General features: G+C 50.8%; 3 protein-coding genes across 4 annotated transcripts; 1 reads left to right on the forward strand and 2 right to left on the reverse strand.

Moving 5' to 3' along the window:
* Window positions 1-59,091: 59,091 nt before the first annotated feature.
* AGAP1 (ArfGAP with GTPase domain, ankyrin repeat and PH domain 1) lies at window positions 59,092-354,312 on the forward strand (the record flags this gene model as incomplete). The annotated part of the gene is made up of 20 exons (XM_081096019.1): window positions 59,092-60,067; window positions 82,205-82,263; window positions 88,353-88,440; window positions 89,124-89,135; window positions 99,377-99,462; window positions 100,993-101,134; window positions 103,012-103,146; window positions 141,039-141,166; window positions 142,569-142,724; window positions 149,322-149,414; window positions 203,981-204,085; window positions 220,955-221,123; window positions 237,643-237,801; window positions 257,972-258,133; window positions 291,370-291,447; window positions 303,845-303,999; window positions 307,810-307,900; window positions 308,686-308,908; window positions 349,752-350,007; window positions 352,797-354,312. The coding sequence occupies 20 exons, from the start codon at window positions 59,092-59,094 to the stop codon at window positions 352,998-353,000; spliced, it is 3,477 nt and encodes a 1,158-aa protein (XP_080952145.1). The 3' UTR covers window positions 353,001-354,312.
* A 30,429-nt stretch (window positions 354,313-384,741) lies between these two features.
* GBX2 (gastrulation brain homeobox 2) lies at window positions 384,742-387,871 on the reverse strand (the record flags this gene model as incomplete). 2 transcript variants are annotated; one of them, XM_081095253.1, is made up of 2 exons in its annotated part: window positions 384,742-385,927; window positions 386,935-387,871. In XM_081095253.1, the coding sequence occupies 2 exons, from the start codon at window positions 387,455-387,457 to the stop codon at window positions 385,404-385,406; spliced, it is 1,047 nt and encodes a 348-aa protein (XP_080951379.1). The 2 variants fall into 2 exon arrangements, with proteins under 2 accessions (XP_080951379.1, XP_080951380.1); XM_081095254.1 differs by having other exon boundaries at window positions 385,819-385,973; window positions 386,935-387,457.
* A 15,896-nt stretch (window positions 387,872-403,767) lies between these two features.
* On the reverse strand, window positions 403,768-444,934 carry ASB18 (ankyrin repeat and SOCS box containing 18; the record flags this gene model as incomplete). The annotated part of the gene is made up of 5 exons (XM_081095255.1): window positions 403,768-405,068; window positions 405,442-405,555; window positions 416,234-416,738; window positions 430,350-430,617; window positions 444,730-444,934. The coding sequence occupies 5 exons, from the start codon at window positions 444,932-444,934 to the stop codon at window positions 404,883-404,885; spliced, it is 1,278 nt and encodes a 425-aa protein (XP_080951381.1). The 3' UTR covers window positions 403,768-404,882.
* Window positions 444,935-469,642: the final 24,708 nt, after the last annotated feature.

A 469,642-nucleotide genomic window follows, 5' to 3' on the forward strand; every position in this document is an offset into this window, starting at 1 on the left:
GGAAGTTGTGTTGTATAACTAACTCTGTAAATTACAACCCGTGGGGCTTGAGTTGTATAATCAAGTTATTCTGTTGGTGGGCTGATTTTTTTATTTCTGGGTAACTTCAAGGAATTTGCCATAGTCTCTCTCTTTATAAACATATTTTTATTGATTTCAGAGAGGAAGGGAAAAGGAGAGAGAGATAGAAACATCAGTGATGTGTTTTTTCAGCCCACACCACCTTTTCAGATCTACTGATGGTCATTCCTGGCCCATATCCATCACATCTGAAAGTGGTCCAGCTGCTGATGACTAAGATGTGACGTCACAAGATGCCTCTCTTGGACTGAGGACCTGGCTTTAAATAACAGCCTTGAGCCTTGCTTTTGAGCAGCCAGACCCCGGGGGTGAGGGGGGGAGGGGTGGTGGTGGTGCTGTTACCGGTACTAATTTGTGTCCCCCAGAAATCCATCTTGTCTGATATACAGTAGGCGGAGGAGACTGCCTCGTGCCTACATGGGCAAAGCATTTTAATCCCGTTGCTCAGGCCAAATAGCTGAGACCAGTGTCTGTCAGTTCTGCAGAAGTTGGGGGTGCTTTCAAGGGTGCCTGCGGATGCTGCTCCTAAACGTGGGGTTCTTGCATCATTCACCTAGTTAACACGTCCAGGGCCTGCCTGCTGCGAGGAGACCCAGGGCCAGGGGCCAACCTGGATCCTCTTCCCAGCGCCGGCCATCAGCCCCCTGCCTGGGAGCTGGGTGCCCCTTGCCAGCATTTTAAGCCGTGGGGAGGAGCCCCGCTTAGCTTTGCCGTGTCTGTTTTAAAGAATTAGGGCATGCTCGGGGAAGGTCCTCTCTTTAGCTCTTTCACGTTTCATGTGCACAGCTCATGCCTGCCCAGCACACCCGAGGGGCGACAAGTGGAAGGGACCCTTGGAAGGAACTAACCAGCATTCATGTTTTCAAATATCATCATGAAGCTACACTTTTCTTAGGTGTTTGTGGCAAACATGGTCGTAGTTAACAGGCCATTGGGAAGCGTAAATACGGAAGTTCCTCCAGTGACTGATACTTACAAACTTTCCAAGGTTGTGTTGCCCAGGGCTGTTTATTGTAACTTTTCATTATGAGAATTTTCAAACACAGAGGAAACTCAGAAGGACTTTACGATGAGTGCTCGTATACCACTACCTGAATTCTAGCATTAACTCCGCTCTGTCCCTTCTCTCCCCAGCCCTCGATTGTTTTAGTTGTTGATTCATTTCACAATCAGTCGCAGGTGTCAGGGCCTGTGCCTCTGTGTGCTGCCTCGCGCATGTCTGCTGTTACTCACTCGAGTTCAGTGTTGTTCCCAGTTGATTTTCCTCCTGAGATAAGCCTGGGTAAACAAGTGTGCCGTTCGGCGCCCTCTGACCACCTGCGGCATGAAGCAGCGAGGTTCTGAGCGTTGCAGGAGAGGACGTGCCATTGTCCAGTGGACCCAGCGGGCCTCGGGGAGAGTTGTGGGAGGAAGCTGTGGCTGGACACAAGTCCAGGCGGGAAGTGGGTCTGGTCAGCGCGAGTGGACTGGGAATTCCCTGCCCAAAGGGCCCTGTGTTCATTTCCTGTGGCTGCCATAACAACGTGCCGCAAACTGGTGGCTTCAAACAACAGAAACTTGTTCTCTCACAGTCCTAGGGCCAGAAATCTGAAATCCAGGTGTGTGCTCCCTCCGGAAGCTCCGGGAGGGTCCTTCCTGGCTCCCGGCGCCGGTGCGGCTGGCACTCCGTGGCGTGCCTGGCTGGCAGCTGCGCCTCTGCCGGCTCTGCCACCTGCCTTCTTCCCCATGGATCTCCCCGTGTGAGACAGAACAAAAGGCCTGTGATGAAAAGCAGGAGTTCCTGTCCTACCTCTTCCCTCCCCAGTTCTGCTCTCCTGGAGGAGCCTGGTGACGGGTCCTGCATTTTGCTCTTCTGGTGGGTGACCTCCAAGGATTAAATCAGTGGCCCTGATAGTTATCAATGGCTTATGGCATTAGTGGGGTATAAGAGAAGCAGATCTCCCCCTCTTTGTCCCCAGTTCCTGGCACAGAGCTCCTAAGACTCTTGGAATTTCCTGAGTGACAGGAATGACTTGTTATTCGTATTGAGCCCCTTTTGCTCACACAGGACTTTAAGCTGATAAGGTCACATAGAGGGGCCCCTAGATAGTCTCAGGACACGGCCTGTCACCAGAGTAATGAGAGAGTTGGACCGTTCATTCCCAGCCCTGACCTCCCAGTGCGGACGGCCCATCCTGCTGATAGCACCAGCGGCACACGCTCCAGGACCCCCCTGGGGCTGGTCCAGCTGCCATTGGGCCTCCCCTCCGTCCAGTCTGCCTCCTGCCCTCCTCCCACTGGTCCCCATGTCCCATTCAGGCCCAGAACACCAGGCTCCACCACTGTGTCTTCCCCAAGGAAGGAATTTGTATCTTCTTGAAATCTGGGACGTTCTTGAGGTCCCTTTAGTATCCCCGTCCAGTGGAAATGGAAGGCTTTAAAATTCCCTAGTAGCCACATAACAGTGAAACAAAGCAGGTGTCATTAGCTTCACTAATACATTCTGTTTAATCCAACATACCCAAAGTGTTAGCCTTTTGATCTGCCCCGACCTGGCATTCCTTACATAGGTGTGTCACCTTCCATCTTGGTGCTAGCTTTTGGGTTGTAGTGGTCAGGGCACATGCCTGGGTTGTGGCCTCGATCTGCAGCATGGGGCTTGCAGGAAGCAGCTGATCAGTGATTCTCTCTCATCACTGATGTTCCTCTCTCTCTCCTTCTCCCTTCCTCTCTAAAATAAATTGAAAAATCATATTAAAAAAAACAACCCAAAACTCAAAATTAAAAGCAACAGGTGCAATCAAATTGTATTTTATACAGCAGGCTTTCACCACTGGCTTCCACCCTCGTGTTAATTTCTGCTGTGGGGTCAGCTCATTGCTTTATACGCGCGTGCTCACATGCACACACATGCACACGTGCACCAGCTGGGGTGGGTGAGCCCTCAGGCCACCGGTAGGGGTGTATCATCAGGAAGAGAGCAGAGGAGCCTGCTGCTCTCACCACGGCCCTGCTCGGCCACCACGTTTGCTTTGCACACTCACGTGCAGAAGGGTGCGGCAGGCACCGAGGGGCTAGGCTGGGCGCATACGGATGGTCCAAATGTTGAGACTCCTGTGGGAGAGACGGTGGAGGGCAGGCTCTGTGTGCTGTCTGGGCTGCGCCCTGGACTCACAGGAGAACGGCTCCAGCAGTCACAGCCACCTGACTCGGGGATGGAGCCAGCTCTCCACATGTCCCCCCCAAGGGTGGGCCCCACGGGGTGCTGTACACAGGACGACAGGACCCACGCCCTTCCAGGCTGAGGTTTGTAGGTGATAGATAGCCTGTGCGCATCCCAGCCCTGGCCTCATAGCCCTTCTGGTTTCTGTTGTCACATGAGGCACACGTTCTCCAAATAGGTTTTATAGGTGAATGAAGCGAAAGCTGGTTCCCTCTGAGACAGTGTAGCTTGGGGGCAGGTGACGGCCTTCCCATCCCCATCAGGAAAGGAGGGGATGGTCGGCCAGGGAGGACACGCGGGCAGCAGCTTCTTGGGCACCTGTTTAGCTGAAGTATAATTTACACATAGCGCCCGGCTCCCCGGTGTGCAGCGTGAACAAGTCCCAAGAGGTGGCTCACATGTGTTCACTGGCAGCCGGATCAAGATGCAGAACGTTGCTGAGGAGCCCACCGCTCTCAACACGGCTGGCGCGGCTCAGTGGTTGAGCGCCGACCTATGAACCAGGAAGTCATGGTTTGATTCCTAGTCAGGGCACGTGCCCAGGTTGTGAGCTTAATCCCCAATGTGGGGGGTGTAGGAGGCAACCAATCAGTGATACTCTCTCATTGATGTTTCTGTCTCCTCCCTTCCTTTCTGAAATCAATAAAAATATATTTTTCAAAAAGACGCAGAACGTTAGCCGGGTGGGGGCTTTGGTCCTGGGAAAACAGACACAGCTACTCTGCCTCGCTTTCAGTAGCTCGTTCTTGTGCGGTTTAATGAGGAAATGCTCCCTAAATCCTCATTTGAATGGATGAGTGAAGTGCTTGAATGGAGTAATTTTTGAACCGTTCAAAGACCCAAGTATAAACGTGGTGGTAATACCAGAATCACTTTATTTCACGTGTTGACTGAGCAAACAGCTCTTATCTCCTCGTTGTGTGCAGAGCGTTCCACTGGGGACCACGTGGAGGGGGGGATGTAGGTGGGGGGAGAGGTAGGGAAGTTTCCAGTTGAAGGAGGACCGTGTCTTGTCTTTTCAGGTAGATGGAGCTACAGACAGCGGGAGAATGCGAGAAAATGAGAAACTCCTTAGCTAGTTTGGATTTCCTGCTGTTCTTCCTGCTTGGGCTTATGTGTTTGTTTCCATATGAAATACAGCTGTGTTTTCTTTCCCTGGAATATATCTGTCTTAGTCTGTTCAGGCTGCTGTAATGAAAATACCACAGACTGGGTGGCTTAAACTACAGGCATTTCTTTTTCATGGTTCTGGAGGCTTTGCTGGGGAGCCAAGGAGATGGGTCATCCCTGCTCAGACCCCTGGGAGTCGCATTTAATCCAACGCCACACTCTGGAAGGAGACCGATCACAGCTGTCAATGAGCAGGATGCCACAGGAAGAGCCAGGGCCTTCACTTTGGAGAAGACCCCGTGTTATGATGAGTTTGGAAGGCCGGCTCCAGCAGAGGCTGGCTGGAGGCTGATGGCTGGAAAGAGGACCAGGGTGTGTGTATGGCTCTGCCTGTGGCGCAGACTCCAGTGGGTTCTCCAGACGGAATCTGCCTGAGGGCCCTTCTCCATGCTGGGTGTGGCCAGGGCGTCCCAGCACCCTCACCAGACATGGGTGACATGCCTGGGTGGGGGTGCGGTGGGGGTTAAATTCTAGTAACCCCATCAGAGTTGCAGTGGGGGAGGCGAGAGCCTCGGCACAGGCGGGACAGGGAGCAGGTCTGGGTTGGGTGTTGATGGAGCAGCTTGGGTTTGGCTGAGGTGGTTCAGGGAGGTGATGGCCAGAAAGCTGCCCTCCCACTCGCAGGGTGAAGCTACTGGTGGGCCGGTTTCCTGGAGAAGGGAAGAGCAGGTGGGAAGTGGAGAGGGGGTGGGTGTAGCTTATGATGCATAGTCTCCAAGAGTCTTGGTGTCCCAGAGAGGCGTATTTTGTCCCAGAATAGGGAGGGACTGTCATCCCGACATTGTGGCAGGGAACTTCTGGAGGCCTCTGTGCTTCTAGGACAGGCCTTTGGTGACTCCATCTGCATAAGGCCCCTCTTCACCTGGGCAGGTGTGAGGTGGCTGGGAAACGATGGCCTACAGGTGCTGGGTCTGTGGCTCTGTGTATTGATGTCAGCTGCCCTCACCCGGCGGGTACATTGAAACTGCTGAGGCTCCCTCCAGCGGTCCAGGCTGCCTGCCCCCCAGGCTTTCCAGGGGCCCCTGTGCAGCCGATGGAAATCATTCGCTGGGCGCGCGTGGGCCCCCCTCGTACACTGATGTAGGCTCTCCCCCACTCGTTCTTCCAAACACCGAGGCCCCGACAGAAGACTGAACAGTGTCAAACAGCCTCATTGCAAAAGCAACCTTTTACAATTCATTTTTGAGTAAATGATAATGCAATTAATAAATATCCACTGGGCAGGTGGAGAATTCATTTGTAATTGCTTTATGTGACCTTTTTCTTGCTTGATTTACAGTCTAAATGTTTCTGATGAACTTTGAATTTTGAAGATTTTTTCCTATGTTTAAGCAAATGATGTCTGCTAACTAGATAATGACTGTTTTCCTGTGTATATAGCAATATACTTTATATATGTACACCATGGGCTTTGACTTTGAGATTTAAAAAAATGTATATTCAAATAATGTAAGACAGCACTGCAGCTAAGAAAAAAGATGAACCAATATCTAGGTTAATTTACAATACATCATAAATATATAAAATTATATTTAAGCTTTAATTGTAGACTCACATGCAATAAAGATATACATTTTAAAGCGATATAAAGGAGGTGCAGACTGAGATGCTTAAATGGAAACCTTGTATTTTTTAGGCTTTGAGCATTTGAGCTTCTTAATGGAGAGGCAGAATAACAAGTACTTACATAGGCTTTCAGATGCTGCCCCCTTCTGGTTAAATGATTAAAATGATCTAATACTGGGTGTTCTTAACAGCACATAGGCATGCATTCCGATTTCCCCCCTGGTTTAGATATTTTTATTATTCAACCTGGAAAAGCAAGGTGGCATCAGCCGTGGTCTCTCTCCTCCGCCCCTCTCCTCCTCCATGAGACGCAGGGGTCACTGTCTGGTCTCTCTGCTGTTCTGACTCTTGACATGCGAGTATTTCCTCTCCAGCGTATTTTCCTCTGTCCTGCCTTCACCCAGTACCTGCAGCGCCTCTGTGGGCTGGCATTGTCTGAGACTTGCTAGTAGCACTTGGGCTCTTTTAAAGAAAAATTGAGAATATGATGCGGAGTTTTCCAGATTACTATTTTTTTACGACATAAACACGATTATAAGAACATCAAAATAATTTTGAAAGAAATTTAGTCTCACCTGAATCCACAGGAGGTGGCTGGAGGCAGGGCCCCATGCTGACCATTGACGAGGAGGAAGAGGGACATCTGTGTGTCCGGGCTCCTGGGCACTGGGCGATGATGGCTCAGGTGAGACAGGTGTGGAACCTGGAGTAGCCTCTTTCAGGCCTGAGGACCTGGCTCAGATTTCCCCAGGAAGGGGCAGCCGTGAGTAAGTGAAAGGGACATGAAAGTGCCGCCCAGGTCCCTGGGGGAGTGGGGAGGAAGCCAGGCATTTTTGGGGGTCAACCAGCTTGGTTAGGACTCACAACCTCTTGTTGGGCTCTTCACTAATTCTTAGGGCTGACACTTCTTAGAAAATCCAGCTTCTCTGGGGGAGCTTGCCCTGGGGAGGGCAGAAAGGGTGACATTAACCCCAGCACCCCATGTCCAGTGTACACAGAAATACATCTCAGAACGGAAATGGTGCTGAAGTCTGCAAGTCAGCTTCGCCATTGCCTTCATTTGCCTGCCCAGATTGTGTCGATTTTGTTAAATACATAGAGCATTATTTATAACTAATGAGGCAATGCTATGTAGACTCGTCAGGACCTATTATTTTAAAACGGAAGCCTGGACTTTTTTTGGGACTTGTTTTCAGCAGCCACCGGTAGGTGGAGGGAGTGAGACGGGTAAGCAAAGGCCAGCTTGGTGCTGGTGTAAACCCATCGCTCACAGAGCTCACTAATAAATCCCTGCTGGTGCAGCTGAGATGTCTGTAGGCGGGGTGATTTATGTGACATTCACCTGCCTCAGCTCTGAATCATTGCGGACAGCTGGTAGAGGAAATGGCCCTGTGCTCCTCGTTTCACAGCTTCATGCTTACTTTGTGCGTACGCAAAAGTAGCTTTTACCGTCTTATATTCATCACTCTTTGCTTGTCTGGCGATAAACACAAAATTAGTAAGTTTAATGCAATGACATGAGTGTATGTTGTATGGTGTGTATGGTGTGTATGTTGACTTTACACATGGCAGGTGCATTTGCTGTCCCCGGTCGCCCCCTGGGTGTGACTCCTGCGGTGAACGGGTGGCCGGGCTCTGTGTGTTTGGTGTACCCCCTTCTCGGGCTGTGAGACAACTGAGTTGCTCAGCTGCCTCTGTTGGATTCATGGCAAAGTCTTTGGTTTTTAGGCAAAGTAATTTTTTTCTTAGATTTTAATCAAAATGAAAACACATGTATCCCCTGAGAGTTGCTGAGAACCAGTCCATTGGTGGCCTTTGGGAACCTGGTTGGGTGCTTCCTAGTGAGTATTGATCAGCCTTCACTTTTCATGCATTGCCCTTTAAGATCAAGACACCACATTTAAGAAGTAAAGTTACAGGGCTCGGCTGGTGTGGCTTACTGGTTGAGTGTTGACCTATGAATCACGAGGTCATGGTTCGATTCCCGATCAGGGCACATGCTTGGGTTGCAGGCTCGATCCCCAGTGTCGGTCGTGCAGGAGTAAGCCAATCAGTGATTCTCTCTCATCATTGATGTTTCTATCTCTCTCTCCCTCACCTTCCTCTCTGAAATCAATAAAAATATATTTTTTAAAAAAAGTAAAGTTATAGGAAACTTGGATTGTCAGAGACCTTGCATTTGAGCAGATAGAACCTTACACAAGCCCTTGACAAATGACGGCAGAGCTCTGGCAGGTCAGGGGGTGGGGAATTGGGAGGGTGTTGCCACTGCAGACAGGACATGGGGAGCCCTCTTCCTCATTCCTGGAGCAAGAGCCCAGGCAATTGTGTGATGCTTCAGGCAGGCGGCCTGGGGGCCCAGGAGGAGGGAGAGACTCACTGAGGACCATCCTTGTCCCTAGAGAGTTGCTCCCTCTTCGGGAGCCTCAGGTCCCCATGGAGGGAGGGAAGATTTGTTTTCTCATTTGTGGGCAGGGAGATGAACCATGGCCCCATCCCCCCCTCACTGCCTGTGTGCACCAGAGGGGTGTTTTTATTTTAGAAACACGTGAAAAATGAATTCTTCACTCACTGGTCTAAATATTTGGGGCTGTGGATGGGCTCAGTCGCTCTAAATATTTGGCCGGTGCAGTAAGCGGGAGCCTGTCTTCCTTTGTTGACCTCTCCCTGTGTGGTAGTTTACACAGATGAGCTCACTGTTTTCTTCCAGCAGGTAAAAATACACTCACTCAGATGTCTTTGGATGCCAGACCAAATCAGTTTGAAATGCTCTCTCTGTTTGCACTTGGGGATAACTTACTTAAAGCCAAAATGGAAACTTCTCACTGCTTCTGGAGGGCATTCCAGTTTATTGCAGCTGAGTCTTTCCTCATGTGCAGGTGTCTGTGCTCTGCAGGTGTCTATGTTGTGCAGGTGTCTGTCTTGTGCAGGTGTCTATGTTGTGCAGGTGTCTGTCTTGTGCAGGTGTCTATGTTGTGCAGGTGTCTGTGCTCTGCAGGTGTCTGTGCTGTGCAGGTGTCTGTGCTGTGCAGGTGTCTGTGCTGTGCAGGTGTCTGTGTTGTGCAGGTGTCTGTGTTGTGCAGGTGTCTGTGTTGTGCAGGTGTCTATGTTGTGCAGGTGTCTGTCTTGTGCAGGTGTCTATGTTGTGCAGGTGTCTGTGTTGTGCAGGTGTCTGTGTTGTGCAGGTGTCTGTGTTGTGCAGGTGTCTATGTTGTGCAGATATCTGTGCTGTGCAGGTGTCTATGCTGTGCAGATGTCTGCTGTGCAGGTGTCTGTGTTGTGCAGGTGTCTGTGCTGTGCAGGTGTCTGTGTTGTGCAGGTGTCTGTGCTGTGCAGGTGTCTGTGCTGTGCAGGTGTCTGTGCTGTGCAGGTGTCTGTGTTGTGCAGGTGTCTGTGTTGTGCAGGTGTCTGTGTTGTGCAGGTGTTGGTGCTCTGCAGGTGTCTATTTTTAGCTGCTGAAGGTGTGTGAACTGGAGGAAGTTACCCTGGGTGGCAGGTGTGTGTGTTCTCTTCCTGTCCCAATGTTGCCCAGGAGGAACTGGATGGCAGGGAAGTGGTCTCTGCTTTTTGCTGTACTGGGTAGAGTGGGTGGGGGTACCACTGAGTGAACTGTGTGCTTTAATTGGCCAGACAGATGACCACAAAGTCACATGAGGCTTTGCTCCATGGCTACAAAAAAAAATAAAAATAATAAAAATCCCCACCAACTCAGGATCTGTGCAAAGTGGTCCCTCAGCTTTGGGAAGCTACCATGACTTTGAGCCTCCTGCATGACTTGCGTGCCTCCAGAACCTTCTGGAAATTGGCTTCGAGAGCCTGTTCACCACCCCTAAGACAGAAACCTGCAAACAATCGATTAAAAAATGATCAAAGGGCTTGACTAAACATTTTCCCAAAGAAGACATACAAATAAATGGTTAATACGGACACGAAAAGGCGCTCATCAGGGAAATGCCAACCAAAACACTTTATTGGGTCACAGTCATGCCATTTGCTTACATCCTCTATGGCTGCTTTCAGCAGGTGACATTGGCAGAGTTGAGGAGTTGCAACAGAGACCTGCCTGATATGGTTGTGTCTCTTGGCCTGAAAAACCTAAACTGTTTGCTCTCTGTGCTTGACAGACGTTTGCCAACCCTGCTGCGCCCCCCTCTCACCTCCTTGCCTGCCAGCTGCCCCCCTCCCGCCACTCCAGCCACACTGACCTCTCCGCTCTCCCCACAGTGTGCCAGCCTCAGGGCTTTCCTCCAGCTCTGCCCTCTGCCAGGAGGGCCCTTCCTCTCCAGTTCTCACTTCCGTCAGGTCTTGGTCACATCTCAACCTCCCACTGGGCTGTGGCCAGTGCTGTGACGGGTCCTCCATCCTCCCCCAGACCCTCGCGTTCTCTGTTTTCCAGCGCAAACCGACGTGGAACAGGCTTCTTCCTACGCGTTGCCAGCCTGTCCACTGCTGCGGGCTTGTGAGCTCCCGGGGCCGGGGGCTCGGTCTCCATGGGCCCTGATGTGTACTGACAGGTTCGTCCTGCTCAACTCGTGTTTGTTGAATGACTTAATGTAGAATAGATATTATGCAATTTAAGTGCTTAGGGAGGCATAGGTCACAGGGTCAACTCCTAAAACCTGTCTCTGTGGTTAGTACATACCCCATAAGGCAGTTGTGATTACTGCCGACTCTTTTGTATATAAAAAAACATAGATTCTGCAAGTATGGAACGGGTCAGTGGTTTTTTTCCCCTTAAGGAAGTAAAAGAGTATCTTTTTGCTTGACAGTGAAAAAAGTGTATCTTCCTATTCATGTGCATGAAGTATTTTCTCAGATCTGCAAAGTCCTGCTTGTAAACGTTTTGGCCGTGAGATGTGAGCACTAGAATTCTTGCTACTTCATGAATCTGTTTAGTTTTATCCCACGTGTGAGAAGGAGGCGCGTTGAGTGGCTGCCCAGGTCCAGGTGGGGCCCGCTGCACGTGCCCCACACACGTTTCTGTGGCAACACCACGCGGCTCCCTCTGCCCTCCTGCTTTCACAGGACGGGGGCCGCATTCCATCCCTCGCTCCCCACGTCCCTGTTCCTGTTGTTTTTGGAAAGTTTACTATTAATAGATCCCTTATCTAAGAATCTGGATAAAAAATCTGCTTAGCAGTTGGATCTCGTTAAAAGCTCTCTAGCCATGCAGTTGGGTTGTTTGTTCATTTTTAACAATTTTTATTTTAAGATAAATAGAATCATTGCCCTCAGAACTGAGGTCATCTCCAGCTGCAGAACTTGGCATTAGGAACAGAACTAAAAACGTTGGGTTCAGATTTATCGTTCCTTCTGGAATTGGTATATACAAGGAGTAGTGCTCATCACTTCTCTTTATGCTCGTTTCTTTTGTTTTGGGGTCAGGTTGCACATTTCTATTTCTTCTGGCAAATATTATTAAATAATAATAAAAATGATCCGTGGGGCTGATGTGGCCTGAATGCTTTCCGCGTTTTGGGAGCCGTGGTGTGCATCTCCCGTTTATCGTCCTCATTAATGCCATTGTTGTCAGCCCCATTCTACAGATGAGGCAAGTCGAGCTCAGGGACTTTGTAACTGTCCCCAGGCTGCACAGTGCGCACGGGTAGAGGATAGAGCTGAATTTCGCGGCGTGCCTCTAATCCGAGAGCCTGTGCGGAACCTCTTTGTGCTCATCATTTCACACCATCTCATCTGTATCACTGCTCATTGTTTCCTTCGTGCAGTGTTGCCAACTGCAAATAGTCAAGACACCCCAAGGGAGAACATAAGGGAAGCAGCCTTTGAAAGATAGAAGCACATTTACGAAAAATTAAAAAATTTAGATTTATTCTGCATCAGTAATTGGGAGGCTGGGAAGATGTCGCTTTCTAAAAATTGCCAGCTCTGTGCAGTCAGCACATTCTTGTTGTGCAACAATTCTTCTCAACCAGCAATCAGTCCGTGACTCTAGGATTTCAGCCACAGATCTCCGGAGCTGAGGAAGCCGTGCACACCCTCCTGGTCCGGGTTACCATGGTAACACGCAGCAGCATCTTCCTCCCGCGGTGGTTCATGGCGCTCCAGTGGTTTAAACACTGCAGACACAGCGATGTGTTTGCCTGCTGGGATTCTGGGTTTTTTTTTTCTTGCTATTTTTAATTTTCTAGACTTTCTCTAATAAGCATGTGTTTTAGAATTAAAACAATAAAACAAGCAAGTATGTTTATGTGTCTGCAGAAAAGAATTCTTTGGACACTGGTAACTATTCCTTGTTTTCCCAAATTGGCCATTTTCCAAGCCTTTCGTAGGTGCAAAGTGAAGCTTCTGCTGTGGCCAGTTGCTCGCCTGCCGTCAGTCACACTTGGCACACTGTCCAGATGTGTTTGCAGCTGCTCAACCAACGCCCCTTTTTTAACCTCTTGGCGGATCTGGTGCAGGAGGCAGGAGGGGGGCTGGGGGCTCTCGGAGAGCTGATAACGTGTCAGTTTTCAGTGAAGGCAGAGCTGGTTTGTACAAGGTGGATGTAATTCACCCTTTAGCCCTCTCTCCTCTAATGGGTTTGGGGGTGGGGGACAGAGCAGTGTCACTGATGGGGACACAGTTACTGGTGCCATGCAGTTTTAAAGTAAGAAATAGTGCTTCTTTCAAATTATAGTTATTTACAAACCGGTGTCACATGCATTATCTCATTCGTCCAGTGAGGCTGGGAAGTCAGAAGAATGGTGTTAAATTCTTGTTTGCATCCTGTGGGTGACGCCACAGGGTCAGGTGGCTTTTCCCAGGTTCCTAAGTGCAGAGTTGGGACCAAAGTGAGTTCCCGTGTCTCTAAACACAGAGCCACCTCTCCCCGACCCTGGGCTGTCCCCAGCCATGCAGGGGAGGATCCCAGGTGAGAAATGGGAGATTTTATAGAGTAGAAGACCAAGGCATGATTTACCCAGTGATGGCGAACCTATGACACGCGTGTCAGAGGTGACACGCAAACTCATTTTTTTGGTTGATTTTTCTTTGTTAAATGGCATTTAAATATATAAAATAAATATCAAAAATATAAGTCTTTGTTTTACTATGGTTGCAGATATCAAAAAATTTCTATATGTGACACGGCACCAGAGTTAAGTTAGGGTTTTTCAAAATGCTGACACACCGAGCTCAAAAGGTTCACCATCACTGATTTAACCAATGGATACTTGGGTTCCAGGTATTCCACTGTATTCCTAAAACAGTGTGCTGGGATCAAGTTTATCTTCTTACTCATGGAGTCCAGCTTGTTCTGTGGAAATCTGGCTGCTGTTCTGTGGAATTGCATTTGTCTGTATTTAGTGCTCTCTGCAGGCAAAAGGGGACACACAGAATCCAGGGCAGGAGGAACCCATTCTAGGGGCCACAGGGGGACTCGCTGGGAACCTGCAGGCCTGGCTGTTGACTGACGGAGGCTTCACCTGTTACCTGGAGCGGCTGGTCTCCAAGTCTTGTGAGGACCCTTCAGCTGGCAGGCTGTGGGGGACAGATTTGAGTCTCCCCCAGAACTCTGTGTAGGTCCAGCTCCCGGGCGGTGTCCTGGAGGCTTGCTTGCCTCCCAGGCTCTAGGATGCGGTGGTGGGAACATTCTTTGAGGTTGTATTAGTACTTTAGAATTTTTAGAGAATAGATAATATCTAGATGTTGTGCTTCAGCAAAACAAATGTTGTTCTTTTGAAAATATGTTAGACAAGAAGTGCACCCAGACGTTCTCAGCGTTAGCGATGCCCTGAGTTGAAGGCCCCTGCGTCCCGGGCGCAGGGCGGCGGGTGCAGACCGGCCCTGCACTTGGTGGGCGCCCTGGTGTAGGGGTTGCGCAGCGGGTCAGGGCTTCGGACTGGGTCTCCTGCACACAGACGGCGGGGCTCTTAGTTTCACTCTTGTATTTTGGGCGTCATGGTGGACTTCTCTGGAGCATCCCTGTTTTGGCCTCAGGGTTATTGCTCTGCCTGGTGCACATCCAGGCCCCTTCTTACTCTCACTGCCCTGCCGGAGACCTTCGCAACCAGAGCTGGCTGGCTGTGTTCTGGAAAATTCCATGGGGTGTGTTTTTCCCTTGTAATCCGACTCTGGGAAGAGACCCACTGGTTGGAGTTTCCAGCTAAGAGGCTTGGCCGGGATTCGCTGGGCGTGACCCTCGGGAGGTGGCACTGTCCCAGGGCACTGGGATGCTCAGGAAGGGCACAGTCAGGCCGCCGCCTTGCCTGCCGCTCGCTGTGGGGCAGGTCTCATGTGCCCTCCCAGTGTGCCCGGCCCTCCATCTGGATGAGTTGGCGGGAGGGGTGGGGGGGGGCTTGGGGAGCCATGGTGCTCTGAGAGGTTACACGGTTAGGTGGCTCCACCAAGGCCACAGACCCAGAAACGATGGAGCCGGGACAGGAATGGGGGTCCCTGATTCCTGAGGCTCTGCTGCTTTGGCTGCCAAACAAAGACTTGTCCTCCTTTTACTTATTTATTTTTGTGGGGTAGAGGGGAGCGATTTTCTATGAGTTGTAACTGACCGGAGACCTTGAGGTCAGTGTGATGAAGGCCTGGGAGAAACGGGACAAAACCAAAGCCATGTTAGGGCGTCAGGGAAGGTACCCTTTCTCGTCACTCTCCAGGTAGCCCCCTGACTGGGCACATTGATAATAATCACAGGAATTGTAGTAAATGCCGTAAAGCAGTAATAATAATAATAACAACAACAATAGCCCTGCCGATGTGGCTCAGTAGTTGAGCATCGACCTATGAACCAGGAGGTCACATCTGATTCCCAGTCAGGGCGCATGCCCAGGTTCCCAGTGTGGGCATGCTGATCGATGATTCTCCCTCATTATTGATGTTTCTATCTCTCTCCCTTCCTCTCTGAAATCAATAAAAATATATCTAAAAAGTAATGACAATAATAATAAGAATAGAAATAGAAGAGCCACAGAGAAAGGAAGTGGTGGTTAAGTTCTGCTTAGAAGTGACTGTGCAGAGCTGTGTCATTCTGAAGCGTGCTTATTACAGAGCGCTTGGCGGTTTCTTTTCCTCCTTTCTTACTTCTGGTGGTTCTCTTTCTCGATGTGTGGGGAGATTTGTGGTCAGGTCCTAGTGCGGCAGCCATCTGAGCAGTTTTCCTTGATCCTGATTATAATCCTAAGCAGGCTATGGGAACATAGGAGAGGAAGAGAAAAGTCGGAGTGGAAGCGACTGGTGAGGAAGTTGTACACCTGGACCCTGAGCCTGCTCCTGTCCTGGCTCGGACCCTGGGCCGGCCCCGCACCTGGGCTCCGCCCCATCTCTGCAGCCGGAAGCAGACCCAGCAAGGCCCATGTTCTCTCCAGCTGTGGGCACCGTGGTTCCTGATGCCGCTTCTGTTTATCCTTCTGTTGCTAAGCCTTGGTTTCCTCTGTCTCAGCCAATGGCATCTGCTGCTTTTTATATGACGTAAAAAGCCAGTCTTTCCTGTTACAGAATACTATGTAATCAAAATTCAAACAGGCTTGTAAACATAGACACGCATCTCCATTTAGCCAGGGTGTGATCACTGTGCAGGCCCTTCCTGCATTCCGTCTGCTGGTGTTCACCAGAGCACCCGGCCCTGTTCAGGGCCGACACTGTGGAGCCCATGGCCAGAGACAGACAGGGCGCCCAGCTTGTCACCACCTTTGGCATCAGCTCCGGCCCAGCTTCCCCTCCTCACCTGTGTTGATGCCACTGGCTGATGAGCCACAGCCATGCTGTGCGCCCTGCCCGAGCTGACCCTGTTCCCCACTTCACTGAACATAGCCCAGGCTTCCGAGCAGGATCTTCCGTGCTCCGGCGCCCAAGCGTCTGAGTCCACCGTGTCTCAGCTCCGGCTGCAGTGAGAAAGTACCGCAGGTGGATGGAGGCTTAGCCAACAGACACTGGTCTCACAGTTTCGGAGGCTGGAGCCCAGGATCGGGGTGCCAGCGTGGTCAGGTGAGGCCTCTCATTCTGGCCTGCAGAGGGCGCCTTCTCACTGTGTCCTCCTAGTGTCTCACTTGGGAAGGGGACTGATCCCATCTTGTGGCCCCTCCCTCATGACCACACCTAACTCTCATCACCTGCCAAAAGCCCTTCTCCAAATACCATCACACTGCGGGGTTAGGGCTCCCACATATGGATTTAGGGGGACACTACTTCCTCTCACATTCTGTCTGCAATCTGACGTCCTCAGGTGCATGCTCTGCTCCTGGGGTTCCCTGCCCTGTTCCCCAGTTTCTTTCCTGCTGTCTCCTGCCTGGACTCCTCTCCCAGCATCTCAGAGGGCTGCTCAGGTGGAATGGTTCACTGACCCTAGTTGGGATTCTTCCCAAGAGCTGCCTTTTGGAACCTAAACCCAGCACCACCCTGTGCAGCCTGCAGGCCACTCCCTCCAGGCCCCCTGGCCACGCCAGCCCCCACGAGGCTATGCCCCTGCTGGGCTGGTGCGATGACCGTCTGCTGCTCGAGGGGAGGACTCTGCCCTTGCTTGGGCCTCTGCCCTCTTCCCACGGCCCAGCTTAGGGGCCACCCCTTCAAGCTGTTCCCAGAGCCCCTTCTTGGCAGCTGAAAGGTTTGGTGCCCTGGTGACCCATGTAGCACTTTGGGGTCAGAGTCTCCCTTTCCGATTGCAGCCTCTTTGAGAGCAGAAGCCTGCAACTGAATGAAGGACCAATCCTGGTCGTCTCCTGGTCCAGCCTCAGGGCTTCCATGATGTGTGAGTGTGTTTATGGAGCTGACCTTTGCAGGAGCAGTTTGCCCGGAGCTGTCTGCAGGGGTGAGAGCTCAGGGTGGGGGTGGGTGGGTCGAAGCCATGGTTTTCATGCTGTGTAGGCAACTGGGTGCTCAGGCCCCAAATACGGATTGAGACGTAGTCAGGGAACTCGTCTGCGAGTGTGTCTTGAGCAGGAGTCGAAGGCTGGCCCGGCTGCTCAGGGATGAGCAGGAGACTGGATCAGTCGTAAGGAACGGTGTTGTTACCCAACAGCTAGTGTCCAAAGTACAAAATTGAGTTTCTGTTCAAACCTAGAGTTGGTGGACATGTCTTCATTTCTTTAAAGAGCTTTCACTAGTCATAAAAATGATTTGAATTTCTACCTCTGTCGGCATTTTCACATAAGTATGTTTGCATGTTAGACAAAGAAACCGTCCCTCTTCTGTCCCAGCGTTAGAACACATGGTCACTGTTCTGTCACATGCTTGTGGGTCTGTCCTTCGGGGACCGAAACCACATCCCCGGCCCCTGGCCAGAACCCCGGGGAACAGCAGGCCTGCCCCTCAGACTTCATCGGTGTTGATGTTCATGGTAATAATTATGCAAAATTATTCTGGTCTGCGGCCTGCAGTCTCACTGGAGAACAGACACGCTTTATTTATTTTCTCATTGTCACCCTAATCCGAGCCCCATTTCAGGACTTTGCTTTCCAAATTGCTTGTTGTTTTATATTTTTCTCTGTGAGGCCTGTCGTCTGTTGCTGTGTTAGGGGGACTTTTGTGCTGGAGGGGAGGCTTGTACAGATGTGTCCTCCCATCTGGGTGGGACCTCAGGGTGCTGGCTAATTGATTGCACCTCTCACAGCCCCAAGCTGGTGCCTCAGGGTGGTGGCCTGTGTCAAGGGGGGCCCAGACGCCCTTTCTTACAATATGATGCCTGTGAATGCAGGAGCTGCAGTAAATAATTCATGTCGCTGGGGCTCCTGCCTCTGGTAATGAGATCTCAGGGGCCAGGCCTTGAGTGCTGACCCCCCAGACGATCTGTGAATTGGTCTTTGCCTTGGTGCTTATTCACACTGACAGATACACACTTCCTCGCTAATTGCGTTCAGGTGCTGAGGGAGCTGAGCTCCGCTTGGTGTGGGTTTCCCTTCCAGTCCCCAGAACCGACACTCCGGACATGAGTGTAAGAGGCCTCGTGGTCCAGGTGGGCAGAATTCGGGAATTCTCAGCCTCACATCCGGGGTCATTGGGGTGTGGTTGCCGTGCTGCATGGGGTGGACACACACAGAGCCAGGCTGATCTCTCCCCGGCACACGTGCCACGCCTGCTTCTGCCTGGGGCTCGCCCTGCCAGCCACTGGGCTCTGGGGGACGTACGAGCCCACATCTCTGATCCCAGCTTCTGCCTCCACCTGAGACTCTTGGCTCAGGTGGTTTTGGTGTCCTTTCATCTTATGAACATCCTGCGTTCTTGTTGGTGGGCAGGTAGGTGGCATTGACCCTGCTTCCCAAGGCGAGGTGAGCTAATGACTCTGAGTTGCATTTTGAAATAGTTTTACTTTTAATACTCTTCCTATGGGATTTTGAGGCCAACAGTTTAGCAATGTAAGGCCATTAATTGGAAAACTCATTTTACAAGAAAATGGGTTCTGCCTTGTAACCCAAACCTGTTCCCATTTAGTGTATGTTGCAATCCCTGCCCCCCCAGACCTTTCAGCTTCCTTTAGTGGGACATATTACGCCTGTTTTCATCGAAGCTGTGGGTCCAGAAGCCAACAGAACGCTGTTCTCCTGAAGGAGGTGAAGGCTGGCAAAAGAATTCCCAGCTAAGCAGGAAAGCATGCTTGCCCCTGGACGGTCCTTTCCTCCCGATTCTTCCGTAAAAACTACCAAAACTGTAAGGAAAGGAAAAAAGACTATATCACAGGTAAATAGAACCAGGTGATCGCATGATTAAAGAAGCATTTAAAATAAACTGGTAATTACTTTAAAATATTCCTTTGTGAATGTCCCTAATTGGTGCAGCCCTCCCCATAGGACCTCCAGTTCAAGGCATTGGTGAGTAGAGGCAGTAATTAACAGTGAATTAGCATATCACATCACTGTGTGTCCGCAGGAGTCCTTACCCATCTGCCGCAGGAAACTGGGGTGACACCTGGCCAGCAGCAAGAGTTCTTTGTCCTTTAGGAATGTTTGGATGAGTCAGAATCTTCCCTATGATTTTCTTTCAAATAAGTAAGTAAATAAATACAATATTATAATATATATAAAATATATATTCTGGTTAAATAATCACGAAAGCCCCTAAGTCCCATGCCTTGGTATCTGTTTATTCATCCATCAAATATTTATTGAACATCTGAGACTGCTGGTGAGCCAAAGCAAGCAAGGTCTTTGGCCTTGGGGCATTTGGAGTCTTGAGGGAGAGGTGACATTGGCCAGGGTCACCCCAGGAACGATAAGTTAGCAGTGTGATCAGTGCTGCTTAGCGGGCAGGAGGCTGGTGCTGGTGTAGGTGCCAGGAATGGGCTCAGGGAAGAGCTGAGCAGGTGGGAGCTAGCCCCAGGCCTGTCCTTCTTTAAGGTCTTAGTAGGGGTGGGAGTGCCTTCATCCCTGAGGGGAGCAGCTGAGCAAGGCCCCGTGTTGGGAGGGGTGCATTGAGGAAGTGGAGGAAGGCTGTTGCTCAGGGGGTAGAGAATGTGAGAAGCATGGGGCGGGTTGGGGCCTCTGCTCTCTATAAAGCCTGGGAGAATGGAGAACACTTTCACTTGTAGTGGGAGCATTGAAGGTTCCTACAGGAATGTGGGCCCCTGCCCCTGTCATGTGCATCCTGGCTTGGGATTTGGGATGTGCCAGGCATGAGGGCAGACACAGGTGTCCACAGGGTTGGGGAAGAGGCTAAATCAGCCACCGCAGTGTTCTCCATGATGGTTTTTTTTGTTTTTAATGTGAAATAGAACAAAACATTGGGTGCCATGAGGTGTTGTCTTTTTCCATTTTCTTGGCCGCCTAGGATTAAATCTGATTCTGAAGCTGTTAATTGTTTAGCTCAGATGTTTTCTCTACTAGCGCACATGCCCTATGTGATAGACTTATAACAGATTCAGTCCCCTGGGCCTCGGCAATCCTGGGGCCAGCTTCCCGACAGCCAAAGCCAAGTAAGGTCTGCCTGCGGGTGGCGTGCTCAGCACAGAGCTCCATGCGAGGTGAGTGGCTTAGAATTCTGTTGGATTATCACTCTGATCAAATGTAAATGGTAGCATCTTCCTGTGTGGAGAGGACCAGAAGGTGAGGCGTGGTCTCTGCTACTTCATTTGGTCACAGGCAGGTGTTGTCACTTCCACAGTCCAGCTGTGGGGAGCCCTGTCCAGGGGTCAGTTCAGTCGTCCAGGGTCACATGACTGAGTCAGTGAACTGACTTCACAGGGCGTCCTGACCACAACACCCATCCTCCTTCTGTTCTGCCTCAGACTGCCTTTTAACTCACCCTACTGAGGAGCTGGCCGGGAGCGTTAAAATGGGAAGGATCTCAAATGAACTAAAATTGGAAGGATCCCTTTTTTTACTCACAGCCTGAGCTGTGTTTTCAAAGCATTATCTCTCTAGTGGTTGTAGGCAAAGAGTTTATTACATTTTGCCTAAATTTATCCATGAATGTGACTAAAACCTGTGTCTGGCATTGCTCTCATCTCTGAGCCATTGTAACCTATTTTTTATGCCAAGAGAAAGTATTTTAAGGCAACGGGGTCAGCTGTCCTCTGGTCCCCTGACTTCACAGGATAGCTATGCATTCTGCCTCTCGGGAGCTGGCTTATTGTGAAATTAGGTCAAATTATTGTTTTTCTCTTTTTTGCCTATAGCCATTCCAAAGATAAACTCCTTTCCCCAAAAACAAATTTTGAAAGGCCTATAGTCTTGGGATGGCCATCAAAGGCAGAAAATGAAACAATGAGGTTTGCCTGACAACATCTTTTGAACATCACAAGCACTTTAAGTAAAACTAAAAGGCAGATAGATAAACTGGGGAAATATTTACAATATAGGACAAAGGATTGTCTTTTATATGTAAAGAGTTCTTGTAAAACAATAAGAACAAGAAATTCTCCAACCAAAGGAAAGACACAGATTCATAAAGTAAATAAAGGGACAACTAGAAGAACAAATAAAACAATGAGGTGACTTTAATTCTACAGACTGGGTGGCTTACAAGTAACAGAAATTTATAGCTCACATTTCTGGAGGCTGGAGATCTGAGATCAGGGTTCCAGCATGGTCCCGTGAGGGCTGTCTTCCAGGTGTCAGACATCTTGTATCCTCAGAGAGAGAGAGAGAGAGAGAGAGAGAGAGAGAGAGAGAAACAGAAACATCAGTTGGCTGCCTCCTGCATGCCCCCTACTGGGGATTGAGCCTGAAATCCAGGCATGTGCCCTGATGGGGAATCAAACCAGGAACCTCTTGGTATATGGAATGACCTTCAGCCAGCTGAGCCACACCAGCCAGGGCTTTTAGGTCCTGTTATAAGACCACTCATCCCACTCATGAGGGCTCTGCCCTCATGAACTAATCACCTTCAAAGGCCCCACCTCCTAATGCCACCCCTTGAGAGTTATATTTCAACCCAGGAGTTTTGGGGGGCACACAAATTGTTTCATTAGTGGGAAGAATAGAAATTGGAACAGCCCCTCTGGAAGAAAAGTTTGACAAAATGTAATAAAAGCCTTAAAAATGTACGTGGCCTTTGACCTAGCAGTTCCACTTCTGTATCAACCCTCACCCCTGGATTAATTCCACCCACTGACTGCAACACACCTGTGAGGCTGTAGAACCCTCAGAGGGTAATGGCTTCCACTGGGGGCTCTCCCTGCCCAGCTGTGATAAGCTTGAGTGGACCTTTAATAAACGCTTTTGCCCTGAACAGAATTTTAAAAATTAATAGTGAAAAGAAAAATTCTGAACATAAAACCTTAAAAAAAAAAGATGCCTTTGCCTCTTAACAAAAGCTGGAGAAAGGAGCCCTGGTGTTGCGTCATTGAAGCGAGGGGTGTATGTTGTGTGATTGGTAAATGCCATTATTAACTTCCCTAGAGATGCTTGTGAAGCGAACACATGTGAATCTTTGTGTATTACTATTTTTTTAAAACTTCGAATGAATTAAAAACTCGGAGTCACACCAGTTCTCCAGGGATTGGGCAGGGCTCCCGTTTACGAATTTGTAATAAAAAAGGGAAACATTTGCTCTCATTTTTGGCCTGCTGAAGTGGCCTGAGCAGGGGATTGCAGCTTTAATTTTTAAAGATTAATTGTAATAGAGGAAAAAACCATTCTTAAAACCCAGAACAAGTAAGTGTGAGTAGATGAGGAACAGCAGTCGAAAGAATATAATTTTTAAAAACTAGGTTAAAATGTCCAGAGAATTAAATTTGTTCTGTTCAAGGCACAGAGAGTTGCTCATTGTACAAACACGTTCGAAACGCTCCAGTGTGAGAGGCAAGGTAATGAGATTTAGTGGCTGAAACAATAAGGCCCCGGTCAACAGTGGGGTTGTTTGTAACATTGGCTTTTGAGTTACAATTTCTCATGGTGACCTGGCTGAAGGGTTTGGTAGAAACATAGTTTACCTTCAAGAGGGATTTCTTGTTTTATTCTCTGAAAGCAGACTTGTTTTAGTAAGTGAATACAATGGCGACCCACTTTTGAATTTAAATAGCAAAACAGTGGTTTGGGAATCTGGGTCTCCGAGGTGGTGGTGTGGAGGCTGGGGGCTGGGGAGGGAGCTCAGTTACCTGAGTTAAGGAACTGCCATTTCTTGGAGCATCAACCAAATGTATGCATTTGTCTAATTTGGAGAAAAGCAGCACTAGAAGGTTCAGGTCTTGATTTACTCACACATCCTCGGTTGCAGGGCTGCATGCATTGCCGTGTTGAGGCACACCTTTTGCTTGCTTGTTGCCCCTGTTGCCGTTGTGATACGGACCTGTCAGTAACCGTGTTCTTGTTGGGACCCAGAGCCTCAGGGACGGGGTGCTAGTCATGTCTGTCTGCTCAGGACTGAGCCACAGGGGCTGAAAAATTCCAGGCGGCTTTGGTGGGTGAGTTTCTGGAGCACATGGCTTTTGTGGGCTCCACACTTTCTCTGCCCAGTGAATACATTCTGTTATCAGGCACCTGGTCTGCTCTTGCCATGGAAGCCCCCATTTATCTGGTTTAATCGGCTCTTTCCTAACATTTACTTTCCTGTAGACACATTGTACACGGATGCAGAACTTTTCAGGCACCCATCAGGCAAAACAAACCAGCCTCAATTAAGGATTTATAGACTAAAAAGGCCTTAATTATCTTATCATTTCTTTTCATTAATAAGATTCATCATTAAGCTTATATTTAGATAATGTACCATGAAAGCTTGAAATTAGAAGACTTTGAAGAGTGGCAGTCACTACTGTTAATAAGCTCTTAATAGTAATGTTTACATGTTATCAAGCCCTGGGTGAGTGGCATGTGTAATCTTATTTAATCCTCATTAACAAAACCTGGGAGGTAAACATGACAGATGGTAAAGCAGTGGTTCTCAACCTTGACTGCACATTAGAATCACCTGGGAATCTTTTTAAAATCCTGATTTCTGGGCCTCATCCTCCGGAAATTCTGTTTCTTTGTTACTAATGTTGTGGCCCCACCCCATAACAAAGAAACAGAATTTCTGGAGGATGAGGCCTAGAAATCAGGATTTTAAAAAGATTCCCAGGTGATTCTAATGTGCAACCAAGGTTGAGAACCACTGCGGTAAAGGCTCCCAAAGATGCCTGAATCCTAATCCCTGAAACCTGCGAATAGCTGGCTTCCTGCAGTAAATGGGGCCGTGCAGGTGTGATCAAGTTAAGGCCTCACCAGGAGTTATTCTGGATGATCCAGGTGGGCCCAGTGTCATCACAAGGGCCTTTGCAAGAGGGAGGCAGGAAGGTCAGAGCCAAACAAGGAGACCTGAGTACAAAGCCAGAAGCTGGAGTGAAGGAATGCGGGTGGCCAGCTGGAAAGGGCCTGAGAAGGTTTGGACTCACTTCACAGAGGCAGGTGAGCGTGATCTGCAGCAGCTCCTGGACAGCATGGTGCTGGCCCTAAACTCCTGCGGCCCAGTGCTTCTGTTCATGGACAAACCAAAGTCAGCCTTGAACCTTTGAAAACCAGACCTGGAACACTGGGAGCCTTGGGCAGAATGGACTCAGTTCTGCTCACTCACATGTCTTATGGGTTGTTTGGATCATAATCCTAAATAATAAAAGCCTAATATGCTAAGGGTCCTACTGTTCGACTGTTTGACCAGTTGCTATGACATGCACTGACCACCAGGGAGCAGACACTCCGACTGGTAGGTTAGCTTGCTGCTGGGGTTCGGCTGATCGGGACTGGGCGAGACAGGCCGGACACGCCCTGGAGCCCTCCTGCGGTCCCTCCCTGGCTGGCCAACCTCCCACGTCCCTCCCCAGCCCCAATCGTGCACCGGTGGGGTCCCTCGGCCTGGCCTGCACCCTCTCACAATCCGGGACCCCTCGGGGGAGTCAGAAAGCTGGTTTCGGCCTGATTCCCGCAGGCCAGGCCGGGGGACCCCACCAGTGCATGAATCTGTGTACCGGGCCTCTAGTAGTTAATGTTTTGAGCACGCATGTATGTGGGCCAGGCTCTGTTCTTAGCACTAACTTATTTACCTCAAACCTGTTACAGGCGAGATTTGGGAATTGCACACCTGTTGCTTCCGGCACATATGCACTGGACGTCACTGTAAGAAGTAAATTGTGATGTTTCTGGTCTCTTCTGTCAGCCAGCATTGCTTTACGAAAGGGGCATAGGTCTGGGTGGGCTGGGACCCATGCTCTCGGCCCTTCCCACCTGCACCCTAGAGGGAGGGAGAGAGCAGGGAGTCAGCAGCAGTGCCCATCAGGTTGAGTTTGAGTTTGAGGACAGGCAAATTCACCGATAGTGTGGGCTTAGTGCCAGACCACCACCACCGCAATGAAGCAAATAATAGAGCAAGTCACACGAATGTTTTGGTTTCGCAGTGCATATAAAAGTTACATTAACACGATACTGTATTATATTAAGTGTGCAATAACATGCTTAACAAAGTACATACCTTAATTTAAAAATGCCTTGTTGCTAAAAAATACTATGAGCCTTCAGCGAGTCATGATCTTTTTACCTTCACTTTGTAAAAAAACAGTATCTGGGAAGCACAGCAGAACGCCTGCCTGTGTGTAGTAGGGTCGAGCTCATTTTCCTGTTGATCACCGGTGTTCTCCAGGCTGCCAGAGCTATGGTATTTTTACATCAATGGGCCTTTCCTTTGGAACTTCTGACGCAGCTGCAGAAGCCGGCATCTGCACGGGCGGAGCGCTTCGGGGACCCGTGCACGCTCTGCGGGCTGACCTCTGCCCGTCCATGTGCAGTGCTGCGCACAACAGAAATAAATCCACGGGCAGCAGCCGCAGAGCAAGCTCTGCTTCGCCTCGTGCCAACTCGTGTAAACATTAGCAAAACATATTTTGGGGATGGAAAATTAGTTAATTTGGAAATGACGGGTAATTAGACTGCACTTGCTCTGCACGTGTCGGCTTCCAGAGTTGCTGCTTGGAAGTTTCCAGGCGCTCTGAGCCGTCCTGGGCCAGGGCCTTGGTCTCAGCCCCTCGCTCGGGGCTGCTGGGCTGGCTCTGGTGCCTGGGCCTCCCCACAAGGCCAGGCGGGAATGGAAGGTTAGGATGCTGTGCTGTAGACCTGTGATGACACATCTGGGTGTATTTCTTGACTTGTGGCTCTTCGCCCCGCCCCTCACTTTAGATACTTTCTGTGAATGAATGACAGCGTCTGCTTTCAGCTGCTTCAGTCATTACCTTCTATGTCAATTTTTGTTAGTATGGTGGTGTTTTCCACTGTTTATGGAACCCTTGTAACATGACAAAAGGTCATATTTAATAAGGTATAGTCCCCAAGAGGAATATTTTGTTTCCGTTGGAAGGATGATTCCGGTGGGAGCTGCCTCATGGATAAGTTAGATCACACTGAGCGTGTCCGTGAGCGGGGCCTCCAGGGGGCTGTACCGCCACTAATTACTAACAGAAGAACTCAGAGAGGTGGCCAGTGCGCTCTGGAGCTCCTGGCCAGATCTCAGCTCTGCAGCCGCCACGCCCAGGGACCCGTTGCTGGAAGGCGACTTCTTAACTGTTGAGAGAACCTTATGTCTTCATGGTTAAAGTATTAAATGGTTCAAATCCTAAAATCCACAGAGAAGACCATGATTGGTGGTCATGCATCTCCCTGATTTAACATTTTACCTTATTTGCTTTTGCTTTTTCTGTGTGTGTGTGTGTGTGTGTGTGTGTGTGTGTGTGTGGTATTATTACCTGGCGGGAGAGGGGAATGGTGGGTCTGATTGTCCAAAAGAGAGAGAAAAGTTTGCTTTGACAGTGTGCTGTTATTCACCCAAACAGCTAGTTTTCCCATTACAAGTCACCAAATTTTCATTCTTTATAAACCTCCACTTGAAAGGGAATTAAAAGATAACATAAATACGGATGAGCGTGTTAAGGTTGTTGGCTGTGCTATGCTATGCTAGAGATAAAACCTGTAATCCAAAAGACAAAATGACCCGTGTTCAGGTTCAGTGGGGGCTTTTCATTGGAATCATGGTTTAAAGAGGTTTTTAAGAGAAGATTAAAGTACAGTGAGTTAGGACGTTGCCAGGCACTGGAGGTAGGAGTATGCATTTGCCAATCCTCCTGGAAGGCCAGGTGACACCATGTGACTGGAGCCTTAAAAATGTTCCATTTGATCTAGAAATTCTGCGTGGAGAAAGGCAGTAAAGGAGAATATTAGCAGAGATGTTCGTGAAAAGAATGCACAGGGGCTGTTTCTGTTTTATGAGCGTGAAAACTTGGGACAATGGAAATGTCCAGGTGTGTTTTATATTGTGGGCAGACGTGACTGAACAGAGCATGTGTGCTCTGCCTGGTAAGGTTTTTGATGGGTTGATGGGGAGACTCAGGGAAGGCCCATGGTGCAGGGCTTGGCGCATGGGGGGTGGGTGTCGTTGGTGGATGCCACCAGTTTTTAAAAGAACTACCTCTGTATAGGTCCTGGCTGGGTAGCTCAGTTAGTTAGAGAGTCATCCCAAGGTTGCAGGTTTGATCCTCGATCAGGGCACACACAAGAATCAACCGAGGAATGCATAAATAAGTGGAACAACAAGTTGATGTCTCTGTCTGTCTCTTCCTCCCTCCTCTCTCTCAAATCAATAAAATAAATATGTATGTGTATATAAATCTGGAAGGACACATACAAGAATGTTAGTGGTAGTGATGGTGAGGTTATTTTTTATTAAATAATTTATTAAATTTATTGGGGTGTCATTGGTTAACATGAACATACAGGTTTCAGGTGTGGGTTTCTAGGTTACAAGTTCTGTATATAGTACTGTGTGCCCCCCACACAAAGTCAGGTCTTCTATTGTCACCTGATGGTGAGTTTTATGGGTGTTTATTTCCCCTTTAATATTTTTCTTAAATATATATTCCTATTTTTCTCAATGAGCACATATTACTTACATAAACGAAGTTATTTAGAGAAGAGCAATTCGAATGATATTAAATTTTTTTTCTAAGGGGCAAAACAGAGTTGAAGTGAGAATTTCCAGTGTGGAAGCCACCAGACACTTTCCGGAAGGGGCCGGCTGGTGAATGTTTCAGGCTTCATGATTGGATGTCCTGTGGCAGCCCCTTAGCTGCTCCTGGACACTTCCAACAAGTGGGCGTGGCTGTGTTGCAGTAAAACTTCACTTACAGAAGCTGGAGTCAGGCTGGAGGTGGCCCACTGGCTGTAGTTTGTTAACCTGGGTTCTGATAGCTTCTAGCAGATGTAATATTTGAAATCCAGTCATATTGGGTAAAACCACCATGTAGGCATATTTGGTTTATTTTCATTGTTCTCATAAAGCAAAATCTCACACTAGTCTGTGTGAGGCTAAATGTCTGGTGGCTGGAAGGAGAAGGGAAGCTGGAGGTGGGTCGGGAGTGGAGGTGGGCGTGCCACGAGGGTGTCCTGAGTGAGGTGTGAGGTGTGATGAGCCCCGGGAGCTGGGAACCAGGAGGAGTGGGGCTGGTTAGGATGCTATGGTCGCAGCCAGGAGCTAAACCACACGAGGAGGACAGACAGACAAGCGGGAGGAGAGTCTCCAGGCTGGGGACCAAGTATCCAGCGTGGGGACCGTCATTGAGGAGCTGCCGTGAACAGACTTCATGGGCGGCAGGAGATGACCATTACTGGGGGATTATAATGACACAATAGTAATCAAAATCGCCTCCTAAGGAGATACATACCATTTCACTTTATGTGGACTATTTCATTGTATTTTTTCCATCAGAAAAGTAATTCATGAATAAGAAACTTGAAAGCAGGGAACTGTGGAGAGATTTTTGTGCCAAATGAAGCACACATATTGAAAGAAAAGTTACTTTTGGAAAACCCGGAGTCCTGTCACACATCCTTGTTACGATTTTGGTGGAATTTCTCCTAAACGTTTCTCGGTACGTTTCTTTGTTGAAGATGTGTGCCGTAGGGTTTTGTAGCCTATGGCGTGAGCGTTTTCCGCGAGCTGTGAAGATGCAGCACACCGTGTTAGGCAGACTCTAAATTTGATAAAGAATACGGGCAGGTTTGGGGGATTCGCTGGATGCATTGTGTCTCGGTGTTCACAGTGGGGCATTGTGCTCATCCCTGTGGCTGAGGCCCTTCGGCTTGCCACCGGCTCAGGTGGAGGCACATTTGTCCTTCATCCCAGTGCGACCACCTTCCCTTGCCGCCGCCATGGCAACGCTCAGCCCCACCGCCTCCGACCTGGGTCCTCCTCCTAATTACTGGAACCAGGCCTGTGCTGCGCACTGCTCGGTGCCGGGTCTGCATAATGCATGAACCCCAGTGACAGCGCGCACGCCGCCTGATCAAAGCAGAGAGCCGCCCCGGGAGACGGGCAGATTGTGGGGACATATTGTGAACACACGCTCTGCTCACCGAGAATCGTGCCCTGAAACGCGTCATGGCCTGTCAGAAAATATTGTGACAGGGCCTGCAGTCTAGCGCCCAAGCAGGCAAATGTGTCAGCAGTGCCTCGATACACCAGGGCCACACGCAAAGGAAAACCCACAGAAGGTTTTCTGACGACTGACATCGGCGTCAGGGTTCCACACGCCTGCAAACAAACACATCCTTCTGTGTATGTAGCCGGCGTGGTGATGGTAATGCAGTCAGAACCTGGCGGCAGTGCGAGGGGGTCCCCGAGATTGGAAAGGCTGCTTTACACTGAAGAGAACAACGGGGGGTGGGTGATGGATTGGCCAACCATGAATGGCCAGGCTGTGGAAATGGCCAAGCAGAGGCTGGGCGTAGGGGGTGCCGGGGAGGAAGGTCGAGCGGGTCCTGTGTCCAAGGGCCAAACCAATGTGGTCCCAGTTGTGCCTGTGACTGGGCTGTACACCGAAGGCTGGGGAGGGCAGGAAGCACCCTTCCTGGTGGCTGTGCCTCCTTCGGGAGGGGCTGAGACCCTAGGTTGGGCCCTCGGTAGCCAGCCTCCCTGGGCTGGGCTTTGGGAGTGTGGGCAGGTGACTTAACCCCTCGGTGGTATGGTATCCTCCGCTGGGGAAGGGGGTAGTAATACCTATGGAATGTGATTGTATGAAAAGTCAATGAGGGCTGCACGGAAAGTGCTTATTAGAAATGCTTGTGGCAGATGGAAAACGCTAATTAAGTTCCGGTGGGTGTAGTACCCCTCCTCGGTTGGGGTGCCCAGAATAAAGACCCCGCCTGTTAGGTGGCTGAGCCCTGAGATGCTCTGGGAGGTGCTGTGTGGTGGTTCTGGAAACCGCATCCCACGAGAGCAGGTGTATCCCTCTGCCTGTCCTCCCCCTTCCCCCCCCTCCCCCTCTTGAGCCTGCACACACTCATCTCGAGCCCCGATGGCTACAGCCACACAGGAACTGGAAGGGGCCCAGGTGGGTGGAGCCATCAGCCCCCTGGGACAGCCCTGCTGGAGATTTCATGCACATGCGAGAGAAGCACTTCCATCTTGTGAAAGCCGCTGGTATTTGAGGTTTTCAGTTACACGTGGCCAAGTGACCTGAATTAATACACAAGCTGAGAGTGTTGTCTGTAGTACCCCAGAGGTTAGCCGCCCGGCAGTTAAATGTCTTCAGGTGAATTCCCAGACTGGCTTCTGACTTCAGATCTCACCGCCTGAACATCCTTCCCAGGAGACGGCCCGGCTGCGAGGAGCCACCCACAGGCCCTGCTCTGGACATGGGGAGTTAGGGCACCCTGGGGAGTCCCGAGCCCCCAGGTTTGCCTCCACCTGGGCTCCCTGGTGGCGCACCAGGGACGGCTTAACCGTCTCCATGACAGTTGCAGCGGCTTGCACTTTGCTTACGTGACGGGCTTTGGTGAACTGGCAAATCCTACATATACCCAGGACTGTCCCGCGACCACCTGCCGATGGGCAGGCTTGTTTTCTGAGCTGGAATCACAGGGGCACGGACAGGTCGTGGCTGCAAACGACAGTCTTCAGAGGCTCTCGGCTTTTCTAGTTAGTTCCACCAGGCTTCTCTCTGGGGTCTGTTGTCTTTCCTGCCGTTCAGGTGGTGGTGTTTCTGATGCGAAACAGTGTCTGCCCATGTAATCCGGGGACGTGAAGGCCAGCCGTCACCTGCTCATCCACCGGTGTCCCTTTTGTGGCACGTGGTGGCGTGTTGGCGTCGGTTTGTGAGCCGTGCTCTGTTGCTTTGACTTTCCTGATTAGATGGACATACGTGTGTTAGGGGAAGTGCAGGAGCTTACCTGCTGGAGAACGGAGACGCTGCTTTGGAAGGCCTGGCTGGCCCTGACTGGGTAGGAGGGCGTCTGCTGCCTTAAAATCAGAAGCCTGCCCTGGGCGGTGTGGCTCGGTTGGTTGGGCATCGTCCCGTGCACCGAAAGAATCGTATCCTGGTTCGATTCCTAGTCAGGGCACAGGCCTAAGTCGCAGGCTTCATTCCCAGTAGGGGGCATACAGGAGGCAACCCATCAGTATTTTGCCTTCGAATTGATGTTTCTCACTCTCCCTTCCTCTCTCTCTAAACAGTCAAATAGTCAATTAAAAACATATATTTGAATCAGAAGCCCATCGTGCAGTCATAGTCCTTCACTGTGGGCTGCTTGGTGGGCTTTGAGCTGTGTTTGCTGGAGCCCCTCCCGGAAGGCCTGCCTTCTGATGTTCTCCTAGGCCATGGTCGGCAAACTGCGGCTCGTGAGCCACTTGTGGCTCTTCGGCCCCTTGAGTATGGCTCTTCCACAAAATACCACGTGCGGGCACGAGTACAGTGCGATTGAAACTTTGTGGCCCATGCGTAGAAGTCGGTTTTCGGCCTGGGCGAGTCTATTTTGAAGAAGTACTGTTGATATTTGGCTCTGTTGACTAATGAGTTTGCCGACCACTGTCCTAGTGGACCCCTGTGCATGGGCTGAGGCTGGGATTGAAAGAAGCAGTTGTGGCTTTAAGATGAATGGTGGGGGTTTTCACTTGATTTTTTCGCAGTTATGTCTCTCTTGAATTTCCTCTCTCAGTCCTGATAATAATGTATTGTGCATGTTCCAAAGTACACGTTTGAGTTTGCATTGGTGCGATGCTAGATGAAAGCTGGCCTTTGAGAGCTCTGGGTGTAAACAAGGTGACTGTGTTTGCATTTCATCTGCACGTCCTTAGGGGTCTTAGCCTCAAGCAGCAGCCACATCTTTGCAATAATTACACACCCAGTGTCAGCGCTGTTTAAAACAATAGGGAGACTTGACTTGGGAAGGTCCCTAGCTGTTTACAACTTCTCACGGGAACTGGAGCCCAGAAACTGCCCATCAGAAAGTTACGTCTTGCCCTAACTGGTTTGGCTCAGTGGATAGAGCGTTGGCCTGCGGACTCAAGGGTCCGAGGTTCAGTTCCGGTCAAGGGCATGTACCTGGGTTGTGGGCACATCCCCAGTAGGGAGTGTGCAGGAGGCAGCTGATCAATGTTTCTAACTCTCTATCCCTCTCCCTTCCTCTCTGTGAAAAATCAATAAAATATATTTTTAAAAAAAAAAGAAAGTTACGTCTTGTGTGGAAACCGATTCTGAGTCTCAGGCCGTGAACTAAATGCGTCTCTCATGGATCCCACCACCTTGACCCTGTGGTTGGTCAGAAAGGTGTCACCGTATGTGACAGCCAAAAATGTCCCAGACAGTTCAGATCAGATGTCCCCTGCGGGCGCAGTGGCTCCTTGAGCATCACCGGCCTGAGGTAACGGCGGTGGGGCGGTGGGGCGGTGGGGATGGAGCGAGGGGCCAGACTGCAGAGCTGTGAGAGGGAGCTCGGCTGCATTTGCTGGAGGCAGGACGGGGTGGGAGTGCAGCGTGAGGGACGGATGGACGGATGGGGAGGGATGGGGATGAGTTCCCCTTTGGCCGGGCCATGTTGAGGGTGACGTCGGGTGGGACCGTTGAGTGGGGGTGTTTGGAAGGCTGTTGGACCAGTGGCCATCGAGCTCCGATCTGAGCAGGCGCAGCTGCGTGATGGGCAGCAAGCCGTGGGGCGATGAGCACGTCAGGGTGATGGTGTGAGTGAGAGGTCGGCCTGGGACAGGGCTCCGGGGACTCCAGGGTTTCCAGCGTGGGCAGAGGCAGAGGAGGCTGCGAAGGGAATTTTCTTCTCCAGCCGGACCTGCTGCGTAGGGACTGCCAGGCGAGCGGATGAGGCTCCCAGGCAGATGTGGGAACATCCCGGATGATCTCATGCGGGAGAGACTTTCCCCGTCGCCCACGTGGTACCCCGCCTGACTGGCTGAGCTGTCTGCTGTGTTTCTGGCGGTGTCCGGGGGGGGGCCTTTCTGTTTGAGGAGGAACCGCAGGGCATCTCTGTCCCTCTTAGAAAGTGAGGAGCTCGGCTCCCTACGTCTGTCTGTGTGTCTTGTCCTGTGTTGCCCAGTCGCCGCTTCTGCTTCTCAGCTGTGGAAGCACTTCCAGGGCAGGTGAACTGTTCCGGACGTTGCTTTTGGACAATTGGTGTGGCCTTGAGGGATTGACTGTGTCCTTCCGGGAGACCAGCGTTGTCATAGCTGTGATGTGTCGATTACGGGGTTCGGAGACCCACAGTTGCTCAAGGCATTTCTAGTTTTCCTAGAGGATCTCCACTGGCTTGTGGTGGCCCTGCAGGAAGTGGTGGTCAACCAACTGGGCATCTACAGACGTGTCTCTGTTCATGGGCACTTAACCCCTTCTTCCCCATCACTCACCCCCCCCCCAGGTGGCCGGTGTGGAGAGCCGGACGGTCAGGAACTCCAGTGGACACGGTGGACATGGATATCGTCCTTTAACTCTTCCTGCCTCTGTGTGATTCACCCTGGCACATCTCCCGAGAGTCTGGCTGGTTTACTGGTGTAGTTTGAAAAGAGAAATGATTCCTAATGGCCATTGTGGCACCAGGCCAGGAGGGAAGGGTCAGGACAGGCCGGCCCTGTGCTGGGCAGAGGACTGACTGTCTTCCAGAAAAGGAGTGAACTGTGTGTTACCTCCCGAGTCCCCACCTCAGGACTCAGAAGCAAGGAACCCCTACAGCGGCACACACCATCTCCCCACTGGCGGGGACGGCTCGGCTTAATTAGAGAGCAGTGCGGAGTTTGTGTTTCCTGCTTGTTTGCTGGCTGTTCAGTCCGTGAGGAGCCAGGGTCTGTAATCAAGCCGCCTAATTGGGAATGGCTGCAGCGAGGGAGGGCGGGGAATGGGGCAGGCCGACATCTTTAACCCATTTGTCAGCCCCCTCCCACCTGCCACTGTTTGTATTCCCCTGGCATCTTTTGAGAGTGTCTGGGGGCAGATTCTGAGAGCAGTGGCAGGCGGACCCTTTGAACTCCAGGTTGGCGAGCCTGCTTGCGAGGGTGAGGCGAAGGCAGGTTCTCGCCCTCCCGCCTGAAGGAGAGCTGTCGGGAGTTTGGTGGAGCAGGGAGGTGGAGAGGAGCCCCCGTCTGTTTCAGGGAAGCAGGTCTCCAGCGAGGCCTTTCTGTAATGCCCGGCCTTCTGCGTTTATCTGCGTGTATTTTCTTGCCTAATCACAGGGTCTCCAGCTAGGCCTTCCTGACGCCTGTGCACAATGGCTCTTTTTTCCTCCAGGAGCTTAGTCCAGGCTGTGATTGGAGGGTATTTCCCATAGATCACCCAAACCACATGTTCTCCCCACCCACCAGTCACAGACACGAAGTCAGGCGGACCTGCACATCACCCGAAACAGTGTATCCTGGGAGCTTTTAATTTCAAAGAACAAAAACCCTCTCATCTTATAGTTCAGGCAAATGAAACTCTACAGAAGTATGTGCATGTCCTGGTTGTGTTTTAGGGAAACTTGTAATTAGAAAAGACGTCCTGTGCCCGTGTGTGTGCTCGCTCTCTGTGTGTGTGCATGTGTGTGTGTGTGTGCGCGTGTGTGTAAGTGTAACGCCTTCCTTCGCGTTCCAGGGCAGCAGTGGAAGCAGCTCTTTGGTAAATGTCAAGAAGTTGGAGCCGAGGAGGTGCTTGTGTCACTTTCCTGGGCGAGTCCTGGGGCTTCTTTCCTGCCCCCATGGCTGTGGGCTGGTCTTCCTCGCAAGCTTTCTGCTCTTTGTCCAAAGGCTTTGCTTTTCTCCCTCACCCTTTCAGCCACGTTGTCTTTAAAATTTAAAAATACACACTTATTTCATAAACAGTAGTATTGCCTAGGGAAACGATGCCACTACACTATAGGACAGTGATGGCGAACCTATGACACGCGTGTCAGAGGTGACACGCGAACTCATTTTTTTGGTTGATTTTTCTTTGTTAAATGGCATTTAAATATATAAAATAAATATCAAAAATATAAGTCTGTTTTACTATGGTTGCAAATATCAAAAACTTTCTATATGTGACACGGCACCAGAATTAAGTTAGGGTTTTTCAAAATTCTGACACGCTGAGCTCAAAAGGTTTGCCATCACTGCTATAGGAAATGATCATTGAGGGACAATTCTCCAAGTCTAATTCGACCAGCCTGACATCGTGCCTGAGTTCCTTTTCCCAGGTCCTCCTCCAGACTTGCTCTTCTGTGCAGAGATGACCATTATGAGGCTTCTTAGAAATTAGCGTTTTCTCCATTGCTGCTTGGCCTTCACAGTTGTCATCCTAACGGTGGCATGAGACCCTCTCAACCACTGTCTGTCTTTGCCCCCTTTTGTGAGCATTGAGATTGCTCATCAATGATTGGCCATTTTTTCAGTCTTCGTCCTGCACCTCGTGTTTTTACTCAGTGTGAAGCCCCATGTTCCTGTGTGTTCACATCCATTCCCAGAGGGTCGTCCCACATGTCCCAGCTGCTGGGTGCTCTCCCCTCCCAGCTCAGACTTCCTCACACAGGGAGCCATCTTTGCGGCTGGTGGCTCCGTGCATGTGAAATGGGATTTCCTTGCCAGTGTGCCTTTCTTTCATCCCTGAGGGTGGGGCATCGGTGGGAGGATTTACAAAGAAACCCCAGGCTGGGCCTCCGGGCCTTGGGGCAGTGGCCGCTCAAATGGACAAACCCAGGACTCGCAGCCTTCCAGCCCTTGAGGATCCTTCTGCATTTATCTGCAAAGACCGACCCCAGGAGGCCTTCCCGCAGCCAAGGCATCTGGACAGGGCTGCGGCCTGCTGTTGCCAAGACTGCAGTGGACAGGCCTGAACTTGTCCTTCTCACCCTCCATGTGTCCTCACAGCTGTCGGCAGAGGCGTCCACAGGGCCCAGCTGTCCAAAGACAGACCCGCCCTGGGAGGCGGGCGGGCCGGCCTCAGTGCTTCGGCAGCCAGGGCCCCGGCCGCGGGAAGTCACATGCGGTTGGCGGGGGGCTCTAGTCAGGAGGAGGCGCGGGCATCACGCTTGCTTTTAGGAGAAAAATGTGCTCTGAGGGTCAGTTTCAGCTTCCCAGCAGAGTCCCTCGGGAGGGCAGGAAAGAAGCAGAGTTGGACCAGACCGTGGCAGCCACCTTTCCCACCCGCTTCCTGCCGCAGAGGAGGAAGCCCAGGCCCAGGCAGGGTTGCCATGGCCACGTGGGTTCTTGGAACATTTAAAGGGCATTTAAAGATTTCCCACATGATCTTTTAATCGTGTTTGTCAAGGTGGAGTGGTCTTAGTGACACGAAGGAAAGGAAGGAACTGGAAAACCCTCTCGTCTACCCGTTCGGTGTTGCGGAGTGACATCCACGCATCTCCCCTGGGCACCAGCACCTGGTCCACCTGCAGGCCCGGAGGCCGGGTTCTCCCGCATGCGTATCTGAGCACAGTCCCGTGTCCTCTTCTTTGACCAGGAAGCCGGACGCTGAGATGGTGCCGTGTTGAAACATAGCTTAGAAAGAGATTTGTACAAATCTACTTATCTCTCCCGTGATGCTCTCTCTTAATAAGGCCCCCAGCATCTGAGTCAGCATGCAACCTCGGTTTTCCTGCGTCCTGAGATCTTCCTCGGAGAGAAAGCTGATTATCTAATCAAAAGCAGCAGCCGGCAGGGCCCATGCAGTCCAGCCCCCGCCCTGTGCCCGTGCAGCGGTGGAGATCTGGGGTGAGGAGGAAGATGGCACCCCAGCCACACACGGGGGTGGGGGGAGGGGGGGGCGGCGTACTGCAAAGCAGCCTCCAGGCTCTGCAAGTGGGGAGTGCCGTGAGCCTCGGAGGCCAGCCTCGCAGATGTCACAGTAGTAGTTGAGCGGTTTCCGCTGCAGGTGGGCGGGGAGTGCTGGACGGAGCCCTTGGAGGCCAGACGGGAGGATGGGAGAAGGAAGTCTGGAAGGGCAGTTAGATTTCTTCCCGATTAGATAATACCGAGGAGGAGCGGGCGGAGGGAACCGAGCCAGTTGCCAGTGGTTCTCGTTCCCATTTCATTGTCATGTGGCGTGCTCATAGCTCTGTGTGTCCCCGGGGGGACTTCTCGGAGAGTTCACTGTTGATGTTTATCTCTTGTCCATGCTGGTGCTTACATAGGCGTTTCCAAGGAGTCGACACCCGGAAACCACAGAGAGTAGCCTGTCATCCTTGTGCTCTGGGATAAACATCTGCCTGCGGAGCCCGAACCCCCAGCGGGTCAGTGAGTCCCCACGGGGCGGGGAGCGTGCAGACGGCCTGCGGATTAGCGTGAGGCAGACACGCAGACAGGAATGACCCGTGAGAAGAAGGTGGCGAGGGGGCCGGGGGTGGATTGTGGTGGCCTCACATTCCATGGCTCGCCGGGGTGTGTTGATTGAGAACCCCGGTTTTTGACGTGTATAGAAATATTTTTTATAGTGTTTCAGCTTTGCTAACTTTTAAGAACGACTTCTGTAAGGGTAATGGGGCAACTCTGCTCGAGGAGTAGGCTCCGAACCGTAGCCCCGTGCGCTGCCTCACGCCAGGCCAGGCAGAGTTAGAGCCGAGGCTCCCGGCGTTCCGGAGCTGCCCCCGAAGACAGATTTAGGGCAGGAGGTGAGGAGGGCCAGCTCTTTCTCCACCTGGCAGTCAGCTGGAGTTTGTGTCCGGACAGGGACTGTTGCCCTGTGACCCCAGGGGCAGGGCAGCCTTTTGTTTGCTTTTTCTTTAGCTTCTGGTGAAGTGTTTGGTCCCCACTGTGTGGAAGTGAGTTTTGTAATTGTCATCTTGACAATGGGTCACGGTCTACCGGCCATGAGAGTATGGGACGATGTGCTGAGCAGAGAGAAAATGTTTTCCCGAGGCCCCGAGTCCATGGATGTCGCGGCCACAGAGGCCTTGGACTTGCTCTGTGGTCATGTTCAGTCCAGGGATTGCATCTCGGAGCCCACCAAGGGAATCCTGACTTGAACATGCTGGCATTTTAGTCCTGGAATGAGCGTCCGTAGTGGTTTAGTCCGATCTCATCACTTTGTGTTGAGAGGGGCCCAGGTGGAGCCTGGAGGGTCCCCCTCCCAGTCCTCACCGTGGCCAGTGGGGCTACTTGCTTCCCGCATCAGTCTGGATTAGCATAATGGTTGCCATCTCAGAAAAATTTAATTTTCTAGTTAATGCACACTCCATCCTCCATACAAGAAGGGCAGGAGTCCTGGGGTGACTTGACATCACAGGTGATTTCTTTTTTAATTGATTTCAGAAAGGAAGGGAGAGAGAGAGAGAGAGAGAGAGAGAGAGAGAGGAAGAGAGAGAGAGCGATATTGAGAGAAATACCAATGATGAGAGAGACTGCTGTGGGCATGTCCCATGTCTGCACCATGCCACCTGCACCTTTTTCTTGTCTTCTAGCTACTTCAGGCCACTCCCAGCCCCTCTTCCCCACTCTCAGCCCCACTCCACCCCCGTCTCTTGGGCAGTGATCCCAGGTTTCTTTCCTTTCCTTTGCCCCCGCCCCCATGTTGATTAGGGAGGGTCCTGAGGCTGACAGTGCCCTGTCCCTGCATCTGGGCCAGCGAAGGGCCACCCACGGGCCACCTGGATCCCTCCGCACGCGGAGAGCTGCGTAATAAGGCCCCACGAAGAGTCTGTAGAGGGCACTTCCAAACTTGCGTCAATTAAAGAGCCTTCCTCAGAGGTTCCCAGGTCGGCGGTGAGGCCACTCGTCCTTCTGGATGGTTCTCCCCTGGAGAGAGGGTTCCATTCCTAGTGTGAGTTCAGCCCCAGCCTGGAAAGCGCCTCCTCTTCGGGATCACACCCTCCTCACCGTGATTGCCTTAGAGCTGCAGCCACACTCAGACAGGAGTGCGGGTGTTGGCTCTCTCTCGGGACTTGAGAGGAGGGCACCCCTCCCGTGCCAGTGCCAAAGCCAGGGAGCTGGAAGGCTGCCTTGGTCTGCGCCAGGCAGTGCTGTCCGGAACGTTCTCCCCTCCCACTGGCTCTCCATCTCCTGGGTCAGGAGCAGGGGAGCCAGTCTGACCTGGGTCCAGATTTCTGCCTCCCTCCACCACTGCTTTGTGGCCGAGTGAGCCTCTGGCCCTTTATTTAGAGCAGTGGTTCTCAACCTTCCTAATGCCGCGACCCTTTAATACAGTTCCTCATGTTGTGGTGACCCCAACCATAAAATTATTTTCGTTGCTACTTCGTAACTGTAATGCTGCTACTGTTATGAATAGTAATGTAAAGATCTGATATGCAGGATGTATTTAGGCGACCCCTGTGAAAGGGTCGTTTGACCCCCCAAAGGGGTCGCGACCCACAGGTTGAGAACCGCAGATTTAGAAAAAGGAGAGGAGACATGGTGCCCACCTGCGAAAGGTTGCTGGGGACTAACTGCAGGGGACTGCATCTAACAAGCACGCGCCCGGTGCCCGTGGTGTTCTGAGCACCACCAGCCTTACCTGGCTTTGGGATTATTTTTCATCCCATCTGTGGTCGTCTTGCCGACACGAAGCCCCTGCAGTGTCCCCTCTGATGGGATCATGGAGGACACAGGACAGTGTGACTTCTGTGGGGGCCCCAAAGGAGGCATAGACATTTCTAGAAGGCTTATTTAAGACCCTTAATTTGACATGCCTTGGAATTCAGTTGTGTTGCTGTTTAGGGATGGGTGGTGGAGGTGGGCTCCCCGCTAGAGGTGGGCTCCCTGGTGGAGGTGGGTGTGGTCCCCAGGCAGAGAGCCCTGCCTGAGGACTTGGCGGGGCAGAGGGAATGCTAATTTTCCCTAACCCAGGGGTGAGTCTGGAGGAGACGTTTATTTCTCTACTAGAGGCCCGGTGCACAAAATTCATGCACTGGGGGGGGGGGGCGTTGTCCCTCAGCCAGCCTGCACCCTTTCCAATCTGTGTCTCCTCGGGGGATGTCCGACTGCCGGTTTAGGCCCGATCCCACAGGGGCCTAAACCAGCAGTCAGACATCCCTCTCACAATCCGGTACTACTGGCTCCTAACCACTCGCCTGCCTGCCTGATCACCCCCTAACTGCTCCCCTGCTGGCCTGATTGACACCTAACAGCTCCCTTGCCGGCCCGATCGCCCCCAACTGCCCTCTCCTGCAGGCCTGGTCGCCCACAGCTGCCCTCCCCTGCCGACCATCTTGTGACAACGTGGGGGCGGCCATCTGTGATGATGAGGGGGTGGCCATCTTGTGATGCGAGGGCGTGAGGGTCAATTTGCATATTACCTCTTTATTACATAGGATTACAAAATAAGTCCTAGTGGCATTCTGGGTGCAGCTCTGCCTCTATTTCCAGAAGATTGTAATCTTTCCATTATTCCATCATTGACTTGGTCACACTTTAAAAGCCTCTCACCCTTGTATACATCTTTTTAAAATGTTATTTTGATGATTTAAAAAAAAATAGTGCACCATTCTTCCACAATTGGGCAGAAATATGAAGGGTGGAGAAAAAGAACATTTGGTTTTTTTACTGAATCAGTCATTTGAAGATATTTGAGAAAAGTGTAGCTGTTACATCTGAAATGTCAAAAATGATACGACACTCGGTGCCCCGGAGCAGAGCTCTGTGTGTCGTTGCAGAAATGCAGAGACACTTGGAAGCTTCAGGGGGTGGCCTCCGGGGGCCCAGGCCCAGAGATTCGGAGCCAGTGGGTCGGGTGGGCCGGGAGAGTCTGCATTTCTAACACCTGTGCCTCGTTCTGTGCTGATGCAGCTGGTCCTGGGACCAGGTGTGGAGGAGCTGCCCGGAGGCTGCATGAGGTGGAAGGGAGCTTGGGAGCAGACAGTGCACCAGGTGTCGCTCATCCAAGGACCTGGGATGAGCCTAGGCCAGGGGTGGGCAAACTTTTTGACTCGAGGGCCACAATGGGTTCTTAAACTGGACCGGAGGGCCGGAACAAAAGTGTGGATGGAGTGTTTGTGTGAACTAATATAAATTCAAAGTAAACATCATTACATAAAAGGGTAAGGTCTTTTTTTTTTTTTTTTTTTAGTTTTATTCATTTCAAACGGGCCAGATCCGGCCCGCGGGCCATAGTTTGCCCACGGCTGGCCTAGGCCCTAGGTGTTATGGGGGTGATGAAAATGAAATCGATTAGAAATACTTTGCTTCTTCCATTATGAGATCATGGCCTGGCTTCTCTTATTATTGACTCTGGAGAGCCTTTTACATCCAAGTAGTGGCTTTTTAGTTTCCAGCTCCCGTTAACTTAGGGAGTTTCCAAGGCAACAGATCTCAGTAAAGCAAACTGGGTGACCAAGCTGGGGGCCTGTCAGAAAAATGTCTTTTTGATTGGAAAGTGATCTTTGGATGGAAAAGACGAAAATAGGCATCACCAGGCCTACGGGGAGTGATGTGAGGGAGCCCTTTGCTGCTCTGGGTGCTGGGTGTGTTTGTGGGCTCATGCATTACTCACCTCCCTCCGGCATTCCCTTCCAGCCTCCCTGTCGCCCCATTCTGCCATCTCTCCATCCATCCATCCATCCATCCATCCATCCATCCATCCATCCCATGTTAGCTGTTCTCCATGGCAGCTCTAGGCCCTGAGGATACAGCAGAAAAGAACATAAGCGTCTGCAGGCTCATGCTGGGCCAGGCAGTGACCACTGCAGTCCTGGGGGTCCTTGCAAATGAGCTTGTCCCCCACCTTCATGCTCTGAAGAATGTCTGGTAAATAGGACATTGACAAACAACCTGAAAAAAGGTACTGACTTTCAGAATAGAAAAAGTGTAGTTTCTGCATATTAAAAAGCTGTGAGCATTGCTTCAATGCAGATAGAAGTCTAGGAAGACTCAGTGAAGGAATGTTTTGTGGAAAGAGCTGGCATGCGCCTCGGAAGAACTCCAGCCTCTGGGACTGTGGGCAGTGTGAAGAGCCGGCCACGACAGACACCTTTGTCTGTGGACAGGTGGGACCACTCGATGGGAAATGCCAACCAGCAGAGAGGCATGGTATCATTCGGAAAACTGTGCTCCGGAAAATCCACTTGTCTTAAAATTCTTTGTTTTTCATGTACTCTGATCCCCATTTGACAGATGAAAGGAAACCTCTGTGTAGAGAATGGTACACACAAATGGCTCTTCCTGATGCCTAAAAGCTCAGACAAACAGGTTACAAAAACATGAAGATTCCCAGAGGTAAAGGGAAAACTGCCAATTAGCCTGAGATGCCATTATTTGAACAAATAAGCAAAGGTTAAACCCACTGATGACAGGGACATGGAAATGTCCATCCCTATGACCAGTGTGTGTGTGTGTGTGTGTGTGTGTGTGTGTTAGGGGGCCTGTTACCAGAGGACGCTTGTGTGTCTGTGTGTAGGGAGGGGACGAGCAACACTTAAGTCTCCAAAATAATGATGGTGGGAGTCAGAATCATTCATTCTTTCTAGAAAGCAGTTTGAAAATGTGAACGGATAAAATATTGGTACACTTTGACCCACAGAGTATGCTTCTAGGAATCTAAGGTAAAGAAATGGCGATTTTCACCAGGATGGGTGGGTTGATTTATGTTCCCATCCTTCCTTGCTCCAGAGAGGAAGTAAAGCAGCCTGCAGACACAGGCAGGTGTTGAAAGGCAAGGGTCCCCCTAAGAGAAGGTCTCCTCTCCAGGAGGCCGCCTTACATGACGGCATCTTCTAGTATAAGACACTAAGGTTTGGGCACCTTGTTTTTGGAACTCAGTTTTGTAATGGTTGTTTAATTGGGAGAGAAATACAGAATGATGCTCCCTGCGGGTACTAAGGGGGTCCATTTACCTTCATTTTAAAACATACCTGGACTGGGCAGGAGACCATCTGACTGGCATCCCAGATGGCACGGGGAGGGGTCTGTGGTAAGCTCCCTGATTGACATGCATCAGCTTGTCCCTCTAGGAGCAGCCTATCCAACCTGTGGGGCATCATCACCCAGGCCATCTGGTCACCCTCCAGCCTCTGTCCATCACAGCCTAAGGCTCTGCCCTCCCAGCCAAGGCCTCTCCTGGGTTCCTGGGTCTCTGAGTCTCCTACACTCTCCTGGCTGGTTTACTCAACCCTGAAGAACCGCCCTAAGCAGGTTACCTGGTCACACATGTGTGGGGTGACAACATGGATTACACCTTCAGAGGACAGCCCTCTCCTGGAGGCTGGGGGAGCCGTGTGCATGTGAACGCGGCCCCACCCATCCCAAAGCCACAGGGAAGAGCGCTCAGCACTGGAGAGGAACTGAAGTGGGAAAGGTATCATATCCATTCTCTACTGACCAGGCACAGCCTGGCTTTGCAGGCAGCGGACCTGCCTCAAGACCCTCATCGCTCACTAGCTCGCCAGTCTTGGGCAAGTCACATGACCTCTCAAAGCCTGTTTTCTCCTCTGTGAAAAGGACATAAGACCCAGCTGTCATGTGTGTCACCCCTTGCTGCTACTTAAAGGAAAGGGGTGTAGATTCACTGGGCTCTTCTTCCTGATTGCCCCAACTTTGTTCACTCTTTGATGGATTAAATAGTAAAGGGGAAACTCTCCAAGAAGGATTTAAAGGCTTGAGCAGACCACGAGATAGATGTAAAGATAGATTTTAAGAATCATTTCTGATTTGCTCAGAGCGTAAACAAAGTTGTCGGAAAGCCAGCCTACACCCAAGTGTAGAAATCAAACATAGCCTTTCTCATGTAAAGCGACGCGCGTCCGTGTTAGAGAGTAAGATAAAGGAGCAGAGGAGAGCCTGACGGCTGCCCAGCGGAGGTGGTCATCAGTGTTCTTAGCTGCTTATTTCGGGCTGGAGTGTGATGAGTGACAAAAGGCAGTGGAGGGATTTTAATCATAACTGAATATTCAGTGTAATGCACACTCCCCTCCGTCTCTTTGCAACATGTGAAATGTGACAGGGACGTGAATTGCTTCTTCTCTGCCCAGTGATGTGTTCATTGCGGTGGTATTTCCTGGACAGCTGAGGTTGCTTAGCTGTGTAACTGCAATAGAGAGATGGAGGAAGCAGATTTTCCAGTTGAGTATTTTAACGCGTGATGGGTTGAAAAGGGGCATCAGAGTCTCCGTCACGTACAGAGTTGGCCGAATGATGACAAGAAGAGTTGTAATAGGCACACCACTGTCCCCACGCGGGACGGGCGTACAGAGTGGTTTGCCCACTTGAAGGTCATCCTCAAGGACCTTGTGTGGGTTTAGTGGAGATGAAGTGGTCTCAGGACAGTGACACATGGGAAGTGACATGGCCCCGATGCTGGTAGTCAGTCGACCCCCTGGCCAGTCCTAAAATTGGCACGCTGTCATCCTGACCCACGGGACTGTGTAAAGACCTTCTCTTCTGTCCCCACGTGGCAGTGCTTGATGATAATGCCATCTGAAAAGTGTCCCTTATAGTCTCAGCTTTATTTTCCTGGAGGCAGAGGGGCTCGAGAAGGTTAGAATGGGAATATCCAGCCTATTCTATCAGAATGTCTGAGTTGCCCTCCTGGATACCTTTGACCACAGCTAAACATTTATGAGGTGTAGGCGGTGCTTTTCAATGCCAGCGCGTGGTGTCTTTGCTACTGTGATTGCATTCATATGGGAAGCCCAGCACACTCAGAAGTAAAATGACTTTCAGATTGCATCGTATCATTTCAAACAAAGCTCTTTCATGAGTGAAGAGTGTTAATTTCTCTACCCTGAGCGTCCCCAGCTTCTCTCCTTTGCTTGAGGTGTGTGCTAACAGAAACACTTGTTGTTTCCTACAAGGTCAGGACCGATCTAAAAGTAGACGTGTGCTTTGGGAATGCATGCGTGCTGGTATTGAGAACGTGGCGTTGATTATGTGTACAGAAGCTGGAAGACAGGGTCACCGGCCTCACCTTTGTCCCTAAAGCCCTTCCTTCCATTTGGAGCTCATGCTTCGCTGTTGTGGCACATGCATTTTTCAGGTGTGTATTAATAAACCGAGTGGTGAGAACCACAGTGGGTGTCAAACTGGGAAGTGATGTCTTGAATTTGTTGCTAGGTGAGCTGAATGATAATGAGGCCCAGGGACCGGTTTCAGAGTCGCAGCATCACACCTGCGCAGCCTGGGCTCCCGCCCTTGGTCGCATCAGGGTCTCACTTCTCTGTTACTTTCCCTTTATGTCCCCAGGGTTGTACTCCCCTCCCCCAGTTTCCAAAGTGAAAGTGGTGGAGATAACACACCTGGGCTGAGAGCGTTTCTCTGATACCTGATGACAACTGCATTGTGTCTGAGGCTGGGCTGTGAGCGAGTCGGGTGGAAGCAGAGAGCAGGTGCAGTTGAAGGAGCAGGTGGCTCCTATGTTGCTTTTCGAGTCACCTTGGAGCTGGACGCCTTACTTTGTGGGGATGCCACCTACAGAACCATATACATAGAATATAACACATTTCAGAAGTACGATTTATTTGTGCTTAGTCTGCTCAGTGGAGATTTCAAAGGACCCCTCCCCACCCCACACACACACTCCCATCCCCCTATTGTGGCTCTGTTGGATGCTTGGGGCGGTGGGGGGGGGGGGGTGGGGGGGCGGTTCTGTTGGAATAAGATCCTGGGTTTACATCTGGAGATTTATGGAAGGGGGAGGGCGATAGAGAGTGAGGCCAGGCCTTTGCAACTTTGAGAATTCCAGTAAGTGATGAGAGAGCGAGCTGGAGGGATGAGTTTGCCCTAAGATTGTGGTCCATTCCCCCTGGCTTGGAGATGGGGGCGAGGGCACCCAGGGTATTACTGTCATTTATCTGGAAATGGACATTTGGGTTTGAAGAACCTCTTTTGCAGAGTGGTCATGATATATGTGTGTTATGGGTACGTTAAAGTAAAAGTGTAAGAAACAATAGAATCTTACACCGCAAGTCTTGACTTCTGTAAAGTTAGGGATATGGTCTTTACTGTAATAGCTCGCTGGAGAAGCAGCATTCACGCAGCTCGGAGCAGGGGGCCTTGGGTTGAGATTGCTGACCTCAATTCTGTGTTTGAACGAGAAATCCATCCCTCAACGTACTCCATGGGAAGGTAGGACAGAGTCCAGGGTGGATCCAGCCCACCGGGCCGTACTCTTCCCAGCTCCCCAGGCAGGATGGCCTTGAGACTGAGGTGGAGACTCTGCTTCCTCCTGTGGGAGCTCCTCTCTCAGGCCTTCCTTTGTCACCTGCTGGTAACTGTTACTCCATGAGGGGCGCCGCCGGGACGCCAGGAGCCCAGCTGTGCCTAGCAGGGTCTGGTCGATGTCCGGCTGCTTTGAGTTCTCACTGAGAACAATGCCTTTTGTAAATCCAGACGTGACTGTCACACATTGCACCACTCCCCTTACTTTAAGAATGGTGGTTATTATTTGCTAGTCACGATGGCATCTGTTGTGGCTGCATTGTATTCCCCCTGAACTCGTATGCGGGAGTCCTAGCCCCCGGGCCTCAGGATGGTACTGTTCTGGGAGACGGGGTCTTCACAGAGGTCACCGGGTTATATTGAGATCACTAGGAGGGACCCTGATCTGCGTGACTGGTGTCCCTGTAAGAAGAGGAGATTCGGACCCGGGCAGGCACGGAGGGAAGACCCTGTGAGGACACAGGGAGAAGAGGACATGTACACGCCACGGCGCGAGGCCTGCCCACACCGTGATCTCAGACTTCTCACCCCCAGAGCTGGGAGAAAATCAACTTCTGTTATCGAAACCCCTCGGTCTGAGGCATTGTCACAGCAGCCCCAGCTGGGCTTCAAACATCATTATGAACTTCAGCATGTTTGTCTGGCTAGTCCAGGTCGTCACAACCTCAGTGGCTGGTGCAATATTAATGGAAATTTTTCCTTTACTACACTTTCCTTTCCTACACCTCTTTTGCTTGTTCGTTAACACCTCCTTTTTCTTTTTTATAAATATATTTTTATTGATTTCAGAACAGAAGGGAGAGGGAGAGAGAGAAACATCAATGATTAGAGAAAATCATTGATTGTTTGCCTCCTGCATGCCCCTCACTGGGGATTGAGCCCCCAACCTGCCTGGAATCAAACCCAGGACCCTTCAGTCTGCAAGCTGACGTTCTATCCACTGAGCCAAACCAGCTGGGGCTGGACACCTCCTTTTTGTATTAGCAAAATGTCTTGTTGCTGGCAATGAGATTTTGCTTCAGAAATAACACTGCTAACATCCTGTGAGGGCCTGGGTAGCTGAACCCGTGGAGGTCTGGCTGTCTTCTCCGAAATGTGTGGTTTTCCTAATGCCCAGGCCCTGGTACTGATGGAATTGTATCTGGAATGTGTCTGAGGGTAAGAATGTATGGCTTTATAAGTGAGTATTTCCGTCTTAGGAAAGGAGGGTTACAATGGATTGTCTTTCCTGCTGCCTTTCAGGGTTAAGGTCAAGGTCTGGGTGGAGGAGGAGTGACAGGGCACTGGGGGCACCCTGGGTGGGGCAGGCAAAGGCAGGAGAGGGCGCCCAGGGGCTCAGGGCTCTCTGGAGGGGGCGGGTTACAGTTAGATTTGGCAGTGGGTGTGGCCATGTGGGGCCACTTGGCTTTCAGGGAGGAAGGCCCTGGAGTCTCAGGAGGAGACAGAAGCCAGCCTGAAGCCTGTGAAGTGGGTGGAGAGGCGAAAGCTCAGCGGGGAGGGGAGGGGAGGGGAGGGGAGGGGAGGGGGCTGAGGGTTTTGCTCAGCCTTTCCAGCAACTCTAGAAGGGAATGGAGTCTCAAGAGTGGGTTTGGCATTGTCCCTGGAGATTCAAATGAAATGGGAGCCTGTTTGACCCCAATGTGCCTTGAAATTTCAGCACCCCATTCCTGGGAATTTAGGTGAGGAGCACCTGTGTGTTGAACCACCATATCTGCCTCCCTGCTCCCCAAATGCTTACCACTTGGCTTCCATCTTTTCCTTCCTCTTTTCTCCCCACCGGGGTCAGAAGCTGAGTGGAGTGCAGAACTCTGGCTCTCTTTTGCAAAGCCGTTTCATTACCCCCCCCCCCCCCCCCCCCCGCTCCATCCCCAGGCCTGCCGCCCTTCGCTTACCCCTGCAGGGCTCCCTTTGGTCGGGTCCCAGCTTTCCTGAGAGTGGAGTAAGGTTGGGGAGGTTGACGGAGGCAGCGGCACAAACATTGCTGGACCCTTTACTGTGAGATTGGGCACCTTTTCAACTTCCCTGTGACTTGCTTTCCAGCATAAAATAGGGATTATGATAGTACCTGCCTCACCCTCACAGGCATTTGGGAAAGAAAAGGAAAGAACATCTGTGAAGTGCTCCAGCTGAGCCCGGCCTTCCCCAGTCACTGCGGAGGGAAGGGCATGCTTTCTCAGGGGTGGCCACCCAAGATCTGCTTTTTTTATTTTTTGTGGTCAGGGAAGAAATGAATCACCCTCTTTCCTGTCTTTCCCTAATCTTTGGAGCTTCTTAGATACACTTGAGGGGGAAGAAGTCGGGGGAGGGACGCTATGGTGTAGCCTTGTAAACAGGGTGTTAAAGGGGGCGGGTCAAGCAAGTCAGCAGACCTCTGCTGTTACTTGCAACTTGACCCAGGCACTACTGAGCCCTTTCAGAATTAATGTCGAATCTGCCCCCGGGATTGACAACGCTAACCATCAGGCAGTATTTATTAAGCAGTGCCCAGACAAGGGCCTGGGATTTAGAGATAAAGTTGGGTCCTGTGTCAAGCACCCTGGTCTTCTGGGGGGGGGGGGGTAGTGGCTATGTAAATTACAGGTGTCAGGTCAGTAAAAAAGGTGTGCACAGGTGTGTGGTGGGGGTGGGGCACTCCTGAGCCCAGGCTCCTGTGATGAGTAGATTAGCTGGTCCTGCAGTCAGTCGCCAGCAGGAGGCGGTGGTGAGGCTGGGTATGGTGAAGTCAGGACTAGAGAGCAGCCTGCTGCGATGGAGTGAAGAATCCAGGGACGCAGCAGAACGCACATGGGTTCTGAGCACCAGGGCAAATGCTCGTGTACATCATCGCGTTTCTTTCTGAACTTGCTGAGCTTTATTTAGATTGTAATGGTTACAGATTCCACATCTAACCCGGTGGCCTGCTCGCTACATCGACACATTTGCCTGTCACATTTTCCCTGTATTGTCATCACCGTGAGATGGGTCACTGACACTTGGGTCGTTTTCCCGGGGTCACACAGGGCTTGCATCACCCTGGCCCGCTGTGGAGCCCAGCCCCTTGGCCACTCCCTGCAGTGGGGGCAGGGGGGCTTGGGATGCCAGTGAAGGAGTGACAGGGAGTCTCATGGTCGGAGCAGAATTGTACCCTGTTTGCTCTGGGAACCCAGAGAAGGATGAGAGGGTGGGCGATGGAGGGAGGAGTTCGGGCTGTTGGGAGGTGACTGGTAGAGGCCGAAGGGCATGCAGATGGAGGAGAGGCTTCCGCTTCTGTTTGTTGTTGTTTGTAGTATTAAATGGAAGATAATTGAGTATTTTTCTGTGCCGGCCCAAGGAGAGACAATGGTGACTGATGATACCAGGTGTGTTTGCCAACTGTGAGCAGGAGAGACAGTGTGGTCGGAGGCCCCCGGGAAGCCGAGCTGAACGCATCTTTGCAGTGATGTTCTCAGGGAAGGCAGCAAGCCTAGATAGCTGGATAGGTCCGTGGGCACCAGGGCTGCAGTGGGCCTGCAGGGTGCCAGCGCCCAGCCCCTCAGGTAGGGCTCCTGAAGTAGACCAGGGGCCTCCCACCCTTTCCTGAAGGTGTGGAGGGGCGGTCGGGGGCAAGTGCCCAGCTGATGCTGCTGGCCATGGACACCTTCTGAGGAGCACCTGTCCATTGGTCTGGAGTTGTGGGGAAGCCCAGGTGGTCTTAGAGACAGCAGAGGCCTGCAGAGTAGTGGCTGGAGTAGACAGTGTCATGCCCCTTTGCTGGTTAGGGATGCACCCCAAGGTTTGGGAAGGAGGGGATGTGTTAAATGAGTCTCCTGACAGGTCTAGTGGAGTCTGGACAGAAAGGATGGCCAGCGTGGGAGGTTTCGGGCAGAGAAGGGGTGGTTGGAGCCCTAGATTGCAGAGTAGACAATCAAGGGCGTGGCCATGGGAGGAAGCCCTAGGTGCACAAGGAAGGGAAAGACCCCTGGAGCTGAGGAGGCAGGTGACCTGGGTCCCCATGGATGCTGAGCGCCCCTTTGGGTGGAGTGGCTGTGAGGGAGTGGCAGCAGGAAGCAGGGGGCCCAGGGGGTGGCCCGTGAATCCTGGCTCTGTATTCACTCACTGCCAAGCCAACTCGTAATGTCTCAGATGGTTATGGGACTGACTCACGGACGGTAGTTCCCAGAGCTGGAAGGATGAGGCTCATTAACCTCCTTTCCAGACCTGGGAAGGCTTGTTGGTTTGGCACCAGCCAGATCCCTCCCCGGGACAGAGATGGCATAGGAGGGGAGTAAAGACTGAGGTGGGGAAATTGTTTGGCCGTGGCAAGCGTATCTATCACCCCCACTTCCTCCATGGACGATTCTGATGTTGGTGGTGAGTTTTTTAAAGGAGGCAAGCAGAGCAGAACGTCATGACCAGATGAAGGAGCCCAGTAACCGCCCGGCCTCTGTGTGTGTGTGTGTCCACCCAGCGTCTTTCCCCTGCAGGAACGCCTCCGCTGCTCCTTGCGGGCTGGTCGCTGATAAGAAGACGCGGATGTTTTATTCCTCTTTATTGTGTCAGATCTGATCCCCGTGACCCACTTCCCCTGTCTCCCCAGATTCTAACGCAGATTGTAACTACCCAGTTACAAGCCTGCTGCCACCAGCCACCGGGCGGTTATCCTCAGAGCCTGGGACACTGAGCGGGTGACAGTGGCTCCTAAGAGCAGGAGGGGGTCACCTGTTTGGGGTGGGGGGAGCGGTGGTAGGGCTTGGTCTTTGAACAGGCATCTTAGTCATGCTGCTTTCGACATTTAGAGAAAAACCTATCAAACCTTCAAGTCCCCTGGGCACAGATAAATTCCCCGATATCTCTGCAGCCAGCGCCAAATGTGATGCAGAGGTGAGAACGGATACCATTGGCTTTTCTTGATGGTGACTTTGGTCACAGTACTGATCGAAATTCCCGGGGCATTCTTCGTGACCTCGATTTTTATTTTCATAAAAACCCAGGACCTGGCAAACCTTTGGGGTGAGTGACTCTGAAGACAAGCCTGGTAAACACCAGATGTCACACACATTTAATTGGCAGTGTCTGAAGTGGGGCTCCGGGCCTGCTTTGAGGGGCGGGCAGACTCGTCCCTGTGTTTTGATGTTTGAGTGTCTGGAAGACACTCCTGCAGATGTTGTTATTAGAGGCAGCGCTTCCAGTGGGTCTCGAAGAGGGAAATGTGACCAGGTCGGCCCTGCATGCCCTCGGAGACCGGGAAGCTTAGGCAATGGGTAGGAATTTCTTGGTTTTTCTCCACACAAATTCCAGAGCTTCCTTGCAGCTGTCCGAGGGACAGGTGCAAAGTGTGTGCTGCCCTAGATTAAATCCCTCTGACTCCTCAGCTGAATCTCTGCAGAGAGCTGGGGCGGATGGAAGAGGGGAGAGCACCACAGGCAGTTTGTGTTTGTTTCCATAATGTGACGGCTTATTTGGTTTTAATTTTATCTTCAGACACCTTTGCCTGACACTGAGGAAGAAAGGCCATCAAGAAACTGCTGACATTTTCCTTTGTTTGCGAGTGCGGATCTACTCATAACTGACACTTATCGGCACATCTTAAAAAAATTAAGACTGAGCCCAGCTGGTGTAGCTCAGTGGTTGAGCATCAACCTGTGAACCAGGAGGTCACAGTCACAATTTGATTCTCTGTCAGGGCACATGCCTTGTGGGCTCGATCCCCAGTTTGGGGCGTGCAGGAGGCAGTCAGTCAATGATTATCTTATATCATTGATGTTTCTATCTCTGTCTCCCTCTCCTTTCCTCTCTGAAATAAAACATATTTTTAAAAAATCAGGACTTCTCATTGGCATACTTAAGTGGATTATGAAGTCTCAGTATGGGTGTAGATGCTTCCTATTGGCTCACAGTACCAGGTGTGTGCAGGAAAGAACACGGGGCTGGAATTTCTCCAATCCCCACTGTGGCCTTGCCAGGTGGCTCCCACGCAGTCAGCTTCTTTATCTGAAAACTAGAGGCCTGGTGCACGAAATCTGTGCAGGCTAGGGTCTCTGGCCTCCCCGCCTCTCTGCCTTCTCCTTCCCTTGCTCCCTCAGCCCCCTGCCGCTGCCACTGGTTGCCCACCCCGCCCCCTGGTGGTCAGCGCATGTCATAGCAAACGATCAAACTCCTGCTCTCCTGGTCGAACTCCCGAGCAGACAATTAGTGTATTACGCTTTTATATATATAGGTGGGTTTTGTTAAACCCTAGCTTGCAGTAATTTACATGGCTGTTCACATTTGCAGAGGATGGAGTCATGCCCCTGACCTAGTGCAGGAGTGACATGGGAGGGGATGGTGTGATAGGCAGCTCCAGCCCTGGGCCCATTGGCCTGTCCATACCAGAGCCCAGGTCCCTGCCGGGGCTCCTGGAAGGTGACCCAGCGAGCTTAGCTGAGGTCACACGTGTTCTCGGTGCTTTGTCTCCTCCACAGGGGGCTCATGCTCAAAACCTTCATGCACCTTGCATAGGACATTTTCTAATTGAAGGTAACATGCTGCTTTAAAGATTTAATGGTGGCAAAATTTAATTTTTTTTCCTTCCAGCATTCACGCTCGTGAGACTCTTTTACACTAAATGTCATTGGTGATGTGTCTGTCATGGAGTGAGGACCCACAGCATTCTCATCTATCATGATAGCGGTTCTTCCTGTTTTGGGAGGGATTCCTGGAAATAATTGCTTCTCTTTTCACTGGGAGACCTTTGGGAACTTTTTATGAATATATTCAGAGTCAGGGATTCAAGGAATGTTTGCATTAAAAAAATGAAAAAGTGGGAAGTTAATGTAAGGACGGGGGAACCACACGCCCCTTCCCACGCGTGTCTTGCCTGTCCCTTTGAAGTAGTGCTTCTCTACTGGTGGCATTCCCTCCCCCTCCCCCCCGCCCGGCCCGGAGCTATTTGGCAATGACCACACATTTTTGGCACAGAACAGCCCCTGACAAGGAGTGATCCAGCTTAGCATGTCCACGGTGTGAGGTAGAGATGTCTTGCTCTGGATGAAGGCCAAATCCCACCTCCCTTTCTGAAGACATTTTTAAGTATTTTGGTGAGAAATAATAATTTTCTGTCTGCCTCTTACCTACCTCTTTTTTACATGACACTTTTTCCTAGATGTTGTTTGTGACACAGCCCCACTCCCACCCCCATCCCAGCACCCTGTCATTGTGCAGAGTGCTCTGGGCGGGGTCAGGGCAGTTCACACCACTGTCTACCTGCTGGACAATGGGAGACTGTCGAAGCAGGTGGGCCTCTTGCTGAAATATTGCCAGTCCACTGAGTGTTGGGGCAGCATTCCCCATCGGCCTGGCGGGGGAAGTGTGAGCACCACGCCGCTGCCCCACTCAGGGTGCACGACTGTCAGCACCTCGTAGGGCTGTCTGTCCTCTAGGAAGCCCTGGGAAGACAGCCCAGAGATGACCGTTGTGGGCGGGACACTGAGCTGGACGCCAGGTACGGCTGCGGGTGGATCTCTGATTCCTTCGCTGCCCACCTCACCCGCAGTCACCCAGCGGCCCTGGCCTCTCTACAACACTGCCTGATCCTCAGATCCAGGGATGCCTTTGGACAGGAAGTGGACCAACGAAACCTTTTCTTCTAATCTAGGTCAAACCAGATTGGGTTATGGCAAATAGTGCTGACCTGCTGTTAGTCTCATTGTGCCTAGAGCACACCGTGAATGGAAAAAGGTGTGGAGGGTGGGTGCTGCCTGTGATGCCTGTGTCTCTGTACATGACACGCAGCCCCGTGGCCGGTGGGTGGGGACTGCACTGCTGTCCTGGAGGAAAAGCAGGCGGGATGCGGGTGCTCAGAGGACCTCCCGGCGTTCCTTCCTGCTGGGTCAGCATGTCCTGGCCCCAGACCCACACTTGTCCTCCTGTGACTCAGAGACTAGGGTCAAGTCCTTTCCTCTTTTACTCTTCCACTTGTGGCTTCCAGTTTATGAAATGAGAAAATGGGCCTCCAGTGAGTTCAGCCCAGGCTGGGCGATTGCAGGAGGGTTGTTGGTCTGCAGAGCTGAGCTCAGAACACTTTCCTCCTGAAATGATCCCACTGAGTCTCATGCCAAGAGGTAACACATGAAACTGCTCGTGAAACATAAATATCTTTCTTTTTGCTTTTTTTTAAAAATCCTCTCCCGAGGATATTTTTCCATTAATTTTTAGATAGAATAGAAGGGAGGAAGGGAGGGGGAGAGAGAGAGAGAGAAAAACATCGATGTGAGAGAGACACGCTGATTGGTTGCCTCCTGCACACACCCTGGCCAAGGCCAGGGATCAGACCTGTGACCCTTGGGTGAACCGGCTGACGCTCTAACCCAGTGGTTCTCAACCTTCTGGTCCTTTAAATACAGTTCCTCATGTTGTGACCCAACCATAAAATTATTTTCGTTGCGACTTCATAACTGTAATGTTGCTACTGTTATGAATCATAATGTAAATATCTGATATGCAGGATGGTCTTAGGCGACCCCTGTGAAAGGGTCGTTCTACCGCCAAAGGGGTCGCGACCCACAGGTTGAGAACCGCTGCAGTCTAACCACTAAGAACACCGGCAAGGGCTCTCTTTGCTTCTTACAGTATCTGTCAGTCATCCGGATGCCTAACAATAACCTTTCGGCGGGGAGGAGGGGGGCTGACCTGGAGGAGGGGCTCTTTGCTGGTTCCTGGATGGACCTGCAGGGGCCAGGGAAAGCCACTGCTTGGCAGCTTCCTGTTGCCCACAGGCTGGGTTCTGCTGATACTGCAAGCATGATTAGTAACTGAGCTCTGTTATTGGAAGTCAGGTTGAGTTGCATTTGACTCTGCTGACTACCCGTGGTTTCCTTTAAATAAGGCTTATCAGCTGTAGTAACACTTGTGAAATAGCATTCTTGTGCAGGGTGTTGAATTTATAGGCAGTTAGAAATGGCACAGAACAGGGAAGTCATGGAAGGGTGGCCAAAGGATCTCATAAACTTGGAACTGGGAGAGCGAAGCCAGCTGCCAGGGTGGTGAACCGGAGGAGACAGGCTGATCCCTGTCCTGGACCCCTCTGCAGTCCTTCCCCCCCTCCACCATGGGGTCCCAGCAGCACTGAGGTCTGCCAGCCTGCTCTTTGGTGTGGATGAGGCAGGGAGACCAACTGCAGGCTTTTTTTTTTTTTTGCCAACATGGCGATACATTCCATCGCATGGAAAAATTAGATGGTCTCTAGACTCTAGAGCAGTGGTTCCCAACCTTCCTAATGCTGCGACCCTTTAATACAGTTCCTCATGTGGTGACCCCCAACCGTAAAATCATTTTCGTTGCTACTTCATAACTGTAATTTTGCTACTGTTATGAATCGTAATGTAAATATCTGATATGCAGGATGTATTTTCATTGTTACAGATTGAACATAATTAAAGCATAGAGATTAATCACAAAAACAATATGTAATTATATATGTGTTTTCCGATGGTCTTAGGCGACCCCTGTGAAAGGGTTGTTCCACCCCCCAAAGGGGTCGCGATCCACAGGTTGAGAACCGCTGGTCTAGAGGGTCCCATTTAAAAGGCAGCAGGGAAATAAAGCATAATGCCGTCTGAACATATATAGTGGGATTATTTTTATTTAAAGGCAGGTCTGGCTGTGTAAAGGGGATTTGGAGTGACAGGTTCTGTCTGAGCCTCTGTTTCTGTGCATCGGAAGAGCCCATGTATCCAGGGCAGTAGGGAGAGGCGGTTCTCCAGGATTTTCAGTCTAGAGTCTCTAGACACTGGGGTCTAATGTGGAATTATTACGCTTGGGGGAGAAAAATCAGTGCTTCTTTGCAAGGTGGGAGACACTACAAAATAGTGGCCAGACACACTGGGCTGTGGCTGGAAGAGGTTCCCTCCTTCAGTGTCTTCTAAGATTCAGTGTCATCTAAGGTGGATGGAATGGAATCTTCTACTCTGCAGGCTGCATCCTCCTACGGCTAAGTGCAAAACCTGGGCTGGAGTTTGGACAACCATGCACTAATTGGAAGACACTAGCAGCGGTTCATTATTTGGGCTCTGAAGGAATACTGTTTTATTTTTTTACCTTGGGCTCTGAATGCCTCAGATAACAATATACGTATTATATATCTTGCTATGGGCCAACTAATTTCATATTAAAATTATCTCAATAGTTGTTACTGTGGTCTCATAGTGGGAACGGGCCCCGGGGCATGTGGGAACTCTTCATTCTGGTCCCACCATTGCCCCTCACAGAGCTCCCCGCCTCTCGGCATTGCTGAGCACCAGTTTTTCTGCTTACAACCTGGGTTGGCCTTTAAGTCTCTACAGCTGCAGTTGTAACGTGGCTTTGGCCGATCTTAGTGGTGCTCTTCTGTTAGAAAGAGAGCCGGCTACTGTGCCCTCACCTAATCAGTGTCCTCCTCTCTGTTTTTTCATGTTAAATCACTTGGCCTTGAAAACTGCATCATCTTTCATGAGTTTGTGAATTCTTTAGGGACAAGAGGCCCCGCCTCTTACTGCTTAGCGTTGCAATAATGAATAAAGGAACAAACAGAAAAATGAGTAAATGAAAACTTACTGAGATGTTCAAATCTCATTAGTTCCATTAATGTCAAGTTCAATAATAGTCACACATTTGCTCCTCTCTTCATTGCCAAGAAAGCAGAATGCTGACACTTCCTGAGACAACGGAAATGACATTGTAGCATGGGAATGGGTAGAGGCAGTGTGATCCCTAGACCCTGGGTTCAGCTCTCAGCGAATAGCTGTGTAGCCTGCGGGAAAGGGCCCACCCTCTCTGAGCCTCCCCATCCCCCTAACTTGATGGGCTCTAGAAACCTCATCTGCCTGGCTCCTCCTAAAGTTGGTGGTTCTTGGGTCTAAACAATGAGGGCTTTTTATTGAAGGTTAAAAGGTAAGACCCATCTGTCCCGGCGTCCCCACTTTGCCTTGAGGACATGTTAGAGGCATTGCTCCTGAACCTTTGGGTGCCGGAGGCTGGTGGACAGAGCTTAAGACCCTGTGGGTAGGAATCATGTTGGTGAGGTACAGCCACTGAGAGTGGTCAGATGTGCTTTAGAGTGTTGGGGTGTGTGTGTGTTTTTTTTAACAGACTTTATTTTTAAGAGCATTTTTGGGTTTGCGGCAATACTGCCCCAAAGGCACACAGATTTCCCATGCACCCCGGGCCTCCACACATACACGGACTCCCCCATTATCAACATCCTCCTCCAGATGCTGCATTTGTTACAGTGGATGAGCCTACATGGACTCATCACAATCACCCAGAGCCCATAGGGTACATTAGGGTTCACTCTTTTTTTTTTTTTTAAATATATTTTTATTTCAGAGAGGAAGGTAGAGGGAAAGAGAGATAGAAACATCAATCATGAGAATCATTGATTGTCTGCCGCCTGCATGCCCCCTACTGGGGATTGAGCCTGCAACCCAGGCACGTGCCCCTGACCAGAATCGAACCCAGGACCCTTCAGTCCGCAGGCCGACACTCTATCTACCGAGCCACACCAGCCAGGGCTGGGGCTCACTCTTGGTGGTACACATTCTGTGGGTTTGGACAAATGCACAGTGGCACATACCCATCATTAAGGAGTCATACAGAGTATTCTCCCTGCCCTTTTAAGTAAATAAATGGAATCAACTAGCAGTCTTTGTGATTTAGCTCATTAAATCTGAATATTTCATTTCACTCTGAGGAGACTGAAATCCAGGTTTCCTAGGTCATACCCTCCTTCATAAGAGACCTCACGACTCATCTCTCTGTTCTTTCAGTGCCATGAGCATGACAGGTGCCCCATACTCACTGCCTGATGAGAGAAGGGGCAAGCAGCCCCTGCAGACGGTCCTGGAACCTGGAGGACCGCCTGGCCAGGAGCACTGTCCCTAGAAGCAGCCCCTGCACCACCTTTAGCATGTCTCGGCCCAGAGAAGGCTGTGGAGCCTCTGGTCTGATTGGTGGAAATTGTATTTATGACATTTTCCTTCTGAAACTTGAACAAGCAACCTGAAATCTCTCTGTTCAAGACATCGTGAAGAACCAAGACTCTGGTCAGCTATGTGTGAACCCCGTGCTGCGCTGCATCGGGTGGTGTCAGGAACCACGATTATAGAGCCAAGAGGTGGCGAGTGGGGTGTTTGATGGAAGAGAAACAAAGTGTTCATATTAATGGTAAATGGGTGCTTAATTTAATGGTAAACAGAGTGCCCAGCACACAGTTCCTTAGCGAAGTTAGTCCTCACAAGAGTGCTCACATTCAGGTACATTTCCTTCATTGCCATTTGACAGGTGTAAAAACGGAGGTGGCCAGGAAGTGGACAAGCCTGGCCAGGACAGGCAAGGCTTCTTCCTGCTCTTAACCACTGTCTTCTCCTGCCTGTGGTGCAGGCAGCAAGTGCCTGCCTGTCCAGAGCCTTTCCGCACACACTGGGAAGTACTAGGAGTGAAGCACAGCCATCTCAGAGCTGCCATCGTCACCCCTCTTTGTTCTCTCCTTCCTGGGAGTGCACGTGTTCCTGTGCAAAGTTAGAGGTACCTAAAATACCTTTTTTAACAAATGCCATCAACTAGCAGTCTTTCTGATTTGAGTCACGATCTTGTCAAACACCGTGGTTAGGGGAGATGCTTCATAAACCAGCAGCAGATGAGAGAGGATCCATTTTTGCAGCCAAGTTCAGAGTTTTGGTGTCAGGTTAATGTTCAGGCAGGGCATCAGGTGGACCCCCTGGAGGCTCCGGTCCGCGCGGCCGCGATCCATCCCGGTGCTTCGGCCTGCCCGCCGAGCCGCGCTCCCGCCGCCGCCGCCGCCGCGCTCCCGGGACCTGGCGGCCGGCTGAGCGCGCGGCCCACGGTCACTGCACGTCGGCGCCCGCCCGCCCGCCCCGCCCGGGAGCGCGTTTCCATTTTAAACCGCCGCCCTCCCGCCCCTAGGCCGCGGCGGCGCAGCTGCCTGCGCGTCTCGGGCCCTGGGAGCGGCGCAGGCTCCGGAGTCGCCGAACTGTGCAAAAAAGGCCCGAAGATGCGAGCCGGCCGCACGCCTTAGACAATGAAGCCGCGGGCGCCGCCGCCCGCCCCGGGCCCTGCGCGCCGCGGCCGCACCTGCCGGCCAGACCGTCCCGGCTTCTGACTGCCCGCCCTCCCGCCGCTCCGCCCACCCGCCCCGCGGGCCCATGGCTGGGCGCCTGGGACCCGGACCCCCGCACTCGTGCCGCGCGGCGCACGGGCCGGCGGGCGCCAGGGGCGCCATCCCTGCAGCTTAAGCGCGGCCCTCGCGGCGAGCAGGGGGCGTGGGCCCTCTCCCCGCGCGCCCGCTCGCTCCGCCTCGCCCGGCGACTGCCCGATCGCGCGTCCCGGCCCGCGGCGCTGGATGCAGAGGAGCCCCGGCGGGCGGCGCGGCGGCTGCGGCCCCGGGCGACATGTACCTGCTGGACGTCAGCGGCGAGCCCGCGTCTCCGCCCGCGGACGCGATGCCGCGCGGGACGCCCCCCAGGAAGACCGTTTACCGCATCTCCGTGACCATGGTCAGGAAGGAGCAGCTGGCCGCCCCGGGCCCGGGTGGTCCCGACCCGCGTCCCACTCGGAAGCTCCGGCCCGGGCGCTCCCCGGACGCGCCCGGGCGGCTGGTGGAGGAGGAGGAGGCAGAGGATGCTGCGGCGGCCACTGAGGACCCAGAGGGCTGCCGGCCGCGCGCCTGGGACGTCCGCACCTACCGCACCCGCAGCACCGGGCAGCTGGAGCTGGGGCGGCTTCGGCCGTGCACACGCGGCACGGAGCCCACGGACCTGGCCGGCAGTCCCCCGGCCGTGGAGCAGGAACCCAGGTCGCCTACGCCCGGCAGCCCCGACGTGGAGGGGGTCCGGGCCGCGCCCCTGCGGCGGAGCCTCAGCTTCAGGCACTGGAGCGGGCCCGAGGCCCCGCGGGAACGGGCCCCGGGCCGCGGGAGGCGCCACAGCAGCTCTGCGAGCCTGGCCTGGGCGCCGGGCGGCGAGACCGTGGCCGACCCCGGGGTCGTCCCCGAGCCCGCGGCCGCCGCGCAGCCCGCCTCGGAGAAACGCAACACTCTGGACGTGGGCGAGGTGCTCAGCAAAAACGATGCGCTCTCGGACTTGGAGCGCTGGGAGCGCAGCAAGAGCAAGAACCGCACGCTGGACAACAGCGACCTGCAGCGGCTGGAGCGCGCGCGGGCCGCGGCCGCCGGCCCCAGCGCGGTCTCGGAGCACAGGCTGCTGCGCTTCTTCAGCGGCATCTTCGCGCGCAGGGACGGCGCACCCAGCGGCGGGCCCTCCCCGCGGAGCGGCTCCTTGCGACCCCGTGGCTACTTCAGCCTGCGACGCGCCCCGGCCGATGCGCACTCATCCAGCGCCGAGAGCATCGAGGGGTCCCCGCGCAGAGGTGGGCAGTGCGGCCGGGGTGGGAGGGCAGTGGTGGGAACCTTCGGGCCCCGCGGCGGGCCTGCTCAGCAGAGTGCGCTGGGACTGGAGGGCAGCTAAGGGACCTGCCCTCCCAGGTCACCCGCCGCACGTGGTTGTTTAGGACGCGAACCCGGGTCCTGCAGTGTCCCCCACTAATAATTCTGCGGCGTCTGGACATTCTTGACTGGCCTTGCTTCCAGCTGCGTGTGGTGGCGCCGTTCAGGGCTTGTGATCTAAGCCCCCGCGAGCCTGTCTCAGGAGAAATCACCTTGCCAAGTGGCGCCTTTCTCCCGCGGTGCTGGCTCAGGCCTCTCCATCCGCAGGCCCAGGGAGCTGGCAGCTTGCTGCCACCTGGGATACCTGTGGGCTGCTCTAGGAGGCCAGGCCTTGGGCCGAGGCTGCCGCACAGGTGGCACGCCTGGCGGGGAGAAGCAGCTTTCCTCTGTTGACATCTTACTCCACCACCAAGCCTGGTGTCCTCGTCAGGGCTACCTGGAGGTGGTACTGTGGGTCCTGTGCTGTGGCCTCGGCTGTTGGCCGGCTCTCACCTGTTGTGCTTGGGCAGGGATGTAGGCCCCTCTCCCCGGCCTCCCCACCAGTAGGTGTGTTAGGAGGAAGAAAGCGCCTGTGCCACAGGATTCTTCTTCCTGGGCGTGCTCTCTGGTATGCAGGCAGGGAAATCACAGCCTGGAGCCTGTCCTCTGCTCTCTGAGGCCCTCTGACTAGGACCTGCAGGGAAGGCTCCCAGGAGGTGTGATAATATTCGGGTGCAAGAATCCGGTAGCCTCTGATAGTGTTGGGGAGTCAAAACCTTTCAGAACCTGCAAAACACGGACCCCTTCTCTCCACATGCCTGGGCATCACTCTGCAGAAGGAGGCGGGGTGGGCCAGGGAGCCTCTCCCAAGGGTTGGAGTGGGGGATGGTCGGGGTGGGGGGATGGTCGGGGTGGGGGATGGTCGGGGTGGGGGATGGTCGGGGTGGGGGAGGTCTCAAGATCCGGTCCCCATGCACTTCCCCACTGAAAGGTCAGTAGGCCATCAGTACAGCGCTGCTGCTGCTACAGGTAAGGCTGGTAAAACGCTGCAGTGTGGCAGCCTTTGGTTAGAGACTTTCCGCTGCCAACTCACCTTCCTCCTGTAGGTCACCAGTTACCTGAATGCCTGGGGGTGTAGTAAAACCAGACAATGCAAAGAAATTGCTGCTCTTGACATTAGTATTTTTTAAAAAAATATATTTTATTGATTTTTTTAACAGAGAGGAAGGGAGAGGGATAGAGTTAGAAACATCCATGAGGGAGAAACATCGATCAGCTGCCTCCTGCACACCTCCTACTGGGGATGTGCCCACAACCATGCCCTTGACAGGACTCGAACTGGGACCTTTCAGTCCGCAGGCCGACGCTCTATCCACTGAGCCAAACCAGTTGGGGCGACATTAGTATTTTTAAGTGAAGACAAATAATGTCACCTTCTGATATGCTTCCGATGATCCTCCAAATGTGAGAATATTTGAAACCAAGAAGTTGAATGTGCAATTGTGTTAAAATCTGATATTGTTCTTAGTGAGGATACAGTATAATGTACCTGTTGCCAGCCTGGCATTAGTTTAACTTGCTGGATTTTGTTTTTAAGCAGTATTACTTTATTATTTTCCCAACAATTTGAAGCATGGCGCATGAATCGTTTACCCATATGTGGTTGTGTAATCCACACCATCCATGTCCATATGTACCAGGAGTCTTGCCTTGAAGAGTTATTTGTCTGTAGGTGAAACTTGGTCAATGATGGCCTTAAATGATCAGGGTCAATGGTGTGGCCCGTACTTTTCACCCCAAAGTCTTTCTTCAATTACAATTGACATTCAGTATTATTTTATACTAGAGGTCTGATGCACTAAATTCCTGCAAGGGACTCGGCCCTTACAGCCCTGGCTGCCGCCACCCTCTGAGGGGCAATGGATCTCGAGCCACCTCCCCCACCCCCCCCCCCCCCCCACTGGTCCTTCCGCTGTCAGGTCTAATTAGCATATTAGCTCTTTATTATGTAGGAGGATTAGTTTCAGGTGTGCAACATAGTGGTCAGCCATCCATATAATTTACAAAGCGATCCCCTCAATATGTGCTGCACTTTATATCCCTGGAACTAATTTGCACGTCTTGTGTTTTAACCTGCCTTGGGAAACTTGTGTTAGGAGGCACCATATTGGACTCCCAACCATTATCCCATCCCTTCCCACATGCGCTGAAAATATTTAAAGATCCTATGAGTTACTTTGGTTTGTATAAAGTTGCTACTTCCCTTCACGTTCAGTGGAAGTTGAGGCACGCAGCCCAGTCCCCCCTCTAATGGTAGGCTTGCATCTTTGCTCTCATGGGCTTTGTAGAAAACAGTAATTACCACTTGGGTTCCAGACAAGTATGCATCATAGAGGGAGAGGGGAGGGAGAAGCACAAAGGATGTAGAATAAGGGTGGCCCTTGTGGTACCTATTGATCCCAGTAAAAGCACTGGCATTTGGTGTTCCCTTTGGTTCAAATGGGTAGATAGGTTTGAAATATAAAGGTGTGAAGTTTGTTGGAATTTTTCCCTCTAGGGCAGTAGAAGATAACAGTAGTAATAATTGGAAAGGTGCTTGGTTTGTTTGGCCCATCCTTCTCCAGGTGGAGTTACTTTGGTCTGAGGCTAGGGTTGTGGGTTGTGTAGAAAAACCGAATGTTAATGAACTAGGTCACAGCACACACAGTCAGAACTGCAGGACATTATTTTATTCTGAAGTTCTAGGCAATGACAGAAAGGCCACCTTTTTCACCTGCCTTTGGCTAATATGCCTGAAATGTCATGGTTCTTAAGATCTTTATAAGACCAGTGTCCTTACAAGTAAAAGGTACACCCCCCACAGCTGTTAGGTCTCATTTTAGTGTATACTTGCCCACATTTTATGTGTTGGCTTCCTATGACACAGTTTTTCATAATTTAGGTGCTAATTAAGTGAGGTTATGACTTCAGGGTAAAAATCTCTAAGGCGCCAGTCAGACACAGTGATACAGGCCCATTTCTCTGGGAATGTCAGGAGGCTGAAGGTGCCCAAGGCCTTGCCCGCAGCTGGGGCCAGGCGGGTTTGCAGGACTCGGAAGATGTGGATTTTAGCGAGGTACCGTGGTGCAGGCTCCAGAACTCGGCCCGTGTGGTCAGGCAGCACTCAGCGATCAGACACTGATGATTTGTAGCAAAGTCTGAGATACTCACATTCAGTACGATAAACGTTTTGCCACCAAGAGTCTGATAGACGGTTTTTTTGTTGTTTTTTTGGCCTTTTTGGATTTCAGAATAACAGATCAGCTATTGTGGACCCATGATGTGATATATACCGTGTTTCACTAGTTTTTTTAAATCTTGGCCACAGTATTAAAATTTGAAGTTTTTTCAAGTCTAAAGGAAATTAGAGAAGATTGTCATCAGGCAGGCGTTCCTTTTGTTAGACTCTTTCAGCTAGGGAAGCAAGATGGTTGGAGTCTAGTTTTAAGTCACACACAGGCTTCCACATCACATACCTGTGATTTTCCCATGTTCTTAACTGGGCATCGGGGTGGAAGGTTTGAAGCTCCTACCTTCTCAGAATGATTCTCTTGTCCTTTGTAATCCCTGTTGGTTCACGCCTGTTTAGGCTCTTTCTCTCCCTAACGCCCCCCCCCCCCACCCCCAACCCCACCCCCCCGCCCATGTATGACAGTCACTGCCCAGAGACCCAAGGCAGCTGGTTCTCTGAGGTTCATAACTGTTCCCGAGCAGGAGGTTTCAGAGAGCCCCTGTGTCAGATCAAGGGCAATTTCCTGTCACCTGATACACATGTATTAGGGCAGTCTGTTGACACAAGTATCATTTAATACAAAGAAGGATGGAATGATAAGTGATTAATTACATTGTAGGGTGTCCCTTTCTGTATCCCAGGCAGTCTGCTAACACTCTCGGAACCCGCCGAAGGCAATGCCAGTCCAGAGCTGCACGTGTGTTTAGGGTGTTCTATTGCTGTCTGGGAGGATTGATTACAGCAATAAAATGATTCGTTGATAGCCCTGACTGAGTTTATTAGCATTTTAGATTACTAATTTACAACTGATATTTGACAGCATATTTTTTATGAGAGGCTTTGTTCTTGAATTTCTGATTCCCTTGATTTGTATCCATTTCTGTAACATGATTGACTATTTTATATAGTTTAAAAGAATAAAAAACTTCAGTGGAGAAAGAGAGGAAGCAGCAATTAAATGAAACCAAATTACTAAAATAGCTGGATACACCTTAACTTTTAAACTTGACTTGTTATAGAAAAGGAGTTACAGGTTTTAAAGAATCAATGTAACTCAGCTTCTCATTTGAAACTTTTTGACTTAATTACATACTCAGTACTTAAGGATTTACTTGCTAGTTTAGGAATTCACTTGCTTTTTATAAATGACTATAGATAGCAGCTTAGGGCACCCAGTGTTGTTGTTGCTGTAAAGTTGAATTGCTCCCCTGGTGACAGAGAGCCTACTTGGGATGCAGGCAGAGCTGCTGAAGGTCAGCCACACCCTCTGAGCGGACACTGGAGGCTGGAGGCTGGGGCTGAGCCTTGCTGTGCTTATTTTCTCCAATCAGAGCCCGTGTTACCGCGTAGTCACCTGTTAGCATCTTTCTTCACGTCACCCTGGACTTAGCTTATCCTGCCACCAAAGGAATGCTCAAAATTCATCTGCTAGAGGGGTTCTCCAGGTTTAGCCTGGGCCCAGTGCAGTTGTCTGGCTAGCTATACAGTTAACAGATACCGTTTGTTTGGTAGTATATGACCCAACTATAAAGTACCAGCACTACTTTTATTTTTTTGTTTGTTTGTTTTTGAGTCGTCTTGTTTTTCTGTTGCAGGAACAAACACTGAGTTTCTGTGGTGTGTTCTGCAGCGGGAGCAGGGCCCAGATCCTGTCCCCAGTGGTCAGTAGCCTGTTGGGGGACATGAGGAAGTTCCAGTAAATCCCAGCTTCAGGGGACACTTAGGGAAGGATGACTGCACAGCATACCTCCATTGGTGCGCTAGTCCCGGTGTGTTCTTGTCTGCCAGTTCTAATAGCGAGTCCCTCTTGGGCATGAAGTCCCTCTTGTACTGTAGGGTTCAGAGCATTGTGGTTGGCATATAGATTTTTGATAAATGCTTGTGGGAGGAATCTATGAGAGGACTTGGGGAACACAAAACAAGGCAACAAATATCCATGAGCAGGAGAAGGAGTTAATGAAGACCTCACAGAGGGGTTAAATGATTTGGGTTTTGCAGGATCAGCAGGAGCTTAACAGCTGGAACAGAGAAGATTATGAGCAAGTTGGTTGGGATTTCTATAGTTAACTCCCGAGAAATCATTTCTATTGCCCAGGTCTATATGATTAATACCAACATCAAGCATTAAAAAGGATATTTTATGTTTTCCACAATGAGCTTTACAATTTTTTTTTTTTAAATTAGGTTTCTGTTTTCTATGGGAAATTCACTTTAGGTTTTTGGGCTTTTTTTCTGTAAAGATTTGAAATAATATCAATTTAAAATGATGTCACAATGAGTAAAATAATGGGCAAGTGAAGGTTCTGTTTATGAGGACAGGGTTGAGATGGGGCGTGTGCAGCTGCAGTTGCATCTCAGATGATGCTCAGAAGTGGTGTTAAGGTAGGCAAGTGAGCGAAAAGAAGGGAGATCTGTTGTCTTTGCATCACCTACAGAGAAGCACCATCTGCCCATCGCTGTTTTGGTCTAGGTTTGGTTCAGCCCAAATTGGAGTCCACCATGGTATTGATATAGGTGCCTGCCTTCGAAATTATGTCTCATCTATTGCAGTTGATGGAGGCATTCACATTTGCTCTCTTTTCTCCTGTTAATTTACTGAAGACATTCCTGTAGATGCTCGTATAATTTAAAGGATGTTAGTGCATGCCTCTTCATTTAGCTGGTCTAAATTCAAGGATAGGTCTTGGCCCCTTGCTTTCTATAATCTCCTGTTTTCATTTGTGTAGTTGGCTTTGGTATTTACATCACCAATGGATGTGGAGACTCAAAGCTTATTACAAATATGCCTCCTTCCCATATGTCAGAAGATGGGAAGGCTCTTCACTCGTTGGGCACCAGGGTGTACCAGCCAGAGGCCTGTGGAGGGTCACGTGGCTGTCCTTACCTAATGGGTGGAAGAGGCACGTTTCAGATGGCGGGAGCGAGAGGGAAGATGAGGGCTACCCTCGCACACTACCTGCTGTTGAGACAGTGCACCGCTTCCGATCTCTTTCTGCTGTGATCCCGAGGCCCCTCGGGTTTTGCATGACATAGTGAGTGACCTACACAGGAACGGAGGCTCCCTTTACTCAGAGGACCGTCGCTGCCGACCAGTGCATACACATTTCTTTGAGTGGATGGCCATTCGTTCGAGATGGTTCACAGGGCGTCTTGTGTTCCCTCGCCCTCTGTGCCTGTCATGGCAAGGACTCCTTTCAGCCTTCCCGCTGACTGTCAGACACTTGAGAATTGACTCTGAGAACAATGCCCCCAGCCCCTGCCTTCTCTGGACACTAGATCAGAATGACTCAGACAGGACTTCAGCTGAGGGGTGGGGGGGCGGCGGGTACTGATCCAGTTTGTACATTCCTGCGGCGACCAGCCAGGGCTCTAAAACAATAGAAATCCCAGGTGGACTTACAAAAAAATGCTCATTTGTAACTTGCTTTCCTGCAACTCCAATCCTGCTACCTGAGAACCTGGCTCGGTTCCATGGGTTGTGGCAGAACTGAGCAAGGCGGGGCCTCCCGTGCCACAGCTCATCATAGCTCCAGGATACTTGGATCTTAGCGCTCGGCTTCTTGTAGTTGCCAAACAAGAACCCCTAGCTTCTGAGAATCTGATTGCGCTTGCATTGAAGAGTAGATGCCTAATCTGCTTTCCTGATCTGGTTCGTGGAATGTTCTGGAAACCAACTTCCTTGAATTGAACCTGGGAGTATCCAGACTTGTCTCCCCGTATTTGAGAAGCAGATATAAGGAGGACCCAGGAGTTTCTCAGCACTGATTAGTGCAGTGTGTAGGGAGAGGGGTGTGTGGACGTCACCTCTCACCAGCAGAGCTGTCCCACCCTGCAGCACCTGCCCGCTCCCCGGGGAGTTCCCTGTCACTGGAGCTTTCAAACAAGGGCAGTCAGGGACTCTTGGAAGGGGGTCCATGTTGTTAGTCTGGAGGCTTAGAATTGATGGGTGGAAAGTCCACCCTAGTTTTAAACTCAGGAGTCTCGGTGCTTGATGCTTTTTATCCCTGTCTTCACCCCTGTAATGTCCCGACCTGGCCTGCGGCCCCCACCGTGGCTCCTGCTTTGCTCTGCAACATTGAGACCTCAGTTCTGTCTGCCAGCCAGAAGCCCGCTGCCCCACCTCCCCTCTGCCACCCGAGCTGCCCCCACGGCTGTCCGCCGCGATCCTCAGGGCACTGATGCCACTTTTCCTGTGGGCACCGAGGGTGATGTCTGAGTGCGACCTCAGTCTGGTTCTCTCACAGCCTCTGCCTCTTTCCTGCGTTCTCCCCGCGCCTTGACGCACAGCTGACTCCAGGTGCGTGCGCAATGCTTGGATGGTGGTGGGAGGAGAGAGCGCTCTGTTTGCGGGAGACCTCATTGCCACGCGGAGGAAGCAGGGTCTGAGCCAGTGGAGGAGGCTGAGTTTGGCTGCCACACTCAGTCTAGTGAGGCACTGGGCAAGTCACTCACCTCCCAGGCTCCTGCCGCCCTGGCTGGGCCTCGGGAAGGCGAGATGACCGTGGCGGCAGGTGCTGTGCTCTGCATCCTGGCAGTGTCTTTGCTTTTGAATGATGATGACCTGGGATGGTCTGCAAAGGACCGAAAGGTAGAAAATGTCAGCTCTGTGGACACGTTCGAAGCTACACCCGCTGAGAGCTGCACACCACACCACGCCTAAAGCTGCCACAGGTGTCGGCTAACCTGGCCCCCCCCCCCCCCACACCCGAGGATACTTTTCCATTGATTTTTAGAGAGAGGGGAAGAGAGAGAGAAAGACAGAAACATTGATATGAGAGAAACACAATGTTTGGTTGCCTCCTGCATGTGCCCCGACCTGGGCCCAGGCCGGGGAGGAGCCTGCAACCCAGGTGTGTGCCCTTGACCGGAATCGAACCCGGGACCCTTTGGTCCGCAGGCCGACGCTCTATCCACTGAGTAAGTCGGCCAGGTCTGACCTGGCTTTTTGTTTTTACTCCGTCTTCCTTTATTTTCCCATGATCTTCAGTTCTTTTTATGTTAAATTCTTTTTTATTTTCCAGTATCATATTAGCTTCAGGTGTTCAGCATAGGGGTTAGACATTTATGTAGTTTACGAAGGCATCCCTCTGGTAAGTCTAACACCGTGCGAGGTTACTGCGCTGTTACTGACTGTGTTCCCAGTGCGGTACCTCCCGTGACTGTTCTGTAACTGCCAAAGCTACAGTTCCTTTTAAGGTGTTCACCACTGTATCTTAAAATTGCACATGGAGAGAACAGATCACCTGTTTTCTTTGGTTTAACCACCCCCCCCCATTCATGTAACTAGAAGGGTGACTGACTTTGCGTATGGATTTATTTCTGTCCTGATGGAGCCAGATACGTGTCTATTTCCAACAGTTCTCTGAGCGCCTTGTGCAGCACCGCCGTCCATCGCGGCCTGTGCTGGCCTCTGGGAGGAGTCTGTCCCTGCAGAAGCCTTTGCCCGTGGGAGCAGTGACTGCTACTCACGCCCCCCGCCCCCCGGCGGCTTGCAGCCTTCGGAGCAGGGAGCATCCACACGCTATGTTTATCAAGTTTGTTCAGTGCAGTAGAGTGGAATAGAGGTTATTTGGAACTTTCCATGTTACCTTTAGGTACTGAGGTTTTCTAATGTATGTAATGATACAAATGGTGGCATTGGACCTGTGTTGGTCTCAGGCTGCCCTTTTGATCCTTCTGCATACGAAGTACAGTCTTCCCCTTTGATCCGCGGGGATACAACCCCCATGGATGCCTGGAACCTCGGAGATTACCGAACCCTGTGTGTACTGTTGTCCTAGGCATGCATACTTACGATAAAGTTTAATATGTAAACTAGTCACAGATTAACATGGACTAGTGATAAAATAGAACAGTTATAACACTATACTGTAATAAAGGTATGTGACTATGGCTTCCCTCCCTTCCTCCCTTTCCTGCCCGCCCTCCCTCCCCTTCTCTCTCCCCGTTCCCTGATCCGATGGATGGTAGCGTATACAGCATGGAGACGCTGGACAAAGGGATGACTCCTGAGCCCGAATGAGATTTTATCACGATACTCAGAACACCATGCAGTTTAAAACTTATGAATTATTAACTTCATAAATTTACTTAGGAATTTTTCCCCCAAACACATTCAGACCATGGCTGACCACTGGTAACTGAAACCAGGGAAAGGGAAACCTGGTTAAGTGGGGACGACTGTCCTGCCGTGCCAGGCACAAGCATTTGATCATTGAAGGCTCGTCCTAGAGCCACTGAAGGTTCATTGGTGCCAGGAAGTGACCCAGGAGAGCACCTTGTCCAGTGAAGGGTGAGCCCAGCCTCTAAAAGTGAACATTATTTTCAACACAGGAATCTGGGTATTCGCCGTCAAACAAGTTTGCACTCACAGGACAGAAACGTTCTCTGTAGGAGATTTTTGTGGCATTTTCCTTTTCTTTCAAGTCTTAAGATAGACACTGGTTCACACAGAAGGAGACTGAGTCTCAGGTTCCAAATAGGGGGGGGGGGGATCTGAGCACCAGCTTTCCTGGGTGGCACGCACTCACCAACCCTTCACCCCCAGGGAGTTCATCCTCAGGCCTGCCCAGGAAACGTGACTGATTTGTAGTAAATGTGATAATATGATGTGTGTGTCTAGTGCCGCGTGAATCCTAGAAAGGTCATTTAGATACCGGGTTAGAAAACCGTTGATGTAAGAAACGTCCGAACCTGTAGAGCGTCTTTATGAATTTACTGTTGACATTGCCAAGGAGCAAGATCCCCCTGCTCCCTAGAGGGCAGTTCCACACTTTCTTTTACACGTTCGGAATTAAGGGCGGAGCAAGGGAGATTACAGGAGGTGGGAGAAGGGAAGGCGGGGATTGCATTCCGTGATGTTAACAAGATGATCTGCTTTCTTGTGTGGGTACAGCTCATTTCAAAGCTGTGCTACCCAGATGCACAGAAACCCAGGCCAGGGCTTGCTTGAGGCAAAGATCAGCCTTTTTACTCAAGTTATGACCCTGGGATCTCCCACCGAGACCTGCCCACTTAGTCATTGATGATCAGATCACCCTGGGAGGGGACTTTCCACAGAACCCCTTTTCTCGTCCACAAAATCTATTCAGGGGTGAGGTTCTAAACTTGGGTGTATTTGATGCCTGTTAGTTATAATTTGAGAAAACATGCAGATAAAATTATGTTATACCTGGTGCCCAGTGCCTGGAACAGGTTGTTTATATGATCTGTCAGTGTTTCATGTTGTCACTCACAGGAAGAAGGGATTTTCTGTGGCATTTGCAGGCCGATATTTGCAGTGACTGGAATCACCGAGGGAAGTTCAAGCTCCAGGAAGGTCGCTGCCTGTGGCAGGAGGTGGGCCTCTGCTCAGCCCAGAGGCCTGATCGTCGGGGTCTGTAGCTGTCGGGGCGCCTGTGTTCTCCGTGTCGGAGTCCTGGGTGTGCCTGTTGGAGTTTTGGGCTCCTGGGCCGATATTGGAGAGCTCTTTCCTTCAGTCTCCAGTTCTTCCTGGAGTCCATGAGGGTCCCATCAGCTCAGTCAGCTTTCTCCTTGCCAGCCCTGTGCCTGGCACACACTCCTGGCCCGTCCGCCTCCCCGGGTCCCTGCAGGCCAGGCTGCTCTCAGAAAGGTCAGGTCCCACGAGCCAGGCTCTGCTCAGGCTGTCCTTGGAGCATGTCCGGTTTCTGGGAGGCGTGGAAGTGGGCACTGGAATTCTTAGCTTATGTTGAGGTTGTCGTTACGCAGGTGTGTATGATGGCTCGTACCCATTAGGGCCAACATGAGGGAACTTTGCTGCTGTTGAAATGAAATTCAGTCTGTATTTCTTTTTATTCTTTTTTTAAAAAAATATTTCTATTGATTGCAGAAAGGAAGGAAGAGGAGGAGATAGAAACATCAATGATGGGAATCATTGATCAGCTGCCTCCTGCACGCCCCCTACTGGGGATCGAGCTCACAACCGGGCATGTGCCCTGCCTAGGAATTAAACCATAACCTCCTGGGTCAAAGGTTGATGCTAACCTCTGAGCCATGCAGGTAACGTTCCTCCAGAGGGCCTGGCAGTGAGTCACAGCCTTTTTGGGGGGAGGGAATGAGTGCTGGTGACAGACTGCTGGGGGTGGGGGTGGGGCGGGGAGACAGAGGGCGTGCACAGCAGGGTGTGACCGAGGCCCTGCCACCAAACTGCTATTTGAGGCATAGACCATTGGTGCCTATTTTTAGGCTGGTTTTGTTGCTGTGTCACAATAAGGCAGGAACAGCCAGGGCAGCCACACCTACCTGAAGCCAGCAAGGCGGGGTGCCCGGAAGCGCTTTGCACGCGTCCATCCCTTGGTTCCAGCAGCAGCCGTGATGGATCGGCCCCTCTGGAGAGAGGCCTAATAGGGATGTACGGACAGGGGGAGTGGACGGAGAGCTCCAGCCCTAAGCCCCAGGCTGCCTCCTCGGTCACCAGCTCCTGCTGTCAGCTGGCAGGGTGCCGTCTCCCTCAACCTGTCATGAAGGATCCGTACCGTTTCCCAGAGGGCGGTTCCTGCGTTCAGAGCTGGGGTGTCGGTGGACTCTACTGCGTGCCTGTGCGTGTGCGGGCACCAGGTGTGCGTGGCTCGGATCTCGCCTGGGGAGACTTGGCCGGCAGGGCTGAGCTGGGCTCTCGGAGCAGGTGGGCCGTGAACTCAGTTCTGCACCCGTGCCCGGGAGGTGGAGGTCAGCTGTCGGCTGGATGCTTTGCTTTCTGGAGTGTACTGCACATTTAAGGACATTTAGTGGCATTGACACTGTTTATAAAAACTTTTCCTCTAATTTTCCTGGGCTAATTTTGTCTGGTGGTAAATTTATCTAATGGCTGTGTGTGTTTGATGAAAATAATACTATAGTAAATGCGCGGTTGGCTGTCGCTCCTCACTGGTGTGTGTGCGCTGTTGACACAAGTCCCTTCTCCCCAGTCACCCATGGGTCCAAAGGTGCTCCTCTTATCTCTTCCTTGGAGGTGAGGGCTCTTCCTGGCTCACACTTGGGGTCATGCAGTGGCCTCGCTTTACTGATGGGAGGACACATGTTTAAAACAAATGGCCCTGGGAAGCTAGACTAGAAGGGACTTTGGCCCCAACCCCCACCCCATCCCACCCCATCCTTTTGAAGGTGAAGGCAGCACCTGGCCTTTTAAGGGCATCCCAGACACCCTGCCTCCCTCCCTCCCCGTCAGCCAGCAGGCCTGGCTCTAAAGGTTACATCGAGTCACAGGCAAAGCCCAAATCGGAGCATTTGATATCACATATTTGAAACACTTTGGCACAGGTTTTAGTTTAAAATAAAAGTGCTAACCAAGAAGCAAAACGTGTTTTATTCTTAGCCCTAGACTAGGAGGGCGGGCGGCGCGTGCCTCTACCTTAGCGGGCAGATTCGGTTGTCACTCCTGTCGCCGGGAGCTGTGCTTGGCAGGCAGCCTTCCCCTCCGGGGAGACCCCAGTCGACTTGGGGTGGGTGCATTGGTTTTGGATTTTTGTTGCTCTTGCTGTATCTTTGGGTGAAGTGGTTGTGTTTTTCCTTTGCTCCTGATTTTTTCCCTTCAGTCCAGTCCAAATAAGTGGTTGTATTTTCAGAGTTCTAAATGCAGCCGTGCAAACACAGTGAGTCTGGGCCTGAGGGTTTGGCGTGGGTTCCGGCTGCTATTTACATGTGCCAGAGCCTTCTTGGAAGTCACTCCGGTTTCTTACTGCCCAGGCTGTGAGCCTGGGATCTCGGAGCACTGGGAGGGGCTGTGCACTAGGAAATTCTCCCTCCCTCCAGCCTCGTTCCTCAGGCCGGGCAGGGCCCAGGGGAGTCCCACTTCCAGAGGGCCCTGGCTCTGCCGTGCTGAGTGCTGGGACCTCCTGCCTCCCTGCAGAGTCTGCTCATCCAGGGAGGGAAAGGTGCGCCAGTGACGGGCTCTCAGGTGGGGATGGTCGCACATTTCCGCTGCGATAAGAAAAAGTAAATCCACTGCAGCCTCAAAGTCTGTTTGCGGCCTCGATGGAAAGATCATCCTCTGAGATGGAGCCCCCAGGAGGCTGTGACTGGCTTTGACCCACCTTTTCCTCCTCCCTCCCCTGACACACAGCCACCTGAGGTCATCAGAGAACCAGGGTCATTTGTGGATGTGACCACAGGAGGGTCCGTGTCGGCAAGGACTGCACAGTGGAGCCAGGGGCGGCTCAGTTTCCTGAGCGGGGACATCCTCAGAGGCCCTGAGGGGAGAGCCGGCCTCTTGCTCTGGGGACCTGACCTCCTGTGTGGCTCCATCCTGCTGCCCCTCCCCCATGCTGCCCAGCTCACCCACTGTGCTGGGCACTGACCGAGCTTGGGGACAGTGGCTGAGGAGATCCAGGAAACTCCAAGGGGAGGTGGAGATGCAAAATTTAATTTTCTAGAAACAGACGTGCCACATATCTGAAACTGTTCAAAGAAAGGAGCACCATCCTGATGAGTCCCCCAGTTGCAGGATAGATGGAGCGTCCGAAATCATACCGATTTCTCCAGAGGACATCAGGGACACATAATGAGTTTGATTTTGAATATCCACCCCAGGGCTTTTGTATTCAAAGCCAGAAAATGGGGGAACTTCCTGCAGATACCACATGGGGACTGGCCCCCATGTGCCCAGTGACCGTTAAAGGTAGGTGTAGACACGTCCATGGAGGTACACCACACCCCACATCCCACCCCTGAGAGATGGCCACCACTACCGGGTTAGTTGGGTATGAGTCCAGACAACCTTCACTGCAGTTGCTTGCATGCTGTCTAACTAGCTAGTTAATTGCCTGGTGAACAGCTGTGGGCTCTGGCGACTCGTGCCGGAACCAGCATTTGTGCTCAGTGTGTTGTCTGTCATCTGGTGTGGGGCTTTTCCACGCACGGCCAGATTTTGTGCAGGGTGTGTATTCTGGGGGGTGGGGTCTACACCTGCAGTAGTGTCCGTTCTGTGTCTGTCTGAGCTGCTCAGGGCACAGGGTTAGGTGTGTGAGGGCAGCTTGCAGGGGAAAGAGGAGAGGTTGTAGGAAGTGAAGCAGGCACAAGAGCGCACCTGTGTGCACAAGACGAGGGAGCATCTAGCCCAGGGGACAAAGGTGACTGACCTGCCCCAGGAGCTGTGTGAGCAGTGAGCCAGGGGCATTCTCAGACACCTGGTAGGTGCTGTGATGCCTGCACTACCCCACCCCTCTCGGTGGATGGCAGGCTTTCGTCCCTGTCTGTGCAGTTGCTGGGAATTCTTTTGAGACCAGAGGGCCATTGAGAGGTGCAGGTGTGGAGGGGGAGGGATGCCAGGACTGGCAGTGCGATGGTGGGCGCTGCCCTGACCAGTAGGGAGGGAGTTTGCATGTTTGTTTTGTTTTCCAACTTCTTTTTATATAAATACTAGAGGCCTGATGCATAAAATTCGTGCAAGGGGCTCAGCCCCACCACCATAGCTTCGTCCGGAAGGTCGTCTGGAAGGACGTCTGGTCTAATTAGCATATTACCCTTTTATTATTATAGATATTTTTATTGAGTTCAGAGAGGAAGGGGGAGAGAGATAGAAACATCAATGATGAGAGAGAATCATTGATCAACTGTCTCCTGCACGCCTCCATTGGGGATCAAGCCCACAACCCGGGCATGTGCCCTGGCCAGGAATTGAAGCATGACCTCCTGGGTCATAGGTTGACGCTCAGCCACTGAGCCACACCAGCTGGGATGTTTTCCAACCTCTAATCTATTGCTTGTAGCTCGTGCTATGGATGTCAGTGACAGAGGGAGCCCCCAAATCACAGGGGGTGTGGAGTGCACTGTGACCATGAGGCAGGCCCTCCGGCTTCTGCACTCTGCCGCCTGGGGAGGAGGGAGTGCTGGGTCCCTGTTTGTCGGTCGGCCCAGCAGACCCGCTGCTGGGACCGTGATTAGGTTTGTGGGCATTACAGCTAATGGGCAGTTTATTTTCATCCTGCAGCAGCCACAGAACAGCGAGTGGGATCGTGCCTGCTTCCTGGGCTTGCCCTCAGCCTTGTTTGTGGAGAAAGATTATTCCGCAGACTCTCAACCTGACCCTTCACTGTCCCGCCCTACAGAGAGAGAGAGCCCACCTTTTATTGTTCTTGTTCTTAATCCTCACCTGAGGACATTTTTCCATGGATTCTTTAGAGAAAGTGGAAGGGAGGACAGGAGACAGAGAGAGAGAAACATTGGTTGGTTGCCTCCCTATGAGGGCCGGGATCCAGCCTGCAACCGAGGTACCTGCCCTTGACCAGAATTGAATCCTGGTCCCCTCAGTCTGAGGTTTGACGCTCTGTCCACCAAGCCAAACGGCTAGGGCGCACCCTCTTTCCTTTTGATTGCTGTTGTCTAGTAGGTCAGGGCAGTTCAGTTGGGAGAAGCTGGAAGCGCCCAGGCACCAGCTGGCTGCAGGCCTGCAGGGAAGGGGGCTTCTGTAGCAGAGAAGATTCAGGGGCCTGAGAGCAGGGAGGGGCCAGGTTTTACAGATAAAGGATGGAGACAAGAAGAGCCTGGATTCTCACCAGGCAGCCCCACCTCCATTTGGGCAGTGGTTCTCAACCTTGGCTTCACATTAGAATCACCTGGGAATGTTTGTAAAATCCTGACTTCTGGGCCTTGTCCTCCGGAAATTCTGTTTCTTTGTTATGGGGTGAGGCCACAACATTAGTAACAAAGAAACAGAATTTCAGGAGGATGAGGCCCAGAAATTAGGATTTTAAAAACATTCCCAGGTGATTCTAATGTGCAGCCAAGGTTGAGAACCACTGATCTAGGGGGTGTAGGTTAGTAACAGTTGTGGATGAAAGGGGCCACCTGCTGACCTGACAAGCTCAGGGGAGGCCTGCATGGTGGGCTTGCAAACTCAGAGACGTAAAGGAACCACAAAGGATGGTCTGAAATTAAACTTTAACTAAAAGCAGTTATGGTGGGCAGTTACGTCCTAGGCCGGTATCTTCACTGACAAGGTCAGCCTTTACCGTAACTGAGCCTATCTGTCTTTTTGCATCTATGATAACACACCCTTGAAATGTCTGGGTAACTTGTAACTTCCCTTTTTCTGGACCCCTTGGGGCACAACCTAATGTGCTGGGCGCCAGGGCAGGTACCACAAATTCCTTCATTATTATCATGTTAATTGTTCCTGCACCCACCTAAGTATGTGTCTATCACTTTACTTTTTATCCAATCCCAGGGGTTTCCCTGCTTTGCTTTCTCCCGCCTCTCTAGTCTATCGCCAAAGGATTTCATGTAACCCACCTGTGGTCCCTTCCTTTAATTACAATGTATAAATACAGATGTAACCCGCCATTCTCCGGAGCATTATCTCAATTCGTTGAGATTCTGCTTCCTGGCGTATGTTGACAGTTTGGCTCAAATAAACTCACAAAAATTCTTTACAGGTTTCGATGGTTTTTATGTTAACACAGTGTTTCCTGTCATCATTCCTCATGAAGCACCTTCCGGAGAAGTTGACACATTGGCACCCACCCAGCCCCGTGACTCCCAGATGGAGTGATGGGCCAGTGATGGTGAGGATGCAGAGCCCCCTGGGCCTTCTGCCCCCGCTATGAGCAAGAGTGATCCCAGGCCCGAGGGCCACCCTGCCCCGCACCCCTGCCAACCTCTCCATCGGGGATGTGGCCGGCATTCAGGGCCGTGGGAAAGGGTTAATCCTGGTGGCTTGTTCTGCTGGATTCATTGTCCTCTCCTATCCTGCCATCTCATTATCAACAGCAATTGCACTGTGAATTAAAAACATTACTGACTGTTTGCAATCCTTATGGAGCTAATACTGTCTGTCGGGTGCAATTATATCCATCACAGGACTGACAGGAGGTCAGTGCATGACTGAAGAGCCAAGTTTCTCTCCTGTTTTCATCAGTGTTTATTGGAACCAGGAGAATTTTTCTTGCTTATTTCAGCTTTGGCTTAACTTTCACAAATAAGGTGGTTGCCTCCGCCAGCACCTAAGCTGCACTGTGGAGGTTATGTTTTACTGTTACGTTTTACGTTTTACTCAGCCCAGAAGGAAAAACAGCGTCCACTGTCCCATCTCACAGCGACGGCTTCGAATCTAACCTGGCGATTTGTTCTCTCTGGCAATTTTGGACTCGTACCTTTTCCTAAAATATCCTCACTTCAACATTTTTACTTTCAAAATCTTTGCACTTTCATTTCAGGTGTTACAGTGTTTTAAAGAACCCTTAAAGTCCTGGGCCGCGGGCTGTACGAGGCATCTCCTTATTTGAAGGAGGAAAGGAACGTTTTCTTCCTCTCCATGCTCATTCCCCAATCCTCTACCCTCTACTTACTTTCCTTATCCTCAGACACAAATCTTTTTTATTTTATTTTAAATTTACCTTTATTGTTGAAAGTATTACAGATATTTCCCTTTGTGGTCCACCACCCCCTGTCCCCCCCCCCCCCCCCATTGACTTCCTCCACCCCGCCCCCACCGTCCCAGGCCTTCACCACACTAGTGTCTGTGTCCCTGGGTTATGCCTGTAAGTTCCCTGGTTAATCTCTCCCCACCCCAGATAGGACTCTTTTAAGCCTTTACTTACACACCTGGCACCACAGTGGTCTCGGAGCGCTCTGGAAGCAGGCTTGTTATGAAGCGTTTAGCATTCAGGAACACTGGGAGGACAATGTAGGGTAAAGGGGGCACTGATTCTCTGAGAAGTTAAAAGCTTGCAGATGGATCCCCAGAGCGCCTCCTGGCTGGCGACATTTCCCTTGGGGGCTCCTCTGGAGACAAGAGAAAGGATCCGGGCAGACACTGGTCAGCAGGCAGACACTGGTCGGGTTGGGAAGGATTCTGAGCCGCATCAGGCCTCTGGAAATATGCTTGGGGCTCTCAGCCAGGGCATGGCTCGTCTGCGGCAGTGATTTGGGGGGGGTCTTGGTGGCCTGGTGCATGTCACCCTGTACTTGGGGGGCCTTATGAAATGGGGGGAGGGAGGTGGTTATCAGGGAATGTGGGGGTGGGAAACTGTCTTGTTTGTGGATCTTTGAGCCCACTGAACTTCTGGGGAAGCCTGAAACGAATCTGGTCTCCCAGGGTATGTGCATTATGTCCATTTTCAAGGATTTGAGGGTTTTCAAGTTAGAAATTAAATCATACCGTGGAAAACAGTGCAGCGGGCATGTGCTGAGCCCTGCGTTGGACAGTCACCGAGTGTCGTGCATGAACCAGTGTGCAGGGTGTCACCAGCTCTTTCCTGCTGCCTTCAAATGGACTTTATTTCATTACTGACCTGCCCTTCCTCCCTCCACACAGACACGCCCCGTGCTGTGGGAGGCACGGTCCCGTTTCCTGTGGACGGGCTTGGTTTTCCCATCATGGTTCTCATTTATATTTTGGGTTTACGAGTGCTTTAAACTAAAAATAAATGCTCCTTCACTTTTCTGTTGCTAAAAAGAATTTTTTAAAAATCCTTGTGAAATGTAGGGTTTCACATAAACGTCTCAGTCCCCGAGATAACATGTTTTTAAAATTTCACCTGCAATTTCAGGTTCTCTTTTTGACACTGGTGTGTAATTTCCTGGGGTTTGTCGAACCTGTATTTGTGGTCACTGGAGCCCAGTGGATGGAGTGGGAGGGGAGCCAGTGAAGTTGCTCCCGCTGTGGCCATACGCTCAGCTCTGGTTGGTAACTTGGAAGGAGAGATGAGAGTCCATAGCTCTGCTGGGAGGCGGGTTCATTCCGTCTACAGTGTGCTAGTGTCTAGGAACTAGGTGATTTAAAAAAATATATATTTTTATTGATTTCAAAGAGAGGGGGACAGAGAGATAGAAACATCAGTGATGAGAGAGGTTCACTTATCAGCTGCCTTCTGCACGCCCCACACTGGGGATCAAGCCTGCAACCCAGGCATGTGCCCTGACCAAGAATTGAACTGTGACCTGCTGGTTCATAGGTCGATGCTCAAAACACCGGGCGGAATTAGGTGATTAATCCGTGATCCCTGGTGGCAACGGGGAGCTAATTAAGCAGTTGGGGTTTGGGATGTGTCTACCCTCATCCCAGGCCACATTGTGCTTCTGTTCTTTGGCCCAAGGAGGTTTTACAAACAGAAACATTGCTGGCTTTCAAATCGGGGGGCATATTTTGTGTGCAGTTGAATGATGGCCTGACATTTCCTGGTTAAATTTGCGGTTCTGCATAACAAACATTTTGGAAAACAGACCTAGAGCTGAGCCCTCAGTTAGTGTTATTAGCAAGCAGAGGATGAGGGGACTCTGTAGTCTGGTTGGATTGTAGAAAAGATCTGGGATGGGAGATGCAACTTCTCCGGGGAGGTGATGTGAAAATAAACAAGGGCTGGCCTTGTTTTTGGTTGTCTTTCCCTCGCTTCGCCGGCAGCTCGCTGCCGCAGATGGGCAAGGTCTGTCCTCTCATCTGTCAGTGTCAGTGGGTAATTGCATTCCTTGGGGTCCAGAGTCTTGTCCTTGTCATCGGGAGGTGGCGGGGGCCGGGGGTCAGAGGTGGCCCTGGAAGGGGAGGCTGGGAAAAAGCAGCTGTGTGTTTAGAGATGAGCTTTTATCTGAAACCAGCCTTGAATCCTTTGTAGCTACATCTTTTGAAAAAATAGGGAGAGACTTGGGGATGTCTGCAGGCCAGCACCTAAGCCGCTTTCCTGAGACCCACCAAGGGTCCAGTCTGCATGTCCTCTAGGGACAGTCCCGTCTGTTCAGAGACCGACTGTGCTGTGATTCAGGGGTGCATCGAGGGACCCCCCTAGCCCGCCAGGGGTGGGGCCAGCAGGGCGGGGCAGCTTCAGAACCTGGCTCCTGTGTGGCTGACATGTGGACAGTGGCTCCCAGCCCCTCCCCCTGGAGGCTGCCTTGCCCATGCCCTGCCGTCCGCATACCCAGCATGGTGGCCGGCCCTGGTCCTAGGCAACCGGCAGCTGGTTGGCACAGGTGCAGGAATGTCTTGGCCTCCACACAGGTCTGAGGCTGTAAGCGAGGGGGACACAGACGGCAGCAAATGGGGAGGCGTGCTGGTTGTGGTAAACAATCTTTTGGTGGTGCATGTCGTGACGGAAAGTGTTTTTTTCAGTGTAATCAGTGATGTTCGCTAGTAAGGAGGATGTTGGTTACCATTTGCCAGGCACCGGCTGGTCTGGCCCCTGCTGGCACCATCCACGTTCATCCTCTTGCAGGTGATGTCTTATCGGTGGCACTTCAGGGTGGTGCTTGGAGGCCCAAAGAGCGGTGGCCAGGCGCACAGCTTCCCGTGCACCCGTGGGTCGCCCCAGCGTGTTCGCCTCATGGGGACAGGAGCGTACCTCATTTTCACTTTCACGAACATCTTGCCTTTGGAGCTGCAGGGGCACCTCTGCCCACCTGCTCTGCCAGCTGGCCTGCGTGCGGTTCCCGGAGAGCCCAGCACGTGAGACTGAGCGCTCATCTCCACTCCTTTCAGCCAGGATGGCAGGTTAATTGGGTGTCTTGCATCTTCTCCAGCTGCTTTGGCCTCCCGGCGCCTCCTGACCCACCGGCCATCCTCCCCTCCTTCCACCTGAGCGCCAGCCGCCCTCCCCTCCGCCTTTGCAGGGCCAGGTGTCGGCTCTGTGGCATGGCCACCACCCATTTCGTGTCCCCATGGATTGTGTTCGCCGTGCTCCCTCTGAGTGCGCTTCCTGTCCTTCCTCGCAGACCCCAGCGGGTCGCGCGACTCTGCCATTGGCCCCACGCCGCATCCCTTTCGTGGGAAGCTCACCCATCCCTCTGAAACTGGGACACGGGCATTTTGTGAGCCAGAGTGATGAGATTTCTGAATTTGTGGGAAATACGCAGAAAGCGAGTCCCCTTTGGAAGGAGAGGGCCAGGGCTGCGGCCGGCTCTGCTCCTCGCCCACAGAGTGTGGGGGTGCCATGGCTCTCACTGAGGAGAAGTGGCTCCTGTGGGCGTGGGGGATCAGGTCATAGGGGTCATCTGTGCTGCATGGGCCTCCCTGGACCTGTGCACGGGGGCGAGAGGCAGAGACGGCTGGCACGGGAGGCCCCCCGAGGGTGCTAAGGGTATGGCTGTGCTGAGGGCCCGGTGGCTGGGGACTCGTCTTTCTGACATCCTCAGGGGAATTCCTGAGAAACGGGACTTCAGCAGAGAGTCTTCTACACTGTGAAATGTTACATTGTTAACATCCAGTCATCATCCTCTGTGCAGTGGCTCTCAACCTTCTGGCCCTTTAAATACAGTTCCTCATGTTGTGACCCAACCATAAAATTATTTTCGTTGCTACTTCATAACTGTAATGTTGCTACTGTTATGAATCGTAATGTAAGAATCTGATATGCAGGATGGTCTTAGGCGACCGACCCCTGTGAAAGGGTCATTCGACCGCCTAAGGGGTCGCAACCCACAGGTTCAGAACCGCTGCTCTATAGCATGGTTTTTGGGATTTCAGACAAGGGGCTTTGAGTAAAAAACCAAAGGGCCCGAAAGTTGGCTGACTGGCTACAGGGTCCGTTCCGGGCAGCCAGGTGCCTCCTGCGTCTCCACCCCTGTGAATGCCCACAGCCAGGGCATCCTGGACGGGGCGGGGCCTGTGGGCTGGGCAGGAGCCTGTGAGGAGAGGGAAGTGGAAGCCATAGAGCCCTGGAGTCATGGGCAGAGTGGGTTTAGGGGGGCAGAGCGTAGACTTGGAATCGGAGCTGCCGTGTGGACTCGGCAGGTCACAGCCTCGGGTGGAGGTGCCATCAGGAGCTCTGTCTGCACTGGGCGTGTCCTGGTCTGAAACCTGGCGCATCAGGGTGTTCTGACCTTGCATTCAGTGTCCTGTGCCTCACTCTGTTACCCTCCTGTTTTGCAGATGCCTTTGTGAACAGCCAGGAATGGACGTTGAGTCGGTCTGTCCCGGAGCTCAAAGTGGTGAGTGCGTCCCGGGCCTTGGCAGTGGTCTGTGCTCACCTGCAGGAGGGGGCTCCACGCGGTGACCTGATCACACCCAGGCCTGCATCCCTGGGGCCTGCTTGTCCCTGGGGCCCAGAGTGGAGCTTGCCTCTGGGTGTGTCCCTAGAAGAGCCAGGTGTAGCTGGCAGTTTGGGGCTGGAGCCCTGAGTGCCTGTGAGGCCGAGATGAACAAACAGCCAGAGCAGCCTGTGTGCACAGGCCGGGTCCCTCCATCATCTGCTCGTTTGTGTGTTTATGTGTGTGTGTTTCTCTCTCTCTCTCTCTCATACACACACACACACACACACACACACACACACGGCTTTATTTATCCTTTGTTGGATGTCATGGGAAATTTCTAGAACGATTCATGAAGCTTTGGAATTCGTCATTTAAAAAATGTGGCTGTTACTACATTACAAAGTAGTGGCATAAAATTAAAAGAAGAATTTTGTTTTTAGTACAAACTCTGTTATTTCAGTGACATTAGTTAAAGCTTACAATTGGCTTATGAAACATGACCTGGGTCTCTTGCAGCCACACCTTTGAGCCAGAGCCACCTCCCCACTTCCATTTAGGGTGAAGGAAGGGACAGACTTCATCTTGAAGTGTGATGTTCTTTGTTATGAAATAACTGGCTTTGGGGGGATGTGCCTGTGTGTGTGTATAGTTATATGTATATATGTTTGTATATATGTGTGTATATGCATATATGCATATTTATGTGTGTATAAGTGTACCCACTTAGGTATGCATTTATATGTATGGTGTGTGTATATGTGTGCACATATGTTCCTATATTGCCCTGGTTGATGTGGCTCAGAGGTTAGAGCAGGGGTGGGCAAACTTTTTGACTCGAGGGCCACAATGGGTTCTTAAACTGGACCGGAGGGCCGGAACAAAAGCATGGATGGAGTGTTTGTGTGAACTAATATAAATTCAAAGTAAACATCATTACATAAAAGGGTACGGTCTTTTTTTTTTTTAGTTTTATTCATTTCAAACGGGCCGGATCCGGCCTGCGGGCCATCGTTTGCCCACAGCTGGGTTAGAGTGTCGGCCTGCTTGCCGGAGGGTCACAGGTTTGATTCCAGTCAAGGGCATATACCTGGGTTGCAGATTTGATCCCCAGCCCCAGTCAGGGCATGTGAGGGAGGCAGTCTATCTCTGTGTCTCTCTCATATCGATGTTTCTCTCTCTTCCTCCCTGCCACTCGCTCTAAAAATCAATGGGAAAAAAATATCCTCAGGTAATGATTAACAAAATATATGTGGGTGTATGTACGTGCATGTGCTTATGTGTGTATGCATATATATGTATGTATACAGGGTGTCCCAAAAATGTATGCACACTTCGAATAATTATAAAGGCAGTAGTTATTAAAATACATTTAATTTCAAAGTGTAATAGAAATCAGTTATTAAAGTGTGAATACATTTTTTGGGACACCCTGTATATGTGTATTTATGTGTGTGTTTATATGCATGGCATGTGTATGTATGTACATGTGTGTACGCATATGTCTGTGTATTCATGTACGTATATATGCATGTGTGTATGTGTATATGTATGTGTGTATGCATGTCCGTCTGTCCCTGTGTGTGTGTGTACACACATATATATATACCTCTGCAGTGATGGGCTCTGACTGTAATGTGGGAGCATGTAAGCTCTCCCACTCAGCACACGCTGATGAAGCCTGCCTCAGTTCTCCCAGGTCCCCATTTGTTAGTAGCTGCAGCTGTCTGCCCAGTGACCCCAACGCCCTTGGACACCTTCCACTGGTTGGACATTCAGAGGGGCAGGACCCTTGGGTTTCTCACTTCTGAGATGAGATTGTGCAACACGGGACACCCAGATTGTGAAGAGAGTGTACGTGACTTTGAGTATGACTTTCATCATCAGGACAAGCAAGGAGGACGTGTGGGAGGGCACCTGGAATGGAGGCAGGGTCACCGTGTCCCCCGTCCCCGCTGCCCTCGCTGTGTGTCAGCCCGGCCATCGCCTTGCCTCGCGCTCCCACCAGAGCTTGGCCTTCTCTGGGGCACCTGCCAGCGGGTTTCTTCCCTTGCGGGAGGCGAAGGGTCTGTGAGTCATGCCTGTTTTGGAAGCACGGGTTCCACAGGACTGACCTGGGAACAGGCACTCCTCCTGCCTCTGTTCTGAGACCCCCGGACCTGGCACGGCCAGGAAACACCTGTCAGTCGAAGGCCACAAAGTTGGCCTCATGGTCACAGGAGCTTTTCAGAAGGTTGGCCAGTTTCCCGTACACCCTCAGGAAACCACGTGCTGTGTGGGTCCTGCCATGGGAGTGAGACTCGGGGATGGGGTCTCCATGACAACCTGACTGCACTGTAAAACCCTTCCTCTGTGCAGGCCTTTGTGAGTGCTTCCTATACCGTCTCATTTAACCCTGACCACCCCCATCCCACAGGTGGGGAGACTGAGGCTCGAAGGAGCCAGTTAGTAAGGGCGGAGCTGGGGTGTGAGCCGGGGACACGTTCTGTCCTCACTTCCAGGGCGGCCGCGCCTGGCCCCTGGCCCCTGGCCCCTGGCCCCATGTGACTGTGGAGCACTTGAAGTGTGGCTCGTGCAGCTGAGGGGCTGAATTTGAAATTTTATTTGTCTAAATTGTGATAATTACAGACTGACTGTACTCGCCGAGTGTCAGACCCTCTGCCATAGTCCCGGTTTTGAGAGTTAAAGGTGTCAGGGTTCTGCCAGCCCATAGTAAGGCTGCTTATAGCACAGATGTGTTTTCTGCCAGTTGAACAGCACGCAAACATCTGCAATCAGTGGCCAGGGGTGCAGGAGGTGTGGCATCCAGGGGAGCATGGACTCCTGTTCTCCACAAGTAACTGCCTGAAGGTTTGTTTGAATTCTCCGAAGGCTTGACTCCATCCTGGATAAGGAATGTGAGTGGTTCTGCAGGTCCTTAGGGGAGGTTCTTTTCCTCCTGCCCCTGACCCCTGTGGAAGGCTGGCTCTGCTCGGGGCGGGCGCCCCCTGGTGGAGGCCGCAGGCAGTTCGTCCTCTTAGGCCTCCAGGGCAGATCCCTTCTGTGCTAAGGAGTTGCAGCATCTACAGCAAGTGCTCCATTGTTCGGAGGCAGCCTCTGTGTATCCACAGGCCTGCAATTGTCTCCTGCCTAGTCCAGCACCACAGGACAGGTGGCCCCTTAGGTCAGCGCCTTCGGGACCCCTGACTCTGTTTCACAAACAGAATTCAATGACATAATAGCCAGCCTCAGATGGACTCTTTATGTAACATTTTGCAATCAATCTTCTGGAATCTGTCAGAGAAAACAGCTCAGTGTTTGCTCTGTTTTCAAGAGTGGTAGTGCCATGCTGTGTCCTGAGGTTGTGTTAGGGTTAGATGATCAATGGCAGTTGCACCAGTGGGTCACTGCATGCCAGGCGCAGGCTTGGTGCTCTTGTCCGGGCAGAAAGAGTGAAGCCAGCGTAGCTGTCATGCCTGTAGAGGGGCATGTTCATCAGCCTCTGGTCACGTCTGATTTCTGTGTTTCCGTTGAATTCCCAACTGGGATTTTTACTAAGAGCCTAGATTTCCTTTTCAGCAAACCACATGGTTAGCAGGTGAGGGGTGGAGTTTGGGAGGCAGGGAGGTCAGTTGGGGGAGAGACGGCGCTCTCGTTCCCTCATGAACTGGCGATGTGGGGTGCGGCTCCCTGAGGGCTCGTGGCCCTGCCCCAGAAGGAAGGGCCCGGGGTGACCACCCCAGCCACCTCACGCCGGCAGGTCTGTCATTGCCAGGACACTGTCCCGTGCTGCCTTGTCCTCCCCCCCCCCCCCCCCCCCCACGGAGGCTGCAGGCCCAGGCTGGCTGCCTGTGTTCTCTCCTGTTGTACTTGTAGCGGCTCCCGGGCCCAGTGCAGCTCTGCAGCGGAATGAGCATTGTCCTTCGCTCTTCTTTTCCTCCCCACAGCCGGCTGCTGGTTTCTGCCAGTGTTTCAGGTTAGAATAATGCCCGGGATGGCGAATGTAGGTCTATGAGATGGCCGTTCACATCAGTAACACCTTCCCACGCCCCCCAGGACTGACTGGTTTGTTCCTCCTGATGGGTAACTCAGTTCTTGGCATGTTGTGGGCACGTAGGAAGGAAGGGCCGTTGCCACGCGCAGAAGGCACCGGGTTACACGGTGTTTGATTCTGAGCGTTTTCCTCCTCGGGAAAGAGGCACTCTAATCTTAATTAAAAATTTAATTCTGTGGCGCGCTGTTTTGGATTTTCTCAGCATGAAGCTGACAAACAGCAGGTGCCCTTGAGCAAAAGAATAATTAATAGGTAGAAATTCTCGGATGATAGAGGCCTCAGGTGAAAGGAAGACATCAGAAACCAGGAAGGAGACAGCTTTATTTAGGCTCTTCTGCGAAGTCTGGCTTTCAGCCGCAGCAAAAGAGCAGCTCCTGTGTACTCACTAGTGTTGGGTCACTCATTCACTCATTCATTCACTTATTCACTCATCCAACCAGTGTTGCTGGGAGGCAGAGAACCAGGACAAAGGAGACAGGGTCCTGCCCTTAGGGAGTTGTCAGCCCCGGGGAGTCAGACCTCATACTGATGCTGGGAAAATAAAGAGGGGGGTCCACAGAACATGTGAGGAGGCACCGGAGCGTGGAGGAGCCCTGCTCCCTGAGGCTGTGGCTCTAGGAAGGCTTTCCGGAGGAGGTGACATCGGAACTGCTTGCTGACCAGAGCAGCAGGAGTCTTTCGGGCATTGGTGGATGTGGGAGGGTCTAGGTGTCTGGGGGTGCAGTTTGGGAGCTGGGGAAGGTGAGAAACCAAAGGGCTGTACCGGGGAAGCGCAGGGTGGGTAATAGGATACAGAAAGGTCAGATTTTAACTTATTTTTCAGTTTCATGCCAAGTGTGTTTTCTCCTGTGTTTGTTCTTCTAGTTATTGGCTTCATCATCTGTTTATCCAACCAGCCATTCTCTTTTCCTTCCATCTGTCCTTCCTTCCACCCACCCATCCGTCCACCATCCAGCTGTCCTACGCTCCCTCCCTTGGCATGTCGTGTCCCTCCATCCGTCTCTTTATCCCTTTCTTCCTCCCTCCATCCCTCTCTTCATCCATCCTCCATCCATCCCATATTTACCAGGCACTTTGTTGGGGCCAGAAACTGGTAAGTGTTGGGATGTGGAGTTGGTGTCCTTGCCAGGACCCAGAGACATAGTTCTTGGTCTTCGGGGATCTCAGTGTAGGGGGGGCCTAGCCACGAACATCCCCAGCAGTCACAGTGTGCAGAGGAGGAGCAGGAAGACCATCCCAAACTGGTCCGGTGGAGAAGGGCGGGAGGGCCACAGACCTGCTGCTGGCCTGTGTGTCTGCAGACAGGGCGTGCAAGCTTTCAGAGGGAGACCGTGTGCTGCTGCTCCTGGAGCCTGGGCTCTGGCCTGCAGGCAGTGGGCAGGTGGGCCCCAGGCTTGTGAAATGAGTAACACCCGTGCTGCAGCCGCACCCGTGTTCCAGAGAAGCAGGCTTGCTCTTGTCTTCTGCCTGGGACCAGCCTCGTCCCTCCACCTCCCACCCCTGCCCCCACATTGTCATTAACTCATGTGGCTCATTTGGACCCAGCTCCAAACTCCTACCCCCAAACTGGGTGCAGGTATCCATGCACTTCCTTGGTGATGGAACGCACCAGAATGTCCGCCTTATCCCCGTATGCTCCGCACGCCACCATGGCCCACAGCGTTCCTCGCTCAGCGTTCCTGGCTCAGACTCGGAGGGTTCACAGTTCACGACGCCCTGACTCACACCCTTTCCTGGTGGACCCACCGCGCGTGGTGTTTAGGAGAGCGCCTCAGCCGCAGGTGTGGGGTGGTGTCCACGCTCTTAGGGCTGGCGAGGAGGTGAGAAGGGGGATGCTGACGAGGGAGCCCAGTCCCTCTCCTCCAGCAGGAAGGTCCCTGAGCCCATTTCTGCCCTTCCATCCAGTGCCCCGTGTGATCATGTGTAGACGCACTGCACGTTTTACCTCCCTCCGCTTGTAGATTGCCGAACTGACTGACGCCCTGGTCCTTAATGATCGTCCGTTGCTTTGTTTCAGGGAATCGTGGGCAATCTGGCCAGCGGCAAGTCGGCCCTGGTGCACCGCTACCTGACCGGCACCTACGTCCAGGAAGAGTCTCCTGAAGGTACGCGGCCTGGCAGGCAGGCTCACGCTTAGGAGAGCTTAGCTTTTACATTTCCTGTAGCATATCCTAAATCATTACTTCCATGTATCACATGCCAAGAAAGTAATAGCGCACCAAGCAGTAGAAATCCTTAGGTAGATTGTTTTTCTCCAGTATTGGTCGCTGACCGATCGTATTCTCTGTGGCATTCGGAGCAAGAGTAGAACCATGAAATACTCTTGAATTGATTTCTTCCCAATAGTCCTGACCTTTCTAAATGTCAGTCCAGTCTTACTCTCTTAAACATGCTTGGCCGTTTCTCCGGCCGGGATGTTGAGTTTATCCACACTGTGTACGTCCTGTGACGCAGTCGTAGATATGAGACGTTCAGATGCCTACCACCACCTGTTGGAATATGTTCCCCCTTTATAGTGTGTGATAAACATGTAATGGTCATTTTGCATGAGAATAAGATGTTTTATTCGCCATTAGGCCTTTACTTCTCCAGATAACATATCCGTATTTTCTGCTGTAAATAAAATGCCGATAGGAACCCAGCAGCCCCTGTGTCCCTAATCCAGGCCTAGTTCACAGGCAATTTTTCTAAATTATATTTTCTCTCCGTATAACCTTGTAAAATCCAACTCTGAGACACTGAATTTCTGGTTCCTTCTTTTTCTTACTGGCTGTTCCATTCTTTGCAGATATGGATGCAGGTAACTATGCCCTTTCTTCATGGTAGCGCTTGTCTTGTTTGGAGAGAGGAGAGGCGGCTGTGTCCTGTAGCGTTCCCTCCCCTCCTCGTCCTGTGCTCCATCCTGTTGCCTTTGATTTTGCCTTTTCTTTAAGTTGAACATTTCACCCTGTTGCGTCCCTTAGATGTGTTTTTAGCAGTAGTCTAGCTTCCTGTGTTTCCTGTAACACCTGTTCAGTGTCTAACTCCTGTCCTGGGGCCTGTGGAACCTTTGGATAGTGTGGAGGGATGGGTCCTGTGGCCATCTTTGCTTGGGGCTTGGCCATTAATTTGCGGAACTTTATAAACACATGAAAGCCTTGTGGTGGTCTCCATGGAGAGGCCGACTTTCTGCGTGACCCAGACCGAGAGGATGATTTAGAGAGACCAGAGGTGAACTCGAAGGCTTGAAGGTGGGAATCCCTGCGCAGACACACGGCCCCTGGTGGAAAGTGTGTGCAGATGCATGGTTTAGAGAGGCGAGGGAGGCGAGAGCTTAGGGAGGCTTTCTCACTCCTGGGGTCTGCACCTGGTCGGGCTGCTGTATTTGTTCCTTTGTGTCTGAGTGTGGCTTTGATTTTCCTAGACTGAGGTTTGCTGGTTCCTCAGGTGTAGCTACTGTATAGGTTGATGACCCCAGCCGCTCAGTGTCTGGGTTACCTGATAGCAGGTGTAATGATCACCTCTCCAGGTAAAGCTGCCTGCACCACCCACCACACCCCTCAGGCACTCCGATGCGAGCCCTGCCCCTGGGGATGCTCTGGCTGCTCTCATTAGGCTCGGTGTCTGTCTGCCTGGCTGGTGCCGTGGCTGGTACCGGAGTCTCCGGCCCTCTCACTCAGGGACGCCTCTCCCTCCCCCTGTGTTGTCTTTGCTGTGGCTGCGTTCTTGTCCCTTTGCACGGTCACAGTTTGTTTTGTCACATTGGGGCCTGACTGTGCTGTCTTTGCAACTGGCCTTGTATTTTTATTAGCATGAAGGCATTTCTCTTGAATGTTCATTCATTAAAAGTAAAAATCGTACCAAAATTACGACCCCTAATAGCCCAGATTCTTTGGTTTTTCAAGTAACACGTTTTACTCTACTGAATTTCCTGGTATCGCATACAGTTTCCTAAACACAGTTTTAAAGGGTAGAACTGCGTGCGTTTGTACACAAAAGGACGCTCTTTCCTCAGCTGCACAGTGGAAGCACCCCTCCCCTCAGGCCCGCGCCCGAGGCCCCTGCGTCAGGAGGAGGACAGTCCACCGTCTTCTCCCTGCACCTCAGGAGCTCACCCGGGCACCTCTCACTGATTGACCCCAGGAGCAGCACCCAGCCAGGTGCACCCAGTGGATGTGCATCAGGGCCTCTGGGTGCTGGTTTGCTGGAAGCCCCTTAGCCCCTGAACCCCTGTTTCTCAGAGCCTGGCCACCTGCGCCTGCCTGAACCAGGCAGGTGGCCGTGTCTACACAGACCAGGAAACTGACTCCCACATCCCGTCCATGTGCCCCCGGCGGGTCTCCACATGGCAGCAGGAAGGGACCATGGTTGTCTCAGAAAGAAAACGACAGAAAAGCCTTGATTCTCCCTGTCTTACCATGGAAGCTCTTCCTCACAGCCCGGGAGCCTGTGACTGCAAAGTGGTTGCCATTCTTGTTGAGGGCATTCCTGTCGCTCAGAGCCCGTGCGTGCTTTACTGGGAAGCTGCGTGCGGAATGTTCTGGAGTTGGAATGGACGTGTCTCTGCACAGGTTTATGGAGAGCATGGGAGCCGTGGCATCCCCTCCCGGGGGTGCAGGAGCTAGAAGCCGATTATGGCTCAGCCCCAGCTGTGAGTCGTGAGTCGTCAGCTCTGCCTATGGAGACCAAGGGTCAGGTTAGCCACAGCTGATGGTGGTGTTGCGGACACCAGGCCAAGGGGGTTGGACTTTGAGCTGGGAGACCTTTCCATTTCCTGGTGTTTTTACTACCTTCTAACGTATGCGCCTTCCTCTTACAACTGCCGGAGCAGTCCCCTGCCTCCAGCCACACATGGGCAGCGACTTTAGATGAAAAACACGTTGCTGGTGGTGGGGCTGGGTGACCCTCCCGTCCACATAGCTCCTCGGAGCTCCCTGCGGCTTCTCACGTCTGCACAGGGCTGTTCTTTTGATTTAATTAACGTGTAAATGCCCTCTAGTGTTCCTCTGACCGAACCAGGGCCCTTTAGATTGCTGGGAGGGGTGGTGAGGGCCTTCCTGCTTCAGGGTTCTCGCTCTCGGAACCCTCTCGTGTGACCTCCCGACCTTCGCCGGAGCACACTTTCATCAGGTCGAGTTTGGCGGGATCTCAGAGGGTAATATTTGCTGTATTTTAGTTGTGTGAGTTTGGTTGGTATTTTATTCCTGTGGCAAAGAGAGCTCATTCACACAATTTAGGTAATTTTAAAGACGCAATTTAAATGACAACAGATTTAAATGTTATGTGTGTTTTTTAACTAGTGAATTAACAAGGCAAAAGTAGGTAACTCAATAGGGAGCTTTTGATTCCTTGAATGTCATCCAGAGTAAAGTTTTTGTACAGGCAAGTATGTTTTTAATTGTGTGTGTGTGAGAGAGAGACATGTATGCGGGTGGAGTCCTGGAGCTGCCACAAGTGACCGCAAACTGGCAGCTTAAAACAACAGGCTGTGTTCCCTCCCAGCGCCGGGGCCAGGAGTCTCGCTGCAGGTGGACAGGTTGTTCCTCCCTGGCTCTGAGGGGGAATCTGCTCCCTGCCTCTCTCCCCGCTTCTGCGGGTGGCCAGCAGCTGTTGGTGTCCTTGGTCTGTACCCACATCACTCCAGTCTCTGCCTCAGTCGCCAGGTGGCCTTGTTTCTGGGCCAAATGTCCCTCTTCTCACCAGGACACCAGGACTGGAGGTAGGGCCACCCTCCGTTACTAGGACGTCATCTTAACTTGATCACCTCTGCAAAGACCCTGTTTCTAAATAAGGTCACATCAGGTGTTGGGGGTTTGGACTGGAACATAACTCTTTTGTGATAAAATTAAACCCACACCGTGTGTGTATCGTGCACATGCAGTGTTTCAACAAGCTGCTCTCACAGCTGCGAAGTTGCCCCGTTACCTCTCGGCGGCCAGGCCGTGCTGCGATCTCACTGCCGGTTTCTTGGAGGTCACACGCACTCCGTTCGTTTACGTGTGACCTTCACGCCTCTGATGGGATTTCACAGCTGCCACTCACTCCTCAGCCATCAGTGCCCTACTCATGGCTGCTAATTAGAATTGTGAGTGGCGTTTGGCGTGTAATCCGAGTTTCCGTCTCATGTGCTTAATATTCACCCTGTTACAGCGACCACCACTCGGCTTTTAACTCTCTCCCTTGAAGGAGGAGAGAAAGGCAGGCCGTTCAGTACTGTGGGAATTTGCACAAGGACCCGCCTGAGACACTTCCCCCGCCGGCCAGGAGGCTGAGTCCTGTCCCGGGGACATCGCTCTGTGATTCCTTTTCTCTCAGAGCGGCTGATGCGGCCCAGCTCAGGGTTGCAGAGCCGCTTGGGTGGAAGGACCTGGAGCCCAGGAGGTGGAGCCCCAGCCAGTGCCTCCCGGGTGGTGGGGAAGGGAGAGGCCCACTGGCTCCCTGGTGGTTGAGTGGGAGATTTGAAGGTTGGCAGTGACAAACTTAAGGATGTCCATAGAGCTTCCTTCCTGCGGCTCTGGAATTAACTGCTGGCAGCCACTTTTACAAGGAGCCTGAGCTATGAAATGGGTTGCAGCGCCAGGATGAAGTCAGGCTGGTTGAGAAACTTCTTCATCGGGTCTGGAGCAAACCCTCCTCCAGGTGTGGGCGTGGCGGGCGTGGTAGGGGCCTGCCTGCCACGGAGGCCCAGGAGCGAGGGTCAGTGGTCAGTGCGGCCACAGAAGGGCTTTGCTGAGGGGCTTTCGCCAGGTGTGACCGAGGAGCAGCTGTCCCTGACATTCCCAGGTCCTTGTGAGCTGAACCCAGCAGGATTCCTTCCTGCAGTGAGTGGATCTTCAGCTTCTCATAGGCTCTCAAGCAACTCACATTTGTGAACAAAAATCTCCCTCCCGGGCCCTGGCAGCCCCGAATCTGTCTAGGCCAGCGGCCAGCAGGTTCCTGGCTGAGAGCCTGGGGATGGGTGACATGCCAGCGTGAAGGCTGCGATGGCCCTCCTCTCACCTCCAGGAGGGTGGTCCTTCATCGCACGGTGACCTGTGAGCTGTCCCTTTCATTCCAGTTCTTTCCAGTAGTGAGCACACAGGTGAGGCAGCAACCTGGAGCTTCCTACCCCCACCCCGAACAGAAAACACTACCTTACAGCTGGGAATTTCAGCCCCGCACCACCCATACGACAAATATAACAGACTAAGAGTCCAAAGAGCGTAGGCAAAGAATGAAAGCTGGGTCTTTCACGCGGAGTGGAGTGGAGGGAGGAGAAGCCAGCCTCCTTCCCAGTTGGGAGACGCCTGGGAAGTTCTCCCTGCAGAATCATTGGAGACAGTTAGAGGGAAACCCGAATGTCTGCTATTTGGGAAAAGTTTTAGGGGGAAATGAAATGTTAGATACTAAGACGAATGATTACTGTCAGGTAAGGAAAATGGTTGAATCAATAACAGAACCCCTCTCGTTCTGTAAAGGTTTTCCGATAGGAGCCCCCCACGTCCTGGCGAGCAGTAACTGCATGGTGACATGTCCCCAGGGTCATTGCTGACCTGACATGCCACGTGCCAGTCGCTGTCATTACACAGGCGCCTGCTTGTCACTCACGAGAAGCTGGGCTGTGTCAGGGAGCTGGTCTGTGCCATGTTTGAGGTTTAAAAGGCCCGCGTGGAGCTGCCAGCCTCCCAGCTTCCAGGAGGTGGGTTCTGGTTTCCATAGCGTGTCCCTGACTCAGCCCATCCCACGTGCTCGTCTCTCAGTGAGTGTGTAACAGACTTGCCAGTGCACGCTGGACGTTACTGCAATGACAGGCTCAGAAACACTAGTGTATAGCTATTTTCAAAATCCCGAGTCCTCTGGGGACACGCCCCTCGGAGGCGGCAGGGTTGGATGGTGCAGTGTCTTCCTTTCGTTTTTTTCTTTTTCCCCATCTCCTTTCTTATTTTACTTAGATGTGGGTTAAATGAAGTCCCGGAGACCCTGGCCTGCTCAGGAAGTCACCACGTCACCACAGGCACAGCCCGAGTGGCACCACGGCAGCACATAGCAGTCACCACACATTAGGCCCTCCTGTTAATATAGATTATAGAGTCACTTAAAAAAAAATCAGTGTAAGTTAAAAAAAAAATTGGCAGAGGAAATGAAATCTGATCAGTTAAATTTTACAAACTAAAATGTTACCGATAAAATTTGTCCCCAGGGTGAAAATAACATGCGGTCCAACATTTCTTTTAAATGTCACCAGTCAAACTGTCTCCCAAATCTCAGTGTTAGTAAGTTACTGACTTGAGTATATTTGTCAAAGTAGAAAGAGTAAAATTCATTTAAAAAAATTTCTGGCACATTTGTAATTAAGATTTTTTATATTCTCTTAGGGAGAAATGAAAAAGGTTCTTGGTTCTTTTCAATGTAGCCCTCTCATTCCACTTGTCCTAAACCAGGGGTCCTCAAACTTTTTAAACAGGGGGCCAGTTCACTGTCCCTCAGACCGTTGGAGGGCCGGACTATAGTTTAAAAAAAAACTGAACAAATTCCTATGCACACTGCACATATCTTATTTTGAAGTAAAAAAACAAAACGGGAACAAATACAGTATTTGTATTTGCATGTGGCCTGCAGGCCGTAGTTTGAGGACCCCTGTCCTAAACAACTTAGGAAGCAATACATTTTGCAGGCATTCTTTCTATTTCATCATGGGCTGAGTCAGGAAGAAGAAAATTTTAGGCAAATGTTGAAAAGGTTTTCGTGGACGGGAATCTAACCTGTGAGGCAGGAGACCCAGTGCCAGAGCCGGGCGACCTGAGGCCTGTTTGCACCTGAGGGAAGGATCGCGGCTGGTTGACCACAACTGATCAGACGCTAGAAGAATGCTCCTCCCACTGTTTATGGAAAAGGGAAATAGTACTAGAGTTTGAAACGCAAGGCAAATTTTCGTTCTTTGTTTTTGCATGGAAAACTAAAGTTGAATGGTTAAAAAAAGTGAAATAAAGTGACAGGCGGGTGAATTTCTTTATACTTCCCTACGCACAGGGATGAGTTGGGAGCTGGAGACAGTCAGCCCCCTGCTGGTCTGTGAGTGGAGTAAGGACAAGACGGGCCTGTGTTCTCGATGTCCCCCTCTGGGCACTGGGCAGCCACACGCAGGCTGTGGGCTCCGTGGCACCGTGCTCTGCTGTGCAGAAACGCTCAGGAGAGAGGCGGGCAGGCGGCAGCACGGGTGGACCTGGGCCTTCCCTGCTGCGAGCTGGCCCGGGGTTTCGGCTGGTGTCCCACGGATCTTCGTGGTCTGCCCAGGCGATCTGGGTGGTGATGGTGGCCACGGCATCACCGGAGTGAGGAAGCGTGGAGGTGACGGGGAAGAAATGCAAACTAGTGAAGGCTCGCTGTTATCACATCCATCTCTGTTGCTTTCAGAATGTTAATGATACGTTAATAGCTTTCAGTCCAATTAGCCAAAATGATAGAAGCAGAAATGTCAAACATCTGTGGCAGTGTTTACTCTAAGCTTTTTTCCCCCCTCTTTGGAATAGGAAAATTCCGTCTGCTCCTTCCCCCCTTAAAGCAGAATGACAACACAGATGGGGCACCGATGCCTCTCTGTGCAGACGCCCTTGCATACAGGGCTCCGTGTAGCTCTGCCCGTCTACGCTGAGCTCCCGGGGGCTGGGAACCCAGCCGTTCCCTTAACTCCAGCCTCCCAAACCCCACGCTGGTTCCCAGGCCCAAGGCCAGGAATCGGAACAGTAACCTTGAAACTTTCAGGGTAATTGGTTACGGTAGATTAGAAGGGACACCCTTGATTTAAGTCTTTCTAAAAGATGTTTCTACCCTTCCTGTGTGCTGGTCACAACACACGTGTGTCCGCAGCCCCTTCTTGGGAGGTATGTCCAGTTTGACCTCTCACCCACGCGGGGAAGAAATGAAGACTGTGGCTCACGTCGAAGGCGAGCTCAGGGGCATCCACGGTGACCAGGGCAGTTGTCAGGGAACCCCAACGACCTGCCTTCGGGTGAAGCAGAAATGTGATGCGCTGAGCGTGAGGTGGAGTTCAGACCAGGCGCACTGAGGCGAGCGAGTCGCTTCCGCTGTCAGCGGGGCGGGGCGATCCAGCCCAGCGTCGCTCGGTTCTTCCAGCACTTTGCCTGCTTACCCCCGGTGACCTCACCACGCCTTTGGCAGGAACAGATCAAGTGAAAGGGGGCCTCCCTCGTCCCTCCTCATCGAGATGTCATCACCGGGACAGAGCCCTGCGCTTGCCCCTGCCTGCCTCGCCCCCTGTGCACCTGTATGCAGGTGTGTGAGCCAGACGTGTCGATGTCTTCTGGAGCAGAGGTTGGGGACACTTTCCAACATAAGATTATCCCTGAAGGCACTTAATGGTAATGGTATGTGGCCGTCAGAGCAGGCGGAACACCATTACGTAACACTTATAGCGTGGGCCCTGGGCCAGGCTGCACCTTATATGCTGGCAATAAGAAGTTGGGTGAAAGAGCCTGCAGGAAGGTAACGAATTTGGGTTATAAAACAGGCAGTTGTCAGATCTGCCTTAAAAATGAAACTGGGTGTCGAGTCGGGTGGTGCCCTCTAAGACGTTGGTAGAATGATTGGTTGGCTGGGGTGAGATGCAGGGCTTGCGTGGAGGACCAGCCTGGTGCCCGCCCCCTTTCCCCCGAGGCTTTCCCTCTGGTTCTGAGGTCGGCTGCAGAAAACGAATTTTAAATTCTTTCACTCACCGGTGAGACCATGTTTCTCCAGCGCCCAGCTGCCCCTGTTGGGTGAGCCCGCTGCAGTCTCACTTGACACGTTTATAACTTTTACTGGTCACATTCTCACTTCCTCACAACCTGGGTGCTGAAGCTCCTGGCTGACTTCTATCTAATTACTGAACTTTTGGGTTCATGGCAAATGGGTATGAGAATTTCATTTTGGTTTTGTTGATGCACATACTAGTATAGTACCTGAAAAAATTATACAAGCCAATTGCAAGTGGCTGATGCTTGCGAGTGTAAAATATTGAAAAGATACACTGTATCTTGGGGGGAGGGTGGTGAAGAGGTGATTTTAAAATTGGAAGGGGCCTTACAGATGTCAAAAAGAATGGCCTCTCCTTACAGAGGCAATGAAAATTAGGTCTGAAGTTCTTGGCTAAAGGTTGCAAAGCCAGAGACTATAGCAAGCACAAGGGGAGAGAAAGAGAGAGACAGGGAGAGGAGAAGAGCGAGAGCGAGAGCGAGAGCGAGAGAGAGAGAGAGAGAGAGAGAGAGAGAGAACGCACGCGAGCACACGCCCTGGGTGAATGCATAGAAAGAGCAGAAACTTGTAACCCATCGGAGGATGTATTAGTTTCCCGGGGCTGCTGGAAGGAGTACCACCCGCTGGGGGCGCTGAAACATAAGTGTATCCTCAGTTCTGGAGGCCAGAAGCCCAGGAGCTAGGAGTGGGCAGCACCAGGGTCCTTGTAGAGCTGGCCCCGCGTCAGTGTCCTGTGGCTGTGCCGCCGGGGTGTGGAGGAGGGGGTGTGGGGTGGGGGCTTCTGTCCTGTGCCAGCAGCCTCGCCAGGAGGGCGTGCTATCTCCTTCCCCCTCGAGGAGCCAGTGATTTGGGGGTGATTGGTCACTGCATACCCTCCTGCAGCGGGAAGTGCAGGTGCTGGTCTGCATCCAGGTGCGGACAGTCTGCTCCACCCCCTCAGACGTGCCTTATTCTGGCTCCTCTGGGCAGACTGCCCTTGTTCGGTGAGTGACGGAGAGCAATCTGAGATACTGTTTCCTCTGAATGTTGGAAAGTTGTCTTCGGTTTTTCTGATTGAGCAAACTGACCCCAGTAAAGCAAGTGTGTTTTCCCTGTCACGTTGCTGCCCCCGGAGGTGTGTGGGAGTGGGTGCGCGTGTGCTGGTGCAGAACGTCAGTTCCGCCGGCTTCCCGGGTGCTGGAGTGCCCCAGACCCCCACAGGCCCGGGCACTGGGGTGGGAGGACCCTCGTTGGGCCACTGGTGGAGCGAAATGTGGCTCGGGCGGCAGAGGACCCGGCGTGCAGGCTCTGGGTCGGTGGGAGGTCCTGCCAGCTGGCTCTCCAGCGTGGGGTCACCTGGGGTTTCGATGCAGTTTCTGGAAGGAGCTGCACGCGGAGCAGGACTGATGGGTTCCTCACTCAGAAACAGAATCCAGAACCCGGCGAGGGTCACCTGAACTTGGCTCAGTCTCAGAAGGCGGTTCGTCTTTGGAGGTGCAGAGGGGCCAGGGACCCAGAGTGGCGGTCTCTCCCGCTGTCCAGGGGGCGCCTGGCAGCCCAGTCGGGGGTGGTGCTGGGAGACGCTGGTGGCAGTGGCGTGCCCCCCACCTGGGCATTCAAGGGGCTCAGATGTCTAGGACAGCCCTTGCCACCTCTGTGTGCCCCCCTCCCCCCGTCCACAGGGGTTCCTGGTGGCTCTCACTAACCCCGCGTGTCCTAACCCTCTGTCGCCGCTGCTCTGCTGTCTGCTGTGCGGAGCTGCCATCAGTAGCTGCTGTCTAACCGTGTGTAGTAGTCGGCACCCCCACCGTGAACTGTGACTGCGGAAGCACCATCCCCATGATGTTCTGTGTTCCCACCAAGAACTGGGTTTCTCTTGAGGAGAATACAGGTTCTCAGCCCCCAAATTTGTCAGCATGTTGTACACGAGGCGCCCGGGGGGCCTCGCGGATTCGTTTGTTTGGCAGACTGAGCGAGAGAAGGACAGCTGTAGCGCTCTCTTCTGAACTCTGTGCCTCAGTGTCCCCAGCGAGCGGGCATCCCTGGACTTACGCACAAAGCCTGCACTTAAATTCCACCCTCCGCAGCCACGAGCCCTCCTGGCCTGGCACGAGGCTGTGCGTTCCGACAGACATGAACGCGGGTTCTTTAAGACAAACACTTAAATCTGAGCTCAGTTCGTTCAAAACCCAGTGGTTGCTGGAGGCAGATCCGAAACCCACTCCTAAAGGCTCAGAGTTGCCTCCGGGGCGGCAGCCTCGAGTGTATTTTTCCGCAAGCGAAGCCCACGTCTGTCTGCCCTCTGCACGCTCGCTCTTTCCTGCGTAACGAGGTTTTTTGTGTGTGTGGCAGGTGGCAGATTCAAGAAAGAGATTGTTGTTGACGGACAGAGCTATCTGCTGCTGATTAGAGATGAAGGGGGCCCCCCCGAGGCCCAGGTGAGTATCACATGCCAGGGGCTCACCGGCCCTTCAGTCACCTGTTTCTGGCTTCAGTTCTGATTCCTGGAGTCGGAACTGGACTGAGAAATCTGCCCAGCGAGCTCAGGAAAAGGGGAGAGGAGCCCATGAGAGTGTTTTCTGTGATGGCGGTTCTTCTCTTTCTAAGACACTAATTCTGTTCCTCCTTCAGATAAAATCCCAGAGGGGGGCCAGTCTGTGCAGCCAGTTGTCACTTTCCGAGTTGTTCAGGAAGGAAAAGCACGCTGTGCGCTGACCTGCCCGCGCCGTTGTTTGACCTCTGGGAACGCCTGTGTTCTCCCCCACCCTCCACCCCCACCCGAGCCAGCCCCCTGGCAACTGGGTGCAGGCGCAAAGTTCCTTCAGCGGTGGGCGTCATAGAAATAGGAAAGCCCGTGTGTGGAAAACCTTTCTTCCATGTACTTCATCTCCAGTTCAGCATTTTCCTTACATGAGCTGGGCACCTACTGTGAGCTGAACCTGGTAACTGGGGGAGTGCCCACCTGGGTCAGCTCTAGCTCTCCAGGTGCCCGGGGAGGCTGCCCAAGCATTCCCGTCCGATGCCCTGAGGTATCGCCGAGGCCGGACCTGGTGATAGGGCACAGCCCCAGTGGCCTGCCTGCCGATGGCGCCAGCACCGGGGTGGGGAGGACCAGGACCCCAGAGGTCTCCGTCGTCGCCTCTGGCCATGAGAATGTGTCCACTCGGTTTCCCCAGGGACCAGTCGTCAAATGAGGTCACACTGCCTTCAGAAACCTTAGCCTAGAACTGACCCTAAAGATTGCTACTTCGGGGGATATCACAGTGGACCCTTTCAAAGTTATGGCCAGAGTTTTGTACAAAATTAGGCAGAGTGTGCGTAAATATTCAAGGGAGAAAAGTATTCTCTGGCTCCCATTCCTGGGCACGTGTGAGCTGTGTGAGCACAGTTTCCTTTTCATGGTTTCACGGCGTTTACATTGTCTACCCGCTCACCACGGCATCGTGAATGGACTCCCGAGGCTGTGGCCACGAGGGCATCTGAGGGCGGTGCGGGAACCGCTCTCTTTTTGGTAGTTGGTAGTTGGTGGGGGAAGCTGCGGGGTGTCCTGGAACAGCGCCACTTGCTGGTGCTGGGCAGTCAGGACGCACCTGGAGAGAATGGGGCGTGATCTGCACTTCTCTGCAGGGAGGTCCAGACAGTGGCAGCTTAGGTCTTGGGGGTGAGGCTGGTCCCAGGGACTTGAGGCACTGAGGTGCTCCTGCCCTGCGGAAGCTGACGGCCCTACCCCCTTCCACACAGGGAGAAGGAAATGTTCTCAAGGTAGAGAAGGGAGGGGATGACTCTGTCCAGTCCTGGTGTCTCCTCAGGTCTGTCTCACAATTCTTTGTTCCTAAGGTCTTGTTCTCACTTAATTTTATATTTATTATTTGAAGATGACACGGTGCAGACGCAGCCCTTCCGCCACCCTCCCCCCACCCCACCTCCTCACTCAACTCCTCTGCCTCCTCCCCTTCTTCTCTCCCTAGTTTGCCATGTGGGTGGACGCTGTCATATTTGTCTTCAGCTTGGAGGATGAAATCAGCTTCCAGACGGTTTACCACTACTACAGTCGGATGGCCAGCTACCGGAGCACGAGCGAGATCCCGCTGGTGCTGGTGGGAACCCAGGGTGAGTGGCATTGGCGCATAGATCGTGGTTAAAGCATTGGGGCAGTGGCCCTGGCTGCTGTGGCTCAGTTGGTTGAGCATGGTCCCATGTACCAAAAGGTCACAGTTTCGGCTCCCAGTCAAGGCACATGCCTAGGTTGTGTGTTTGATCCCCAGTAGGGGCATGCAGGAGGCAGCTGATCGATGTTTCTCTCTCTCACGCGCCGTCTCTCTCTAAAATCATAAAAACATATTTTTAAAAAATAAGGATTTTAGCAGTGGAGCAGTGACTGTATTCATGGTCTGTGCGTTTGGTGTGGAGCAGCTTCAAAGCGGTTTAAAGAAGAAACAATTTCCTGCTGAAGGCTCACTTTTTACAGCTTCATGGAGAGCACATCCGACCCCTGCTCTTTTTAAGGCATATTTTTAAATGGCAAGTGGTCGAATAAACGAAATCTTCAGGGGGGGAAAATTCAACCTAAAACCCAATAGGAGAGAGGTTCTTTATGCGTAGAGCGCCCTCTAGTGGTCAACAGGAACCAGGGCATGCCGGTTAAAAGTCCTTGGGCTGTTACGTACAGAATTGGCATATTTGAGTTGATGGCTTGACAATTCTTAATGTTTTAGGGTGAGTAGCTCATCTAAAGCAGATCCTGCTTAAAGCTTCTTAAAGGTGAAGCGATTCATTTCCAATAAGCGCCCCTTCCTGCAGCCTGCCCAGGGTATTTCTGAGCAAAGTCAGGCTCTGTGGGCGTCTCCTCACCAGCTGCCCGAGTGCAGGGGGTCGCGTTGAGGACTGACGTGCCTTTTTGCTGGAGGCTCACTAGGACAGGGGGTGGGTGACTTTCAGTGGGGCCACAGGTTCTATCTGAGTGACGCGTTACCTTACGCGTCAGTGTTCACGGGGTCAGGAGCAGCGGGGAGAGTCAGCCCCAGCGTCTGGGCCCCTCAGGTCTGGAGGTGGGGGATGGGGACGATGAGTTAAGTTCCTTCCTTAACGGCTGCTGTGGGGCTCAGCCGGCGTGGGAGGAGGCTGGAGCATGGGTCCTCTCTCCGGGACAGTCGGGCATGTGGACCTCATTTCTGGATGAGGTGATCGTGACGTTTGCTAAGCAGGTCTTTTTTCAAGGCTTGCAGATTAAATTGGTCGGAGGGAGAAGCAGGAGGTATAGAAAGATGCAGTTACACATGAATGGAAACGGGAGAGCATCGTGCTGCAGCGTTGAGGCAGGGTGGCCAGGCCCCCTTCTGTTGGTGACAGCACATCTCGGAAGACGAGTGGGACAAAAAGGAGTTCCCTGACCTCCTCGCCCCACCCCGTCCCACTCAGCCCCCAGCAGCGCCCTGCATCTGTCTCATTCCTCATCTTTATTGTTTTCTCCTCCCTCCCCAGCCTACCTGGATACCCCTCTGGGAGTGTGGGGTTTTGCCTGCTGTGTAAACTGGGCCGTCTGTGCCTGGAACTGGATGAGACTCCCACGGAGGCTGCGAGCGTGGTGCTGGTGGGCACCGAGGGACCTGCTGGTGTGCAGGATGCTTTCAGCACGTGCTTTGTGCATCAGCAGGTCACGTGCAGACAGCAACCCTGGGGCTCTCCCTGTTTCAGATCTTTTCCTCTGGGGCCACATTTAACTCCCACTCCTTCTCCTGGTCTTTCTGGGCCGTCCTTTATTCCATTCAGAAGCAGGATCCCCGGAAACAGACTTCTGCTAGTGACGACTAGTCTAGCGTGTGAGATGATGATTGCGGGGATAGACTGCATTTTAAAAACTCCAGGTTCGGAAAAGGATCCTGTCCCTACAGGGACGGTGCGGGTTTTGGCTACTCTGTGATCTTAGGTTGTGGCAGGAATTGCAGCCGTGTGTGGTCACCGTGTCGCTATGCATTTGTCTGTTCCAGACGCCATCAGTTCCACCAACCCGCGGGTCATCGACGACTCCCGGGCGCGGAAGCTCTCCAGCGACCTGAAGCGGTGCACATACTACGAGACGTGTGCCACATACGGCCTGAACGTGGAGAGGGTCTTTCAGGACGGTGAGTGCCCGCCGTGCACACGGCGCCGCTCCCCACACAGCAGCCGTGTCCACGCGGGGCAGAGTCCTCTGACGTGTGGGCAGGGGGGCGAGTCTGAGCTCCGCCTTCCAGGGGCGATGCCGGTTCTGTGCCGCTCCAAGTGGCACCTTCGTGTGATGGGACAAAACCCCCGCTCTGACCTCTGAAGCAGCCCTGCCGCCGATTCTGTGTCACATCACGGGGCCGCGTGGTGCTCGGGATGAAACGCTTCTCGAACTGTTTGTGCACACGGTGGTCATGGTTACGCGTGGCGCCGTTTCTTCTGCACCGCGGTTCGCAGTCCCAGTTCACGCCCATCTCTCCAAAAGGCTTAGGTACTTCATGTTAGTCTTTGAGGAGAATAAGCTGAAAGAAATAAGAGCCCAGTTTGGGCAAAAAAACAAAAACAAAAACACACACTCAGACTCAGGGTGGGGCTGCATGAAGTTTAGGAATGGTCTCTGTGACTGGGTTCATTGTTGAACTCCTGCCTTCAGTGACGGCCACAGGCCAGAGAGGACGGTGTCCTGGGAGGGAGCGTGCCATACCCGAGGGGTGACTGCTCACGTAGATAATTGTAATGCCACTTGTGAGGTGGGAGAGGGGACTGATGGCAGGAGGGAAGGGTGGCCTATCGCCTGGAGGGTTCTAGAAGGTGGGGTAAGGTGACTGACTCATGGTTGAAGACCTGGGAGAAAGATGTTCCAATCATCTGTCCCATATCTTTCTGTCCCCCCCCATCCTTTTTTAATATTGATTTCAGAGAGAGGAAGGGAGAGGGATAGAAACATCAATAATGAGAGAGAATCATTGATCAGCTGCCTCCTGCACGCCCCCTACTGGAGGTGGAACCCACAACAGATGGGCATATGCTTTGACTGGGAATCAAACCGTGACCTCCTGGTTCATAGGCTACCTATGCTCAACCACTGAGCAACACTGGCCAGGCCATCTGTCCCGTTCCAGATGGGACTCCTAGGAAATAACCCCTGGGTCCCCTCCCTTCTGGTTTAAATCCTCGGTGGCAGCCCCACCTCCCTGTCCCGCAGCTGTGATGCCGTGGGGCTGGGGCAGAGCGGGCAGGCGGGCGTGGTGTCTTCAGAGGCTGCCCCAGCCGCCCAGAGGTCACAGAGGCTTTGTTCTGCACCAGCCCTGGCGGAGACCTGCTAATATTAGTAAAATTGGGGGTAACTTCCCCCAAACCGGGACTGTATGCTTTTCTTTCCAATGTCCAAATTAGTGTTCAGATGAAATTGAAGGAATACCACTCTGTAGTAGCATTTTATTAAATTTCAGAGATCGAGTCCCTCACATTTACATGGGCCTCCTCAGGCCATTCCCAGGGCCTCTGGGGGGGCAAACCCCCAGTTAAAACCTGTGGCCGCACGTGCAGGGCCGCGCTGCACTGGTGGCTCCGAGAGCGTCAGCCAGCTGGGCAGCACTGGACACGCTTCTTCAGGTCCCGACAGGCAGGGTCACCATTCACATCGCGGAGCCCAGACCCCCTGAACGTTCAGGTGAAATGTCGGTGAAGGGTCCCCACTAGGCCCAGGGCCAGGTCCAGCCAGCTGCCTGCTCCTGTCAACAGACTTCTCTCCGAATCATCGATCGGCTGCCTCCTGCACACCCCACTCTGGGGATCGAGCCCGCAACCCGGGCATGTGCCCTGACCAGGAATCGAGCCGTGACTTTCCGGTTCCTAGGTCAGTGCTCAACCACTGAGTCATACCGGCCAAGCAGTAAGTTTTAAAAATAAAATTGAGGTTACTTAGCACATTTCATATGGTAATTATATAGCATATGTGTGTGTATATATATTTTTAATTAAATCATGGACTCTGTAATTGTTAGTCGAAGTAGTTGCTAACTGAGTGGGGACCATCCTCAGCACTTCACATCATTAACAGGAACTGTCCATTTTCATTACAAGGAAAAAACTTGTCAAGTTTAGAGTTAGACATCGAGGCTCAGAAAAGTTACATTGCTTGACCAAAGGTGCTGCGCCTGGATTAGATCCCGTCTTGGGACCCTGAGCCTAGAGCCTTAACCGTGTAGTCATTAGTGGACGCAACCCCGGTCCTGCTGCCGGGGGGGAGGCCTGGGCAGGGGGTGGCCCCGGGCGCTGGCCCCGAGCGTTGGCCCACTGTCCACGCGCAGACTCAGTACGTGTCTCTCCTTGGACTTTCTGGCCTCCTGTATGCCCTGGCACTTTTATTTATTGACGTTTTATGTGTTTGCTTTTCAGAAAGAGAAGATACAGAAAAAATGTATTCCTATGTAACATTTAGCTTATCAATAGAAGAAGGAAACAGGCCTGGGGCGTTACATATTCAATCCCAGCCGCCCCACAGGCTGAGCGCCCAGTCGGCTGGCCACCTGGGTTTGTTTTTTAAGTGACCAGGGACTGGGTTCTTTACTTCTTTAACCTTTGACTTCCTGTGCCCTGAAACTGAAAGTAAATTGTGAAAATAATAGGAAAACAGAACATCTGTTTCCTTTGCTTCATTCGTGTGGTGGTCAAATGGCTATTGGGAGGTTCTCTGTTAGCAGTAAGCATGTCAGGAGGCAGGGAAGTAGGTTGGTTCATTTGTTCATTCATTCATTCATTCATTCCTTCATTCCCAATTTGAGCACCAGCCTTCCAGCTCTGGTTAGGGATGGGGATGCAATGGGAAGCCTTGGTGACATGGAAGCCCATAGGGGACAAACCTGGGACAGTCACCCAGAACTGTAGACTGCCCCCTGGCTGCGGAGGGGAGGGCTGGGCTGGGGCAGGTGGTACCCAGGTCCCTGGGAGCCTCACGTGCTCCGTCTGGAGGAGGATGGTGGACTCGCCGTGGTCTTCGTGAGGGAGCGTGCGGGATTTTCGTTCCTGCAGTTGGGTTTCGGAAATTGTGAATTTAAGTCTTTTCAAATGCTGTTACCTGCCAGTGCGTGTCTGCAGCCTGCTCTGCCGTGGGTGACAATGGCGCGCAGTGGGCTTTGGTGAGTGTGGCGACTGTCACGGAGTCCTCATCTCGTTCTCTAAGGACGAGGGAGAGTCCCTGTTTTTGTTTGTTTTGACATTTTATTGACGATATCCAGTGGACCACCTATGTTCTGGGGTATTTTTTAACAAATGTTTAACTATAGTATCTGCTTTTATGTGATAGTTTAGTAAAGATCCTGCATAAGGAACAGTGGTTTCCTCTCATACAGAATGAGCACAGCTAGGTGGTGCACAAACACTTGTGTTAAATTTCTGATCAAGGAAACTGTAAGCCCCACCCTTCTTCCTTCGTCCTTCCCCCCCTCCCTCCCTCTCCCAGAGGGAGCTAATACAGACTTATCTGAATTGCAAACAGTTTCATTTTATGTGTGGATTGTTCTATTATGCATCCCAATGTGAGTTGTTTTGTATGCAGAATTTAACACTCTTGTATATATATTTTAAAATTCTAGTCATTTGTTAAATATCAAGTCAAAGCATCCTGTTTAACGAAGGCAAACCCCCACTAAAGCTTTAATCAGTTACCTTCCCAGCTTGTATTCATTGTATTCATAGGATGATAAGAAAACTTACATCAACATTTTGCTCTGACAGTAATTGTGAGAACAAGTCAAGCCAGATCGTTGTAAGCCGCTCTGGCCTGGTGGCTTAGTTGGTTGGAGTGTCGTCCTGTATATGAAAGGGCTGTGGGCTCAATTCCCAGTCAGGACACATACCTGAGTTGAGGGTTCAACACCCATGGGGCTATGTACAGGAGGCAGCCGATTGATGTTTTTTCTCTCTCTCAAATCAATAAACATATCCCCAGGTAAGGATTAAAAAAAAAATCTGTATAAGCCAAAATCTACATAAATTACAAATTACTGTGTGTCCCCTTAATTCTCCCCAAAACTGTAGGTTTTAGTCACTTGTTTGTCAGGGATAAGTGGATAGACTGGCGATCTCATATGGGAGACCTTTCCGTCTTACGTACACATGGGTGGGAAGCTGGGCTGTGGCATTTAAAGGGCTGTGTCTGCCTATTGCTAATGCTGTGTGTGTGGTCCTGGTGAGTGGCGTCCCTGACAGTCCTCCCGCTCTAGGCCCTTCACCCTGCTCTTCACAGGTGCTGCAGTTAACATTCTGGAAAGCACTTTCTCTGGAAGCCATTCACTCCTGCCTGGGGACGGCTCACCTGGGCATGGACCACCCATGCTGGGGGTTGAGCCAGGAGGGGTCTCGTGACTTGCCCAAGGTCATGCAGTACTTGCCCAAGGTCACGCAGTACATCAGGAGCCTGAGTTAGCTTTCCATCCTCTGCTTCCGCAGATTGAAATCCTGATGTACAAAGAGTCTCATTTCACATACGACGTCTGCGGCTCTCGGTCCTAATTACAGAGTGTCCAGGACGAGGTGGCTGTGCTGATGAGCCTAGTTTGTGCAGCCTAATTGCGTGTGTTAGCGCATCATTAAGTGGAAGCGTCTCCTGGGATTGCTCCCTATGCCGTGCGCTCGCCTGCTGCTTGCTTGCTGACACCACAGCCTTTTGTCTGTGCTGGTCGGGGGTCTGTGGGTCGCCCCGTCCGTTCTCTCCTGGGTCCGGCTTCATTTTAAGTGTTGGGGGGGGGCCTGTTTCGTTATTTGCTTTTGTTGCTCTTGTGTTGTTGTTTTTCTCTTCATTGTGTTAGAGATTAGATTGGAGCCAATTTGTTTTTATATTTACATGTTTATTTTTTCCCAAAGGAGTGCTTCCAAAATCAGATTTTTCATGTTTAAAAGTGTGTACATTGGGCATTTAATATATGTTGAAAAGTGAGCCAGTGAGCCCAGTGTCTGTTATACATTTTTTTTTAATTTTTGCTGCAAAAGCTTTGTTTTTTCATTTGGTCCAATGCATGGGAGAGGGCTTCAGGGTGGTTAAAAGAATGGCTAGTAGTTTCAGGGAGAGGCTCAGGCAAAAGCCAGACTCAGGGGTCCATAGGGGCCCCTTAAGGCCTCTGGGCTCCAAAGGCTCCTGGTCCTGCTTGAGGGTGAGCCTTTTGAAGAGATACTCTCCCAGCCCAGCCTGGGGCCGCAGCCTGCGGAGGTGAGTCAGGTGTGGCCCATCTTCTTGATGAGTCTCACCTCCTCATCCAGGAAGTCAGAGATGAGGGTTTGCGTGGGTGGGAACCAGGGCAGGCAACTCCAAGAGGGCCTGGTTCAGGTTCCTCTCGAAGGCCAGGGCGGCCTCCATGGGCTCTGAGTTTTGCTCACTCACCTTGGGAGGCTCCAGCACATTCTGAAAGAGAATGGGGCCACTGCATTGGTTTTGCAACTTTAAGAGATGCTCAGCGCCCTTGCACTTCTCCACCAGCTCCCGGACGAAGTGGTCCACGCTCTCCAGAGCCGCATCCTCACGGGTTGAAACAGAAGCCCAGAGAGAGGTAGGTGCGGGAGGCCTGCAGATTCAGGGTGGCCAGGCAGGTGACCGCAGCCTCCACCTGGGTGGAATAATTCTGACGAATTTGGGAGCTCATGGTTGTGGGGCAATAAGGAGTTAAGGTAGGAACCACCCTGTGTGTGGGCTGGTCCCGGAGGTGGTTCTGCAGGTGGTGACTGGGTGAGACGCAGGAGAGTGGCGGAGGCTGGAAGAAGGGGCGTCCCTGGGTCTGTTCCGTCCAAACACTGTTGAAGCAAGAGACACATGCGGGACCGCCCAGCGCACTGCCTTACATACTGTTTTTATCATTTGTCATTATGACTAGTGTTTACATTGCCGTTTAAGGGCTTACGATGGCAGCGAGTCCGTCCTCGCGAGGCCCGATGTACAGCTGGGAGACATGTTCTTCCAGACGCTTGCTTCCTGACGTCACATCACACCGCTGGTGCCAGCCCAGCGTGTCCTTTTCCTACCACTGTCCGTCCGTCTGTGCCCTCGTGTCACCCTGTCCACCAGCTCCGCCGTCTTGTGTTGAAAAGTCACGCATGTAGGACCTCAGGGACAGACAGGCAGTTGGCATGACAGGGTAACAGGTTCAGCTGCTGAAATCACACTTCATTGAGGGGGTTAATGTGTCAGCGCTTTCTAAGAACGGTACTGACCCAAGGCTCGGGTAGCGCCTCGGTGGAGCGGCTAGCGGTGGTGGTGAAAGGAGACTCTCTCCTGTTCCCTGAAGTTCACTGGCTGAGTCCGTGAGGCGGCCGTGACCCCGGCTAGGTGGCGGCCCTGCTGTCGTCAGTAACCTCAGTGTCACTGGCCGTCGTCGCCTGGTGGCTTCTGACAGGGTCGAATCCCATGAAATGAGATCTGCAGGCTGCCGCCAGGAGCCCCGCTGGCCCGCGCTCAGCCTCCCTCAGTGGACTGCTGCCTGTCAGGTGCTCACAGGGGCAGACTCCCAGAGCGGCGGGCGGGCTTCCTGAGGAAGGATGCGTGGGCTCGGTGGGTCTTTCTGTCTGTGCTGGAGCCCTGGGTTATGTCTGGGTGGGAGAGAGCATGACTGGTTGATAGCGATTACTTTTATAAAACCGGATGTCCATGCCCCTGTTACGGTGCATTCGCAAATTCGCTTTATTTCTTACCCTGAGAAGCTTCACCTGTAATGGGGTTAAATCACAAATTAAAATAATGACTTAATACCAGAACTAAAATGCAAACTTTTGGTGTAGTAAGCCATATATTCAGGGTTTAAAAAGAAAGGGGGAGGGAGGGCCGGGGACAAAAACTACTGAGTTAATTTTTTTGTTTAATTAGTTTGAGTTCACCATCCGGGAGCTGCAAACACACGTGTACGGTGCTGAGCACGTGGCACATTCACCTGCACCCGGACTTTTCAGACACGCAGCACGTCGGGAACGGGAATGGGAATGGGGCTACCACAGCGGCGTTTCTGGACTGATTTTGGAATTGGTTTGTGGTAGGGATCCTGGGGATCCTGGTGGTTTCAATGTCATTGATTTGTCACAAGTAAGAAACCAGCCTGTTTATTCGTAGGAGGTCTTTGTCTGGAAGTTACCCCTTTAAGACTTTATTTCTTTTCCTTTGAACTGCTCGGTGGACCCAGAGGCTGGACTTGCAAAGACGAATTACCTCCTTAGAATACCAGTTGATTTGCTTAAAATGACTCATCGGTAAAGGGATTACCTGAGTGATCAGTGTGGTCTGCTCCGCGGCCTGCAGCTGCTGCCTTAGCAGTGAAAGTGGATCATCCCTCACTAGAGGGTGATCCTGTGGAAGGAACCATTGCAGGGGAAGGCCTTTTGGTTCGTTCAGAATTAACATAGGAAGAGGTCTTCTCACATCTAGATAAAGATTGATGTCATTACGGACGAGACAAGCAGTAGTGGCTTATTTCATAATGCGGAGGACGAGGGTGTTAATAGCAGCGTGGGTGCTTTCTGGCATTTCTTACCCGAGTCGGGTTTTTCATGCTGTGCTGCTGATGCTCCTGTTTTGGCTCAGAGGGCCTGCGTTAACTCTCACACTGCCGACGCCAGGTCATCAGGCACACTGTTTAGTAAGGGCCCTCGGTTTCGATTTGCATGTTGACTCCTATCTTTGGCTGAGAATTAATTTTATTGATGACATAGAAAATGGTTTTTTTAGCACTTTCCTGCGCGGCGGCCTCCTCGCCGAGTTTGGCCCCAGGACTCCTCCTAACGACGTTAGCCAGCTTGAATTAGCTCCACGTGTCATTAATGCATACAAATGGCTTTTATTTTTGTTCATAATCTGCTCATAATGCCACGGCATTGTGCTCTCACTAATGTTTTTAAAATGATGAAACGGCTGTGTACTCGCTGACCTGTTTAACCCTTCACAGAGTTCCCGACCAAAAGAATATGAAAATATGGCTTAACTAGGATAGAAGTAGTTGCCCTCTCTTGCTGTCAGTTTCAAAGTCTTCTCTTTATTTTATGACTTTTCCCCCTTATAGAATGTGGACATAGCCAGGCTGTGACCTGCACTCGCTGAGGAAGTTCCCCTACCTCCTGGGCCAGCACCAGGAGCTCCGTCGGTGGGAGGGCAGGACAGGAACCCTCCAGGAGGCTGGCTTTCGAGGAAGGAGCTTTACCTCAGGGACTCTGGCATATATGTATATATATATGACACTAACAATCTTATCGGCCCTGAATTAGGGGAAAGTAAACTGTGAAGAGTATATTGCAAACGTGTTTGTCTAAAAGAAAAATAGACTGTGAAAACTTTGATGAGTAAGTTGGATTTTGTGAGATTTGCCAAAGAAAAGAGTTAAAGGATATGAAATGTGGAAATAAAAACCGCCCAGCGGCTGTTACTGTTAAGGCCCAGCATGTGCGCGCGCCCATGTGCGGGCACTCATGTGTTTTAAGGAATGGATTGCTGGGCACTGGAATGGTTTACGTCCTGCTTTCCCAGATAGTGCTTCTACAGGACAGTAGCTTATCTTTGCATTGCATTCTGTTGAGTGAATATAACAATCTTTGGCCCAGTCTTCTAGACAGTGAATGTTTTCCCCTATTTATTTGTTTGTTTTAGGAAGAGTGCTTTAGTGGATGGCTCTACCTAAGGCTGGTCTTCAGGGTACACCTCTGGGGGCAGGGGGACCGCTGGCTGTGAGGGACACAGCCTCACAGCATTCGTCCTTGCCGAGTGCCTTCCGGGGGGCCTGGTTGCCTTCTATGCGCTGGCCACCCTGGGGGATTCACTTTGTATATCTAGGTGCTCCTGCATTGGGTGCATATATGTTTACCAGGGTTGTATCCTCTTGTTGGATCAATCCCGTTAGTATTATGTAGTGGCCTTTGTTGTCTCCTGTGATGGCCTTCATTTTAAGTCTATTTTGTCGGATGTGAGTATTGCTACTCCAGTTTTTTTTTCTTTTCCATTTGCATGGAAAAAGTTTTTTTCCATCCCTTCACTCTCTTCCTCTGTGTGTCTTTTGTTCTGAGGTGGGTCTCTTATAGACAGCATATAGTTGGGTCATGTTTTTGTATCCATTCAGCTACCCTATGCCTTTTGATTGGAGCATTTAATCCATTTACATTTAGGGTTATTATTGATAGGTACTTATTTATTGCCATTTTAATTCTGTATGCCTAGGTTTTTCTCTGTTTCTCATTACAGCAGTCCCTTTAGCATTTCTTGTAATGTTGACTTGATATCTTCATATTAAAAACTTTTCACTCGCACAGCCAGCATGGCTCAATGGCTCAGCATTGACTTATGAACCAGGAGGTCATGATTCGATTCCCGGTCAGGGCACATGCCCGGGTTCGATCCCCAGTGTGGGGCGTGCAGGAGGCAGCCAGTCAATGGTTCTCTCTCATCATTGATGTTTCTCTCTCCCTCTCCTTCCTCTCTGAAATCAATAAAAATATATTTAAAAAAATAAAACCCGATAGTGAACGAAAGTGCTCCTTTAAGTCACAGTTATTTTTAATAAAATATAAGGCACCTTAATACTTAGCGTTTGGGGGTGAAATGCAATCCTGTAATCAATGTAAAATTATTTCGAAAAGGCTGTTTGACAAAAATGCATCTCCCAGACTGTTCTCTTCATGTAACAGCCTGTGTGGAAAATAGATCTGAGATTCAGTTTGCTTTCAGGTACCCGAGTTTGTAAGTTAGTGAGCTGCCACTAGGGGGCACTGAAAGCGCGCATAAGGATGATTCTCACTGGCATATTTTTCCTTTTGCTGTCACTATGGGGAATACAGACATAATAAAACTCACTGGCTTAGGAGATCAGTTAGACCTGTGATAAGATGCGGCCCACAAAGCGTGTGAAGTTCCTGGATCAGCAGCACATGAATGCAGAGGTGAAGAAGGTTCTTTCTTTTTTAAAAAAAATGTATTTTATTGATTTTTTACAGAGAGGAAGGGAGAGGGATAGAGAGTTAGAAACATTGATCAGCTGCCTCCTGCACACCCCCTACTGGGGATGTGCCCACAACCAAGGTACATGCCCTTGACCGGAATCAAACCTGGGACCCTTCAGTTCACAGGCCGACGCTCTATCCACTGAGCCAAACCAGTTAGGACGAAGATTCATTGGAATGGGAAGAACACAATAAAAAGAGATGAAATGATATATTCTGTTTAACTACCAGTCCCTTCCTCCCAGTTGCTTTGCATGTAATGTTACAGAAGAATCACAGGAAATTTGGCAAAAGATACGCCTTTCGAAAACGGAGCATAGTAACCAGGTTCATTATGTAGCCTGTCCTCTTTTAAATGAACCCACTGAGAGTCCTGTCGGCCTGAGCAGCAGCCCAGGCCCCTCACTTCAGGGCCTGCATCTTTGCTCCGAAGGCAGGTGGTCGCAGGCCTCCCGCCGACACCTGGGCTGTGTGGGGTAGCTGGGTGGAGGCATTGCCACAGCCTCTCTGCCCAGCTGTACCCCTTCTTGTGTGGGGGCCCAGGTGCCTTCTGGTAGTTTAGAGACCAGGAGATGAATGCCGAATCACACTGTCCCGGGCAGAGGGAAGGGAGCTGATCAGGTTTACAATGGCCGGGAGGTGCCCAGGCCCTCCGGACAGTTAGCAGCTGCCCCTCCGTGAGCTCGGGACGGGTCGGGCCTGGTGCAGAGAGGAGCCTCCGATACACGTATATACATTAGCCGGGGTCTAGTCTCCTAGCTTCCCGAGGGGTTTTTCCTTCTGTTTCTTTTACCCCTAAGGTGGAGGGCGTCTCCCTGCTGCTGTTCATTTCTTTCTTGCTTTTTCCTTGAATTTTCTCCTACCAGATAGTTTCCCTTAGAAATTGTAGCATCTCAGACCAGAAAACCTTCTATTTCTTTTTTTGGAAAAGGGAGACTAATTGCATGTTTGTACCTCAAAGGAGAAACATCAAATCACAGACCATTCTATACAAATCGCTTCTTTTATCAGAGTCTGCAAATACAGTTTGGGGAGTTCTCCTGTTTTCAGTCCTCAGAATAGCAGAAAGGCGGCAGAGTGTTGCCAGCACGAAGGGGAGTCAGGTGCAAGTGGGACAATTTCATCAGAAAGGAAGTCCGTCCGCCTGGAGGGCAGCTTCCTCAGGCTGGTCTTCGAGTGCCAACCAGGTTCCCCAGCCCCTGAGAACGAGAACTTGGAGAGAGCCTGTGTGGGTAGAGCAGTGGCCCAAGTTCCAGATGTTTCTCTTGGATTCAGTAAACTTCACTGAATTAAGCCACCGGCAGGTGGGTCCGCAGCCCCTGCAGAGGGCGGGCGCGGGCCTGCGTGGGGTCGGGGACAGTGACTACAGCTGGATCTGTATTCATCGGAGTTTCACGATGAGTTTTTATGGAAGAAGAAGAGCCTGCTGCTGAAACACACGAGGCTGATTTTCACGGTGAGTGAAAATTCCTACAAAATCAGATTAGAAGCCTTAACATTGGACCTGTAATTTCTGGGTGTTTCACTCCTCTGGGCTCTTTGCACACGTCTTGCGTGGTTCCTGCCAGAGCAGTAGGTCAGTAGGTCATGTGAGGGTGACTGTGGGGAAGCCACCCCACCTTCCTCTCCCACCCTTTCTCCTTGGCAGGCTCTTCCCCAAGTGGTTGTTAAAGAAATGCCAACAGTTAGTGGTCCCAGTTCACACTGCTGTGTAGTAGGACAATTAGGAAGCCCTTGAAGAAATGTTTTACAAAGGAGATCTTTCAACATCCTATATCATAAAAGCCTAATATGCAAATTGTCCCCTCTACGGGAGTTCGACCAGGAGTTTGACCAGGGGGTGGGGCTGGCTGTCCAACCGCCTGCAGCCCCTCCCCCTGGCCAGCCCTGCCCCGGCCAGCAGGCAGTGGAGGTGGCAGGCTGCGGGGGGGGGGGGGGGGGGAGGGAGGCCCCCACCAACAGCTGGCAGCGCTAGGGACTCTCCCTGTGTACAAATTTCGTGCACTGGGCCTCTAGTAATATATAATAAACTTAATTGCTATAAATTGATGGCAAAAATAAGGGGAAAGAGTTGAACAAAACCAGTGCAATGGCTAAAGGACAGCTCCACGTGCCAGCGCTCACCTGGTCAGGCGGAGGATGGGGGTGTGAGCCGAGGCTCAGTGCCAGTGCTTTTTGTTCTGTGGCGTTGCTATTGGACCAGGGTGGACAAAGTGTCCACAAACTTGCACCTGAGTGAGTCCTGCCCTGGGAGGCGGAGGCTGTGCCCTCGCTGCCAGGCACTCCCACATTCTTTCCCTGGAGTTCCGCTCCTCACAGTTGCAGCTAACAGCCACTTCTGTTAAAATATGCATTCCTGTATATTGTATTATCTGTTTATGCATATAAACAAACATTTTTCCTAATTAAAATAACACCTGTTTGTAAAAATACAAAAAATGAGAAAGAAGCCAATTAAAATCAATGGTTCTTCCACCTTCTAGTGGTAAACACTTTACTGTATGCCCATCTTGTCAATTTCAGTGCTTTTCAAGCAAAACTGGGACTCTATTCCAGTGGTTGCCAACTGGTGGTCCGAGGACCTCTGGTGGTCCGTGAGGTCTGAGAAGTTGGCGACTGCTGCCCTATTCTATATCATTTTAATGATCCTCTTTTAAAAGGCCCGAGGATAGTGACTGATCTTTACGTTCCTCTAGGCCAGTGGTTCTCAACCTTCCTAATGCCACGACCCTTTAATACAGTTTCTCATGTTGTGGTGACCCCCAACCATAAAATTATTTTTGTTGCTACTTCATAATTGTAATTTTGCTACTGTTATGAATCGTAATGTAAATATCTGATATGCAGGATATATTTTCATTGCTACAAATTGAACATAAAGCATAGTGATTAATCACAAAAACAATATGTAATTATATATGTGTTTTCTGATGGTCTTAGGTGACCCCTGTGAAAGGGTCGTTCGACCCCCAAAGGGGTTGCGACCCACAGGTTGAGAACCGCTGCTCTAAGCTGTGTTTTTATGAGTCTTCTGAGCTGGCATTGGCCTGCCTGGACTTACCCACCCCGGAGACCCCCTGCCCTGGGTTCATCCTGCAGCCGTCTCCTGAGGGCCAACGGGAGGCACGCATGCTCACCTGCTCATGGCATCTTAGGCATCGGCACCCTCAGTTCTGCAGTTCCTGGGCCTGCCTGGAGCACCCAGTGCCCGGGAGAGGAGGTGACATGGGACGAGCTCCCGGGTGGGGTGGCTCGTCTCCCCGCTGTCTGTGCTCATGGGGACATTGACCTGCTGGGCTACCCCCCTGCATCCCTGATCAACAGTGAACTGTGCCCATAATGGGCTTCTGGGTAGACTCGGGCACAGGAACAGGTTTGGAGTCTGTCTCCTTGGTGCATAGATTCCTCGTGGGAAACCAAGGCATTGACATCATTAAGTACCTACATTGGAAAAACTTTACAAAGGACCAGATAGGCTTGTTTAGACCCCCGTTTTTGCTAGCAAATTACCAAAACTAAGCCAGCCCTTTATAAAGATTCACTTTCAAATCTCATGTTAATTTATCAAAATGTAAACTCTTCTAAGAGATTTAAATAGAAGCTTAAACTAAGGACAGGTTTTAGACACTCAATCTTCTCAGAATTTTATTCAAAGTACTTAGAGAAGCTGGTGGATGTGGGGGGAATGCCTTTGGCAGGATGCTACGGTCAGTGCTAGGAAGGTAGTCTGGAAGTCACAGACTGCAAAGCTTAGAGATAGCTGAGCCTTAGGGGCTCGGGGGGCTGAAAAGTGGTCCTCCAGACAAGCACGTCCTCATCCCAGAAACAAAACAGTACCTTTCCTGGGAAAAGAGGGTCTTTGCAGACGTGTTAAATTCAGGCTCTTCCGATGGGCCTGATGCAGCCACATAGATCCTTGTAAGAGGGGGCAGAGATTTGACCACACAGAGGAAAGAGCGATACAAGGGCAGAGAGATGGATGATTGGAGTGATGTGGCCACAAGCCAAGGAATGCCGGCTGCCACCAGGTGCTGGGCAAAGCAGGACCTGTACCTTCCCTCAAGCCTCTGGAGAGAGCACAGCCCTGTCCGCAGCTGGTGTCAGCCCCATGGTACAGATTGTGGACTTGTGCCCTGAAGGACTGAGAGAATAAGTTTCTGGTGTTTCAAGTCACCGAATTTGTGGGAACTTGTTGGAACAGCCCCAGGAAGCTCCTACTGATGGAAAGGGGCAAGGAAGACCCTGGGGAGAAACTCAGTCCCCGCCGCTGTGCCTGAGGTGGAGATGCAGGAGATGGGGCTCAAACTACTACTGCACATGGGCACGCCTGGATGGGCCATGCCACCAGGAGCACATGGACCTGCCGCAGAGCCCAGCAGGGTGACCTCCGGCTTGTGAGGGGTGTGCACAAGTCTGGCTGAGGGCAAGGAGGAAGCAGGCCCTGGGTCAGTGGACTGGGTGACCATGGGTTCCGTGGCGACCAGGGGCACGTGGAGAGCTGGGAGCTCTGTGTTGTGTTCCTGGAGGAATGACCCGGCCCGGAGGGGGCTCACGCCCGGCAAGTCAAGGCTGGTGGAGGGGGCGCAAGCTGCTGACGGTTAGCAGTTCCGGAATTCCGGTCCCGCATCTGGGTTACTTGCATCTGGTGCAACCTCGGAGGCTCCTGTATTCCTGCTTCCCATACACTCCTTCGCCCACTTGGTCCTTCCATCCCTCACCAGCCTCACCGGTGACCTGGTCTAAATCCAGCGGCCACATTTAGCCCTCGTCTTGCCCTCACCTTTCGACCTTGACACAGGCTCTTTCCTCCACTTGTCCTCCCTCGGCGGGCTCCTCAAACAGGACGAAGAGCCCTGTCATTGGCCCGACACGTGCTTTATGCTCAGCAGTAGGTGCTTCGCTGTGCAGCGGAGAGAATCAGGTGGTCAGGCCGGCGTTGGCCGTGTTGCCCTCAGCCAGTATTTATTGAGTGCCGTGTGTGCACAGCCTGCTTGCTCCGGGCTGGGTTCCTGTCTACAGCCCAGGAGTGCCCTTCGAGGTATTTACCCTCAGGGCCACGTGGCCTGACCAGCTGCAGTGGAAACTGGCCTTCATCCATGTCGACCTCACAGCTGGGTGTTTGCCCCAACTAGCCTCAGGTCAGGAAAAAAACATGGTGAAATCAGCGCAGCTGGTACGGGAAAGTTTGCAGCCGTTAGAAAAATATTTGCATGCCACTGGGGTCAGAACACTTTCTCACTTTAGCTCCCTTGTATTTTGGATTTTATTGTTCAGCCTTTCTACTGGTTTAAAAACAAGTGCAATGAAAGTAACGCAGAATCATCCAAGGTTTCCAAAACAAACCACAGAGCTCAGGTGGAATTATTTAGCGGTTCTGTTCAGAAGGTGGCTGAAGGAAACGAACCCCAAGGCCCAGGTGTTTCTTGGGAGCTTGCTAATGACCAGACACGCCGAGCCCCTGCCGTTTCTCCCGGCACACTTGGTGTTTGATTCCGCCAAGGCAGCTGTTACTGAGCTGCTACTCACCCATGGGCTCCTGAACCCGATAGATCCCGAATCATCACCTCGGATGTTGCCGAGTTAATTACCAGGACACCGTGGCTCCTGGGTGGCCCGTGGGTAACTCCAGGTCCGTGTAGCTTCTTATCACATACAACTCGGCATCGCACTTCCTCGGTTTGACCGGCTGTGGAATGGGGCACCTTCCCATCACCTCCTTCTAGGGCTGCTAGTGACGATGTATTTGTAGCTTGGAGGGTTTTAGAGTAAACACCTGTTATAAAGGTCATGGGAAGCCTCGGAGGTGGTGCTACCCACATAGGGCACAGCTGGAGGCAGCTCCGAGCGGGCAGGCAGGGGCCACCCTCAGGCCGCTGGCCTCCCAGGGCTGTGAGCTGGTCTGACTGCCCATAGGAAGGCCACACTGCCCTTCTGGGCCTCTCGCTCCTCCCCTGTGCAGTAAAGGTGCTGAAATGGCTCTATCCTGTCTGCTTTTATCTGATGTAGGAGAAATAGCACTAAGTCTGTTTTTTTCATCCTTACCCAAGGATATGTTTGATTTTAGAGTGAAGAAGGGAGAGAGAGAAATATCAGTGTGAGAAACACCGATCCGCTGCCTCCCACCGTGACCAGGGATCAAACCCGCAACCTTTTGGTGCTCCAACCAACCGAGCCACCCGGCCAGGGCAGCACAGTCTTTTGTAGCCCCCTTTCCCTCTTGTTCTGGAAGCACATCGACTCCCTGTCAGTTCGAACGCTTTTAAATAATAACACCGACTCGTTAGGCATGGCTCTCAGGCCAGGAAGTCAAGTGCACGGCTCCTCACGGGGCCCAGTTAGAATCCCCGAGGTGAGTGGTGGGTCTCTGGGTAGTTCCTTTACTAGTTAACTGAGCGCCTCTCTGTCCTCACACCTAAATACTAAATCCCTCTTTAAACATGGCCGCAGTTCACTGAAGCGGTTTTGTTTTTTTGTTTTGTTCTGTCTTGTTCTTCCTGTGTGAAGATGAGTATCTCTCCCCTCCTGGCCAGTTCAGTCCATCTTTTTCCCAGGCTCCTGGGCAGAAACAGGCGGCATCAGGAGGCAGTGGTTCCTGGGTGCTCCCCATGCCTCCGTCTTGTCACACCGACTCGCCGTCCTGCAGTGGAACAGCCGACTCAGGAGCTGCTGTGGATTGTCTTAAGAAGAAGCTTTAAATGACGGGCTGTGGGGAGCCGGCACGGCCATGGCATACTCAGCCCCAGGGCACCTTATGTGCCATGCCAGCTCAGCCTGGTTCAGTGACCCTGAGTGGGGAGGTGAAAGGATTGAGAAAAGACAGACAAGAGAATGAAAGCTGGGTCTCGGTGGGACACTGCTCCCTGATGAGGAGACGACAGCGCCCACAATCCGTGTCTTTATTTTATAGCAGATGCCACGAGGCAAAGTAGGGGCGTGATCACGTTGTTTACAGCATCCTCGTGAGTTTCAACCTCACTTAACTACATGCACCTAAACTCTATCACAAGGCACGTGGGGCTGCGTGTTCGGACCATAGGTTCAAGCTTACAACCACAGCCGTTGGCTATGATTGTGCTGGGAGGGCAGGGCCTTGCACGTGGCAATGAGAGGACCCTGTCCGTTCATTAGTCCGAGGCTTGAACCTGGCCAAAACACTGTACCCGCGCCCCACAATGGGCACCTTTTCTCTAGATCAGCCGTGGGCAAACTACAGCCCGCGGGCCGGATCCGGCCCGTTTGAAATGAATAAAACTAAAAAAAAAAAGACTGTACCCTTTTATGTAATGATGTTTACTTTGAATTTATATTAGTTCACACAAACACTCCATCCATGCTTTTGTTCCGGCCCTCCGTCCAGTTTAAGAACCCATTGTGGCCCTCGAGTCAAAAAGTTTGCCCACCCCTGCTCTAGATACTGCTTTTCCCCTCACTATATGGGGCAAGTCTAATGAAGAAACCACGTCCAGAAAATCGTAGAGCAGAAGCAGCAGCTGCCCCATCGCCCACCACCCTGCCCGAGGCCTGGGCTGCTCTCGGTCTGCAGATGAGAGCGTGTCCACCGAGGACAGCAAGGCCTGTCACAGTGGGAAGCCCGCCCAGACCTGAAGGCACTTCCTGTTTCTAGAAAGGACGGCGTCCGCAGGACCCAGTGCTTCCTCCCACCCTTCGGTCATTCTCCCCGAATCAGCATGGGTTTTTGGCACAAGCAGGCTAACGGGAACTTAGGACTCCAAAATCAAAACCTTCAAGAGCACAGCTTAAATGTTGCTGCTAGTAAAGCGATTGAGGTTTAAGGTGTAACATTTAAATGGAAATAACACAGATTTCATTCCCAGTCAAGGGCACATACCTGGTTGCAGGTTCGATTCCCGGTCACAGCCCAGGTGCATGCGCAAGGCAACCAACTGGTGTGTCTCTTTCCCATGGATGTTTCCCTCTCTTTTCCCTTCCCTCCCTCTCTTCCACTCTCTCTAGAAAATCAATGGGAATTAACCAGAAAAGAGTGGTGGGTGGGTTACAGTTCCCCACTGTTACACTTCACCACCTTTGGCCTCGTCCCAGAACCCACCATTGGCCGCGAAGGCCTCTCCCTGTCTCTGAGTGTGGGCCAGCCTCTCCTGCATCCGGGCGTGAACACGCAGGCCCGGAGTCTCGCCGTGGGCACAGTGACCGCGTCGGACGATGACAGAGGGCTGAAGTGAATGATGCCTGTGACTTGGCTCAGTTACCAACTACAGAAGTAAAACAAGTCTGGCAAAGTGTTTGCACTTGGACGTAGGTGGTGCAGTTTCAGGTGCTCGTTGATTTGTTACGTTTCTCTGTATGCTTGCCAATTCATGATGAAGTGGTTTGGGGGGGGGGGGGCGGTCCTCTCCTGGCTCTGCCCGGCTGCTTTCCTCCCCACCTGACCCCTCTGACCTGGACAGTGTCACCGCAGGTTTCACTGGGCCTTCGGACGGCTGCCTGAGGGGAGGTCTTCTCTGAGCCCCAGACGATCTATCGGCCATCTACTTGCTGTCTCCTCTCAGGCGTCCCAGAGAATCTCTCTGTTACTCGGGTCAGACAGCTGGGGCATGTGCTGACCTCACGCCTCCCGCCCGAGTCCCCTGTCACTAGGTTCTGTTGGTTCAACTACACGTCTCTGGTCACATGACCACCACCAGGGCTGTGGTCTGAGCCCCTCTCCTGCCCCTCCCACCAGGGCTCCCTTCTGCAGCTTCTCCTTCATAGGTGCCCCATCTCCTCCATTCCTTCCCCCATTGCAGCCAGATTCACGTCTGCACGTCCTGCTCTGAGGTGTCCGGGCTGCTGTGTGCCTGCCCCTGTCCCCACCCAGCCCCCCTCAGTTCCCAGCTGTCCTTCCTCCTGCCCCCTCTGTCCCCAACTCCTTACTCTTTTTAATCTCAAGACCCGCTCCAGTGGCACTTTCTCAGGAAATTGTTCTTCCCTCCTCCTCTCAAGTTCAGTTCTTAGATTGGGACCCTTCCGTCTGCAGCCGTGGTGCCTGGTCAGCTGCCCACCAACCGCTGTGCTGCCTCGCAACCTGGGGGAGGTGCCAGCCTCCTCAGCTGGGAAGCCGGTGACAGTAGAGCAGCCACAGTGACAAAAAGTGGGGTTCAGCAGCTTAGTGAGGATGACCTGTCTAATGGTCTGCCTCCTGCCTAGATTAGACCCTAGACCCCCCAAGATCAGGGACCATGTCTAGATTCAGATCAGTGTCCTGGCATCGTCATCTTCGCTGTCACTGGCACTATGGGCTCCTCCCAGTGAATGTCCCTGCATCCTCATCTTCGCCGTCACTGGCACTATGGGCTCCTCCCAGTGAATGTCCCGGCATCGTCATCTTCGCTGTGACCGGCACTATGGGCTCCTCCAAGTACTTCATGTCAATCAAATGACGGACAGGCAGACCTCACTTTATTGCATTTCACAGATTTTTTTTTTTTTTTTTACAAATTGAAGGCGAAACCCTCCACCAGCAAAAGGGTGACTTGCTTTATTGTGGTGGCCTGGAACCAAGCCTGCAGCATCTCGGAGGTATGCCTGCATTCCTCACACCCAGCTGATGCCCCACCTCCATGAGTCACATGCAGATAAGGAAACGGAGGCACAGAACAGCCAGGCCACTTGCCAACAATCTCACAGGCCATAAATGGCAGAGCTGAGATGGGAACCCCTGTTGTAGAGACCGCTTTTGTCGTGTGGCCAGTAATGAATGTGTCCCAGAAGTCTACACAGTGCCAGCAGCAAAAGGCTGCGGGAACGTGAGGTGTTAGCGCTGGAGGACGAGAGATCCTTACAGGAACACTGATGAGTCGAGTTGCTTGTTTTTAAATAAAAGCCTTCCTGGGATACAATTCACATACCATCAGGATTGCCTATTTTCGATTTCTAGGCTTGTTTTTGTCTTGGCTGTTTGCCTCACCTCTTGGGGGGTTTGTAATCTGAAAACAGTTTGTGATTAATATTGTCTGTATTAAGTAAACAGTTCTCCCCATGGCATATTCCCCTGAAACTCCTTACATAGCGCATCCGGCTGCCCTTAGAATGTGTCACATCCAGGCAGGCAGTTCTCAGAAACGTCAGGCAAGTCACAGTAGGGCCACTAGGTGGCAGTGTGGTCATGGCTGGAGACACCCTGCCCTGGCTTCCTTTGCAGACTGCAAGTGTATGTTAATGTGCTACATCCATTTTCATTTGAAAGATACAATTAATTAAATTAGGCATGCAGTGGATGTGGTGGGAAACGGGAAGCTCATGGCAGAAGCACGGTCAGCCATCGAAACAGCGCAGCCCAAGTGTCTGACCCCTTGAGCTGCTTTGTAAATTGGTACCTTATGGAAAACTACTCTATAACGGTGTTTCCTTAAAAGCTTGGACGGCACCATGTCATCAGAGAAAACACGGTAAAGCTGTTCACGTGAGGCTCAGAAAATTTTTGTCTTCACGTTAGCCTGACGAGGTTTCTGAGAAAGCAGCCAGCCGCCCCTGCCTACCCCCAGGTCTGCATGCAGTCGCTTGTACCTGATTTTATTTCAAGCTGATAGTTTTGTGGGGCTTTATTTTTTACAGCTTTAAAAAATAAGTTGAGAAATTTAGGTTTTCTAAAAAAAATGAATAGCTAAAGGTAACCGCAAAAGATATTATTGGCAGATGCAGCAAAAAACATATTTCCACAGAAAATTGGATTTTGCACATAAAACTTAGTAATACTAATAAAGATGTGTCATTACGGGTTTTAAGCCAAATAAGCAAACTCAAGGAGCTGTGCTGTCAGGGTGACTGGCGGTGGTGTTTATTTTTTTGAGACGTGTAAATCAGCTTTAGTTGGGCCATCGCAACTCAGATTTGCTCAAATTATTCTTGTGCCTCCTGATGGTGGGTAGAGCACTCGTGCCGCATAATTTACAGTCCTGTGCAAGGTGTGTTTATATTTAAGCTGTGCAGCGGTGTAGCTAATGAGAAAGATAAGAAATTTATAGTCCTCGGTGATTGATAGGATTACTGCCTCGGCATTAATTGAAATCCAAGGGATCACAGCTGTGCGGGCTTAAGTTGGGGGAAAATTACTTCAAGTGCCCTGAAAACTTTCAGATTCACTTCCGAGCATCTGAAAGATCATTTTCCTGCTGTCAGTCTGGCTGGTGGTAGAAACAGTTGCTGCTTGCCAGGGCGTAGGTAATTACACTGAGATAATTATGGCATTTGCTCTGTAACCTCCCTATAGTAGGTAGCTGTAAGTGTGGGGGGGAAATTAAATACTGTGGCGTTTTTTAAATGGCTTTAAAATTTTACATGTATAATAATAAAATTCTCCATGGCTACTCTGTTAAATATTCTCTGAACTATTTAAGACATTAGGGGGAAAATAATAATGGCCGAGGCAAGCCTGTGATATTTGTCATGTCTCACGATTTGCACTGGTTGTATTTAATCTGGGTGCCTCTAAAGTAATCTCGGAGACCTTTCCCTACCTGTCATTTTTTAATGTACCATTCTTGTTGAAGCTCAGTCTTGTGAAAACGTCTAAATTTCCCCATTAAGTGCTTAAAAAGTAATAAAACTAAAGTCATTAGACTTCACTCATCAGAACCGTATCAGGAGAAAAATTCTTAGGCGCCATAAATCTGACCACGGGTGCGACATTCATATCCCCGGATTCATTCCCTGGAAATGGACATTTGAAGGTAAATTGCTTAAGTAGGACCGTTTAAATTTTTAATACAATCTTATTGTAACTGTTGGCAAATGATTAAAGTGCAAAGGGGCCTCACGTGTTTTGTGAGATTTATAATAAATGCCCTGCGATGCCTTCCCTGCGTTGAATTACAGGTAAATGCTTCCAGAGGCCGGAGCGGCGCCGGCGGAGAGCTGAGCCTTCCACGGAGACTCAGTCATGCCTCCTGGACGCAGGCGTCTTTCCAGCGGATGCGGGTCATTCCCGCACCTGGGAGCTTCGGTGGCAGGGGGTGTCCAGCGCTCCCCTGAGCCACCATGTAGCCAACTGAAGCTGTTTTGAAAGCTACACAAATAAAGTTGACTGTTTCTGTCACCAGTTTGCTTTTGGGGGACGCATATCTTCTCACAGCTCTCTTTTTCCGCTGCTGGAGTGCCTCTGGCAGCCAGTGGCACAGTGTGGGCCCCTGGACCGCTGGTAGCTGCTGTTGACTGTGGATTGTCGTTCAGGCCTGTGGTTGGACAGAGCGACCAGCTCTTTGAGGGGCACAGGTGGAGTTGGCGGGCGCCCTCCGGGCAGGGGCTGCAGCTGAAGGTGCAGACCATGGACAGCGCCATCTTCCGCTGCCTCTGCACTGACTCAGAGTCCCTGTTGGATGGAGTTCAGCACATTTGAGGGATGGCTGTGGCTACCGTCCCGGCAGACCCCCGTCTCATTGCGCTTAGATTGCTTGCGCTTCGCAGGTGTGTTTTATTACAAATTGAAGATAAGACACCCGCCACCACCAACATATTATGACTCGCTTGATTTTGATACTCACTTTGTTGTGTGGGCTGGACCCCCAGCCCGCAGTGGCCCCTTGGCCTGCCTGCAGGCTGTCCTCTCTCTCGCTCTGCGTGTTCTGACCATCAGGAGCCTGTTATGAAGACAAAAGCAATACCTTTACCGTCTTTTCTCATTTCTATTATTATTATTATTATTGTTATTGTTATTATTTTGAGGAAGGAAACAAATACCCAGACTTTCTAAGCTGTCTTCAGCGTATTAAATTTCCTGGGCTGTAACTTGCCTTTTACTGAAGTGTCGCACCCACAGACATACTTCGAGGTTCTGCAGTGAAGAAAGAGAGTTCCTTTAAAATGCTTCCTCTGATTCTTGAGATAGATGCTAATGATTTGGATTATTAGCTAGCACAAACTGGAGTTCTTCCCATCTCTCCATGTTGGGGTTTTTCCCTCAAGCTGAATTTCAAAAGCTTGACTAGGAGAGTTTATATGTGGACAGATAATGCCATTAGTACCTAAAGCACAATGGTGGCAGTATCAGTGGGAGAATTACAGACACTCCCCAAGACATCTGCCTTGTTTGAATAACTTAACGAAACTCACAGTCGGGTCCTTCTTTCTCTTTAAATATCACCCTTGAGTGGCGTTGAAGTACAGTGTGTTGCGTGATTAATTGTCACAGTTTCGACACAGGTAAACCTGGCCAGGTGTTGGGGTGAGGTGCCTTTTGCTCATATGCATGGCGCGCTGTGCACCTGCAGGGATGGGACTGGCCTCCAGGGCGGCGCTGTCTGCTGCTGCGAAGTCCAATAAAGTGTGTGTGGTGTGTGTAACCTTTTAAATAGTTGGGACACACATAACTTTTGTGACCTGCTGGTGTGTATGTAGGTTGAGGAGTGAGAATCATCTCTGCTATTCTGTGACTTGTTTGTAAAGCGTCCATCAGGGTTGTTGTTTTTTAATGCCATTTAAAAATATATATGTTTTTATTGATTTTAGAGAGAGAAGAACAGAGAGAGAGAGCGAGAGAGAGAGAGAGAGAGATCAATCAGCTGCCTCCTGCCAGGTCTCCTACCAGGGATCGAGCCTGCAACCCGGGATGTGCCCTGACTGGGCATCCCCCTGGCGACCTTAATGTATGGAACGATGCTTAACCACCGCACAGGCCAGGGCTTAATGCTTTTTTTTTTTTTCTGGTGAGTTTGAGCCATGATGTCACCAAGGACAACATTCCTCGGTATTTTGTTCATGAAGGACATTGTCTTAGGGTGGATTAAAGTGAGACTTCTGGGTAAAGAGGAAAGGGTTTTGAACTTGTGGTCTAAAGAATCATTATAATCTTTCACCTACAGCTAACACATATGCTCCCAGTCAGATGCATTCAAAAATAGGCTTAATGTTCTACAACTCTGGGCCCTTTCTCACCCTTATGGGACCAGAGACGTTAGTGGTAATTAGGAAGGAGATCACGTCTTCCCCAGGGATCGGCGGGCAAGGCCGTGAAGGCCTGTTGTCTCCCTGGGAAGAGAAGGGTGCTGACTGTCCCTCTCGCCTGTGACTCTCCACTTTGCTGCTGTGGTGGAGGGCGTGTGAGAACGCCTTACTATGGGTGCACCTACAAAACGTGACCTGGGCCCGGCCAGAGGGGCCCGGCCAGAGGGGCTCGGGGTGGAGGTCGACCTATGAACCGGGAGGTCATGTTCGATCCCCAGTGTGGGGCGTGCAGGAGGCAGCCCATCAAGGATTCTCTCTAGTCATTGATGTTTCCCTCTCTCTCTCTCCCTCTCCCTTCCTCTCTGAAGTCAATAAGAATATATTTAAAAAAACAACAGCATGGTGCTGAGGGAAAGAGGCACACGTATAAGAGTACAAAATGAACGCTTCCGTCTGCCTGAAGTTCCACAGCAGGCGAAGCTAATCTTTGGCATTTAAAAAAACCTGTGGCTGTGAGGAAGGGAGGGGGAATGTTGGGGAGGGGCAAGAGGGACTCCCTGAGGGGGTGGACATATCCTGAATCTTCATGGGGACGCGAGTTAGGTGTCATTGGTCGAAACTCGTGGAAGGGTACAACTCAGATTTTTACATTTCATGATCTGGACATTTATTCTCAAAAAGGGAACCTTGAACAGTTAATGAATGAGAGTTACTTATGCCCAGGCTGAACTGTGTAGGGGGAAAGTGAACTGATGTCTGCAACATTTAAAATGCAACAGAAAATAGATGATGGGCAGATGGTTGTATATCTCTCACAGCAAGTTTAGCAACATGTGACAGCGATAAGGTCCAGGTGGTGTGGAAATGGCGTTCACTCAGATCCTCTCAACTTTTGTGCATGTTTAAAATTTACATGTTGCCCAAGCTGGATAGAGCGTCGACTTGCAGACCAAAGGGTCCCGGGTTCGATTCCAGGCAGGGGCAAGTACATTGGTTTCAGGCTCCTCCCCGACCTGGGTCCTGGTCAGGCTCATGCAGGAGGCAACCAATCGATGTGTTTCTCTGACATCGGTGTTTCTCTCTGTCCTTCCCTCTCCCACTCTTCCTAAAAATCAATGGAAAAATATCCTCAGGTGATATAATAACAAAATAAATAAAATTTTGCATGTTAATAATTTAGGGGAAATGAAAATAGTTGTTAATCCATTTAAAGTATTACTGTAGGTATTTTACATTAAGATGGGCTCATATAGCCCTGCTGGTTTGCTCAGTGGTTAGAGTGTCAGCCCACACACTGAAGGGTCACAGGTTTGATCCCCAGCCCCGGGACACATGCAGGGGGCAACCAGTTGATGCGTCTCTATTACATCAATGTATCTTCCCCCCACCCCCCAACACACACACTCTCTAAGAAATCGGTGGAAAAAATATCCTAGGGTGGGAATTATTTAAAAAAAAAAAAAAAGATTAGCTCATATAAACTGATTTCAGTGTGAAGAACTTTCTCACTGGGAGAGATGTGCGGTATTATTATGAGCTCTATGTTTTTTTAATGAGGCTTCCCAAAATTGAAATGCATCCTTGATTCTTTTAAGAATTTCAATAATTCATAGAAATTGGAGGTAACCGATAGGGATAGTATGACTTCGTCACTGTTACTAAATCACAGCAGATTACAAATTCAAAAATCAATCAGTATTCTCTGCTGAAGTCTAATTAACACTTAAACATTATTAGTCACAAATGTGAAATCTTGATCGGCAATGACCTCGGGTATTCTAAATGTAAATAAAGTTAGATTTAGATCCCTTTTAATTACCTGAGATACTGTGAGTAATTACCGTGGCGATTGATAAACTTAATTTCTTTTTAAAGGAAAAAAAAAACTTCCTGAAAGTTTCTCTGCGCTATATACTTAACTCTTCTGTAACCTTGATCCATGGGGGAAGAATGGTCTCAAGCCCTATATTAATTCTATAGAATGTGTGTCATTTCTTTACTGGGGCTCTCAAATTCATGTGACATAAATGCCTGCTATCGCTATAATATCACAAAAGGCGAAACTCACCCAAAGGAGTGTTATGTTTGGAAGGGTGGGTTTCTGGGGATGGTGCCGCTTAGATAGTAATTGAGGGTGTGGGGAGCGCGTTCCTGCGAGTCTGTGCACAAAGGCCGTGAAGAGCGGGTGGAAATCTGTTCTGTCATCTCATCCTTCTTCCTAATTGCATCACAATACATGGCCTAATCCAGCCTGTGTGTCACTGTCACCTCTCCGAGGCCTCCGTGCTGGGCCACCTGCGGCTCGTCGCTCAGGAGCCGGGAGGAGAGGGGTCCTTTTCCCAGGCTCCAACCAAGATGTCGTCTCCCCCACTTTAGGGAGAAAGTGTCTTTCTTGTGGAGATTGTAGTAAGGATAGCTATATTTGGAAATAGGAAAACAGCTTCAGTGGGAATGGGTATGTCCATTCTTCTTGCCAAGTACAAGGTATCTGAAGGAGACGTTCCTGTGACAAGTGCGGGGGGGAAGGGGGGGGGGTTTTGCACCATGTCTGAACGCCCTTCTCTGGGGAGCAGGTGTATCTTAAAACAGGAAGGAAATTAGACTGATAGATTTGGTTAAACAGGTATTAATCAAACTATGTCAATTTTTTAAAAAAGAAAACCAGTGATTATACTTGACTGTATTTGTCTCAGGGTTCCTGCTTTCAACATCCTTTTACAGCCTTGTTATGTCTGATGCAGTCTCTTATTTAGGACGCTTTCCCTCTCCCATTCTTATCGGCATCTCCTCATCTTTCTTTACATCCGCATGCCATTTCTTTCGCTTGGATAATTTCACACCATCAGTTTTGTGCGCTCCTCATTTTTTGTGGCATCTCTTTTTTTTTCACGATTTAAATCCCTTTCCGCAGCCCCTTCTCCTCCGTCAGCCCCGCCTGCGGCACCACAGGCATCTCTCCGTGGTCTCTCCTTCACGTCACTCATAAGCCCTGTGAGCATATCTTGTGACCCATCTTTGGCCCTTTCAAGACATCGTGGGTCTGAAAGGGGAGACCTAAGCCTCCCTGGTGCCGAAAGTCCAGGGGGCCCCGTGCGGCCTAAAGTGCTCCAGGGTGAGCCTTCGCCTTCGGGGTGTCAGGAACCTCCGCTCGGCAGCCATCAGCCCGCTCTGCGAGACAGCGAGACAGCTTGATGAGTCGAGGAGAAGTGACAGGTTCATTTTTCCCCTCTGTGTTTCAGCCATTTATCTTTCAGGTCCTCGCCTGCCATCTAATTGTATTGCCAATTTATTGGGGGCCGCGCCGCCTCGTCTGGAAAGTGCTGATTTGCATCCGACGTGAGAACGAGTGAGAGAGGAAGTTAATCCCCTCCGGGCCTGGGGGACAGGTCTGCGCTGGTCCCTGTCTCAGACCGATAGACGCTTTCTGATCGGTGTCTGTGTCTCCGTGTTGACCTGGGCCGTGGTGAGAACCTCATCTCACCCTCGTCCAGAAAACTCCGTTTTATGAAATATATTTTTATTGATTAGAGAGAGAGGAAGGGAGAGGGAGAGAGAGAGAAACATTGATTTGCTGCCTCATGCACTCCCCCTATTGGGGATTAAGCCCTCAACCCAGGCATGTGCCCTGAGGGGAATTGAACTGGTGACCTCCTGGTGCACAGGGGGCCATGCTCAACCACTGAGCCACACCGGCCGGCTGCTCCGCTCTTTGAAAGGTCTGTACTGTGCGCTTTTTGCACATCTTTCTACATTTCAGATCACCCTGAGCTGTTAGCTGCTTTCATCTCTGCTCACTGTGTTCAGGATCATTTATTCAGTGACGTGGAATAACAATGCTGAAGGTGAAGTGGGCTGGACGAGGTGGGGCTCAGCCCTGTGTCTCACCGCAGTGTGAAGAGAAGAGAAAAGCTGTCCTACCCTGAGCTGGTGGGGTCCTGAAGGAGAAGCCCTTGGTCCATGAGGTCCAGGGGACCAACTGGCAGAGCTGGGTGCCTCCTGAGGGTCACTGCTCAGGCGCCAAGCAGCACGAACTGGCACAAGGGTCCCCAGGCCAGGACTCGTCAGGAGCGCATACCCGTCCCAGTGTGGCGCCCTGCTTCTCTGGGCGATCGCCCAATCCATGGCTCTTATGCACAGTCCAGGCACAGTTGTATTCTTTCTAAACCTCTGGTCCAGCGTCCTGGACAAGGAGCCAGAGACACAGAGCAAGTCCCTCAGGCTGGGCTGGACCTGGGTGAAGAACCCCCGATCCCTGAGCATAGTGAGGGCCTGGGGGAGTGAAAGATGTTACATTTGGGCCGCAGGCAGAGAGGGAAACCCGCCAGGGCCCCCACTGGGAAGGAGGGTTGGTGTGGCAAGGTCTCGGACGAGGGTGCTGGACTCAGGCAGTGAGTGTGGTGCTGAGGAGGGCCAGACAGCATGTGTGAGCGGAGGGTCAGGCTTGGAGGGTCCCCGGAATGTCCGGGGCTGACCGTGCGCTGGGCGTGCTGTTGACGGGAGCTGTGGTGGAGTCCTGGGACCTCCGGGCCGTGCCCTGCACAGCACCTCCCTTTTCTCCGAGGGGAGAAATGCTGATTGAGGGTGGGGCCCAGCAGCCCGTGCCCAGACTGACGGAAGGGCGTTTGACAACATGGTCTTGGGATGAACTGAAACTTCATTTTCAGAGGAGTGGGTGTTTGCAGTCCTCTGGGTCTGGACAGGGTCCCTGTGCCCTTCAGAGGCCTGAGACCCCACAGGGTCAGCGTCTTGGTTCCCACTGCCCGTCAGCCCAGTGTGTGGCACTCGGGCACCCCAGGGCAGTTGCACTTTGGGACTCAATTTTAAAGGACATTTGTGCCGTGAAGAAGGGGACGTGCATCTCCTGGGAGATAATTTGATGTCCTTGTTGCCACAAATAATAACTTGTGGCAACAAGTTATGATCAGAATAATCATCCTTGAGTCCACATATAAATAAACGCCAGATTGCCCGGCCAGCGTAGCCCAGTGGTTCAGCATCGTCCCATGCACCAGGAGGTCACGGTTCATTTCCGGGTCAGGGCACATGCCCCGGTTCCAAGCTCGATCCCCAGTGGGGGCGTGCAGGAGGCAGCTGATCGATGCTTCTCTCTCATCATTGATGTTTCTATCTCTCCCTTCCTCTCTCTCTATAAAAAAATCAATAAAAACATTAAAAAAAAAAGCATCAGAAAGACCAGCTTTTTTCCCCCTTAGTTTTATGTTCTCTCACTTTCTCTGAAAGGAAGCGGGAACTGCAGCTGCCTGGAACTGTAGACGTTTCCCCTCTTTTCAAATTCTGGTATTCCTGTCGGCAGCCGTGACTTTGCCCATCCTGAAGGTAACTGTTTATTGCAGCCGGCGTTTCAGTCCCGGTTAATAGGAGCAATTAAACAATAGCTTCATTTCCAGCAAATTAACAACCGTAATAGGTAATTGTGACATAAATGAAGATAAATTTGTTTTAATACAAGAGATAAAAAGAATACAGACAAGAACTGAATCTCAGATTAAGAATTCAGACTCCATTGCTTTGTGGAAGTTGAACGCTTCGCTGGAAGAAATTAAAGGGAGCCTGGGTTTTTTGCCATGTCCCGCCTTGGGTCACAGGGCTTTTTCTTTTCAGTACCATAGCAGTGTTGTCCGAGTGTGTGTGCCGGTGCATAGGTGAGTCCTCCAGGATTTCCCCACCAAACCCTTTCTCCTAAAGACTTGCAGGGGGCCTCTCAGGTTCCCACTGACAAGGACCCAGAGATGCACAGAAGAGCCTTTCCAACGAACTTCGTGACCTGTTCAAGGTGTAGGACGCCTGTCCGTCCTGGTTAGTAGCAGCTATAATCAGGAACTGTTCTGGTGGCTGATGGTTTGTTTTGTGGAAACATGCACATGCTCAGGTCAGATCCGTTTGAGGACCATAGACATGGTGTCTGTGGGAAGCGGGGCTTTCGAGGGGCAAGTAGGCCGCGGGAGGGCGGCTGAGGATTTGGAGGGAGTGGCAGGAACACTGGCCGCCTTGCTGGACGAGGGTCTGAGTTTCTCCTGCTGAAGTGAAGGTCTAACTTTTGTTGAGGGACAGGGTCCGGGCACTTTCTCAATACGGTGAGTGTCCTTGGGTTTCAGGAACCGTAACTCCGTGTAGGTTACATGCCCAAATCGGCTTTGATGGATTGTAAACTGGGGTTCAGCCAAAACGACATCACTGAGTTTCTGTCACCTTAGAACTTCCTTTGGTTGCTTTGCATCATCGATAAAACAGGTGTACGGGTAGAGTCAGAGCAGTTTCAGGTATGAGAGTCTCAAAACAATATCACTGTGCCTCTGAGCCCGGGGAGCCAGGCTCCTGAGTCCAGACCCTGGGACGTCCATCACAGAGCACCCCCTACCCCAACACACACACACTCTCCTTCCTCCAGTGTCCAGATAGGGATGGCCTGCATCTTCCAAACCAACCACGTGTCCTCCCAAAGCGTCTTCTCACTTGTCCTGGAAGAGTTTTGATGGCCTCCTGGTGCCTTAAGGATCGAGTCCACACTTGTCACTTTTCTTTGCAAATGAGATTCTTAAAATGTATTCCCAGTTCCCCTGTGAATCTTCTCCCTCACCTTCTCATACGTTCTCGCCCATCCCCATTGGGGAGTCTGCGTTCCTTCCGTTATCCAGGTGGCCAGGGCTTGATGAGGGCCAGGTGCATGCTGGCCCTGGGAGTGCAGGGAAAGCATGGTGCCTGGCGTTGGCAGAAGAGTCGGCGGCCGGTCACATTGGCCCATTGCCTCGGCACGTGAACTGCCTATTCTCTGATGGGCAGCACCATCTGGCAGGATATACAGGTGTGTCGGTGCCAGGGTCCCCGAGTGTGGTCCCCATGGTTCACTAATTGTCATAAGGCATCAAACAACCCAAGAGACCTTCAAGCACACCGCCCCCCCCCCCGCACCCCGTTTTCATTTTGTTAGTGTTTGGGCACAGCCTCTGTACTTGAAACAGAGACAGTATGGAAATAAACCTAGGAGATGGGCACGGGGTTACCACCATACAGAACACACCCTTTATTTTAACATTCATTAACTTTGAGAAAAAATCCACTTCACATTTCTTTTCACTCCTAAGTCACAAAGTCAGAACTCATAATTTGGTAATTAATTTCTTCTTAATTAATAAGATAGTTTAATGATCACTCAACTGTAATTTAAAACTGAGTTGAGACGTTAGGGGATCTTTTATTTGTTGCTGGAAGATTTACAGTCCCTGGCGGTTTCATTATTTATGGGTGTTCGCCTCTCAGCCCTGCCCCCGCCCGGGCTCAGAGGGAGAGCCCGGTGGATGGTGCAGGACACGCTGCCTTTGGTGCTGGCACCAGCGGAGGTGGACCGGGCGCACCTGGTGTCCTAAAATGGAGTAAAGTTGGAGTCTCAAGCCAGTTGATTTTCACAAATGTGTCTGTTATGAAGATGACAAATATTGTTAGATTTATCACTCATACTGAAGTTCCTGTCTAACATTGCTTGCTCAAACTGTGGGTCTCCCACCCCCACCCGGACTGGCCTCCGGGGCTGCCTGCAGCTGTTCCAGTAGCTGAAGAACCATCCTCTCCCTCACATTTGGCTTCATTTACACCTGTCCACTTGGCATCTAACTGTGGCTCTTCAAGTCTGCATGCTTCTCCCCAGGGCCACCCTCAGCTAGCACCCCCCACCACCCCCACAAGGCATCTGCCTCCAGCACAGCCCGAGGCGTCCTTGGGACTCGCGGAGAGCCCTGTGCGGAGAGCCCTGTGCGGAGAGCCCTGTGCGGAGAGCCCTGCAGAGTCCGGAAGACGCTGCGAAGCTCATGGAGCAGAAGTTGATGTCGGAAAGGACAGAATCGTGCAGAACGTTTAGAAGCAGCTTATCACTTATATCTCCAGGCTCCAGTGGACTGGGGGTGGGGAAGGAGGGAGGACCGGCCATTTTGGGGCCCTGGGGACCTGCACAGGGAGAAGGTTGGGTGGTGGAGCTTAGTAAATGATGAGTGAAGAAAGGGGATGTGGGACAAGGGACCCCACCTCGGCCCATCTCTGGTGAAGGGGAGCTCCTTGGATGGAGGGTGAGGATTTTGCTCCTGGAGTGGAAGCTGCTGAAATTAGAGACCAGGTGGTGCCCCTCTTTTCCTGCCCTCCCCCCCCACACACACACACACACACGCCTTTCCCGGCTTGCAGGAGGCCCAGCGGAAGTCCTTATGAATTGATTAATTCGAGTCAGTCATTTAATCCACAGAGGATGTTTTGCTGATTAAATTCACTAACATTTATTGGACTATGCCAAAAATGTCATAATCATTAATGAAGTTAAAAAGCTTGATTTGTGCTTAATTTTGGATAGTGTGGGTGCCAGCTGGAGCCATGCAAAAGGAGTCTCAGAGGTGACCCTGCCCTGGTCCAGAGCAGGAGGCAGAGCCTCATGTGAGTGGTCACGGGCGAGTCGTTTACTGAGCAGTTTCTATACACCAGGCTCTAAGGATTCAGGGCGAGGACTAGAGCTGCATCCCTTCATCAACATACCCCTCTCCGTGTCTGTGACGTGTGTGCACACATATGTATACACACTGTGTACATGTGTGTATGTGTGTGTGCCTGTATACATGTCCATGCACACACAGCTGGGCCTAGTCCAGGTACTGGTGAGATGCGGAGCTGGCCACATTCGCACCTGTGTGTGTTCGGGGTTTGGGGTCCACGGAGCAGTCTGGATGGGTAGGACAGGAAGGCTCCCAGGGCGGCGGTGCTGAGGCTCTTCGAGGACTTGGCCATGGGGAGATGGAAGGCGTGTTCTGGGCGGGGCGGGGTGGGGGGCAGCTGGAGTTACAGGCGGGCCAGGGGCTGAGGCAGCTGTGGGACTTCTGTCTGGTTGTATGTAGGCTGTGGGGCTGGGAATGTGGGGACGTGGGGTTTCAAAGGCTTCCTTGGCCAGCGTGGGATTCTGAGCCAGTTGAGAAATGAGACCAGAGACTTGGGCCCCAGGACGATCCCATCATTACTAATGGATTGGTAAACAGCCCTGGAAGATGAAGGCTGCCTGGGCTTCCTGTGGAGCAGTGGTTCTCAGCCTTCTGGCCCTTTAAATACAGCTCCTCATGTTATGACCCAACCATAACATTATTTTCGTTGCTACTTCATAACTATAATGTTGCTACTGTTATGAATCGTAATGTAAGTATCTGATATGCAGGATGGTCTTAGGCGACCCCTGTGAAAGGGTCGTTCGACCACCAAAGGGGTCGCGACCCACAGGTTGAGAACCGCTGCTGTAGTGGAAACCAGGGTCCCCAGAGGTTCGCGGGCCTTGAGGAGCCCACGCTGTCCCCGGAGCTGCGGGCACTGGGAAGGGATAGGCCGCTCCTCCCACGCCCGCTGGGCGTGTCGCCCCTCCCGTGTGCAGGAGGACCTGTGATGGGCAGGAGTGTCAGGGTTGTGGGCATCCCACTGCGTGGAAGGCAAAGCACTCACCTCGCGACCAGGGGCGCCCCTTGTGTGAGGAGGTTCAGGGCGTCTGCAGGATGGGGGGCTGCTAGACTGTAAGCAGGACGATTGGCCGCATAGAAGGCCACCTGCAGCACTTTCCTTTGGGCGGCCGTGGAGGGGACTGGACTGCTTTTGGTAACCAGCATGGAAAGGTGAGGTCTTGGGTGGAGGCAGTGGCCGTGACGATGAACTTGAGAGAGATTCTGGTGGTAGACTCTACCATCCGTCATGTCTCCTACTGAGTGTGTGACGGGGGAGGCTAGTCAGTGGAGGGGGAATCTGGAGAAGCAGGTCTGGTGGCCAAGGGAGGCTCGGGCTGGGCCCTGTGGACGTTGAGAATCGTCTCCCTCCCTCTGCCCGGGAGCTGCGAGTGGTGCTCGGAGACGCAGTTCTAGAATGCAGGGAGCCCAGGCTGTTAGGTGGACGTGCAGCCTTGGACATTGAGGTGGAGAGGCTGCGGGGGAGGGCATGGAGATCAAACACGGTGAGAGAGGGAAGCCCAGAGTCCCCCACAGGGAAGAGCCAGGGAAGGAGGAGGAGGAGCTGTAGGTGGGGGAGGAAACAGGAATGTGGGGGCCGCGAAAGGAGGGAGGGAGGCAGGACAGCAGGGCACCTGCAGCGACGCCCACTGCTGCCCAGCGGTCAGGTAAGATGCCCCCTCCCAGCCATCACCAGTGACCTTGGTGATGCGGGCTGTGTCCAGGCTGAGGAGGTCAGGAGAGGGGGAGGGACATCGGGGACAGTCCAGCTGCTTCCGTGAAGGCAGATTGTGAAAATGGAGTTTAGCCGGCATTGGCTGAGCCCCTCCTGGGCCTCTTTTATCTGTTCCCCAAATAAACTTCAAGGATCATGGAGAGAGTGAGAGGTCAGAGAAAGGGACACATGGTCCCTGTCCTGGATGTGCTAGGATCTCGTGGGGATGCTGGCTGGGAGATAGGGTGTCTCCTGGCCCCGAGGCAGTGTCCCGGGGCCGGGGGGGGGGGGGGGGGGCATGCAGGCCGCCTGCTGTGGTCCCCTCTGCCTTGTTGTTTGCATCTGTGGCCTGGCTCAGGTCAGATGTGAAGGGGGGAAGAGGCCAGGGCACCGTGTGGGGCGGGCCTGCTTCCTGGTGTAGCCGGGCCTGTTCTTTCCCTCCGAGTGGGAGTGATGGGAAAGCAAAGCGAAGCAGGATGGGCACCACGCCAGGGTTTAATGAGGTCTGATTTGGGAGCTGAGTCTCAGATTTACCACTAATTAAAGGGTGCCATTTGTCATCTATCCAATGGAAACTTTAAAATTTGTGGAGATAGTAAATGTCTAACTCACTTTGCTTGTTGCTTACATTTAAATTGAAGGATGGAAATACATACATGAAAGTGTACCTAAGGGATTGGCTTTAAAAATGGTCTCAAATGCATGACCCAGGTCAAGCAGGGGCCCTTGCCAGCCCCCAGCGGCCCCTGCACTCTCCCCCGGGCACTGGCGAGCTTCATTTTGAAGCTTATACAGTGTATATAGATACGATTGAAGGGGTTAATTAAGGATATCTGTTATGGATTACCTAAATCAAATGCAAAATGGTGGGAGGAAGTGACCTGAGACAGCAGTGAGCATTAGTGTGGAAATGCCAGGGCGTTCGTGCAGTTGGCCGGCGTCAGCAAAACAGAGAACATTTGCAGTGGATGCTGCTGACATTGTGGCCACTTCGCTCCCCTGGCGACTGTGTAGGGACGCGGGTCACCAGAATCAGGGAAACATCACTTCTCAGTGGCAAGGGTTTCCTCTTCTTCTAAGTAACCTCACTGTTTGTGTTCTGTTTGAATCATTCATTCACACGTGTTTCTGTAAAATATGTAACATCCTCATTTGTTGAATGATCCAATGTAGACAAAACTCAGAGGTTATAAAAATGGCCCAGTCAGCATAATCTGGGGTAATATTATGTTTTAAGTCTATTAACGTTTAAATGTTCTGAATATGAGTAGTTAATGGTTCCAATTACAATAGAACAATGCCCCCACCCCACCCCTCACCCCAGGCAACAGGAGTTCCCTCTCCTTGGCTTCGGTTTTGGGGGAGGGGCTCACCTACTCACACAGTCCGTCTCATCTCTCATGTCTTGTGATTCACCCCGACTTTTGCAAGATCATTTGAGGGATGGGCCGGGGCACTGTCTTAGATGGCCGTGGTCTCTTCAGGTTGTAGAGCCGGCAGGCAGCTTGTGGGGATCCCAGAGATTTTCGTCCGCGCTGTGGAGAGGGTGCCAAACCTTACACAGCAGTTGCTTCATCCTCTCCTTTTCCTCTTACTAGTCCTCTTCTTTTCTTTTCTTTTTTTTTTAAAGTATTTTTTTAATTGATTTTTAGAGGAAGGGAGAGGGAGAGAAACATTGACATGTGAGAGACACATTTATTTGCTGCCTCCTGCATGGCCCCTACCGGCGTTGAGCCCACAGCCCAGGCACATGCCCTGACAGGGAATTGAACTGGCCACCTTCTGGTGCACAGGACGATGCCCACCCACCGAGCCACACGGGCCAGGGCCTTTTACTCGTCTCCTTCCTTCTTAAGTCAGATACTTGCATTGCCCTCCGTTGAGTTTTCCCTACTTTTGTGGGTTATCCTGTAGTTTTGAAAGAGTCTATTTTAGAACAACATACTTGTAAATAATTTCATTTCTTGCGTTGGGGTGTGGACATAACAATATGGGAAAATAGAACAAATGTGAGTTAAGTTAAAAAATGCCACAAGTTATGAGCGTGAATTTACCAAAAGTATTACCAAAAATGCTACCAGTGTTTTGTAATAAATGTGGTAGAACAATAATTAAATGAACAGGATTTTAACCCTTACCCTCTGGTACCACCCTGTCCGTGTTTGATGGGGTGGGAGGGAGACTCGCAGGTAAAAACGTTCTCGTGGCTGGTGAACTTGCTCTTGCGGGCCTCCACGGAGGAAGGATGGGACATTCATTTGACTTACCTTAGAAAGCTTCTCAGATCTCCCTGCAAAGAAAACATTTGCAGGAAATGTCTGCAGAGATCTCCAGATGCCCAGCCCTGTTAATTCTGACCTGTGTGCTTTTTAATGAGCTTTCAGATCAAAGTCACTCTGGCCTTCCAACTGCAGTAAAATAACATGCATTCGAGTTGATAATCAGAAACCCCCTTTTGCTCTCCTCCCTCCTCCAAAAAGAAGTAAATGGGCAATCCCCCAAACAGTCATGATTTTAACTTAATTTACTCCTGGTCTCTGGGATTTCAGCTCACTGGCACGACACATGTGTTGCAGCTGTTGGAATCTGATCTTAAATTTTATTTTTGAGTTCACATAATGATTTATAAAATCCTCTAATACACGTCTTCAAAGACCCCAGATCGATACGCCGATGGTTTTGAAATGACAGAGTGCCGCACTGTTCCTCTGTAATTTAAACATGATTAGCTGATGAAGGTTATGATCAATACACTACGGGAAGATAAATTAATTGATATCATCCTTTCAGGATGATGAGAGGCCTATTGGAGGTGGGCTGTACCTAATGAGGCTGGCTCTCATCTCTGGGAGCCATTTTTTACACACTGCGTTTTCACTTAATCATATTTATACTATCATTCATTTACATGGAGGCCATCAGCTCCGGACAGACTGGTTCCTTATTACAATTGTGTTCATTTGGAGGAGAAATGGCCTGCGGATGCCATGCGCTCCCTTCTGTGTTGTAACCTTTTGCTGGGGGCAGCGATGCGCTCCTGTGCATGGGTGTCCGCAAAAAAAGAGCAACTCTCTGGGCAAACACAAGGATTGAATATCATTGAACTTAATTACAGCTCGTCCCCAAAGACACACATCTATTCAAATAAAAGCTGCAGTTACTCTCCTGCAGTGACACCTATGGGTGTAGGAAGAGCTTTCTAATCGTTGACTTCCTTTCCAATTAAATCCAATATGCTTTATCAGCGAGCCTATTTGCTGGGACAAGTTATGGCTGGTTGAATTTAGATTCGTATTGATTAAGATTAACTTCCGATGTGTGTAGCAATATATTTAAATAAAAAAAGTCTTTGATATCATTACATGTCCTTGAATACAATTCTGTGAGACAGCTTGTAAAGTTGAGTGATTCTTTGGGCTATGCAAAAAAACAAACAGATTTTTTATTTTTCAAGATTTGGTTACATTAACCTGTCTTATTTAGGATTATTTTTGCCACAAGTAACTAAGGGTGGGGAGGAATCTAATTATTAGAATAACTTAAACAAGATAGGAGTGTGTTTTTCTGTTTTACACTCAGGTTTCTGAGGTGGTCTGTGAGGGCTCCTCCTGTCTCACACGCCACAGGTGTGGCTTTTGTCCCCAAGGGGGCCCCCAGGACCACAGCCAACATGTGCTTTTTAAGCAGCGGGAAGGAAAGACACAGGGAAGGCATGGACCAGGGGCAGCTCTCCCAAGAAAGATTCCTGGGCACAGCCACATGCCCCTTCTGTTGTCGGAACTTGTGTGCAGGACCACGTTCAGCTGGGGTGCAGGGGAAGGAGGAGGCTCCGGAAATGTCGCGTCCATGTCATGCACCTACTAACAATCAGGAATCCCATTGCTGCAGGGATAGTGGGTTACAGGGACGGGCTCCGGTCCCCATCACATTCTCTGCCTTTGGAAACCAGCCTCACGTGGACTTCTCTCGTCTCCCTGCCCACTAGTTGCCCAGAAGATTGTCGCCACAAGGAAGAAGCAGCAGCTGTCCATAGGGCCCTGCAAGTCGCTCCCCAACTCCCCGAGCCACTCCTCCGTCTGCTCCGCGCAGGTGTCCGCCGTGCACATCAGCCAGGTACGTGGGGCGCACGAGAGGTTGGGCCCAAAGGCACGCCTGAGCCCAGGAGACCGTGCCTGTCCACAGGGTCGTCCACCAGCCGTAGGTGGATTTTCTTTTTCTTTCCAACTTTCTGAATAACAGCAAGTTGGTAATTGGCTTAACACTTCCCTCGGAAACTGCTGGGGCCAAGTGGTTTTTATGGGACGTGTTCTTGAACATTTCCCGTCACAGCCAGTGTGCTGAGACGAGCTGGCCCAGAGAGAGAGGGGGCTGTGCTCGCTGTCTTTGCTGTTGATTTAAATTACCCTGTGTTGGCCCTGGTTGGGTAGCTTAGTTGGTTAGAGCATTGCCCCAGTACGCCAAGGTTGCAGGTTCAATTCCTGCTCAGGACACATACAAGAATTAACCAGTGAATAAATAAGTGGAATAATATCTCTCTCTCTCTCTCTCTCTCTCTCTCTCTCTCTCTCTCTCACTCTCTCCCTCTCTTTCTCTCCCCCACCCCCCCCCAAATCAATCCATTAAAACATTTTCTTAAGGACCCCGTGTTGGCCCTCCTTCCATCTGCCTGCAGGTGGGACAGTTGTGGATGGATGTCAGCAGCGCATCTCCCTGTGCGCCTAGGTTGGGTAGCAGCCCTCAGTTACAATTCCCATGTCCCTGAGGCCCTGTAGAAACGATCTTTCCATAGCAACATTTGCTCAATTATTTACTCAGAAGTAAATGAAATGATTGTCACTATGAAGAACCTAACCAAAACCCCTTAAGGGAACGTGGCTTGTTTTTCTTGCACTCGCGGTTTTGATTGACATTTCCTGGACAGGGGTTAGCCGCACGGGCACCTGGTAAAAGGAGGCAGCGCGAAGGCTGCCAGTTCCGTGGGGAGTCGGTCAGCGGCCGCATCTGCAGTCGAGGCCTGTGGAGGTTCTATCGCGAATGCTCACGCCTCCCTGTAGGCAGCTTTCGTTTTCTATGAATCTTGAAATACCTCCCTAAAGGTGTCACATTTTCCAGATGGCATTTTCAAACTGTGAGTGGTGGGCAAAACGGTGCTTCCTGCGTGGAGCCTAGAGCAGTGAAGTAACCACAGGCCCCACGGAGTCCAACCAGCGCCTGCCTTTTCAGCGGGAAGAGAAAGTGACTACATTTCACTTTCAAATTTTTAAAACTTAAGTGATAGAGGCTTGTTTTTCTGAAGTCACTTCTTAGACGAAGGACTCCGTGCAAGGGCGGGTGTGTCCGGAAGGAAACCGCGGCTGCCTGATGCCGACACCGGCTGCACAGCGAGGAGCTCCCAGGCTGGCGCGGGCGTCTCTCCGGGGGGACTCGCTGATTGTTCGTTATGACCCCACACGGGGGGTGGCATTCGGTTCCTGGAGTGTGTCCTTAACCAAACGTTGGTTTTGAATCATTGCAGACAAGTAACGGAGGCGGGAGTTTGAGCGACTATTCCTCCTCCGTCCCATCGACCCCCAGCACAAGCCAGAAGGAGCTGCGGATCGATGTCCCTCCCACTGCCAACACCCCGACGCCCGTCCGGAAGCAGTCCAAGCGCCGGTCCAACCTTTTCACCGTGAGTGTGATTTCAGAGATTTCCCACTAGGAGTCATCTGCCCACCAGATGGTTCAGTGATATTTGTGGAATCCAAACTAAAGTAATGAAACTAACATTGATTTCCATGGAAGTCTGAGAAAATTATGGGATGCAAAGATTTAGATAGTAAGCAAAATGGGAATTTCTTGGTGTGCAGGAAGTTCTGACCCATGTGTCAAAAATGAAGGGTGAGAACCCTGGCTGGTGTGGCTCAGTTGGTTGGAGCGTCATCCCAGACACGGTTACAGGTTCAATCCCCAGTCAGGGCATGAGGTCTGCCTCTCTCTCTCTCTCCCTCTCTCTCTCTCTCTCTCTCTCTCTCTCTCTCCCTCCCTCTCCCTCTCTTTCTCTTTCTCTTTCTCTTTCTCTTTCTGTCTTTTCTCTCCCTCCTTCCCATCCTTCCTCTCTCCCCTCCCTTTCCGTCTCTCTAAAATTAGTAAGAATATTTAAAAAAAGAGTGAGGGGTTTGTACAAAGATTATCTAGGATCCTGTGACTCTCTTGGTCTCTAGCTAGAGACTGGTCACATTGGGATTAGAGCGATGATAAAACTGCCCAAGTCCCCAGACGTGTGTGCCTGGCCTTTCCGGTGAGATAGAAAAGCCACACCAGCCCACCGACCCTCCTCGGCCTGGGGTGGCCGGGGACTCGCCTCTCCCGGGTCGGAGGCTGGTGGCCACGAGGCTGTCCGCCTGGGCCTTTCCTTAGGTCCTTGTGGAGCCTTTAAAAACGGTAGCTCAGCTCTGGCGCTGAGGCCTTGGAAGACGGACTCTGTGCTTGTGTAGCTTTCAGCAGCTCCCGGGTGGTTGGGGCGCAGAGAACCCCTCACTGCAGAAGTGCTGCCTGCCTGTCCCTCCACACGCCCAGCGACGGCACCCATCCGTCAGGGCTCCGAGGGACGGTCCCTCCGGGACTGGGTCCGTGCATGCGTTACATGTGCTTACCCACCATGCTTCCCAGCCGGTGGCTTTGCTCACGGGGACCTTTGGAAATTCCTGGGGAGATTTTGAGTTGTCACCACATGGGGGCTGGGACAGGGTTCCGCGCTGCAGGCAGCTGCTCATGGGCGTCGTGGCGACCAGGATGCGGCCGAACGCCCTCCGCTGCGCAGGCCCGCCCACAGCCAAGGGGCCGGCTCTGGTGCCCACGGTGCCCTGTTTAACAGTTGGACCTCCTTTGCTTGGTCACTGGTGATTGGATGCAGAGAAGCTCAATGTGCAGTCTTCCCGGTCTCGAAATCAAGGAGGACTCCCCTGGGGTGGCCAGGGGCCTGTTGTCGGACCTGCGGGCCTGTGTGGAGGGGCATTGATGTGTGCCCCCCCCCATGTGGGCAGTGCTTTTCCCACTGGACAGTGGTTACCGCCCTAGTCTGTTGCTGGCAGCTCACACCTTTTCATTCCTGTGCCCTGTGCCACGTGAGTTCTGACAGACGCTGCTGCGGGAGGGACAGAGCGGACCCGACAGAGCGGGCTCGGACGCCAGCCTCCACTGCCAGCAGCAGTTTGACCTTGGGCAGGTTACTTAACCTCTCTGAGCTGGAGACAGCAGCAGTTGTGTGTGGTGGGTCTGCTGGGAAGATGCAGTCTTTGGGCATTGTTTTCACTTTTTCCTCACGCCACTGACATCATGAAGTGACTTCTGAGAGTGGAAAGCAGAGGTGGTTGTGGGACAGGTGAGGAGAGGGGTGGCTAGGTGTCTGCGAAAAACAGGTGACTGACACGTGTCACTGTGAGTGCGTGAGGAAGCTGTTTCACCGTGAACCTCAGACACACCGCGCGTGACGGGCGGCGGGCCGCCCTCCCGGCTCTGTCCTGCACTCGCAGCACTTGCGGACACCAGGTCAGGGACTCGGGGCTGAGAAGGAGCCGCCTTACAGAACAGGCTGTGCCTCGCTCTTGGCTCGGTGGACTTGAGGCACCTCACCTGCTGAAGATGCGGAGAGGGTGGGCTTTGGGCGTGGACCAGAGCGCCTTCTGCACTTCTGCCCTCCTGTGAGGCAGGGCTGGAGGAGAGACCGTCCTCCCAGCTCAGGAGAGTGTCCAGGGACTGCGTTTACTGGCCGCTGGCTTTGGTTTCTGTTCTCAGAAAGATGAGGAGTTGGGCAGTATCTTTGAAAACCGGGCTGTGGAAGGAGCGCTCCAGCAGCCCCATCCCCACAGGTTAAGGGTGGCCCTGGAATGTCCCAAACGTAGTATCCGGACCCTGCCCACGGAGAAGGACCAAAGAGAAAACCTGGAGGCAGGAAGGTAATAGTAACTCAGTGAATGAAAAGTTAATAATAGTACCTCAGTGAATGAATGTTTCCTTTCCCTGCGCTGTCGGCAGAGCCTGCTGGAGCCTGGGGTCTGCAGAGTCTGCCCACATTCGAGAGAAAGTGGTTTAGAGAGAAGGCGGGGGAGGGGGCCTCGGGGAGAGTCCATGGACACACTGCACACGTGTGGGCCCTGCACACAGGCACCCTGGACGGGCCAGGTGCCCCAGGTGCCGGAGCCAATAAAAACTGCTTACCTTGCCTGGAAGTCTCCCTTCATTAGGTCCCAGGGAAAGTCTCATAATGCAAAGGTCTGGCCCTGGAGCTGTGCTTTGTCATCGCTCTTCTCTTCCTCGCTAAATGCTGGAAAGCACTTTGCTTGTGACCATCAGACAGAACCCAGCCGCACGGAGTGGTTCGCAGGCACAGGAGCTGAGGGGCAGAAAGGAGCTGCGATGGCTTTGCCTCGTGGCATTTAAGGAAACAGCTGGAATCCTGGGTTTGACGTTGGACAGAGCGATGGCGGTGGCGGTGATGGTGACAGCGATGTGTTCGTATTTTTAAGTTGAAGATCTTAGAAATATTAACTCCACTAGATGTCAGTGTCACCCAAGGAATGAAAAGGAGGCATAATATTTTGAAATTGCAGCAGTGAAGCAACTAAACTCATTGCTACCAGTGTACACCTGTTCATAAACATGTGGAATCTCAGAGACTCTTCTTCCCTGGTGATTGTTGGTAATTATTGGCCTCAATTGCCCCCCCCCACCAAAAAAACAGTGTGTATATGACAGTGTGTAGTAGAACGGAGGTGCCATATGCTGAACACTCTTAGCAAAAAACCGTGCAGGCTGGGATTGCCGTTCCCAGGCGAAGGGGCACTGTCCGCCTTTATTAGAGTGCTGGAAAGAGGCCGAGGGAATGAAGTGGTGCAAACATCATTCCACAGACACCGAGCTTATAAATTTGACAGCGTGGGCCTGTAATGCATCACGCTGGGCTAGGTGTTTCTGTTTGCGTATATGCACAATTTCACACAAAAATAAATCACATGCACTTTTTACAAAATAGCAGAAACTAAACTTCTCTGCTGTGGCAGGAGATTATGTGTTTTACTTGCGGTAGGAATTGTACTTTACTAATCAAAAGCTAAATTATATATTATTTTGCTTAACTTTTTTAAAAAATTATTGTTTGGGAAAAGAACGGTTAAAAGGCTATAGCGTTCAATTCCTGGTTCTGTGTTAGGGGTTCTTCGTACAGTTAGGGTAGCTTAGTAGCCCTGACTTGTGTGTGGGTGAGATGCTTTATTTGCAAGTATGTTCAGGCATATAGGAACGGAAAGCTCACAGACACACGCACCGTGCTGTGCGCTCCTCCAGTGCAAGCTGCTGCTGCGGGAAGTGAGCAAGTCGCTGGGGAAAGTCCCCCCCCACCCCCACCCCTGCCTCCCTGTCCGGGGAGCAGCCCGCCTGAACTGGGTGTTTACTGTCTGTGTGCATGCTTTCTTCTGACTTTACTGTGTCTGTAATTGTACATGGCATGCCTTTGCCTCTCTTCGAGCTTTGGAAAACGGTGTGACTTACATGGTATTTTTAAAAGCTTCCTGTATCATGCCAACACCGTTACACAGAGCCCCGCATGCCCCGTGACCAAAGATTGTGAGTACACGCTGCCCGGCTCATAGAAACTCACCGTAAAAATAAGGCACCAAAGCTGGTCGTGTAAGAAGGATGGTGTGGATGGCCACCGCAGAGTCCCACTCGTTGGGCTCGAGGGAGGAGGTTTCTGTTGGGCATGAGGGCTCTGCCGCGAAGCTCCTGTGGCAGGCGGTTGATGGGGTTTTCACGTCCTGGCTTCTTCCATCCCACGGGAGAAAGTTGATCATTTCTGTAGAGAGGGAGGTGATAACGAGCTCGTCACCACCTCTCTTCCCGCTGTGTTCGGTGTCTGCCCAGGCTAAGCAGTCACTCTGGGCGTGTTGCCGGCGTTCCGTGGTGGGTGCACAAACTCTTGTTAGGTTTCTAGCTGTGCGTGTCAAGCAGACGCACCGCAGTCACTCCCAGCACAGGCGGTGGGGACCAGCGCTGCCGCGTAGCTGACGATTTCACGGAGCCATTTCAGTGGGAACGCAGCTGTGCTCCTGGGGCTGTCGTCTCCGAGTTGGCGGCAAAGCTGGGGAGCGTCCTGGGGATGTGTGTGTGTGGCAGTGTTTCTGTCCAGCGGGTCTGTGTTAGTTTAGTGGTCGGACTGTGCTCAGCGTGCTGTAGCAAACGTAATCATGGGCTGAGATTCAGCAGACCCTCTGCCTGACCGCTAGCCACCGCTCTCTCCTGGAAATGTTAGTTTTAGGGCTCTCACCAAAATGTTCGCTGTTGGGGAATTTAATTTCCGCTTGTACGGGCTGTGCTTCACTCATGCATCCTGGAGAGTGTGATCAAACACGGACGGAGTTTATCTCCTCAGTCCCGCCTCCCCTGGAACCTGAGCGTCCTGCTCCCAGCGACTGGGGCAGATGTGCTGCCTCGAGGGAGACGTTAATGTTTTCATGTTTGTTTTGTTAATCATTCTGGTTAATAGTGAGTAATGAAGATGGATTTCCAAATTTATAAACTTCCAAAAGTACCTTTAATGATCTCTGTTGATTTCAATTTTTAAAAAATTAGCCCTGTGAGTATTGAGTCTTATTTTATAACAGGAAACCTCGAGTTCCAGCTTTCCCGTGAATTGAGATTTGGGAAGAAGAGAATTTAGGATTATTGCAAAGCTCTTACCACACATTATTAATTAGAGAAAAGTGAGTCCCTAACCCAGCCGTTTGGAATGAATAAAACTAAAAAAAAAAAGACCATACCCTTTTATGTAATGATGTTTACTTTGAATTTATATTAGTTCACACAAACACTCCATCCATGCTTTTGTTCCGGCCCTCCGGTCCAGAATTGATAAATGGCTCCGTTTCCCTTCTTGCCCACAGGGATAAGCCTTCAGTTTTAGGTCCTCCTGCAACTTTCTATGTGTTGCTTGTTTCATTTCCTCTTCTGTCATTCCGGGCTTTGACCGTCCCAGGTAAACCAGTGTGCAGCGCCTGGCACGTAGGTGTTGCCTGAGTGGTCGCCGGGAAGCACGCTTTCTCATGAGCACCTGTGCCCGTGGGAGCCCCACCTCTGAGCTTACATCAGGGAACCTTCTCCCTACATCCCATGGCGGCACCCCTAACGAAGAATCAGTGCCCACCCCACACCCCTTTGAAAGTGGGTGTCATTCCCTTGCCACGGCAGCACCGGTCACCACCGAGCCTGCTCATTTCATACATCATCTCAGATTTGAAAAGCACACGAAAATGTTTCTCCATTTTCAATATTGCGTGAGTAATGTTCCCATTGAAAAGTAATGGAGTGAAGTTGTCACTTGTCAGCACAGTTATTAAGGAGGACGAGTCTCAGATCTTTCTCTCATAATGAAATAAATCTGTCAGGAAGCCATTGCGCTCCGACTTCCCTGTGCGGCCGAGAGCTGGAGACGTAGCTGAGACGGTCCCCAACATCCCCAGGTCCCAGCCACTTCAGGTGTGGCTCCCGGATGGGGCACTGCCACCCTCCTGCTGGTCGCCAGCTCCCGGGCTGTTTACATAGCGTCAGCAACACGGCGGGGAAACTGTCCCAGGTGCTCAGCAAACCAAGCTGCTCATTTCCCCCCAAATACAGACGTCTTGTCAGAAAAGATATTTCAACTTTTTCTTCCCACTTGTTATATTTTTTTGAGGGGGGAGGGGAGTATACACGAGTTTGACTTTGAATTTGCTGTTTCCTCACCATGCGGAGGCAATAAAAGCATTAACGACACCTCGATACGAATCGAGCGTGTACCATCACATTGCACAGCTGAGCCGTTAATAGAATTTTTTTAATGCTTCCGACGTTAATTAAATGTGTGCGTTTATGTCGCAGGGTTCCCCAACAAGCAGCCAGGAGCCCTTGTCTCCCCGGCTGGATTAGCGGCAGCTTCGGAATGTGTTTTCCTGTTGGGCGTTACTTTTCTATATGGTCCATTGGTTTCTAGTAATTGAATTTTGAACTCTTTAAAAAAGAATTAAAAGATAATTTTGCAGGGGAAAAGTTTAGAAAATTCTCTGTGAGAGGACGCACCCGTGGAGACGAAAGAATCCACAGCCTGCTTCTGTGGTGCGCGTGCGGATGTCTGTACCCATACCCCCTCCCTGGCCTCCAAATACATGTTTGTAGAAAGTGCGCGAGTCTGGGCAGACCTGGCGCCATCTGTGAGCCGCAGCCCCGGCCAAATGCTAACTTTATTTTCGTTTTGCAGTCTCGGAAAGGGAGTGACCCGGACAAAGAGAAGAAAGGCCTGGAGAGTCGCGCGGACAGCATCGGGAGCGGCCGAGCCATCCCAATTAAACAGGTACGCCGCTGCCCTTCTTCCTTCCCTGCCGCTGAGACACACCACGTCTCTCCTGGCTGTGACGCTGGCGCGCGCGCCGAGGTTTGTTTGATGTGCTCTGTTGATGAATGTGGAAGTCACTCACTTGACATCAATTAGAAGAGGTTCCTGTGTGTATTAAAATGGGATCATTAGAATAAGAAGAGGGAAAATGTGACAACAGACCTAATGAAGTGCGGTCTGCCCGCCTGCATATGGAGCGCGTCCCGGGCTGAGCTGGCTTCAAAGGCCGCCTTTGTAGCTGGGCTTTGATTGGGCCGCCGGCCGCCGGCCGATGGGGGTAAATCAGATCTCCGCACAAGAGCCCCTTGTGAGCCCGGGAATAGCCCGGCGTGGCCCTCATTTGCTCTCGCAGACGGACATCTGAACACCGTTTCAGGCTAGTTTGTAACAACGAGGCAATTAGTTGCGATAATCATAGCCGGTGTGTCAGCTGTGCGCTCTTGTTTGTAATTTGCTAATGAAGGAATTGTAACTTTGATTAGGTTCGGTTTCATTTAGACCTTATTATATAAAGGAACATTTACAGCTGTAATGGGGGGCCTTAATTAAACTTCCTCATTACACAGGGGGACTGAATGCGAGCATTTGTTTTGGCCCAGGTTGCTAGCCTGGGTAGGTTTTCATTAGCCCAGAAACCAGACACCAAATTGCTTTATGTCGCAAGTACAACGGGCCTTCACATGACATCTTTTGCTGCTATATTTCCAAGGAAAATGAAGAGTTTAACTCGGCACTGTGGCATCTTTTAGTTGGTTAAAGAAGGCCAGTTGGTTTTTAGTGCATTCTGCCTGAACAAGGGAAAACCCGTGGGCAGGATGTCGGCTCTGCCTCTCATGGACTTTGCCATGACCGCGATGACCCTCTGGGCGGCCGTTCTCCGCCATCCCCTTCTGCCCGCACCTTGGCGGCTCTCCACAGCTATAGGAACCTGTGTTGGCACTGGCCACCCTTAAAGGGCCCGAGCCTTTCAGGAATGTAGCCGTAGCTGCTATGGGCGAGGAGCAGGTTAGGTGGGGGGAGGGGGTTTAGCACCGTGTTGTGGGGGGACCAGAGCAGGGAGGCTGCAGGGTTCCTCACAAGACACGTTCAGAGCCTGGGCGACAACGATGTGGACTGGCACGGGGCCCCATTGCTGGTGTGTGTGTTCCCTCTCGTGGTTCCCTCCCTGGGGAGGTCCACGCACACTCATTCTTTCTCTGTGTGCTCATTTATAAACCCAGCTCTCTGCATGACGTAATGGTAATGCGTGATTTTATGCTGTTGATACTGTTTTAACGAGAATTTTAAAAAGCTTTTGCTCTCTTACTCTCACTTAGTAATTGGTCTGGGGACATTAGAACTTAATACTAGACTGTTCCCTTCATTCACGTCTGCTGCCGACGAGGGCGGCTGCTCAGGCCAGCAGGTCCTGGGTCCCTGGGTCACTCAGCGGGGACCTGCTCCTCCTCAGAGGCTCGGTGTCCAGTCTGTGTGAGGAAGGACGTCGACCCGCAAGTGTAAACTGAGCCAGTTCTTGGAAGCCTTTTAATTGCGAATGTTCAAAACAACCTGGTGGACGTCTAACTCAGGGCTGCATTCCCGGCGAGTCGTGCACAGGGCTCCTTGTTCCTTGCACACCCCCGTTCCCCGCCCCCCAGTGCTGTGTCCACGGGCAAGCCCGTCCTGGAAACCCACACCTGGTAGGACGTCCAGCCGCAGGGGCTGCATCTGTGACATGGGGCGCTGGGCCAGATCCAAGGCCCTTGAAACACTGGCATGTGGAGATTGCAGAGAGAATGTTTGAATTCAGCAAGTCTGGATCTTCGCATCCTCATGCTCGACACCTGCCAGCGCCTCTCTGTGGGCCCCCCGGGTGGTGTGGGTGTGTGGACGGTTGTGTAGATTGATCTCACATGCTTGTGTGTCTGTGTTTATAGAGGCGCCGAGAACATTAGCGAAAGTCTGATTTCCTACTCACCCCCCCTCCCCCCACTGCCCCTCTCCCCCACCGAGGGATGACTTCAACTAGCGGAAAGGAAGGGAGAGGTGAGAGGAAGGAGCCAGAGGGGTGTTGCCGACACCAGCGTGTTCAGACACCTGACAGACCTGTTTGTTGAATAAAGGACAATTAAATTAGTGTTTGTTATTATCCTACTAGAGGCCCGGTGAACGAAATTCACTGGAAGGGGGGGCGTTCCTCAGCCCAGCCTGTGCCCTCTCTCAGTACAGAACCCCTTGGGGGATGTCCACCTGCCAGCTTAGGCCTGATCCCCCCCCTCACAGTCCTGGACCCCCTTGCTCCTTACCACCCGCCTGCAGCAGAGGCAGGAAAAGCTCCTGCCACTGCCGCTGCACTCTCCAGTCCTGAGCCCGCCTTCTGGCTGAGCGGCACTCCCCGTGTGGGAGCGCACTGACCACCAGGGGGCAGCTCCTGCATTGAGCATCTGCCCCCTGGTGTTCAATGCATGTCATAGTGACCGGTCGTTCTGCCTGTCCTTCCGCTGGTTGGTCGATTTGCATATTAGGGTGTTATTATATAGGATGAAGCACTTTGCATACAGCATCCAATTGAATTCCAAACATGGCCATGCTGGGTGGCTGTGTTTTCCTTATTTTACATTAAGCCCAGGGAGGGTAAGATGGGGCCAGGGTGGGGCCCGACTCTTCTACCCTCTCCACTGCCTCACAAGGAGCCCTCAGAAAGCAACCTCGTGTGTAGCGTGTGACCCTGACCTCGGACAGAATGCCTGTGCTTGTGTAGGAGAAACTTCTCAGACTGCGCCTGCAGGGCCGAGTTTCTCCAGGGACAGCGCAGGGGCGCTCGTGGCTCTTGGGGGAGGGGGAGGAAGCGGCCTTTCACCCATTGGGAAGCTGCTGCCACAGGCGTGCCCTGTCCTCCTCACCAGCAGCACGCGCTTTGTCTCCACACTCAGCCCTCGCTCCAGCCCTGCCGTGCGTGCTGCCTGCCCCCCCCTCCCGCCCGCCCCCCCCTCCCCCCCCCCCAGTTGGGAACCTCCGCGACCTTCATGGGGCTGGTCACGGTGCTGGCTGGGGCAGGCCAGTGTCTGTGATCATGGCCGTCTTTGTGCTCCTCCCCACGGGGGCCTTGTACCGATGGGTTGGGACACAGACGAGGCCGTCTTGAGCACGCTCCCACCTGCCTCATCCTACAGATGGTCTGTGTCCGGTGAATTACATCACGCCTCGCAGCCTGTTCACTGTGAGGACGGAGGCTCTCCCCAGGTGGGCGCCAGCAGGCCACGGCAGGCAGCGATCTCCTCTCTCCCTTGTTCCCGGGGAAGCTCTGCTCATCAAGAATATGACTTATTTTCTGCAAAATAACTTCATTTCCTGAGGACCTGGGCCCACCTCCCCCTTTTTTGTCCTTCCTGAGGCCTTAGAGGAGATTTGGTTCAGAGTGCCTTCTTTCTTTCCTAATAAGATAAGTCTACTGGAATAAAAATTAAAAAGCAAAGCAAGAAAAAGAGAAAGCCAGAGGCCCACTCGGCGGCGAGTGGCCTGTCACGTATGAATTTTTCATTGCTGTGGAGAGTTGTACATACATAATCACTTGATTGCAGTGGGAGTTGGGGAGCTCCTATGGTGTCATTTGCATAAATCTTGTTAAGTCAATGGCAGTTAATGAAGTACAAATGAGCCCGGAGAAGGTGACATGCAAATCATGGGTGGCAGATGGGAGGTCTGTTTGGGGGACGGCAGCTGTGTGCTCTCCTTTCTTCCCTTCCCTTTCGCGTTTTTTAATCTCTATATTACAGGACAGATCCACAGCCCGGGCCCTGGCCTCACCCCCTACCCCGCAGACTCCCGGCCAGAGCCAGGCCCCGTGACGCTCACTCCCTCCGAAAAACAGACCCAGCAGCCCTGCCTCCCCTCGCCCCACACTTACTAACATACGCTCCAGTATATTTGCATTTCTAAAATCTTGATCAGTGTGTCCTGTCATGCTTACACAATTGAAAAAATAATACATATTTCAGAGTTGGCGGGGACAAATAAAACACCACTGAATCTTTTGAGGGCAGGATGTTGTCTCATGAGATTTGAGTGAAAATGAGTAAAAAATGCTCTTTGTTTTTTTAAATATATTTTTATTGATTTCAGAGAGGAGGGCGAGGGAGAGAGAGTTAGAAATATCAATGATGAGAGGGAATCATTGGTCAGCTGCCTCCTGTATGTATGCCCACAACCCGGGCATGTGCCCTGACCTGGAATCAAACCATGACCTCCTGGCTCATAGGTCGACGCTCAGTCACTGAGCCACTGGCCGGGCTGTTTGCGTTATTTTATGTCTGTTATTTTGTTTCTGTTTGGGAGCCTGTTCTTCTTCCATAAGACAGGCCATGGTGGTGCTGCCCAGGGTGGGGGTGGAGCCGGGGCACAGGAAGGGGCTGGGGCCGCCCTGTGAAGGAGGCTGCAGCAAAGACCCTCCCAAGTGCGGCCCTCTCAGAAGCCCCGCAGGCCTGATCAGCTAGTGCGTCCCCTGCCCGGCAGTTTGTTCTTTAAAGACTTAAGTGCTAACGGGACTCACAGAGAACTTTTAGAGATTTATGGACAAAACACTATCAGCTTACTGCTTTTGGAAGTTTTCAAATTTATTTCATGCATTGGTTGATAATTCGAGAGAAGCGTGTCTGCCTTGCCATGGACAAAATTCAGGTAAAGAGGTGTATGTGGCGAGACTTGAGCTGTGATGTCAGCCGGGATGGTCATTTGGGTCACCCACTCTGTCGGTTCTGGCTTTGCCGAGTCAAGCCAGGGCGCACTTCCTGGGACCTTGGGCCTCGCGGCTCTGTGGGGCCCGGTGAGCTTCTCATTTTCACGATGCCCCATGATACAACACAGGCGCCCACTGGCTCCCCAGGGTTTGTCAGAGTCTTAATTTTGACCTTGAACGCGGATGTTGTGGCCACCTCCCGAGGACAGTCCATGAGAGCAAAGGTTTCTCACAGCTGCCTGCATCCCTGGGAAAGCCCTTCCCAGGCCGGGGAGGACGAGCAGCGGTGGGACTCCCCGAAGCACTCGGCCCCGTCCTGTGACCTGTTTTGTAGTTGTGCGCAGTTTTGATTCTCAGTTGAGCAGAAAGAAGCAATTGCCAGTTAAGTGAAAGGAACCTCTGGAGTTAATCCCCTCGGCCGGCCTGCCGCAGGCCGCTGACCTGCGCTGTCTGGAACCTGGGCTCAACGCGAGGGCTGGATTGTGTGGCGTCGGCAGAATAAAAGCCACCTAATGACACTCACTCGAACGTCTCCGGAAAGAGTGACGCTGCTCACAGCCGGTTGGTCGACTGCTCAGTGTCATGTGCTTTCATGGAGGAAACAAACTCGAATACCCAGCCGGAACTTGGAGAGAGATGGGGAGGAAAGACGGGGTGGCCGCACTCTTCGTCTGGGGGACACGGGAGAGTTAATACTGCAGGTGCCGTGCCTTCTGCTCCGCATCTGTGGCGGGACCGTGATGAGGGCTCCTGTGTGCTGAGCAGAAGGTGAGCAGAAGGCGCCCTGGGAATAGGCTGTCCACCCGTGTGGTAACCAGCTCTGCCCGGGCACCGGGGCCCGTTTAGAGCCCCAGCAGCAGGTGATTGACTGGCACGGCCCCTGGCGCCCTGAGAGCTCATTTACCTCACTTGGGTGAGCAACTCCCTGCGAGCATTGCGGCCAGCCTGGTGCAGGCAGACACTAAGCCAATTACGATTATTAACTTAATGGGTCAGGTGGGTGCCTCACATGCCCTTAATTCGATTCCTCAAACATCCTGTGGTTGGCAAAACAGTGGCGGCTATCCGGATGCTTCCATGGGGGTGTACAGTCGTCCGTCTGTGAAGGAGGAGGGCACAGCCTCCCATCCTCTGACGCACTTGGCAATGTCGGTGTATGGCCCTGTGGTCTCTACAAAACACAGACATGACATGAACCAACATACAGAATCCATCCTATAAATATAAACCTGAAAAATTATTTAAAATATTACCTCCCTTGGTCCCGAAGTCTGCCAGAGAGAGATACAAAGTAACATATGCTGAAGTGTTCGACACGATATAAACTGCCAGCAAACAGTGTTATTTCCAAGAGTGGACGTTCACTTCAAAATATAATGTGTCCTTTGTATCCATAATCCAGAAGCAGCAATATCTGACTAAGTGATGCATTTCAGCAAAATGTTTATTTTCTTTAAAAGTTCATACTCTGGTTTCTCTTCAGATCGCATAAATCTTTCGCCTTTTAAAAGTTCAATGATGATGATGATACCCAATTCCTTATGAGCTCAGAAATAATAAACTCACAAATAGAGGATCGTTTCTCAAAGCTAGCATTGGCATGTATCGCCAGAATTTATTTGTGTCTTGTGGAGTCAATAAGATGTTAGGTTTGGGTGTTATTTCCCATCAGACTCAGTCAGCTTGTAACAGCCATACCCCCACCTTGTGCAGACATGCCTGGTACTCTGCCAGGGCCTGGGGACAGAGAAGAGATGATGAGCAGTGAAGACCCCAACCCCCGGCCTCCAGTACTGGTGGGTAGGGTTGCATGGAGGTGTGTTGAAGAGCCCTAGGAGTCCCAGGAGCTCAGCAGTGGTGGGGTCTAAGCCAAGATCCGTGGCTGCCTGTTTGGAGAACTCCCTGGAGGGTGGTGATCTCCTCACATCAGCTGACGTGTTCCCACACAGCGGTGTGCGGATGGGAGACCCGGGGCAGCTCAGGGCTCTAGGCTCCCCAGGAGAGGATGCCTGCAGGCAGTGCCCTGAGGGCTGGCCAGAGTGGCCTGTGTTGTTCCTAAATCTGAGGATTTCTTCACTTATCTCTGTCCCTGCAGGGTTCATGATGAGTAGTTATAATCTGTCGTAGTGTTCGTGGTAAACCTATGTTTATGTAGAACTTAGAGTGCCAGAAACTGCCGGACTTCATGCTGTCATCCCCCTGAGCCAGGACATAGTAGGTACGATGGTCCCGTTTCACAGATGAGAAAAGTCAGGCTCAGGGAGACGATGTCAGGGGCCCAGAATCACAGTGTGTGGGTCTGCTAGGGCTGCCACCGCAAACACCACAGACTGGGCGGCGTGCACAGCCGAAGTGAACGTTTCCTGGTTCTGGAGGCTGGACGTCCAGGGTTGGTCCCGGTGGGACCCCTGTTCCCAGGTTGTAGACTGGGCCTTCTTCCTGCGTCCTCTGTGTGTGGACACTCCTGGCGTCTCTTCCTCTTCTTACAAGGCCACCAGTCACTGGATTAGGCTCCCGCCCAAATGACCTTATTTAACCTTGATCACCTCCAGGGTCCTCTCTCTAAATAAAGTCACACTGGGTTTAGGGCTTCAACATAGGGATTTGGCAGGGGGCACAAGTCAGCCTGTAACACAGCTGGCGACTAGTGAGCTAGGACAGGCACTCCGGTCTGTGACCCCGAGAGCGGTCTGTGCCTCTCTGAGCAGATGTTCTTCTGCCTGAGGCCTCCAGGTTGTGCAGGGTAAGGCCCTGGATTCCTGTCAGCGTGTTGGAGAATCAAAAGAACCTGCATCATGAGGTTGGTCTATTCAATAGGAAACACACAAGATTCAAAACGTTCTGATTTGAGGCTTTCAACTCAAATCCTTTTAAGTTGCACTGACCTGTTACTTGGAATTAGACTGTTGCTGGCACCCTTCCTGCTAGAACAGGGGTGGGGAACCTTTTCTCTGCCAAGGGCCATTTGGATATTTATATCATTCCAGGGCCATACAAAATTATCAACCCAAAAGCCACGTTGCTATGAATAAAGCTCCTTGGTTTATTGAATTTCAGGTCCCACCTTCAGTTTTCTTGGCAGGGCCAGACCAAATGATACAGCCAATGGGCCGGAAGTCGCCCCCACCACCACCACCCCCTGCATTAGAAGCATCTAACGCCCCCTTTTGCCATGCTGTGTAACTGTTAGGATACCTTACTCCCGGTCAGTGGAGACCCTTAAGATTGATTTTTAAAGGAAAAATGAAGCACCAATAATCAGCCAAAGTGACTTCACTGGATCTTCTCCATTGGGCAAATTATCTTCTAGCTTGTGTCACTGTAATCATATGACCTCACTTAATTCTCTGCCAGCCCCAGAGAGGTGTCCGAGGCTTGGGAGGTTAGTCACGTCGCCAGGGTTAGTGAGCTAATGAGGGTGTGGAGCTGGGATTCAACTCTAGGAGTTCTCTAGATTATGTTTCTAGACAGTCTTCGCTGTCCATTCATCCCTGATCTAATCTGTGCTTACAATGACCATCTTTTCTAAACCAGATCAGAAATCAAGTAGCTGGTCTACTCCTCATGGGGTCCCAGCCCGACACCGTGTCTTATGTGGGGGCCATCCTTGAAATCATGTGCTGTCTGGCCCCTGGACAGCGTGGCCCTCCCGCGATGGCCTGGCTCACGAGATTTCAGCCCCCGACTAGAAACAGAGTCACTTGGGGCCCTTTGCATACACATGGCTCCCCAGTTTTGGAGGGTACTGGTCCCTTTAATCTGGGCTTGTCACATCTGCCCATCTTCAGGGCCATGTCAATGGGCTCCTGTTTCAGGAAACTTACCTTGTCCCCGAGGCGACATGGTGTCTTCCTCTCCTCCCTGCCCTGACACCTGGGCTCTTGCTGCCACCTTCCCTGACGTGTGGATGTGTGGGTCCTCCCCACACCTCTGTGCCCACGTGCTTCCTGAGAAAGCATACTGGGGGGGGCGGGGGGAGGTTCCCTCTCCCCTGGTGTCTACAGGGCAGGGCAGGAAGGTGGGAAGTCGTGATGGCAATAGATTGGTTAGTGTGTAAAATATTTGTGTTGTTTTTTTCAAAACAAATTTTATGTTTGTTTAAAAAAATAAATGTAGCCCTGGCTGGGTAGTTCAGTTGGTTAGAGCATCATCCCTATTCAATGTTGTGTGTTCGATCTCTGCTCAGGGCACATACAAAGAATCAACCAATGAATATATAAGTGGAACAACAATTCAATTTTTCTCTCCCTTCCTCTCTAAAATCAATAAAAAATACATTATGTTTGTTTGAAATGTATATGTATATATGTATATATACACACATATATAAAGATATATTTGAAGAGACAATAATTTGTAGGTTTTAATAATTTTCTTTAAATTTACCTGTTTCATGTAATACATAGGAGACTATATTTTGGTGAAACACAAAAAGTACATCTTTTAATCTTCAAAGAATAAAACCTTTGTTAAGACCAAGAAAACTGGTTTCTTCTCAAACTTCTCTGCTGCTTTTCAGTGTTCATGCATATGAAATTTCATCTAAACAAATATTTTCATTATGTAATTTTGTTTGTAAGAATTGTTTATGTCAAACCCATAAAGTTTAGTAACTCTGGACTGTTTTTACAATAACCAAATTTTTACCCCATTCAGTCTACATCAACCACAGCCCTTCTTGATTCTAGTTAGTGCTAAAAACAAGAATATGATTATCGTCAAAAGTTCTTCTGTAGCCCTGGGCTAGTGTGGCTCAGTTGGTTGGAGTGTTATCCCATACAAGGTTGCAGGTTCGATTGCTGGCCAGGGCACATGCCCAGGTTGTGGATTCAATCTCTAGTTGGGGCATGTACGGTGGGGGGGGGGGGGGGGGCAGGCAACCACTTAATGTTTCTCACATCTGTGTTTCTCTCTTTCTCACCCCCTCCCTCCCTTCCTCTCTCTAAAATAAATTTTTTAAAAATTCTTCTATAGAAAAAAAACTTACATTGTTTTTAATATGCATAAAATTAATTTTGTAGAAAAGTATGAATATACCAGCTATGCAAACATATGAGTAACATAGAAGAGGTTGGAAATAACAAGAAGCAAATAGACATGGATGGATATTTGGCTTTTCTTTGCCCATACCTAAAGTACTAGAAATTTAAAACAATGAGAAATCATTTTATACTTAGTTTTGTAATTAACAACAGATGATAAAATCCTACTCTTGGCTGAAATTAGGAAAAAACAGCTTAGGAAACGCATTGCTCTGTTACTAGCAGTACACACAAGACATAAAACATTTTATTCACTTTGTCCCAATAATCTCTTTCCTAGAAATTTATCCCAAGGGAATAATTCTTCAAGAGAAAGGGGAAAAAACTTCAGTGTATGAAAACATTCCTAGCAGTTACTTATCATATTAAAACCTGGGAACTGCAAATGTCCAGCAAACAAGGAGTTAAGTTAGTGATTGTCAGCTACATATTCCTTGGTAGACAGCCACTGAAATGGTCCATTCTAAGACTTGTGGAGGTGCACACATGTTTATAAATAATAAGTGAAAGCATAAAATGGGATTTTATAATTAGAACATGAACATATTTTTGCATTTGGTTTAAAACGACGAATAGGAACACAAGTGAATGGGGGGAGGGATTATTGGAGAATTTAAAGAATCTAACATTTGTGATCTAAGTTTTAACTTGAAGAGAAGTTGTACAGATGGTACGGAGTTGCCATATGCCCTTCTCCTGGCTTTCCCTAGTGCTAACAGAGTTCCGTCACCGGGCAGTTTTGATCACCAGGCGATGGCAGAGGGGACAGCTGAGCTCACCTGCAGACCTTAGTCCACGCCCATCGGGATCCGGGCCAGGACGCTACTGGCATTGGGTGGTTTATCTGCTTGCTCAGCTCCACTCCGAGACAGCTCCTCAGCCTTCCTGCCTCATGACCTCAGCACTAATACGAGTCCTGACCAGTTACACTGGAGAGTGAATTTGCACTGCCCCATATTGTCTCTTGCATAGGGTTATGCATTTTTGGCAGGAACACTCCAAACTGTTACGTCGTCCTCAGTGCCCTCAGCACTGGTGGCATTCACCTGGTTGGTTGGTTGAGGGGCGTCTGCCGAGTTTCTCCATTGCACGTTATCATTTTTCCCTTTGAAGATACTGATGAGTATCTGAGGGGAGATACGTTGAGACTGTGCTGATATTTTCTAAAAACATTGTTAACAGTATAAATTGTATTCAATAATAAGTAGGTTTAGAAAATGAAAACAACTTTTTTTTTAAACAAATGTGCATAGTTTTAGAGTAAAGTGCCCGGGTACTGTGTGTGCGCGCGTGCATCGGTGTGCATGTGTGAGGGAAGAAAAGCCTGTTTTCCCCCTTGTACCACGTGAATTAGGAGTCTCAGTGCCACGAAATGCCTTGCCACGCAGAGAACTTGAAGGGCAGTTGTTCCATGTAAACCTGTACATTTAAGTACTTCTCGCCCTTTAACATAGTAGTATATGCAACTCAAATCCATTTCACAGCCTGAGAGAAAGGGCAGCTAAGATTGTTCCATGTGACTTGTTTTTTCAATGGTCATTGATTTATCATCTGAGAACAGGCAGGTAAAATGCTTGTTTAGCTTTCCTGTGTTGGAGGGAACGGACAAGTGGGGGCAATTTTGGAATTTACTGGGGAGGAGGAGCCCTGGGTGAGGAGGAAGAAGAGTTGGGGTGAGGAGGAGGAGGAGCCTGGTGAGTTGAGGTGAGGAGGGGGAGCCCTGGGTGAGGAGGAGGAGGGGAGTTGGTGAGGAGGAGCTGTTGGTAGTGAGTGGACCTGGTGAGCTAGATCCAGTGAGAATAGGTGGCAGTCCCCAAACTCAAGGGTGAGTGGAAACTCTGGGCCCTGGAGGGTGGACACATGGTCGGTTCTCAGTGAACCCCAGGGAATGAAAATAGCTGTCCGTTTTCCTTTAAAAGTGGGTCAGTTTGTTCATCAAACAGCACGAGTGGCTGGTGCTACTGGGCGGGGGCGGGGGGGGGGGGGCTCAGGATGCTGCTACCCTCCCATCTGCCAGGGTTTGGTCTCAGGTCAGTTTTTGCATGAAAATTGTAATTCTGCTCAGGAGTTTATATGATTTTCTTAAGTAATTCATCTCAGAATTAAGAACATATGTTTCTGCAATATATTGACATACAGTAATTCTTTATATTAACCATCTTTTCCCCTGTGATCTTCCCTTTTTTGCCCAAATGGCCAAATACTTTCCTCATGTTGGTTGTGGAATTACAGTGCCCTGGCACAAAACATGCTGTCTTTAACCCTCACTTTACGTAGAGGGAAACTGAGTCCCAGAAGGCTAACGACTGGCCTGGGGCCGCACATTATTGTGTGCCGGGTCCCGGACCCATCTTTTTTTACTCCAATGATCTTCCCACTATTAACGTCGACATTGTGGGCATTGTCTTCATCTTCCAGCTTTAATAAAAGTAGAAATAACGAGTAATGATATTTTGATTGCATTATAACCAGACATTTTTTTTCTAAGTTTTGTGCTGTTTGATCTGACTGCTTACAAATGAGGGAGAGCACAAATAAAGGTCATGACGTTTGAAAAGGTCTGGCTCCTCAGGGTGGGGAAGCGGCTTTGGCGCATCCTTTATCCAGCAGGCTCCGGTCCCCACCAGCCCTGCGAGGCTTTGGGCGGTAATCTTTCCGTTTCACAGATGAGAAAGCTGAGGCTCTGCTCACAAGCGTTCACAAGCCAGTGTAATGCAAAGACAAGATTCAAACACAGGTCTGCCTCTCTCCAAAACCCGTGGTCGTCTGGCCCACTGCTGGGCTTCCAGTGTGACTTCATCGGGTAGATTAGAGTCCCGGGCACAGGGCACACCCAGGGCCTGCTCAGAGTGGACGGGTGCCTACACCGCACCAGGGCTGAGGGGCCTTGGGTTGGTACTGTGTGTGTGCGTGCACATGTGTGTGAGTGTGCGCACGTGGATGTGTGCGTGTGTAAGGGCATCAGAGCTTGTTTTCCCCTCTTGCACGGGGTGAATGAGAAGGCCTGGCCCCACGGTGCAGCCAGGCCTTCCGGTCTCCTTCCCCGGATGCAGAAATCGCTAAGTGGATTCCACAGCAGTTGCTTGTAATTGGAGTATCTGGAATTCACTGTGGTTTTAATTAGTTGATTACTAGTTCTTTCAAATGTACTGTACTCACTGTGGGTCTTGCAAATTGGTAACTGGTAGCTACCGGTATAATTAAATATCGTGGAGCACTTGGCTGCGGCCGCACTGAACTGTGAAGAAATAATGCGTATAGCCAATCAAAAAGAGATCCTTGTAAACTCATTTGCAGCGGCAGCGCGTGTGAGGGCCATCACAGAGATGCTTATTGCAGGAGAAATTAAAGATACAATTCTGTGCGAAGAGGCAATATAGAAATTAGTTCCCGAATTACTCGTTAATTGATTTGGTAATTCCCTGGGGTCCGCATGCTCTTTTTCTCCTCCCTTTTTTGTTGTTGCATTCAGTTAACAGCGACTATTCCCAGAGCAATAAAAATGTTTTTCACACTTAAGATTAGATATGTGCTTACCTCGGACTGCCCACATTCATATTTGCAGAAGCAAATAAACATATATGCCTTAAACACAGCAGGCACACTGCGGTTTTATGCGCTCTCATCAAGGTAACCAGTGCGTTGGAGGGCCTGGGTAATTTCAGCAGAGGGGACGCATTTCTGCGGCTCCTGTTTGAGGGAGGTTCCCCTGATTTTTTCTCCTAATGTAAACCCTCCTTTTATTATCTACAGAGGAGGAGATGGTCGACTTGATTTATGAAAGTCTTTTCTCATTGTTTGCAATTCAGCAAGAATAACCATACAAAAGACCATTTGTAGAAACGTGCAAATTGCTCCTAGAAATGATACTGGGAGAAAATGAGGCCGGGTCCTCCGCGTTGAAATTGAGTGTGGATCCGAGGGGCACAGTGAACCGGGGCTGGGGGAAGCCTCTGGGGTCTGCTTCCCATCCCATCCCTTTCTGCTCTCCACAGCCTGGAAATGACATCGGAATTATGCACCTATTTGTGCTGGTTAGGGGAAGGGGCTGAAACTGCTATCCTTCTGGGTTTCTGAAAGGACGCTGGCGGCCTTTGGACAGCTGCAGGCACGGTGGCCTTGGCGTCGCTGCGGATGGCACATTTTTAATGTCTTGTTGACTGTGCTTATGGCCCAAAAAGCAACATAAAAGACATTTTGAAAAATATCATTACATTCCTTTCAGGCCGGTCTGTTATTGTTTCTGCTGCCCTCCCCCTCGGTCACCTACATGCATAACTGTCGTTATGCTTTTGCTACAGTCAGGGCAGTTGATGTTTATTTCAATGTCAGCTTTTAAAAATAGGTGGTAATGCTTTGCTTTTCGTCAGGAAAAGCAGAACACGTTTGCATTTAGCATTGACTCTGTTAAGAAGCATAAAGTTGTGGCGAGAACTCCTTCTTTATAGACTTGACACACTTATTCCCTGATCTTCCAAGTTCAGTCTGTTTGCGTGTTGGTCAGTGCACACGGGAAAGGTCACGTTTAAGGTAAACTGTGGACGCTGTGCAGTCACAGGTGCTCCAGGGACAGGAGAGGCAGGCGGAGGCATGAGCTGGGTGGCAAGGTGCTGGCTCCAGTAGACAGAACGGGAACCCTCGTGGGACCTGTACTCCAGGTGGCGCCCTCCCAGCTGCCCCGTGGCATTGCCGTCCTTCCTTATTGAGGGGGCTGGTCAGGGAACCGTAAGGCCCTCCTCTGCCTGCGGGGAGGTGCGCTCGGGCAGGTGGGGCATCTGACCAGGGTGAAAGAAGCCTCCTCACCATGCACTTCGGGTTTCTAATTGCGTTTTTGTGTGAAGTGGCTGCTTCATGTGGCTTGTTTTTCTATTGGTGTCTTCATCGCTGGCCTGCTAACCTCATTATTAAGCACGTTGGCATTTGCTTTGATGTGCGTTACACACTTTCCTCGGTTACCGTTGATTTCAGTGTGATTAGCAGTGATTTCTGGCTTTGAGAAGCTGCAAAACTTTTGGAGTTGAATCTTATTCCCCTTGTTTTCCTCCTTTGTTAATTATGCCTTAAAGGTCTCTCCTCCCAAGGCCTCCATAACTTCAGCCTTTAACTGAGCAGATAGCCAGCCTTTCATAGATAAGTTTATTCATCTCCTGCCACCGTTACCCAGTGTCTCGGGCCTGGCACTGCCCAGGACATACCCCCGAGTTAGTTCTGCTGGTTTGAACGAAGCTTTAGAACCTGCAGGAGACATCCCAGTGGGGGAAGGGGCTGTCCTTTGGGGGTGGGAGGACTGGTTTGCAGGTGACATTGGAGTGCAGCCTGTGCTGGTCCACCCCTTCCTACTGTCCCCAAGGAATGGGAGGCCGATAATCGGGGAAAGGTGTTGGTTTTCCATGGCGGCGAAATGAAGAGCATGTTCAGTGGAGAAGGTGAGACAGTGGAAGTAGCACTAACAGCCAGCGGTCATGGAGGACTGCTGGTGGGCCAGTGCTCTTGCCAGCGCACTTACATGCCCTGTGGCCTGTGGTGCGGAGGAACCCGGGCTGCCTGTTTGGAGGAGGTGTCACTTGCCCAAGGTCCCCCAGTTCATAAGTCCTGGGTCAGGGTGCCCAGGAGCCAGCACAGTGAGCACATGCTGGGCAGTGCCCAGAGGCAGGGATGTGTAAGCTGGGGGTTATCTGGCCACAGGGTCATCTGGGTCTCCGGCTCTACTGTCTCCAGAGCATGGCTGGAATGATCACGTTTAGGCAGAGGCCCTGAAACCCTGGGGTACAGGACTTGGTGGCTGAGCTCTGAGGGGCGACCAGGCAGAGGGGAGACTGGCCTTGCCCAGGGAGGAGCCGCCTGGGCCCCGAGGGTCCCCTGAAGGCCTCGGCGCAGGGGCCAGGGGCCAGGTCGCGTGCTGACGCGCTGAGAGCTGCCTGGGCAGGGCCGCTCCGTTGCTACCGCAGCAGCCTCAGCCAGGCCAGAGCATCTCCATGCACCTCGGGCAGTTCTGTGCGGAGCCTGATGGGCTGGTGGCCGTGCCCTGAGGTGGCAGAGGCTTCAGAAAGGCTGGCTTTTAAACACATGCCTTTGCTTTTCACATGAGCTCCCAGTTAGGGACACCAGTGTCATGATTGGAGCAAGTGTCCATCTGAGCTCACTTTGGCCATGTTTCTATGTTGTGATAGTTACAGAAGACCGCACAAACCTTTCACTGGCTATTTCAACATGTTTCAGACTTCATTAGCCACAACACATAGTTAAGAAATGCCTTATGTTGTGACGTAGTGTGTGTACATGTGTGTGCACATGTATGCACACATATGTGTAGTTAAAGTGAAAGTTCTGTGAAATAATACTTATTCGGTGCACCACACTCCAACCTATTCTCTTTTGTCCTGTTTTTCTAGAAAGTGCTCATTGCCACCCACCAAAGTGATTCAGGACCAGCTGCTTGGCGCAGCTCATCCTGTAAAACACCGTCCTAAGTAGCTTGACTGTTGGGCTGGCGTCCGCCTTAGCCCAGGCTGGCCCGCTCAGGTGACTGGCCGGCTCAGCCAGGTGAGCTGCTCTGTTGAGATTCACTCACAGGTTCAAAGGGCTGGAGGCGTCTGGGACGGAGCTGGTTAACCTTGCTGAGTGCCCCAAGGCCGTGAGCACCAGGAGGGTGGGCGGAGGTGCCCCATCTCTCCAGGCCAGACCCCTCGTTACAGCTTCTAATTCACATGTTCTATGCTGGCCTTGAGAAAACATTTTATCTGGAATGTCAGTTTTGGGGGGCACTGTCCCCTGGAGTGGGCATTCGTTTTGCCCATTAGTCATTTTGCAGACTGGCATGGAGGAGGTCCCCACGAGACATAGGAAAATGCCATTTAAATGAAAGGTCACCTCCGAATGGAAGGCGCTGAAATCAGGCAGGCAGCTGGCGAGAGGTGTGAAGGGTGGGGACTTGGGCAGAAGCTGAGGGTCGGCTACAGGGACAAGGGTGCGGCTTCTCCGACGTGGGGGAGCCCGTCCGGACCGCCAGAAGCAGGTGGTCAGACTCCTCGTCCCACCTTCTAATCATCTGCGTGGTCTCACCAGAGCGTGCGATTCATTAGCTGCAGTGAATGGTAATGACTTTCGGGAACCAGATCAGGAAGAGACTTGCTTAAACCTTGGTATCACCTTCCCTCCTCCTAGGCTTCAACCTTCGCTCCCCTCCCACCCCAGGTTCATCTCCGCCGTCTCACTCCCCTCCCCCTGGGTTGCAGGATAGCCTCCCTGGAGGGACAGCGCCCCCACCTGTGCTCCCCCTTCACCCATGTCCCACACCGAGGCCAGAGGCTGCTTTCAGAAAATGGCACTTCTATTCTGTCACCTTAGCGTAGCCCCCTCAGTGGCTCCCCACTGCCTGCACCAAGATGTCCAAAGCCCTTGGCAGTCCCAGAGCCGCCACCCGACCCCTGGTCTGGTTCCAGACAGCACCCCCTCGTGGCTCCCAGCCACCCCAGAAAGTTTCTCAGTTTCCAAGCACATTGTGCCTGGTGCCTGCCCACCTTCCACAGAGAGGTTCTTCGGCTCATACTGTGTTTCTCCACCTCCTGAACGTCCCAGCTTAAGATGCTGCTCAAAACCTGCCCTTACCTGAGGCAGGGCCCCTCCTCCCATGGCCCTCTGCCTGCTCCTTTATTCTGTTACCTGGCCTGTTACTCCCCTTTTTCTTGAGGGGAGGTGGGTGGTGCATGTCCGGCTGTCCTGGTGGACGGGAACTGCTGGAGGGCTCTGGGCCCTGGGCTCTGGCCCTGCCTGCATGGAAAGTTCCATCACCCAAACGTCCTCATCAGTATGAGTGGAAGGTGGAGGTAGGAAGGAATGACTAAGCCACCGGCCGCATCTCGGCAAGACAAAGGGGGTGGCTGAGAACTGCCAGCCCGCGGCTGCAGCGGCCCCGCTGTCGTGTGATTATGAACCCATTGTGAAGACATTTTGGGGATTCCACCATATTTTGTGTGGTTGCCAACAAAATGTTGACAGTTGTATTGTGGTTAATAAATTCATTTAGATTTATAAGCATTGTTTACAGAACCTGTTCGCCTGCTGAAACTCTAACAGCATCTGTTCCTTCTTACTAATTAACTGCTAATTACGAATGAGCTTTGTGTGTTTGTCAGTGTAACTGGCTCATGCATTTTGTAAGGAACATTAACAAATTGATTTACATAGCGGCAGAGCAATCGAAAGAGTAAACTGAACAGCAAGCCACGAAGCCCTTTAGCCGGTTCTGACGGAAGCAAACTCTGATGCTGTACACATCGTCGTCCGCTTCTGTTCCCTTCATTCTCTGTTAAAGGTGCCGTGATCAGGAGCAGGGGCGAGTGGTAGTTAGAGCGCTGCTGACGCGGCCCGAGGGACCCGCAGGGAGCGATGGAGAGACAAGCGAAAGGCGCGGTCCCTGGGAAACGCATCGGGCCTGTGTGGGAGTGTGGGATTGCGTCAGAACCCTGTCACACGCAGGGTGCGGCACGTCATCGTCACGTAGCAGAGGGACCGTCTCAGCCTGCAGGCAGCAGTGCGCTTGTGCAGGAATCTGGGCTCTTGTTCCATCACCATTTTTCTCCTCGGGTTCTCGGATTTCAAACAACATGGATGCGCATCACGTTTTAAGAGCAGGCATTTAAAATTAACCAGTTTCCACGGGCGCTTCCAGAAGTTCAGGGCTCATCGATTGTGCAGGGAGATGATGGAGGCAGCCAACCCCCTGCCTCGCAGAGGCGGCCTGTTTGCATCCTAACGGCTCCAGAGAATCGGGCCCCTGGGGTTTCCCCTGAAGCTGCCTCCTGGGTGGGGGCTGAGGGACCGAGAAAGGAACCCGGGCAGGAGAGATGCGAGCACAGAAAGGAGGGAAGCAATGCCGGCCTCGCGAACGCTCAGTTTTCGAGGTGACCTCTGCAAAAAGTTCAGAAGGCGTCCGTTCGACTGCAGGTCAGGAACTGGCAGGCGGATGGAGAGTGAGTTCCAGGGTTTTGAGAACAGGTTAAATGTGAAAACAGTGTTACATTAAAAAAAAAAAAAAAAAAAAAGCCCTGGCCGGTTTTTCTCCGTGGTTACAGTGTCTGCCATGGACTGAAGGGTTGTGGGTTTGATTCGGTTAAGGGCGCATACTCAGTTGAAGGCTCCATCCCCAGCCCTGGTCAGGGTGCTTGCGGGAGGCAACCAATTGATGTCTCTCTCACATCGATGTTTCTCTCTCTCTCTCTCCCCCTCCAACTCCCTCCCTCTCTCCCTTCCTTCTACTCTCTAAAAATCAATGGAAAAAATATCCTCGGGTGAGGATTAACAAAAAATATGTTTTAAAGTCCTAGTGTTTATTGAGCTGGAACGTTTAATATAAAGGATCACAATACAAACACCAGTGGTCGGAAGCAGGGCTACTTGGAAGATCCCCAGATCTGCGCTTTGTAGAACAAGACTCTGCTCACCGGCTGTGCACCTCAGGCACCCCCTCCTAACCTCAGCTCATCTGTAGGATAGGAAAGATCAGACAGCCCTTTCCCAACATCATAGATACCCTCTGTAAAGCAGGCGGCAGATAGCAGCAGCTCAGGAAGAGGCAGGTACCCCATCGTCAGTTCTGCACTCTATAAAGATAAACACATGTAAACACACATTCAGCATCATTACATCACAGTAACTACATACGGGAGAAGAGTCGTCTTTCTCATCAATAAGTTTATTGCACGTGAAAAGTTTCCGGGAGCATGAAAAGGTAGCTGGGGAGCACATGCAGGGATTGTTGGGACAGAGTGACAAAGTTGTTTTACAAAGTTGTACTGTTTGTGTGACATGTTCCACTGATGGCTGACACATCCGATGAGTGTCATGGAACGTCATTGATGAAGAACAGGTAGCCATTGATGACTATTACTAGAGGCCTGGTGTACGAAATTCGTGCACTTTGGGGGGCAGGGATGACCCTCAGCCCAGCCTGCACCCTCTCCAATCTGGGATCCCTCTCACAATCCGGGACTGCTGACTCCCAACCACTCGCCTGCCTGCCTGCCTGATTGCCCCTAACAGCTTCTGCCTGCCAGCCTGATCACCCCTTAACCACTCCCCTGCCATCCTGATCAATCCCCTGCTGCCCCAATTGCCCCCAACTGCCCTCTCCTGCTGGCCTGGTCGCCCACAACTTCCCTCCCCTGCCGGCCATTTTGTGACCACATGGGGGTAGCCATCTTGTGCGAGGGCATGGCGGTCAGTTTGCATATTACCTCTTTATTATATAGGGTTATTTTTAATATATTTTTATTGATTTCGGAGAGAAAGGGGGAAAGGGAGAGAGATAGAAACGATGATGAGAAAGAATCACTGATCGACTACCTCCTGCATGCCCCCTACTAGGGATCAACCCCTCAACCTGGGCATGTGCCCTTGACCAGAATCGAAACCAGGACCCTTCAGTCCACAGGCCGACACTCTATCCACTGAGCCCAACCAGCTAGGGCCAGTAAGGGACAGCACGGACAGTTTTGTGAAGTTGCTGTAAGTTTTATACAGTAGGAGGAAGAATAGGAGCCAGGCTTTCTGGTATATTCATCCTTCTGGCAGTTTTTCCTGTGCATGAGTGTTTAGAATACTTACTTCAAAATAGTTTGCTCCAAAATATTGAGAAATGATTTAATTAACTACAAATAAATTTCTGGCAGCATTTGCTGCCTGTGTATGTCTGTGTTAGACGCCATCACTCATCACAAAAAGAAGATGATTGGAAATAGATACAGTCTGTACTCCAGGAACGCGAAACCTAGCAAGAAAGCGTGTATCTCAGTAACTGTAGTGTGTACCTGGCTCTGCTAGTTGCTGAGACAGAGGGTTCCAGGGAAACCAGAGGGGACATGCACGCTGGCCCTGCGTTTTATACACTCCGTCCTCAGCTTTTCATCATTTGCCAGAGATGACCTTTCACGAACAGAAGGCCTTTGCTCTTGGAACTGAGCTGATTAAAGACTTAAAACAACAACACATAACTTAGTGAACATAGTGTTTTGGACATAGAGTGAAAATCCAGTTCCTTAGACTTTCTAGTAAAATGTGCTACTCAGGAATTCCAGTTGGAAATATAAAGCTACTCTTCAAGCTACTGCCAATGAGCTAAATTTCTTCCAAGAGACACATCGTTAATATTTCCGTATCTAGCAGATGAACCCTGTTGGATAATTAGTGTAACAGAGGTCTAGATGTCAAAAGACTCCCGCGTGGTCTTTCCCTCCCCAGGGACTTAGGTCTGCATTGAGAATGAAGCAGTCTTTGATGGGAAAAGCTTATACATGATAGGATGAGTTGGAAATAAAGTGTCCAAGAATACAAGGCAGTTCTTTTGCATTTAAATAACTAGAGGCCTCGTGCACAAAAATTGGTGCACTCGGGGCGGTCCCTCAGCCTGGCCTGTGCCCTCTCACAGTCCGGGACCCCTCGGGGGATGTTTACCTGCCAGCTTAGGCCCGCTCCCTGGCCTAAGCCGTCAGTTGGACATCCTTAGCGCTGCCGAGAAGGCGGGAGAGGCTCCCGTCACCGCCACTGCGCTCGCTGCCATCAGCCCAGCTTGTGGCTAAGCAGAGCCCACCCTGTGGGAGTGCACTGACCACCAGGGGGCAGCTCCTGCATTGAGTGTCTGCCCCTTGGTGGTCAGTGCGCATCACAGCAACTGGTCCTTCCTGGTCGTTCTGCTTTTAGGGTCAATTTGCATATTACCCTTTTATTATATAGGATTGCACAGTAACTTTCAATCTCAGAGGTATGTCTTTGGGTGTCTCCAGGCAATTCTCAGCCTAAGATTGTTCCCCAGAGTCCCCGGGAGTGTGACAGACCAGCAAAACCTAGTGTTGGAGGAGCCAGCCCCCACGCTCTGTGAATGGGGAGGATTCTTTGAAACGGTTTTCCAGCCAGTGCCCTCCCACCCTCTTGAGAACCAGCCCTTTAAAGGAACCTGAGGCAAAGATGGAGGAGGCTGCCGTGCTCCTGCCCGCCCGCGAGTCCCAGGAAGAGGTGTGTGTTCACACACGACATGCTTCCTTATTTGCAGATGATCATCATTTGAAAGACGTTTTTGTAGCTTGATTTCCACTCGGAAATAGATGTCACCAACGCAGGGTGAGAGAAACTTATAAAGAATTATGAACTTCTCTTTAAAATGAGAAAGTCAATGAAGGGAGGCAGCATAACCAGAAAAGGGGAAAATTAAAATCTGAAATAATTTATGAGCAAAATAATTTTCCAGCCAAGAGTATATTAGCTGTTTACTCAAAACATTGGAGAGGCACGTTTGTAATCAGATCCCGTTGTGATCTTCGGGGAACTCGCCGTCCCCCGCGGCCCCGGGTTTTCCATTTCCTCCTCTGAGACGCGGGTAGGCCAGCCGCGAGCACGCCCCACTGAGGCCGCACACCTGTTGGCACCAGCCTTTCCCAGCCGTGAGCCACTGTCCAGTGGCAGCAATTCCCACGGCTTCAGCTATTGTGACACCGTTTCAGCCTAAGAAATGGCTTAGGCGCGCAGCATGGTGTCGTGTACGTAGGGAGAGAGGAAACCCTGCCACATGTTGCCTTTGCGCAGAAGCAGTTGGAAACATCCCCTCTCTCTATAGCCTCTTTCTCAGCTCCTCCTCCACCTTGTTGGCCATGGGAGGGATCAAATCTCAACACGCATTGGCCCAGGTTCTACTAGCAATTGCCCAGCGTGCGGGGCATCAGCGCCGAATGGCGGCTGCTCCGGGGCCCGGTTAGGAAAACGTGGGCAGGACAGTGACCCAGGTGAGAGCCTGGTGGGCCCGGGACGGCTGTGGCTGCCAGCGTGGAGAGAAGACTGAATGGGAGTAAACGGACAGGACCGGTTGGCTGGATGTGGAGGGTGAGGGAGAAAGGAAGAAGGAATGACGCTGAGATTTCGAGCGTGGTCATGTTCACAGAAGTGGAACCTGTTGTGAGGTGAGAAACAGGACGGGAGGAATGGGACCACGGGAAAAGCAGTGAGTGCAGTTTTCCACGTCCTGAGTTTGAGGAGCCCCTGGAATAGCCACAGCAAGCCACCTGGTGCCTTTATGGATGAGGGACGTCTGGGCTGGAGTGATCATCGATACAGAGACAGCAGCCGAGGGCATGCGCATCTGTGACATCGAGGAGCTGCACGGAGCGGGGAGGATGTCGGGCACCCGAGGAACACCCGTGTCATAAGAAAGGGCCAGCGAAGACGACGAGCCCGTGGAGAAAACCAAGAGATAGGCCAGAGGAGCGAGAGAAACGCTGAGAGATGCCGTCTTAGGGAGAATAAAGCACTGCACCTTTTAAAGAGGGCGTAAAATGGGAAGGGGACTCGGCAGTATGCACAGGGTTAGGGGACAGTGAGGTCATGGATGAGAGTGGTGATGGAGGGAGCCAGGAACAGGCTGTCGAGCAAAGAGCAGGAGGGACGATGCCGGACGGTGAGTGTAGACACTTGTGGGGCCCTGACTCTGATGGAAAAGAGAGAAAAGGGTAGAAGTTGTTGATTCACGTGGAATGATAAACGCTGCAGGAACGAACTGTTGTGAGTTCCTGTTCAAAAAAAGAGTTACCGACAGTCTCACTCATTAGGAAAACCTGACCAGACATACATTTATTTTAAGAGTCCTTACCTGCTTGTCATCTGGCATGTTTCCGTCATCGCCCATGTGTATTAAGCCTGGGCATGCTGGGCACTGTGACTGGCTTTACGTTGAAGATACTGCCTTTCCACCAAGGGCGGATGGCTGCCAGGTGCCTCTGGATTTTTCTTCCTCCTGTTATTGTTAAAAGACTAAATTATTCAAGCATGCTTCCCTTCTCACAGACTCATCCCTATGTCACTTCCTCATGATTCCCCATTTCCTCACCCCTTCCTCCCTCAGAACCTCTGGTCCGCTTCCTTCCGTCACTGTTGGTGACATCGCCCTCCACGTTCATCGGTATGTTAAGGAGCATTGACCCTGAAGTGGGAAGCACCCCCACATTTAAGATAAACGTGTGGCCCCCACTCTGATGGTGATGACACCTGGTCTCTTCCACAAGCTGGAAGCTGGTGCTTGCTCCCCCACACCCCCCTGGGGTTGGGCTCTCCCCCGATTCTGTCTTTCTCCTGCGTGTTTTAGAGCAGGAAGTCCCACCCACTTGCTCGCAAGCGGCTGCAGCTGAAAATGCCCGGCCCAGAGCCATCTCCTCCGTCCAAGCACAGACCAGCCGCTCTGGGGCTCGCGGATAGATTCGGGATCCGAGAATGTGGATGGGGGAATCGTCTTATTTCTACCCACCTCCCTGAGAGTTCCCATTTCCTTCAAATCTGAATATAGGCAACGCCCCGGGGAGCAATAGCCGAGCTTGGGACCTTGTCGCCCACAGAGCTGGTGGCCACTCCCCTGCACGTGGCCGTTGTCACGGCATGGATGGGTGGCTCCCACACGCACGCTCGGTATCCAGGAGTTAGATCTTCCCTGAGAGGCGTGGTTACCACTGACATGCTTTTAAGATGTTTTGACTCCAGTGTTTGGCTCTTTGGTATTCCTGTGAATTTAAAGATGTTCTTCTTAGAAGGGACCCTTTGGGAAGCACCAGGAAAGACGCTCCCTGGCAAGCCTCCCCCTGGATTCGTGGTTTCCTGCCTATCAATTCTGTAAACTGACAGGGTTTCCCTCTCATGTGTAAGACTGCGTATAGATTGAGGCTACAGGTCTTCAAATTGGAATGAAATGCCTATTGTCCTGACTCTCGTTCTCAGTTTTCCTTATGGAGCCAGTCAAGGCCAAATGGATCTGAAGGTGCCTGTGGTGCCCCAGGCTCCCACCCCTGGGACCCAGCCCAGTAGCTCCCCTCCCAGTCCCTGCAGCTCCCTCCCTCTCACCCAGGCTGTCACCCTCCATGCCCTCCTCCCCCGCACCCTCCCCGCTCCCCTGGGCTCTCCCTTCCTCGCCACCAGGACATTGTAGAATTGCTCCTCCTGCCCTGCCTGCACCTCCATCCCCACTTCTCCACGCTGTACCTCTGGGCCCAGGGCATGGCGTTCCCACTTCCAGAGAAGCAGTGCCCTTCTCTCCCTTGTACAGCCTGATGCCTCTCCAGCTCCTTCCCTTTCTCTTCTCTTCTCTCTCTCTCTCTCTCTCTCTCTCTCTCTCTCTCTCTCCCCCCCCCTCCCCCCCTCTCCCTCTCTCCCTTTACCCCCTCCCTCCCTCCCTCCCTCCTCTCATAACCTCTGGGATCTCCTTCCCCTGCTCTCACCCACACTTCCCCAACTTTGGGCTTCCAGCTCTTGGCACCTCTCTTTCCTTGGCACCTCTCATTAAGGCGATGACTCTCCAAAAACCATAGCCTCTGGGATCTTTTTGTCTTGTAAGGACAGTCATCTCTGTGACCTTCCACCTGACCCCCAGTGGCAGCGGGCAGCCATGGACGGGGGCTGCCTGTGGCCAAATGAATAAAAATGTTTAATGCAAGTTGCAAATGTTTAATGCAAGTTACAGTGCATTCAAGGGGCCCAGCATTCACTTGAGTGCCATGGGGTGGGGCTGAGGGTTCAGTTCATGGGGGAGGCAGCCATCACTCACTTCCTCACCCCTCTTACCATCACTCACTTCCTCACCCCTCTTACTCTGGTGCGTGTTCCCAGATGGTTCTAGCTTTTAAAGGAAGGCAGGAATCTGGGTTTGCATGTCAAATCTTATCATTTTTAAATGGTGGCAACTGATTACAAAAAATGTGAAGCACCTGGCAGACCAATATAAACACGTCTGTAGGCTGGGCACTGGCCCCCAAGATCTCCGCCTGGGCCCTCGCCCCGCCTTCCCCAGGACTCCACGCATCTGAGTGCAGCATCCCAGGCGGGGCTGCCCCGGTTCCTGGTTCCTGCTCCTGCCTCTGCCCCAGCCTCTTGGTTCTAGAAATCTTTATTCCATCGCGTGCCCAAACCTACTTCCGTCTCACTTGCCCGGTGTGGTCGGGATTGTGTCTGCAGGTGTGTCTCTCTCCGGAAGCCCGTGAGTGTGAAAGCGGCATCTAAATGCACTTTCCTAGACAGTGGGCAGTTTGGGGCTCAGACTCAGGGGAGAAGGATTTGGAGAAAACCATGGTGGTTCTTACCCCGAAGTTTGCAGACCGTGTGAAACCGGATGGAATGTGAGAATCAGCGTGTCCCTCTTCTCAGAGGAGGCTCCACAGTTTCCCAAAGGGCATACCCCCTCCCCCGCCCCCCAGCCCACGAGGTAAAGGACCACAGACAGGTTGACATTTCCCAGGTGGAACATGTTGAGCAAAACGAGGAGGCAGAGGCCCCGGTGCAGTCACCGCAGACCAGAGTCCAGCTCAGGGGCACCTGAATCCAGAGGTTGGCAGCAGGATTGTCTCTGAGACTTCAGGTTTCAGGTGGGTACCCGTCAGAATGGGGGCTTTGTAATCGAGTCAGAAACTGGGGCAGAAAACTCAGTTTCGCTCAGAGGACATCATTGCTGAGAAAGGAGACTGGAACTGAGCGGCACTTGGTCTATCTCTGTCTCCCCCGGCCTTTGCCACTGGCCCCGTAGTCTCAGCCCCGTGTCTGTCCACGTGGCTCTTGCTTTCGATCTCTTCGGGAGAAAACTGAGTCCGGGTGGGAGCGATGTTTTGCGATAACGTGAACGTCCTCGTCAGTTATTTAACTTGAAGTCCATTCTGTGTAGAAAATGACATCTTTGAAAAGACATGACCGGGTTACAATGAATCATATTTATCGTAAAATTGCTCTAGACACAGTAATCTAAACTGTCATTTTATCAAACGCGAGAAATTTCCAATATTTTTGAATACTCGTGACGTAGGAAGTGCAACCCGCACTTCCAGAGAGATCCCTTCTGCCCTTCCTGTTACGGAGGGAGGGGGAGGGACCCTGTCGTCACCTCACCCTTCCCCAGCACGGCGGACGGAATCTGCACTTGGTCATGAGTGACGGCTAGAGTTACGCTCAGGCCTCCGACAGCGGGAGCGGTCACATTGCCGGGGCCATGTCAGATGTGGGGAGAAAAAGAGGAAAATCTCAGCAAAGACTTGGATTTTGCAAAAAGGGGGAGATAATTCACAGTGAAAGTAATCATCCCCTGATGGCGTGTCCCCTGATGATGACTGCTCCCGAGGATAGCGGTGCTGGGCGGCTCCCTCGTCGGGAGGCTCTGGGTGCTGACAGGTGCCCTCCCCTGGGCACGCAGGTAGTGTTCCTGGAGCTCCTCACAAGCAGAGGGGGTGAGGACCCCAGTCACACCTGCTGGAGAGTTCTGTCTCCCCCTCCCCCAACCCCCGTAAATGTTCCAAGGAGTATCTCTCCTTTGGGTCCCCACGCTTTTCCAGCGTTGGGGAGGGTTTTACGAGTGAGTCCGTGGCTGGCTCCCCCCATGTCTGGGGTCCTCCGTGGACAAGAGGTACCCTGGCCATGTTGCTCCTTGAAGCTCTGAGTGAAAATGACTTTGTTCCGTGGCGCTATGTTAAATTGGCTGGTTAATTCTGGTGTTATTTACCCTGTAATTCATTAGTTTCACCCCACCATTGGCAGCTGACAGGCTGTAATTTCACGCCTTGCAATAAAAGATGTCTCATAATCTGCTTCATTTAGCAGCAAGAGAATTTAATGAAATTAACTGCAGTCCTAATTATGCCAGTGAATACTAAAGACCGCCATCGCGCTTTCTCGAGAAAGGACGAGGTCCACCTCATGAAGGATTTAGCATATAATTTCCTGGGAAAAGTTGCAAATGTCTTCCTTCTCCAACAAGGGCCGATTATGACTACACATACAACTAGCGTTAACTGTTTTTCTGAACGTCTCCCCAGCCTTCGTTGTTTCCAAACACATTTGGGAGGGATTCCTCTCGGAGGGGTGTGGATGACGTGAACGGGCGAGCATCCAGGCCCCCGTCAGCGGCCCTCCCTCCTGTGGTGGCCCAGGTGAGGGCTGGGTAGCAGGTGGTCAGCGTGGCTCTAAGGGCTTCCACCCCAACACCCTCCTTCGCCCTGTCTGTCCAGGCTCAGCCTCTGGGCCTGTGACTGGCTCTGCTTGGAGGATGCCCACTGCCTGCTGCTACCTGTCGGGCTTGGGTTCCTCCTCACCTGCTCGCTCACTCTGCCCTGCTTCAGGCATAGGTCTCACCTGCTCCACGGTCCCCCTCCCTCTCTGCCCCCGGGTGTGGGGAACAAAGCGGGTTCTTGACACCCTAGTCCATGCGCCCTCCCTCCTTGAAATACTCCGCCTCTGAGCAGCCTTTGCTGCCCCCCGCCCCTTCACTTCACCTCAGTGTCCTTCCCTGGCTCTTCCTCGGGGACAGGACGAGGCAGGGAAAGGAAATGAGAGGGGCGAAGGCTCTGAGAAGGCCCGGGGTGGGCACACCCACCTGTGTCTGCTCCCGCACACCTGTCTCCCCTCCCGGCCACCCCGAGCGGTCAGCAGCGCCTCTTCTCGATGCAGAGGTGACCCAAGCAAGCACAGGCTCGCGCAACCGTGAAGAAAACACACGCTGCTGCACAGGAGCCAAAGGGGAGAGACTCAGGAAGGAGGGACCTCCTTCCGACCCACGCAGAGAGCAGGTCACACACCTCCGTGAGGCGTAACTCCTCTCTTCCCGGCCACACTTCACAAATGAGTGGCTTCGTCAGGTTCTGAAATCATCACCTGCCCCGGCCCGTCGCCTGGCTCCTTGGGCTCCCGCACCTGCGTGTTGTGGGCTCTGAGGGCTCCTCCTCGCACACGCACACGCACACGCACATGCACATGCCCATTGGCAGTGAAGTCGTTCTCGCCAGCCTCAGCTTCAGAGGCCGAGTTTGAAGCACGATGCTGGGACGTTTCTTCTTTAGTATTTGAGGCTGCTGGCGGGGAGGGCTTTGTGGCCGGTGTGGGCCAGGGTGACTGACCTGCCTGGGGTGATGGGCAGCTCTGTTTAGGATTGCTGGGCCCAGACCCAGGGTCTTCCAGCTCACACTGTGTGCCCCCGCTCCCCCGCCCCCGACACAGCGATGGAGGGGCTCCCGGGCAGTGTTGGCGTTCACAGGACTCTCCTGAGTCCAAGAGACCTGGTCTCTAGGCATCCTCCCCGGGCCGGCCCACCAGCCTCTCCAAGATCTCCGAGCTGCGGCCTGGCCTGTAGTCGGGGGTGCTCAGGAGCGCCCTGCAGACCCGCACTGCTGAGTGTCCACGTCGCACCCACTGGGTGTCCTGCCGCTCTTCACAGTGAGGGCGGGAGCGGGGGAGGCAAGGCTCGTGGGCACATGAGGTTTGCGCTTGGAGGACACGCAGAGGTGAACCCCAGGCAGGGCCAGCTCCAGGCCCCAGTTCCCCATCACTCACTTCCTATAAACTTCCCCCTTCCCCATGGGGGCACCATGCGGCTTTCAGAGATTTTTAAAAACATGTTTTTATTGATTTCAAAGAGGAACAGGGAGAGAGAGTGAGAGAGAAATCGATGAGAGAGAATCATTGATTGGCTGCCTCCTGCATGACCCCCACTGGGGATTGAGCCAGAAACGCCGGCATGTGCCCTGATGGGGATTCAAGCTGTGACCTCCTGGTTCCTGGGTCGACGCTCAACCACTGACCCACACTAGCCGAGCACTTTTCAGGATTTTTAAGGCAAGGTGTGCTGCCCGCTCTTGTCATTGCCTTGCCAGAGTATCCCTCAGTTTCCCCACCTGGGAGCATTTGCATCCGTGGCCAGGATGGCGGAGGGGGGCGGGGGTGGGCAGTGTGAGGGCAACAGAAGCAGAAGGGGCTGCAAACACTCCCGATCGCTCTCCCTGGAAGTAACGGCTGGATGGAAAGAAGGAGCTGGGTGTTTGGATGCACTGCCAGCGTCTCCTCGGCAGTAGCCGGGGGTGATCTTGGCCACGAGCAGGAAGGAAACCTGAAGTGTTTCTCTCCCAGACCCTCCCAGCTTATTAAAAGAACTTATAGACATGAAAATACATTAAAGTGGGCAAAGTGAGAGGGTGAGAGAGATTAACAACCTTCGCTGAATGGAGCCCATTGATGAGAGGGGCCTGTGAGCCGCCGCCGACGCGGAGACGGGTGTCGGAGCTGAAAGGGAAGGCCGGGCCTGTCCAGAGTTTCGGGGGGAAATGGAAATTGAGAGTTAAAAATCAGAAGCGCCTGCGTGTTCGTTTCCTCCTTTCTCCTGACTGGGGAGCCGGGCTCGGGAAGAAGAAAGACTGTTCCGCAGCCGCTACCCAATTCCAGCCCAAATTAAAAGATCCGCGTGGCAGGCAGCAGAGACGGGGTTGGGGAGGGGCACGCGGACACAGTGTTGATCGCCTGGCATCTGGGTGTCCCTTGTAACGCCAGGCCCAGCGTGCAGAGGGCCCGGGCTGTGGGGAGACGCCGCGGCCGGCTTGACAGGCCCCTGACAGGAGCCGGGCCTTTGGAGCCCCGGTGAGGAAACGGGTGTTAGCGCGTCTACAGGGCAGCCAGCGCGATGTCGTGCGTGTGCGCCCGGAAAGTTAGCCGTCAGTCAGGTTTTATCTCTTAATGAATAGAGACTGCTGAAGTAAGGGTTAGGTAATTGAGTTTATAATTAATTAGCCAGAACCCTCATCAGATAAAGCAGTGGTGAGGAATCTTTTTTTATGTCCTTTCTCTCCCCGGGGCCTGCCCTTCTTTGTCCTTGCCCTGACTGCCAGCACTTATCTCGGGCCTGGGGCCCGGCCGTCAGCCCTCCCCCTGCCGGCCAGCGCCGAGGGGTGGTCAGCCGTGCCCGCATTGTGCTGGGAGGCCCGCAATCAGCCCAGCTGTCCGGCCGTGATGAATTAGCGGTGGGAGTGAACACAGAGCTGGACTCCAGATCGGCCGATAGCGCGCAGGCCGCTGCTGTTTGTCCCCACTTCACTGCCGCTCTGATCTTTGACACCTACGAACAAAGAGATTTCAGAGGCAGAGAAGAAAACGGGGGGCTCCTCCAGAAAGTTGGGCAACTTACAAAAGAGCCCTCAATTTCTATAGCCCAGCAATCCACTCCACAAAGGGAGGAAATCAATGAGTTTCTAGTCTTTCTTTGAGGACCTTAAATAAATAAGTAAAAATCCCATGTTTCAGAGCTTTGCGTGTTTAGGGTACATGCCACGGTGAGAACCCAAGGCATCAAAATTAGCCATTGTGCAAAGGGACCCCTTCCCTGCGTCTCACAGACTGCATTGGGGGGACCTCCTCCTCCTCTGTTCAAAGACTGGAACTCTTACTATTTGTTCTTTATTCTGAATTAGAATATTTCTGGGCTTGTAATGCCAGCTTCCTTGTGATTTGGGTTGTTCCTCTAATTAGCCCCCAGGCAGGTACGGATAAATCTCTCAGTCCCGCAGGCGAGGGGATGGGGTCTCTCTTGGCATCTGCACTTTCTGCTTGTTGTCCACAGCCTGGGCAGTGGTTTTGTTGTTCTGTGTCCGCAACATCAGGTATCACTGGTCGAGACCCTTTGTAATGATGGGGACTCCCAAGCCAGAATGTTTTAACAGGCGATGCGACTGAGTGATGATTTTGAATGTTAATGAAAATTTAATCAGACCGAATATATTATTCAGCCTCATTTAGGGAGCAAAGCGTGCTAAGTGCCTTCACAAGTGCCGAAATTTATAGAACAAACCAGTTCAGTTTTGTCGGGGGTGAGATGAGAAACACAGGGACCGATGGATTGGGATGGGAGAAAGGATGGTTGTTAGTTCGGGGTTTGAGAAATAAGTGTAGACGGCTCTTGAAGTAACTTGGGACATAATGTTATGAAGCACAATCCCTACAAGTGCGCTATCTTCGTCGCTTCCACTGCAGAAGGCTGGCTGTGGTGTGAGCCATACCTAATGACTCCGATTTTTTAATGAAGCAAATATGGTCAATCGGCCAGTTGGGGGCTTTCTTTGGAGAAGGAAAAGGAATTAGATGGGTAGGCTCATAGAATGATTGAGACCACAGTGTGGAATTCCAATTACTCAGCGAGGGAACGTGGAACTGCCCTGTTGAGCAGACATCCACCCAGCCAGCCTCCCGGAATCTTCCAGAAGTCTTGAGGTCACCTCCAACAAACCCATGACAACGCCTTGTCAAGGCCCGAGACAGTACAGGCTGTCCCTTGTTCAAGGTCACAGACCAGGGACAATGCACAGAGCAGACCATGCTCCTCTCCACGTCCCGTAGAATCGTGCATCGTGGTCCCATCGGCAAACCCTCGGCACAAAGCAGAAAGGATGCATCCTACCCCCTCGCCCTGTAGGTGGCATGTGAGGTCCATTCTCTAGGTCAGTGATGGTTAACCTATGACACGCGTGTCAGAGGTGACATGCGAACTCATTTTTTTGGTTGATTTTTCTTTGTTAAATGGTATTTAAATATATAAAATAAACTAGAGGCCCGGTGCACAAAAATTTGTGCACTGGGGGGGAGGGGGGATCCCTCAGCCCGGCCTGTGCCCTCTCGCAGTCTGGGACCCTTCGGGAGATAATGACCTGCTGGCTTAGGCCTGCTCCTGGGTGGCAGAGGGCAGGCCCAATCCCTAGGTGCAGCCCCTGGTCAGGCTCAGAGCAGGGCCGATTGGGGAGTTGGGGCGCCACCCCCTGTCATGCACAGAGCAGGGCGATCGGGAGGTTGTGATGCCAACCTCAGTCACACACAAAGCAGGGCCAATCAGGGGGTTGGGGCACTGCCCCCTGTCACTCACAGAGCAGGGCCCATCAGGGGGGTTGGGGCTCTGTACCCTGTGACGCACAGAGCAGGGCCAATCAGGGGGTTGGGGCGCTGCCCCCTGTCATGCACAGAGCAGGGTCGATCAGGGGGTTGGTGCGCTGCCACTGTCACACTCAGAGCAGGGCCAATGCGGAGGTTATGGCTCTACCCCGTCACACAGAGCAGGGCCCGTGGGGGGGGGGGGGAGGGGGGTTGGGGCGCTGCACCCTGTCACACACAGAGCCGCAGGGTGATCAGGGGGTTGGGGAGCTCCCCCCTATCGGGCACAGAGCAGGGCTGATCAGGGGGTTGGGGTGCCTTCCCCTGTCACTAACAGAGCAGGGTGGATAGGGAGGTTGTGGCCCCGCCCCCTGTCACACACAGAGCTGTAGGGTGATCAGAAGGTTTGGGCGCTGCCCCCTGTCACGCTGATCCCAGTGCCGGGAGGCCTCGCGGCTCCGCTGATCTTGGTGCTGGGAGGCATATTACCCTTTTACTATATAGGGTAGAGGCCTGGTGCACGGGTGGGTGCCTGCTGGTTTGCCCTGAAGGGTGTCCTGGATCAGGGTGGGGGTCCCCACTGGGGTGCCTGGCCAGCCTGGGTGAGGGGATGATGGCTGTTTGCAGCTGGTCACACACCCTTCAGGGTGGGGGTCCCCACTGGGGTGCCTGGCCAGCCTGGGTGAGAGGATGATGGCTGTTTGCAGCTGGTCACACACCCTTCAGAGTGGGGGTCCCCACTGGGGTGCCTGGCCAGTCTGGGTGAGGGGCTGAGGGCTGTTTTCAGGCTGGGGGTGACTGAAGCTCCCAACTGCTCCTTTTTTTCTTTTTTTTCTTTTTTTATTCTGGGCCAGCTTTAGCTTTGAGGCTTGGCTGCAGCTCTTAGGCCTCCGCTGCTGAAAGTAGGTTTCTGGCCTTTGCTTACAATGTTGCGATCCTGCTGGCTGAAGCCTGGCAGACTAAAGCAGGTTTCTGGGGTTTTGTTTAGCTTCTATATTTGTTACAATGTTTCTTAAGCTGCAGGCTCAGAGGCCGGCAAGGCAGGCAGGGAACATTGGAGTCCTCCGTCACTGAAGCAAGCAAGCCTCATGTTAGTTTCAAGCTGCCTGGCTGCCGGCCGCCATCTTGGCTGGCAGTTAATTTGCATATTGTCCTGATTAGCCAATGGGAAGGGTAGCGGTCGTACACTAATTACCATGTTTCTCTTTTATTAGATAGGATATCAAAAATATACATCTTTGTTTTACTATGGTTGCAAATATCAAAAAATTTCTATATGTGACACGGCACCAGATTTAAGTTAGGGTTTTTCAAAATGCTGACACACTGAGCTCAAAAGGTTCGCCATCACTGCTCTGGGTGCTGTCAGACGGCCACTCCTGTCAAGTTCACCTCCCAGTTGGTTAGTCTGCCCTTCTTCTCAGAGGCAGGCCCAGCTAGCCTCTCGTCCGACCTTCATCTGCTGTTGGCACCACAGAGCAACCCCTGCTGCGCCACAGAGCAACCCCTGCTCCACCACAGCTGGTGTAGATGTGGGTGTGGCCACAGACGCCTCCATGGGAGTTAGCTTGGGGCCTGGACTCCTGGAGGGACCAGGGGCCTGGATCCCACCTGGTGCCTGGGCCTGCCACTGCCACTTCCTGGCCGTGGTGTGGAAGTGCCTTCACCTGGCCAGGTTTTACCTGTGTCACCTGTGAAGCTGAGGGAGCGCATGCCGAGCAGGTGGAATGAGTCTAATGGTCGGGTCTCAACAATGCCTGGTTTCCCCTCTGCTTTACTGTCTTACCATTATTTTTTACATCTGGATGTTCATGGAGCAAATGACAAGAAACAGTTCTCTCGTCGTCTTTCGTTTTGGAGCCAGTGTTCTGTAAAATACCCCTGGAAGTCAGGGCACGTCCTCGGCCGAGGCCTGGGACGTCAGGTCGGCCGAGCTTGGTGACACATCCACCTTCAGAGGAAGACCTTGCCGTGTTCCTTTCTGTGTTCGTTACTCCTGAAATCTCCACATCAGTTATTTTAAACTGGGATGACTCATGGATCCCTACCTGCATTCGTGAAGGGAAAGAAAAGCAGGGAATGTTTAAAGGAAGAAAAGATGAAGGTATTCCTGTGTGATATTCCGCAAACCATGTCTGGGGCCACCATGCACAACGTGATGCTGTTGCCTGGGTGCTGCTGTCCATGGGGAGGGGCGTGAGGAAATGGGTGAGGCGTGGTCAGCTCAGTGGTAGGTAGAAGTCCACCTGGAAAATGACCGCCTGTATATATCAGGGAGTCAGCAGTATGGCAGGCACTTCAATTATCCTAATGTGTAAAAACCCAGGGTCCGTAATGACCGGCCCAAGGCTCAACCCAACGGCAGTCCTGCAGTCAGTGCTGTGGTGCAGCGACCCAGCACTGACTGCCAAGGGTGCTGCGGATCAGGCCCAGAGAGAGGCCGGGAGAGAGAGGCAGGGTCTGATCTGCAGCCTCCATGGCAGCTGTTGATCAGCCATTGCCTCTCTCTTTCTCTCTGGGCTTTGCCAGCAGCTGCGCCTCTCTTTCTCTTTGGGCCTCCACTGGGACTGCTGACCAGGCCCGGAGATGCTGACTGGCATAGAAACTGACCAATCAGAACCAAATTGGCCGGCAGGGGAGGGCAGTTAGGGGCAATCATGCAGGCAGGCAGGCAGAGGCAGTTAGGAGCAATCAGGCAGGCAATCTGGTGAGCGGTTAGGAGCCAGCAGTCCCAGATTGCAAGAGTGATGTCCCCAATTGGAGAGAGTGCAGGCTGGGCTGAGAGAACCCCCCCTCTGTGCACGAATTTCGTGTACGACGCCACTAGTCTATATATATAAAAGCCTAAGTGACCAAACGACCGAACAACCTGTTGACTGGTTGCTATGATGCACACTGACCACCAGGGGGCAGACGCTCAACGCAGGAGCTGCCCCTGGTGGTCAGTGCACTGCCACAGTGGGAGCATCGCTCTGCTGACTGACGAGTGCCAGACGTAGGGCTCACAGCTGGCCGCCGCAGCCTGGAGACCACAGCGGAGTGACAGCAAGCCTACCCAAGTGGCGGCCGGCAGCTGGGATGAGCAGGAGCAGCAGGCAGCGTTGGATTGCCAGTTTCGCCCGATCCCCGCAGGCCATGCCAAGGGACCTCACCAGTGCATGGCCCCTAGTTCGTATATTATTTTAAGTAAATGTTTGCTGAAATTCTCAGTTCTCTTTGCTATCCTTTATTTACACATTACCACTATTTTCATTATGAAGTTAATCACAGATTTATTAGTTTGCAAAGTGAATGCTGAGCTTATTTTACCTTGGATATATTCTAAAGTTATAAAAGTTGAGCTTTACTAAATTAAAAACAGTGATTCTAGGCTTAGATATAAATAGAGTGTTAGTCTTCCTTCCCTTCAGCTTCATTGCCCTGAGCGTCTGGTTTTTATATTGCAAGTACACATCTGTTCAGACCTGCTCTCTTACAGCCATGATGATGGGCTCCTGGCAGGCTGCGTGTCTTCAACGCAGAGGCCATCCGGCTGAATTGGAGACGGGCTGCTGGTGAACGGGTAGCCAGGCATCTGGGCGGGGCAGGCACCCTCGCCCATGGTCCAGTGGAGACAAGGCTGTGTCTCTCGCTTTGGTGGTCGCTCGCTGCGTGGAGGCTGCTCTGCAGGGACCGGCCTTGTCTCAAGAACCGAGAACAGGCTCGATTTTCCTCTCAGTGTAGCATCACTAAGGCTGCAGCGCATTCCTTTACCCTCATTCCGATCCCTAGTGGCTCACAAGAATTACTTGGGTTGTGTCTGAGAAAATGCACCTCGCCTGGTGTCAGCAAAGAGATTTGGTCGGCGTCCGAAGCATGGCGCGACCCCAGGCACCTTCTGACTCGGATCTTTGGTTTGGGGCCATGGTTTGCCCTGTTCATTCTTGTGTTCTGTGGGCTGAGCCCGGGCACCGAGACTCCTGTCCTTTCCTCATCAAGGGCAGCAGGAGACCCGCTCACACAGAGGTCTGGAATGGCTCCTGTTAGTCATGAGCAGCCCCCTGGGGACCATCTGCCAGACCAACACTGTGCCAGTCCCTGTGCCTTGAGGCACAAAGTGTGCAAAGGCAGGGTGATGACCTTGACTTGGGCCAGGTGTTGACCCAGAGGACACAGGCCTAGGTGGGAAAGAGTGAACTTCCCATGCAAAGTCAGGAACCTGTGGCCGTGAGACTAGGGTTTGGATGTAGGACAGCCACCAGTGGATGTCCCCTGCCAGCGATACCGCGCTCCCTGCTCCAGGCTGTCCCCTGGAGACCTGCAGTGGGGGTCGGCTCATGCCGTGAGCTCTGTATCTGAGGAGCCACTTGGTTCCTCTCGTGTGGTCTGGTCGGGCATGGTCCGTGTGAGAGAAGAGCCCGAAAGGACATGGCTGTAGATGAGCAGGAGGACACACGTGCAGTCATACCCTATCTAACGGCGCAGGCATGTTTATGTGGGAGCCAGGCCTTCCGTGGGGAGCGTCCTCCTTGGAACCCAGATCCTGAGTCCCCAGTCAGTATCTGAGTTCATCGCAGTGAGAGGGTGTACCTTCCTGGGGTGCTGCTCTCAGGCCTTCCCTCAGCGCCTGCGAGGACACCCCAGTCATGGTTCCCAACCCTCTCTGTCCCGACCCTCCTGGGCTGCGCAGAGCATGTCCGTGGGGAGAGCATGTCGCCCTGTTGCAGCCTTTACTTTTAACACAGAAGCTAGAGTGGCTGCACGAAAAACACGACAATGTTGCGTATCACACACATGTCCGTCTGTTTCTCCAACCTGCACCATGCGTGAGTGACACAGAAGAGCGGCGCCTCAGTGCCCAACTAGCTTCGGACAGCAGCAAGTACAAGGTCAGTTTCTGATAAGAGAGACTAACAGGCAAGCATGTTCTGTGTATGCTTGTCACTGCTTTCCACCAGCTCAGCACAGAAGTCATCTGGGTGTCAACTGAACATAAAAAGTTTTCCAGCCCGACCGGCATGGCTCAGTGGTTGAGCATCTACCTATGAACCAGGCAGTCATGTTCAATTCCTAGTCAGGCACATTACCGGGTTTCGGGTTCAATCCCCACTGGGGGGCTTGCAAGAGGCAGCCAATTGGTGATTCTCTCTCTTCATTGATGTTTCTATCTCTCTCCCTCTCCCTTCCTCTCTGAAAACAATAAAAATATATTTTAAAATCAATAAATAAAATGTTATAAAAAAAGAAAGGTTTTGCAGTTAAAAGCAGTAAAGAACCAGAAGTCTGCTGAAGTTCTTCCTCAAATACGCCTTTTGATCTGCGCCATGTTTTCTGCTGTGTGAGTGGATCAGGTGAGCCGAGCTGTGATTGCGCTGCGGCCTGGGTGATTGGTGCTGCGGCCTGGACCATCTCGAGCATTCTCATTGTCAGGACTGCATAAGTGATGATTGTGCATCCTTTAATTTTAGTGCTGTCATTTTGGGGAAATGCTGATCTTAATTGTTAAAGCCTTTAACTTTCTGTAAGTTCAAATTGAATGTAATTCAGAGTGTGTAGCAATCTTCGTCAACACAGCCCATCGTCAACATTACTGCAGAGAGGAAACTTGAGCTGGGCAGATAAAATTGTAATCCATTTAATTTTCCTTCAGTTGCTTGGCAGATTACTATTCATTGCCCCAACACATTTTATCCAGGGTTTTGGTAGCATTAGTTAAAAAATGAAAAGCTAATGCTGTGGAACATGAACAGAACATCTTTAGAGAAATATATTCATCACATTTTCAGCAGCAGAGTTCTAGGATGCTTTCTACCAATTAAAAGCAGTTTTCCTTGTGAAAGATAAGGCTTCGTGTTGTTTTTTATAACGACATTGAGCCTTCCGGTTGGCAAATTGATAGGCAAAACGTATACATTTAGTTGAATTTGTTAAAAAATCTAGTCATTGAGGGGGAATTACTTTAAAACTGGTCAAAATTAAGAAAGCAGACCTTTATAAGTAGTTATTATGACTCTCACCCAGAGATGATAAAAAGCAATGAATAGGAATTACTCCGCAGTGAATTATATTTTGTGAGCACAATTATATGTGCTCGTGACTCAACGTGCACTGCCCCTTTGTCAGAAGTTATAACGTATCCATCTACCATGAAAGGCCCATGTAACCTGAAAGGTGGTGTCTCTTCATGCCGATGAAATTGATGAGCTGATGAGCTGGGAGAGACTTACTCATATTTTAATGCCAGCAGTAACAGTCCTCACACCCCAAGAACAGGGGCATCAAAGTTGGTGGTAGCAAGGAGTATTTGCCGCTGTAATTGACAAATAATACCCCTCATAAATACTGCCAGTCTTTTCAATTAGTTTTCATCTAAAATTCGGGCTACAAAATGATGGCCTGTCAACTGACAATGAATGGCAAAAATTAATAAATTGTCTTCTAAATAGAATGGACACTTAAGAAAAATTGGGCAGCCAATTTAGCACAGCATGAAGCGGGGGGAACCTTTTGTACTGATGCCCGGCTCTAATGTTGCCTCCGTCTTTATTAATGGTGCTCGGCGGCGGCTGACAGTTTTGTTGCTACTGGCAACTTTCTTCATTAAAATTAAAGCCAGCATCAAATTCCATTAGCCGTACTCTGGGCACCTTGCATTTTCTTATACATATTGTTTCTTTTATTAACTCCCTCTCCACCCACGAGAAGTTTTAAAAGAAGTTAAACGGGAGGGATTATTTGCCAAGGCCAGAGAATTATTCTCTGTTCTCAGGGAAGAATGGTTGGTTGTTACTTGCCCTGGTAGCACCTCATGCTAAAATCTGCCAGTTTCTTTTTTGTTCCTTTTCTTTTCAAAATGGGACCATATTCCCTCAATAAATACCTTCTAGTTTATTTTTTTCTGAGCAGTTTTTTGTTTGTTTGTTTGTTTTAATTCTGGCTTGCCCCTTATTTCCGACTGTACCTTAACACAATAGTAGCCTGAAGCTGGGTGAGACTTGGATTTGTCAGGATTGCCTTAGCATTATTTTACCCAAAGGCATTAGTTTTATCTGTAGAACAAATTTCAGCCTTTGAAGGAAAAAATATCTGAGCTTTGTGCTTAAGCAGCTCAAAGCCCGACATGCCTCAGCCCGGATTGCTGCCTCTTTGGGCAGCAAGAAGTAATAGGTCAGCCCTGGCTGGTAGCTCAGTGGGTTAAAGAGCTTCGTCCCAATACACCAAGGTTGCAGGTTCAGTCCCTGGTCAGGGCACATACAAGAACCAACCCGTGAATGCATGAAGGAATGAAACAACAAGTCGATGTGTCTCTCTCTGAAATCAATTTTTAAAAAAAATGTGTTAAGTAACAAAACAGTTCAGATTCCAGGACAGCTCAGGTCTGGCCTGTGCACGTCCACCAGTGAGCAGGGCTGTGTGGCTGCGTGGATGCCTCTGCAGAAAGAACTAGACTGGGATCACCAACCACATGGGGACTTTCCTCCCAAACCTGCCTCTTAACTGCTTGCTTATGCCTGAGTAAAGCTAAGTTTAATGGCTAACCTTTCTCTCAGTTGTTTTTCATCTTTCGGGTTATATCTCACACTGCAAGAGACCCAGATATTCATTAAAATAAGAAAAAGTTAGGTGCTATGCCACGAAGGGAAAGGCATTATACCAGAAAACCAACACGAAACTTGAGCACCCTGGCAGTCAGGGCAAAAAGGGAAATACAGTTTTGAGCTCTGCTGGAAGTTGTAATGGAAGTGTGCCTTCTGCATTTTTGTTATCCTGTTTTAACTGACTTGAAACCATGAATTTCAATGATCTTTTTGTTTCGTTTTTGCTTCCAGGAGATAACTACTGAAATCATTAAATAAGAGTTAGCTTTTTCTAATCATATAGGTTTTCATTCAGCACTGTTTCTCCATACCTTCTACCCTCACATCAGAGAGAAATATGAATAGTATCTAGGGTATTGTTAAGTAAAAGAGAACTCCACAAGTGAATATCCTTGTCTGTCTTATTCTTAATTTTGTATTTTTTAATGTAGAAAGTGACTGAATTTCCAAACGTCTCATAATGAACGATTGCGGCTCTCTGTTTGCAGAGAGGTGGTAGTACTAGTACTGTTTTTCTAAAAAACATTTCTGACATTTCAGTAGTGAATGAATCTATCGAATAATTGCAGGAAGCTCTGTTAGCCAGTCTTCGTGAGTAATCTTAAATAATTAAGTGAGGAACGACCTGTCAAATTGTCCTTCAGTTCATTGCATTGAAAAAGATAAGTATTCGCTAAGACTGTCTTCTTTCCCAAAATGTAGATATGCAACTCTTTTTTTTTATTAAATTTATTGGTGTGACATTGGTGAATAAAATTACGTTTAAAGTATACAGTTCTGTGATACATCATCTGTAGGTTGCGTGTGTGTGTTCGCCACCCAAAGCCGAGTCCCCTCCTTTAATATTGTTGGTGTGTTGATGGGTTCATGAAATGAACAGCACGGAACCTCTGCACATGCGTCCGGCCACTGAACCTCGGAGGGCTGCCCCCCCCCCCAATATCTGAGCCTGCAAAGAGACAATTGTTACTTGATGACTGAACCCACTAATATGTTACAGTAAATGGGGCATGAAATACAATACTTTATATATAGTATATACTAAGTGATTCTTATATTGAAACAACAAGGCCATTTTTAACTTGCTGACACAATATTTGCAGTGTTTCATCATTAAATTGTCCTGATTAACACTCAGCTTCTGGAGTGGGGCCTTTGGAGTCATTTTTTGAACGTGATGAATCAGAGGATTTTTTTGAACGCCACTCCATCCTCTTTTTTGTCTTAGATTTGGAAGACTTTGGAGTGAAATAAGGAATGGCCTGTTTTATGTGTTCATTTTCATAGTGTATTCTTTTACTGCTGCTAGAAATCTTATCCAGATTTTTTATATTAGTCGGTGTCATAGGCACCCATTAAGGAATGCGTTTTTTATTGATGGTGACAGCAGTCTGTCCCTGTCACAGCCTCTGAGGTGGAGTAGAGAAGACATTCATAGAGGATGTTTGGTAGAAAGGAAGCCCATGCAAGCCGTTCCACGTGCACCGTCACCTTCCCAGGCTCCCCTGCCTGTGAGTTGGGGATGTGCATGCCAACGGCTGCCTTCGCTTTCCTGGGTTTCAGATCTGTCCAGACAGATGAGCTGGCTGCGTCTGGAGAGACTGTCCAGTGGCCTGGTTCCTGCTCGCCAAGGGCATGATCCCGGGGATGACCCTGACCTTTTCATGCAGACCTGTACTGAGAAGCACACGTGCACTCATTCGATCCCAATTTCAGCCGCCTGCCATTTCCTGGGTGAAACTGATCCCCTTGGCCGTGGAGTGCAGGGTGGCTGCCTGTGCTGACAGTAGGATGGGAGCCCACGGACAGCGTGGACTCAAATTCGGGTCCTCCTTCTCCCTGCTCATATGACCTCGCACAAGTATTTAATCTCAGTGACACCCTGTATCATTCATGGCAATGGTTATAACCACTCCGTCATTTGTTCAGTCAGTAAGCCTTTTTTTCGCGTATTTGCCAGGTTACAGGAAACAAAAAATGGGCAAGAGGAGAGCAGTCCTGGCCCTTGTCAAGCTGGTGGCGCAGAGCTGCGGGGCCAGCCGGGAGGAGCTGCTGTGGTCTGGATGTCCGGGCAGCACCGTCACATAGAAGCAGAACGGAACCCTAGTTGTTGTTTTTTGTAGCCACATTACAAGGAGTAAAAACACACTCAAAAAAGCAAGTGAATTAATTTTAATAATAATATTTTATTTAACCAAGTATATCCACAATTTAATTATTTTAGCATGTAATCAGTGTAAAAAAAAATCATTATTTTTTCACTTAAACCTTCAAAACCTGGTGTGTAATTTACACTCACAGCAGGTCTCAGAACTGACCACACGTGAGCCTCGGTGGTCACACGGGCTCGTGGTGACGCATGCACAGAGCAGGTCCAGTGCAGGGGTCTGAGCTGACGAGGATACCCAGGGGGAGGAGGGGGAGGCCAGGAGGGTCTCCTGGGCCCGGGGAGCACTGAGGTATGGGGGAGTAGCTGCCCTTGTTCGGTCCACAGTGCCTGGGAACCCTGCAGGGGGCGTGACCGGAGGCTCCTGCTGGGCAGGTGGCGAGGGGCCACCTGTGGGGACCAGGTGGTGCTGTCCACCCTGTGGCTGAGGCCCTCGGGGGGGGGGGCTGCACCCTGAAACGCGCTCTGAGCAGTGGCAGTGTTCAGGAGTTGGTGGGTGAGCAGTGGGCAGGTGTATGGGAGAGACCAGAGGGGAGCAAGAACAGTGTGTTCCATGGAGAGCACATTAAAAAGTGTTGGTGAGGGCCCGGCTGGCGTGGCTCAGTAGTTGAGCGTCGACCTCTGAACCAGGAGGTTATGGAGGTCATGGTTCAATTCCCTGTCGGGGTACATGCCTGGGTTGCAGGCTCGATCCCCAGTGTGAGATGTGCAGGAGGCAGCTGATCAGTGATTCTCTCTCATCATCGATGTTTCTGTCTCTCCCTCTTCCTTCCTCTCTGAAATCAATAAAAAATATTTTTTTAAAGTGTTGGGGAGGGGACAGAAGGCCAGTGTCCTGTGCAGAAGACCTGTGGTGGTTTAGGTAGATATAAACGTCTCCGTAGCTCCATAGCACTAGCTCCGACACCCCACCCCCACCCCCGCGCAAGCGTGCCCACGCTCACACGCACTGTAATGCGCAGTGGTCATAGCACGTGTGGTCTCCAGGATGCTGGCTGGGCTTCGGGGTCACTTGCCTGAATAAGAAGCAGCTGCGGGATTTTTACTGTTGCTCATCCAGAAATTCCTCTCTCTCGCTGTGTCCTTGCACGGGGTGTTTGTATTTTGTGATGTGTCCGCCATCGCATGAAGGGGTTGGCTGTCCATCCCTGGCCTCACTCTGGGACCTGCCTGGGCTTCCTGGGCAGGTGATTGAATTCAGTCTAATTTTCTTTCACTACAGGAGAAATCTCACAGGCTCAGTTAAGTCCGTCTCCAGACCAGGGAGAGAGCCCCTTGGGGGTGTGTCTGTGGTTCTCACCTCCAGGGCAGGACTGGGTGGGAGGCCAGGCTGGGCGCCGGAGGTGACAGAGCGGCCCTGCTCTGCTGAGCAGCCCGAGTCCCCGAGGCAGTGAGTGTTGAGGGGCGGCCCGCGGAGGTGTCACCGCAGCCATTCAGTGCTGACACTGTCATCCCTGCCGCTGGAGCCTGTCACAGACAGAGGCAGGGTGAAAGGGAAGAAAAATGAGGCGATCAAGAGATGATATTAACTAGAAACGTTACGAGGGATCCCCAGCGCACTGGAAATTTGTTCTTAGTTTCCATTTTTTTCTTCTCTTTGGATGAGGGAGGTTTTTAAAAATTCATTGTTATTGTTTTAGCATCCCAATATATAGTCGTTTCATTGGTTTCTTCTGCCCACGTTTAGACTTCATTTGGTTCTGGTTGGGACTCAATTCCAGGCCGGCCTCCCGTGAAGTGTGGCTCCCAGCAGCCTTCCTCAGAGCCGCCGTGGTTTGTGAAGACGGGAGAAAAACCCAGCCAACTTCCCTCCCCACCACGATCCTCCAGCTTGTTATTCCGTTGACTCGGTATTAAATTGCATTCTGTGTCCATCATTATTAAAATGTGAAGTGTGTCGGTCACAAAGCATACATTTCGGGGCAGTTAGCTGAATAATTCTTTTCTTTATTATCCCAAATTACTGCTGCGCTCTGGAGAGGGGAAGAGTTTAGCCAATTATTGCCATTTGAGCTGGATTTGTGGGTGATTAGCTCCTGGTCGAATCCAGTCCGGGCCAGCGCTTTGAAGCCAGGGCCCTGTGATTTTCTCAGCGGTGAGGTAGGAAGAGACGCGGCTAATGACAGGAAGGTCGCGCGGGTCAGCTGACCTGTGTGTGGCGCAGGTTTGGGTTTCGCAAATAGGGCATCGACAATAACAAGTGTGTCCCTAACCCCGCCGTGCATAATCGCGGCTTTATAGGATTGCTGGAGATGCTGACAGCTCAATTAAAGTGTAACCCTTTGTACCCTACAACCTGGCAGAATGACAGAAATATCACTAACCAGAGAGGGGAGGGGTCGAGAGGGAGCTGGTTAAAGAGCCAGAATCATCTCCAAGTCCCCTTGCCCTCCCAGAGCAGAGCAGGCTGGAGAGAAGCCTTGTCTGTGGTATGATGGACCCTCTGGAGGAGGCCAGGGCGGAGGTAGCGCTGTTTTGTGTCTGTGTGTGTGTTTAAGAGTTCAGTTGGGGGGTGGGGGGGGCTCCCTGCTGTTGCTGTGGAAACGCTTTAAACCAGATAGAACATTAAAAATGCCGAAGTGGCAGAGCCCGCGTGTACTAGCCCATTGGTCCGTGACTTTTTTACCAAAGCTTACATCCAAGCATCATGTATGTGAATCTGCTAGGTTTCCATCTGGGGAGGATCTAGGGAGACAAGTTAATTGGGGTCATTTTCTTGCACACAGTGAATTGAAGGTCCTGGGGGTTGGGACCTCAATGTATGGATTTGGGAGGGGACACATTTCAACCCGTAATTCCTTCCCTGACTATCTGTTTTAAGTTTGCAACCCCACCCACTCCTTATCACCCTTCCAGTGGTGGGGATCATCGTCCAACACGCTGTAAGTATTGTGTTCTTCCCCCAGGAAGATAGCCCTACTCTGTCCCCAGCATAGAGAACAGTCTTGTGGCACATGGTAGGTGCTCAATAATTACCAATTGAATATATTTACTCATTCGAATTCATTGTGTCTTCTTTCTCCAGAAATGATTTCCTCCAGGATAGTAACTAAGTAGCAGTTCAGTTATGAGACCCAGAGGCCAACAGTGCCTCCCCTGCCGCCCAGCTCTTTGCTGGGGCTCTGCCAGCTCTGAAACCACACGGGGACACAGGGCTATGACCTCGTCCTGGGAGCATGATAAACAGAACACTGTCGTTGTAGCAACAATGGCCGGGATTCTGATCATTCATTTTTTTAATGCCTTGGAAGTACAAAAGTGACTGCATTAAAGTTAAGTTTTGTACTTTCAGTTTATGTTTATGATCCTTACAAGAAGATATCCTCTTTTCTCCATCCCTTTCTGTGCATGGCATAATTGCATTACACAGGGATTTTTTAATTGGTTACCAATAATAATAATAATTGGTTAATATTATTGGTTACCAATAATAATAATAATAGGACCAAGAGGACCAGTCAGAATGAACATTCCCGAGATGGAATCCTGGCCCAGCCGCACAGGCCCGGATGACTTTGCTGAACTTCTCTGTACTTGGTTGGATTACCTGTAAAATGATGGGGATCCCAAAGGGTCCGCTTCTCACTTGCATTTCTCTGTTGATGGGTATCAGGTCTCTTCTAGAATTACGTGGGTATCCTTGGTGCTAATTTACTGATTGTTCCTGACCGACTTCTTTCATGTAAGAGTATTTTCCACACCTTGAGCCGAGAGCTGCTGTGACCAGGGTGTTCCCGGGCCTGGCCATTCTTGTCACACTTGCTTCCTCTGTGCCCTTCTGCGCCCTGGACTGTCTGGGTCAGTTAGCCAGGCTTGGCTCGGTGGCCTGTTAATGGAGTGGCAGGATGTTACTCCTTCCCCCTTTTTATTTTATTTTTATTATTTTACTTTTTACTTTTAGGTTTTCAGTGGACTGCTTTGATATTTAGAGATGTGGGGACTTTTGGAGCCATTTTAGAACTAGAAATCTCTGTACATTGGGATAGTCATTTCGGGACTGACCCTGTGCCAGGGACTGGAGCCAGAGCCCACTCTGGCCCCCTGGCCCCCAGAACTCCCAGTCCGTGGAGGGAAGCCAGTTGTGCCTGCTTGGGGTGTGCTGGATTTGAGGTGCCAGTGAGTTACCCAGAGAGGGAATGAGAAGCGAGGACTTGAGAGAGTGGGGAAGTGACAGCTGAAGATAGGAGTGTGATTCAGGGGCCTGGAGGGCCTGTGTGGTGAGACCCAGGTCGCCCACCTACTGGGCTGGGGCCACAGGTGTGCTGAGGGAAGGGCCCTCTGAGCTATAGCAGTTACCACCTGTGCCAGCTCCTTCTGTTAGTCTGCTCCAGCTGCCATAGCAACCACCACGGCCTGGGGGCTTACACCACAGAAATGAATTGTCTCACAGTCTTGGAGGCCGGAAGTGCCAGTCCCGTCTTCTCCCTGTGTCTCTACATCGTCTTCCTTCTGTGTGTCTGTGCCCTAGTCTTTTCTTAAAGGGATACCAGTCACACTGGATTAGGGCCTCATGTAACCATAATGAGGTCTTTAAAGGCAGCATCTTCAAATACAGCCACATTCTGAAGTGCTGGGGGTTAGACTTCAACGTAGGATTCAGAGGATGTAATTCAGCCCCTAACAGCCGTTATCTAAGGGTCCGATGGTGCCTGCTCAGTAAAGGCAGGGGAAGCCCTGAGCCCATGACTGCAGCTCAGGATGGCGGGCATTAAGGATACAAGAAGGACATTTCAGGGAGAAAGAACAGAATTTGCCAATTTTAAATCAAGTGATGGCTGCTGGTTGCCTGTACATAGTTTCAGATCCTAGAGCTGGGCCCACAGTCTTCTGTAAAGGGCCAGATAGCAAGTATTTTAAGCTTTGCAAGTCACCTGGCCTTTCCTGTAACCACGGCCCCACCATGGACAGGGTGAATGCAGCCATAGGTACAATTGAATGTCGCAGTGTTTCGATTAAACTTTATTGACAAAAAGAGGCAGAAGGTGAGATTTGGCTCACAGGCCAGCCGGTGCAGGCTGTGGGATTCCCAGCTCTAGCGGTCGGTAGTGGAGGGGCGGGCGTGGAGAGCTGGTGAGAGGGAATGAGTGCAGCCCGGGACTAGGCATCTGACACTTCATGGGGCTTGCTGACGCCAGCACTTGTCCCCTGGCCCGCTGCGAGAGTGAGGGAGGGCTGCCAGGAGGCCTCTGTGCCGACTCTGCCCCCAGACAGTCACTTCAGTGGTGAATTTCCACTCCCTCGGGTCCAGGCATGTTCTTGAAAACGTGTATTTGTTAAGTGCAAGGCACTGCTTAGCGTAATGAGGGAGCAGGTATCGGCTGGTGCGTTTTCATTCTGCAGGAGCGGGAAGTAGGAGAGATGCCCAGATGGACCTTTTTCCACAGGGAGCCAGAGACGGGGAGGGGTTCCCTGCTCCTGAACCAACAGCCCCTCTGCTTCCCCAACTTTCCTCCACCTACCACCCTCCAAATACGCTTTTCTAGTTTGTTTGGATTTTTTTTAAGTCAGTTAATATCAGCAAACCACAAGTTAAACACATGATACGGGGGAAATCTTGATTAGAATAAAAGTAGTAAATGCAGCCCTAGCTGGTTTTGCTCAATGGATAGAGCATTGACCTGCAGACTGAAGGGTCCCAGGTTCAGCTCCCATCAAGGACATGTGTACCTCGGTTGCAGGCTCCATCCCTAGCTCTGGTCGGGATGTGGTGTGGGAGGCAACCAATCTATGTATCTCTCACATCGATGTTTCTTTCTGTGTATCTCTCCCCCTCTCTTCCACTCTCTCTAAAACTCGATGGAAAAATATCCTCGGGTGAGGATTAACAACAACAAAAGTATTAAATGCAAATGTGAAAATCAGGTGGTCGGTGTTCATACTCTGGATCTCAGGGAATGCTGCCGACATTTTAGAAATTCGCAGTCCCCTTTACCTGCTGTCATGAGAATCTGTTCGAGTGTCAACGCCAGGGGTCCTCAAACGACGGCCCGCGGGCCACATGCAAATACAAATATTGTATTTGTTCCCGTTTTGTTTTTTTACTTCAAAATAAGGTATGTGCAGTGTGCATAGGAATTTGTTCATAGTTTTTTTTTTAAACTATAGTCCGGCCCTCCAACGGTCTGAGGGACAGTGAACTGGCCCCCTGTTTAAAAAGTTTGAGGACCCCTGGTCAACGCGAATCCTACGGTGCTGAGGAACCACTAGCAGGTGTTCCTTACAGAACAAAGAAGGGCTCCAGCCTCAACCTCAGGTGTTGTTTCTTTAGAAGGAGAAGCATCCAACACTTCTGAACTCACGTGGATATTTTAGGCCATGAAAAAACCACTGTCTTTTTTTAAAATATATTTTGTATTGATTTCAGAGAGAAAGGGAGAGATAGAAACATCAGTGATGAGAGAAAATCATTGATCAGCTGCCTCCTGCACAACCCACACTGGGGATCGAGCCCGCAACCCAGGCATGTGCCCTGACCAGGAATCAAACCTGGGACCCTTCAGTCCACAGGCTGATGCTCAATCCACTGAGCCAAACAGGCCAGGGCAAAACCACTGTCTTTTGAGCTTGGTAATTAGACAGCTGTTGGCACCCCCAGCTTGGTGTCACTGCTCAGTCCCACCCACACTCCCCTCGGCTCCCGGTCAGCGCGTGCGTGGCCTCCAGCAGCTGTTGACCCAGAGCTCCGTGCTCCCTGGATGTGCCGTTCGTGATCCCATCTTTAGGGAGAGCAGTCCATGGCCATCGTGGCTCCCTTGCCAGGTGGGACCCTGGCCATTAAATGTCCCCTCCCTGTGTCATGATGACCTCCCAGCTAGCAGATGCCAACACCACCTGGTCCCTCAGACACATAACAGGCTGGTTCGCCTGGTAGAGACCCCGTCGCTGATGCAGTCAGTAAGTCTTTGTTGGTAAATAATTGCTATCGAGCAGAGTTTTAATATAAATTTATGAGTGGTGTTTTATCACACCTCGGGGCTGCAGCGAGCGCTGAGTGATGGATTTCAGATCGCACTTACATTCATTACATTAACTTTGTAAGTTATTTAAAGCTTGCACACTTAACATTGCTTTTGGCTTCCAGTGACCTCTTGGGACTAGGCAAGGAATACACATGACTAATAAGGAGATTGCAGCCAGAAGACAATTCTGCTCTTTGCTCTGCCGTAGAAAGGGTTCCTTGAGCAAAAAAAAAAAAAAAAATTAAAAGCCAGAAGTGCCTGCCTGGAATCTGGTGTTTTGGTTGTAGATCATTAAAGTTACAGACTTTCCAATGTGAGGGTAAATTAGGTGGTAGCAATTAGATCCGCATTTGCCATTTCCAAGTAAGATCAGAGGAATAGTTGAGATGTCACAAAGCCCTTAAATCTCTTACTGTGCAAACAAGTGAAAGATGCTAAACCTTGAAAGTTGGTCTGGAGGTGGAACCACCTCCTCTCCTGCCGCCATGTTTACTGTCGCTGGTAATAAGCCCGCAGGTGGTGGTTTACAACCATCGCCATCTCGTTATCTCTTAGGAGTCTGTGGGCCGGGAGTGTGGGCCAGCACATGTCTGCTTCCCAAGGTGCCTTCCAGGGCAGGGCGTCCAGGGTCACTTCCTCTCTCACGTGTTTGATGTCGGCCGGTCAGTGGCAGTTCTGTGCTCCTGACAGGAGAGCTCAGTGCCCCTCGGGTCTCTCTCTTGCCAGTCTCTGCAGCAGAACCCTCCTCTGATCTCTCACAGTCTGCTGGGCTCCCAACGCATGGAAACAGGAGCGGCCAGGCCTCTGAAGGCCTTGGCCGGAGTGGTCGCAGCGTAATTTCACCACATCCCATTGGTTAAATGGGCATAGGGCCCAGGACCACACCCAGGAGCTGGGCTTTTGAGGGTCATCTTTGGAGACTGGCTACTTCCGTCTGACCTCGCACATGCAGAATACCCTCCCCCCGTCTCCAGATTCACAGTCTCATCCCAGCATCCGGCTCAGACTGGAAGCTCAGGGTCACTGTCTGCATCAGATGCATGTGTGGATGAGGCTGCTCAGCTCTGATGCTTTCATCTGAAGACCAGGGAGCTTGAGAGCCGAGTTACCTTGCGCGCGCACACAGTGCCACAATGCCGACACAGACAGGTGACCTGTGGCCCACAGCACCTCTGAGCCCACCGGGCACATGTTCTACCCTACCCTGCTCTGGTCACAGGGAGTGTGTTTTGCTCGGGGCGGGGGCGGGGCATCCTTCCTCGCCCTGGGCTCTGCTGTCTGGGCCGGCCTTGCTTTTCCATAAGGTGTGGCCTGTTGTCACATCTGTGTGGCTTTCTCAGCCTGCTTCCTGCTCCAGGTAGGTCAAGTGCCTAAAGTGAAAAGATTCATTTTGAACGTTGTACCATTTAGTCATACGTGGCATATAATTCCTTTAAATATCTTGTGGGTGTCCTTTGTATCCAATGACCGTCCATTTCATTAGACAAGCCCATCCACAGCTCCTTATCTCTAATATACAAACTCTATTGGAAGGGTCCATGCGTTCCTGCCCTCAATCCTGCTGCGTTCTCATGGGGCGGCGTGTCCGGCTGCCAGACCTTTGGAGGGGTCTGTATTCTGACGTCACATCTACTGACACCCCCTGGATTTGATCTTCATCCTCAGGCCAGTTCTACTGGCAGGAGAAGCTGGGGGCCAGAGATGATTTTTCTCATGGTTCAGCCCAGCATGACTTTTAAATTGGAAACATTTTTTCTGGTCCTGCTTGGAAACTCTCCCCGGGGTTATTGGAGCCAGCAGCCAGGCTGCTGGGCATCCCCGCGGGCAGCAGGCCTGGGACCGTTCTGCTAGCCAGAGCACAACTCGACTCTGTCTCCGTCTCCAACCTTGGGTAGCACTTTTCTCACGCCCCTCCAGCCTCCACTGCAGCTACGTCCTCACCAGCCTCAGCCAGCGCTGGTGCCAAGCCTGTGGTTTTTATTTTTATTACAGCAATACAGGATGCTAGCTCTGTTTTTCTTATCTATTGTTGCCTAAGGATCTACCCCAAAACTTACTGATTTGAGAAAACTTATTATTTCTCTTAATTTGGTGGTTCAGGACTATGGACAGAGCACAGCAAGGCTTATCCAACAGAGCTCCCCAGAGGGGAGCTGCCAGGGTTTCTGTAGGTTCCAGCCCAGTGTAGGTAGCATCACTCCCTGTGGTTCTGTTGGTTAATGTGAGTCTGGGCATTTCCAAGTCAGGGTGGGATGATTTGCACAGGGCCACGAATACCACAACTCATGGTGCATTGGGAGCCATCTTGAGACCAGCTACCAGGCTGGCTGTGTGTGCTGGGGGTAGTTACATAAGCTGTCTGTGCCTCAGTGGCCTCATCCGTAAAATGGGGATAATCCTAGCCATGACCATCAGGTCCGCTATAAGCCTGCAGCAGGTTCATACTTTAAGGCTCTTAGAGCATCCCCTGGCTCGCAATGAACCCAGTATTGTTTTGAAATTTTAAAAGTTTACAAACAGATGTATAAGTCACATGAGAGTCAAATAAAGCATTAACTATAATTAATGTCTGCACTGTGATGGCGGGTCAGGGACAGTCTTAAGCAGGAGATCGGTTTTACATCTTCTGAAGTGGCATCTGAGGGATAGACTACGGATGCGTTGTGACATTCTGCCGTGCAGTTTTGCCCTCGGTCACACGAGATCAGAGAGACTTAGAATCATAAGGGCCATTTCCACAGGCCGAAGGGAACTGCCCGCAGTGTCTGCGGCAAAGAGCCTCCTGGCCTCTGTCAACTTCTGGCTGGTGGGATGGCAGCTTCACAGCCTTTCAGAGTTTAAAATGAGCTGTTTTAGGGTTTTCCATTTTCTTGGTACTTAAGAGAGAAACTGTGTAAGTCCAGGAGGACAGAAGCATGGGACCTCAGTCTGACGCAGCGAGGCCCTGTCCTGGTCGCATCGGTAAATGTTTGTCCCAGGGCAGGCCATGGTTCACTCTCTTCCCTGGGCACCTTGGGGGATGCTGTGTTCCGAGGAGAGTAGCACAGTGCAGTGGATGGAGAGGGCAGGATGGCTGGGCCTGGCGCTGCCCGTCAGCTAACAGTGACTTTACCTGTGTGGCTCAGTCTTGTCTGCACCGAGGAACCGCATAGCTCTGCTACCCTGACCTGCTGCATATGGGGAGCAAGTGATGTGTAGAAACACGTCAGCGGTGTTAGCGTTCAGGCATCTAAGGAAGCGTGCCTCTGACCTGGCCCAGCGGGCAGCTGGCACCTGAGCTCAGAGCAGCTGTGATGTTGGGGACAGGGCGGCCGAGCTCAGTTTCTACAGTCTTTTGGGGGTTCAGGGAAGAGGTTGGGTATAAACCGGCTTGGCCAAGGGTGGAGAGCGGAAATGCGGCTCCTGGGTGCCAGGCTGTCCTTCGGGCCCCGCTGACTTTCGCAGCGTTTGAATAGTACACGTAATCGAGGTGACCCTCTACCGGGAACCATAGAATTAAGATTGTCAAGATTTGGACTGCCTTTCACCAAGAGATTATGCTTTCCTGGCACCACAACAAGGCAGCCTGCTTTAGTTCCCCTCTGACGTCACCTGCTCACATCATCTCCCGGCTGGAATGTTCTCTTTATCCCTTAAGCAGTATGTCCTTCTAGCCCTCACTGGGGAGAGGCCTGTGGGTGTGGGGTTGGCTCCGGGCAGCGCCCACAGCGGGCCTCCACATGGGGCCCTGGGGTGAGGCCTGCGTTTCCTGGAGTGGGAGTGGCAGGGCTTTCTGAAGCCCCAGCAGCTCTCAGCCACCAGTGACACTGCAGCGACCCGGGCCCTGGTGGTGGTGGAATTCGCTCTGCACTGGGCCGGGAAGGATGGAGCCCACGGCAGAACTGGGGCAGACTTCGCGATGCTGAGTTTAGAGATCGTACGGTCCCCCTGGGAGGGCAGTGTAATGATTTGGAGCGACTGCATGTTTATTACCTCGTCCCTAGTGTGACTGCCCCGTCCCAGGGGCTCTTCCTGGTTCACGCAGTGCAGTTGCACCCCTTGGTTTGCAGCCGCGCTTCCTGGGGCCTGTCCGCTCGTTGGTCTCGGGGCCACGTGTTGTTTAGATTCTCAGAAATCAAGGGATGCCATGTTTTGCCACATGTTTGTTTTTTAAAAATAAGAGCTTGCAAAAAAGTCAAGAACCAAAGGTTCACTGTTAGTTGCTTCCAACTTTTTGATATTTCCCCCCAGAAACAATATTTAAATGGTGATCAGAGTCCCAAACCAGCTCACAATCCATTCATTCTATTTGTGACATTTGGCATAAAAAAAAAGTATTGTCACAGTGCTGGTAACTAATTGGACCTTGAACTTAATTATCACATAAAGATGCTTGCTTGATTTTTTCCCCCCCGTGTTGTGGTTCCTGGGGGAGTAGCAGGATTAGGAGGCAGTACAGCTCCCAAGGGCACTCAAGGGCACCTCTGCTTCTTCAGGGTGTCAAACCCTGTTTCTTAACCCACAGCGTCCCTTCAGCCTCCGTCCGGTGAGTTAACGAGCACCAGTGCTTTCTCAGTCAGAATTACGATCCTGTGAGTTCATACCTGGGCAGCGAGAGGAAGAGCGAGGGCGGGGGCCTTCTGTTCTCCTTGCTGTAAGTGGGCAGGAGGCAGGAGACCAGAGATGAGAGCTGAAGCTGACATTGCCTGAGCGAGGCAGGCGTGAAGCCCCGAAGGGAAGGAACGTGGGAAGTCAAGGTCGTGGGCCCGGCAGGGGTCGGTGCTGGCCATTGGGCTTCCTGACCCAGGGAAGGGCCCAGCTTTGCTGGGAATTGGCAGTTAAAACAAGAATCCATTCTCATCACCATCGAAGGAAAATTGGAGCTTCATTGTGAGAGTGTCCAAGTTTGAATGCTTTTCATGGGCCCCTAATATGATTTCATTAGAAATGGGTTCAAGTAAATTACACACGATTCATCTGTTAAATGCTGTCGCTGTGTTTGCAAATGGAATTTCATTTTTAATAAATTCAAAATACAATGTTCTCATTTGCCAAGATTGTAAGGTAAGAATACAGTGAATGTCTTATTTGTAGGTGTCCTTTTGTAAGCCATTCCTGTAGGTGTTCCTGGGGGCTTAGAATAAGAAAGGTACACTGTCTCACATCACGGCGGTTTGTTTTACATCTCTTAGCATCAGTATCACCATCTCAAGTTCAACAGGCACATCCACACCAAAGGAGTCTGGCCGAATATATACGTTGTATATAAAAGAGGAGAAAACCAAATCACTGAGCTAAAAATAAGTGTACTTTCCTTTTAAGATCGCAGTTAAAATGAAAGTGTAAAATTTTTTAGAGTCCGCACATGACCTTACTAATTTATCCTTGGCTCCCTGTTCCTCCCAGGGCATGTTGCTGAAGCGAAGCGGCAAATCGTTGAACAAAGAGTGGAAGAAGAAGTACGTCACCCTGTGCGACAACGGTGTGCTCACCTATCACCCCAGTCTGCACGTGAGTATCGCCCCTCAGCGCTGGCAGGCGCCGCCTCAGCATGGACACTGTGGGTGGGGGTGGGGGGTGCTCACGGCAGTCAAGCCCCCGTCTCTGAATTGAAGTCGGCTCTGGTCCTGCTCCACCATAAGATGAATAATGTCCCTCACGATGTCCGACCACGCGTCTCTGGCTTCCTCTCCCGAACGGTCCACCTGTGGCTCTCTAATTAATTCTACGGAGAATCTCAGTGGAAGGCACAGATGAGAGTACAAAGACAGGCGCAAGTAGTCAGAGAGGAAGGGGGAAGAGACTGTCTCTCTGAGAACCGAGAATAAGGGGCACACGTGCATGGGAGCCTAGGGTTCGCTCTGAGCAGCTGAGGTCAAAATAAGTTAAACGCAATCTGTGACTCGGTTTTTATTGTCAAATAAGAATACATGCCCTAGCCAGTTTGGCTCAGTGGTTGGAGCATCACCCTGTGGACCGAAGGGTCCCAGGTTCAATTCCGGTCAAGGGCATGTACCTCGGTTGCAGGATTGATCCACACACCCTTGGGGCGCATGCAGGAGACAACCAATCCATGTTTCTCTCTCATGTCGATGTCTGTCTCTCTCTCTCTCTCTCTCTCTCTCTCTCTCTCTCTCTCCCCCTCTGTCTCCCCCCCTCCCTTCTACTCTCTCTAAAAACTCAATGGAAAAATATCCTCGGGTGAGGATCAACCAAAAAATAAGAACACATCCCAGTTCCTAAGGCAAGAGAAGCTTTTCTGTCTGTGTTAATAAAATCTGTTATATTGGTGATTTATATGAGATGAAAACAGAAGTAATCTTATTATTGGGGTGAAATGCAGACATTCTACCCACAGTGAGTTTCTTTGGGGACCCTGATAAAGGCAGAAGATGGGGTGTTAGTTCCATAGCAGCACATTCCATGAACCTTGCATGTGCATCTGTCTTGATTGAGATAAATGTATAGATTCTAATATATAGTGTTAGCTGGTTAATTGATTGCATCACTGTGTTAAGCTTTTCATTTAAAAAGGTAAATACTTTTAAAATTGTGCAGTTATTGATAAGAAGTTGGAAATAAACAGATTGAAGTAAATGAAAATCACCCCAAAATACCACCTGGAGAACATGACCACTAGCATTTTGGGGGCGTGCTTCTCCCTCCACGAGCATGCGGGCACCTGTGTAAGCTGACTGGCCCCCACTCCTAGGCAATGATGAATCATACGTGCCTTCGCATGTCGGCAAGGAAATGGGCTGTGTGCCCCGATTCTTAGTGGTTATAGAATGTCCGTCGTGCAGGTACATCCTGGTTGGTTTAACACTATCTCCAAAAGGGCCATTTGGCAAATAAATGCACTTTGAGTTATCTTTACCAAGTAGCTAATCAGCGTCTTCTGTCCACCTCGGGGCCCGTGTCCATTTCCCTCTGACACGTCCCTAGCAGCTGGCCTCCTGAATTGCGTCTTGTGCTTTGGGTGTATGTTGCCAAATTCCTGGGAAGAATATTGGTTTTATCTCCTCTGGCGATATGTCAGAGGAGACTTTCCCACCGCACCCTCATGAGCATTTACCTTAAAAATAAATTGCATGTTTCCCAACATGACAGGTAGCAAGTGGCGTCCTTGCTTGGTGCACTGCCCCCTTGTCTTGCAGCAGTGGCTTCACCTTTCGGAGCCGCGCTGGAAGCCAGTGCCGTCAGCATCCCCGACGTGTTTCTGGTGGTGGCGGGAACCTCCCAGGTACACGTTCTCGAGGGGACCGAGGAAATTCCTGGTGCTTGGTTTATTTGGGGACGAGAGTCGGGTTGCTTCTCCAGGTGGCCTGCCTCAGACCGGTGCTGCCCGTCCAGGTCTCCAGCCCCTCTGCCCCAGCCCCTGCCCATCAGAACCCCACAGCAGCACAGTCTTCTCGGGGTTCTCTCCCCAGCGCTGCTGCACAGGCGGGGGCGAGGCGGGGGGGGGGGGCAGGGGGGGGGGCTGCCCTCTCCTGGCTGAGTTCTTCCCAAGACCCCGTGAGAGAGCAAAGGTCTAATTGTTGACCAGGTTGCTCTGTGCCACTTAGAGAGAGAAGTGCAAGCAAAACATTCTTCTTGCTGGACTCACTGGGCAGTAAAAGATGAGATCTGAGTGATGATGCATTTCAAGGCCCCTCACTGTCACCCGCTAAGCCCAGACGTGGCCACAGGGACCTTGGCCGCTTCCTGCCAAGGACAAAAGTGGCAACAGCTGTGTGTACAGAACATGCCTGTGGGAGGGCTAGGGCCTCCTTACTTTTCAGTCCAGCCTCTGGCTTATGTAATCACCATCAGTCCCTCAGAAGCCCTCCGCACAGGCTTTGTCTTGGATGCCCTGGCGTTTGCCAGGCCCATCCTTTCTGTACGTGCGCACGGATATTATTGGAATGTGGAAAAGGAGCACCGTGGGGCTTCGTTACATAATCACATGGCAAGCAGGAGCCCACGTCATTGCAAAGTGCAATCCAGTCAACGCCAGGGTCCTGGGGCTGAAGTTATGGACGCAGGTACAGAGCTGCCTAAGGAGCGGCTGAATCCACGAATGATCGGAATCACTCGGAGGTGGGGAGGTGGGGAGATGGTGTAACCTTCATCGTCAGCCTTCATCGATTCTGCTTTCACCTCCTGCATTGTGGGCAGAGAGGAGGAGACACGGCACAGGAGGCAGCTGTGCCGGTGGCTTTCAACCCCAGCTGTCTTAAAGATCAGTGGGTGCCCACGCTAGCCACAGGGCGCGGTGGGGCAGGGTCGCCGAGCATTTCAGCGGTGCTGAGTGGGGGATGCCCTCAGAGAGCCTACACGTCCGCAGTGTTGTGTCTCTCGCCGAATGTGTTCACCAGCTGTCTGGGGTGCACCTGGGCTGCCCCCTTGTCAGAAGCTGGAGCCCAGGAAGTTCAGGTCACATGTCCATCCCTCTGCACACGACAAGGCCCCTCCTTGGAGGTGGTGCCTGCCAGGGACATTGAGCACCGGCTGCACAGTGTCTGGAGATCTGGGCAAGGATCCTTTCCTGGGTGGGAAGTTGGACGGTGCTGTCTTATAAAAGGTCGCTTCATAGTCCTAAAGAGTAGGCGAGTCTGAAATTTTTACCCAAAACTCTTAGCAACGAAGCTAAAGGAGTCAGTTGGGCTTCTAAGGAAAAGCCTATTTCAAAGTTAGAGCTGTTGGGGGACGGCAGTCACATGGACAGACAAAAACTTACCAGAAGAACCCAGTTCACGAGGTTCGTCTTTCTCTCTCAAAATGCTGATGTGACGTGAAATAAAGCCTACCCCCAGTGAGATGGCAGGTGGAAAGCTCACCCAAAACAACGAAGTGCTCCCAGCAGGGTGCCCCTCGGCTGCCCAGGCCACAGGACTTCAGTGCTGAGTCCCGGGCACCCAGGGACAAAGTGGTCACCCTCCCATTAGCACCCACCAGCTCACCTGCTCCTTCAACTCCACCTGAGATTTTGCAAAGACAACCTGAAACGTTTAAATCAGACTAAAGTAGTGAAAAGCAAGACCTCCGAAGCGCCTCCGTGGTGTCTGTTTTTGTTTCTCTGGGAAGTTTGTCTACCGCAGACCTTGAAACAGCCCCGGGTGCCCGACTTCCCTGGGGGATACATACGACTGTCCCGTGGTTTTGTGACACTTAGCTGGCTCCCAGTCGGGCCGGCGAGGGGCAGCCTGTTCTGTGGACTTAAATGCGAGCCCCAGGGAGCACCTTGATAGAAAAGTGGAGGGATAATGAGAAAGAGCTCGGACCTCGGGGCTCCACAGCTCAGCATCGCCGCCCATTCATCTTGCTTGTCACGGGAGCAGCCGTGAGGGCACGGCTTGCATTCCTGCTGACAAAGGTGTGTGCGGGGGGATGCCTCAGTGCACCTGGAAGAATCAGGTCGTGGCCCCAATTGAGCCAACGTCTTTCCAGTGCCCTTGTCAGGAGAGCTCTCCTGCACTTCATGAGGAGGTGTGGCAGGTGGACAGTCCACCTCGCTGGCCCATCTGGCCTGGCACACCTGGGTGACGCACCTGGCTGGCGTGTTCTTTTCCACTTTGTGTTGCCTGAATTGGAAACAGCTGTGACCCTGTCATTTCTCCCTGACTTCCCTTCTTACAAGACCTTCATTTCCATTCCGGCCTTAGATTCTGCATGGTGTTGATGTCTGGGGTTTTTTCACATCAGTAGAGTCAAACTCGAGCTCTAAATTGTCATCAGAGTGCTGATTTCAGTAAGTTTCATATCAGACAGAAAATCTACTTCATTAGTGATGCAAACTCACGAAAACAATAATTTCCTAAGTCAGTGTTCTGAAAATAATTCAAGGAGAAAGGGAAGGGATACCTGTGTTGTGAGAACAACTCTTGTTTGTACCCACGCTGGTCATCGTCATTCAGAGTACACACTCCTCACGTAAAATAAGGACGTTTTACTCGGGGATCCAGGATTCACAAGAACCTGTGATGAGCACTCCGGCCAGCTTCACACACCTGCTCCGGTGAACCTTGAGGTTCTTGGGGTGGCAGGCATTGGGTTGTCCTCGAAAAAACCCTTTGCTGGGGTCCAACCCCAGCGGGTCCAGGGGTCCCCAAAGGTGTAGACGGAGTCGGTGAAGAAGGAATGACACGGAGACAGCGTTCAGTTGATCAGCAGCCTAGCCAGGATCTCTAGCCAAGTTCTGGTCAGGATCTCCAGTGAAGTTCTGGTTAGGATCTCCAGCCAGGTTCTGTGTCCATGTTGTCTTGCTAGGTTCTCCAGCCAGGTTCTGTGGCCATGTTCCCTCGCTAGGTTCTCCAGCCAGGTTCTGTCCAGGTTCTCCAGCCAGGTTCAGTCACCAGGTTCTAGTCAGGTTCTCTTGCCAATTTCTGTAGTCAGGTTCAGTCCAGGATCTTTTGCCATGTTCTCTCGCTAGGTTCTGTCTCTAGGTTCTGAGGCCAGTTTCTGTCCAGGATCTTTTGCCATGTTCTCTCCAGCGAAGTTCTTCTGTCTCTAGAGAACGTTCTGTGTAGGTTCTGTGCCTAGGTTCTGTCTCTCAAGTTCTGTCTTCTTACATCTGTATTTATACCAGTTGATTCCAATCCTATCAATCTCTATTACAAAGGTTAGAGCGTTTCTTATCTCCATTCCAGGGAGTAAAGATTATGTAGCTTAAGCATGATTGTTCATAGTTAAAGTGATTAATTACCCGCCTGGCACTTAGTTAAGAGGTTTTATTCCCTCCCTAACTTCAGGGGAAAATCCTTACCTGGGGAAACAACCTTTCTCAGGGACCTTGGTTAAAACACATAGTGCCAAGAAGGTGAGCAAACATATTAAGAACAGTATGCCATATATGCCAGGTCCCTTGAAACAGAAAGGATGGACCGGCTCCCGGCAACCCTTGGTTGTTTTCCCCAGAACTTTGCAGAAGTCAGACTAGCTTGAGCCTAGACCAGTGGCCGGCAAACTGCAGCTCCCGAGCCACATGCAGCTCTTTGGCCCCTTGAGTGTGGCTCTTTCACAAAATACTGACTTCTGCGCATGGGCCACGAAGTTTCAATCACATTGTACATGCGCACCCGCACGTGGTATTTTGTGGGAGGGCCACACTCAAGGGGCCAAAGAGCCACATGTGGCTCGCAAGCCGCAGTTTGCCAACCACTGGCCTAGACAATAAGATGGACAAGTTCACAGCGCCGATCTCCAGGCGAGGAGCCTTCTGAGTCATAGAATGACTGACGACCCTGAGAAGACAGGCCCCCCTTTCTTCCTGGGAATGATGTCACACGTGTCCTGTCTCTGCCACACGCCTGCAGTCCGCATTAGTCATTCTGTGATGAAGGATTATTTGATCTTGTTTCCCTTTATAAGCCACGGGGCTAGAAGCTGGGCTTGCTCTGTGTGTTCCTTTCCGGTCTGGCTTCTGGCCTTTGCAGCTGCTGTCCAGGTGGGCCTCACGCCCTTCCTCCGGGAGAGGGCCTGCCCACTCCCAGGCACCGTCCCTGTCCGTGCTGCCCTGGACAGCATAGCTAATGGGGGGCGAGGACTGGCCTGCTCCCCACTCTTTGCCCAGTGTGTGGTTGGTACACAGGTCAGGACTTGTGGGTCACGTGGGATCCAGTCATGTGGCTCCTGCAGCACCTTAGAACCTCACCGCAGATGGTCCAGACTCTTGTTTAAAAATTGCAGTAAGATAGGGACCGAGAAAACTAACCACCTCCCCAGCTAGACCTCCCTAAGGTAGGTTCGCTTCCATCGCCTGGGGAGAGCACACGTGGCCTCCAGAGCAGCATTCCCTCCTAATGCCTCCCTGCTGCCTCGATCCCCGGTGACTCCGGGTGACCAGGTGCAGGGGCCCTGGTCTGGGCACCTGCAGTTGTGGCTTCCGATCCCGGCGCTGCCCCCTCCCCCCCACCCTGCTGGCCTGGAGGTGGCTCTGAGCACTGCAGCTGCTGGGCTGGCTTCCCTTCTTCCACGGAAGTCCCCGTCCCCACCTTCCCTCCTCCCAGGGAGGCCTCTGAGGTCACCCTTACCAAGGTGGTTCCCCGAACCCTGCCTCTGAACTCACAGACTTGCCGTCTGTGTAATTCCGCCAGAGCGGTGCCCCGCCCATCACTGTTCCAAAGCCTGTTCACTACATTGGGCAGCGGTCCTTCCTCTGATGCTCCTACTCCACCGTGTCATTCTCATTATAGGGAGAGAAGGTCTCCAAGGGGAAAAGGAACTTAAGGTGGTTGTTGTGGGGTTTTTTTTGTGTGTGTGTTTTTAATTGTGGTAAAATACATATAGCATACAGTTTTGCAGTTGACCACCTAGACCATTTTTTAAATTGTTTTTAATTGTTTTTATTTTTTTAGAGAGAGAGTGGAAAAGACAGAGAGAGAGAAACATTGATGTGAGAGAGACACATAGATTGGTTGCCTCCTGCTCGGGATCAAGCCTGCGACTCCTGCAACCGAGGTATGTGCCCTTGACCAGAATGGAACCCAGGACCATTCAGTCCATGGGCCGATGCTCCATCCACTGAGCCAAACCAGCCAGGGCTGGGCCATTTTTAAGTGTATACTTCAGGAGTGTTAAGTATATTCCCACTATTGATCAGCCATTCTCCAGAACTTTTTTTTTTTAAATATATTTTTATTGGTTTCAGAGAGGAAGGGAGAGGGAGAGGGAGATAGAAACATCAGTGATGAGAATCATTGATTGCTGCCTCCTGCATGCCCCACCCTGGAGGATCAAGTCTGCAACCTGGGCACATGACCTCCTGGTTCATAGGCCGATGCTCAACCAGGGAGCCAACGGCTGGGTAGGATTTCCTTCCTTTCTGAGGCTGAAGGATATCCCATGGTATGGACAGACCACATTTTATTGAGCCCTTCATCTCTGGGTGCACAGGTGGCTGCCTCCTCCTCCGGGCTGTAGTGTATGCTGCTGCTGTGAGCGAGGGCGTGCAATATTTCCTTGGAGCTTGGGGTTTTTATGTGAAAACGAGGACACAGGAGAGCAGTCGAGGACGGCTGGAGCTCAAAGACATCCACCTTAGCAGGGCCCTGACCGAGCTGCTGGGAGATGTGCAGGGTCTGGTCATGAACATGCAGGATTATGGAGTTGAATCACCTGGATGGTGGTCCGGAGCCCATGGGAATGGAAACACCTTGCTCGCGTGGCCATTCCTGTTTGCCAAGTGCCGGGGTGGGGCAGCGCTGTCCATGCCTGAGCTTCGGGTGGCCAGGAAATCATTTTGGCGTTGATCCAACTAGGTACAAGAGTATGATAAGTTGCTTCTCCCAAATACCAGTGCCTTCAGTCCCGTGGAACCATACTGCCATGGTGGTGTAAATATTTTCAGGGACCATCTACAAGTTTTGTTAGGAAAGTTCCTACTGAAAGCTGATGTCTATTATTACACATACACCAAAAAGTCAGGTTCTCTATCAAAATCTTATTTCGGCCAAGGAATTCCTTCTTGACTTTATATAGCCCTCAGGGTTTGGGAAATATTTAGAATTTACAGATAAAAGGGCCAACATGCTTGTGCGTTGTCTTGATAACACAGTGAATAGAAGTAGGGTGAGACCAGACAAAATAAAGTCTTCACATCTCTATAAATTAACCGCATAGCTCAGATTTTACCTAACCCATTTTTACTGCATTGAAAAGTTCTCTCTTTTCACGTCTCTGGATTGAAAGAAAACGAAGTATCATGTATATGTATGTGTCTGTAAGTGCACAAAGTTAACCACGAAGCTTATGAATTTGAGTCTTGAGCATCTAGTAGAGCCGATGGGACGTTGCCTTAGCAACATGGCATTTCTTCCTTTGTGCCCAATCTGTGTCATTTTGTTTTCCAATTTTGGGGCCTTCTGAGTGTTACTAATTGTGACCGAAAATTCTTGCAAAAGGTAAATAAATCAAAACCATCCATTTTCCCCACTGACAGTGAGTCACTACCGAGAACTCAGTGGGAGAGACTGGACGTGGGGGGGGGGGGGGTCCTGAGGGAGTGTTCTTCCACTTCTGCTAGGAAATTGAATTCTCATAATTGTATTTTATAAATATTTTCCTCTCTGGCTCGTAACCTGATTGCCCGCTTGTTGCTAAGGCCTTGCAAGGAAGGGCGAGGTGGAGGTGGAGGGTCCCTCTTCTCAGGTGTGCCTGTGGCCCCGAATGGAAACCAATCAAGGTGCGATTTATGTTCATTAAGTGCTTGTCAAAACTGAAAAATTTTCTAATCAACAGCAATCTAGCCTCGGCCCCCTCGATGGCGGGGAGAGCCGCCTCCTCGAGCGGCTATTTGCCTGTTACAACTCTAGGCTAAAATCCGCTGATGATTACATTAGGCTAAGCTGCGAAGTAAATGAACCGTGTCTTATTTAGGTGCCGGGAGCTGCAGTGTAGTCCTGCCCCGCAGGGCTCTTGATAGCGCTTTATGGCTTTAAAATTAGTGCAGCTTCCCATTTGCTGCAGGGTGCTGCCTGTTATGCCTTTGAACTCAATAAGCAAAGGGAAGGCGCCTTTTGTTTTCCCCCTTCGTTTTCCTCCCTTGCATCTCAGCAATTTTGTTTTGCATCTTTTCCAGACGGCATTTTGCAATAAAAATGTCTGACTACCATATACATGCCTCCCCCACAAAAGGGCGGGAGGTGAGGGGAGAGGGGGAGAAAAAGTGGAAAATGTCACGTGTTTGCAGAAGACCATTTTTCCCCTATTCTACGAAGTGAAAAACAGCTTTGCAGGCCATCCCTGATGGCTCATCATGTCAGAATCTGTTCCCACAATGGGAACGGCACCTTCTGCTCAGGAAGTGCCCACGTAAGGTCCGAGGGCAGCGCTCCGGGATTCCCATCAGACAAGAGTAGTCAGAGCTAACGTTTGTAGAATGAACTCGGCCTTCTTCCAAGCACTCCCTCTATTATCTCAGTTAACCGTCACAGCAGCCCCACGAGCGTAGGTCTGTTATGAGCCCTTATTTTTAAAGATGTGGAAATGGGGACCGAGAGTGACTAAGTGATGTCCGTCGCCCGCAGGTGTGGCTCCGAAAGGCCTGGGCTTGGACCCCTGACGAGGTCACTCCGAAGCCCAGCTCCGGCCAGGAGGAAGCTGACTGTGTTTCTGTAGACTTGCTTAGTTTAGGAAACCAGAACATTCTGTTACCGAATGAATGGACTACTGTGCATCTGAAATGAACCTGATTGTATTATTGCAAACCTCCTTGGTGGGCAATAGTGTTAGGGAAACAGAATAACACCTGTAAAAGCAAAGCATGAGGGGAGGGGGGATAAACAGCAAGACTTCTCAACAGGCCGGTGAAGGTTTAAAGACTAGAAGAAGTATTTAAACGTTGTGATGGGCAAGAACTGAGGTGGGCGTTTTTCTGTCCTGCGTTGGGCCGCATGGCAGAAGAACAGGCCTCTAGTGATCATCAGTGCTCTGGAGGACAGATGTGTACGCAGATGTGTATTTCTTCTGTCTTAAAAATCTGTCTTTAAGTGTTGCATACTCCAGCAAATTCACCCAGAGGAATCTCAAGGGTTTTTTTGTTTTGTTTGTTTTTAAAATACTTCTTTAAATTATTATTTTAGAGAGGAAGGGAGATGGAGAGAGATGTAGAAACATCAATGATGAGAGAGAATCATTGATTGGCTGCCTCCTGCACGCCCCCTACTGGGAATCAAGCTGGGCATGTGCCCTGACCAGGAATCAACCATGACTTCGTGGTTCATAGGTCCATGCTCAACTACTGAGCCATGCTGGCCGGGCAGGAATCTCAGGTTTTAAAGAGCTTCAGACAGACCTAGTATCACTATGGTGACAATTCCTGTATAACTCAGAATTTCCAAGATCCGCCTGTTTCAAGCCATCTGTGATTATTAAAAGTCTCCTGGCCCAGGAGTGACACTGGCTCCTTGACATTCATTGAGGTGAAGTTCCACTCCCGCCTGCCTTTGGAAGAGGTGCCCGCGGCTGAGAAGACAGGAAGCCATGTTCGTACCCCACACATTCGTTTTGGGCAGCCTCAGTTCCAACACGCACGGGCCAGAACTGGTTATATTCACTTTAACCTACAGTGAGGACAATCTTTCTTGCTGGGGAAAGACAAGACACTAGGTCAATCCAGTCAAAAAGCAAAAGAGGCCCGGCCGACATGGCTCAGTGGTTGAGTATCAACCTATAAACCAGGAGGTCACTGGTTTGATTCCTGGTCAGGACACATGCCCAGGTTGCAGGCTTGATCTCCAGTGTGGGGTGTGCGGGAGGCAGCCAATCAATGATTCTCTCTCATCTTTGATGCTTCTGTCTCTCTACCTTCCTCCCTGAAATCAATAAAAAAATATTTTTTTAAAAAAGGAAGCAAAAGAGATTCACAATAGAGTGGGAATTGTCTGCTGTTTTGATTTACATGATAATAACCTCTCTCCCCCCAGCCCCCACCCTGGCTACTGTTGGACTTCAGCCCATGTTGTAAGAAGCCCACAGGCTGGAGGACTTGCCTTGGCTGTGGGTTCGGAGCTCTCGGTCGGTCGGTGAAGCCTGCCCACTGACCCTCACGAGGCTGAACCACAGCCATCTCTCACCACGTTGCTCACCAGGCCCAATAAAGCACTTGTTAAGTGAAGAATCAGATTTCGGCCACATGGGACATGGGTGTGCCAGGCACCTCCTTCCTGTGGTGGCCACACGTCATACTGACGTGTGTTTACATGCACTGTCTTTAGGGAGCCCCCTCCCAAAGTGAAGCCCTGGAATTCCATTGGCTGTCGTGGGAAACGCTGTGGTTTCTCCTCTAGAGGGCGCTTCACTCGGAGGCTGCCTCCTGCCGCACCACTGGAGAGCAGGAGAAACGGGCTCCTTCGAGATACCTGACCTGGAAGGACAAAGCAGGAGATCTGTCAGAGTTCTACAATATTTTCGTAGTGACTTTAGGGCATCACTTTCTTCTGTGCCGTGGCTATGGGCAAGGCCAGTGTTTGTTATTCACAAGTGCTGGGCTTGGGCGTTCGCTGGGTCTCTGTGGATGGATGGTACTCTGTCCATTTTTATAGATTAGTTTCCTTTGAAAACAGTATTAAATGGGGTTTGGGAATCGCAGTACATCTAACAATGGTGTCTCTTGCATACTTTTTTATTTTAATCCCAGAAGCAAGGGTTTTTAAAAATAGAACTTGTACAAACTACTGCTTCGTCTTTGAACGTGGGCGTTCATGAAGTACCAGTGAAAACGGGTGAGGAGTCACTCCTTCCCCCAGAAGACACAAGTGTGAAGACCACTCCTGATTTCTCCACAGAGGCCCAGGTCTGTGCCCCCCAGATCCGTGCACAGTCGCATGCTCAGAGCCCTGGCAGTTCCGACACTTGTAGTTCTCAAACCTGCGGCCTCAGGACCCCTTCACTGTCCTAAACACTGAAGCGCTTAAAAGAGCTTTTGTTTCTGTGCATTATACCTGTCAATATTTATCATGTTAATTAAAACAGAAAATTTTGAAACAGTTATATAATTTAAAATAGGAATAATAAACCATCAATTATGTAACATTATTCCATAAATAAGATGTTTTATGAATAATATACTTTCCAAAAGAAAATCGTGAGAAGTGTCATGTGCATTTTTTCGAAGCCCTTTGCTGTCCGGCTTAATAAAAGACAGCTAGTTGTCATGTCTGCTGGCGCTTCCTTTAATCTGTTGTGATATGTTGTTTTGGTGAAAGTGTCTGCTGATACAGTTATTTTGTTAGAAACGGGATGAGTTTTTGGCTAGCCGTTTCAGGCCACTGTGCATGTTCTTGGAGGCCGCTAAAGCTCAGAATGCAGTGCGCATCCGAAACCGTGTCACTAAATGTTCATTCTCTGCCGCATTGGAACCCCTAGAACTGCCTTGCACTGTGAATCCTCTTGCGCTCACACATCGGTCACCTCAGAGGTGTGTGTAACTGAGGTATGCGGAGTTCAAAGGGTGACACCCTCATTCCGTCGTGTCCAGAAATCACATTTGTAGCACCACCACCCTTGGCGTAACGTCTGTCTCATTTGGAAGGTGTCAAGCTCATGGTGAGACATACAGGTTTTGAAAATCCTCATTGTCATGGGAAAGCTCAAATTTTATCATTGGCCATAAATACTGTTCTCAAGAAAATGCCTGCCAAATACTCAACACTGAGTAATTGTAGTTAAAGTCTGACATGGTCGTTCTTTCAAGTAAAAAGGGGCTAGTTCAGCTCACAACTCACACAGCCGTGGAGATGCTTCTCTGCAAGGTAACCCTCAGCCTTCAGGATGCAGCCGGAACACTCTGGTGCTTTCCAGGTCCCCACCCAGGAAATTAAAAATTAAAAAGGCATGTACTCAAGGGTTGAAATTTTTTAAAAATCAACTTGGGGGGGTGCCTTTTTATAAATTGATTTTAGAGAGGGGGAGAGAGAGAGAGATTTGTAGTTCCACTTATTTATGCATTCATTGGTTGATCCTTGTATGTGCCCTGTCCAGGTATTGAACCCGCAAGCTTGGCATATTGGGATGATGCTCTAACCATCTGAGCTACCCTGCCAGGGCCCTGGGGGGTTCTTAACATTTTGAAGTGAGACTGTTCTTGTTTGTTTGTATTTAAAGAGGGTTGCCATGAATACAGAAATGAGTAAAGTAGCCCAGTTTGGTCCCACTCATGCTAAGGAGCCCGCAGGTTTAGCCACCATCACTTTTGCAAAGTCAAAGCAACTTTGAACACAGTAAATAAGGCAGATAGTGTCTTGGAATTGTTTTAAAAATAGTGTTTAACTTGTAGCTCCCCCTCCACCCCCATAGTATTTCCAGGACCACAATTTGAGCACTGCTAAGGTAGATAATGCAAAGAGGAAAAACCCAATTAGATTAACCATGGTAAAAAAAAAAAAAAAAAAAAAAAGCAAATGTCAGTATGTCCTAAGTTATCTAACTTAGACGAGATATTTATTATCGGGAAAACCTAATTGGAACTAAGATTCCATTATTTTTTCCACCATTTAATTGTGAAAATGAAGTATCTTCATACTTTTTAGAAGTGTGTGTAAAATGGCGTGTTGTTGATCGCACCACCTGTGCGTCAGAGAGTAGACCTTCGGTGCATGTCTGCCTTTGAGATGCCAGTCCAGCCGTCCGTGCAGTTCAGTTCAGCTTTAATTCCTTGTTAACTGCCTTCGGTGCCCCTGTGAACACATCGGGCAAACCATCTTTCACCAGACAGCCACCGGTAACGTCCGGACGGGAGGCAGTGCGAATCGATGGAGTAAGAGTATTTTTAGGGACTGTTGATGGATTGCTGTATTCTGCGCTTAACTTGAAGTGCCAGATGCCCCAGAGCTGACTAAGATGAACTCGCCATTTACTGAGCACTGTATAGACTGTGGAGACACACGCATCTCCCCTTGGTGGTTTTGGGGAGAATGCCTGCGTTTTTTTAAGCAGCCTCCTGCGGTACTTCCGTGTGGACTCTGGGCCATCTCCTTGCAGAGCACAGTGTTATACAATTGACAATCTCCCGGTCCTGGTGATGTGTAACTGTGAGGTTTTCGGACAGCCTTGGACAGCAGCCTGTCCATCAGTTCTCCGTGTGGGGGGACCTGGTACACCCAGGCACTGATGACTGACCCTCCTGGTGGCAGCCCCACGGAGGTGGCAGCAAGCTGGAAGCTATGGCTCTGGGCTCCTCTCACTTGCTAGCAGGTTTCTCTCACTGCAGCTCATTTGCATCTGGGACATCAATTAGCATGTTTGTTGAGGCTAATTGAATGAAACTCAATCATAGCTCTTAATTGCTTGACTATGTGAAAAGAAATCACATTAATGCAGCTAATTAAGTGTACGGCAATAGATGCAACATAATTAGGAGCGAAATGCAAAAAACAAGGGATGGCGAAGGTGCGGAGCCTGGGTGCGGGGGGACACAGGACGGTGGCGGAGCCATCCGCGCGTCTGGACGGGTCCCTCTGCTCCAGCGCCTGCTCGGAAAAAATAATCCACATGATGAGCATGGACAACTTGAGAAGAAAAATGCAAATAGGTTTGCAATTACTACTTTTTCAAGCTGTTGAGGGGCAGGAGATGGCACCTCTGGGGGGCCTGGCTCTTGAGTGGGCCCTGGGGACTTGTTAAGTGCTGTTTAAAAGTACTTGGCTTTGAATTACCCTCATGCCTTGTTAAAGGGTTTTTTCCCCTTTTATCTTCGATCAGCATTTTCTACAAGGAACATGGAGAAGGAACATGCATTTGCATATCAAAATCAAGCTTGCTGTCTTTACTTTACCCAGGGAGTCCCTGCCTCAGACCCATCCAGCTGCACAGCCCACTTCAGAGGATGGGGGACAGGGTTTCGTGGTTGTAGCTTTAATTCCTCTAGTACCAGGCCCAGGAGAAATGAAAAAGATGAGTGTATTCTTTCAGAAACAGGAAGCTCAGTGTCATTCCTCGTGGGAGAAGCTAGAAGCCATGTTCTCGCGGCTCCCTCCTGCCACCTGTTTCCGGAGCTCTGCCTGGAGGGGCCTTTATGGTGTAGGACATGCCTTTAGTACAGTTTTTAAAAACTGTGGTTACGTGAAATATAAAAATGGCCAAATTTATATTCCGATTTCCCCCCCAGCTCGTTCTTGTGAAGTTTCAACGCCTAAATAACTCAGGCAAGAGAACAGATCCCCGGCCCATGCTGGGCTCGAGACAGATGTATTCTCTTGGCGCGTTCAAACCCAAGGAGTAGGCTCTGCGTAGATTTCTATAATAATTTTGAATAAAATGTCCTGGTTATTGTATGTTGAAACGTGCCCATTAAAAGAGCCCTGCTGAGGCTTAGTCACTCTCTGATTAGCCTCATTTTAGAGCCCATAAGCAATAAATGCTCAATTACACTCCTGTTATTGTATTTTAATTTGTTAAGAATTGGCATTAAAGAAGAAAGTTATAGCAAGTTGATATTTTTAAAGGAGTAACTATGCAAGAAGGAATTCATTATTTACAAGCCTTAACTTTGGTTTTGAAACTTGGCCTTGCCTGTTTTTGGCAGGTATTAATAGAAGTAAATGAAATAGGCTTAAGAATGACCTCTTTAATGACCTTGACTTGTAGCCCTACACTAACCAAAGGTCACTTTCTTTGAGGTGCTTTTTGTTCCCATCCTCAACACAGGGAGCTCGACCACAAGTCTGCCTCCATTTCCTCCAGCCCGCCTGTCCTGCAGCCTGATTTAATGATAATAGCTTTCTTACATCTTTGGTCCACATCCTTTCAAACCCACAGCTTTTTTCATAGTCGGTTATATTTGGGGGAGTTTTCCAAGCATCTTGATCTCCATGTGAAGTTTCCAGTCAGTTCCCAGCTGGACACAGCCTCCCTTCCTCAAACCCACAACTGTCCTCCAGGGTGGCCGTGGCCGACCACCCCTCCTCACCAGCTTGCCCCGGGGACATTGGGGTGACCCTCCCTAAGCCCCCTTGGAGCTGAAGTGCACAGCTTGGCCAGCCCAGGGAGGGCATGGCTGGCACCACTGAGGCAGGCCCAGCTCACTCCCCTCTGTTGGCCCCACTGGGGTGCAGCTTCTGACCCCTCCCCCATGTATCTGTTCCACAGCCCTGCGGGTCCTGCCTCAGCACAAAGAGCTGCCATTGGAGGGCTGTCCTTAGGAACATGATTGCTTCCACTAAACAAACCAGTGGGTTTTCCCCTTCATGGTCTAAAGGGAACCCACCAAGATCCTGCAAGGACCAAGTCATCGATCCCATTTCCTGCGTAATCTTAAATCCTGTGAAATGTTATCCACCCACGAGCGGTTCAGAATGTATCCCTTTCTGATGAGTGCTATTGACTTCATAATATGTCTACAGAGACACGGGCTCATTGCCCCCCAAAATGCAAGAAAGCGTCGATAACTCCTAATCTGCCAACAGGCCGCTCACCCTGGCTCTCAGTGGCCTTCTCCCCACCGCCCCCTCCAGGCAGCTTCAGCCTCATCGAGATGTTTAACGGCATTGCCCTCTGAGACAGAAAGGTCACTGCACAATAGTTCTGCTCCGTGGAATTGTGGGTAAACAGTCCAGGAGGGGCCTGGTTCCCCGTGTGCCGTCGCATAAGCAACAGTTCAAACAATATGACTTATGTCCATGCTCATTTTCTACAGCTGGTTCTTGTCCCCTGGGATGGGCCCGTCTGCTTTGTTTCCTCATCTCTCCAGGATCTGGGTTAGCGCAGGACTGGGAGGCAGAGCTCCGACTTCCGTATAACAGGGAGGCCCCCTGTGCTAGGCAGAACAGGGCCTCCTTATTTTCGGAGCATGTGCCACAGGGGAAAGGGCTAGGATTACAGCTCATGACATCCGCTAGAACGTCTTGTCCCAGTTGGTGGAAGGTCTGCTTTTTAATCTATCTTGGCTGTTTAACGTTTGAACAGGATTACATGCAGAACGTTCACGGGAAAGAGATCGACCTTCTGAGAACCACTGTGAAGGTCCCCGGGAAGAGGCCCCCCCGCGCCACGTCGGCCTGCGCACCCATCTCCAGCCCCAAAACCAACGGCCTGTCCAAGGACATGAGCAGTTTACACATCTCACCCAATTCAGGTAAGCTTAACGCAGACACACCGGAGAAGGCGTGCGCCGGCCGCTGTCCGTGGTGCTGGCTGGGGACACGGCTGAGCTTGTGGGCTCGCTGAGGCGTTGGCCATGATGCTGTAGATTGAGGTCTAGAAGCCTCATCTCCTCCACCAGTGACCCCTCCCTCTCCCCCGTGGGTTCTGTGACTGCACATGGTGGCACTCGAAGTCCCAGCTGCACAAGCCAGCCCACGAGGTTGTCCGGAGCCAGGTGGTTGCTAGTGCGATTGTGCACATGATTGAGGATTTAAGGGCCTTCGTAAAAACACGAATGAATGGTTAAAGGATCAAGGCTTCGTGTTAACTAACCCATAGGGACCAAGTACGTAAAAGAAAAATGGCCATGTGGAACGAGATTTGAAGGAAACCCTTGGACCCATGGAGCATTGAAATGCCCTCAGCTTTATGTCATAACTGTTGGTAATTCTTTGACACAGCATTCGTTGTCTTTACTCTCCTTTGAGGAAGCACCTTCTCAAAGTTAGATGTGTTGAGACCTACCTGGCAATTGCAAACCATTCAAATGCCATGGTTCCTTGTTGGTTAAGAGTCTTTGCAAACAGTGGCAATGTGGCTTTGAGCTTCCACAATTATTTGTCGGAGCTTCCACAATTATTTGTCGGAGGAAAGGTACAGGGACTGGTCAAGCCCTCCCACTGAACTCAGCGTCCTGCAACACAGGGACCTCTCTGAGTCTTTCTCCATCAAAAAGCCCCTCTCTTCCCTCCAGCTGGTCTTCCCAGAATAAACTTGTGTTCTGTGGTGGTTTCTGCATGTGTCTCTGCTTCTTAAGGACGCCGCATGTTCCTCTCTCCATGTGAAATGCTCCGAAAGAGGAAAGGTGTGCTGACCCCACAGTTTGGCATAAATAGCATCGGTTGGGGAAAGCAGGATCATAAAAAGGAGCGAGAGTCTGGGGTCCATGAACCGGGCTTCTGCTGCTTGATGCCAAGGGGCACGGGGCAGGTAACTGTCCGTGCGTCACTGCCACATCAGGCCGACCTGGTCTGGCCTCTGTGCACTCACGGATGCGGTGGCAGGTGAGGTCACACGGAAGTGCCAAAAAACTCAGAAAGCACAATACAGACATCACTGCTACTACTCATCAGAAGAACCGGGGCCTTCTGCTCAACGGAGACCTTGGTTCATTCCAGAAGGGGGGTTGTTTTGCCTGGTCTCTGTGACCTGCTGACCCTCCTTCCAAGACATAGGTGACGTTTTTCCCTCTTCAGGATGGTGTGCTCACTCTATGGGGTAAGAAGAGGGAAAAGACGTGCTGAGAAAACACTTTTGCTGTCTTTGTTACTTTGTATTTATTTAAAAATATTTATTGAGCACATGGTGTGTGCCAGGAATTGGATGTGCTGTGGGAAATGAGTCCCTGAGCCCTAGAATGAGGATTAGTCACCTCATAACCAGCTGGTTTTCCTTCTCCTTCTAACCCATCTCGTCACATCTGTCAGGATGGGTGATTCAAGTCAAGAAACATTGATAGAATTTTTAATGCTAAGCACAGTCCAGGACTCCGGGACACAGAAGAGGTAAGCCCTGCCCTCAAGAACGGCACCCTTTGGTGGGGGCGAGACAAGTAGACAGGTAAATATAGCAGCTCACAGCGGGAGTGCACCCGGGGAGGGAGACCCAGTGATGGGGTGTGTGAGCAGGGCTGTGCTGGGGGTGAAGCGAGGCGGGACTCCGCCAGGCACCCTGGACGCAGTGTTGCTTGCATGAGATTTGGAGTCTGAACTTCTTTATCTTCAGATGTATGATCAGCTGCCGCTTGCGTATGGAAAGTGTAATGTTGGGTAACAAATAGAAAATCCAAAATGCCGTGTAACCTTTATCCTATCCCGTGGAGTCGGGTATGTCATGGCCTCTGCTGAGGGAGGGAGTGCGGTCCTCCTAAGGCCAGTGTTTCAGAGCCCAGTTCACTCTCTTTAAGACTCTTGCTGTGGACGAATAGGGGTTCGGGGGTACAGTTGAAATCCCTTTGCCATGGCTGCACCCTCAGTTTATTACTACTCATCCTTTTTTAAAACTATATTTTTGTTGATTTTAGAGAGAAAGAGAGAGGTTGAGAGAAATGGAAACATCAGTGATGAGAGAGAATCATTGATCGGCTGCCTCCTGCATGCCCCTTACTGGGGATCGAGCCCGCAACCCCGGCATGTGCCCTTAGCCAGAATCGATCCCAGGACCCTTCAGTCCGCAGACCAACGCTCTATCCACTGAGCCAAACCAGCTGACCCTGAGCCAGGTTAATCCCCACGCAGGAAGCCTAGCCGATTTCCCTCTTATTTGGCTCACAGGCAGGGACGTGGAAGTGGGGGTGGGACATCTGCAGGAGCAGGTACGGCTTCAGGGGAGAAAGTGCCTCGCAGTCATTCGTGGCAGCGAGAGATGTGGCTCATTCCTCTTAAGCATGCAGGTGACGCCATCGGCTCGTGTCCAGGAAGAGTGAGTGACCCTTCATTCTATTGTTCAGAGGGTGTGCCCTCACGTGAAAAATCCCAACACAGCAAATTTAATTAGAAGTAAATTGATGCTATTTTTATGGTAAGGGATGGACTCTTAGCAAAAAATAGGCATTAATTATTTTTGTTATTTTAGAGCTATTTGCCAAAGAACTGGCATGGTATTTCCCCTTATCCTCACTCTCCCTCATTTGAGTTCTGCTGTTCTGTTTTAGAGCTCTGAGTTAACTAGAAGTGTTTCTTTTTTGCTTTCTTTTTTTTGTTATTCATTTTTTTATCTCAGTGTTATTGAATTGGATCAGTGTTCTGTACCTTTCTTTCCAGTAACTTTTCCGTTCACATAGACCCAACACATGCATGTACCTAAATCTTTGTGCATAACACTTATTATTGTCTTAAAAGTCCGTGTGTGGCTGTGGCCAGTGGTTAGAGCATAGGCCTGTACACCAGAGGGTCATGGGTTCGATTACTGATCAAATGCATGTACCTGGGTTGCAAGTCCCATCCCCACCCTGGGTCAGGGCATGTGTGGGAGGCAACCGGTCAATGAGTCTCTCTCACATCCACGTTTCTCTCCTCCTCCTCCTCCTCCTCCTCCTCCTCCTCCTCCTCCTCCCCCCTCCCTCCCACTCTCTCTAAAAATCAATGGAAAAAATATCCTTAGGTGAGGATTAAAAAAAAAAGTCCATATGTGAAGTGACTCAGTCAATGGGTATAAGCATTTATAAGGCTCTTGATTCATATTTCCAAATTAATATCTAGAAAGGTTGCATATGCAGTGACCTTCCATCCATAAAGTGAGTGCCCATTTAACCCCCACACATTTGCTAATATTGCTATTTAAGTATCATTTTTAGACTCTCTGCCAATCTGATAAGCGATAAAAATACCCCGTGCTTGGTGTATTTGGATTTCTTCAGTTAGTAGTGAGGTTGAGCATCGCACGTGTTTATTGGTCATACTTGTTACTTACATCGTACTTGTTTAGAGGTATCCCTTGCCCGTTTTTGTACTCGGTGCTTGTTTTTCCTTATTGATACGTAAGAACTCTTGGTACAGTAAGGATATCAACACTTTATAATATTTCCCCAATTTCTTAGTTTTTTATACCTCATGGTCTTATTTACATTTAGAGGTTCCCCCTTTTTAATATATAATCAAGTCATGTCTTTTACTTCTCTGGTTTCTACTTAGAAAGCCTTCAATCATCTTGAATTCAGAACATAATTCATACATGTGTATTTCTGAGTTTTGTCATTGCAGTGTTTCTTTTTTTTAGACATATTCAACTTTTTATTATAAAAGTTTTCCAACATACTGAAGAGTTGAAATAATAGTATAACGAATGACTATATACCTTCCAGATCCTTTAAAAAATTTTTAATCACTAATCCACCTTTAATTTGTTTGAGTCTAGTATATGTGATAGGACATCTAATTAAACTTAATTCAAATAGGTAACTAACTGTTCTTTCTCTCTTTGGTGAATGTTTCCCTTCCCTCTTTATTCTATTGGCCCCCTTTATTGTAAACTAACTCATTTAATTAAATGAGTTCTGTGTCTGCGCTCAAGAATGTATTCCATTGATCTGCTATTCCCACATTGTCTGACCTGATGCAGATTCACCACACTGGCTTTATCCTCCAGTTTTTCTTGGCTATTGTCATGCATTTGTTTTTTCCAGTAAACTTCAGAATAACTTGAAACCCACTCCTTCCCCTTAAAAATAACCTCATGTGACTCCAATTGTCACTGCTTTTACCCTGTCAATTAATGGTGGAAAAACATCTTGACCACAGTTTCCTATCATGAAACTCAATTATTTCCCATTTTATTCAGATTTATTTTCTATCCCTTAGTAAAGTTAACACTTTTCTCATTTAGCTCCTATCTGTCTTGTTAATCCATTGTGTTAGTTTATAATTTTTGGTGAAATTATAACTACTATCGTCAGAAAGATTTAAGAGATTAGTTATTGTATCCATAAAATGAAACAAACAAAAGGTTGAAAAACCAAGGGGTTATTGAAAATTAAAGAAAAAAGATTGACTAGGTAAGTTAAATATTCTAAATAACATGGCTAACAACACTGTGGGGAATCTAAGATATAACAGAAGAAAATATGCTAGAGGTGAGGAGGATGTGCTGGGGCCTTCCCGTCTGAGGAGTCGGGCACCGAGATGGATGGGGGAGGAGGCTCTGTAAACGTAGAGAACAAATGAGGTAGGAGAAGAGGCAGGTTACCTACAAAGGAAGGGAACGATGGAATCTTCACCTCTAACAACACTACTGCGAGATAATGGAAGAGTTCCCTTCTAAGGATCAATAACTTTGAACCTGGAAGCCTATGCAATGGCAAACTATTATCAATCAAGTGTGAAAGTAGAAAAAAAAGACTTTCAAAAAAATTTTTTATCGCCAAAACCAGTTTGGCTCAGTGGATAGAGAGTCGGCCTGCGGACTGAAAGGTCCCAGGTTCGATTCCGGTCAAGGGCACGTACCTGGGTTGCGGGCACATCCCCACTGGGGGGTGTGCAGGAGGCAGCTGATCGATGTATCTCTCTCATCGATGTTTCTGACTCTCTATCCCTCTCCCTTCCTCTCTGTAAAAAATCAATAAAATATATTTTTTAAAAAAAATTCTTTTATCTTTATTGGACGTATTTCAGATATCCCCTTTCTTTCCCTCATTGGACCCGCGCCCCCCCCCCCCCGCCTTCAACATGCTGTTGTCTATTCATGGGTTATTATGCACATATGCATATAAGTTCTTTGGTTAATCTCCTCCTCCCCCCCCCCCCCACACTTGTTAGATGACAGAGATATAGAACACTTTCCTCTTGGTAGCTTTTTTGGAAAAAATTGCTTCAGCATCTACTCCAGAGGGGGAAAAAAAAGAAGAAAAAGAAAAGGAACAGAAGAATCCAAAAGTTATTTATTTATTTGGGACTGTTGAATTTCCCTTCTCCATCTCTTCTTCCCCGTTCTCCAAGCTCAGTCATTCAGAAAGACCATGTAGTATCTGCTGTTTCCGTTCCCCAGGCTCAGAACTGACAGTGCCTTTCTAATGGGAATCAATCCGAAGTCCATTTTAGAGAATCTACCCACCTGTAACTTCAGGTACCCTCCAGAGAAGGCAGTCAGATGTCCAAGCAGTTTCTGACTGAGTTTTTGGCCGGCCACTCTGGCAGAATGATACCCTCATGTGACAATTATTTTGACATTTAAGTAGAGAGCAGGAAAACACAACAGCCTCAGGAGTCAGAAAAACTAAATTGAATCCCACACCCCATCTTGGGACCTTGTGCAGTTGTCTCTCTGCACCAGCTTCCTCATCTTTAAAATGGGAAGATGGCACCACGTCTGTTCTTGGGAGGACCACACACCGGTGCCTCTCCAAAGCTTGGCCAAGGTGAGTGAGTGTCCAGAGCTGCATCAGGCGTCCATCAGTCACAGCGGGGGTGCTCGTTGTTAATGAAGAAGAGGAAGGAGGACAGCAGAGCAGTTGTTTTTGAATTGATTTTTTAAATGCCGTAACGTCTGTGTATAAAGCCTCGTGCAGACACAAAGGGTTAGGCTTAAAACCCATGCCCCCCAGCAGACAGCATTCCCCTGGGATGGCAGCGACCGGGCAGGCGGAGAAGTGTCCTTGGGGCTTTCCCAGGTCCCCCCGAGGCCCAGGGCTCCAGGTCTGTGCATCCCTCACCTCTGTTCCCGCGTCCTGATGGTGACATTGCACTCCGAGCCGACAGATACCTCCTTGTCCCTGAAGTGGGTCTTTGTTGGCTGTTTGCAACTGTGACTGTGTGTTTATCCTAACCAGATGGACGCTTTGTCACAGGAAACCTTTCCTCGTTCCCCACCTCTCCCCACTTCAGGCCCCCGGTGGTTTCAGAACGGTACAGCCTTCAGGAGGGCTGAGGCTGCGTTTGCAGGGGTGGGGGCGGGATCTCGATGTGTTTTGAGTATTGAACTGCCATTGACATCTAAAGTCTCAACCATGCTGTTTTCCTCCACACTTCAGTAATCAGGACATCCAGCAAACCCATAAAAAACCAAACTAATAGCATGAATATTCAGTGACCTAGAATACTAATTATTGTCATGAATATTAATGCGCTCGGACTTGCTTTTTCCTCTCCTCTTTCTCTCCCGTCCTCTTTCTCCCTCTCTCCCTCTCTCTTTTTTTCCACTTAGCCGGCTCTAAAGATGGGTCATAATGAGAGCATTTAAGAGGGAGCGCGCTCTCCGCCGTGACAGGGACTGGGTAATAAGGAGAGCTTGATTAACGCGGTGCACTTGGGGGAGAGATGAGAGGCTTCACGTGGGCCTGTTCGGGGGAGGCGATGAGGCACCGGCGGCTCTGTTGCTGCTCCCGGAGATTAATGAGGCCTAAGAGTGCATTAGGAACAGTGACAAAGGTTTCATCTAATGGGCTCAGTCATTTTTCCTTTGAGTGACAGACGCACAGAAGTAATTGGCTGTGCAGAATGGCAGCTCATTGGCGGTACTTAAGGATACATTATCCCCGTTGTGTGGCCCGCAGAGGCTGTTTATCAAAACTGCTCACACTGCAGACGCCGCGTCGCTAAGCTGCTGTTACAGTGGTAATAGCTATTAAAAAAAAAAAATAACGCAACATCCAAACCCGATCTGTGGTTGTCTCATAGAAACAAAGTTTTTCTTTGTTTAGTTTCAAATGGTCTAGAAAACATTTTAATAACTCCGGAGTCTGTTCCGTGTACCGATGGTCTGTGCATGTCCCCGTGTGTCTCCTCCTGGTTTGTGGAGTCCCACGCCTCTCGCTCGTTAGAACCTCAGAACCTGCCCCCTCGCCCCGTTTCTGCCCGGCCCCCCGTTAATTTCCCACACTGGGGACTTTGTTTACAACATTGAGTCCTCTGATGTATAAAGCGGGTGTGTTTGCTAAATGCTTTTCTAGCAGCTTGGTGGCACGTTTGCAAAGGAAAGCCTTCCTGGTGGTAAATTATTTGGCTGCAAAATAATCCAAAAATCAGTATCATATGATGATAATCTGCTTTCATAAACCAGGTTTTATTGGAGTAGGTGTCAGTGGCTATTTAAAAAGTTTTTATTTTGGGCGGAGAAAATAAATATTTTGTGAGGTTTCTCTTGGACTGAAATTTCAGGAAGTTAGGTTCATCTGAAATTCAGCTGCGGAGTTGCAGCGTCTTCAGCTTTTACGACAAATGCAATCTTACGGTCAGCTATTTCTGCTGCTACATCTCTCCCACTGAGATTTAGGCAAATTTGTTTTATATTGTTCCCATCATTAAATTGTAAGCTCTTTGAGGCATAGACCATTATTTCTCTTTCTTTGTTATCCTCTCCCAGTTTTGTGACCCAGCAATTATTTTTTAATTAAGTTAATATTTGTATCCAGTTCGACGTAAGTGATAGACACTGAGGATGAGTGCCGTCTGCCTCCCTTCAGACAGCAGCCCCTCCGTTGCACCTTCTCTGGTCAGGATCGCCGGGCACAGTGCCAGCACAAATCAAAACCACACTGTCCAGTTTAAGGAAACTCTGAATGGAGTGTTCTTTGCTGAAAGAACTGACAAGAGCAACTTGATCCTTAATGATTTCAATTAAATGCATAAGAGGGGTGTTAGATACTGAGCTGTGTGCATCTCTATGAGAACAGGGTCCCTTTGAGTAAGTGAAAATTGCTTCAGAAACTTTTTTTTCCCTTTCAAAAAATGTATCTTTGGCCCTGAATATATGTTTGGCTCTGCTAAGTGGTTAGAGCACTGGCCTACACACCAGAGGGTTTGATTCCCAGTCAAGGGCATGTCCCTGGGTTTCGGGTTCGCTTCCTGCCTCCCTTATTGAGGCGTGTGCGGGAAGCAGTCGATGTGTCTCTCTCACATCGATGTTTCACTCTCTCTCGCTTTCTCTCTCTCCCCTTCCCCCCCTTCCCTCCCATTCTCTCTGAAAAGCAATGGTAAAAATATTCTCAGGTAAGCATTAACACAAAAAACAAAATAGTATGTTTGATGAAGAAATAGTGTTTCAGGTGTTGGCATCATGCTTCATGGGCAGCGTGGGAAGAGCAGCCACAGGAGAGGTGGGTGCTGAGCTGGGGCTCTGGGAATAGTCCCAGCCGCCTCAGGGAGGTATCCAACCGCTGGCCCGGCCTCGGCTGGAACCTGGGCCCTGGGAAAGCCCTTCTGCATGGAGTCAAGTCTGTGATTGGTCTGCTTGCTTCACTCCCATACCCACGTCAGTAGGAGAATTGGTGGAGGAGAGCAGTCGTGGCATTCTGCTATCGCAGGCCTTGTGCCCAGTGCTTTGCCATTACCCGCCCACAGAGGAAGTCCGTCTTTCTGGGGAACAGCTAGTGAGAGCTCACACCCCAGCGCATCCCGACCCACCACATGAAGCCCACCTTCACGTCCTCAGCATGGACGCAGGCGTTCCTCGCTGCTCTCAGCCTACATGACTGCTGTACCTGCTCCCAAGAGATGATTCCATAAGGACTGGGAGAGGGAAGTTGAAGCGAGCTCTTCGGAGGGAGGAGCCCTGTGACCACCTTGGCTTCCTCCCTCAAAGGGATTAGATAATTCAGTAGGAGCCAACAAAGCTCCCCTCAAAACAGTGCCGTCAAATAAAAATGAATTTTGTGCAAAACACACCTATTGCATTTATCATAATAAAGGACGGACAGTGTTTGAAAGATAAAATGATCATGCATGGAAAACTAAATAATTGAATTGATTTGTTGGGGGTATATAACCAAATAAGAATCTAGAGGACAAGATCTGGGCTCCTTGGACTTTGTTCTATTAGACATTATTACTTGAATGCCATAATCGTGTTTTATTGCTTAAAAGAAAATCCTTAGTTTTATCCTCTTTTTGTGTAATGTTGTCATACCTTATTATTACTGTATTGCACACAAATTCATTCTTGCAACCCATGCCAAGAAATGGATTGTACCTAAGTACTCAGGAGTGTTGCTGAGCTGACCCTGTACCGTAGATGTTCAGAAATGCCACTGGGTGGCGAATGTTTGGGCTCACACAAAGTGAGAATGACTACAAGACTAAAACACAGACGTGAGGCAAACAACACGAGCAGCTTACACACCAAGAAACACCTGCGCGAGAAAAACATACATAAAACAGACTTCTTAGATTGTAAAGTCAAACAAAATTAGCAACATCACCCTTTTAAACTTTTACTAAAAAATAGACTAAAGAGAAAAGGAAAACTCACTGTTGGTAAAATGAAAAACCATGAATACCTGCAGAGCCTTTGCAGTTGACAGGGTAGTTTATGTAATTGAAGCCTTACACCAACTACATGGGCATATTATTATCACCATTTCATTGTTATTATTTTCCATTTTACAAATTATGAACTGAACTGTTTTTCAGATGCCAAGTTCCATCTTTTTGAGTCCACTGGGCATTAAGAAAATTAATTAGAAGCATATATCATGAGTCAGAAAGATGCTAATGCTGTTTGACCCAATAATAACTCTTCTGGGATTCTATCCTAAGAAAAATGTCTGAAAGTAGAAGATGTCCTTTGCAGTATTGTTTATAATAACGAGGGACTGGAAACAACCAAAACTATCCAGAAGTAAAAAAAAAAACCAAACAGTAATAAATTATCTACATTTATCAGTAAGATGTTATATACTATTTAAAATTATTATGATGATAATGGAACAACGTGGAAAATGGAAGGAAATGGAAAATATCAAAGAAGTATAATATAGCCCTTGCTAGTGGGCTCAGTGGTTAGAGTGCTGGCCCATGCACCAGAGGGTCTCAGTCAAGGGCACATACCTGGGCTGCAGGTTGGATAGCTGGCCCTGGTTGGGGTGGGTGCTGGAGGCAGCTAATCAATGTGTCTCTCAAACATCAGTGTTTCTCTCTGCCTCCTCCCTTTCTACCACTCTAAAATTTTTTTTAAAAAATTTTTAAAAGAAGTGTAATATAAAATCACATCTTTTCCATAGTCTTAAGAAAAATGAATGCTATGTTTAATATAGAGACAACCTATTAGATGGAATTTTTGTAGACTTCTATCTCATTACTTTTATATCTGTATCATTTTGTAAGATAATCTTTAAGAAATTTATATGACAAAAGACTCCCATTTTTCCCCTTTGGCATCATAATTAGAATAGGGAGAAATCAGAATAAAAGAACTGTTTCCACATTTCAGGAAATAGCAGTGCACTGTCTAGTTCCAGGATTTTAATTCTGAGCCTGGCCGCCGTATTGTATTTGGTAGTAATTACATTTCCCCTTGCAACTGCGCCTGGAATCTGTACATCCCTTTTTTCTCTGGTAAACATGCTGTGGAAAATGTTTTACCAAAAAAAATGCATTGTAGTCTGAGAAACACAAGATTTCTACTTCAGTAGATGTGTTGAAGGGCACTTTTACAAAACAAGTACCACATAAGGCAGAATCCTGGACGTCTACGTCTTTAAGAAGAGGCTTATGTGTCCTGGGAGACAGTCCTCCTGGCCTGGAGTCCTGGTGGCCAGGAGGGAGGCCGATTTCCAGGGCAAACAGTGAGGCCAGTGGGCCCTGCTCAGGGCACTTAATTCATTTGGATCTCACTTTTTATGGTAGTGTTGTGAATTATATTCTTTTTGGGGTCATGATTAGAGGATGGGACAGATGGTGAAGGCCTAGTTAGAAGTGATGTCGCGGTTAGAAAGGTCTGCGCCATCCAGTCCTGATTCCGGCAAACCTGGTTTCCCGGTTTCGTGCAGAGCAGGGCGTGGTGCGAATGTAGGTTTGCAAGCTAACCTCACACTCTGAGCTTGTACAGCATTGGAAGCTACGTGGGACTGGGCATGGACCTACAAAAGCAGTCATCTCCGTATGTTCCTAAGGGTGAGGCCTCCGAGGGGAGAAGGGAGGGTCTATCCATCATAGTCCTGTAGTTATGATTTTTTAAATTAAAGCTCCACAGTGGAAATAAATACTTGTTTTACACTCACTTGCTCTTAGAGTCCTCAGTGGGTTTTTCTCCCCGAGTATCTCAATGTACATGAACTTCAGTATCACCTGTTACTGAGAGTCACTGATCTTTTTCAGGCAATAAGTCAAATGCCAGGTATTGTTTCCTAGTTCAAGGTCATGTCTGGTTTGTGAAGATGGACCCAAATCAGACGGGGCATTAAGCAAAGTGTTGTATTTTAAAAGAAATGATTGTTGATGAGCCTTTACTTGAATGCTATGAAAAGCCTATTTCAGAGTCTTTTTTTTTTTTAAGTCTGAACAGGCTATTTTTAATATAATAATCCTATCGCTTAAAAGAGGAACACTGGCTTTGATGTCATTTGGTGGATGAAAACATTCTTGCTCAATAGAAAACCAGCATCTTCTTCATGCTCCTTTGAGATCAGTTCAGGCAACACACTGATGTGCATTCAGATATAAATGCCGTATTCACTTTGAAATGCAAATTGTTTAAAGAAAAATAGCATATGGTGGAGGTAAGTACCTTTTCAAATCAACTCGTACACTTCAGGGCTATGCGGAAAGCTAAAAGTATTCTTTGGGAAGAATCTGGGGCTTTTGACAGAAGGAAGCGGCTAATCAGGGCGGCCCAGTGCGCACACGCACGCCCACATGAAGGGGATGGCCCTGGGCCTGGATTAGCATGGTAATTGGGCTGCCCCCTGCGAGTCCGGCCAGCAGCCCCAGCTCCATGGGGTATCTGAGGAGACACTGTTGCTGAGCTCAGGAATGGGCCAGGAAGTCGGCCTGTGTATCACAGTAACACAGATCGATTGGGGGCGTTGTGGGGGGGATATTGAGACAATACCAAAGAGGGCCCGTTGTGATCTTCTTCCTATGGACACCAGTGTCTCACACTTTGTAGGGCTGGGCCATTCTTGGGAGAAACTGTCTCCGCCCGACGTGACTCCACATCTCATACTTCCTGACCTAACCTCTGAATTCACAAGCCATTCAGGTGATCTTGTGGTGTTTTGTTTTGTTTCTTTTTTTGGGCGGGGGGAGGGGGGGTTAAATGTTATTGATATAATGTACACAAAGAAAGTGCAAAATCCTAAGTTATAGCTAAGTGAGTATACAGGTGACCAGCCCACAGATCAGAAAGCAGCAGGTGGCCAACAGCTCAGGAAGGCCCTGTGGACCACCTCCTGCCACTGCCCACACCTCCCCCCAAACACACACACACTCGAGGGTGATGGCCATCTGATTTCTCACTACAGATGAGTTTTGCTTGCTGATCTGGAACCGTTGGATGGGAGCATAGCAGTTGGTGCTCTCTTATTTGTCTTCTTCTGCTCCACATCCTCTCTGTGGTCCTTTGTGGCCCGTGTCATAGTCCATTCTTGCTGGGTGTAACATTCCATCGTATGGATACACTTAAGAGGTATCGGCGGTGGATGGACATTTCAGCCATTAAATACCACTGTGAACAATCTTGTACGTGTTCTCTGGTGGATGTGTTTATGCATGTCTGTATGGTTTTAGTTTGAAGAATATGAAATAAAAAGAGGAATCTTGAGTCCTGGCCCAATGGCTCAGTTTGTTGGAGCGTCATCCCTTACACCAAAAAGCTTGCTGGCTTAATTCACATACCTAGGGCTGCAGATTTGATCCCTGGTCAGGGCACATACGGGAGGCAGTTGACCAATCTTTCTCTCATTGATGTCTCTCTATCTTTGTCTCTCTGTCTCTCTCTCCCTCCCTTCCTCCTCCACTTTAAAATGTATCCTCAGGTGAGGGTGAATAAATAAATGCATAAATAAATAAAAATAAGACTCGAGAGAGAAACATGGGCTGTTCTGTGAAGGCCTCCCATCAGTTGAGTCAGCTAGGAGAGCAGTGGGGTTGTCCTGGGGTAATGTAGCATCCCCTCTTTCCATACTGTTCTGTATAGGGTGGGCCAATTCCAAAGTCTAGAGGGATCCACGAGTCTTTCCTGAGCTGTCCAGCAGGCATGATTCCCTGCTGCTCACACCTTCTCACGGCTCCTGTGGTCCTCACCTGGCATTTTGGCCACATGCAGACTTGTCTGGTACTTTCTACTGGACTAAATGTAGCTTCCGTAAGGACGGGACGCTGTCTCCTTCATTGTGCCCGTCCAGCAGGGGTTCAACGAGGTGAGACAAGGGAGTCCAGGAGGTCACTGTGAGGAGGTGGCAGGTACGGTGAGGTCTGACTTACCCTCCTTGCAGGGGAGCTGCCTGCCTGCCAGTTTCTGGGACTCTGAGACTCCTGGGTAAGGACAGGTGACAGTTCCTGGCAGCAGTAGCAATGGCCAGAGCATCCGCATTGCCATGTTCCCCCAGGGGTAACGTCGGAACACTCAGCAGTTACTTCTCAGGAGAGGAGAGGACCTGCGGTCAGGAAACCTTGCTCTTTATAGTGGGACACGATCGGCATCGACTCGGGCCAGGCTGTTCCCAGCTTGCAATCCTACCCGTGTTTTGGTCTGTAACGCCAGCCTGCTGACCCTCCGGACTTGTGAGGCTAGTGTGGCTGGGTAGCAAGCGCTCAGGTCTTTTGTTAAACGCACTTCTCACTAACCAGGGGTCAGAATTCCATTTAACTGGTCAATTTGAAGCTTCCTGTCTTATTGACTGTTGACGGCCACGTGGATTCTAGACCCCCAGCTGTTCCGCCTGGCCCAGCATGGCGGCCGCCTGCAGCACAGGGAGAACCTGGCGGCATTTAGAACTGCGTTTAGGCACCACTGTGTTCAGGTGGTCTTGATCTTGAGACCTTTCGCGCTCAGGAAGTCAGGCAAGTCATGGGCCTCTTTCAATGGGAACTCCAGCTCCTCCGCTTAGCTGATAACTATTCATGGGCAACGACTTCCCATTCGAGGAACATGGTAGCCCTAGAGAGCTTAGAGAATAATGTGGTTTTAGATGTAGCATCTCCCTTCGGTGCTCGGAAGTGAAAACTCCCTGGGTGGTATATACAGGTCAGCATTGCCACACGTATCTAGGTTTAAAAAACGAATTGAGGGCAGTGTTACCTGACCAGGTAATTAGTAACCTTCATTCAGAAACAGAAATGAAATTACCCATGAGCCTTTGCTGGCCACGTGCACGCATGCGTGCATGTGTGTGTGTGTGTGTGTGTGTGTGTGTGTGTAAAAATAAGCGTCAGAAATTCTGTCATGAAATACTACAATTAGATTTTAAATCTGTATAGTTTTTAAAATATTCACATGCCTGGCCATTGTGGCTCAGTGGTTGAATGTCAACCTATGAACCAGGAGGTCAGAGTTCGATTCCCACTCAGGGCACATGCCCGGGTTGCAGGCTTGATCCCCAGTGTGGAGTGTGCAGGAGGCAGCTGCTCTCTGATTCTCCCTCATCGTTGATGTTTCTATCTCTTTCTCCCTCTCCCTCTCTGAAATCAATAAAAATCTATTTTAAAAAAATTAAAATATTCACAAAACATTGGGGGTAGTTGGGTTTGACTGATGGATTTCTCAAGTTGGTAGAAATGCCTCAAAGTGTGCCTGCTGGCCCGCGACTGCCTCCCTGGGTTGGGTGCTGCCCGGGCCTCCCTGGGCCAGCACGACGGCTTCACCTCATCACGCGCCCCTCTATGGATCACTGGTTTCCCTCCAATTTAAAACATGTCTCTATGTATTTACATTTATAGACAAGTACCTGGTTGTGTGTCTCCAAACTGTATATTTAAGGCAGAAACTATTTCTTTCCCCTTATACTTTTCTATTTTCAGTTAAACAGTTATATTTCTGTATCATTACAGTGGCTTAGCGGAGGGTGACAGTCCGAGCTCAGGGACTGGCTTAGCAGTGGGTCCCGGCTTGTGTGTACCCTCTTGTTGTTTTCCCAGTTCTCTTCGCTACCTTCTCATTTAACTCTCATCCACTCTAACAATGTTAGCAGTGTCCTGACGCCTTGGTCTGCAAGGAAGTCTGTGGAAATGGAAGGGGTCTGGGGGCCCCAGGAGGGGTTTGGGAGGAGCCTCATCCCGAAATCAACTCTGATTAGTGGGTGTGGGGATCAGCACCCCCCAGGGGAAGAGAAGGCCCAAACCACACCTTTTCGTTCAGGAGGTTTTGTTGTTTTTTCAAAACAATTTAGAGCTTAATTGGTTCTAAAGTAAAACAGTTGGAGGACGGGGGTGGGCACACGGTGCAATATCCAGGTCTTGTATCATAGAAATGTACACTTGAGACCTATATGATCCTATTAACCAATGTCACCCCAATAAATCTAATAAAAATATTTTTTGAAAATAAAACAATTGGAGGAAAGTGTAAAAAAGAAACCTAATCCTTTGAAGCTCTGCACATAGAGCTAACAAGCTCACTAGCAGCAAGGTGTGGTTGGCGGGGTGGTAGAGAAAGGCATGGAACCTAAAAGTAGGGTCACCAGAAAGTGATTCATTTTGAAGTGGAGCAACTAATGCAGATCCCTAAGTTACAGTGGAAACTTTCTCATCACCCTCCATGTGCGCCATGGAGTGGCTAAGGTTGTTTTTCCTCTGACTTGTCTTTTCAAGGTCAAGGGTAAACTCGCCTGGTTTCCTTGCACATGCATCCAGGAACTTTGGTTTGTGTTGATTGTCAAGTATATCTTCACTGTGGACACAATTCTCTGGCACCAAAACGGACTCCCGTTTGGCGGTCATTACCACACGGCAGCTCCTGCAGGGCCCTCCTTGCTGGCTTTTTCCTAAAGGAGGTCTCCTGTCTGCACCTGGGCTCCATCTAGAGACGGTTGTGCCGGGTGTCTCTGTGTGGGATTGTTTCGGGCGCAGTCATCTGAGGCATTAGCCCCTCACCATGCTTTGCCAAGCACCCAAGACTCACTGCCCCTCTCGTTCCTCTGAATACATATTGTTTTGTGTGGAGCTTCCGCCTCCACGTAAGCAGGACGACAGCTCTCTCATCGCCAGGGCCCACTGTGCGCAGGTGCGCAGGCCCCTTAGACTAACTGGAGCTGGCTTCTGGGGTCTGCAGTCCACAGCGTGTTCACCCGACTTGTTTATTCCTAGGGAATGTCACTAGTGCATCTGGGTCTCAGATGGCCGGCGGCATCAGCCTGGGCTCCTTCAGCAGCCGACCGGACGGCATGCAGCAGCGGTCCTACTCTGTCTCCAGTGCCGACCAGTGGAGTGAGGCTACGGTCATTGCAAACTCGGCCATCAGCAGTGGTAAGAGAGGACGCGGCCCCACGGACCCGCGGCCACCTCACGGCCCTCGGTTGTAGGCCAGGGGCTGGACTCGGCACCCTGAGCTCTCCGCATTCCGCTCTGTAGCAGCACGTGGGGCAATATGTCGGCCCCGCACGTCTATTCTTCCTTGATGGGCTGTGTCGCCCATTCAGCTCATTTGTTCCTCTTTGATTCAGGGAGGTGTAGCTGTTCATATCCACTTGACAAATTGGGAAAATGAGGCCGCAGGCAGACAGGGCAAGCAGCTTCCTGAGGCTCACGTGAGGACAGAGCTGAGCGATAACGGCAGACTTCACGCCCTGGATCTCACTTTCTGCACTCGGCTCCCTCCATCAGTGCTCCTTTTGTATGTTTAGGGGGCTTTCCATCAAAGGAAAATGCACAAGTCATTCTCCAATATTCCCAGTAGATCCTGGAAATCTTGGAGCGTCTCCCCCTTTTCTGTGGGCCCAGCTATTTGGGAAACACATGCACTGCCCTGATGGGTGTGCGCCAATCAAGTCCTGCAGCGTCGGGCTGCTGGCTTCCTGCATCCTCTCTGCCTGTGGCATTTTGCCTGTGGCCTGCTCACTGGTGTTTAAAGAATTCCCACCGTTGTATGTCATCTATCAGACAGGGCTTTCAAGTAATTTTAGCATAATTTGTTCTAATTAAAAGATTCAGCGTCAGGTCTTCCCTGTAGACCCACCAGCTGCTGCTGCAGGTAAACACCATCCATATTCTGGTGAGTCCACACCAGGCCTTAAAGGAAGACGTCCCCGGACCCAGCGAGGAGGACATGGGGAGTCCGTAAAGGCCGCTCCCGGGAGGCCGTGGCAGGGAGGGCCTGGACAGGCAGCGGCTTGGTTTTGAAGTGGAACGTCCCGGAGCCAGCACCCAGCTCTGGTGCTGCGGGCGAGGACAGGGGTGGCCTTCACCCTGCGAAGGGGCTCTTCCAAGCTCTCTGCTTTCATCTGAGATCATGACTGTCCCTTGAGAGCCCTGATGCGCAGGATCCTCCTCATTGTAAATGACTCCCTTGTGATGGGGCACCTTGCATTCCCAGCCATCACCTGCCCGAGAGGCCTGGGGGCCTTCCTGTGTCACATCAGCGCCTCTGTCATTGCCCCACCTGCTGCCCAGGAGGCCTCTGGAGGCCCCTCACCTCCTGAGCCTCTGCATTCACACCTGCGGCCTGGGGGTCCTTCCCCCCTTTGCGTTGTTGCGAGGTGCGCAGCACAACACCTGTTTGCGTCTTCCGTACTGAGCATCTTCTATTGTTATAGGTGTTACTTATCTTAAAAGGAGCAGGCAGTTCACGGATTTAATTATTGAATTATCAGATACTTGGAAAATGCATTGATTTTTTCATTTAGTGTTAGTATTACTAGCTGATTGGGGTTATGCTGTCGCCACCATCCGTAGAGGTGGCTTGTACCTTGGAGGGTGGGAGGAACTCTTAATCCATGCCCCCCCCCCCCCAAACCCCGCCTTCTAGTCACCAACACTGCCTGGTTGTAGAGGGACAGTTTTAGGTTCTGCCCCCTAGGTGCTGTGGGAATCACAGAAAAAAAATCCAGAAATACCACAGAAGTCTTATTCTTACAGTTATTCCCCATTGGGAAGAAGGAAGGTTAGAAAAACAAATTTCTAAAAAAGGGCATCACCCCCAATCTTTGCCTTCCCTACATTCACAATATTTTTATAGAAGAGATATTGGAAGCAGCACATTAATCTAAAGTCCAATCTACTTGGGCTTCCGCACAGTTCTTTCCTGGACGAAGGCTCACTGGCTTGCGTCCCTCGCCTTCATAGCTCTGCGCCTGGCTGCACCTGTGTGCCATGCGCTGTGCCACCAAACCCTGAAAAGACGCTATTTCCTGACCTTGGTGTGGTTGGAAGTTTCTTCCCACAGAAGTTGATCACACCCGTATTTATAAAACACCTGTAGGAGAGCAAGGTCGCCTGTGTAAGAATGCTGTTTCTAATTTGCAGAGTGATCTCTCATATATTAATGCCCTGGGGTCACCTTTCTTAATTCATGTAGTATGTTTGCTAAAGACTAGTTAGGCTCCCCAATGTTAGGGAGCAAGGAGATGAGAAACCCAAGTCTGTGCCTGGTACCAGCCTGCTGTGGGATGTGGACGGGGAACTTGAGAGAAAGCCTGTTGAAATGGTGCCGGTAGAGTTAATCAAGGAAAACTAACCAAAGAGCATCAAACTTGAGCGAAGCTTCAAGAACCAGGCGGGCTTTTTTGTGCAAAGCCACAGGAGGAAGTTATTATAAGCACTGAGGCAATTTGGACAAAGACTTGGAGCGGAGGCCCCAGGAGGTGGGAGAAGCGAGGAGCTGCAGTAAAATGAGAGTGTGAGCTGGACAACAGCAGGAGAGCCGAGAGGAGAGGGGTGAGCAATGAGAGCCCCAAACATCGTCTTGTAACTGACAGCTGACATTTTAAATAGAAAAATCCAGTGATGCCACAGTGGTAGTAATAGGAGCTAATATTATTGAGGCTTTCCTGTGGATGATGTCATTTGATCCTCAGGGAGTAGACACCTGCAGGCTCCTTTTACTGGTGGGTAGATAGGTACCTAAGAATTCAGTATCACTTGTCCAAGGTCACACCCTCCTAAGGGCAGGGGTGCAAATTCAAGTGGCCTCTTTCCAGATCTTAGCTCCACCTCACGGAGCAACTCACGGTGTGCTTCCTAGACAGGCGGCAGCAGCGCCCCCTGGGGGACAGACTGGAAATGCAGGTCCTTAGGTCCCATCCAGACTGAATTTAAAATGGGAGGGGCTCTCTGACCTGTGTGGGAACAAGCCCTCGGTGCACTGATGCTGCCTGCTAAGGTTTGAGAACCACCCTCTGAATCAGGGGTGGGGAACCTTTCTTCTGCCAGGGGCCATTTGGATATTTATAACATTTTTTATGGGTCATACAGAATTACCGACTTAAAAATCAGCCTGCTCTATTTGGTCAAACAATTAATTAACTCCTAGCACCTTAGCAGGGCCAGACCAAATGATTTTGTGAGCCTGATATGGCACACGGGCCGAACATTCCCCGCCCCTGCTCTAAATCCTGCTTTTCAAATGGTCATAGGCAGCCCCTGGAAAGTGGCTAGAAAAGCGGGGTCCCAGGCTCCCCCAAGATTTACCGGATCAGAACAGCATGTTACCAAGCCCCATAGGTGATTCCGGGACACCTAGGGGTTGAGAAGCCCTGTCTGTCTGCGGTGAGGGTGTCTATCGTCCTGGACTCCGAATGGCGCCGTCCCTGCCTTCATGAGTCGCCAAGGGGCCAGACCTGAGCCATTGTTAATGAATGTCCAGGCACAGGATCTGACGAACGACTTCAAGAAAACGCATTTATGAATGGACTGCAAGACCTCAACTCGGGCACCAACACTCCCTTCCGTGCTTGGAAAATAATCACAAAAGACACAAGCAGGACGGAGAGCTTTCTGCCACGCTCTTCCTTTGTAAGTGGCAGTTGATGCAAACCCCACCCTCTCTCTCTGTGTGTTGTTTTTTTTTTAATCGTTTTTATCTTTTTCCCCTTAGTCTTCAGTTTGGATGTTGGAGTCATAAAAAGCCTACACTGTGCTAGCAGCAGGGACAGGAGAAGCTAAGCAGCTTTTGAATTCAAATGCCCATGAATCAGTGAATATGCTTTTATTCTAAAACATCATCATAATAACAACATTGGGATGCCATTTTTCTCTGCTCCGTGGTCCACACTGAATTAAGACTTTGGCTCCCGAGAACTTTGCCAAGTCCTCCCCACTCAGGCACAGGTACCCCGGGGGTCTGTCTTGTAAGCAGCTGTGAGCAGCTGGTAATGAGGGCGATCACTTTGTAGTGCGCAGAGCACAAAAGAGGAGGCTCCGGGTAAGCGAAGGGGGGACGAGAGGAGGCCCCACTGCTTTATGACTATTGCTGTTGTGAGGCTTTGCATTTAAGTACCTGAGGTTTAAAATTAAATGTCTGATGTAATTTGGCGTTGCTAACATGAGACCTGCATCTGCCCTCCGAGAAAACCCAGACAGCTCCGTTCAGGGTTTCAAATTGGCGTCTGCGGGCTCGCAGGCAGCGCAGAGGACGGGGTCCCCCCCGCAACCGAGCGCCGCGTGCGGCTCGGCGTAATTTTTTAAATGCAGAAACATATTCATCTTGGGCTTCTGCATTGAAAAGGGCTGTTCCCATAGTCCATGAAAAATTAATTTTTTTACATTTTTCCTCACTCTCCTAAGTGTTTGACAGAAGTAATTTTTGCAGCGAGAGGGAATAAAAACTGGTGGCTGTAAATTCCTGTCCTGGAACCCCTTGTGCAGATTCTTTATGGACCCGGAATTGATCTACATGTCAGAGCCTGTTGTGGTTCAAACTGTTTATCACCGTAATGGCCGGAGTGCGCCCGGGAACACCAACTTATAATCCCGGGTGAAAGAAATCGGTGTTTGCAGTCAATGAGGGGCAGCTGAGCTTTATTGATAGGTTCAGAGCAATTATCTCTGTAGCAGCTATTGGCTGGGGGTTTTCTTGAATCTTATTGGGAGCGTGTGATTTCTTTTTATTATTAATCACTTTTTCTGTAGGTGATTTTCTCTAGAAGCACTAGCCCAGAGTTAGCTTTCCTGTGTGCAGCAGGGGACCCCTGGGGTCATCTGTAGCACACCTGGCTGTCATAGCTCACTCCAAGGCAGTGCTTCTCAACCTTGGCTGCACATTAGAATCACCTGGGAATCTTTTTAAAATCCTGATTTCCAGAGGATGAGGCCCAGAAATCAGGATTTTAAAAAGATCCCCAGGTGATTCTAATGTGCAGCCAAGGTTGAGAACCACTGCTCCAAGGCAAAACGCCGGTTAGATGCATCATACCTGTGCTGCGGCCCCCTCCAGGCGGGACTCTGTGAGTGCCAGCCTTGGCCCCAGGGCCTCAACTGTTGCTGTTGCCGTGGCAGCCAGGCGTCCCCGCCTCTTGACTGGCAGGTTGTTCTGCTGGCCCCACCCCTCCGCCGATTGCTTCATTCCAACTGTTCATCTTCCACACTGACTGGCCATCATCGCCAATATATCGCATTGCTTCAAGTGACTCTCACGCAGCCCGCCTCCGCCTGGCCCTCGTCCAGCCTTGTCAGCATCAAGTATAAAACCATATCCATCTCGCTCCTCTCCGGGGAAGATGTGTGCGTGCTCACGCGCATTTCCTTCTGACCCTTTCATCTCGTGTCTTCCCGTCAGAATCTGTGGTTACCAGACAGTGGTTTGTGACGCTGAAGCATTTGAGCTATTGCTAACGTTGACATATTGTTTCCCACTCTGAACATGCTTTTGTGTGGCTGTTTTAATGACAGGCTAGAAACACAGGTTTCCGCTTTGGCACTCACTGTTGTTTCTCCCTCCCCATGGAGCCAGCATGTGTTTCAGCTATGGGTCCCCTGGCTGCTGTCAGTTCATCAGTTTTTGCTTTTACATTTGAGCGCTTTTTTCCTCCTTGGATAGTATGCTGGCAATTTTAGTATGTGACCAGCAGGTGGTGGTAGTGTGACCCTCGCCAGGAGGCTTGCTATTTAGGAGGGTTTTAATGAGGGGAAAGAGGAACCCCCCCACACGGACTGCCTTTGTTGTTATCTGACTCTGTGGCAGGAGCTCGGCTTCTAACTCTCATTTCCCGAGAAGCATTGTCCCTGTTGATCACTGAGGTAAGAGGCTGAGAAACTTAAGGCCACACTCCTAATAAGTAGTTAGAATTCAAACCCAGGTCTTTCTGATTTCAACGTTTATCTTTTATGCTCTGCGTAAAAGAAATGAAGACTTAACATGAAAACATTGTATTTTAAGAATTTGATTACCTTTTTGTAGAGCTTGCTTTTCAAGGAACTATAATATAGATAGACATTTCCCTCGTCTCGCTTATCCTGAACTTTTCCTTTATCACCGGTTCCCCCCAAATCTTGGCCGGCGCGTTCAGAACCCACTCCCTGGGGTTTGTCATCAACCTTCCGCTTAGCTCAGTGTTAAAGGGCCCGTGGGCTCTCATCTCTCAGCGCTGGGCACTCCCTGTCTCAGCCGCGGCGTCTGTTCCTCGCCAGCTAGTCGCCTAATTAAAGGGATGACCCCGGCCCCTTCTCTGCTCAGAGCCTGCTTTCCTTTCTCCGCATGCCGCCAAGGAGACAGCAGGAGCTTCCTGGGGTACCTGGCTGCAGGGGGTAAGGGTATGTTTTTCTTCCTCCCAATCAGGCTTTGTACTTTGTACTTTGCCTCCTTAGTTCCTTCCTATCAGCTATTTCTAGCAGCAGGTGCTGACCAGGGGAACTGCTGCCCTCCACATCAGAACGGGGAGCAGTGCGTTTCATGCCTGAAGGCCAGCCATTCTCATTTTCCCTGGCAGAGTCTAGAAATCCTTTTAAACAGATGGTGGAGAAGGATACTGTTGCCAATTGCTGTAACACCTGGACCACATCGCTCAGCCCCTCTGGCCCTCCGTAGCTTCATCTAGACCAGTGGCTACATGCCCCTTCCCCAGGACATTTGATGGTATCTCAGATGTTCTTGGATTATCACAGCTGGGAGGGGAGGGGGCATGCTACTAGAATCTCGTGGGAAGAAGGCGGGGAGGCTTTTAAATAATCTAGAGTGCAGGATGGCGCCTCCCAGCAAAGAGTGATCCGGCCCCAAGTGCCAGCAGTGCTGAGGTCCTGAAGCTCTGATCCAGACGATGGAGGCTCCGGCTCTGTGGTCTTCTACCCACTTTCCCAGACTTCCTTTTCTTCTCACTTTCATGGAGACCTGGCTTACACTGTCCACCTGCTCGTCTCCTCCCCAATCAGAAGGGGTCGCCCTGCCCCCACTTTCTACCCTATTACCCTGTGTCGTCTTGTCTGTCTTCACTAGAACCTCCTCAAAGAGGAATGGGCCGCGTGGTGACGGCTGGCGAGGTGGGCTTGTAAAATGAGCTCCAAGGCCTCTGCCTGTTTTAAGTGATAAAGTTCTTTGTCTTTTTCAGGTTAAGTGTTTTTTATAATAAAATGCTTTGGTCGTGCTCCAGGATCTGTTTCCCAGCATACCTGGTGCCCCTGAGACGAAGCATGTGGACTGGGATGGCTACAGCTTCCAGCACCCACAGGGGCCATCACAAGCATGTTGAGCATGTTTAAAATAATGACTAGCGTTTAAAACTGAGTTTCCTACCTTAGATTATCTCAGCCCGTTTCAGAGTAAACCGCGCTAAGTTCAGTAGGAATGATCTAATTAGGTGCATTTCCTAGCAGGTATTTTATTTCATTTTTTCCGCAACTATGCGGACCACCTGCTGTGTGGCACCCATGGCCCTGGCCGCGTTCCCGGCCTCTAGAGGGGAAGCAGGAATGACCATCCGTAAACAAGTTGAAATATAGGTAGGTACTTTGTCTGGCGGAGACAAGTGAAATGAGGGTGAGCGCTGGCTCAGACACTCATGTTCGCATTCTGAAACCGAGGCTGGCCGGAATGCGTGAATTACCAAGCATTGTCCCAGCTGAGACTGTAACGTGTAGTAGGCATGTTATCACGGGCAGTGGTGCCCGGGTATACTTGGAAGTGGCCCCAGAGAAGACAGGCACTATTTGGGCCATTAAATGCTGTAAGAGCTCAGAGGCTGGAGGGCATGTGCTTCGCTCAGGTCCTCAACGTAGGAATCAAATAATTACTTAAGAAAAGTCAATCATACTGTCAGATCCTTTACAACAGCGGTTCTCAACCTGTGGGTCGCGACCCCTTTGGCGGTCAAATGACCCTTTCACAGGGGTCGCCTAAGACCATCCTGCATATCAGATATTTACATTACTATTCATAACAGTAGCAACATTACAGTTATGAAGTAGCAACGAAAATAATTTTATGGTTGGGTCACAACATGAGGAACTGTATTAAAGGGCCAGAAGGTTGAGAACCACTGCTTTACAATTTCTCCTCACTTCCTATTACAGAATTTATAAATACATGCAGAAAGGGAAAGGCCTAAACGATTTAACATTTTCAGGTACCAGGAAGAAAGGAATAGAAGTGAGGGTGGGGGAGGAGGGGTTCTGGAAATGTAAGTAAGAGAGAGAGAGAGAGAGAGAGAGAGAGAGAGAGAGAGAATATGAATGAATGGATACAGCTGACAGCCAGCTTTGTAGTGGTTGGTCAGAGTTATCCTCAAACGCTCCGTGCATTTTCTCTATTAGTGTCTGTATATTACCTTGGTTTTACATCCTTAAACTTCTTCCCATGAATATATCTTTCATTACATCTTGGCTTTATTATCTGACAGATAAGATTATTAACAAAAAGCGATATTAATATTAATTATACAATGATACTAAAATTTTTATATCATGGAGAAACAGATGGTTATTTTAAATGACCTAAAATTTTACTCTTTTATATGAAGAAACAGTTAAACATATTTAGTTATAAATGCTATTTTAATTGAGACATTATTTCTGCCGTGGGACTTTAAAATCTTATTACAATGGCATGGCAGTGTTTCCATGTATATTTCAGTGTCTCTTAAAATGTGCACGTATTTACAAGAAAACAATTATAATTACATCTAAAACACAGTTTGGGGGCTTAATATTATTGATAAGTATGTCATACATTTCTCACACTGATCTTTCTATTTGGCTGTAGTTCAAAAATTCAGGTCTAGCCCTGGCTGGGTAGCTCAGTTGGAGTGTTGCCCCAATGCACCCAGGTTTGATCCCTGGTTAGGGTACATACAGGAATCAACCAATAAATGCATGAATAGGTGGAACAACAAATTGATGTTTCTCTCTCTCTCTTCCCCTCCCTCTTTCTCTCCCCCTCCCCCCCCCCTTACTCTCACTCTAAAAAAAAATCAATAAATTTAAAAACAAAAACAGAAGAATTCAGGTCTAATATGAGGGTTGCTCTCTGCAGCATTTGACCACGTTAACAGCCCTGTCGGTTATGTTTTCCAGTGGGCACTGTTTTTTCATCGTATTTGTCAGTGAATCGTTCCTAGCTGGACTCTGAAATTATCAGAATAAGTATGCTATGTTAGAAATATTTTCTCTGTATAGTATAGTTGGAAAACACAGTTGCTCTCTGCATTTCACAGTTTTAAGCTTGGTTGTCTGAGATTGGAAACGCCACATTCCAACAGCTGTCGATCCTCCGTCCATTTCACATCAGAAACGGCATTAATGCAAAAGGAAAACAAGCACTTCCGCTCTCCAAAGAGCACCTGGGCGTCTTCCGACTTGCTTTTCTTGGACCTCAGCACGTCTGGAAAGCCTGTGTCCAGGAGCAGGGCTCGCTGTCTCTGAGCAGGACGCCTTCATGGTGGGGTACAGAGGAAATTGAAGTCTGGGGGCACATCAGGCCCCCATCAGTCAGCACCAGCCAGACACGGGTCAGGCCCCCAGATGAGATTTGTGAAGCTGCACATCCACCCAGGCCACAGGCTCTGGAAAAATTACCATCACGTGAGACCATCTAAGGCAGCCACGGGCCGGGTTATTACCCGAGCCAGCACCTGGCTCTCAGGCACCTTTCCTCTGTGGGCTCCCACCATACGGTGAACCAAAGTGCAGTACAAGTTCCTGGATGAGTATTGTTTTTTAAAAAAGAATGTACTTGTCCTTTCAAACAATATTCCTTTTTTCCTTAAAATTGCATTAATTATGTTCTTTTTCATGTTTAAATTCTTTTTCTAGAAGCATCAGTAATAAATGTACTGTCTAAAAGTGCTCCCAGCAAATGGATATGACGTTACGTGTGGCTGGGACACAATATGACATTGGTGTCCGGTGTGTTAAGTCCACCTGTTTAAGGCCCACCTCTTCCTGCTAGCAAAGGGCTGACTTCCATTTCCCTTCCTCGATTTTTGCAATAACAACTTTGCATTTTTCCTTGATTATAAAACATTGTAATTTGGAAAAATTAAAAGTGCAGAGAAGCTTTCTGCTAAAAACGAAACAAAAACTCCCACAGTAAAGTATTAGTCTGGGGGGATATATCCTTTTCAGTGTATCTGTCTGTGTTCTTACTTATTTCCAAAAATTGGATTATGTCGTAACTGGCTTTAACTATTAACATGTTACGTTTCTGCTCTATCTAAAAACAGTTCAGAAATGGGACACAGCGTCTATGGGATTGGTTAAATACATTTTGTAAACTCCTACCAGGGGATAGCATGGAGCCAGGAAAAGGTTGCTTTCTATGTAATAACTTGGAAGATGTTTATGTCAGTGCTAAGTGTCATTGTCCTACAAACCAGCTGCAGCATCCGTCTCCTGTGATCCCACCACAGGGCCTTGTCACGTGCTGTGCCGGGAACCTCTCACCTTATACATGAGGCCTTTGTGGCCACAGCCCTCTCCGCTGCTTTCTCCATACCACTTGTCCCTTCCTAACAACCTGCAGAAGTTACTCAGTGATTTTATTATCTGTCATCTTCCCTGAGTATCTTACAGCTTCTTAAGGGTGAGGACGCTGTCTAATCCACGTCTCAGTTCCCACAGCCTAGAGCAGGGTCTGCCCTGTGGATGTTCCCTCTGATTTTATAGAATGTCATTATTTACCACGTGCTGGCTTGGATTCAGCACTTTCTATACCTGGCCCATACAACTTGGTGAGGTGGAACTATTGTCCTTATTTTTAAAGGAGAAAACTGAGTCATAGAGAATTAGAATCACTTTCCCAAGGGCACACAGCTGGCAGGGATCAGGGGTGTGACCTGCAGATGGAAGCCCAAGCCGTGTGCGCCCACCTGCACAGGTGTCTCCATGTCACCATTCTGCCTTCTTCCTTCACCTGATTGCCTTGGATACCACGAGTGTCCCAGGCTCTGGATCTGCTCATGGGCTTACCCACTGAATTCCGTTCTTGTGCCCCTTTTCCATAGTAAGCTCATAAGTGCCGTGCTCTTCTCATTAGTATCAGCATCTTCTCGCTTTCATTTTCCACTCATCCTCATCAGGTAAGTGCCAAGTCTGTTCAGTTGCCCGAACGCACATGCCTCCTGGCGGGGCCGAGTTCCCCGGCCAGACCGCACCTCCCTGGCCTGCAGGGTGTCCCTGTCCCATAGACCACCGCCATCCCAAGGTCAGAGACACCTTCACCTGTGAGGAAGTCCTGAGATCTAGAATTGGAAAGGCACTTGGATTTCATGGAAGAAATGATGTATACCTATTTCTTCCTTTTGTGAGCCAGAGCCAGGGAAACAGAGGGACACTAAAAATATCCCGGAAGCTACTCCCGGCAGCCCTTCCCTGCTCGGAATTGCAGAATGGGGTGTTTGCTGAAGACCATGGGAAATGGGGAGAACTCGGATGTGTGACCTGGGTTACACCCCCGTGGGCCTGGAAAGGGAAGGAAGACCCTCTCTCCAGTCTCCCGCCCAGAGGACCTGGAAAACCTCCCTTCCGGCGGGGACTTGGCGTCTCCCCCACCCCGGCCAGCGATGGGCTCCCAGGAGACAGCCAGGGCCCCGGCCACCTGTGCTGAAGGACATCACAGGTGTGTGGGCAGGAGCCATTGGCCAGAGCATATTCAAGAGACAATTACGGATCATCGGAGAGCTTCTGCAGGCATGGGGAGAAGAGAAATACTGTGTTCCTGAGGATTGGGGTGGGCAGGGTGGGAGGAGGCTTGCGTCCTGACTGCAGAGGTTGGTGGGCAGTCTTCCTTTTCACCTCCCTCCAGGGGACAAAAGGCACCGGCAGGAAGAATGGGAACCGGGGTCCTTTGATGAATAGCAAGCTACAGATCCACCTCTGGGCCGGGGCTGTCGCTCTCCCACTGACCCTTCCCTCAGCCACAGGGGACTGGGCTTCTGCTTAAGGAAAATGGGAAAAATGTCAGTTATTATGTTTGCGAACACAATCCTATCTTTCATTTTATTTTACAGCAATTTCCCCAAAGATCCACCACAGTATCCTATTGAACTATATTGACAAAATTGTAGCCGCGATAAAGAAAACGCTTTAAACTCAGAGCAAACCCATCGCAGGATCTCCACGCACTTTCTTTTATCGTATTGTATTATTTTTGCCAGGACAAAGCCCAAATTCCAAGATAGCTGTAGAGCTAATATGATAAAACTATTATGGTGCAAATGAAGCCAGATCCTTTTATAAGAGAATGTTCTAGAGTTAATGCTGAATCAGTGGTTGCTTTTTGTCAGGAGTAAGTTTAATCTTAAACACCACCATTACACTTTGAATGGCTTCTCGTTCAGAAAAATGGAAAATACTAAAAAAGAGCCATTCATTTGGCCACTATTATTAAGCTATTGGAAAAGGCTGTACTTTAAACAACACTTCAGAAACCAACCGGTGTTTTTTCCTGCGGTTTTGAATGAAGATATTATTCGTGGCGTCTTCATCCATGGGGTTGTTGGTGGAGACAGTTACCCGAGTATAATATTTGACAGATTTTCGTCTGCGTTAAAATTACGTGTCATGTTACAGAGTTTCCAGCATCTACCGGTCGCAGGCGTGTTTTCGATTTGAGACTGACAGGAGGTTGTCATGAGGTTCGATAGCATGAAACACTTGGGGGCAGGTTTTCAGATCGGCTTTTCTGTTTTTATGAAACCGCTCACTGGCCTACAGCTGAGCCATCGTGGTGATTAGATTTCCTTTGAACTGTGTTCTTCTTGTCATTTTTAGAAATGACTGCAGAGTGGGGTTGAGATGTGGTGCCCATATGATAATCATTAAGCCAGGAATAGACATAAACTGGGATTGTCCCAGGCAGAGCCGGACGGGCCCTCCTCTCGTTAAGGTGGTTCCTCTAAGCACCTCAGATGGAGCCTTTGTTTCCCCCGGGTGCCACCCACCAGCGGAGTCCCTTGTATATGCCAGAAAAACCAACAGTGTCCCCGTATCCTAGGTGACAGGGCTCTTCACGTGCCTCCCACCACGCCAGCCCGCCCTCCATCAGAGCTTAGAGCCCTCGAAGTGTGGGAAACTGTCCGGCTCCGGCCAAGGAGGAGAAATCTTAACTAGATTTGGGGTGGAAACAGACAGTCCACTGTGATCTGTTCATTTACTGTCTGATTTGGGGAACCTTCTGTCATCCTACCTGCTACAGAGCTGTGACCTTGTAAATACTGGGTATCCCAAAAAATGTATACACACTTTGAATCGTTAATTCCAATGGGTTACATCTGAAAAGAAAGATACATTGAGCTATCAGCTCTTAAAGGTGTGCGTATTTTGGGGGACACCCTATATTTCAAATACACTGTTTTAATAGTATAGTCATCTTCCATTGACAGCACACCAGGTTGATTCCAACATTCAAGGAGCAGGCGACCTCCATGTCTCTGCTTCTTCACGCCAATGAGCGTCTGCAGAGGGGCTCGCCGGCCACCAGTTAGGACGCGAGTAGGTTGAGGACGTCCAGTTTTCAGGCAGGGGAAGTGACAGGGTAACTCCCGCCCTGGAATCTACATGAAATATGTAGCACAGTCATTTTTTATTAGCAGCAGGTTAACAAAATTTTAGGAAAGAGAAATTTTCTCTTTTCGGGGGCTGTTGAAGAAGTCATCTCATACTTCAAAAAAAAAAATCGTAGAACAATTACCCTCAAATTTAAAGGTGGGGGCTTTCCCCCCATATTTTCATCAAAAATGTTTATTTTTTTAAAGGATTATACAGGTATTAAACAGGTACCGAAGGCAGTTCATGATGCAAATTTACGTAAATATATTTTGAATACCTTTTAGATCCACACCGCAATCTGTAGCCTTACATGTGACTATGTACTTACAGTTGGATTCATCTGTTAGGTTTTTGCACTGTTAACTATATCTGGTTTTTAAACCCATAATGCCTTTCTGTTGTATTTACTGCTATTTCCCCAGGCCCCAAGAGAGCGCCTCCCACAGGCAGCACTAGGTAGTTATTTGTCCAGTCAGTAAATATCTGGTGTTTCAGCGTTCCATCGCGCAGGCGCGCGCACACACACACTCGCTCCCTCCATATGTAGTCATGGTCACACTCCTAAGTGATGTGCTTCCTCCCCTGTGGTCCTGAGTGGTTGCCCTAGTTGAGTTCCAGGGCTCTCTGTGTGAGACAGCTCTGGGTGGACTACCAGTGGGACCCAGCCCTTTGCAGCTTCCCCGTGGGCTGGGTGGCTCAAGGAGTGAGGGCGTCCGGCCCAGCAACCTCAAGCCCCTTGACTGGGGTATTGTTCAGGCCCAGGTGTGGCGGAAAGGAATGGGGTTTCTGAGACGTGCGGAACCTCTCTTTCAAGTGGCCAGGCCTTCCGTTTGAGGCACCTGATACCTCGGTGCTGTCACTCACGGCTCTGGCTGTGGCGTGCCACCCACCGTCAATAAAGGCTTGGGAACCACAGGGACCCCTTTCATTAGTCAGACCACCTGTCCCATGGTTTAGGAGAAGGTCATGAAATTACATAGACTGAACAAGAACTTTTTTCAAGTATTATTTCAAACGTGCATGAGATATTATTTTTATGACTTTGCAAATTAGCCTTTGATTTCATTTAAAAAAAACACACCACCGTTGACTTCAAACATGGCAAAAGATTACACATGATGCCTGAGGGGACTGGAGATCTTTTTAAAACGGAGATGTAATTTATCATTTTCCAATGGTAATAATGTATTCTCCAAAGTGCCCCAAACTGTGAGGATTACTATTAATACAGCCTTTTTTAAGCTGGTATTTAAATAATATTTTAAACCTCTAGGTCTTAAAGATACACTTGTGCATATGCTAGGTCTGTGTTTCCTCCAGCATTCAAAGGTCCACCCAAATTCATGTTCTTTTCTTTGTGCTTCAGTCTGTCTCGGAGCATCCTTTACTGAAGGACCTTCTCACTGAGCACCTTTCTTGGTGCTTGGTGCCTGCTGGGCATGGCACACAGGATAAGCTAAAAATCAGAGAGGCGCCATCACCTCAGGGAAACGCCCCAGAACCACATCACAGCACCCGGGGTTCGGTGTGTGCGGCGCTAAGAAGAGGGGCAGCCTCCTTGGCACAGGCTTTAGGAGCCTGGCAGTGTGGGTGCCTGGGCAGTGCTGGCAGGGGAGGCACAGAACTCCCAGGAGCAGTGCACAGCATGTTTCCAGAGCCCACAGAGTGTGTCTGTTGATGTCCCCTCACTAGGATGCACCATTCAGCACAGCAACTATGTTTTATTTACTTCTGTTGTTACAGCTCTGGAAGAGAGCCTAGCACTGGTGAGTGGGTCTGTCTGTCGTCCGTTTGTCTGTCAGTTGGCCTGGCACCACACTTAGGTCACAGTTGAAGAGCAGTGCGGCTCAGTGTGGATGGCCTGGGACCATGGCCTGTGCACCCAGGTTTGGGTTGTGCAGGCCAAGCATCGGTGTTCCGGAGGGCTCTTCTGCCTGTGAAGAAATTGATTTACTGGTACAAGCAATGAGTCACCCAAAGCCGCGTGGCCAGGCTGGCAGTGTGGGTGCCTGGGCAGTGCTGGCAGGGGAGGCACAGAACTCCCAGGAGCAGTGCACAGCATGTTTCCAGAGCCCACAAACGCTCATTTCCTGGGACCCATATCTTGAAAGCTGCCCTAACATAGTAATTCTAGATATTAAAATATACACAAAGGTATTGATTTAAGGCCAAAAATCTGAAATTCATCTAAGCAGTAGGGACATAATTAAGCAAACTAAGACACACTCTATTCATTATGATGTGAAAAAAAATATGGATGTTTTTATCTTTGACATTTCACCTTTGGTCGGTGGGATGAGATGTTAACTAACTGACCTGCTTATTGTAGTCTGGGTTTTTGTACGCAGCTTTCTTAAACCGGCGACACCATCGCTCTCCTTTTCAAACCACGTGATGCCAGTAGATTAAGGGCCAGAATGTGCCATGAGGAAGCAGCCTTGTGTTGGTGTTTCTGTCCCTGGTGCAGAATGAACTGGCCGAAGGCGTTCAGCACCGTGGACAGCGCTGTCCGTGGCCTGCCCTGGCGGTTCGCCTTCCCTGCCTCAAGCAGGACAACCTGTGCAGCAGTCTGTCCGTCATTTGACTCCTGTGACTTGCAATAGAAACAGCCAAGTTTCTGAAGACTGGACATTTATGTCACCAAAGAGGGATCATACATTTAGTTAACTTCCCTGTTTAGTTGAGTTTTCCTCAAGACATTCTTGGTCTTTCCCCAGCCTCGACGCAAAACAGAATCTTTTTGTCACTTGGCAGCCATGAGCACCAAACCTGAGAAATGGTTTGGCTGATTATGTAAAAAGAGATGAGGCTGGGGAAATAGGAATCTCTTGAAATGATTTAAATTCCACCTAACTGTGCCGCTCAGAGCGCCCTTATGTGTCTCGGAGGAGTCCACCAGATGAATTTAAACAGTGTGCAGCTTGCATTCGGCTAGCATTTAACTAGAGAACAGTTTCATTTTTGACCCTTAAGTAGAAAATCTCACTTGCATACTCTTACGGGTTTTTTCTTGGCATGTTCCCACCTGGACTTCTTACTACATGTTCTTTGTTTCATCTCTCCCCTAATCAGAGGACTGCATTTGGTGTGAGCTGGCCATCAGGCACGAGGAGGAACTAAAGGGTCTTGAGGACATCTGTGTAGTGGGGAGAAGGGAGAGCGGAGGAGATGGTGGGTGCAGAGAAAACGGTGTGCACCAAGATGGGGAACGTGGGCCTGTGCTCACTCACCGGGACAGGGAGGGAGTGGGCAGCTCCCACAGAAGGTCTGCAACATGGCCTGGGCAGTCCCCTCTCAAACTCAGCTTTGGGGCTCAGTCTTGCATGAGGCCTTCAGCTCTTACTTCTGAGTGTCCCCAAGCTCCTCCTCCTGCTCCATCCCCGCATCACACCGGACTGTCCAGGCGACGTACTTTGTCTTCCTATTGATTGCTTTTCAATGTTGAATGAAATGACCCCTCTCTAGTGTTTTCCTTAAAAAAAAAACACCAAACAAACAACAACAAAAAAACAGCCTCATTGAGGTAAAACTCACATGACATACACTTAGATTATTTCAAGTGTTCAATTCAGCAGTTTTCATATATTCACAGAGATGTGCAGCCCTCACCATACTTTGGTGAGGTTTAGAACATGCTTACTGCCTCAGAAAGAAGCCCTGCACCCTAATGAGCGACGGAATCTGTGCGGTTTCCTTGTAAGGCTTGGTAACCATGGGCCGTGAGTGAGGGCTGCATGTAAATGAAGATCAGGTTTCCTAAAGTCCGGTCAGTGCTGCTCCATTGAGAGACATCCGCTATAATTAGAACGGCCCGCGTAGGCACTGCTTCTCCCCCGATTCTCTCTCCTCCCCCCTCCCCCATTGTGTCCCTTTCCTCCCCACTTCTGCGACTCCATCTAACCCTGTGTTGTCTCTTCCTTTCTCACACCTGTCATCTTCCTCGCCCCCCATGGTGTCCCCGCTGCCCCTTCTCCTGACACCATGCACCTCTGTGCGCACCGCGAGTGGCAAAGGGAACCGGACAATGTGCCCGGCTCTGAAACATCTTCAGAGATGGGGATTCAAGTCCGCCTCCTCCTGCTGAAAGCGCCGTCAAAAGGCCTGTGAGAAGGGCGAGGTTTTGAACTTCACTTCACACTCACCTTTTAACAGAGGCCGGGATGTTGTGATTTCCCCGATGGCAGAGGTGGCCTGTCCTTTATTTACCAGCCCGCACATCTCTCAGCTTCAGAAGGAACAGAGCCCCCATTCAAGGTCCAAATCAGCTCTGCGCAGTGGGCCTTGTCTCGGAGGATGCGCGCTTTAATTTCCCAGCCTACCGTGGCTTCATCTTGAATTTGTAGAAGGTCTTAGCTCTCAGCGGATCCCCTCCCCCGCCCCAGCCCTGACAAATAGCACTGAGTTTGATCATTTTGAATTCTTTTAATACCCACCCCCCAAAAAAGATTTTTGCTATTATTTCTGAAACCACCAAATGAGTGAGGGTATACGTGAAAGGGAGAAAGCGAATGCACACACCTGTCTTTTCCCCCTTTTCTTTTTCATAAAGATGCCTGCTTCTTGGGACCCTACGTTGAAAGCATCTCGTATTTTTAATCAGCACGTAGGAAATCCACAGTCGGCCAACCCTCCGGCCCTCAGCAGCTCCTCCAGACAGTGTGGGTGGCTCCCTGGCACAGATTCTCAGCACCCCCTCCAGCCAAGCCCACAGGGAAGAGAGGTGGCAGGCGTCCCTCCAGAGGGCCCAGGGCTCCCTGAAATACAGACTCCAAGTCTGGGGAGTGGCCACCTTCGACCTGGGTAGTCCTGGGGACGGCTCAGGAGGGGCAGTGGCAGTGGTCACAGCACTCGCTGCGGCCATCACGGTGGTGGGGACAGTGCAGAAGGATGCCTCCCCGCAGATGCCTTTTCAGACCGCAGAGCCGGTCTGTTGGAGCATCAGCCGGGACATCAAAAACCAATTCACTACACCTGGCGGTGCCGGCGATCGCCGAGGCGAGCTCCCCACAACAGTTCATCAAAACGGGCCAGCTAATGATCGGCTGGGCAGATAATCAGAGGAGAGTTAATTGTAAGGTTCGACATGGCATCTTGTCAGCAGAGATAAGTTGTCACGTTTTCCACTTGAGCTGAAACTAAATGATTGTAAAATAAGTTATGAGTGTCCTTGGGCCTGTCTGCCGGAATGATAGCTAAGAATCCATTCCTGGCCCATCAGTCTCGGGCAGGCTGCTTGATATTTATGCGAACGGAGTGTTATTTTATCCCTGCAGTCATGCTTGTCAGCCTCCCGAGTGAGGAGTGGGCTGCCTCCCGGACTCATACTTCACGTGCCGCAGCTCGGAGAGGCTGCAGACTGCTGTCGTTACTGCTTGGATTATATATATTTTGGGGTGTGCGTTGAACATTGATGCCCGATTGGGAAGAACTAATGGCTGACGCCCATCGCGCGGGATGGTAGTGGACGGCCTATCCAGCTCGGGTCTACGTGGCCCTGTCAAAGCCGAGATAGGTGTGGAGTAACGAGGTGCTTGCTTTTTTAATTTGGCATGCCCTCTTTCTCTTCACCTCTCCCCTCCCACAGTCCACGAACCACCATCGTCACCTGTCCCGGTGCCCAGTCATTGATACAAAATGAAACATTATTTGCAGGCCGTCAGGGGGCGTGGATGGCGTCGTTGCCGGGGCTGCGGCTGGAGCTCATTTCCGGCGTCTGAGGCTGGGTTTTCAGCCTCTTCACTTTGAGGGATCTCTTGTCAGGCAGGGGGTCGTCGGGAAGGGAGAAGCACAGTGTGGAAGCCTCGTGCGTTTGGGTCGCTCCTATTTTAAGATGAGGAATGTTAGCTGCTCCTGGGAGCCAGGGGCATTAATATCCCAGCGCCAGCTCAGGCCCCGGTTAACTAGCAACAGTGGCCGTCTCCGCATGAGCCCCAGGCCACAGTCCCTGCTGGCCTCCTGCCTCGGCCTCCCTGGCCCAGGACCATATTCCTCCCTGACCTCTGCCGTAATTTGCTTCCGCGATCGCCTTCTCTGGGTCACGGTTGTAGTTGTATCCTGGCCACAGCCAGCCCGCCCGGACCCGCACGCTGAGCGCCCTCTAGGTGGACAAGTGGTTTGGTGGCAGCTGCCTCTCCTCACTCAACCATCCACTCCTGCATTGTGCCTGCTCCCCGTAACCCGCCCACCATGGCCACCCAATTCAGAGTGGCCCCATGCTGTTTGCTGTTCTTCCTCCAGCAGCAAACTGAGAATCCCATTTCCAGGGCCCCGGCCACAGTGCGTAGTTCCAGGTGTATAGCAATGATTTGATGTATATAGGGAAGTGCTCCCAGAGTAAGTCTAGTTAATACCCATCACCACTATTATAGTGTTTTTTCTTGTGATGAGAAATTTTAACATCTATTCTCTCAGCAACTTTCAAATCTCCATTACAGTATTGCTAACTACGTATTACATCACATACAGAATTGTGTTGTGTGGACTGTGATTACATGAACTGCACCGTAGTGGTTTTATACCTGGAAGTTTGTACCTGTTGACCACCTTCAGGATCCTTCAGTGCTGAGTGCTCTGGACCTCCATCCAGCAGTCTCATATGTATTGTGTAATATGCTTTATATTCCAATAGTAAATGACTTGTGGGGCTTGATATGCTCTTGGAGGAACGTGGTTTTCGTGGTTTGACATGCTGACGCTTGCTCTGTTTTGCCTTTCCGGTCCGACGCAGACACGGGGCTGGGCGACTCCGTGTGCTCCAGCCCAAGCATGTCCAGCACCACCAGCCCCAAGCTTGACCCGCCCCCCTCCCCCCACGCCAACAGAAAGAAGCACCGAAGGAAGAAAAGCACCAGCAACTTCAAAGCCGACGGCCTGTCAGGCACTGCTGAAGGTAAGGCCTCCCAGGACGTCAGAGTGGGTTTGCGACTCGGAAAATCAACCTGTGCGGTCACCTGCCCCGAGAAACACGTGTGCAATAATGAGGTCCCTGCAGGTGCTTCCTGTTTACAAGGTGGCGCCAGAGGGCCCTTGGGACTCCTCATCCCTGGCTGATGTGTGGGCGTATCCACCAAACAGTTGTCTTCCTCCTGGCAGCTGTCGCCTGGTAGGTGGTAATGCTGGGGTCCCCGTCGTGTGCCGGTCAGTTCTCTGGTCTTTGGGCCACCTGGGCTGAGCGTCCACTCCCACTGAGGGAGACGCACCTCTCCTGATCAGGAATCTTCTCTCCTCTGGTCGGCTCTGTTCTGCCGCCACCCCTCCCACCAGAGCCGTGCACACTGACGTGGCTCCCGTAAGGCCCAGGGGCCACAGCTCCTGTGGCGGCTCCTCCGACGTGTCAGGTCCTCAGTTTTTGTCTGTGACGCCAGGCGTGACCTTCCTGCAGCGGCGCCTTCTGCCGGGTTTACAGGGTTCCTCCCACAGATACAAGTGGGGATACACACACACACGCACACACACACCCGCGCACGCGCGCACACGCATGCACTAACAGACCACATTAGAAGAGGTGGAATTAATGCAGTTTTCATAAGCAAGTTAAAGACATACCTCAAAGGAAAAATAAACTTCAAGCATTGTTGGGTAACGTGACGTACTACTTGCGAGGCCAACCAGGGTTAACGGGTCTGTTTGCAACAGGGTTCCACGAGCCCAGGACTCCCGCTAGAACATAGGTGCTTCTACCTTCTCTGCTCCTCCCTCCCTCTTTCTACCTGGTTGGCTGTTCACCATGAGATGTGGCAGGAATTGGCCCATTGCCTCCTAATATCCAGAAATGAGCCTGGAAACGTGCAGTGCACGGGTGAGCAGGGGGAGAACAGAGTGCCTGTGTGTGCGCCGAACGTGATGTCTGCCACAGTTCTGCGAGCTGGGCCGTGGCGTCGTTCCACGTATGAAGAGGAGCCTGAGGTTCAGAGTGTCGAACAGCCTGCGGGCGCTCACGGTGGCCCAGCAGGGGCGCATCTGAAAGCCCTACTTCCTCCCCAGGTTTCCTACCAGTGTGCCTCCCATGGGCTTCCTGCTGACAAGTTCAGCCAATGAAATCCACTTTTCTCCTGGGGTGATCAGTGGGGAGATTCTGTTCGGTGAGCACTGCTGAGAAGTAACGATTCCAGATGAAAGTGCCCCCAGATGCCACTGTGCTTCCCTTTGCAAACAGATTTGGCCACAGATGCTGAGAGGTGACGAGACGCCTGTAAATGACCGTCGGGCAAGAGCACCTGCCGAGCACACGGCCACACCCACGCTGACGGGGGGAGGGAGGGGGGGGGGGCGGATCCGAAAGAAGCATGGCCTTTGACCCGAGGGGTGGCATGGGCCGCACACACCTGCGGAGAGAGGGAGATGGCTTCAGGGAAAGGCCTGGTCCCGTTTCTCAGGTAAACTTCTTACTGTGTTTGTGGTGTGTTTCCAACCAGTGAGGTTGCTCAGAAGCACCACCTGGAAGATTCTGTCAGTCCGCCTGTAACTACATCCCACACACTGACACTAATTATCCCACCCACCGCCGACAAGGTGAGAACTCGGAATGAGATGCAGCCTTAACGTGAATTAGTAGCAGCTGCACAGCCAGCCATTGGTGACTGAGGGAGTTGGAGAAGGGACCGTTGGATGCCCATATTTCCAGCCCACTTTCGAGTTACTGGGTCTGCTCTGTGTGTTTCGAACAGTAACCTCTGACACGGCTGAGATGGATCATCCACCCGAAAACAACTGTGACATAAATAGAAAGGCTCCCGGCGCCACAGAAATACCCAAATTAAAAATCCCAGCAGTGCCTCAGGCCTGCGATGAGGAATGGTCACACGTGTCCCGAAGTTCATCCCGTGATCCTAGGGGAAGCCGACCCCCTCTTTCTAGTTGAGACAGTGTTGTCTCAGTCACACCAGGGCCCTAACATCCTTCCCACAGGAAATACAACAGTAAGTTCTCTGTGAAAAGAAAATGTGTATTTCTCCCCCAGGAAGAGCTACCTACCAAACCATAAATGAGTCGTTTTTCTGAGACAAGCCTTGTTTCTAAGACATATCTATGCATCTCTGAAGTCGTAATGCACACTACAGTTCAGGCCATTTTTGACTCAATGATATTAAGTCTCAACAACGCTTAACTTCTTCAAGTGCATTGCATAGCCACGTACATGTCAGCATTGTGTTCTTGAAATTAAAGCCAGTTGTATGTGTTTTATTGTTAGAGGATACCGTTTAATTTTAAGGAAATATTTCTGTTTCTCTCTTCTGCGGGCACTGTTACCACCTGTATTGTCTGTTGCCCATGGTTGTGCTGGAAACTCAATTGCAGATATAAAATGTTTTATAGAAGATGTCATTAAGTGGTTGAATTTTATGGGTTTTGACATACCCCTTTGGAACAAATGACTGCATTTAATTATCTTTAGAGTATAAGAAAAAAAAGGTTCCACTGACAGTCAACTGGCCCAGTCAGAGCTCCAGGGAACACGTGGCGTCATTGAGGGGAGTGAACCACAGGCATGTCCACAGAGCCATGGGCATGCCACAGGGGTGGTTATAACCCCAGGGAGGTAACAGGGAAAGGAGGGGGCAGAAACCGTGAAGACCTGTGGCCTTCAACCAGGGATATGTCCAACTCGTGGTGGCCCAGAGGGAGAGGGGGCCCAGGGGAGGCACCCTGACCTCACTCCCCCTGCCTCGCGTCTCCTCCCTGTCCTGCTCCTTGACCAAACCCAACTAGGAGCCAAAGGGCACAAGAATCCCTGGTGCAGGCCACGCACGTCTCTCTCCAGGGCAGAGAAGGAGGGAAGGGGGACCAACCACCAGCATCTGGGGAGGGCCCGGGTCCCCCCTCTTGCCTTGTGCAAATCCCTGGGGAACCGTGCTGCTGACCCTGCTGCTCATTGTCCATTCACAGCAGACCCGGTGCCGCATTCGGGCCACTGTCCCCGAGGGTGTGGCGGAGCTGGGTGCCCTTCCCCAGCCGAGCGCAGGGTCCAGCACTAAGTGTGTCTCACTGTGGGGCGTGCACAGTCAGAGAGCCAGAGGCTGACCACTTTCTTCTACTTACAATTTTAAATGAATGGAATAAATCTGGTCAATTACAGGAGCAGAAACTACGACTGAAGAATTCCTTTATAAATAACTGAGTCCATCGTGGCGACTCGACAGGCTCATGCATATGATGAGTCATAGAGAAGACATTTGCATGATCAAGCCCTTCCCTGGGCTCATATGTAACTGTTGGTGTCATTTCCGGAGCCAAGATGTAAAAGTAATTCAGCCCCCTCCGTGAGGAAGTGTGGGTGCAAGCGAGGGCCATGGATTCTGCTTTCTGTTGGTGACATACGTCATTTAAACAGAAGTGACTCGGAAAGGTGGCTGGATGCCGGCTCTTCCAAGACAGACCTGAAGCTGTTGCCTTTGGGCGGGTGAGGGGTGCTGGCCGTGAAAGGCCCCCACATGTCCCTCACTGGGCATTTGCCCCCCCCCCTTCTGCCTGCTGGGAGCCTCCTCAACATTTAGATCTGTTCTTAGTCTCTGAAAGTATGAGTTTTTCAAAGACTGTGGCCCTTTTTGTATTATTATGCAACTTGGTGATGTTTTTATGCAGGAGAATTAGACTGGCCAGAATGTGGGACAAGGCATGAAAAATGGTGAGGGTGGTATTAGCTTAAAAAAACAACCACCTCCTCACATATCACCTGTTCCTACATTATCCCTATTTAATAGACCATTGGCACTATTGACTATTAAAACACCAGTGCTATTCTTGATTTTAAGTTGGATTTGATTTGCTCAGAGTTACTCAATATATTTAAGAAAATGTACGTTCAGATCTGGACACAGTCTCCATGGTGATGGCAGAGCATCAAAGCAAATGCAGGCATTGGTGAGAAGGGTGCTGATGGGTCTGGACTGGGGTCATGGAGGGCATCCTTGAAGGGAGTTGACGAAGGACGGGGGCATAGAGGCGGCTGGCTGGGTTCAAAGGATGGAAGGACAGTCCTGACTGTCCCGGATGGTCCCCATGGGCCTTTTTGGGATCGATGGGGGGGAGCCTCAAGGAGATGGACGTTGGCTCAGGTATTGAGAGGAAAGCTTTGTTAGAGCCAAGACTGCCCTGAGAGGCAGGGGGCCTTTTCCCTGCAGCAGGCGCAGCCCTGGCCAGGCCACCGCCATGGAATTCGGGTTCTGGGAGGATGATCGCACCAGGGCCCCTGTTTGTGTCCAGAACCGGGTTGAAGGTGTGTGCCGGCAGAGCTCTTGGCAGTGGGGTCCTGCGGACGTTTAGCGACAGGCATCTTAGGACATCCTCTTTGAATCGTGAGGCGTTCCGGCACCTTCTTATCCAGAGTCCAGTGGCGAGGTTATCGAAGCCAAAACAGAACAGCCGTCTCCACAGCCGCATTCTGTGGTCCCGAAGCTGGTGGCTCCTGTTCATCTTACGACATTCATGCAAGTTGCATCGAGCGTTAATTCCCCTGCGTTCCCGGGAAGCGGCGGAAGTGGGGAGAGGTTAAGTGGCGTTCTTGTCCAGGGTCAGTTGCTGGGAGGCGCCCGAGCCGGCGCTGCATTCTCTGCCTCCGTCTCTCTCCGCCAGGCAGGAAGCGCGTCTTTGAGGTGTGCGGAGCGGCTTTTGAATCTAGGAGTGGGGCCAACGGCGTGGCTTTCTTCATATTTCTCAGATTCCATGTAAAGACGCTGGCTTTTATATGGCTCCTCACACCTAGAAGTTGTGTGGCACAGATCTTCCTGTTCAAACACAGGCCAGTCCGGGCCGACGCAGGCTGATTATACACAAGCGTGTGCAGAAGTCCTGTTGGGGGTTTTTTCCTCTTGGATTCCCAGTGTTTGCTCTAAAGGCCTCAGGGGAACCTGACATATCTTTCCCATCACCAGCCATCCCAGGCTTGTTCGTCCTGGGTCTTTATGGAACCAGTGTGTCCGGTGGGTCCTGGTGGACAGTGAATTATTATCTTAGAGTGGGGAAGTCACACACTGGCCTCTGTCCCTCACGCCGGAACAGGAACGGCCCATCCCCGAGTGATCAGGGGAGGCCCCGAGCCTGTTTACAAATTCCATTAACTCCGCGTGGCCGAGGTCAGCGCGGGCTGGGGTTTCCTTCCTGCGTTCAAAGGAGACCCTGACGTTGTGAGTCGTTTTGGTCTTTCATCAAATATCAAGCAGCCAGCACAGAGGAAACACGGTGCGTTTGGCTCCAGGGGAGACACCAGAAATAAAGCCCAGCGCCTCTGCCCCAAGGCGCTCGGAGCCTTGAGAGGAGACTCACGGACAGCGTGCCTGGGGTTTCAGGCAGAGCGCGGCAAGGCCTGAGTGGTCCGGGAGCCAGGCAGCACCACGTTGGGTTGTAGAAGTGACGGGAAGCTAACCTGTCGTGGAATTTAATCTTATTTCCTGCGGATGGAGTGCATACTGGCCCTCATGGTGGAGAGAACGCAGCAGGAAGCATCACGTTTACAACACCTTTTTAAAACACCGACGCGGGTGTTAAAATTAGCTGCAAACCGCAGTTTTGTTTTCACTTAATGCTAAGAAACAAAGGTAGCTGTCCTTCACTTTCTATTAACTAGTTAATAGGCACTTGGGAGAGAAAAAATAAAGAATTCCGCACGAGGCATTGCAGTTTTCTTTTTTCTTATTTACATTATGGTCCTTATGACAAGAAATTGATACACAGGCACGTGAGGCTCCGTTAGGCTGTGACATGGGGCTGTGTTAACCGCCGTGCAGTGGGGGCCTTGTGGGGTTACCTGGGGAGCTTGTGCCTCAGAAAGGGAGGGCAGTTTGTGCCTTTTGTTATTTGAGTCTCCTCGCTGTGCCGTCCTCATCTCTGCCCTCCTCGGGTGCAGGTAACACACTGGTTACTGCTCGGTGTGCGATGGCCTACACTTGATGGGCAGGAAGTCAGGGCCAAGGAATTTGTTTAATTTTGTATTATCTGAAGGCATGGCTGGAGAGGGAGAGAGGAAAAATGTATGGAAGCTGTGCCAGCACCACTCCCATGCAGCCCTCTTAGATTTCCACTTTCTGATGCTTGCACAATGCCAGCATGGCAGCTACCTCGAGTGAGAGGAGAGGGAACGAGAAGTCTCTAATCGACTCTGTGAAAACTCCATCGTCCACAGTAATTTTTGGTAACAGTAAGCACTTCTTCATTGAACGTCCTTGTTATTAAAGGTTAGTGCCTCTGACTAATTGAACTCAGCAGTTAATCATAGTGAATGGGAAAAACCAAGAATGGGAGCACCTTCCAGGAAGATAACGCTCGCACACAGTAACTGTTAGGGAGCCAGGAGCCTGGCCGGGTTTCTTTGCCCTTGAGCTGGAAGGTATGGGAGGCACCACCTGCTCTGGCGGACTTGCCTGCTGCCCACGGACCAGACCCTTTTTCCAAAGAGAGTGCTCCATGTAACTCCAGCTTCTTGCTGAAATGGAGTAGATCTGGTTTACTGCAGACATTGACGTTGCAGATGGGGCACAGTTGACTCGAAAGCCATCCTGCAGGGTAGAGTCCATCCAGCACAAACACACACGCACCATCCGTGCGCGCGGGTCTTTGTGGGAGTCAGCAGGTCGGAAATAAACAAAGATGAGTCAGTCTCAGCGGGAGAAGCTGGAACAGAGGACTCCCATCATGACGAACCGACAAGGAAAAGAGGATTTTCAGTGCCTTTTTTTTCTTTCTTTCAAAGTAACACACAAACGAAAGCGTCAGATTGAGTTCCGTGAAAGTGCCTTGATCACCTGCTGCATGCCGGCGCTCTGCCTGGGCTGTCTGGGAAGGGACCGCGCGGCCCCTGCCTTCAGGATGCCCACTGTCCATCCGGTGGGGAAAGCAGATCCTTACACACGCCGTGGCTACATGGGCAGCCTGTGCGGGAGCCCAGGGCACGAGCACCTGGAATATGACGATGGGATGAAGAGCCACTGGGAACTCCAGGGGTGCCTGGGAGACGCCTGATGAAATGGGACAGACTCGTCCTCTGGGGTCTCCTGCCGTGCAGACGGTAGACGCGCCTTCAGAAAATGCAAGCCGGCACCAGCGTTCCTTTCTAAAACCACACACAGGCCCTGCACCCGAGTGCCTCTTACGCTCCCTACACACGGAGATGCCTTTTCCGCTGCAGGGCTCAGTCAGCAGGAGTCAGCACAGCCTCCGGCACCATCCCCTGAACTGAGGACCCCACACTTTCCTCTGGGTGGCCTGGGCTTGGGGTTCTGCCTGGTTGGGGAGACCCCAGGGAAGCTGACTTTGGAGGATTCCTAGATAACCTCGCGAAGTCATTTTCTTGACGTTCTCAAACTATTAGAGCTGTCGACCTGTTTGGGTGTCACTAGAGTCAGCGATGAAATTGAGGCTGGGTGTGATGGGATCCCCACCCTCACCATTTTGTCTATTATTTCCCATAGGTCCCATCTCCAAATACCATCACATTGGGGTTAGGGCTTCAACAGATGAATTGGGGGAGTGTAAACCTTCAGCCCAGAAAGCCTTGTAGCTTCCTATTCCTGTCTGTGGGACTAGATGTGCCCACGCCGTGAGGGAGGAAATGATTTCATAGACTCCATCTATGGAGGTCCCATAGCCAGAAGAGGCAGGGCCAGTCCTGGTGAACTGGCGTGTTTCTTACGTCCTGATTGCTTGTGTACTTTCTCTACTGTTACATTGCTGCAGTCATACAGAATGCAAATTGAAACTAGCGTTCAGGAAAAAATTGTGCCGATGTGTCCAAATCTCAGGTCTCCATCCGTGCGCTCTCCACTAGACACACACATCCAGGGACTCCAGGGAACCCGGGGCCTAGGAGGCTTTGGTCTTCAGGTGTCCTGGCCAAGCACTGCGTCTCTCCTCCCAGCCCTGGCACCACTGGAACTCAGCCGTGTTTCAGTCCCACCTGGAGGGTGCCAGTCCTTATGCTGAGGATGTGAAACACAAAAAAGAAGATGGTGAATAAAAGCAAAACTTCCTTCTATGTAAAAGGAATGTGCAAAACATCTCATGTCTCATTCAGCTCGGGCAGCCACAGGAATCCCAGCCCAGGGGGCTCAGGCAGCAGACATTTATACCCCACAGTTCTGGAGGCTGAAGCCCAAGATCAAGGTGCTGGCCCATTTGGTTTCTTCCACAGATCACATTCTCTTAGTGTTCTTTCATGGCCTCTCCTTACTGTATGCAGAGAGAGGGAGAGAGAGCTTCCTTTGCTTAAGAGGCCACTAACTACAGCCTGAGGGCCCCACCCTCACCATTTTGTCTATTATTTCCCATAGGTCCCATCTCCAAATACCATCACATTGGGGTTAGGGCTTCAACAGATGAATTGGGGGAGTGTAAACCTTCAGCCCAGAAAGCCTTGTAGCTTCCCATTCCTGTCTGTGGGACTAGATGTGCCCACGCCGTGAGGGAGGAAATGATTTCATAGACTCCATCACTCAAGTGGAAAACAGCCCTATGGATCATGTCTATCCTCCACCCAGGCCTCCCTCCCCAGGGTTGGGTCCCTTGTAGGAACACGTCATTAAGCATGAAGGGAGGAAGCCATGATTGACTCAGTGCTCTCAAACCTCATTGCATCCCTCAAACAGGAGTCGCGTGGGCAGGTGGGGAGTGTTATCTCCAATTCACAGATGAGGAAAAGGGCTCACTGAGGTGAAATAAGCCGCCCACAGTCGGCAGGTGAGTGCAGATTTGGGGTCTATGTCAGGCCTCTGGGACTTGGACATCTGCTCGTCTCGCACCTCCTGGGAAGGGCATGGGCACTTGGCCGTAGAGGGCAACCCTGCAGGGAAGCTGTGCCCGCCACTGCCCAGCATCGTCCTGAGGACTCGGAAGCAGTAATTTCTTCCAGTTTTGAGCTCAGCCTCAGCCCCCAGGGTCCCTTTTGTGCCATGGCTTCTGTGCAAACAGTGTTTCTCTTCTCGTGTGTGTGTGTGAGTGGCTCCTGTACAGACAATTAGAACATGCTGTGTTAGGGGACAGGCATGTTCCTGTCTATGTTACGAGGGTGCGTGTCTCCTGAAACTCTTTGAACTTAAGGACATTTAACTCGGATGCAACGCATCTGAGTTTTTATGTTCGCCTTTTGGGGAACGTGGGGGAGGGGAGTGAAGAGTTTGATGATGGAGGGAGGAGGGGAGCAGTGGGTTGAGCCCCCATCATTCACCTGAGCCCTTCATACCGATGTAAGCATTAATTAGACGTCTGCCAGCCCCAGTCAGGGCGTGCTTTCGTGTCATCGGGGTGTGTGTTACGAGAGCTTTGGAGCCACTGTGTTTCGAGACAGACTGTTTATTTAGTAATCTTGGCTGATGCCCCCTGCCCTCCGCCTCCCCCGCTTTCTCATCTCAGACATCTAACAGGCACCAGGTGGGAAGCCCGGGGTGTTCTCAGCGATGAAGGAAGCGGGTCCTGTGAAGACTTCAGCGGGCGCGGCCACTCACACACACGCACACACACACACTGCGCAACAAGGGCTTCTTTGTACGCGGGACACAGAGGAAATTGGCCATTTGTCTGTGGGGTAATGGGCTTTGCTGGGATATGAAAATCTCTCCAGTGGTTGCATTCAGCGACATCATATCCCAGTGCATGAAAAGCCACGCGTGCACACAGTTTAATTCCATTTAATTTTTTTAAGGGGGGGAAAGAAAGCAAAGGGAAATGTTTTAGTTTCTCTTAAGCTGATTTCTCTCTGCTTTTTCTTGAAAGCGCCTTTCTAGTTGCCACTCAGTGCTGTGATCATTATCTGCCACCTCGTCGCCTTGCTGCCTCTGCACGCAGTAAAATACAAAAGAGAGGGAGAGGGAGAGACCGGGGAGCTTGTGAAGTATGACTTCCTATCCCAAGACTCATTGCCCGCGATTCGTACCGCTTGACAGTAATGATCTTGTTACAGTACTCTGGACCTTGAAGAGATTTCACGAGGAGAGGGAAAGGACGGGGCTCCGTGTAATCAAGTGGCGCTGAATATTCCACGCGGTTTTGATCACACACTGATTGGGCACAGTTTTAGCCCATCTTCTAGTCAATTACACATGGCCCTCGTGCTCCTCGGAGAGTCCGAGCCCTGATGGCTGTTGTCTGGGCTCGGGCCGCCAGCCAGGGGTTTGAAGAGCCAGCATACCGCCATCTGGGATAAGTGCTTTTAGTTGGAATTGATCACCTTTCTTTGGCTTTTGCTTAATAGCAGACTGCCTTTGGAGGGAACCACAGGTGAAACATGGGCGCCGTAGCCGTGGGCTGCATCTGAACTCGTCGGTTCTGAGGCTTCCCTCGTTTCCACCTGATTTCTGTGTAACGACAGGATGATACCGAAGGTCCTTCGTGGCTACCGCTGACGAGCACTCGTGTTGTGCGTCGAAGACAAGCTCAAGTATATGCACCCCATGGTCAGGCTCCCATGTTAATTAATCCAGGGGAGGCTCTGGGCTACGAGGGGATAGACCTCTGTTGGCTAGCTCCATCTTGGGGGAAAAAGAGACAACACACACACACACACACACACACACACACACACACACACACTAGTTCCCTGGAGATATTTTCATCTGCAGGACAGTGGGTGATGCGTGCTTCCTGCAGTTGACTGGCTGGCTGCCTTGCTGCGGAGCAGATGCTGTGGCTGGGTCTGGGCGCACTCTGCCGCCCTGTGCCTGAAGGACTGTTACTCACAGTCCCTCCAGCTCTTCACCTCCCATTACTGAGCTCAAAGCCTAATGCAGAATCTGCAGGTAGGAAAACTCCAACGTCCTTGCTAACGTTTGTGAGCAAAACTGAGGACTCTGACACGCCAAAGCAAGTATGCGATGTTTCCAGACGCCTGTTTTGAATCCACCAATCACTGGTGTTTAGTGACCTCCAATTATTGAGGTGACGTAAGAGATGGGAACCCCAGCATTTCACCGCTAGGCACCTCAGTAGTCTGATTTGACTCTTCCTAATGAGCCAGACAGGTAGCTGTGTTCTTGTGCTTGGTTTTCATGTGGATCTTGCTTGCTTTCTGCAGTGGGAATGATTTTCCTCTTCAGCTCTCTCTGCAGAAGCCATGATACAGTTACTGAAGGCAGGGTCACTACACAGTCCGGGGGAAGGGAGGATGTACCGAAGGCCCTAACTTTATGTTCTGTGCACGCGCACGCGCGCGCACACACACACACACACACACACACACACACAGAAGTTGCTTTTTTATTTCTCAATTTCATGAAAGTAAAGAATTTTCTATCACAGTTTAGATTTAGCAACTAGCCCAGTGGTCGGCAAACTGCAGCCCCTTGAGTGTGGCTCTTCCACAAAATACTACGTGCAGGTGCACACGTACAGTGCGATTGAAACTTTGTGGCCAAAGAGCCGCATGTGGCTCGCGAGCCGCAGTTTGCCAACCACTGGACTATCCTTTAAAAGAGGAAATCAGCCCTTGCTGGTTTGGCTCAGTGGATAGAGCGACGGCCTGCGGACTCAAGGGTCCTGGGTTCGATTCTGGTCAGGGGCATGTACCTTGGTTGCGGGCACATCCCCAGTAGGGGGTGTGCAGGAGGCAGCTGATCGATGTTTCTCTCTCATCGATGTTTCTAACTCTCTATCCCTCTCCTCTCCCTTCCTCTCTGTAAAAAATCAATAAAATATATTTTTTTAAAAAAAGAGGAAATCAATGACAAAGCAGGAAATCAAAATTGACCATCTATTAGCAATAATCACTTCAACCAATTATTGACTCCTTGCTGCGTATCGCCACTGATTGAATCCTTCTGTGTCCTCTTGTAACCGTCACGGTTGTTTTCACAGTGACTGTCCCCAGCCCTCTCTTCGGAAGGCTCAGTGTGTCTTTTTATTGATCTCCCCTCACTCCAAACCTTGGCTTCTCTAGGACTTTTCCTGAGGATTAGATTCAAGTAAAATAAAGGATTTTATAATAGCTGTCAAAAGGCTATTTCTTAATTTCAATAAGTTAACATTCAAGCCATTAAAAACTTGTCATTTTACCTGTGGCTATGTTTCAGTAGGTCGACAAGATGTGCTTTTACAATTGGAAAATATCAAATCCACAATTAGCCGGTGATTCACGTTGTAAAGGCCGTAATTGTAAAAAAGCTGGCTTTCATGTGGTGCTCTGTTACAGCCTGGCAGTTCTACCTGAACAGGTGAACGCGGCACTCACATTTAAAGTCAGTAAACTTGAAGACATGATTTCATTAGTGAACGCAGAATACTCTTGTAATTAAAGTGTAATTACTCTGAACAGGCCAATTAATTAATGCAAATAGATTAAGATCAGCAAGTACTTTCTTGATTTCTCTTTTTTCTCCCTCAAACATTAGTTCATTCCTCACCCCGAGAAGGAGGGAGAAGTTCATCTGGCTGCAATAAGCTTGTTGGTGGGTCTGGTTGGTGGGAGCCACCACTTGTGGTTGGCATTTTGAGGCAACTTCCCTCCTTGTTCTAACAGACGGAGGGGTGGGGGATGTAGACATGGTTTGGCCCTGTTTCCATTTGGGCTGCACAGAAACACCCGCCCACGTGCACATGTGGAGGGAAGACCCGAGCCAGCCCGGCGCCATCTCCACACCCACACCACCGTGCCAGCAGTGGTGCCAAAAGCCAACCCCGGGCCATTGGTCTGCTTCCCTCTTGGACATATGCAAATTAACAGGTTGCTATCACCAATGACTTGTTACCTTCTATTTCCTATCACAACCAATGAGCTTCGTTCACATAGGAGAGTTATTTTTTTCCCCCAAGTTTTTTTGCTTGGAGAATTCGAAGACAGAATTTGCAAGCCATCCATTTACAGGCCAAGTCTAGTTCTTGGGGTAACTTTTTCCCCAGACCAAAAAGTATTTCGTATTATCCCTTCATACTGTCCAGGTTGGCACATGGTGTGGAGACAATGGAACATTCTACCAGTGCTCCGGTCTGAAAGGTGCTCGCGACTGCAGGTGGCTGCAGGTGGTCGTTATGGGAGGGACCTGGGAGAGGAAGCCAGCCCTCAGGAGACTTGGGGCTCCGGGATTCTTGAGCATGTGGTGACCCGGGAGAGGTGGGTGTGGACCAGGTGCAGGCTGCAGCAGGGTCTCAGACACGCAGGAGGACTCGAGCTGCTGAGGGGAACAGGACTCAGACGCCCACCTGGGCAGGGGGTGTGCAGGCTACGGGCAGGCGATGGCAGGTGCACACCTGGCCCTTCCTGGGGCCCGCCCCTGGCTTCCAGCTCTTCTCTGCATCCTCCCCTTCCTCAGATCCCTCATTCTTCTTTCCCCTGTGTCGTTCCACTTTCTCCTTCTTCCTCCATCCTAGACTTCTTTTTCTCTTCTCTCCTACTTCCTCTTTCCCTTTTTTCCCATCCACACCTTAATCTGCTTCTTTTTCTCCCTTAGTTTCTGATTTTTGAATTTTATTGTGGCAAAATATATCACAAAATGTGCCATTTTTAAGTTGTATGCTCCAGTGACATTAACAACAATCACAGAGTTGTGCAGCCATCACCACTAGCTCTTTCTAAACCTTCTTTCTTCATCACCCCAAACAGGAACTCTGCCCATCAGGCAGTGTCTCCCTGCCCCGCTCCCAGCCGCAGGGACCTCTCACCTGCTCTGTCTGTGGATTGACCTGTCCTGGGTGTCTCATGTAAATGGGATCATAGAATATCTGTCCTGTGTGCGTGGCGTTTCACTGAGTGCTGCGTTGTCAGGTTCGTCTGTGCTGTAGTCCTTCTTGGGGATGAGTAATATCCCAGGTATGGATAGACACATTTTGTATGTTTACCTGTTGACAGACACCTGAGTTGTTTCCACCTTTTGGGCTCTTGGGTCATTGAACATAGGCGTGCAGCTACCTGCCTGAGCTCTGTTTACCATGCTGTGCAGTATATGCCCAGGAGTATGTTTAGCTTTTTGCAGAACCGCAAACTCCTTCTTTTCTTACAATGCCGCCTGATTCCTTTTTCCTTCATCCATAATGTGGGATTGAAGAGGCTCCTGCAATTGAGTGAATCAACTACTTGGCTCCCTCTTAATTATAAGAATAGAGGATGTTAACATGTTTGTAACTGCTTTCCATTGTTCTTTTGAAAAATTCTAATATTTTCCATTAAAGCTTCCTTTATCGGTATGTGAGTGGCGAAGGGGTCCATCCTTGCCCTGGTGAATCAGCGCACGCTGCCTGAAACTCCGCGGAGCGGCATCGCCACCTGCTCCTGGTCAGGAACTTGCTACAGCTGAGGTCCGTGTTCTCTGGAGACCAGAGCTCTGTCCTGAGTGGCAGGCCCCGGGCCGAGCCAGTAGGCGGGCATTGCTCGCTGATTCAGTTTCTCTGCAGAGCTAGGCTTTCCCATCGCCTCGGAAATGCTGGCATTTTTTTCTGTAACTTCCCAGTAATGAGTGGCCTGGTGGGAAATGGGATCGTAAGGACAGAGATGATAATTCCTTTTTTCTGCCGACTTCACTCTGGCCAAGATTAGCTTTTTACGTTTCATTTCAGAATGAGCATCTTAGCGTCCATTCCCCTTCATTTGCCTCTTGTTTATCGCCGTGGTCCACGCACATTTCCAAGGTCGGGTGTCACTGTCACCGCCCTAATTCTCATCTTCAGAGGCTTGTCCAAGAGATGACTTCTACCACCTGGTACTGATCGCATAATTTTGTGGAAGGGTCCTTTGGGCGAGGCAGTGGGGATCCCCCAATTCTCCTTCATCTTTTCCTTTATTTGTTACAAATTTTGAGTTAGGTCTTCGGGGGACACAAATGACTGGTCTCACTTCCCTCTGCAGTTGTAGAGTTTCTTGGTTTTTCTGTTATTCTGAGCTACCGCCCCTGAGGCCTCCTCTCTGATACCCTTCAAGGACAGCCCTGGGGTTAGCATCATTAGTGTAAACACGGACCTCCAGGCACACACCGGATCTTAATTAATACCAGTTACCTCCAGGGCCGCCTCCTCCCCTGGGAATCTATGCAGCTTCCATTCACATTAATAACTTACTGGTCTTTCGCTACCTGGTGGACACTGTTATGTGCTTCTGAGATGCAGAAATGAGCTGGAGGCAGCCCAGGGGGTGGCGGGTGGGGGGTGGCCTTCCAGAGACTTTGTAAGGGCAGGATGTCCTGAAGGAAATCCCAAATCCTGAAGTCACACCTCAGCTGGTGCATGGGCGGGACCCAGGAGACCAGGTGATGGCATTGGATGGTCCGAGGCTTGGTGGTGACCTGCTCAGGGGAGAGGTGGGCTGACGGGAGACTGAGCCAGCGGAAGGAGCTCGTGTCTGGGGCATGGGCCTCAGGGCAGGTCCTGTGTTTGGCAATGAGGGGATCAGAAGGCTCCTGTGTGGACATGAGGATGTGGACTCTGAGAAGCTATGGGCTGTGGGAGATGTGAGAGAAGCTGGGGGGTGGGGGGATGACAGGAGAGTAAGGGTGTGCCAGCCTCACGTGTGGTGGAGAAAAGACTGAGGATGAGGAGGCTGGCATGACAGGGAAGGAGGCCTGGAGACGCTGCATGTGGGCCTGGAAGAGTGCAAAGGTCAGGTCAGCTGCCCGCTGGTGCGGACACAGCAGACAAGGGGGGGCCACGTGGTTCCCTGGCCTGGAACAGAATGAGAGAGACGCCAGCACCCAAATTTAAGTACTCATTTAAAGCCGAGGTTTGGATCCAGCTCACCCGGGGATCCTGGGCGCCAAGAGCCAGTGGTTTGTGACGGTGGGAGGGACGCATGTCCCCAAGGCTAAACTCCCCAGGATGTGGCTTGCACACCGGGACCTGACTGCCCCAGAAGACATTCCTGTGACGTTGCCTCCTGGTAGTGTCCCACTTGCGCCACTATTAGAAGCCCTGTCTCTTACAATGTTTGTGTATTTTTTCTACTTATATTATTGGAGTAGACAAATTACAAACATATAAGAGCTCAAATATTGCGGCCTGTTTAGCTAACTGAGCAACCAGTTAGTAGTTGAGTAGCTGCTGTTTTCAACACCTGTCGTGCCCCTGGGAAAGTGCCCGTCCCTCCGCCTGCCCGGCTCTGCCCTGTGTCCGGGCACAGACCCGCAGGCGTAGTGTCTGCGCTCGGCAGCCGAGGCCCCAGGGAGCTGCCTCCCTGACCCCAAGGCTCAGGGGGCAGACAGGGTGCAGCCTGGGAGGCCTGTCCCTGCTCCAGTGTCTGGGGCCTCACCCAGAAGGCGTCAGTCGGGAGGCACCTGATGACTGCCATTCACATGTCTGGGAATTGGTGCATCTCTTGAGCCCTTAGCTACAGCCATTGGCCACACATGGCACACGGCCGCTCCCCGTGCCCAGGCTTCCTCCCAACAGGATAGGCAAGCGCCGTGGGAGAGACACGTAACCGAGTGGAAGCCACGTTTCCCGTGTGCCTTAGCCTCCCACCCGAGGGCCAACACAGTCACCGTGTCCCACCTCAGGTCCCGGTGTTGCACAGCCCCCAGCGCTCAGTGCAGAGTCGCAGCACCCTAGAGCAGCACTCGGACCCAAAATACTGCTGCATGATGGGGAATTCGTCACTAATGGTGACTAAATATATAATGTGTCAGGCTTTATTTTATTTTTAATTGTCATACATTTCTTCTGTCTCCTTTTTTTTTTCATTTAGTAGACACATCGGTATACAGCTATTTCAATATCTTCTAGCTTGTTCCCCACATGCAATTATGTTCCGATTCTTCCAGGATTTATCCTTTGCAGCCAGCACAATGAATCGGAACGTTGCACCGTTTTTAAAAGTGGCTCAGAGAACCGCCAAATACCGAGGAATGCTCAAGAACAATGGGTCTATTTTTATGCATATTACTCTAACCATTTAAAATGAAGAAGATGAAATACAGGAAAGTTTTTCAATAATTTCATTCTGCATAGGGTTATTCTCAGCGGCCGGGAATGGCATCAGAAGTTTCCCGACAATTGGAAGAATTCGAGAGCGTTTGATTCAGCATTCCCCTTGCCGGGCTCTCAGAATGAAGGCAATCACACGGGGTTATCGCTTCGTGGGTAATTAAGGCATTTCACCCTGCAATCCCTTATTCTAATGAAGAAGAAGACATTTCCCTCTGACTGAAGTATTTCTTGTTAGGGTTTTATTTCTACTCATTGCTCCGACGTTGGAAAATGTTCCTTGTACTTCTGATTGTCTTCTGTAATATCTTTTTGAATTGTGAGTCAGGCAGAAAAAAAAAAAGTGAAGATTCTCCACAGATTGAAACTTTAAAAAAAATGCGTAGAATCTCGCCGCCCATGAAAGTGAAGCAGCCAGCATTGCACGTGTCCAGATTTTCATTCTATTTCATTTCTAGTGAATCTGCTCACTCCAAGTACAGACAGGCAGGTGGCCGTGGGTGGGAAATGCGTTGAGGGTGGCAATAATGACACCAGGCAGGCCTGGGGTGGTTAGGAACAGGGCTGGGAGCCACGCCTGGGTTTGAACTCCAACTCCACCTCTTAGTGGTGGGATGACCTGTGCAAGTTCCTTATCTTGTCCTGCCTCGGTGCTCTGAGCTGTAAAATGGGCCGATCTTGCTGTCTGTCCTCTAGGACAGTTGTCAGGATCCAGTGAGCTCGTCCATTTCAAGTGGGCAGGGCAGATGCTGCCTGAGGCCTTTCTTGGGATTCAGTTTGTATCTACCAAAATACTATTGGAGCCAATCACAGGCAACGTATTTGCAGGTTACATTGGTTCACCCAAGAGGCTCGGTGGTACTGTGTCCTGGTTTCTGCGATCACTTGTTAAATTGCGCTTTTCAGATGGTGTAGACTAGCCTTGGGCAAACTACGGCCCGCGGGCCGGATCCGGCCCGTTTGAAATGAATAAAACTAAAAAAAAAAAAAAAGACCGTACCCTTTTATGTAATGATGTTTACTTTAAATTTATATTAGTTCACACAAACACTCCATCCACGCTTTTGTTCCGGCCCTCCAGTCCAGTTTAAGAACCCATTGTGGCCTTCAAGTCAAAAAGTTTGCCCACCCCTGGTGTAGACAGTAACTGTCGGAGGTTATCCACTAACTAGCACCAGCATTGTTAAGCTGATTTGTCAACTCGCCCAGACCACCCCAGCCCCTAGCGTCCTGCCCACCATGGGCGATGGGCATAGGTGGCACCAGGGAGAGTGGCCACCCTGCTGCACTTGGTGCTGGAGGAAAGCTGTTTCCACACAGAAGTGGTGCGTTGCTGCAGGGTCTCTCCCTCAAACCCTTCTCGGCCCCTTGGCGGTCAGTTTCCATGGTTACTCATGCACCGCACCGTCCCTCCTGCCCCCACGGAGACTGGAGAGCCCATCTAGGCGCAGTCACTGAAAAATCTGCAGTCATGACCACCATGAATATCAGCGTTTCTTGGAAAAGTGGTAGTAAAGGTTATCCTTAAAGCAGAACGCCCTCTAGTGTAGGGCATAGAGTCTCATAGGGAGGGCCCAAATGACTTGGACAAAGAGCTCCTACCCTCCGTGGCCACGGCAGGCTGCACCGAATTCCCAGCTTATACTTGTGCCACTAAAAAGCCTGCTCCTTACGGGGCGGGGTGTGTGCAGGGGGTACGGAGACACAGTGATCATGGTCTAGACGTCTTAATCAATAATTGCCTTTGGCCCAGGGGCAGCTTGTGTTATGTGAGGTACAACTGAAACATTTCACATGGATTAGTCCTGTCCCTTCAACTGACTGAAAGCCGGGAAGGCAGGAGACACGTACTTACACGTCGCACAAGCCCAGCACTGTGCGTGCCTGTGACAAGCACTGACGAAGGCGGGGTCGCCAGGGAGAGGAGGAAGAGCGCCTCCGCGGGCCCACTGAAGGTACCGGTGGATCTGTTTTGCACAGCGTGGCTTCGTGTGACATCAGCAGCGTCTCCCACAGCCTGTGCTGTGGAACAGGAATGCGGCACGCTGCTCTGACAGGGAAGGGTAGGAGAGGCACATCGTCTGTCCACCAGCAAATCGAAGGTTCTGAGAAGCCTTCTGTTTAAAACAGTGGTTCTCAACCTTCTGGCCCTTTAAATACAGTTCCTCATGTTGTGACCCAACCATAAAATTATTTTCGTTGCTACTTCATAACTGTCATGTTGCTACTGTTATGAATCGTAATGTAAATATCTGATATGCAGGATGGCCTTAGGCGACCCCTGTGAAAGGGTCGTTCGACCACCAAAGGGGTTGCGACCCACAGGTTGAGAACTGCTGGTTTAAAACAAGTGAAAAAATAAATAAGTAACCTTGTTTGATTTGTTTAAACTCTGAGACACAAATACCCATGGCTGTGCCCTCTGCCCGGGCCCTTCTGGACTCTGGCGCTGACCTCGGGACAGTGTTCTGTTCTGTAACCCGTTCTGGGCAGTGGTGGCAGAGAGGGCGCTGGCTGCTTCCTCTGCTTTCCCACACACCCACAGCCCTGCCACCTCCTCCCTCCCAATTTGAGAAGAACTCGGGGAGCAAGTAGTGTGTCACTCACATGGAAACCGGAACGCCCCGAGAGGCATGTGTGTCCTGGGTGTGTGTCCAGCTTTGGGAGGTCATGAGGGCCCTTGCGGCTCACTCCCGACGGCTCCTGCGCAGACGCTTCCCCGTGGCTAAGCCGGATGTGCGTTCCCCTGGAACTCGAGGCCCCTTGTGTCACCTGAAGTCCTGGAACGCACTTCCTTCTGGTATGCATGCGTCCTTTTTAACCACGTGGCTACGTTTTCTATTTCAACACACTTCGTGATCTTGGAGCACCCCTACAGTCTTTGTTTGAAGCCACTGTATGTGGCATTTCCTCTGTGCCTGTATTTACCCAGTCCTGAAAGTTGGTTCTCTTTAGGCGTGTTACCCAACTCTTCATCCTATATAATAAAGAGCTAATACGCAGTCATCGCGCCCTCACACCCTCACGCCGGGGGACCTGAGGCTGCGCTCCCCACCTGGCGGGCTTGACGGGGGACCTGAGGCTGTGCTCCCCGCCTGGTGGGCTTGATGGACATGAGGCTGTGACCCCCGCTCTGCGGGGCTTGACGAGAGTGGGGCCAGCCGGGTCTGGGTCTCACACGATTTTGAGGCCCACGTGGGTGGGCAGGGACTTGACTCTGGGTCCCACGGCACACCCCAGACTCTGACAGGAGAGAGATTTTCATATACATTTTACTAATTTTCTGTCATCTCTGACACTTCTATTATAGAGAAAGGGCAAATAGCAATATTAAAATATTTCCTCTAATTCCCTTTTAATGTGCATGAATTTCGTGCACCGGGCCACTAGAGCTATAATAATTGTCAATGGAGATAATGTAGTTTATAAAATGCACCTCAAACTCATTTCTTTTCATATAACTGAAATCTTTTACTGCCTGTGCTTATGTCTAACTTGAATTTACCAGGTGTACCGGTTAATAATGCAGATTTTGTAGTCAAAGAAAACACGGTAATTTCAAGAGAAACATCAAAAGTAATTACTTTATTCAAAGTAATGTCCATCGCTAGCTACACATTTCCCCCATCTTTCAGGTAATTTGTGAATACCGTCCCAATAGAACTTTTCTTGTTTTGAGGCAAACCATTCAGAGACCCAATTTTCCACTTCTTTGTATGTTTTGAAGTGCTGCTCAGAAAGGCGTGTGCCATCCATCAGAATAAGTGGTAATCTGAAGGAGCAAGGTCTGGTGAATACAGTGGGTGGGTTCATACTTCCCAGGCAAGATCTCTTAACGTGTCTTTAACTGGTTTTGAAGTGTGTGGTGGTGCGTTATCATGAAGCAAAATTACTTTGCCGTGTCTTCTGGGATATTCTGGTCATTTCACGATCAAAGCATGGTTCAAGTTGATTATTTGTTGTCGGTAGCGATCAGTATTAAAGGTTCCACCTGGCTTTAGAAGCTCATAATACACCACACCTTCCTGATCCCACCAAACGCAGAGCATTGTCTTCTTTCCCAAGTGATTTGGCCTTGCAATCGATGTTGATGGTTGACCTGGATCAACCCATGATTTTGTGTGTTTGGGATTCTCAAAATAAATCCACTTTTCGTCGCCAGTCACAATTTGATGCAAAAAAGACTTTTTTTCGTGCCATTGAAGCAACACTTTACTGATGACTTTTTGGTTTTCCATTTGTCTTTTATTCAGTTGATGTGGCACCCATTTTCCTTCCTTTAAAATCTTTCCCATTGCTTGTAAACGATCGGAAATTGTTTGCTGAGCAACGTTTAATCGTTCTGCAAGTTGTTTTTAGTTTGACATGCATCTCTATCCAATAATGCTTGTAATTGTTGGTCTTCAAGCTTTTTTGGTTGATCTGGACGTTCTTTGTCGTTCACATCAAAAGCATCACTTTTAAAGCGTTTAAACCAGCGTTCACAAATATCTTGAGGGTGGAGCATGTTCACCATAAACTTCCCAAAGTATACAATAACTTTCAGCAGCACTTACCTTCAAAAATAAAGTAATGAATTAAAACTTCCCACAAATGCTCTTTTTTGGCACGAAACTCGACATTTTTAAGCGTAAAAAATATCTATGATGTTAACACCTTCAGCAGATTTGACATATGAAGTTTTGAAGCTTTCTGCCAATACAACAAAATAGCACACACATCAAATCGCATATATATCAACATACGTGTAACTCCATCTATTGAAAAAAATCCACATTATTAACCGGTACACCTAGTACCTATTGATATGACAATTATATAGAGGCTTGTTCCTTTCTGCTCTGAAAGTTGAGAAATAGATCTTCTTCTTCATCATCATAGCTAATAGTTATTATTTACTCTCTGCTGAACTATAGACTAATTGCCGTCTGTCTGCCTTATCTTATGTAATCCTGGCTTGTCCCAGATGGTTTCTATGTTACGTGAATTTCTCGGGGAGAAAGCATGTTGAACTGATTGGATTTTTACCAAAACTAAAATAAGAGTCACCATCCAGCACCATAGAGATACCTGTGTTGTTTACAAATAAAACCTTTAGTTTACTTTAAGCCACACTACCTAGGACCCTCCCATTGGAAAAAGGGGGTTGGGATCTATGAGGAATCCTACACACTCCATCAGGAGGCAGGCAGGCAGTCCCTGCGCACAGCAGCCCTGGGCTGCCGGATGACAAACCACCTTGATGGGCCAGTTTGATGCAACAGACCAGATTTGAAATCCAGAAAACTCCAAGCTGTCCCGAGCCCCTTGGAAGTCATTTGCGCTTTGATTCCATTTCTCTGTGTGGGGACCTTGCTCCCGCCAGCTGGGCCTTATCTGTCTTTGTTGTTGTTGGGCTTCTTTTATTCTCTGTCTCTTCTCTGCCTCGCCCATCGCCAAAAAAGATCCATTGTGCAAATTGATTTGGAGATCAGCCGTGATGAAACACTGGAGCTTCCCGGCTCGGCCGGTGCGGTGTTATTAGCTGTCCTGATTACCCGGGTGCGCGCGCCGGGCTGCCACAGGCTCACAGGTGTGCGGAGATTAACGGGGGCCTTCCAGCCGTTTGTCACACAGATGGCAGTGCCAATAAACCGAAAAACGATCAATCATTTTTCTAAAGATTGAAACCTTTTATCAGTTGTGTCAGTTTCATTATTCAATAAACGATTAGGAGCAGCCGTCCTTTATTCACCCCGCGTCCTGGTGAGGGCTGCTGCGGGTGGGGCGCCCCGCACCTGCACTGAGGTGCACACGCCTTCAGCACGCACCTGTCCAGAAGGGGCACTGGTCACTGCTGCTGGACAGATGAGAGAGTGTCTGATGTGCATCTTCTAATTTTTTTTAAGTCACACCGTGACACAGTTCATTTCTGCAGCAGTTGTGAGATTGGGTGGCCTTTTTTTTCTTTTACCTCTCACTGGGCCATTTACTAATGTTTAAAGTAAATTTGCCCTTTCATTTATTTTTTATTCTTTAATTCGGTATTATTTTATGTTAGTTTTAGGTGTACAGTGTAGTGGTTAGACACATATAATTTATGATCCCCCCTGATAAGTCTAGAACCCACCTGGTACCATACACATAGTTATTACAATATTATTGACTATATTCCCTATGTGGTCCTTTACATCCCCATGCCTATATTATAACTACCTCTCTGTAACTCTCAATTCCTTCACCTTTTTCTTCCAGTCCCCCAGTTCCCCTCCCTCTGACAACCCTCAATCTGTTACCTGTATCTATGAGTCTGTTTCTGTTTTATTTATTTTATTCTTTAGGTTTCACATATAAGTGAAATCATATGGTATTTGTCTTTCTCTAACTGACTTATTTCACTTAGCATAATACCTTCTAGGTTCATCCATGCTGTTGCAAATGGTAGGATTTCATTCTTTTTCATGGCCAAGTAATATTCTATTGTATATATGTACCATAGCTTTTTTTATCTACTCATCTATTTTCTTTAAGTTTTTTTTAATTGATTTTTAGAGAGAGAGGAATGAAGAGTGAGAGAGAAACATCAATATGAGAGTCACATCAGCTGGTTGCCTCCTGCACATGCCCCTGAACCGGGCCAGGGATTGAACCTGCAACTGAGGTAGGTGCCCTTGATAGGGAATCAAACCTAAAACCCTTTAGTGCCAGAACCGATGCTCTAACCACTGAACTATCAGCCAGGGTAAGATCTGTATCCTTTAATGTCAATGCCAACTATCTTGATTAAAGAAGTAGTGTTGGTCCTACTTGCACCCAAGTTGGTGATGTAAGCATGCGCCTGCGCTGGAGCCATAAAGCCCGGTTGATCTGGAGGAAGGAAAGGGCAGAGCCACCCCTCCCAGCCTGGTCCCGGGGTCGTCTGTGTAGACAGAGGTGAGTGTATGCTGACACCATGACTAACAGGAAGCAGAGGCACTTTAGAATGTTGCTGAATCATGGTCATCAGAAGGGCCTGCAGGCTTTTTTTAATTAGGACCCACTGAGAGAGATTGATCTTGCCATTTTTTAAAAACTTTTTTGCCCAAGTTTAGTTTATCATAAAACATGATTCTGCCACTAGCTACAAGTAGGAGAGGCAAATGTCACTGAGTTTGCTTGTATATCATGGACACCCTGTGTGATTATTCTGTCGGGGAGGGGCATGCATGGGTGCAAATAGATGCACGTGTTGCCTCTAATGAAGACCTTTTAAAATATTACCATTCTCGAAATAGTTCTGAATGGTATTTCTACTGCCTTCAAAAATATCTCCATGCTGTCTTCAGATCAATCTTCTGTATTTTTCCCCTGTATCTGGGACTGCGGTCTCCGTGGTGACTGTGGTCTCCCTGGTGACGTGGCATCTGTGTCAGGATCCTGCACAGTGTGTGGTTAGTGGCGTCTCACGTGCTGATCCCTGCTAAGGTGACCCTCGTGGGCAGGCAAGGGGGCCACAGCACAGAGCCCCGCGGCCCCCCAAGGCCACCTGTGCAGCTGCCAGGTGGGCAACGTTGATGCCCAAGCACCAGCTCTCCCCACCCCTCACTCTCCTCTAGGCTTCTGCCTGTCCTTTATCTCACCTTGCACCAGGGACTGCTGGGAGGACGGTGTGGTAGACACTGACCAAATGGTCAAATTCAGTCATCAACCCACCCTGCAGCCAGGTGCCCGTGAAGGGGGACATCCCGCACACTCTGTAAAATAACTTCCCTACCCCCGACGATTAGAAAAGAAATAAATAAAAGAAAACCCCCAAATAAGGCGCACATAATACATAGTCCGTATTCATTCACGAAACTGGTGATTGAAAACCTCAGAACCACCAGGCTGTGAACTCACTACATCTGTGGAGTAAGTCACTGTAATACTTCTTTCTCTTGCCATGTATTTGGGGGATTATATATGATGGGCTTTGATGAGAATAGCCAATGGGCACCTCATGCCTTATGCCCAAGTGAAGTATATCTATTTGGGACAATGTGTTCTGGATGCACCTGTGATTGCAAACTTGGATTTTTTTTGTATACAACCATATTGCTGGTCCTTTCTGTTTAAGAAACGCTGCTAATTCTGTCTCTTGATTAAGGCACTTGAGTGTCTTGAAGTTGCTCCTGAGTTCAGATTTTCCTAGAGTTGATAAATCACTGCAGGTGCATCTCAGTGAATCACGAAGCCAGCTTTGCATGACTTTCTTTCTTTTTATTAAACTCTGTCACTTTTATTGAAAAGATGGTTCTATTGTGCTGATTAGAAGCTGAGATCTAAACTCAACATGAGTGCCAACAACTTTTTCTCAATAGATCAAAGCTCATTTTCTGGTGATTAAAAGCTAATACTGGCAATTAGCTGGAATATTGCTCAAACATGGTACGTTTTGGTCAAATATATACACTGTAATCCACTAAAGGAAAAGCAATTTCAAGTTCAATGATTCCAGGTAAAACACTAGCAGACAGTGCGCTAGCTTGAAGAGCTGCCGGGGGGAAGTACTGCCACTGAAGAACATTAGTTAGCAAGCATACTCTGTTCACAACCATAAATTACATAACCTCACTGCCAGTGAGGTTAGCTTTGAGGTTGAGAATTTCGGTAGCACATGGGACCCATACTGTTTATGCCCCTCTGAGATTTCAGAGTGTCTTTAATTTGTAAAAGTTGACTTAATGATTAGTAGCATGAGTGGTATATTGTGATGAGATGGTAGTTCTTGCTGCATCTATTCCAAGCTGCGGAATACTCCTTTTTTTGGCAGAGTGTTACTCCTGACATTTCATCCTAAGAAAACAATTAAAATGATGGGGAGAAAAAAACTTAGATTCCTGCCCAAAGATGCCTATAATAGTATTTTAATAGGTTTTATTTTCTAGAAAAGTTTAAAACATAAAAGAAATTGAGGAGATAGTACAGGCAGCCCCCATATGCTCCTCACATGCACACACGTGCACAATTCCTCTGGTTTACATCTTTTCTTAGTGTGGCCTGTTTCTCACAATTAATCAGCTAACATTGGCACACCCACATTAACTAAAGTCTACTCCGTTTGGATTTCCTTCGTTTTTCCCTAATGTCCTCCCGCTTCTCCGGGACCCACTCTGGAGGCCACCTGACATTCCGGCGTCATGTCTCCTTAGGCTCCCTTGGCTGGGACAGTTCTTCAGACTTTGTTTTCGATGACCTGGACAGTTCTGAGTTCTGGTCAGCTCTACTGTATGGTGCTCCTCTCTTGGAATTTGCTTTTCTCTGGATCACTCTGGAACCTTGGGTTGCTGAGAGGAAGGCCACAGAGATAAAGGGCCATCTCATCACCTCGTGTAAACGGTACACACTATCAGCATGACTTAGGCCTGTCAGTGTTGGCCTTGGTCACCTGGTTTGAGGCTGTGTTATCAGGTGTCTCCTCCCTCTCCTCCCCTTTCCCCCTTCAGCGTGCCCTCTTTGGGAGGAGGCCTCTATGCACGGTGCGTAGGTAAGGAGTGGGGAGTTACGCCCCCTCCTTTAGGGTGAGCTGCCTACATAAATTTGAAATTCTCCTGCCAGGAAGATTGATCTCTTCTCCCCATTTATGACTTTATTCAGTCATTCACTTATATCAGTATGGACTCCTGGATATTTATTTTGTGTTTCTTTTCTTGCCCAGTTGTTCCAGCTTCGGCCATTGGGGGCTCTTTCAGTTGGCTCCTGTGCCTTTTTGTCGCACCCCCATCACTGTAGTGTTTGCCTCTGTGTGTGTGAGCTCACCCTTGCTTTCTGGACCTACACGAAGCTCCAGGACCATCTTGCATGTTTCCTGCCCCAGTCCTAGAATCAGCCGTTTCTCCAAGGAACCCGGTTCCTTTCACTCAGCGGTGGTATTAGAAACCAAGATGCGGGGGCTGGGCGTGCTCGTTGCTCCTGGGGTGTCATCACTTCCTGGCCCCCTCTGCAGACATAGCAAAGAAGAGAAACGTGTGTGTGTGTATATATATACAAATGTGCATATACATATCTATAGATACTTATGTATGTAACCACCAATTGCTACATTAAGCTAAAAAGAATATAGTATTTTTAATTGCATAAAATTGGAAATAACTAAATGTTTAATAGTAAGGAATGGCTACAAGTATGTTATGCTAACTCCACAATGCAACTGCTCAAAGGGGCAATTTTGCAAATTGTGGTAACATAACCCCTTACATTCAAAAGTAGTCCAGGTCTCTGTCAGAGCTGTCCCTGTAAGTGTGAGAATTATGTGTGTATGTGGGTACTAGCTTTAAATCGGCTAGATTGGTCATGGTTTATTTTTAATACTGAACTAATATGAAATGAACTTTGCTTTTGCAGAAATATTAAAATAGTCTTCCAAAGTGTTCTGGCTTGAAGCGGAATACCATTGGCATATCGAAATTATTTTTAAATTAAAGAAATGAGATGGTTGTTACTATTTTGTTGTGTCCACTCTTGCACCGTGTTTCCAGTCCCTCCTAGGATAGCAATGACCTTGTCTGCTCATTGGCGATAACCAGGGAACGTGCTGAAAAGTTGGCCCATTATAGCCCAAGCAGTTTTGTGGGGAGAAATCTGTTAGCGTTTAAAGGACTGCATTCCCATTACAGCAAGAAGAATCAAACATTTAGAATTCTGTTGCTTTCCCACTCTGATCTTCGTCCGGCTACATAAATGCCCTGGATCTCATCGTTCTGTGGTTCCTCAAGCCACAGATCCGAATGCTACTGGGAATTTCCAGTCAAGTCCTCCCTAAATGCAAAAGGTTAAAAAGTACTTTCTGGAAGATGTTTTCGGTAGTCTCAGATTCAGATGGCCAGAGGGAAAGGGGACGTGATTGACTGACTAACCCTGAAATGTGTCATTTCTCGGGGCGGTGGGAGGAAGTCAGCCACAGGGAGGGCAGATGAAACGCACTGTCTGCGTGGCTGCGGCTGGTGGTCCAGTGATCACAGCCCCTCAATTACAGCCCTGCGCGGAGCGCGAGCGGCCGTTGCAGAGTAATTGTGCCTTTGATTAGTTGCCTTAACTGGCCATCGCCTTTGAAATATGATAGCACAATTTGAAGTTTTATTAAAAACCTATTTTTTTCCTGAAATTGTCGAGAAAGATTTTGTGTTTAAAAAAAAAAAAAATCCTACAGAAGCCTGCAATATACTCTATTGGAGGAAATTGAGAAGACATAAGAGAAGAAAGACAAAAGAAGAGACGAATGTTTCCCATTATCACTCATTCCCGTCTCGGGATCCTGTGGTGGTGGCGGCGGGGGCGCCCGCGTGCCGGGCCTGCAGTGAGAACACAGCTGAGCCTCGCGTTTTCTGAGGGAGAATTCGGTCTGCCGTTTGTTTCTATTTTGAAGGACAGCCACGCAGTGATCAGGGGGAAGTGACAGTGTTCACTGAGGAGCGAGGCCTAGAATACGAAAGCAGAGTATTTCTGGCGCTGCCACGTCATGGCCAGTTCCTGTTCTAACCTCATCCTACACTCGGAACAGAATCAACCCCGAGGCCAAGGAGCCCCGATTTCAACTTCTTAATAAGCCCACCCCCCAAAAAACAGTTCTGCCTTCTCCAAATGAACAGCTACTCCGTGAAGACAAGGAGAGAAGTCTCCACGACTTAGGGATGTGTTTCTGATCTCCACCTGAGAACATGGCAGGCTTATCATAAAGGGCATGTCCCCCGGCAGTCGCCTCTCCTTGTAGCCCTGGTGAAAGGTGGACAGTCTTGGTGCTGGACGAAATACCCAATTAACCTGGGTGCACCTGAACCCACGCCCGGCGCCCAGTGTGTTTCCGGGCCGAGAGGAAAACTGCTCTCTGCCTAATTGGAACTTCTGGTTTTATGGCGTATCCTGGAGTTTTTACTTAGTTTTTATTTTCACTGTTTCCCAGGGTTAATGGCATTTTCTGTAAGTGTCTGCATTAGCCCACTCTGTAGAAGCCCTGGCGGTTTGCAAATCCAAGAGCTTTAAACGAAGCCACCGACATGGAAATTGTATTTGCTGTAAAGGAAGCCATTATGAGTTACTAGAAACTGAATCAAAAGTTTATCATGAAGAGGTGATTACTTATTTCGGAGTTTTACTTCGTCAGATACTCATCCTTCCATTCTTGGGCCCCGATTGCGAAAAGGACCCTGGTCTTGCTGGAACCTGCCAACGACCAAGTTAGGCTGCTTCCTGAACACACGTCCTAGATTGGCGTGGCCTCGGGTTTTGTTTAATCCTCTCAAAGGCCCTTTTAACGGATGTTTCAACACAACGACTTCTCTGTGTGGCCGCCTCTAGGAAGCCCCTTCACAGCGAAAGCAGCGAGTTCACGTCCTGTGCGAATCTTCGGGGCTGTGTCTTATGAAAAACGCCACGGCCTTTTCAGAGGAGAACAGAATGTGTACACAGTCTGGTCGAGTAAATGAACGTCCATGAGGCCAGCACAAAAGAAATCCCCGATCTCTAACCTCGCAGTGAAATCGCCACGGACAGAGATCACAGCGATACGGGAGCACTAAACTGGAAGAGTCGGGAAACCACAGCGGAATCTGCTCCTGCCTATGCCTGTCCTGGGGGCGGGAGGAGGCGTTTCCCACTCGGCGACCTGGGGCCAGCGTCAGTGTGAACTGCTCCCAGGAGCACAGGCCTCCCCTCTGCTGCACAGGCAGCCTTATACCGACGGCATCCTTAAAACAAATAGCCACACCTCCGAAGTGGACAGGGTCGTGCTGCCTGACCAGGTTACCACATGGCTTCTCTGAGAGGCACAGGTGTGCACCCTCTTGAATGGATGGAGGGGGTATTTGTTTTGTTCTGAGACGTGTTAGGAGTGAGTGGCACCCAAAAAGACCCTGTTCGTTCTCAAAATTGACTCTGGGGTCTGCAGAGCCTCACCTTGCCAGCCCAGTTGGCCCTCACCCTCGGACATAAGTGGGGTGCACAGGGTTCGGACATGCACCCTCCTGGCTGTGTTGTCCTTTCACCAGCTGCCTGAGGAACACTCAGTCAACAAAGAGCTGCAGCGGAAGGAGACCAGAGGTGACATTAGTGTAAGCCCTGGTCTCCTGGTGCGGCGCGGGAGGAAGAGTTGAGAATAAAACCCTGCTCGTTGGAGCGTGCCGGCAGACTAAGGACTCTTTTTAGTCCATTTATTAAGCGCTGGTCGGAAGAATCTCGTCTTGGAGATCTGTCTGTGAGTAGTCCTCAGGCACTCCCATGCTGTAAGGAGGAAAACAATATTTTGCTTAGAGAAACAAAATAGAAATTCTCCTTTAAAATAAAATTTTAATTCACTCGTGATCATCGCATGAGCTCTCAGGAAAAGCTGTTGCTTCCACCAAATTCGGCCACCTGCAATAATTGCGAGACGTTAACGCTAAGTGATTCCAGCAACTCCTGCTCAGCACAGCCGTGATTTGCGAGTTTTCCTCGCCCTGTCTCCTCTGAGAAGGCCGTGACTGGGAGCAATTACGAGGGGTGAGCGATCGCGCCGCTCCTCATTCTGTCCACCAGACACCGACGCCGTGCAGAGAGGTCTGTGACTTGGCCTTCCACCAGCCTTTCTCCTTGAGAACGTCGCTCTCGCTCAGGCTGGACGGCCATTGAGAGGCTCTGCTGCCTTTGCCCAATAACAGGTGAAATTCTGGTTTTAAAATAATAGTTTTTGTGAAAAACAAATAACATTAGTGACAAAAGTCAAAATAAGTCAGCCTACTTTTAAATGGAAGAAACTATATTCCTGTAATTTTTTTTCCAAAAAAGAAAAGAATTTCTTAAAACAAAGATTACCCATAAAATGTAGTTTTTTGAGCTCGTCTGCATGAAGTCCTCGAGAATCACTGCCTATTTCAGAGGCCTGAGAGCCAGGGGGTACCCCCGCACGTGGCTCAGGTGTGTGGTAGCCAGGCGGGACCGGTATCCAGCCAGCAGCCTCAGGTTGAGCACTCCCGAGTCCCTTTGGTGCGATGCCTCCGTTTCCCTTAGAGGTGAATCCAGGCAGCCGCGTCGCACACAGCCTGAGGTTTTATCGATGATCATACGATTGTATTTTCATGTTGAAGCTTCTAACCCAGTGGACTTGGAGCAATCAGTGCCCCGGGAGACGAATGCTCGTATCAGGACCTTGGCATCAGCCAGGAAAAGTCCATTTGTTTTAGGAGAAGAAAAAGGCATGACATTCTGCACATTAAAATTGATTATTTCATCAATAGGTTAATAGAAAACCAGGCTGCGAGTTCACTTCCTGCTTATACTTCCATACAGTAATGGGAGACCAGGGCATGAAAAATGCAAGGCATAGCGAGGGCCAGAGAGGGTTTTCCATGGCGCTTCCCCCTCCCGCGCCCTGACCACACTGTGCCTATTTATATGTAAATGTTGCCGGCAGAGGCTAGTTTTCCATGAGGAGCAGGGCTCTCTGACTGCTACTTTCTGGAACTTGTGAATTATGGGCCAAGATGCCAGGACTTCAGCTATCGAAATAATTAAGGGCACAGCAAAAGTGTCCGTTACCCTGAGGAACCTGGTAACCCTCCGCTGAACGTGTCTAAAGGAAACATTTGAAAACTGCCTAGTTCGGTTCCTTGTAGGCATGACGTTTGTACTGGTGGGTACCTGAAGGCCCTTTCCCAGGTGTGCTGTTCCTCGGGACGGGTACCTTATCGATACCTTGAGGATGTAAGATGAGGGGCACGTCTCCACCCATGAAAAAATTAAATTTAGACGCATACACTGTAGACGCCTACTCGTTTTGAGATTGCATTTCTTATTATTTCTTGTTTTGAAGCAACCAAGTCATTCTTAGGTGTTTAGTTAAAATTTAACTGTTTCTCTTTAAATCAGGTGACAAGTAAATGACAGCTAGCTCTTTTTCTCACCATTATATAAAATTTGCCTCTGAATGCACAGAACTGTGCTGCTTCAGAATTGCATCTGCTTCCTTGAATGTCCACATTTTGTGCATGTATTTTCTATCGTCACTCCAAAGAAACCCAATACGCACCCAGGCACTGGGGGTTCGCTTCCGCAGCAGAACTGGTCCTGGAGACCCAGTCCTCCCCCAGGTCATTGAACTGGGCACACCGGAGCCTACACCACACTCTTTGAGGTAAACCCCACCGCAGGCAGGAGCAGCCAACCCGTCCTAAGTGAGGAGCGGGTGGGCGTGAGAGAGCTGTCCCCTGCCCAGTGCAGGCCGCGTTTCTGTGCTGTGAGCGTCAAGACTCCTGTGCAAATGCAGGCACCTGCCTCCCCAGGTGTGCACGGTCATCCAAAGAGCCTCATGGGAGGGCTGGCCAGTTTCTCTTCCCGGCTGCGGACATGGAGAGAGACAGGTGGTCTGGTTAGGGTCCTTCACGGGTCTCACGTCCTGAGTCCGGGGCGGGGGGGGCGGTGCAGGGGGTGAGGCTGATGAACTGAGACTGTCTCCCCAGAGGAGCATCGGGACCGCTCACCCCAACCAGTCACTGCACAGTGTCAGGTGTGGGGTCCGCCCGTGTTAGATTGGTTCTGCCTTTGACTTCCCAACCCAGGGTTCCTCCGTGGGTCACTTGCTCCTCTCTGGGTAACTTGGTCTTTGCTTTTTCTTTCTGATGCTTCCTCCAGTGAGCTGAGCGCTTAAGGAGGCACGTGTGCTCTTGGGGGTCCTGGGAGCTCCATCCAGAGCCCCCGGCAGCCCTGTAAGAAGGGGCCTCCACCCTTCAGCAGCAGCCAGGTGGCAGCAGGGTTTTGCTGACATGATAACTGTCCAGATCCGAATGTGCTCATATGTCTGGTCGGGGAGGTGGGGGGCGGGGGTGGGGGGGCTTCATCTTTTATCAGCTGAGTGTTAAGACCTCCGTCCGCAGCACATATAGGAACTGCCCATCACCAGGAGCTCTAGTTTGACATGCTGCCAGGTTTTGCCAAATCAGAGGGCTCATGGCTACTGCCATCATAGCTCCTTCGAAAGATGCCACCAGTCCCCAAGGAAGAGGCCAGCTTGGCACGGTTGGAAGTAGCCACGTGTAAAACCAGGGTGCCTGGCCTCCTTGCCTGGGCGTCTGTTTGATTCTGTGCAAACCTGATGACACTGGCAGGCACGCCTCTGTCCTGCCCAGGTTCCCTGTGCTACAGGCTGGCAGTGGGGGGTGGGGGTGGGGTGGGGGGGAGGGACCAGCAGGGACCCACCAGCACCCACCGCCCCTCCGGGAACAGATGGACGTGATGTCACGTGCTACTTTGACATTTCTTTTCTCCCCTTTTCATTTGATTTCTTCTCCTTTTTGTTTTCTGTCTTTCTCCCCCTCTCCCCTTTCTGCTCTCTGGATGCAGCCAAACGCAAAGCATGGAAACTAAACCGTGTTGGTAGCCTGCGAAATATATACAGCAGCAGCAGCACCAACACTGAAGGTAACGCCAGCGCCCACCCTTCCGCCAGCGCCCACCCTCTCCCGCCCCCCCCCCCCAGACATGGAAATGCAGCCCGAAGCCGCATGCACCCTTATTGTGTTTGCAGACTCATTCCTGTGGTCTTTCCATCTTTTTGTTTGTGTGTTTTATTTTACCATTCATGTTCCTTTCAGCTTACTTAAATCCTGACCTTTCCCTTCAGTCATAGAGTGGTGATGTTTAAATTACTTCAGAAACCTATTTCCTCCTCTTTTTTCTTTTGCTTTATACATGTGGGCACTCAACGTAATATTTCCCAAGTTATTACAGTTTTTAAAAGTGTTAGTATCAGGTGTAATGATCTGTAGCCAAACACAATAGTGCGCCGTGACATTTAAGCAACAGTCTTAATTTGTTTTGTGGACGCATTCTCTGTAATGCTCCGCGCAGCTCTGATCCGGAGGCCCGGCCCGGGTCATTTGCATGGGCTGCTATTGCTTGTAAATTCGGTATATTGTTGTGTTTCTAAAGGTCGTCCGGTGCCAAAGTTCACAAATTGACTTGCGTTGCTTTTTTCCGCGAAGACAGCCGTCATTGCTTTTGTATAATAGCAGATTGAATTTCCCTCCCCACCTTCATTTGAACAACACAATTATAAATTGCCTTTTTTTATGATTACAAATGTCAGGGGTCAGAATTATTCTGATGCCAAGCAAGGGACCCCCTCCACCCTCAGCCCAAGCCCTCGCGCAGGGGGCCGGCGTACATTATGTGCGATGCAAAGCAGGTCACAATCCAGCGATCTCGGTATAATAGGGGGACATTTTTTTTCACTTAAGTGCGAGCCAAATGGGTCAAGTAATCGCGAGCCGGCGCCCTCACACTAATTGACTTATTTGGGGATGATTATAACTGTAATATTTTTCTTAATGTCACTGTTTTCTGGGCTGTTGATTTTAGCGATTGCCAGGCGGTGGCATTAAATCTCTTGTAAATTTTAAATTGCACGGTATTTCTGTAAACAAGTCCCCCTCTTCACATCCCAGTCATTAACCTCTGCTGATTTATATCGCTGCCCTTCTTTTCTTCCTTTCACAATTGCTCCGGTCTCGCCGCTGAAAGCCCTGCTCTCGGCCAGGAAAAAAAAATGAATCTGGAAAACAAAACTACATCTTCATGATGCCTTGTTAAAGACCTATTTTTTAATCATAATTTTTTTTCATTCCTCAAGGGGGAATTGTCATCCGATAAGGTACCAATGGAGCTGGCCCCCCGAGGTATCTTCTTTCAAAGCATTCGTTCAAGAAAGATAAAGCGAGAGAGAAAAATAATAGCATTTTAGCAACAGTCCCAACACCTACAGGACCAAGTATCTTCTTTTGTGGTATTTTAAAGGGTATTAAAATGCTCGTTCACTATTTTTTATTGTTAGTTTTTCAACTGAAGGTACAAATCATTTCTCTTCACTGTGTCCTTATCAGATATGTTATATTTTGTATGTGTATGCATTTTCCACAACAAATTGGCTTATTGGCTCTCGGCCTTAAAAAATGAGTCATGACATTCGGCTTCACATGTAGTTGTATATAAAATTGGGGGGCAGGAAGGAGGCAGACACTCCCCCTGAGACTGCTGATGGGGCCCCTGGAGACACTGGTGGGCTGAAGCTCATGACAGGTGTGACGATTCGCAGAAGTGGGAACTTCTCAGCCTTGATCGATCAGGTAACCCACCCCTCTGCCTGCCCAAAGCCATGGGTGGGGAGGTACCATGACACGTGCCTCTCTCTAAAATCTATAAATACCAAGTAACACTGCCAACTCAGAGTCTCCAAGGCAGCCCTAGGTCTGTTGGAGGAAATAATGCCCCAGAGCCAGGCCTCCCTCACATTGTCTCCTCGTATCTGTTCAGTGTTCAGTTACATTTATGAACCTTCAATTAAGCGACACGATCATTCTTCATTTAGTTTGAGTTTCTTTTAAGATTAATATCTGCACGCACACTGTCTCATTTCATACGGCCTTTAATAGTATGTTATGAAACTCATATAATTGCATAAAATAAATTATCAAAGGGCCTCTCTGATTGCCAGTCTCTGGATGTATGGCATCACATATTCTGTCTATAAAATGATTCTCTCTGGACATTCACATCCTGAGATTCTGACTGTTACTGTAACCCGAGGCCTCGAGTGTTGCACCAAATGGACCCCTCCCCAGATGGAGTATTTTTTAAAGTGGTCCACTCAGTACCCAGAAACACCAGTGACTGCAGAGTGTCACTAAGAGCCAGGCCCTGTCCAAGGAGCCTGTCCACTGGTCGGCGTTGTCCTCGGTGCAGCCAGTGGGCAGGGGGGTGGGGGGGGTCCTCATCCCCCTTTCCAGACGGGGGAGTTCAGCTCAGATCCTACGGGAGTGGCCTGGGGATGGGCAGGACCGATCCGAAGCCCTTTTTCTCTTATGACCGCTCTCTTCTGGCCCTGGGACTACCTGTTGTTTATCTCCACAGTCCCCTGCCCACAGGTGTTGTGTTGTTCTGGAAAGTGGGGCGTTGGCAGGTCACTCGACTTTCTGCAGAACAAGCAGTAGGTTCCGGAGGCAGGACATGTGCCCAGATCACCACCTTCAGGACCCAGACCCCACGCTGCGTGTGTGGATGTCAGGCGTGGGTTCGAGCAAGTGATACCCAACTAATTAGGGAAACGCACATACGAGCATAGAAAACAAACAGAGATATATTCTCTTTTGCTCTTTTTCTGTTCATTCGGGCTGATTATCCCTGATACCAATATGGAAACATAATTTGTATATATTACAGTGCACTAATTCTTAAATCTTTGTGACTTGGTAAAAATTCAGCTGTGAAATCTTTGTTCCTTCCATGAGATGCAACTCTGACATTTCCATCTCGGGAGCCGGTGATGGGGCGGAAGGCACATCTATGGTGGGGTTTCCCAGTGCTTAGTCGCCTCCCAAGACCAGCATCAGGAATGCCCGCATCCACGGTAAATGCTTTTCTATGAAAGAACCGAGAGAACTGGGCCGAAGGGCGGACGTTGTGCAGAAGGAGCCGTGGGAGGGAGGCCTGTGGGAGGGTGGTGAGCACACTGCCCCCACCCCGCGTGGCTGCGGGGCCACCGGCGGGCGGAGGAGCCGCGCTGCGAGTTGGGTGAGCCGATGGACTCTCTGCTCACAGGAAAGCATCTTCAGTGCGTGTCATAGGCGTAAATGGGTTCAGGAAAGATGCACTGGGAACAGGGGCATCTCTTGGGGTGTCAGGCCACCCACATTATAGTTGACACCTACACCCAAGTGTCCCCATTCAGCCCAGTCCAGGGAGGTCCGTTTCTGTGGAGCTGGGACTTGCCCCAGAGACAGGCCTTTGAAATCTCTGTTTTGGGTGCCTCCCTGCCACCGCCACAGAGATGGCCTGAGGTCCCCGGACACTGTGTCCCAAACAGGCCTTGCCATGGAGAGTCGATTCTTTGGAGAACAGCTGTGGCGGGCACGGCTGCGGGCTTCATGCCAAGTCAGTGCCCACACCTCTTCCCCCAGTGGGTAGACAAGACGTGCCTGTTCACCTCAACAAAGGTGCACAGGTCTTTAAGAATATAGCTCGCCGGTGACCGCCCGCCCACTGCCCAGTGCTCCAGTCACAGCTTGGAGACCTCACTCGCTCAGGTTGAGTTCCACAAATCCCAGCCGTGCTCACGCGCTCACACCTGAGTGGAAAGCCCACCGAGGCCTGGGCTCCTCTCCCGACTGGACGCTGGGTCTGAGCAGGTGGAGAGGGGAAGGGCTGGCAGGCAGAGATCCGATGCAGAGCGAGGGAAGGTGTGTCCCGAAGGGCCCAGGTGCCCTGGGCTTCCTGGAGAAGGAAGCTGCCTTTGACGCAGGGCTCAGCACAGGCTCCACGGCTGTGACACCTGGCAGGAGCCATCGTTTCCCGGCATCCTGCCCACTGACTCTCCAGGTACCCCTGTGCATCCTCCACGTTTACAAAAGGAGAAAACAAGGCAGGGAGATGGGCAGTCAGGGGCCCCAGAAAAACACGTGAGGATCAGGCCAGGCCAGGCACGGGGGTCAGAGCCGCCACCCGAACCCGGCCGTGGGCTCAGCAGCAAGCATGGAGCACGTTTAGGCTTGAGCACCTTTGGGGCTGAGACACCAGGCAGACAGCAGCTCTTGCCTAGTGGGGGTGACCGTCGAGCTGTCCTTCTGCGGGACTGCCTGCAGGGTGTGAGCCCAGCCCCCATCCAGGTGTCCCAGCCGCCTTCCCAAGGCCGCGCCTGCCTGTTGGGCTGCCTTCCACAACCCGACAGGGGTCCTCTTCACTCACTCATTTCATTCTTTCAGACTGTGGTTCTTGATGAGAAATTTGGCAAACCTTGTGCTTGTGAGTGGCCTTGTGGTTTCGAGCCCAGACCCCTAAGACAGGCGGTCTTGGTCCAGTTCTCACATCCCCATCTCTTCACCTTGAAGCGCACTCTCTGTACCTCGGTTTCTCCATCTGTAAACTAGGGAGATGACGCCTACAGCAGAGGTTGTGATGACAGGTCTGGAGTCACTGTCCAGAGGCATGTAAGACAGCGCCTCCTGCTGGCCACTAGTAGTACTTACCTCATGCCGGGAGTGCCACAAATTGCTGTCACTCAAACGTTTGAGCATCATTTACGTAACAGGAAGCAAATTCAACACAAAATGTCCTAAAGTAGTAAGAGGGGGATTTAAAAGTGAGCTCTTTCCCCCCGGACTTTTAAATCTATCCTTCCCAGCTCCATTTACTGTCCTGAACAGAATCGTCAGAGTGGACATTGGCTCTGGACTAACACAGGCCTGGATCGATCCCAGCTCTGCCTTTGGGTGGTTCCTGGGTCTCACCTTCCCCCGCTCGGGGTTCCTTCTCCAAAAAGGAAACACTAAAACCTGCCTGGAAGCATAACTGAAGAAGCTGAGTTGAGCTGCAGAGCCCCTACCAGAGCCGGCACAGGTGGCAGCGACCACGGAGGTCCTTGCAAAATCGTTATAAAGACCTGATTGATAGGAAAACAACTCCAAGAGCACACCGTATCTGTGGCCATGTTTTAAGCCTGGTGAGTGTGTCCGTCCAGGGCAGAACTGGCCAAGGCAAGCCCTGGTCCATGTGAATAGCAAGGATCAAGACCTCATGCAGACAAAGTCAGACTTGGGAAACCCTGTCATGAGAAATGACTCCAGAGTTGACTTTTGGGGGAAGAAGTAAGTTTGCTTGTTTACCCAGCCCTCGACTTTTAACACCTTTCGTACCGCTCACGAGCTTTCTCGTGTTTCACGCGCCATCTGTTACGGACCTTAGATGTCAACACACTGTCTTGTCCACATCGAATGAAGCGATCTCATTGGTGGAAACCGTGCCGGTCAATCTACGAAAAACTATATAATTGCACGAACCCAAAAAGCATTGTAGTTACATTGTATTTTAGTCATTCAAGTAGTCTTCGTCTTCAAGTTCCTGGCGCTTTTAGAAAATGTTTTACGCAGTACCATACGTTAAAAAAGTACTAGGAACTTTAATTGTTTAATTGTTTTTGTAAATAAAAATGTTATAATTATTGAAAAACAACACCTAAAGTGCATTATGATCTGTAGTTATGATTATTTAAATAACGTGCAGTTTGCCCAAAAACGTGCCGTCCCTGGCGTATGCCTTAGAGATTTCTATGCGGTACGAAATGTGTTAAGAGGATGATATTGATCCTCGGAGCTTGGAGCAGCACCTGGGGCGGATGGACTCCTGCAGGGCCACATCTGATTCCCACGCTGGGCTCTGAGCAGAAGACGAAGCCCTAGGCCTCGCAGCATGCCGAGCCCACGCCTGCCTCTGAAAAGTGACGGATGGGAGCTGGAGTGAGCACAGATACAGAGCCCTGCTCCGTGACTGGATAGAGTAAGGCAGGTGCCTCTAGCAGATCTCCCTAACCCGAAAGCCTGGCCCTGACCCCTCTGTCTTCCACATCCTGAATGTTCTCAGTGGGCACCCGATAACTTATTTTTTCAGGAGGTTTTAGGCACCCTCCTTCATGGAGGAAAGGTGTGGCACCCAACCGTTCTGGAAGCCCAATCGAATAGGATGGAGTTTCTTGCCGCCTGGTGCCCAGGCTGCTGCCCCCACTCTTCCCCGGTGTTAGGGAGAGACAGGCCCCCTTTGTGTTTCCGGAGAGTCTTCCTGTGATGACATTTGCAGCAGACGTTCCTAACTTCGTGGCCTGCCTCTGGGGACTGGCATTCATCCTGCTCTTGTCCTACATGAAGCACAGCGTGACCCTCTGCTGGACTCAGGCTCAGCAGACCCAGCTACCAAAGCCACAGCTTGCAGAAGTATGTACCCGAGAGCCATGACCTGCACGTCTTCATAATGGCCAGAAAATGTATCTTTTTCTGTTTGTGTAAAATAAATAACTTCTCAAGTGGGAGGAGGGAGTGTTTTTATATCGTGTTGTTGGGTGTGTGTTTTTTCTTCACAATCTGGAACCATATTCTTCAGGTTTCCTTCACGTTTATCTTTTCCTACCAAAATGAAAGGAAAATTGAACATGAATAAAACCTGACTTTTTACATTATGGTGGATTCCGGCTGACATCGTAAATGCGTGTGGTTTTCACCATCACTGAGTAAAATATCTAAACCACATGCCTATGTATTACATGCTTTGAGAGAAGAAATACTGAAGTATTTTACAAAATGGATGGCTAAAAAAAATTAGCATAAAAGCCCGGGGCTGTGGATGTAGCCCCGCGTAATCTCATAGGGCCTACATTATTGTGCTAGACCTAGCAGATACCTTCCATCTCAGTGGTGGTGGTTACCTGGAGAATTGGGTTAAGAAGGATTCTGCGGCTGCATCAGGCTCCCTGGGATCAGGTCTGAATGTCTTTCCCAGCCAAAGAAAGTGAGGAAAACACACCTTCATCATCCCAGCCCACCTGGGGCTTCTGGCAGATAAGCTGGTGTGAAGAGGGCAGGGTGGCCTGTTCGCAGGGCCCAGCTAGGGGATGGCAGGAGAACCAAGTGTGTGCAGAAGAGCGGACCCCAAAGGTGGGAGCCCTCAAGGACGTGAAGAAAATGTTGACATGGAGATGCGGGCAGAAACTGGGAGAAACCCATTGCTAACCCTCACTTGTTAATGAGAACAAAACAACCTCGCCTTGCTGTTAACATGTCCATCCGGGCACTGGCGTGTCTCCTAAAACAGGTGCCCTGATTCTGTGACAACAGAGGGCGGCTCTTCCCCTGTGGCTCGGCTGCCATATCGTAAGATCATTTCTAAATGGTGACCCCCAGAAGCCTCTGGGAGTCTGGCGCCTGTCGGCCACCTCTGCCGTGGACTCGTCCATCCTCTGCGCTGAATGCAGTCCTGTCACACGGTTTAGGTGACGCATTTTCACCCTGTGTTCAATCTTACATGTGTCAGGAAGAACACTTAGCCGTGTGGATAGAAACGGGCGTCAGCGTTTGGGTGCCCGGTGTGTAGGGAGCCTGGGGCTGGGATCAGGGAAGCCCTTGGACAGCGGGCCTCTGCAGGCACACCGAGTCCTAAATTCAGAAGAGACCAGAGTCTACCGCAGTGTCACTGCACACGTCACGCCTGCCTCTCACCAACGCTGGTGAGCCATCCTGCACCGGTTTGGCACAAGGTCTGGATCCTCGTGGCCTTGGCTAAAGCACCAGGCAGTCCTCCTCTTCCCTGAAGACAGGCGGAGGCATCTGTCCGTCTCTTCTCCGCTCTCACCGCTCCCCCAAAATGCATCCTTGTCAGGCGACTCCTGTTGAAAACAACTTCCAAATGTGAAACAGTTGCAGCTGCTTTGAGCCCTTTAACCCTTTGCAAGGATTCCGCAAAAATAATTGATGACTGATTGGCCCATTAACCTTTAAAAAAAAAAAAGTTTGACAGCCCGGCCTCGTGTAATGAGGAGGGCTTCCTTGTGAAACCAGGCTGATGGCTGAGTTGCTTGCCCCTGAAGAGGCGAAATTAGCCCCACGGGGCCTCGTCTGCATAGAAACTGGACGCAATTAGTGTAATATCCGGTATTATTAATGTCGTTGGGAATAATTGGGAAGGTTGGTTTCGACAGGTTCATGGTGCTAAAATACTATTATAGTGGACCTTTCCACAGCTAACCGTTAAACACGGAAAACTGTTTAAATCCCTGTGAGCCCAATCACAAAACTTTATTAAACAGCCAGGCCCTGGAATGTCACGCTGGGAAACAGCACGCTTCTTTCTTTCTGGCCACGGGGGTGGTGGGACTTTGATTTTTCACCATGGGGGGGCCCGGGGCTGGAATTCCTTGGATCCCCGCGTGTCTCTCCAACTAAGAAACACGCTTTTCACGTGGGTGTCATCAGAAATTTCTGCAGCCAGAATTCCATTGAACGGAATGAATTAAATATAAGCCGCCGGAATTGTCACTAAGAGTGGGTTTGTATTAGTGAGATGAAACCACTCGAAATGAGACATGACAAGGTACGTCCTCGCCGTCCGAGCACTCATTCTTCACGTTGGGAGTGAGGTCAAGAGAGAAGAGAAATGCCGGTCTGTCTTCCTGACTGATTGGCCTCAAGCTGCCAATTCTTGTTTTCCTCGTTTTCCACCCAGTTGCTGATCCCTGAAATAGCGTCGCAGAGCCGCTTCCTAAAAATGTGTTGGGACCCCTCTGGCCCATCGGTGATCTGAACAGCTTGTCCAGCCGATAATCGTTCTTCTTTGAACATGTTAATTGCTGTCTCTACAGAAGAAGGGAAGGTATTTGGGTCCCAGGATCTCCTACTATTTACCTGAGTGTTGTGGTCACTGCAGTGGTACGGACGTGCTGGCGAGGATTAGCCTACAGGTTGTCCAGGTGGTGGCCTGAGGAGAGGACAAGGCAGCAGGCTGGAGGCTCCCCAGGGGAGTCTTTTCTCCATGGATTAGTCAGGACTGGGGTTGGAGGTGACAGAAGCCACTTTTAAAAGGGTTTAGGCCAAAAAAAGGAGGGGACAATGGGTTGCTCCTACAGCCACGGGAAGGAGGCTGGTGGGGTGCCAGTCTGTGGTCAGCAGCGTTCTCGCCTGGCACAGGTGGTGGCCTTGATGTTTCCTTCCCGTGGAGGGAAGAGGCACCTGAACCTCTGGGAAGAGGGGAAGGGGCGCTGAGGCCCCAACTCAGATGTGATGACCTGGAGGACACTCAGATCCTGTGTCCCCTCCCAGAGCAAAGCAGAGCAGCCAGGAGCGTCACATGCTCCGATTGTCCTGGTGTGGGTGGAACTGTCCCTCCTCCCCAGGCTGACTGCTAACTGGTCAGGAAGCCGTGTACCTAGGAAAGTGGCCTCTGGACAGTGCCCAGCTTATCACTGCCACACCCATTGCACCGTGTCACCGGAGCCACGCGACAATAGGAGAAATGCTCCCCAGTAGCCATGCGTCACACCCCAGCATTCTCCAGACGTGGCCAGTTATAAAGATTATGACGCTACTGACAAGCTGGTGAGGGATATTTGGGACAACTACTTCTGAAAGAGCCACCATCTTGCCCTTCTGACATCAGGGGTAAAGAAACATATCAGGGAAGTGGAGAGACCCGGCTGGCTCCCAGGGGACACCTCAGGAGAGCACCTTTTCTTAATGTCCCTCACGGGGACATTCCTAGTCTGTGGAATGGTTTTCTTCTGAGAACTGGCCAGGAGCTGAGGTGGCTCCGCAGACCTAGGGCTCCGGTAGCCCCATGCTTTCTGGGATCACTGGATGCAGGACTTGGGGTTTCCCTCTGGCACCTTCTTGTAACTTTATTTGTTGAGCCACCGAAATGTCTGGTCCGTAGGCTAGCTTTCGCTTTTGCAGGCATTTATCACTTAATTCTCACAGTTCTGGGTTTTTGACTCATGGGAGGGAGAGGGTGGGCTTGCGGCTTGGAGTTCATGCCTCATACAGGTCAGTCATTGGAATAAAAAGTGTGTTTTGTAGGGAAGGCCCTGCCACACATCTTACCGGCTGTATGGCTGGGCAGACCGAGGTAGAAGGAAATGGAGAGGAAGGTGCAACAAGGTGGGGGGAGGGGGGGCATTGGTGAACAGTGTTGTCACTGATCAGATGGCAGTGGGAAGAGGGAGGGTGTGGAATCTGGGTGATTTTGAATTTTATGACTAGAATTAACATTTTAATCAGTAACAAATCGTGAAACCCTAAGAGGAGCATTTGTGGACTAAAGCCAGTCTGGTGTGTGCCTGTTAATTTGATGTGAGAACCAAATATTTGAAGAGTATCAGTATGTGTGCATTGTTTAAATCATTTTAATTTTGGGGTCAGAGAAACAGACGTGAGAACTGTCCCATGTCAGAAGTGATTCCAGAGCTAGAAAGAAATCTTCAGTTGAGCAGAGTAAACAGATGGCAGGCCTGCCGCGTGCCCCCTCCTGCCCCAGGACAGACATTGCTAATGGATCACCTTCTCCTGCTCCAGGCGGAGTTAGGAAGGAGAGGCGAACCATCGTGTGTCACTCCCACAGGAGCTCAGACTTGACAGAGCCCTACCGATCACCTTCAAGATGCTGAATTCCCTGCAGGCTCCCCTGACAGGGCCACACGGGGCTTGAGCCCTCCAGGGAGTGCACCCCAGAAGCTGTCTCTTCCATCTGGGGATAGCTCTGAGGCGAGAGAACCCCCTGAACGTAGAGACAGAAACGTTTAGTGGCACCGAAGGTGCCGGGAAAGGAAAACTGTCCAGACGTAAAAAGAACAAGAGGTGGGGGGTGGGAGGAGCTTGATCTGAAGGTGATGGAGCAGCCATAGAGTAGGTGCTGGAGAGCAGTGCCCTTGGAAGTTTGCAAGAAATGAACCCACAACGGTTTTGCAAAAAGGGGCGTCCACCTTCCCTACGTTCGGGACCCTTCAGAGCCAGTTCCACAGATTTAAGGACAACTCACCAGGAGGTGACCTTCTAAAAGAGCAGCAGTGCTGGTTTTACATTGAACACAGAACCATTAACATCAGAGCTTGTGAAGATTTCACGCAACAGTGTCCCAGCCCCATTTCCTGGCAATGCGCGCAGTGGCTTAGGGAAGGGGTCCCCCAGGCCTGGCTGGCGTTAGGGAGGACATGAGCATCCCCTTCCTGGGCCCCGGGGTCAATGGAGTGAGGTGGGAGGAGCCTCCCAGCCAGAGAGTGAGGGCTGCTTCCCTCCTGAGACTGAAGGGAAGGAGGTGAGGACGGCCGGATGTGGTTGTAGTTGCTTCGGGAGGAGCTGAGTGAGCATCCATGTCTGGGGGCCGAGGGCTCCTGGTGAAGTCGGGTCTCAAGAGCCCAAGAGCAGCAGGGAGCACAGCAGAGGTCAGGGGCCGAAGGTCAGGGGTTGTGAGGGGTGAGGGTACTTGGGAGATGGGCAAGAGGAGCGGAGATTGTGGGAGGCAGAGGCTGGCCCAGTAGGTGGGTGAGCCGAGTGGCCATGGTCAGATGACTAAGATGATAATTAACAGACGCAGCGGTCAGCTAGGCAGGTCGGCGGGTTCTTATCCTTATTGATAACGACTGCTCACCAGGTGACGCGATGCAGTGAGTTCACAGCCCAGTGACTGGAAACTTGGAATCAGATGAGATGAGGCGCCCAGTAGTCCAGCGGGAGAGTGCCTAGCGGTTATTCGTGGCGGGTCTTGCTGCTTGTATGTGCCGCCTCCTCTCTTGCTCTGTGGCAGGGACAGGTAGTGAGGCATTTATGGGGTGTCCCCTGAGTTAGCACATGTCACTTAGCCAGTGGGAAACGCTCCGAAGCGGGTGGCCTTTCCCCTGCTGTAGGGGTGAGGAAAGGGGCCTGGGAGGCTCCAGGACTCGCCCGAAGAGCCCGATATGGAAAGCGGCCTGGCAGGATTTGATGCAAGTTCGAACCATCCTGGTCCAGGCTGTCGCCCATGGGAAGGCTTTAATTCCATCGTCTCCAGACGAGGAGAGACAGTGGGATCCCAGCAGCCTGGAAGGGACTTCCTGATGGAAAAGAACAGAAACCCAGGCACCCTCCCTGCTGTGGTGCATGTGTGGGTCTACACACACATGCAACCAAGACCCCAAAACTGTACCCGGAGATTCTCAGCACTAACTTAGTTTCGCCCCACAGGTGTGGATGGTTGGCATAAGTTACAGGGCACGTTCCTGTGTTGCTTCTGCTGTGCCCATCACAGAGACGCTGCCATCGTACACGGATTTTCCTTTCCTCACCCCCTGGGCACTGAGGGAGACCTCGCTGAACCACTCTGGCTGCGGAACCAGACCTTGAGTGTTTGCCGGTCTGTGGACTCAGCTCTGCGCTGTGGTGGGCGCGGTGGAACCCAAAGGCACCTTTATGACTGCGGACTGGCGGAGGGCCCGTGGTCACATGAAGCTAAACTCTTCATCCCCACCCCTCTGTTTCAGAGCAAGAAGAAAACTTTGAGTTTATCATTGTGTCCCTCACTGGCCAGACGTGGCACTTTGAAGCCACCACGTATGAAGAGAGAGACGCGTGGGTCCAAGCCATCGAGAGCCAGATCCTTGCCAGCTTGCAGTCATGTGAGAGCAGCAAGAATAAGGTAAGGCCCCAGCCAGTGTGTCTTGGTTAGTTGGGCATCGCCCTATGCCCCATGCACCGAGGGGTTGCTGGTTCGATTCTCGTCAGGGCACATGCCAGGGTTACAGCTCAATCCCCAGTGGGTGGCGTGCAGGAGGCAGCCCATCGATGTGTCACTCTCATATCCAAGTTTCTCTCTCTCTCTCTTTCTGTCTCCCTTCTCCTCTCTCTAAAAATCATGTTAAAAAATCTTTATGATAAAGGTAAGGCCCTTAGGAAGCTGCCCCCCAAAATCAAGGGCAGCTGCTCATTAAAGGGGTGTGGAGGCCTAATGATGCCCAGGGGAGCGCAAAGCATCATTGACACGTGACTGACAAGATCCTAGTCCTCTAGTTTCTAAGCAAAAAGCTAACTGGTAGAAAAGATTGGGGAAGACTTTGTGCCAATACGTATCAAATATCATGTCAGTCTCGTAGCTTAACCATGTTCCTAAGGCCATACATCCCATTGAAATCTGTATTCTCTCAACTAATCCCAAATCCCACCTTTTTATTGCAAGTGATGGAATCTTTGGGATTCTTGTCGCTTTTGTGGCCACATTTGTTATTTCAGGCAGAACATACTCAGGAAAAGAATGCAGACAGAAAAGATGCACCCTTCTGTTCTCATAAATGAACAAAATTCAAGTCCCTGTCAACTTAGACACTGACTCCTGATACAGACGTAAACAAAAGTAAACACATGGGCGCATGAGCACATACGTGAGCACATGTGTGAGCATGCAGGAAGTTGTCCATTTGCTCAGCTCTGCCATAAAGTCTTTTTGTGTTTTTTTTCAGTAATTAGAGGTACTTACTTTGCATTTGTGTAGCCAGGAGAAGCTAAATGACTTCACTCTGCATTTTGTAGACCCTGCCCCGTGATATTCCAGGAACAAGAGTCATTCTTCCCATTTTCTTCTTCCCAACAGGGATTTCTTCAACCTCATTGTTTTAATGCTTGGATGTTTTTAACTCCTTTTCTGGGGCATTTTAGAGTCCTAGAGAACATTTTCAAACTATAGTTAACTCGAAACTAAGAGAAAGGATATTGTCCACCGACCTGCAGTTTCATTTGTAACAATTTAAAGAAATTTCTGCCCATGATTTATGTGCAGCTCTGTCAGGGGAAGGAGTGTATCTCTCAGAAAGATGGAGTGTCTTATTTTATTACCCTCTTTACCCAGGGTAAACCAGTCATTATTATTATAATGTAATTTGCTGCTCTTTTTAAAAGTGGTTTTATACCAAGGTGGGCTGAGTCGCTGCCTCTCACTCTCGAGCATCTCAGCTTCATAGTCACGGCCACAGATGTGCTCCCAGAGCGAACGAAGATGCCCGGTCTCCTCGCCAGCGGGGAGCCGCGGCGCGTGCCACCCACCGAACGTGGGGATGAAGTTTCAGAGCAGGAGTGCGGAGAGCCAGGGTTGTTGAACAAACACATCTCCAAGTTCAGTACAAAATCATAGCATCTCGGTCAGACGGAATCAGAGGATCTGGAAGCATGTCGCCTTTTCCCTCACACCTGGCCAGCTCCTGTCCGCTCGCCGTGAAACTCGAGGCATCACCTTGGGGCCTGAGGCGCACACCAGCCGTGAATGCGGCCCCGTTTCTCCCCCTAGACGTGTGCACGCACAGGCAGGCGCTTTCCCAGGCGGACTCACTGAGCGGGAGGAGGGAAGGCTCACGCCTGGGCGTGGCTTAACAGGTGTGCGCATGTGCACATGGAAGTAATACCCACAAACAGTAGCTTGAAGGCAAAATACTGACTAGTTGAGAATGAGCTACAAGGTGTCTTAGCTGCCTGTGGATAATTCAGTAGATAGCAGGTGGAGACAAATATATACACCCATGTGCTGCAGAAATGATACAGGGAGAGAGAGAGACAGCCGACACATCCCTGCTTGTGTGTACACGTGCGCGCACGGGCACACACACACACACTCGAGGTGCCAACATACTAGTAAACAGTTAAACATACTTTGAATACCTGGGTATCTAGCCGAAGGCATAAAACCCCAATAAGGCATGGTGCTACCTAGACAGTAGCAATTAATAAATTACATTATTAGGTGGTAAGCAATAAATTATTTCATACCAAACATGAAGATAGTTTGACTTATGAAGAATTCTTAAACAAAAATCAAGCTTATTCTAAATTTCCTCTGAACTGTAGTTGGCTTTTACCATTACATTAAATGTATGCGATGTAAGCCTTAAGAACGGTACCTATTCCTTTACCTGACGTCTCGACATTCAGGAATTGATCCTCAGTGAATAATCCGGGATTTGTGCAGAGCTTTAGCACTCTTTACAATGGAGAAACTGGGACCAACCTGAATGTCCATCAGAGTGAACGTCGTAAATAAATTACCAGAAGTGGAATATCATGCAGCCATTTAAAATGGTGATGTTGTACGTATTATCACTTACTGCAAACATATATCCAAAAAGAAAAAAGGCAGGTTAAGTAGGGTAAATGGAATATCTGATGATGATTATGGCTCTAATCTCAATCTAAATAAGACTAAAGTGACTAACACTTCTTCCAGGAGGAGGAAAGCAGAGGGTGGCCACAGAATAAGAGGCAGGAAGGAGAGAGAACAGAGAGAGCTGTGGGGGTGGCAGTGAGGAAACCTGAGCTGTAGACCACACGATTTTTTTTATGCAGAAGTCCTGTCCTCTGTGAAGTGCTACTTGGATGTTGTCTGTCCTGATGGAGTCACCAGCGGGAGATAACTTCTTTTCTCAAGAAAACACACCATGGGGGGAGGATGAAGAGGGTAAAAGGGCCACATATATGGTGATGGAAGGAGAGTAGACTTTGGGTGGTGAGCACACAATGAAATAAGAAATGATGTGTCACAGAATTATAAACTGGGAACGCATATAATGTATTAACTAATGTCACCCCAATAAATTCAGTAATAAAAAAATGAAAAAAAATAAAAATAAATAAAAATAAAAATAAAATGGTGATGCTGGAGAAAACAGGGCCGCATGGAGAGACGACAGTGTCTCATTAGGCAACCTGGCAGGTTTCAAAGCAATATATACCATGTGGCTTGTTAAGAAGCACTGACCTGTGTACAGATGTGCTTAGGGAAAGACTGCAAGAATAGATATCAAAATGTTAATAAAACTTAATTGTGATGACCCTATCATAGTTTATAGATTTTCATGTTCTTTTCCTCCTTCGATGTTGTCCTCACGTGCTTAGAGAAGACATTCAAGTGTGAGTTTAAGAAGAACCACGCCCAGCCACTGCCCCACTCCTCCCTGCCCCACACAGGCTAGTGACTTTGTTGTAGCAACTGAGACAGTTTGAGGAAACATCACGGGTGGTGTGGCCGTGGTCTCCTGGCCAGGAATCATGACGTTTGTCTTAACGATGCCGATGAAGCCTGACCCTTCTCTTATAAGCGGAAAACTTGTTTTTCATTCTGTACTCTTCACACCAAGTAGACACACGGCAGTGAAAGCACATTAACCAGTTACGTTCCCCAGGCGGCGGGTTGTCCCCGTTCCGACACAAAGGGTCCAGCACATGCCTTTGTCGTCATGTCTCGTAGGATCATTCTCACCCAATAAATCTTAACATGGGGGTGCCCTCACAGCGCCTTCTCAGCGTGACTTTTTCCTGAAGATACTGGAAGAGGAAAAATTGTTTGAAATTGCCCTCCTGCCATATTTGCTCACAATCTGTTTGAATTTTCTTTGGTGTTATGAGTAGACATCTGTGTTTCTCTCAGGTTTCTCATATCTTGCATTTGTGTGTCTTCTTGTATGTCCAGTCCCGGCTGACGAGCCAGAGTGAGGCCATGGCCTTGCAGTCGATACGAAACATCCGAGGGAATTCGCACTGTGTGGACTGTGAGACCCAGAGTAAGTGGGCGCCGGGGAGGCCTGGGCCTCCGCAGTGGAGAGGGTCAGATTGGGTGGGCCCCCTGCGTCTGACTTTTTTAGTTCCTGTGGCGCTGTAATAGTTGGTGCTACCGGAGGGCCCATTTATGGGGAGAAATGTAGAGCCTGAAGGTCAAGTTACAAACACAGCAGGTTGCGTAGCCCGATGCAAGCCAAGCTCTGGCTGCTGCAGTTACTCAGAGAACAAGGGGAGGTGGAGGGGCTGAGATCAGAGACCAGTAGATGACCCATCAACAAAGACTTCGTTATTTTTAAGTCAAACTATCCAGTTTGGGTGAACATGCTGGGAGATATCCCGTCCAGAGTGACGAAGAACTATTTGGCAACGTACATAATGGCACGGACACCCCTCACTTGGCTGTGCCCCTCCAGGAACTAAGCTGGGGTCAGGGGGCAGATCTAGCTTCAGAGGTGTTCCTCACAGCGCTGTTTATAGAGCAGAACCTCACATCGCCAATGGGCAAAAACGAGGAACTGCCCAAACCGGCGATGGCAATTGTCTGTTGGGTGGGAAGTCCCAAGGATTTCCAAAGCCAGATATTTCAGATTAGCCACCAACATGTTCAATTTTGTAAGACACCTTAGATAGCAGCAAGAACTGACCAGGGAGTGTTTTCAAGCCAGACCCCAGGGAGGGGTCTGGATGTGAAGCCTGACTGGCTAGTGTTTTGTTGCTGAGATGCCAAGGGCAGTGCATGAGCAGTGATGGTCTGATCCCACGGGGCCCTCCGCTCTTCTCCCCACAGACCCTAACTGGGCCAGCCTGAACCTGGGAGCCCTCATGTGCATCGAGTGCTCAGGGATCCACCGGAACCTCGGCACCCACCTCTCGCGAGTTCGATCTCTGGACCTGGACGACTGGCCCATCGAGCTCATCAAGGTGATGTCGTCCATTGGGAACGAGCTGGCCAACAGCGTCTGGGAAGAGAATAGCCAGGGGCGGACGAAGCCCTCGCTGGACTCCACAAGGTAAGAACACGGCAAGAGCCCTAACCGGTTTGGATCTGTAGATAGAGTGTCAGCCTGTGGACTGAAAGGTCCCAGGTTCGATTCCGGTCAAGGGCATGTACCTTGGTTGCGGGCACATTCCCAGTAGGAAGTGTGCAGGAGGCAGCTGGTCAATGTGTCTCCCTTATCGATGTTTCTAACTATCCCTCTCCCTTCCTCTCTGAAAAAAATCAATAAGATATATATATAAAAAGAACACGGCAAGGGGTGTGGTTTTGGGGCATTTTGCCAACAGTTGGACACAATTAGAACTGCCCTGGCAACCTGTAGGGGTGCTGCTTAGACCAGCACAGAGATCTGTATTGAAAATGGGTCTTCACAGATGTGGCCAATTTAAACGCCTTCATTGTTTATGTTTGTTTTTTCACCTTGGGGATTCCTCTCCCCTCCTAGAAATGTATTAAGCTTCTAAACTTATGAATGCATCACTTTAATTAATACATTGCTAATAGCAGTAAGCTGCACCATTAAGACCAATTATGAATTTCTGATTCTTTAATTTTGTTATTTTTAGATCTTTGATAAGCATCTACTCAATTGACATACACACACAAAATAAGTGAGTTCATGGTAACAAAATATATTTTATTTCCTAAAATATATTTCTAACTTGTTTAATCAGACAAATTTGGCATAATCCTCATTAATGTTAATTGTTACCCAATGTAAAAATCGCATTTATTTTGAGGCCATTTAGTTTCTCGTCTTCCACTTACAGCTATGATAAACCAGTTTTGAGCACACATGCATATTTAATGCACCTGAGGGGTGATAGAACGGCTTCCGAGGGAGCCTCATTCCCGGAGGCAGGACGGACGCTTCCCTCTCCGGGTGTTCGGTTCTGAAGTCAGGTGTGGGGTTCCCTCTCAGCATTCACATCTCAGGGGTGTGGAGGAGCAGGGGGAGGCCATAGGTCTCCCAACCTGAGCACTTTTTAAATTATTTTTGCTGTTGATCAGACAACATGAAAGTCCAAGCAGCGGCCATTGTGAGGGCAAGCAGTGGGTCCCTCCGCTGGGCGACAGTGACGCTCCGAGTGGGTGGGCTCTGGGTCGTTAACACTGAAGAGTGAATTTCTGGTGCCACCTTGGGTTCACTTGGGAGAATGAAGCCGGTGCGTGAGCAGTCCCGCTCCGTGTGTCAGGGCTGCTGCGGGAGGGCGAGGGCGAGAAAGGGTGCGAGGGGCGTGTGTCTCCCACAGCGGAGGTTTGCTGTGTGAGCTCTTGGAAGGTGAGTTGCAGCTGGTGATGAACATGGGCAAGTGTCTTACAGGCTGAACAGAGGGTGCACTTTCAAAATGTATTTATGTTGACTTAACATGAATATGGACATCAGCCTGGTCACCAACTAGGAGCATTCTGAAGAGATTAATTTTTGTTATAATATTTTTTTTGTAGATATAGTTTCCTTGGAAAATATTTAGGTCTGAAAATGAAAAATGAGTGGAAATTGGATTGAGTACAATGTATGAGCACAGAAAAACAATTAAAATGATTAAAATGGGTCAGAAAAAATTAACCTGATGCATTTTACCTGTTTCTATATAAAAGAAGTATATATTCTGTGGTTCATATCATGAACTTGAGAAAAGTTTGTTTTTTCATCTGTCATAATTAGAAGCATTTAGAATGATTGGAAACAAGGATGTGGGTTAATTTTTTAATGGTAACTACTTGACATCAAGGTTATCTTCTCATAAGTGCAGACTGTGTGGGGGTGTTTTAGATTCCGATTCCTGTGTGTGAGTCAGGCCCTTGAGTGTGTCAGTTCCCTCCTATCTAGTGTCACGCACATCACATCTTTATATTTTAGAGTCGTATCAGAGCCTCCCTTCCTCGCAGAGGGGGTGGCTGCCGTTAACCCCCATCCTGGGCTTCCCTAAAGAGCGAGCGGAGCTGGAATTTCTCTCCAAGGCCGGGCAGGGGGGGTGGGGGGGTGTCACCTGGTGTTTCCAGGTAACTTTGGGAATTCAGAAATCTGTACATTCTTAACAAGATAGGCACCTATAAGAATTGAATGTTTCTTTGTGCCTTTAATAATTTTCCCAGGGAGTTTCATGTTTAATTAAATTCAGCAAATACTCTTGACCACCTTCTAGAAAAGAAGTGATAAGTGGTTCTTGTAATTGTCCTGTGGTCAGGGGTGCCCTTGGGGCCAGACAAGGAGGCCAGGGCTGGGCCAAGTTCACAGGACAGAGGGGTTCTCATAGCCGCTGTGCTCCAGGGAAGTCTCGCTAGAGAAAGAGCATCCAAGCTGGACTCGGGAATGTGGGGTGATAGCCAGGCCTGGGGGTGGGGAGGGGGTTAGGCAAAGGCAGGAGTGGGAAGCCCTAGGGCGCCCATTGGGGTTAAATGTGGAAGTCAGTGTGGGGGGCAGTCTCCCACGGGGCTGGTTGTGGGGATGGGTGGTGCCAGAGCCGAGCCGAGGCCTGGGGGAGCCTTGGGGGTGGGAGGGTGGGTAACAGCACCTGAGGGGTGGGCAGAGGGTGAGTTGGTGGGTCTGTTTATGCCTCCGTGTATGTCTGCTTTTCCCAGAAGGACCAAAGGCAGGCAGCAGCGTCATTGGGAGGGATGGCGACGAGGCAGGGAGGCCGTCGGAAGGCGTGGCCCTGGGGGAACAAGCCGTCCTGCATACCCTGTGAGAAATGAAAGAATCTCATCCTGTTAGAACACACAGTCACTCAGACACCCCCACCTGCCCTGCCGCCTGCGGTGTCTGCTAATAGACACGAGGTACTCCAGGTCTGGGCTAGAATCTCCAGGACTCTGGTCTGTGATCTGGTCTGGATCCTGCCTCTCCAAGACGGCAAGGAGACACCCCCACAACCCACCCCTTTGGTCTCCGCGGAACCCATGACGGTCAGAACAAACAGCCGGAAGGGTCTCTCATGTGGCCCTAATGGAACCCTAAAAAGCACTATTTTAGTAACTGTATCTCTAGCCAAGGAAGACCCCAGGGCCATCCTCCCGTCTCATTCTTTGTTTCCTTGAGAAGCTCTGGTCCGTTCGAGTTTGTTCAGAAGATTCGTTCTGACAGTGGGATATAATTAGGAGCGTGCTTTCCTCCTGCAAACACACGCGCGCGCGTGCACACACACATACATATACGGGGTCAGGACCGTGGGGACATAGAACACAGCAGATCCTTCTCCAGGGAAACAGCCACTCCCCAGAACCACCGAGCCTTGGAGTCGCCCAGTCCTGCGGGCAGGGAGTTAGGGAAACAGGTGCCTCCGCCCAGCGGACAGGCCGTGTGCTCCTGGTCCCTGCACCCTGGTCAGGCGGCCTCGGCCGGCTCGTAATTGGTTCCAGAGATTCTCAGCCACCCTGAGCACTGCCGGTCCAACCTCACCAGCACTGTGATCAATCGAAGCTGACGGCGGCGAAGCCGTATTGACTTCCCATTCCTAAACCGGGGAACCATTAGTCAAGAAAAGCATCTTTTAATTACTCCCAGGAAGAAAAAAAAAAATCTTTTTGGATGGATTCTGCAACAACTGCCATTTTTCCCAGTGCACTCGATATGAAATGTATTGTCGCGGGAGGGGAGAGGGCGCCCCGCGTCCCCCTCTGTCATGGCGGTGTAATTTGGAGAAAGGAGCGTGTTCGCGAGGTCGATGCCGTAACAATTAACTCCATCTGCGGTGGAATCCGAATTCTCCTCTCTAATTGCTATTGATACCATTTAAGCACACACTTAAAATATTGATTTTAAATGCGGAGTAACAGTAGACAACATCAGCTAGATTGCAGAGGCTGCGGAGGGGCAGTCTGCTGTCCGTAGGAGCAGACTTAGGACGCACAGCCTGTGAGCTTGTGCATCACACCACGTAGTGTGTGGTTGTCCGTAGGTGGCACTGGGGCCCAGAGCACCCAGGCCAGAGGAGTCACCAAGCTCCTTAGAGATCCTGTTTGGAGTGAAGGAATAATTCGCTCAGGTAGAGATTAGTAACGGTCAGGTGCCTGTGTCTTGAGTGAATGAATGAGTGTGACAGGGCACTGGTCAGCGTGGGCACACCTGTCAGGTGCTCTGCCCCCTCAGTGCCTCGTGTGTCCTGAGTGAACGGGGGCTTCAGCGTTGCCAGCACACAGCTAGGACATCTCAGTCCACCTGTGCGTCCTCTCGCCCTCGGCCACGCGCGGGGCATCGGGGACTATCAGTCTTCTCTGTTCCCAGCCGTGGTTCACTTAGCATTTAGGCTTGACTGCAGGGAACAGCGTGTCCTGCCAGGACTGAGCAGAGCCCTCTGGTGCCGCTTTCCTGACCACTGTCCTTCCTTCCTCTCCCATCTTTGTGACTCTGTCGCAGCATTTGGCCCGTGTGGGTCCACAGGGACCGGCTCTGAGGCATTTCAGCGCAGGTAGCCTGTGTGCGTGGCGATTCGGGGAATCAGAGCAGCCCCTGTGTTCTCACATCCACGAAAGAGGCTGAGAGAAGCCCCCCAGTGGCCTCAGGCCTTCCTCTGATTCCACTGGGTCAGTATGCAGTCTTTTCCCTCTTGTAGCATCCTTTCTCTTCTTGTCATTATTTATCAGTTCACCCGCACGCCTAAACTCCCTTCCTGTCTTTAACCTGTCAAAGGATGTCACTTCAGGCGGAAGACTTGGGGCGGGGCTGGAGGTATCCACATGGGAGAGACAGGTGCACACTCCCAGACCGAGCGGTCTGCCCAGTGATCCGAGTGATCCGAGTTCGGCCCTTTTGATTCTGGAAGGCCACTTCATCTTATTTATGCACATGGAGATGTTGAGAAAGGGGAGATGTATCCAAACTGAAAATAATTGGATCCCCACCGCTAACTCTGAGATATTAAAAGCAGTACCACTTGGCCACGTCTTTGTCTCGTTAGGTTTGATCATGAGATCACAATATAGTAATCTCGGGCTCAAATTTCTGGCATAGAGACGCCCCGTTCCAAATGGGGCCTCAGGGAACACGAGTTCCCACAGCCCCAGGACTGTCTCATCTTATTATTTTTCGACAGTTCTTGGCCCTCCAAGGTCAATGTTTTGTCTCTTTTGAGTGTTCCTCTATGCTTGACACCTTTTTCTATTTTCTTTCTTTAAAGGGGAAAAAAAAAATGGGCAGGGGAGACATAGGCAAAAAAAAAAAAAAAGGACTTTGCCATGATGACCAGAGCCCATCTGCAGTTGGGTGGCATCTGCTCCCCACATGTCACTTCCCTCATTAACAAGCAATTGAATTAATTAAATGCTACTCAGAACACGTATAACAAGCTACCGGCAGTGTCCAAATTAGCACTGATAATCAAGGATGATTTCCTTTATTATCCTGCTAAGTGATGTGCGGACTCTGATCTCCCTGTCTGCCCTCATCTATTTACATACCCCCAGCCTCTGCCTTTGGACGCGGAGGTTATCTTACCTAGTTAATTTGCCACGATCACCGAGCATGGCCGATGGATGCCCTGCCCCCGCGCCAGCGCCACCACGGCCCCCTCCCCCCTGCCCTCCCCTAGCCCAGCCTTTGTAGCTCAAGCTCACTGACAAATTAAAGGCCACCCCTGTGGTCTCTCGAGTGAGTAATAGAGGCAGAAATTTCATTTTGCAACTGGCTGATTTAATGATCCAAAGGGTAATTAATGGCCTGATTATCTTAATGTTAAATATGTCCGGCAGCAATTACTGTGACCTCCCGCTTGTCAAGGTCCGGGCTGTGCTCTTCTTTCAATTAAGTTCTCTGGGGCTTAATGGTATGAATAAACTCCTCTGATTCTATCATCCCGGACGGACGCGGAGGGTTCAGGGAGCTGGGGGCTCGTCTGGAGTTTTAATCAGCCTGTCTTCCACTCCTGCAACCCGAGTTAACAGTCACAACAAGGGCAGCTTAACTTTCCTCTTCCCTGCAGACCGCACCCCCCCCCCCACGCTCACTTTCTGTTGTTTTATTTTATTCCGTGTCTGGTATTTATTTCAGCGCTCTGAGGGAGAATTCTGTTTGTGGAGGGAGCCGCTGTGCTCCGTGAGGCCAGTCTCTTCCAATATAAATTATCATGTGAGCGCTGTGGTTTTCCTGTTTGACAGGCTTAATTAATTGGCAGGAGCCCCCGAAAATGACAGTGCCACTAATTGCAACTCAGAGTGAATTTCTGTCATCGTGGTGCGCCTGTCAGCGGGCATGCCCAGCCCCAGCCGGCAGAGCTGTCCAGCCTCCCAGCCAGACAGGGACAGGGTCCTGAGCAAGCAGGGACAGCGGCAGATTCTGGGGACCTGGGGGGTTGCAGGCAGGCGTCTGTGTGCCGGCCTGACATTTGCTGCCAGTAAAGTTGATACATCCATGGCCCTGTAGATGCAGCAGCTGCTCGGGGATCTCAGATTTTACTTAAGATATTTTAGTGACTTCTCCTAGCAAGCCAGCTTGGAGTCAGACTCTGAGCCATGACTCACTTAGCGACCGGTCAGGACTGGATGGTCCTCATTAGCACATCGCTAAATAGGCTTGAATTTACCAGAGCTCTGTGCCCAGATCAGAAATATTCCCCTATAAATATTAAGCCAATTAGGAAAATGTACAAATGAGAAGTGCAAATTAATGAGCACTGCCTCAGAAATGATACCTACGGATTACAGCTGGCAACAGAGACAGCCATCCGGCAAGCCAGCGGCGGCCGGGAGCCTGGCGGGTCCATGCTCAGCCGCTGTGCTCCCGACACAGCTCTCCGTCTAGACTAGTGCTCATTGTAAGAAAGGCGAACTTTAGAAGATTCTCCATAAGGTTGAGCAAAACAGGACCGCTTCCTAGAGACTGACTGCCCCTCACACTTGCCTTTGAACCAGACGGGCAAACAGCTTCTTGGGTGAGGGTGGCCACCGCTGCCTGCAGACCCCCGGCATCATTTGATCTTGTGAGACCAGGTGTGTATGGGAACCAGCTTTGCATCCGGGGCTTGAACACCACTACCATTTCCTCTCTGAAGTGTAGCCATAGAGACTATCAAAGAGTCTGGTTTTTGGGTTTGTTTGTTTTTTTTAAAGAATTTGTATTGTCACTGGTAGATGAAAATGCACGTCATCAATAAGCATAGCTGTATTCTAGGTGCCCTGACCACGTGTGGGCCTGTCATTTGCGAGCACATGAATGTAACGGTACGGGAGCCTGTTGAGACTTGAATTACATGTTGTGGAAGACATTCGGAACACGGGCCTGTAAACACTCTCAGAACAGCTGCCCTGTAGACCTCCACCAGTGGGGCATTCCCAAAGGGGCATTTCTCCCAGGGCTGTCTGATCATCGTGCACCAGAAACTCGCTCTTCCGAGGGTCCATTCCGCTTTCTCCTTCCTGAGGCTGACGGGGACAGGAAACAACCCCGTGTCCAGGGTTCGCAGTGTGCTGTGTGCTCTTCCTTAGCACAGAGCCATCTTGTGACATGGGAGGAGCCCGTGTTTTAGGGGAGAAGAATGTGGACTTAGGGTCCTTGAGTCATTTTTTCCAGGGTCACCCAGGACTGTAGGACAGATCACCTGACCCCGGGTGTCAGTCCTGAAACCCAGCCCTGGTCCTGCTGCTGCTGCTGCCCTTTTTCTGCTCAGCATTGTGCCCAAATCTGAAGGTCAAATCTGAAGGTCACTCATGGCATCTGGAGACACCATTGTGTTTACCAGCATCCCTCCCCTCCCCTCCCCTTGACCCCAGCTCAATTTTTAAATAAGTCTTTATTGTTGAAAGTATTACATATGTTCCCTTCCCCCAAAAACACACTAACCCCGCCCCCCAAGCCCTCACCACCCCCAGCTCATATTCTTATTAGCCATCCTATCTCTGTATATATAGTGTATTTACAAAGACACATATATAATTAGTGTACATAACTGCAATATCTTTCCAATTACAAAATTCTAGAAGCCTCACTCCTGGTAACTTAAATAAGAATAGCAAAGCATCATTTGTTTTAGTATCTATTCATGTGGCAAACCTGATCTTTTCAGTTTCCCAGTCATTCCAAAGTCTTAATTCTCTGTGGTCGATGCTTATCTTAAGAGCTTCTACAGAAAACAGTGCCGAGAAATCTAAATATCTAGATCGACCCACATAGGCACGGGGTTCAAGCCCCAGCTTTTTACATAACCAGGTCCTCCCACCCGCACTCCCTCCGAGCATGTCCCTGACCCAGCACGGCCTGGTGAAGCGTTCAGCGTGCATTTCTCAGCCTCACAACCAGGGTTATTATCTGCATGATGGAATGTGGAGCTGGGCCAGAGGAGTTCTAATTTGGTTGCATGGCCAGCATTGTCTGCAATTCAGAATTTTAAAAAATCAGGGCATTTTCTTATTTGTAAGATTCAACTAGCCATTATTTTCAACCACTTACTCATGTGAATTTAATGCTAAAATGAAACAATCTTTATGAAGTTTCCTGGGATCTTTTTTGTCTGGAAAACTCAACCAGCTTTGTGCCTGGGTCCTGCATGCTGACAATGAGACAGACAGGTGGTGCATGTCCTCTTAGGTGCTGGGGAAGGTCTGCTGATGTGGAAGATGCAGTCCATGTTTACTGTGCATTGTATCTGTAGGGTGGTTCATTGCAACGTAAGCATTACCTAGAAAGGTATATTCTCAGCTCTATTCCAAACCCACCCAATCAGTATCCCTTAGGTAGAGTCCAGGAGTATGTTATAACTCTAGGTCAGCGGCTCTCAACCTGTGGGTCGCGACCCCTTTGGGGGTCGAACGACCCTTTCACAGGGGTCGCCTAAATACATCCTGCATATCAGATATTTACATTACGATTCATAACAGTAGCAAAATTATAGTTATGAAGTAGCAACAAAAATAATTTTATGGTTGGGGGTCACCACAACATGAGGAACTGTATTAAAGGGTCGCAGCATTAGGAAGGTTGAGAACCACTGCTCTAGGTGATTCTTATGCACATTAAAGTTTGGGGAGCACCTGTCCACACCAAGCATAATAATAAACAAATATCCACAACCCTGCCTAGAGTCCTCCTCCCTGACTTCACCCAAGTCCCTGGACTTTATTCCTCATTTCTTGAGACCTAGCTATGTGTCTTCTTTCTTTACCGCTCTCATGTGGCCTTGCATCTCCAAGGTACCATCCTAGCAAGTGCTGCAACCCGCTATGATCAAATGCCATTTTCCCCAGGAATGCAAGGTTGGTTTGATATACAAAAATTGATCCGTATCATACAACACATTAATAGAATGAAAGACAAAAGCTACATGATCATCTCAGGAGATGCAGGAAATCCAGTGGACAACATGCAGTAATACCCTTTCATGATGCAAACACTCAGCAAACTAGGAATAAAAGGAAACTTCTTCAACCTGACAAAGGGCATCTTTGGAGAACCCACAACTAACATCATCCATAATGATAAAGTATCCACAGTCAGGATAAGACAAGGATGCCCACTGTCACCACTTCTTTCAGCACTGGTTCAAGCCAGGGAATTCGGCAAGAAAAAGAAACCAAGGGCATCCAGATTAGAAAGGAAGAGGTAAAAATATTTGTAGATGATGTGTTCGTGTGTATAAAAAATCCGAAGGAATCCACAAATAACTATCAGAGCTAATAGATGAGCTTAGCAAGCTCAAAGAATACAGGATCAACATACAAAAGTCAGTTGTGCTTCTATACACTAGCAATGGACAATTCAAAGTAAAAAATAAGAACACAATTTCAATTACAATATCATCAGAAAGAATAATATGCGTAGGAATAATTTAACCTGTATACTGAAAACTACTTGAAGATGACCTAAATAATTGGCAAGACATCTATCCTCATGGGTTGGAAGACTTGACATTGTTAAGAAAGCAGTATTCCCTGAAGTTAATGTATACATTCAGCACAATTCCTTTCAGAATCACAAATGTGTTTTTTTTACAGAAATGGACAAGCTGATTCTACAGTTTATATGGAAATTCCAGGGAGCCCTCTCCACCCCCCCCCCCACCGTCCCCCAAGATTGGCAAAACAATCTTGAAAGAGAATAACAAAATTGGAGCACTCGTATATCTGAATTAAAAAACTTACTGCAAAACTATAATAATCCAAGATTATTGATATTGGCCTAAGGATATACATATAGATCAATAAAATAGAATTAACAGTCCTGAAGTAAGCCCATACATCTATGGTTAATTTATTTTCAACAGAGATGCTAAGAAAATTCAATGGGGAAAGAATCATCTTTTCAACAAGTGTGGTGGAACAACTGGATATTCACATAGAAAAGAATGAAGTTAGACCCCTATCTCTTGCCAGATACAAAAATGAACTCCAAATGAATCAAAGCCCTAAGTGTAAAAACTGAAACTATAAAACTGTTAAAAGAAAACAGAGAGAGAAATCTTTATGGTACCTAAAGCATGAGTGACAGAAAAAAATTGATAAATTGACCTTCATTAATTAAAAAAATTTAGAGCTTCAAAGGACAATACCAAGAAAGTAAGAAGACACAGAATGACTGAACATTTGAAAACCAAATGTCTAGTAAGAGTCTAGTATCCAGAATGTATGAAGAATGAGTTTAATTCTGCAATAGAAAACAAATGACTCAATTTATAAATGTGCAAAATCTTTGAACAGACATTTCTCTAAAGGAGGTATACAAATAACCCACATGTAAAGATGCAAAATATCATTATTTATCAGGGAAATGCAAGTCCAGCCACGTTGAGCCACTGCTTCTCACCCACTGGGATGGCCACAATGGAAAGGCAGTGGCAGGTGTTGGCGTGGCTGTGTGACAGTTGGAACCCTCATACTGCCAGTGAGAATATTAAACAGCACAGCTACTTGGGAAAACACCCTGGAGGTTCCTCAAAACATTAACCGTAAAGTTACCATATGACCCAGTAATTCCTCTTCTAAGCATATACCTGAGAGAAATAAACACATGTGCATACAAAAGTTGTACATTTGTGTTCATAGCAGCATTCTTCACAATAGCCCCAAAGTAGAAACAGTCCAAATGTCCATAAAATGAAAGTAGCCCTAACTGGTTTGGCTCAGTGGATAGAGCGCCTGCCTGCAGACTGAAGGGTCCTGGGTTCGATTCCGGTCAAGGGCATGTACATTGGTTGTGGGCACATCCCCAGTAGGGGGTGTGCAGGAGGCAGCTGATTGATGTTTCTCTCTCGTTGATGTTTCTAACTCTCTATCCCTTTCCCTTCCTCTCTGTAAAAAATCAAAATATATTTTTCAAAAAGAAAGTAGGTGTATAAAAGGTGAAATACCCACACAGCGGGTTATTTAGACACGGAAAGGAATACAGTACCATGCACACTACAACATGGGTGAGCCTTGGAAAGATCACACTGAGTGGAAGGACCAGATGCAGAAGGCACATATCACATGACTCCCACTTATGTGCAGCAGCCAAACCAGGTGGATCCACAGAGGCAGGTGGATAGAGCCAGGGTGGGGGGAGGGGCAGTGGGTGGGGGTGTCTGCCGAATGGGTGGGTACAGGGTCTGATCTGGATTTACATGGTGGTGATGGCTCTATGGCCTTGTAAATATACTAAAACCACTGGATCATACACATTGAAAGGATGAGTTGTATAGTATGTGAATATGTCAAAAAAAATTTAAAAAGGTAAGAAGGAATTTTCAAGGAGAAGAGATGGGGAGGGCATTCCACCAAGACAACCTTCTGGGCAAAGGTGTAAACCGCTCAGGGTGGCTGAAGCCGAGCTGGGGAGAGGTCAGCCCAGCTGGCATGCGGTCCCCTCGTTTGGCACATGAGCCCGTGCAGGAAGGGATCCGGCATAGTGCTCAGGGCAGGGTTTGCATTTGAGCCAAAACTCCCTGACTTGGAGGGAGTGAGACCAGGTAGAAGGTGGTGCCTCATGTCGGGAATGAGTGAGTGTGAATGAGAGATAATCGCCGCCAGGTGCTCAGGGCCTGTGAGGAGCCTGCGAAAGGCCAGGCGCAACATAGCCCTGGCCTGGAATCCACAGGGCAAATCGACGTCATTTCTCTGTTCTGACACTAAAGGAAACTGGATTCAGTCGCTCAGCCTGTGAAGCCAGAATTGAACACCAGTCCTGCTGACTCACAGACCTCTTAGGAGGCAGCCTGGCCAAAGGGATGTAGGACATCACACCATCAGGACTCACCCAGCCTGGAGGCCTGGAGAGAGACGGCATCTACCGTGATGATTAGTGTCCTCTCTTGGGCCATGGGGCGCATGGCAAGGTCTTTAAATGACAGACGACAGAACAAACAAAAGGTAATTTCAGTCATAAAACCCTGACCGTTTGAGGTTCTGCTAATAAAGGTGTCAGGTGCACACAGTTGTGACCAGGGACACTGACAAGGTCGTTAAGCTGAGGCTGAGCCCTGCGGGTCCCATCGTGACTCTAGAGAGGGATCCCTGGGCTTGGGGACAGAGTGTCCAAAACCAGCAGGACAAAGCCAGCCGCCCCTGGCTGTGAGCCCTGATCTCCGAGACATTGCTTGAGTTCCTGGAGAACGGGGACAGCGGTGGCAGCACCACTAGAGCTTCAAATAAGTGTCATCTGTAATGGATACAAAATTTCACCCACCTGGGGTCTGGAAGATGGACGTTACCTGGGGTACACATCACTCAATCTTAGGGATGCACTTGCATAAAAAAAAAACCAACTCTAACGTGCGTGATCTAACACAGCGGCTCCGGAGGATGAAGACAGCCCTGATGACCTGCCTGTGACTTCTGAGGACCACCCAGGCCGGCCTCATGTCTCACACCCATCCTCACGATCCTAACGAAGTTAGAGATGCCTGTTTAAATCGGAGAGAGGACACCGGGCAGGGCAGGTGCTTGCCTGTGGTCTAACCCAGGACTTGGAGGAGGCTTGTTATCCAGAAGCTCCTAAAGGAAATGGGCCACGTGCTCATGAGCATGGAATTCGACATATACGTGACCAGGGTCCTTGTGCCAGTGCCTCTCTCTCCTGTGCTTTCGGCTCAGGGAGTGTTTGGAAATGACCTTGGGGGTGGACGGTTGACTGGCATTGAGTCCTGAGGCCTGGGGTGTATGTCCCGGATGGTCCTAGGAAAGGAAGAACTGCCCACAATGCCGGTAGCAGAAGAGGCCTGAGTAGCACAGAAGAACCAGCCAAAAACCAGGCCACGCCGCTGCCGAGGGAGCCGGAATCCGCTCTGTCCCACAGTCCTGTGTGGCCACAGCTCCCCTGAGCCAGCAGAGCTGTCTGCCCGTCTGCCTCCCCCAGACTGCCCACCCGACGACCACCAGCTTTATACCCCGGCCTGTCCCCCAAACACAGCCCAGCACTGGCCAGGTGGTGCATGTACCTGCTGACTCATTTCCAGAAAAATCAGCTGCCAGCTTCCCGAAGCCACTCCGGGTGGGCCTCCGGGAGGGCAGGGGAGACAGTGGCGAGGTCATGATTTTGTACTTCCAGACAGTGCTTTCGAGCAGACAAGCCTCCTCATTAAAGACCCAGTGACAGTTTCATTAGACTCGTCCTGTGTCCTTGATCGTAAGTCCTCTCTGAGCCATTCCTTCCACACCAGCTGCTGGGAGGGAGCAGCGGGCGTAGCAGGGCCCCCAGTGAGAAACCAAGGGCGCTGGGCCTGTTTGGGCGACAGGGCAGTGCAGGTCCCTTAACTTCTCCCGACAAAGTGTCCTCTGCAAAGGGAGAGGTTGAGTGGAGACCACCAGGGAGCCCTCGGCACAGTGTCTGCAGTTCTCTCTTCCCTCCCCCATTTATTTATAGATATATATATATATATATATATATATATATATATGTGTGTGTGTGTGTGTGTGTGTGTGTGTTTGTGTATATATATGTGTGTGTATATATATATGTATGTATATATATATATATATATATATGCACCTAATATGCAAATTGTCCCCTCGGGAGTTCGACCAGGAGACCAGGAGTTTTATTGTTCACTATGACGTGCACTGACCACCAGGGGGGTGACACGGAATGAAGGAAGACCCCGGCCAGCAGCCAGAAGACCCCAATCGGCCCTGATCGCAGGCCAGGCCTAGGGACCCTACCTGTGCACGAATTTCGTGCACCAGACTCTAGTCAACTATAAAAGGCTCAACATCTCTTTGGTGGGAGTAAGACTGACTGTACAATAAAGACTTCCCTCATCCTTCATTTAACCACCCCAGCAGTCTCTTCTGAAGGCAGCGACTTCGTCATCGGGCTGCGGTGTAGACGTTGAGGAGCTAATTCACATCACACGCTCCAGGCAGTTAGTGGTCAGCTTCCGTCTGGCACGCACAGCACAGGCTGTCCTTCATTTTCAAAAATGTAAACTCAGCCATTTCACATTCATTTTAAAAATTAAAAGAGTCCATTTGCTCTTACTAAGTAGTAGTCTGCATAAAATCCAACACCTAAATACAGCAGGTGCTCTCTGAACCAGAATCAACATGTGAAAGCATTATGAAAATATGCATCAAAATAGTTGAACAGTGACCAAAAATTACTCCAATGCAAAGCACTCCCTCTGATGAGCTTTGTATTTACAATTCCCGTTTTCATTTCCTTAACGGCGTCTGTGGAATGACCAAGACCTGAGTCCTCTGTGAAGAGAGCCAGAGGCAGAGACCTGCTTAGGACGTGGTTTCATTGCTGTGCAGTGTCTGGAAGAGGCAGGTCTAAGCCACAGGAAGCAGATCCGGCTGGTTTGAGGTGGAAATGCAGATCAGCTGCAGTGGACAGACAGACACAGGGATCTTCAGGGGATAGCAGTGTCATAAAACTGAGTTATGGCGATGGTTGCACAGCTCAGTGGATTTACTAAAAATCGTTGGATTGTATGCTTAAAACAGGTGGTGTTTGTGGTGTGTAGACGATACCTCAATAAAGCTGTGAGGGAAACCAAGGCCTCAGCCCTGGCCACACACTGAGGGGCTCCCAGTTTCTGAAGAAACACAAGACAAAAAGGAGCTGCGCCCGTGGGGGTGGAAACCGCAAGGGTCCCCTGCTGCAGCTGTCGTGGTGAATGGTGTCCCAGCCTGGGACGCGGACAAGGAAACGGAGCCCAGACCTCTTTTCCTGGATTTTAAAGTCTTTCGGGTAAATATGGAACCTGCTGGGGCCTCCTGGAAATGGCCTGAGGTCTCCCTGCACGAACCCACAGGGGGAACACTTCTCCTGGGCTCCTGTCACCTCCTCACGCTCCTCCCAGGCCTGGGAGGTGTCCCTGCATCTCTGACAGCTTCCGAGTCGGGCCTCTGACAGTGGGAACAGCCATGCGAATTGCCAGACGTGTCGTGAAGATACCGTCATTGGTTGTAGGTTTGAAAGCTTGTGTCGGGCTAAATGGCTCAGAATCTGAAATTTACTTGGAGAAGAAAACCAATCAAGGTCCTCAATGAGAAAAAACGGCAGCAGCCGTGGGGCAGAGGAAGGCAGTGCTGTGGTGAAGTCTGCACACGGCCTCGGGCACTGAGGAGGCCGCTCCGCGCTTCGCCAAGGCCCCTGTCCCGTAACGGCCCTCCTTCGGACGTCCTTCCCAGTAAGATCTAGAAAATGACGTTGTTTCCACAATCAAGAGGCTACTATGTGGGGGTTTTTCAAGTCTCAAGAACATCTATTTCTTGAATGTCTTAACCATGTGGTGAATGGGCCATAAACCAGCCAGACCTGCTCAGCCCAGGAACCAGGAGGCTGAGTCAAAGCTATAACTTCCAGAACGTTCTCCTGGGGAATTTAATTCTGGCAAGTGTTAACAAACAGATGTTTCTGGAAAAAGAGGTGTTTGAGAACTGAAATAAACAGAATGAAAGTGGCCTCTGTCTGGTATGCACAGCTTCCCAAACCAGGAAGGGGCCAAGGCTCTGTGCTGTGAACATCCTGGCCAAGCGCAGTGTTTCCCAAACTCACTGTACAACGGAACCCTTCCTGAAGAAATCCCTGCTCGAGGTGAGGGCCCGCCTTTGGTGGTGACTGTATGCTATGGACTAAAATACATACAGGTGCACGCATGCACCTGTGTTCCACCCCCAGTTAGTGTCTGTATTACAGGAAGTCTTTATGTACGCAACATTTCTGCCACGAAATAATGCTCTAAACAGCTTCAAAGCCTGTGCTAGGCTAGTGTTGCATCAGGAGCCGCTTTCCGTGTCATTGTGCTTGTTTCGGAAAGCATTCTTTTCAGTGGTGTCCCAGTAATTCATCCCATGATTGAGTCAGCGCTTCATCATTTGCCTGTGGACATTGGGAATATTTGCAAAGAAATACTGAAAGCATGCTGGAGTGTGCATGTTTGTGGCTTCATCTTGGGGGGCTTATGACTCATTGTTTTCTAAAAATAGGTTCCTAAAAGGAGCCTAACTGGGTTAAAGGTTGTAGACTTGAGGAATTTAACTAGTGTCATTGCAGTGGTCTCCAGAAAGGTGCCCTCGCCACACCACCCCCACCCACGCCCAGCCGGCATCCTTCCTTTTTCTCTTCCTTCTTCACCTTATGCCCCTCTGCCCCTGAAGCCAGTCCAGGTATCATCTCCAGGCTCAGCACCGCTTTGCTGGGGACACTTCTCCACTCACTAATCTGCTCTATCAGTCAGGGTTTCCAGAGGAACAGAACCAGCTGTGTGTGTGTGTGTGTGTGTGTGTGTACGTATGTATGTATGTATGTACATGTGTACGTACACACGTGCACACAGAGATTTGTGTTAAGGATTTGGCTCATGATTGTGAAGGCTGGCAAATGTGAAATCTGCAGGGCAGGCCAGCAGACTGGAAACTCAGGCAGGAGTTGATGCTTCAGTCTTGAGGCTGAATTCCTTCTTCTTTAGGAAACCTTGGGTTTTTTCCTCATAAGACCATGAACTGACTGGGTGTGGCCCACTCCCATTGTCAAGGGTGGCCTTTCCTTAAAGGCAGCTGATTGTAGAAGGTGTTAACCGTTCACAGCAATGCCTAGATACCTGTTTGATTAAATCACTGAGCGTCACAGCCTGGCCAAGTAGACACATGAAACTGACCATCGCACCTGCCATGACTCCAGTTGCCCAGAGAGTTCCATCCCAGCGGAAGCCACAGCTGTCCCTCCACACCACTGACCTCACAGCCTCAACCTTCTTATTAAAAAAAAATGAGAACAACAATTCCTGCCCTACCTCCCCACTAGATGGTTGTGAAACTCACAATGCCGTCACTCTGTGTCACATTTGCATACCTCCTATAGCGTTCCCTCCACTTGACTGGGAGCCCGTGTGTCCAGATCGGGGGAAGGTGCTGAGCAGTGGCCAGGCAGACGCCATTCTTCTTGGTCAAAAGCCGCCAAATCCTTAGCGAAGGCTCCTCCAGCAGAGACGCAGGACTTCTGCCCGGAAATAACTTCCCAGGGAACACATGTGGATGGTAGAAAAATGTCCTGTTTCCGTCTGCTTAAAGTTCTGCAGTTTTTTGCAGGGCAATTATCTGTATAAAATACTTTTTCTTTTTAAGTAGGATCCTATCGCTAATGAAACCATATTTTGAACATGAAATTGCTACAAAAGAGAAAAAAATGTCATTATCCAGAAAAGCAGCAATAGCTCACGCATTTGATGGTCTAAATAGAATATTCCTCTTTTAGGGGAGATGAAAGCAGCCCCCTCATATCAGCCTATGAAATTATTTTAGAATTGAGTTTTAATCCCTGGACCGAGGAAGGGGAATGGAACCCTCACACACAGGATCCAGGCATGGGAAGTCAAATCTGAAATTTAGAGACAGGCTGTGTAGGAGATCAGGCCTGGTCCGTAACCCAAAAGAAACATGAAAAAAGGGTGTTTTAATGTTGGAAAAAGGCAGCTTGAAAGGTAAGGCTTCCTTCCTGCCGCTCCCCGGTGCCCTTTTCCCCTGATCATGTTAGCTGGACGTCCATTTCTGTAAGTTTTCCCCCTAGAACAAACCTATCATTTTTCACCACGGGATATTTACAGCTTCAATCAGCGCCAGATCCAGTTGGCTTCTGATCTCATCGCTGGAAGTTATAGATGCAGATATTATTTGCACTGCGGTTAATTATGGGGCAATCAAACTTTGGCTTTTCTACTGTAATTTCCTCTGCCAGCTAATTTAATTAATCACCCCCAGCTCAGCTCTTCCAGCTGCGACCAGCAGGGTCATTAATTAGGCATGTGACGGTCGCCCAGACCAGGCCCCGCTTCCAGCCTGCTGCCCATTTGATCTCAGGAAGGGAGAGCGTTTCCAAAGCACCCAGGCCGGATTAGGGGTGGGGGCCCCCATCCTCTCCAGAGGGAAGACGGCTCCCACAGGCCCTCAGCCTGCCTCAGTGGTGATGGAAGGAGCCTGGCCTTCCATCAGGCTGGCTGTGCATTCACTGAGGAATCTGTGGTCCCTGTGTTCCCAATAAGGCAGACAACTGTGAAGAGCGAGCCTGTTCTGTGAGAAAGCCATCTCCCTTGCAGGCTGACTCTTCCTCTAAGGGAAACACTAAAGGACTGTTTTCATTTTGTCATAAGAAAGTGACTTTTTTGGTCTGCACCCATCAAAAGGATGCCTAAATGCTCCAACTGATGACATTGCTTTGCTTTGAAGAGCCTGTTTTCACGCAGTTACCAGCTTCCCTTTGCTGCTTGGAAAATACCCATTCTGAGAAATCATCATTGGAATTCCATACAAGAGTGTGTGTGCGTGTGTGTGTGCTCGCGCGGGCGCGCGCACTGTATGTAGAGAAAAATTCACCCAAATTTAAGAGCTTTCTTATGATTATTCTTAAGTAGGATAATCTTTTCTTAATTATATGGGGGTTTTTTTACATAATATATTACATAGGATGATTTCAATTAATATTTTAAAGGAACTGGATATTTAGTCTGATTTTGTTTTAACAAAAGAATAAACTGATGAACAGGTGTTCTCAAGAGCTGTAATAAATCATGCTAGAACAAGGGATGCCTCTTCTAAGATCTTATCCAGTGCCCTGCCCTCAATTAAATGAATCAAAGAGATAGATGTGAGGGTAGGAACACACACAGGCACACGCACACCGGCACACACAAAGGTTCCAGTGCGGAGGGAAGTGCGGTGAAGCTCAGTAATTAAAGGGGCAATCACAGGAGAACTCACAACCTCTAGGGTTGGACCTGTCTGTTCAGTAGGACCTGAAGTTTCCCCATCATAAACCCCAGGCCCAATAACACCAAATACCCCTCCCTCCCGACAGCGTGGGGCTGGGGTGAATGGCCTGAGGGTGGCTGGCGGGAGCTGTGCTGTGCTATACCTTCCTGAAGAGGGGGCTCTGCGTGGCTGCCTTCAACTTAAGTGTATTCAGTCCTGATGGCCAGCCTGTGACCCGTTGGCATGCTAAAAATTTATTTTTATTTTTAATTTTTTTAAATTGATTTCAGACAGGAAAAGAGAGGAAGAGAGAGAGAAACATCAATGATGAGAGAGAATCATTGATCGGCTGTCTCCTGCATGTCCCTTATTGGGGATAAAACTGGCAACCCAGTCATGTGCCCTGACCAGGAATTGAACCCGTGACCTCCTGGTTCATAGGTCATTGCTCAACCACTGAGCCACACTGGCCAGGCAGCATGCAGAATTTAAATGCAGGCTACATTCGCTCATTTCATGCTGTAAGGATTGTTCTGGAATGAATTATAAGTGGAGGTTTTCCCCTAGCACTCCTACTGTGCTACTGGGAATGGGGAGATTCTTGAGAATTGTCAAACAGTCAATGCCAGTGGCTTCTGTGTGTTCCTATTCTCAAAAAAAAAAAAAAAAGAATGTAGCAGGTAAAAAAAAAAAAAAACACTGATTCGTTTTGAGTCTTTTTTTTTTTCCTGGAGAGAAACCTCTATATGGGTTTCAATAATTGAGAACCCCGAAAGCAATCTGCCTTCCTCTTCCTAACTGTAATAGCAGTTGTAAGAATGTTTGTGTGTGCAATACTGCCTGAACCAGCCCGCAGAGGGAGGAGCCAGGCTTGCTCGGTTCTTCATGGAGTGCTGTGTTGCTGCAAACTGAAGTGCAAATGGGAAAGTTCTTATTCCTGTGGCCCCTCCCGGGCCCGTGGGTGGGTCTGTTTGGCAGAGAATCGTCCTGCCAGGCTGGTTTTGTCTGCTGCCACGTCTCTGATGCCAACCTCAGTTTCCCCGAACTTAGAACCACAGCCCCCCTCTCAGCGGCTAAGATGGGCTGGAACCCGTCCCAGAGGCCCGGCGGCTGCGATGGAGCCCGGCTTGCTCACTCCTGACTGCTTCTTCCTTTTTTCTTTTTCATTTCTGCCTCACCTCCTGACAGCCTTTACTGTCAATTAAAAAAAAAAAAAATACAGCCCTAAAGAGATCAGGGGTTGGGGGCAGGCCTAGGGCGTGACCGGCCCCCAACGGCACCCTGCGGTTTTCCAGGCCTGGGATGGGGCCCAGCCAGCATGCTTTGTGAGGGCCTGCCAGCCCTGGGAGGGGGCTCCTGCTGGGGACAATGGCTGTCCGTCAGGGATACAAATCCCAGATCCTGGCCTTGGGTTCATCAGGCACAAACCTGATGGCAGTTGTCATCTCTGCTGTTACCGCAGCCAGAGCAGGAGAGGGCCCACGCCACTCCCTGCATCCTTAAAACCTGCCCTCATCGGCCCCTTTTTTCTTCCTCCTGCTTAGAAACAGGCTGACAGTCTGAATGTTGGAAATAATTGGATTCTAAATTCTAATTCATCTGTAAAGTATTCGGTGATTAAATTAGCCTAATAGATATTATTTCTTGCATGCTGCCTAATTTTACCCTGATCGCGTCTCAGCGGCTCTGACGTGCCCCCAATTTACTATTGACGTGAAATTCTCAGAAGGCGAGACGTAACTGCCTGCCTCCTTCCGCCTGTTTTCCCAGGTTAAAAGTTAAACTGATTGATGCTTGGAGGGCATCGCCCTCCTGCTCAGGTGCAGCGGCGCAGTGTGTATCTCTCTTCAGGAAGAGCGGGAGAAGGAAAACATTTCTTATGTGTCATTCTGGGTCCTCTTTCCTGTTCAGAAACTGACAAACAGGCCTCCAAGACCCCAGGGAGCACTTCCCTGTGGGCTAAGTGGGTTTTTTAAATTGTTGGAAATTGTATCACAGTAAAACTGTAATGTCACTTGTAACATGGGTCTTACAGGTGTAAATACAGTCCAAAAAAAAATTCCAAACATCTTAAGAAGCTATTTCAGCCAGGGCATCTCAAACTACTTTTTATAGAGCTGGCTGAATTCTTGGTCAGGAAAAGAGAGTGGGGGAGGCATGGCCTGGAGTTACAGATCAGGAGGCATCTTATCCACTCTTCAGCCTCATTCCTTTGCAGGAATTTAATTTCTTCAAGTATGTGCCGCTCCCCTCCCCCACCCCTTCCCTGTCTCCCTCCAAAAACCTGCAAATAAAGTCCAGGACTCCCTCCCTGATTCCATAGCTGGAACCAGCTGGTGGGTTTTGTGTGGCGATGGAGCAGGGGGGGGAAACTTTTGGCAAACACTGGGGGAGCGGGAGGCGGAGGTAGGTAAACTCAGGAAACTGTTTTCATGAGTAAATGAAGGAAACAAAGGCGCTCCGCAGGCACCGAGGGGACGCGCGCTCCCTCTGAATAGCTCCCCAAAAACGGAGCTGAAAAGGAGGAAGGCCCATTTGCTTCTGGGAATCCAATAAATTGTTTCAGGAAGTGAAAGTCTGTCCCGGCTAATGGAGCCCTGATTGACAGCGCTTCTCATTATGGAGCCCATCAGGGGACAGGCATTCAGAGCTATTTAGGGGGAGGTGGGAGTGAAGGAGCAAGAGCCCAAGGGGGGAGCGTTCTGTGTTTGCTGGAAGAGTCCTGCACCCGCAGTGCCCCCCTCCAAGGAAGGCCACAGGAGAAGAGAAGGGCATGGTCCCGGAGCATTCACCTTTTCCGCTGTGACTCCTCCCGCCTGCATTTCTCATAAACCTGAGGTGCCTCCCTTCCTCCTCCCAGGAGAGCCAGCCCTGCCCCAGGGCCCCTGCTGGCAGCAGGCCACTTCCTGGCTCGTGCCCACCGGGGCCTGTATCGGGATAACACGATCACAGGGGTGTTTCAACCGCTTTTCTATGTACATGCGATGCCGTGGGTTGTCTGTTAAGGACAATCACAGGGGCATTCTCTGTTCCATGACCACCAGAGAGGTGGTCAGTTTCTTTGTCCAGGAAGGAACAAATCAGGGGTCGTGGCTGAGGCTAACCGGGTTGATGAGGGCTCTGGCGGGAGGTGGGAGACCAGTCGCCTCTACAGGGAAAGGGCATTAAGACTGTCCTCTGTGGTGGAGACCCCCCGCCCCCTCTCCAGCCACCTGCTCCATGGTGTGGACAGACCTTCAGGGCGATCAGCCTGCACAGAGGGAAGTGACCGGATGTGGCAGGTACTTTACACATCGGCACCAAGCTCAGGCCAGGGTCGGGAAGACGTATAAGAAACACTCACTGTCCCCTGGCCCGATGGACAGGTCACAAGAAACTGGCTGCCCTGAGGTGCTGATCTGACAAGACCTCCCTTCTGGGGCAAGAGAGACCCTCTGTGTCCACAGTGGGACGCTCCCTCTCCTGGGTCCCGGCCTCGCCGGCCTCAGGGACCGCCTTCCACTAAGCAGCGTGGTGAGACTTGAAGTGCTCTCCACCCTCTTAGGTGACCAGTAAGTGGCTGGGGGCCTGTGAATTAAACTCACAGCAGCTTGACAGGAGCCGAGGCATACACATTTAGTAACTTCTAAATTTATGTGCACGGGGCATCAGAGAAAGAAGTGAACACCAAAAGGATGGTAAGATTTGAAAGCTACATATCAGCTTCACAGGGGAGGACAGGGGGAAGGCCATTATGGCAGAGCAAATGGCTTTTAGGAAAGATAAATGGGCCCTTGGGAGATTAGAGGGAGACAGGATAGCATGTGACAGAGTTTGTGTGGGCGTGGTGCCGACTTCTCACCTCCTCTCCTGTGATCATGGGCATCCCCCTGGCTGGTGAAGATCCCAGGCAGGGGCTTTATGACCATCGAGTTCTTTTTTACTGAGGACCGGACCTCAGCTGTCTTCAGCCCACAGTGGCCCTTAGGCCCGAGTGGTATGTGTTGATGGTGTGCATGGGGGTGAGGAGCCCTCGGACAATGGACAATGTGTCCTTTATTCACCTTCTGTAGAGTCCATCAGTGCTTTCACTTTGAAGTTGGCAAGAGGCATTGTCGGTGCTGCGCCCTGGGGCAGTTTGGGTGAACGCTGAAGAAGGAGGGGGTGGGCGGGAAAATGGAAACACCCATTAAAGTGACCGACACAGCCCATCCACGTGGCTCAGCGGTCGAGCATCGACCTATGAACCAGGAGGTCACAGTTTGAGGCCCAGTCAGGGCACATGCCCCAGTTGCGGGCTCAATCCCCAGTCTGGGGCCCGCAGGAGGCAGCTGATCAATGGTTCTCTCTCATCCTTGATGTTTCTCTCTCTCCCTCTCCCTTCCTGTCTGAAATCAATAAAAAAGATACATATTTTTAAAGTGACCAGCACATGTGCCACAGCTCTCACCCCTCCCAGGACGTCAGGTGCTTCAGGGGCCTGTGGTGTGGGCAGGCTTTCCCAAACAGGCTGCCTTTCCGTGGCGCTGTGGGCGGTGGCAGATATTGGGGTGACCACCTCTGTGAACTTGAATATCCGTTGCAGCCACTCCCAGGCTGCCCTCGAGTGGTGGGTTGGCTGACGTTTACAGTGTGTCGTGCACTCCTAATCCTAAACTGCAGGAAGCTGTTCATTTTTCATCTGAATTTAGCTACACTTTAAGTTTTGTAAACAGAAACCCAGGGCTGTAAAAGCCAAGAGGCCTTGAATTCTCTGTCTGGCCCAGTTTGTTTTGTCCCTGTGACTACAGCGGCATGCCAGGACTGGGGTCCTTCCCCCATTGCGATGCATTTTGTTTTTTTGATCCATCTGCCTCTGTTCACCTGAAGCCCAGACCCAACACAGCGCGGCGCCAACGCCTGGTGAGTGCTCAGCTGATATTTCCTGAAAGAATGAATGCTTAATAGGGCATTAGATGGCGTGAGAATCAAAGCACATTCAAACAACTCACTTCAACTAAGAGGAGAAATGATGTTTCAAAGGACAGAGATGGAAGGGACGCTGGCACCCGTCACTTGGAGGAGTGCAAAGAGAAGGGTGGGGGCGTCCTCAGGGTGCTGGGGAGACCGGGACATGCCCTGGAGAAGAGGGTGTAAGCCAGACCTCTTCCAGGGGTGGCAATGTCCAAGTCCACTTAACATGTCAACACAGGTGACTTCGTCTCAAAGAGCATGCACTTCTTTTGTGATTTCTTTTTTTTTTTTTTTTCCAAAGAAAACACACAAAATTAAAGTCAGTTCCGTCCATGGCTGTAACGCTGAGAGTCCCCCAGGGCAGAGCTGCGTGCTTCCTCCCTGTTCCAACAGGGTGGGCTTACCGTGTGCTCCCAGGCTCCACGCGGCCGGGATGCTGACGCTCTGAGCAGAGGTCCTTCCCAGGGCTGCCCCTCCCCGGCCTCAGGGGCTGGCGGGAGAGCCTCAGTGGCCTCTGTCTGCACAGGAAGCCCGAAGTCCCGAGTGAACCTTGTTCCTGACAGATGTCATGCTCATCTCAAGTTTTTGTTTACCCCTGGAGAACAAAGAGAAGTTTGCACAGAGGAAAATCGAGGTTGCTAACCAGAAAGGCCCTCTGGAAATCACAGATTCCTGTCCAGTCAGCATTAATATGCTGCTTCTCAAACATAGAACCGGGGGCTTGAATTGCAGAGCATCGGCAATAAAGAGCGAGTTTGTGGGATGATAACCCGATCGGCATCCCTGCCTTTCGAATGGCTGACGAGGTCTAATTGGCATATAACGCCCTATAAATTTATTAGCGGGCCTCGCCGCTCATTGGTGGACCATCTACTGTTAAGCACCAGGAAATTACCAATTTTCAGGAGTTAGTCACTCAAGTCCTACTATCACTAGGTTAGGGAAAAATCCACATTGCTCGTGTTATAAATCAAGTGTGTGCCCTGCACAGCAGCTTCCAGCCGCAAAGAAGCCACTTGGATGGGGACGCTTGGGGCGGCGAGCAGGGAACAGATCGTATTGACCATCAAGCCCACTGCTTTGCCTCACCCTTGCTCCGCAGGCCCCTCGAGTTCACAAGGCTCTCCCGTCCGTCAGTCCACCAGCCCTGGGCTCCAGCTGCTCGGGCCACCTCGGGCTGGGGAGAAATTTCAGCTTTGAGGCCCTTCTGTCCAGGGCTTTGATGTTCTCCCGCTGCCTTCGGCCCTCAGGCACAGCTCGCAAAGAGGACACCTCCACCCTCTGCTTTCAAGAGCATAATAGAAATATTCAGGAGCAGACATAATTATTTCAATTACTTCTCTCTGGTGTTTGAGACACACTCAAGAGTCACAAATTAGAAAATAATATTCACATGTTTCTTCTAATTGGTAACAGATTAGAGGCATTTTATCTTTTTAAATAATTTCCAAATGTGCCCCAAAGAGACTGGTGGGGAGGGGGGAGGACTGGGAGGCAGGCGTGGAAAAGCAAGCACCGCTCTGCAAGGCCAACAGCAGCCCCCTTTGGCCAGGACCTCGGACTGCGGGGGGGGGGGGGGGGGGGGGGCGCTCCTCCTGCAATGTGTTTTCAATTGGTCGGCTGTTTGGTCCTGTCATCACTTTCTGAGGAAGGTGAGCAGATATGGGGCTGTGTGTTTCCTTACTGACCAACTTGTGAGCTTAAACCTTACTTGTAAATACTTCGATAAACACATCTTTGATCCCTGTACACTGTCCCTTCGGCCACGTTTTCTACACACACACACTTGCATATCTGCCCATTTTTGCGTCCCATCAACGTCCAGGAACAAATTGGAAGTCATCTGTGCCTCGTCTGCCTGGGGACTCGGGAGGGACCAGGGCAGAGGCTGCACGCTCAGGTCGTGTGTCCGTCCCTCATGGTCCTTGAAATGCAGGAATCACATTCCTCTTAATGCCCAAAGGTCACAATTCCAGTTTGATAATGGGGTTTGGTTTTACCAAATATTGTTTTAAAAATTGGTTGCTTCTGCCCTGGAAAGCAGTTTGGCTTCTTATAAAATTAAACATTGCACCTCCTAGATGCCCAGCAGCTGCTCTCTTGGGATTTATCCCAGAGAAAGGAAAACTTAAGGTCACGTAAAAACCTGTTTGCTAAAGTTCAGAGCAACTTGATCGGGAATAGCCCCAAACCGGAAACAGCCCAGATATCCTTGGGGGGGCAGCAGTAAGCCAGCTGCGGCCTAGCCATACCCTGGAACACGACTCAGCGCTGAAAAGGAGTGCCCTGTGGATACACTCAGCAGCCTGGTGCGTCTCCAGAGAACTCGGTTGCATGAAGAAAGCCAGTCCCCAAAGATTACACGCTGGATATAATCCCATGACAGCACCTTCTTAAAATGACAAAATTACAGAGCTGGAGAATAGATTCGTGGTTGCCAGGGGTTAGGGATGGAGAGAAGGTGCGGGAGGGGGTGTTTGTAATGGAAATGTATCTTGACTGGTGATGGACAAGGGAACCTAAGGGGATAAGATTGCCTGGAACTCAGTACCTACACACCCAGGTGCAAATGAACACGGAGAGCGGGGAAGTCGGACCAAGATGGGCGGATGGATTGCATCAGCATCAGGGTATCTTAGTTGTCACCTCGTACTATAGTTTTTCAAGATGTTACTGTTGGGAAAAACTAGGCAAAGGGATACATGGATCTCTCTGTATTAATTCTTCAAACTACCTGTGAATCTACAGTTATCTCAAAATTTAAGAATAAATAAGAAAATGAGCAGTGGCTTCCCTACAAAGAATTGGGGCTGCTTAGGGAAGCGATGGACTCCAGATCTGAGAAGGTACAGGGCAGGCCCGGCACCTGCCAGGAAGCACGAAACCGTCAGGGACTGAGGGTGACAGATGAGATAGGACAGGAGGCGGCGCCAAGGGGCCCAGCTGGCCACACCTGGAACAGTGTGAGCATCAGAAGGAATAACGCTGCTAACAGATTATATGACAACACGTTTAGTTTGTGTAAAGACGGTGGGTCTACAGTGACACTCCAAAAAAGGAGGTTGGGGATGGGGGGTGCCCTTCTTTACAGAAAATGCCAACTAATAGACGGAGGAGCGAGGGGACTGGGGAGCGTGTGTCTTGCATTAGAGAAGGAGCCGGGATCATCAGCTCAAGGATGGTGCCGGGCAGGTTCCCGCAGCAGGAGCCTCAGCATCTCCAGGTGTCGGCCCCCAGATCACTTGTTATGAGGGGAGAAGGTCCTGGACGCGGGACAGGTCTGCGGCCACAGCTTCCACCGTGTGCTCAGATTCTGTAGTGAGTCCTCCCCTAGTCTACACCTCCTGGTGTGATGTGGGGAACGCACGTGCCATCTACGTGCTATTCTCGCCACAAATAGGTGACCCTCTGGAATCAGACCAAATGCTATTGGGGAACCTCTACAAGGGAAATGGCTTGAATTCTTCAAAATATTAATGTAATGGAAGTTGAAAAAGAGGGGAGGGCCTTGAGGTGGCTGTTAGACTGAAGGAGGTGCGAGAGGGGGGTCACGTGTTCTTTACACGGTGTTGGCTGAACAGGTGGTTGTAGTGTCAACAGCTTCACCACATGGCCCTCAAAAATCATAGTCAGCTTTCTCCGTGGCCTTCCTCTGGGGGGCAGAGGGGGGGAATCTGCCTCTCTGTGCCCGCCGCCCGCGCAGCTTCTCCCCTGCGAACCTTGGAGGAAGTTCCTGAGGCCCCGGCTGGGCGGGCGGGATGGCTTCTGCACGTGTTTCTCCGTCGCGAGTCTGTAATTGTCTTCAGCCGTGTCGTGTCGTCTTCTCTGACTTTGCCGTTCCGCCGGGGCACACCTTAGCCATGGAGCGCGAGAGGGTCTGTGGACATGAACTGCTCTTTGCCACTTTGATTTTGGGTGTTTGAGTCTTTGAATCTCATTTTCATTGTCTCAAAAGCCACGTTAATAATACATTTCACGTTTGCAATGTGGTGGTCCAGTGCTTGCAAATGGAAAGCTGAGAAGAAAACGGATAGCTGCGAGTAAGAGCTAAAGCTTTGAAAGGATTTTCGAGTCGCTTGAACTTTTTCAAAAGTCCCTGGAATTGTTCAGGCCTTAAGTCTGTACTGGAGCGATTTAGGTGGTATCAGCGTCTGTTCAACATGGACACTGCTGGCCTGTACAACTTAGATCTTACTTATTCCCTGTTCTTGAGAGAAAAGCACAACCCTCCACCCGCTGATCGTCATTAGGTGGGTTTTCTTACCACTAAGTGTGTAAAAACATCTAGCCCTCCTGTCCCAGGAGAGAGAAAAAAAAAATTTGTTAATAGCTAATTTTTTTGAAGGACAACTATTCTCACAAAAGGAGCCTGAGAACGCCTACTGCCAGTCCTGTAAGATAATGCCACTAAATCAGATGGTATTCTCTCTCCTCCTTTATTGGCTTGTCACTTGGGGGAGAGAGAGAGAGAGAGAGAGAGAGAGAGAGAGAGAGAGAGAGAGGTAGAAAGGTGACCAGATGCAGCACGTCGTCCTGAGAGACTCCTGGGCTGGAAGGAAACAGCTGTGCAGGATGTTTTGGGGTCCCTGGGGAAACCCAGTGTGACCACATTACTGATGATGGTGTGATTGCGAGCTCCTTGGGTACTAGCATGGGCCATGGAGATGTGCCACCCAGCGCCAGAGCATCTCACAGTGCGGCCCGTGCGAGGGAACAAGGGAGCACTTGATCTAGGGGTCTTTCTAATTGTGGCAAAATACGCATAGCATAACATTGACCGTGTTAATCAATTTGAGTGTACAGTTTGTGGCAGTTAGTACGTTCACATTGTTGTGCCACCATCACCACATCATCTCCAGGACTTCTCATCTTTCCAGACTGAAACTGTCCCCACTAAACTGCTGTCCATGCCTCCTGCCCCTGGCACCCACCCTCCACTTCCTGATGAGTTCCACTACCCGGGGCACCTCATACAGTGTCTGTCTTTGGGACTGGCTCGTCTCACTCAGCATCATGTCCTTCCTCCCATGCATGTCACAGCCTGTGTCAGGACGCCCTTCCTCTTTAAGGCTGAGTAACTTCTCATTGTATGGATGGGCCACACTGTGGTTGCTCATTCATGTGTTGGTGGCACTGGGTTGCTTCCAGGTTTGGGCTCTTGTGAATAATGCTGCTTTGAACATGGGCATCCAAATATTTCTTCCATATCCTGCTTCCAGGTTTGCTGTTTGTGCACCCAGAAGTGGAATTGCTGGGTCATATGCTAATTCTGTGTTTAACTTTTTTGAGGAACCTCCGTACTTTCCCCCCACATTCTGGATTTGGGGCACATTTAAATAGTATGTGTTGGCTGCCTTGATGGAATCCTTTTTCCTGAAGGCCTCTTTTAAAGCTCTCAACGCCCTCACATGTGAGGGTAGAGAGGACAGAACGTGGGCCTGGGAACAAAGAGCCGCCCTGGTCTCCGAGCAGCAGCCAGCGGTGCAGCTTTGGGCAAAGCCCTCTGCACGGAGGGGCTGGGGTTTCCCAGTTACGTTTGGGGGATAGAAAGAAGATAGCTGGTCCTTACCTTTGTTGAGTTAAGGACATGAATCAGTCACTTGTCTCCATCATTTCATAAAAGGTCATGTTGGCATCCAGAGACAGGAAGGACATGATAGAAAAAGAACCTCCCCACAAACTCATGAATGTGGGTGTATGAAACCTCACTGCGTGGTGCATGTTTTGCCATTTGTCAACGACTGGTCCTAGCTTCGCCACCAGATGATACGCGAAAGCAATTGGGCCGTCCAGGACCAGCTGGGGAATTCGTGGGCCCCAGTGCCCTTGTTCAGAAAGTAGCAGGAATTTCAAGATGACAGCAGTAGGACGTTAAACCAAGCCTGGGCCCTGTAGGGGTCACACTCCCCTGAAGCTGGCCTTGGGCAAGGGAACCCTGGGGCCTTCTCTGGCCACTGTTCAAGGACACCCTCTCCAGGAAAAAGCTGAACCAACAGAATTTCAGTGTTTTGTTGTCAAAGGCAATGACATTGTGTCTGTTGTGGAAGATGAAACATCTGACCAGTTTCTGCCTCTTGATCCCATTAGTTAGGTAGAGATTGGTAGTTTTAATGAAAGAATGAACTTGAGCTTGTTAAATAACAATGCTTTTCTCACACCAGGGAATTCACGTGCTCACTCCCGTGAGTCATTCTCCAGACCAGCTTCACCACTACATGGCCAAACGGAAAAAAATGGTCCCTAGTAGATGTAGACATTTGGGTTTGACATTTTCAACATTAAAGATTAATTGGAAAAGAAACCCCAGCTGGTATTCATTTGTTGGGTTTTCTCTGAGAGAGAGATCTAGCCTTCAGTAGATTCTCAGTCATTGCATTGGAATGGAGTTCGTCTTGGTGTTGAGTGGTTGTTGGGAGGGTGAGCCACACTGACCACTGTTCCTGTTAGTGTCTTGCAGTGCGTTTCTGTGTTTTCATATTTTGAAAAAGCTAACATGCACATTCATTGTTAATGTCTTTGCCATCAGCATGCCCTCTGGAATTTTTTTCCTCTTTTCAGATCTGTTTCATTGTTGTTATTATTGTTTCATTTGGCCCATTGAGGAACCATGTGACTATTCCAAACCCCCTCTGCCCCCGAACACTAAAAGGAAAACTACATTAAAAGGACTCTTTATTTTTCAGAATCAATAGTCTTATGTCTTTAAAGAAAATAATAATACCAAGGGCAGTATTTCTTAGAGCCACCTGGCAGTTTTTACTAGAAGCCTCCTCAGAATTCTCCTGTCCATCACGTTCCAAGCGTGTCTCCTCTGCAGCCTCCTCTCTCTCCGTGTGTGAGAGCCACTCAGCCCGCAGGGTTTAGGGAAGCCACCAGGCCGTCGGCCCTCTGCCGGTGCTCCATCTTGCCCCTCGATCTTGCCTTTAAGAAGAGGCTCCGTGTGCGTTTCTGCTCGCTGGTGTTTAATGGGCACCGGTGCACATATAGCCAAAGCTCACATGCATTTTGCAGTATTCCGAGGAAAAGGGCCATTTCTCTTCCTTTATCTGTTTGTGATGTGATATGTTCCAAAGCCGATCCCATCAGCCTGTTACGGTGAAGTTCACTCGCTGTGATGGGCCCCTGCCACCCGGCTGCGGCGGGGGCCGCCGGGAGCACCCGTTTCATGCCACGCTACACGGATCTGGGACCACCTCACTTGACTGGCTCAGGCTCCCTCTCACTTGGCACAGATTTATCTCGATTTATGATTCAGAACAGTTGCTCGCGTTTTTTCCTCACACTGAGTTGCCAAACCATGAGTGTGTGCGTGGCTGCTGCGACTTAGCTGCAATTACTATGTAAAAACACTAGATTTGCGAATTAATTCAAAAACTTCAGTTGTCAAGCTAGCATTAATAAAGGTGCAGGGTAATAAAGGTGTCTGTGCTAAAATCCCAGTGAGATAAGATGGTCTGTGAGTGGAAAACGACAAGGAGGGGGTGCGGAGATGGTAAGAATGTGTGTGCATTGAGGGGTGTAAGTGGGGATTATTTTTTCCTTTAACTTCCCGATCTCATTGTGTTGTTTTACAGCAGGTTAGAAAATGGGGGGAAATGTTGAAAATAAAAGAATCTTGGCTGCCTCTGGAGCAGTCTCGGTGCTTTGCCGTTCTCCGGCAGCATAGCATGCTTTCAGAGTGGCTTTCATGAGAGTTAGACTTGCTCAACTTCTCTCAGCACCCCCTCTCTCCTCCTCCCACCTCCCCTAACCTGGCATCCGGGGACTCCTCCCCTGACCTGCCCCATCCTGTCCATCTCTTGGAAACAGCCCCAGGCCCGACCTCCCCTGACCCCCACCCACCCTTTCTCACCTAAGGTCTGAGCCGGATGAGCTCTAGGCTGGGCTGTGATTTCAGGGACCAGAGAATAAACAGCAGATTCTTTCATTCTGGGGTTGGTTGTCCATGAATGGCCCCTGAGAGAGCAGATGGTGTCCATGCAGCAGGGCGGTGGGTGAGCTCTTGGAGGCTGCGTGCTGGGGCAGTGGGTCCACCCTCGTGTCACCGTGCTGGTGGCACAGAATGGCAGCTGTGGGTCGTGCAGGAGGAGGCCAGGAGGACCCGTCAAGCTCAGGCTTGAAGACTCCAAAGGGTCCCAAGCAGATGGGTGTAAACCACGAGTGGGTGGCTTCCCTGGGGTGCGAGGTGCTGTATGGATCTCTCTGTCCAGACGGAAAGCTGAGCTGAGGTGTTGCTTTGGGTGGACCCGGTGACGGAGGCCTGGTGGACATCGGGCAGTGACAGGCTTCCCTTCCGTCATTTACAACTACCTTCTGAGCAGATGCCTCCCCAGAGGGGAGACCGAGGCCCCGGAGGAGGTGGCGCTGTGCCCGGAGCCTGGCCAGCTGCGACCCTCCCAGAGAGGCCTAGGTCCATCCTCCCGTGAGCACCTGGCCATCGTAGGCACCTACCACGGTGCGAGCTTGAGCTGATTCTGCTCACTCATCAGCCCCATGTTTCCTCACTGCCCGGCCAGTTCTCGCCTGACGGCCCCTGTATGCCTGCCTCGGGCTTGGAAGTAAAATCCTGGGGTTGCCTGGGAACTTTCAGGGATGATGCTGTGTTTGCACTGTTGCGTGTGTCTCACTCAGCCTGGTCAGGTTCCCACGGGCAGGTGTCGGGAGGTGGCCAGTGCTAATGACATAAAGGAACAGAGCGTCAGATCTCACCTTGAACCTCTGGCTAAGGGACAGAGGCGGCGGGGACCCAGCTCTGCTCACGGTGACTGCTGCTCTCAGCCACAGCTTCTGGGACGCGGCAGAGCCACAGGATGTGCACCTGCGCACACTCAGTCCCCCTCCTGGGCGGCCCCAGGTGGCCCCCGCCCCCAGGTCCACCCACCCCCATACCTGAGGCCGGGCAAGGTAACTGTGACTCAGAGAAGTAATAAGCCTAATAGGGTTGACTTTATTTAATTAATAATGATCCTGTTCTCTTCCTCTGAGCTCATAAAACACCCTGCAGGTTGGCAAAAACACTCATAATATTGATCAGAAGTCAGGCGGGATATTTATTTTGTTTCTGCCCCATGAGCATAAATCCTTGTCCGTTGCCTCCTGCTCTCCTCGTGCGGGATTTACAGTGGCCAGTTTCTTAAAAGCTTTCGGTAATTAAAAAATAAATAGCCATCGGGCTTTGTTGACCATCCTCCGTCCGGGGCCTGTCCTCGAAGCCTGCCCCCTTAGCAACGCCGCCGAGGGAGAAGGCATGCGTGCCAGGGGCAGCCAACTGGCTCCCGGGCCGGCCGGCTGCCCCGCAGAGAGGAAGCCCCTGTTTTCCTAGCATATTGTTCCAGCCCCTCTTCCACGCCTCCCCTCCCAGTTCCTGTTTTGCTGGAGGCAGAAAGACACTTTGGAAATTCCTTGCTGCTAGCTCGCCCTTTCTTCCCTCTTCCTCTCCTCGGTCACCCTGTCACTTGCACTGGGCTCCTCCAGCTCCCCCCTCACCCCAGGATCACCCCCACTCCCATGTCCTTTAGAGGCGATGTTGACAAATCCTCTCCCACCCTGAGGCGGGGGTGGGTGTTTCCGAAAGGAACAATGAGACAGGTGACAGTTACAAAAAAAAGTTCTTGGCCTTTTAACATTTGGGGGAAGGGACACCCATAAAAATGAACACATTAGATCTGACACTGGGGGGCTTTCGGGAAGGGCTGTTGCTGCTCAGTGTTTTGTAGAAGCGTCCAGAGGAAGCCTTGTTTGTGGAGATAGGAAGGCAGGCGAGGCCAGGACCACCAGGGACCAGCCCTCACCACTCCAGAGGCGTCAGTCCCACTTAACCCGCCAGGACCCGTGGGGCTTCTGGCTGCTCCTGTCTTTTCCCAAAGCACCACAGAACGTGTCTAAAACCAACCAGAGGCTTTGTAGTGATTTGTCAAAAACTTTCCTTTCTGGGAATCCAAGCCATTAACCTCGCTACCCCTTGGCAGCACGCTGAGCCCTCCCTGCCAGACCCAGATGCAGCTGGTGGCGCTGAGTGTGGCGGCGTCCTTGCAGCCTGGAAATGCACCGTGTCAAGGCACCGCCCGGCCTGGTGTGGCTCCTCCTCGGCTTCTCCGTCTCCGGGAGGGTCTGTGAGAAGGACCCACCGCACCGGGCGTTGTCAGAGTGAGGCCAGTGCTCATGCCAAAGGTGCGGCCCCGTCGCTGACACAGCGAACGTCCTTAACCCCTGGCTCTGACCCCAGAGAAGGTGTCCTGGTGTAACAGTGCCGCCATTGCCACAGTGATTCTCTGTATAAGCACCTGTCCGTTGATTGACCACTGGAAACCCTCACGGGGCTCACGCAGGATTGTAAATAAAGATGGAAGAGCGATGAGAAAGGCAGCGGTCTGTTAAAAAACAGCAAACGCTGTCGAGGGCCACGGCCCAGGCCACAGCGTTTACACTCACGTGAGAACAGGAGGGGCCAGTTCACACACCAGCCACGTGATGGCTGGCGACACCAGCCCCCCAACAGCACCCCTTCTGTTACTTGCAGCAGATCAACCCTCACAGGGGCCTTTGTCGCCATGGTCATCCACAGTGTCACAGGCCCTGGTGGCATTCTCGGCCTCTGGACACCTCCATCCCAGACCTCTTCTGCCTTGTAAGTGACCTTCATGTGTCCCCTAGAGCCAAGTGCTGTGGGGTCTGCCAGCAGCAGAAGCCTGGCCCTCACCCAGGACTGACCCTCATGACCAGAGACTGACCCGGCTCGGCCCACACATGCCGACAGGCCACCCCTGGTGCCACAGGCACTGGAGCACAGCCCTGCTTCCCCACAACCCTCCCCTTGGACACTTTATTATAAACATCACTGCCATGGCCCCACCGCCTGCCTTCATGATCTCCTTGTCTACGCTAACCTTGATCCTTCACCCGCTGAGTTTATCTCCTCGCTGTCTGACATTCATAGTCCCCGGGAGTGGCTAGCACCACAGTGGGCAGGATGGGAGCAGGGTCAGGGCACGCTCAGGCAGGCATGGCCAGAAAGCCCTCCTGTCCATCCCAACATCATTTCCCCCACCCCCCGCCTGTCCATCCCAAGCAGGTTGGGAGAGAGCTCAGTCCCTGCGGCCCAGCCACACAAGCCCCAAGCGTGTCCTGAAGGCCCTCAGGGACCCCAGCCCTGTCCTGCCTGGATAGAGCAGGGTCCCAGGCCTTCCAGCCCTGCCGCCCTATTTCAAGAAAGGGGAAAACTGTTGTCTCTCTAAGTTCTCCACCCTCCCCTCTCTGGAACTTGGAACATATTGACACATCTCTTTTTCCCGTGAAGCCTTGCTTTTTTTGTCAGAATTTCTCCAAGTATGGCCACAGGTGAGCGTTTTGCTCAGTATTTGGTGTGTGGCTTCTTTGTAAAAACATGGAAGGTGCTCCAGGGTCCCTTGAAGAGCCCGTGTTATCAGGCATTGTCTGTAGCAGTTACTGTCGTCACCCTCAGCGTTGTCACAGCGAGCACGCCTTGGAGTGGAGACGGCCTCATCACTGGCCCTCGCGGCATCGCCTGCGCCAGCAGGTGCCTGCATGTGCCAGGCACGGAAGCTGCAGGTTGGAGGTAGGCTGTATCCCAGGGATCATCTTTGGGGGACACACAGAGCCTTGGCCATGCCATCACCCCTCAAGGTCAAGTGTGGCAAAGCCTGGTCTGTTGGGCTGCAGGACCCGAGCACCATCCGAGCCCAGCAGAGCTCTGAGAGCCTCAGTGGACACACAGCTCCTGCTGCCTTACCCACCCACCCCCATCCTCTGATCCCCAAATCCTGTGGCTCACACACCACGTGATCTCTTGGACGGGGCCCGGGGAGGAGGGGATACACCTACAAAATACCTCTGTTTTAGGCAGGAAGAGAAGAAAATGTTTACTCCCTTGCCTTCGATTGTGTCTTTATTTGGGGGGAATTTGCTCAGTGTGCCTGTCTTCTGATTAGTTGCCCGTTCTCTCATTTTCTCCCGCTCTGTGCGGTTGATTTATTTAAAGGTGTGTCAGCAAGGGGCTCAAATGAGGAGCCAGCCTCCTCCTTCCTGCTGACGGCCGGCCATGCCAATAATTCATTTTTTAGCTCATTAGCTAACAGGGGCTGTGAGCAGCGGGCCTCCGGGGGATTGGAATGAGGGGAGGTGATGTACTGCCGGCTCCTCTGCTCTTGAACTGGCCTTCCTTGGGGGAGATTAAAGCACAGCCAAGACAGGGAGTCCCGGAGGCGAGACTGGGACATCAGGGCGACAATGAGGGTGTTTGTGCTTCTGCATCATGGCTGCTTGGGGCGAATGGTTTTAACAGAATATTTGGTTTTAGGCAGAAAAAGCATCTTTGTTTGCGTGTCCACCTTTAACATGTGAACTGTTGGCACAGAAACCAAAAGAGAATGACAGAGAACTGGAGGCTTAAATAGCAGACATTGACCTTCTCACAGCTCTGGAGGCTGGAAGTCCAAGGTCAAGGTATCGGCAGGGTTGGTTTCTGGTAAAGCCTCTTCCTGGCTTGCAGATGGCAACCCCTCGCTGTGTTCTCACATGGTCTGTCTCTTCCCTGTGTGCACACAGAGAGACAGACGGACAAAGAGAAAGAGAAAGAGAGGTGTCCAGTGTCTCATAAAGCACCAGTCCCATCAGATTGGGTCCTACTCTCATGACTTCATTTAACCTGAATTACCTGCTACACACTCTACCTCCGAACGCATTACAACTGGGCATCGGGGGGTCAACATTTGCACTCGGGGAGGGAACATAACTCAGTCCAAACTTCCAGGAAGACTTTAGACATCTCAAGGCTGTAGGCAAGGGCTGGCCAGACTTGGCCAAGAGATCCTAACAGCCAGGGGATATGTGAACCAACTGAGCACCCCTCGCCCCAGTGCCTCGGGGCCTCCTGCCTGGGAGGAGGGGTGGCCCATAAGACACGGATGGGTTTATCAAGGCCCCTGGCCAGGGCCCTCTCTCACCCTGCCAGGCACGGTGACCATGGGAAGTTCATTTGTACAGACAACTGGGATTTAGAGACCGAAGCATCCCACAGGCACTTCGGCCCCACCCGCCGTGTAGACAGCACGGCTGTGTCGCACACACAGCACCCCAGAGGCGAGCTCTTACCTACCTGATAGCAAAGTGACATTACAGATGTTATTCTTTTCACTCACAACACCCTCCACAGCTGCCCTGTGCAGAGTGACAGCTGTGGCCAGCACATCGTCCAGACACGTGGCCTCAACATCCACAGCCACCGTGCCTGCTGTAGACATCACTGCGCCCATTTTATGGATGAAGAAAGGCAGACCAAGGAGTTAGGGAGGTTGCAAGAGTCTGCAGCACGGAGAACAAAGCAGACACACGAACCCCATGTTCTCTAATGCTGATGCCACGGCTATTTCCTCTCCCTGTGGTCTCTGCAAAAAGCACCCTGATTTCAGCTTCCCCTAGTGTGTCGGGGGCGGGGGGAGGGGGGCAACAAGCCCAGGAAAGGGGGTCTATGTATAGTAATAGTACCCAGAATGCCCACTGGAGTCTTCTGCCCCTGTGGGCTGGATTTCAGCTGCAGAAAAGAAGCACCTGGTGCCAAAACCGGTTTGGCTCAGTGGATAGAGCGTCGGCTTGCGGACTGAAAGGTCCCAGGTTCGATTCCGGTCAAGGGCATGTACCTGGGTTGCGGGCACCTCCCCAATAGGAGATGTGCAGGAGGCAGCTGATCGATGTTTCTCTCTCATCTATGTTTCTAACTCTCTATCTCTCTCCCTTCCTCTCTGTAAAAAATCAATAAAATATATTTAAAAAAAAAAAAAAAAGAAGCACCTGGAACAGCAGGGAGCCCAGTGGCCTGACTTCTCGGCTTTCTGTCTGCCTCTTGGTGTCTGAAAATACACCGAAACATTGCAGTCCTGTGGGATCCAGAAGTGGGATCCACAGCACAAGAAGCTCTGGTGAAAAGCTGTGGTTCTGTCCAATAGTAAAAGCCACACCTTGATCAGACCTGGGGGTGTCCTAGTGGAGGGGGAGGGGCATGGGGCAGGGAGAGGCAGCCCACCCAGAGGCCACCTGGAGGCTCTGCACCTGCCTGGTCCCTTGCAGTGCCCTCGGGCGTGCGTGTGTCAGCCTGTTCTGCAGGTGTTGGAGGTGCTGAAGCCCTCATCAGGAATAGTCACCCTGCCCCCCCCCCCCCCCGCAGGGTCGCAGGTGGGCCAGCCGAGAGGCTAACGCAGCCCCTCCGACGCCCTGCCCCTAGGTCCGTACATGTACACACAGTATTAGAGCCTTCCCCTGGTAAGGTGCCCCAAAGAGCCAGCATTTTTAGCCCCACCCAACCCAGAACCACCTTTAAACACTGACTTTTCAGAGCAGAGCACACTTTAAACAGGATGCTCATTCAGACGCGGGTTGTCGAGTTCAGTGAATTCAGGTGAACTTGTCTGTGGGGTGACGGCCACCCCGCACATGCCCCACAGGAGAGGATGCAGAAGCTGTGGGCTCACCCTCATTCTTTGGGGCATTTGAATATCACAAAGAAAATGGAATCATTGCGGCTCGGACTAGATTTCCACGTTCTGCTCTTCGGTTCATCCCTGGGTGACTGGCAGTGAGGATTAAAACCAAGCAGAGCAGAATAAAACAGCTCTGATTTTAATGCCTACCCCAAATTAGAGTTAGCAAATTGGAACTTGAAGACCTGGACGTATCCTTCACCACTGTTGCTTTTCATCTCATTCACGTCTGGCTCTTTCTCGTGGGTGATTTATGAAATGCATCAACATATGCTTAATACATTTTAAATAAGGTTCTTAAATAGCTTGAGCTCGCGGTGTGGCTGGGGCGTCCGACTCTCGCCTGCGCTGCTGTCCCAGGGACGTTGCCCATGTGCAGGGGCCTGTGTTTTGGCCCAAGTGGAGACAACACGCCTGTCCCTGCAGGAGCCAGGGCCGCGTTTGGGGGTGCTGGGGCGGCTGCTCAGCTGCAGCCCAGAGTTCGGCCTGGAAATCTCCACATGGAAAGGGTCAGGGGTCACTGTGGGGTCACTCGCACGGACCAGGAAGTGAAGCACAACTAATCCTGACTCACTGTGGAGGGATCTGTTTGCCTAAGTATTTAAAGCAGATTAGGGCTCACCAGACACTACCGCCAGGAGCAGTGTCAACACGGGTAAAAGGTGTAAACAAGGCTTTTTCCGTCCTTCGGAAGGAAAAACGTCCGGGTAATGAGTTTTCTCCTGGAGAGCCGGCCCTCAGTGCCGTCTCCCTCGCTGGGCCTGGGCCTGGTTGCTCCGCCGGGAGAATGCTGGGTTTCGGAGCGGTGGTGAGCGCTGTGCCTTTAAGTCCCTGTGGGCAATTGCAGCCACTCCATATCTGCAGGGCTTTCCTTCTCCTTTCCGGCCTCTCAGAAGCATCTGCCCGGACAGCGCCCCTTCCCCTGCTCCCCTGACCCTCCTCACCTGAGAGCTGCTTGCTTCTGTCTCTTGCATTTTCCTGCCCTCCGACCTTTTTTTTCCTAACAGTGCTGCAAAGTGTTGAGAGCTGCTGAGCTATTTTCAACTAAAACCACACGCCACCTGGTAGCCAGGGAATGCCAGTCAGTGGCCGGGGTCCCATCCTCCGGGTCACCATAAACACACCTTGCTGTTGGTACTTCCTTTTCACCCTATCCCCCCACCCCTTTCTCCCAGCCCTCCTCCCGGGGTCACAGGCAGTGTCCTGGCCCCTTTGGAGGAGGCGTGAGCGTTGTCCTCACACCCACCCAGCTCCTGAAGCTCATTCTCCATGAACTGTGCTGTTGGGGGAGGGGCCCCAGCTGCCACTGTGACTACAACCAAGGCTCCACCCCCTTCCCCAACCTCATCCCTCCTCCGCACCCCTAGCCCAGCTCTGGCTTGGCAGCTGGTCCTGTCTCCTCGCCTGGGCCCTACGCATTCCCTCACTTAAGGAGTCAGGGACGTGATGGCAGAGTTGCTCAGGGTGACGGGGGCAGCTGTGTCTTCTCTAACCCTCCCCGTTCGCCTCTGCCTTCCATACGGGGTTTGTAGCAGTGGGCTCTTCACTGGAAGTGTCTATGTGGTTCTCAACCTTCCTAATGCCGCGACCCTTTAATACAGTTCCTCATGTTGTAGTGACCCCCAACCATAAAATTATGTTCGTTGCTACTTCATCACTGTAATTTTGCTACTGTTATGAATCGTAATGTAAATATCTGATATGCAGGATGTATTTTCATTGTTCGTGACCCACAGGTTGAGAACCGCAGGCTAGAGCCCCAGGAGACCTCACTCCTGGGAGGTCTAAGAGCAGGTCACACCCGGTTGGGCGGTCCACCACTATCCTGCCCCACCTCCAGCCCCGCGCCCTCAATCCTGACTCTCCGTTGTCCTTGCGGGAGAATGGCCCTCCATGCGGGTGGCACCGCCCTGCCCTGTGCCCGATGGGTGCTGGGCCGGAGCGGGATTCCTCAGGGGCACAAACTCTGCAGGGAAAGCAAAGGAAATCAAGTGAGAGCTCAAGGCATGGACAGGGCAATGCTAAGTTACACTGCACTGACACCTCACGGCATCAGAACCGCCTGCCGGGCTGGTTGAAACACCCTCCTCTGCGGTCCTGATTCATGAGGCCTGGGGACCTGCATTGCTACCAGTTCCCCCGGGGTGCCGGTGCCGCTGGTGGGGTGCCCCACTTTGTGAACCAGAGGTGAACCTCTCCCCCGGGCCTCCCCACGCTGGCAAAGACACTTGTCTCCCATTGTTTCTCTTCCCCTTCCACGCTTCCTGGTGAGCAGGGTGCCGGGACAGGGGTGCCGCCTCAGTGGCCCTGCCTGACTGTGACCATGCCTGCCTCTTGCAGGGAAGAGAAGGAGCGGTGGATCCGGGCCAAGTATGAGCAGAAGCTCTTCCTGGCCCCGCTGCCCTGCACCGAGCTGTCCCTGGGCCAGCACCTGCTGCGGGCCACGGCCGACGAAGACCTGCGGGCGGTCATCCTGCTGCTGGCACACGGCTCCCGGGACGAGGTGAATGAGACCTGCGGGGAAGGCGACGGCCGCACGGCGCTGCACCTGGCCTGCCGCAAGGGGAACGTGGTCCTGGCGCAGCTCCTGATCTGGGTAGGTCGCCCGATTGCCCGGCCAGGGGCGGAGGCACTGTGGGCACCGCGGGTGCCAGCCTGGATGTGGGCAGCATTAGCAGTCGGGAACCCAGGACTCCGTGTGGAGGCTCCTGCCGTGAGGGCTCACCTGTGTGAGGCCTCCTGAGAAAAGGCAGGAAGGAAGTCAGTGGATGTGCCTTCTCCGGTGGGAACTCTTCGTTCACCTTTTTATTTTTAGGGTACCCGTTTGGGTCCATCATGGTGGGTGGGGGTCTCTTGTCTTTGTCCACACACACACAAAAAAAAACCAACAAAAAACTCCCATTATTTTTTAGGAGGTAGGGATAGACAAGAAGGATAAAAACTGAATGGATTACAAACGTTGGGGTTTTTCATTCACATAACACAAAAATAGTAGACCCTAAACTGTGAGATTTGATGTGGTAGGAGTTTGTCAAAGGGCTTTGTCTGGGCTATTCTGATTAATTTTTATTGGGGAAAATTTTTAATTCCCAACAAAACATTTGTCATGAAGCTGGAATGGGGAGAGAATTAGATGCCCAGATATCAAAATCACTCAAATGTTCAGCTTCACTGTAACAATTGTGTGTTAGTCAGTTCGGGCTGCTCTAACAAATACCACAGACTGGGGACTTCAACAACAGAAATTTATTTTCTCACAGTCGCCGAAGCCAAAAGTCCCAGATCAAGGTGAGGGCCAGGTCGCAGATGCCTTCCCTCCCTGTGTCTTCATGGGGCCTTTCCTGTGTGTGAGTGCATCCCTGGTGTCTCCTCCTCTTCTTAGGACACCATTCCTATTGGATTAGGGCCCCACCCATATGACCTTCATTACCTCTCTGAAGGCCCTGTCTCCAAAGACAGCAGCACCTTGGTTCTCGGACTTAATTCATTCCAGAAGGCTGTTCGAGAAGCGATTTGTTCGGAAACCAACTCATTTTTTCCCATTAAAAATAATATAAATTGAATTAATCTGTTCTAGACCCCCAAATGATTGATTCCCTGTTTTAACCTTTCTTATATACAGTACATGTCTCACGTACTGTTTAACCTATAAACACACACTTCTTTTCTTCATTTATCAAACCACCCCTCCTAGCCTCAATCACTTTCAGCACTTGGTCCAGGGGTGTCTTTCAGATCAGCGTGCAGTCTTTGCTTGTTCAGATATCCCTGCCTCCGAAATGCCTCACTGGCTCATGCTCTTCCTTTATCCAATCAACAACAGTTTTTCACTTGCCTGTGATCATTGTTTCTTTCACACCCTTAGCAACGTTAGCACTCTTGATGGCCTCTTCATGTTTTAAACTTGTGCTAATTGTTGATTTGCAAGCAACAAAAGGCAGTCTCTCCTTCGTTGCCTGAGAAACGCCTTTTGTCATGCTGAGGTATCAGCATAAAAGGGTTGTCAGGTCAAAAACTGAAGTTTGGTTGACAACCGAGACATTTTTTTCTGTGAACAACTTGGTCAGGAACCGAATTGTTCAAGATGGGAGACCTTTGAGAAGCAAGGTTTGACTGTACAGTCACGTTCTGAAGTGCTGGGGTTAGGACTCCACCCTATGGACTTGCGCGGGGGAGGAGGGAAGCAGAGTTTCATAACAAATTGCATACCGTCTTTCCCTCCAAAAGTCCTTTTAATTGCATCGCTCCATGCTGGCAAGAGTCCTAAATACTGTTGGGAGTGGAAGTCAGTCCACCCTTTTTTAAAAATATATAGATTTTTTATTGATTTGATTATTTTTCTTTTCTAGAGAGAAGCATCAATCAGTTACCTCCCATATCAACGTTTCGCTCTCATATGCATGTTTCAAACAGGCAATTTTTGGTGCATAGGACTCCGCTCTAAACAACTGCGCCACCTGGCCAGCATCGGTCCACCCATTTCCTTTCTTTATTTATTGATTGATTTTAGAGAAAGGAAGCAAGAGAGAGAAAAACATCGATTCATTGTTCCACCTATTTATGCACTCATTGGTTGCTCCTTGTATGTGCCTGACCGGGGGTTGAATCTGCAACCTTGGCGTATCGGGACGAGCTCTAACCAACCGAGCCTGGTGGCCAGGGCCGCCATCCTTTTCAAGAGCAAGAACCACGGAAGTGTTAGTGCAGTGCGCCTCGTATCTCCCTGTCTTCTCAGCATCTAGTAATCAGAGACCCTGAGAAACATCCGTGTGAGGGCGCACATCACAGCACAATGTATGCCAGTGACCGTGTTACACGGAGCGCATGGCAGCCGAGGGCAGAGCCCGAGCTAGTTCACGCGGAGGAGTACCGGGTGGCTATAACCTGTCATGCTTTTGCATAATTTTTAATGATGTGAGAAAATGATCCCAGTACAGTGTTCAGTAAAGGGGAAAAAAAGATACGCATTACTTGTGTAAGTTTTACCGCAATTACACATTTAGACCCAAAGGAAAACCATTTGAAGGAAATACGCGGAACTATTAACCAAGATTATCCATGGATAGGTTATAGGCGATTTTTTCTTAACTCTTACGTATTAACTGTGTGTGACCCACAGTGAAAACAAATTGCCTCTGAGATTTTAGAATGATCGTTATTTTGTGTTTACAATTGCAAGGTCAAAACAGACATAGCAAAACTAGAGTCACCCGTGGTCCATTTCAGTTGCACAGAGGAGGGGCTTTGAGTTGCAAAAGCACATTCTTGCCTGGAAGCATGCACCTCGGAGCCAGGTTGTCCTCCAACACCGGGCAGGCGGTCGCCGTCCTCGGCTGCCCCGGCCTCCTCCCCCTGGACACTAACATGGCTCTGTTGCCTCCGCAGTACGGGGTGGACGTCATGGCCCGCGACGCACACGGGAACACGGCGCTGGCCTATGCCCGGCAGGCCTCCAGCCAGGAGTGCATCGAGGTCCTGCTGCAGTACGGCTGCCCCGACGAGCGCTTCGTGCTCATGGCCACCCCCAACCTGTCCCGGAAGAGCAATAACCGGAACAGCGGCAGCGGGCGGGTGCCCACCATCATCTGAGGGGCGTCGGCGCCCCCCGCCCGCCACCCCTCCCTCTTCCTGGTGGTCACCTGCCACCCACCCACCCTCCCTCACCCGCAGTGAAATCACAGAACCTGGACAGTCCTCACGGAGGCGAAGACGAGGCCCGGAGGCTGCAGGATCGATCGTTTCCACGAACTCCCCCACTCGACAAGAGGAGCGACCGGCTGGCCTCGGTTGGTTGATGATAGCACACGGCGCGGGACCCGGTCCCGTGGCCTAGAGACAGAGCTCGGCACAAGGGGCAGGGATGGACAGAGGGGGAGGGAGGCAGCAGCAAGGAGACGGGAACTCTCCTTAACTGGCGGTTAAGCACATCAGTACATTTCACCTCTACCGCACGGAACACTTGCATCCATCTCATCTCTTCTCCGAGGAGCTTGACGGCATAAATCAGGAGCAAGCCGAGTTTGTCAGGTCTGAAGCCCCTATGATGGTGTGTGTCAAATCAGTTGTAGCTAATCTGTCCCGGGAGAATGCTGGCTTCATTACACTTGTATAGTTGAGTTCTTGCAGCATTACCGCTGTTTAATAGAACATGATTAGTCATCACCGGGAAGAAAGCATATTAGCCGAGGAGGCAGTTACGCAGCACGCTCCGGTGATTGCCGCGATGTGATTGCAATACTCTTAGAAGCATCATATTATCCCAGACATGTTCTTCCGAGCCCTTGGAGCCCTCCTTTCTAAATTCACTGTCATAATTTAGTATCTGTTTAATTTTTCAGTCCAAAGAGAGGAAATCAGTTGCTGAGTAGTATTTGACGGCAGTCTCCTTGGTGCAAAAACAAAATGGGAAAAATAAATAAGAGCAACTCAGAAATTCCGGAGGAAATCACGAATTTCAGCCGACAGTGACATGCCGGGTGCATTTAGGAAGCCGGGTAAATGCATAAAAAGCTACCCCCACCCCCACCCCCCGAACAGGAGAGAGATTTTATGTCCTTTTGCCAAGGTGGACGTCTGGGTCTCAGTCACTCCCGGGCCACGGTGCCCAGGTCGCACAGGCTCCCGTGTTGCGTCTTCAGATGAGATGTGTGGAAATGTATTGGAATAAAAGAAGTTCATAAATATGCATTGATTTTTGTACAGACGAATGGCACCTCTGTTAATTTATAAATGGAACTGGATGTGAACTAATAATGTGCAACTAGTTGAGATAAGCGGGTTACAGATCATTGTACATGGAGAGTGTTCGCAGCGGTAAACACTTCCATTAACGTGATATACAGCTTTGAAAAGGGGGCGCATCAGAATAAGATGGTAGTGCAATTTGCTTATTAAAATCGAGAAAGAGAAGAAAAAAAAGGCCCAAGCCTATTAGAGAGTGGGGAGGGGGCATGTGAGCCCTCACTTAGATCTGAGACCGCTTTTGCTGGCCAGGGGGAGGGGCTCTGCCACGCAGGGCACAATTTCCCAAATGCCAGACAGACCCGGTGCTTGGCAGTGGTAGACGGGGACCCCCACCGATGGTTCTGTGGCACAGACCGGCCCACAAGAATCCCTCAGGCTGACTTGGTGGCCGGGCCGTCCATTTCAGTACAGCCCCTGAGTGTCATCATGGGATCAGGCTGCTTCAGGCTTCAGCCACCTCCAGCATGGTGGCTAAACACAGTAACGCAAATCCGGACACCCTGGGTTAAAAAGGAAAGGGGCGGGGTGTGCCCGGAGTCCAGGGGCAGTGTGGCAGGGAAGAGGGTGGGAGCGTGGCAGGGAACACGGGCTGACCCGGCCCAGGACCACAGGACCACGTTCGCCCGGCAGCCTCGGAACATTCCTTGCTCCCCTATAGTAAATCTTCTATTTTGTAAGAGTTTTTCCTCTTCTTTCACTTTTTTTTAAAAAAATTAAAGTGGGTGGGAATAAATAAAGCTTTATACAGAAGTTATATGGAGGCCAGTGTTCCGTGGGCACCTGTAAGCTCCCTTCAGCTCCGGGGAACGTGGCCGTTTCCACAAAGGCCAGGTGCAGACAGCAGGCCCGGGTCCCTCCGCCGAGTTCAGGGCTGTGCGCCGCCGCTGTGTGGTGGTGGTAAACGTGAACAGGAAGAAAAGTCGTTGCCTGTTTTTGAAGAAGCAGCACTGCCCTAACCCAGCTCCACACACTTAGCCTCCACGCAGCCGCTAGCACAGACTGTATGTAGTGAGCACAGATAGAGTATAAATGAAATTCTTAAGTTATTTCATCGTAGTGAGTCCCCACTGTAGGGATGCTTTATCACAGTGAAGCCTTCTGAAAGGAAAGGGGATTCCTCGTAAGGCTTCTCTGGGGATGTATATGAGTATGTACATATGATTATATGTGTTTATAATATAATATTTTCCCAAATGACTTGTTTTTTCACAGCCTTTCACGGCCCGAATGCTAGATTGGTTCTCCCCCTTCCCTCCCTCCAGCACGGGGACCTCACGGTTCCTCCTGGGAAAACTCGGCCCCTCTTCTGCTCTTTTCAGTGACGGTGGTGGCTCCAGGGGGCAGCCTGCTTTCTTGAGTTTGGGCAACAGAGGAAAGGCATCTGTGGGTCCCCAGGGTTTTGTTTCCCGGCCCAGGTGACGGGGAGCTAATGTTTGTATCTCGGTATCAGACTAGAAGCCCTTTGCCGACAGCGCTGTCGACCCATCTGAGAGCCTCACTAACCCCCGGGCTGGGCAGCAAGGACCAGGCTGGTGTCAGGAAGAACAGTTTGGGGCGGGGCCTGAGTTTGCATTGTTTGTGTCCTTGTGCGTCCTATGAAGTGACGGTGCCGTGAGAACCCACACGCCCTTCCTGCTCAGAATTCACGTTTTCCCTTGGAGGAGAAACCGCCGCTGGAGAAGGCAGGCGGTCACTCGTGAGGGTGGCCGCGGTGACCTCGCTGGGTTCCTTCCGCGGCGAAGAAAACCCCGCAGAGGAAGTAGCCTTGATTCTGACCCGGCGTGGGTGAGCCTTGAGGACCAGGGTGGACAGGCGGTTTCCGAAGCCCAGAACCCTAGTCGTGGTCCCCTGTCCCTTTCATTTCCTGTCCTCCCAGGAGGTGAGCAGCCTGAGGGTGAGTGAGTGACGTGCTCACGTGTCCTCGGTGCCCCGGCAGGTGCAGTTTCCTGTCGCCTGGTGAGCACACACCGTGTGTGATTATCCCCGACAGCGGCGATGGCGGCAGGTGCTTGCTGGTCACAGGGCTGTAGGGCGCAGAGCGGGCAGCTCTTACTGACCTGCCCGGGGCTGGAGGCCCAGGTCAGCACCTCCCTGCGGGCCGTGAGTCGGGCAGTGCAGGGCCTTGGCCCCTTCCGCCCCTCTCCTGAGGAGTCCGCTTGGACCGGCCTCTGCCATCCAGCGTAGCCCCCGTCTGTCCCAGTTTACAGAGTCCTCACATATGCAGGGTCAGTCCCCACATGTGCAAAGAAGCCGTCACTGACCTCATAGGGGAAAAGCAGGCCCAGCGAGACAGCCGGCCCAGGGTCAGGCCGCCCGGGGTCACCGCTTCGCTGTCACACCTGTGCAGCCTCGGGCGCGCCTCCAGCTTCTCGCACTTTCCTCATCTGGCACTGGGGTGGCCTGGCAGGAGGTGGTGACATGTCAGACCAGCGTGGCGAATGGGAGCCCGATGCCCAGCCAGGGGCTGGATGCTCAGAGATGGGTGTGTTTATTAAGAACTGAGAGGTGGGTAGGACCAAAGCCAGAGCACAGGCCCTGAGAGCTGCCCGAGTTGGCGCCGTGTCCCCGGGAGCTGGTGACGCACCTGTACTCCCCTCCGTGTGAGCCTCTGACCCTCTCTCTGCTGAGCCTGTTGCTGCTCAGAGGCCCCTGCCCCCGAAGGCCCTCTCCCCAGGGGGATGAGCCCAAACTGCCCAGTTACCATCCCGGCACCCCTCTTCAGTCCGAGATTGATCTTCCAGAGGCAAAACAAGGGTGGAGCCTTGCCCTATGCCACTCGTAATGTTGCCTTAGGCCCAAGATGACACCCTGTCCCCTGCTCCTCGTTGTGTGGCTGGCGTGGACAGGCCCCTCCCTTCAGATGCCACCTCTGGGCGCCACGAGGCTGCTGTGTCACACTCCTGTTTGGTCCTCGTTTCCGGGTCCTTCTACCTCCTCTGAACGTCGGGGCCTGCGGAGGGCACCCTGGCTGGCAGGTGTGGCTCTGGTCACTGCCACCCTCGCTGTCTCCTCTCCCTCCCTGGGCATCACCTCTGGGGCTGCCTTCCCGTTGTTCACTTGTCTTGTGCCTGCACCTGGCGGTCGCATCTTCCCCCTCGAGTTGCCAACGGGTCCTGTCCATCCCCCCTCCCAGCTTCGCTCATGGATTGACATGGGTCCCCATGGCTCCAACTCTGCCAGCCCTTTCTCCTTGCATTTAGAATGTTCTGGAAACCAGGAGGACATCCACATTCCCGCCTAGGGAGGCTCAGAAGCCTGGCAACATGTAGCTGCTCTAAGAGTGTGGTGAGGTCCCAGACACGTCCCAAAAGGCAGAATCAGAAACAGATCCGTTACTCCATGGACTGCTTCCCGCCCCCACTGCTCGCTCTCTCACTCTCTCTCTCTCTCTCTCTCTCTCTCTCTCTCTCTCTTTCTCTCTCTCTCTCTCACACACACACACATACACACACACACACACACACACATACACGCCCACAAGGCCAGTGCGACTTTCCTAGAACTCCCCTGGGTTGTACTTATGTCCTTCAAGCACACACATTGAAAAGCAGCTGGGAGGGAATTCAGCTAGAATGTGCGGGCGATGCACATCTTTCTTCCGCAGGAATTAGTTTATTTCTGACCCCTCCTCCAGCGTGGGCAGGCTTCGCACCTTGTGGGCCGTGTGTCGGAGTGACTTTCACCCCCATCCTTCACCAAAAAGCCAAATAAGGGCCTTTGGCATCAAGACTTGCGTTTTTGCCCTCGGCCATGATCGCCATGTCTTTCTCATCTGGGTTCCCCCCTGCTCTCTGCGGGAAGCTGTGGTCAGTGAGTCTGGTGTGGGCCACACCCCAGGGCGGCCAGGCCAGGGCCCAGGTGTGCTGCCGAGAGGCGGGTCCGCCCCCTCTGCCCTGTGTCCTGCACTGGGGGCCTGCCTTTTAGTCCCTGTGTCCGACTCCTTCCCAGAGAGAGCGGGAGCCCTGGGGGCGACGCCGGCACTGCCAGGAAGCAGGCGCTGAGCCCGGGGTGCCGCCCCCTCCGTCACTGCAGGCGGTGCAGGGTCAGCGCGGCCTGTTAGACCCCTCCCCTCTCCCCTCGTGAGGAGAAAGCAACAATGTACACATCATTTCAACAACACGTGTTCTTCCCCTTGGAGAAGCAATGCTGTCCTTCAACCGTCTTTTAAACAAGATCAATGGATTCCCTCTTTAATTTTGGAAGTCTGCTGCTTTTTTAAAAAAGGTAGACTGACCCTTTTTTTCCAGTTTCGGTTTTTCAGTTTGCGTCCAAGTTAAAATTAAGGGACATTTCATCCGTAGAGGATTCTGTGAAACCAAAACGTCTGTCTGTAATCCAGGATTTTTAGATCTCCCAGGTCCTAGAAGAATTTCAGTTCCACCAGCCACCGTAGATTTGAAAACCTCTCCCCAACTCGCTTCCATTAGGAGCTGCTCATTTGCTCTGAAATGACAGCATTTGGTTCTGGGGTTTGGCCTGGAGGGTAAATGCTCTTTTGTGAGGCCCTCCTCCCATCAAAAGGCTTTGGTGCCAGGGGTGGGCAGGTGTGTCCCACAGAGCCCGGGTGGCACTGGGGCTGGGTGTCGGGAGGCGCTGTCTGGTGAGACCGACGCGGGCCTCCAGGCAGGTGTGTGTGCAAGCGAGATGCCTTGTGAGTGTGCGAGGGGTCGGCTCAGGGCTGGTTTTTCCTTGTGACCTGGCATGTGGCACCTCCGGGGAGTAGAGATAAGCCATGTGTGCAGACAGATCTGGAATTCTGTCAGTGGGAGGTGTAGGGCCTTTGTCTCGAGATGCAGGTGAAAGAAAGGAACCAAAACAGGTGTTGGGGACTCTCCCAGGGGAACAGGCCCCCTTAACACCCCAGCTGTCGGAACAGCTGCCCCCGAATCAAACTGCCCTCACCTCCCCGAGCCAGTCGGTGAACACAGTGGCTGGGAAGCGGGTGTCTGAGCTGGTTCCAGAACTCTTGTAAAAGGAGCTCTCTCACCCCCTGGAAGCTCACTCGGTGAGTGGTGGTTTATGTAAATTAAAGGAGTTTGGGCGCAGTACGGACTTCCTGGGTCTCCCCTCCTCCCCGCCCCCCCCCCCACCCCCCGGTCATCACACCTGTGTGTAGAAATCCCGAGTGATAGGCTCCCCACCTGACATTCCAGAGTCGCCGGGCGCTGTCTGTCCGGCCTGGGTCCTCGGGAGTGGGTGGCCAGAGGATGGGCCCAGGGTGGGTGACCTGTGGCCGGACTGGGAGCCAGCTCCCCGTGAGCACACCCTGCACCTCCCGGCCCCACCCCTGGGGTCCCGGCAGCCTTCTCCCCACTGACTTGGGGTGCACAGGCGGGCTGGAGTGAGGATTGGGGCCGTTCCCGTCGACAGACAGCGGTACGTTAGGAGCTGCTCTAGCACAGGCCACGCGTCTCAGTGTGAGAAACGATGCCTCTGGGACCATGAAAAGCATCCCGGTTTCCCTCCCCGCCCGGGTTTTGGTGTCTAATACGTATCAAGTTCTGGAGGTTGCGACCCGGTCCGGCCTGGGCACCTGCATGCTGAGGAGGGTGCCGTGTGCACTCGATCCGAGGGAACGGGCTGGCTGCCCCGGAAAGGGCCGGAGGAGTGGGCCACGCCGGCCACAAACACACCACGTGGCTGCGGGGAGGGGCCTCCGGGCCCAGACAGCCCCCACCCTGCTGCCCGGGACTCTGCACTGGGCCCTCCTCCGGCCGCAGGTGTGTTTCTGGACCCGCAGGTGAGAGGTGACAGCCGAGAGGCGGCCTGGGAGGGAGCGGGCCGGGAGCACGCGTCCCTGTTTCTGTGAATAGCCGTGTATGGGAAGCGGAGCAGCAGCCTGGGTCGCCGGGGTGGCTGTCTTCTTGGTTTGGGTTGTTTTTATATTACCTCATTCAGCAAGTTTATGTTTCACAATGACTCAATGACGCTTTATTTATATTGTTTGTACGGTAATTAAAACCATCGACAGACATTTCATTTTGCTTGTTGCTCCATATGATCTTGTTTTGATTAAATATGCCAGTTTGTATTTTCCTGCCTTGGGATTTCTGTGTCAGCTGTACAGTATTCTAAGGGGAAAACAGAAAAAGACAAAAGTGTAAAGTATGGAAGAGGTGGCTAGAGTAGAGGCCTCTTTCTAATAAAGAAAGACTATGGCTACTCGGCCTCCGCGCAGGGTTCTGTGGTTTCTTGGCGGGGCGGAGGAGGGCGGGGCCGGAGGGGGCGGGGCCGGAGGGGGCGGGGCCGGAGGGGGCGGGGCCGGAGGAGGGCGGGCCGGAGGAGGGCGGGGGGGGGGCGGGGGAGGGGGGGGGCTTTGGTCACTTGTCATGAATGCCCATTGGGTTTCTGTTCCCACGCGAGCACAGGGGGCTTCGGCTGCTGGCGGGAGGGGTCACGCTGGGCCCTGCAGCCGCGATGAGGGGCGATGAGGGGCTTGGAGCACACGGGCCCACTCATGGCTCCAGGCAAAGATAAGTTACCTCTCTTCAGACTTGTTCATTCACAAGAGACTCCGAGAGGTCTGGAAGCTCCAGCTGCTGCTTCTGCCCCAGAAATAAAGCCACTGATGGATGCTACTAACACTATTATTATTAATATCATGAATTTTTTTATCAGACAAAATACAGGGAGGGCAAAATAGATTTACAATTGTGAGTATTCAAAACACAGCTTATTCTTGTACTATTATTTATTGACTAGAGGCCCAGTGCACGACATTCATGCACTGGGAGGTGTGGGGGTTCCTCAGCCCGAACTGCACTCTCTCCAATCTGTAAGCCCGCAGGAGAGCCCTCTCCAATCCGGGAATTTCTGTCTGTCTTCACAATCATATGAGCGAATTGTCTGAGATCCCAACTCAGTTTGGTTTGTTGCTCACAGAATAATAGAGGCATTTTTTTTCTTTGCTTCATTGGTGGAGATTTCCTGGAAGTTTTAGGATATCTTCCCTTTAATTTTTCCTAGACACTCTGACTTTACTTATGTCTCTCACCTTTGCTTTCCCTCCATCCCCCACCGCAACAGTAACTTGCTCCAGGCTCACTTTGCTGTAGTGTCTAGGAGATCCGTCTGCCACCAGAACGATTCCCAGCATTCCTGGTGCTCCCCACACTCTGGGCTTCCGCTTCTGGTCCTAGGGCTGCTACCAGAACTACTATTCCCAGAATTCCTGGTGCTCCCTGTGCTCTTGGTTTTCCCTTCCTGCTCTTTCTCCATCCCATGGCCTCCCACTCTGCCAAGTCCTCCAAGCTGCCAGTTCGCCCTCTCTGCTCTTCGTCTGGCATCTTGGTGGCCAAGTTCCCCAAGCCACTCCACTCTCCGCTATGCTCACCAGCCAATCAGACGTGAGTATGCAAATTGACCAGACGAAGATGGTGGGTTAATTTGCATACACAGGCGCCAGGTGGAGAGCAGAGTGGGAGAGCCGGCGGGAGGGACAGTCAATTTACATGTTTCTCTTTTATTATATAGGATTGTATTATTTTCATATAAACAACTGTAGATCTCCTTTTGCCCCACCCTGGATATCATATCTTTGCCCCCCAAATTAGAAAAGTATAAAGGAGGTAAAATTCACCCAGATGCCCCTTCCCCCCCCAAAAAACACACCACTGGCCTCTTTCCTGCTCTTGACTCTGCCCACCTTCCCTTCCCTTCCCTGGGACCCCACTCCTTCCTCAGAGAGGCTGCCCACTGGGCTCCCTCCATCCCGCGCCTGCCCTTGCCCTGCTCCTTGACCTCTGCTGTGCCTCTCTCTCCGAGACAGTCCCCCTCCTGCATCTCCCTGGCGCTCCAGCCCACCCTGCCTGGGGCCCTTGGGCGCAGAGGGTCCAGGGACACCAACAGCTTTCTTTGGGAAGTTCTGCTTTTCAGGAAACCAAACCCCTTTCCACCTGTGACAGGCTGAGGAGGGAAATGCCCCGGGGGCACTGGGGGCCTCGCCACTTTGCGCCAGGCTGTCCTGGGCCCAGGTGGCTCAGTGGAACCTCCGTGTGGCTCCCGTGCCACGGCGGGATCCGCTTGTTGATATGCAGGGCTCTCTCGGGCCTTTGTCATTCCAGTCCCCCGCCCAGGCCTGCAGGGTCCCCTGGTGCCCTGACCTGCCCCCACCTGCGGTGCGTGGGGCACACTGGTCACAGCGCAGTTGTGCGGGGACAAAGCCTTCCGTGCTCGCCAGCAATGAGCGCGGGAAGTCCCCCGCCCCGCCGCCCAGCGCGTTCTGAGAAGCTGCCAAGCCTCCATTTATCACCGCTCAAGTCCGGTAAGGCGCCTAATTGGCCCATAAATGTGGTCCGATAACCGCACCTGACACCCAGAGACACTGCAGGCAATTAGCACTTATTTATTTGCATATGGTATTGACCAATCTCCAGCTACTCGCACTCTCAGGATCTGTTTATTCTCAGCACTGGAGGGAAGGAACCTCATTACCGCAGCACAAAGGGCACACCACCCACACACACTCCACACTTCACACACAGGCCACATGTACACACCACACAGCCACGCACCACACACATATACACACCATACATATACACTCCACACACACATACACACTATACAAATACACTCCACACACAGGCCACACATACACACACCACACAGCCACGCACCACACACATATACACACCATGCATATACACTCCACACACACATACACACTATACAAATACACTCCACACACAGGCCACACATACACACACCACACAGCCACGCACCACACACATGTACACACCATACATATACACTCCACACACACATACACACTATACAAATACACTCCACACACAGGCCACACATACACACACCACACAGCCACGCACCACACACATGTACACACTATACATATATACTCCACACACACATACACACTATACAAATACACTCCACACACAGGCCACACATACACATACCACACAGCCACGCACCACACACATATACACACCATACATATACACTCCACACACACATACACACTATACAAATACACTCCACACACAGGCCACACATACACATACCACACAGCCACGCACCACACACATATACACACCATACATATACACTCTACACACACATACACACTATACAAATACACTCCACACACAGGCCACACATACACATACCACACAGCCACGCACCACACACATATACACACCATACATATACACTCCACACACACATACACACTATACAAATACACTCCACACACAGGCCACACATACACACACCACACAGCCACGCACCACACACATATACACACCATGCATATACACTCCACACACACATACACACTATACAAATACACTCCACACACAGGCCACACATACACACACCACACAGCCACGCACCACACACATGTACACACCATACATATACACTCCACACACACATACACACTATACAAATACACTCCACACACACATACACACTATACAAATACACTCCACACACAGGCCACACATACACATACCACACAGCCACGCACCACACACATATACACACCATACATATACACTCCACACACAGGCCACACATACACATACCACACAGCCACGCACCACACACATATACATACCATACATATACACTCCACACACACATACACACTATACAAATACACTCCACACACAGGCCACACATACACATACCACACAGCCACGCACCACACACATATACATACCATGCATATACACTCCACACACACATACACACTATACAAATTACACTCCACATTCCACACATACACCAACATACACACTCCATACATATACACTCCACATACATATATGCACTATATAAATACACTCCATATACAGGGCACACGTATACACACCATACATCCACACACCACACACATATACACACCATATGTATACACTCCACACACACATATACACTACACAAATTACGCTCCACATTCCACACACACACCAACATATACACTCTACACATATACACACTATACAAATACACTCCACACATAGGCCACACATTTACACACCACACAGCCACACACCACACAGCCACACACCACACACCACACACCATACATATACACACTATGCAAATTACACTTCACACTCCACACACACACCACACACATACACTCCATATATACTCCATACATATACACACCACACACACACACATCCCACACATGCACATACACACCACACACACTAGCAGGGAAGACGGGAACTTGGCATTGCACTGTGCCTAGCTGAGGAATTCTGTGATTAATTTGTGTGCAAGGCCATCTCTGGCGAAATTCTCAACAGATCAGATACCCACGTGGCTGCCCACACTATGCACTCTATCCAGGTAAGTGTGACTGGGCAGGTGGGGAGGAGGCTGGGGGATAGAGTGGCCTGGGGCCTGTGCCTGGGTGGTGTGGGCTTTTGAAATGCAAGGAGACCTGGTCGCTGTCATTCCACTCCATTTATCTTGGCTTTGCCGAACCCCATTCCGGTAAAGGACTCCCTGAAGATAAGGTGTTGCCCTGAACGTTGAATTCTCCAGAGAGCGGGGCTGTCATATTGCTGTTTATCAACCTGATGTTATGCTCATGGCCAACACTGCATACTGGCTTGTTTCAGGCGTGGGCTGTACACCCAGGTCATCTGGGTTTCCCAGGTCCTCTGAGTGCTCATCTGTGAAATGGGTGTAATGACAATATTCCCCTTGGAGGGTGGTGAGGATTAAATTAGTTAATATTTGGAAAGAACTTATCATTATCACAGAAAATGTGGGGCATTTGAATAAGCAACGCGATCCATAGCACGAAGATTCCCCCAATCTTACGCAGGCAGGAAACATTTTTCAGGAGATGGAAAGATGTTTATAAAGCACAGTGCGAGTGTGTGCAAGAGGCAAGTTGTCATACAGTATGTATGCCATAAGTCCTGTTTTGGCAAGAAAAATAATATTAGACGGACATACATGTTTGTGTGTATATGCATAGAGACACTCCCAAAATCAAATGGTAAGAGGTGTTCTCGCTGAGATTAATCTTGTTTTTAATTTGTTCTCTGCTTATCTGATTTTTCTGATTTAACTGAACAGGTATTACTTCTATAGCTATTTTTAAAGCACAGAAAATGAAATGGTTAATTACCAACCCGCCCCCCAGCCCTGAGACAGGAACTTCACATTTGAATCTGTGTCCTTTCAGCTTCTAAAACATACAAAGGTACTTCTATTTGAAAAAAGTAAAATAGCATTCTTTAACCTGTTCTGTAGCCTAGTCTTCCCTTCACGTGTTGTTTTGAAATTTTTCAGACCTACAGAAAAGTTAAAAAACAGTATTTCAGGGAATACTCAGAGAGGCCTCATTTGTATTCACCAATTGTTAACATCGTAGGTAGGTAAGTAGGTAGGTAGATAGATAGATAGATAGATAGATAGATAGATAGATAGATAAAGGATAGATCGGTGATAGGTAGGTGATAGATAACTAATAGATGCTTGGTAGAGGATTGATAGACAGCTAGATAGCTGGTAGGTATAAATAGGTAATGTACACACACACACACACACACACACACACTATGCTGAACCACTTGGAAGTAAATTACCAGCATCATGATTTTCACCCTTAAATAAATAAGCACAAGGACTTTCTCTGTCGTAACTACAAGACCATTATCACTCCCCAGGCAGTTCCCACGGCTGTGATATAATATGCAGTCCATATTCAAATCTCCTCAATTGTCCCAATAATGTCTTTTATAGCTGATTTTCCTCTCATCCGAGATCCAATCAATAATCACACAGAGCCCTTAATTGTCATGATAACCTACTTCTTTAAACTTAAATGAGCATGAACAACTTTTCATGTCAGAAAAAAGCTAATACGATTTAAACACTCCCCAGCCGGGAGGGAATGAGGCTGCCAGGTTCCCAGCATTCCACCAACACGGTGCTAACATTTATTTTATTGTTTTTTTCCAATTTGAAAGGCAAAAACAGGACCTCTGAGTTGATCCACACTTTAACACTATTGGGGTTAAAATGTTATATGTTTCATGACAATTTGCATTTTGCTGTGGCTTCTCGTGCGCATTCTGTGCTCACTTCTTTTGGAGGGCGGTCTGGACCTTTTTCTCCGTGATGTGCAGACTCGCGGGTATTTGCCTTTTACACAGCACACATTATAAAACTTTTCTCATTGTTTCTTTTTTGAATGTTATGGCTTTTATGTATGGAATTTGAACACTATGCCATCAGCGCAGTCTTACCTTTATGATAACAGGCAGGTGATTGCCTTAGTGCTGTGCTGACAAAGTCTTCCTCGCAGAGATTTTACAAAACCCAGTTCCTCTTTCAGGACACTTCTATTATTTTGTTTGCTTATTTGTTTGTTTTTTGTTAATCCTCCCCCCGGGATATTTTTCCATTGATTTTTAGAGAGAGTGGAAGGGAGGGGAGAGACAGAGAGAGAGAATCAACGATGTGAGAAACATTAATTGGTTGCCTCCCACACATGCCCCGGGGCCAGGGTTTGAGCCTGCAACTGAGGGTTGAGCCCTGCAGCCCTTAGTCCACAGGCCAATGCTCTATCCACTGAGTCAAACCGGCCAGGGCAGGACACTTCTATTGTTTTGTGGTACTTCGTTTCATTTAAGCTTTCCATTCATCTTTCATTTGTGAAAATTTTATTGTACCAATTCTATGTATTAAACAATAGGGTGGAGTCTTTTATTTTCTTTTATTTTTTAATATATTTTATTGATTTTTTACAGAGAAGAAGGGAGAGGGATAGAGAGTTAGAAACATCGATGAGAGAGATCGACCAGCTGCCTCCTGCACACTCCCCACTGGGGATGTGCCCGCAACCAAGGTACATGCCCTTGACTGGAATCGAACCCGGGACCCTCCAGTCCACAGGCCGATGCTCTATCCACTGAGCCAAACTGGTTCAGCAGGGTGGAATCTTTTTAAATGTATGACTCATAAATTATAGAATATTCACAGAACAGACTAATATTAGTATCAAAAAGAACAAGTTAGACTACATGTACTGACATGGGAAGGTTCCATGATATTCTGTCAAATAAAAAATTCAAGTGGCAGAGCAGCGGGTAGACAGGTAGCATGTTACCCCAGAGCGGAGGTCCTATGCGCTTGTATGCGTGTGTGCACGCACATACACACACACAGCATTCTCTGTCGTCCCTCTTGGTCTCCTTTGCTGGCGGCTGCTCCTCCTCTTTGACTCCCAAACGTTAGGAGTCCCGGGACTCAGTTCCTGACCTGTTATACTCTCCACCCACAGGACCTTCCTGAATGATTGCATCGAGGCCCAAGGCTTTCAATATTTGCCCTTGACTTCCAAATTGACATTTCTAGACTTGCCTCTCTCCTGAGTTCTAGACTCTTATGTCCACTGCTGGGCAGGTACCTAGATGTTGTATAGTTAGGAATGCTTTGGGCCACAAATAATAAAATATTCAAGGAACAAAGGATTATGCATTAAAGACATTTCATTGTAGGACAGAATAAAATATTTAGAGGCAGAGGGCTGGTGCTGTGGCTCAACAGTGTTATCATTAGTTTAAGAGTAGGTTCTTTCATGCTGCTCCACTAGGGTTAGCAAGCTACCTCACAGTCAAAAGATGGCTGCCACAGCTCCAGAAATTGCATCCATGTCCCGGAAACATGCCCAAGGTCAGGCAACTTATATGAAAAAGCAAGGCTAGAGGTTGGCCTGAGGCCTGAAAACCCTTGAAATGTGATGGCTACATCCCAAGGGGAGTGGTCTAAGCTACCCCTGGGGGTGTGCATATGTGCACACGTGTTCAATTGCAACCTGATGCAGCAAAAGATTAAAAACAAAGGGAAGCATTCCCATGCAAGTCAGGAAGAAATCAAACATGTGCATCATCACCACTACTATTCATTATTACGGGGGGGGGCGGGGGGGAGGGCGTCTAGCCAGCGCAATAAGACAAGGAAAAAACGGTATAAATACTGGAAAAGGAGAAGCAATCCCCACATAAGTCAATTGCATTCTGAAAACATCACTATTAAACAACTAGAAATTGTCATGTAAAAAAGGGCTCCCATTTATAATAGCAATCAATATTTTTAAATACCTAGGAATTAACCTATGTAAGGTATGCATGAAGCCTATAAAAAATTATCAATCTTTATGAAAGATGACAAGATCTGAAATACAGGAGATACAGACTCTGAACATGCATGGTAAGACTCGGTATTATAAAAGTGTTTTCCCTCCCCCTAAATACCTATAAAGTCAAGGCATTCACCATCAAAATTCTAAATGGATTTTTCAAAATAACTGGAAGGGATTATTCTAAAATTTCTTTGGAAGAGAAAATGTAATACATTAGCTAAAAAAAAAATTGTAAATGAAGTTACCATACCAGATACCAAGATAACTAGAGAGATTAAAGAGGCAAGGTGTTAGAGTGAGGAGTGTCAAATAGACCAGAGTTATATCTAGGTTCTAAAAATATGGGCCATAGATATATGGGAATTCAGAATGTGATAAAAATAACAATTCACACAGATGGAAAAAATAAACTAATAAATGGGGAGGGGGCAACTGGGTATCATTTGGGGGAAAGTATGTATAGTATAGACTCTTACCCGCCATGTGCAAACATAAATTCCAAATAGACGAAAGCCAGATGTAAAAGCTGTCAGCACAGCCCTGACAGGGCAGTTTCATTAGTTAGAGTGGCGTATCACACAAGGTAGCGGGTTCGATCCCTGGTCAGGGCACAACAAATCTCTCTCTCTCTCTCTCTCTCTCTCTCTCTCTCTCTCTCTCTCTCTCTCTCGTCAATAAATTAAAACATACTAGTACAAAAATACTAGAAAATATGAAATATTTTAATGATCTTGAGCTAGAGAAGGCTTGCCTCATCAAGATATAAAAACCAAAAGCTTAGGAAACTGGACAGATTTGACTACATAAAAATGTAACACTATGATACAATAAAGTGCATTGTTTTTCTCTTCTTATGGTTCTCTCCCTCACCCCAGCACTTTAATCACCAATAGGAACTACAGAGGATAGAGAAAGAAACACTACTTAGACAAATTAGTCAAGAGGCCTTCAATAAGAATAGTCACCTGCCGAAACCGGTTTGGCTTAGTGGATGGAGCGTCGGCCTGCGGACTGGGGGGTCCCGGGTTCGGTTCCGGTCAAGGGCATGTACCTGGGTTGTGGGCACATCCCCAGTGGGAGATGTGCAGGAGGCGGCTGATCGATGTTTCTCTCCCATCAATGTTTCTAACTCTCTATCTCTCTCCCTTCCTCTCTGTATAAAATCAGTAAAATATATTAAAAAAAAAAAAAAAAGAATAGTCACCTGAAGCCTTAAAAAGTCAATGTCACAAACAGAGGGTGTTATTCTAGAATAAAGAGAGGCCAAAATTCATAATAACCAAATGCAATTTATGAACCTTGACTGGGTGCTGGTCTTTGAAAAGCTATCAGCTCTGAGACAATTGGAGAATTCTGAGTATGAGATGGATGCTGCTGGAGAATTACTGTTACTTTTCTCAGGGGGGGCGGTGATGTTTTCTGTTTTGTTTTGCTTTTTAGAGAGGAAAGACAAGGGAGAGAGAGAATCATTGATCGGCTGCCTCCTCCACCTGCACTGGGGATTGAGCCCACAACCCGGGCATGTGCCCTGACCGGTAACTGAGCCTGACCTCCTGGTTCATAGGTCAACACTCAACCACTGAGCCACACTGACTGGGAGAGGGTGATATTTTTTTGAGTGATGTAGGCAAATGTCTTTATTCTCAGAAAATACAAGAAGGATTTAGAGTTGTTCAACCACAAATAATAACATATTAACTACTGTAAAATGTAGGCAAAGTGTATATAAATGTCCACTTGCTATTCTTTTAATGTTCCCATATGTTTGACATTTTTTGAGGTAAAAATCGGGGAATATATTGAATGAGATAAGATGTGACAATAATTGGTGTTTCGGTAAGCTGTGAAAGTGAGTGATAAAACCCATCACCCCGTTTTGAGAACTAGAGAATCACCAGGCCGCATGGGTGTGTCTCCTGCCAGAGGGGCCATGATCTTGAATTCTGTGCTAATTATGCCCTTGCTTTTAAATAAACAGCTTAGCCATACACCATGTTAGCTTTGCTTGTTCCTGAGTCTTATAAAACTGGAATCCTATTTCCCCCCACTCACTCAACAGATTTTTCCAAGCTGTGTCCGAGGTGTGCGTCATTGAAGTTCATGCGTTTGTATTATTCCAGAACTGGAGGCCCGGTGCACGAATTCATGCATGGGTGGGGTCCCTTGGCCTGGCTGGCAATTGAGGCCTATCAGGGGTCTGGCTGGCCTGGGGGAGGGGCCCCAGGAGGTTGGCCGGTCACGGTGAGGGGCGTGGGAGGTTGGCTGGCTGCGGGGGAGGGAGGGAACGTGAGAGGTTGGCTGTGGGAGCGCACTGACCACCAGGGGGCAGCTCCTGCGTTGAGCATCTGCCCCCTGGTGGTCAGTGCGCATCATAGCAACTGGTTGACCCATCGTTCAGGTCGTTCAGTGGTAAAGGTCGCCTAGGCTTTAATATATATAGATGTGACTGTGCCACAGTTTACTTATTCCCTCTCCTCTCTCTTGGCCTGAGGTTCCAATGAGGCTGCTAAGAATATTCCTGTACAATCTCAGCACATCTGCTCACAGGCTCCTCCAGGTCCCTGGCCTTCACCTCCCCTCACGCACCTCCTGGCAGGATTGGAAAAAACTGTGTCCTGCTGCAACTCTTAAAGTGGAAATCTCAATTTTTTATCATAACTTTCAGAGTTGAAAAGGTTATGTTTGGCACATTGTAAATATTAACATTTAAAAAATAATTACATTATCTTTTAATTTTTTGAGGTTTTCATTGTATTCCAACTGCACTATACCTATCTAGCCCATTTTACAAGGACTATAGAAAACAATAAGGAATTTTGTCAAAGATATAAAGCAGAACTAGGCCCAATCTGATGGGTAACGGCTAATAAATATCTCATTATTTGCCTCACTTCACAGATAGCTCTTACAGCTCGTCAAGCTAGAGCCTTTTACAAAATGTGTCCAGTGGAATACAAGCACGTAGCAATTTAGTATCCATCACCATCCTATTTAAAACTCCGTGAATGGGCTCTTCAACACTCAGAAATCTTACATTGTTCCATTTTTTTTCTTGAAATCATACTTTTATTTCATTCTCCCCACAAAATTTTATCCTAATAGTTGTATCCTTAAAGGTCTCTTATCGGTCACCCTGTTATACTCCTCTGCGATGCAACTAGGTACCTAACATGGGTGTTGTGTTCACTTCCTGGGCCCTTATTTCTCCAATTGGTAAACATTATTTCTAATGACGCAGCAACTGATAAATAGATTCGTTCCTCTACCCTGCCATAGAGAACAATGAATTGGAAACTACCTGACTTGCCAAAGGTTTATTAAACGATCATTAGTCATTCACTTTCCAACCTTGACGTCAGCATGTCTTTGTACCTTTGTCTGGCCGTCAGAATAGATTTTACAACCCGGGGTGATGCACCAGAGAAAGGGTTGGGCGTGGGGGAGGGGGGCTTGGCGGAGGGAGCCTTTGTGCAAGCAGTACATTTGGAAGTTTGAAAAGATTCCCTTCAAACCGTACGTTTTCTCATTGCCCCTCAGCAGCTCTCACACACCCCCACGAAGACCACTGTTCTAGAATACATACCGGAAAGGACAGTTGCTGGGTGGCAGGATCGCTGGGTGTTAGTGTGTCGACTTCACCAAGTATCAGGCACACTGTTTTCCAACATTGTTGTCCAGTTAGCTTCCCACCAACTGGGTGTGAGAGTTCCAGGGACGCGCCCTCCACCTTTCTGCTGCCACGTTCATTTTGGCCAGACTGCTGGAGGGGAAATGGTATTTCATTGTGGCCTTAAATTTCTTTGATCGTAGATGAGATTGAGCACATATTCCCAAATTTTCTTGTCAATCATGTTTCTCATCTATGAATTGCCTGCTTGTGTATCCCCCCCCACACTTTTTTGGCGGATTAATTCGTGCTTCTCTTTCACTAGTATTGTTCTTTATGCCAATTTCTTGCAATTGGCATAATTGCAAGAAATAATAGTATTGTTCTTTATGCCAATTTCTTCTAGTTTGTGGCTCTTTTTTAATACTCTCATTCGTTGAGCAATGCATTTTGCAACCTGTTGAAGAAATCCTTTCCCTTTGAAAAAAAAATGTTCTTCTATATCTGCTTCTAAAATTTTAAAAATTTTGTCTTTACATCAGCATCTTTAATCGACGCATAATTGATGTGTGTGTGTGTGTGTGTGTGTGTGTGTGTGTGTGTGTGTGTGTGGTATGAGGAAATCATCCAGTTTCTTTTTTTCTTTTTCTGGAGAGATAATCAATTGCTTCAGCACTACTTAATGATTGAAGACTCTGTGATCAATCAGGTTCACCTATATGGATGGGGTGTGTGTCCTGGGCCATTCCCATGCCAACACTACACTGCCTGACATTCCCAGGCCCTTACGAGGCTGGATATCTTACAAGGTATGTCCCTTAGTCCCTTCTTCGCCCGCGTCATGGTTGTTCTTAACCCAAGTTCTTCAGAATCGTCATGGGGTTTTGGTTGAATCTGCTAAGCCATTTGGGGATAACTGGCCCATTCATGACATGGACTCCTTCCATCCATAACCGCCGTATCTCTCTCCATTTGTTCTGATGATCTAAGTTCCTTACATTTTTGTTGTTCTAAAATGTCCTTCCACAAATGTGTTTTTTTCCCCACCTCCTCTCCATCCTTACGTCTTTTATTTATTTTTCTTATCTAACTGCTTTGGTTGGAACCTCTACTTACAATGCTGAATAAAAGCAGTGATAGTGGTTATCCCACGCATTTTTATAGTAAAGTGAATTATTTGTCGCTTAGCTAATTTAAAATAGACTGAGCCGTCGCCCTACCTCCAGAGCGTGGATTCCTGTCTCTTATTCACGGCTGCCTCCCCAGCCCCTTGAAGAGTGTTTGGCTTGTGGTGACTGCTCAATCACTGCTTACTGACTGGGAGAACTTCCTCCAACCACGGATGAGTGCCCACCGGGTCTTACACCTTCTTTAATATTATAAATTCTTGTATTATTTTTATACTATAAACTTTGGTACCTTAAAGAGTGGCATTAGTGCCCTGGCTGGTGGTTCTAACTGGTTAGAGCACCAGCCCGTGCACCAAAAGGTCTCGGGTTCAACTCCCAGTCAAGTGCTTAGCCACCTCTGTGGCCCCATTGTCCCACCACTCTCCTTGCCAGTTTGCTCCAACCACAGCAGTCTCGTTGCCTGGAATGCTTTCCCCGCAAACCTGTGTCTCCTTTGCTTCTTTCTAGGAGCTCCCTAACTGATTCCTTATCACAAAGTTGTCCCTGACCTTCCTATCTCATTAGCACCTCCCACCCCTACCTCCTAGCTCTGCCTTGTTCTCCTTCCTATCACTGAGATGTCTTCTAACACCTGACATCACATTACATTCATTTATTGGTTTGTTTCCTGCTAGTCTCGCCCCATAGAAAGCAAGCTCCTTCCTAAGACCAGAAAAGTGTCTGGCCGGTAATAAGTGCCCTGTAGTATTCGTGGAATCAATGAGTTTGCTTTTTACTTTCCATGAATTGTCCTTCCAGCCCTTTTCCAATTCCTTTTCCTTTTATTCTAGGTTTTTACGTGGAAACATACTAATCCAACTTGTCATGCTTCTGACAAGTATTTTTCCCCAGTTGTTTTTTATCTTTTTCACTAGAGGCCTGGTACACAAAATTCGTGCACTGGGAGGAGGGGATCCCTCAGCCTGGCCTGTGCCCTCTTGCAGACTGGGACCCCTCAGTAGACATCCTTCTCGCAGTCCGGGACCCCTCACTCCTTACCACCCACCTGCTTGCTGCTCTTTACCGCTCGGCTCACTGCTCCTTAATGCTGCCACAGAAGCGGGAGAGGCTCCTGCCATTGCCACTGCACTCGCCAGCCATGAACCTGGCTTCTGGCTGGTCAGTGCTCCCCCTGCAGGAGCGCACTGACCACCAGGGGGCATGTCCTCCATTGAGCGTCTGCCCCCTGGTGGTCAGTGTGCATCATAGCGACCAGTCGTTCTGGTTGTTCCGTCATAATGGTCACTTAGGCTTTTATTATATAGATTGTTTTATGATCTTTTCAATAAATAGGAGCTGTTGTTTTTGATGTAGACAGCTTTGCTATTCACTCCTTGTGTGCTCCCACTCAGCAGATAATTATCCAGGTAATCCTCTTTCCTAGGTTTTGAAGGTTTCCTTTCATACACTGAACTCTTTAATCCGTCCGTAATTAATCTGTGGGAAGGTGGGAGGTGAAGATCCATTCTGTCTTTCCCCCCAATTAGCCAGTTTTCCCAAATACCATATATGCAACATTTTTTTTTTTTTCTCCTGAAAATTTATGGAGTTTTCTTTATCATAGGTTAAATTTTCATATATTCAAAGTCTATTTCTGAGTGATGTTATCTGCCTATTACATAATTTAATCTAATGTAATCTACGGCAGCCAGCCTGTCTGGGTGTAAAGCTTGGGCCTTCCAGGTGCTAGCAGTGTGACCTTGGGACCGTACATAAACCTCTCTGTACCTTGGTTTTCTCATTTGCAAAATGTGGATGACAATAACACAAAATTGCCACTTTGTAGGTCCAAAAACTCTAGCAAATACCAGCAATGTGGTAGGGTTCCTAACAGAACATAGCGCAACAACATTGATCTTCCAGGTTTTATTAATTTCAATTATGTGTCTTAAATCAGACAGGCCTAGCTATATGTGCATCTTATTTCTTTAAAGAGCTGCTTCACATACAAGTGTTATAATAGCCCAGCCCCAGTGTATAATTTGAATGAATATCTATTTTCTGTGAGTTACCCTAAAAGTTTTAAACAGAATGACCTCATAGTTTCTAAAAAGATTATTATTAAACGTAATACCTAGCTCACAGGGCTGCAGCGAAGATTCAACTGAGTAACCAATGTCAAGGGCTCAGAAGAGGGCCCGTCGCCCTCTAATGGGCCTGAGATGTGTGCTCTTGTTACAGCAAGTGCTCCTGCTCGTTATGCTTCTACTTAACACCCCCAGCTGCGCTCATCCGTTTCTTCTTCCAGATGTGCACGAGGATGGCTTGGTCCTGTTTCAGACACTGCTTCTGGGATTCTGATTGGGACTGCATGGAGCTAATCGGGTCACCTGGGAAGCGCTGACATCCTGACAATCCTTGTCCTCCCACCAGCCACACACGGGTCTCCCACTGACTCAGGTGCGCTCCGATGTCTCCCCACAGAGTTAAAGGGACAGGGCACGAGAGGCAGGAGCAGGGCGTGGGGTCTGGTCTGGAGGGTCTGACCAAGGGCTGGAGGGGGACAGAGGCTCAGCTTACTAAATCATTATTCCAAGACCACGGCAGCCCTGCCAAGAAGAAATAATGTCGTGAGAAAATTTCCTGCAAGCATCATCCAGTTCCTCCAGCTGCAGTACAGGAAGCACCCAGAGGTGGCAGGCTACTGGCGTCATGTTACCCAGAAGCGGTGGGCCGGGCTTAGGGTCTCCAAATTAGACCGTAACCCCCTCCATTCCTTGATGGTCAAGTGGCTGGAACTTCATAGGGTGGAAGACTATTATTATTATTATTATTATTATTATCATTATTATTATTATTTACTCTTATTATTCATTTTAAGAGAGATTTCAAAGGCCCAAGTGTCTAGGTGGAGGCTGGGGTCTCTGGGTCGCCAGAGAAGACCACCCCCAAAACATTGGAGGGCATTTTGGCCCTGCGCCCAAGGGAGTGGGCTGTTGAACCAATTAAGTACGCACTGTGCAGCCTTTGCAGAGAGAGAGGTGCTTTGGGAAGAGAGAGAGAACTCCCACAAGGTGGGATTCCCCTGCATCCATCCTCAGCTCAATGCCCCAGAGCCCACGGCGCTGGGATTCCACAGCGGCTGCCCAGCAACAGCTGGCTGTGACCGCTGAGCTCGAGTGGGTGAGATGGCTCCTCCCGCTTCCAAAGAGGATGAGGCTTACCTGGGAGCAGGAACTCTGGGGTGAGAGGGCAGCTGAACAGAGGACCCAGGGGGCTCTGGGGGCACTGAGCCCTAGACAGCTGGCCAGGGGCACAGGGAGAGGGCCTGGATAATGCTGCTCATCTCAGGGCCTCCACCCAGGCTCCTCTGCCCTGAGCACTCCTCGCCCATGCTGCCTGGGACCACGGCCCTGCCCTGAGCCTCAGGGCACGCTGACCTCCCACACTGGAACCAGCTGCCTTCCCCCTCAGCTCTGAACCCCAAGGGTGTGTCCTGCACCCGGGTGCCTGGGGGGTCCCCCCTGCCCAGCATGGTGGCAGCGAACTGTTCACACTGAGGATGCCTTCCTTGAGGACACTGTGGCTGGCACGTGCCTGGGTCATAGCTCTGGCATCCAGGGCACAGTCCCACATCACAAAGGATTGTCCTGCCCCAGTGCCGAACAGCCGGGGTGGAGGGGAGCGCGGTGTCAGGTGGCCCGGGGTAAGGGGAGGCGGCCTCCGGAGGTGCGCTCGGGAATCCGGGCACCGCTGCTGTCCCCTCATCGCGTCCCGTGGCCTCCACTTTGCTGCGAAACTGCCTTCTGGAGGGAGAGTGATGAGCCGGAGAATGAAAACTCCTGACTACAAATGTGACTTTGCAAAATGAGGCCGAAGATGAATCTGTCTTCACTATCATTCATTAAGGAGTGTCCTTTATAAATCCCAAATTAACAGTCTCTCTTTAAAGATGGGCGATTATCATTCTTTTCTGGCAATTCATAGCTTTCAAAATGCTAAAATATGAAAATTATCAGGGGGAAATTCCAACCTTGGTCACGGAAAAATGGAAATCCACTTTGGCACTAGTGATAAACATTTTTTAAATTATCAATATTCTTAAAAGTGATCATTACACACACGTGTGTTAAATGACTGCCTACGTACATGTGTGTTAAATGACTGCCCGCGCACATGGTGTTAAATGACTGTTTTGGCAATACAGCTGTTCTATGTGGTCACAGGAAGCTCGGATTCTGGGTTCCGGTGGCACAGTGACCTCGTTATTGGAAAGCCGACCGGTTAGCCTGGGGCAGGGGTCGGCAAACTGCAGCTTGCGAGGCACATGCGGCTCTTTGGCCCCGTAAGTGTGGCCACGAAGTTTCAATCGCACTGTCCGTGCGCGCCCACACGTGGTATTTTGTGGAAGAGCCACACTCAAGGGGCCGCAGTTTGCCGACCACTGGTCTGGGGGTTGACCCAGCTCAGAGAGTCTTTGACTAAGGCTGGCGACCACGCACAGTGAAATTCTTATCTTAGTCCATGGTGCTCGGCTCCTGCAGCTTTCGGAATGGTCCCACTGGGCACCTGTGGAAGGAGGCGGGCGTCTGCGCAGAGGAGGAATCATGGAAATACAGGCAGTCCTCGGTTACATGGGACTCAACATACGTCGTTTCGTGGTTACATCGCCATCTCCCCTTTATTTATAATAATAATAAAAAAGTTCCATCATTTCGACGTATGTAATTATGTGCTTTATGTTTATTTTATTTATTTACCACAAGTAAAGGTCAGGAATTGTTATCTTTCTTTCAAATTTTTTTTACTGCTTCGCTTCATTGCTGCTGTGTGTGTGCTCATGTGAGTGACGTAGGTGCTTATGCAGGTGGGTCCTGACTTATGGCGAACATCGCCTGACGTTGCGCCGTAGGAACGGATCCCGACGTAACCGAGGACCTACTGTATTAGGAATGAGGAAGGCCTTTCTGAAAGGAGACGCCGTCATTACTCAGGATTCACAGTTATTCACAGAGAACTTCCCTGCCGGTGTCAGAGCACACTCCTGCCTCTGCCCCAGGCCAACCCCAGGGACCCCGACTCTGGGTCTAAGACATCACAGCAGGTCCCAGCACGCAGCACATGTGGGTCATTGAGGCCATTTGGTTTTATGGGAAAAACCGGGTTGAGATGGTCCTCATGGGCTGAAGAGGTGAGGAGTGTCCTACGGAGGCATCTCTTGGCACAGTGGTCACCAGCCCACATGACTGTCTCTGCCCCTGGACTTCGGGCTGCTTGCGGGCCTGTGTGCTGAGTGAGTGAGTGAGCCCGAAGCAGCTTTGATCGGCCCCCGCTGGTGCTGACGGTGAAACTGAGGCTGGAGAGTTCAACGTCCGAGGCTGAGTCCACAGCCCGAAGTGGGCTGCTACCGTGGCTTGACATCATCATGCACTTTGTCTGTGTTACATCATTGACCTCCCAGAACCCAGGATGTCGTGAAGGCTGGACCCCTGTGCCAGGCAACCAGGGGAAGAAACAAAGGGTCAGATGGGGGAACTGGTTTGGTCAAGGTCGGTCACTAGGATCTGACACCCCTCCGGTGCCTTCTCCCGCAGGACCTACCCAATTTCAAATAAACACATGGGCTCTGCTCAGAAGAGAAGAATAAAGGGAAACTTGAAACAGGGCCAAGCGTCCCCAGGCCCCCACCCCACCACCCCATCGCCACCAACAAGAGCATCGAAGTTCTGTCTCCCCATCCCTTTCCCACATGCAGCCTCCATCTCCCATCCCTTACCCAACAGGCCCCTGCCCCCTGGGGCTGGAGTGGGTGCCCCTGGCCTTGGCCTCAGCACCCAAGGCTTGTGGAGAGAGACGTCAGTTGGGGGTGGTCCAGGCCTCCTTCCTGGGGCCTCTCCCCCTAGATCTGGCTGCTACTTCTGCCGAGGGCAGCCTCATCCTTGGCTCCCCTGAGGCTGTGAGATGTGAGTGGCAGGTAAAGTGCTGGGTACAGGGTTGGCCTCTCCTGGCTCTATTTGCACCCTAGGCCCCCACTACCTGGCTGCCGTGGTGGGAGAGGTGACCCGAAAGTTCCACACAGACCCACCCATTGTGGCTCCTGCCAGCCTGGCTGCACCCACCCCTGCCTGCAGGGAGCCCCATTCTCTCAGGATGGGGGTCAGTCCCTCCACGACGCTTTTGTCATTCAGAGCCAGGGCTGCGTTCCCTCCCTGGGGTCAGGCGGCCACTTCCAAACTCCTCAGGCGCTCCGCTCCCTGCAGAGTCCCTGCAGAGTCCCCGCTGCACCAGGTGCCTCAGTGAAGGTCGGGCTGGGGCGGGAGAGGGGGAGCGGGTGGGAGGTGAGGGATCTGAGTCAGCCGAGCCGGGCAGGGGGCAGGCTTAATAGGATCAGATCTGTGTAATCCCATTTCAGCCTTTGTCATTTGGGCAGCCGCTGAGCCCGAGCTGGGGGGCTGGTCTTTAAGAAGATGCGCGGCCACACCATACAGGGACTGGCATGACAAAGGCCAAGAGAGACCTAGTGGCAGGGGTGGGGGTGGGGGTGGGGGATGGGGGGGGCAGATAAAGAGATGAAGATTTGGGAAGGGTGGGGGGTGCGTGCCCAGTGTGGCGTCCACCTCCAAGACTGGGCCCCGCCCCAGGCTTTACCTTGGACCCTAGACAGCTGTCTGTGAGCGTGTCTTTGTATGGGGCCCCAATTTCACGTTCAGGGCCCAGGATCCTTACCTCAGCAAGGTCATGCAGGGAGGGAATCCAGAGGTTTGGGCAGCCCCTGGACGGTCCACCTGCCTCCCTCAAGCTGAGGCACCCTGTGCTACCCGACCTCTTTCCCTGCTCCATCGAGGCCCCTGCAGCCCACCGCGGTTCGGGCAGGCGTGGTCTGGCGGTCTCTCTGTTAGATGCCCCGGCCTCAGTTCCCTCTCCCTAGCCAGGCCTGTGGGCAGGCGTGTATCAGGGCCTGATCCAGGTGGGGCACGAAGGTGGGACTCAGCAGGGCGGTAGAATGGGATCCAGAGCCCATACACGTGTGTGGGGGGCATCCCTCGTGGTGGAGGCAGGGGTGTTGGTGGTGGACTGCAGGGTGCGGATTGGTCCAGACCCCAGGAGAGCTCAGAGGCCGGGTGGGGTGGGGGATGACCTGAACTGCAGAGGGGTCATCCCAGAGACCAGAAGGGTGTGGAGGTTGGGGTGTGTGGGGAGAGTTCAGAGGTCAAACAGGAGGATGTGGTCTGAGTGGGGTGTGGGGGCCAGAGAGGAGACCCCACCCGGAGGCCCCTCGCAGGGGAAAGGAGTGGGGTAGAGCTCAGAGGCATTTGCCTAGGGCTGGGGCTGGGGTTCCTGTCGGGGGAGGTGCAGAGTTTTTCGGCTCCTCCAGGGGGTGGGACTCTTGGCTATGTGGTGTCTAGGGGAGCAGAGAAACTGGGCCACGCAAGAGGGGAAGGGCACACACACCAACACGCTCACACTCCCACCTCCACGCAGACCCTTGCTCATCAGAGCCAGCTCCCCCAGAAGAGGTGCGCTCCCCAGGACTGTGGGTGTGAGCTAGAAATCTGAGCGGCTTCGCAGCTGGCTCACACTGGCGGAGGAGCCAGCGTCCAGGGGCTCCTCTCATGATCTGGGGTAGGAGGGTCCTAGTCCCCAGATTGGGACTTGACCCGCAGCAGCCTGGAGACCCGTGGCACCTCTTGCCCAGCCAGCACCAGGCTCCCTGTGCAGCGGTGCCAGCAGGCTCCCACGCTACCACTCGGGGGGCTGCAGCGCCTCCCGATACTCTGATACTCTCGGCCCAGTTTCCCTGGCCCCAGGCCCATGGAGGTGAATGCACACCCTGACCTTTCCCCAAAGCTACTTCTGAGCTGCTCAAATAGGCAATCATTTTTTATGATGTAATTTATAATGTATGCAGGTTGTCTTCATACATATGGTGTTGCTTTTGTGTGTCAAGGTTTCAGGTGCTTTATTACTCAGACGGTGTGATTTGCATTCATGTGCAGTTACGAAGATCATATTTCTCCAGTTTGCACCATAAGGGCCCGAAATGAAGATGAATGGCGCCTCCCTTCATGGGGACCGAGGTTCCCCCCCTAAATCCCAGAGCCCGGGTCACCCAGAGCCCCAGCGCCGAGCTTGGGGGAAGGAGGCCCTGGCACACCAGAGGGTCCAAGCAGGCCACCTGCTCGGGCTGTGTGCATCTGAACAGAGGCCCGGGGTCTCCGGGGACAGAAATAGGGGCACATGCATAGGAGCCCTCTTCCGAAGGAGGACATTCGGCCGGCCACATGAACACCCAAGTCTCCCACAGGTGAGAAGAGAGGATGCTGATGAGTCTGGGCAGGACCTCACCAGCCAAGTCACTTCCGACCACCGCAGGGAGCTGGGAAGGCCCCACGGCCAGAACCAGGTGCTGACCAGGTCCCGAGGCCAACAGTGTCCCTCCTGGCTTCCTGCACACCCGGAATCCCCTGCCAAGGGGGTTGGCACAGCTCCGCTTGGGACTGTCCCAGGGCTGGAGGGAGCAGCCGCCACCCGGCCCCTCTGCTAGGCCTGCCCTACGCAGCTGAAAAGATGAAGCTAATTACATCAGAACAAACAGACGCAGGATGGAGGGGGGACACTGACCCCGAAAGAAAGGGCATCGTGGAATGCAGGTGCTCGTGTCAGCTACACATGGAGCGGGGCAGCCTGGCGCGCAGACAACCAGATTCCAATCCGATGGTCCTCCGAGGTAAACACGGTTGCGAAGGCCCCCACTCGCTCCATTTAGCTGAAAAGGCCCCGAGAAAGATCCTCCCATGAGGCTGAAGACTAGGACGCGAAAGTTGGACGCAGAAAAATGTACTAAGTCTCCAAAACTCCGGCCATGATTGGGGTTGGGGAAGGTCCAAGCACTGGTGGCCCCGGCCACTCACTGCAAGGGGCACTCCCAGCCTCTTCGGAGCTGGGGGAGGAGGTTGCTTGACATCTAAGACCAATCTAAAGAGGGGCCCTGCCTGGGAACTAGAGATGAGGCTGCTGTTTTTCAAAGCGCCCTCTTTCTCTGGAAGAGGGGGGAGGGGGCTCCCAAGGGAACTAGGGCAGGAGGGTCACCTGGTCAAGTAGCTGTTCCTGCGGGGGAGGTGCTCAAACCCCTGTTTGGATTGGTAAACACGGGTGGGAGCAGCCCAGAGGGCCCTCTGCACGGTGGGAGTGGGGGCCCAGGTCCATGGCCTTCCCAAGCGTAATTATTTGATCTGCAGATGTAAGTGGAATTTATTGTAACAACAAATATAGTGATGTCAAAACCCAACCTTGGATTAAAGCCGGCAGCCAAAGGGGAAGTGTATTAATTTCCAACAGCATCTCAGGCCAGAGCCTATTAGAACAAGCGATTCTTCAGGCCCCCCCATCAGAATTAATCATTGGGAGTTAATTTGAAGCTCAGACAAGTTGCTGTTAATTTAGTGCAGGGAGGACGGGATGGAATAAAAAGCTGAGGTGCTGGCCGAGCCTCGTGGGTCTCATTAATCAGCCAGCTGAGACGGCCTGGCTTGATTACAATTTGCAAAAAAATTCATTAGGGCCCGGGCGATTGACAATTTTTCTCTCTGCCTGTGATGTGACTCATTAGGCAGCCAAATGAAAGCCATGATGACGGCCATGATGACAGCGGCCATCAAGTGCAGCTTGTTTATCTTCCTCCCCTTGGCCTGTCTCTCGGCCTGGCCTCCTCTGGGGGCTCTCCAGGGCACCCCAGGGGTCATGGATTTGGGAGGAGGGTGACATGCGGAGAGGGCAGGAGGGCCTGGAGCCCTGGCCCTCTGCTCCACCTGCTTTCAAAGGGCAAGGATCATGCAGCTGGGGGAGGAGGGAGGACTGGGCCCTGGGGTGGGCTCCCTGAAGGCAGCCCCCCCAATTCCTAGGGAGCTTCTCTTTCCCTCAGAGGTGCATAGCCAAAGCTTCAGGTCTCTTTGGCCTCCCTCCCTGCCAGGACTTTTGGAGGAGGGAAGGGGCTACACCTATCCTGGCAGAAGTGTATATGGGGGCACTCCAGGATCTGCAGGGGTGCCTCGCTCTTAATATGTAGACCCATCAAGAAGGGTGCAGCTCCCCAGGTCCTACAGTGGGAACTCTGGGCCACGTGCCAGTTCTGCTGGGGGTGCATCTCCGGCCTGGGACTGGCTGACCCAGGGCGGAGGGTTTGAGGGGGGTCCAGTGGGGCTGGTGTCTCCACCTTGGCAGCAGCCGTATGGTCAGTAGAGACCCGGTATATGATGGAGCAGAGGACACCAACCGGCTATGCGGGTGTGCTCAGGGACCAGGCCTCGCCAATCTTGCTCCAGGGCAGGAAATAACCACCTGCAGGCCTCAGGAAGCTGGGTGGGGGACAGCAAGGAGCCCTCGTGGCTCTCCGCACCCCCCAGAGTTGGCCGAGGCCCTCTGAGGATTGGCCAGTCCACTTTATTGTGCTCTAAACCCAAGCCTGAGCCATTGACCGCCATGGAGAATCTTGGAAACGCAGTGGGAAACGGAGACTCGGTTGCGCCTGGCCTTCACTTTGCACCTTAAATTCGGCGCGGAGGCTCGGCGCCCATGCCCCTCCGCCGCGGGGCGATGGCGTGCTGTAAGCAGTACACATTAAGTCAATGTTAGTATTGACCCACGGAGACGCTTTCCCCGTCTTGAGCCGAGGACCTCGGTGGGTGCTGGCGATACCGCTTGGAAACCCTCTCCGGGCCTCCATTCCGGAGGCCGCTCTTCCCTCTAGACTGCGGGTTTGGAGACAGCCAGGGCTCCGGCGCCGGGCGCTCACCGCTCACCGCTCACCCTCGTGCGCCCGCTCCACGCCCCTGGGCCACCGCGTCCCAATCTGATGGGCCTGGAGGCTCGAAGCTGGTCGGGCGCTTCTGGGTCCGGAAAAGAGCCGGCGGAATGGGCCGGGCTCGGGGCGCGGTACCCGAGGTGGCCTGGGTGGGATTGGGGATGCAGGCACGCCCCTCTCGGCCCTGCTGGCCGCCAGCTTTTAGGAATCCCCACGGACCAGCCCCAACCGGCCCGCGCTCCTCGCTCCTTCCCCCTTTGTGCCGCAGGTCGGCCCCAGCGCCCTCGGGGTGGGGCGGTGGTCGGGTCCCGCCCCCTCGCACCCCGCCCGGAGAGGGAGGTGCCGGGCCGCGGGCGCTCGAAGCCCGCTCCGCCTCCTCCAGCAAGCTGAGCGCTGCCCGGAAGACCGGCGTGGCGGGCAGGGTTTCTGCTCCTGTCGGAGGATGACGCCCGAGCCTGATTTACGGGCGCTCAGCCCTGTCGGGCGAGCGAACACCGCTTCTTTTCGGGTCGGGGATCTTTGTAAGGAAACGGGTTTCCTCCCTGGATGTAATCGACTTAGAACATCAGGAGTTTGTGCAAAGCCCCCAGTACCCCCAAACACTAGCTCTCCCTCCTCTGGCCGCCCACCTCCTCCTCTGGCCAGTCCGCCTGCCCCCTAGGAATGGAATAGGCTGTGCAAACAGGGGGGTGTTAGATTTCTAAGGTGAAAATTTGGTCTTCTTGAATTTATTGCCCAATTGGAGCGCCTGCTCCAACTGAAAACCCGGTAAAGCACCGTGTGGCTCGCTTGCAGCCAGTCAGCATGGGCCAGGGGACGTTTGTCCGGTACTGGTTCCAGGCCGCTGCCGGCCACACGCTGTGGGTGCCCCCAAACCGTCAAGTCTGGACGCACTCAGGAGACCCAGGCATTGATTGGTCTTTTGTTTTCCCCCTCTCTCTCTTTCCTTTTTATTATCCACAAGACTGAGATTGTTTAAATGTTATAACTTATAAGAAAATAAGCTACATTGAAATAAATTAAACACAACGGAGACGTGCTTCAGACATGGCTCAGGTAGGATGTGCGACCCCCCGGAAAGAACGCCAGGCAAAACCAAAGCAAAGCAAATTCCCAGACGCCCCCAAACGCCTGCTTCTCAGTCAACTAAAAAAGCCAGAACAGAAACAAAAGTGTCAACCCCAGTGTGTGCTCTCGCATGTCATGTTTACCTTTGGAAAAGTATGGACAGGTGGTGGCTGCTATGGGTGGCGGATTACAGCAGAGGTTTTGTTTTCTTCTGGAATGTGAGTGGAGAATATTACTGGGTGGTTTGGTCCTATATAACTTTCAAAATACTGCAGCTGAGATCCAGTCTATATAGATATCTATGTACAAAGTAGGGTAGTATAATAAATATTTAGTGTGTCTTCCACGGTAGCTGTCGCCCCTTCGAAAGCAGTCTTTGAAGCCTGTGTAATGAATAGACTCTCACTTTACTTGGGGTGTCCACAGTTGGGGTGCTTCCCATGAGGCACAGCCCACCCGGGGTTCCCTCCAGCAGGGGCCTGTGGTGTTCCTGCAGAGGCCAGGCCCTGGCCTCCCTGGGCCCTCACGGCCGGGCCTGCTCCAGCTGCTGATGCTGACTTCTAATCGCGAACCTGCTGACGTGGACGGGTATGGGGACCACGATCTTGGGGTTCCGGGAGGGCTCCCCTGTCTTGGAGTTGGCATTGCCGGCCTTCACACGTTTCCACTTAGCCCTGCGGTTCTGGAACCAGATTTTCACCTGCACCTCGCTGAGTTTGAGGGCGTGGGCGATCTGCGAGCGCTCGGTCAGCGACAGGTACTTTTTGCAGTGGAATTCCTTCTCCAGCTCCAGCAGCTGCTCGCTGGTGAAGGCAGTCCGCCGCCGCCGGTTCTTGCCCGTGGACGTGGTGCTGCCCGAGGCGCCGCCGCTGGGCGGGGGCTCCTCCAGCGCGTGGCTGGGGTCTTCCTCCTTGTGAGCCGCCTGGCCAGGCAGATTGTCATCCGAGCTGTAGTCCAGATCGCTCTCCAGCGAGAAGCTCTCCTCCTTGCCCTTCGGGTCGTCTTCCACCTTTGACTCGTCTTTCCCTTGCCCTCGGACAGCCCCGGCTGAAAGCAAAACCAAACGGGGTTTTATTACATTTCGCACACCGGCCTTCCTTCCCCCTTCCCGCCGTCACTCGGGCATTTCCCCCTGAGCGAATGGTCTTTCTATGACAGTAACACATTGTGATTTCCTGGCCTTTGCGGGGGCGGGCGCCTTGGCGTGAGAACGCTCGGAAGAGAGGAGGAGACCGCACAAGCGAGGGACTCGAGGCCCGAGTGCCTCCTGGGCACCCTCCCGGCCTCTGGCAGCTTAAGGCCCGAGGAACAGGGAGAGTGAAGCCCAAGAGAGCTTCCTCTTTGTCCCCCGTGGTGGGGGCCGGGTGGGGGCTGAAGGGAAGTTCAGGGCTCCACCACCCCAGGGAAAATTTTGTGAACTTCAATTTCGTCGAAGCCACAGTGGGCACTTAGGGAGGCGTAGGTCCCACGCTATGCATTTTTGGGAGACATAATGCTCATCAAAGGGAAGTTTGGTAGCCCAAGGAGAGTCCCCAACAGACACCCCAATACACACAAGCAGCTGCACAGCCTCCCGGGAATCCGATTGTCCAAGGCAAACAGCAAGCCCGGTGAAAAGGTTTAATAGGTCTGGGCACCCCTAGGCACAAGCACTGTTGAGACTCGGAGCCAAGGCGACTCCCCTTAAGGCTGAAACCTACCCGGGACTCACGCAGGGCGGGGTGGGGGGTGGGGGGTGGGGGGCGGTCAGGGGCGAGACTTCGTCAAACTCAGCGCCAGACGGATAGGCCGCCCGGTACAGCAGCTGGCCCGGGGGAGCTAAATGCCACCAACCCCCCAATCCGGAGACCATGCATGTCGCGTGGCTCTAAAATGCCTCCCTTCCCCGCCCCCGAGTCCCCGCGGCTCCGCTGGGCCGCGTCTTCCCGCTCTTGGATGGGGGTAGCTAGGGCGGGGGCTCGGCCGCGACCCTCGGGCCCCGGCGGGAAGCTGGAGCGGGCTCGTCCCCGCCTCCTCCCGCCCCCGCGCCCGTGTCGCGCGCGCCGCCGACTTACCAAGAGACGCCTGAACCGCCTCGGCCGCAGAGAAGGCGAGCAGTGAGCCCTCCTTGGCCAGGAAGCCTTTGCCGTCCTCAGCGTCGGCCTGCAGCGCCTCTGCCTTATCGAAGTTGCCGCTGCCCGGCAGAGGCTGCGGAGCGAACTTGCGGGCGGCCGCCGCCTCCTGGTGCTGGGGAGATGCGGAGAAGCCACCAGGCAGCGTAGCCATGAGCGTGGAGGTGAGCGCCATGCCCTGCGCCAAGCTGGAGCAGAAGCCGGTGGGCAGGCTGGGGATCTGGTGGTGAGGGTGCGCGGGAGGCAGCGCGGGCTGCAGCGCGGCCTGGGGTAGCGCGGGCGGCGGTGGCGGCGGCGGCGGCAGCACCACCGGCCGGTAGGGCATGAACATGGGGTAGCCGGTGTAGACGAAATGGCCGGGGCTGGGCTGCGGCGGGCTGCCGATCAGCGAGTCTATGCTGAAGGCGGTACTACTCCCCAGCGGGCGCTGCATCATCATCAGCGACGGCGGGAACGTTGCGCTCATAGACGCGCTCGGGAGAGACCAGCGAGAGGCGAAAAGTCCCTGCGCCGCGCCGCCGCCAGGAAGCCCGCCGGGCACCTGCAGCACAGTCGGGCAGCGGGAGCAGTATCCGGAGAGCAGACGCCGCTGCCCCTCAGTCCTGGACCCGCTGCATACCCAGCGATTACGGGTGGCAAGCGGGGTGAGGTCGTGCGCCCCGGAGCGAAGAGAGCGCCCGGGCCCCGCAGGCTCGCTGGAGCCACTGCCGCCGCTTGCCCGTCGAAGCCCGCGCGCGTCGCGACCGCAACCCTGTGCCCCGGCTCACAGCCGTCGGTGGGTCCGTCTGTCGGTCCCGCAGTCCGTTGCCTACCGCGCGAAGCTGGCGCACTTGTCTTCCGCGGGCGCCGCCAGCACCTTTAAATCGCGCTCCTCTTTCTCATTCACATTTTGCCTGCTGCCCAGCCGGGCTCGCGTCACGTGGGGCCTAGCGCCGCCGCCCATTGGCTGCGCCAGGAGGGGCGTGGGAAGGTTGGGCCCCGCCCCTTCCACCAAGGCTGGCAGCCAGCGGGCTGCAGGCACCACCAGCGGAGCGCGCGGGCCCGAGAGCCTGAGCCTGTAGCTCAGCGAAAACTTGAAAGGGGCGGTTGGCACCCCCAAGGCTCGAGTCCCGCGGCCCGGCAGCCTGGTCAAGGCCGCCTTCAAGGGCAGCTTCCGGGGCTAGGGCCCGCCACGGCTAAGCCGAGGGCGTTTTCTTTTATAGCTGCATTGGAACAAACCTGCTCTCGGCTCACCCTAGCTCTGGGTGCTGCTGCTGCTCTAGGGGTCCCGGCGAGGTTCCTGGAGTTGGGGGCATGGTCCTGCTGCTTCAGATCTGCCCCTGGGGCGCTGCCCGGCAGCTGACAGCCTCTGCCCGCCTTGGGGAACCCTGGGGGTTGCTCCTTGCGCCCCGACTCCTGCACCGCCGGGGCGGGAAGGCTGCCGGTTCCCTCATCCCGCGCTGGGCCCTCCCCTGAGCGATCCCTTCTCATTTTTCATGACATTCTTAATCATCGCACCTATTTACACACTTTGCCCGTGCGCACCAAAATAACAGCCACGATAATTATGATAATAAAGCGAGTCCTTCATCTCCTCCATCCTGGGGGAGGAAGGGGGAGTTACTGTGCCTCCCGATTGTATAACGTGAGATTATCTTGATGAAAGCTTTATGATGTTTGCTCAAATAAAAGCTGCGTTTTGTAAATAGGCGCTAATTAAGCACGTTGAGAACGGAGGGAGCGCTCACCCCGGCGCCGCCGCCCGGTTTCCAGCGCGAGGACTCGAGGGCGCGCGGCTCCTCTTTGCCTCCTGCAGAATGGAGCCGATTCCCTCCAGATGTCTCTCTCTCTCTCGTCTCGACCATGGTAAAACCCCAGAATTTGGGAGTAAGAGAATTGGCTGGGAGGGGGTGGGGCTAGGAATGTTTATATCCTTTACTCCAAGATAAAACCAAAACTTTCAGCTTTCGTGTTCCGTTTAAGAAGGGAATCATTTCCTCTCAAGGGCAGACCATGCAAAGCGCGCCGGCGCGCTCGGGGGCTTCCACGCGCCTCCGGGGCCTGGGCTCCAACTTCCCGGGTCTAGATGTGCAAGTACCGGCTCTGGAGGAGAGGCGCGAAGGGCATTGTTACACCGGCCATTAAAAATCAGGTCACGCGGACGAGCTAGTGGTTGGGGAGTTGGCCCGTGATGGGTGTTGGACGTGTGTTATGTATCACTTACAAAGCACATTTAATTGGGAGATAAAGATAAATCGATCTTTATGAATTTATCGACCCGATTCTTTGAAGCTCTTCTTTCTCTTCCTTTCCCTAGAGCTCTCATCCCAAGGGCCCCGGGGGATGTCTTAATCCCAAATCACCTCCTCATCCACGAGTCCGGCTGGACACCCACTGCCCATCCGAAGGGTCCTGGAGGGTGCTGAGGAAACTCCCTGGCCCAGCCGCCAGCCGCCCTCCTCCTCGCCACCTCCCCCACACACACACCACCACCACCACCACCACCCGGACAAAGACGTCTGGAGCGCGGTTCCCCACTCCAGGCCGCAGTAATGGATGGCTCCGGCAGCAGGAGGTTTGAAAAGAATTCATTAGGACGCTGCCTGTGTTGCCTCCACTCTCTTGAAGCCCAGACCCTGTGGGGGAAATGGATTCCTGTGAGGATCCACCGGGATGCAGATATCTGTGGGGTCTCTAAGCTCTACCCCTCTTTATCCACTCCTACAAAAGAAGAAAAGGAAAAGAGAAAAAACTGAAGCCTAGGGCAAAAGGCTGATTTCTTTATGGCATAATAAATATTCCCTCTCACTATGAGATAGTTACAGTCACAGAGGTCCAGGTCTCGTAAACTTGTTTTTCCAATACTAGGGAAACCCCCTGGACTCCTGGCTTGATTTACATGGCTACAGCCTTCCCTGCCTGACTCCGCACCCCGGTGTAGGCTGTTACTCATGCACTTTGCTATTTCTCAGTGAAAATATTGTTCTACGGACTTACCTTCCGAAAGCCAGGAATCCCTTTGATTATTTTTGATGACAATTCTGCATTTATAGTTGAGCAAGGAGATTTAGGTCCGTTGAATTATAGCTACACTTGAAATAATTTGATGGCATATTATTTGCATCCATAAATTGCTGTGCAAAGTATTGACTGCAGGGGTTATAATACTAATCTTCTTTTATTAGTGAGTTCAGAGAATCCTCATCAATATGAATTTTATTTACTAGTGTGCTTTTTCTCGAATGCAGTGCAGTAATATTTTCTCATGTAATGCTTAACTGCTTAGAAAACGACTGCTCGCGTCATAAAAGGGTCCTTGTGTTTTGCAGTGATTAACAAGAGTCATTCCGGGCACCTCAGCTACCTGCACGGCGTTTGGAGGATGGGGACTGCGGATAATCAAAGCCTTTAGCCTTTTTCCTCCGCTCCTCGGAGAGACATATGGGCAGCAGCGACAGGTACATGGCTCATCTAGCCTTCGGATTCCTACCTGCTCTGCTCGCCACTGCCTGAACTGCGGAGCCCTGGGCGCCTCAGCTGGCCCCGGCTGCGCGGGAAAACCACCCAGAGCAGATCTTTGCAGCTTTGCTTTCAGAGGCCTCTCTCCTCACTCGGATTAGGAAGAATGACCGACGCACTGCACCAACAGGAGAGCTGGGTCCTCCAACTCTGGTTAACTTCAGCGAACTTTCTTCCAGGGAACTTTCCTCCGGGTTGAAGTTGGCCCAGCCCCGGGGCACTTTCCTTGGCGGGTGCCAAGCTGGTGTCAGGATCGTTTTAAGCCACTTGAAACCTCAGACGTCAGTAAAAGGGATGGTAATTAAGTTGTCTCCACGCTTGGGGGCTGTCCCAGTCAGCGGCGGCCTGCAGGTGTATGCAGGCCGAATAAAGTACTGACCGCACTCATAAATGAACATCCACGCAACAGACCCGCGTGGACCTGCCGAGTCGAGCTCGCTGGAGGGAGCAACGCAAATCGCGCGCTTCCGGGCTACCGCCAGGGGCGAGGTCGCGGGTGGGCGTGGAGAGGGTGGCAGCGTGGGAACCCCGAGTTTGGGTCTCGGTGGGTGCGGAGCAACCCGTGGGCCTATGGGGCCCGCGTGCTCGCCCGCCCGCCCGCCCGCCGCCCAGCCCCAGGCGACAGGCTGGTTTCTTGGGTAACCGCGTTGTTTTTATTTATAGGGACTTTGAGTGGCCTGATCATTCGGTCATTGCCTCGGCTCTTGCTGCTGGCAATAGCTGGGAAATAGCTTGGGATGGGTTTTATTTATGGAAGGGCAATTGGGATTCACACCCAGCTAACCCAGAACAGTCTTCCCCCCAGCCCAGGACGCACTCACAAAGGGGTGCTTGTGTAAAATTCCCCTTCAGACACACCAATTTGCAAGTAGCAGAAAGCATTGAAGCCTCATTTTTTAAACTATTTTATTCAGCTTTTTTTTTTTTTTAATCTGAAAGCCCAAAATAGACTCCATGTGGTTCTAAGTGAAGTCAGCCCTTGGCTGGCTTTGAAATAGCTCCTGCAATTATGTAAAAGAGCCATTCACCAACAGGACGGAATTAAAAGGGATCTCGCCCGCTTCGCTTTCATTGCCAACCTCTCATGTTTGACTTTTCAAAGCACTTCCAACACGATGTCTTTCTCCAGGACAAAAGGCAGAACAAAAAAAGTCCCCAAACTTGTAAATTGAACGTCAAGGGGACTTTAAACAATTTAAAGCCCATAAATAATGATAAAGGGGACTGGCAAAAAAGGCAAACCCATTCAATTAATGGAGTTTCCCAAGCAAAGATCAAGTGGTTTATAAAATAAAAGTCTTTGCTTCATTATTCCGCTCCTTGACCGTGCAGAAGGCGGGACCCGGTTTGTTCTAAAGCGCCCGAGGAAGGGACGGTGTGCGGCCACATTCTTATGTAGAAAGTTTTGCTTTTTGTCCCCCACCCTGACAGTAGCACAAACAAAACCGCCAACCTGAAGCGTGAGGGGGAGGGTTCTTTTATTTTTTTTTCTTTTTTCTTGCGTTTCCTCGGGGGAGTAGGAAAACGTTCTCTGCAGGCATGGGGGCGGGGAAACGTGACCCTTCACACCTGCGCTGCCCTCCCCACCCCCGCGCGGAGGGGCAGGCGGAGCCGCAGTTGCTCGGCCGGCCAGCGGAGTCCCCGAGGTACCTGGGGGCCGGGGTGGGGGGTTCCTGCACCGCGCCGGCACCCCCCGGGACCCCGACGGCGCACCCAGGCGCCCGCTGCGAGCGCTCGGAGCCCGGGCTCCCCCGCACCCCACGCCAGCTCCACTGTGGAGCGGGGTCCTAGTCCCCTTTTGGAACATCCCTAAGGGAGTTCGTGGCCACTGTGGGGGCTGGATCGCCAGGCGCCTTCGCCCTGGAACCCGCGCTCACTCGGCAGCACCCAGCCCCGGCCAAGGGGGCTCCTCGGCAGGGACTGAGCCGCCTGCCCGCCTCGGGGGGGGGGGGGGGGGAGGGAGCATCTGGCGGAGGCCGGCCCGAGGCTGCAGTTGAGGGCGGAGGCCTGGGGTGCAGGCGTGGAGGGGTAGCGAGGGCACTGGCCAGAGTCCGGGAGGCTGCGCCCGTCCTCGAATCCCAGGCCCTGGGGTGCTGGAGGTGGAGGCGCAGGCCAAGGCGCTTCTCACGCGGCTCTATCTCCTCCATCTGCCCCCTCGGATTCCCGCGCCCCCACCTTTCGCGGACTTCAAACGCACCCCGGCCACTCGGCGCCCGACTTTCATCTCTCCGCACAGCAGGCATTGTTTGCGGGCCTTCACAGATATGCTAATCCCGGGGCCGCGCGAACGCTGGCCTGGGAGGCCGGCAGAGGGCACGGAGGGGTGAAGGGGTGCGCCTGCCCCGGCTGGGCCTTGGGGACCACTGTATGGACGGCCCGTTTTCGCCCGCCTTATCCTGATGCCGGTCCCAGACTGGCTACAGCCGCGTTCAGTGGATGATGAAGTAGGACGCATCGGACCAGCGACCACGGCCAGGGCCCAGCCGTGCGCACTTCCCAACTCGGGAGGACACCGTGTGTCGGGAAGAGCCTGGCCAGGGACTGGGCCCGAATAGGACCCTTCCCGGAAATCCAAGGGAGCGCATCCGCGGGCCCCTGGAGGGCTCGCCCCCCTGCAGGGTGTTGTCTTTTTAAAGAGGACGGGCTTACCGCGAGTTCATCCTTTTAACCCTCCAGAAACCACACGGGAGGGAGCAGGAGGGTGTTTGGATTGACAGCCGCTCACAGGAGGCTCCGCTTCTGCGGGGACCCAACATGAAGCTGCAAGTGCTCCTGACAAAACCCATTTCTCCTTCCTCCAGACACACCTGCCAAGCAGAGCCGGCGTCTCCCGCGGTCACAGCGCTCTCGGTTAAGAAACCAGGCAGCCGAAAGGATGTCACGGCGGGGCAAGGGTGTGGGTGCAAGCAGAAGGGAAAGATGCTGGCTAAATGGGGCGGGAGGTTGGATTTCCGGGGAAAAGTCGCTGTAAAAAGTTGGCTAGGCAATAAGCTCGCCTGGGGAACGCAAGGGTAGGGGTATGTTTATAACTGACCAGCCAAGGACAGCTGTGACTCCTAGAAAAGCTGCTCAGAGGGACTGTCTCACAGGACAGACGTTTCCAAGGAGAGGCCAGGAGGGTGTGTGTGCTGATGGGGTAGGGAGAGAGCCATTCTATTAACAGTGAAACGCAGATACCAATAGATGCCACTCCCCTCTAAAAAGGTAAGCAGGAACACCCGAGGGACAGTCTCACCGTCTCCAAATCCGTTGGGGTGGGCCCATTCTACATTGGAGGGAGATCCCAGTGTAGATCTTTGGTTCTTGTTTGAGGGGCCTGTAAGCCATTGAGAAGCAGAGCCAATGAGAAGGGCCCAGGGTAGAGGCTGGCCACAGGACTAACCCCCTCCCCCTCCCCCTTTAGGCTCTTTGAACCCTCAGCTACCAGGTGCTCCCTTGCTCACTGACCTGAGGGTTGGTGTAGGTCATGGGCCACCAGGGGGTGAGCCAGTGTCCTTTAATGAGGCGTGAGAAATGAAATGGAGACAGGCACCTGCATCTGTCAGGCTGGGACAATCCAAAATGGTTCCCCAGTTAAATCCTCCACAACCACTGTCCTTACCGCTCTCTGCCCCTGCCTGAGAAGGGACAGCCTTGTTTTTAGGTCTCAATTGTCCTTACTGCCTCAGGTCCCCTCCATATACAGCCCCTACGTGGTGGTGACCACAGGAGAGATGGAAAATGGTGACCTCCTAGGCCTTTGAAACAGAAGAACCTTTGAATGTGTTCCATTTGTCATCTGGAAAAATACAGAGGTTGCATGATGTTGCTGCCAACAATTATATGCTCCTTATCTGTGCAGCCTGAGATCCCCAAACCTTAGAGAAAGAAGGAACCAAGGGCAAGGAGAGAGAGCAAACTCACATCCCGAAGGATTTTCACTGAGGGACCAACCTGCTAGAGTGGGTGCAGGCCACACAGAAAGGAGAAGGAGTGAGGAGAGGAGTTATTTGAGGCACCGTGGGAAGAGTCCAGTCCAGAGAACTTCAGAATGCTGTCCCCTCTCCCCACACCTCCCTAGGGCACACTTCTGGGGTTTGTAGGAAATGAAAGCTTTATGCCTGGGGCATGTTGCCCCTGTGTTTGTGTTGAGTCTTTTTCTTTCTTTTTTTTTTTTAAATGAAAGAGTGTTCATACTATCTAGTGTTCATATTATCTAGTATTTATTCTTCACAACTCTAAAACACCCCTGAAAAAGGGGAAGTTACTCCTGTAGCTTCTTCCCACCTATATACTGAGGGGGGGGGCATGCTGGGGTGAGTGCTCCCCATGGGGGGCACTGCTGTTGACACCATAATAAGGGCTCCCATGGGTGTCAGATGCCTGTTCTGACCAGGCCACAGCAGATGGTCATCAAAGACAGTGTCATCCCTACACGGGGCAAGTGAGGCTGCCTCCTGCAGGCACCTGCATCTCAGCTCTCTTTCCTAGTCTCTGCTGGGAAATGAACCAAAGCCAGAAGCAGTCCTGCATGCCTCCACCTGGACAACCCTTCTGTTCCCTGAAGTCTGAGACAATAATGAACATGAGCTTCAGAAGGAAGTTGATCGTGATGGCTCATAGTGAAGGGCCTTGGACACCTGTGACCAGTATGATGCCTCCCCTGAGCTCAGGGATTCCCCCCTCCCTTCCTTTTGAACCATCTCCCCTTGTTCGTTCGTTTGCTTATTCATTTGCAGCAGATAAGTACTTTAGAATCTATTTCTTGCTGTGCCATTTCTAGCTTATCTTGTGGTTACTATAATCCCGCCTTCTCAAGTTCCTCTCAGACCCACTTACAGTGCAAACAAAACAAGAAAACCCCACAAAACTAAAGAGATGAGAGATGTCTTAAAGGCAATTTCGTTCTAACCCAGGGGTGGGCAAACTTTTTGACTTGAGGGCCACAATGGGTTCTTAAACTGGACCGGAGGGCCGGAACAAAAGCATGGATGGAGTGTTTGTGTGAACTAATATAAATTCAAAGTAAACATCATTACATAAAAGGGTACAGTCTTTTTTTTCAATAGTTTTATTCATTTCAAACGGGCCGGATCCGGCCCGCGGGCCGTAGTTTGCCCACGGCTGTTAACCCCTCAAACCTTCAAATTTAGTTCATTCAGCACAGTGTTATTTATTTGGACATTTATACTTTAAAATGTAATAACCTAAATAATTTATTGTACAAGCCAGATTTTACATTGCACATCTTCATTTTACTGTTCTAATGAGGTTATCTCATATCTGTAAATAGAACTCATGTAAGTATTATATATTTTCATAAATTAATGAGAGAGTGGCAGGAAACAGTTTTATTTAAGGCTTTACTATTTCAAAAGTATTAGCCCGGCCCTAACCGGCTTGGCTCAGTGGATAGAGCGTTGGCCTGCGAACTGAAGGATCCCAGGTTGGATTCTGGTCAAGGGCATGTACCTTGGTTGCGGGCACATCCCCAGTAGGGGGTGTGCAGGAGGCAGCTGATCGATGTTTCTCTCTCATCAATGTTTCTAACTCTCTATCCCTCTCCCTTCCTCTCTGTAAAAAAAAAGAAAAGAAAAGAAAAGAAAATTTAAAAAGAAAAAGTATTAGCCTGAAAAGCACGTGGGTGTGGAGAGCGCTCAGGGATGCAGAGCGCCCCCTATTGGCCGTGTAGAGCCAATGGCATCTGCTGTAGAGCCTGTTGAGACTCCGTGGTTCCAAGAAGCACACGCCTGCGGACTTCCCCTTTATCGCGGAATTACAAGGGCCGAGACGTCTATCTTTTTTATGCCTACAATTGCACAAGGAAAAGATTCCCAATTTCTTTTCATTGTAAACGTCCAGGCCACAAGAGAAGCCTTTGTCACAAACGAAGGTAAAAACACCAGACCTCCATGATTGCACATGAATACCATCAGATTTCGGACATAGTCATAGAAAACTCACCTTGGCTTTCTTTAAGACCCACTAAGGGTCTCCTGACTCTGACTCACCCTGAACAGGGCCTGGAAGCGGATGGATAAGACACCCTCTGACATCTGAGTTTGAGGGGCCTGGGCGCACCGCTGAGCTTACCGTGGCCTCTGCTATCCCATCCACATGTGGGTGGGAATCCCGGCCCTCTCCCACTAGCAGCCCGACGACGTTCCTATAACGCAATTAATATTATGTCATGGTTGTGGCAAGGAAGTGAAGTCACTCACGTAGCACTCCAGCGGGGCTCCTGGCACAGAGGCACGGGGAGGCTAGCTCAACAGCGAGCACGCCAGCCGTGCTGGAGGTGGAGGTGCCGGGTGGACGCGGGGCCGCCAGGGGCGCCAGCCGGTGCGCTCCGAGGGAGGGCATCAATTTGAGGCAGCCTCAGCTCACTCGACTCTCGAGCATTAAGAGCAAACCGCGGGCCGCCCACGGATCTGGACGCGGGCTAGCTTTTCAGAACGCGCGACGCCTCCCGGGAAGAGGCCCCGAGTCGGGTCCAAATCGTCCCCGAGGCGTCCTCTGCCGTCGCTCTCAGGACCAAGCTGAGCATCAGAAGGGCGGAAGGCACTGCCTTCCAGGGAAACAACTTCTAGGTCACTTTAGAGGATTTTATTTAAATAAAAGATCTGTTTAGGTGCTAAACAAACAAATCTCAAATACATCCCTCTTTGGGGGAGGGGGGAGGCAACTGCGCACTTTGGCCTCTTCACTCCGAACTCCGTCTCCAGGGATCCCATAACAAGGCACCGGGGGCGAACGTTTGAACACCGCGGGGGGGAGGGGGGAGAGGGGAAAGGGGGGAGGGGGACGGACGAAGCCAGGGGGCCGGACACAAGCTGCAGCAAAGGACCCAGGGCTGACCCGCCCTCTCCCCCGTCCCTTCCCTTCCGCTCTCCAGGCAGGACGTTAGCTCTAGGGCGCCGCCTGCGGGTTGCCTTCGAGATCGGCCCCTCCGAGCCGAGGAGCGGCTCTGCCCCGACTTTGGCCGAGCGGCCGAGCGCCAAGGTCCATGCGGGGACCGGTCCCGCGCACGCCCCGACCTCCGGCCTCTGAGCAGCCGGGGCCTCGTTTCCTCGTCCCTGGTGTAGGGGGCGCTCTTTTACCCCAACTCAGCTTTCCCCTCCTCTTTTTGGTGGGGCGGAAGGAGCACACATTTCCAATTTTAATGTGGCCCAATTATCTCGTTTGCACGACTTAAAATGTTTCTCTTTAACTCATTTCAATCTAGTAAATATACTTCAGCAAGTAGCTAATTTATCAAGGATGGCTTCGCCTCGGAATTTGCATATAAAGAGAGCCATGGGTGACCCAACTCCGGCTGCACCAGTCGCAGGCAGCTAGGCCTCCTCCTCCGGGTGGTACGCCTGGGTTTGTCAGAGAGGCGGAGCCGGAGGCCACGGTCTGCGAGGACACTGGCGAGGTCAGCGGGGAGGGGACGGGCCCTTCCGCTGAGTGCGCCCCCCCCGCCCCCCGCCCCCGCCCCTGCACTGCCCCGAGCCCCCGCCCACTCTTCTCCCGGGGAGGGGCGGCCCCTGGGTGCCACCGAGGCTTGAGCGTCCGGGGCGCATTTATCCCCAAGTGCGTTTATTAAATCGTGTGTGGAGATAGATGGACGTGGATACAGGAGAGGAAATCGCAGCGCTTAGTTGAGCAATCTTCTGGCTTTAAATTCCGAATAAAAGTCTCAAATATTCCCGGGTCAGGGGGGCACTGTCTCATTAAAACCACTCTCCTCCTGAAACTGCAATGCAGACATTAAAGTGCAGTATTTTTCAATTAGAGCTGACGAATTCAATCAAAATTCCATAGATTAGGATGAAATGAGGCATGGGTCATTTACAGGGGAATTTAATTGCCGAGCCATTAGACAAATAGTATATTTGCCATTCCCGCGTTATCCATCATTTTCGACATCAATACCGGGGCCGCATCTCCTCGTCCCGCAGCCGCCCGGCGTCGGCTGTAAACACTCCCTTCTCTGTATCTTCTGATTATATCTGATTTCATTTAGGGCCACGGGGGATTATAAATGTTCACGCAATCAAGTTCATTAGGACTTCAAATCGCATTTCTGATTGGGATCGCTCTGCCGCTGTCCTCCCTGCGCCTTTCAAACCCCAGGACGAGGCTTTCAAAACATCTTTTTGAATTTAAAGCTTCACATCCTTTTGTCTTCCGACGCCCGGGCCCCCGCCCCCACCCACGGTCCCCCGCGCCTCGGGGCTCCTTCCCTGCGGAGCAGCCCTGAATCCCGACGCGTCTAGAGCGAGGCTGGGTGTGGGGTGGGGTGGACCTCCGCGGACCCCAGGCCCGACCCAAGCAGGCCTCCCATCCCCCGGCGCCCCCCCCCGCGCCCCCCCCCCCCCCGCAATGCTGGACCAAGAACCCACCGCGAGGCCGAGGCCGTGAGGCGCTCAGGTCCGCAGACCTGAGCAGAGCACGGGGTGGTGAGGGGTGGGAGGCGCCGCGGGGCGGGAGGGACGATGAACCCCGCGTGTTCGCGGATCGCGGGTGGGTGTCAGCCCCATATCTCTCCGCCCCCTCCCCGCTCCCCCGCGCTCTGGGAGTCCTGCAGCCACAGGCCTCTGGGCCACGATTGGGCCTGACCCTGGGCACTGATGGCAGGGACCCCCTTGCGGGCTGATCCCCTTCACCCCAGAGGCCCTGGTGGGGTGGTACCCAGAGGAGCCATCCCACCTCTCAGCAAACCCGAGAAACAAAGGAACAGTCTTCTAGGGCCAGCCCCGCAAGAAAGGCTCGAGACATCCCTTCCAGCACAGTTGAAAAATAATAGCTTAATATTAACTGCTTCTCATAAAAACATACTTCCACCGAGATACAGTGAGAAGAAAACCCTCATTTCACCCCCGTGCTTTGTGCCCATCGCTGTTAGCTGCCTCAGTAATTTAATTGGAATGAAACGTGAGAAATGTGTCATTTTTGAAGCATTTATGCATCACTTCCTAGAAATCTCATTGTGTTAACTAGGAGCCTACTGCGTTCTGTTTAGAACCCATAATCACATTTTTATGTGTCTGTATTACGAGTTAATGTGACCTCCTGTCTTTAGCAGATTAAAAAAAAAAAAGTTCTCTTTCCATAACATCCGCATGGAACGCTGGCTTGCAGAAAGTACCCGAAACCCTGTTTCCCCAAGGTTCTCCCAACTCACCCACTTAAGGGCAGGGGGAAGAGATGCGAGCAGAGAAGTGCCTGCTGGATGAATAATTACACACCGAATTAAAACCCTGCATTAAACGTCCTCGACAGCAAACACTGCGTTCTCAATCATGTTTATTGCTTACAAATTGCATTACAAAGAAATCTACTCTTTTTATTGGAGTGATTAAGCAGAGTGTGAGGGCTGCAGAAGTACCATTCCGAAAGATTAGAGGGAGGCAGGCATCCCGGCTAGTTCCACGGCCGCGGTGACTGTGTATAATTTTGTTAGAGAACACATTTAACACAGAGATGAGGATTGGACTGTCATTGCGGCATCATAAAAGAATCAACTTAAAATTATATTATCTATAAACACATTGCCTATAAAACATTCATATTTAATACAAAGGAACTAGGCAATTCCGTAATCAATATTTTCATTACTCAAATTTTATGATAGCCGCACAATTCTATATGACAGGTCACGATTCTATAGTTTCTCTATACTCTCCTCCTCCTTATCATGCGAGTTAAAATCTTGTTTTCTTTAATTCTGGGATGAACAGGTTGGTGAAGGAAGGGTTTGCCTGTGGTGCCACCTGCAGGGCTCCATGAAAATAAGTGTCAATACTGCAGTCCTCTCAGGCTCTAGAAATGTAACCTCAGGCTTCTTTTCTTAAAAAAAAAATATTTATTTATTTTATTTTTTATATATTTTTATTGATTTCAGAGAGGAAGGGAGAAGGAGAGTTAGAAACATCAATTATGAGAGAGAATCATTGATTGGTTGCTCCTGGATCCCCCCACTGGGGATCAAGCCCACAACCCAGGCATGTGCCCTTAGCCGGAATCGAACCTGGGACCCTTCAGTCTGCAGGCTGATGCTCTATCCACTGAGCCAAGCCAGCTAGGGCTAAAAAATATTTTTTAAAAAATATATTCTTACTGATTTTAGAGAGGAAGGGAGAGGGATAGAGAGATAGAAACATCAACGAAGAGAGAGAATCGATTGGTTGCCTCCTGCATGCCCCCCACTGAGGATCGAGCCCACAACCCAGGCATGTGCCCTTGGCCAGAATCAAACCTGGGATCCTTCAGTCCACAGGCTGAAGCTCTATCCACTGAGCAAAACCGGCTAGGCTAGGGCAACCTCAGGCTTCTTTTAGCAATTTAATTAAATCAATATTTGCTTTGAAATAGATGATGACAATTTCAAGAAAAATCCTGGAATTTGAAAACTATGCTTAAGTCAAAAAATAAGATGATGTACTGATCACAGCTGAAACTTTGGGGCTTCTGAATATTCCAAGAGCACAGAAAAAGATTTGTCTAAGGGATAATTTATTCTTGAAATAATGGAATAAAAGATGCCATATTCCTGGTTTATCACTTGGTCCTTGGGCAGCCCTTAAGAGATGAGAAGCACTTGGCGAGCTAATGACATCCGCAATGGCAGTGACTAAGCTTCCTCTCGGATGCCCGGCGTCAGGGCAGGTCGCGGGAGCCGACCAGCTCATTCTCCAAGCCTATATTTTACACCATTTGGGGAGAGTGTTAAGTGTTCTTTGCCAAAGTTCAACAGCCTGCCCCTTCAACCGGTGTCATCAGAAGGAGATTTCGGAAATTGGAAGTGTGACGATTAAATACAGTTACTGGTATTAGCAAATGCTTCTTAAAGAGTCAGAGGTTTCGATTTTCCTCACAACAGGCTGAATTGATGATGATCATGTAACTGAAAATTCATTGGACACAAAATAGGCTGAAAAGAGAGGCCTAACGCTGTGCTCAGAATTTTAAACGTGATACGTCTCAGGGTGCTGCGTCAGAGGGTGACTGCCGGCCTTCCTGCTGTGCTGGGGCGTTTCCTCCCGTCTGGGGGGCAGTCAGGATGGAGGGAGGCAGACCTCCTCAGGTCCTTCGTTGGTGTAGAACCTCAATTGTGTGTTTGGGAATTCTCTGTGGTCAGATGACAAGTAGTACAAAGATATTCAACAAAAGTTGGAAGGGCCCAGCTGGTGTGGCTCAGTGGTTGAGGGGTGGCCCATGAACCAAAAGGTCTTGGTACGATTCCTAGTCGGGCACATGACCGTGTTTTGGGCTCAATCTCCAATACTGTGAAAGAATAGAAAACATTTTTAGAGCCTGTAATAAGAGAAATCCCCAGGTATAGTTTGTTCACTGGGAAAGAAGTCAGCCAGGGCAATTCTAGCTTCAAAGAGGAATGTCTTTTGGAGGTTTATCTCAAGTACCTTCCTTCTCTCCCTCCTCCCACTTCCCTCCTCCCCTCCCTTCTCTTAGTCTTGTCCTTCTCTCCTTCTTCCCCTACTCCCTCCCCTTTTTCTCCTTCTCATCTGGATGGAATGATGCAAGTCCCCTTCATTTTAGAACCTCCTAATACATGCAGCGTAGAGTACAGTTAGACACAGTCATTAAAAACAACATATTTTTGAGTTAAAAATTTTTCTTTATTAATAAAGCAAATTGCTAGCAATTCAATTCTGAAAAACTAAATATGAGTCTTTATTCATCAGATTTTCAGAAATATAATGTTAACATGTTTTCAAAGAGTTCTACTTTGTTCTAGGACTCCAAACATATTTAAACTTAATGCATTTCAGAAAAACAAGCAAACCGTTTCCTAAGGTGTGTGGGAGAGACGGGATGGGGTGGCTGAAGCAGGGATGGCGAGTTGCTCGCTCAGATTCAGATTTGCAAAGTTCAGTGAGGACAGAGCTGCTCAGGGCTGTGGCTGCAGTTCTTATCGGTTTTGCCCTTTTATTTGTCCTCGACAATAACACTGCTTTGCTTTTCCATATTTCACAGTCTTTCTCCCAATATTAGGCTATTTTCTTCTAATAATAGTGAAAACAATCATAGTACTAGAAGGAACTACTTACCAAGTTCTTTTTCTGGACCGGCTCAGTGGGGCCACCCTGGGGGAAGGGCGTCACCCCAGCCATATTCAAGAGGCACAGACACCTTCATTTTCCAGGTGATCGCAGCTGGTTTGGGTTAAATGGCTCTTCCTGTTCAGCAGAGCAGCCTGGATCAGAAGCCCATCTCTAGGTATCATCTCGGGCTCCTCCCCGCCCTCCAGGACGCTGCATCCCTTTCCAGGACAGCGCCACCCTCCTGGAGTCTCACTGTGGCCAGATCTGCTCACCTGCTCCATGGTCCTCGTTGCTTGTCAACAAGGTAAGAACCCTTGGTCTTAAAACCAAGGCTCTCCCATCTGCACTCCTTTCAGTGACCCTCCCTCCAGAGGACACGGTGCATGTCATTGTACCTCCTGCCTGGCACTGCCCCACACCCCTGCCTTTTCCATGCAGTGGTGACCCTGTCTGTTTGGGAGGAGCGTGAGGACAGCCATGTTCGTGTAGCCTTTTCTAGGGCAGGTGAGTTGTTGGGCTCAAGGGACAGATGTGGGTGGTCAGCTGAGGGCTCTGCTGCCCTGTCACTCCCTTTCAGACCCTCTGTGTTGAAATCTGACCATTGGCCAAGCCAGGGCTCAGCCAGACTACCCCCATCACAATGCCCATCTCAGTGTCTGCCCCCTGCTCACCCTCCCCTCCAGTGGGCCTCACTCATAGTGCACACAACACCTTGCCTTATCCTGCAGTATTTGTGGGTATAAACGCCCCTTCCAGACTGCAACAATGGGACGAGGTGCCCTGCCCCCTCTCAGATTGCTCAGGAGTGCCTTGCATTGGTTCAGACTGGACGAAAACAGAGCCACTGCTGTCTTCAGAGGAGGGCCACAGCAGTCTCTCTTATAAAATACTAGAGGCCCAGTGCACGAAATTCGTGCACTTGGGGGTCCCTCAGCCCGACCTGTGCCCTCTTGCAGTCTGGGAGCCATCAGTTGGACATCTTAGTGCTGCTGTGGAGGCGGGAGAGGCTCCCACCACCACTGCTGCGCTAGCCAGCTGGGAACCTGGCTCAGGGCTTCTGGCTGAGCGGCGCTCCCCCTATGGGAGCTCACTGACCACCGGGGAACAGCTCCTGCATTGAGTGCCTGCCCCCTGGTGGTCAGTGAGCATCATAGCGATTGGTCGATTTGCATATTAGCCTTTTATAATATACGATGGTGTCTAATAGCAAACTTGAGGTCAAGTGAGGCCAACCAATCAGGAAATGATTGCCATTGAAAAGATAGTTTATTACTCATTCCTCAGAGATGGAAAAGGCCTCGCCATGGGGGCCACACAGGGAGGCACCAGGGTTGGTCAGAAGTGGGGGTGTGGGCAAGAGCCTTTATTGTGGTTTCCACAGAAAGAACGGGTGAGGCAGGATAGACGGGTTAGGCTTAGGCTTAGGCTTAGGGTTAGCTACTCAGAATAACTTCAACGGGCTCTGGGGCAGAAGGGTTGCCTGGTACCTGGCCCTGGGGTGGCTGGTGTCCTGGGGCATGAACACCCAGTGAAGGAGGGGCTGGGGTGTGCGCTCTGGATGGGTTTGCATTTGAAAAGCATGCTGGGCTGGCAAGTTGTTTACTATCTCTAGGAATTATCATCTAGGAGTGATAACCCTGGTGGGGGGGCGGGGTGTGAGGGCAGAGTCTCTCCAGAGTCATCAGAGCCCCAGATGTCAAAGCATCAGAATTCAGGAAATCACGTGACTACAGTCATAGACCGTCGGAGCATCTCTCCTGTTACAGATGCTTGGGCTGAGCTGAGCGCAACCTCTATCAGCCTGTGGCTTCCTGGACCACGCCCTAGAGCTGGATGGGTTGGGTTTGGTGAGAATGTCAGACAGAAGACCCGCATGGGGTAAACATGTCTGGCTCACAGCCCCTCCAGCATCCATCTGGGGAGCCCTGGGCCCCCTGCGCTGGGAAGCACCAGTGGGCTCCGGGGAAGGGGCTTTTATCATGGAACCGATGTCCTCCCTCAGTATGCACATCTGTCATGTTTTGGGGACAGTCTTTCCAGGTGGCCGGGCTTCAGGATGAGGGGGCATTGTCCAGGAGGCAGTGGGTCCCCCTCCCGGGCAGGAGACAAACCTCGCAGCAGCAGGTATACCTTAGGCACTTTCTGATACAAGTCCTATGCGATGCATGATGTCCATCCTCACAAGCAACCTGAGAGCCAGTGGGGGCTCTTACCGCATTCCCAGGTGGGCCTGAAGCTCAGGCAGGTCTGCACCGGCCAGTGGGAGGTCCCACCAGGCCTGCAGGTCCCCACCAGGGCGCTCTCACCACCCAGCCACCACAGAAGCAAAGAGGAGACCAAGAACAAGTCCAAATGCTCTGGTTTTCAGTGCAAAACACCCTCTGGCTCCAAAAGGAGGTAGCTTTGCAGGGTCGCCGGCAAGGGTAACAGAGGCACGAGGCGGAAGCACTGTTTGCCAAACTGTCTGCGAATGGCACAGCGGCAGAGGTGCAGCAGGCGGCGCGGGCTGCCGGCCAAGGCGAAGAGAGACTGGTAGAAAGGCCGGTGTGCCTGGCAAGGAAGGCGGGATGGGATGTCAGTGTGAGACAAGCGGATACACGGGAGCCACACCTGTGGACTCAGGTGCTGGCCGCCCACCCTGGTCTGGACACCAGGTCCTTGGGCCCTGCCGTCCCTCTGGTCAGCGTGGGACTGCTCCTCCTGCTCCTTGTAGGACAGCACCCCGACTGTAACAGGAGCTCCTGGCCATGTGAATGCTGAGCGCCCACAGGAAGGCAGAGGGACTCAGATGCACCTCCCAGGTCGCTTCCGCTTTCCTTCTCCAGAGGTTTACACCCACCTGGAGAGGAGAGCAGAACGCCTGGCAACGCACAGAAACAGGTGGCGATTCTGCCCCAACACGGAAGGCAGGCGGCTCTCTCACCTGAAACACCTCCTCCGGAATCACCTCCCTCCAGGACTCGGACACGCGGAGCTGAGGGTAGGCGTTGAACAGCACCTCGATGACTGCAGGGGCTGGCGCGCAGGCCTGCAGCACCTGTGGGAAGTGGGGAGGCCACGTTCAGGTTGACTGGGCTTCGGGTCCAAGTGCGGAAAGGGCAGGGAGATGGAGGTGTGTTCACACCCATGACTGTCTGTGTGACCCCACTGTCCTCAGTCCCTCTGGGAACAGGGGCGATCACAGTGGCAGCACAGCTGGGCAGGTGAAGGGCTGCAGGAGTGAGTTCACAGATAAGCACAAGGCCGCGCTGGGCAAGGGGCCCTGTCCCGCCATCGTGCAAATCTGGGCAAAGCGCTCAGCATCCGGGTTCAGGAGCAAGTGCGGGGGAGGGGCGGGGGGACGGGGGTACTCTGGAGAGCTGCTCAGGGAACAGCATGAGGTTCTGCTGGGAGCGCGTGGCCGGGACAGTCATCCCAACTTCTCACCTCAACTTTCTAATGTCAGGACGGTGGCGAAGAGAACTGCTTTGCTGTGGAGTTTCCCCTCTACTTGGCCCTTCTCTTTTTTTCACAGCCCCCACAGTCAAAAGACTCCTGTTTTATTATTTGCAAATTTAAAATTCATCAGTTTTATCATAAAGGTGGGAACACTTTGCTTTTAAAAAATAAACTTTTTTTGTTGTTGTTACGAAGAAATTTGAATGGACACAAAACTGGACCCAATAGTATGATAAGCCCCCATGTACCCAGCATCATCCCATGGCGAATCCTGCCCCATCCACCCTCAGCCCCTCTCCCTCATATTATCTTAAAGCAAATTCCGGGCATTCTGCCATTTCACCTGCACATATTTTACTGTGTCTCCTAAAGGGCCCTTTAGAAGAAATATCTACACAGTGTCACTATAGAGCCTGATAAATTAACAAGACTGACTTTCTTAGTGTCATATAGTCAGTGTTTAGCCGAAACCGGTTTGGCTCAGTGGATAGAGCGTCAGCCTGAGGACTGAAAGGTCCCAGGTTCGATTCCGGTCAAGGGCATGTACCTGGGTTGCGGGCACATCCCCAGTAGGAGATGTGCAGGAGGCAGCTGATCGATGTTTCTCTCTCATCGATGTTTCTAGCTCTCTATCCCTCTCCCTTCCTCTCTGTAAAAAATCAATAAAATATATTTAAATTCACAGCGCTCTCTTCAATGCCATTATATTAAAAATAGTTTGTTCGAATAAGAATCTAAACACATGAGGTTAGTTGATATGATGTAGTTTTAGAACTTTCTGTTTCTTTGCTGAAGAAACTGGGTTATCTGTCCCGGAGTCTCTCACTGTTGGGGTACTGCGGGTGTGTCCCTGTGGGTGCTGGAATGCGCTGCTCCTCCGCTGCTTTCTGTGAGTAGCTGGACTTGGAAGCTCCATCACATTCAGAGTTGATCTTGGGGGGGTGGGGAACCGCATAGTTCTCTGTTTTTGAGGCTTGAGATTTACTGAGTGTGATACAACTGTTCCTTGTATTTTTTCAGATTGAGAAAAACGGAGTTCAAGCAATTTTTCTAAGACCAGGCAGCAAATACCTACAGCAGACAACAGTGAGAGCCAGCAGCTAAGTCCGGCTGCACCATCTCCCTGGGCTCCCTGAGCACAGAGCCAAACAGGAAAAGGTACCGTATTTAAGTCACTCGGGATGGCCGCTCCCTTACAGCCTGTCCAGGTTCCTTCACATCTAAAACTCCTTTAAAAAAGAGAAACAGCCCTGGCTGATTTGGCTCAGTGGATAGGGCAGTGATGGTGAACCTTTTGAGCTCGGCGTGTCAGCATTTTGAAAAACCCTAACTTAACTCTGGTGCTGTGTCACATATAGAAATTTTTTGATATTTGCAACCATAGTAAAACAAAGACTTATATTTTTGATATTTATTTTATATATTTAAATGCCATTTAACAAAGAAAAATCAACCCAAAAAATGAGTTCGCGTGTCACCTCTGACACGCGTGTCATAGGTTTGCCATCACTGGGATAGAGTGTCGGCCTGCGGACTGAAGGGTCCCAGGTTTGATTCCGGTCAAGGGCATGTACTTTGGTGCGGGCACATCCTCAGTGGGAGGTGTGCAGGAGGCAACTGATCGATATTTCTCTCTCTCATCAATGTTTCTAACTCTCTCTTTCCCTTCCTCTCTGTAAAAAATCAATAAAATATATTAAAAAAAGAGAAACAAAAGTTCATAGGTCTTTTGTTCAGAATAAACCCTATATTGTGTATACTCACTTTTTATGCATTTAGACAAAACATTAATATATCTAAAAATGGGCTAATACTTTGTATATTATTTTGAAACTTGATTTTTGTCTACTCAAAATTGACTGTGAAAATGATAAATGAGCATCATTTTAGTGGCCATATAATATTATTTTATGAATGGATCAACATGTATTCAGTGAAATTAACTACCCTAAGTGGCAATGATAAACAATGAACAATCTTGAACATAAGTCTATCTCTTGCTGTCCCAAACCATTCTTAGGTAATAATTCTACCCCCTTCCTACATTGAATTCCTGGAAGGAGAAGTGCAGGGTCAAAGTGTAGGTACATTTTCAAACTTTTAAAGGATATTGTCAAATTGTGAGTGTGTAAATTGTTACACTTCTTAAAGAATTGAGTATGAGAATGCCTCTTTCTCCCTGCCCAAATCATCTCATTCATTATTTAAATTTGATAGGTATAAGATGGAATGTTTATACTTGTTTTGGTTGACCATTTGTCTTTCTTCTTTTCTGAATTGTTACATTATGTCTTCTGCTCATTTTTTCTATAGTGTGTTCCGTCTTTTCATTGATTTGTAAATACACCTTATTTATGAAGGTTATGTTTCATGGAGACAATCATTTTTGCAAATAATGGTATTTTCTCCTCACTATTCATATTTCTTATTTAATTTTCTTGTCTAATTACATTGGCTAGAGCTTCAAGTTCAATGTTAAACAAAATTGATAGCAGGCATCATTATCTTATTCTTAATTTTAATAGGATTGTCTGTAATGTTTCATCATAAATATAATCTTGGATATTAGTTTCAGATTGATACTCTGTTCTAAGTTAAGGAAATATCTTTCTATTCCTAGGTTACTACAACTTTCAGGATTTAACTTTATTTTTTGCCTTTTTTTTTTCTTAAAGCAAGTTGATATAAAAAGATTTTCCAATATTGACTCACTTTTGCCTTCATAAAACAGACTTTATTTGCTATTCTTCTAGTTATAATGGAAGATTTAATTTACTAAGATTTTTGCATCTCTTTTAATAACTAAATTTGGTTAACAGTTTTAGTTTTTTGAGCTATTTTTGTCAGGTTTTAATATGTTAACTTAGTAAAAGTACCTGAGAAAATTTCTTTTTTAATACCCTGATTTTAAAAAGTAGGTAATTATTGAATTAAGAAGACATGATTGATCTTGCACTTGATATTATCTAAGCCTGTCATTTAATTGCAGATAATAATTTGATATTTTCTATTTCTTCCCTGGTTACCAGCATATTTTGTTTTCATTTCTTCTTGAATCAATTTTGTGAGTCTATATTTTCCTGGGAAACGATCTTCACTTTACAGACATTTAGCGTTGCACAGGTATCAGTGAGGGTTCCAGCGGGAAACAGAAGGCATGTCTGATATAGGATGATTTCAGGAAGGTGCACTGATACAGGGGCTGTTGAGCTCAGTGTGAGTGCAGGGGAACTGCCAGGGATAGCACATGAAAGTGGAGCAAGCTGGTAGCAGCACTATTCCATTCCTGAGCCAGAGGGTGGAGATGGGGTGGGCTGTCCTCCTGGGGCAGTGATCCCTGGTGGGGAACACACAGCCAGCCTGCAGCAGACAGCAGGCCCAGTGAATACATCCTCTGACCTCACTTTCCTCCCCTCCCTCCTGCAGTTGAGAGATGGCACTGGCCAAACCCAGCAAGGCAGGGGGCAGGAGCCTGGTCTGTGTGTCCCTCTATCTGGACAGGAGATATCTCCTATTTACATCTCCTTTGGAAATGATTTTGGTATTTTCATTAGTTTTACAACGTGCCTTTCAATTATTTTTCTCTCTTTTCACTGGGTTGTATGCTTACCGCCTGTCCGTTAAGCCATTCATTCCACAGATATTTACCAAGCTCCTACTAGAAGCTAGGAGTGTGTAGGTCTGTGTGATACAACGGCAAGCCCTGCCTTCATGGGACTTTATAGTCCCAACAACACAGTCCAAACACTAACAATAATGTGCAGTGAGAGCCACAGCCCTGCGGAGGTGCTAGAAATGGCACCTAACTCAGACCCGGGCTTGCAATGGGGTGGTGAGTTGCTCAGGGAAAGACTTCTGGAAAAAGTGACATTCAAGCTTAAGATCTAGCTACAGAGTAGGAGCGACAAAAGGTTATGGAGAGTTCTGGGGGCAGGAGTGCTCTAGGTGAACACATTTACCAAACGTGGAAGGTGAGAAGGACCAACACCTGTTGGCTGGCTCATGAGAGTAGAGACCAGAGATCGGAGAGGAAAGCAGGGTCAGATCATGAAAAGTGTTGTCTGCACACAGGTCAGGCCCGCTCCAGCCACAGGGCCACAGACAGGCTGCTCCAACCCCAGACATCCACGCCCCACCTCTCTCAATTCTTGACTCAAAGTTCACCCACCCTCAGTGCCACACCTAAAACTGCAGCTGCTTCTTTCTTGAGGCCTCATCACTTCATTGGTCCATTTATTATGTTCACTGCTTACGGTGTCTTCCCTTTAGAATGTAAGCTCCATGAGGGCAGGGTACTGCTTTTTCATTATCCACTCCTACCGCCTATCACTCAATAAATATTTGTTGAATAAATAAAATAAAGAATGCTTTTTATTTTTTTTAAAATGCATTAGGAAGCCTTGTCTTATGTCTTGATATCTGCAGGTGTCTTTCTTTCACCATCAAAAGGAAAGCCATCCTGGCTGAGGTTAGAATCCTCTGTCCAAACTTTTCCTTTAAAAATCTGTAGACGACATGTCGTTGTCTTAGGACAATACTGCAGCAGAGAAATCTGGGTCCAGCCTGGTTTTCATTGCTGTATGGATAGCTTTTCACATTAGTTCTTTGTCATGAACACTGGGGCTGACTCCCCAACACCCCAAATGATTTGATTAACCCAGTCATGGTAATTCCATCCTTTTTGACGGTCATGGGTCTGGGGCAGGGCATATCCTGCCCCCCTTCCCCCCGCCCCCTTCCCGCCTCACCCCAATGTGCTCTTGCCGCGTTGACACTTCTGCTAACACAGCTGCCACTAGCCTGCCAGCTCCTGGAGCATGGCCCTCTCAGACACCCACTGTCCTCTTCTGTGTTGGGAGAACCATGCCGTTAAGATGAGGGTTCGCACTGCACCCCCAGATCCAGTCGGGTCACATACGGATGGAGCTCCAGGCAATGCTTGCTTCCTCAGGCTGCCCTGGCGTCCAGCGACCCTCCGATGGGCCCACTCCCTTCTTTCTGCGGAACGTGAAATGCATCCCAGTGGCTGCCTGCAGCGCCCCTCCCCCGGCCCTCCCCCTGCAGCAGCGCCCCTCCCCCGGCCCCGGCCCCGTCGGTGGGTCACAGACTGTGACAAAGCCTTATTGCCTGTCTCTGGGAATTCATTTCCTGTCTCTCCTCGGTTCCACCTCTCTGGGGCTCGGGGCCCTCCCCACGCCCTCCGCGCTGTGCCCTCGTGTTTGCCAGGCAGCTGGCTGCCTTCATTATTTTCACGCCAACACAGTTTAAAACCTCGGCGGCCTCCGCGCGCCTGCGGAGGGGCGGCCGCCACATCGCTCTGACACGCAGATGTCGTTAGGGTCCGCGCGCACCCTCTCCGGCTAATGAGGCGGCAGAAAGAAAATTAAGGGGAAAAATCACACAGGCACATTGCTCTAGATGTAGACGGGAAATAAAATGAGCAAGAAAAACAGAGGCAGCCATTTATGCTTGCTCCTCCCTCCTCCCCCCCGCCCCCGGGGACAGGGTGCGGCGGCCCTGTGGAGACAGGAAATGGAGTCCTGGGTTTTGATTATTGCTCCCCCAGGATTTGCCCCCTAAAAGCCTGTGTCATGGGAGCAGGGTGAAGCCACCTTACCGAATTCTGTAATTGTGTATAAAGAAAACATGAAAACTTTACACCTGGATTTTCAGCGTGGGCAATGCCCAGGAGGTGAGGCAAGACCAGAGCTTTGCAGATGTCTCTAGAATCTGTCATTCTCGTCCGCAACCTCCATCGCCCCTCTCTCTGCAGTCCTCACCTGGATGGCCACCAGTCTGTGGGGCTTTCCCCAGCCCCTACCCCAGCTGTTCTCTGCACCTAAGCAGAGAGCTCATTTGATTATGTCACCTCCCTGCTTAGCATGCCATTGATTCCCATTGTTCTCCAGACAAAGGCTCAAACCCTGAACAAGGGCCCTGCCTAGCACCCGCCTCAACTGGCTCCCTCCTGCCTTTTCCTCTCCAGCGACTGGGTCCTCTCTGACGCACGTGTGGCAGCTCCCTCTGCCCCCAGGACATTTGCCTGGACTGCTCCTTTCTGCCTGGATGGCCTTTCCTCCCCTCCTCACATAGAAAGGCTTCAGCCTTCAGGTCTGGGCTCACTCAGCATATGCGGGGGGAGCCTGTGGAGCCTCCTCCCCACCCCCCAAGCTAGGTCAAGCCCCCTAGTTGGCACTTTCAGGGTGTGGAGGGTCTTTGCTCTGTACCTGTTCTCACCACAGCAACATCACATGGGTGTGTGTGTGTGTGTGGTTGTCTTACCCTCCTGAGGGACAGTGCCATGAGGGCGGGTTCAACACAGTAACTCCAGCACAGGGCTTAGCAATGCCTTAGGAATGTGTGTTAAATGCCTAAATACATGCTTCAGGGGTGCCCGTGGGAAGCATGGCCTATGTGGTTTGGGGGACACAGGACACTGCTGGTGTTGTCCCTGCACCTCCTCCACTCGTGGGCAAGTTCGAGTGTGAATATTTATAGCCTCCGCCTGTGCATTTCCGCCGGGTGCTGCTGGCCTCTGCCCCGTAGGTAACAAGGCACAAAACAGCACAAAACAAGGAGCAGGGGTGAGGAAGCAGAGTGCGTTAAGCATGAGAGCTGACTGCAAATGAGAAGTGCTCTGAGGAGGGGATCCCTTTATATAATGAGGGACTAGGGGGCTTGACCTAGCTTGGGGGGTGGGGAGGAGGCTCCACAGGCTCCCCCCGCATATGCTGAGTGAGCCCAGACCTGAAGGCTGAAGCCTTTCTATGTGAGGAGGGGAGGAAAGGCCATCCAGGCAGAAAGGAGCAGTCCAGGCAAATGTCCTGGGGGCAGAGGGAGCTGCCACACGTGCGAAGAGGCAGGAAAGAGCGGTCCCAGGCCATGGGCTTCTGTCCTGGTGCTACCTCCCAGCTCTGGGACTTGGGGAGGTCCTGTCCCATCCCAGAGCGGGGCTGACTTACCCTCCCACACCCTCAGGAACGCTGTTTCTGTTCTGGGGCCCAGCCCAAAATCTGCTCTTCAAACGCATGAATCTGGCCTCCAGGTGAGAGGCAGGAGAGAGAACCGTGAGCAAAGCCCTTTATTCCAGACCAAGCTTCCAACCCACAAGCTCAGCTAGTGCAGTGGCAAAGCAAGTTTGGACTCACATTTGTGTGTGTGTGTGTGTGTGTGTGTGTGTGTGTTTCTCTGCCCTCCTGTCTGCTCTCCCCCAGGCCAGCCCCACCTGTGCTGACAACTTCCAGAATTCAAACCTGGCCACTGCCTGCCACCTGCCCTTGTGCCCCCACCCCTGACTGGTGTTAACTAGAGGTCAGTCAGGCAGAAAGGCCTGGCATTGTCAACACGCTTGCTTCCCAAGCAGTGACACCACTTTGATTTTCACCGCAGAGCACTGTCCTCGGCGCGGTGGATGCTTGGAGTCCGCCTGCTGCGGCCATGGTGCCTTTGTCTGGGCCTGAGGGAATGTGATTTATGTCATAAGCTCGCTGTGAAACCTTTTGCCTCAGTAATTCCGAGCTCCGTGGGTATCTCTTTACATCTATTTCAAGACCAGCTGCTGCCCACGGACCGCGTGCTCTGTGACATTGCCGGCGCCTCTGTGCACCCCTCGCCACGGTGTGGAGGCTTGCCTGCAGTGTATCTTTGTGGCCTGGTTCAGTGTGTTTGCTGCGCACTCCACGGGGCTGCTGAGCAGAGCTGGTCTGTCCCTTTGATGTCTCGTGTGGTGATTAGACTCCTTCCTGGTGGAACATGCAGGTGGCCTGGGTGGAGGAAGATGCTGTAGCCAGGTTTCCAGTGTGTGCCCTGGTTGTCCTGGACCCAGGCTAGAACATCACAGGCACTTGGAACTTGGCTCAGAGGACGCCAAGTATGGTAAATGCATTTGGGCCGCACCCTGCTCCCAGCCAGGAGTGCCATGGGCGCCCCCTAGAGGTGCGGTCGACCTCAGCACAAAGGACTCAGATCCCCATGTCCATTTCCAAGGACTTAACAGCAAGTGGTGTGCCATGGAGTTGCTGGAATCTCCTTCATTCACTCAACATTGAGGTGTGCAGCGGTCAGCTCTGTGCATGTGCAAGGAAAGCAATGGTGGCAATGCTTTTTGGTGAAAGCCTCAAAGTATTCTGATTTCTCAAGGAAACTCTAATTCCTTCTACAATTGCTGGGAGAGTCAGTGTCACTTCTAGGAGCTGAACACTTCTCATAGCATTTTGACCCCCATTATAGGACCCTCCCCCCAAACCTAAACCCAATTTACACCTCCACTGACCATGCTCTGTTCCTGTGTGGCAGACCCAGGATAGGGCCCCTGGAGACCCAGAGGGAGAGCCACTGTGCTTTGCCCTTCATGTCAAGGTCAAGGTGGGGTAATTCCCACAGCCCTGGAGACAGAGTTCAGGTGTTAGAGGTCTTATCCTCAGGGAAGGTGCCCCTGGGGCTGCACCTGAGACTTGGAAACCTGGGTAAAGAATCACTCAGAGTGACTTCAAGGCCAACAAAGGATTATTTGTAGTCACTGCTGAAATACACTGATATTTTTTCTTTTTGTTTACTTTTTTCTTTTTATTTATTTTTTCTTTTTTTTTCTTTAAAATAATTTGCCTCCGCCCTAGCCAGTTTGGCTCAGTGGGTAAAGCGTCAGCCTGTGGATCAAAGGGTCCTGGGTTTGATTCTGGTCAAGGGCACATACCTTGGTTGCAGGCTCCTCCCTGGCCCAGGCTCTGCTCGGGGCTCATGCAGGAGGCAACCCATCGATGTTTCTCTCTGTCTCTCCCTCTCTCTTCTACTCTCCCTAAAAATCAATGGGAAAATATTCTTGGGCGAGGATTAACAACAAAAATAATTTGCCTCAGGTATTTTTCACTGGTGGCCCATCGCGTAAAGCCTGTTTCTTTTGCATTCTTTATGCAATTTCATATGGTGATAGTTGGCGTGTGCATCTTGGTTTAAGGCAAACACCGTGTGACCCGGAGGGGCAGCGAGTGGGTCTTGTTTCCATGTTATGGTTGATGCACTAAGCCTGCTAATATTGGGACATGTTAAAATGCAAATTAGGGAGATAACAGGTAAGTGTGATAGAATATAAAGCTGCTGGCATTCCCTCCCTTTCCAGAGCCCACCCTCCTGGAGCCACTGTATTAGTAGAGTGCCACGTGAGAACCACGTGAGAACGGCTCAAAAACAATGTGAGAGTTAGTACAAGACACTTGTCATAATGTTTGTCAAGGAAACGCTCAGGGAGCCGTTTGGGTGGGCTTCCCACTTTTCACCTGTGTTTTTACAGACACAAACTTTACTCTGCGTGCATCTACAATGCAAAGTTAGCATTTGAGAGAAGTGTGTGAATCGCGCTATTTCAGACCATCTAGAACACTGTTCTTTTGGATGACAGCCTTTCACCCATTCAAAACTTGTCAGGCATGTCTCTTGCCTCTGATTGGTGAGCGTGGGGAAGAGGGACATTTTTAAATTAAGCACGCCCACTTTTACATCTAAAGGAATGACTTCCCTTCGGTGAAGTCTTTTGGGAAAGACAATCTCTTACTCCAACCAATATTTTGGGAACTTTTCATTTGGAAATATTTCCCGTCTTTTGAGTATTTTCTCTGGTGAGAACGCATTATTCTTCCTCTTTATTATTTCAAGCGAGGTCTGACCCATGGGGAAGGTGACAAACCACTCAGAGGCAAGCCTGCAAAGCGGGGTTGAGGTCTCCACAGCCCTGACTCTGGAAAAGTCCCCTCACCTGGCTGAAACCCAGGAAGGAGAAACACCTGCCTGGTATTGCACAGGAAAGCATGAGGAGGAAAATGAGGGAATTTGCAAACGTGTCATTAATCTCATTAACAAGGTTGGGGATTTCATTTCAGATCAAATGCCAGATGCCATAGAAATCGATTTTCATTGTTCTGAAAATGACAAAAGATGAGCTGCCAAAATAACTTAAGGCATGACAGCGTCAGGGAAATAAGTGTGCGGAGTCCCCAGGTGACTACTCTGAAAGGACACACGCTGGCATGCTTGTTCACACCCCAACCTCTTTCTTTCCTAGTGGCTGGAAGCCACTTTTCCGGGCCCTGGCTCCTCAAAGTATGGTCCCAAGACCAGCAGCCTGGGCCTTACCTGGCAACTGTTAGCAACGGGGACTCTGCCACCCAAACCCACGGAGTCAGAATCTGCCGCTTCCCAAGCCCCCAGGGGGTTTCTGAGTCCCCGGAAGAGTGAGAAGCGCTGCATGCAAAGCGTGGGGTGGGAGGTGCCCGGCCACCTCTTACCTTGGGGAAGGCGTCGGGCCACAGGGCGGGGGAGCCGTGGTTGAGCAGCGCCTGCACCGTGCGCTGGGGTGCGGCCTGGGGCGCGCAGGCGGCCGCCTGCAGCACGCGGGCCAGCGGCGAGGCGCCTCCGTAGTCCAGCGCGGCCGCGTCGGCGCCGTGCCGCAGCAGCAGCAGCGCCAGGCCGGGGCGCGCGTGGCCGCAGGCCTTGTGCAGTGGGCTGCGCTCGTCCTCGTCGCGCGCATCCGCCGCCGCCCCGCGCCGCAGCAGCAGCGCGCACAGGCGCAGGCCGCGCTCCTGCTCCTCGGGCCGCAGCGCCGCGCCGCACGCTGCGCTCAGAGCCGTCTCGCCGTGGCCGTTCCTCGCGTCCACGCGCGCCCCGCGGCCCAGGTAGAGGCGCGCGTGCTCGTCCAGGCCGCGCTGCGCCGCCACGTGCAGCGGCGTGTCCAGGCCGGCGCCGCCCGCGCGATGCACCGAGGCGCCGTGCTCCAGCAGCGCCTGCGCGCACCTGCGGGGAGGCCGGGAGCGGTCACCGGGTGGGCAGGGACGGACACCCGACCCCCACACCCTGCCACGGGACTCGCCACACCCTGGCTGCTGTTTCGGGGACTTCGGACACCCCAGGGGGACAGTGGGCTCCCTGAAGAGGAAGGATAGCCGCGGAGAAAGGACGTGAGTTCAGATCTGTGCACAGGATGCGGGAGTATAAACTGAGCTAGGAAAAATAAAAATAAAAAAAAAGCCCGGCTGGCGTGGCTCAGCAGTTGAGCCTCGATTTATGAACTAGGAGATCACAGTTCCATTCCAGGTCAGGGCACATGCCCGGATTGTGGGCTCATTCCCAATAGGGGGTGTGCAAGAGGCAGCCAATCAATGATTCTCTCTGATCATTGATGTTTGTATCTCTTTCTCTCTGAAATCAAATAAATATATATAAAAAGAGATATGGCAAAACACGGAGAACACCAGGCCCACCGGTTACTGAATGGTGGACATGGCTAGGAGACTTCCTGAGTCTATAGCAGAGTGTAAGACAGGAGTAATTCGTAACTGCCTGGTGCTACCGTGGGAGGTGATGTGGTTCAGATGACAGTGCTGAGGTACTATTTACCTGGGCTCTTTGTCACACGTGGCAATTGAGGGCCTGGCAGTCACGGTTCTAAGGAGCGTCCCTTAGACTGTCAGGTTCTTTCTCAGCCACCATGTGCCTCTTCTGAAACCTCAGCTTCGGTGACAAGTGGACAGGGTGAGGCAGGGCTTGCCTTGCTCCCATTGGAGGACTCCTTCCAGCCCTCCAGCACTGACAGAGACTGGCATTGGGGTGTCCCCAGGGCGCGACGCATCGTGAACACACCGCCATGCCTGGCTGTGGGATGGCCTTTGTTTCAACCAGGCTCTGCTGAACAGAATGGATTTTAGCTGTGCCTGGATTTCCCACTGGCCTCCTGGGCCTATAGTTCCCTTGGGAGACAGGGGTCTCCCCCAGAGGTGGGCACCTTCTGCTGCCTCCAGGTCCACCAACTGGAACCCAAGACTGCCCCCTCCTCCAGGCACTGAGGCCTCTCCCAGGACGGCAGCTTCCTCGGGGCCATCCACACCTGGGAGAACTAAACCCCTCAACCTTAGCTCAGGCGCAGGCTGCTGACCAGGCTGCTGGGCCTCGGGGCCCCAGACACGGGTGGGAAACAGTCCTCTCCAGCCGGAATGTGGGAGGACAGTCACACAGCCCCTCCTCCATCCTGCTGGCCCTTGTCCTTTGAGGGCACTGCCAGAACACCAGCCCACTGCAGTGACCTGCTCCCGGGTCAGCTCCTGGGCATGGCCATCCATGTGTTTGCTTCCCCTCTGGAGGCTGACGGCTCAGCATGCCACCTGCAGACCACAGCCTCTGGTCCCTGTTGTCACCCACGCCTGTTGGTGCCCTTCTTATCTCTGCTCTATTGAGACTTGAGTCCTTGACCCCTCATTCTCTTAGCTCTTCCTGCCTTCGTTCCTTCCCTGGGCAGCACTCCAGACACTGTCTTCTTGGCATCCTAGGTTCCCTTGAACAGGGGACATGGCTATCCCCGTGCCAGACAGCCAAATCCAACCTGGAACCCATGTGCCATCCACCCTCTCCTTCCCTTTGGCCGCTGAGTGCTGCTGGGAAAACACTCGTGGACTGGCCTCCGGTCTCAGGTGGGCCTCGGGGGCTTTCGGTTCACATCGTCCAGTGCTGAAGGGCAGCTCCTCATCCCGCCCACAGCAGCACCGCGGCCGTCACTGCCATCCTCCAGCGGTGCTGCGGCTCCTCTCCCCCTCTCGGTGACCTCCTGCAGCGATTGTTCCCACCTTCTCCACCTGAGGCCCTCTCGTTCACCTTGCCCCAGGTGCAGTCCTCTTCTGCTCCCTGGGGATCTTGTCCTTTGCCTTTTCTCTGTCCTACCTCCCCCCACCCTTCAGTTGGCCACCAGCCCTGTTGACTGCATCACCTATAATCACTGCTTTTTCCTTCCTTTCCATGGTCACTGTGCTTTGTGGACACCCAAGTCATTTCTTGCCTGAATGGTAATGACAGTCTCCTAATTTGTCCTCTGCTCCAATCTCACAAGCTCCATACCAGCTGGAAAGAGCCTTTCCTGTGGGAATCAGATGACATGTGCCCCCTGGAGAGAGCCTGGTCCCTGTCCCCAGGACGCGGGACACCGAGAGCCCAGCTCCTGCGGGCCTCACTGGTCTCATTTCCTGAGGCTCCATCCTTTGCTTCACCTCTATCTGATCAGGTGCTCAGATGCATCCTGGCAGCTCATGCCCCCGTGCCTGTGTGTCCCAGGAAGGCAGACACAGTTCTATCTCTATGTCCTCTGCCTCTTGGGCTCCTGTCACCCTAGTGCCACCAGCAGAGGGTCACGACGCTGTGTTGTCATATGCCCTGTACATGAGTGCCTGGGCGCAGCGCCTGTGGTACCGTGATTCAAATGTTCTTAGACCATTAGCCCTGAGTGTGTCAATGGGGGGCTATTTACCTCTGCTTCTTGGTGCCCAGCGCAGGGCAGCCTGCTCTCGGTTCTCCCGAAAAGCTCGAACAAATGCATTTCCTTAATGAGTAGCCAGTTACTGCTGGCTTTCCTGTTACTTGCCTCCCTGAGCTCTGAACACAATCGTCCATGGAGGGTTTCCAGCTGCCAGCGGCTGCCGTTAAATCTGCTTATATTTCTACCCAGGGATGTGCAGTGGTTCTCATTCTCTCTTTGCATATCTTTAGCTTCCATATCAGCAGTGTCTTGAGAAGTGGTCTGTGTTGGGTGGAAGATCTTTATAAACAAGTACAATTTGATGTGAAATGTCCTTTGGGACAGTACCAGCTAAGAGAGGATGCAGATTTCAGCATCCGAGTACTTCAGACTGGCTTCCTCCTTGCCTCTCGGGGAGGCATTTCAAACAGTGCAGCAGGTGGTTACAAATCAAGGCTTCCGTCTCATTCTTGCCACTGAGCCCGCACGAGCTTGAAAACAATTACAAAACATTTGCTTCTGCCTTTTTTTTTTTTTTTTAAAGCAGCCCCGCCTTCTCCAGCGACAGCCATAGGGAAATACAAGTGGTCCTCTATTCCACACCCACAGCCTGTCTGGCTGATGGACCAGGTTGCAGTTGGCGACGGGGACACCTTTCAGAAGAGCAAGGACAGTGTCCCACCCCCTGGAGGGCTTCGGATGCCTGTTCCATTTTTAATGAAGAGCCTCTAATTGGCGAAACCTTGGCACTTTCTTCCAGCAGTTAATGATGTGAGCTGCAGACCACAGGCACGAGAAAAAACAACACAACCAATTGACTGGGGCACACCTCTGCTGGCACACACTGGGCAGTCATTAAAGGCGAAGGTGTGGGAGCCTGTTTAATGACACGGAAAGCTATTTGCAATAGTTATGTGAAAAGATCAGGCTACCAAGCAGCACTGAACAGTCCTATTAAAAACCGCACCAGATATGTACACACATAGACAGCAAGCCTAGAAATATACGGGCCAGCGTGTGTTTACCTCTGGCTGATGGGTGCTTTTATTGCCTGTTTGCCTGCCTGTATTTTCACATTTTCCAAAAGGAATCAGAGTTACAGTTTGAAAGAGGCACGACAGAGGTTATGAATAACGAAACCATCCCCCACCAGCCACAGCCACAGCCACAGCACATGGATTCTGAGAATGTTAGCTTAGCTTTCCAGGGGCCTGGAATGCTCTCAAATGTTCCATTGATCTGCCCAGGCATAAGCAGCGATTTCAGAAAGGCTGTACGGCAGTGCCCATGAGAAGGCGAGCCTAGAGGAGAGGGCAGGGGTGGGTGGGAGGTATTCAGTGATAAGCAGGGAGACAGTAGCCTTCTCGGGACTCCTGGACCTGACCTTGTATGTGTTCGTGTCCGCAGTGGGAGAAGTGGCCCAGCGGGGAAACACCACCCAGGCCCATGCAGGACTGCGGGTGCCCCAGCTGCGCCCGAGCCCTGTCCTCCTAGGGGAGATTTTGTTAGATTTCCTGCTACCCTGATGGACAGGCAAGCCAGGGCGGCCTGGAGCCACTGTAGGACAGTCACGGTCAGAAGCCAAGGGTAGGTTCCCATCTGAGGACGTCAGAACAATTCGTCCTCCTTGTCTTTGATAATGACCGAGATGACAGGCTGTTTCAGGGGCACGAGGTTGACAGTACACAGAAGAAGTAGCTTGAGCCAAAGGCAGGAGTTAATAGGGATGAGCCCATCAAGGGCTGTTGAATTAATGTCATTTTAACTTATTTCTGAAGGGGGAAGTAGGACTCTAGCTCACACTCCACACACTGCTCCCATCCACCGTCCAGCATCTTCCTGAAGCACCGGCTTCCCTGTCACCTACCAGGTGCAGAAGGTCCATGTGAATGCCCTGACCTGGGCTTTCCTACTGTCCCCCTCTTCCCCGTCCCTTCCCCACCGTCTGCCAGGCCTCCCTGCATCCCACGAGACAGCCTCCTAAGGGTGTTCCTTCATTCGCCTTCCCTTCGTCCATCACTCTATTCACACAAAGCCCTCAAAAATGGTATTCCTCAGCCATAACTGGTTTGACTCAGTGGATAGAGCATCGGCCTGCGGACAGAAAGGTCCCAGGTTTAATTCTGGTCAGGGGCATGTACCTTGGTTGCGGGCACATCCCCAGTAGAAGGTGTGCAGGAGGCGGCTGATCGATGTTTCTAACTCTCTATCTCTCTCCCTTCCTCTCTGTAAAAAAATCAATAAAATATATATTTTTAAAAAATAAAATAAAAAGTGGTATTCCTCAGACGCTGGTCCTGAGCTGGGAGCTCACTGCTTCGCTACTACTTGATCTTGTTATTTATTTATTTTTAATGTTATCTTTAGTTCTTGCAACAAATCTGCATTGTAGGTAGAATCTACAGGTGGGGAAATTGAGAAAGACCAGGGACTTACATGAAGTCAAATAGCCAGGACATGGCATAGCAGAGGCCTCGGTGGCTTTGCCACCCGCTGACACTTCCCACTGATATTATTGGTGACGCATCTTCTATGAGCCAGTCACCGTGCTAGGCATTTTCCCTGTCATCTCTAAACGTCCATCCATTCATTCGAGAACATCATCTGTGCTCCATTCAACAACAGCCTTTCAAGGCAGGGAGAAGTGTTTCTACTCTGAGTCCTCCACACATTTCTGGACAGACTCGCTGACAGGACAGTGAAGACGCTGGACCTGGTGCTGTGGGGCAGGGGCTCTGGGAAATCTCTTTTAGATTTACAGAAGAGTAAATAATTCAGTCACTTCTTGCCCAGTCCTGCTGGCAACCCTGCCCAGCAGATTTCATTCTCCCCAGTTTTCAGTTTTTGCTGTTCGCTCAGTGACCTTAAGGGTAGGGAGATGACGGTGACCCTCCAGCCAGCAATCTTCTTGGGGTGGAACCCAGCTACCACTGGACAACAACCTGGTCCAGCAATCACTGAGTGAGCAGTTTACAACAGTGACACGGAACTATTGAAAATAAGGCTAAATCCAAGATTCAAAGAAGTCGCTTCATTTGTGTGGGGGAAGTGGACAGCGCCCAAAGCGCTTTGTGAGGTCTCACAGGCATCTCTCCCGAGCAGCAGCTCCACCCAGTTGCTGGAGTCCTTGGACCAGTGGGCTGCCCTGCTCTATCCTCATGTGATTGCTGCCTGAACCCCTCCCACTCGTAGACCACGTGCCCGGGGAGAGTGACGGGTGTTGGGAACCAGTCTTGTTCAGTCATCACTGGCTGCTACTCCCCCCTCGGAGTTGTCCTGAGGGCAGGCGGGCTGGAGACACTGTCCTGTGGCAGGGCGGCTGGAGCCCCAAGGCTGGGTCGTGGATGCAGGCAGAGCATCTGTCTGGATGCTGGGCAGGTGCCAGCCTGTGGGGGCAGGGGACACGGGGGAGAGGCTTGGGAGGAAGACACAGCCTGTTTTCTAACGGAGCCGTGGCAAGAGGCTCCCTCCTGCGCAGTCACCAGCTGGCGCCTCATGAAGGATGGAAGCCACCGCCCTGACTTTGATGGAGCAGCAGTTCTGCCTTATTTCCCTGGACCTTCTGCAGAGCGAATCCTCTGGGGACCTGTCACCCACTCCTTTCTTTCTGTATTTTCTTCTCTCTCCCTTTAACCACTCCCCCCTCTACCGGAAGCTAAGCTCTGAGACGATCAAGCATTAATGTTTACAACTGAAATGGCTGCTGTGAGTGGGCAACCCTTACGTGAAGAGGGGAGGTTGTCCGGGGCACTGGCTGCCATTTAATTTTTTTTTTTCCTGAAGTGTCAGATGGTTGTGGCTAGTGATATTTTGGGCACATTCTCCCCAGATTGTAAATGGAACCCTGCATGTTGGTGAACTAAAAAATGATTTAGGGAATAAACGTTGAGAAGTCAACTCTACCGTTTGCCCTACTTGCCCATGAAGTAGCACCTGACTTTCTGGAAGCTTCTAGAAGCAGAAATGGGCGACCTTTTCTTCTTCTGGTCCCAATACAGTGGATCAAGAGGAAAACTGGAAACATCAGGGCCAGAGGGGAGAAGAGTCAGGAAAAGTGATAGGGGTGGGGGTAGATTGGGGGGAGGCTTTGACTTGGACCAGAGAAAAGTTTGATGTATTTGTATTTATGTATTTTTAAGGGAGCTATAATTTGCATACAGATACATGCATAGGTCTTAAGAGTACAGCTGTGTGAATTTCTACAAAGCAATGCACCTCTGTAACCAATATCCTAATCAAGAAGTGCCATATTTCCATCTCTCCAGGAAGTTCCTTGTGTTTGCTACCAGTCAGTCATCCCCCCACAGGCTACCTGACAGCGGTTCTCAACGTGTGGGTCGCGACCCCTTTGGCGGTCGAATGACCCTTTCACAGGGGTCGCCTAAGACCATCCTGCATATCAGATATTTACATTACAATTCATAACAGTAGCAACATTACAGTTATGAAGTAGCAACGAAAATAATTTTATGGTTGGGGGTCACCACAACATGAGGAACTGTATTTAAAGGGCCAGAAGGTTGAGAACCACTGGGCTACCACGTTCTGATTTCTCTCACAGTGGTTTAATTTAGTTTTGTCTTTTTTTTAGAACTTTCTACTCTTTTTACCTGGCCTCTTTCGCTTAACATAATGTCTGACATCCACCCATCCATATAGTTGCATACAAGAGTAACCCATTATTTTTTATTTCTGGGTATATTTAATTGTATGGATCTACCACAATTTTAACATTCACTCTCCTATTGATATTGGTGAACATTTGGGTATTTCCATTTTGGCTATAATAAATACAGCTACTATGGGAAAACATTTTTAAATAAGTCTATGGACATATGTTTCTCTAGAAGTGAAATTGCTGGTAGGTGTATATTTAACTTTAAAAGAATCTGTCGCCGAAACCGGTTTGGCTCAGTGGATAGAGCGTCAGCCTGCGGACTCAAGGGTCCCAGGTTCGATTCCGGTCAAGGGCATGTACCTGGGTTGCGGGCACTTCCCCAGTGGGGGATGTGCAGGAGGCAGCTGATCGATGTTTCTCTCTCATCGATGTTTCTAACTCTATATCTCTCTCCCTTCCTCTCTGTAAAAAATCAATAAAATATATTTAAAAAAAAAAAAAAAAGAAGCTGTCAAACAGGCTTCCAAAGTGATGGCATCATTGTATATTGCCGGCGACAAGGTGGGAGGGCTCCAGGCCCTCCACATCTGGGCCAGTGTTGGCCGTTGTCATCCTTTCTGACTTTGGTCATGCTAACAGGTGTGAAATAGTGAATATTTCTTTGTGGTTTTAATTTGCATTTCTCTCATGACTAATGATGTGGAGCACCTTCTCATTTGCTCTTTGACCATTTGTCTGTTTCCTGGCCTGTCTGAGGCTTTTGCCCGGAGGGTGAAGGTTGGATTTGGCCTGGAATACTTCTTTTAATTCCTGACCTGAGTGGTGGGAGTTCAAATGGGACTTGGCAAGTGAACAGAAAGCTGAGCAATCTGCCTGAGATGCTAAGAAGGGCAGCGAAGGGGCAAAGCCAGTGATTGGCAGCGTTTGGAAGGCGGTGATTGGGGCCGAGCAGAGCTACTTCCTGACTATATACAGCTTTTGGAAAATGTTAGGTTCACAAAGGAGAGGCCATCTTTCAGCACTGATCTCTCCAACGACACTGGGCTTTTGAGCCTTGCTCTGACTGTTTTCATGGTGTGCCACCTTACTGGCAAAATAGGGGCCCTCCATGAACCTTGGTTTTCTAGTCTGTAGACTGGGCATAACCGCGCCTTACTGGCCTGCTGGGAGGAGCGTAAGCAAGTAAGACCCTTGCAGGTGCTCAGGAATTTGAAGCACAAATATCAAAGCGTCTAATGGACAGCCCCTCTCTGCACCTCGTGCTTTAGTATTCCACACGATGCCTCAGGCTCCCACTGAACCAGGCCACGTTTTCGCCCCTCTACTTGAATAATAATTCAATCACCCTCCTGGGACACGGAAGAATGAACTGCTTTTTCTTTCTGTTTCTCTCTATTTTATTTTTTATTTATTTACTTATTTATCTTTGTGAACTGCTTTTTGAGTTATTTATCAAGTCCGGTGAGCCTGGCGCCTCAGGCAGGTAAACTTCCTGCTATCAGGGAGATGCTGGGGTTGCGGCTGCGGTGGGGACTCTGAGTAGTTCCTTCCCCTGGACCTGTTCCTCCCTTGACTTTCTTGCGAAGGAAAAGCAGTACTTCCTTCCTCTCTGCCCAGATCTCAGCCTGCCAGGTCTGAACTGGAAAAGAATTGCCCCATGACTTTCTTCAATGATCCCCCCTTTCCTCCCAGGATAGCTGCTTTCACAGGCCCAACAGCGGCTTATGAATGGTTTTTCATTCAGTTGAATTGACACAGCTGGGGCAAAAAAGGTATGCTTCATACTCGTCTGTTCGTGGGGGAAGCAAGCCCGCCTCACTTCGGCTTAAATCAAGACAGTGTTAGGCCAGAATAAGAATCGGCGCTCTGCTAATTCCTTCCTCATTTTAATCATCTCAGAATGTGAACTAGGGTCAAGGAGAGGAACCAGGTAATAAATAGGGCGAGGCCGGCATGCCGGCTACTAAGGTGAGCAGTAACTTTACTGGAACTTTTTTCTTTCTGGGAAAATCTCTTCAAAAGGCTCGTAGATTAAAGCTCCAATCTCCCTTTTTGTGTGTTGAATTCTGAATTCAGAAGCTTGCTGGTTGGAAGGAAGCACAGACAATTTTTTTTTAAGTCCCAGGAACTCAGAGACTCAAAGGTTTGAAAGTCCTGCACCCACGGTGAATTGCCGGCTGAAAGGGGCCGGAGCAGAGCCGGGCCCCGAGGTGTGGAGACCATTGTCATCAAGAGTAAGAGAATGAAATGGCTCTGTATGTAGGTCAATGACCCCCTCTCTACTGAAAGGTAAAAAAAAATTAAGGATGACCTACAATCTACCATGTAGAAAGGAGCTCTTTCTTGTCAAGGTGATAATGTTTATACTACGTGAAGCCAGACCTCCCCGGACTCTGACTTTGGGGGGACTCTCGAAGCTGAAAAGCGCTGGTCAAAACCTCAAGCCCTTTCTGACATCTATTAACTTTTTATTCTTCAAAGTAGTTGGCTGTATCATTGGAGGCGTGGCCCATGGAATCGGGCAGCATTTTCATTCTAATCAGTGAGATGGAAGGATTCTGCCTGAACTTCTGGTGTGTTCGTCACTTACCTTAATCTTTCCCCCAATAACCAGGATTTAAATGAGCCAAGGCTGTCAAAGTAAATGGATAGATTCACAGAGAGGGACCACAGACACAGAAGAGAAAATGAGAAGGAAAAGAAGAAAGAGGGGGAGGAGGAGGAAGACAAAAGAAAAGCGATTTCCCAGAGCCCCGTTTCAATACAAAGACACTTCAAAAGTCCTTATTAAACAGTGTCCCGGACCTGTGTGATTTTTGAAAATCCAACCGAAGCTAGGAAATTAGCCTCTTGCATAGTATATGAGCCAAGTAGCTGTCATGGTCTATGTAAACCTCAGCCCTTACGATGCCCAAATGTACTGACCTGCATTAGGGACATTGTCAGGATTCACGCTACGTATGCTTCGAATCTGTGTTGCATTTTCATTTCTTAATAAAAAGCCATATTTTCCCAATACGATCTAAGTGGGAGGTTGACGCTCCAGGCGTGAAGCCAACTTGATTTTTAAAACTCTCTTTATTTTTAAATTATTTTAGATTTACAGAAGAGTTGCAAAGCTAATACGAACAGTTCCCAAATACCCTTCACCCAGCTTCCCCTAAAGTGAACCTCTTATAATATGGTACATTTGTCAAAATTAAGAACTTAACATTGGTTCAGTTCCAGGAACTGAACTACGTCAAGATTCCCTACAGCGCCAGTTGTCAGTACCACGTGGTGCTGTGTCACAACAGACAAATACGTCGGTGAAACAACAGACCGAGGGAGGCATGGCGCTGCCATGGAGCCCTGGGGAGCTGGCATGTATCCACGCGGGCCATGCAAACAGAGGCTTGAACCACTGCTGATCTGTGTCCTGGCAGAAAACCCATGATCCTCCTGGGTGGGAGGCTGGCAAGGAGCTGCTCAGGGGCCGAAGGCCACTCGCCTCCCTGTGTCTCCTGGGAGGCGTTCCGGAGACAGTTTCTCATCGCCTCCTGGGTTCTCATGAGGTTTGAGACTTCCTGCCTTGCCCCGCTCAGAATACAGCTGCGGACTATAAAACCGCTCAGCTGAAGCCTAGATTTGGCTGCTTAGCAACGGGGTCACTACGACTCATATTGTCACCAACTGGTCCCTTTTGTCTAGATGTGGTCCTCTGTGGTGTGTGGGGCAGGGAGCGTGAGGAATTGGCACCTTTGGCTGTTCTCCTCTTCACTGTTTATGGAGGAGATAAATGGTCTGAATCAAACTCGGGACTTTATCTGTTGAACCGGTCAGACCTTGCCCTGTCTTGTGTGTACTGACAAGAGTCCAGAAATAAACCCACACATACGTAGTCAGTTGATTTCCAAAAAAGGTGCAAAGTCAATTTAGTGGAGAAAGGAAAGGCTTTTTTGACAAATGGTGCAGGAACAATTGGATAGCCACATGCAGAAAAAGAAAAGAAAAGCTTCAATCCATCAATCTATACCTCACACCATATTCAGAAATTAACTCAAATTGGCTCATAGACTTAAATGTAAAATATAAAATTATTAAATTTCCTGAGGAAATGTAGAAGGACATCTTTGTGGCCATGCATTAGGCAAAGGTTTTCCTAGATAAGATAGCCCTACACAAATCCTAAAAGAAAAAAATTGATAAGCTGGATCCCACCAACATTAAAAACTTCTGTTCTTTAAAAGACACTTTTAAGAGAAGAAAATAGAATCCAGAGATGGACAGGCCATATTTATAAATTGCATGCCTGACAGGGGACTTGCATCCAGGGAATGTGAAGAAATCTCAACGTTTAAGAATAAAACAAACCCACTTTTTAAAATGGGTACAAGAGCCCTGGCCAGTGTGCTCAGTGGTTAGGACACCAGCCCGAGCATGGAAGGGCCATGGGTTTGACTCCTGGTCAAGGGCACATACCTGGGTTGCAGGTTTGATCCCAACCCCAGTGGGGGCACCTGCAGGAGGCAATCAATTGATATGTCTCTCTCACATCAGTGCTTCTCTCTCTCTCTCTCTCTTTCTCTCCCACCCCCTTCCCTCCCTTTCACTCTCTCTAAAAATCAATGGAAAAAATATCCTTGGGTAAGAGTACAAATAAATAATAAATAAAACGGGCACAATATTTGAAAAGGCACGTGGTCACCAAGGAGGACCTATGGGTGGCAAACAAGCACATGCAAAGGTGCTCAGCATCAGTTGTCATTAGGGAATGCCAGGCACAGCCACCCACGGGTGGAGTGCCTGCAGTGAAAGAGCAACCCTACCCAGGACTGCGAGGGTGCGAAGCAGCTAGACCGCGCACACGGCTGGTGGGCCTGCACAATGCACGGCCACTTTGGAAACCAGTTCGGCAGGTTTATAAAAGGTTATCTTTCAATCACATCATATGACCCCGGCGTTCTAAGCCCAGGTACTTCCCCAGGAAAAATGAAAGCATATGCCCGTACAAAGCCTGGCACACAGATGGTCATAGCAGCTTTATTCGTAACAGCCTGAAGCTGGAAACAATTCGGTGCCTTTCAACACACGAATGGAGAAACACACCATGGAATACCACTCAGCAACGACGACGAGTGAGTTATGGACACACACAACAATACGATGAATCTCAAAGTAACTATGATGAGTGAACGAAGCCAGACAAAAAAGAGTGCATTCCACTTATATAGAATTCCAGCAAATTCAGACTGAACTACGGTGACAAAAAGCAGATCAGTGGGATAATGGAGGAGGGGGGTGGGGGCATAATAATGGGGCCAGGGAACCCTTTGACCGGGATGGGTGTGGTCAGTCTTGATAATAGGGATGGTTTCATGAACGCACAGACGTCTGTCTAAATTTATCAGATTGTACACTTCAAACACAGGCAGCTTATTGTATGCAGTTACACCTCCGTAAAGCAGGTCCTAAAAAGTACATTGGAAGAACGCTGCTTCCTTCCGCCACCTCCAGGCCCCTGGTGGCCTGCTGCCTTGCTGAGTCCCCGCTCTGAACTCAGGTGACATGAGCAGGTGGGGCCCCGCCTTGGTGACCCAGAGCCCAGTAGTAAGCCTGCTGCACTTCATATGGTGATTTTACTTGATCCTCACCACAGAGACAGAGGCCAAGAAATGACAACCCCCAGGGCAGGGGCTGGAACATTGTGACTAAAAGAAATGTCAAGATGACGCACTGCAAGCCGAGAAACCGAACATGAATCCTGTGCAATGACATGGTGGCTCACAGCTTCTCCCGGGCCTACCGGACCCCGTGGGCACAGACTCTGCAAGGGCAAACGCGGGCTTGGACGCGGCAGCTGTAGAACCTCCCGAACCCCAACACCTGGGCGGGCGGTGGGCTGGGACCGCGGCTCCCCGAAAAATGCCAGGCCCCGCTCGGCTTCCTAGAGGAACTGCGGAGCCCCGCCCGAGGAGCTAGCCATTTATGTCACACTGTGACAATTATTCTGCATAAAATTATCATTAAAAACTCTAATTTTTCAGCTCCCAACCCCGCCAGTGGCCTTTTAGCATTCTTCAGCACTGCGTCTGAGGGCCGTGATCACCCTGCTCATTACTCGGTGTGGCGCCTCCCCCCTCGCGCTCGCAATCAAGGCTAATTACACCCGCGCGCGGGGGCAGGGCCGAGCGGGGTCCAGGGGCCGGGAGTGGGGGCGGGGTCGGAGTCCCGAGTCCGGGAGTCAGGGTCCGGCGTGGGGCCTGGGGTGGAGCGGGCGGTGTGGCCGCTGTGGGTTCTGATGGCCAGCGAGGGGCCGCGCAGGCCAAGGCTGGGTTCGGGGCTTGGGTGAGGTCAGGGCGCGGGAGGTGTCAAGGGTCCCAGTCCAGGCCCAGGCGGCACCAAGGTCCGGGGGACGGGGCGGGGCCTCTGGGTCCTGGGGGCGGGGCGTGGATGGAGGGGCGTGGCCGGCGACGGGGGCAGTAGCCCCGGCCGGGTCCGGTGGGTGGTGGGTGGCCGCGTCACTTACCCCAGCGAGGCGGCCGAGCGGCAGAGGTGCAGGGGAGCCAGGCCTTCGGCGCTGAGCAGGTCGGGGTTCGCGCGGTGCTGCAGCAGCAGCTGGGCACAGGCCGTGTGGCCCCCCAGGCAGGCCTCGTGCAGGGGCCCACGGCCTCCGGGGCTGGCATTGGGGTCGGCGCCGCGACCCAGCAGGTGGCTCACGCAGGCCGCATGGCCTCGGGCTGCGGCGATGCACAGGGGCGTGGTGAGCTCACGCGTGTACTCCAGGGTCCAGAGACCTGGAGGAGGGGGGAGGGGGAGGTAAGGTGAGTGGGGAGCACCGGTGGAGGCGGTGCCCATTAGGCTGAAATGGGGTGAAACCATCTCTTGAAATTAGGTACCAGGAGGGCGTGTGGGGGGATATATATACACAAAGTCGCAGAGGGCTGGGGCAGAGAAAGCCATGAGATCCAGGCAGGCACACAGATGAGGGAGAGGGGGCGGGGGTGTCTAGGGTCAGAGAGATACCAAGGGAAAACCGAAGTGTAGGAAGAGGGGCGGCGGAGAGTACACACACACGGAAACAGAGCAGGGGAACAATGGGGGTGACGGTGCCATTGGAGGAGAGAAAAGATGACCAAACAGGGTGGGCAGCGGGACAATTAAAAAAAATATATTTTTTATTGATTTCAGAAGGGGAGGGAGAGGGAGCTAGAAACATCAATGATGAGAGAAAATCCTCCATCGGCTGCCTCCTGCACGTCCCCTACTGGGGATCGAGCCGGCAGCCTGGGCATGTGCCCCGACCTCCTGGTTCATAGGTTGACATTCAACCACGGAGCCACGCGGGCCAGTCATTGTGGGACAATTTAAGAGAGGAATTCACATTTTCCAGGTTCTGAATGAGGGGTAGCTTAAAGGAGGCAAGTGAGCTGTGGATTTTTCTGGAATCCAGCTCTCTCTCATCCAGCCCCTAATGTACCCTGTATCATTAAGAGGAGAAGGCAGCAGACAAAACAAACTGACCCACAGCACCCACGTTGCTCAAGAAAAGGACTCGGAAAGTTTAGGCCCCTTGGAAGTGGCGAGTTTCAGAAGCGCACTTTGATGTGGTCGGCCACATTCGGCACAATTCTGGTTTGTTTCTTTGCGCTTTTTAGGGTTTTGTGTGCGCGTGTGTGCGTGTGTATAGATTGCTTTCTCTTGCAGGATGAATGGAGCGGTGCCATACATTTTACTTCTCTGAAAACTTTGGGCTTTCAAAAGGCCCGTGGAAGGTTGTTAGCGGCCAGGAGTGCTCGTGGAAATGGAGGAAGCAGTCCCTGGCGAATACACTTCAAGGGACAGGATTTCACATGGCAGGCATGCCTTCTGATAACGATGGAAGAATCGATACCGTGTCTGTAATGAGCTGCGGAGGAGACCCTTTCACAGGCCACCTCCTTCCTGGGACCCATGCTGCGCAGTTCTGAAAGGCCACTCATAATTACCTTCCTGCAGAGTGCCGGCCGCCCCGCATCCCCTGGCCCAGCCTGGAGGTTGTTGCATGCTCCGTGGGATGGTGTGGGGGCCCGTGTCCTGGTGGCGGATGATGGTGGCCTGAGGCCCAGGGGATGTGACTGGCATGGGTTTGGACTGCTTTCCCAGTGAAGACTGTATCTGATTGGGAGCCGGGAGGATGGGTACAGTCCTTGATGACAATGACCTACATTCCTGTAGGGCCAGCCCCCGGTTCTGGACTCCACTCATTTCTCTGCAGAAGGAAACCTACTTACTGAGGGGCCAGGAAGTGGGTGCTCCATTCTCCAGGGCCTGCGGAGTTCTCAGCACCCCTCCCCCTCCTCCCAGCAGCTCCATTCACCTGCCCCAATGCCCAGGTCTTCCCATGGAACGATGGGAAGGGGCCGTGGTGGGCATTTAGCTCAGCCCTAGATTAGGGCCAGCTTCCTTGTCCAGGCCCTAGGAAATGGTGCTGAGCATCTAGCCTTTAAGAGAACAGGGTTCTGAGATAGTTCTTGGGATCAGAAAGCCTGAATCAGCTTCCTATGACTCCCACCCGGGTCCCGGTTCTGCCAGCAGGAGGACCCTGGAGGCAGGCTTCTCCCCATGGGCACGTCCTTCTAAACATCAGTGCCATTATGCCAGGGCCTTCCTTGCACTCGAGCTGGGATGCTGTACCCAGGGGCCAGCCACTGAGGCCCTGCTTGGTGCACCCCCATCCCCTGGCCCTGGCCACCAGGAAGTCCTCACACGAGAAAGGGCAGAGGTGTGGGGCTGCTGGTCCAGCTGTGAGGGAAGACAGGCAGCTGGGCTGGAAGCAAGACTCCAGCGGCCCTGAGCACTGCCCACCCGCTTCTAGCCTGCACCAAGGCTGCGGCAGTACCACTCTCTGGGCTGCCCTTTCCCCGCTGGCAGCTCACGCCCCTTCTCTGTCCGCACTCCCTAGTTGCCTGTCAGACAGGTGTGCCATAGGAAAACACAGATCTCAGGGCCGGGAGACGAAGGAGGGAAAAGGAAGGAGGGGCAGATTCAGGCCATGGGTAGCATTGGTGTCTAGTTGAAATTGCAACATTTGAGCATGCAAGTGTTCAGGGCGGGAGGTATGTGACAAAAAATAAACATCCATCAAGCATTCAAACAGTTGGCATTCTTGATTGAATTGCCACCCAGCCCTTGGCGGAAATGTGCACCCCATCTGGACCAGGTGAAGGAGAGGAGGCCCAGGCTGCTCCAGGGCCCCCTCAGCTGGGAGGTGGTGCGGCCGGGCAGGAAGGCATCTGCCTCCCACAGCCCCTGCCCCCTACTGGCTGCTCTGAGCAGCTGCAACAGTACAGTGGTTGCTATCCACCCACTCCCCCCACGCCCTGTGAGGTATAAACAGAAGTGAAGACAGCATTAGTGTTGATGGGAACAGCAGGGAACTTTGTGAGAACAAGGGTCCACTCTGTGCCTGACACCCTGCTGGGTGCTGTGGGACACGCAGTGGGGGCAGAGAACATGCAGATCGTGTTTGCAAGGAATGCACAGTTCACCGCATGTAAGAGGCAGGTGGGTACAGAAACAATGAGCAGAAACACTGGGGGCCACTTCCCTAGTCACTGTCCCCTGCGGTGAAGTCTGCTCTCCCATCACTTACACATCCTGCACTTGCTCTGCTTATTTCGGTAGCAATGCTAATTCTTCGCTATTTCATTTCTCTAAGCATCACCATTTTCCCATGGTCTTTCCCTCAGACTGCAATTAGATCCGTTTCTGAAGGACTTGTCCATACACAGCTATACCTGGTCCAACGTGAGCTTGTACTTCACCTCAAACTGGACAAGTCTTTTGTGCCTGATACCCTTTGTCACGGGTTATTTTGAGAAGGGCTGGGACACTGGGGTGAGTCCAGGGATAGGAGCCATTCCACCTTCGTTCTACGCTAAATTTAGCTTTCCAAGCACGGTATTTGTCAACAGCACCCTACACGTCCAAGCTGGATTTCAGTGGGTAGGGAGTAGTAGTCCCAAACACGTGGTTCTTCGTGAAAGCTTTTAGACTAGCTCACGGTAGACGGTGCTGGTCTCACAAGTAGGACGTGCGGATTACTCCGGGAGCAAGGCAGAGGTGTCCTTTTTTAAAAATTAAGAACAAGCATAGCTATATGTGTGACTATACATTAAAACACAAAACATAAAAAATAAAACAAACTAAAAACCACACAACAACAAAAACACCCTCCACAAATACCTGAAAACCAATCCATTCATCCATCTATTTGTTCAGAAAACCAATCCATTCATTCACCCATTTGTTCAATAAGCATTTATGGACTATAATGTTCTAAGTTGTGTTGTTAGGATTCTGAGACAAAAACCAAAAAACAAAACACAACACAAAACAATAATCCTGCCTTCAAGGGTCACACAGGAAAAAACAGTGACCAGAGGACCCCCAAACACAGGAGTTCTGCAGTCTTCCTTTCCACGAGCCGGGCCAGGTTCTTTAGTTATGGGTGGGTAACACTGTCCCCTGACACAGTGCTGTTGGCTGCGCTCCTTGCCTGCTGCACACCAGGCCTGCCCGTCCTACCTTGCTGGGATCAAGCCATTTTAATCTCACTTTTCTCATCCTCATCCTTCTACGCTTAGTCAAAGCCAGTGCCTAGCCTTCAAGATACAACTTAAATGCCATCTTCTCTGCCTATTTCAGTCCAAATAAACTCAACTTCTTCCAAGAACAAACCTGTATATGAAGTTGCTGAACAAGTGTTGAAATCTTTGATAAAACAGAAGAAAGAGCAGAAGACCAGAGTTTTATGTTTCAAATGGGAAGAGAACTTGGATTCTCCAATTTTAAATTGACACCAGTCCTGGGCAAGGTCCCTAAATGGAGTAGGAAAGAGATGGGTTGGGGGTATTTAGAAATGGAAGTGGGGCACTTGGCACTCTGGGGGCCACTAGGAACAAGTCAGGGTGGACACAAGGAATTTTCTTTTGTGATGAGGTCGCTTCCTAGATATGCGGAGGGATGTAGGCATAGTCATGCACATTTCAATCTGCAATGGAAGTTTTCATGAAAACCTTTTAGAGAAGATGGAAAAAATATGGGTCTTTCTTTAGGAAACTCTCACTTAAAACCTCACACTGGAGAAACAATACCCATGGCGCCTGCAGAGTGCTGGTTCACACCTTGGCTGTCAAGTGGAATCACCCGCATCCCAACTTGAGTGAGTCCAGCGTGACAGGTTGGTGTGATGGGTTGGTGTGATGGGTTTGGTGTGATGGGTTGGTGTGATGGGGTTGGTGTGATGGGGTTGTTGTGATGGGTTTGGTGTGATGGGTTGGTGTGATGGGTTTGGTGTGATGGGTTGGTGTGATGGGGTTGGGTGATGGGGTTGGTGTGACGGGTTGGTGTGACAGGTTGGTGTGATGGGTTTGGTGTGATGGGTTGGTGTGATGGGGTTGGTGTGATGGGGTTGGTGTGATGGGTTGGTGTGATGGGTTGGTGTGATGAGGTTGGGTGATGGGGTTGGTGTGACGGATTGGTGTGACAGGTTGGTGTGATGGGTTGGTGCGATGTGTTGGAGGGAGCAGCCTGAGCAGCAGGACTGGTGTAAAGTCCCCAGGTGCTTCTGGCACACAGCATGGCTGAGGACCGCGGTGCACAGGGACGGGTGGAGTCTGATTTCAGCCTGAGCCTGCACAGCATGCTTGTCGATGATCTGAGTGAATGCATGGAAGGGTGGGCCTCCCACTGGTGGGTGACGTGGAGCATGACACAGTCAGGATCCCTAAAGTGCTCAACAGGCCAGAGCAATGGGCTGTTTGCATCAGAGCCCCAAACCAACACTCAAACCCCCAGGCCCTTGGGATCCTGTTGTCCTTGTGAATCAAGTGGCTGACGCTGCCACTCGCTGTTGGGGCTCCCCTGCTGCTGGCACTTGAGGGAGGATTCTTTTCCTTGTGTTTAAGTTCAGAGGTGAGGTGTGCTATGGATGTGTTGATGTTCCGACCCAAATTTAGGTGGCATCAGCACAGCAAATTATTTGACTTTTTAAAAAAACGTTGAAAGCATGCCTGCACAGTTGCTGGTGTCGCTTTAAGTTCCCTCACTCAGCGGGACCCCGGCTTTGCAAAGCCTAGAGCCCTGCCTGGAATCCCGAGAGCCCCGGGCTTGCTTCCTCACGTGTCCCTGGACCCGCATCTGCTTGCCCCCACGCCAGGGCACACAATTAGCTTGTTTAATTTTTTTGGTTTGTTTGTTTGCTTTCAAGCTGGCCCACAGACAGCATCACTGAGTGAGTCTGGCAACTCTACTGAAGATGTGAAGGTCTGCCACGGTGTGCGCAGCGTATCACCTCCTCCATCTCTGCTTTCCCTTTGGTGCAACCATGGAAACCTCCCCCCTTGCCCTGTCAGGGTGGCTCATGCATCCTCAGGCCTGGCCATGTCGCTGCTACTCCCGAGAGCTGGTCATGGAAAATTTTCTGAACAAATACAGCGCCCTTCTTGAAAGAGAGAGATTCTGGTGAATATAATTTTCTCTAAACCAGTACGTTTAATACTTTTAGTTCTTTAGATAAACTCTCAAATGGTGCCGATTGGATGGAGGATGAAAGAACCTCATTTGTTTAGCTGGGCCACACTGGAGTACAAAAGAAATGGAACTGCTGGGCCTTTCGTTGCAGAGGGTGGAGTGAACGGAGAAGACAAAAATCCCAGCAGGAGAGGACAGCCAGCTTTCCTCTGGCGGCCCAGGGAACAAACTAAACCTCTCACCACTAGCCAGGTAGTCCAGGGGGTTGGAATATAATTTCATAAAGAAAATTTTTGGGATGTAAATAATAAGCATAATATTTTGTCTGTAAAAGACATAAAAACTGGTTCTCCAAGCGGAGGCTTGTCGTGTAGGTAGCTAAGGAGAGGGAGTTTTTGCTTCTGGATCTAATGAGAGGAAGAGAGTAAAATCCACCTTGAGACGATATGAGATGTACAAATGGTCGTGTTCCAGTGGTAATGATTGTCTTCACGCACTACCCAGGTCTTGGCATCCTGCCAGGGAATCGGCGGGCGGTTTTCTTTTCCTCGAGAGTGTTTGAGATGCGCTCTGCCCATGTCTGTGGAATAACCCAGCTGAGCTCGAAATACGGGATGGGCTCAGGAGGTTTCTCCATGAAGAAAACTTTCCACAGGTTCACACCCTGAGATCCAGGCTGCAGGCCACTCACATTTCCTTGGGGAATGTGTACTTGGGGACTGGTGAGTGTGTGGGCTCTTTCCTGGGCCATCGGCAAATGTGTGCTTCCTTCTGGGGCCAGGTGTCCAATAGACGGACAAGCCAGGGCAGGAGGCCGGCCCCCGTGGACATCGGGAGATTCTGTGCATCTTCTCCAATAGGCCGACATTCGTTGTTGCGCTGGCCATCGTTGTGTTTCCTGCACGAACTGTTTCTATAGAAGGCCGTGTGCTCACTCCCTCCGGACCAGCACTAGCGCCCGGCACAGTGGCCCAGCTCTAACAGGACATGTACTTGCACACCTTCTTCGATTCTCATTCTCCCTATTTAATTTCTAAAGGCCATTCCTCCTTCATTCCTGCTCCCTCCAGCTTTTCGTTCTTTTTTTTCCTTTTTTATTGATTTCAGAGAGGAAGGGAGAGGGAGAGAGAGATAGATACATCAACAATGAGAGGGAATCATTGATCGGCTGCCTCCTGCACGCCCCACCCTAGGGATTGAGCCCCAGCCCAGGCATATGCCCTAATTGGGAATTGAACCATGACCTCCTGGTTCATAGGTGGACGCTCAAACACTGAGCCATGCCGGCTGGGCTCCCTCCAGCTTTTTTAATTAAAAAATAAAATAGTAAGCTGGACAGGCAAGGCTCTGAGTTTGCCCCATACACAGAGAGATTAAAAATGTTCAGGTACCTCCACCTCTTTCTGAATCACAACGTTAGCACAGCACACCTCATTGAACTCAGCATTAAAACATTTACTTCCTCAGATCAAGCGCCTCTATTAATAATGACCTAAATTGTCTGCACTGATTTCGTGTTATTAAGAAATCTCATTTCCATCCCGTGCAAGAAAACAATACAGGGAGGAAAAACACCTCTCGAACGTATTTTCCTGCAAAACAACAAAGCCACATCTCATTATGGATGCCATCCTCTCTGAAGGTCAAGTGCTGCCTTTTTTTAAAAATATATATATTTTATTGATTTTTTACAGAGAGGAAGGGAGAGGGATAGAGAGTTAGAAACATCGATGAGAGGGAAACATCCATCAGGTGCCTCCTGCACACCCCCTATTGGGGATGTGCCCGCAACCAAGGTACATGCCCTTGAGCGGAATCGAACCTGGGACCCTTAAGTCTGCAGGCTGATGCTCTATCCACTGAGCCAAACCGGTTAGGGCAAGTGCTGCCTTTTCAGGGAGGCCCAGGAGGGTGCATTGGAAGCTCAGAAACAAGGGTGCCCTGTGCCTGCAGTCCCTGCGGCCCAGTGTGAGACAGAGCGGCTGAGCCCTGGCACATGCCACGTACACAGCCCTGGGAGGACGCTTCCCGGCATGGGGGACGGGCGGGGAAGCACATCATCGACACTTTCCCTGATAAGGCCGCGGAGTTTCTTTGCAACTGTCATGGGGATTTAATTACATGATAAAATTGCAGCTCCTACCTCTTGAGACAAATTGCATGTTCAGACTGATTGTTTTTTATGAGTCTCACACAGGGGAGCAAAATATCGCTTGAAGTTGGATTGGCCTGATGGCTATGACCTAACCCTCTTTACGTCCCTTCTAGATACGAAACGTTTCCTATCCTGCCACGAAGGAGGGTGGGCTCCTGGTGGGATCTCCCAGCTGCTTGGCAGCTCTGCATGGAGCCGAGTGAGGCCAGTGTCCTGTGGTGGATTCCGAGACCATTCTACTTATCTTTCTGTTGGCAAAATAGGAAAACCTTGAACTTGTAATAGAACGTAGGAAATACACATTATAATAAGTATAAGTGACCATTGAACGTATGTACTGCTTGTAATTTTAATAATTTAAAATGCAAGTTAAAATAACAAGAGATCTTTTCCTAAGGAAAGGCAAAAGATTTTTTAAAAAAGCAAGTTTGGAAGAGTTTGGTGATACTGAGGCTCTCGTAGTTTGCACGTGGAAGGGTAAATTTCTATACAGAGGGGGAATATTCTCTCTTGAGTTTACATGTACAGGGCATTGTTCATGCATAGAAGCCTGGGTAGATAGAGCAGAAATCCTCGCCTTTAGGGAGGGGAGACACATGGGGCAATCATTATCCAGTGTGAGGGATGAAATCACTACTCGGGAGAATGATGGGTGTGATGATGAGGAAGCAGGTAAGGTCTGAGAGTGACAGGAAGGTCACAGTCAGCAGAGCAGCCAGATACCCCGACACGTGTTTGACTCCTTTCTCTCATGTCGCCTCTGCTCCCAGTGTGCTGAGCTTCTGGAATCTGTACATTTATATCTTTCATCCAATTTGGGAAATGTTTGGTAATTATTTCTCTAAACATTTTTTCTGATCCATTTTCTTCCTCGAACTCCAGTTGAGTTTCCCAGACCTGCTCTATTGCCCACAGTCCTGTTCGTTTTATTTTCAACCATCTAACTCTCTGTTCTTCAGATTGTGTACTTCCTGTTGATCTGTTTTCAGATTCGCTGACTCTTTCTTCTGTCATCTTCAGTCTGCTGCTGACTGAACAAAGCCCATTGTTGACGAGAACAAAGCCAGCCCTAGTTTCAAGGGAGGTGGTGCCACTGCATTGCCACAGAGACAATTAGTGAAGACAGCTAGCTGTGTCTCCTGACACCAGACTCTCCCCCTCTATCCTTCCCATGTATGTGAAAGTTTTTTCCCCTCCAAATTAGACAATCTCATTTCATTGCTGAATGGCTCCTCATTGACTCTCCAACAAGAGTAACTGCCTATGTCTATAATTTGTGACCTCACACAATACAGTCCCCACTTACTTGCCTGGCTTTTCCTCTCTCTCCTCTGATTTGCACCCCCAATTCCCAGGCATGCCCACTTCCTTGTGCAAGGTGGCATGCCCACATCTGTTCACTCTGCTGCCTTTAGCAGGAGCCCCTTCCTTTCAATCGCAGACTGTTAAAAACACGCTCATCTTTGAAGGGTCAACCCAGGAGATTTTTAGTGTCCTCCATATACTGTTCGGCCTATTAATATTTATTATATACCTACTGTGTGCTAGGATATGGTGAATAGGACACGCCCGGTCCCTGTCCAGTATTCAGTGGCTGGATTGGGCATTAGAAGACGATGGGCGATGGGATTGGGAGGTAGAACCAGGCTGTAGGAAGTGTGTTTGCCATTCCCAGTTCACCTGGAGTGTTTGTCCCAAGCAGAGCCTGTGGCTGCAGGAGCCACCACCACCCTGGAAGGGAGGCAGCCTCTGCACTGCACCCTCATTCCCTTTTGTCCTTTCACACCTCTCCACCGAGCCTGGCAGTGATGCTAACAGAAGTATGTCATCAGCAAACATTACTTCTCTATTAGCTTGTTTCTCAGTTTTGATTCTGAAAATATCCTGATTTGGTCTAATTGCAGTTTCACTGTGTTCCTTAGGCAGCGAGGTTTCGGATTGGAGAGAGCAGAGCCTTAACCCTGCAGGATTTTCTTCCTGCTCATCTGCTTTGAAGCTGGACCATTAGCTCTAAGGCAGGCATCTCATCTCGTCGCAGCGATTCAGCCTGCTTCTGGGGAAAAGAGAGCCCAGGGTGTTTGGTAGGAAGAAAAGCAGCAGCTTCATTCTAGGTGGCGGGAGATATTTTTCTATATGTAAAGCAAGGGCTGCTACTGGAATCATTTTATTCCTAAATAATTTAACTATATTCAAAGATAATCTGATGTTATTGTAGGAGAGTGTATTTCTAATAAATTCCACTTGATCTGGGTGAATCAATTCAGGCAGCGCATAATTGAGTCTGTTAGCAAGGACTTTAGCAAGAATTTTGCAATCAGTGTTAATTAAGAAGATGGGACAATAATTTGTGCATAATTCCAGATCTTTTCCTGGCTTGTGAATCAAAGTAATAAGAGCAATGCTCTGGCTGGTGGCGGGATACTGTCATTAGGTGCTGATTTATAAGTACTTAGAAAGGTTTAATTTCATTTTGCTTGGAGCAGGGTCTCCCTGCCCCCACACTCCTTGCTCAGGGTGTGCAGGCGAGATGGCTGAGAGCTTTCCTTTCTCTTTTTCCCTGTCGTTGATGGCCTCCTGCTCCCCATTTCTGCTTTTATTCTGCAGCTGAGCACCCCACTCACACACATGTTTTTCTTGATACTCTTATTTGAAGTCAGGGACTCATGTTATTGATATTTTGTGTATGCGTGTGCCTGCCTGTATGCATACATGTGTGCATGGGTGCACATGTAATACACACACACGTGTGTGCATGTATAACGTAAAACCAAAGGGTTGTACACAGTTCACGGGGGACATTTCTTCATGGGTCCTCCTGCAACACGTGTCTGGGTGGGTGGGTATCAAGAGCCCTTGACTGCAAGTCAGGAACACACCTGGTTAACATGCTGCTCCTGACTGGCTATTGATCAGTAAGGGAACAGATGTGAGCCTCAATGTCCCGCTTGTAAAACGCAGCCATAGGATACACTACAGGCATCATGGGAACCACGAAGAGCACTGGGCTCTACCTCCTGTCGGCTGTGGGACCACAGGGTGTAACGCAACCTCTCTGAGCCTCATTTAGCCCCTTGGGAAATGCACGTTGATGACAAGTCCTCCCTGAACCGTGATTCCTTACTCTGCCTCCACTCAGGGCTCATTCCACTTCTCACATGCTCTGCTTTGGGGACTTATTCTCCCTAATAACGAGGACAGGGCTGGCCCTGGGCCATGCTGTTGCTTATCTGGAGCATTGGAGCTCATAAACCAGTCTCCCCAGCCTTCTAGGCAGTTCGTTCCCTGCCCAATTGGCCTGCCCTTGAAGGCGGGGCCGGTCCACACAGGCCAGTTCGGATGCACCACACCTGTGAAAGCAGCGGGGTGTTGTTCACTCCGCAAACACAAGTCATTGGACCTGGAACCCTAGCTGGTCTGATTTGTAAAGACCCTGAGAGATGGCCCACTTTTTCTTTTTCTTTTTTGTTAATCCTCACCCAAGGATATTTTTTTCCATTGAGTTTTTGTTGTTGTTGTTAATCCTCACCTAAGGATATTTTTTCCCATTGATTTTTTGAGAGAGTGGAAGGGAGGGGGAGAGACAGAGAGAAACATCCATGTGAGAAAGACACATTGATTGGTTGCCTCCTGTATGTGCCCTGACCGGGCCTGGGGCTCGAGCCTGCAACTGAAGTATATGCCCTTGACTAGAATCAGACCTATGATCCTTCAGTGTGCAGGCCAATGCCCTAACCACTGAGCAACCCTCTAGGCCTCCATTGATTTTTAGAACGAATAGAAGGAAGAAAGGGAGGGGGGCAAGAGAGAAAAACATTGATTGAGAGAGACATTGATTGGTTGCCTCCTGCAACCCCCCCCCCCCCACCCAACTTGCAACCCAAGTATGTGCACTTGACCGGGAATTGAACCCTCAACCCTTTGATGTGCGGACAGATGCTCTAACCACTGAGCTACTGGCCAGGGCTGGCCCATTTGTTTCAATGAGAAAATTAGTTCAGAGAGATGGACTGGCAGGTTCAAGACCATACAGGAAGTGGTGGAATCAAGGCAAGAACCAGGTCACTTCACTGCTATTCTCTTGCCATTCCCATTATGACTCATGTCTCAGAGCCACTCACAGTGGGCATGCTCTTGTCATTGGTGCCACGGAGTCCTCTAAGGCAGGGGCTGTGCTCATGTACCTGACATCTGACTGCTGGTCTGCCCCGGGTGAAGGTCCTCCCCACGAGTAGGCCAGGAGCAATGGCTGTGGCTCTAATGTCAGGGCTGCTTAGCGTCAAGCCTCTGGGGCGAAGGTTGAATGAGAAATGGAATTCCCAAAATGACCCGGTCTTGGCGTGCATACATGTGCCTGTCACGTGTTCACACATGCTCATGCCCCACCCACCCACGCTGCTGGGTGAGATCTCTTAATAAAAATCCAATTAGCATTTCTTTAACTTGCCTCCAGATGCTCAGTACCATTGCCCCAAACACAACACAATGCCCCTGGTTTTCCATTTCCATCAAGAATTCAAGTAGCATCTTGACTTGTATATACTGTATCAGCAGCAAAACCATGGAATGCTGACATCCTTAATAATCGCAATTAGTAATCAGTTGTTCCTTAAGTAGTTTGATTACACCGGTTACCAAATTGTACGGTCGATGCATTTGGGGGCAAGAAGAGTCTTGCCACCCCTCCCCCAGCCGTCCCTGCTCCCTCCCCGTGTTCTCAGTGGTTGCTGAGCTGACAGGCACAGAAGAGAGGCAAGGACAAACAATGCGACTGTCACTGATATTAAGCAGCGGAGGCTTGGCATTAGCAGGAAGGAGAACTAGATAGTGCTTTGCCAAAAGACTAGGCCCAGAAGCGCCTGTGGAAAGGCAGTCTGTGCCCGCTCAGCCGAATGATCACAAAGGAGATGGCCCGCCCGTGCCAGGCGGGGCACCCACAGTCTGAGCTCCCTCTCAGGACGAAGACTCCGTGCCGGGGGCTGGATACCATCAAGGGTTCGGCAAGGATCTTGCCCTTGCAGAGGCTGAACTTGGGTGTGAAATAGTCAGTGGGTTATAAACATTAGCCGGCAAGGCCGTGTGCTCCTGTAACTGAGAGAGACGGAGAGCGTTAAGCTCTGGTGAAGGAGGAGGGGAGTCTGCAGGCCGGGTCCGCAGGAGTGGCCTTCCAGGGGAGGTGGCCCTGTGTGCGGGTCTGGAAGGTCAGGGTATGCTCTGGCCTAGGTGAGCAGAGGGCACATCTGACCAGCTGGAAAACAGCACAATACAACTAAAAGTAACCTCAGGTCAGGGAAAATATTTTCAGCAAGTATGACAGAGTGATTTTATATATATGTTACATGAAGAAGTCTTTCAAAAGGGACAAAAAGCATACAAAGAAATGGGAGCTATTGCCCATGGACCTGAACAGACAAGCCACGTGTGAAGAGATCTACAAGAAAAACAAAACCCCGCGGACGAGACTGCCCTGAGCAGCAGAGAAGCAGAGAAAGGACGCGAGCAGGCACGGAGAACGACCAGGGCGCACACATTAAAGTGGAGGTTCAGTACCAGCTTTCATCAGCAGCAATGTCCAGGGTGTGGCAAGACACGGGCACTCATGCTCAGAGGGAATAGAAGTCCTTTCAGAACACAAGTTGGAAACTTTTATATCCTTGTTGCAGTAATATGGCTCTCAGGAATTTCTAATATATAATATAACCCAAATCAGACAAAAGCCCTAGGCATGCTAATAAAGATGCTAATTACAGCATTATTGATAGTAGCAACAATGTACACAGAGCTTCCCCCTCTTGTAGGCATTTGGTTTACGTATTTTGTGATGAATCACCTCAGTCGGTGACTGAATTAAGATGACTATGAAGCACCGTGAAAAGTACTTTAGATACAGTAACTCTAGGCAGCAGAACACAAGATTATACCTCCAACCTGGTTCTGAGCAGGGTCGTTGACTTGTAAAGGGACCAGCAATGAAGACAGGCCCCGTGTTAGGATGGTGGTGCCTTGGGCTCACCTTTCTCTTTTTAAGCGTGTTGTATGGGGCTCTAACGGTTGCCTGTGTCACACGTGGATATCCACAGTCTATGCTACACGTGTGCGTGTAGGGATGTAAGAATCACACAGCCAAGAACTGTCATTTGCTTTTTCAACCGTCCTCCCTCCCAGCTCCGGGAATGGCCCACCTGCGGCCTGTCACATGCACACGTGATGGGTATAGTTTCAAGCACAGGAGACTGGTTACCTAGGAGCACCCCGGGGGGCAGCTGGGCCGAGGGGTCTTTCATCCAGTCGTCGTTGGCCAGTTCTATCACGGCGTCCACGTGCCTGACCTGGGTGCAGATCACGGCGCGCACCGTCTCCTCATCCCTGGCGTCCAGCGCGGACTTCAGCCTCCTCACCAAGTCTGAGCTGAGCGGGTGGTCGGGGAGGCAGTCAGAGCTGGACATCGTAATGGCGTCTGCGTGTTGACCAAGCTTCTTTTCTGCTCAGCCGAGTCCAGAGTTAGCAGCTGTGGTGTGGGGACGCTATAAATAGAAGAAACAGGCTTGCGTTACCCCCACCCTCCCCCTCCTTCACAGGGAGGCGGGATTCATCTCCCTGAGGCCCCAGGAGAGACTGTTCTAGAGAGGGGCAGTAGATGTGTTGGTGAGGGGGTCGGGAACAAGAGGGGGCATATTTGAGAAGGAAGCTCCCACCGGTGCTGTTAGACCCCGTCTTCTTTGATCAAGAGAGAGACTCTACCTGAAACTCTAAGGACTGGGCTTGGAGCCTCCTTCTGTGGAAGGGGCACTTCAGCATGTCCACCGACGGCTTCCTCGCTTCATCTGAAAGGAGAGTCGGCCTGGCTATAAACTGGACACACTCTGAACTGGAGAGAATGTAGGGAAATCTTTGGTTTCCAAATTCAGAGACCGACTGGCTGGTGTCAAAAAGACTAACGCACCACGTAAGTGAGCAGGAAAGAGTAACCTGTGTTGGCGATGTCTCCACACCCCTCAGGGCTGGTAACTTGGCTTAAAGTACCCGATTCCACCACCGTGGGAGTACAACGCCCCTCGTGTGGTTTCTGTGCATTCCGGGGGCGGGGGGTGGAGGCTTTTTTCTCACGACCTCTATTTCTGTTGGTCCTGGACCCCCACATTAACCGGGGCACAGAGCCCAGCTGCCCCAGCACTTCCCTGTATTTTGTGGTGACCTGAGGGCCCAGGCTGCGCCATATAGCTTTCAAGAAATTAATACACTTTTGGATTCTTTATTTTTATTTTTATTTTTTTATTGCTTAAAGTATTACAAAGAGTATTACATATGTCTCCATTTCCCCCCCCCCCCACCCTTGACAATCCCCTGGCCTTCCCTACCCCCCAGTGTCTTATGTCCATTGGTTATGCTTATATGCATGCATACAAGTCCTTTGGTTGATCTCTTACCTGCCCCCCTCCTGCCCTCCCACCCTCCCTGGCCTTCCTGCTGTAGTTTGACAGTCTGTTCGAGGCCGCTGGATTCTTTTTTGAAATGAAATATATTTGCTATATAACATTGTGTAAGTTGAAGCTGTGCAGTAATGTTGATTTGGTAATTTACTTGTTGCAATATGATCACCATGTAGTGCTAGCTAGCTCCTCTGCCACCTCACATGGTTATCGTTTCTCTTTTGTGGTGGGAATAATTAGGATCCAGTCTCTCAGCAAGATTGGTGTTTATAATACAACTAGAGGCCTGGTGCACGAAATTTGTGCAGGGGGGCGGGGAGGGATCCCTCAGCCTGGATTAGGAGAGGGTGCAGGCCAGGCTGAGGGACCCCACCGGTGCATGATCAGGGCAGGGAAGGGACGCAGGAGGTTGGCCAGCTGGGGAGGGACCACGGGAGGGCTCCAGGGCGTGTCTGGCCCATCTCGCTTAGTCCCCATCTGCGGGACCCCAGCAGTAAGCTAATCTGCCAGTTGGAGCATCTGCCCCTGGTGGTCAGTGCACATCATAGCGAGTGGTTGAGTGGCCTTAGCATATCATTAACATATTATGCTTTGATTGGTTGAATGGATGACCACACACTTAGCATATTAGGCTTTTATTATATAGGATATTGTTGTCTATGGTCACTACATTGTGCATTAACTCCCTAGGTCTTATTTATCTGCTAGTTGCCAATTTGTGTCCTTAAAAACGTTTCCATTCCTCATGTGGCTTTTATAGAGCCTCCTCTACCATGCACCCCTATCCTACCACCTTTTCCTTTCCTCATCTCTCCTTGTGATGGTTAATTTTGTGTCAACCCGGGTGGGCCACAGTGCCCAAATATTTGGTCAAACATTATCCTGGATGTTTCTGCAAAGGTGTTTCTTTGGGATGGAATTAATATTGAAGTTGGTGGACTCTGAGTAAAGCAGATTACACTCCATAATGTGGGTGGGCCTCATCCAATCAGTCGAAGGCCTGAATAGGATAAAGACTGATGCCTCCCAAGCAAGGGGGCCTTTGGACTTGCACTGCAATTTCTCCTGGGTCTCTAGCCTGCTGGCTACCCCACAGGTTTTAGACTTATCAATCTCCACAGTTACATGAACCAATTCCTTAAAATAAGCCTCTTTTTCTCTAATACTCCCCTCCTTCTCCCAGCTCCCAGGTGCCTCTATGCAGGTTCTGTTCTAAACATTGACACTTGTTGCAACATGTCTGGCACCTGCATTTGAGGAGCTAGCCCTGGGCTCCTATCTATGTCTGCTCTCCTTCCTCCTACCTCACAGAGCCTGGGTCTTCCTTGCTGTGACAACATGCCCGGCCCCTGTGATAAATGATATTGAAGTAAGTCAGTAGTGCCAGTCCTAGACTCCTTTGCAACCCAGTTCTGGCCAGTGAGAGTGGGCATGGCTTGCTCTGGTGCCTGTGGGGGATTTTCTGCTTTCCTGATGGAAAGGGACACATGGCTGGCACCTCCCTTTCCCTTCCTTCTTCCCTTGGGCCTGGGCATGGTGTGTGGAGCTGGGGCAGCCCCATCACAGTGATGAGGTGACACACTTGAGATGGAGGATCACTACCTAAGGAGAGTGGGGCAGAAAGAGGGGGCGAGATGGCTCCTCGATGACATTTCTGAACCTTTGCCCCGGTTCTGGGCTGCCAACCACTGGACTTCTTGTCTGTATCCCGAGAGAACTGTCTAGGTGCTCACGGTGAGTGCAGTGGCAGATGCTCCTGGCTGGGAGGGTACTCTGTTCACGCTGCCATTAAACTCATGGACATGTCCTGGCTTCAGTCTAGAGAGAGGCCGCAGAGCTGGCTCAGCCTGTGCTGAGAATGTGAGTTAATCCCCCGAGGTTTCCATGCTTTGGTTACTGGACTCCTGCCTTCCATGATTATCTCACTGTTGGTACAGGGACAGCAGCCAGCCCCAGAGTCCCTGAGTGGAGGAAGGATGGCTGCGGCCTGAGGTCATCAGTGAGCAGGCAGCCAGGCCCCTGAGGGACTGCCTTCCAGTGTCACAGGGATGGAAAACAACCCCCGATGGCCACGTTCCTGGAATCACTGGCCGCTGGCTCAGCCTGGAAAAGAGAGATGAACCCGCTGGCTCAGTCTTTGGTTCAGGCATTAGGCCAGCTTGCTGAGAGTGTGGCTGGCCCCTGGTTCTCTCTTCAGCCAGAGAATGATGGGTGCTGAGAGATAGTTTTGAACCTGAGTTTCCAAGCACAGATGCTTTGCATTGCAGCATCGCATGCCTTACCTTAGAGAGAAATTTGACACCAGCACATTGGTGTAAACACAAAGAGAGGGGAGCAGTGACCACCGGAAAAGGGTCGGAGTCTGGGCAAGGCAATTTAAAGAAATAAACCGGGGACCGTTAGCGATTGCTACCCAACTTCAAATCAGAAGGGAGGCGAAGAGGAAGCACTTGTGAGGCAGATAATAAGATGACAAAGCCTGGAACAGCGGCGCTCGCTGATCTTAATTACCAAGCGATCTGCTGGGTGTTTAATCAGAGGCACATACGCTATGCTAATTATTCCGGCTAATTTCGTTATAATGCAATTCTTTATCAACCCTGCTATGTATAAATTAGGAATTGAAATGTAACTAACACAAATTATATTTAAGGCAACATGAATTTCTCTATTCCAGTGTGAAATCTTCTAATCTCTATTTCTTTATCTTTTCTTGTTTGATTAGCTCATGGGGATCCTCCCCTCCCCCACGGCACCAATATTTCCCCCTCCACTTCTTAGAAACCTTATATTTGACTTTCTCCTTCTGCGATTGTCCTTGAAAGGTGCGGAATACATTGAAGCAATCAATGGCAGGCGGATCCCGGCTTTCCCTGGGGCAGATAGAGGTCACTTCATTGTTCTGCTTTAATTTTTCAGCAATCATCGGAGGGTCCCCTAGTTCACGTATTCTCAGTGACATATTGATTGTGACTTATGTCAGGTTATGTTCACAGATGTGTTTAGGTAGAGGACCGATAACACAGATCCCCACCGAGAAGCACGAGTATTTTGTGGAAGTTTTAATGTCGCGTGCTTTGCCGCCCACGAGGTCAGACTGGTGTGGAAGTCGGCGAGCTGTGCAGTGCCCACGGGCGTGCCCCCGAGGGCACCAGCTGGGAACTTCTCGAAAGGATGCTCTCTTACAGGATAGAGACCGTCTTTCTAAAGGCAACAACCAACGCCAGATTTAATGCTGAGACACAGATGGTTACTATGGCCAAGGACAATGCAGTCCAGCCAGCTATGGTCACTTCTCTGTTTCATTTTGGAATCAATCGAGAGGAGGAGGCGTCAGACAGAGGGGCTCAGAGGGGTTCATGACTGACAAGGCCACCGAAGCAGGTGTCTTCAGATTGGAAGCCAGAGGACTTGCCGTCAGTCCCTGGATCAGGCACCACACACACCCTTGGCAGCCCCGAGCCTCCTTCCCCACCTCGCCCACCAGGACTGGCCCTTCTCAGGACGCAGAGAAACCAAGACGACCCTCTCCTCAGACAGGCAGACCCCAGAAGAATCCAGAAGGGACTAAGCTATGCAAGCCCCTCCCAGAGGGCCTAGTAAGGTCTTCCAAGGAGAAAGAGATGAGACTAGAGGGAGGCTGGGCGCAGCACACGGTACAAGTTCATGCCTATGGACGCACAAGGCCAAGGGGACCTCTAAGAGTATTCTACACATTTTGAGAAGTTTTAGCCAGTACAAAGCCAGGGCAAGAAATAAGAACGATAAATAGCTTTAAAAAATCAAAATGATCAACCATTATCTGCAGACGATACCTGTATAAAATCCGAGTGAACCAATGGAAAGATATTAATTAGAACTTCACAAAAATGTTCAGTAAGCTAGCCTACTGCCCTCCCAAATGAGCAAAATTAATAGTTTTCCTATAGACCAGCAAACTTAGAGACCTGGACAAGGTGCACAGGAGAGAGTCCTGGGAAATAAGGTCATACCAACGTTCAGGAAATTCAATAAAAGAAGAAGAGAGAAAACCTGCCTTGTTGATGGCAAAATACATACCAGAGCTACAATAATTCTGAAGGGCGATGATGGCAAAAGAAATGATGGAAAATTCACAGAAGAGAATAGAAAGTTCAGAAACAGAAGTAAGAAATAGGTTTAGGTTATAAAATAGCAGCATTTAATTCACGAGGAATGAAAGGATGTTCTATAAGTGGAGTTGGGATAACTGGGAACATACAAAGTTAAATCTGTCATATTATGCACCAAAGGATGTCCCAGATGATTAAAAAATTTAAATAATGAAGATGAAATCACATAACCACTAAAGAAGAACAGAGATACAGATGTTATTACCTGGTGGTAAAGAGGGCTCCCTAAGTATCAAAACAAAGACAGATTCTAGAAGATGATAGATTTGGCCAAACAAGCCATCTTATACCTGTAAATATCAAAAAACTCTAAAAACAAACATTACTTGTGAAAAACAGCCCTAGCCGGTTTGGCTCAGTGGATAGAGTGTTGGCCTGCAGACTAAGGGGTCCCAGGTTTGATTCTGGCCAAGGGCACATGCCTGGGTTGTGGGCTTGATCCCCCCCACCCTCACCCCCAGTAGGGGGTGTGCAGGAGGCAGCCATTCAATGATTCTCATCATGGATGTTTCTATTTTTTTTTCTATCCTTCTCCCTTCTTCTCTGAAATCAATAAAAATGTGTTTTTTTAAAAAAGAAAAATACAACAGAGGATCACACCTTCCTATGTAAAGGGCTTCTTAATATTCAATAAGCACAATTTTGTCTCCAATGACAAAAGGGGTCAATGACATTTACAGCAATTTCACACAAAAATATAAGCTAACATGCTAATAGGTCTCTTAAAGTAATGTTAAACTTCACTGATACCCAACAAAATGCAAAGTAAAATAAGACAGTAAATTGACAAAGCTTTAAAAATGTGCGTGTTTGTATGTTGAGATGACTCCAGGGGAAGGAGCATTGACATGCCTTCCCGATGGGTATAACATTTCTGGGAGGCAGAGAGTGTAGCCCGATTTGATTTTTTGTAAACTATGTACCTAATTATGATTAGAGAAAGATTGGAAGGATGGATTCCAAATAGTAACAGTGGTATCTCTGAGTATTTTTAAAATCTGCATTTTCACAGAGTTCTACAATAAAAAAATTTACTTTGGCAATCATTCTGAAAAAGCTACTTTCTTTGTTCCTGGCATCATCATTTATTATAGTGAGAATCTGAACCTACATATCCAACAACTGCCATATGACACATGCACCTGAAATAAGCGGAGAAAAAAGCGTGAGGCAGGGTGAGGTGGGAGACTCACAGGCATCGGCCGGAGACGCTCCTACGGGCGGGGTTCCCGGGCTCGCAGCACTCGGAGCCAGCCCGCATCCACCAGCTGCCGGCGAGGCCGGGCCTCCTCCACACTCTTCCAATCTCTGCTCTGGGAAGGAGGGTGCGACAATGAGTCCCGTTTTACCTAATAGTTAATTTAAACAGGGCGAGAAAGCTATATTTGTTTCAGGAAGAATGCACATGTGAGAGTAGTTTAGAGAACTTTGAGGAGCATGTGAAAGACGGGACTTCCCGGGAAGGTACAAAGCGGCCCTGGAGAGAAGCGTGGAGTGGGGTGTGAGTCCCAGAGAAGGGGGTTGAGGAGTGGATCGCAGTGGGCCGGGGTCCTAGCATTGTTGAAGCTGAGAAACGTCATCTGGAGGCTCGCAAGCCGTGTCCGCAGAGGGGTTCTTCTTTGGCTGGGGCCGCTTGCAGGACCCCCACAAACTGGAAACAGCCCAAATCTCCAGCAGAGGGAATTGGCTAATAAATGATGGGGTGTTGATTCAGGGGTCCCCACAGCCGTACGCATCTGTGATGACAGACTTTTAATGGCCCGGAAATTTGTTTTCAGTTTATTGTTTAGTGAAAATCTGTGTTTAAAACTGCATATTGTGATCCAATATTTGTAGAAAAAAAAATGTATGAAGTATTTTATTTTATTCTGTTCACTTACCTGCATGATATTTTTCTATAATGAGCATGGAGAACACATAATAGATGTAGTTCACATACAGTTTATAGACAGAAGTAAAAAAGGAGAGAATGGTTTTCAGGTCAGCAAGACTCAGCTCTAAAATGACTGAATGAACCTATACGTTCAAGAAAGTCAATGAGCAGGGGGTTGGTCAGCAAAAGACAAGAGAGGCAAGATGCTAACAGGCCTCCTAACCCTGCCTAGGGTGACGTTCTCTGGCTGCCCAGAAGGAAGGCCCACCGGCAACACCAGCTATTTTGTGAGATGGAAGCTGGAGGCCACCTAGCCAGGTGCCATCGGACGCGTGAATCAGCTGACTAACTCTCTAGAGCAGTGGTCGCCAACTGGTGGTCCGCGGACCACTGGTGTTCCATGAGGTCCGAAAGGTTGGCGACCAATGCTCTAGAGTGATTATACGGGGTCAACTCACGTGACTGTGGAGGCTGAGAGATCCCACGATCGGCCGTCCACACATGGGGGCCCCGGAGAGCTGGTGGTGTAGTTTCCGTTTGAGTCCAAAGGCCTGAGAACCAGGAGAAGCAATGGTGTAAGTTTCAGCCTGAGAGGAAAGAAAGCTGATGTCCCAGCTTCACAGCCAGGCAGAGAGCGAGTTCTCCCTCCTCGGCCTTTCCATCCCATTCGGGTTCTCAGCAGCTGCAGGAGGCCACTCATACTGGGAGGGCAATTGGCTTCACTCGGGCTTCAGGTTCAAATGCTAATCTCACCTGGAAACACCCTCAGACTCACCCAGAACTCGTGTGTAACCGGGTATCTGGGCCTCAGAGTTGAGCACATGCCTGTTCTCGGAGGTAAGCACGTACAGAGAGAAATATTGAAAGCGCTACAGAGAGGAGCGTGGACATGGAGCAGAAGGGCGGGAGAGCAGGACCCTGCCTGGAGCTGCAGGGAGGAGAAGGGCCAGATGCCCTCAGGACGGAGGGCAGCTTGTCCCAGGCCCAGCGTGGTGGTGGAGGAGGTCCAATGCAGTCTTTCGTTTGGGTGACATAACAGTCAAAGCCCTTTGCTGAGAGAGGGGGAGAGACGACTGGGTGGAGAGCTTGAACGTGGGAGTGAAAATTAGCAATACCTGTGTGGTTAATGGGACAGGGAGCTGATTAGGAGCAAAGAGAAAACTGTGTGGCGGTGAGAGCCCGAGAGCTCTGGCCACCTGCCTAGAGGAAGCTGCCTGCCTCGAGCCCATGACATGTCTGCTGTTCTTGGATCCTTCACGAAGGGTTAAGGAGAGACAGGGCCTATCTTTCGGTTACCCTAAATCCACAGGATCGTTTTAGGGAGCCCCTAGTGTAGGCTGCCAGGGCTAGTAGATCAAGGTTTCTGGTTCTAGGGCAAACGAGATAAGGATGCACAAATGGCACATGATCAGCCAGGACAGGAAGTGGCGGAGGGGGTGGGGAGATGACTGTGATGGCAACCAGAGAATTCATGGGCGGTGGCTTTCGAATGGAGTCTTAAGGAAAGGGCAGAATTTGGGTCGGTAGAAAGATCCCTCTTGTGGGGAGCAGGCACAGCCATGGCATACTCATGCCAGCTCAGCCTGGTTCAGTGACCCTGAGTGGGGGCAATGATAGGCTTAGAAAAGACAGATAAGAGAATGAAAGCTGGGTCTCAGTGGGACGTTGCCCCTCTGATGGACAGCGCCAGCGCCCACAAGCCATGTCTTTATTTTATAGCAGATGCCATGGGGCAAAGTAGGGGTGTGATCAAGATGTTTACAGCATTCTCGTGGGTTTCAGTCCCACTCAACTACATGCACCTGAACTCTATCACTCAGGCAGGTGGGGCCATGTGTTCGGACCACAGGCTCAAGCTTATAACTCTAGCTGTTGGCTATAATTGTGCTGAGAAGGCTCTGCCCTCCAAGCTGGGACTTGCACGTGGCCACGAGAGGACTGTGCCCTCTCATTAGAGGCTTGAACCTGCCCAAAGCACTGTAGCCGTCCCCCATACCCTCTCAGACGGAGGGAGAGAGTGAGCAAAAGGATGTGGAGGGACCAGCAGGTGGCTAAGTGCCACAGGAGGTACCGCCAGGCCAGCAGGTGCCGCGGGAAGGGGGCACAGGCTAGCATGCAGGGTCCCACAGGCCAGGGATTGGATGTTGATGAGCAACTGTCCAATGTTTTAGAGCAGAGGTTCTCAACCTGTGGGTCGCGACCCTTTTGGGGGTCGAACAACCCTTTCACAGGGGTCGCCTAAGACCATCGGAAAACACATATATAATTACACATTGTTTTTGTGATTAATCACTATGCTTTAATTATGTTGAATTTGTAACAATGAAATTGGGGGTCACCACAACATGAGGAACTGTATTAAAGGGTCGCGGCATTAGGAAGATTGAGAACCACTGTTTTAGAGGAAGCGTGTGAAATGACCAGGATGGTGTTTTAGAAAGATTAATTTGGCATAATTTATAGGAAGGCGAGGAAGGGGAGCCTGGGACAAAAGAGAAGGCTCCAGGGTCACAGACATCTATAAAGGGTGACTAATGATGGCAAAACAATGGGATTAAACGTCTCTGTGATTATGCATTTAAACGTCTAATTTTAAATCCAGCACCTAATTAAGCATAAATTATTTTGCCATTCAAATGTATTCTGGCTCGAAGCTCCCTCTCTGTTGGTGGTGAGAGGGGAGGAGGGCGGAAGGGAAGGATCTACAAATCAGCAATCGGAATTCTCTGTGGCTCCCACCAAGGGTCCTGAGGGCACAGAGGTTCCCAGGTGGCTCCTCTTCCCACTGCGCTCCTCACCCGCCCTCCTGGCTGCTTCGTGCCCCCTGGGGGAGGCTGACCTTTTGGATGTGGCTGGTTGTCAGCCTGCGGGGACAGCCAGCGTGGAGCAGGCAGGGGCCTGCGGAGCACAGTGCGGAAGGCTGTAGAGTGAATCTGAAGCTCTCACAGCACCAAGCATTTCCTGTCCCCAGACAAAGTCATCTGAGAAGTGAGGAGGGCAGGGCACCTCCGGGGTGGTCCAGACTGCCCAGGGAGAGTTGGGAGGAATCAGAAGAGGGAGCACAGACAGGAGGGGGTGCTGGATTCATACAGACATGTAAGAGCAGCATGTGTTTGGTTCTGTGGTCCTAGCCTCTCTCAGACTGATGGGCCCAGAGGGTCATGGGCCATTGCCTCCCTCTACCAGCCACCCTCCGCCTTTGTTGGGGGAGGGCGGTGTGCCTGGGAGGAAAAGGGGGCTCACTCTCCTGGTACCTTGCCAGATGACCTGGAGTTGCAGGGACCTGGGCCACCATGACTGGGTGGTAGTCCATTACCCCAGAGTTTGGGACCACCCAAGGGTGGAGGTCAGGGCAAAACAGAGAGTTACCACATTTAACCATCTGCTCAATGCCTTCCTGTTCCCAGCACTATAAGGAGGTGGAGAGTGAAGACGGCAACACCACACAATCCCCCTCCTGAGGCTTTGTCATGTGATTGGCAAGGCAACTGGACAACTGGTCATAAACGTAGAGAATGCTTTTGACACAGCAGGTCAAAGGCAAGGCGAGCAAACACCGAGAGAAGGGCAGGAGAGGGCCAGGCAGATATCAGGGAGGAGCATCCTCGGCTAACGGACCAGCAGGTGCAAAGGCCCCTGAGCAGAGAGCATGCTAGGTGTGCCTGGGGAACAGCCATGCTACCACTGAGTGCTGTGAGCCAGGGAGCGAGTGGGGCTAGGTCGTGGAGGGCTCACTGGTCATCGTAAGGACCTTGGCTCCTGCCGGGAGAGATGGGAAGGTACGGAGGGTCTGAAGCAGAGAGGTGACTCACCTGGCTTAGTTGCTGAGCTCAGGGTGGGCTGCAGGGGATGATGGGAGAACCTGGGAGACATGAGGTTATTGCAATAATTCAGGTGCCTCAGTTGTCTCATCCATAAAATGGGAAGAACCTGGCACTTTCTTGTGATTGATACGAGAGCAGTGCTGGCCCATGGCCAGCAGCGTTGCTGGGGGCACCCGATTGAGCTGACCCACTGCTGGCAAACAGGAGAACAGTCTACTCACAAGGTCACGAGAACCAGATGCCAGGCTTGCTCTTTCCTGAAGGTTTGGGGGTGAAGGCAGGGCTGCTTCTGAGCAGAGACCTGCAAGACCAGGTCAAAGCGTGTCTGAGAGTAAAGGACCCATTAAAAATGAGAGAAACATACATAACATGAAATGTGCCATTTAAACCATCTGTAAGTGTTCAGCTCAGCGGCTGCAAATACCTTGGCTGTTGTGCAACCATCACCCACAGTCATCTCCAGAACTCTTTCATCTTCCCAAGCTGTCACTCCGTCCCCATCACACACTAACTCCCTGTCCCCCACCCTTATACTTCCTGTCTCTCACTCTGCCTGCTTTAGGGACCTCATGTACGTGGGCTCATACAGTATCTGTCCTTGCGTGGCTGGCTCGTTTCATTCAGCATCATGTCCTCAAGGTTCACCCGCGTGGTAGCAGGTGTCAGAATTTCCGTCCTTTTTCAGGGTGAATATATTCTACTGTATGGGCGGGGCACATTTTGTTCATCCATCTATGGCAATTGGATTGCTTCCCCTCTGGGCCACTGTGAATAATGCTGCTGGGGATACGGGTGTGCACACGTAAGGAGCCCGCCTGTGCCTGGCCTTCCCTGTGGGCCCCTGCCCCCTGCTCAGAGGGGCCCCACAAGTGCCTCTTCCCAGAGCTGGGACTTCTCTAGAACAAAGCACTCACTCTATGCACTTTCTCAAACACCCTGGTGTCTTGCAGAGCAGAAACGACTGTGGTCAGAAGCCGTAAGCCAGCAGTTCCTTAGTGTCCATTTCTACCCAAATAGAAGCACCGTGCAGCTCGCAGCACCGGGTATGGGAGTCAGCACTGGGCATTAGGACTAGGACACCACCCTAGCAGAGCCTCTAGGACACACAGCATGGAGTGAACACACCCACCCCCTAACCCATACAGATATCAACCTGCTGAGGAGCAATATAGACAAATATTCTTCCAGAGCCTTCAGAAATCTGGCAAACAATGGAGGCTTTGGCTTCGGTGTTTGGCAATCATTGTTCGTAAGTTCAGCTGATTTTTGTGGCTGTTTCTGTACATCATTTCATAGATGTTGGTGGAGTCGCCTCTCCTTGGCAGGGATACAGACTGACTGTTTCTCTGGAAGCAGCACTGAATTTTTTAGCTAATTAAATTTAGTTAAAAAAAAGAAAAAAGGGAAAGTGGGCAAAAGATAGGAGCAGCTTTTTCACCAAAGAGGAGACACAGATGGCAAACAACCACATAAAAAGATGTTCAACATCGTGAACCATCAGAAAAATGCAAATTCAAGTGGCATTGAGAAACCACTGCACGCTCATCAGGCTGGCTAAAATAAGAAATACTGACAACACCAAATGCTGACGAGGATGCAGAGAAACCCACTGCTGCTGAGAATGTAAGATAGTGCTGCCATTCTGGAAAACAGTTTGGCAATCTCTCTCTATATATAAAAGCCTAAGCGACCATTCGACCATTTGACCATTCAACTGGTGGGTATGATGTGCAATGACCACCAGGGGACAGACGCTCCAACCAGTAGGTTAGGTTGCTGCTGGGGCCCTGTCAGCCCCGAATCTGGTTCACCCGCACCAGATTCCCTTTCAATGTGCACGAATTCGTGCACCAGGCCATTAGTTTCTTATAACAGTAAAATGCAACATCCGTGGGCCCAGACAGTTTACACTGGGCATTTATCCCAGAAAAGTGAAAGTAGGTACACAGAAACCTGTAGGCGAACATTCCCAGCAGCTCCACTTGTAACACCCCAGACTGAAAAGAACCCAAACGTCCTTCAGCAGGGACATGGTGAACAAATCCCGGTATGTCCATGCCGTGGGATGCTGCTCAGCAGTGAAGAGGGTCCCGTTGGGGACAGATGCAATGCCCTCGCCCTCTCTCTGATCGCCAGAGCATCAGTGGTGCCTAGAACAGAACTTGTGAAATTTTATGTGCATGAGAGCTGCCTGGGGGTGAAATGAGCTGCAGATTCTGATTCAGTAGGTCTGGGCTGGAGCCCGGGCTGCTGTATTTCTGATAGCATTTTTGGGTCCAGCTGCACAGCATTGTTTGAGAGCTTGTCAGAAATGTGGAATCTTGGGCCCAACCCTGACCCACCGACAGGGAGTGTGCATGTCTGCAGAATCCTCAGGAGGTTTTAGGGCACACCCAACAAGGAGGCCATGCTCAGGGAGGCAGCAGTGCGACCCCTGCAGGCGCCCAGAGCTGCAGGCGACCATCCTGCAGACACCAGGTTCTGCCAGGAGCCCTCAAGTGCCCCGGTGCCCGTGCAGGTGCTTCCAGGCCAATCTGGATCATTCATTCTCTTTCCTTCAGGCCACCCTGATGCTCCACCCCCCCTTCCTCCTCCCCTCCCCTCCCCGGCGGTTGGTTTCCTGGCTGCATAAACGCTCCCCACCCTGCTGTGGGCCCCTGTGAACTCTTCCCTGCTAAAAGGCATCAGTGTGCAGTGGCCCATCTCCCCACCTTGTGAGCTCTGTCCTCTCCCAAGTTCCAGGGACCGCAGGCAGAGAGGTCTGCGGGGCCAGGCAGGGTCTGAGGACATTTCATTGACCTCCCGCTGCCCCGGGGCATTCTGGAGGTGGCCACGCAACACCCACTGCATCTGTCTCAGCCGCCGGCACCCCTCCCCTTCACGGAAATCCGCCCTGGGCTCCCGGGGGAAAGTGCAGGGAGAGACCATTTGGCTCATAGAATCTGGGCAGAGTTTATTGACCTAATAATGCCAGCAGGACACCTGGACGAAAGCACTGTGGTGTCCTCAACTTGTCTCTAAGAAACCAGCCTTCAAGAGGATTTATTGGCCCCAATATACGAGTATCTCCTCCATTCTCCTGGTTTGGCTTCCCCTCATCACCAAGACAATCTCCATTCCATAGGCTTCACCAAGGCAACCAGGAGGAAGGCTTTGAAAAATGCATGCTATTCAAGGGGCCCCAGCTCTTCCTCCCAGTCAGTGGGAGTCATTAGGATGTAACGTTTCCAAATTATATCTGTCAGCTGAGATGCGTGTGTGCGTGTGCATGTGTGCGTGTGTGTGTGTGTGCACGTGCACACACATGCGCCTGGAGATGGCAGTGAGATGGTTTGGTAAGGTGAGCGTAGCAGTCATATTGTAACATAATTGGCCAAGACAGAAAGAGAGTCACGGGCATCGCAGATTTATTTAGCTTCGGGGAAGGCATGTCAGATCCCTAGTTCTGACAAGGAGAGAAGGAGAAGGGGCAGATGTCAAGTTTTCTACTCTCTTTCATTTCCTCCAAATCATTTGAATATTAAGCCTGTCTGGTTAGCATTACGCCTCTTAAAACATCTGGCGTTTGGCTCAGCCAGGGTGGCTCAGTGGTTGAATGTCGACCTATGAACCAGGAGGTCAGGGCACACGCCCAGGTTGCAGGCTCGATACCCAGTGTGGGACATGCAGGAGGCAGCCAACCGATGATTCTCTCTCATCATTGATGTTTCTCTCTCTCCCTCTCCCTTCCTCTCTGAAACCAATAAAAATATATCTTTAAAAATGTGTGTTTGCAGTCTTCATTCGCTAATATTACTGTGCGTAAGTTGTCACAGCGGTTAAAGTAGGTTACGCCCGCTCCTCCTGCATAACCCTTTCCCTCTGCAGCCCCTTCTCTCCACCATCACAGCCCACACCCTGGAATAAAGTGGGGTGTCTTTAGGAGGGCAGGGGAGCGTGCTTGCATCCGTCTTCCCTTGACTGTCAGAGTGTTTGTCCTCAGAATGGGGTCTTGTCTTCTTCCCATGATGCACATGCTATACAGTCCCTTGGGGGTCAGGCCTCAGGAGGATGGCTTTAGATGGATTTGTCTATTCTTGGGTTCTTGGGGCTAGGGTTTGCCTCTTCAGCTTCTCGCAGGAGAAGAGCCCCATGGAGCTGCCATCAAGCATCTCCTCTCCATCCTGGGTGCACCAGTCATAGCCTGGTGGTGGGAGGGGGTACAGGCAGGGGCCAGTCACTGTAGGTCTCTGCCCCTTGAGCTAGCTGCCCTGTATAGCACTTTCCAATTTTTGAGGGACCCCCCCTTTAAAATGCCATTTGCAGAGTGTATTTTAAGCCTCACTGTGAATTCTCAAGATGGTGACTTTCTAGCTCTTGTAGTCGAAATGTTCACCTCATTTTAAACACTGTATTTTAGCCCTGTCCCATGTTGTTCAGTGGTTAGAGCGTTGGCCCAAGCATCCAAAGGTCGAGGGTCAAGGGTGGGGTGCATGCAGGAGGCAACCAATTGATGTGTCTTTCTCGCATTTATGTCTCTCTCTCTCTCTCTCTCTCTCTCTCTCTCTCTCTCTCTCTCTCCCTCCCACCCCCTCCCTTTTATTCTCTCTAAAAATCAATGGAAAAAATATTCTTGGTGAGAATTAAAACATATTTTATTGTTGCAAGAACACGTAACATGAGACCCACCCTCTTGACACATGTAAGTGTTCGTTACAGTCTTGCTGACCACAGGCCAGCGTTGTACCGCGGATCTCCAGAGCCGATTTGCCTCCTTCACTGAAACTTCATGCCTCTGATGAAAACCCCAGTCCCCTCTCTCTCCACCCATTGCCTCATTTCCATTAAACTTGGATGTTTGCCAGCAATCCAGCTCAGCATCCCACAGCATGACGGGCGCGACGGGGCAGGTTGCCTCTGTGACCATCAGGAGCAGGGCTGAGGCGTGCACACGTGCCCAGCTCCCTTCTGCAACCTTCCAGGGAGCTGCCTCTCAGAGAGGTTCATTCCACCGGGAACGAGAATTCGACGGAAGCATTTGGCATTTATGTCAACCTTGTCCTGACAATGGCTTCCTTGTCCCTCCTCCTTCCCTCTCAGATCTGGGGCCTTTTAGACACACAGCAAAACGAGCATCATGGCTGGCCTGCTGTGCCCATTGGAAAGAGGCCTGGGAGACGGTAGAACCGTTGGCAGCGTTGGAATCCCTTGAGGGCATCTGAGACTTCAGTGATTCAGAGAATGTCTCCAAGGAGGTCCTGCTGTCCCATGTGCAGCCACCTGCCTCAGCCAGCTGCTGTGATGGCAGAAATGATTGACAGGCATCCTCCACTGTTCATGACCCTGACAACTCCCCCTCTGGAGGCCAGGGCCCCTTAGTGTATGACTTTCACCCCCCCACTCCACTTGCTGTGTGCATGAACTTTGACCCAGCTGGGCCACTTTTGGGAATCTAGCAGATATAGGGGAATGAAGCTAAGCATGAAAGGGTATTTGTTGTGGCGTAATTGGCCGTGGCCCAGCGGTCAGCTGATAATAATACTGCTGTGAGGTTAAGAACCCTGAGGCCGCTGTGGAGCTCAGCCGGATCTTCCTTCAGGAAAGAATGTGCCCTCCAGTCGCCAAGGGAACAGCCAGCAAAAGCCACGGGTTGATCTGTCTTTTAAACCAATCCTCCCGGGCAGCCCCTGGCTGGTGACAGTCATGGATGGAAGATGTCACTGGGGAGGACCACATGAAACACACAGGAGGACAGGTGTTCCCTATCAGACAGCGGAGGGTGGGGCTCGGACGGCAGCAGCGGAGCTGTTGGCTGAAACCTTCCTTCCCACGGCCTCTCCCTGTGGCCTTTCCCTGGGCCGAGTCCATCGGTTCTCAGTGGCTCACACACACGCCATCATGAGGTTGAGAGATACCTGTGCCTTGTACAAAATAAGTCTAAAGGAATTGCTTGTTCAGTGAGTCCCTTATCATTCTTGGTCACCCTTCCCTCCATCTTCTGCCTGTACCTGCCCTCCTCCCCGATGTCCCACGGTCCCAGGAGGAGACATCCCTGCACGCACACAGAACAGGCGTGATGGCAGGGACAGGGGAGACGTGGGTGCACCCCACAAGGCTAAATACAGGCATTCTGTAAACGTCTGCACATCATTTACTCATTAGAGAGGGTGAACAGCTTATTTTCTAATAATAAACATACTTACTCAGGAAATGACACACCGCCATCTTTGAACTTAGAGTAAGACATTCCTGGAGCAGAACCTTCCATGCTCCTAATCTGGAAATCGGTGAAGAGCAGTGCTCTCAAATGTCCACTTGAGGGCACTGTGATCCCAGCGTTGTTCTGGCGTCCCTTTCAACTGGACCCCCTGGGCAGGTGCCTGGCCCGTCCACCTCTTTGCCACTCTCTCTCCCAATGTGCTCCTTGAGGAACGAGAGACGTTCCCAAGCTCCTCAGGGACGGAGGCCGGGAGCCCCGGGACTGGCACGTCTGTGCATTGACGTCCTTGGCCACTAGAGAGAAGCGTTGGTGCCGATTGCTCTCCGCAGGCGTGGTGAGCTCTCTGGGGCTGCCCAGATGGTGCTGATCCCAGTTTGATCAGTGATCCGTGGGAGAGAGGCTGGATCTCCCTTCCTCACAGAGCCCAGGGTCTGGGGGTGGGGTGGGGGCGGTGCGCCTTGGCGTTGGCCGGTGGAAGCCAGACCCACACGGTAGCAGCAGACATCCTGTGTGGTGAGGTCATCCTCTTAGCATCGGTTGACCCCTGTAATACTTCCCATGTTTCCCTTTCCCCGGCCCGGAGAAAAGGCAGGAATGGGCGTCACCGGGGCCAAAGGCAGCCCAACCCGGACGGGGCGTTTGGAGGGTGGCACAGCCCGGATTCCGCAGGGGCAGCCTGAGCCCTGGCAGTCCTGAGGGTCGGTTCTTTCCCCGGGGAACGTGGCACCACCGGGCTCCAGGGACCGACACAAAACCTCCGTCATTCCATTTTCTGGCGCTCGTTATCGTGAGCATCATTTCATCCTGGCGCCACGGTAATCCGTCCCCGCGTGCGCGTGAGTATGCATTATGCAAGATTCAAAGTCGCTGGATGCGTGAGGAAAAGAAAAAGGCTCTCTGCATAGGGCAGAAATAATTTGCAAAACCAACTTGGGGTAGAGTGTTCTCAAATGAACCCCAGTCGTCCCCCGGCTTTCAGAGGGCCAGGCAGGCACCCCCTTTGAAGGGCCCGGGAACAAAGGGCCCTGGCTGGGTGCATTATAATTTGCTCCAACCAGTTGCAAAGTACTCATATTTTCGATGATGTGAAGAGAAATACTAATGTCGCAGGACGTGGGCATTGTGCTTGGTATAAATACACACACAAAAGCTAAGTGAGGGTATTTGGGATGTCTTGTTGGGGAGGATGTAATTAAATTTGCCTTTGAGAAGCCTTTGAAGTCCGTGGCTAACTGGCTGATAATAAAGGTAACACTCCCCATCAGCTGGTCTGTCAGTGGTAGAATTCTCGCAAATTGGGAAAGTTGCTGAGGCAGAATCAATTAATTTCCACTTGGAGTAAAATCTGTCTTTCAAGTGGTGGGATGTCATCCTGCTTCGGCTGTGGAGGCAGGCACCCCGCTCTCATGCGTGCTCCGTGAGCAGGGGGAGCCCGGGCCCCCCGAGGTCAGGGCCGCTGAGCACAGCCCCGCTGTGAGCCAGGGAGCTCCAGGTTCCTGGTTAGTATCAGCTTCTGCTCAGGTCAGTCCTGCTGGAGCGCCCACCACACAATGAGGTGTCCCCACCCTCTGTGCCCCGTAAACATGGGTAACGCACCACATGCCCCTGGTGGATGGCATTGGAGGTGGCCCTGCTGCTCCACACCCAGCGGACAAGTGTTGCAAGGGGTGGTTCTGCAAAATCACGGTGGGTGTAGGGACTGCCTGAGGTCTGGGTCCACAGCTTTGTCCCTATCGCAGGCCACAGGTCTCAGAGTCGGGGTGGGGGGTGGGGGGTGGGGGGTGGGGCCCTGCCTGGCACCCCCAGCTCTGGGCTGGCCCTTCATCGTCACATCCTTCTGGTCCCATGTCTTCCAGTGGCCTTGCTCTGCGTCCAGTCTTCCCACTGCCTGGGGGTCCTGCAGGCGTGAGGGCTGCTGTGGCAGGAGGAGATGGTCGCGGTTAAGCAGACCTGGGCTCAGAAGCAAGACCACATAGAGGACGTGAAATTGGCACCAGCCAGACTGTGGGGTTGGCAGCTGGGCAGGAATGTGGGGGGGGGGTTATTAGGGACCCCCTTTAGCTCCCTGGATGTCTTCTATGATGTAAGCTCACATGTGGACACACGATCGTAGGCCTGGAGTGTGACATGATGCCCAGCCAGGCCTGCAGGGGACAGTGGCTGCCGACGGGGCTGAGGTGGGGTGTCCAGTGATTAAAAGGGTGGCCTCTCCTCCTGTTTCTCCCCTGAGTGTCTGGTCTCGGATCTGGTAGGGCGATCATGTCCTCTTCTGGACCTTTGTTGAGCTGTGCTTGCTTCCTACATTTTTCATCATTGCTCGATTCCTTAAAAGTCACATTTTTCATTGTTTACCACGTTATCCACTTTTTAAAAACCCACCCTAGGATTCCAGATAAGCTCTCTGAGGATGTGTAGAGATTAAAGTTTTAGTACAAAAATTAATGTTAAAATTGGCAGCAGGCGGAGATGCTATAGAATTTGCTTTGCTACATCTTTTAAATCCGAGGAATATCTAAAGCCATTGTCTTGCCAGCAGCCTTTCACACGTGGCGCTGTCATGGCCCAGCCTCCATTTGCAGATGGCGATTTCCTTTCTTCGAATTTGCACTGGCTTGTCATAGTTTTAAAAAATGTTTTATGCAGCGCCAGCAAGAGGCGAGGCTGGTGCGAAGAGCCCCACCGCGGGGTCCCCTGGGGCTCTGACCAGTCAGTGTGTCATGGACACATGTGGCCCCTGCCCTTCAAGATGAGGCGACCTCTGACCAGACAGGGCTCCAGCGCTAGGGCTGTCACTCTGGGGTGTAAAATAAGGGGAGGCGCCCCAGCTCTGAGCCCTGCTGCTTACCCTCCCCAGAAGCACCAGGTCTGGCCTCTTTCAGGAGGAAGCTCTGGCCACGCTGGCTCCATGGCTGTGTGCGGGCTGCACGTTTGGGGGCGTGGGAAGGACTTTGCCCGGTGTCACTGGGAGCCTCCTCCAGGATGTATTGGAGCCCAGTCGTTTGGGAGCTGTGGTGAGCCTGGCCGTGGCTCCCTTACCACAAACGATGACCTTGGTCATGGTCACAGTTGGGGGTAAGGATGTTCAGATCTGTCATCTCTAGGAAGCTTCTGTCCTCGGGGCCGCAGGAACTTGGAGGTTGGAGGACCTTAATGGAGTTCACCCCATCTTTTAGGAGGAAATACACACGGCTCCCCCGGGGAACACGGGACCAGCCCCGGATCACCCGGTACACAGACTCCTTCTTGCTCCTTCCTCCAAATCTTGTGCTTGTCCTGTGGTGTCAGAGCAGCTGTGTGACTCTGAGCAGGCCCCTGACCTCTCTGGGCCCTGCGTGTAAGTGGGGATAGTGGTTTTGGTTTCTGGTGGAGAGGCACTTCGGCTGCTCTCCAGGGCAGCGGCATCGGCCCTTCCTGGCCCCCACCCCCATGCAGCTGGGGCAGCGGGGTCTGCGTCAGCCTTTCCTGCTGCAGCTGAGTCTCCCCGACTCCCCAAGGAGCAGGAAGCGGATGTTTTCAGCGCACACTCACTAGGTGTAGACAGTAAACACCGCCCCCCCCCACCCCTGCACTCTGGGGCCCAGAAGCACCTGCTGAGCATCCTCCCTGTTTGCTGCTCTGGTCCCACGGCCCCCGGTGGGCCTGGGGCTCAGGGACCCTGGGGCCACGGCATATGCTGTCAGCTCTATTGAGGAAATGGGGCTGTGGGAGGCATATGTGCATCATGTGCAGTGTGTGTATGCATGTGAATGTGCGTATGTTTGTTACATATGCGTGTTTGTGTAGGGTGTATGAGTGGGATGTGTGTATACCAGTATCTGTGTGTGTTCCCATTGACATGTGGTGTATAGTGTGCATTTGTTGCATGTGTGTATGTGTACACGCAGGTACATGTCTGCATATGTATATGTGTGTTGCGTATGTTATGCGTTTTGTATTGAGCATGTGTGGTGTGTATACATACATGCACATGCATGGATATGCATGCGTGTTCGTGTGTGTGACTGCACGGGTCCAAGGTCACAAGGCTGGTTTGTGAACCAGGACAGTCCAGCTTCCAGGACTCTAGAGCTGTCTTTCCAGCTCCTTGGCTGGTCTCCCTTCCCAGTCAGCCTGGGGTGAGGCCCGAGGACAGGGCGCAGCAAGGCCAGCCAGGGGCTCAGGGTCCCTACAGGGAAACAGCGAGTGAAAGGGTTGGAGATGGAGAGTGGTGGGGGTCCCCACAGAGAGGCCCCAGCTTGTGCCTCACCTGCTTCTCAAGGGACCCTTTGCCCAGGCCCTGAGGAGGCGGGAGCTCCCCTCCCGGGCCCTCCGTCACCGCAGCACAGCGAGGGCCTTTCCTGACAACAGAGACCAGGCTTACAGCACCTGCCCCGCAGGGCTGCCGAGAGCGTGGGCCAGGCACTGTGCGGAAGGCCCGGGTCCTGGCTGGTTTCCTCCTCGCAGCAGCCAGGGAGGCAGAGGCTGAATGCGTGAGCGTAGAAAACGTGGTGTGTGCAGAGCCGGCCAGGGTGAGAGTGGTGGTGACTGGCCTTTGCTTAACACTAGACTTAATTTCTAAGAGGCTGAGTCCTGAGGCCGAAAGAACGAGCTTGCTTGCCACTGGGCGGGGACGTGGGCTCCTTGGAGGAGAGAGTCTGTCGGGTTCCACCGACAGGCCGTGCGGCAGATGCCTGATGCTCACGGGGAAGGTTCTGGCGCTTGGAGACACAGGTTTGGGCCCACGTCCCTTTGGTTTTCCGAATCTCACCATTTAGGTGGCTGCCAGCTTGTCTGCGTTGCTTCCTCTGCTTTTGTTGGCACTAGCCCGTGCCTCTCTCCCATCAGAATCTTCACGTTCATCACCGAGCCGATGTCCTGCCCTGCGGGTGATGACGGCAGGGGCATGACAGCGGTGACGGCCCCTCCTTCAGGACATCAGAGGCCACGCCCCGCGGTGGTTTGGGTTCCCTGGTGTCAGTCCCGTGAAGAGCCAGGGACACCTACCACAGTGACTGCCTCTGTGGCGAGCGTGGGCGTATGTTCGGAAGAGCCTCCCACGTCGATTCCTCAGCGTCGGGTGACCTGCCGGTGCCAGTCCTGGGTGGAGGTGTTCAAGCCGCGGGTCTCGGGCAGCTCTTCAGGAGCACCTTGCCACCAAGGGTTCGGGACCTGGAGCCAGCTGGTCCCCGGGCGGGGAGTGCCGACCCCACCCCCAGTCCTAATCGCACTCTCATCAGGTTTCATTCCACCGAACGCTCCATTAACGAGGGTTAATGACATTAATTACTGTCCTCTTCACTCAAGAACGTGCTCGAGAGGAGCTAATTGTCACACAAGGGCTCAAGCATAGCTCGGACTCGGGCAGAACTCCAGGAAGAGCACGTCTCTCCTTCTTGGTTCCAGTCCCCACCCCACCCCACCCCCCACCCCACGCCAGCTCCTCCCTTCTCTCGTCTCACATCAGAGCTGCCGCTTCCCCTGTCTCCGTGTCAGTGCCAGGGAGCCGCAGCCATTGTCGCATCACTCTTCCAGGGACCCTGCCCCACGGGTGGTGAGGGAAGGGGCACCTGTCCTGTGTGAGGCCGTGAGGAGCACCTCTTCAGAGGGCAGTCTGGCCAGAGCTGCCAAAGTTAAAAATCCACAGGTAATTTGACCCAGTAACATCGCTTTTAGAAATGTATCCTGCAGATCCTCCTCCCTGTACATGCCCACAAAAGAGGATGTCTAAAGGAATTCACTGTGGCATTGACAGGAGAGCTAGAGGGTGGGCACAACCTAAATGTCTGCCCAGGAGGGGCCTGGCCGAATCGATTATGCGCTTTCCATAAAGTGGGGGATTGTGTAGCTCAGATAAATCGAGGCCAATCTGTGTGCGGATACGCAACCACCCCCAAGATATATTATTGAGTGAAAAGAGCAAGGGGGTAGGACATGTGACATTTATGCATAAAAAGTGGAATATATGTCTCTGTGACTGTATATGTCCACATATCTATACATCCCTGCCACCCTCACCATATAAATGCCACAGGTGCTGGGTTGTGGCCTGTCAGAATCTTGTGGAGTCTGTACTGACATACAAGGGGGTCTGCTCAGCACAGAGTGGGTGGCATCTGTTGGCAGGGGGAGGATGGGGCAAAGCCCGCTGGGGAGGGAGGCAACATCATGGCCCTTGGAAACCAGAGGGTGGGGATGGCTGGCGTGACCCATGAACCTGGTGAGAAAACTTAGCTATAGAATGGGCACGCGGTCACAGCTGGGAGAAGACAGCGCTACCAGTGTGATCACAGCTCAATATGAGTGGTCCCTGAGAGAAGAAGCATGCTGGGGCAATACTGAGGCCATCTTTCCGATGTTTAAGACTCAAGTTACATGTTTGAATCCACCAGTCACACTAGCCATATGTAGTGATTTAAATGCAAATGATCACTAACTTAAAAAATAAATCCAGTTGCAGCAGCCGCAGTGCCAATGCTGAATGGCCACACGGGACTATTGGCTACCCCCAAGGCACAGCACAGATCCAGACCACGTCCTCCCTGCAGGAATCCTATTGGGTGGGCTGCTCCAGCGTCCAAGCCTCGGTTAAAGTTTTGTTATTAATGACCGCTTATTCAGCTCTAGCAGATTTGTATGGGTTCTGATAAAGTATACTTGTTATTAAACTGAGACCAAGTTCAATGGTATTGTCTACTTTTTAACATTTTCATAATGTCCATTTCCTTATAATATTCCATTTTTATTATCCAGATCCTATTATTTTGCAAAGAATATCAAATCCTAGAGTCTTGAAGTTCTCTTCTTGGGTCATAACCTTGGGTCTGATTCCCATGATGAATGATGGGAAGGGTGTTGGTGCTGCTGCCCAGGAGAGACCAAACTGCTCTCTGAGGTCAGGGTGTTAAGTCTGTCTCTCTCTCGGGTCACTCTGGGCCTTGGCCAGAGACAGTGTGAAGTGGGCGGGGGGGGGGGGGGGGGGCGGTCAGGCCCACCGTCCTGAAATTGGGGTCCTGTGGTGTGAGAGGCAAGTCCATGGCAGGGCCCTCGGAAAGCAGCGCTTGTTCCGAGGACAGACTCGGGCGCTTCCTGGTGCGCTCAGGTGTGTCCAGAGCATGTGGCCTGCGGCCGCCTCCCTCTGTCCTACACGGCATTGGTCTCCCGCACACACACAGCTGAGGGGCATGTGCTGGTGGCCAGGAGATACCTGGAACCACTGGTGGTTCTGAGCACTGAATCCCAACCTCCTGGGAATCCAGGAAAACTGTGACATCTACTGTGGTCTACAGAGGAGGGGACTGTACCACATTCTGTGGTAGAGCTAAATCTCAAATTACATTCATCCCACCTCCATGTGAGTCTCCTTCCTGTGCTCTCACCACAATTGAGAAATGGGTGTATCTTCCACTCCTTTCATATTAATATAAAATTCAAATTTCCCTTTGAATCCTTGTTTTTCTATTCTTTATTTGGTTTCTTATTCAGCTTTAAAAAAATTTATTTTACTTATTTAGGTTTTCTCTTCTCCACATTTATCCTATTTTTACGTCATAGTTTTCATCCAGCATTGGCCTGCCACTGTTCCGGTGCTTTGCAAGAGTAGTAGACAGGGAACTAAAGAGCAATTACTTCAGTCCCAATGTTCTAAAAGTCTGAGAACTCATGTTTTTACTTCAGGAAAATTCTCAGCAAGTACTTCTT

This window comes from Myotis nattereri (assembly GCF_964212035.1).
Source record: "Myotis nattereri genome assembly, chromosome: 7".
NCBI lineage: Eukaryota > Metazoa > Chordata > Mammalia > Chiroptera > Vespertilionidae > Myotis > Myotis nattereri.